Source organism: Leptosomus discolor, chromosome Z (assembly GCF_034619465.1).
Source record: "Leptosomus discolor isolate bLepDis1 chromosome Z, bLepDis1.hap2, whole genome shotgun sequence".
Lineage (NCBI taxonomy): Eukaryota > Metazoa > Chordata > Aves > Leptosomiformes > Leptosomidae > Leptosomus > Leptosomus discolor.
The window spans coordinates 5,997,938-6,561,355 of NC_141419.1; the positions used below are offsets into that span (position 1 = coordinate 5,997,938).

Sequence of the window (563,418 nt, forward strand, 5' to 3'; positions counted from 1 at the left end):
GATGGGAAGGAATGTCTTCCAGGTTGGACGGGTCTAGAAGGGACGGGATTCTCTACAGCACAAGTTTCCTGCTTCTTTACAGATGTGGTAAAAAGACGGAAACACTAAACTGTCCTCCAGCTTGTTGTAATGGCTTCTCTCCATTTTCCTAAGATGACAAGTCGCACATTGGATTTATTCCCCCTCACCTCACCTCAGGAGCTGGCGGCAATCGCAGCCGCACGTGTGGACAGAGGGGAACTGCTCACAGCCGGCCAGCTGCAGCCACAGAGCATCACACGAGTTCAGAGGAACCTGTGGTTTGAAATGAATTCTACCACGTGTGAAAGCCATTCCTTAACTGTTTCTACACGCCTGTAGGCTCGCTCTGGGATGAAAGCCACCATCCACGTCTGACTATCCACTCCTGGATCCATGCTCTTGAGAAGTGGCCCCAGACCCGGGCCAGGAGACAGGACCTGGCACTCTGCTCCTGCAGCCGTCGGCTCTGTCTGGAGGCTGGGCTGTGGACCAAAGATCTGCGTGTGCCTGAAGGTCCATCCGTGGATCAAAGTTGCCTTTCGCTTCTCCAGGGCCATTGCCTGGAGGCCCGTGCTGGGAGGAGACATCTGCCCAGCTCTGCCAGGAGGGACCTGCAGCAGTGCCTGGGAATGAGAGAAATACCTGGCCACTCATCCTTCACCACCACTCCCTTGTTCTCCCACTGTTTTTGATCAGATCTACTGCTGTCACACCATCTATTGCACCCATGTCTCCAGGAGCCTGGTTTGTCACTGTTTTCTACTGCATCTTCCAGGAGCCAAGCCTGGAGAGATGCTCAGAGAAGGGCTTTCTGCTGCCGGCAGAAGCTCAGGCTGTACATAGGCCCCCAAAACCACTTGGTTAGTCCACAATTACCCCCATCCTGTCTGCCAAGAGCTGTCCAGAGCCTAATGTGGGTCTGAACGTGAAGAAATCTGTCCCCACTACAAACTGCATTTAAACAGCTGCACTTCCCCGTGCCCCAGACCGGCTTCTCATGCTTCATTAATTCACACAGACTTTCTAACTTCTTTTTTTCCCCTTCCAAAAGCTGCTGGAGCTTATCAAGAGATGAAAGATTGAAGGACATGCATAATTAATGGCCTGGCTTTATTTAAATAATTTAATATTGCCATCACATCTGCATTCTTCAGGTATGGCTTTAATTCTTTAATTACAGAAAAGCGTGCCACAGTGCTTTGCCTGATTAACAGTTGAAAATTAAGGCTAGATTGGAGTGGGGGAGAAGGATGTGTCAATACAGTAATAAGAATATAAAGTAGCTCGATAAAAGAGGGAAAAGTAAAGAGTGTCTTCAGCTTAGCAAATCTATCTACTTTAATAACCCTGTATCCCAGGGAATGAGGAAGGGTCCTTTGTAGGTTGAAATTCCCCCACAGCCTGGGCAAGCACAGCCCATGTTCTCCCCAGTACCAGGGTGGCAAAACCCCGATGGGTCTGGGCAAACCCTCAGGCATCCCAAAAAGAAAGGCTGACTTTTATGAAGTTTTGCACAGATCTTACTATGAAAGCTGAATGTAGAGAGCAGAATTGAGGCTCTGGCACCAGCAGAAGCTGAATTCTCTCATCACAAGCTGATATTTTCAACTTCTAGAAAGGAAGACATAAAAAAAAAAGTCCCCTGGTCAGTTCAGGCAAGTGAACTTGCCAGCAATTATCCAAGGACCAATATTGACGCCAGCTGCAAAAGACAGCTCTTCCCCTTGGCTCTGTTCCCAGCCCAGCATTGAGCAGAAGTACATCAAACTGGGATGGCAGCAGAGAAGAAATAAGAACTAAAAAATCTAAAGAAAAAAAGCATCTGAAAGAACCAAGCACTGGAGCTTCAGGTTTCTGCATGGCACGAGAAGGACCAACACACACTGCCGATGCCCCGTCCTGGCTGAGCACACTTGGGGAACTGCAGCACACCTGGTTCTGCAGTTCTTCCTGCTCAGGGGTTTTCACTGCCCCTGAATCCCTTCTTTCCAAGTTTATCCTTGCTTTTCTCTGATGGTTTGGCGCTTTTGTTTCCCTAGTTTATAACCTAATGAGGATTTTTCAATAATAAACGGCAGGCTAAAATACAGATCTCAGAGCAAGGGAAAACTGCACAGGTTTGAAAGAGAGAAGCAACTGCACCGAGGGCTTCCAGCACTCCCTTCCAGCGGCTGGACAAACCAGCTGGGAGCTTGGGAAAAGCTTTGGGAACGACCTTGGGTTTTCTTTGCAGTGGAACAGCCACTCCCAGCATGGAGGGGAAAGGATTTGCTCACGGCTGTGGTGCTTGCTGGACCTGTTTAAAGCTCCCCTGGGATACTCAGACCCCATCACAGCGAGGGGACCTGCTGGGGCACATGGAGCCATTGCAGGCAGCGACCTCCAGCCATTACCTGCCCATGCAAGGGGGAATCCAGGGGCTGGCAGAGGCGGCAGCGTCGTCAGCGCTGAGGAAAGCTGCTGCTGTCAGAGGCTGCAGTCCCTAACCTGGGTACGTGGACAGCCCTGGAATATTAAATGTAATGGAGAGATGATAATGATTAATTATCTCACCTGTCTACAAAGGGAATAATTTTCTCTTTACTAGAGTAACTAGACCAGCTTCGTTTACTCACTAATAGCACGTCACTGTCACACAGCATCTCAAACTCAAGCATTTACACCAGTTTGGCTAACGAGGACACGGTGCTGCCAAGGGATTCCCCTGGGATCTCTCTGCCCACCGCCGACATGCTGCCTTTTGCCAGACAGGAGCTGAAGCCAGTCCTGCCCTGAGCCATTATTTTCACCCCTCTCCATGGGATTTTCACGTGCCGAATTCACAGGCATTACCCACAGCCACAAATAAGCCCCAGCCTCCTCCCCGTGTCGACAAACACCTGCACAGCGATGCTCAATTCCAGCTCTGCGGAGCTCCCCGGCAGGGAAATGCTTCGTGTCGCCTCAGCCCCGGCCGGGGTGGCCTCGTCTGTAGCTCACAGTGCAAGTACAAATGAAATGCCACTTTTTTTAATTTTATTTTTATTTCCTCTCCCTCTTTTTTTTGGTCTTCCAAAGTCTGGAAAATGAATAATGCATTTTCCCCCCTAGCGCTGAACTATAAATTCTCCTTTTAGTGCCTGGAACATTTCTGAAGAGAAGAGGCACCCTGGCCACTGCACCCCTCCTCCCTCTGAGATGCAAAATCTCAGTTAAATAATACAAAAATGTGTCATACGAGGGTTTTTCATTTAGGCGCAGATTTACCGTGGTTGCCGCTCACCTAACAGCCCCCTGTGATGGATTTCACATCACTCATCTGTTCAGATGGGAAGATGGGAGGAATTTGTACAATCTCAGCGTTTTCCTAGGAGATAAAACCAAGCGCGTTTATTCCAAGGCCCCAGTGTAGCTCAAGAAGACGCAGCATAATCCACCGCAATTCAAGTCCCGGGAACCACTTCTGACTTTGCTACCAGCTCTCTGCATCCCTTTGGCAAGTCCCTCACGCCCCTCACTTTCCCAGCCTCCCAACTAACGTTAGTAACTCTTCCAAGGGGCTTTAACTGCTCCAAACCCCCCCACCCCCGGCTGTGAAGGCTCTTTACAGTCAACTTTTCCATACCAACCTCTTCCAGGGTTTTCAAATCCCCCAGCCAGGAGCACCTCAAAGCCCAGCTGCAGAACCCTGGGCAGCTACAGAACTTTAGGAAGCTATCGAGCGAGTTAAAACCATGCTCAGTTTTCTTAGTCTGGCCAGGTCGAGCTGTAAACGAGAGACTCGATGTCCAGGGGAGCTGAATCCCGTAGCTCCTACCACCTCCAGAAGAGGTAAAATGCTTGGCTGAGCTCTGGTTCCTATGGCAGAGCAGCGTTATCTGGTTTTTATGCATCTTTGACAGCTGAGGTTACCTCACTGCCCTGCAAAGGAACGCATGAGGATGAGAAAAGCTGATTTATGGCAGCCATCCCACAGCTACTATGCGATCTCCATCTCTATTGTTGCAGCCCCAGCAGACTGAGGATTATTCCCCGTCTCAGAAAGCCCTTTAATTTTAGTATTATTATTTTATCACTGTCACCATGCCAGAACAGCTGATTGTTTCCAACCTCTAGGAGACAAGCCAAAGAGGGTGGTTGAGCAGTTTTCTGTAGGACACCCAGCTGTGATAATGCAATGAGGAAGGCTGAGCTCAGACTCCCCAGTTCAGCCCTGCGGTGGGGTTGTCTTGTTGGAAGTGACACGTTCGGGCAAAACCACGTCACTTGTGAAAAGCAGCAGGCAGAGCCTGTCTCTGGATGCTAACGCTGGCGAGGGGAGAGAGAAGTGTCTTGGGAGCCGGACTGTCAGCAGAGAGACTAGCGCTTCACCCACGGTATCCATCAGCTTGACAAGAACGCGGTCACACCGAGGCCGAAGCCGGCGCCTGCAGTGACGGCCGATGGCAAGGTGAAGCCCACCGAGCGCTGCGGGCGGTTCAGTCCCAGAGGTGGAAAAACTTGTGTTTCAAGCGGGAAACTCGATGTGCCAGGCTAAAGGCTCGGTAGCGGGTCAAGCATCAAACCCCATCACTGTTTCTTTGCACGTAATTTACGCTCCTGGTCTTGACACACATTTTCAGGAACAGTCATTTGAAGTAGGAAGAAAATAGACATTAACTCACTTTAACTATTAGGAAGAACCAGGATGGATTTACTGAGTATTTTCCAAACGCCAGTGATACTTGCAGCAAGGGTAGTTTTTCAGCAATCCAGTAAGGGCATGGAAACAGCACCCAGTGAACACACTCTGGGCACAGCAAAGTACATTAACACAGAGGCGGTAACGAAATCTAGCAGAGAGCCTGATCATGACTTAAATATATTTGTCAACTCTTTTTGATATTGAAAGAATTAAAGGAAATTGCAACCTGCTGCTGGGCATTCTCTTGAAAGAGAACAGGAGATAAATCAACCGTAAATTATTCCTTGTCAATTATTCCTTAGCTCTACTACTCCCTGCTGTGCGAACCAAGTTTTTGTCAGGCAAGAGTGACTCGCCCGCAGGGGCTGCGGGCAGGGGCTGCCCGGGGAAGGCAGGGCTGAAAGAGGGCTCAGCAGAGACATTGGGCTGCATCTGCTCGGGGAGAAGCATCAGGAGAGGAGCCATCAGGGAGATCAGCTTTGATTCCGATTCCAGCAAAGTTGTGCAGGAGCGTTGCCGGAGCTTTGAAACCCATTGCTGCTTCTGCCTGGCTCGGCTGCATGTGTGGTCTGGGCCTGGCTGCCAGCAGCGTCATCTCCTGCATCCCTGACTGCAGGTACCGACCCTGCTGCCTCTGTGCCTTTCATCCAGCTTCTCAAACACTTTGGCACTTTCCAGCAGCAAACACCCAAACAATGCATTTGCTCCATGCAAAGATTTCTGCTGTTACTTTTTTCAGGAATAGGTTTAAATTTCTCATTTATGGGAGATAAAGAAGGCGAGCGAGCCTGGAGAGAGCGAGGTACAAAGTTGGATCTTTATAATGGAACTTAAAAATTCATGAGGAAAACTAGAACAATCTGAAGTTAATGTTACCTGAGTAATTAGGCAACATCAGGGCTGCAGTTTATCTCACATATAAGTGGTCATTAGACAGATATGACCCACAAAACCTTTTTCATCTCTCCATGTCTTTATGGACTGATTGAGCCCAGAGCCGGAGTGGTGCACGGACCCGGGGCAAGGGCTCTGCACAGGGATAGATTTCAGCTCCAACTGAAATCCCATTAAAATCAATTGAAAGCTTTCCCTGGGCTTTACATTGTGTCAGGGACTCCCTGGCAGGGTGAATGAATTTATCTTGGATAGCAGTGGGAGGAAGCGAACAGCCCCGTGGGGCAGAGAAGGGTGGATAGGGGGTGGCTGCTGCTCAGCCATGGGCACAGTGATGCTCATGGGATGCTCGTTGCCGGTTTATGCTGGTGTTGGGAGTTCCCACCACAGCCCCCACCTTCTGGATCACTGAGCTGCTCATGAACGTAAGCTCAGGGGTTTCCTTTTCTCTCTCAAGTGGATGGACACAACATTTTTCCCCTGCTGCAGGTTTCCCTGGATCAGCTGGCTTGGAGTAAATGCATCAAGAGCTTTAGCACCAAATTGTTTAACTTCAAACCCACATGTGTTGTGAAACCACAAGTCAGCGGAGATGGGACACGCTGGTGCAGATGATGACAGCCTGGTCTCATGGATGGTAACCAGGATGGAGGCAGAGGCGAGGAAAAAGCACATGGAGCGAGAGGCAGAGCCACAGCCTGGGCCAGTGAGAGCCGCTGCTCCAGCACGGGATGGCCACGTGTGGTCTCGCTCCCACTCAAATACCAATTTCCCGGCCAGCCTCAGCCCTGACATCTGGCACACGGGGCCCAGCCCCAGCCCCAGCCCTCCTCCAAGCCTCTGGCGCCCGCTCCTTGTTGCCGGCTGATTTACCTCCGCAGTTAATTATTCCAGCATTTCATTACTCATCTCACTTGGTTTCTTCCTTTCTCCAGTCACAAATGCATCTCCAGGTGCTCTGTCGAGTGCTGTGAAGTGAAATTGGTGCAGCTGCGGCTGTAATTCACTCGGACAGTGGCACCGTTGGCTGTGCTCCCTCCTTCCTCCCAGCACAGTGAGGAGGAAGAGCTGCCCTGCCCTGGCGCTCAGGGATGCTGACAGGGATGCAGGCGTGCAACGGCACATCTGTGGGCCCCCTGAGCCAGCAGCATCTATTAATAAAATAAATACGTACCACCACGACCTCCTCGTGTGGAGCAAGGCTGGAGGCAGAACTAGACAGGGGGCAGGGTGGCTGCTTTGTCTAATTGAAACAATTAGTATAATACTTTCTTTCTTCAGGCTAAGTTCTGCCAAAAAGCAGAGGGAGCCGGAGCCATGGATGGATTGTACGTATGGGACACCCCGAAGAGTTAATCACTCATTTACAAAACGTTGATATAAATTGCTGTTAATTAGCTCTGTAAATGCTTATTGTGCTGGCTAAATTAATACCTGCTGGAAGGGGTTAGATGTGCCAATGTGGTTTAAGTGTTATTTATTTCTCAGGGGACTGTCTGCAGAGGGTTTGGGAGCCCTGGGAGATGGGACGGTTCACAGCCCCCTCCCACTGAGACATTTGCTTTTCCATGCACCTTCCTGTTCTGCCATTTCCTCCAGCGCCAAACCCCAGTGGTGACACAATGCTTGGAAACTGAAGAATTATCACCTCTAACAGCAGCACTGAACACCCAAAAGCCACGAGCTGAGCCTGCAGCCAGGGCCAGACAGCCTGTCCCCGAAGGACCCAAACAAGGAGGGCACCCTCGTGAACTAGAAGCAGGAAGGACCAACAACAACCTACCGGAAAGCTCTGGGGAGCTCCAAGCAGTTGTGACCGTCTTTCCTCCATCAGCATCCTCTCAAACCCAAGGGGGACGTTACCGCTGCCCCAAAATTCAGAGCAAAACACATCTCAGGCTCGTCACGCCATGAACTGGTTGTACCAAACTCCAGTACAGCCCGACACGGGGCCCAGTCTGCTGAAACCTCCTGAAAACTCAGCTCCGTCCTACCGCCTTCCCTGCTGACCTTATTTCAAGCAAACCAGCTGAGGCCAGACAAGAAGGGAATGAAACCAAAAGATAAAGTGCCTGTGATCTGGAAGAGACAAATAAAAGGCAACGTGAAAGCCACAGAGAGAGCATCAAACTCACATCAGTGAAGCCGGCGTGGGCAGAGCAGAAGCAGCAGCAGGACATCAAAGACCGTGTAACACCCTTTTTTTTAAAAACAAATTCTGTCAATCAGTGCCGAGACACAAGTTAATTGCAGTCAGTCATCAGCAAAGGGGAGAGAGGAGGCGTTCAGCAGAGAAAGCAACCTAATTAAAGTAAATTGGGGCATCCTGGAGCAGAAATTCTGGAGTGCAGGGCTGGGAGGGAGCGTGAGAAGATGGGGGTGCAGGGGCTCTATGGACCCCATTATCCCACCTCCCACAGCTCCGCTCTCAGACTTGCTCCATGCCGGGCATGGTTTTTCTGCCTCCCTTGGCAGAGCTGACTAGGGCTGATAACAACCTGCTGCAAAAGCAGAACAATCAGTTCTGCATATAGAGGGGAATTAGCTCAGTGCTCTGGGAGGGGGGCAGTGACAAGTAATTATTTCCTGGACCACGCAGACTCGGGCTCGAGCGAGGAGGATGCTACTGACCCTGCCCTGGCAGCTGGGGAGGAACCACTGCCCGCGCGGATGAGGTGGAGAAGTGGGAACGTCTCGCGTGGGAACTGCCATAACGCAAGGAGCTGCTTTTCAACGTGGTCCCGAGGACTGACGGACGGCACTGTTTTGGCAGGGGCACAGAGCTCTTCCTTCCAAGGCTGATCGCTGCGGCAATTAAACGACTAATTTGTTGTCTGGCTGTGCCTTTCTCTAGGGCTTAAAGAGATTAAAGTTTTGTCCTGCTGCAGATGTCTCATTTTACAGCCTTGGCTTTTAAGATCCAAAACCTCTCACTTGGAGTGCCAGCCAGAGGACAGAAGGAACTAGAGGGGGAGAGAGGCACAGGGTTGTTACCCCATGGTGTCACTAAAAGCAGCATCATTCCACTTTCCTGACCCTGGGTGTGGAGGGAGCACCGAGCCACCAAGAACCTCCGCAGGCACTGAGCTGTGTGGGGATGTCCACGGGATGCTTTAGGCTTCCCTTCTGACTACCATCATCAGAAGCTGATGCTTCTTATTTGGGCTGCAGTGAGGTGACTCCAACCCTACGCTGCAGAAGAAGGTGTTATACTTGAGCCAGCACTGCAGAAGGAAACCACTGGTGCGGGACCCCCTATGATAAGGCTTAATACAGGTCAGAGCAAAAACACATCGACAAACTCTACTGAGGAAACCAGGAACGAAAATGTGCCTATTTATTACTGAAAAACTCAGCAATCTCAGATGCTACCAGAAAGCACGAGAGACACATAAAAACATATTCAATGTCCCTTTCCAACCAGAAAATTCTCTGCCAAATTAATTTTCAACTTAAAAAGCACTGTAAATTCAGCCCCTGATCTCGATCAAGAGAGACATCACCAGCAGTTGGTCTCACTTTGGTCACTTTGGGCAGTTGTGCCCTTTCTTTTTTTTTTTTTAATATCAATCACCATTTTAAGAGGTTGGTTTGTTTCTTTGAGGATCATGTTTAAGTACCTGTTTTCACAGGGGCTCTGCTGATCTGCCCTGACAGACGATCCGTGAGCTCCCCGGCAGACTGAGCATTGATTCCTTGCTGGAGGGGTGGGACCACAGCTGGAATAACATCACATCCCATTAGCACAGAGCAAGTGAGAAGAGAGGAGGGCACCGAGAGGGATGGCAGACAGATGGCGGCTCGGTTTAGCTCCCTGAGGATGAGCCACGCAGCGCCGAGCGCAGCCAGACCGGGGCTGTCCTCCCCGGGCACCACGCGGCGTGGGCTCCCCGGGGTCGGAGGGAAAAGCCCGGTGATGGGGAAAGGGGTTTGGTCTTGCCTGTGTCTTTGTGAGAGCCGGGACGTGCTTCCGAGCAGCTGGAGCACGAGGCCAAACGCGAGGGCCAGGGGCCTCCACGCCAGCGCCATCCCCGTGCACACGTGTGTGCGTGCGCCGGTCGGCATCCAGAGGGTCCTAGGAGAAACCTTTGGCGGCTCATGAAAAAGGCACCAGAAAAAAATGTAAGAAAAGCAATGCAAAAATTTATATTTTATTTTAATTCAAAAATTTAAAATAGCTTTCAAATTCAGTAAAGTATGCCTGGACACAATGAAAAGCCTCATATACAGAGACAGATAAATTAAATTGTATATACTGCAGACAAGCCAAGTGTATGTATAGATTACATATTTACACTTTTATGTAAACCATATTTATACATTTTATTACATTTACAAAAAAAAGCTGATCTTCCACTACTGTTTACTACAATAATGAAAAAACATTTACATTGTGTTTTTAACTGTACAAACTTTCGGTTCATAAAAATATATCTCTGTACAAAAGAGGGATTTTTTTTCTTTTTTTTTTTTCTTTTTTCACTCTTTTTTTATTTTTTTTTTTTTTAAACATAATGCAAGTCCTCTGGGCACAAGAATGGAGAATGTCACGTATCGGGTCCCAGCCAGCTTGCGAAAAAATGGGACAACACCCCTTCCACTTCCTTTGTTGCTTGGGCAACAGAGGAAAATGGTACTTAATGGGCTGAAAGCAGCAAGTCTTGTTTAAGTGGAGCTTCCCTCCTCCCTGCCTTGGTGTTAAAACATCTCGGGTTAATTTTACACGCCTCGACACAAGCTTATCCTGGCCGTTCCATGGACTGAGCGGAATTAGAAAGGTGTGAAAAAGCAGACGTGGGCTCTGCTGTGTGTGTGTCCAGCCCTGCTCTTCGCTCGGAGCAGCTGGCTCAGCGCGGGCCAGGACTTGCCAGCATTTGCAGCGGGGAGAGGTTTGTTTTGAGCTCAGTGACAGGAGCCTGGAAAGAGCCAAGCTCTGCTGTCGTAGGATACTGCGAGGTGTTTTGAGTTCTGGGTGTTGAAAGAGGAGCCAGGACACTGCTATCACTGGCACCAGAGCACCAGGGACTGCAAAACGGCGCTGCCTTTGGGATCTGCGATGCAAGGGAGCCGGGTCCCTTGGCTGTGTTATGGGGGCTGGACAAAGGCCAGGAGAACGGGCTGTGGGTTTGGCCAAGGGCAGCCATCACAGAATAATTTAGGCTGGAAGGGACCCTGGGGTCAAATACGGGCCAGGAGAGCAGACCTGAAGGAAGGAACCAGCTATCTACTTGCAGATGCAAAGGAACCAGGGGAACATCCCGGCCTCGTCACACCAGCGCGAAGGGGAGGCAGCTCCCTGCCTTCACCGCAGCCGCCCAGCTGATGAACTGGAGGACAGCCAGCCCTTGGCCCCAGACCCGAGTGCCACCGCAGCCCGGTCGGGGTCCCCTCTTCTCACTTACCCTTCAGCTTGCTCTGGGGCCCGTGTCCTGCCAGCTGGAGGTGCCCAGAGAGAAGCAGGCACCGCTGCCAGCCCGGCCCGGCCACCCCAAGATGTTTAGTCCCGCAACCGGCTGGAAGGCGAAGCCGTCTCCACCCGTCTGTGTATCCAGCATGAGCTGGGAGCGTGCCTTGCCGCAGGACACAGTGCAGCCCTGGCCCTGAGCTACCTGTGAGCCCACCTCCACGCGGGCAGCATCTCACCGACTTCTGCCCGTGTTGGATCAGGGCTCTGGCTCACACATGTGCTTGCGCCCACCTCTCAGGAATAAATCAGAGCACCCTTGCAGGCTTGGGGGAGCAGGGATGGCATTTTTTGGCAGGCTGGCTGTTCAGCAATTAGGCTGTAGAATGCTGCTTACTCTAAGAGCGCTGAATAAGAGACAGAAGTAAAAAAAATAATATATATTTATATATATACACGTGCGCGCACACAGAGTAAAAGAATAAACAAAACAGAAAAAAACCCCTACCCTGTGGCTTTCATTAGACAAAACCTCAGCTGACATTAAGCAGAGGAAAGCCAGCGGTTAATTGCAAGCATGGATGCAAACACCAGCCCATTTGTTCTAATTGTTTTCCCTTCAAGTCTTCTGTAAGAAGAAGCTGCTTCATTGACACATACTGCTCTACGTCAGCTGTATTTCACTGGAGTCTCAGTTAGTAAAATGGCACTGTTGCGTTCCTTGACTCCAGCCTGGCCTAAGAAACAGTGACTCAAACCAAACAGACCAAAACCCTGAACCAACAAGAGCAGCTCTCCTCTTTATTAGAGGAGGACAGTGTCATTACAAAAGCATCATTCTCTTATAAGGGAGGAAAAATGTCAAGCCGCCTTATCAGCTCTCATCAAAGCCAAGGCAACCTTTCTGCCCCTGGGAAATAAAAAGAACAGCTTTGGATAGAAATTAAAACTCTTATTGCATTGCCATTTGGAGGATCAATATGGAAAGGGCAAAGGCTTTTGAATGCTACTGGGAGGAAATCAGTATTTGTTAGAGTTCTTTTTGAAGAGGGTTTTGTCCCTTCATGTCTGCCAGCAATTTCCTGATTAGGGTGTTTGGACACAGCTAAAACTGGCAGCTGCTGGGAGAGGGCCAGAGATGGGGGGGACATTTCCTCACCAGCCCTGAGAGCTGCCTGAAATGAACATGGGGCAGCAAAAAACCCAGCAAGAATGCCCAAAGGAAAATTAAACACACAGAAGAGCAGAAAAGCTTGCAAAGTTTTGCTCTTCTCATTGAAAAGGTCTCATTTGAAAACCCTTCCTCTGCAAAAGCCCTGGGTGAGAAAAAAACAACAAAGAAATAACCCACAAACCCAAATAAAGACAAAGCAAGTACTCATCCTGTCCCCTACCGGTATTTTCCATTCACCCAAATCAGCACCTTGTGCAGTGCAACCTGCTTTTGCCCCTTTGTTGTCCAAGCTCTTCCCAAGTGGAGGGCGGTTGGTGGGACCCCACATAGCCCACCGCTCCCTCCAGGAACACATCACCAAGATGCAGGTTGTAAAAGCCTTCCCATCACCTCACCGCCCAGGTCCTCCACTTCCCCAGGGCTCGATGTTGGGCTGAGACCCACTGGCAGGGTGGGAGAGGGGAGCTGTGCTGGAGCGGACCTTTGGTTGGCTTCGTTATCCACGGCAGGATGGAGAGGGTGGGTGAGGATGACAGAGGACAACTCAGCAGTCTCTCAGGAGTTAACGCAAAGTCCAGCGAGGTGTAGCAGCTTCTCCACAGCCTCAGCAAGGTTGGGAGGAGGGAGATGGGGACGGAATGGATGGAGACTAGTGAGGTGAAACACAATCATCCACTAGACACCGACCCCGGAGGAATCTGGGACAATGGAAGAGCGAGAGAGAAGCACACAGCTTGTTACCACACAGAGAAATGCTGGGAAAGCCTGCAATGGCTTCGTTATCTCAAACTAAGAATGTTCCACTCTAGAAGTGCTCTTACAGTCCACAGGGTACTTTTGTTTACGACATTATTTCTCTGTGCCTATGCAGTAAGACTTAAACCCCTCGCTTTAACCCCTCCTCTGATCACTGTGCAAAACACCCTGTCTGGAGTCACACAGTGCACGATCTCTAATCTTAGACTCATTTTTTCCTTCACCTGGTGACTGTTCTCACCACAGGGCTATTTAGAATTGCTTTGCCACTGGTTCCCAGGAGGTCCTGCCCCAACCGGCAGTAAGCACCCGAGACCCGGAGATGGGGATGCTGGTTTGGGTCTTGCCCTGGGCAGAGATGATCTTCCCGGGCAATCTGAACCACTCTGGGTGCTCTGTTGAACCACCGCTTCGATACAGCACAAAAAGTGACTAACACGAGGAAGGCAGTGGCCCGGTGCCACTCTCGTCCTCCCTTTCTGCCCACTCACCGTGGGGGGGCCGGGTGCTATACAGCTGTGCACACAGTGCTGACTGTGAACTCCGTCTCGTTGGCCATGATGTCTGTGGGCTGCAGGTTTCGGTCGTACATCGGATTTTCAAACGTCGCTCGGACGTTGGTGTTTTCATGGCCTGCGTAGCCATTGAATGGGACTTTTGGTCTTCTCCTGCAGAGAGAAAATAGCGGCTTTTGAAAAGGGTAAACACCTGGGGATAAGGCAGAGGGATCTACAGAAAAATCTCAACTGTAGATTTGTAGCACAGGCAGCTCCCTGGGCTTTGCTACAGCCCTAAGCGTGCTCCCTCCCAGAGCAGCCAGCCTGCACGACGCTTTGCATTGCAGCAACATTTCCACGGCAATACATTGATCAGGAGAAATAACTAATTTACAACATACGCAAAGCTGGCTTGAACGCTGAAGTATGAAATTTACTTTGCCTTATCCTACTTAATGTTGCCACAAATCTCATTAATGGCCATAAAAGCCCTCAACACTCTCTTCTCCCAACACCCTCACCCCTCCACATGCGCTTGCTCCATTATTTTTTTCTCCTTCCGAATTAAACGAGAAACCAGATCTAGGGGGAGTGCTTTTAAGTCAAGCTCACAAATATTTCTGTCAGCCCCCTGATTTTGTTTCCCCTACCGGCACCATTCCCGAAACCTACCTGTGTTTGTAGAGATAAAGCACAAACCCTGCAATAATCAGGGCTATGAAAGGCACAAGAATGGCAGCTGCCACAGAACTGCTGTTTGATGCAAAATGGTGTCCTATTGATTCTGGATCATTTTCCATCATGCTGATGTCTGAAACACAGCAGAAATGAACACATTTCAAAACACTGCTGTGGGAAATGAGGTTTGCTTGAGTTACAGGTTACATCATCAACAAGAGAGCAAGACGGTTAGAAGTGCTGCTGTAAAAGGTAATCAAAAACTTCTGAGCCACATGAAGAATGGTCAGGAGAGCTAGCCCAGCTTAGACATCATCATTTATTTAGAACTGCAACTGAAGACAGATGTAAATAGATTCATCTTACCAAAATGCTCAAAATTGGATGCTTAAAGTTAGGCTTTATGGGAGACTTTCAAAGGCTGCAATAATGAGCATCTAATTCTCCATAAAGGTGACAAGACTCCAGGGGTCAGATTCCAAAAATTCTAAGAGATTGAAGAGCTCAAGCCACATTTTAAGAGATATTTAGGAGCTTAGATCTTGGGTTGCCTAAGCTCTCAAGTGCCTCTGTGATTTCTGAGAGTGAGATGGAGACATTCGTGGTAGCAGTGGGACCTGGGCTTTTAGGTCAGGCATCTAGAAATATGGAGAAAAAAAGTGTCCAGGTGCTATTTATGGCTCCAAACTCTGTCTTGGAACAGAAACCTGTTTATTTAAATGCCTCACTTTGTTCCCAAGTTAAAAATTTTGCTGTTGTTTGTCTCCCACAAATCTTACATTAAGGATGGGTTTAGCCCCCACTCGACAGAATATCCCGTGTTCAATGCATTCAGTATTTAAACACAAGCCAGGGCAGAGCTGCTGCATCCATTGTAGATGGAGGAACTGCAGGTGAGAAGGTGCAAGGCAGAAGTGCTGCTGGGCAACGGGGATCTCCTCCTCCCTGTGCAGCATGGCACCGCTCGCCTCAAACGTGAAGAAACAGAAGCTGTTTCAGATGCCTCCATCTCCCACCCCCTGGGGTACAGAGATTTGAGGGCACTCCACTTCTCTGCCCCTGTGGCAGGTTTGGGTTTCACCAGCTCTCTTATCAATGATGTGTGGAGGGGAGCTGGAAAGGGTTAGGTTAAACCTGACGGTTCAAAACCAGCTATAAAGATCTGATCCAGTGGGGCTGAAAATTAAAGCCAAGGACAGGAGAAATGTTCCCCATCTGAAAACCTCCACTACCACCAAAATCTAGCTTTCAGCAATCAAGGGAAAAAGCAGTAATCAGAGGAAGTTTACCAAGTCTCTGAAGGCCAAACTGCCCGAAGCCTTTGCCACGCACAAAGCCCTGGTACACAAACGTGCCGCTTGAAGACTCTGATGAGACCTGCAATGGCAGGAGAGCAGGCATCAACAGATTTGTTCAACACTTCCCTGGGATTTTTAGCACCCATCTTATCACAGCCTCTTTCAAGTTCATGCATAGTGTTAATTTGATTCAATTCCCCAGAAAACTGAAGCGTTTTTTAAGAAGTCTGACTGCCCAACAACTTGTTAAGACTCTCACATCTCAAACGAAGAAAAAAAAAAAATCTTGTTTGCAATAAACTACAGAACACATTGCTGATTCAACAGGGATAGCGAAGGCTCTGGGCTACAGCTGGCCATGGGTCAATCAGATGCATGTTTCTTCTAAACTCCAGTGAATCTCTTAAGGGCATGGGAAGTTACCAGACACAGAAATTGGGGTGAGAAGTTGACTCCGTAAGGGAAGATTAGCTCCTCTAGTTTGATGTTTAACAGATACAAAATGTTAAAATGGAATTAATCATGTTGGTTTCTCTTTCAGTATTATCTGGAAGACTTACAGATTTAAACCCACAGGGCAATAAAAACCCATACAGCTGCAAGGGAGCATGGAGGAGCTGACTGTCACGCAATGTTATCTCGCATGCTGGAAGAATGCCCTGTGTCCCCCTCAAGCAAGCAGGTCACTGGAGGATAGCAGCTACGGGAGTCACTCCCTCAGCTTCAGCGAGAGAAAAGCTGGGGATGTGATAGCAATGGGAGGAGTTGTGGCGGGGGACTTGGTGTGCCCCTGCACTTACGTGTCCATCTAGAGCCCATTTATCGTTTTTGAACTTGTTGACAAAGATCTCCACCGGCCCCGTTATTTGATAAACCTGGAGAAGCAGGTGCACATCTTCCTTCTTGTAAATGCCTGAAAAATAAGTGACTTTTAATCTCTAGATCACAATGACTCTATTTGAATTTGAGGTAATTAACTTTCTACCTGAGAGCCCAGAGAAATCACCTCATCATCTTAAGAGAGGACAACAACTCCTCTTACCAACCCTACGAGTGGGATGCACTGGGAAACACACCACGAACACCCTATCCTGCATCCACTCCCCAGGATATTAAAGCTATTTTGCACTTGGGAAGACACTCAACTGTTAATGTTCGGGTTATATTGGATCAGTGAGGTTACAATGGATCAGCAACAACCTGGTACTCCATGAAGGGCAGGGACGAGGAGCACTGACATCACTTATTCTTGTTTAAAGTTTTTATCTTAAGTTCACCACTCCTGTACACAGGGAACAGACGATGGACTGGCCTGAGCTGCCTTTCAGGCAGAGTTAAAGCAAACTCAGATATATGACTTTGTTCGTCTTGGGTGCAATCAAAGATTGGAGACTTCAAACCTGGGTGGTTCTGTAAAGATCTCAGAGCATCAACAGCACTGATGTAGCAGAGCATGCTGCCCCTCACTCTGTGACACCACCTATGACAAGTGTAAATCCCTACAAACGGCCATGTCGGCTCCCTTACCAGACACCTGGAGCTCCACACCGCTGTGGTCTATCAAAGTGGCATTGACTTTACCGGTGGCAGGGTCAAAGCTAGTGACAGAGAGCATCGCAGGCTGCTTTTTCCCCATGTATTCATAGGAGCCTTTCCAAAGGGAATTCCTTGCAAACACATCGGCAGGCACTAGAAACCACAGCAATTGGGGATGGAGAAAAACAAGAGCATTGCCATTTATTCCCATTTTTCAGAAATAAAAATAGAGCAAATTTCTTTCTTTCTTTGAATTCACAAATATGTATTTAAATATCTCAAATCCCACCCACTCTCTGGGTTATCATCACTGAGTACAAAGCCAAAGAGAAAAGAACAAACAAGCTGATGACTTTAATTTTGTTGTTTTGACAAAAAATGCCACCAAAGTTTTAAAAACAAACCAACCCCCAAAATAATTTCTTAGGAAAAGCCAACAAAATACTTTTTTTTTTTTAAAAAAGGTCTAATGTAAAACATCCCAGATGGCTTGAATCTCCGGAGCGCCCTGGGGAGGGTAGTGGATGTTGGTGCCCAACTCCCTTAAGGCTCCTGTCTGTTTCCCAGTGAAGCATAAACAGGATGGGGCACACGGGCTGCTTTCACCAGCCCAGCAGTCTCAAGATCTGCAAGAAACAGCGGGATCTGTGGCTGCTCTGGGGAAGGGACGGGAGGGGATGGACCTGGTAAGGTCCAGGTCTAGTGCTAACGCGTCCCAGGGAGCAGCGAGCCCTGCCACGGTACCTGACACCTTGGCGAGCGGCGGGTCCCGCGCGGTGCCGACCGGCCTTCCGCTGGGGCGGACATCGGCTGAAAGAGAGGGTCAAACCACAGCTGGTGAATATCGCGGCGTCTGACGCCGTTGGGACAATTCTACCGCGCCGGTGCTAGCAGAGGACAGCCTTTGGCTGGCATTGCTCACACACGTAACGTGGCTGCACGTCCCCATGGATGTGGGGTTTTGGATGGCGCCCTGCCCAGCCCCTTTGAAACGGCACAAAGCTTTCATTTGCTGTCCTCCTCTGCCATCTGTGCCAACCCAAAGCATCCAGAGAGAGCCACGAGGCTCCACGAGAGCCACACAGCTCTATGGCAGGATTAGACCACTATGTGTTCCTGACTGAAGACTCTAAGGTAGGCAAAAGGTGGGTGAGTAAAGAACAATCTTTGTCTTATGCAGACTCTTCTAGATCCAGACCATCAGGCAGAAAATCCCCTAGCTGTCTCCCCGCTAGGACCTGCACAGGACCGTCTGGGAGCTGTGGTCTCTACAGCCAGCTCAGCCATGCAAACACACGACATCTGTGTGCTGGTGCAGGTCTAAGAGAATAGCTGTTTTCTCTTGGGCTGCAATGCTCCCCTCTGCAGAGGTGCAGGCAAATGCAAAACCAGGGTCATGCTGCTCAGAGCTTTTACCGAGGCAAATAGGTGGTTTTCCTGTCCAGCTGCCATCTGCTTTGCAGGTTCGATGCTCAGATCCTCCAGTGAGATAGTACCCGCTCTGGCAAGAATAGATCAAGGTGTAGCCCAGCGATGGCAAATCCAGAGCACCGACGTTGGCATGGGAGGGGGTCTCTGGCTGCTTACAGTGGTGAGCTGAAAAGCAGAGGGAAAACAGAGATGAGAGACAACATCCAGTTGTAGACAGAAAGGCAGAGGATTGGCACCACAGTGTCAGCAGGGACAGAAATCTCTTTGAAGAGCATTTTTCAGCAAAAGCTTTCTCTGCTCACTAAGGAAGACAATGACACGCCTGGATTTTTCCCAAACGGATCGAATTAATGAGACCGTTTCCCGTGCTTTGCTGGCTAGATTGCTCTTTCTGGCTAAAGCTCTCAGGGGATCCTTCACTTGGTTCCAGCTTCCACAAACTGAAAATCAGGCTCCGCCATCTCCCACCTTTTAAGGGGAAAAAAGTTGAAACCACATGATGCTAAAGACACCTGTCTCCTTCCTTTAATTCTGACCCCAGCGCTGTGTTCCAAGTCTATCTGCAGACCAAAATTGCCTTTACAGGCCATCAAGACCTCGTAAATTAAGCCAGTGATTCCAGCAAATGCATTACAGATCTGGTTTTGTACAATCTCTCTTCGTGGACCAGTATCCTACTAATAATTTGCACCTATCTGTCCACAAGATCAGACAGTAAGACCCCAAAAGTGTGCAATACCCATAAATTCCTGTAATTGTTCAATAACTTCCAGGATTTGGCTACAGAAATCAAAGCTGAGCTTGTCCAGCTCCCTGCCACCAGAGCAAGCGTGTGCCTGCGCTGCTCGATCAGGTCCTGTTGTAAATGTGTCACCACTTTCCTTGAGAAGTTATGACACAAAACAAATAAATCACAGAGCCGGGAGGCTCTTCTCACCCATGCTGTAAATTTGCCCTTTCTGTAGCTCTCAAACTGCTCATGAATGAAAACAAATCCTTGGCAGCCTTCATGAGGTATTATCTTCATCCTCGTTTTACAGAGGATGAAATATAAAACCCAGAAAGCTGAAAGACTTAACCTGAACTCGCATGGTCTGAGAGCCCCGGCTGTGAGCTCACAGCCCAGCTGGGAGGCGGCAGTTCAGCGCCCGTTAGCAGTAACTGCATCCAACCCCGCGCTGCAGATGGAGGCGGCTTTACACAAAACCTAAAGGCCTTAAACCTAAATGACCTGGCTGGCATGGGTAAGCCAAAACCATCTTCTATTTCACTGCACCTAGCACCAGGAGCAAAATCCCACGTAGAGCTGCTGCTGCATCCCTGTAGTCGTCCAATTCAGCATCCCTGTGAATTTGGGGATGGACTCCCACCACGCAGGTGAGCAGTGGGGAAGGGCAGCTCCTTCCAGAGCAACCGCCCCCCTCTCCCCTGACACTACCTGTAAGAGTTTTTAAAGGTAGGTGCCCTGGTTGAGCTGCTCACAGAGTGAGCACCTGAAGGGTTTGTTAGCGGAAAAATATCTCACCAATAAACCACCTCACAAGGGAGAGGAAAAAGCTTTTTAATACTTATGATACAGAGGCCCTGATGGATATTACCACTTAAATCCATTACATTAAACTCCTTCTGGTGTAGCAGGGAAAAGATGATGGACAGCTTAAAAGAAAGAGCAACATGTTATTAAAGAGAGGAGAAACACTGCTCTGCTGGAGAGCCCTTCGGCTAAATGTTAACCTTGGTCCCTGGAGTGTGAGCTCACATCTCGGCCATCAAATTCGGTTTCAGAAGCACAAAACGAAGTCTCACCTGAACCTATCTCTCGGAGGAAGGGACAAGTGAAAAATCTCATCTGAAATCAGAAGTGGCTGCTGGTGTAGTCATGTCAGGAGAGAACTGATTGTGTGAGATCCCTTTTCTTCAAGAATATGTTTTCTCAGAGCTCTCCCCCCAAATGACCAGCTCTCCAGAGCCAGCAATTTGCATGGTGAAGCACGGCAACCAAACAAGGCAGCAGCACGGTTAAACGCACCGGTTTCCTTCGACAAAACCTCTCCCCAGACTTACGGACGCAGTCTGGCTGCACGCCGCTCCACGTCAGGTTGGGGAGGCAGGTCCTGGTGGTGGAGCCCTGCAGCAGGTATCCCTTCTGGCACTTGAAAAAGATGATACTTCCCACCTGTTACAACGGGAGACAAACCACTGAACTTCCCAGTGCAATGCGATTCGCCCCTGCTTGTAACACAAAGGTGCTTCTGTAATCTTCCGTCTTCTATGTGCTGGAGAGGGCAGTCACCTGCTTTCTGCCCTCACCACCCTGCGAGAGTGTGGTCTCAAGAAAGCTCTCAGGGAGCGGGGAGTTCCTTCTTTTAGTGAGAGAGACAAGGCTGCTTGTCTTTTCAATATACCCAAAGCCAGCATCGAACGCAGGTGCTATTAGAATGGGCTGAAATTTTTGCCAAAAGGGATATTCAGTAGAAGTAGTATCAACAAACAGCCTGTAGGTGTATTGTAAATGCCAATTTGGGTTGCCAACAGCAAAAAGGATCACAAAAACTGAAACCTGATTTTTCAACACTTTTGAGGTGTGCTTACTTTTTGCAGACTATCCACCTTTTTGCATTTCGTTTCAATCCCATTATGATTATTTCAACCAAACCATTACCATATAATGGAGCTCACTCCCTGCTTCACACAGGTTGGCAGTATCATGCTGTTCGGCCGCCAGCCCCGTTATTGCAACTGGATTTGCTTTAAACCCAGAATACGCTGGAATAAAATTGCCAAGCAGGGCTCTGAGTGCCTTTCCCATCCCTAGCAGGGCTGTACACCATGCGGGCCACCTCCTCGCTGACGCTGCAGCCGGGTTTTATCACACAGTCCCTCCCAGACTCTCAGCTGGCTGCTGCAGTCCCCTGGGTACCACATCCAAAGGCACCATTTCCCTGTGACACTCTCTGCTCCAGCCACCACCTCATCCCCTGCGTGAGCACCTGAGGTGGCTCCACTACGGTGTGCGGCTCTCAGACTGGCAACCCAGACTCAAGGTGACTCAGTAGTAATTAAAAATTAGAATTCATTTATTAAAACCTGGGATTAAGATAACTAATTAGCAGCAAAATTGAAAACTCCACTCTGGCAGGAGTAGCCACACAGAATCAACTACCCCAGCCCTACGCCTAGCTCTGTCACAGCAGGGAATGGGCACCCGCAGGGACGGCAGCGGAGGCTGGAGATGGAGCACCCCAGGGACTTGCTTTGGTTTTTTCTCTCCTTTCCACTGATTTCATATTGTACAGCAGCTGAGATTAAGAAAAGCACCTACAGGATTTAATCTGAAAATGAACGGAAATTATGTCTCCAATGTGAATAAGCTAATAACTATTAATTAGCACTGTAATTAATATCATGAACAATGCATTGCTAGTCAATCCCACACAAATGCGTGGTGGGGTCTAATGGATCACGCCAGGATGTCCTGCTCACGGGAGGACATAGTAATCCACGCCAGGACTCTGACACAGACTAACCACAGTGAGTACCAGGGGTGCAGCTGAGGGGACCCCGCTGCCGCGACAGTACCTGGTAGCCCTGGGAGTTGTTCTGCATCCCAAAGAGAGGCACGCCGGGGTCTGCACACGTCGTGAGGCTGGGGTCTTCAAAGAAAAGAACAGAAACAGTGTTTTAAAGGAGCGGTTGTGGAAGCCATGTCAGAGCTCTGCCTTCCCCTGCTCTCCACACAAAAAGATCATGCTGTGCCTTTGCAACAAGACAGGAATATTTTGCTACAGGAGGAATACATAGCAACAAGGAAAAATACATGGATCTTTGTGTTTCTTAAATCCCTGACTGTTGCAACACAAACTAACCAGAGGCACTCAGTCACCCAGCAGAAAACGTACGATCATAAATCTTGCGTCAGGGACAACTTTCTTCCCTTCCCCTATTCTACAGGCGATGAGTGAAGCAACCGCCTCACCAGTGCTGTGCCTTCCACTTCCACTGGCCGCCCCCTGCGCCGAGGGCTGCAGTGACCCTGTCCTGTCCTGCGCCCTGGGTCAGTGCCTTCGTCCTTCTGGGCTCAGCTGTCGCTCCCACACTTCCTCCCTTGGAACCTTGCTATTTCACAGTGATAGATGGGGGCTGGAAATTTTAATGCATCTCAGATACATCATCTCTCTTTACGCCTCGTTTGGTCTCAATCTATCAGAAGACGAATACACAATTCTGTAGGAAAACCTGCTGCTACTCTTCTAGCATCTACACTTTCTTTTTTTCCCAGCATGTTGACAGTAGCAGGGCATCAATGGAATTAAGGCAGAGATGCATCACATTAATATCAGCATCTCAAACTGAGCAAAGGAAACTGAAGCTTCTGCCTGAAAGGCAGTTCATCAGGGACAGGTTCCCTGCTCCTTGGGGTCACAGGATTAAGCTAAGTTGCAATGCTGGCCACAGGGATGCCCTGGTACCCAGTGAGGGGTAGCTATGTTAGCAGGGAGCTGGAGCATTGCAGGATCTCAGTGCAATCGGATGAGAGTCTGCTCTGGATTCCCAGTTTTCCTTTTTCAACTTGCTCAACATTGCTACGAGAAGGTCCATAAACCCCACAGAAAATCCTGCTCTACACTCAAAATACTCCAATTAACGGGATTGTGCAAGACAAGAAATAAACTAAGTCTCCCCAATCCAACGCAGTGGCCTGTCACTACAGCCTGCAGCTATAGGACATCAGAGTACAACTTCTGTATCTAATAGCGCAGTTGTCCATTTTTATGCCTTTCCTCCATATGGTCTGACTAGTTGGTCTCTTCCTACTGAAACATTATGCACTCGTTGGTGTCATCCCCAGGACCTTGGAGCTGCGGACAATAACTAAACAAGGGGGACACAACATGGCTGATTTGGGGCTGTGGTGCACAAGCTAATTCATTTTCTGTCATTCGGTTCTGCTGAGCTTTTGTCATTTATCACCGATGCCGTTTCCATGGAAGCCCCCAGATAAATTAGTGTTTAAAATAAATAAATAAAGAGCCCCATTGCTGGATGAGGTAGCAGGTGATGGACGGCAGAGGGTGGAGGGCAGAGCCTCGGTCTCCCGGCTGCATCTAGGGAGGTCTGTGGTGCTGGCAATCGAATGTATCTCAAAAATGGGTGAGACCTGAATAAATACAACACTTTAGGTTCAGCTGTTTGAACAGCAGCTGACACTGAACAGCAGCTGCTTGAACAGACACTGACATTTTGGGTTAAGGTTTGCCTTTTCTGCCTTCTCACAGTTTGTCTTGGGGAGACGAATTCTAAGTACCTTGCATCAGCAGCACGAAGAGCTGCGTTTGCTGGGTTCAATCACAGACAGCTCTGGAGGGCCGGGAGCCACGTATGTACAACAGGTACATACATCTGCACAAGTATTTGCAATAAAGTGCTGAAGCATTTAAAGCCAGTATTTACAACAGTAGGCAGGCGGTCACAAGTCTTTGTATATGAGAAAGCTCCTGGTGAAATCAACAGGAAACCTGGAGGTTCAGGCCACGAGTATTTCTACATTACTGTAATTGGTGATGGATTTAAGGTGCAGCTAGGATGACTGAAAACTGTGGAGAACAGCCTGAGATCTCCTTCTGCCCCAGATGCCCCCATGAGGTGATGATGGTGGTGTTCAGGCAGACAGTTAAGGTAACAACACACAGCCCAGGCAGTTTATCACCACAGGAGCCCTAAAGTTCAAGAATGCAGGCAGGGTTTTAAATAGGTGAAGAATGCTGTGACTGATTCTGATTATACACCTCCTGGAGGTTTCAAAAGGTTCTGGAAGCCCCAGAAAATAGGCACCTGAGGAATGCGGGGAAGTATTAGCCTGAATCCCAACATTGGAGCTAGGCCAAGCAATCTGTAGGATTTTGATCTCTGTTAACAGCACTGTCACACTTCTAAGAGTTGCTGTTCTGCCATTCTGGATATAATTCAAAGGCAGCAGAGGACATAAGAGCTCTCACGTGCACCCTTTAGGCAGAACTCAGTTTTGCTGCATTTTCTGGGAGAAGAGCAGCTCTGCTGCACAGCAGCCCACGCTGCTCCCTGCGGTCAAACTGCACTTTCACCCCCATCGCTGGTCACGACGCATCTCCACAGAGCAGCGCGCTGGGTGCGAGGTCCCCAGGGAAGCCTGGAAGCAGCATAGAGCCCAGCACAGCGCAAAGATTTGATGCTGGCAGGGGTGCAGCAGCTTTAGCGCGGTACAGGGCACGAGTGCAGGCGCGGCATTGCACCAGCGTGCTGCCGCTGTCCCCAGCCCCAGCCTTTGGGACCTCTGCGCGGTGCTCCCCTCCGCAGGCTCTCACACAGCCCTCGAACCTTACGGCCCAGGTCGGAAATGTTAACCTGGAAGTTCTGCAGGGAACTTCTCTCTCCTGCCCGCCGGCAGCCCAAGCACAGTGCTGAGGAGCAGCAGCAGGCAGGAGACAGTCTTCCTTGGAGGTACTACGTCTTGACAACTGTCAGGAGCAGGAATGACGGGGGCAGGCACTGAATCTAAGCAGCAAGCCCCAAGAGAAGGAGATGGGTTGTTTACCACCAGCTAGTACACACAAACCAAAAGCACCTTACCTGTACATTCCAATTTTCAGGGGAACATTCTGCAAACCCAGAAAAGGAAACCAACTTTGCCACAAGCGGAAAAGCAAGGTGACCACTCAAAGCTCTTTGCTCGTAGTTGCAAGACGGAGGAGTCTCCCCTTACCTATGCAGCTGGGCTGGGTCCCGCTCCACGTCCCATCCGACTGGCAGAACCGCCGGGCTGATCCCACCAGCACAAGGGGGGCTAAGCAGGAGAAGGAGACGGAAGAGCGGTAGGTGAAGCCTCTGTCCTCCCTCCTGCCTTGAGCGGGTATCCCCGGATCACCGCAGAACACAGCTGCAACAGGCAAAGAGACAAGCGGATTGCGACGAACCTCCTCAAGAGCAAGCAATGTTAATAAGCTAAAGATGGGTCTATTAGTGGCCCAAACATTACCACTCCCAGCCATCAAACTCTGTGATTGACTAGGGAATTAGTAGTGGTAGAAGGCATTGCTGGCTATTTTCTTTGTAATTCTCTCTTTTTGTCAATTGCTGTTAATTAACTTCCACCTTCTCCCCCATCTTTTCTTTTTTTCTTTTTTCTTTTTTTTTTTCCTAACAGCATGCTTAGCTTTAAAACGTATCTCTAATTGCACGATGTCAAATTGCTGTATGGCTCCGTGTCACACAGAAAGCCCACTAATTATACAAGATCCAGGGAAAGGTGCAAGGAACACAGCGAGGGCTTTGTATGATTTAATATGAAAATGGCTATTGTGCAGCTGCCAGCCATTCAGCCAAGGAAAGAAACTTAAATCTGCCTTTATCATTCTCAGACATTTAACTAATTTTTTCACATTAGCTGTTGTATCAAGCACACAGGTTTCCACCCAGCCAAAGCTCTGCCTTCACAAAACATTCCTAACTTCTGCTGCAACCACACAGTGCCCTTTGCCAAAGGCTTCTTCCCTACAGCCTTTGGCAGCTTCAAGAGCCCCAACTGCAGAAGACTCAGTCACTGGGGAGACACATGGACAAACAGCCAGTTTTAAAGATCCCTGGTAGACAGGAACATGCAAGATCTTCAGACTCGTTGCAAACGTGACCTCACATCTCTGTTACGAGAGGCGGAGTGACTGCGTCCCCGTGGCCACCACTGCCTCCGTGTTACAGAGGCGGCAAACCAAGACTCCCAGCAATTGGGCTGCTGTCGGAGATGGGGAGAGCATCCATTCAGGCTTTTGGGTACTCTAAGCATCATTGTGCTTTTCTCCTGGCATGCAGAACTCCCGCTGGCTTCACTTAATACAAGACTTCCCTTGGGCTTAGGGGTAGGAAGCACAGCAACCAGATATTTAACTTCCCGCATACGGAGAATGGTCCACCCGTACCCTCTATGATACTGCCAGGCAAGGCAGAGTGGACACTAAAATCAGCTACACAGAGACCAGAGATGTTGGAGAGAAAGCAAACAACTGGGCTTTAAGCAGAGCCCTCCACCCAATTCACGCACGAACATGTAGATGGTGGCCTACTCACGAAAGCACTGGGGAATTTCCCCGCTCCAAGTCCCGTTCCCCTCGCAGGTCAGCACAGCGGGCAGGGAGAGCTGATACCCCTCCAGGCAGGCATAGCTCACGCTGGAGCCCCAGCTGAAATCCGAGCCCACGACTTTCCCGTTGGGGATGGCTTGTGGGGATTTGCAGATGATAGCTGAACGAAAAACAAAAGCACACTCAGTTCTCTTGACTTCTCAGCATAGTTATTTCCATTAACAAGCAAATTCACGTAGGATCAAAGTTATATTCTGCTCTCAAAGAGCACCTCCTGGGACTGGCCTAGCAGGGGGCTGTACAAACTTTTCCAGCTGTGCGCGCAGTTGTAAACCCCAGGATTTTACTTTGAAGTTCGGAGTTAACCAAATCCCCGATCTCAAAATCAGATTTCTGAGTCGGTGTTCATTTCCAGCTGAAGCTAAGAATCCACCCTGACTGAGTGTGAAAATTCATCTAAGATTCCCTGAAAGATTCATACATTTTGGACAACCTGGCTGAGTTTCAGATTGAATCAACAGCCAGTCTGTGTTTCATCCACTCTAGGGCGTTCTAATATGACATTTTTGCAGTGCTTTGCTTTTCAGCTCAGGGGAGCACTGGGAAAGATGCTAAGCTCATGCAAATCAGCCTGGCCTCCAAATGAGACTCTGGCCACATTCTGTATTACTCCTGCAACATTAGCTCAGTAGAGAGAATGAAAGAGCAGTGGAAGAATTGCTCTTTACAGCCTCTAAAGGAACTGGAGTGTATTTGGAAGTTTCTATGTGGTATGTATTTATATCAGAATCATGACAGGTGAATTTTCCAGATTGCTAAAGAAGTACAGAGATGCTGCTACAAGCCTTATCTACACTTGGTGGGTGAGTAAAACAGTCGCAGAAGAGATCTAGCCTGTCCTGCAACTGCTCTATTATTTCCCTTTCCTATCTCTGAACCACAGAGGCAATCTCAGAACTGAGAAATAATGAAAGAAGCTGGAAGAAACATTTTTCAGACTTCTAGATGATACCAAAAACCGTGTGCTTGCAAACACAATATTTCATTTGAGTTTGATCTGAGTTTTTGTGAAGAGTAAGTCACTTAACTCTCTGTGCTTCACTCTCCCTTCTCTACTACAGGGATAATAGCATCTGCTCCCAGGCATATTGTGATGACTGATAGATCTAAAGATAGCAAGGTGTTCACTCTAGGTTAATAAAACTGAGTAAGGGTTGTAAACACAGGGGATAGACTGACTGATATGACCGAGAAACTCCCAGGTGGGTTCCGGGCACTATGCAGTAGTTGCTGCCTATTACCTTGTCACAAGTCACAGAAAGTTTGTGGCCTGTACAACTTGTATCCTCCAGTATTTACAGCAACCAGCCTTACCTTTGCATGCAGGTTTGGTGCCATTCCAGGTTCGGTCTTTTGTGCAGGTTAGAGAAGATGCCCTGTCTGACTCCATCATATACCCCGGTGTGCACTGGAACACCACCGTTTTATTGTAGGTAAAATCATTGCCCAGCCTAATGCCATTGGCTGGCACACCAGGGTCACCACAGTTGATCACTGCCCAAGAAAAAAAGAAAGAAGCATTTCTAGCCAACCATCCCTTGTCTCACGCTTCTGGATCTGCAGTAACCAGAAACCTGATGGTCCTGAGCATTTTTCAATGCAGGATGTAACCCACTAACTGTGGAGGAGGGAGCATTTGCAGCACAGAAGATCTGGAGAGTGGCACTAGCTACAGAGCAGGCTGGGCTACAGCACGTGGAGAAAACTTTGCTTCTACTCAGTGGAGCGAGCAGTGATCTTAATGGCACATTAAGATCTTGCAAGAAGAAGTATTAACACACATTAAACATTAAAGAAAACCCGGGTCAAATCTGGGCTGGGTGGAAGACAGTTTTCCCATGGCACCCCCTCCTCTCTTTACCCTAGTTACTGTCTCTTATGTAAGACCACGTTCGCCACCAACCACGTCCCTGCTGCAGACACCTGCGGGTGGGAGCCGTGAGAAAACGCAACCCGTTCACGGAGAGCTTCTGAGCAGGGGCTCTGCCCACGTGCGTCCCCGTGCCAGCACACCGGCAGGCAGGAACGCTCACGTTCAGAAGCAGCCCCAGAGAGCACCTCCAGGTCGGCTGACATCTACTCAGAAGTTATCACAGAGCTCCCTTCATCCAACCGGAAAAAAAACAAACCCAAAGCAAGAGTTTTCCATTAGGTACTCGCAGAGACTGCAGGGTGAGCGACCGCTGCTGCCACTAGACAGTTTAGCCGAGTTTCTTGGCACAGCACACGTGTGTGTGCACATCTACAGCGAGTGTCCAACATGCCCTGACAACTCATCCCCAGAGCCTGGCAGCATCGTTCATCTCATCTTCCAGGAATCTGTCCCACTGCTCACCTGTACACTCTGGACTGGTCCCAGTCCACGTCCCGTTCACCGTGCAGTGCCTGCTCAGCACTCCTGTGGAGTAATAGCCTTCCCGGCACTGATATATAATGGAACTGGAGAAAATCAAGCCGTCGTTAAATATAACCCTCGCGTTGCTGGGGGTTCCTGGGTTTCCACAGGATATAACTAGAAAGCAAAATGGCAAAGTTAAAAACCCAACCAAACAAAAACCCCCAACCAAACCACAAACATGCCCCTCCCCAAACCAAAACCCAAGGCTTTCATCCTGCAATTGACTGTTCTCAATAAAAGTAAGATTAGCTGCAAAGCTCCCAGATCAGCTCAGACACAACAGGCTGTTCCGTGGAAAACCAGCTACACCAATCTAACAGGATCCCAAACACCACTGCCCAGCTCAGACCAAGGGCTCCGCCTTGCCGGGCAGCATGTCCTGAGGCTGTGTGCAGCATCCGTGGCTGGGGATTGAAAAAAACCCCTCCATCCCTGCAGCCAGCTGGTCCCCAAAGCACCAGCCCTGCTCCTCTCCTGGGGGGCTCTTTCAGTTCACCACCACAGCCAAGCCTGGGAGCAACCTGCTCCTCCAGGCTGAAGGAAGAACTGGTGTCCGTTCTTTGCAGGGCCTTATCCCAGCTCTCCATCTCACATCAGGTCCTACAGCTTAATAAAGCAGGTGGTGCCAAGCCTGGAGTCCCTCCATCTTCCAGGAGTTTGGGAGCCCGGACCCCAGCGTGCTGCTTTGCCTCTGGCCCCTTCGGGAAGCCGACAACTTTGAACACTTCAAAGGAATGAAGGCAGCAAGGGAGCTCGCTGCTCTCCCACCGCGGCATTGCTCACTGCCCAGCTATATCCAATTATGCTTCCAGAGGAGGGAGAATATTGTGGGAATACAATTATAGGTTTGTCAGTGCTCAAGTTTTATGTCTGAAGTACCTCAGCACCACAGCAATAAAAAGGCATCAGAGTGAATGGTGGTGCACAGAGCCCTGTCACGACAAAATAAGCACCTGCAATAATTGCATCCAGCCCTCATTTAGTCTGAAATTACAGGACATGAAAGAAAATCACATGAATCAAGGAAAGGCTTAAATCACAGATCCCAGCTCTTTGACAAGGAAATTCCTTGCTCCCACCCCTCCCCAGCAACGTGCCACAATCTCTGCAAGAGCATCGGTCTGTGCATGCACAAGGTGACCCGTCCCCACCCCGGCGCTCCTCCCCAGCACACACACACCACACTACTGCCAGCCGTTCTCCACGGGGAAACACAACTTCAGGCTCCAGCAGGAAAGCAACGAGCACAGGCCACCAACGCAAGGAGAGAAGACTTCCTCTGCCTCATTGCTTAGTTTGCTGACAGCCTGTTAACATATGAGCTTGTTGGAGGCATATCTGTTTGACAGGAGGAAACTAATAACCATTCTGGACTGTGTGCACAGAAACTCTGCATGGCACTAAAATCATCCGAGGTGCTCTCTCGTTACAGATTTCTCATGCAGCCAACGTCTCTGTGAAACACGGTGTCATTTCCAAGAGATGCTGGGATAAAAGTCAGATTCTATCAACTCAGAAAAAAGCTCTAAATTACCATTTCACTGCCTGCCCATACATCAGCTGTTCTCTCCTGCCCAGCCTCCTCCACCTATGCACGTGGCCAAACACACACAGGTGACCCAAAAATATTACTTTTGTGACTACAAGGGGACTCATGGAAACGGTTTAATTAGAGCACACATCAGCTGTGACCTGTATAGGCTAGATGTAAAAGAAACCATAAATATGAGGATGAAAGGTGTGAACTTTTAAAATAATAATTTAAATATAAATTGGATCTAATCATGCAAGTGAGCAGTAAGCGGGTAAATAATCCCCTTTGGCTTCAGTGGGAGACGTAAAATGAATTAGGCCCCAAAAGAAAACTGGTATTGGCTCTGTTTTTTGAACAGGGTATAAATGTTAAAGAGCCTGGAAGTCCCATAGTTGTACCCACTCCTGTCTCCTTAAGAGTCACTGCTTTTTTACCAGGGAAATAGTTCAGGAGATGATGCTCAGTTGGAATGACTGATGTGACAATAAAGATTTGACTCTCCGCTGCAGTAAGGAGCGCTGAGAGCCAGCTTGTCCCGCTCCTCTCATCCAAGACCTGGTTTCTGCCACGTTGCAGAAGACACCGCAGACAAACCCGGGAGTCCAGACCCTTCATACCCCCATCAGCACACATCTCCTCGTCTGTGCTGATGACCCAAGAGCCCCAAGCCACAGTCTGCTCTGGCTGCGCAGACTGTCCTCTGCCAGGCTGAGGGCACCACAGAGCGCTCCTGCAATGCCAAACCCTACTGCTGCTGGTGAAATATTTCAAACATCCCTGCGGCTGTTATGGAACTCCCCACCCTTGGTTTTCTGCGTTTGTTTCTTTATCAAAGTAAATTTTGTTCCTACAGTTATTTTTATGAAGTCTTTTTTGAGCGAACCCCACGGAAAAGCTTGCTAAATGCAATTAACTCCATCCCCACAAAGTACTGGCACATTTCTGAAGTCTACCTGCAGCACAAAATTTGCCAAGCCGCTCTAGGCTGAGCAGTGGGATGGGGTGAGCTCAGCATGGCAGGCTCTGAGCTCTGCTGAGAGTCTAATGGGAGATGGCACAGTGGGAACCAAACACTTAACGTGCTCCTGAGCCTTCCCGAAAACTTGGCTACTCGCCCTAACCTGGGAGGTGTAAGATCCCTTCAACACTTTGCTGCTTCCTCAGGTCTGCCGCGAAGGCAAGGGCACACCGCCTCGCTCCCCGCGTTCCTCGCGGACGCTGACATCTGCAGTTATCAGACAGGAATGGCTGTGGACCGGAGGGGTTTCGGAGCCAGCCGCAGCGGGCACGACAGCAGGCTGCACGTGCTGGTGCTGTGACACCCTCCCGCGATTTCTCCTCCTCCAGAGGAACCAATTTTGCATTTTGAGGATGTGTGCTGTGCGTGTGTGCTGGGGTGGCCCGCGAGCAGCGGTGGCGGCGACGTCGGGGTCTGCTTGGGCTCCCGACAATAGCCAGAGCCGATCCCTACGATCCCATCGTTGCTGGGGGGAGCTGGGAAGCTTCTGTACACTACAAAGCGGCCTCCGCTATATAAAACATCACAAAGCTCAGAGGTGCTCCAAAGCTCAGCAATAATTAATTTGATTCCAACCCAAGCATCCTTTTTCTGCAAAGCTTATTAAGATTCCCCCCCTTGCCTTCCTTTGCTTTTTCCTACACGCTTTACAGCAAGCAGCAGCTGGGAGAAGGGAATTTCTCTGGGTCCTGTTCAGGCACTCAGCTCAGAGCTGGCGTAGCTGCGCATGAAGCCAGTGATGCTCAGAGCATGGTCAGACGAGGCCACTGAGCTCCTCCCCAACACGTACCACCAGTATCCAAACCAGCATCGTCCAGAGCAGGGCAAGGTGTCACCTGTTACACACTTTAAGCTCCCCCAGCCCCGCAGAGCAAACACCTCCCCGAACACCGTGCGAGGGGCTTGTTTCAGGGCCTTCCAGCGCCAAGAGAAGGCGCATTTCTGCAAGAAGCAGCAAGCCCTGCTCTTCAGAAACCGCAGCAAAGAAAAGCCGAGTGCTGATGACTGCTATCAGCGCACATCTGACTGCGCTCGAGGTGGCATGTGAATACAGTGTCCTTTGCATGTTCCCCCTCCTCTTTTGGGCTCTGCTGCCGTCTGACCGCCCGGCTGAAACACCCCCCTAATGATGTCTGACACATCAGGCAAAACCTCCGGCTGGAATGAGGCACAGCTGAGAGCCTTCGGAGTCTCAAAGCCTTTGCTCCGGGGCTGGTAATTTCCATGCTGTTTCATTTAACCAGTAACCCATAACCCACCTAACCATGCAGAGAGAGAAAGGAAAAAGCAGTCTAGACCCAAATCCCAGGCCTGCCACCTCCCATGGCCTCAGTGGTCAAATAGGCATGAGATAAAATTCAGTTTCTTTTCCCAGTGTTATCACTTAAAATAGACACATTTCTGTCTTCTGAAACTGCCAAAGAGCAGCCAAAGCCCCATCTCATCTTCGATGCAGTTTTGATTCACTTGGAGAAACAAATAAACATTATAAAGGCAAATATTCTACTTGACTCCTAAGAGGAGGAAGGATGTACAGCAGAGTACAACTGATGAGCCCCCTCCTGCACCATGCCTCAGTGAACACAGGCAGGGCACCAGGAAGGAGGAGAAAGAAGGAAAAAAAGCATCTAAAATTTAATTTACACTTTAAAAACTTGCTGGAAATTAAAGCTAAATGAGGCCTGAAATCTGCAATTTTGGAAAGCCAGGGAAGTTGCTCTTACTGGGGACAACAAAACCAGAGCTACGTAAAACAGACGGAAGCAGGAGTCTCAGAAGGAGTCCCTGCAATTAATTTAATTTCAAACTATTTGTACATTTTGGAAAAATGAGTTGTGACTTCCTCCTCCTCCCTATTCCTTTGGTTTTCTTAAAGGAAAATGTTCTTGTGGGTAAAATGTTATCAGGATTAAAAGCCAATGAGTTTCAAGGGGACCCTCTGTGAAGCTCCCATCTGCCACCCCAACCCCTCTGTGGATCAGAGCTGTTCTGGTGCGGGTGCAGGAAGAGACCGAAGGTTGAACATCAGCCCCTTGACTTCAAAGTCAAGCAGGTGCTTTGTAACTGAACCCATCGGGGCAGCTTGCTTGCTCTCTCTGAAATGGAGATAACGGCTCTTCTCTCCTTCCCTTCTATCGATGCTGTAGGATTTGCACAGTGTCCTCTGTACGTCCGTGCACTTATGTGTTCCTCTGCAGCGGGCCCTCATCTTCTGCTGAACGGAGCGAGACCCTCTGTGCTCATCTAGCAGCTAATCTGGAGAGCAATTTGCATTGAATTCCTTGGGCAGGCGAGTGCTGGTGACCTGTGAAGCCCCATCAGGCTTGATTTTGCTCAATTTTGGTGACTGAAAGCGGTGAACAAGTGGCTGAGTCACAGAGCTCATGTGCCACAGAGGTGCTGAGTGGCTCTGCTGCTGTGCTGGAGCTTTTCCACGGCAGCACCGAGATGCCCGTTCCTTCCAAGCACCTGCCTGGGCACTCAGCCCTCACCCTCAGTTGCCCTGAATTCAACCCCAAAATTAATCTCTCCTCTCCCTCTCTTAAAATACCTGTTCCAGAGAGTTGAATGCAACACGCCAAGCGCAGTCAGAAGAACACCTTGTGGTGCTGGCAACTCGCTGGGAATACAAATGACAGAGATGGAGGATGCTGCTCATCACTGTGAATTTCTTTTCTATATTGGCCAGTCAGCACTTAACATTAAATGACTACATTATAGGCATAATGTTATTATTATTCATAAAGTATGAAAAAAAATCTGCCAGGGATCTGTATTTTGGTGCCTCTGGAACCTGATGGGTTATTTATCCTGACATTAATGAACAGAGCCTTTCCACCAAGAGAAAAAAATAAGAGAATGAAAAAAAACCCGAGACCTGAGTGTATTAATAACATGATTCAGTGTCTTTTCAATCAAGAGCTCCATCAATTTGGAATAAATTTCCAATTCATTTACAAACTCTCTCTGAGCTTTTGGCTTGCGAAACAGCTGGAGAGAAACACTTGCCCAGGTCTCCTTGCATTTGGTATCCTGCCTCGGTTTTGGCTTTTGTTCTTTTCCCAACTGATTTTTAAACACTTTTATAAAACAGTAGCTGTGAGCAGCACAGCTCAGAGAATCCGGCTGGGGTTTATTGGATTGGATTACAGGGTCTTACTTGATTCCTTCAAATGGAAAAATAAGGGGTTTGGGGTTTTCAAATACGAAAATATGCTTACTGGATTATAATTTGCATTTTGCATTTCTGCTCAATGTAAATGACTGTTGCATGTGCCAGTCCCAGCTTTGACGGAGGTTTGAAGCTATTGACATTTCTCATTCTGCTGAATATCCTCAACAAAGCAACAATGAATTAGCCACTGGTACCCACAGATCTCACAGCAAAATGGGGCACTTCCGACCATCGAGCTGGGTATATGATGTGGATCAAGAGACATTCACCCCAGTGATTCTTGCAGTGAGCCTGTGAGCGACAGTCTCGGGGGATGACTGGAAGTGAGGACCAGATCCCAACGGCTCTTCCTACTCTATACCTCAGGTCAGATGTTGGCACGAACCTGAGTAACCTGAAACCCTTTATACCATCCTGGTGCACCCTGCACAGCGGGCAGAGCTGGGCATGCAAAAAGGTGATGCTCATCCTCTGGCACTGAAAAACCTCCTGTGAGATGTGACCTACAGATGTTTCGAAAGCGATCTGTATTTTGGTGCCTCTGGAACCCGATGGGTTATTTATCCTGACATTAATGAACAGAGCCTTTCCATCAAGAGAAAAAAATAAGAGAATGAAAAAAAACCCGAGACCTGAGTGTATTAATAACATGATTCAGTGTCTTTTCAATCAAGAGCTCCATCAATTTGGAATAAATTTCCAATTCATTTACAAACTCTCTCTGAGCTTTTGGCTTGCGAAACAGCTGGAGAGAAACACTTGCCCAGGTCTCCTTGCATTTGGTATCCTGCCTTGGTTTTGGCTCCTTGACATACACGCAGTTTTTGGAGGACAATGAACAAGAGTATCATTTCTCGCAGCACCAGACTGTCTCTGGCAACTAAAACAGAAAGGATAGGCTGGCTGGGACACCCCAGCAGGCTTGGCATGAAGCGTGAGAGGATGCGGGGTTGGAAAAGTACCTTCACATTCTGGCTGTGTGCCGCTCCAGGAGCCGTTGGCTTGGCAGGTCCTCTCGGATGAACCCCGGAGCGTGTAACCGGGCTCGCAGCTGAACCGGACCACGCTGCCTACGTCAAAGTCGTCTCCCAGCCCAATGCCATGAGAGGGGATCCCTGGGTCACCACAGACACCCTGGCTGCCTCCTGTTCAGAAGAGAGCACAGCATCAGCAAAGCAAGTCATGGGGTTTGGCCCTCCTTCCCTCTCAACTGCACAGGTTCAGAGGGCCAGCACACAGATTTGGGACGTGCGACTGACTCAATTTAACTCTGACTGGCTCTCAGCAGAGCGGGGAAATTCCACATGGAATGTCCCCTGACGACAGGAGCCCACTGGTTTTAAGCTGGTTGCAAAATAACGGCCATAACTCCTGAATCTCACGATGGATCCCTCACCAGCTGCAGCTGCTTTCCACGGCAGCTGCTCCAGCAGACAGCAGCTCGGTTGCCAACATCAGTCACGCGGATGGTCTCCCTCCAAGCAGAAACCGCGACATGCTCCAAGCCACCTCAGCACGCCCTATTGTATTTGCAGAACAAGAAGCTGTTGGGTTTGGAGCACAGGGGCGGGAGGGATCCAGCTGAGAAACATCCGCTCGTACAAGTTGCGAACACTTGGAGCTGCCGCTGTAAGTTAGGGGGACAGGAGGAAGGGAGCAGCTGCAGCAGATGCCTCGCAGGGGTTCTCTGGAGCAGGCTGGAGAAATGCCCACCTCCTTACTGCCTGACACAGGCTCACACCGAGTATGCCTGTTCTTGGCTTTCTCTGCTAATGACCTGTGTAAACACATCCACCCCCAAGCCAGGAAAGACTATTTCACTCCTGCAGCTAGTAATGAAGTTCCCGGTTCCTGGGCCTTCTGTGCCTTGCTGCAGGTACAGCCTTTGCACTGTTAGGTGTAATGTACAACATAATGAGCATATTCATCATCCAGAGAATGTACTTGCTTGTAAAGAGAAGGGGGAGAATGTTCCAGGTTCAGCATTTTCCTTCACACAACGACTTACAACAAAGTCTTTTGTTTCATCTTGCAAAAATAACCCGCACACAATGGAGAACCTTTGGCAGGAGACGATCTGAGCTGCATTCTGCCTCTTCACTGCTTTTGTAACTGTACCGCCCGAGTCTGGTGTAACAGAGGAGCCTCTCCCTAAGCCCTTGGGTGGAAATCACGGTTCTGAGGTACTGGCCGTTCACCTGGCCCCCAATCAGAGAGGGCTTGTCAAATCGCATCAGCCTTGGTCTAAAGCTGCCTCCATGAAATCATTCAGAAAAATCACACACAACAGATGTCAGTAGGAACTAGTCAGAGTAACACTGGATGTTTCCAAAAATTCCACTTGCAAAGATTACAGGAGAGACAGTGAAAACCACATGGGGAAAAGGCACAAATTAGAGCAGAAAACCCTTCTGAACAGCTACAGATCAAGAACTCTGCAGATACGGCTTCTGAATACGAGGATGACTCCGCTTGATTTCCTTTTCCCTTCCAAAGCAGAGGTTAAACTTGGTCAAGTGGAGCTGCTAAATCTAAGTGGCATAATTAAAAATTAACACTTGTCCCAAATGCTTTGCTCCAGCTAAGTTCTCATTTCGTCTGCCTCCGTGCCCTCCAAAGAACAAGTGACAGGATGGCGTGGGGAGGGCTTTGCACAGCATCCTGCCGGTTAGTCAGCACCCTACCTTCCACTGGAGGCCATCAGCTACGATCCCAGCACCCCGACTTCAGCAAGGCAGGCCAAGCACATCTCACTGCATCTCCCATGACTCTGACCCAAGTCCGTCTCATCAAGGACTTTTTTTGCTTACCAGGATGTTTTCAGTGCAAGACCTTTCTCACTTTGGCACAGGAGTGGGGATGGACTTCTGTTGCCAAACTGCTCTCAGTGGAGATGCTGATGATGTGGAAACTCATTGTACCAGCTTTCACTTGCCTTGTGCAGCCATGGGACTGCTGTGGTGCCGTAACAGCAGATGTTAGGCCCTGGAAAGGGGCCACATGGGCTTCTTTTATTGGAATGCATGAGAAAGAGCGTGAGATGCTGCAGATAGGATGTAAGGACCCAATTTTGCATAAGACACGTTCATCGTGTACAGACTCTGCATGAAGAAAACTGTAAAGCAGCAGGCTGCAGTACACCTCCTACCACAAACATTTGCTGCAGTGATTTATTTCTCGTCTTGCAAGCTGAGTGGTTTACTCTCTGTCTGTGCTAATCATCCAAGTTGCAGGAGACTGGATAGCTGAGACGTAGCGATTTTCAGGGTCTTCCACCATCTCCCTCTGTAGCATGTGCACTTCTCCAGCTCAGCAAAGCACATCAGGCTGCCCCCTCACAGGACAGAAAGTGTAGGGGAGGATGGGACTGCCCCATCCTCTCCTTCCCAAAGCCCACCTCACCTGAGCAGTGCGGCAGGGAGCCGCTCCAGCGCCCGTCGAGCTGGCACATGCGCGTGGAGTTGCCGATCAGAGTCTGCTTCCCCAGGCAGCTGTACCGGACCACGGAGCCGACAGTGTACTTGTCCCCTGAGATCTGAGCGTGGGGTGGGGAGCCGGGGTGGCCACAAGAAACCACTGTAAGAGACAGATGCCAACAGCTTCAACCACGAGGGAACTGCCCGTGATGCTCGTTCGAAGGCAGACACAGCAGGTACACAGCAAAGTACTGTGTGTCTGAGGTTGCTGCGTGGGACCTTGGCAGATTAAACCCACTCGTCTGCCCCAGAGCCCACCAAACGCCTGGTGGCTCATGCCACGGTGCGGGTGTGGCACAGCAGACCTTGCATCAGTCTCCTTCTGAGGGACATGAGCTCATCCTGTAAGAGCTGCCAAGGGTTTCTGCATACATGCCTCGGTCTTGACACTGACAGGTGTTTTGCAGTTTCCTTGGAAGACTCGTCCCTTTTTAAACATGAATATTTCCACGCACACCCTCACACCCCCCGACAGCGCCAGGCCCTACGACATAGAGCTGTAATCGATGCCGTGTCACACCTGAGCAAATTACCCTGGCAGATTCTGAGCACTGCTCACTCGACCATTGCTAGTGAAAAGCCACCGCTAACAATAATTAATAGGTTTACTTTAGCTTAGCAATCAGAGCGGGGACAGGGAGGCTGTTGACAAATAGACTGACAGATCTAGGGACTATCAGACAGTTTGGATGAGTACGCTCAGCATAAAGACCATGCACCACTCGGTTTCTGAAGGAAAGCATCTGTAATGGATAGCTTCTCCCCCTCTGCTAGAGTCTAAAAATACCGATACTGGCATTAGGCAGAAAACACGATGTATGTTTCAATAAAAAGGAGAGCATGCGTATGTTTGGGCACGTGGGCGTTGAAATATACTGGTGCAGAGCTGTGACTAAAACCAAGGACGCTTTGCAAGGAAGTGGGTTTGATCACTAATACTTAAACTCACACTGTAACTAACAATTTAATAACAGATACTCCAGCAGACCCAGCTAAGCTTAAAACCTGTGGTGGTATCGAGGTTTTTAAAGGATTTACGTACGCAGCGTGAAGACTGTTTCTTCTGATGCGTTAAGTAAAGTACACGGGAGCAGAGCCTGTTGGACTCGCTCTCCCACCCCTCAAAGGGGATCAACCCTGTTTTACTCCTTCCTCAGAAACAGGCATGAGACAGAATTTGCAACCCAAGCTTGTCTGGCATCAACCTTCTTAATTTATGTTTTAGAAAGTGCCTAGTAAGTTGAGGTACCCAGCTACAAACACTTTAAAGGGACGCTGAGCACACCTTAAGTTCAACACAGAGAAAACAAAGACATGCAAAAATCTCTTATTATTTTTTTTTTCTTTACACTATTAAGCCCGTGAATCCAGATAATCAGTCATAAAACTGACCTGAGTTTCCAAAGTTTTGGGAATGCCCACAAATCCTCCAAGTCAATGGATGCCCATCGTTTTAAGGAAGGAAATCCCTCTTACTTAGCTGGAAAGCTGTGGACTGAGGGAGCCTGAGACGTTAAGCTCCCAGGTTTTAAAAGGTAACTACCCTCCTGGAGCCCCTGCGGCTGCGGTAACATGTGGTTATCACTTGTCAATTCCCCATGGCCTGCGCAGGGTGCTGCAAACGTGAGAAGGTGGCATGCTGCTAACAAACGGAAAGGAAAATGTGCCAAAAACTACTTTGTATGACTAGGTGTCAAAGGATAATACAAGAAAAGAAAAGAAACAATCGTGGCTTTGGAACAGCTACGCCGATTTGAACTTAAGGAGCTCCATTTCTGACTGCTTTAGAGATTCGTTATGCCAGGTAACGCGATCACAGCTGCTTTATTCTCCAAGAGGACATATCAGCTGAGCTGGGCTGCCAGGGGTCTGCTCCTGCCTCTGCCACTAGCTCGCTGGGCAGCCCTACATCAACTCCAAATACACTTTGGACCTTGGTTTCCCCCAGCGTAAGACAAGGACACTGCCACAGACATTGTTCATACAATGCACAGAAATCTCCTGGAACAGATACTACCACTACAGTAACTAGTAAGCACATGACCACCATGAGTATTTTGTGTCTTTCTACGCCACTGGAAATACCCCTCAAGCCGAACCATCACCCAGAACCTCCCAATTCTCTCTGCAAACAGCAATGGCCAGGATACTGTAAGAATGGGGGAAAAACGTAGAGCAGGGGTCAGGAAGCAAATCCTCTCCAGCACCCACGTCGCAGCAGAATAAAGGCTGCATTTATTTCACCGTCACCTCTCTCCCCTAAAGCCGCGGGGATGAGTGGGTGTATGGAAACTCAGCCGTGCCTGAGCGGTGCAGAATACTCTCTGTTCTCAGCCAGGCTAATTGCACACCGCCTCCCGTGAAGACCTGTGCTGCAGAAGTTCTGCTGCCCTTCTCCACCTGCAACACTTTCACAGGAGCTGCATGGAACCAGTAAAACTCAGTGGCAGCTGCCTTCCCCTGCAGAGGGAAACCATCTCTGTCTAATAGGATCTTTCTCCCCAGACCACAAATTTTCCTTCTGTGGGCAGGACCCAGAGGCCAGTGAAGCCGATGGAAGGATTCCCATGGATTACAAAGAGCTTTGGATCCAGACTTTTTACATAACCATTCAGCTAAGCAATGGAGAACTACACGGGATGACAACCTGTGGTGGATTAGGTATTATTCTGAAGAACTTACAAAGACACTGTGGGAGGGCACGGTCCCAAGTGCCATCCCCCTGACAGGTAAGGACATGGGTACCCAATAAGTAATATCCATGGCTGCACTGATATGAGACAGTTGTTCCAAAGCTGAATCTGTGAGGACCACTCGGCTGCACTTGACGGATGCTGTTTTCCAGGTGCCCGGGGTCAGTACAGTTTACAACTGCAAACAAACAACAACAACAAAAAAAAAAAACAAAAAAACAAAGGGTGTAACAAAGAACAAAGGATTCTCCAAAAATGAGCAGGAAAAAGGGGAAAAAATTGCAAATCACATATTCAACAATTTCAGGTTTGGGGTTTTTTTTAGTTTTTTTGTTTTGTTTTGTTTTGTTTTTTTTTAAAGATTCTTTGGGGCAGAAATAGAAAAAATCCTTATTAAAAGTTAAAAAGAGAGAGTAGAGGCAATCCTGCAGGCTCCCGCCCTGCCACGCGGGGCTCAGCAGCAAAGCCTTGCTTCTCTCTGGCCCCAAACCGTGACTGACATCACCCAGTTGAGAATAACTGATTTCTTGACCGACACAGCAACAGTATTGACAGAGATACTGGAGCAAGGGAGTACAAAGGAAGGGAGTGCAGGGAGGGAAGGGAATCTGATAGGTGAACTTGAGTGCTCATACCAATGGAAGCAGGGCAGCCTAGAAGGAGAAAGGGCTCTGCACAAAGACCGTGGCTTTTGCTTTGTGTAAACTGGTCTAGGGTTACTGGGATGACCTCTGCTAAGGGTCTGGCCTGATATTTTCTTGTATCCTCCCCACTTACAACACATACTTCAAGGTCTTGGAGGATGCAGGGCTGGGCAGGGTCTGTTAACAGCTCTGAGTGAAGCCCAAGGGAAAAATCAGTTTTGTTGCACGAGATTTACACAGGCCCTCGGAGCTCAGACATCACTTGTACGTTCCTGAGGAACTGCAAGATTTGTTTTACATGAGTCTATGACGGTGTCAAGCTGGATTTTAGGAACCCCAATAAACCAGCGAGGAAGGCGCAGACAAGTCCCACTTGCCTAGACCAGGGTGGAGGCAGACGACTTACCACGGCAGGCGGGCAGGGTGCTGCTCCACTGTCCGTTGGCCAAGCACTGGGACTGCGATGCTCCTTCCAGGCGGTACCCAGTGTTGCACACAAACTTGGCCACATCGTTCAGATTGAACTGACTCCCTTGGGTCAAGCCATTGGCAGGGTTGCCAGGGTGGCCACAAGTGATAGCTACAATTAGAAATCAGAGGTGTTACTTTTTTTCTGCCTGGAAGAAAGTGGATTATCCATTGGAAAATGTTCCCAAGGAAGGAGACCATAAAACCCCCTCACATCAACCCTGAAACCCACACTGACTTCAAAGATTTGTGGTCAGCTCTGTTGAAATACTGAATCACGTTGAGAGCATGGTACCTTTGTTCATTTTACTGGCATAAGAAATTCTCTGAACCGCTCTCTAAGCAGCTGAGTGCCAGCATCCTACCGACTTACACCGTAAATCCCTAGAGCTCCTCTTCAAAAATCCCAGCTACTGCTATTAATCTATTGCCTTACATTACCCTGGGCATCACACACAGAGTCATGAAACCTGATGTTTTCCTCCCTCTCCCTGGTGTAAGTCAGATGTATGCTCACTGTAGTATAAAGTTACACCTGGAGGGATAGTTAAAAGAGGGGAAAAATGTGAGAAAAATCAGGTTTCTAGCATATGGCCTAGAAAGCTTAAAACTTCCTCCTTTAAGTTTGAAAAACTTTGGGGGAAAACCTTTATTTCTAAATCCCTGAAGTGAGGATTTTTGTGTCGTTCTTGTTCCTACGGCTGCTGTTCGCTCAGGCCAGCGATGAAGTAAAGGGCTAAAGGGTCCCGGTCTGAGCTGCTCCGACAATGCCCAGGGAATGTGCAGAGGCAAAGGCTGGAGCAGCAGAAAGCACAACACTGAAATTCAAAGTGCTTTTGCCTGGCCACTCTGCTGGCGCCTTGGCAGAGCTGGGTGATACAGGGAGGACACAGGCCCTGCTGCGAGGGAAGCCTGGACACCTTTGCTTCAAGCACAGCAGCGAGTTCCACTGCGCAAAAGAAATAGCAGGAGGCACCATACAGAGAATTTTTGGCTGCTTAAGGAATGCGACATCTTCCGACAGCTGAGGACAAAGCAATATTGATTATTGTCACACTGAAACAGTGTAATGGTCCATCAGTAAAAGTCCAGCAGTTTAGCTGTACAGCTGCCAAAGTCAGAAGCTAGAGGGGAAGATGAAATTCCCACAAAAGATCCGTAACGCATTTGACTGCCAGGGCTGGACTATACCACAGGGATGGGAATTTATTCCTTATGCAAGCTAGTGACAGGTACAGGTCTAAAAAATATGAAGCAAGACAGTGTTTCAGTGCTGCAGGAAGCAGATGTCAGATTCTCTGAGGTACTTCTGAATATGATTATACATGTTTTGAAACAGGTGATGGATTCTCTCCCAGAAAAAAAAAAAAAGGCTCCCCACAGTTGGCAAGGATCAAAAAGACCCGTTCACACAGAGAAAGCAACTGCAGCAGATTTAAAGAGAAAACATCAGGACAATAGGAAATTACAATGTAATGTAATAACACACACCGTGCCCTGAGCTTCTTCAGAAGCAATAAAGCCTCAAGGCATCTAATTTCAGAGCCCAACACTGCTCTGCTTTAACGACATTAAATTTATGTTATCCATAAGGCCTAATGTAGTGTAATAACTTCAAGGCCAACTTCTGCACGAGACACCTTTACAGAAATCTGCACAAAAGCTGGGTGGCCTTTCAGGTGCCAGAGCCAGATGCCGGCAGAGAGCAGAGCCAAGCGAAGGGGATGCATAGGAACCAGCCCTGTTCAGTGGTCAGAAGACAGATACAGACGAGCCACGTTCATCTGCTTTGTTCTAATGGGTTTGGTCCCTCCCGAAAAACAAGACGAGCCATGCAAACGGATGTGTAGAAAATCCTGCATTTCCATAAGTCTGCCTGACAGCACCAGGACCTCTATCAATATGATTTCCTGATCCAAGGTTGGCATGTATACACTTGGCAGGTAAAAGTGAATTAAAACTTCTTCAACAGAGCATCCTCAGACATGAGAGTAATACAAACCTACCTCCAGACCCAGAGACAGCCTTTCCAATAACTCTTTTCCTAAAAAGCTCATGCAGAATCATAGACATCCTTCAAATTTTGGAGTCACTGCTAACCTTGACAACTTAAGTCTGTTTCTTACTTTTTTGGCTGGAATCTGCATATTCATTGATAGGTCATTCCTTACTTCATATCTTGCTGTTATTATTGTGCCTCAGCACATAAAGCTCTAAACCAGGCAGGACAGGTTGGAAGCAAACAACTGGAGAATCACGATATGAAATACATGGATTGCTCTGTCCACTGATAAGATGATGCTTAAACTTATTAACACCTTAGAGCTCCAGAGACTGACTTAATTAGCTTATTTACTGGAAAAATAAATAAGCAGGTTGTACAAGGTGACTTGTGAATGTGGATCAGAGGAGAGAGACTGAGTTTTCTCTGGCACAGAGCATGGGTCTCAACGACGGTGACAACGGTGGTGTGCTTGGTGGGACTATGTCTGCTTTAACCTCCCCACACCTTGATAATGGATGATGTCCTCAGAAACCACACCTTCGACTGAGCTCATCCATTAGAAATTCAGCGTATGAAAAACACCAAAGAAAAGTAGAATATACAAAGCAGAGGGAAGCAGCAAAGCAGCCAAAACTGCAGCACTGCCACTGCTCCCACACCTCGGTTCTCTTCCATGTGAACCCCGGGGATGCTTGTGCAGCACGCTCACTGTGCGTGTGCAAAGCAACCGTACGCAGCCTGGGTGTGTAAACTCTGAACAATGGTTTTTACATGTGCTCTTGTCCTCTGACCGTCACTGGGGCTAAAGAAATCTGACAACATACTTACGCACACAGACAGGCGTCTTCCCAGACCAGCGGTGATCCTGCTGGCAGATCCGCACCGACATCCCAATGAGGCGGAAGCCGGGGTTGCACTGATAAACCACGCTGCCGCGGTAGTTGTAGTTCTCCCCGTTGATCTGCCCGTTGACGATGGGACTGGGGACACCGCAGTGCCCCGCTGCAGGAGGGAGACAAGGAGAATCACCGCGAGCTCACGCCTGCCCCTCCTGAAGGCATCACACACCACCCGGACTCTTCGGGTAGATTTGAATTTGAGACTCTGCAGCCATAAATAAAACCAGAGCAGCCATAAAAACCACATATCATTTTTAAAGCTCTCTTCTCCTCTCCATTCTCAAAACACCTTACATCTACTGAGCAGTAAGGAGTCAAAGTCTGCTTCCCTGTTATATCTACTTAAAACCCTACGGCTTCAGCAGCGCCAAGTCCTCGCTTGGGTTCTTTCTTGAGTCAGTATCTAAAATTCCTATTCTCTCCTGAAACGCAATCAGGCCACTTTCCCAACGAGCATCATGGATACCCCACACCTACCCAGACATCTCACTTCTGCTCCGCTCCAGAGTCCGTTGGCCATGCACTCCCGCACGCGGGACCCCACCAGGGTGTAGCCAGTGTTGCAGGAGAAGATGGCTGTGGCCCCATAGCTGGTCAGCGTGCCGATCTTGTTCCCGTTAGGTGGAGTTGGCAGGTCTCCGCACGAGATAACTAAAAGAGATCCCAAAGCGAGAACAGTCAGGGAGCTATGACTTTAAAGAAATGCACTGAGTGATGCATTTCATTCTTATCATAACGCAAGTGATTATTGAAGTCGGAAACGAGTAGGAAAGTTCATTAAATAGTTACACGGACAATAACAACAATTCAGAGTCGTGTTACATGAGGTGACAAATATAAGTGCTATTAATACATATGCTTCAGGATGCGAGGGAAGTACTAAAGATAAGACTGGCAAGGAAGAAACTACAGAAGCTTTTCAGTCAGGAAGTTTTTAACACAGGAATATTTCTATTATCAACCCATTGCGAGATATAGCTGGGAAGCCTGACTTTCAGAAAAGCCACAAAATGGCACAAGATTTCCAACTAGAAAGTGACACCCAGCTTTTTCTCACACCATGACTTCCAGGACAGAGCTGACATCTAAAGAGCAGACCCGCAGAGGACACCTAGCTGAAAGCCTGGTTTGCGGGGTGCAGCTGCAGCCTGACCAGGAGCCGTTGCAAACACAGCTCCCAGCCACAAACTTCAGCTCTTCATTTTATCTACCTTAAAGATCTGCAAACCCTCTGGAGCTTTAGCACTCAGCAAGAAATCAAGAGACTCACGCTGGGTGCTTCTGACCTTAGTGCATTGCCAAGATCCTGTCATTTGAATTTAGGTGGCAATAACACTGGAGAAGTAAAACGAGGTCAGGCTCATGCTCCTGGATCTGGCTGAAGAGCTAGCAGGGGTAAAACTACATCTGTCACTGGAGCTGGCAGTTGCTTCTCTAGAAACAAAGGAAGCCAGGAGGGAAAGGAAAAGCTGCCATTCTGAAGGAGACATTTTTATGTCTCTGCACTTAGATAGAAAAAAACACTCCACCTTTGACAGAAGATCCAAGGCACAGCAGTCACGTCAGAACAACTGAGCGAGCTGCTTGTTTGCCAAGTGTGTTTTTGATTTACAGGTGACACTGTTACCCTTGCAAACTTGTCGTTTGCATAAAATTGGAAGAGGTTAGGGTTTAAATCAGAATTTTTTATTTTCTTTCTTAAAAGCAAACTTCAGAGCATCTGCCACCGGTGATGGCTAAGCTGCTGGGACCCGACAGCAACAGATGAGCTAATGTGCTTGAGTTCTCACAGAACTGTTTAGATTAAACCAAGAATCACAGCAACAGATGACCTCTCCCTGCATCCAAACTCTCCTCTACCAGAGCAGATCTGCAGCCACGCTCTCGGATGCTGCCAAGAGCATCCAGGGCTGTGGTGTGTTTGCACGCCAACAGCAGAGCTTGCACGCCCACCAAACGGGAACCAGAAACCCCGTCCCCCGCCAAGACATCCCGTGGAGCTGGCCTGTCCCAGCACAGCTCCTGAGCTTTACTGCTCTTACTTTTACAGGTCGGCATCGGTTCGCCTATGCTCCACTTCCCGTTGGCTTGGCACCTGATGACCCGCTGGCCTGTGTAGTAGTACCCAGGGTCACAGATGAGCATTAGCTGGGCGTTGTAGTGGTACTGGATCTCGTAGGTCAGCCGCCACCGACCATGCTCTACTGCAATGCTGTTGATATCGGGACAGGTGACAGCTAAACACCACATGTGGTGAGTCAGGGAAAAGAAACAAGACAAAAAGACGTTAATAGGTGTGTTTAACTCCAGGGCACTTCAGCAAGCGTGCTGGCTTTTGAACAAAGAGGCCAGTATTAACACCTCTGTGTTTCAGGCGGGAAACCAAGACACCACGAGAGGGGACATCAGACCCAAGTTTCTGCAGGGTTAGAAACCTGGTGTCCTAAATACCGTGCCTGTGAGGCAAAGCTGTCCATGCTAGAGCTGGAAAACATTGCTGAAGGGACTTCTGAAATTCCCTGCAGGAGTGCAACCTGCTGCAAACACTCACCCACACACTGCGGGGGCTGGTTGCCGTTACTCCACTGCCCTGCCTGCAGGCACTCTGTGCTGGGCTCGTCCCCAGGCTGCAGCTGGAAGCCCTGGTTGCAATGGTACACGGCTTTCGTTCCCACTGTGTACTCCTTGCCAAAGACAACACCGTTCTTTGGGGCTCGGGGAACTCCACAGGAGAGAGCTGGGAAGGAGGAGGGGAAAAATCACAGCTGAGAAATCAGTCAGCTTCCAATTTTACCATGGATTTGTGGTGAGCTGAAAGCCCATATCCCAAGCTCTCTTATTTACAAAAGCTCCAGCCCTCTGTTGAACCCCAGAAGCTGCAATGAATGCCCACTTTCACAGAGGATCAGATTTTCAACTCCTGTCTATCAGTGTGGTAACAGCAAAGCCAATGCTGAATAATAATTTCTCCTGGAAGAGACACTGTCTCATACTTTCCGTAATATCTGTAACACAAAATGCATCAACACAGTATTCAAAAGTTTTCACACAGCGATAAAGGATTAGATAGCAATAACATTCTGTATTTACATCCCACAGCAGCAGCAACCTGAAACCCCTTTCCAACAGCACTTCCGGATTACATAAGGCAGCAAATTGTGTAATTATGCTGTGGCAGAAGGAAGGCTAAATTTAGCCTTACGGCTGAGAAGGTAAAGGGGAAATTCAGGGAAAAAATGGGTAAGCTGGCACAGTGCCAAATAGCTGCTCAAGATGGCAGCACTTCGGAGAAGATGCTCTGCACCCCTCCTGCTGAGCTTCTCAGTTCTGAGGCCAGGAGAGCGGCCAAACAGGGCAGAAAGGGGACAGGCAGGTCACAGGAAGATGAGTAACAGCCAAATACAGACAGATCAGAATCACGTTCATTTACGCTGCAAGGGTTTTGCAGGACATGACAAGCCCTCTTCCCTACCACTGGGAAAACCAGCACTCGGAGTCTGCCACTCAAGTCTGGTTTTTTATCCATCAGCATTCAGAAGAACCGGGAAGCCAAATCCAGACCTGCCTCCAAAAACACCATGGGGGTTTCCATCCCTCTCTGAGTCTTGGCTCTGGGGGGAGCCCGTTTTGGTCGGGCTGGAGATGCACAGCCCACCCGCCTGGACAGGCATGGGATGACAAGGGGAAAGAGCAGCCTGGGACCTGCAAAGCTGTCATTGCAAGACCACCAGCCAGCGGGGCTGCCAACAGCCTCTGCAGGGCACCGAGATGAGCACAGCCTGCTAGTGAGCACTAATTTGGAGGCCAACACCTAACCCAAACAACTGTCTGCATTTTAAACACGCTCTAAAGGAAATCCATTCCTTCCTGGAGTAGCCTGAGCTGCTCCCACTCAGCTAATGCACAAACTGGAGGCTGAGCCTATGTCTCCTGAGCCACACGCTGATACTTCAGCACGCATTCACCTTTCTGTTTTCCCCTCTGCACACAAACGAAGGCTGGAAAATCAGCAACCTTAGAAAAGTCACCTTCTGGTGACATGGACCCCACCGAGCACCGAAAAGGAGAGACCAAACTTACTGTGTACAGCATCAGCACAACCACTGGAACTTTCTACCACTCAAGGTCCAAGATGCTTTTATCCCACTACTGCTACATGAGTCGGCCGGAGCCCCAGCCTGGAGCACAATTACACAGCACCTTGCAGATGCTGGTGTTGCTAATAGGTGTGAGTAATTCAGCAGGCTCGTATTAGCACGATCAGGCATATCCCTGGTTGAAATGATAATCACACGTATGTCACTTCATCGAGCTAAGGAGCTTGGCGAATCTCTCTACAAGGCTGGGTGTCTAGACAAGCAGCCACGCTGAATACCAATTTCATTCTGAGGCAAAAGTGAAGGGGACCTGGAAAGTCCTACCCTTTCACTTCCACCTGGCAGCTCTCTTATTACTTTCTGATGTGGAATCCAACCAAAAAGGCTGGTGAAAAAGCTGACCCCATGCCACTGCCCCCAGCCCCCCAGCAAAGCTTCCTCCTTCCTCTGTTCCATTCTCCTCTGCAGACTGATGCTTCACCAAAACTCATCACCTCTATCTGCCACCAGGAAACCGAGGCACAGCGACGTGACAGGGAGGGACACCAGGAGTGCAGAGAGTCCAGGGCCAGCTGTGCTCCAGGTCAGGGAGGCTGAGCTGCCGCTGGCCTTCGTTTCTCTGCATGAGGGAAGGATGACTTACTGCTGCCTTGTCCTGCCTCCCAGCAAGCTCCCTCCTCCTGCCTCTCAAGTTTGATCATTTAGAGTCTTTCCATTGCATAAGCCTTGCCCTGATACAAACATTAACAATAATACTGCACTTCTGGGCCAGATGCAGGTAACTAAAAAGTTCATTAAGCCATCAAAAATAATTTAAAAAATGTAACCCTTTTCACCTGCAGATGGTTGGGTTACAACACGAAGAAGAATCCGACTGGGAGTGCCAACTGGGGCGGTGACCTCTGCTGCCCTGAGCAGGCTCTGGTGCCCTGCACCCGATGGCAGGATCCTTCCTTCCCTGCAAACCCAGCATCCTCAAGCAAAAGGGTGGTATTAGTAAGTTTTCATTTACAGAGCCCTGCACGAAGCAGAGAAGCTTGATTTTTGGGGTGGCAATAAACTTGCCATCTGCTGCGAAGAGCATTTCTGAGGCTCAAATTGTGGGCACTGCAATCCATCAGAATGAGAGATGACGAAAGACAGTAGTTGTTCCAGAGGAAAGTGAACCAGCATTTGGCCACGGAGAGCATGGTCCAGGGAAAAAGAAGAAGGAGCACTTATGGGGGTTCAGAGGTACAGAAACTCTGCCTGCAGGAAGATAATGTGCTAGGAAAAGGGACAGAGGCTATGAAAGCAAATTTGCAGCTGGGATTCCGAAAACAAAGCAGTTTAAAAATAGGCAGCAGAGACAGAAAAGGCATATTAGATCATCTTGTGTTCTCCCCCATTGTGCCAACTCAAGATTGTTCCCTGCAGAATATTCTCTTCTGCTTCCATAAATGTCAGCTAGGACAGAGCACATAGTAAAGATTATTCAGAGGGGACTGGGAAGGGGAAGTGGATTATGCGCTGTCAGAAAGGAGCTATGGGAAATGTCATTTGTTAACTAGACCATGTGTTTATGGGCACCCCAGTTCCCCTCCTCCTGACACAGCTGATTGTGTGAGCAATTTATGCAGCGTTATGGATTGAGTTCCCAAACCTCTGCCATGTGGTCCTGGCCACCAGAAAGGATGAGAAATTGAGTATAGCCCAAAACGAAAGGTTGCCAGTTGGCTTTGAGAGCAATGGGGAGGGGGGGGGGTGGGGGGGTGGCGGGAAGAAGGATGTTGGATTTTACGTAGCAGAAGCGGGCAAGAGGAGCAGAGCCAGCCTGGCTATCAGCTGCTGGAGGCCAGGCGGGGGAGCTGCTCCGCCATGAATTCTCCTACAGCTCCGGCTCGCTGCCGCTCACTCATCTCCTGCATCCATCTCAAGGCACTTGATAACCATGGGCCAGTATTAAGATTCCTGACATAAATACAGAGAATCAGAGAAAGGAGGTGACTTTCCCAAAGGGGCTATTTCAACCTCAGGATCTAACGTGACCAGCAAGCTCTCCTCCTTGCTGGCGAGACAGGCTCTTCCAGAGGGACATCCAGCACCAAGATCCTGACCATGCTGCTCTCTGTGTGCTCAGTGAGGGGACACACACCCCTCCAAAGGGGAAATGGGGGCAGGAGCCTACCTGAAATGCTATGAATTAGCCCCTAAATTCTTCCTCTGTTGGTGACTGCCACGGAGTGGCACCATGGGTTGTGCCCATGGAGCTCCTGACATGTCATGTGTTCAGCTGAACTAGAACGGTATGGGGTGGGTTTAATGCTTCTCATGCAGCTCCCATGGGAAAGCCTCTTCCCACACCCCTCCATGCCACGGCACAGACCTGGGGTGTGCAGCAGGACCGCAGGAGCTCCCTGCATTTCCAGGCCAGGCAGTGACAAGCCATGGATGGTCTGGCTCTGACTCCCTCCCCGGAGACCTGGGAACTGGTGCTCAGCGACTCATTTCTCTGCTTTGAATCATTGCCATCAGGTGATACCTCATCGAAGTACATCCTCTTCCAATCTCCCCACACATCCTCTCTCCATTTCCTCCCCACCTCCCTGTTTAAAATCCATTCCCCATGCACCACTAGACCTCTTGGAAGTAAATACAGATTTTGGAGCTGAATATGAGGCTCCGGTGGCATTCCAGCACATCAGGGCAGTAAAGACTCAGAAGCATTTGTACCTATTCTTGATTACATTATTTTCCTCAAAAAAGAAGCAGTACATCAGAGATACTCCTTACGCTGGGCTAACGATTCGGGAGGCACAGTTGCCATGACAGCCCCTCGCGCTGCTGGTCTCGCTGCGCGGTTCATCTGCTCATTCCAGCACTCGGCGTTTGCCCCCACCCGTGTTATCGTGGAGGCTGAATCACTACCTAAGCTTGTGCCCAGTTTCCCAGCTCCCCCTTGCCAACGGGACTGGGTGGCAGGGTCTTGGTTTACTGCTTTCTGCTCATGTTTAAATAAACACAGACTTGAGAGGGCTCCAAATGGATGTAAGCGCCCACAGCACAAACCCAAGGTTCAGAGGCAGGAGTGCTTGCACCCCTGGGCAATTTCCAAAGAGACTAGGTGATTCAGGAGCACAGAAAGGATTTTTTTCCCATACTAAATAATCCTCCTTTTCCTTATAGCTTGGACTAGACAACAATGCAGACACCGCAATGAGATTTTGCCTATGCTGTCTCTGTTCCCTGGCTAGTTTCCAGGGAAGTCAATGCAATATTAATCCCCAGTGCTCGGTCCCTTGGAACATGGATGAATGTTCAAAGACACTGAAAGGCTTCATCGGAATAAAGATGGGCATGTTATCAACACAAAGGAATAGGGATGATTGGCGGATTGAGAAAAAGGTGCAATCAGAAAGTGAACAGAGTGAGGGAGACAAAATAGTGCAGAAGCAAAGCCCCTCCGGTGCACACTGACCTGGCTGCCCCTCCACTCCCACGCCTGGAAGGAGCCCTGTGCTAAGTATGGTATGTCATAAAGATTATGGTTAATTAGGAGGAAATGTGGAAAGAACAAGCACATGCCTAAATCTTATATGAAGCCAACAGAAACTGGGCACCATGTGAATCCCGAGAAATTTCTCATCCCCCGTTGGCACATGCCGACCTAAGAGGGCACTTCCAGAAATACCATAGGAAATTCCAGTCACTAAAGCCCAGTGGGAGCCACGCTCCTGCCAGCCTTTCCGGATTCTTCCAAGCAATAGCTTCTCCCATCCTTAACTGAGGCTTAACTGTATCTTCACTGAGAGTTCAAACACTTCTACAACAGAAGCCTTCGCACAGATAGGCTTTTCCTCCCGTACCCCACGCCAGACAACAACCCTCTGCTCCCAAACTCCCTACTTCCTTCCCTCCTTGTTCATCTGTTCCCAAGGACTTGGATATAAGAGCAGCACACCTCACTGCCCACCTGCAGCTCAATATGGAACTGGGGGAATTACAATACTTATTTATTTTTACCACATTTTCCTCAGTCCTTCCCAGGACTCCCGGATCCCCATAACAGTACGTTTGCCTACTCTCACCTTGGCACAGAGGGATCGCCTTGTTCCAGTGGAAGTAGCCTTGAGGGTGCTGGGAGCAGGTGGTGGTGCTGTGGCCAACGAGACGGTAGCCCGTGTCACAGCCAAAGCGGACCGTGCTGCCAGGGTGCAGACCTGTCTGGCTGAGAATCAGCCCGTGGGCTGGCGGTTGTGGGAGGCTACAGTATGGAGCTGGAGAGAAGGGCAGAAGAAAATAAATCAATCACGGGATGGGCAGTTATCAAGACAAATTCCCGTCCTGTTCTCAGGAATGACACCATGCTTACCATAACCTAAGGCTGTACAAGAAGCTGAGAGCTTGTGATAGACAAATACAGTCAAAGGGGGAAAGAGCACAGGGCTGCTATCCAAGTTTCACTTGGCTCTAGAAATAAATACTAATTTCTGATAATTAAATATTACTTAATTCATTTACTGAGTAAAGTCATTATTTATTTATGACATACCAGCAAGTTCTCAGCCCAGTTTTATAACTTCCATTAATTCAGATTTGCTAAGTTCCCAAACACAGTAATTCATTTTAAGGAATTCTCAGCAAACATTCAGTACCCAGCAGTGGTTTTGTGCTGAATGAGCAACCACTGCTCCTGCGAGAGCAGTGGCAGAACGTCTGCACAGGAGCACAATGTGTTTTAAACAGGTCACTGCAAACACCACGACACGGTCAGTCACGTGTAAGTTGTGCCTCATGCACCAAGCAGCTCCTAACACGAGTTCTTATTTTGTCATGTTCACTTTCAAACATCTCAAAATGGTCTCAATGCAAGGACCCGACAATTTCCTAACACAGCAATCTTTACTGTGAATTGCACGGGATGGGTTTCATTCATCCAGAGCCACATCGCCTATGGTTATACATTCTGGTTCTGATTCTTCAGGGTGGTTGAGAAACCAGCCAAAGCTTCAAGGTTTCTCCTGGAAAAAAACCTGCCTTCCCCAGCCTCCCCGGCTCAGAATGAGCCCAGCTTTGTGCGCCTTCCCAGGCTTTGGCAGCTTCTGCTGACACAGATGGCCTATGCCCCTCTGCAGCAATTTTGTGGAGATCCTTGGCTGAAGAGATGGCCATGTTCTTGGCAGAGGCATCTAGTCTCTGCTGTGTGCTTACCAGAGTAGCGGATTTTGAAGCCTTTTCTGTTGTAGGCATGATCAGAGGACCAACGAAGATAGACTTTGTTCCCACTGCTGGTGACGGTTAGAGGGGCAGAGTAGTTCCCACTCAGCGACAGGAGCAGTGGACTCTGGCCAGAGGGACCTGTACGGAAGGAAAGTCAGGGCTGAGAGGCAAACAGTCACTTATGGACCTTACACGCCACGGTGTGTTTCTGCAGAAGGAACAGGCATATTGTGGAACTGTAGCACAGGAGCTTTCACTGTAAGTCCCGGAACGGCAGCTCATGCGCAGGGGTTTTTGTGAACACGAGTCCTAGTGCAGACACCTGGCTCCTAGGAAACCAATGGCAAATAAAGTCTAGTTGATCGCAGCAAGACTGGGATTTTTAACTCCAGGCAGCTTGCCTTCCGCTCAGGTCCCAGTGGGCAACCACAGGAGCATCAGCACAGTGCTTGGATTCTGCATTTGGTTACAAAGCTGCTTCATTGTGAATATTGACAGATCCCCTCTCAGTTCATGAGAGCTCATGGGCCTAGAAAATCTGGTCTGCATAGGCTTCAGGGATGAGAATTCTCACCTTCTCAACTCGCCCCTTCCCAGCAACCTCTGCTACAATTTCTCCCAGGAGCTTGCTAACTCCTGCCCCCCTGAAAAATACTTTAGATCCATCCAAAAAACGAATCATTGGTATCTTCTTATCCAAAGAACCAATGAATCTTAGGAGGAGCTTTCTTTAAGTCCAGCAGAAGGTTATAGGCAGAGTGGTGGAAAGCTCTCCCCAGAGCGCTCTGGGAACAGAGACTAACTACTACAAAACTCTGCCGCTTCTTTCCCTTCCCCTCAGTAGCTATGCAAGTCAAACTGGTGAATCTCTTACCATCAAAGATTTCAAACTCATCATATTGCTTCTCGCTCAGGAAGTACTCTATGGTGAGGGAGATGTTATACCCAGGCTCTACCTTCACCACCCAAGAACAGGTCTGAAAGTGAGGGTAACTTCCCAGGAAGCTCTGGCTGAGGATCACACCAGTGGAGTCTGTCATAACCTCGTTCATCGGACAGTGCACTGCAGGGAACGTGAAGAAGACAGAATAGAAAATTAATTCTCCTGTTTTGCAGAGGAAAGAAGGAAGGAAGGAAACAAACAGAAGATACCATGGCCAAGGTCTGCCTTGATGAGCTAGGTCAAGATAGAGCACAACTCCCACCCGTGCACATCCACTGCACACCCTGACCACTGGGGCTCACAGAGAATCCCCAGACCCTGATGTAGGCTCCAAACGAAGCATGCTGCACTTCCACAAATCCGAGCAACTGCCGCATTTAAAGGAAAGGGCAAAAAGCAACACTGCAAGCAAACAATTACAACTGTCTTTGCATCACTTCACATCTCCCTCAAAATGAACAGCACTGCAACCAAGCAACTATTCTTAAGTTACAAAACACTCCGCAGGAATCCCTGGAAACTTTATTACCTGGGTTAGAACACGGTGTGGAACTACAGGCTTATCCCAGGTCACCCACAGAGTTGTTAACTAGGACGTAAGAACTCCCAATTCCTTTCTCTAATCACTACACCCTGTTCAGCTTCTGGAAATACTGCATCTAGCTGAAAATACTAAATAAAAAGGCCAGCAAAAAACACCTCAGAAGAGGAGGCAAACACACAAAGTGAGCAAAAAGCATAAAAAGAAAGGGATCTTTATGTATCCATAATCATCACTAAAGCCCAGTGCAAACGCAGTACTTGCATTAATAGAAAGCAGCCAGAACTATCCAGAAAGAACAGTGTATTCTTTCCAAATCCTTAATCCCATCAGTGATTTTTTGACCTCTATAAATTGGTGGCCAGATGTAATTTAAGCAGTCCCTTTACCCCCAGGCTAACAACCACCAGTAAATAATTGAATGACCTCCCTTTCTCTCCTTCAGTTCATGCTATTTCAGAGAGAATAAAGCTATAGAAAAATATCCCATTATATGGTAAAAATGTTCAGATAGGAGGGAATGAAGGAGATGAAATAATCACGGCTGGAGTGAACAAAAGTACCAGCAGGAATCCAGAGGATAAATAAGGTAACATGGTAGCACGGAAACATCTTTGGGATCCCTCCTGAGCAGCAGCAAGGTGTACAACGCAGCCTGCTTGGGGCTTTCATTTTTCTCCCATGTAATACATTCCGCGGCACTAATAGAGAAGCTGTTCCTCGCAGGATTGCCTCGCCGGAGGAGCTCACTTCGCCGCAGCCTGCTCTTCCTTTGGCTGCTCATGTATCACTGGCAAACTGTCAGCGCAGAATTCCTCCCCCCCTCCCAGGGTAAGGACATTTGGGTGACTGTTATAATGACTTCGCAGATGCAGTCAGACACACGGCGTGTCAGACCTCTGCTCAGGAAAGTACAAGCTTAAAGTGCCTTCCAGCACTGGGGGCTTGAGGTATAATCCAGAGGTACCTGACATGAAGCGAACCCCCCTGGATGGTGCGGAGACCCCACAAAATACCCAGAGCTAGCAAGGGGTGGAGGAACTTTCCCCTATCATTTATTAGAGGGTTGTTGCAGTAAGTTACCCAGCAAATCTCTCACCATTACTTGCTGGACAGCCTTTCCCTGCACAGAGGTGTCTCGCTACCCTCCTCACAAGGTCCTGAAGGGTGGTTTTGCACTGCTGGGACCCTGGAGATCTGAGCATTAACCCCAAAGATGCAGTATGTGCAAGGAAACCTCCCCTAGCCGCCATCCAGCTTGCTCCCTCCCTTAGCAAACCCCCGCATTTTGCAGCAGTCTCTGGGTAGGGAAGCTTTGGCTGCCACACTGGGCACCCCCTGTGTTACCTTCACACGTGGGTGGAGGTCCTTCAAACTGCAGATGAGTGCCTAGTTTGCAGGTCAGGATTTCACTGCCAATCAAGGTAAAGCCAGGAAGGCATCTGTATCTCACTATGTCACCTACAGACAGAAACGGAAAACATCTTGACCCAAGAGAAGGAACAATTTGTTAAGGCTGAACCATGCCCTGGGAAGGGGGTATCATGGGCCGCAGAGACCTTTCAATCATGCCTCTGCCATCGAGCTCTGGCATGACCACGCAGAAACAAAAGGCGTAGATGCAGAAATAAAAGGCGTAGAAAGGCATGCTGGAGTCTCAGCTGGGATAAACTGCTGTCATGCCGCTGAGACCATTATGATTTGTGCAAGCTATTTCTGATAGAGACTTCTCTCAAAGAGAGCAGACAGTGAGAAAAGCTGCTTTAAAAACCATCACGGCTATTTCACTGGTTGCAGACACACTTAAAAATGTGGATGTAACCATGAACTGCAGCAAAAAAATACAAAAGGCATGGTCGATATGGGTGAAAGGTTCTCAAAAAAAGAGTAATGGCCTCTAAGCTTTCACACAAGGCTTTGTTTGAAATACCTGAAAACTATTATTGTAGCAAAGATTTGTGAATGTTTCCGAACAAGCTCAGGGCTTTCACAAAAGCCAAACCACTTCTTCTCTACTAACAGAGAGGAAAAGCCTCAGGACAATCGGATCAGTTTGACTCTGTGTGAATGCTGGGTGTTGAGCAAGGTCACGCACAGCTCCCCATGCCACACACAATTACACACGTGAAGAGGTCTCCTGAAACCCCAAATATGAGGTGTCAACATGCATGTGTCTTCCTGTGGGCACTCCCAGCAGCTGGTGAGGGGGAGGAAGGAGGGCTAAGAGGACCAGGAGAGTTACCTATGTTAAATTCTTCATTCTCGGCGATGATTTCTGCATTGGGAACAATGGTCGGGGGCTGACATCTGAAGAGCTGGTAGGCTGAAAGAGCAAGGGAAGAGCAGCAGATGTTAAGCTGGGGGTGACAGCAGCCACCTCGGTGCTAAGGACAGCAGACACGAGAGCGAATCCTCCCTCTCCACAAGTAGAAGGAATTAGCAAAAGTGCAACCAGCCCTTTTCCCCTCTAAACCCTACAAAGATGGCCCCAAAGCAGCTTTCTCCAGTTTCCTACACCTAATAGGAAACAGATTTTTGTCAGTCTGTGGAGATGCAGGTGCCCTGAGAGTATCAGTCCGACTGGATGAACACTGGATGATCACTGATGGGTGCTGACACGAGGCAACATTACCGGCACATTTTGGGATACTAAGAGAGAAGATCTTCGTGACCTCAGTAGAATTAGGTCAATCACAGAAGAGAGAGAATCTCAGACTGCTCCAGCACCAAATAGATTACAATAATTATTCAGAGAATTTCATCCTTACCGTCTGTCCTTGAACAGAGATCGCAAAACTCACCGATTTATTTTTAACTTGGAATTATTCATTAATTTCTTCTGCAAATAATTCCAGGAGTGCTAATGTTTTCAACTGCAAGTCCTATATGTAGCTTGCAATTCAGAAAGTAACCTATGCAAGGTTGATGTCAGTGCCTTACAGAAGGCAAAATAGGGCAGACCTTGTACTCTTTACCCAAATAGGTGTGTTTTTCAGGCTAAACGGGAAGAAGAAATCCAGTTGATGAGCAGAAACAATCCCTTATGGCTCACGCACCTGACCAGATACATCACAAATAGCAAATTTTCTACCAAAAATTAAAGATCAGCTAACACAGAGCAAAACAAATGCACTGCTTACAAGCATTGGGTGCATAAGGCTTCAGCACCGTGCTGCTTATGAAAATAAACACACAAGAGCTGTGAGCACAGTTAAATTGAAAATATGGTACTGGGAACTAAATGAATATTAATGAAAGACATTTTCTGCTATTTGCTCAGCACTTCTCTGCATCTTTGCTCCCCCTGTACCTGACCCTGGACAAGCATAACTTCCTCCGAAATTTGTATCAGCCCTTTAATTTAAGATACTGGAGCTCCAGCTGCCACTGAATATTAATTCTTACTAACTCCACGATGTTGAACTCTTCACACCACGGCAAGGCTGGCGGTCCTGGCAGCGACCTTAATGAGGCTTATGATTGTGCTTAAATACACACATACAGAAGCAGACACCCCATCATCTTGCCCCAATTTCCTTATGCCCTAAGCCAGGGCAGGATAATACCTTCCCAAAAGGTTTGTGGAAAAACGTGACATTGGAGTTCTGGGGAATGGGCTGGAGGGAACGCGGGCTTCTGTTTAATGTGAGGGACGGGCTTACGGACCCCATGTGTGCAAGGGGGAGGAAAAGCCAAACACGTACTATTACAGTGAACTAAACTCAGCTGGGATGGGGTCAAAGGGAAGTGCCAGCTCTGTAATTCAGTCAGTCAGCCCCTTCTTTGCAATCCACCACGGCAGTGCAGAGAATGGATGAGCGAAGGAGCTGGGAGAGGAGCGGGAGACAGGAGGCAGCAGGGAAGAATCCTCCTGCTACGCAGCAAAGAGCCATCCCAGGAGGGAACACACTTATTTGCAATCTTTTAAACAGGTGTTTGACAGTGGGGGAAGAAGGAAAGGAAACCATAACAAAAATTTAAATTAAATGCTATTTAAAAAGTGCTTGACAGCATCTATTGAAGTGGAAAGATAACCCAGCATTTGCAGCATTAATCTCTCCTTAATGGGCCATATTTCAATACAGAAGTGTGATTAAGATGGCTTCAGCATATGGGTGATACAGCACTGGTAAAGCTCCTTTCAACAGCACATCCATTTGTTCTCACCAGGACAAAACAGAGTTCCGTCCTTGAAACCACACTGGGACCCCCCTGAGTTACTGTGCCATAAAACCCGTTCCCATCACGCTCACACATCAGCTCGTGCTGGCACCTGAACTAACCCATTTAATAACAGGTGCAACATCATCATTTTTCAAGGGGTGCTGTTGAATCTTTAAGCCCTGTGAATCACTCTTTTGTCTCCCTTCCTCCACCCTATGGAAAACGTTTCTTTGCAGGCATTTAAAAGGGCAATGGTTCTCTGACACGGTGCTGATCATCACTGTATGGGAAAAGACAATTTAAAGCTGAAGGAGGACGTCTCCTATGTCCTAGATCTGCCAGCGTGCAGGCACAGAAAGGAAAATATACATTGCAGTAGATCCTCAGGAAATTGCATTTCCTGCAGTTACACCCCAAAGGACGATGACAAAGATTTAATTGTGCTGCCTGAGCCTGGTGTGAAAATTTCCCCCCCTTTTCTCACACCTTTCTTGGTGTGCAAGGCACCACAGGCAGAGCCTGGAAAAGAGGGAAGAATCTCACCCTGGAGGCAAGCACCTCCATCGCTTAAATCTTTGGGATTAGGTTTTATACTAAAGTCCCGTGTACACAGGGAGCAATGAGCCAGTAAATGGCACTTTAATAAAAGGCCCAGCTGGTTAACAGGTTAGAAACGACTGCTGGACTACACAGATTCCTACCAGCACCAACTCCAGGCCTCTCATGTCATACCCCACACAAACCATAAGCTAAAGAAACATCAGTATAAAGTGCCATCAAGATCAGAGAACAGCAACATATGCTGATAGGCTCTAACCATAGCAATGATGGTGTCTAATTCATATTACAAAGGGAAGCATTCACTGAACTGCAGCAGTGTTTACATTCTGCTCATTTCTGAGCCAAACTGCCTAAACCATAATTTTTTGCATAACTGTTATATACGCACCATTGTCTGGTAATATAAATCTTACAGTGTTTTGCAGCAGTAAACCAATTCCCTCCGAAGCCTAGCAAACATTCTTTAAATTCAGCCTACCCGTACAATACTTGCCTTTCGGAACTGAACATAAGCTAAGACATTCTGCACAGATTCATCGTGTAATTCATGCAAGACTTTGTTGACGTCGTTGCCAGCAAATTGCGAAGCAAGAGGAGATCTCCATTTGTACTTTCCAAAATCCCAGTACTGTCGTAGGAACTTGTTAGCTAATCGGATTTAAAGTTGGGCTCTTGTTTAGTGGTGCAAAGCAAATGCTCTCATTTCAACGTAACACCCACCATCTCTCTAGTGTGAGCTCCACTCACACCAAAGAATCCCCAAGTAATTCAGGGATTTATAGGAAACCTTTTCCTCCCCAGAGAAACGAAGTCACCTCTCAGCTGGAAGACAGCTGCCATTTGAAACAGGCCACCAAGACGGCCCAATTGGTTTAGCACAGCATTGGAAAGACAATACTGCATCCAGCCAACGCTGCGGGGAAGGACACTTTTAGGTAAATGAAGCGGTGATATCCATAATGGGATCTGCCATGGAGAGGATGGTATTTACAGGCATCACCTTGAGAGAGGTGTAGGGTTGGCCATGGCTGTTAGTTTGCAGGCACTCGATCTGTGTGTGAGTTATCACGTTACAGATGGATTTCCACACCTGCACAGATTGTGTGACCATTTGCCAGCACTCACTTGCATAAAAGACCTTCCATCTCAAACCTGTAAAACCGAGGCCTTTGTAGAAGACCCCAGGTAAAAGTGTATTTTTTCACATCTTCTCTTCCCCAGAACTAGACCTCCTCACAGCAAGCCACAACTGATCCATGCCCCTCCGCATCCCATAGGCAGGTATAAAGCATGTGTTGCTCAGTAAGCAATACAGACCGTAGAAATAAATGGCAAAAATCCCTCCGTTGGCTGCATCACTGTGGAATTTCATCAGGACCTGATTGGAAGAGCTTTGGGCTGATTTCTTAGCAGAGTTGCCAGTGAACACACCAAGCTGTGGGGCTGTTTGCTGGGGACCATCCCTGAAATTGTCAGGTCAGAAACACAAGAAAAGAGCATTATTATGTGTCTTTAATCCTAGGCAACAACCAACCTCCTACAGTACATGTGCAGGAATTCCTCCATGCTCTTCCTTCCTTGTCCTCCCTTTCCTACACCTGTATTAGAGTTTCAGCAGCTCCCTGGGCAGCTGACCTGGACCTCAGTCCCCTTCCCCACTCCATTATAACCAGGATAATCTCTTCTGGCCATGCAGTGCTCATCCAGTAGACAATTACAGACACAAACTTCATTTTAACCTCAGAACTTGAGGAATTAGGGCCACTTCTCCTAAGAAGTTTCACTCCCTGTTTGCACAGCAGACACAGAGATATTTTGCAAGTCAGATACTGAGTGAGTGCTACAAGCTCAAGAATTTGGCCACAAGCTCTTTAGCCAGTGCCAGCTACGTGTGCTCCCTTGGCTGACTGAAGCTGATAATAAACCATTTCGCTTCTCTTCTCCAAACAGACAAGGAAGATTCCAGCCTGTAAGGTGGGATGAAAAAATTGGTGCCACTCCATTAACTGCAGCAGAGCTGTGCCCATTTTACATCAGAGATCACAGTTCCCAGCTCCTGCCATTTAAAACGCAGCTGGGGGTCACGGCCAGTTCTGGTGCCTGACGCCACCCCAGCACTGCCTTTGCAGTCACGGACATCAGCTTGGATTGTCGGGCTGCAATCTCTGATTGCAAAAGAAAAACAAAAAGAGAAGGTTGTTAAATGTCTTCTTCTTCATTGGTAAATGTCTCTCTCTTCATTCAGCCTCTATCCATAGACAGGTAGCCATAGATAATGTGCAAAGGGAAAAAAATGAGCCCCATAAAAATGTCTATCAGAGAAATCAGAAGCGAAAGGCACTTCCTATTACACAAGGCTGAACAAGATTCATTTCAACTAAATTCAGCTTGAGATAAAGACCTCGTTTACCATTCATAAAGTGTCCTCTGCAAAGCCCCTTAGGCTTCCCAAGAGACGTTTCCTTATTCCATTCAGCAAAGCATTTGGGAGCTGAAGGGACAGGCTGGTGAAAGCATCCAGCAGGACGAGCAGGGCTCTGCTGCTGAACACCCTCCCGCCGCAGCTGCGATGCCGGCGTGCATCCCCCCGGCAGCTCAGCCCCTACTCGTGGTAACTGGGGCAAAGCAGTGGGACAGTGACTGGTAATCCCAGGCACTGCAGGGGGCTGACGTGCTTCAGTTTTAACTGCTGATGATCACAGAAATTAATGGCAAGACAGACCTGCAAGGCCTGACAGGCGCTGCTACACAGCCAAGAGTGGGACTACTTGTGAGCTGCACAACACTGAGACAAAAGCACCATGAAAGCAAAGGATTCCTGTACAGACTCCCCTCCAGACATTTCCATCGCTTGGCATGAGCAGCCTCATCACCCAGTGACCATTCCCTTCACTGACCTTGCAGTCCTTGCCTGCATTTCTCAGGAACGTAACATGAACTCTGTTTGGAGACAGTCACCATGTCACTTACCCAGCCCCTTGCAGCACACGGTCCTTAATCTAAAGGCCCTATCAAGCACCCAGAGTTTAAAAAAAATCCAAATCCTCATCCTGTTGTCTCCAGGGGATACTCCTACTCTCAAACACAGCACTACCTACGCACCTCGGCAATGGGTGCTCTATCAGCAAGAGCATCCTTCTGAAATGGAGCCTCAGTAGCAACTCCAGTCCTCACACCTTTGCTGTACCTACCAAACAGTGATGAAATCATTGTAGGGCTCCGTTTGCAGCAGAGTGAAGTTGAGATGGATTCCATATCCCACCGGCACTGTGAGAAGCCAAGTGCAGTCCTGGGAATTGGGGTACTGGTTGGGGAAGCCAGGAGAATAAACTGTACCATTTTGGGTGGTGACGTTCCCCCCACAAGGCACTGCAGGTAATCAGACAGAAACACAAGCCTAATGAATAAATATCCCCCCAAACAACAACTCTTAAAGATCCTCTATTTCCCATTTTTCTTCCTTTCTTTTTTTGGATGAAAAGATAGCAATTCTGGATACAGGAGGATCCAGCACCAAAATTTGGCCCCAGCTTGCCTTGAATAATTTGTACCTGTCACAACTACATCTAACATTTTCAACTTAATTCCGTTACCATAAATTTATTAAGTGCTTCAGAGCTGAAAGGAGGCTGCCAGGCTGTTTTGTACAGATGTGATAGCCAGGTGTGCAAATAAACTCTATCTTATGTCCTAGCAAGAGTCTTTGGGCTCCACCAGCTGTCTGCACCCATGCATGGAAAAAACAGCTCTTGACAAGATCACACCAGTGGGCAAATCCATCCACTTGTTCATACAGCATGGCCTGGACCAGAACCACTGAGCAGCTGGCTTTTCACAGAGAACATCTGAGCAGGGGGGAAATGATGATTTGTATGACAGCAGCATCCAATTCGTTAATCAAGATGACAGTTCTATTGCACTAGGTATCTTCCAGATCCAAATGAACTTGCAAACTGAAGAGAGGCAATTAGAAGCAGGCAGCGAAAGAGGGAGAGAAAGATGACGTCCTGCAGGAGGCAACGCAGGAGGGCCACAGCAGGTCCCTAGGTCTGAAATCCCATGTACAAGCATCAGCTTCTGGACTTCCCTGGCATGGCAGTTCCATTGAAACAACGATAACACCAGTAGCACGTTACTGGCAGCCCACAACAACTGAAGGCACGGGGGTAAGTGCAAACAGTGTCATCTGCCCGAGCCAGCTCTCTTCTAGAAGCCTTGCAGCTGCACGAACCCAATGCTGGGTTCAGGCTAACACATTCTCCCTCCCAACACACCTTATTCACTCGGGCTCGGTGCTGAACACTCACTCTTTTTCGTACAGCAGCAGACTTCTACCACCCTGGCCCTGACTTGACGTGCCAGATGTGAGGTTACAGCGAGGCTCCATATATTCACTGCCCGGTTCTGCTCTGCTTTCTCACATCATCTGTCAAGCTGCATGTGTATGTATAACTCCACAGGCTCACTTTCTGAAACAAACACCCAAGGAACCTTGGGGGCCAAGTTCCTCTCTGCCCTGCAAAGCAGCAGGCAGCTTGCTGATCACTGGAAAAACTCCCTGGAGTGGTGCTGGAAATCTCGACCTCTGTGCATTTATTTCAGAATTACAGCTTCTCTTTTAATTAAAAGTGCTTTCAGCTGTGACACGTGTGGGAAAGGTGAGGTGGTTAGCCTAAGGCAGCCAGTCCTCGCTGCTTGCTGGTATGCAAAAACGGACCATTTCAGGAAACCTCTCGAAAAGGAAAGTTCTGCATTGGCTTCAGCAGCACCAGCAGCCCACCAGACGTGCACACAGAGGAAAAAAACAAATGATCCAAAATGTACCTAACCCCTCACCCGCCTCTGCTATCGGAAGTGCTGCAGAGCAAGAAAACTACTTAAAAAACACCATAAAGCAGCTTGCTGATGCCTGAGGTAGAAAAGGGCACAATCCTGCTACCACCAGCTCCCACCCTACCAGCAGCACCCAGCTGAGCACAGGACAGTTTCCCATCTAACGCACATCTCTGTTGCATTGCTGGGGTCAGTGAAAGAGCAGCTGAGGATTTGGTTCTTTATGCTTTGTGTTCTCTGGGGTTCAAGGACTTAGGACTTAAAAGAGGAAAAATATCAACTCTCTCTTTCTTTCCCCAGTGCACGGTTCTTGCAGACCAAGTGCTGTGAGAGGCTGGGATAAAGGTCAGTGCTCCTGGGAAATGTGGTGGGAAATCTTCAATAAGCAGTCTTGCACTTCTTAAGGGTTCATATGAAAAGCTTCTAAAGTTCTAAAGTAAAACACACAAAACACAGTCCATTGGCCCAAAGGAGGAAAGGCTGAAATGGCCCTACTGTGGTTTGAGAAGAGAATTTGGATATTTGAGCTTTGATGCCTAGGTCACAGATCCACTCCTGCAGGGTCCTCCTAGCACTCGTAGTCTTCAGAAAGGAGACCATGCAAGGTTACTGAAGATCTCCCATCTGGATCATTCTGGAGATGCCATCACTGCCACACTAAGGAGACTAGACACGGACACAATCTTCCCACACGAAGAGTTCCCCGAGTTGCAAAAGTCTTTTACCAGGGACTGTTTTTATTTACCAGTGCTAAATTAACGGAAGCTGAAGGTTGTTGAAGAAACAAAGCACACAAGAATGATTGTTACAATCACCCTGGGCTGCTTCATTCTGAAAGCACAGGTCCCACTAGCATCAGCAGTGAGACCGACAGCTAGAAACAGTCCTCACCCATGGCATGAGATTCAAACACATCACCTCAAAAGATGCACCTTGGTTTCAAACTGTTCAAGATGTTCGCTTTGACTAGGCTGAAATACATTGAACATCGACTCACTAGGAACACGCTTCAACACCTCAGGGGCTGAGGTTTTATTCAAAGTGCACATTCCCAGCCTGCCTCCAGCGATGCTTTTGTTTCCAGAGAAACTTTCAGCCCAATTACAACACAACAATTCAAAAGGAGGCCAAAACAGCGAGTTGAAGCCTTTTCTCTCCCCAGAAACGCCCACCTAGGTGCTCTCAGGGTGACCCCAAAGCCATACCTTCACACCTGGGCAATGGGTGGTCCCAGTTCCTGTTGGTGCCGTGCTGGCAGGTCAGGACGGGGTGGCCGATCAGCTGGTAGCCAGGCAGACACTCAAAAGAGATGGACTGGCCAACGTTGTAACCAGCTCCTCTTACAACACCATTAGCAAAAGGTTCAGGGTCGGGGCACTCCTGCAGCTCGTAGGCTGGGAAAAAAAAAAAAAAAAAAAAAAAAGGAGAAATGTTTCATACTTCATTTTTCCTCATGAAAGCAGGAACAGTACACTCTCTGCGCTGCTTGGCTACTTTCTCCTCTCACAATGACTTCATTGAAGGAGATAAACTTTAATGAACCATGCACACATCTGCATGGAGGCTGAGGGAAAATCCTGCTGCTGCTTCATGGCACCCTCAGCCATGAGCACTGGGGTCTGTCCTGGCCCACTGGAGTCTCAGAGCCCCTATTCACCGAGTCACCCCGCGCTTCACTTCTAATTGGGAAATCTGCCTTGTTTCTCAACAAAACACAGACAACCCTGATGACGAATGCAAGTCAATTGGTTAACATGTTCCACCTGGCATTATAAATTATTGGTCAGCCTTGCTAGAGCTAATTTGCATAGCAATTTCCATGAGATTACCCAGAATGCCTCACAGAGCACATTCCTTCCTAAATTGTGCAGTAGCGCATGAATTATACGGTGCATGAACAGGACAGCCAAGACAAAATTAATGTTTTCAATTAAGTGTGAGTAGCGGCTTCTATTGCTGTTTCTGGGGAGTCAGCCGTTTGTCAGTCCTCAGCTACATCACATGGCTGGAGACACATGCTCCATCCTTCCCACTCCTCAGATCTCTCTCCCAGGCAGTAGCTGGATCGCTTGGCTCCCAGCTGCTGCACAGCAAAGCCCATCCTAATTGTATTCCGTACGAAGTACACGATCTGCCCTTGGCAAGCTCATATTCCTTGTGCCAAGGACAGGTCGACAGAGAAGACCAAAAGGTTTTGAAAAGATTGCCTCAGCACCAGGCCAGGCTACAGCTACGGATGTGTTTGGACTTCAGCTGAGACTGAAAAGCAGCTGCAAAATTCCAGGGCAAACTCACGGCTGCTGAGGACTCTTCTCTTCACACATGACAGTCAACAGAGCCAAGATCTAAGTGAATCTGTCTGGAATTAATTCAAAGGCGTTTCACTGTCACAAAGCACTCCAGGAACATTTGTTATTTGCCGTAGGGTGAACAGATCCCAGTTACTAGGATTAAGCATGGCCTCCATGTAACACCTTTCCACTCATTTGGATTAAGTCCTCATGGAATTAATTCAACAGAATAGCAACAACCGTGACACCTACCCTCTTCGCCCCCGCCCTCACCATTAGCACCTGGGGACAGGATTGTCCCATTGCTGCTCGTGCTGTGGCCTGCTTACCTTGGTATTCCAACTTGAAGCCTGGCTTGTTCTGCGAGTGGTCGCTGTGGAAGTACACAGTGGTTTCATGAGACGTTGACAGGAGGGAGCCTGGGATTTCAGTGCCGCTGAACCGCCCGATGACGTTACTGGTGTCGTACGGCCCGTTGCGGATTTCGACAAAGTCATGGTTTGGCTCAGTGGAGAAGTTTAGGAACTGGATGTGAGCACCTGGAGAGAAGGAACGAACAGTCTTGCCTCTAAAGTCATGCCCAAGCCTTAGCACATCAATATCACTCATCCAGTGGTGTCCAGTATAGCCTGGTCAACCAGCAGGAGTACTGCTGGAGGCAGAGAGTGCTTGTAGGTATATGGGTCCTGCTCGTTTCGGAGAAGCTCAGGCTATTAATGCCTGTAGCTCCATGCTGCTGGAGTTCCTGTGCATGCCTCCTCCTCTGCCTGACACCAGAGAAATTAGGAAGCCAAGCACAGAGCTACACGGATCTCCCCTCGCCAAACTGAGCGTAGCCAGCTCAGACGGCAGGACAGACTGAGCCGGGTGTTTCGTTTCCGCAGCAGCACATGGCAGCTACACCAGCAGGAGGAGGAGGAGGAGAGTTAATTCAGGAAACCCCAAGAGTCAGCACTTCTTCCAGGCATGCAACACTTCCACCTCCTGGCAATTAGGCACCCTGGTGGGGCTGGCCTGGAGAAGAGCTGCGCTGGAGGTGTGCAAATTTCTCTCTTTCTAAGGGCTGGGGAGATCCTCATTGTGAATGCGCTGATGCCTGCCTGAAGTAGGATATAATCTGACGCAAGCTTTGGTCACTGGTTACATTACAAAGCGTGATGCAACTGGTGATGTTACTGGAAATGGGAGTAAAGACAGGGAAGCATACAAGCACACTAAGGAAGGATGTTACAGCGGATTCAGAGGCCACAAATCCATATCGACCTCTTACACTCTACGGTGACCTGTAATCACCTTTTGGAAAAATATTTATCATTTCATGGCACCACATAAACGCATCTTTAACGGAAAGTGTGATCAGGAGGTCAAACAACAGAGTTTCTGTAACTCATCCTGGCAAGCAATGCATCCAGCACTGACCATGCACTGACTGAACAGGGATGGTGTCTTCCTATTATCTCTTTTGTGACAGCATCAAACCAAAACCAGCTGTCTCACCAAACCCCACTGGCAGCAATATCCTCCACGTGCAGTCCAGGTTGCTTGGGTAATTTCCTGGGAACCCTGGGCTCAAGAGCACTCCTTCCATCTCTTCTGCTGTTCCTCCACACTGGGCTGTAAAATCAACAGTGGTAATGGTCAGGATCACTTATGGGTCTCTCTGGATGGTGGTCATGGCCAGCCAGCTGTGTGGGAAATAAAGAAATTAAAAACGAAGAAGAGAAAAAGGAAAGCCTGCTATGGAGCTAGCTAAGTTTGCCAGGCACTGCATGGCCACATTACTAATGCATGTGCCTTTCTCCTACCCTCTGGAGATCAAAGCCTGGGCCCAGAGATCCAGTTTTGGTGATCACAGTGGGAGAGACAGATCTGAGCTGCAAGAGAAGAGACAGAGGCTCTGTTCTGTCCATAGACATTGTAACAGTGCATATCATGCACACAGCACTTGTTTGAATTTTTAACCACCGAAAAAAATTACTATGAAGAAACAGACTGATCCTACTTTGACTGCAGTTACCAGTACTCCTTTTTCTGGTTAACTGATCTACCTTGACTGCTGTACTTGTCAATCTCTGGGCAATTACTTACAAATACAGAACACAGTGTTTGCAGACGGAAGTAAATTCCCTACCAAGAAGCGATCCACAGATGACAGCACAAAATATGTTTACAAAAGGCATCACATGAAACTTAAACAGAGATAGCATCTTCTCACGCTTATCTGGATGACCTCTACCTTGTTACAGTAATACCATCCAGCTGAATACCTGAATACCATCCAGGTGTACTCCTAACACGTTCTGACAGTGAAGGTGCAGATTCCCTTTGTCCAGCGTCTCATTACATGTGTACTTGCTACTAACAAGGCTTCTCCCAGAAGATTTCTCTTTCTTTTTCCTCTTAATGGCTCCCTAATAGAACTACTTCTAAATTATTTAGAAGTCAAGCATCTGGATGAAGTAGACCAAAAGAAAATCAGCACGCTTCGCCAGGGAAGCAAGCTGTTCTCTGCGCAGGGGAACAACCAAAGCCTGGGTTCCTGTGTGGCCGGTGGCCAGTGGTGCTCTGGACGGTGTTCAGACACATCAGAGCATAATTAGCACAGGACAAGGAGCCTCAGGACTGTCAGCATGGGGTGCTGCCACATCCCTGTAAAAGACGATGGTCACTCATGATGATCTGCACTTGGCTGCAGAGACGTGTTTACGCCTCTCTGAAGCCGGATGACCTTTTTCAGTCAAGTGTGATGCAAGCTGAGGGATACAAACAGACAGGAGTAGGGGCGCCCGTACCACTGCACGTGGTCTTGACTGTCCAAAACCAGACATCTGAATTAAACTGCACTGGTGTTTACACTGCGACAGCACCTAGGAGGCACAGCCCAAACAGGTAAAATCCTACTGAACCGGGTGACCGATGCTGATTAGAAGAAGAAAACTTGAAACTTGTCGTTGCTCAGCTAGTCATCAGCTAGATGAGTGTATTGGAATCCTCCTCCAGGCTGGGATCCCCCATCTCTAATGCTGAGCTGAAGGGCTTCTGATTTCTTTCAGAGCAACTCCCATGGGTGTGAGTCCTTTAGCTCAGTCATTCTGCTGTAAATGTCTCTGTATTTATTCCTGGCCTGCAGATCACCCGATAAAAGAACTGTTAGCTCTCATAATTACTTTAAAGCAAAATGATGTAAGCTAGAACAGCAGGAGCCTGAAATAACAGTTAACTAAAGCTATTAAATGCATAAATGTCTCTCTCAAAGCTGTAAAATGTGCAATATGAATATTAAACATCTAGATTTGCTAAAAGCAAAATACTGAAAATAATCAAAAAACTCCAGCAAGTTCCCTTCACCTCTGTGCCTCTTCTCCTAGGGCTTGCCTCTTCCACGATGGCCATCGACTGCCTTTTCTCTTCAGGCCTGAGACACTCAGCAGTCTCAGCCCTGCTCCTCAGAGAGCCGTCTTGACAAGTGACGTGGCTCTTGCTGGTCACATAGGACCTGCCGGACACCAAAGTGAGGGCCAAGTAGTGCAGTTCAGAGATGCTGGGAGGTAAACGGGTTCCAGTAAAAGATGCGGTTATAGTGAAATCGAGATGGATTTCATAAAAATAAACCACAGTCTTAAGATCTTTGCTTAAGATGGAAAAAAAGAACCTCTCAACCAATAAAACAAACCTCCAACCTACTTTCAGTATAAAGAAGTTCTAGGTTTTCCCTTTTGAATGAATTTTTGTCGAGGAAATATTTTGTATTTTACATTTTATACTATAGCCAAATTTTAAGCATTCAAAACAAAGCATTCTGGGCATCCCATAGGGACTTTTTTGTTGAAATTTCCCCCTGCAAGAAATGAAGATTTTTTCACACTCTATCTCACTTCCAGAACAGACCTGCACTTCTCTAACTCAGACCTTTACTTTTTTTTTCTTTAGAAAAGCACTGTAAGTATCTGCTCGGTATGAAAGAACAAGAGTCCTACCGATGCAGAGCGGTGGTGGGTAATTCCAGCGGCGGACAGTGCCTGGCATGCAGGAAATGTGAGAGTGGCCCTGGAGGAGAGGAAAACAAGACTCAGGGTTTGGAGGGTCTCCCTGTATCCCAGGTGTTTGTTCTTGTCCTTTTTGTTGGAAAATGCTCAGTACCTGAAGCGCGTAGCCTGGCTCACACTGGAAAGAGACGACGTCGTTCACTAAGTAGCGCTCGCCGATCTTCAGGCCGTTCCCAGGAACGGGGGGCTCTGGGCAGCTGGACAGACCGACGGCTGTGAAGGCAAGAGCGAGATGAGTGCTCCAGGGAGCGGGGATGGGGTCTGTGCTGAAGGCAGAAGGAATGAAAACATGCACCCATTCCCATGTTTAACAACCACGTCCAACACAGACACTGGGTGGGAAAGTCCCGGAGCCTTTGGATCCTCCACAAAGACACCCCTGATTGTGCAGTATTCCCCTGTGTTACAGGGTATGTCCAGGATCCTGAGGCATTCACACTTAGTACCTTCATTTTACCTAGAACACACCTTTTTTCATGGACAAAGGTATCACAAATCACTTTGTGATTCAAGGCCAAAAATGTTTTTGACTGAACCCTGATGACTTGATGGAAGACTGCATCTGCGACAGCACACCCACTGCAAAGCAAAGACTGACTCATTCTCAACAGTTCATGAACCAAAACACCCACCATGAACCCTCCCCATCCGAGGTCCGTATTCGCGTTACGCCGTGTGCGCCTTTACAAACCAGGCAGCATCTGACAGAAGATGGGAGAGGATGCAAGAGAACTATCTGCTGTCTCTCGCTGGCAACATCAAGGGCATACGGTATGTGTTGTATGTAATTTGTCCCTTTCTGGGCAGAAGCAGCATGGTTTCATTCTCTGACCCTATTCTTCCTGTTTCCAATTACAGACTGAATTTACCATGAGATATAAGCAGCAGTAAGCGCAGCCAGTCCATGATGGTGCCTGCAGAACAGCCTACGAAAATTTCATTCAATCCCATTTCCATCTGAGCTACATTTACAACTGGGAATATCCTGCTGCAAACCCAATTAACAATCCCCGAAGTCGCGCGTCAGGTGATGTGCTCTCCTTTACACACATGTCCCCCCCCCTTCCTTCTGTAACACCAAACGGAGATAAAACGAAAGACTGGCATCTGCAGTCACCTCGCACCCACCGCGGCTCAGCTGCCTGCCAGCACCTCCCTCGCTCTCAGTGCTGCCAGCTGCCACTAAAAGATAACCTTCTGCATCACGGCAAGGGCTAATGCTCTGCTTAAACTCCACAGTCTGCAGGCTGAACCGAAAGCGGATGAAAAAAAGCAACAAGAGAAGAGATGCTGACTCTTATCCTGAAACCCGAGTCACACTTCCCAGCAAGGAAACATGTAGTGCCTCCCCACACACGGCTGTATTGCTTGACCTTCAGAGAGACAAGAGAGAAAACAGCTTTAAATAACTTCCCATTCAGATCAGTGGGCACTGAGTTTCACTCGGTCCTAAACTGTTCTTGCTCTGCTTTGGCACGTAGAGATACGAGCTTTGCTTGAGGAATCCAGTGAGGGAGAAAGGAAAGGAAACAAACTCATGTTTTACTTCATCTCTCAAAACTTCCTTGCAGCACCTCTAACTGAATGAAGACCAAACGTGGGGCTCAGAGCCGTGAAATTCCAATTGTACGAACAAAGCAAAAAAATATTATTTCCAGCTGCCCTGAAAATCGACACCTATTAATTTACTCAGCAAAGAAACCAAACAGGCCTGATAACCCCAAGACTCATGAAAAACCTGAACATGGTTGTTGCACTGGGGCAATACCATCCTCAAAGAACTTACTGACTGAAACAGAAATGGACAAGAAACAGAGCTGCAGCAAGAGCATTTCTAAAACAACACCAATCTCTCCAGCTGCCTAAGACTAACCCAGGGCACACTTTCTCTCCCCAATCTTGTTGGTTGCCATTATCTTGCTGGATCTGTTAATACACAAGGTTTCAATCTGCAAAGCCAGTAAAACGTAGTAAGCTTGGTACTCGCTGGCTCTCTAAAGGCACACAGTCTCTGCAGTCAAACAGCTATGCCATTTCTGTGGACCTTTTACGAAATGAAACACACTTTCAAATCTATTTGCTGCTTCGGAAAAAATAAACAGAACATTGGTTGGCTTCAGAGACAAACACGAGATTTGTGATCAGAACCAATTATCAGACACTGTGTCCAGCAAGAAACAATTATGTTTGCATTGCCCCAAGGAAGATTGCGTGAACAGAGACAGCAGTCCCAGCACAACTCTCATCAGCTCACCATCACTGCTACCAACACAGGAACAGAGCCAGACCATCGCCACGCGCTAACCAGTCCCCCGAGAGTCGCGCAAAGACCAGACCGGCTCCTGGCCCTGTCGTGCCTGTATCTTTAGTACACTGCAAATGCACAAGCCTGCTTGCTTTCCTGACTGCTAGCTAAACATTCAATTTAGAGCCGCTGAACAGAGCCGAGAGCTGCCATTCTGCACCTGCTTGCTTGTACGCTGTCTGTGCTGCTGCCGGACTATACGTGAATAATTCAAGCCCTTGGTACAGTACCATCGGCGAGATAAAAGCCACCATCACTGGGACCCGCTGCACCTTGGCCGTAGCACACCTTTCCTGAAGGGATATCTGCTTCAATAGCAGGACACAAGACACAGGCACAAGGGAGAATGAACTTTTGGCATCCTTATCCAAACCTGACAGCCCTTTCCCATGCAACTCTCTTCCCTGCCATGTCTTCCAGTTTTAGTCAGGTTTGCTCTCTTACCATTGCGGATTTCGTCTTTTAAACACAGTCTCTATGTATCATCATATATAAAGATGCTCTTGGGTCTGGATATCCAAGAACTGAACGCAGCCTTGCATTAGACCAGCCAGAAGCAAAGGGCTGCCGTTCTGCTAGGATGTCAGCGTAATCCGTAACAGATGAACCACGGAACTGTCCAACGCCATTGAATGGGAGAAAGGAGCGGCTGCCTGCACTTCAGGCAGTGCCTCCTTTGGAACAGGATCCCAAAGCTTTCCATTCAGCTCATGCTGATGAGCCTCCCTGAGCTGGAGACTGCAAAAGGCGGTTGGCCATGCATTCGTGTAAGTCACGAGGGAAATGATGCTGTCCAGTGTCTGGACACTGCACCTCTAAACAAGAAGCAGAGAGACACCATGCCAGCAGGTAAGCTGAACAGGAGCCAGCTGTGGGCCCTGCACAAGGCAGCTGATGGTGTCCTGGGCTGTACGGACAGGAGCACAGCCAGCAGATGGAGGGGCAATTACCCCCCCTCTACTCAACACCCATGATACATGTACCCAGTTTTGTGCCACACAGCATAAGAAAAACACTGATAAAGTGTATCTAGTTCAGCGGAGGAGCACCAGGATGGCCAGGGGCTGCAGCACTCACGCTGGGCTGAAAGGCTGCCCAGAATGTTTGTGCAGCCTCCATCCTTGGATTTTTTCAAGCACAGACTGCATAAAGATGTGTAAAGTGAGTCACCTAGTTTTATCTCATATCTGATCCTGCTTTCAGCAGGGGGTTCGATGAGATAACCTCTGAGGTCCCTTCCAACCAGAATTATCCCATAAAGATCTGTCTAACCCTGTATGCTGTTTCCAGCAATGACTAGTATCGAATGCCTAGGAACGACTGCAAAGAGCAGGCAAGTTCCTTCCAACCTCTGGCAAGCATCATTTCAAGCACTTCCCGAGCAAAGAGTGCAGCACGGTGTTGAACAGGCCAACTCTCCATGAATTTTTTATACTTTGGCCTCCACAACTCCTCCTGTGCTACAGCACAGAAACCAAACAGGTGCTACAAAGTGCATCAGCAGCAAGATGAGGGTCACCTCATGACCCCACATCTCCTCTGCTGCATCTATTCTCCATTAAATGCTCACTCCCTCTCTGCAACTTGAGAGCAGGGAACCACACAAGCATGGGCCTTAAAGCTCACTGACCCTTCCCCACTAAGCAGCTTCCACTTCTACAAGGCAAAGGCTCCGTAACCATCTCCCCATCGCTCAGAGGAACTGTGAGATCAAGGCTGAACTGCTCTTACTTTTGTATTCCAGGTGAAAGCCAGCAGCAGAGACGCTGATATCCGAATAGAAATGCAGATAGAGCTGGTTTGAAGTGCTGTTCAGCAGTGCAGGCACTGTAGTTCCTGGGAAAACAAGAGGTGCACAAAGACACTGAAGAGGATTCTTTTTTTTTCCTCCTCCATGTCCTCGGAGACTAGCTGCAGAAGAGGCTGAGAACAGAAAGTCCTTTAACTTAACAAGCTCTCTTGGTTTTGATCAGGTTCTAATGAGGCCAATTGAGAAATACCCAAGGCCTCTCTGCAATGGCCTTTTCAAAGTCTACTGGTGAATTCAATCATGTGAAGTTTTACCACTTACAGACCTGACAGACTAAAAGCATCGAGAAAGGAACTGGTGATGAGAAACAGCGTGGGTGGAGCACAGGACCCCACAAGGTCTGAGCTCCTTCTCCTGCCTCATTCCCTGGATGCTGTCGCAGCACCAGGACAAGGCAGTTCTATCCCAAACGCAGCGCTGGGAGCAGAGTCTGCTGGTCTTTATGCACGACCCTTCTCCTTACCAACCTCAAAGCACTCTGAACACATTTGTTCGTTAAATAAGCAAGAATCGGAGCCATCAGTTTGCAAGCGGCTCTGCTATTTGAAAGCTTTACAATGCTCTTGGGCTGCTTGCTACTCCCTGCTCTGCTAAAAGCCACAGTCTCCACTGCTGAGCAAAAGAAAGGTTGCCGTGTAGCCTTTCATCCAGTTTGGTGTAAATCAGCCAGGTTAGGTTAACCTGCCGAGCGTAGTGGTCTGAGCCAACCCCACACAACCCAGCAGCGCTGCAGGAACTCCCACTTCCAGGCTGGGGAAGTGCTCGTGAGTTTTTGCAAAAAACCCCAAACCTAATCCCCTGGTTTTGTGTTTAAGGCTCCCTATCAACATTTTCTGCAGGAAGACAGTAGTCAAATTCCCAATTCAACAAGGCACAGGATTCCCTTTAAGCACATGCTTAAATCTATTCTGAGTTTTTGAAGCATTTAAGCATATGCTTAATTCTATGCACGTGCTGAAGTCCAGCGGATGTGAATAGGCATTAAGTGTGCACTGATGGGCTTCACTGAACGTGATGCCGAACACGTACCAGAGAAACTTCCCAGCATGGTGGCTGTGTTATCTCCTCCATCGAACACTTCCAGGGAATCCCAGTTCTGCTCAGTTACAAAACTGATCACCTGGATCTGAAGATAATAACAGAAAAAAGTAATTGTACAACTTCTGCAATCATGCCAATAAACCAAAATAGTATCAACAAAAGGGCCACTAATAAAGTTACCAACACACCCTGGGGCTTTAAGTCAGCATTGCTATTTATCTGTGCTAATGCACCGGCAAAACTTGGAGACCTTGGAGGCCTTTGAGTACCACCATTTGGGTTATACAGCTCTTTTCCAGCAAGCTCCACACTCCAAACTTCCCTATCAGGCGTGCTGCCTTCTGCGGCTACAAAGGGAAAGCTCCTGTAATTTCACAGCTAATTCACAGCAGCTGAGAATCTGATTTTTTTTTTTTTTCTGTTATGAGAAATCCCTGAAGACTTTTGCAACACTTTGAAATGAAGGCAACCACTAGCAACCCGAGAGCTAAAATAGAAACAAAGAAACCTGCATTAAACCACAAGATTTTTTTTAATCCAATGAAGTTTCTACAGCTGTCTCATTTCTCAGCTTTTAGTCAAATCACTCAAGTTGCATCCTCCCATTTCCCACCTTTCTCTGCCATGCCCCATCAGGTTTGGAGGCTTAAGGAAGTCACTTGACTCCATTAGTCAGAACACCAATGCAATCCTCAAATGAGTAGCATAATGAGATCTGATAAATCTGCATTTAAACTGAAAAGCAGCTTTTATACTTGAGCAAAGATCTACATGCAATTGTGCAGATTTGTTTTCCTTGAATGCCATTAAAATGGATTCTGCCTTTATTCCTAAACACTGGGAGGTCAAAGTATTCAGTGTCCCATTAAGAAAAATAAGCTGTGCTGTAGATCAAGTTTGGTGAACAGCCTGACAGAGTCAGACAGCAAACCTGAGAGAAAGCCAACAGTATCCGGAAAAAAACAGCTTTAATCTGTAAACTCTAAATGGAATTTTCAAACGCTGGGTCCCTCAAGTTAAACTTGTAGGCCAACAACCTAAAAAAGGACCCTTACAGACAAACCAGGAGCTTACATGGCTGTACCACTTGGTCCCAAATAAAAGGCTTCATTTCTTGGCATGCGGCAGAGGCCGCAGTCGTTCAGCACCGCTGCCGGTGGGTTTGGGGAGAATGCTGCCACTTTGGGAATTCGCGCGGGTAAGAGACTTCCCTCTGCTTCCAGCCTTCACACACCTGCTTACTGCAGAGCCTCAATTCTTTGAGGTCTCTTCAGATGAAGATTTCCTGCTAAGCCTAATGCTTCCGATCTGCAGCCGTCCTGCTGAATTCAATGGAATGAATCCCTTAAGCACAGAGCTCAGCAGGACACAGTTGCGGGGCTGAACACCGCGAAGAGCTTTCAATGCCCTGCAAACCTCGACTGCCCGCGCACGCACGTGCATGCAGACACATGCACATACACCCACTCCCCCTTCCCTCTGGTAACTCGGTGAAACCCCCCTCCCTTTTTTCTTGCAGCATTCTTATTCTGTATTTACTAATCCACTGCAAGCACCTCACTTGCCTTTGCCCTGCTAAACACACACACACATTTAATAATACAAAAATCAAACCCCATTATTTCTGCCATTTTAACCTTTTTCCTCCTTGATTTATTCTGAATAATAAAGCAGGCTATAAAGTTCCTGCAAAGTTGTTTTTTTTCCAAAAAATAAGTGGCGTTCATCCAGCAGAAATTGCAGTGACCCCTGTGGAGCCATTACTGATCACACTGACCAACTCCATACCTTTCCGCCTGCATAATCACGCCCCTATTGTGACTTACATTATTGAAAGAGAACATGGATTAAGAATGGGCATTTTGTTTGCTCTTACGTTCTCTAAATTATTTATTCTCCTCCCCCCCCAACTTAACGGAATAAACATTTTTAAGGTCCTAATTCTAGTCTGACATGTGGATTCACAAGGGATCTGCATCTATTTACTGGCATGTATATAAATTAATTCACTCAGGAAGGTTTGCTACAGGAATGAATAATTCATGGCAGAAGTGCTAGCTCGTACACTGATTACATAAAAATCCTGCTAGTGACTCGCTGCTACCAAGAAAGCTTTAATTTCACCTCCTCCTCTGATTTACAGTTGTTTAACCTTTAATTGTTGTACAAAATGAGGGTAAACTGATGCTTACATTACTATCTAATAACTGAGAACATCTCGCACAGAAAAGCGTGTGACGAGGGACGCGGAGTTGATGGGAGCGGGGCAGGACCACGGCCATCACTCTGCCTCTGGGCTGCTCCCCAACCGACAGCTCCCACACAGGCCTTCACTGAGGCTATTTTACTTCCCAGGTGCCAATACATTTCACCATGCCTTTCCGCCCCCCATAGAAGACTTCCAGTGAAAATCCCAGTGCCACAAATGGACGTGATCTGGTTCGATGCGCCCCTGGCACAGCTGGAAGTGGAGACTGCAGCACCAGTGCGGGTCCACACAGACTCCCGCCGAGCACCAGAGGAAGGGTTCATGCTGAAGGACCGCGGTCCAGTCCTTCACCAAAAGCTTCCCACTGTAGACCTAGAAACTGAACTTGCAGCTCAGACAAAGCTCAGACACAGGACACAATTTTTTCTGTTCGCATGCATTCAGTGTTAGACTCCAAAATATCCATTTCCCTCCCACGAGATCACATCCAGCAGGAAAGGGGCGGGGGGTGAGAAAGAAACCTTTAAAACACTTTGCCATTACATTTTCCAGTTTTACATTAGCGTGTTGCATTTGCACAACCAAAGAGGTGAGAAACAAGTACCTATGAATAAAGACAGGCTTTTAACAGCCTGCTGTAATACCCGCTCTCCTCTAAGCTCAACAGACCTGCAGAAACAGCTCCGCAGGCCGAGAAGCGGCAGCGAGGGTTTGCATTCAGAACACGGCAGTGCAGAACACAGACATCTATTTACAACGCTTTAAAAATTAAGTGAATTATCACCTCCTGATCCCAGGAGTCCCAAGCAACTTGCAAACTGCCTCAACTGTTTAGACTTTTGGCTAAGCTAAACGAACCCTCCTGCCGTTCGGGGGTTTTGAGAACGGCTAAAGTTTGAGGTGAACAGGTAACTATCAACAGTGATCTCTGAGGCTTTTGAAAACACTACTATAAATGGCTTCAAAAACAAAGATGAGAGCAGAATTTGCTGGGCTGGGCACAGCACAAGCCTGGCAGAGGGCTCAAAATATTACTCCAGGCTTGTGCTGTGTCGCTGTGAAGCCTCTGGTGCTGTTGCCACCATCTCTGTCCATCCCAGACCCAGGTTTGGGTTTTGGTTTGAGTTGTGACGGTGGCACCAGGTAAGAATCCCTGTCTGGGAGAGCAGAACTGTAAACCAGCAAGGCAGAGCTGACATTTCAATAAAACTGTTGAGAGAAACACAACTGCTGTGTGCAAACAGCTGTGAGTGCTGCAGAGAGGGAGGAACCCACCTACAAGTCAATTAGCCAAATACATCATAGAGAAATAAAAGCACTTAATGAATAAAACCCTCGCAGACAAAGTGGTGTAAAGAAAGAAACCCTCTGATAACAAGGCTCGTGGAATGAATGAACCTGTTAAAGAATCCATCTCCTATGCATCAACTGATGTCAGCATAACGCACGGTGAGATGCCTTCTGTGAGGACGAGGCACGTATGTGCTAAATGGGAACTTTATCTAAGGTTTGGTCTCTGATGTCGGGCTTAATTCTGAACATCCTCTAGCTTGCAGGACTATTTCTGCAGAGGAATGATAAGGACCACAAAAAGACCTGAAGAGAGAGCTCATTTACCTGGAGACAATGAACAGCAAAGCTGTAATTGTATAATCATACTGCTGCAACTCCGCTGGCATAACAAATCCACGCAGGCACTCCGAGCAAGCAACTCTTCCTTGGTGTAGCTTACATTGCTTTCAACATTGCATAATCAACCAGTATAAAGATAGATGCCAAAAATACCACAATTATTTTGCTACACCAGAATAGCCACATGGCTCCAGTTGATTTCCCATGGACAGTGCCTCCAGGAGGCAAAAATCCATTGAAATATTACCCACTTTTGGCAATCAAAGTGTAAATGGATGTCAGATTCCAGAGAACTACACATTCAACCAACCTCTTTCCTGTGAGGAGCAGCAACTTCATAACACGTGGCCTCTTTAAGCACATCAAATACTGTGAATTCTCCTCTCTAGACCACACTGCAGCTGCTAACACTGTACCTGTATCCCTGCTCCTTCGGGGACTGTTATCTTCCACACGCAGTTGAGGCTATTCAGGTACGGGTCAGGGAAGCCAGGCGACAGGATGGTACCTTTGCGTTCTGTCAAATTTCCACCACATGGCACTGAAATAAGCAAAGTACTGTGTGAAGGCGGAAGGAGTTGGCTTTATACTAAACATTCTCTTTAAAACATCTGTCCACAGACTAAAAAGCAAGCAGAATTGGCTCATCATTTAAGGATAAGATTTGTATGAATAATCCCCTTATCAGTAACTCTCTCATACAATTTCTAACACAAGCAGCGTGCAGTCCTTAGGTGTGGGGAACACTGGGTACATCAGCCCACGAGACCGGTTCTTTAGTAACTGCTCTCCTCCAAAGAAGGTGAAAGCAGCTTTCAGGCAGATCTATTTTATTCTAGATGCTGTCCTAGATCTCATGAGCACTGGTTCAAAAGGTCCCTTCCCTGACATTTGGGGTTAACCGTCCTTGTTCACAGACAGGCCTGGCTTTTGTATCTAAGAGGCATGAAATTAGGGGGTTTGGAGGCTTTTTTTGGTTGTTTGTTGCTGTTTGTTTTTTAAACCATCCCAGAGGATGTAATTTATTTTTCTAGCACAAACTGCTGAACCGTTTTGTCTTTTCTTCCCCCAAACCCAAAGATACCTACCCACACAGGTGGGTACCGAAACATTCCACTGAGCCAGGGCACCGGGCATGGTGAGGCACTCGATGCTCCGGGAGCCCTGGAGCGCGTAGCCAGCACTGCACTCGAACCGCACCACCGCCCCCACCGCGAAGTCGCTGCCCAGCCGCCGGCCGTAGCGAGGCTCCGGGACCGAGCTGCACTGGGTGGCACTGGTCCGAGGAACCGCTTGAATTGCAGGCAGGAGAAACCAGCAGGTGAGTGTGCAGTTGCAAAGCGCAAAAAAGAAAACAAGCAAACAAAAAAATGGTTAGAGCAAACATTCTGGAAATACTAAGTGCCAAATTACAGATCTGTTAAAAACAACGCAGGAATCTGATTACATCTAAACCCCAAAGAGAGGCTGAATCCAAATACAATCACTGAGAAGAAAAAGCAGGAAGATTTCACTCAAACTTCTGCCAATTGAAGTGATACTTCAAACAAAAGCAGCTAAGACATTACAGAACCATGCAAGACTGTTTGCCTTCAGAAAACTTATCAGATCAGAAAGGTCATTTCTAAATAGGGAAACCAAGGCATTGAGCAATGACTTCCCCAAAAATTGGTTTGCCATATAATGCTAGAGTCTCAGCGGAAAACCCTTTGGGTCTCTGAGCTCATTTGGCCTCATAGCTATAAAGGACAACAATCTTAAACAATCTTCTTCATGATGAGAAAGGTAAAAGAAAGAAAAGAGGCATTTAAGTTCTGATGCTGCATTGCCAACTGCTGCCTGCATTGCTGTTCAATACTGGGAACAACAGTCAAAGAAAGAAAGGGAGAGTCTGACAGCTAAGTGAGGGGAAAAACAAGTCAAAGAAATGTGTACCGCTGAGGAAGAAATCAATTCATATTTTTCTCTGAGTTGCTTTACAATTTATTAGCATTTAATGCCCGAGTTGCTTGGAGGTGAAAAAAGCAGAGATGAGCAGCACATTAGCTATAGCGTTTGATTTTAATTTGATTCAGAGAGATGAATGTCAACCCCACTGTCAAGGCAACACACAAGACCATCAGCAAGAAGCTGAAGTCTGAAGTGTGTCAGCAGTCTGGAGAGGCAGAAAGGAGCCATATACAACGATGCACTACTTTGGACAAATCCACGATAGCCAAAACACTTATGGATCTGTACCCCTGCTCAGGTAACCCCAGCTCAGCCATCTGTGACCGACAAGCGTGTGCTTGGCCCTGCAAGCTCTGCTCTCCAGTTCAGGCTGCTTTCAACATGCTGCTTCAGGCTTCCGACTCCTTCACCTCGGGGGAACTTGCCATACACGTACATCGCTGGATGGGGGAGGCTTTGAGAGAGAGAACTCCTCATTTGTGTAAAAATTAGAGCAAATGCCATTAGAGCCTGGACAGGCAGATCAAAACCAGGGCTGGCTCTTTCTTTTACTCTTGCTTTCCATGAAGTAATCACTGAAGAGCATGCAGCTCATAATTAGCACATAGGAGGGAGGAGGTAATCTTTATTGATTTCATCAAAATCTTTGCTTTACTGAAATTTTGAAAGATTACTGTCAGAACTACAGTTGTTTTACAATTATTAGGCAGAAATTTAAGAGAATGTATCTCTGGATACTATAAAATCCAAACCATGCTTCACTTCGCCCCCGGAGAAGGCACAGGCTGCCCCTGCTGTCTGTCCCCACCTTACAGCAATGTGCCTGTAAGAGCTCGGCTGAACCACAGACAACTTCACAAAGCATGTGGGTGAGAAAGCCCTTCTGTTTTCCCACTATTCTGTGCATCACTTTCTATTTACTACTTTAAAATCTCTAAGTAGGACTCCCCCAATGCAATGCAAGCTGTTACTGAAAGGATCAAGGGGCAAAAGTCTGACAGCAGGAGACCTAAGCCTATGACACGCAGATGGAGGATTTTACAGAGCTGCTAGACAAGCGTTCAGCTGCTTACGCTGAGAAATGTGCTAAAACGCCAGTGGGAAAAATTGCTCGGGTATAAATCTCAAGAACTCGCTGTGTACTCAGGGCATGATTCAATGAGATACTTCTGATACTAATCCTGGTACATGCGAGGGTTGAGGCTGAGTGAAAATGAAAGGTCTGAATACGAAGTACCTACAAGGAGCCAGACAGTCCTGCAAGTTCACTGCTACCAAAATAACCTTCATCTCCTGTGATGGTTCCTGTTCAGACAGATAGTGTGCAAGGACCCACAGATGCCAAAAGCAGTTCAGGACACTTCCAGACATCACTGTAATGTTTGACCATTATCTCGGGACCAACCTGAGGACATCTCCAGAACACAACTGTACTCACCTTGGTAGACAAAATGAAAGCCTTTGGCTGTAGATTGGCCCTTGGAACTGAATTTGATGAGAATCTGGTTGGTGGTAGCCAACGGTAACGATTCACCTAGATGAGGAGCAAGAGAAAAAACAGGAGAGACAGAGGTTACAGCATTAGCTACACAAATGGGTTGCACACAGCAAGGTGTTTAACAGCAGGCTGTATTGTGAGCCTGCTTTTCCCAGCAGCAACAGGGACACGTTCCCTACCTGTATGTGAGCCTGAAAGGGAGCTGAGGAGCCGGGAGTGCTGGTTGGGGCCATCGTGGACTTCAATGACGTCGTTGAGCGCTGTCTGGAAGAAGGCGAACTGCCCGAAGACCACTGCGAAGAGACGGAGCGCTGGTCGGGGCGGGCAGTGGGACGAGCCGCACTGCTGTCCCCACACAGCCAGGCCTGGAGCTGAGGCATTTCAGCTTCTTTTATTTCAGGAGCTTGGCAAAGATAAAAAGGGCCTGACTGACAGCCCTGGAAGATGGGAGCCCTTTATTTATCCACAAAGAAGGCATAACAGAAGCAGCAACCAGCCTCCCCCGTGTTCACTTGCCAGTACGCTTTTAACACTGATTCATAGGCCAAAAGGGATTCTTTATGAATCATCCCATTTGCCTGCCTACATAACACAAGGTATATAATTTCACCAACTGATAATTATTATTTATTATTTGTATTGAACCTCTGTCATGAAGCAGGGTCCCATTGGGTCGGGCACTGTACAAACGCTGAACAAAATAACAAACCCTGTCCCACAGAAGTTAATTTCTAGATTGAACCTCTCTGGTCAGGGAGGACGACTGCTAGGGAGAGAGGACACTCACAGGTTTATTAACAGGCAGTCCTACGCCTGTCTACAGAGACTGCTAACCAGAGAGCCGTGCAGTGCCCTGGGTCTTACTGCATACACTGTAAAAGCACCCAGGAGCAGGCAGAGCTCATAAAAGGGAGAAAATAATAGCAAATGGATCAGAGCATTTTTTCAGCTAGAGCAAACAGACTTTAATGATTTATCTTTATTTTTCAGAATATAACGGGGTTTTTCCTCCCAAATCTGCACTTATTTTTTTTTTTCCTCCCCTAGCTTTGCATTTTAAAGTTTTAAGTGCCCAGTTGCAGTTTCACAAGCTGAGAGATCCCTTGCTGTGAAATTCATCATCTACCAAGCTACAACATTTGTTTCCTGCACATTCAGGTTTCCAGCACAGCTTTGATGTCGGGAATGCTGAAAAAGTGATGATAGCACACCCCGACGCCTGCTGTACACAGAATCTGAGAAGTGAAGGAGATGGGAAATGCGTAACACTCACTACTAATGGTTTTCCTGCTTTTAATGTTTTTAATGAAGCTATTGAAAGGTAGCAGGTGGAGAAGAGAAACTAATTTAGCTGTCATCCTACCGTAAGCAGAAGTCAGACTTGCAGAGTGAGACTGTCTAGCCCTCTAGTTATTGTGGTTTTTAAGACTGTATCAAGATCAGCTACAGTAAAACAGGTTAAGAGAGTAAGAGAGCAGTGCAGTATTTTGTCAGTTAGATCCAGGAACCCAGATGGATCCTAGATGCAACACAGGCAGAAGGGCCACTTGAGTGAAAGGCGCTTATCACTGATGTCTGAACACGGTATCCTCATTTCACACCTTGCTATCTTAGCAAAACAAATCACAAACAACTGAAAAGACCACAGGGACTGACTAGATCAATACAATGCACTGAGAAGCAGTATCAAAGAACAGAATTTAGAGACCTTCACCTGCCAGAGCTGTCAGTGCAAGTGCTCTTTAAGAACTTTAAATTCTCTTCGAACAAGAAAGTATGTTAACCGATGCTAATATCCAGTGAGCTGCCTCAAAGGTTTCTAGAACATTGATCATTCTTGTATTCCAGCTCTGACAAAAATTAAGCAGCACTGGATCTATGAAAAGAATGACTGTCCTTTGAAATGGATCTGGCTTTTGTTTGGATCTAGTCTTAAATTTTAACTTACATGTTATTTAAAAAAAACCCATTAGTCGTAAGTACCATAGCTGCACATCCACAAAACTCTACATTTATGGGCTTCTCTGCACAAATTATTTAGCACCACAGTTCGCACGTGTTTATGGTAAATACATTTGGTACTCTTGGAGGTCCTCTGAGTCTGCTGCTAGCATTAATCACCATGAATTGTTTTTGCTGATTTTTCAACTCTGCGTGACTGGATATAGTGCAGGAACTGGAAGGGGAATCCCAAGATGGAGGGTTTTGTTACGTTTGGTTTTTTGTCCCCTCATTTTTGATAGATTTTGAAATTCAGAAAATTCCCATCATCCTTACTGACTACAACGAAGTATAAACAGCATCCAACAGTGCCGCTTACAATTTTCCAATCTCTCTTATCTCGATTTACATATGCACTTATTCCACTGCTTTGTTCAAACAAAAAAACCCCAAGTGAGTCGCACAGACAGCAGGACAGATTGTCAAAAAAACGATACCATAGTCCTTCGGCACAACGATGAAGTACAAGCACACTTGTCCGCTGGTGTAGTTCTGGGGATAATTTGGAGAGAGGACGACGCCGTCCGAGCCCGTGTACTGGCCACCACAGGGTGCTGTAGGAGAAAGTCCAGAAGAGATCACCGAGCGCACCCTCACCAAAGCCCGCCTCGAAACACCAGCCTTTGTCCTGCTGCTTTGAGATCCACCCCTGCCCCCGCGCTGCAACGCCGTGCGATGTCAGCTGCCCCCAGCCGTGATCGATTCCACACTGCAGGCACCGCAGCTCTCGCTGCGAGTTCTTATCAAGAAAAATAAGGCTTATCCTAACCCGAGTTCATGCCTGCTTCACATTTAATTATGGAGACCACGGCAAGGCTAAAGGATGCCGTGTACGGCGGTGCAGACTAATGTGTGATCTGCACTGCTCTCCACCCGCCCTTAAAGCTCAGGACCTGTCAGAATGAGCTCCTGCTCCTTTCGCCCTTTCCTCGGCAGCAGGAGCCTGGCTCCAGCGGGAACGGTGTTCTCCCCGCCAGCGCCTTTCCGAGCCACAGATTTCATTCTTCCAGTCACTGCAGACTGACAGCTATGTCTCGACTCGCTTCTCAGATTAAGAAGGTCTGACCGCAAACCCATCATTTAAACCATCTTCTCATTAAGCCAGAAAACAAAACAAAATAACCACGGAACCCCCAGGAAAAAAACACCTTCTGTTTTCTCAGTAAACTCTGACCCTGCTCAGGAAATCATACACTTAAGGGCTTTGATTAGTAGGGATCAGGTTAAACAAATATTTAAGTGGCTTCCCGAATCCTGCCTGCACAGGATTTGCCATGCAGATAATCTGTTGTGCCCAGTTTTCTGTCTGTCTCAAAAGAACGTTCCAGATATCTCAGAGAAGCCAGCTCTCCTTGACTCCAAGTGTTAAAAATAAAGTGAAAAATTATGAAACACTGAGTAAAACCCTCTCTGTCCCCCTGCAAGCAGCTCTATGCAAAAGGAATGTCAAGCTTTTCACTAGGATAAACTGCTGAAGTATTTGCGATAGGCAGCTCATTCTCTACTTACCTTTTCCCCTTGGGCCTTACCTGTGCAGGTAGGTCGAGGTTTGTTCCATGTGGGTTTTCCATCCCCTCCCATTATGCATGTCAGCGTGGAGACCCCTTCAATGTCATACCCCCCATCACAGTAGTAGGTAATTGTAGACCCCAGCTTCAGATCCGTACCCACTCGTGTGCCATTCTTAATCGATCCAGGGTCGAAGCACGACTCCCGGGGATTTTCTGCAAGAGAAAATTGCCAAGATCTTTGCTAATCCGATACAGATGCTCTAAAATTTTGGTCAATGGCATGTTTTTTGGCTTTTCTCATCCAGGAACCTCGCTTAAGTATAGCATAAAGACTAGTACCATTTGCAGAGTTTGGATTTCAAGAATTCTCTCACGCTGTCTGATTCTGGGGAATTATATGGTCTGGACTATTCTCTGATGCTCAGCTCCCGCACAAGTATACTGGAAGGAAGGCTTCAATTCACACATATATTTACTGGCACCCAAAATCCAATCAACAATTAGATTTAATTATTTACAGTCACTCTCCTTTCTTACGCAGGGCACAGGCTGCAAGGAACTCTGCAAACCAGGGCATATAAACAGAGATTGAACATGCAACATATTTCAGATGTGCTACATCTGTTCATATTATCTCCTTGGCACCTATCATTCCTGGATCTAAGAGCTGTCTGCTCTCACCATGGAAATACATAGTGCCATGTGCTAGCTGACTCTCCAGATGTGCAGCATGGCTGCAATTATGGCAAAATGATTACAAGCAGTTAGACAAAATGAAGACATTTTTCTCTCTGTTCACTATGCCCTGCAGAGTTAAAAACTCCATTTACATATGAAAATTCCAGTAAAGACCACGGAGCTGTCAGGACTTGGATATTTCTTTCCTTCTTCTTCTGAGGGCTTTTTTCTCTTTTTTTTCTTCTTCCTTTTTTTTTTTTTTTTTTTTTCCCCTGCATGAAATATAATTAGAGGCTTTGATTAATCCTCCTCTTTTGTCATTTGGAAATTGCTCATTAAAGATGAGGGCTTTTCTGAGAGCAGTGGGTCTGTGAACAATTATAAAGTGTTTAAGCATTAAATCACGGGCTTTTAGTATTTGGGGAAGGGTTGGAACGAGAAACAGAAAACAGTAAAGCCCTCAGATCTTGCTTTTGTTTCTTCGTTTGCAGTGAAAAACAGGATTAGCTCTACAGTTTCCTTTACACATCATCATCATCACTGGCTAGTTATCCAGATAAACAGGGCACAAAAGGATGTGAAATGTTTCCACCAGGAACAGCTGCCCCAAACAGCAGAAGTGAGGCCACTGGTTTTTCCTACAACACCAGCTCCCTCTTTTGGAAGCCACAGCCTGGCTGACCCTCAATGCTCCTCACAGACCATCACACACTTGTGTCATCAATCTTTAAATCATGAAGTCCTGGGTTCTCCTCTGTGTTAGTGGTCTCTCACTGCACAAACTTTGGACAAGTCACTTTTCCTTCGAGCAACCCTGTTTCCCAACCAAATAACAAGGTATTCACAAAGGAGAAATATGGATTACGATGAGTAAGGTATCAGGACCAAAAACCTTGTTTCAGTCACAGCACTGGAAAGCAAAGCCGTTGGCTCTCTGGTCAGCTCAGATGAACGCATTCCCTCCTCATTTATCTTCTGCTCGTGGGACACCAGCCGTAGCTGGAGAAGTGAGCCTTTACCATTACTGCGAGCCAGTGGAACATTCCTGCACAGACCGGTCATCGCAGCCCACAGAGGTGACAAACTGCTTCTGGGCATCGGTCAACCAGAGCACTGAAGGCGAGTGGTGCAATTGCACGGCCTGGAGTCCACTGTAGCATATGAGCCATTTGCAAGTGTAAATGCTTCATCTACTTTTCCAAAATATTTTTTCACTCTGCAAGCCTTTATTTCTCCGAATTGCTAATATTCACTTTCAGACCCTTTCATACAACGGCTTCCTTCTGACCACTGTATGCCTCTCTCGTTATTTTGAACAGTCTCACTGCCTTTCATCTAACAAGTTGATGTGGCTTCAACCTGTCACTCAGCCTCCCACCCGGCTGTCAGATGTCTTAGCCACGTGCTTGATCTCAGCCTCTGCTCTTGCTTTGAAAAATCATGACATTCAGTGCTCAAGTCTGTCTGTCGACTGCTGAAAAAAGGGTGGTGGCTGATTGCTGTGCACAGCCTCACTGTTTTTGTTGTGTTTTCCTCACTCTTGACTGTTTCTGTTCCCTTGGGGGCCTGTGCCTTCAGGGACACCACTCACCTTAGAGGACGATGCATCCTGACACACTAGTCCTACGCATATCTCCAGCTGAACATTCCTCTGCAGATGAACTGCCCAGATGATCCTCAGCAGTGGGCTACAAAGGGAGGCAGGAGCTCAACTTTAAGGAAGTATCTGGTTGCCTGGTGACTGCAAAAGACTCGTAGAGAGATGTGGGAAAGCCACAGCTTCCCCAGCCTTTGATTTATTAGGCTATGAAGTGCGTACAGCACAGCTTGCCCACTTAGAATTAACGTTTTATTCTCAGACACTCCAGAAATCAAGGCCTGATGTCCCAATTAACATGGATTCAGGCTGCCAAACATTTAGAAAAGAGTCAAGACAAAAATTCCATGAGAACCGGCTCATTAATCCACAGAAAGCAGAATTTTCTGTGTTTCCCCTCTCCTTTCCCAAGGAAAACTCAAAGCCTGCATGAGCTCCTAGACCAGGAGGTCAGGCTTTCATCTGCATGTTTGAGAACAGCTTTACTGGAGAGCTGTCCACAACGTGCACTGTGAACATGTGCAAGCCTGTATGAAGAGATAAGCCTTAAAGCAACCTCAAGAGAAATTGTCTAGAAGACAGTTTTTCACAACAGTCACCATATACTGAAGACAGGACAAATTACATTAGGGTCTTAAGGACCAGGTCTAGCCTTGGCATCCCAAGCAGCTCAGCTGCTCGTCAGGAGCCCAGCATGCTCCGACTCATCCCAGCTAAACGGACTGCCTTTTCCAAAGGACAGATCTGCTTTGCAAATGCAAGTTGTTCCAGGGTCAAGCATTGTCTCCCACTTCTGACTGTTTCAACAGCAAACAGTGCTGGATATTTTTAAACAGCTTGCTTTGCAATGGATTTTACAGAACAGTGTTTCTGTGGGGAATTTCCACCTCAAATAGCCCGTAAGTAATGCTGTATATATGTTTATAAGCTCAGGAAGGGCAAAATAGTTCTGGGGAAATAATAACTGATTTGAAATAAGGCTTGGGGTTTGGTGTTGGGTTTTTTTTCATTCCTTTGGAAGGGTGAAAAGTAATCAGTTTTGCTTCATTTGCTTTCAATTTCATGCCTCTTCACTTCTGGCCCACAACAGAAACAGGAAGTTCTAAAAAGAGTAAGAAAACCTCCCGGTTTGGAGCATTCAACCTGGAAACTCCTTCCTACCCCCCTGCCCCAAGCATGGGAAGCCAAACCTACGCATGCACCTTGGGTTCTGTTCAGCACCAACACATCGGGAGAAGCTGCTCAGACGGAGGCCGTGACTGATGGAGTTCGACCCACTTCTGTGTTCATGACAACAGGTCCCCAACAGCCACAAAATATAAGGGGGGCAGGGGGGGCATAATTTGGGAGAAGCTCTCCAAACGACTAGCCTGCCCTTTACTAACAAAGTGTGGTCTCCATTTAAAAATACCAGTGTGTGCACATATCAAACGTATCTTAATAAAATCTGTGGTGTGCAAGATGCTGCAATGCAAACTGATTATTAGAATTCACGTAATTTCCCAACGAGAAAAAGATAATCTTCACTTTAGAGATTCATCCCCAGTCAAATTTAAAATAGTCTCTGGTTGCATTTTCTGGCAATGGCAGCTTAATGGAAGATCTTCATACCAAGGGGTCTTTTAAATTGACTGGAAACAGTTTGGGATACTTATCCAGTGTTGCTCTGTACCAAGAAATCTCCTAGGTATAACTAAGATACACAAATATTATCTTGGTTCAAAAGACAATACATGTAGAGATACTGATTTAAAAACCTTAGTTTTCTGTAGCTGAGACTTAAAAAAAAAAATCTTAAGCAACAACTGGAATGAGAGATAAATTCTAGGTACATTGCAAGCCATCTCCTTCCTGTGTTTAAGCTTTTGTTTTGTTAATTGTCTTTCCTATTTTGTAATCAAGAATTTACCATCCTTTTGCTTTGGCAAACTAACGCTTGTTGGGTTCAAGTGAATCTGCTACGAACACAGCACGCTGCTTTCACAGAAATGACAACATTAACTAAGCTGGTGTTGCAAACAAGCACTTTTTTAAGGATCAGGGTAACTTCAACAGACCTTAAATGGGATGCCTCAGCAGAGCACATCTTCCTTTTCATGAACCAGCCTGAACCTGAAATCTACTCCCTACTGCTAAGTCATTCCAAAGAAGAAATTCCTCCTCAGCTGAAATCCCAAACTATTGCATTTAAGTTTCACCTGACCCTCTGAACCAACCCAAGTCTTTATGCACACAGTAAATCAAACCTCTGCAAATCTAACCGTGCGTGGGGAAAGCACGAACTTACAGTTTCCCTGCTGGTAACCTTAGTTTGATTTTTTAATTCTGCTGCACAGCTGACAGCGCATCATGGGCGCAAAGCACAAGATATGTGTTCACCCATCAGGAATCCTGCTGGTGTAGCATATCTGCGTAGCTAAACTGGGAAATTGCCTGGCCTCAAACACCTTTCTATGGCATTGCTGCATTCCCACTTCACTCTCACTGTCGTGCTCTATGCAAAAATGGCATAACAAAAGCCAAATTCATTCTTCTCTCTCTATTTTCTCCATTCCTGCTGGCCCCAGAGGACAACTTCCTCTTGAAGAGCCATTGCCCCTGAAACAATCTCAAATGAAGTGCTGAGGCTGTTTGAAATTCACCCGACACACCATAGCTTCAGGCTAGCAATATAGTCCCAGTCCCAGGGAAGATGCAGGACTTCAAGGAAGGATTGACAGATGGCTGCTTTGCTTTTTTTTTTTCCCCCAAAAAAACATGAGCAATAGAGGACTTCAAAGCCCCTGGTAATTAGCAGTATTTCACACATAGCTGACACAGGTGATATATGGTATTTAGGGAGCTATAGGGGCACAGAGCCTACATGGGCTGCAGCACTGACCAAACACAATGAGATGGCTGAGAGAAGACCGTGTCTTTGAACTGTACTTGGGATCCCACAGCCCCTGGGACTGGCAAGGAGCCGAGCTCTGTATTTGATTTTCTTTCACGTGTGCTCCCTTCTGCATTTCTTTTCTTCTTCCTTCGATTCCCTAAAGTTCTATTTTCTGTCGCTTCTCAGACCTGAAACCCAGGTCCCTTTTAAAGTGCAGGGAAAACACTGAACAAACTTAAAGCCTCATTCTTTTCTCCCAGCAGTGTGGCTTTGTGGGAAGTATGTAGGCGCGATTAACACTGTAGGAGTGTTTAGGAGAAAAATGCATTGCACAACCACCCTAATTTAATGAGATTTCGTTTGTTAACTACTTTCTGGCTGCCAAAAAAGAAAGGGGAAAAGAAGAAAACTCAAGACTCAATTTTCAGTAAAATTAATTCTAATGAGAGCGGAAAACTTTTAATCTTTTTAATCTTAAGCAGTGCTAATTGTCTTTGTCTTATTATTTCATAACTTTACGAGAGGGAAATTCATCTCTCCAGCCTAACTAATAGGAATTGCCATTTCATTACCATTTCACCTCTGGTCAGGTAAATTCAAAAGCAGGAACCACAGATCAGAGACAGGGTATAGGAAGAGAGAATTGCCCAAGCACACAGAGAAAGCAGCAGCAGCACTGAAACCACAGCAGCAGCCCATCAGCTCTCCAGCACGAGCTATCACTGCTCCCACAGCACAGAGTTGGGCCAACAAGACTCAACAGCCTGTTTCACAAAGCCATGTTTCATAGTGGCACACATCCAGTACATCTGAAGCCATCAATGCTTTTTTCCCCATACTGCAAACTAGTCCACATAGGCCTGAGCAGGCTTGAATTGTTCCTTTCTAACCCTGTTTACTTTCCCAGTTTTTAATCCTTTCCTCCACTCTGCATAATCCCAGCTCATCAGATCTAGCTTTTCAGACCACGTTTTTTACTACAGTTTGTAACAAGCCCATTCTTCCACCTACCCTACGCACAAACAAGGAATGTATCTGCCAAAGCCTTCCTATTTTTCCCCCCCGTCTCCCAGAATGGCGGTGCCAGGTCTGTCACTTCTCAGCTTGCTCCATCGACAGAGAGCTAAAAGCACCCAGGGAAAACTAATCACTGCCCCTGTCCCTCGCCACTACAGCTGAAGCCACCACAATGTTTTACTTCCTCCTCAAGCAGGAAAATAAGCCACTGCTCTAATAACACAGATACCTGTGAACTATTCTGTTCATTTTACTAATTATTAGTGAATTTTTAAGTCAGTGCTTTAATCTTAAGTGAAGCAAAATGCCCAGGTTTCAGGAGAGCTCCACTGACTCAAGAGAGCAGAGCATCCACCTCCATGACCCTCGCCTCTGGCATAGCCACCTAGTCATTTGGTATGTTCTTGAATGACTGTATCAAAAACTCAGACGGAGATCCCATATTGGATATGCATGTCTACACCTCCTTTTCTTGGACAAAGCCGCTCTTGCCACTAGGAATAAATCTTAAATGCACGGCAATGTGGAGCATTCCTAATAACCAGTTACCAGTTCAGCCCTCTCTAGTAGTCTGAAAGCTCCAATCTGCAACGAAGCAGCACGTTCTGCTCACTAAGGAGAAGACAGAACTATTTAAATTCAGCATGGAGCAAGAAAGATTATACAGAATACAGCCTGTACATAAACACATTTTTTTTCTGGGAATGTCCCTTACTTTCTTTCTGTTAATGAAAGCCCCACACAGACACAGACACATGTGACATCCTCAGACACAAACCAGTCCTTTTATTCTGCTCTTATATACCTTATGTGCCCGCCTCTTCTGCCAGCCTACAGGATCCCCTCTCTTCAACCCCCGTTTTCCCTCCCATGCCTTTCAATTCACCTTGCTGGTAGTAAAACAGACAGCAGGATTACCGCCTGAAGAGAAGTTTCCACAGTGTTTAGAGTTTCTCCCATTTGGTTCAGCTAGTGGTTTAACCTGAGAAAAAGCACAAGTATAATCCCACGTCTTTGCTGAGCCAGCTGGGCCAGTGCACCCCCAGACAGCTCCTACCTGTGTAGTCAATGACAAATCCGGTGTTGCTGACTGATGCATCGCTTCGGAAAGCAAGGAAGAGGCTGTTACTGCTGCTCTCTATCCTCTCGGGTAGCTGGGAGCCATAAAAGCTTCCGATTAGGGGGCTGAGTGAATCAGGTCCATCGTAGATATGAAGGAAATCATAGCCAGGCTCCAAACTGAAGCTGCAACACCAAAGGAAGAGTGCCTGAAGCATGAGCGGGCTACAGCAGCCCCTGGAAAGCAACAGACTGTGGTCTTGGGCTGCACAACCACATAGCCGAGAGACTGCCGAGACCCCAAACCAGCTCCTCAGCTAAGTACAGGTCATTTCTGTCTCCAGTCCACACGTAAGGAATCGAAGACTGGTGATGCAGTCAAGAGCACAAAAGCCTAAGCTAGTGTTCTACAGAGGTTTCCTGCACTGCACCAGCTACATGGTTACAGTTCTGTAAAAAACCTGTGTATATCACAGAGGAGCTGCAGTCGAAATACACGTATCTTCCCCAAATTAAGGTAATGTCTGAGAACAGATTACCCAGGACTACGAAACAGTCCTACCTGGTTTGGTTTGGTTCCTTCAGAGGGGAAGGGACCCACATGCAGACCTAGTTCACCCAGGCAGCTCCCCTCCCCGTCCCCACAGGCAGCCACACAAGTGGAACCAAACAGCGCTCAGGTACGTACGTATTAAAAACCAGAGCAATGACATAATCAGGAGAGACGGTCAGCTTCCAGTCACACTCCTTCCCCGGCGGGTAGGGCTCCGGGTACTGCGGGGACAAGATCACTCCTGCCGGTCCTGTCAAGATACCTCCACAGGGAGCTGAAGGCAATCAAGCAAAGGGATGAGGCTTTGCCTTTGAAAAACTTAAAAAATAGTAGATGACATGCAGGAAGTGAGAGAGAGAGAGAGATACAGATAGATAAGGGGACAGAGAGACAGTCTGCAAGGCTGTCTGATACTAAGATATGTATTACAAGAGCTTGTAGTGGCCCTCACAGAGATGAGGGCTCTGTTATTCCACCGAAGGTACACACACAGAGAGTAACAGAGCTATGGATGCTATTACGATCTTCATAAGATATACAAGTGAACCACCAGAAGGAGAGCGAGGTGCTTTATGCTTTTCTCTTGCATTTATTTAAGCAACTCCTGGTCAAAGTCTGGATGGTTGCTAAGTAAGTGAAAACATGTTGTCTGGACTAATGGCTTGTTCCTGTTTATTACATTTACCAACACATTAAATGCCAAGCTGATTGAAAAATCAATTATCACTTTTTTAAGGCTGAAAGTGCCTGCATATATTTCCACTGTGGCAAATACTCATGATTGATTTATTACTGCCAGCCTTTCTGCAGTCTCTTCACGAGGGTCGATGCTCTAAAATACCCCTGTTGCTCAGATTGATCCTCCCAGATTTGGGATGGGGTGAGAGAGGGGAGCACAGCCAGTGTTATACTTGGGTGTCTGACACCAACCAGCCAAGAGCAAAGTGAACACCGAGTGGGAAATGAACTAGCACGGGACAGAAAGAACAGAACAAATCTTGGAAGGATCTTCCACGAAGGAGTGAGCATGTGTGTTTATCTTGTGGGCTTTTATAAAGCCCTGCAAATACTTCAGAATCTCCACATATCAGGTAAAATGCAGTGGGGCTGTTCGATGAAGATCACCAGAGAGATTAAACTAGAGACCCTTCTCCAAGGCTCAAAAGCAACTTCTTCAGCCAAGTCCAGTCGCAGGTTCTTGCAGGCACTGAGAACCATTAACCCTCTCGAACAGACAAGGAAATCACAGCACAGGCAGTGAAAAGTTTAGCCGAAGGTCATACACAAGTAACTTGGAAGAACCACCAGCATCTATTCTGTGTCCATTCACCTTAACCTTTAGGCTGCGTTCCTCTTCCAGACTGTACAGTCAGGGAAAAGTTCGGAAGAAACTGAAGCGTACAGACTCATTTCTGAAAAGTCTAAGGGACGTAACTGCTCAACACCCTCTGATTTCTTTGAAAATCCCACCCATAGTCTCCAAAGGACTTAAACTAGAAACTGGTCCAAGCCATAGCTGTTCGGAGTTGGGTCAGGATACAGACTTCAAATACCCCAAACCCTCTGGGGGTTGTTTCAACTGAGGTTCCAGTTCAGCCCACATTGTTTAGGGACTGCAGAAGTCGTACAATAAAGATGTGAAAATGTATTTGAAATGCTAAATACAAACATAAAATCCAAGCCCTAAATCAAAGCCTGTTTTCCAATTCAGGTCTAACTAGCCAGCCTGTTACACAGTTATTATAAAACTGATATTATTTGGTCATCGACTTTTCCTCCAAATCCTTTGTCACTAAATAGAGGGAAGGAGCAAGACATTGCTTTCAGCTTTTTCACAGTGCTTACGACTCCTAAAACGAGAGCCAGACTTCCATTCAGAAAGGACCCAACATATCATCTCCAAGTCAAATTGGAGACGACCCACGGGAATTCATGCCATACCAAGGTGAAGGCACCAGCTACCCTTTTCTGATAAAGGACTGAGCACCCAGCTTCTGGCGTGAAAGAAAACTCAACAGGAGAATGACGAGATGGGCACGACATGCAACAATATGATCTAGTTATCCCCGTGAAGACTAAAAGGACTGTCTTTATCAGGCTGAAAGGGTGCTGCACTAGATCATCAAGATAGTCATTCAGAAAGCAAGTCATCCCACAGGGAGCATAAATCCTGTGCATGCCGTATAAGTTTCCCAGCTGGCATTAAATCAGACATTAGAAACAGAATTAATTGATTTTTCTTGCTTGGAATAACGGTGCATAAACAGGAATGAAGGTTACAGGTAAGTAATTTGTGGCTAGCGTTTAATTGGCCAGCAAATTTAACGTTTATTGCTCTTATGTGCTTAGCATGACTATTTTTATGTGTTTTGGACATATTGAAAAGAATCACTTTTATGAGCTTCTTTTATTACTTTATGAGCTCAAAGAAAATGTCAGATAGCTCTTCCTCATGACAGAATTTGCCGTCTCCTCATGCAGAAATTATTCACCCATGACCCCAATCCTCTCTACCAACCTGAGTTTTAAAGAAGCCTTTAATTTTGACTTGTCAGGTTAAATACCATCACTTACATTACAGTACATCCTATGAGCTTCCAGAATGAACTAGATTTTCATTGTCCCAGACACTCTGGGGATAAACCTAAAAAGTAGCTCTACGAGACAGCTACCTGAGCCACACATACCTTGTCATGCACCTCTTCAAACCAGGTGGGACTCATCCCCTTTGCATACAGAAGTCTTGCACAGAAACAGGGCAGGGAAGCCAGTGCAATGGGAGGACGGATGCGTGTTCCTACCTGTGCAGGAAGGAGGGTCTGGTTGCCAGAAAAATCTGTTCTCAATCTGCACGCAAGTGATTTTGGCCTCCCCTTGCAGAGCGTATCCTGGATTACACTGGAAGATGATGGAGTCGCCTGCCTCTTTGCTGTCACCACTCCGGCTCCCGTTCTGGGGAATTCCTGGGTCATTGCAGGAAGTGGCAGTGGAAACTGAAGAGTATTAAAAATAGATATTTAATATATATTTATATTTAATACAGGCTTACAGCACCGGCTGTACTTAGACTCTGTCCTTAAACAGATATCCAAGCAATGACTTCATTCTCCATCTCTCCTCCTTCAGTACCCCTTGAAGTTGCCACACACACAAAAACTGGCTTTTACTTTGCACTGAGCATCTGCCACTCCAGCTGGTAAAGGCTCTGGGGAATGGCAAGTTCAAGTGCTCTACACAGAGTGCAAGTTTGATGTATAATTGTGCACACGCATGTTTACTTAATAAGTCCAGACATCCCTGATCTTACATGGCGTTTTTATAGAATTCTGTGTCAGACACATGCTGCAAAATAAACTAATCCGCTAGCACTTTTCACTTCCCCTGAGTGGCAGAGCAATTTAGCCTTTAGCCCTGTGAAGCATCAAGCCTGACCTTTTAGAAATGCACGTGTTTCCCTCCCACTCTCGCTGCTGCATCCCTTTGAGGTATAAGATGACCCCCTCAGCTCCTTCTCAGCTGGGGGCAGGCAGCACAGCTTCACTGCTGACGGAGCTCAACGGCTGTCAACACTACAACTACTTAACAGTATGGAAAGTCCTGGAATAACAGGAGTTTCTCAAGCTTATATAGATCATTAAAGTTCACAAGATCCAAAACTGTACACTTCTGAGCTTAGGTCTGACTACTTAGTCACACCTTGTGAACAAAGGCTTTGAGCGGGAGCATTCAATAAAGACCAGCTCCATATCTGCCAGTGGAGCAGAGCTTATTTCCTGCTAAGTTGATGAGAGTCTATTACACCTAGGCAGTTTAGAGAAAGCTCTTCTTAAAAGAGCCAGAGGAAATCCCTCGCTCTCTTTCTGTGCAACTGAAGATAAGCAAGTTAGCAGCCAGTCTGGTCCTTCCTGGCAGGCCTGGCAAAGAAAGAGCTGTGCTGGGTGACACAAAGCTCTCCCTCTGTCTTGGTCATCCCAGAAGGTCTTGTACCCAGCACAAACTCTTCCCAGATTGCTGGCCTGCTCTCCCAGCCATGCAAGGCACTCCCAACAGAAAGCTGTGGGCAAAAGCTTGGGAGAGACACCATGAGCTCTGACACTCAGATGTGTCTGAGTACCAAGAAGGTTGTTTCATCATTCACCCAACAGCCTCTCTGTTTGCTACCATCTCCAAAATCAGCATCTGCTGGTCGGTTACTGGACACGTCAGTGAAGGTCTACATTCTGGAAACCCGTGTGTGCATGTTGAAAAGTATTACCCTAATGTAATTGAAATTAATGTGTTTGCAAGGCCGAGTCTTAGGTAACAGCAGCCAGGACTTAGGCAACGACAGACTGCAGTTGCATTACACATAGCACTGCTGCGAGCAACGACATCCCTACAGCTGACAGAGCTTTTTGTGATCTGCATCTCAGGGGATCCAGTCTGAGGGATTTTAAACAGACCTGGTTTTCAGAGACCACTGACCAACTGCTCTCAGAATGCCTGGGGCAAGTTGCCTGCGTACTGGTGTTTCTAAGGGACCTGCTGGAATGTGGTGGAAAATATCTGTAATTCCTTCTTGTGCATTCCACGATGTACTGCCCTACATCTTGCTGCCAAGTTCACCACTGTGAAGGTGACTGTAGCAGAGGGGAGCACAGAACTCACCTGCACTGCAAGGACAAAATACAAGAGTTTTTCTCTATTTGCAGAGACTGCGCCCAAACGCAGTAAGGCACAAACGGCTGGAAGACTGCACAGTTCCTGCGATTGTGCTCAGTACAATGTCATTTACTTGCCATCAGGTAGACCCGAAATCACTTATCAGCAAAGCTAGGTTTGGACAATGCTGAGGAAACAATGTGAAGCCTACCTGAAAACTGAACAGCAAAGCCCTGCTTGCTTGTGAAGAAATCAGTGTTGAACTGAAGGATGACAGAGTTGAAAGTACTGTGGACATCGCCGGGTAAGCCAGACCCACTTATCTCCTTTAGGAGGATGCCATTCTCCACCGGACCGTCCCAGATCCTCAGCACATCGTGGAACTCCTCGGTGTGGAAAACCATGAAATGGAGCCTGTGTGGCAAAAAGAACTGGAAGTCAGATCACAAAGTGCGCTCTGCCTTTTTTTTTAACAGGATTAGAAATGGGATTGGTACCAACCTAAGGCAGCTTGGCCCCCAAGGAATCTGCTCTCTCCTGTTATCTGCAACTCAGCTTGGACAAAGTACTTCAGCCCTCTACCAAACTTTGCCTGTCTATAAAGCGCAAGATCTCTTAGTCGCATGCCTCCCTAGTAAAACACATCCATAAACAAAACCCAACTGAGTCACGGAGACTAATGTTTTCTGAAACTTTGGGTCCTTTCTGGTGTTTTCCCCTGAGCAAACGGAATTACTCATTTGTCCTAAAAATCTTGAGGAACAAGGTGAAGGTCCAAAAGACCATTGTGAGCAGTGGAAATGTCCTAAGACGGAATATCACGGTTGGTTTTATACTGAAGGTGCTCAGACATTGTGACAAGCAGCTGTCACACAGACAAAAGGCTCAGTCAAGGACGTACAGGAGGAAACATGCAGCACAGAGGTACAGGGGCTGTGAAGGATAGCATGGAGGTTTGTCTGTATATTCACTGAGCTCTGTAACAGATAAACACAGAAGTACAGAAAAACCTATTCTAAAAAGAGAATTAGCAGATAATGTGCTGGAGTCCCTTCAGACAACTTACATATATTCATCCAATTCACATATTGTCCCTATGCTGCACGCAGCAACAACCTTGGCTGTCCTTTTGCTTTTTTTTGGTGTCCTGCAAAGAACAGCTTATTGTTAGGAGCCAGCATCTACTGATAAAATGGATTGATTTTTGTTACCCGCACTCAGATCAAAGAATTTGCTCCTGGCACCAAGCTAATCTTGTGTATCAGCGGGGAAAAAAGGAAAGGAAACAACCAACACCACTCTTAATTAAAACAGTATCATGCTGGAAAATAAACCCTTACCAGGGTGTTAACTGCCCCGGAGGTTAATAAAAAGGGTGTGCAAGAGGGTGGCAGGCAGGTGCAAATTCTGAATGCTGGATTGCAGCACCTCTGAGGATTTTGACATGTTTTACAAAGTTCTGGATCTTGCAAAACTGCATCTAGATCAGCTAACAACAATTTCAGCAAGGAATAAAGAAAAAGCGAGGCAGCATGAGCCAGCTCTCCAAAATTCACACTGGGAAGGGAGAGAAAACAGAAACTAAGAAGCTGGTGGTTGGCAATGAAATTACACTGTGTGCTCAACGAGGTATTTATTACAATGCTCTGAATGAAGATTTAATTTCCTTACTCTGTGTTTTTTATAGTTTTGTTTGCCCTGGAGAGAGGGCTGCAAGGCCTTCAGCATTTACAGCAGATGCTCCCGAGTCCTGAACTGCCTGCAGCAGTACTCTTTGGAGCTCCTGTCTTCTGGTTTGAAACTAAGACAGGGCTATGCCTGTTTGGCACTTCCACAGACGATTCCCCAGGGAAAGCCCAAGATGCTGGCAGGAGCCATCATGGTGAGGAAATTCTCTCTGGACCCTGTACCAGCGATGGACCTAAGGGGACGGGAGAAGGCCAGAAGTTCCCTCCATGCCCAAGAGAGGCCTGGTGGCACTCTGGGACAGGATGAATTGGTCCCAACATCACCCTGGGTGGGATGCTCCTCTCTTCCCACCCTGGGCTGGGGGGGGGATATCACACTGCACTTCTACCCACGCAACCGACCTCTGTTGTAAAAGGTTACAAAGCAGATCAATCCAGGCTTTGTGAAGAGCTTTGGGATCTCCAAGATCAGAAGGATCATCTAAGCATAAGAGGCTGTTGTTACTGTTGTTACACCTAAGGCAGTTATCAACTAAATGCTGTGACACACCGGGGTTCAGTCCCTTTTGCCCCTGCACTTAAGATGCCAACTGAAGAGAAGGCATTTAATTGCCTCTGGTTTTCATTGCCACACTATCACTGGGGGAAATACCATCTGACACAGCAAAATCAGGCTAATGCGGGGTAATTGGAGGCACGCCAGTCTGAAACGGTGACAGAAACCTATAAACTGTACTGAGAAAAATCTGCAAAAAATAAAACAATCAGGTACTGCGCTTAAATCCCTGAAGGCCCATGGAGGAAAACCAGGAAGCATTCACTTGGCTGCTTTCCCATTTGTCCGGGGCAAACATAAATAAACCAGGTAGAACCACCAAAGGGGGGGGGGGGGGACGACGGGACCCAAACAAAAAACACTGCAATGTAGTCAGTAATGAAATGATGACCACAGAATTTGGCAGAAATCAAAAAAGCTGAATCACAGATCTATCTAGCAGAGACCTTGAGCAAAGAGGAAAAAAGACTCAAGGAAAATAAGAATGGGTCACAGCAGCGCTGTTCTCCACCTGTGCATTGGCGCAATGATGTTTGCTCTCAGGCTAACCGGTCCTAGTTAGCCAGAAAAAACTCATTGCTGAAGACCTCGGAAACAGGGAGATGCTGGCAGAGACTGACCAGGGGTGGGGGGACACCCTTGGAGAGCTCACCACCAGCTCCCTGTGGGACCAAGGCTGTCTACAGCAACTCACTCCTCTCATCTATTTTTAAGAAGCAACTTGCAGGCAGGCTTCACCACGAGAAGAAAGCCTTCGCATGATAACCAGATGAGGCAGTGGCAAAGCACAGGTTGTCCAATACCAGCTGGTTCAGGAGTCTATTGGGATAGCTGATTTTATTAAGAAAACTGGTGTGCTCTGGAGCAAATCAATCTATTCAATAGGCACATCTGTAACCAAACAGCATGATTTTTCTATCAGCCTGATTCTATTCCCAGCAGGGCTTCATTTAAGACAAGACAGAGACACTGGTTTAGCAGACAGAGACACTGGTTTAGCAGACAACGGAGAGGAAGAGAGTTTTATTCTTGCACTCTGACAATCCCAATTACATGCATGAAAATGCAACATAAAGCAAATTAGGAATTGTGGCTATATATATAAATATGTGATAGAGGGAAAGTTCTCCCAGCTTAGCAAGGAGCACAGAGGAGGAGACCAGCTCTGCACTGACAATCTGCATAATCTTTGGCGAGCAGTTTAGCCCCAGCTCTTCAGAAAGAACCCCCACAACCTGACTGACCAACCTGCGGCTCTTTCTGCTGACATGTCCCATCCAAGCTCTGGCTGCCCCAATTTGGCTCTGCTGTGTCAGAGGCCGGGCTCCCACCGGGACCTTGTTTCAGCAGCTGAACGCAGCTTGACACACTAGCAAAGCCCACATAGCTCACACCAAAGCTGCAGGTCTTTCACACTAACAGCAGTTTGTAGGGCTGCCCGCTCTCTCCCTCTAGCCCAGAGAGGGTTCCCAAACTTAAAAGCTGTTAAATGTTTTCTCCCTAGAAATCTCCAAGGAAGCAAACTGGAACATTCCAATACTCTCACTCTTATTTCTAGATGAGACTGTGAAAAATGGAATACCGCATACTGTCAATACAGCACCATCCATTAAACTAGGATTAGCAATATCAGTAAACTCTCTTATGACACTGAGGTCACTGCTATACAACAAAACGCCACCACCACTTCTAACTGTGTATTCACTGCTCTCAGCTGTGCAAGCAGTACTCGAAGGCAAGTTTCATTCACTTTCCAGTACGCCCTCCCACTTCTTCTTTCTCTTCCCAGAGTCTCTCAGATAAGCCAAGTCATTCTAGTTGTAATCTTACGTGTGTGTGCATGCGTGTGTTTGCATATGCACAAAATTAATCCTCTATCAAAGTGCAACCCTTCAACTTTCATGGCAATGATGTACAGACTAATTTTTCTATCTTTCTCTCCTTCCCCTCATCCTGTGCAGATACAGCTTTATTCAAAAAGCTCTGGTGATTAATTTTAATGTAAGTTATAAATGAGAGCTTTATACAATTGTATCATGCGTGAAGAGGATTATTTTCCAATGGATTACCATAAAAATGAAGTTGCTGAAAATGTGCTCCCTCAACTACCCAGAGATCATCTGTTCTGTTTGAGCTGCCAAATAAAGGAACAGAAGAAGGGAGCTTTCATCTCTGATGAAAGGACAGGTCACAAGGTATACTACTGCACTACTGCCTGGCATCATTTCAGTTCAGTCTTGGCCCCTTCCAAGCCTCTGGCTGATCCTGCAAACACAAGCCTATAGCTCTGCTCCTTTCAGTACTCCTACAGAAGCAGGTAGGGATTATGTGTGCAAGTAAAGTTCACTTGCTGAAGCAGCCTCTGGATGAGGCAGTCTCTTACACTTTGTGTGTGTGTCGGGGGGGGGGGGGGGTGTGAGAAAAGGGGGTGTCTCAGGTCTACTTTGTCCTATAAAAATCTTCGTATTCTTCAGAATCTTTTACAGGAGAATGAAAAGAAGACAACTTCAACTGGAAGCTGCCCGTGCAGGAATTAAGCTGCATTGGCTATGCTCTTTCTCCTGTGTTCATGCCAGAAACCATCCATTATTGAACCACACTGAAGAGCAGACCTCATGGAGGGAATTTCTTCATTGAGTAAAAATGAAAATACTGGACAAAATCTATTTCCAGCATAAACGCATCAACTAAAAGCACCATAGGGCTCAACATGATTAACAGTCTCCGCTGAAGAGATGATGAGTGCCGATGCAGCAAGGAAGCTACGGTGAAGATAAAAGGGCACTAACAGTGAAGGAGTGCAGGACTGGAACAACAACAGGTCTTGGGTCAGCACAGAAACGGGGCTGACACCAGCTAATAAGCACTAGAAATTATGATGGGAGATCGTGGGAGAAGAGGATTATTGTTGAACAGACCTTACAATCTATGTTTCTCCCCCTCAAGTCCCATCACTTAGCAAAAACTTTACTTGCCAATATAGTTCAGTTTTCTGTCGAAGATGGCTTTAGCTGGACTGACATATGTAGGTACACACAGCGCAGTACCGAAACAGCTTGCTAGAGGTTGGGCAAACCAGTGTGGGAACAGTGGCTAAGCAGCAGGGATCACAGATAAGAATCACAGAGCAGGGAACTGCCTGGATTCTGCTGGTGACTGCACTAACTTTATGAGCCAAATCTTCTCAGTACCATGCTTACTTAACTGCCAAATTCACATAACTTATAAACAAACTACATTTCAAACTGCCATTTTCCAACAGAAAAGTGGCAACAGAACAATAAGAGAAGTCAGAGGAGCAAGAGGAGCAAACAGTCTGGGTCTCTGTACAGACCAGATGTTTAGAAACCACCTTGAGTCTTTCCTTCAGGAGGATAATTACATTGTACGTGTTCAAATTCTTATTAAAACAATAAAACAATGCAATTAGAAGATGAAAGCTAAGTGCTGCGGTCTCAGTTTTCCAGCTGTTCACTCACATCTGGGGACCGTCACACCTGACCGTTCATGCTCACAAACGTAACGTGACAGAGCTCATCCCTCTCAGTGTTAATTTACTCTGGCAGCACGAATGGGAGATGAACCAAACCCATAATTGCCTTCCATTTATCCTTTCGTGGGATGTGATCTTCCAAGCAATTTAATGTATCCGTCCTCATTTTAGGATTATGTCACTTGGACGCACGTTAAACATTGTTGGGAAATTCCACACTAATCTGTTGGAAAAGATCTGTTTCTGAATACACCCCATTAAGGAAAGGAGTGAAAAGAGCTTACATTGTACGTGCCCATAAAAGCTCTTGGATGCTATTTTTTTTATGTTTAATACAGTAACACCACAGGCAGCAATAGCAAATAATCTGGCTGCATGACCCATGGCACAATGGCCGTTATGGCACGAGCCATACAGGGCTAAAAAGCTTAAGAGAAAGGAGAAGTGATGCCGCTTCTGTCCAGCCTGGGCAAGGAGATAAACCAGCCTTTGTTCCTTCATTTGGGACTCTCGAAGTGACAGGGCATTCTCTCTACTTGCCTTACACAATTATTGATCTACTTCTGGAAAAAGAAGCTGTACATGGAAAGAAAAATAAGCTACAATAACCTGGCCCAACTCACCCTATCGTGCAACCAGCTTCTGCCTCTATTGTCCAAATACAATTCAGATTATGATCGTAGGGTGTTGGGTAGCCGGGAGACAGTATCCGTCCTGACGACTCTCCTTTGATAGTACCCCCACACTCAGCTGAAAGAAACATATGGGTTAGTGAGAAGATTCACCACACACTACGGTTCTTACTTGGCAACAATGCAAATCTCATCCTACGAACACAACAAAGAGTATTTCTTGCCATTTAAAGAGATTCTTAAAGCCTACAAAACGAAGATAAAGACAGTCATTTAATTCAGCTAAGAGATTGAGTTATCAGAGTAACTGCACTTCTGTGCACATTCCTAACACCTGACATGCTGTCAAAGCTTTCCTCCACCTTTTTGACTTTGCAGTGAACAAAGGCAGAGCCTGCCAGCATCCTGCTTTCCCTGAGTCACACGTGTGGGGTGAAAGAACTCAATTCTTCTGCTTGTATCCGCAAAATGCCTTAATGATTCATCAGTGTGATAAAATGAAGAAGCCAACATACGTATGCATCTGCTAAATGAACTCCAAAAGAACGTGAGGATTTTGAATACATTTTCATAACATATCCATTAAAATTCTGTAAGTTTCCACGTGCTCACACAGACACGACCATTCATATGTAATATATGTATAGTAAATAAGGTGAAGGTTAAGAAGACGCATGAATCACAGAAATTTGTCTTTTTACCTCAATAATCAAGGCTAAAATTCAGCAGAGAATTACCGCATAAAGAATAGTCCTAACTCATGGCAGAACAGAGTGCCAATGGATGAACACATCACTTATAACGACAAAAGCAGCCTTCTGGTTGTTGAGATCTCTCCGAGGACTATCTGCAAGAACTTCATCATGTCTGGAAACACCAACCAATTATGAAGTTGTCAAGTAACGGACCGGTGGCACTTCATTTAGATACACAAAACTTAATACCAGAATGTTCCAGGCAAGAAGACACCCTTCTGGAGAGCTACAGGTACAAGGGAACTCAGGACTTTGCTACAAGACCGAGGGAATTAAAAAGTCTGAGGATCTGGAATCAGATGTCATGTAGCTCTCAAATAAACATAACTTTGAACTGTCAAACACCTGGACGTGTGCCTGGACACACGTTGATGTCTGCTATTATCAGAAAGTGCCACTCTGTTTAACACATTCAAGTGAAAGGACAAGGACTGGAAAAGCAGTAGTCTCCTTGCAGCGAAGCAAGAAACCTTGTCAAATCTCGGCTCAGAGCAAAGTGTTTCATATGAGACAGCTTGTAGAAGTTTTGCAGAGATCAGTGCTCTCAATCTGAAGACGCCTTACACAGTATCCTCATCGCAGTCTTCATTAACGTAGACGGGCGCAGAGTTAATGTCATATGCATTGACAACGGAAGAAGAAAGGGCGCTCAGTGTGATGCCCACAAGCAAAGCACTTGTTAAAGGACATTTTAAAAGCAGGAGTTGTCTCACCTACACAGGTTGGCAGGGGTTGATCCCAAGCTCTCCGCTCCCCCGTCAGGCAGACCAGTGCCCTGCTGCCTCGCAGGGTGTAGCCAGGGTCACAGCTAAAGGACACAGAGCTGCCAGCAAAGTGTCCCTCATCGTGCACCTTGTAGCCGAACTGTGGGATGCCAGGGTCCTCACATTTAATGAGTTCAAAACCTGGAGTGGGGGAAACAGCATTTGTTTTCATCAGATGTTTAACAGCCAGGAGATATTAACAGACGACCGTATTACTATTTTCTTCTTAAAATCATTTGCTGGAGAGAAAACCCCACCATATTGAAAATCAATGGGTTTTTTATTAATATTTGAACGAGATCCCAGGCATCTGCTATCTCAGCTTCAATCTGAAGTTTCTGTATCACCACTGCCTCATTGACAAGACAAAAGGTTTGAGGGCATAATCACCTCCCCCACTCCACCTCCACTTTAGACTACAAGATCTTTACAGAAAGGACTGTTTCCTCTGATCCTGCAACTGTAACATGAAAATACACCATAACACCTCAGATGCCCACCTCACAAGCATACAGGCACAAGACTTACTAGAAAACTGCAGCTCAAAACCTTTACTCGTATTCTCGCTGTTGGTGATGAACTCAAGCCACATGCTGCTGGAAGTGCTGTTTATGCTGGTGCCAAGCATCTCAGAGCGGCTAAAGGAGCCCAGCAAGCGAGCAGAGCTATTGCTGCCATCGTAGACCTAGGAGGAACAAGAAACACATACTGAAAAACATATTTTATTTGCTACTTCAGGGACCAAATCACCCATGAGCGTCAATTGGGACAGTTCATTTGAAGCCAGTGAAATTATCCCAACTAAGAGTCTGACTTGATGAGACTTCACAATGCTGCTCCTCTGAGCAGCAGGATTCACACCCTGGACGATGTGCATCCTTCTCCTTACACCTAAGCTTATATGCACTCGGGGCTGCGTCTTCTGAACTAAGCTCTCTTTCCAATGGTGCAGCACAGCTACTGGGAAAAACATTTTTCTCCCTACAGTGACTCACAGATATGCCTTGACCTTGCTATTATTTAAGAAAACCAGAAATGGTTGAGGTTTTTTTTTCCCTTTCTTTTAGATAGCATGATTCTCTATGAGGATAAAGAGCAACTTCTCACTAGTGGAGATTGATAGTAATGGTCCTGAGGAGCAGATGAGAAGTTGATGACAAACCTGTTGAGAGAACATAATTTCTTTCACGAGTATATTCTTTGCATTAGCTGGAAATCTCTCTCTCTTTCCAGCCACTTGTGAGCTGAAAATATGTGGATTACACCTATCTTGCAGTGCAGAAGTATGGCACTTAAATAAGGACAGAGGCGTTCTCTGGGAAGATGGCTTAGCACAGCAGCACACATCTTGTAATATTAATGTCTCCTCAAAACCATTTCTTTGTGGTTAATAGAAACTCAGCCAGGATTTGTCTCCTCCTATAAAGAGTCCTGAAACTTGTAAATGCAGATTAATCTAAGACTGAGTATGGGAATGCTGAAGAGCTTGAGTCTGGAGTTCTGCATTTAAATAAACCCCTTTTGGGGACAAATCAGCCTTGATTCTTAAAAACACAAAAATAATGCTAAGAACCTCACACTTCCTCATGCGTTAACAGCTTCCCCTGTACAACTATGCAGATAAGAACTGAAGTTTAGCTACAAAGGAAGAACCCCTGGCATTCCAACAAATCTCTAAATCTCAGGGAAGACTTCACAGCAGAAGGTGAAGTGATATGGCAGAGAGATCTACATTTTTGACGGATACAGAATTTGTTTATGCATCCTTCTGCAGACTGAAGCCTCAGCCTGAAGTTCAGTCTGGTCCATGGGAATTTTTCTGCTGTCTTCAGAACTGCCATGTCAATCACTTAACGACACAGCAGTGGCTCCTGGTCACCAGTAGTCCCTATAGAGTCTCTTCCAGAGATTACCACTGCAGTGTCAGCACGGTCTGGGCCTGAGCGGCATTTTCCTGAGGGTACTCTCAGCTAACTCCATTACAACTTAAGAACATCACTTCCCTTTCAGATTTTGCTCTCATTAGCAGCACGGTAGTGCTTCATTGCTAGAATTACCTTGAGGACATCTCCTGCCTCGAGTTCAAAAGTCCTGGCTTTCAGCTGGATCCCCTTTCCTGGCTGGGTCTGGATGGAGTAGATGCACTCGTGGTTGTTGTTATAGTTTATTGGATAGTTGGGGGACAGCAGAACACCTTGGGTTCCAGTAACGGATGAACCACATTCAGCTGTATAAAGACACAAACCCACATTTTAATAACCACATGTACATTCTGGCCATACAGCACATGCAGGTTATGCCTCCAAACAGCTACAGATGCTCACTGCTTCCTATACCCATCTGCTAACACATCCAGGGACTCTACTTCCAAGTGCAGTCAGTAAACAAAACAAACAGTACTTAATAGCGCTTCTGTCATCATCACATCTCAGGTGCCTTACAAGAGAGATTAATACCCTCTCCTTATATGGGTGGGGAAACAGAGGCACAGAAAGTTGGCGTGCTCAAATGCTATCTTGGGACTTGATTCAGAAAAACATTCCAAAATCCCTGGAAAGCCACCACCTGCTCAAAACAGCGCCTGCATTTGTGTTCCTTCCTGACTCATGAATCAGAATGAAAATAAAAAAACAGTATTAGATTGAAATATTTAAAGTCTTTTCCGTATTTATACAAAGCTCATCCTATACTTATATATTGTATATAAAAATCATGGTATTCGTTCAACAGCCAACACAGCACACCACTGATTGCTGGTACCAACGTGTTACAAGTGTCAGAGCTCTCTGTGCAGACAGATATGCTTAGTGAAACTTCCGAATAATTACAAATGATAAAGCTGACTCTGAATTTCAAAACCTTCCCCAAAATAACTTCCTGAAAGCTAAAAGGGCAAAATTTGACCTTATTTGTTTTTAATGCTGCCCTCAGCTCTCCAGTTCATCATTTGACAGTATTTTAAAGGACCTCTTGTTCCTTGCCCCCTGCATTTTTTTATTCCCAGCTTTGCAGTTAACGATTACATCCATTCCCATTAGAAAAAGAAAGAAAACGAGGGATGCTTTTGCCCCTCAGTTTCGGAAACGAGCTCCAATTTACATATGTTTCCTCCCAAAATGTCACTCAAAGAACTACAGTGGACTCAGGTTTTTCTGTGGCATAGACAAAACTGACCTTTCTTGTTCAAAAGCCAGGGGCTGGGGACAGAGAAGATGCTGATGTGGGCATCCCTATATCCTTCTGGCTCAGGGAACTGGAAGGGCAGCAGTAGTTAATGTTACTGCCTTTGTTTCTCCCTTCCCTGAGACAAGTTTACAGGTTATAAACAGCTGTGATTTTAGAAAGGAGGAAATAAAGAAGGAAGGAAGGAGAGTCCTTTCCCTGTTGCTATTCACTATGACCTGCAGTCCATCCCTGTTCCATTACATTCTAGTAAGACTTCTCTCCATCAGATCTGCTTCCCTCTCTACTCTATGTAGTGTGAACAGCATTTGATTTTGAGCCAAATTTGAAGTTACAAGATTTGTGTGATTCAAAATTTGGCAGAACGATCATCTTTAGAGAAGGAAGAGGATGGCAGCTTTGGAGGTTCAACCTATCTTGGATGTCAGGAGATCACAGTTTAATGCTTCCAGAAAATACCAACAACCATCCCTCATCTCGATTTTATCTACTTTAATTGTAAGCTTTTAAGGATGCTCTCTGTCTCTCATACAAACACGCCACAGCAAGTATAAGAGGACTGCTATGGGCATGTCTTCACTACATGCAGTAGTGAGCAGACATTCAAGCGCATCTGAGTGCAAGCAGCAGTACTACTGTGACAGCACTGAGCTCCACGAGAGCTCATGGCACAAAACAACGAGCTCTTACCTGCTGTTATTACGGGGAGGAAGCAAAAGTCCACAATACTCGCATACAGCTTGCGGGCCTACTTGCAAAATGGCATCCAAAGGATGTCCTCCCCAGAGAACGCCTCCTGCCAGCAGTTGCTGCCTTGTCTGCATGATTGATTTCAGATAGGACCATCGCGGCCAGTTTGCTACGTATACATACAATCCCCCAACACATGTAAATCTGCCTTGCAACCACCATGTGCTTAGGATTTTTTGTTACTCCCTGATTAGCTCCCACATGAGCAAACCGTGAGTTGTTGTTTTCTCGGCCTATTTACTCTGAAAGATTTTCAGCTGTAAAACACTGGCTCCCTGTTCCTTTGAGTCCTGGTGTTTTGCATGCACGGCTGGGGAGTCACTCCAACTCGCCCTGAAAACAGCTTTTCTGATTAGCTAGCTCTGTCTCGTCTCCATGAGTCCTTCACAGCATACAAAGTTGCCGGAGCTGAGCAAAACCACCACAGCACATGTGGAGCTTTCTGCGCTGACTCTGCCATGTCTGTTGGTCCTCCAGAAAAGCATGAGGGTTAAGTAAGGAAGCAGCAGAAGATACACCAAGAGGAGGTACTTTGGAGGCAACCTTCTCCTCCTCTCTTGCCGTGTATGAAAAGCAGGAACTTCACTTTAGCACATACCCAGGGATGATGCTGGAGACATCACCACTTGGGGTCTGGTCTGAAGCATCAGTCGGTGGCGAGCATTCCTACCATGCAGAGAGGGGCTGGCCAAAGGAACAAACCACTCTTGTTTCTCTAAAGACCCGTCTCTAGAACATGAACTGAATACGGTGCCTGGATTGTCTGGCAAAAACAATTAAATCTCCTGTGATCTTAATGGATAAGTCTCCACTATCCATCTACAGCCAGGGCGAGCACAGACCTGATGTGCAGCGGGGACATTGTGGACCAAGCTGTCACCCTGCCACCAGAGCTCTGCGCACATCACCAGACAGTGAATTTGACCCATTACTATAAACCCAACATGTTAATTCAAAGCCAGCTGCCGTAGGGAACTGGGAAATGGAAGCCAGTGTGTCTACTTAGTGATGATGTCCAAGGATCAAGTTTAAAGCTTTGTTATGATTCTTTTTGATTTCTATTCCCTTCATTAGCTTTCTCTGCAACCTAATTATTATTCATGCCCTGAAGAGGCTGCTTGTCACAGCAGGATGATGAAACCCTGTGACCTAAGCATTAAGCAGTGCTGGGACATGCATTCAGCATGACACAACTCAACAGACTGAAAAAGTAGACTGGCTCTTGCTGGGAAGCTCTCTTTGCAATGGCCCTCAAAGGTCCCTAACACAAATCAGGAAAATCTACCCAGCCAGAATGAAAAGAGGCAAGAACTGGTCTGCCTGATTTGGAGAAATCCCTCAAGGCCCTGGGTGAGCCAGGCAGCAGCAGAGCACTGAACAGCCTCCTACTTACTAAACTGTACAACAAAGTATGTTAAATCTTTTTGCAAAGGCCTGAAGCATCCTCCTTCCCTTCTGCTTTCTTGCTGCAGCACACTGCCACTTTTGTTCTTTCACGCTAACCGTTACGCTTGGAGGGTACCGTGGGCTGGGCAGGGGGGTGCTCTGCAGAGCTTCCCAACAAGAGTGTCTGTAGCCCATCTGCATCAGGGATGACAGCCAGAAACCAGCTCAGTGTTGCAGATGAATTCTTCCCCTCTCCTATCCTTAGATTTATTTATTAGTATAAATAATGGCTGGAGGGGTTGCAAAAAAGGACTTGCAATGGTTAGGAGGAGAGGAAGGGAAAGGTGTTAGGTGCAAGAAACCTCTGGAGGCTAACGTGGCATCTCCATCGCTTAAGATTACCCACCCAGAAGCAGCTTTCATATGCCTGGACTATTAAGCTTTACAGCACTCTGATTCGAAGGGAGGATGGCCTTCAAACCATGCTGTTTTACGGAAACTAACCCAAAAGGGGTGATAGGTCTCCCATGGCTCACAATTCATTCACCAGTACAATCACTGGGGCTCAACCGCAGCCCTGTGGTTGGGTTGCAGAGACACAGGGTTTCAGCTGAGGTGTGCGACCCAATCTGCTACGCACGTGGTGTGCTCCAGCTCGGGACAGGACTGCAGCCCTTCTGCCTGTCCCTCCTGACCCCCACACACAGTTGGGCAGGGCTGAAAGCTTGTTCCAGCTCCCTCTCCCCCACCCCTGCACCAACCACCCTGCGAGCTGAAAGATGCCATCCTGGGGGATGCCACCCGTCCCTGCCCACCGACACAATCCAGCACAGTGTAACCAACCAAGCAAAATGAAAGCACATGACCACCTACCAACACACCTTGGCAGAGGCGAACTCCACACACGCCGTCTCCCCCCGAGGCAGGTGATGCGGGATGCGCCCTCCAGCCGGTAGCCGGGGAAGCAGGAAAAGGTGAGAACATCCCCTACCCCAAACTGCAGGCCCTTTCTGATGCTGTAGGCTGGGACCTCCGGCTCGTCACAGGGCTCCAAATCATATTCTGTGGGGGACAAATGGAAATTTATGGAACAGCAGGTGACACCTCGTACTCCCTAGTGAGGGTACCCCAGCCCCTGAATACGAGGATGAGGAGGAAGCTTTAAGTTTTGGTCCAGCTGCAGTGAAGCTCTGCAGGAAGCTTCAAAGGAAGCATCCACGCAAGACGTATGTCCTGTTTGAGCCATGAAGACCAGCTTGGGTTTCACTCTCCATATGCAACCTCGCAGGGCATCGCCAGGATCTTGATTTAAACCATCTCAAAACACAACAGGTTTCATTTTCTGTTGCTGTTGTCAGACAAACAAGAAAGTGACATCAGCAGTGACAAAACACGATAGAAATTTGTCATCCTCCCTCTGGTTTAGTCAAATGAAGATAAATTGATCCGCATGGGATTTCTGCTGCCTCTACATTACTAATCCTGAAAATGAATGAACACAGCATCCTGCTTGGGGAATGCAAGGGAACATTTAAGCCGCTGCTAAACGAAAGGTCATGTACCATTATGGCCAATAGCCAAATGCATGTCTTTGACCATGAAATACTTTGAAGCAAACCTGTTCTGAGGGCTATTTTCTGAAAAATAACAGACCTGCAAAGTACGTACATATATATCTCTAAAGGAAGGTAAAAATGTAACTGACTCCCATTTTCATTTTCCAAGAAAGGAAAGAAGTTCCCAAACACTCTAAAAATAATGGTTACAGTTAGATAATTTGAGGCAGTATTTTAATGCAAAAAAGCCATTTTTTTCCCCCATCAAAATGAAAGTTAATTGAAAACTTTCTGACTAGTTTCCATATGCAAATCCCTGACTTCAGAGGCCAGAACAAAGGTATTGGAAACAAGTTCTCTCAGTGCAGCAGGTCTTATCTGCATCTCTGGCAACAGCTCTGTCCGTCAGAGACAGCGAGCACCCCAGCACTGAGCTCTACAGCAAAACCAGGCATTTCTCTTCCACACCAGCAGGCCGAAACCACAGCTGTTGACCTCAGGACCAAAAGGTACGTTGAGATACAGAGAAGAGCAGCACCAACACGATAAGCTTCTGTCCTTTCACTGATTGTTTTACAGAACGGCTTGTCAGGCACACACAGTAAAGACCACGTTTTCTGTGCACACGCAAACGCTTCGGCAGTCATTTGTAGGACTTGGGTTAAAGGACACAGTTAAACCTTGTGCAGTTCAACCAAAGATTACCCACACACAGCGACTTACAAGCGTGAGGATCTGCTCTGCATAGGCAAACACGCCTTTCTTTGAGTCTCTCACCATGCACATGCTACTCTTCATTGACAATTCCTGAAAATCCAGAATTTCATTTGCAGAAACCAGCATCAGCAGTGGCTTGGTTCAGTAAGCGCAGGACTGAACTGGCTTACTGGAAGTTCTGGCAGAAGCTGTCTCACCCAGCCAGATTTTCACCAGCAGAGAAGGGCGAGAAGCGTTGCTGCAGTCAGCAAAATCCTCCAGCCCTTGGTGCCCTGCTATGTGCACCAGGATTTCTGCTTTCATCTGCTATCACAGCAGGTCAGTTAGAGCTAACCCAGCAAGAGAAAATACTATTTCCCATTGCCCAGCAATGCCAGTGGGTCATGGAAACTGGCCTGGGCTACATGTGGCATGTGTTATATCCAGGACAGGCTGAAGCCAGCTGCAGAGGGTGGGTCACTGGATGAGCATCCAAGTGGAGCAATGAACCAAAGGAAAAAAGAGAGACCAGACGGAAAACGGGAGTGACCAGCTCTGCCTTGCTCCTTATCCAAGGAGTCCAGATTGCTCAACGTTGCCTTCCAAAAGATCCCATCTGTCCCAGCTTCCCATGTTGGAAATGCTGTACCTACTGCAGTGACTTTCCTCCGATAAACAGAGAAGGCATCTGGAGGGAAGAGGGATAGCGTATCCAAAGAAAACGTGAGCTGAAACTCTGTCCATAAACAGAGCAGAAAATACAATCGGGTGAGGAGGGCGAAAGCAACAAACACGTCTGTAGTGGGATTTAATTCCAGTGGGTTCAATCCAGTCATCTACCGGGGCTCAAGGCAGACAAAATAGTTACATCTGGTGATATGGGGACTGCAAGAATATTTCTTGGGACATACTGGGGTAAATAATTTAGAGGAGTGACCGTCAGCGACCCAAATCACATGCAACTGCATCAACAGAAAATTATGCTCAAGATTTGCAGAAAGGCGGAAAGGAAAGGGAAACTTTCATCTACCCCTGTGCTTACCTGAAAAGGTGATGTTGAAGCCCTCGTAGGACATGGAGAAGTCTGAGATGAAGCGAATTTGAGCAGAGAAGTTCCCAAAGAGCCCTGCGCTAAGCGGGGCAGGGAGCCGAGAGCCTGTCAGTTGCTTCAGTGGCTGAACAAAGCTGGTATTTTCGGTGATTAGGAGGTAGTCGTGGCCATTCTCCAAGTGAAAGGTATGAAAGGTGAAGAACACACCTGCAGGGGAGGAAAAGCAGAAATGGCTTCAGCCAGCAGCGTTCATATGGCAGTCCTTTGTCCCAGAGCCAAAGGCCCTCTCTCTCCCTGAGACAACACCAGCATTGATGCTCTGTTTCCCAGTAACAGCAGCCCAACTGAGAAGGAAAAGCACACTGAAAATCATGGACACATTTATGTTAGAAATTAAATAGATGAACAAAGTAAAACAAGGGTATGGTACATGGCACAGAACAGATAAAGGCAGTTAAGACCTTCAATTCCTGTGCCTTTATAACACAGGAACAGAGATGACACGGGCTCGTTTGAGGGACTGATCAGCAGCAGAAAAGACCGAGCCTGGCTGCTTAGAGGAGTATTTTATTTTAAAAGTGTTGACCTTTAGATAGATAGCAAGAGCAGCAAAAGCTGTAGTTGCGAGGACTTGAAAACAACAAAACCAAGTATGTTCCAGAAGGAATTCATACCTAGAAAAACAGGACTTAAGCCAAGTATCAAGGTCAGAGACGTTTTGATGAAGTATGTCAGCAGTGTGACTGCAGGGACTTCCCATATTCTCCTGTGATGGGACCGAATGCTGCTCCCCAGAGGTCAGAGGACTAGAGGAGTGATCATGCATGGCCAGACCTGTTTTCTCAACCATACACGGCTCGTAAGCCGTTCACGTGCACCTTCCAAGCAAGGGCTGTATCATGCAGCCAGGCTCCCTCCCAGCAGCACCATGCTGTGGCCAACGGCACCCCAGCACCTTGCTCCAGGGCCCAGCCCCCCTGTCCTGCTGGGATGGGGCTGCTGCCATCCCTTCCCTGCTTGTGACCCACTCCCAGGAGCTGCTGTCCCCTCCGAGGCACATGGCGGGAAGCGCATGTGCGGCCACTGCAGATTTAGGCGAGGCACACCGAGTCAGGGTGGTTAGCCCAGGTCTTGCCAGCCGTAAGAGAGCTCAGAAGTAAAGAGCTACACTTTTATTCACATTATACTGACAAAAATAAAACCCAGAATAGATCTAGCTACAGAAAGAACAGGCAAACACGGGAATACTATTTTGTCTCTTCTTCCAAATTCAATTTCAACAATTTGAAACATTTCGTCGAGAAGGCTGTGACCTTGCTGCATTTGTAAATGAACAAGAAAGGAGTAAAGGATTACTTAAAGTATCCTTCACACCTACAGACACAAAATAGTAAGTACTTCAGGCTTTTGCAAAAGCCTCCAGCTAGGTGATTTTTCATGCTGGAATTCAAACGCAAGTAGAAACACTTATTCTCTGGAAAACAGTTCCATCTTTGGAAGAACAAAAAAGAAGTGGCAGCAACAGCTTTCAGAGAGCAAAGCAAGGCAGGATCTTATATCAGCAACCCTGTCACATTATCGTCACACAAAGTTAACAAGCTAAAGCAACGCCTAGTAATAAAAAAGCCTCTTTGCATTTATATGGCTTCTTTCATCCAAAGATCTTGGCACACTTTCTGAGCACCAAGCGGCAGGCTCCTGAGCCATTGCTCATGCTGAATTGGGCTTTACTCCTCATAACCCCACTGAACCCGACAGGGCTATTTGCAGAGAAACAGACTCCTCCGTGCAAACACGAGTGCTGTAATCTGGTCTTCATTAGTCACAGTTAGATCCCTACCTCCTCGCATGCATCAGGAGTGCCCAGTGGCATGACCAAGTCACTTCATTTAAGCCAACGATTAACAACACAGAGACTGCCAGCCTGGTGAGACCCAAGGGCTGTCTTGCTCTGCATCCCATCTCTGCCAAAGTACAGCATCAGCTGCTCCAAAAGCAAGCACAGGAGATCTGTAAATAAGGATCAGAGGAATAATCTCCTCCTTGCTCCCCATTCCCCATTAATTTCTGGACATCAGGATGAGACCAACCTAGCGATTGATTAAAGCTTTGGAGCATGAGATTTAATATCCATCCCAACAGGCTTCTGTCAGCATCAAATGATAACTCTGAATATTCCATTTATCCCTATGTCTATCCAATTTATTTGTGAAGGTTTACTGGTCACACGCAAGCAGTTTCCTTCCAAGAAGTGAAGGTCAGAGAGGCTGGTAACCAATACAAAGCCCTTCCCATGGAAATCACTGGATTGGGAAGAAGCAGGACTCACAGGGTCATCTCAGCTGCCCTGTTCTCTCCCTGTCTTTATCCCCGCATGGCATCTCATTGCACCTTCGTAACCTTCAGTGTCCCAGGCAGAACAGCTTGTGTGACGCTGCTTAGCGATGACCAAAACAGGTCTAGACTTTGAGAATTCCTTCCTTAGATCCAGGTAAATATTCCACGGAGCCTGACAGAAAATTTTTAATTCCATTCTTCCCTCCCGCAAAACTCCGCGGAGGTAGGAAATGTCTAACGGCTTCCAAATGTTTATTATTCTTACCAGCAGTACAGTCAATCGAAAATAGATATGACCTGTTTTGGCCTGAAAACTTGATGAGATGCAGTGAATACAAAATGTCTTAAGTTCTCCCTGTTTATCAACTGACAGTAAATTTATACCCTCAGTTTTACAAAACCCAATCTAAGGAACAGAAATAATGTCACTCCACCAAAATCAACGCACCATCAGAGAACTACAAGCATAATTCAGTCCCCAGAACTGGGAGGACAGCCTCTGACTCCAGGTCTTTTAAGGTAACAACTCCAATCACAGGGCACATGGCCTCTACAGCAGCTGAGCCACTTAAGGGCTGTGTAACTGTAGCTGTAAAGACTAATTATAAACTCATTTTAAAGGATTTGTGCCTCTGATTGAACCTTTGCTCTGGTCTGAAATTTACTGTGGCACAAAATGTCTCTGCAAATGCAGGCTTTTTTTTTTTTCCCCATTCTCTGTAAAAGAAACAACAAAACAAATTATAGGGAAAAGAAATCACTTTGAAGTTCTTAGATTAAAAATAATAGTCTCTCTAAGCGTTTAAATACTTTTAAAATTAAGCTGCTTTTAAACTCAAATTGTACAGCTTGTGAGTCCATAAAGTAAATCAGCGTCTGCAGTCACATAAAAATAACTACTGTAACAACCAACTTGTTTCAATTAGGGGACTTGTGTGCTGGCCACGTGTGAGATGTTCATAAAGATCTGGGAGGGAATAACTTGAGACCGGATTTTTTGATGCAGATCATCCCTGCTCGGTCACCGGCTTGGCAGGGAGTAGTCCGGCAGACTGGGAGGCACAAGCCCCGAACTCCACTCTATTTTATGGGAAATAACTGAAAGAATTCCCAGGCCTGGAACTGCAGCAGTGCTGCAAGCCCAGGCAGTAGGGCATCAGTAGAATTGGGTGTGGGAAATGTAAAACTAGAACAAGCAAAGTCAGGTACAATGGCAAACACTTAAGTCATGTAAATGTTTCCCCTGCTGGCAGCAGAACTGTTAAAGCTTCTGAGTTTAGCAAACACCAAATTCACCCAGTGATCGCTGATGCACCCAGTGGTCTCCAAGAACAGGGAACTGAAAGGCAAGGGCAAAGCACAGAGGGAAGACTGCGCTGCAAGCGTGCTGCCGATGAAGTTAGCCGAGAATGGGGTTCAGTTGCGCTTTTTTTAAAGCCTGTTCTGTTCTCCAAGGACTAAATTCACTCCATTTCAGCAGCTACTGCTCTGCCTCGGGATCACTCTGTTCCACTGCTCTTTACTGAAGAATGAGAAGAAACGTTGCAGGAATGCTGAAAAGACCTGGGAGAAGCTTGTTGCAATGCATTACACAGCAGCTTAACACAGCGACAGCTGGGAAAGTAGATCACGAAGAAAGATAGAATATCGCTGCAAGAGAAAGGATGTGTACGTACCTGTATGTATGTGTATGCACACTCCCACCAACACAGCCCAGCATCTAAATACATTTCAACATCTTCCACAAAACAGCAGAGAAAAGGATATCTTTCTTTGTTCGTCTCCTCCTTTCATTGCACTGGTAAATAAACAACTTGCCTGAACTACAGGGACAGGGAAGGAGAGGTTTTCCTGACACACAAGTTGGCTATATGCCAGCTTATTATAACTGTACAATGTCCTCTATCCCTCCTCTCCTCTCGCCCTAACCTCTAACTGGATTTGGAGGTTTCCTGCATCCAAGCAGCTGCCTGGGTGAAGCCCTCCTAGCCCAGAGAGCTCCACAAGCACAAGAAGGGTGATTCTGCCTGGGGGCGAAGCGCTGCTGCCGATGCAGAAGGGCATCTGCACAAGGAGAGGGATCCCTCTGTGTGCTGCAGCTCATGTCCATCGAGCTCCTGGAGAACAACCTTGAAGGAAGGATGCCAGCAGTGGGTAAGGAGAGGGATGAAAATATCAGATGAAACACAGTATGAACATGCTCCTCTCATTAAAGTAAGAGATTCTTCTACACCAAACACTCAACATCTTTTCTCCAAATCTTATCCTCGCCTTTCCAGCACAACCTGACAGGCAAGAAGAGCTGAAACTGTTGTCAAAGAGGCCTGTGAATTTTCACTACAACTAGTTGGATTTACAGAGCAGCTCACCATCTGATTTTCTAATATTCATTACCTGCAGCTAAGGCCAGAATTTCTGAAAAAGCTGTCAGGTTTCGGCCCGCTAAAGCTAGGACCAGCTTTCCAGAGAGCTCACCTTCCAGCTTCTCTTAGTGTGACAAACATGGTTCAAGACGGTCAGATGCAGGCCTGAATTCTTTGGATGATCCAGAACTGCATCACACTGAACTGCTGTAAGGGATGTGCATTCTCCTGTACTACTGAACTGGCCACAGCAGGACCTTTTGCAGGACAGGAGACAAAAAGCCCCTAGACTTAGGTAGGCATATCCCTACCATTTGAAAATATTCCATGTTTTTTCAAGCCTTGCTTAGCTTGGTCAGAAGACTTTCTTCTGATGTTGGCACAAAAGCACACAGGCCATCAGAGTTGCACTTTCTTATATAAAAGAATGTCAGTTTGCCATGTTGTGCTTAGCTTAGCTACAGGATAAAGCAGTGTCTCATCAGAGAGCTGAATCCAAGGCGCAGCGGATTAATGAAGAGTGGATTGCTGCTACTCAACAGAATACTTTTCACAGCATGGGATGGTTCCTTTAATGCACTGCACTGTTCATTGACAAGTTTATTTGCTGTAATACAAATGGTATTTGCAAAATTGGCTCATGATGGCTCCCGTCGTGCTGAAATCCGGTACGATGAGACAGTTATATAAGAGTGCATAAAGTTATATAAAGAGTTTATACCCTTTGTGCTTACCCCAGGCAAATACTGACTGGATCAAGAGAAATTATCCGCTCCTTGTATATAAAACTTGCTCTCTAATCATCTATGAAACATTTTCTTGAGATTTTCCTCCAAGACAAAAGATTGGCCTGGGCTGCACAGGAGATTGGACCAAATAGATCTGCACTTTGCCTCTATGCTGGCAATACTCCTAGCTAGTGGGAAAATGAGAGCTGCAGAACTACGGCAGAGTTGGGAACCGAGAGCCTGAGTTCTGTCCCATGTCTGGAAATGATTTACTACATGCTTCCACTTCTCCATCTGTAAAATGTTATACAGTCAGTCACAGTCACTCTAAGCTAAACGCTTCTCACCTTTTCCATGTGATGTTTCTATTGTCCATGTACAGTTCAGGTTATTGGGATAAAAATCAGGGAAGCCTGGGGATAAGATGGTACCACTGGAACCACGAATGTAACCTCCACATAGAGCTGCAAAACAAAACAAAAAAAAGAATTAAAGAATTCAAAACCCATCACTGGCTGGATGAATATCAGTTCTTTTGAATGTCAAAACAAAGCCCAACCCATCAAAATCAAACAATGCACGCAGATCAAACGTCACTGCAAACTTCACAACTGCTGCTTTGCTTTCGCAGTAGATCTGCAAAGAAATTGCTTGTCATCTCCCCGCAGATGTTATCTTCTGCACTCCTTACCCTCACAGCTGGGCAGTGGCCGGCTCCACTGGAAGTTTGGCTCACACTCCAACGCTTCGCTGTCACTCAGGGTGTAGCCTGAATCGCAGCTGAACGTCACCAGTGCTCCCACGTAGAAATCATTCCCGTGGCGCTGGCCGTTCACCGGGATCCCCGGATCCAAGCAGTGATCTGACTGCAGCTTCACAGCTGTGGCAAACAAACCCACCCACCCGTGTCAGACCACGCAGTGGCTGCAGAGCCTGCTGCGAGGTGCAGTGATTAGCCTGGGGGAAAGTTCAGCTCCTCCTGTGAGCTCATTCAGAGTCCTACTGATTATCTCCAAGTAAGATGAACTCAAACTCTGCCTCCTAAAATCAATAATATTCTGTAGATGCTAAAACAACAACAACAAAAAGCATCTAAACAACCAAGATGGTGAAAAAGCAGAAACTGCTACTTCACTTGCAGTAGCTTCACATTCTCCAGTCCCTGTAACAGTGGTAACTGCCTGGCAAAGGGGAGAAGTGAGACCAATGGGCCTCTGATTGCGACCATTGTGCTGCCGCAGAGCGCGTAATTACATGAATAACTTGCACTTACTTTCATATCGGATCTGAAAGCCTATGTCAGAGTGGCTTTTGTCAGTGGTGAAGAGGAGGTAGAGGTAGTTGCTGGTGCTGATGAGGAACTGAGGCACCTGAGTCCCATCATAGACACCTATCAACGGGGAAGAATAGGAGCGGCCATCTCGCACTTCCAGGGTGTCATAATTCACCTCTGTCTTAAATCTGAAAGGGACACAAGAACATGTCTGTGAAAAACCAGCACGGCCAATTTTTCTTCATTGCAGTCCTGAATGTGCTCTAATGACTAGAAGGCAGCACAGCCCCGGGGCAATACGTGGGTCCGTTTCTACCGCCTGACCTCCGGCTGGCTGAGCATCTGACTGAGAACACGTCACTCCCCTCCTACGTGTTTTGATTTCTTTCTGATCCTTCACCTGCTTCATCCGCTGACGCCGAACAGCCTTTGCAGCAACAAGCGCCTTACACTCCACCAACAATCGCCTCTCAGACATACAGACCAGGTCCAGAAAGCACAGCCCTGCTCAAACAGTGAAATCCAGGGCAAGTCAGGAGAAACCGCACTCCCGAGTCAGGGCCAGGTCCTCCCTGCTGCTTCTCCCCAGCAGGCTGAGCACGCGGGAGCTCACCCTCCCAAAACATGTCCTGTATGTGTCCGAAACAGCGCTGCAAATGAGTGCGAATTCGGCAAAATTCAACAAGGGAAAAATCACCATTTTCACCTTTTCTTCTTGAATGTCAGATGAATCTTAATGCCTTGCCAGGAGTTAATAAAAATAAAACAGAGAGAGAGAACTTCACTGCCAAACACAACGCCAAGCTGTTCACTCCCTTTTCCTCTGGGGGTGTCTACAGCTCAACACCGCGGGAACCACCGAGAGCAACCGCAGATAGGAAAGTTGAGAAGCCCGGGGTGATCACCTGTCAAACGTGATCTTGATGGGGTAGCCCGGCTGGGCCTCTATGACCCACGCGCAGCTCAGGGAGTCCTTGTAGAAGCCAGGCCAGCCCGGGGACAGGATGGTTCCGCTGGGCGACGTCAGGTGGCCCCCGCACGGCGCTGGGGATGAGGAAAACAGCACAATTCAGGTGAAGAGCATCATGGAAGTTGCGGCATGATTGGATGTACCCCTCCCTGCCAGGCAGTACTGTCCTGCCACGCAACAGCTTTCATGCATTACTGTTTCTTATGTGTTAAAAATAACCAGAACCAGATGAAATAACAACTCTAGCTGCTAAGAAATTGCCTTTTCAGCTTAAAGGGAAGACGTAGCAGCCTGCCACTGTATCTGTGGGAGTCTGTAGCCTGACCTTGTGCAGTGGCTCTAAGAGGACAGGATACAGTAATAATTATTAGATATACACCCAGAGAAAACTGCAAGGTCAGTTTGTATTTCACTAGCTGCAGGTGCCAGAATATCTGGCATATTAGTAATTGAGTCATGTCTTTTCTACCACAAGGGACATCACAAGACTATGGCATTTATTCCACATTGTGGTCCCTTGTGCCATCAGCAGAAGCTGAAGGCACGTTATTATCTTTTCTGGAAAAAGGACACTGGATCTGATGGACCAGAGGTACAAAATCCTACAACCCTAAACAACTGCAACATATTGCCCTCTTCAAAAAATCAAATGGGATGGAAAAGTGTGTCTGTTCCTGTGAGTTTGTGTTCCCCCCACTCAGCACTTCATAGGATTCATCACCCAGATGTTTCTTCATGTCCCACTGAGTCAAATCCCTGGTGCTGGTCACGCATGTCTCGCATGGCAGCACGGCCACAGCACTGTCACAGCCTTCGGGAGCTGCACGGGGCAGACCAAGCCCATCGTCCCACAGCCCTCACTGCCAGCTGAGTCCTCACAGACAAAGGTGCGAGCTTTGCACAAGGGTGCCGAAACATCACGCTTGATATGGCCTTCAGTACCTGGGCTTAAAACCTTCACTGCTGATCTGAAGGACGCCAGATGAAGGTCAATTGATCTCAACTGGATCTGAACCAATTATCGTTGAACAAGAGGCTCCTTTCTGCCCCAAAGCTACATAATTTCCTGTCAGGACTTCTATTCATCTTTCAACTCTTTTTTTAGGTCTCTTTCTCTCCCATTAATTGTTTCAAGCACTAAACAGTACTTTAGATCTATACACTTCCTCCTTGTTTAAAAAGGCTAATTAAATCATACACTTAAGTGAGTGCATACTGAAGGGTGAGTCAAAGAAATCACCACTGTGATCATAGAGAAAAAAAGCACAAGCTAACGGCACAAGGTCATCAAAACTTCCAAAGATAAAAGTTGATCAAAAGTGTCGTATTTAATGTATGTTTCCCTTCTATACCTACAAATACATAAACTTAAAGGCTCGTCCTCATGAAGGTAATGGAAACCCTGAATCAAACCTACAGCCATTTTATTGTCAGCTGCTTGCAAAAGAAAAATTACACAAGAATATAAAAAAGTCCAGCTTCTTATTATATAAAAGTTATTCCACACAACTGATACCTTCTTCTTTCAACATGAAAGACAATGGACTAGATTGTGCAATTTCTGCTGCTCATCCACTTGAACAATGCATGACCAATTACTGAAATTATTTCTCAGTATTACAGTACTGTTTCTCAATAGCACAGTACTTGTTATTCAAACTGCTGTAAATACCAGTGCAGAGCATCACTTCCTTGAAAACAGCAGGCAGAGAAAGACTTTTCACTTCTAATGAGCTCTTTCTTCACTTCTCTTTTCCATGGCAGAAGCTTTAAAGGACTAGGAAAAAGCTTTGAAATCTGTATTAAAGCCTTTAATTCAATCCCTCTCCCACATTTTTGGGTTGGCTGTTGTGGCAAAGAGGTGTAACGCAAAATTTCTGGCTCTCAACTGCCGGAGTCCATTAGAAGGAGTGACGCACCAAGGACACACCAAAGGTATGTGTGTGCCTATGAATGTTTGCAGCACTGCGTTCACTTTTCATAGTAAAGATCTGTACCTTTTGCTTCTTTCATTATATAACTATTATACATTTTACATGTATCAAAAATTGGGACAGAAAAAATACTGCCATGTATCTTCCGTTCTCTGTTCTTTAATTCCCATCGTGACAAGAGTAGCAGGGAAGCTTTTAGTCATCAGTAAATCAAAGCCTGTTATTATTATTAGAAAAACACCTGTTGTAACAAGAACTGAGCTAATAAAAACGGTCCCCAGCACTCTTTTCACAAAAAAAAGTAGAAAACAAACTGAGTTCAGTGCTCTGTGATTACTGGACTGGCACTTCTGAGCAAACTCTTCTGTGCAGACATCACCTGCCAGAGCTGTGCAAAATCCTGGCCACAACTGAGAAGCTGAGGGTTCGAATTGAAGTCCAACAGCCCTTCAGCTCTCAACAGCAAACGCCTCTGCCCATATGATGGCAAAAGGCCTCCCACAAGGCCAGCACCGTATGCCTTCGCTATGGGTTATCTGACTGGGACCTGGCAGACCTTATTCCCAAAAGGCTGCAAACACAAGGGGATCATTCTCTCTCCAGGTTGCATGTGTAGACTGGTAGCCAAGAGGGTAAAATTTACCTTCACATCTGAGCACTGCATTGTTCCAGACCACATTTCCTTCCTTCAAGATGCAGGTGATGGTTTCTGAGCCGTGGGTCCTAATGAAGCCCTCATCGCAAAGGAAGGACACCGAGCTGCCAAGCTGGAGGCTGTCACCAAACCGCTTTCCATTCACAGGCACGCCAGGGTCGGGGCACTCGTTATGCCTGAATGCTACGAGGGAAAGATAAGAGAATTGTGAGTAGCCTGTTTCCCTGCCTCTGTCCAATTTAAACATAAGTTGGGCCACAAACTTTTGAATTAAACAATAATTTCACATCTTTCCCGTGGACACACGATCTCGCCCCTGGACAGTGGACCTTCCTCACAGGGAGGATCAAACAGTGTAGACTTGAATTTGGCCCATATCATCCCAGCAAAGTGACCATGTTTCACACAGACAAGTCAGTCTGTGGCAGAAATCACATCACCACGTCTTCTCTAAACTGCTGAAGACACCCAAGTATGTGTTCCCACCTTCAACCTTCCATCTAGTTGAGTCACTTACTTGTGTGAAAACACACAAATACTCAAAATAGAGACAGATTTTTAAAAACTCTAAAAATACTACAGTGCACGCACCTGCATAGAGCAGACATAAGTCAACTGTTAATGAGAAAAAATGAAAACTTTAATGCCCTGTGGTTAGAAGGAAGGGTCCCCTCAGCATGTTCTGTGATTGACTGTCATATAGTCCCCGACCTTATCTGTCGTCATTACTAGGATAAAATGAAGGACACACAGCAATTACCTTTCTAGGTGTTGTGAAGTTGCATGTGGAGTTGCACAGACACACAGCTCTGTTTAAAGGTCTGCCCTTTTCCAGCAGTCAAAACTAGGCCAGCCAACCAATCAAAATTTAAGTCTATAGCCTTAATTCCCCATTAAATGCATAATTACATACTGTATCTCCATATGCTGGGAGGTGGTCTTCAGAGATGAGCAGCATTTTAAAGATTAAAGCCTCCAGATTAATCACACACATGCTTTTACTATCTTTAATGCACTTGACCAAATTCAGATGAGTTCTGGATTTCTTACAGAGTGTCGTTGCTCTTAGAATACCTTGTTACATACACTGCTGAAGGGGAAAACACAGGCTGAATCTGTTCCTTGTGCTCTGGTATCTGTCCCTTGTAGCAATACTTTGTCTCCTCTCTCATACCTAAACTGAAGGGAAGGCAGGCAAGGTGTCTGAGAAAGACTCAGGAGCTCCCTTTTGGTAGTTCAAGCAGTCAGAACAGATTAATTCAAGTGTACTTAAGAGTCATTTACAACAACAAAAAAAATTTGCTTTAAAAACGTCTTCATACAGGGGAGAGCCACACTCCCAACACGGGTATGTAATGTACAGGAGGTGCACACTGGAGGCACCACCAGCGTTTCTGGATGAGGCATATCCCTACTCACAGGATCCAGGACTCAATCCTGGGTATGTGATACTACCACACACAAGCTACTTCATCAGATGAGCCTTCAGCCTGCTGTAGTGTGGCAAATGATTTCTTGAGACCCCTGATTTATTTTATTTTTTTTCAAATAGAGGATTTGCAATCATAGCTAGAAAGGCTATTAATTTAGCCGTGCCACTAAAGGCTATTATAACAAAGGCATTTATCAGTTCTGCTGAATAGGTTTAATAACGCTCTTCAGAAAATTATAGGACAATATGAGGATAAAATTACCACAGCATTCATTTGAGATTTGAAGACTGGACTTACGTGAAGCCAAATATGTCTGTGGAAGTCTCAAAGCTTTATAATATAAGACATTGCTACATGTTTTCCTTTATCTTCAAAGTCTTGCTTGTTTCTAGGTGTCAGCAAGCAATGACAGTATTGACTGAAGAACAACCATCTGAGATCTAACAGTTCTTTTCCTGATCTGCACCAAGCTGTCCACAGAGCACTGTCTCACCTCAGGGAGCAGAACGGAGGCACAGCAAGGGAGAGCAGAAAGCCCATGTAACACTGCAAGCTGCAGGCTGATGGGAGAACAGAAACCCTGGCTGCCCCATGGACAGGTAACCCAGGGCCAAACTGTTTCTTTCACTCCATGGACAACACTGGAAAGTCACAGGCAGAATCAACTTGTGCAATCAGCAACAACCTTGACACCAGTCCTCCATTACCCAACTGCAAATCTGAAGTAATTCCCAATTTTCAGACTTACTCTGGGATTGCAATGGTTTTAGTGAGATCAGACACCTGCCTGTTAGTCTCCAACAAGAATTTAGAGCTTGAAAACCAGAAGGAAGGATCAGGCACTTACTGGTGAAGGTTATGTTGAAGCCTCTCTTCTCCATGGAGTGGTCGGTCTGGAACTCCAGCCTGGCTACGTGACCGCTGCTGGTCAGAGAGGAGGGGATCTGGTTTCCTGAGAAGGTCCCCAGCACTGGAGATTCCGCAGTCCCACCATCCTTCACGGCTAGGAAATCAAACTGAGGCTCCACATCAAAATCATTGAAAGCCAAGTGAATTCGGCTCTCGGGTTTAGCTATAATTAACCAAACACAGTGCAAGCTGCTTCCGTATTCTTCAGGGTAATTTGGTGACAGCACAATCCCAGACGGGGTGGTGAAGTTGAAAAAGCAGGAAACTGCAATAAGAAATCACCATCAATCATGCAGCACAGTGCTCCTACAAGCTGCTCTGTCACGTTTCCCCCTCCCCCTTATCCCTCGAGCTGGGTGATTCCTGCAAATTCCCAACTGCTTTCCTTCTCAGAGATGATTAAAGAAAGGGAGGGCTCAGTGCTCCATTCACTGCTAGATGTCAGTGATTTATTTGCATGGGGAAGAAGTGACTTCAAAGTAGTCTCCAGTCCTGGTTTTGGTTGATTTGCAACTTTCCAGCCTAGCACAGTCCTGCCCCTTTTTTCAGGCGTGCGCTTCCTTACATTTGTGCAGGCTTTCTGCCATGCCCCGTGGAGCACGGGTTTCTTTTACTGCAGGAACAAAATGTCACTCGGCCAGGTCGGTATTTGGTATTTTGCAGGTGAATGCTCCTGCCTATCCCTGGGAGAAAGCCTCGCCTCTGTGACTGCAGCTAGTGTAAAATAAAATTAGCATTAAACAAGTCAGACTTTGTAGCAATGTCTTCTGTTGTGGCTACAACTCAGCGCAACCTACAAAACCCAAGGTACGGAATCAACTCAGCTGTTACCCAACGCAGACCTCCAGGCTCCTCTGCTGCTATCCGTACCCAAGCTGTCTGGTCTAAAGTGCTGGTAAACTGCAGATGCAATTCTGAGTGCAGTGCAACCTTTTCAGGATTTGCTTAAAAAAAAAATATCTGCACTTTTAGCTTACCTTTCTTTTTGCTAACATACTTTCCACCAAAGTTCCTCAGCAGATGTGTCCGCACCCAGGCACTCCCACTGCATTTAGGCAAACTCCTTGCATTCAGACTATGCCCACCCCGTATTAAATATTTGTACGATACAGCAATAAATTGTCAACTCCTTTGAGAAGGAGCTCTGAGTCAATTTGCCTTTGTCTATCTCCTTGGGCAGTTGTTTACATCTGTGCCAAATGAGCAATGAAAAATGAAGGCTGCCGTTTGGTTTCGGGTAGCGACTTTGCTGCACCGGGCAAGAAGCAGCCCAAGAACCTTCCCAAGCTTCCCCTAGTGCCAGGGGCTTGGGACAACTCAGAGGAAGCGCTGGCAGGCTGCAATCTGTGGCCCAAGTGTAGGGGAAGCTCCCCTTCCCATTACAAATAAACCACTGACTTGTGCTGGGCTAGCACATTACCAAAAAGAGGCATCAAATTAGACTGCCATTCCCATGAAAATAATTAAAATCAGTCTTAAAATGAAGTTGAGGGGAAGGGTGCATATGAAAAAAAATCTTTAGCTCTCAAGGGTTTTCAATATATACTGTATTTCAGCTGACAAGATCCATTAGTTTGAAAAAGCAAGGCTGCCTTTTAAGTGGTACCTTCCCAATGTTTTTGATATTTTATGTACGTATGCTCTACCCATCTTTTCCCCCCACCATCACCCTTGGTAAAATCCATTACTTGGAACATACATCTCTAATTCCTGGCAAAAGGACACCACACGGAGGTTGAGCCTGGTTTTACTTTGGCATTTATACAATTATTTGGTTCAACGCTCACCCTTCCCTCTGTTATTTTTCTCTCTGTCTCCCTTCAACGCTTAATGGTTTCAGATCAAATAAGATGGACATTACCAGGACGTTATCAAGGCTAAGAGCTACACAATCTATTTCCTGCTCTCAGCAATAAAGAGAACAGATTAAAACCTGCAAAATATCCTCAGGATTTTGGCTCTTTACTAGATGCTGAAATATCAAGGGATGCTGCCAAATAATTCTGTCAGCATAAGCTTGGTATAATCTGCCTAGGAATAGTTATTGAAAATAAATGCATTTCCACACAGAGAAACATCTTGGCAGTAGGAGCCCCTCACAGGAGCTAGGTATCTCCTATAAATTTTTAAATCCAAAGTGGTAGATCAGCATCCACACAGGACCTACAGTATCACACAGCCAGCAACAGCAAGGTACAGTTGCTAGTGCAGCTATTACGGCACAGTGCTGGTGGTTCATTTCGGGAAATAACAACAACAAAGAACTCACTGACAAAAGAAAGGCAGAGTGAGGGAAGAATATAAATTAACCTTTGCTAGATAAAACAAAATGACAGATTAAAAAGTAACAGATAAAAACCCCAAAAGCATCCACTGCAGGGAAGTAAATGACAATTCCAATTTTCCACGACATAACAAGTGCAGTAGACAGCCAAGTTGTTGCAGGCTGTAGGACAAGGCCACTGTCCCAGGCATCCACGTCCCAAGCCCACAGCTCAAGCTCTCCTCAGTGAGCTTGGCTTCACGTCCCAGAGGGGCACAGCCAACCCAGGAAGCAACAACTGATCCAGAAGGTTCAATGACAAGATCACAGTGCCTGTGATACAAAGATTTTCTTTTGTCTTTTAAAGCAGGAGAGGTTTTTCTTCAGCCTGGAAGGGGGTTTTTGATCTGGGGTTGCACTGGACAGGGCTGGCATCAGGATCCACATCAGCCTCTGCTTTCTCAGAAGTGCTTTGCTGGACACTCGGATAAAAGCAGAAGCTGTTTAACAATGTCTCAGACAGTGAAACGTGCTATCAGCACGAAGATGACAGTACCCAAGAAAGGTGGAAGACAGCTGAGCGCTACCTGTCTCGTGCTGTTTTGCGCATCCGAGACAGTCAGGAACAAAGTGCCCCCGAGGAGTGAGCAGTCACTCGAAACACGACAGACGGACAGAGGTCAGCCCTGCTGCCTGCAGCCTGTCCGTCAGGATCGCTGAGTTTGGAATATCCGTGACTCTGAGGCCTTGAGCTAAGGGACTGAAATTAATATTTATCAGCATTGTTCTTAAACGTTGTGAGAGGACATTGCACTACGTGCATAGCATAGGTTCAAATTTATAAGCCTATGCTGATCTTTGTCAATAATTATTACTGATCAAGTACTGCAAAAGCAATAAGAAAAATCCCTTTATTAATACAACAGAATAAATTACACCAAAACTCAGTAGAAATCAAGTACCTACCAAAGCCAGTGAGGCCCATGTCATTAACAAATGAGTACAGATATTTATTCAAGTCATCGCAAACATTATCAAGATTCTGCGTTCATTTAGAGCAGTAAAACAGTGAAGGAACAGCTCACTGCTTCTGTCTTCAAAAGTCGAGTGGGACACATGGCTGTGGCACGAGGGCGCTGCCCCACGGTCCCAACTGTGCGACGCTCACGGCTGAGCTGAACCCAGAGGCATCTGACAAGTTATTCACCAGCACAGCTGCTTGTTTCTGCACCTTCAGTCAGGAGCAGTTTCTGCATTTGTCTGCTTAGCCTAAGCACAGCTTGCTTCTCTTTTCTTCTGCCTTCAAAAGATCCTGCCTCCTCACAGACCGTCTCGCTTCTCCTGCAAGGCATGCCGGGTGGCCCCAGACACTCCACCTCTGCTCATCCCGCACGTGAGAATCCAGGGCTGATCCCGGGGAGTGGGCACACCTGCAATGCACGGGAATGGGAAAGGATCCAGGTTCAGGGGCTGAAAACCAAGCAGGGAATCACTGTAGTAATTTCAGTCTCCATGGAAACAAAAAAAATCCTGACTTCTCTCTCATCTTTTAGGTCTCATTCCCACAGACTCTGACCACTTGGGAGAGAGCTTGAAGACAGTAACGGATTTTCTGCCCTACCTTTCCTTTTCAAGAAGATCCCTCCTCTAGGCATAGCTTGCTGATGGACTGGAAAAACAGGACCTCAGCAGGAGCCTGGTTAATAACCGGCATGCCTCGCTCAGGGAAGCGTACATCCCAAATAGCTAACAGTGCTGGAAGCTCAAGGCACTGTTCAAGCTGGGAAGCAAAGTGCTTTACATTTTGTATTTTCCTCTTTCTCTATCTGCTGTTTCAATAAACACATCTGCATCACAATGCATTTTCCTTCTTAAAGCCCTGAGGCACCAACAGGGCAAGTGGGAGGTGAGGGAAAGGAGTCTCAAGCAAATATTAACTCGGAGAACTTTTTTGTATTTCAGAGCAACAAATTCTTCAGCTTCCTCTGATGGAGTAGCTGTCACTGCCAGCATGCGGCTAACCGGGGGCAGGAGAGCAGGTATGTTAAGAATAATGAAAAATAGGCAGGGTTTGGGTACCAGATCTTGAGGAAAGTATCATCAGTGAACTTAAAATAGACTGCATAGGAGCCTCTGTGCACACAGAAGAGCACCACAATACCGAAGTAGGTTTCATTTCCACCCACTCAAAATGGGAACAGTGATTGGGTTACCAGGAATAAGTTTCTTAAACTTACTGGAGGATGCCGATCCCCACTAGGGCAGTGTTGGGCTGCTTGTCTGCCAGGGTTTCTGCAGCCATCTGTTATTCAGGAGGTGCTCCAAGGCTTCTGCACAAAGGAAAGAACCTTTCCTGTGTGTCCCTGTTTATTTTAAGCAAACACTCCCCTCCCTGCAGTCTCGCTTGGGAATCGGAGGCGGTGTCCACATGAAGACGGAAGTTTGTCACTTTTTTGGCAAAAGCCCCAAAGCAGTCTCGTGCTTTTGTTATGCACCTTCCATTTTTCGCTCCTTCGTGGTTTAGCAGAGCATCCTTCCTCTGCTGCAGCGCTTGGGGCCGTCTGCCAACTGCTGCAACGCATTCGTCTCCTGCAGGCTGGAAGCTGCAGCAGGCTCGGACTTGGCTTGACTCTCCACACAGTCCCCCAGTCTCGGCACATCGAGCACGTGAAGGATGTAACTGCAGAAAGGGTCAGGCACCCCCGAAGCGGGTAACTGCAACTGGGGTGACGGCAGCTACACAGCAGCAATTAAGCGCATCAGAGGGTGTGCGGGCAGGTTCAGCCACACGTGAAGCTCTGCTTGTGGGGAGCAATAAAAATAAATTTGCACACATCAACTCCACCTGCAAATTGGACATGTCCCATTGCACCTTTCTCAAACACCAGCCCCACATGTAAAGCATCAAAAAGGCAGGCAGGCAGGCATAAGGGAACTTCTTTGCAGACCAGATCGAAGACAGCAACATAACGCACACCACACTCCCTTTTTCTGGATACAGAGATAGGGGAAGGGGACAGAGACAACCTCCTCGCGTGATAAAACCAGTAAGTGCCATTTCAGATTCAGACTCACATAAAGAGAAGCAACCCATCACGCTGAGCAATTGCTGTCAGGAGTACGGACAGATGCCTTGGCACGGGACAGCTCATTTATAGCAGCATGAAACCCTATCAGGGTAACAGACCAACTGATTCAATCAGTAAAATAACAAGCATGGAGACAACCCAATAAGCTGCATCCTCCTGATGCGCGCTGAGAGCGCAGCTGGAGCACCTCTGGTGAGCTGCCTGCACAGCAATGTGGCCTGAACACCACGGTGAAGCCCTCCGCTCCAGCTCTCCCCACAGGCAGGCCCTCTCTGCAGAAGGAGCATCCCTGCTGAGGACGTGAGAGCTGGCCACATCTGCTGGATCACCACTGCAACCTCACCTCGCACCCTCCAGTCTTATCCCGGCAACCTTCTCAGCGAACCAGGCTGACTGCACAAGTACCCCGAGCCCCTAACAATTTGTTAGAAAGCAAGAGAGCACACGGAGCAGCAGCTCACAGCAGGAGACTTTCTTCCGGCTCTGCAAGTTCTGCTAGACAGAACTGACAAAGTAACACCGAAGAGAAAACAGGCTCTGGTTTGACCCAGGTGGAGGTCAGCGTTCCTTAGAGACAGACACCAAGAGAAATTTCACAACTCAATTGACAAGTGGCATGCTGGAAGATGTGCAGCTTATTTGAGACAAGTCTCAAGGAGGAGCAGAAGGGACTGGTTGAGCAGCCCTCTTACGAAGTCACAGAAAGGGAAATGGAAAATTTTCATACAGGTTACATTAAAAAAATACCTGGGGAGTTCGTGGGGGTCAATTATAACCCAATTCATTGTCATTAAGAAGGTGCTTAAGCGCATTCCTGCCCAGCACAGCACTTAAGCATGTACGTCTACTTAAGCAAACATTTAAATCTCAGTGCTCTGATAAACTAGGGCTGCAATGCAGAACAAGGGCTTTGAGGGAAAGTGCCCTGCTTAAAATTAAGAAGGGAATGGTCTTACACGGCTGCAACCGTGAAACAAGGTTGTTAACAAAAGCTACAAATCCCACATGTATATAGAGATCATGGTAATCCTACCGTCATTTAATTTGCTTCCCTTACTGCCAGAGAAAGACTGGATCTCAGTGGCTCAGGGGAACAGGCTGAAGATAAGGAGCATTTTACCACCGATTTGCTGCTCTGACCTCAACTCAGAGCAAGGACAAGCAGAAGGTGGTAACGGCTCCTGAAGGACACACATTTGTTGCACAAACGCAGACACCATTTAAGCCCTGAAGCGGCCTCAGCCGGCAACCAGCCCATTCCTTGGCAGGCTTTCAGCGGCACGCACCCAGGGTGCGAGTGGCTGCTTTGCAGAGGTGAGAGCTGACGTGTTTGGCTAGGTTAAGGTTAGCTAACAGTTCCCTCTGTTAGCTACCAGTTCCCTCTGTTAGCTACCAGTTCCCTTTCCCAATTCGTCTGGCAGAGATAATGAGAGTGTCTCTTTGCCATTACATCAGGAAAATCTTATCAGCCCGCTTCATAAAAGCATCAATCAAAAACATAAGGCTCCCACAAGCAAAACAGCTTGGAAACAAAAATTAGTAGAATCCCTACACTTCTTCCAAAATCCACTACAAGCAACTGCATCTACAAGCAGATAAGCAAGTCCAACGTTAGCTAGGAAAAGAAAACCTATTCACAGCAGAAGGGAGAAGCATTTTGTGAGTTAACACAAACTGTTCCATCAGCACTGCAAAAGGTAAGAGGAATGAAGAATAAAAGAAATGATATGAAGAGCACACAAAAGATCAGGTTTCATCAGAACGAAATGAGAGCCTGTGCTACAAGTTCAAGAGTCTACAAAACTCCCTTATAATGAAAAAAGTAGCAATTTTCTGGACTGATTAAAGAATTATCGGACAATAAAGGATCATTCTGATCATCTTAACCACCTACCTCCTCCACACAGACTACAAAACAATTCCTGGTTCCTACAGATCTCCAGAAAGGATTATCCAATCTCAACTGATAAATGTTTAGCTATGGAGAACCCACCACTGCCTTCAGCAGACTGCTCCAAGGGTTGGCTGCTCTCTGTTAACAAGCTATCATTTTTAAAAAGGCAAACTATGCTTTTATCACTGATAACTTGAGACATACTTTCCTCCAAATTACTCTTCACAGGGAAGGCTGCACAGGTTGCTGTGAATAGTGAGCAGAAAAGAAGAAAAAAAAAAGAAAAAAAAAAAAAGAAAGAGAACGAAAATAACGACCAATTGACAATTTAATTTAGAGCTAAATGAAAACCTTGTCAAGTCACAGGAAATTACATGGTTCTGTTCAGCACATCACTGGGAAAACATCTATTGCATTTTGCATTTCCAGCTCCTAATCCCAAATGTTTGTACCAGACAGTGCACGCAGGTTATCCACTCAGCTCAAAACCAAAATTTGCAGTCTTTACAAAGAGGAGCTAAGATTATTCAGCAGGTATAATAGGCCAATATGGGATTAACAAAACAAAAAAGAAATAATTACCACTAAGGAGAAGAGAGATTTTATACTGCTATTAAGGAAAATCAGATGTTCAAGAGTGGAAAAATGCAGAAAATCATAATGCCTCTGAAGAGGATGACTGTGTTAGTGCCGTACACCTGCATGGGATGACGGGGGATCCTGGACTGCGCCGACCTCCTGCAGCAACAATCAACAACGTTGAGACAACTCTCAACAATGCAAAGGATCTCCTTGGTGCTCGCTTTGGTCTGAAAGGGCCAGTGCACCAGTCGCACCAAGACAGCGCGGATCTCCAGTGTTAATGGGCACAGCGCTGCTTCTTCCCAGCGTTCCCGCACGTCACAGCATCCGTGAGCAAATCGGTGAGGAGAAACGGGCTGTGGTTGAGGTTTCCAAGTGAGCAAGAAAGGAAGAAAGCATAACATCTGCTCCAAAGCCAGAGAAAAAAACACACAACTTAACATAATTTCAATTGGAGATGCTTTGGGAAATGCTACCTGCTCCATTCAGAGCAGTGTTATGCATGACTACTGCTCTAAGCAGGTCTGTAACACAAAGAGAGTTTATGATAACACAACAAAAGAGTCACTGAAAACTAATGAAGATCCTAAAGCAAGACCAAGACCCTGTGAAGATTATCAGATCAACAGATGCAAAGCATCTGGAGGAGTCCAGAAGTACTTTGAAATAGCACAGCTCAAATGACAGCCCCTCCATTTAAACACGCACACACGTGTGCGCGGATTTGGCCCCAGCCTCTGAGGAGCAGCAGTCAAGCAACACCCAACAAACACCCCTCAGCTCAGCGCAGAAACCTCTGCCCCCGGGTTTGCTTGATGCATTGCAATTAGAATGAACATACTGTTTTATTTCACTGTGTTTCATCTAACTTTAGAACACACGACGGGTCCAGAAAACTTGAAGTTGGCAAGTCTGAGACCAACAAACTAAACTTGTATCAGAAAACAAGCTGTTTTCAGATATGACTCTTGCAAAGCAACTGGCAGAGGATAGTTAAAGCAAGACAAAACCTGTCTTTATTCAGGCTGATGGTTACAAATGACATATATTGTCACAACAGTTTACGCCATAATTATCTATCACGTAAAATGACGGCACTGGTTGGCACAAGTCAACTTTTCAGCTAAAGGTGCAGCACTGAAAACCCCGGATTTGTAGGTCACAGGCCCTCAGGGGCAAGGCTGCAGGCAGAAGGAGGAGGAGGGAAGGGAAGGGAAGCTGCTGGAAAGGAATAGCAAGGAAACTTGTAAGACTTACTGAACTGCTGCAGAAACCCTCTGAGAGCACTGTCCCCCTGCAGAGGGATGTTAGCTCTTTCTTTCCTTGGCAAGGAAATAGAAATTTTGTGAAACAAATTTTGGTCACAGAAAACGTTTTGGAGCAGGGCCTTCCACTGCAATAGTTCACATAAAATCAGATAATGAGTTTTTCCCTACTATACATGAGTATGTTTAAACAGCAATTCCAACCACATACTTGAAAGTTCTGGCACTACCGAAACGCCCTGCTCCCCAACTACATCTATCCAGACTTTCATCATCATTCTCACCGCAGTAATGGAACAACCCACCGACTTCCCGTTACACCTGTAATTATGGGCTGGTTCCCCATTCATAAGCTTAATAATCTCCTCAGCCACAGGTAACGGTAGACTTCAGTTTGAATATTATATCCCTCATGAGTTCCTACCATCAGAGCACAAACTTCATTTAAGTAGCACAATGGTTTTCCTCAGCTAACACTTAGCGGCACGATGACTCCTAAACCCGTTCTGTTGTCAAGACTTCAAGAAAACTGAACATTGCTCTGTACGGAAGTGCTGGCACCGGTTATCCCGGGCTATGAGAACTGCCTTAGCCTTTGACAGATACCACAGTTCTGTACCTTTGAAAATGCAACTTTCAGAGTGAACAACAGGAACTATGAAGAGCTGCAGAAGAGGGAGGAGAGGTCTTCAGAACCCAGTCATCACCGATACCCAGATACCCACACTGCCAGAAGCAGACACCAAGCTCAGAGCACACAGACAGATGACTGTGCTGCCCTACCCAGCTACAGTACTTCAGGTTCCCAGGCTCCAGCGTAGTTGTTGCAGGTATCTCAGCTCACCAGAGATAATCTGAACACACACAGCAAGGCCAGGGAAACCTTGCTTAGTAAGGGGTTTGCAGGAGACACGCGCTAAGAAGGTCTTGTGAATTTTCTCAAGCGCCCTATGTCCTCACCCTTGACGGTTAAGGGATGCAATGACAACAAAGAGGATGAAGATGGAAGGTCTGTTATCATGAAGGCACAGACAGTCACGAATTAAGAACCCGTTGCAATAAGCAGATGCATTACTTAAATGGTTTGTGTTGCTTTGTCATCGAAGCCTCAGGAAATGAATTCTCCACAATAAATACTGTCTGCTCATAAATCATTTGCTCAGGACAGCAGGATGCACCATAGCACGCTGTTTAATCTCCATCTGCATTTGTCACGCATTTGTGGCCAGAATCAGCAGCACTGAACTGTTTGCATATTCCAACTAGCAGCACATCAATCAGGTTACTTTATTTTCCCACCTCATGCCCAATACATTTAATGGTCTCCCAACATTTACTGAGAGCTGTAACTAATCCCACCACAGATTTCATGCTAGGTTACACATTTTGTCACGTAACCTCTTCTGATTCATGCACACTAATATGATGCTGTCTAGAATAAAGGCAGGGGAGCAAAGGTGTAGAGAGGGCTATGGAATACTTTTTCCACTACCTACATGTTGCCTTGTTGATTCATAAACATCCAAAGCTACAGAGCCACAGGGAACAGAATACAGTGGAATTATTTAACTAAAGATTTATGCCTGTGCTATGCTTTGCATGGATTGCTGACTTGGGCTTGACTTGATGCCCCTGTTCAGTATCTACCTACAAAAAAATAATCCTACTTCAATGGAAAGTCTCCTTTCTATACTACTATGATCCAATCCTCTGGTCGTGGGCACAAACTACGAGTTCAGTCTCACTGCAAGCTATCAGTAAGAACCTCAACCAAACCATCAGCTGTTCAAATTCATCTGAACTTCTGGAAAACAAACAAAAAATCCCCACTTGTGATGCTAAGCACAGAAACAACATTTCTCACTTCAAAGATAACCAGGAAAACTCTGTTTTCCTCCATCAGCATCTTTAGCTGGTTGGCTCACAGAGAAAACCAAGTAGGACGGGAGCCATGGCATCTGGAAAAGGCAAAACTCACAAAGTAATTGCTTCCTTTCCCCAAACAGACATTCTGAAATTCACAGAGCTTAAATTAGTGTTTGAAAAGAAAGGCCCTTACTTGAAATCAGTTTCCCACATTCTCCCTCAAACTGACAGTGTAGGGATGCTAAAGCCCACTTCTCCTGAGGAACCCAGATTCAGCTCTGAAGCGACAAGGTTTTCTCCCCCACCTAGCTGTATAACCTCTTTGGTAGGGATCAACTCCTGCCACACTACAGATGAGCATTTTGTACTCGTGTATCTAACATCACCGTATCTATTCACTTGCATAGTGAACACACAATTATAAAAAATTAACATTTTTGTTTTCTCTCTATCCATTTTCCCTACACTTTTGTCCTCTGTCGGCCAACTGAATTTCCTCTCCTATTTTTTTCACCAAGTTTAGTCTTACTCCTCTACACCACAGTATCTGTTCAAAGGCTCAGACTTTAACATATCCAACTAAGTAGAGATGAGACAAAAAGAAGAGTTTGCTTGTCACCAACTGGGGAAAATATAGATACTTCTGTGAGTTTTGGTAATGTCCAAATACAACATTGTTTCTGAGTGAAGGTTCAGTCAATATAATAAAGCAAGTTGCCCAATGCATCTTCAAAGGACAGTGAGACCATTAAAACCCAATGGAGACGGTGCATGTAACTCCCATTTACACCTGAAAATTTTATCCTTAGTCACTACTGAGAGCATAATATCTATCCTACTTCTGCTGAGAACTCATGTAACAAATTAAAAACTGAGGTCCAGCAGCAGGGAGCCTGAATATTCTCAGATCATGAAGGAACATTAAATAGCCAAAAATGGAATCATGTTTTAAATTGCTATTTTTTCGTGTCTGTGTCCATGTCTCCTGTCTTGGACACCAAAGCCCTACTTTCTCTCCAGAAGGGATCTGAACCAGAACGCTGGGACAGCAGAGGGGTAGAGCAGAGAGCACACGGTCCCAGCGCAAGCCCAAATCTCCATTTGGATGCTGGTACCCACTGCACATCCCTTCTCTGCTGAGAGAAAGGCCAAACCAAACTCTCCCCATGGCTTCAGTTAGGTGAAGCTGCAGCTTTCTGCCATCTCTGCCACGACGAGAGCTTGCCCTGTCCCAGGTACCAAGCACAGAGCACAAACATACTGTTTACGTGACCACCTCACCACACAACGAAGATATTTTAGAGCCATCTCCTCACTGACTTACAAACACAAACTGGTTTCTGAGCAGACCACTGGCTACTCTTTTGGCAGGTAATTGTTTTCTGTCCCTTCAACTCAAAGGCAGGCTGGCACTCAAACTTCAAACTGTCCCCGTGGCGAAACGTGGATCCTTCTCTCCTGCCGTAGGCTGGGATCCCGGGATCACCGCAGCTCCCTTGGTCAATCTCTGAAAAAAAAGAAAACAGAAGTTGCATGGGGAAGGCTCTGATGCTGAGCTGGTGCAATACCTGCCATACATCTCCCTGCGTGCTCCCTGGCTGTGCTCCAGCAGAGACAATGCATCCCCAAGGGAGCACTGGTCCCCTCCGCACCGTCTCACCGGGAGGGGGGCAGCAGTGGTGCAGAATGCAGCCGAGATCTCTGTCATAACACACAACTCTTACCACTGTCACTGAAAGGCCCCCCTTAACCACCTCTCCTAAGTGCTTCCTCATCCTTCAGTTAATCACAACTAAACAAAAAATACAGCGATACCTAAGGAGATCCTAATCTGCATCTGCTTCAGGGACTTCTTTTGAAGCAGACAGACCACATCTCACTAAATGGGACCAGACCTTTGACTCCTTTGGCAAAGAGGACACAGTTGGGGTGTGTTTGCTGGATTGCCATGCCTGCTGTCTCTCCCTCCCTTCCTACCCACATTTCCATTTCTCCATGTGGTCCTGAAGCAGACAGCTGACACCTTATTGCATGGAAACACACAGTTAATCTCTTGCTGTGCGCGTATTTTGACTTCAAGTAAATCATGGACACAATTTTCTGTTATCTTCTGCTCCATACAATTTCATTTCAAAAGGGCCCCCTGCTCTGTATCACTATTACCTACAAAACTTCATTCCTTTACAGCCTCCTCAGTGTTCCCACATTATTTATCTGCTTCACATCCATCTCGTCTTCCACGTAATCTAGTTTTTATCCCCATCATCTATGATCAGCCTCGCTGTCTTTTTTCCCCATTTTCAATTTCTTACACCAAATTGGAAACTTCTTTTATGACATTTTCTTTACAGTGGAAAATCGCATAATCCAAGATTTGCATTACTCCATCTAATATTCCAATTTGGTTTGAATAACAACAAGCACCTCATTATTATTCTGACTTCAGGCAACTTAGATATATGTGTATTTTGAATAGAAGTCACAACAAGGCACCTAGCTTCTGCTACTGCTGTATGCATCTTGAACTAAAAAGTCACTGCCAGGTAATGAAGCATCCCAAAACCAATTTAACATAACTTAGTATTAAAGTTTTCATGAAACAGGTTTCTTTTTTTGCCTGTCAGTGAAAACAGTTTGCCAGGATTTACATATCTTCCTGCAGACTTTGAAAATCCAAATGTTTAAGATTTGTACTTGCCTATAAGGGGAAAAAAAAAAAAAAACTCTTCAGATACTAAAGTAGTACTGAACTGTACATTACTCTCCAAAGAAAAACCAGGAGGCAAACAGTGCAAATCACAAAGAGAAAATTCAGCTTTAAAACTAAAGAAATAGTAACAAGGTCAAAGGGTAGCACGCATATTTTAAATAGGTATTATTGTGTCCTGACAGAAACACGGGAAACTGATAACGCTTTCTGCCACAAGCCAACAGCCTTTAAAAACTAATTTTTGTTATTCCTTTCCTTCTCACACCTTGAAGTCTCAAAACACAGTCTTAGCACATAACACTGACGGCAAGCTGTCCTGCTGGCTGCCTTTCACCCAGCGTCTCCAGTTCCTGCTCCTGCCTCCACCGAAGCCTGAGGCGTTGGGTGCCCTGAGGAAGGAAATGTTGAACGTCCCAGTACTGCTCTGGTGGGTGATGTTCGGTCAGAATAGATGGAAGCTAACATACATCACTCCAGCCACCTCTTAAAACAACGAAGTGCTAAGTCATCTCCCAGCCCACCTTGTACGCGGCACGGCAGGGCCGCTGGGAGAAATGACAGCACTTCTCAGGCTGCTCCTCCATCTTCAGAGGCTCTTCCACCGAGAAGCAACCAAACTCTTTAACACACAGACAAGCAACACACTCCTGCCCACACCAGACTCCAGAGAGGGAGCCCTGTCCTCCTAAAGCCCATGGGAGTTTTGCTATTAGGTTCAGCAAGGCTGACATTCTGTCACCGACCTGAAGAGCTTCCCTCTGCACCTATCTGCGGCTCTGGAGGGACGGTGGCCACGGAAACTCCACCCCAGGGCTGCAGACAGACATGCTAAACAGCTCCAGCTACTGCAGAAGCCAACAGGAGCCACTGGTAATTCGGCACTTTCATTGCTTTTGTAGAATGAAGACATGCTCAGGCTACCAGATCCTCAGAAAAAAAATGCAGCCAAGCAAAGAAAAATAACTCCCTTTTGACCCGCTGCTGAGAAAGAATAAAGGTAACACAGATGCTCTCGAGGCACTGATTGAATGGTCTCCTCCCTCCCAGGGCTCCCCCCTCCCTCGTGTAGTCCTTTTCTGTCACACTGCGCGAACCCAGCTGCAACATCTCTACAGAAAGAGTGAAATCACGGGTTTAAGAATGGGAGAGAAACGAAGAATAAGAGCTCACATTTTCCACCATGCATGTGATCTCCTTGTCATCAGGAGGCAAATAAAGCTAGGACGTTGAATTACATTAGAGAGGTCAGAAAATGGAATTTCTGTCCTGAGAAAATCCCCTGGTTCCTACATTTCTTTTCATACATAGTAAAATTCATGAAATATTTAGCAGAGAAGAAACTCAAAAAATGAGTGATTCAGAAATATCAAAACATGTTACTTCAATAAGATCGAAACATTTCTCATGATGAATGTTTAAGTAAAATCACTTCCACATTAGAATAATAAAAGTCAAAACTAAACAAGAACATCTAAATCAAGTGTTTTGACATTATTTAAATGAAACAAGTTGAAATGAATCTTTCAAAACTTCTCCATCAAATATTGTATCATGCACATAAGATTTTGACAAAACAGCATTTTCTAACAGAAAATGTTTCACCAGAAATTTTTCATCAGCTATTTATGCTATTTGTCTTCGGGTGGTGGGTGGGGAAACTGGGTCCCTTTGCTCAGCACAGAGGAGGCAGCCTACACTTCCAGAGTGACTAATGAGAGCAAGAACCTCGCTGCTCCTTCACATAGCTGCACAGAAACACTGCAGGCACCCAAAATGTAGGCCACTCTTTTCCTGAGGTTCTGTGGGAACTTCTGCTCCTGCCTGACTCAGCTCTGGAGGAAAATGAAGATTTTGGAGCTGAAAGCAAGCACTGCACCAGCAAAACTCCAGTTTCTGGAAAAAAACATCCAAAAGATGTGGGATTTGTGAGCACTTAAGAGGCCATACCTAAAGACATCACACAAATGTTACCCCTAGCCAGAAAAGAACCTCAAGAAAATACTCAACCTCACACACATTATTTTGTACATACATCAACTTTGCTTAAACTAATGCAAGCTAGTAGTGCTACGTACGTGTCTGAAGGAACCAGGACCAGGGTGTTTCTATTGCCTACTTCTTTTTGTTGATTCCAACAATGAGGAAAAAAGGATCTAAAGAAGAAACACGATGAGGAGGAGGGGATAAACTAAGGAGGAAAGGCCCTTTATGCTTATCTTTGCCACATCCCTTCCATCTAAAACCACTGTTGCAGGTCAAATGCACAAACAGAATCTAGCAAGCTCATCAAAACCCTGTGGCATAACATCAAATCACTCCCGCTAAGGTTCACAAGGTTCACATGAGACTTAAATACAAGTAACATGACCCTGAGGGCAGTTCAGGTCAACACATCATAAGCTAAAAGCCTTCATGTCTGTTGTTTCAGCGGTATTTCAGCAGTAGTGTTTTATGACAGGAGTGAATACATTCAAAGGAAAAGCTGAGTAGGATAGATACAAACACAAAGTTTTCTGCCAGACTTCCACCATCAACAGTACTGGGGGGTTAGGTAATGATAGAACTGAAGAAAACCAAAACCAAAAAACCCAACAACAAACCCACATAACCAATGAAAACTACCTGCACGTTACCTGGGCTTCTCAGTGAGACCCAAGAGCATTTCATTAGACCAAATCAGACCTGCTCCACACCAGGGAGCCCCACCTCAGCTTCAAAAAGCTACCTCTGAAGAGCCGCCACATCAGAACTAGTTTCCGATAGGTGTATTTTTTCCACAAGTCTCCTAGGATCAGGCAGCTTCAGACATATATTCTCTATCTGACATATAAACATGTGTATGAATTCCTTTACATGCAGCTTGCATGTAGGCATCCATACAGAGAGCTCTGTATTTACATACAACATATACAAAAAGAGATGTGGGAACCCAGCAAGTTCATCAGACCAAACACCTTGGGCAGCACTGATTTCATTAAACCCAGTAAAGTCAGTAGAGGAAATCTTCAGGCTCCAGCTTTGCAGAGCTCCTAAGCCTCTTAGCACCATGGGGCTAAATTTCAGCTCTGAAGCTAAGCTCTCCAGAGCCAAACACTTAGTCAGCATTTCAACAACAATAAATATTGTTTAATCATTCCCTGTGCACAGCACGCTGGTAGTTGAGAACACAGACCTTAGTCAGCTCTACCCAAACTAACCCAATTCCAACAGAAATCCAAACTCGATTAGAGTGTGTGTGTCTATAAACCTAGTTTTAATTTTAAATTTTTAATTTATATTAAAAATACAGAAATATAAATATAAGACTAAATTAAAATGCTTTATTTTTTCATATTTTAATATTTCCATCTCTTACCCCAGAATTTTATACTATTGATTTACTTTTACCCTAATTGCTTGTAATAATCTCATCAGTGACAGAAACATGTTTTTCCCCACACCTCTCCAGTGAGGCACAGCATGCATCTTCAGCCCACTGGTGGGGAACATGACTGCGGAAGGATTACGGATGAGATTATGGGAGTCTCAATCCTCTTCAACAAACCCTAAATTTGTCAAGAATTTTTGAAAAAGTTACCTAAAGGAATTACTTATTCCCAACTATTACAAGGGGTTGACCTTGAACCTTCAAAGAACCATTTTGACGGCTGTGGAAGGTGTCACCACTAAGTGGGAGGTATTCTCAGAACAAGTCATCTGAGATTAAAGGAAAGAAGGGAGAAGATAAGACTCAGGACCCCAAGAAGGCAGTAAGCCCTCTCACAAGCCAAGCACTAAATTGCAGTATCAATCAACGAGCTACAGTTGTGAGAAAGAAAAGACTTCACCAGCAAAGTGGAGCTTAATACCAATTTCTTCTGACAAGCACTGGATGTCCTAAAACATTATTCACTATTATGAGAGCTATCTCTTTAAAAGGATAAAAGTGGCTGCAGTTGAGACATTGGAGATTTAGAAGTAATCTTCATGAACATTAATGAGCCAGATCCTCAGCTGGTAAAGACTGACACAGCTTAATTGAAAATCAATGCTGTCACACTGATTTACACCCGCTGAGCGTGTGTTCCAAACGCATCCAATCTTGCAGTGCAGCTTTAAAAAAACCTGAATCCAGATACCTCATGTTTTATATACTCCTCCTGCTGCAAATACCCTTTCTCTTCACTCACAAGTGAAGCAAAGGACCTGGTTGGCTCCCCCTTCTCTGGAACCCTACATTAAAAATTTGATGGCATATTGCCCTCCTCAGCATGTTCCTTCTAGCAGGTCCTGGAATCTGTGCATCAGTAAATCTCTTAGGCGTTACTGTTTCAGCACTAGCAACAGGCTTTATGATTGCATTACACTCAAAATGTACACTAAACCTTACACGGTTTAGGATAGATGGCTATTTAGACATACTCTATAAGCAACACTCTGCCCTTCTATTAGGCAGATTTTTGGTCTTGACTTTATATAGCTCCATTAGCTGTAATTTTCCTCTCGCAATTAGGAGGAAGCGTGGCCATAAAACTGATACTGAAACTTTTTAGTAAGTTGCATATAATTTTATAATGTATTTGGCAAGTGCTAATTGCCTCTTGCTTAAAACATCTCTTGCTTTGTAACTCAAAGCATTTGCAAAAAAAAAAAAAAAAAAAGAAAGTTTTATGGACCAGGCTGATTGGTGGTTAGCTTAACCTCAGGATGGCGCCAGCACGGACCTTAGGCACAGAGCCTATTTCTTTGTTCATGAACAAATCCCATTTTGAAAGGTCAGTAAACTGCTGTACAAAAACGGCAAAGATGACCAGAAAAAGAGAAAAGATTTGAATGACCGGCAAAGAGCAGCCTCTGCTTCTAATACCTGCAAAGGACAGACACTCCCCAGAGAAGGGTCCCTCCTTGAAGGCTCATCAGGGGACAGCAGAGCCAGAACACTCCCTTTTCCCTTCTTCCCTAGGAGGTGATGGACAGCAAAACAGGCAGCAGGTAAAGCTGATGAGTAGGGAAGGAAGACGCACATTTGACAGTGGAACTCCATATAACACAACTCCAAAGCATGAATGATAATGGTGATCCCCAAACTGACTGGTGAGGTCACAGGGAGCAAGAGCAGCTCAGCCTCGGTATAGACCAAGCTACCAATAACAACGAAGCAAGTCAGAGGAGGAAAAAGTCAAGCTCCTTATAGATCCAGAGTTCACAGAAAATGAACACCCGTATAAGGAAGTCCCTATATCATGTGCTTTGCCACTTCATGTGCTATGCTATAGGGTAAACACAGGATGTATCAAGAGGCTGAATGAATATGTCCCCAGCGACCTTTGGATGAGACTATCAAGCCAGAGAGAGGATCTCAAAGCAGAGCTAGAAAGTGCTTTTGCCCATCGCAGCTGGCAGGCAGGGGTGCAGCAGCACACTCTGCCAGGCTGCCAAGAATCAACTGCAGACAAACGTGCCAGGAGACAGACATGAGAGCTCCTGCAGAGAGCAAACCTTCAGGCTGGGACAGTCACAACCAGTAAGACTGAAATAGGACCATTAAGGTGCTCCCCCAGACAATCAAGCTGGATTTGCCTTTTCCTTCTTTCAGTTGCATTATCCCTTATCCTTGTCTCTCTGACTTTTCTGCTGACCTGGTCCTGCAATCTTGTAAATACTCCACCATCATGACCCAACCCCCTTTCAAGGTACTGCTCAGCCTCCCTGGACATGCTGGCATTTAGTCCAACTGGCTTTTCTTCTGGGTCAGGTCCCTTCAGGCTCCCAACCGCCGTTAATTTAGCATCGATCACCAGCACTACTATGGGCAGATCCTGGCCTGAACACAGTATGACTCTTCCCTGAAACATGCTAAGTCCCAGAGAACACTTTTAAGAATGAATGAATGCTAAACGTGCATTTAGGTCCCTTGAAAGAAACAGATTTAAATGCTACTGCTGATGTCAGTGGAAATTGCTGGTACTCACACGTTCCAGGATCAGCCCCCATGTCTAGATGATTTGTGTGCCTACTTTTAGGCATTCAGAGCCAAAAGAGTAAGCCATCCCTGAGCAGGACATAAAAATACTGAAAGGCATTCAAGTGCTTTGGAAAGAGATCCAAGATGACACCACCACCCAAAAGAAGCTGACATCTACGCAGAAGCGTTCCTGTGTGCCCGTGCTGGCAGCTGCATCACAGAAACGAGCTCCCCCGGCAGGGGCGAGGCTATCGGATGGAGGACGGAGAGCATGTTCTCCAGAGCAGTGCTTGCAGACTGCTAAGGACCCTAGGTGCTCGCACCAAATGTGGAGACACAAAATGGAGGTTTCTGGAAAAAGCTCAAACGAACTCAATCCAAGAATCTAAGAAAAGCTCCAGCTAGAATCACCAGTCACATGAGTCAGAAGGAATACTTTCCCATTAACTTTGCAAATACCTACAACAACAGTAAACACAGAGGCTTACGACAGACTTCAGCATTCAGACCCTAATGAATTTCATGAGTTTCTTTTGAAAAACCCCAGCATTAACTTTTATTTCATTTATCATACTCCAGACTAGTCAAAGCTTAAAGTAGTTGATACACTGATCTACTGGAACCATTGACTGCTTGACCTCATTTTCTTCCACAGAGTCTGTTGCCATCAGCTGAAATCCACCAACTCTTTTTCCAACAAAGCAGGTGAAATGGCCACAAAACATTACTCACCCAGCCTGCTTTCATGGAAAAGAAATCATGAAAACTGTTCTTATTGAAGCAAAGCTTCAGTTTTAAGAAAAAGTCTGTAGAGCTTCAATACACTTAGAGAAGCTTCTTTCTCTCTTTTCTTCCAAACAACTGTACCCATCTCGTCCCTGATCCTTTTAAAACAGATAAACTTTGAGAGACACCTGGATTACCTTCATACGTTGCTTTGAATCCCAGCAAGTTGCTGACACTGTCTGTCTGGAAGAGGAGCCACATCTGGTGGTGTGTGCTAACGATGAGATCAGGGACTGTGGTGCCTGTCAAGCTGCAAAAATAAGTAAGAACAAGTTAACAGCCTGTATGCCTCCCCAAACTTATTTCCCCACCAAAATAAAGGCCACATATACCTCTTGTGGGAGCAGAAAATAACAAGAGTAATGCCACACAATTAAGAATAACCCCAAAACAGAACACTGTCCCAAACCCTTGTAGATTTTCAAGACTGATGAGCCTCTCGGTATTGTTTCTGCATACTACCTAAACAGGGAGTCTTCTGCCATAGTTGAGGGCCTGCAAGTTATTATCATCATCACTATAATAATTACAATTTAGTACCATTATTACAATGCATTATCCAGCATCAATAATAATAATTTCCTTTCTCACTGAAGCAAAACATAAGCAAACAAATAAAATTCCCACAACCCGTACGGGTGACTGAGTCCTCTTAACTGCCTTTAGAGTACTTTCTGGAATTATAAAAATTTACTTTCAACATGTTCTCTGCTACGTTTCTATCCTGACAGAGAAGTTCCACATGGATCTCAAAAAAACCCCTGGAAAAACAAGGCACGAGCCTCAGACGTGGTGAATGCCCTGTGAGCCCTTGAAAAGTGCGACTAATCCAGGCAGTACGGGATGAACAGGACACTGTATACTCTTCAAGGATACTCCTAGGAGAGCTGAAGAGATTTAGAAAAATGTCACTGATATATCCGTATTAATGAGCCGTGCGCGGCTCATCCAGCCTTTGGGATTAATCACCTTGTTGTGGTTCAACACAGCTTTAGAGCTTTATCCCCCACCCACACAGGCACCAGTGTAGGCACTCACACATGCACAAATGCCCGCTTCGAGCACAGCTCCTTCCTTTCCCTCTGCTTCTGAAAACAGAGTAACAGTGCGTGGGAAGGGATCATTACTACAGGAGTATGAATGTTATGTTGCCTGTCTTAGTGGCAGTGTTTAATGTTGTTATTATACTATTTCTGCTAAGGTATTATCTGTGATAAATTTATAAATTACCTTAAGTGCAGCTACTGCAAGAGGATAGGTGGTTATTTTCTGTAGTGTTTGCTTAAATCTAAATACATACATATGTATAGATACGGCTTCTGCCTGGCACCATTCTCAAGTACAATCGCAGCACCTGAAAGACTTCTTGATAAAACTGATCCCCAAGCCCTCAAGGCGGAATTATTGCAAACCGATACTGCAAGGGAACAAACCCAGCAGCTGTGTGTTGATAGCATCCTGTGAATAAATGTAACTCGCAACCCCCAGGCATAATTGTTGCAATTCCCAGTTTCCTGGGCAATCGCAGACAGTACGGCTGATCGGCCAATTACTGTTCAAAGTGAAGCCAAATGACTGCTTGAAGGGTTGTGCTCTTACTCTACTTGCTCGACGTTCTTAAAACTGGCTACCTGCCGTGTGCCAGATTCTTTCCAACAGCTGTACGTGGGAGCAGCCCTGCCTTACACACAGCTCTCCTCCTCAGCCCAGAGATGCTCACCAGTCACATACGCACCAGGGACTACTGTGACACCTGAAATCAGTCACCGCTCAAGCTCTGGCCATGGAATCTGGAGTGTGTTCTTCCCTGAAGTCACATTCATGTCTCCCAAGCCCATCGAAGCTCTCCCAGTTCTGCCCCCACCTTTGCTCTGTTATTGCTTTGACCTGCATCAGAAATTTTATTGATCCCAGAGTGCTGGTAAATTAAGAAGTAATCCTGTTTTAATGACTGTTTTGCACCCAGAGAGTTTGATGGAGAGCACAGAAGAAGTGCTATTGTTGATTCTTCTCAAGTTATTTAAGCAGCAGACAGGAAGGAATGAGGAACATACCAAGAGAAAAACCTTCAGAACAAGGCGCTTCAAAGGTTTTTGCATGCTTTCCTATTCCACTTTAACAAGCTGAATGATTGATTTGGGTGCTTGTTACTTTAGGGAATAAAATCCTCTCTGCAAGTCAGAAAGCTCAGCCTAACAATCTGTTATGTTCTTCGAGATGCATTTTACAGGGATGAGAGTGAGACTGGAAACAAATGGTCCTTCATATCTCCGCTTGGGATAACTGCCATGAAAGTTGATTCAAATGTATTTCTTGATTTGAAAGGCTGAAGACTGATTTCCTCTTGAATAGCCAAGAATAAATGAAGAGCAGTAAGAACTCTGGAACTCCTGTCTTTGACAGGGTGAGGTTTCTGCATGTTGATTCCTCCAAAAAAACTACAGCTTGTATCCAATGGATATACCAAATACATGAATCCAGCCGACAGTAGGTAAGAGGGCAGCAAATGCTGAGAAGCCATCCACGGACTTTCAACCACATTCATTACAAACGGAGTATTTCTGTGGTTTGCACACCTCTCACATTTCATTAGTCTTCAACTTAACCTCCCAGATTAAAAAAAACCTAAAAACATTTCCCTGTTAGGATTAGATTTAGCAATTTACTGGAAAGTTCTCCTGCACCAGGAAAAGATACCAGATGTCACACCTTGTGCAGGCAGCCTCAGATATTCCAAATTTGCATTAGCAAGGTGTTGAGCAGCTAATACAGAGTGAGAAAATGCAGAATGATTAAAATCAAATCTAGGAAAATCTTCACGGGCTTTAGGCAAACAAAAAGGAATGGAAGGAGAAATCATTTCAGCAAGTTATTACAAACTACTCCCCTGGCAGTAATTTGCACATTTTGACCAATCAGCTGTGAAATGTTCTGTGACACTTTAATTACAAACGCTTTTGAAATAATCAGACTCTACATTTATATACATTGCAGGTTAGAGTTCCTGACCCAAGTATCACCGGTGTTCATGTCCTGAAAAGAAATGTATAGAAAAACGAACCTCAGAGAAACAGTCTTTGGAAAGACAAGAAAACATTAAGCTAAGTGAAAATGGAGTAGGAGGCTGACTCATGTGGAAAAACAAGCGAGGAGGAGGAATTAAAAAACACAATATAAAATACTCTTTAACAGTTGGAAAGAGTACAACAGCTTTGCTAGAGTAGATTTGGAGAGTTGTTTGCTCTTACACATTTTTGATTAGCTAGAAGAGAAGGGAGTCTTTCAAGTTAGGACGCTGAAGCCAGATGCTGGCAGCCCTGGTTCCAACACCCCGTTCATCACTTCAAGCATTCCTTCCAAAAGTCACGGTGACTTTTCCCTGCTTCTGCTCCAGTACGTGGCCTTGCAAGTGCCCTCAAGACATTTGAGACTTTGATAAACACCACTGACTTGGATCTTCACTCACAAGAGGCAAACGATACCCCAACACGGCAAGAAGCCAGCTGTTTGAAGTGACCAGGACCTGAACACGGTCATGGGGCACGACTGAGCTCTGGAATAGGGAGCAAAGTGCCTGTAGGCGCTCGAAGCTGACCTGAAGTCTGGAAGCCCAGGCAAGCAGCACACCTTTGCATCAGCACAGTGCTGCTCACAATTTGCTCTGCTTTTAGACTCTCCCCACTGTTTGCGCACACTGTGGCGTGGCTGTACCAGGTAACTCTGTGCCTGTAGTACTGAACTGTGCTGCTCAGAACAGACATACCGAGAGCAAGGCAGATTTCCTGAAGAACTCAAATGTATAGCACCCTGAGGTCTCCAAATGTTTTAAAATTTGGATTTCCATAAAGCTACACAGTATTTACTTTAATGGTTCAGAGAAGCTCTAGCAGAATTGTTTCTTCAGTAAAGTGGATTTGAATGATAGGCAATTGTCACAATCCCATTTGTATGACACACACTGGTTTCTCACTGACCCTTCAGAACAGGAACAGAGACACTTTACCAGAGGAAGGGGAAACCATTAACGTCATCAGGTTAATGAGAAAAAACAGCCTTCTGAAAGATGATCAAGGCTCATTCTTTTTCAACTGCGGCATTTTCTAGAGGCTACTGTAGAAGCTCCTGACTTACCCCTACGCTACACAGGTATCCACTTCCACTACAACCACCTCCTTAGCGTGGTGCAGACTCTGAGTGGAGCACACCTTGTAGATAAAACTAAAACTTGGAGACATGAAAGCTTAAAGGGAGAAAAACTTCTCTGTGGTGTGCAGACTTGTCACCCTCCATCAAAACTCTGAGGTGCCAGCACATGCTTTCCTCGGAGCAGCCAAGAGCTTTCACCAACCTCAAAACTGCCTATGAAATAGCAGACACCAGAAATTGATGGTTACGTGCTGTAGAACACATGGGGTCCGGGAAACCCTTGCCTTCAGTCTACTGACCCACATGTTCCTTTCTATCATTCTGATTAACATGCTCCTTCCAACTGAAATTAAAACAGTCTCCCGTTATTAAGCACTAAGATGGCAAAAGCCAATACAGAGCCTATTTCTCTTTTATTCCCTATTAGCTGCACTATAACATAAAGCACTTGGTCTTCCAATCTTCTAAAACCAATAGACTGACAACACAGCAATTCTTTATCCTAAAACCTAGCAGCATCAGAGATTTCACCTCTTCCTTCAGCAGAGCTGGACTGGCCCTGTACCAGGCCAATGTCCTTTCTTTATAATTACAATTCGGGGAAAAAAAACCAAAACAGAACAAAAAGCAACCCCAAACAACCAAAACCCCCCAAAACACATATTTAGACAGGAAACACTGATATAGGAAGGCATGGAAGGAAAGTAGGACTATTTCTAGTGTTTGCTCTACTGAAGAAACCTTCATAGAACATTACATCTGCAAACTAAGGATATAAATTGAGGGGGACCAATTCTCAGCATTGAAGAAGCACATGTCATTGTTTACACAACTGCACGCTGGGTGTAAAATGCTCGGGATGTCAAAGATAATGGATTTACAGCCACTTTGCACTGTTAAAAATGACTGCACAAGAAGGCCAGCACAGGAGAGAGATCCACACAGTTCTCAGTTTCTGCCTGATCTGCATTTACTCCTGTATCCGAACTTCAATCCTGTCTGCTCAGCTCCCTAGCCAGCCTCAGCCTCTGGCTAAGGGGCCTCTGATGAAGGCAGCTCAAGAGAAGCGAAGCAAAGAGGTAAGAGCCTTTCTGTCAGGTAAAGCCTAAGAGAATGTGATGAGGGAAGAACACACCAAGAATAGCCAGCTCCACCAAAAATGACAAGCAGCAACTGAACCACCCAGCGAGGTAACCGCAAGCAGACTGTGACTCCTTCATCCAAACGCACCCGCTAGATCTCATCAGGCAAAACTTAGCGTGGATTTCTCACAGGGACAAAAGGACATGCTACTTACACGTAAAGCACAGTTTTCTGGTCTCCGACTTGTCCTCCATCACCCACTGTCAGAGTGTCATATCCTCTTTCTAGTTCAAATTCTTCAAAGGTGAGTTTGATAACCTGGCAAAGATGCAGCATGTTAATACGAATCAACTGCCAAGGCAGCCAGCAGATCCTTGTCTTGTTTATTTATCTGTTTGTCTATCGAGGAGCAATTTATAAGAACATTAATATCTTCAGGACATCACCAAAGGTGACCGTCCTCACTTTTTATAGCACTGTAGCACTTCTTTCCAGACAGATTGAGCTCTTACTGAAATTACCTCTCAGATTTTTCTGCTTTATCTATTGATTTTCTAGATGACTTTATTGATAACGATACAGGTGTTGGGATTTCAGCGTGCTTTTTTTCACCAGGTACTGCTACCATTTCTTTCATAAACCTGCGATTATGGTGACAGATTTGAATGTGCACACAGGCAGCGTGTTTCCTACATACGGTGCAAGCGGAGAGTCCTTCTTTTGCTCTAGGTTGTTCAGAAAGTTCCCCTCGTTTTCAGAAACTTCTGTCAGACCAAGAAAGTCTTTAGGTGAATTACTGCTGGGGTAGCTCAAGGAAATTGTCTCAAGCTGTCTGCAAACACAAACATATAATATCCGTCCACAGCTGTTTGTTTCCTGTGTTTTCTCTCCTGCTCTGTCCGAACCTTCCACCCCCACTTGGTTTATGCAGCCTCTATACATCACTTCAGAGCAGAGGTCCCATGGAGGTCAAGAGGTTTGTGTTCCAAGTCTCTTGGCTGCTTTGAAATCTCTTAGTCTCAAATAACTGAAAACTACAGTTTCACTTTGGGGACAAAGGTCCTTAATCCAGCCTCGGACAGGGCGAACAAACAGAAAAGGAAGAGAGCTTAATTTACAGAAGTGCTTTACATCCACAATACCAGAAGAAATCAATGGGAACTTTGTTTCTTAGAGCTTTTTAACTGACCGGATCCAGGAAAGCACAAAAACACTTCAATGCATTCAGACTTCTGTACATGTGCCTGCAAATACATTAAATCTCCTAACTTTTAACAGACTAAATTACCAAATTCCGTTTCACACTACTTTTTGCTGTTTCACACAACATCAAAGCTATCAAAAGTAATTCAGAGAAGGACCTACACGTGTGCCAAGGGCCAGAGATACACGATGCCACCCTACACCCCTTGACTTGGGGCAAGGAAGCAAGGCACAGGAAAACTAAAATCTTTGTCTTCTGGTGTCTCATCTATTATAAAAGCAGCATCTCCTGCAAACACATGAGCATGTGTGCAGTCACGGGGGGATCAAGTCCCCAAGTTAAAACCAAAAGTAATAATTAACCGCATTATGTTAAATGCAAGCGTGCCTCTACAGCCTCTTCAAGTCTTGTACGGACTCCAGGAAGCTGAGAACACTTTTCTGTCAAAAGCCACTCAACTTCAACCTCTTAAGAAAACACTGGTTAGTCTGACATTCCATGGCTTGAGTGATCTTTAAAAAATAATGGGTGTATATATAGCTCAGACTCAACTGTCTTTACACATAAATGCAATTAATACTTTTCAAATGCATAGAAAAGCAAATTAGGTATTTTAGCCATGATGTCCTGAAAATAGGCTATTACCCAAAAGTCTCAGGATGGTGAAGCAGGAGCCTGTGTGATACTTTGTAGAAGTTTGGAACCATTAATTTTAGTAGTAGTACCAAAATACTAACCTGTGCAGATTATTAAACCATGTAATGATGGAATAATGTAATTAATACAAAGAACACAGTGCTGTAAAATGGCACACATCATTAGTTAAATCAGTCATTCAAGTAAACTGCATTCTAAGGAGTCTGACCCTAATTAAATAACTAATTACATTCTAGTATACTGAAGAACGTAACCTTGTGGCACAGGAACAGGATGCTAAATGCAATATTTATTTATCCATTTTCCTATTTTCTTTTTGGTCTGAAAGCTGAAAATTATTTAACGTTTCATTAAACAACAAGAGACCTACCAGCACACACAAATACACGGATGACACAAAACTTCAGTTTTAAGCTGCTGAAGTGACAGGAAGCAATTAGCAAAGTCAAGAAAACAGGCTGGAATATGACACCTGATTCTAAAGCTTCGTACTGCAAAGTGATTTGAAGTGCAGTCACATTCATCAGAAAAAAACCCACAATAATTCTGTCCATGGAGAACAGCACCTCTTGCAGTCACATTCAAATGGCTTTACAAGCACACATTACTCATCCCGCCCCCCCCTTCTCCCCAGTCCCAAGTATCTACCTTCATTTGGGATGAATCATCCCCTGGAGGGGCCCTTCTCTCTCCACTGATGACACAAGAAGCTTGGACAGAGCTTTATTTGGCTAGCTAGACTCCAGGTGAGAATAAGCCCAGGAGAAATATCAACCAGTAACATCCATTATGTCAAGAAGATTCAGAAATAGTTCTGATGCAAATGCACCAATTACCGTATGCATTTCTCAGTTCCCGAGTGATTTATTTTTCCACTGTGGTTGAAATTAATTCCCATGGCACTGGGGCCGTGCAAAAAAACTTGTATATCCTGAATATCCCCCACCTCGGTTTGATGTCACCCTCTGTACAGGAAATAATTCCAAGTTGTCAACTGAAGAGCACTATGCCCTTAATACTGTTTATGTAGGTTTCTGAGCAAACTTCGAGGGGATTATGTAGCTCAGTGAATCTGGCTCACAGTTCTTTTCCAAATATAGAACAGATGACTTGCAAATGAGTTCTAAATTCAGCTCAGTGGTTTTCCCATCGCTCATATTAAAAGCTTCATATAACAGGACCTGATCCAAAGACCACTCAAGTCAATAAAAAGATTACCCCTGACTTCAGCAGGCTTCATCTCAGGCCTATAATGCTTTTTATCTTCCAGGTATTTTACAGGCATTTTAATTAATTTACCTTCAGTCCTTCCCTCACCCATGCTGGGAAATGTGCAATGAAGAGATCACCCCTTTGCGCACAAAGGCGATGCGAGTCAGGGAGGTGAATTCTCCAAGTCAGCACCATGTTTCTAACACGGTCCATGCTTTAAGTAAGCGAGAGGTTTAGGTGCACTTTTCAGAGGCAGCATTACATGACTCGTCAGGTAGGAATACCAGTGACTGAGTTGGCATTAAAACTCATACACCAGCAACTCCCATTGCTATATTGGGTTATGCTCATGTGAGCCGCTGCATCAGCCTACACAGCCAGCCCCGGGAGCTGTCTTCTGGACAAAAGAAACTGTCCATATCAGTGAATCCACTTGCCTCTTCTTATTTTCACCAATCAGATGGGGTCCCACCTGCACAGCTCTGGTTTCTGGAGCCTTAATGAATTCTTTACACAGCAAGAAACGCTAAGGGCAATGGATTTGTTTCCCATCTTCCTGAGGAGTGCCAGAAGGCAGCCTGCTCCTCGCCTGGGCTCCCAGGACCATGCAGAGCCTCCTCTGCCACTCTGGCAGAGGAACGGCATCAGCTGCAGCTCTGAACAGCAGCTCAAATCGACACCGGCAGGCAAGGCACTGTGGGAGGAACACGCAGGCACGGTGCATTTCTCTCAACCTGCTTCAAAAAGATGGGAGAGGTTTTCCCTACCTGTAAATTATGCTTCCAGTATGAAACATACAAAACCCAGAAACCCTCTATAAACTGGTATTGCTAATCAACTATTTATCACTTCCAAGAAAAAGAAAACAGCAGTCTCTTTACATGTTAATACAAGCTCCTCATTTGACCAATCTACCCTTATTTCAGTTGTGTTACACCTCTTTAGAGCATATGATGTTTCAGCCCATGGAGCACAAACTACAGTTTCTTGTGCTATCGAATCTCTGCACCAAATTGGTAAGTATTAAAATTAATGGATTTTACCAATTTCAATCCCCTTTATGATGTATGAAAGCTGAGGATCAGGACTTGCAGATTCTGTTTTCTAATCCACAGTTTATTATTACGCAGGTTTAAAAGCTGAGGAGAAACTAAGCAGGGGAAGAGGAGAAACTTTCCCTAAGTAGAACTTGACAAAGACAGTAAGATTTTGAAAAATCAGAGTCTGCCCAGGAAGCTTATGAAAGGAGAAGCTTCTCCTACCGCACTGCTGAAGGAAAAGCAGACAAAGTTTGTGCAGGAGGCTGGCAGAAGAGCAAACGAACTGAGCTGAAGATTAGATTCTGCATATATTCAACATGAAAGCAATGTGACAAAGGGTCAACAAAACAACAGACATGGCCCATAAGCATCTCTTCACAATTGATTGCCATCTCCTCCTCCATAATTTGTACCAGAAAACCCAAATGGAAGTGTCAGCCTACATAACACCCAGGGCATGTCTACATCCAGCTCACTACAACTTCTTTCCAAACACAGAGGATTATTTTATATACACAAAACCCAGATTTTGCTGATCTTTGAAAGACAAAGATGCACAAAAATAAAGATATGTATAATACACATACCACAGCCTAAGATGCTGATGTATTTGATAACCTGTCCCTGCACAGGCAATGTATACCCAAGGGTCTGCAGGCCACAGGCTGAAAAACACAGCTGACACTTGAGCAGTAATAGCTGCTGTTACATGTGGTCTGTTCTTCACTTGTACATTACCCTGATGAAGGAGAACCCTCCTGGGTCTGATTAACCAGTAAATCACTCCTAATAAATCAGCATTGAAAAGTATCCTGATTCCACACTCCAGTTTCCCAGAATTTGGGTCATTACTACGCTCCTACGCAGCCAAACCAAGGCATGCGCTGGATGAAACGACCAGCTAATGACAGCCCTTTAAATACAAACTCATTCTGAAATTGGAACATAGCAATACTACTCATTAAAATCATAATCCACCAGCGATCTGCACTTATTAAAGGCTTGAACTGAGGTCAATGGGGAGAGAGAAGCAGAACTCAACAGGCTCTTCAGCCAGTCCCAGCTCTAGCTGCCCGGCCACGGCAAGTGCTCCAGAGGGAGGCGAGCTGCTGGAGGTGAGAGCACAAGATGCCATCCCAGCAGCAGCAACAAGCAGGCTACAACTGCGGATGGTTGCCAGCACTTCTACAGACCATAACAATTACTAGCAAAAGATCCTGGGATACTAACATGGTTGCGAAATGCCTGCCTCGGATCAGTGGCAGAAGGCAGAGTGCCAAAGCACAGGACTGTCTAGAGGCAAGGACCAAGGCAGAAATGACAGAGTAAGCATATGAGCTCAGTGCCTTGGCATGCAAGATTTGCTCGTGAGCTAATGGAGATGATGTTACCAGGAACTAAAAAGAATGAAACTTGTCGAGAGCAGGAGATGGTGAGTTACAGCTCAGAAAGTGTGTTTTGAGCTACAAAATTCTTATGTTCTTATGTTCCCATACAGATCTAGAGGAGAGGAACAGGCTAAGTTTGCAGGGCTGGAGAAAGCTGCGAGGCACTGAACATTGCCCTTCCTGAGCCAGTGGGGAAAATGGAAAAGACTTGATCTTACAAAGGCCTAGGCAGTCAAGCCTTGTCCTCTACATGATCAGCAACAACAGACTTGAATCACACATACAAGACCAGGGGGCAAAAAAATCCCGACCAACCTCCCCTCTTCCAAACCTCAGCGAACACAGCAAGGACTTGTTTATAAGTTTACAACACTGCATAAATAGCGGTAGGTAGACCCACACCTCCCTCCTCACTTGCCCTCTGCCCTTCAGGGGCTGAGATCCCCGTTGGGTAGGGGCCAGCTACCAGCCAAAAGGAAGTGAAAAATCAGCATTCCTGGCACAGCCTTCCTGCCCCAACTGCGAGCTGGCTTAACGAGATGCTTTGCTAAGCTGTTCGGCATTTCACCACCATTCACGCCAAGATATCAAAGAGGTTTCGATTAAAAATAATGACATTCACTTTTAATTACATCCTTTAACAAAATGAATTTTCAGCAGAGAGGGAATGGGATGTGTTGCAGCCTTTAAAGACAGTTGACAAACACGTGGAAGAAGTCTGTGTGGGGAGAGGGGGGCACAACATCAGAAACAGAGACCTCAATGAGTAAATATCAGAGACTAGTCCTCTCTGAAGAAGCCCAGCTACAGAACATTTCAACTAAGGCACTGAAATAACGACATTGAGACACATCTCCTGGACCTACCTTGGCTGGATTGAGCGCAGTGATGACCCACACACAGTAGGCATTGTTATCGTATTGTACAGGGTAGTTGGGAGAAGTTATCACACCACTGGGACCACGAAGGTACATATCACACATCCTAGCTGCGAAGAGGAAACAAGACAGATGTGGGAGTGAGGTCTCTCAGCTTTGGAATGTGTACTGTGTTCTTTGTTTAAGAAGGAGAGAGAAGTAGAGATGCATACATTATGGAAACAGGGGAGAATTAAAAATTGTTGCTCTGTGTTGCTTCCACTAGGTACAAGATTCCTTTTTTCCACGTAACAGTGATGAAGGATTTATGTGCAATGAACAGACAAGTGGGGTGTTTCCAGGGGCTATCGGATGGACCACCAGACCAACGCACAACCACCCATTCTCTAGTGCTCAGACTGATTGTATTTATTTTTCACTATACTAAAGCCCTCACAGAAATACTTTCATGTCCAGGACAGTGAAACCAACTATACTGAAGATGCCAGGTAAGACTCAGTTCCTTTCTCATGTCCCCAGAAAGCCATATTTCCTTTCTTCGTTCCAGGCCAAAAAAAAGTACTGCACAGCAAGTGTTTATTAGGTGAGGGCTGACTTCCTTCTGCTGTGACTGAGGACTCAGAACCAAGATGGCAGCTCAACTTTGTATCTTAGGTAAAAAAGCTGCTGAAAAGTGCTTAAGCAGGGAGATTTTTGCCTGTGGTTTTCCTTTGATGCAACATTTAACCAGAAAATGCAAAGAACAGCGTTCTGGTTTTGTAACTGCTGCTGTGATGGAACCTCAAAATGAATTTATCTCAAATTTCAGAGTAGCCATACTTACACACATGGCATCTGCAAGGCTTCTCCGCCCCGCTCCCCTCCAAACAGCAGTAAAACATGGAAAATTATCTCCTGGTCAAACTGTTTGACTACAGAGGTGCTCCCAAGGGAACATGAGGAACGCCGAGAAGCAGCTCAGGAAGGAGCTGAGGGCATTGTCCCCAATGCTTAAAACCACATTCCTCTTGCCCCCTCCTACGGGACCCCATCCTGGAGTCTGTCAGACATATCCCACCCTACCTTGCAGAGAAAAGGCAAATCCCATTATTCCCATTTTAAAAGTGGGCAACAGGAGCACAAAGGGATTACGTGAGTCTCCCCAGGACCCAGAGGGAATCTGCTGTAGGCAGGGAAGCTGAAAACCAGTCTTCCAACAGTGGCAAGAGGTTTGATCACTGGGTATTAGAAACTGTTAGAGCCCAGTGGGGTTAAAGGCTGGCTCACCGGGCACCCCAATTTCTACAATTTGAGAGAAACTCAATACCCAATAACAAAATGGAACAAACAGAAAAGAAGTGCTATAAAGCTGAAATAAAAAGCAAACAAAAAACTTTTTAAAAATAAGAAAAACCCCAAAAGATTGCAGTTAAAAAAAATTAAGTTGATTCACAGAATCATAATAATGCAGGCAAATCCTTTCTTATCTCTTGCAAGAGGACACCATAAATTTCCTTTATAGTGTCACATATTTATGCCAAATATCCTCTTACACTGATTCAATTTATTCTAGGCTTGTTTCAAGAATTAGATGGGATTCCAAAGCCTTGAAAAAATCTGCAGATGAAATTAAAGAAAAAAGAACTGAAAAAATACCAATTTATGACTTTAAGAGCTTTAGAGGGATTTAATTAAAAATATTACAAGTTGTTCATTATTAGCATTACAAATATCACGATTACGCATGTGACTTTTTAGAGAGAAGGGGAGAGAGAGAGAATGAAAACAAGATGGCCAAGGGCAAAACAGGCTGAAAGAAAACTCCGTTCACTGACGGCTCAGGGCTGGGCCACAGGATAATCAGGATGATGCTAGTGAGGAACCACAGTCCAAGTAACCCCGCACTGCCGCCCACTAGCAGCAAGTTCCATTTAAAACGATCTCCCTCCACCTTAGCTTTCCCAGATTTTGTTTCAGGCTTTCACATTTTCTCCCCTCTCCTCCTCATCCCATAAAAAGAAATACCTGGAATAGAGAGAACGGGACAGGAAGCACTGCTAAGAAGCGAGGATGTAGTACACAGGTATGAAGGACATGAATATAATCCATATGGTGCAGAGCTAACAGCTTATGAAGCTCCATAGTTAATGAAAATAGCTTTATTAGTTCCATTATGCACAGGAACGGGTGTTTTCCTTGAAACTTGAATTTCTGGAATCAAAAAATTGCATGAGAACCAAGCAAAGATTTCTCTCTCAAGCTTGTGAAAACTTTAACTCGTATTGCACTCTCCTGCTCCGCCAGAAAACAAGAATGACTGTTAGAAAACAACGACGATCCTATTGACTTCTGACCATGAAGCTGGGTAGACCAAACTCCCATTTCCAAGAGCACAAACGCACTCAGTGCAGTGCTGAACACACTGCAGCACAGAGCTGAATTTTCCCAACAGGGGGCTCTTCTAGCCGTGCCCCTTGCCTGAGGCTGGGTTTTGAAATCAGATCTGTACCACGGGCCACGCAGCAGGGAAGAACCAGCTGAGGGACCCCAACCAAGTGACGATAAACCTGAGGACAGACTGGGTGATGCACGACAGGGACATTAAGGAGATGGGTTCTCTCATTAGTCCTAGTAACTGAGTAAAATTTCTCTTCTCACCTCTGCAGACTGGTCTGTGGTCACTCCATGCCACAATTATGTCGCTCACTCTCTTACAGGTGATGCTTTTGGACCCTTGTAAATCATAGCCCTCGTTACAGGTGAACTGGATGCTGGAGCCTAACCTAGCAGACAGAACAAAGGGTGAAGTTAGCAACTGAGACACTTCCGCAGCAACAGGTTTGTCACTTTTTACTCTCCCAGTGATTCTCCAAATTGTGAACAGAGAAAAAGTTCACTGGCCCTCCAGGCAACAACAGAAATGAATTGAGGAGCAAGTTTTTGCCTCATGCATTTGCTTGTGCTGGCCTCTGTTTGCCTGAGGTGGTGATAGTCCAAGAACAGATTTGAGTCTTTCAATGCAACTTCAGCGGGAATTTTATTCAGTGCGGGAGCACAGAATCAGCCCCAAGGGATGACACGCTCAGCATTCTTATAAAGAAAAAAAAAATTCTTTATCTACTACTGAAAGATTTGTTCTTTGTTTTATCACTTTGGTTCTTCAGCCTGGAGAAGAAAAAGACTCTGGGGAGACCTTATTGTGGCCTTTCAATACTTAAAGGGGGCTTATAAAAAAGATGGAGAGAGGCTTTGTACCAAGGCCTCTGGTGACAGGACAAGGGGCAATGGTTTAAACTGAAAGCAGGTAGGTTTAGATTGGACATAAGAAAGAAATTCTTTATGATGAGGGTGGTAAGACACTGGACCAGTTTGCACAGAGAAGTTGTGGATGCCCCATCATTGGAAGTGTTCAAGCTCAGGTTACGCGGTGCTTCAAGCAACCTGGTCTAGTGAAAGGCATCCCTGCCCATGGCATTGGGGTTGGACTTGATCATCTTTAAAGGTCCCTTCCAACCCAAACCATTCTGGGGTTCTGTGTGGATTCAGATCCTTTGCTGGTTTAAGCCAATGCTGCCTTATTCACTGAAGCGACACAATGCCGGTTTACAGCAGCTGAGAATTTACCCTATGGCATTTAGGGACTATTTGGGAACTCCCCTTCCTCTATCCCCAGCCCTCCAATCCATTTTCTGGATTTCAGGAAAATTTGATAGAGACTCAGGTTGAACTGAAAGACACTTTTAGTGAACAAAACAGCCATCGACAGCAAAATAAGATTAAATATTGATTCATCATTGCTAACAGCAGGTTGTTTCATTCCTGCACACTTTAAATGAATGCTAGCAACTACAGGGAATAACAGCATTGTTTTAAACTTTATAAGAAAACAATTATCTAGGACCACATATACTTATTGACAAGGAACTGTACCAGGGCTTCGTTTGGGAAGTCACCTCAAATTCACTAGGGGCAGGGCCATGCTGTGATTTAAGCTAATTTGAGAAGTGATTTTTTTGCTGTTTAAGACAGTTCTTTCTGCGCTTAACTGGAAGGGGTGAATGACAACAAACATTGATTATACAAGCCTGGCTAAACGCCCCAATTGTGAAAAGAGAAATACTCTGAAAGAGAGACATCTTTATAGATCCTCATCTGTGACACAGTCTCCCAAATATACACGTGCACATTTATACACACTTGTTCTTCTACATCGCTAGTCTCAGCAAGCTTTTCAGAGATAACACATTTAGAGGTGTGCAGATGGTCTCTAAAAACAGACTACATAATGCCAAGGAGCACACACAATGGTTATAGACAGTAGCTCTGCAGCATGCACAAACACACACGTAAAAGGTTCTTACCTAAAATCGTTGCCTATTCTTTTGCCTCTCTCTGGAATCCCAGGGTCTGGACACATATTATGTCCCTGGGACACACCAACCTGAGTTACTACAAAGCAAAAACAGCACATACAGAGACAGAATAGCAAAAGAAACATTCTTTCATCAACTGTCTTGGTGGATGTGGAGAGAAAAATGGCAACTGGTAGCTCAAAAACCTGAATGTGTTCCATTTTGTTTAGGAAAAAAACAGCTTTGGAAACAACTGTAACTGGAATCATGTCAGCTCAGTTTACACACCAAAGTGTTTTCTAGGAAATGCCAGCTAGGGACGCAGTTTTCCCTCCGTTCCACTACAGAAGTATCTCTGAAAAGAGCTTTTTCATTCTGCAAAATTACACCAATTAAACAGCCCATTTCCGAAGCCTGTGATTAAAATGGCCACCTGTGACATGACAAGGTGACAGCCTACCGCCCTCCAAACCCATCTGAGTGGTGCCAGGGAAAGAAAACAACTCAATGAAAAGGTAGGTGTATGATACCAGGGAAAAAACCAGGCACAGAACAAAAGGGAGAAAGGAGAGGGAAATGTAAGTCTAGCATTTTAAAGCAAGTAATTTAGTTTGAATATGAAAAAATTTATGGAGCAACCTTAATGTAACTGCCAACAAACATGAAATCTATGAATTGATCTGTACTGAATAAACACCTTCAAACTTCATTCTCTACCTCCCCCTCTCCAGCCTGTCAAATGGCACAAACAAGCATTCAAGCATTGACTTGGGGTGAATATAACCTGGGTGGGTCCTGACAAGGATGAGATGAGATCTGGCAATATACTGATTTCAGTGTTGAATTCCAGCAACTACCAAAATGCACAATAATACGTGACAAAGGGGTGATCTTGTCACGGAGCTGTAGAAGTTTATATGACTCAGTTTTCTTGTATCACTAAGGCAAGGATGCAAAGAAAACACAACATTTCTTGGCAATGATGCTGAAGCAGTGAGGCATGAATCTTAAGCGAGCATGTTTCCATTCTACCTCAGCCTATCACTAGATCAAAGGAAAAAAAAAAAGATCTCAACTATACTTCAGAACACACTGCGTTAGCACAGTGCCCCAAAGACCACTGCCAAATGGATGATGGCGCGGTGATAAAAGCATGTTTCTCACAACAGATATGCTGGCTCAACAATTTGAGATCTGCATGGCACCGAGCACAGTGAAAGACATGGAGGTGCGTGCACATAAATATTTACATGGGAGGATAAGCACGTGGAGTATCTACACAGACTATACACCATGAACACACACAAAAAAGCAAGACCATCAAATATGGTTAATTATTCATTGGGTAATGACACCTTGCCTAGTAAGGTGCTACCACCGGAAGATGTAACGCGGTTCCTGAAAGGATGAAGGATCACTGCCGCTGGCACAGGGCTTTCATCCAAGCAGCTACACCCAACTGCTGGCTGCCTATGCTGAAAACATTGCAGCTCCTGACCTCCTCCTCAGCCCTAGGCACTAACGTCTCATCTCATGCCCTTCAATTTCGAAAGGGCCTTTGTCTCTCCTGGCCTTCTGTTCCAGCCCACCTCCCACCCCACCCCACCTCCCACCCCACCGTGCTGGAGCCAACCCCTGCACCGAGCGTGGCCGCTGTGCTGCTGCCTGTGGGACCCGGTGGGATGGGGTCGGGGCTGTCCCCGCTGCTGCGCAGGGCTTGGTGTCTCGGCACGACGCTTTGGTGCTCCGCAGTCTCCTCCGTGTGTTTGACGGCACAAGAGTAATCGAGATACGGTTTTATGGGAAACCAGGCTCCCAAGAGATTGTTTTCCCTCTTTTGCATATTCATAACCTCACGTTAAGCTCAGTCATGTGGACAGAGACACCAGCAAGAGACAGAAGCATGGAAGCAGCACAGGCTATCTTTTGATAGCTGCATTTTGTAGCTACAAAGCTTCACTGCCACCGTTCACAGATTCTGATGATCAGATCAACGTAGACCAGAGCCAGAAGGAATGGAGCCCCTGTCCAGAGCAGGGATTCAACTCTGGTATTTTCAGCAGCCGTGCCCCAGTAACTTCAGCAGCCATGACAAACCCCTGCTCCAGGAGTGGGTATCTCCAGCAGGTCTGAGAGATGCAAAATAATTTGGTGATCCTTCTGCAAATGAAATCATCAGCTTCCAAGAGCCCTTCTGCTAGTGCTTGAAATGATAATGCTGCTTCTGAGAAAGGAAAGGCCGGCTGAATAAATATATAGGTGACACCATCTTCCTTAGGGTTTCTTAAACCACTACCTATCTACGCAGATACGATGACTGTGTGTACAGGTATCTCCAAACAAAGTAAAATTAACGCTTAGGATAGTGTGCCCGAACTAGGGTTGTACGTCACAAGTCCATATGGTATTTAAGGAAGAGCGCTAAGATTTCTCATCTTTCTTCTATACCTTCTCCAGAGTAAAACCACACTAAACAAGATATGCCTATAATGCACACGTGCACAAACACAGCTTCTACAGGTATGCCTGCATTCAAACACTTGCACACTCTTCCTTGAAGAGCGGGTTACTAGATTGCCTTCCCACACCAAATTCTTTCTCCCATGGTCAAAAGGCTATCCAAGACAACATCTTTTATGTCCACGTTAGTTACTCTGCACTAACATCACATCCATTTATTATGTCCCATACCAGATGACAGTGAACCTCAAAGCCTCCGATTCAAACCTTTGGAAGGAAGCAAGGCTATGGATGACCAGTAAACCCCACAGGCACCAGAGGGCAGGTTGTCAGTTATCAATCACACTTCTGAGACTAGAAACAGTTCTTCTCTTGTTAGCTAGAATTTTATTAATATCTAACACATGTAGAGAAACCAGAGAACAGATAAGATAAAAGAGAGCAAGGGGGAAAGGAAAGATATCTCCGTCTCATGACAGCTGGGACATTTTACTCGTAAGTGTAAAGGAGAACAAAATAAAAGGAGAAGATGGATTAGATGGTCATTTACAGAAACTTTTGTTTTCTATCTTTTGTTTTAAACACACTCACATGAACGTAACTAAACCAAAGGTTATAAACAATACTTTTTATGCTGAGAACTTGCTGTCAGTACTGTGTTCATCTTCCTGCAGGTTTGACTGATCTATGCCTTGGCTGTAGGCACTCCAAAATGAATTCTTCAAGGTTACCAGGAAAACAATAGATCTTAAAAACTGTGATGAACTGTTCAATTTCTACATTATAGACTCAAGGATTCTCTCCCCCAAACCATGGAACTAGTTTTCCCCCCGCTTCATTCTCCTCCTGATTTTTTCAACAACTTCCTTCTCATCATCTATTCAATAGTAGCCAGTTATGATTGCTTTGTTTGCCACAGAAATTTACTCCATCCGTTAAAAGAACTGAGAACCTTCTTTACTTCTCTGTATCTCTCCCATGTTAATAACGAAAGGTCACTGATAGATTCTCAAGGGACAATTTTTTAATTTAATTTAGGAATGTAAAATATGAACTATAAAATAAAGCAGCACCTAAAAAAGGTTTTACAAGGACTCAATATTTCTCAGCATGAGAAATACAGTGAAAGCAAGTGAGCTTTTCTACTGGCATGATGGGGGGGGGGGGAGGGAAGGATTGTAGCAGTAATGAGTTGTTTTAAAAAGGTTAATTTTCATGATCACACTAAGGTTTGCAGTTACTCCATGCAATCACCCAGTCAAGTTATTGGGCTACAACATCCAGTCCTAAAAGCAGGAGAGCTGACCTACTGATAGAGTGCTCACCCCGATGAAGCGCTTGCTGCCTTTCTGATCCAGGAAGGTCCTTCAGCACCCAACAACCAAACGTTAAGCATTTCCAGAACCTCAGTGACACTGACCCAGACGTTAAATACTCACGTGTCGAGCAATACGCAAGTGTGAAAAGGGTTCAGACTTGGGCTGTGAGGCCCTAACACCAGAGAAGACTACTAGACTACTTCCCGCCGGAACTTTTTTTCTTGGGGAATCCTGAACCCGTATGTCACATCTTGCTGCTCTCTCAGGACAGTTCAGAAGTATACAAGTCCAAAAGCATTTACAGACTTTCATATTTTAAAGACCATTTGCAAAGAGTGGGTTTGCAGCATGCCCTACTTAAACCAAGCACAGCTTCTTTCAAAGCTGCGCTGCCTAGTGCTAGAAACCCCAGGCTGCCGCCTCTTGCTCAATACTCACTTTGTGCTGTTGCAGTGCAGCAGGGACCCACGTACAAACATTCATTCGTACCTCAACAGCTGATGCAGAAAGCAAGCTGGCTGCAATGCTGAATAGCTAGAAGCTTCCATACACTTGGCTGAGTCCTAAAACCGGTCAATACCTCCCAATGACTTTGCATTTGTACATTTAAAGTAGATTTTGACAAATTTGAATATACGCAGAACCTGCACTACTTCATACAATCCCTTCCAATAATATCCAGCAGTGAATTTTCAGGTATGCCTCACGCAAAGGTCCGAAAAGCAACTTTGATGCTGTTTTGTAAAAGCAAAGTACCATGTTTCTCCCACTGTGTGACCTGGAATATACACATTTACATACTGCATGCAGTAAAAGAAATAATCTCCTAAAGGAAACCTAACATTTAGAACTATATCTCATATCTTATTCTCCAGAGCTGTATTATTTTTTCTCTAAAACTTATTAAAGCAAGACGTCCACACAATTTCAGGGATGGTGAATAGTACAAGGCACTTGATTTCAATTTCAAGTAAACACATTTGACTGCAACCAAACACGATTAGCACCTCCCCCCAAAATTCCTTATTTTTATATATTCTTTTTCTGAAACAGTACCAACAGCTGTTACATGACTATATTTTATCTCCATTCAGACACATGAAACACACAGGCTTTAATCTGGCCAGGGAGGTAAGCACCGTGTCCCTCCTCCAGAAGACCTGCAGGGTATCAAGCACCCAGCTGCAAGCTGCTTTACATAGTCACAGATTCTCCAAGGGAGAATTTTAGGACAGGTGCAAAGAGCACTAGAAAACATTGCTGGTAAGAAAGTCTTTGAAAATAAAGCATGGCATAGCTCCAGCTATTACCAAGAAACACTGAAATGTCTAAATTTCTGATATTCAAGCCAGATGAAGTAAGAGCAACACTAGCAAACTTCACTGATCTTTAATCAGCCTGTCACACCTGTATAATTATCTCTGATGCATATGCAGACTCAACAGCTCATGAAAGTTTGAGAGAAGGGGCATGGCTAGCCATGCAAATCAAAAAAGCAAGGGAAAAAAGATAACATTTTGGGCTCCATTTTCTGAAAATGAACCACTTTCTGGAGACATCTTCTCTGGAATCAGCATTTCTGAAGTTGAAAATTTACTGGAACAGAAGTGTGACAGCAGAAGGCTGTGCAAGATAGAGGCTAATCTGGGTTTACAACCCAGACCTTGCTGAGAGCAGCGCACATGGAAGGAGCTGAAGGCACAAGGGTTGTGGCAAGCACCATGCTGGTAACGGAGAGGAATTGGGCCACAGTACTATCACCATCTATATTATTATAGCTTAATAGCTTTCAGGCTAAGCTGCCTTCCTATGCTCTGTTTTGCCTTATCAAATACGACAAGATTAGCACTACACAAGATGCTGAATTGACAGCTTTGAAGACTGAAGCCTGCTCTCCGTTGGGTGAGGATAAACCAGGCAGAGGCAACAAGAACTTCCTATGGTTTTATCCTCAAAAAGCATGGCTGGGACAGAGCAGGATGCACTAGAAGGGAAAGTTCAGTTGCTGTCTCTTACTTAGGCTTCAGTGCCTTTCCCCGGAGCCCCTGGCAGGTATAGGGCTGACAACCATCATTAGCAACATTCATTAGCAACAGGTAAAACTGCTACACAGAAGCAGCCCAGCATTCCCAGGAAAGGGAAATGGGAATCCTGTATGTTCTCAGTACCAGAATACTTGTATACAGCACACTAATGACTCCAACCCCGGCTAACATTTTTCACTTAGTGAAGACTCCCTTCCCCACACTCCCCATCACCAAAAAGAGCAGATATCCCACTCCAAACACATCCCTTTGTCTCCAGTGCCCACACAAGCAAAGCTAGTGGTATTTTCCAACAGACTTTTGTTCTCAGTTAAGTGAGCTGAAATGTTTATTACAGTTAAGTTCTTCTTAGCGAGAATATATCATATAACCAGGAACATCTTGCATACAGGGTTTTTCTTAAAATCGAATTAATTTTCTCTAAACACACCCCACCACTTTCTGCTCTGGAGATCTTGGGCAATTTACATCCTGCTATTTAGTCACCTTGTGGGGCCTTGCTCCTGAAAAACGACACTACAAGCACTCTCATGGGGGCCTAGAAGTGAGCCATTTTCATTTCAGACTGACAGCAAGCGATGTTTTAAACTCAGTTCATCTGTATTTTCTGAACTGAATTTTGCATCCAAAATTCAAACGAGTGAAATGCCCAAATGTTACCTCTTTGATAGGCGTAATAGGCTACACAACAAAATGAGCAGTTAAGAGTCTCTCCTCTAAAAACTAGTTTAAAAAAATGCTACATTCTGCTCCTGTTTGAATTGATGTAAAATATAAACTTGAGTTAATTTGGGTCCCTCTTGTTCAATCTTAGAGTTCCCTTAAGAGCTCAGTGGTCTGTCCATAGTCATATGCATAAAAAAACTACTCCTCCTTCTGATTCGAAAAGAACCTCACGCAAAGATCCATGACCTAATGGATTCACTTCCGGCAAGTGAAAACGCAGCAGTGACAAAGTGACATTCTGAGCACGCCTCTAACATATCAACCGCTAGATAAACTAACAGGGACACCATACAAATCAGTATTATAAGCTCTCGCACAGCAGTGGCTTGATTGTTCTGCAGGGACAATTAAATAAAACGCAAAAATAAAAAAAAAAAGAGAGACTGCTATCTCCTCCGTAGATTTTCTAAGAGGTCTTTTTTGGTGTGGTTCCTTACCCCTACTCTGAATTTTACAATTCAGTAGCATTAATTCAGTTTTCAGAATTGTTCACAGTTCGACACTTTCCACACTAGAAGACGACAGCAGTCACGAACCCCAGCCTGGCATCGAGCAGGAAGCATACAGTATATATTAAACGCACACGCCCCGATCCCCTCCACTCCCACTGTAACGAGTTAGTATATGCTTGTGAATAGAGCACTGGAAGGAAGTGATGCAGTAATGCAGAGGGAAGAAAGGGAAAGGCATTAAAACTTTTAAGAGTGACAAAGTTTTAGAGATTACTGGAAAGTCAAATGAAATGTTCAAGGAGATCATTATTCAAAAGACAGCATAAGGAGGAGCCAAAAAACTTACACACTGATGTCTTCTGGTTATTGTCCTTGCTGGGCATTAGCTTCACCCCTCTGGACTTCAGTTCAATTTGCTTTTTGACTACAGAGACAGATTTAAAACAAAGCAAAGACAAGGAAAAGATTTAGCAAAGCATTAGGGGTTATTTAAAAAGAAAATGAAGCAACAGTTGTACAGCACCCATGCTGCAGGATACCCTGCGTCTTTCCTTTACAGCCTAGCCAAGCGACCCCTCAGAACCATTAGAGCCCCCTTTTCATTTACCATGGTAGGTCTGGACTAGTGTCTTTGGGGATCCAAGCCAAGCTGACCCCACTTGAATACAAAAATAGGGCACAAAACTCCCATCCCTCTGCAACCATGCCATTTTGCTTAACATACTAAAAATGGGGAAGAAACAAAAGGGAAGCTCTAAGAAACTTCAGGGGTCCTGAGAGTAAAATGTTGAGTTAGTTTCACCCAGGTTTACTGACGCAGTTATTCCACGAATACATTACACAGTAAAGCCATTCTCTGCTTCTACAGGAACACAGCACTCAAATGACACCCCAGAACCTACAAACTGTAAATATGACCTGCATAAATAGTAGACTCAAAAAGGCAGTAAAAAGGGCCATATTAAAACCATATTATTGGCAAGAAGTATAAATTTACAGACCCACTATTAACAGCCACAGGCACATCAATCATAAAATCTGCATGGTGACTCTACCAGAGGTCCTGTTGTGACCGATCACCTCCACTCTAAACCTCATCCAGAAGACGAGAAAAGACATGAGAGTAGCAACAAGATCTCTATCCATCCATCTCCAAGAGAGTCCCAGCCTTCTTCCCAATACAAAAATTCCCCACCTAACTGAGAAGCTATTTGTTTTTACTGTCTGGACTTGGCTGTTACTGAGGCACTCTCTACACAAGAGGGGTTTGCACAAAACCCACACTGTCAAAACCATCTGGATACCGGCAGAGACAGACACAGACAGTGGCTTCCTGCAGCATACACACAGATATTTTTGACTAACACACAGCAGAACTTTTACTGGCATATTTGAAGTTAATGTGGTTAAAGAACAACTTCACAGCAGAAAGCATAATGTCCAAATCACTTTATAGGAGCCTTGTTCTGATGAGCCAGTCCTTATCTATGGAGAAGAACAGTCCATCTTCCACTTCAAACTGTTCTTTTCTTGTTCTTTATCTTGTCATACTTTCATCCCTAAATTAGCACATTTCTAAGACAAAGTTGTCAAGAAAAATTACTGATATAACTAACAAGGTTTTTTTAATCATGCTTTTTTTGGCTTAAAAAAAAAAATCTGTTTATAACATCTGTTTGCAGGAGCTTCAGACAGGGAGATGTCAAGCATTATTCCTTGAAGCTTACCTAAAGTGGTGCTTTTCTGAGCTAGATGCTAGCTTGGAGCTTTTTGCTCATTATTCTGTTACAGCTTCTTGCTTTCCCTTTAAACAAAGCAGTTATAACTTCAAGGTCCACATTAGTTTAAAAAATATTCATGAAGAAAAGCTCATGTTGTTCATGTCTCTCTTACTAGTATTAGTACCTTTAATCTGTTGAAGGGATTTTGTCTTATTTTTTTAAGAGAGAAAAAAATAATTAACAGTGTGCTACTTTCAAAGCAAATCTAACCCACGCTTGTTTCTTTTTTACTTTAATCCACGTGCAAATGCACAAGGAGAAGAGCAGCAGGTCTCAAGACTGCCCCGAACAGCCACATATTCCTCCAGGTCACAGTATGATAATCCTGGGCTACTTGTAGTCTGACCTCAAGGTTTTTAACAAATGCACTGTATCAGGGGACCAAAGAAAGGACATGGAGCTACAGAAGCTAAAATTTCTGGGCGAGTCTGGAACCTGTTTCTGCCTCATCTAGAAGAGTGACACATTAGAGCAGGGGGTTACGGGGCCAGCTCACGGGCCCTCTTGCCTGCGCCTCATGACCGGCAGCCAGCATCATTTTGGCCGTGCTCTGGCTCAGGGCTGCACCAGACGGGGAGCGGGAAGAGTTGACAGGGTCCTTCTCACAGGCGCTCCACAGCCTTCTGGCAGTGTAACAGAGGGAGTCGCATCTACCACGACATTCTGGGTGAAGCCCCACCAGCTCAGCTGCACCCACCTACCTGCCCTTCCAGTGGGGGAAGCTAAACCCCCTCCGCGCATGGGAGCAGCCCCGCTCTCGCAGCTGCCCCACCGGGTCCTCGGCAGGACGTGGAGGTGCTGCTTGGAGGAGCTGCCACCCGCACACGGGGCGGCACAGCGCCAGGGCTGGGCTCTCCGGCCGCTTGCTGACGCTGCGGTGCAGCACTCAGGCTGTCACCGGGACAAAGCGCTGAGGAGGTCCTGTTCTGCTGACCCTCCATAATGCTGCCGTTAATGATTCTCTGGCACTTTCCAAGCAAGTACGGGGATAACCTCACAGTCACAGCCGATATTCCCTCCCAGTCAATAAAACACAGTCAAGCCCAAGCATCTAAGGCTAAATTTGAGCTACTGCAGGATGTACAATGGCTCATGACTTTGCAGTATCTAATTCATTGCTCTGTAAAGTGCTTCAGGGCACCATCAGTAAGAGAGCAGCTTTATGAAAATAATTTCCATTTTTATATTCTCTGCAACTTCCCTTGCAAGTTACTTGATACAATTACCAGTGAATTTTTCTCCTAGCCACACATAGAAAAGCACAGGTCTGTTGATGTCTGCATGGCAAAGTAAGCCTGTAGCCTTAAAGGACAAGCAAAGCTTTCCAGTCACCAGCGTACCCATAGCACTGATGCCAACACAGCAGACGGGATGATGCATCCCTAGTAGGGTCAGCTCTTCTCATCCGGGCACGCTGGCTGCTGAACTACAGCAACTTGCGTTGATTTCACAGGGCTGCTGAACATCCCCAAGTCCAGCAGCAGGCAATCCGTACGGAGAGTTCACAACTCCAACACATCTGGGTCTTGCACACAATTGCACTTTTTTAAAAGGACACACTAAATAACAAAGGTTCACCCACACTCATTCCTGCCTTCCAGAATCCAGCTAACAGACAGGGCCCTACTCCACATTTGTGGCTAATGGACAGCCTAGCTCCAACACTCAACCATAATGAAAACAAGCAGCAGAAACCAGACGTTCATTACTAAGGACTAATCCTAAAACACAGAGACTAAACTGCATTACCCATGAAGTATCTACTCCCCTAATTGCATCACGTCCCTTTGAACAATAATTGATAAAGAGAGATCACTATATACTCCCCTCTTAATCCTTCATTTTGTTTGTGACATGGAGACATCATGATGAAAGTCAAGCTTTACAAATTACTCAATTTAGATTAGAACAAGTCAAAATACAATAACACTTGCTTTCTTAATAAATAAATAAATGAGAACACTTCTACTCTATGCCCTCAAAAATTTGGTCTATAAAAATCTATTTTGCTTATGAAGTTGAATGTGGAACAGTACTACAAAGGACTATGTCACGATAATTGGATGAACAGAAATTCCTGTTTTCTGGAGGGTTTTGCTGCTCACACACATCTGATAGATCTAATGGAATACTCAGTGTCCTGTCAAATTTGAAAGATGACATTACAAAGCTTTTCCAGCAAGCAGGCAGTCCCGGTGTTTCTTTTAAAGCGTTTCATGTTGCTCTAAATGAGAATTTGAAGAGACATTTATTTATTTTTAATTTGGAAAAGCATTTCAGCAAAAATCTATTGCATGAACTTCTGTTCCCCTTGCTAGGGGACTGCTATTAAACACAGGCTTCCCTGAATCTCTTTTCCTCCTGCTGGGGTGTTTTAGTATCATCTGGGATACTCCGGCAGGTTGCTTACAGGGCTCCTTACTCAAGTTGGAGGTGAAGAGAAACACCCTCAAACGCAATCATTTTGAAACTCCTCATTCATGCCCTCCATCAGCTAGCCTAAGCAGTGGTTCTTTAGGAATCAGAATTTTAACAAAGAAGTTTAATAAACATGAGAAATTTCCTGTCTCTGCCTGTTTCTCTGGATTGCCCAGGAGACTCAACAGGTTGCACAGCATAAGCCATAACCCCTTTGCAGCCCAAAGGTGTGCTCCAAGACAGAGATTGGCAGATCTGTCAAAAATTAAGCATATGTACTTCTAGACAGATGCACATCCTTAAAGGCTATTTATGTGGTGCAGTATGTGCAATAGATAGTTCATCGACCATTATTAAAGTCAACAGGTCTGCTGGTATTCTGCACCGTGCTACGGGCTGAAACTTGCCCACATTTATCTTTCCCCTGAGGGTGGAGGACAGCAGGAGAAGGGAACGGGGCGGGGAGATCAATAACAGATGCAATTATGTGTTGGTAACAATCAGCTGAAAAGCAATTTGGGAACCAACTTACATAATAAAATACGTGGTGAGATGGACTACACCATCCAGAGCATTATTTAGCTCTGTTTAGCCTCATTTTAAATTCAGCAGCTTTTTCGTTACCTCATTTACAGCACAAATCGCTGTGCTGATGCAGGGGATGACAGGGGGTACCTGGCTTCTAACCCCTGTGCTGTCGCCTATCTGGCTTATTTTCTTACCACCCGCAGGGACACAGCACCTTTTTGGGAAGGAGTGCAGAAGGAGTGAGAAGAGGCAAAAAAGATCGATAGAGTCCCTTTTATTTGCTTTTACAGGATGTAGGGAAAAAAAGTATTTGCAGGAATATAAGATTCATCTCACACAAAAAGGAAAAGGAAACAGAAAAACATTTTAACTCTTTCTGGAAAGGAATAAATATACTGTATTCAACGTAAAGAAAACCTGCATACAGGCCAATCATACCTAACCTTGCTTTTACATTCATAAAGAGATTTCCAACCTAGGGCACGGATTAGAAAGGGCTGAAATGGAACACACAGAAGGTGTTCTGCTAAAACTAAGTATCAGTGTTAAACAAGCTGGAAGGGAAATTGCTTTCTTATAGATTATCAGCAAAGCCAGATTCTCTCTCAGAGGATATAGACTATTAATAAATGACATATGTACGTGTCTTCAGAAAACAGATAACAATTTAGATTCATCCTAAACCTCTCCTCCTTCTCTTGGACAATCCTGGGATCTGCTACCATCTCTACTGCTGAAAAACACATTTTAGTTGCTCTACTTTCCATGGCATTACATACCCTATTTTGTATGTATTTATTTATTTATCCACGTTAAAATATTCATGTTCAAACAAGATCATGTTCCTCTGAAAAGGGTTACACTGATTTTTTTGAAGTTGCATCGGCATCTTTAATGTTCTACAGACACAAATTCCATTGACCGCAAAAATCTTGCCTTTATCCCTGCTTTTTTTTGTGCTTTGTTTCTTGTTTTGTTCTAGTATTGAAATCTTTCCTAACAGATGGAGAGAACCTGACAAACTCCACAAAAACCACCAAATGTGTGAAGAGCAAGTGTCAGATTCACTCTGCCAGCTAGACAGAGGTCCTGCTGCAATGCCATTTCAAGAGTACATTTTTAAGTTCATCTTTTAAATGCTCAATATACAAAAGCACAGTTCATTACATCTAACAAAACAGTTTCAAAGGAGTGTGCTAGATTAGAACCCCCTGACATTTATCTAATCAGAGGAAATTATAACATTAATCCTTACTTTTCTATTTAAGAAAAAAGGATGATTCAGACAGGTGTTTTAATAGAAAGCAGCAATCATGACAGCAAGGGAAAATGTCAGATCAAAAGCTATCAGCTGCATGCAGTCAGTTATATTACACAGGAAAAAAAAAGGGTTTTTTCTTATAATTTAAAGTAATGTATATGTTAAAGAAAAGCAAGGAAAGTTAAATAACAATGGTGATTCATAAAGCAAAGCCCGTGTTGAGGCCATGACAACATTGCTAAGGCTAAACAAACAGGGAGCCAACAAACAGGGCAAGTTTGCAGATTTACCAAAGGAAACTCCTCTCCCTTTCACTTTGTTCCTGTTACTCCAGGGCTACAATACTTTTTCTCAAAGTCCTGCTTCCTCCTTTTGAGGAAAGCTGCTGAACTACACTGACTCAAACCTCTGGAGCGTGGATGAGGAGCTGGACATCATTCCCACTCCTTCCCTGCTTCACTTTCCCCCTCCCTGATCCTGCCCCCAGAGCCAGCTGCCTGAAGTAATGCACCACTGCACCCACAAAGTCCTTCAAAGTCCTCAGAGACACAATGGTTCTAACAATCCACTCAAACTCAGCTCTTTTAGTGACCATTTGGTCCCAAACAGGGTTCACTGAACTCCAGTTAGCCACAGCTGCCTACAAACAGGGTCTTTTCTCTGCTTGACTCGTGTGCCAAAGCTTTTCCTCTCCCTCAACAGCATCTTAAGATCCCAATCCTGAAACCCATCCTCTTGGGATGGCCAGTACATACAGAACAGTTCACACCTCATTTAAAACAGGCCCAGTCAGGTCTCACTTGAGCAGAGTGTAAAGGCAGACATGGTCTCTGTGGGACTCCAGAGTGCCCCTCGCCGGGTGGCACCCTGGCTGTGTCTCCATATCCCATGCAGCATGTTCTGAAAAACCGCAGGTAAAGGGACATCTACTAACGAATCATACAGTGCAAATCAATTTTCCTATAGCTCTCACATGTTTGTACTCCCAATTGGCGACAGTAGCTCTTCACACAACAACGCCTGGACACCCAGCTGGAAAACTGTTAACAGGATGCAGAAGCATCATGCAGGAAGTTAGCTGCATATTCCTAGGGAAAAAAAGTTTGGCTAAACACACACTGTGAATAGTGAGACAGGGAAGTAAGCATTTACCTTGATATTGGGCACTGAACCCCTTCTGCCTGTGGTTGCCATCTGATGTGAAGTGAAGCCGCAGCCAATTTTTACTGCTGATAACCGGGGCAGGCAAATTCATTCCAGTAAACCTGCAAGAAACCAACCAATAAGAGCCAAATGTTACTACAGTTGTGAATTATACCCCAAACACCTGTCCTTCCAGGCAATCCTCCTCCTATGTGAATACAGGAAATCCTGAATGAGTGCCATATGCTCAAAGAAAGCACCCCATACACCCCATGGTTGTTTTTATGGATGGATTTGCTCGTCTTCTCATCCGATGGTCACACATTTGTAATTACAGGCGTTTCCATTCCTTCTAAGGCAGAAGAGATGGGGGGCTGAGCTGGGTACTCAAAATGTCTGTGGTACCAGACTAATGAAACGGGTCCAGCTGCAGAGCCTAGAGGCTCCAGTCTTCTCCTGCACTGCAGAGATGAGTGGAAGGTACAGAACAGCTCTGAACTAGAGGAGCTCTGCGTGTTTCCCCAGAGTAAGGGCCTCGTGGCTCTATTGCCTCTTGTATCTTATCATCTCAGGGGACATGCTACACCTAAAGTATGCAAGATGAGCTTGACTCTCAAGCTTATTCAGTTTCTGTCTTCATATTTGATTAACCCTGCTAAAAGTATGCTTATTTTAACTGAAGAAGAGAAAGGATTGCAAGAACTGGGTTTTTTTAACTGGAAAGAGCCAGCAAGCAGCAATGATTTACAATCTATCCCAACCTGAAGAAAAACATATTCACCAAACATGAGGTGGAAAGCTTCACAGCCCATTACGTGGCTTTTTTTACAGCAACTTTTCCCTTCATACCCCTGTATACTTTTTTTTTTAAAATTATTTTTTAAAAAGTATTATGCTGTTTGCTTTATTAAACTCCAGATCATAATTCTTGGCTGAGTTGTCACATGCCAGGTCTCAGTCCAGAACAATGTTTACCTAAGTCACAGCACTCTTGAGTTGAGGTATGTAATGGTAACATTAACCACAGTAAGGAGAACAACACTACCATGACAAAAGCTATTATGGAATCCTATTATTGTTAATGAAAGCCCATTTAACTATTTAATCATAGCCTGTCACTTATTGGCATTCCAATACCTATGCTTTTTCAGATGAAGGTAAAAGGATCCTGGAAATCCATTCCATTCAAAAGGACACTTCAGATTTTATCACTACACATTTTCAACACCAAAACAGATAGCCCAGAAAATATTTTAAAAGTCCTCCACTCAACTAACACCTCTGAAGGTGAACTTACATTTTTCTAAGGCAAAGAAAGGCTCCCCTCCAAAGTAGGGAGCCACGATGGTACTTGGCGGCGCATTTATTAATGGTAGATGAACTGCAAGGTAATCCTGCTCGACTTGTTAATGAAATAGCAGGAATGATTATGCTGCATAACTAATGCATCTCTGCCACCTACAGTACAGACTTTAAACCTTGTATTATCTTGTGGCTGAATTTTGCATAATTATGAAGCACAACTGAAAACACTCTTTACGCTATAAAATTGTTTAAGATTGTTCCTGATCATTTCTCTATTGATTATTTTCACCTCAATTTTGCAGACCCTTTTGAAATACAAAGTGTTATAAAAATGGATTCTATATAGCATTCTGCCATCCTTGGATATCTCAAAGACAGCTGAACCAATTTAATTTGAAACTTTTTCAAATAACTAAATTCAAACATATTTGGGGCTGAGATCAAACATGGGATGCCTAAAACCAATTCTGAGAAAGTTACTATGCCTGGTTGTTATGACAACGTGTTTGAACTTAATACTCTTACCCCCAAAGGCTATTTTATTTTTCATTCTGAATCAATAGTCAAACTTCTCATAAATAATCTTTAGGCATGCAGAGCCAGATTTTACTTTCATAACTGTGGAGAGACAAGTAATTCAATTGCCCGATATAAAAACTATAGAACAATAAAATTAACCTGCCTGAATGAGGCAGAATTTCACTTTCCTGTCCCCCGTCCTTTTTTTTTTTTTTTTTTTTAATATGCATATGCTTTTGGGAACTGGGTTCAGTAGCCTGCAGACCAGTAATCTACTCACACATACACTTCATTTTAGGTATGTGACTAGTTCGCTATTGACTTCCAAGGATTCCACAAGACATGAAGAGCCAGAATTCTACCAGCTGAGTGAATTAACACTTTGAAAATCAATTAAAAAATTAATGGATTGCACTTCTTGCTAGCTTTGCAATAGCATAAATAATTACTGAAGGCAAAAAAGCAGTAGAGAAAAATAATCAATCATAACAACAGGGCTTTGCACCCACTTTGTGGCGCTATGAAGAAATACAGAAGATTTAGGGTGAAGGAAAATGGTTCCCTGAATTTCCTGCATGGAAATTTTCATCAGCACCATATGTCATTTGCTTAAGACACTGACAGCTTTCTGAAAGGCCTAAATCAGCCAAGGAGTCACTATCAGGTCCTCATTTCCATATACATCACTGCTCAAACTCTCAGTACACAAGGCAGCTATATTCTCTAGGGTCTAGTCTAAGAGACTCCTTTTTTTCCCTTTTATCTTCCTATCCCTTTTACTTCTGAAGTTAAGCAGCTCGTTGCTAACGCCAGGCTGCAGTATTTAGAGCTAGTTTAGATGCCAGGTCCTGCTGGTCATCGGCACCCAACTCAGATCTTCGCACTGAAGGAATAGCTCAGATGCACCAACAGCGATGGCACAGAGGAAGAAGCTGCTTCCCTTTTCACAGAGCCCAGGCTACATCAAAATGTCCCAGCAGAGTGTCAGGAATCCTAATGAAATCACTGGGACAAATACACGGAAATGCACCCCGCAACATGTGGAAGTATGGGGTTTGGAGCTGGGGTTTGTTTTGGTTTTTAAATTGATCCCAGTCAATAGAATAGAATTTAGTTCAGGAAAATAAAGGCCTTACTTCTTGATTAGCTTACGGCTTGCAGAGATCTAACTTCAGGCTCTGTATCTGCACTGGGCCCCACGCCCTCTCATATATCCCAAGGAGGGAAATCTCTATACAATGCAAAAGGAATATTTAATCTGTAAATGCTGTTTGTTCCTCCCAGCCCCGTGGCAGTTGTAAACCTACACACATGGAGCACCCAACGGAGAAAAAAACCACAGCCAGCCTTTCCTCAGTGCCGAAGGTGGGAATGTGCTAGAAGGTACATGCTTCAATCCCAAAGCTGCACCTTCTCCTGTTTCACAGGATTCAGCCAGCAGGCAGGCCACCTCACACAACCAGAAAAAGCATCCCGGTCTTCCAACTCATCTTCCCCAGCTGCCAGCACCAAGTCTGCAGGATGAAGGGTTCCTTCCCTCCAAAATGCATATTTGCCCAACACCAGACTAGATGGGTCAGGGGCAGAAATGTTCTGATGGGTAAGAAATAACACGGCTAGAGCCAGGCATTTAATGGAAAACATCATGCTCACCTGCAGTTAACTACTAGCTTCTTGCCATAAGGCTCCCACAGGTTTAAAATAATCATTAGGAAGCATTAATGGTTAATTGATAATGGAATATTTAATTACAGATAAACACAGTTGAACTGAAGCAACGGCATGGTCTTTGAATGCAAATGCCCTGGCTGCTGTTGATGAATCTCAAATGAAATGGGAAGGATGCTCAGCAGGCAAGAGTCAACAGCAATCACAAAAAACAGAGAAACACCCCAAGTCTCCTGCAGGAGCTACTACCGACCCGTCTGTGCACAGGGATAACGCCAGGCAGCACCAATTAGCACTGCTAAACCTGCAGGCAGAGTGACAGCAGCCTAAGACAAAAAGGCAGATGATAAAGGCTCTGAGAGGATGCTGACTGCGCTGTGACACAGAGTACACAGTCTGTACCGCCAGCTCCTCAAGGTCACATTATTTTTCTTTATAAACCCAACACTGCCTTGCTGTCTTTAAGGAGGAGCTACATTACAGACTCAGAAACGCACAGAGCTAATTAAAAGAAGCTCAAGCTCCTTTCCACATTCCCCAGAATACTTTTGTACTACATTATGTGCTCTGAATTTTCAGCACCTACCATTAGCCCAACAAATGACTGAAATTCTAATAGTCCAGTGAGTCATGTAAATAAAAGCCCTTCTATTTTGGATGCCTGCCACTGGATTTTTCAATATTCCAGACTTTTCTTTCATTTTTTTTTTTCTCCTTTTTTTTTTTTTTTTGTTTTTAAATAAGTCTATTAGCAATCTGCAAAACTTTTCAAGCCTCTGTATGTCCATTTCCCCCCTCCTCCCCTTTCTTGCTGCCATCACTAGAAGCTATGAATCACTTCATTAAATATTCAGCTTCCTGAATAAGGCAACACGTTAACTGAAATCTGAGGCTTTGGAATGACTAAGTAGCAATGTAAGAACTGGGTTTTTTTTAAGTAAAATCAATAATCGTTACTCACTGATGGGAATTCGGTACCCATTTTATATTAAGCATCTCTTTAATCCTGGAGTCACTTGGAAAAAGAGATGAACTGAGCTTCCACCCAAAAATTTCATTTCCACAGCTTTGCCTTTTCAAGTCTGGAGACGACCAGAGAGGACACTGGGGCCAGCACAGTTGGGTGAGAAACGGGCTCTTTCCTCCATCTCCCTGGCCTGGTGACTGGGAATTGAGAGAACACCTTTCTCTGAATGTTATTTCACCCACGTCTTCAGGCTAGTCCCACAGGAGCCACACTTTCGGATGCTCTGGCTTGTGCTCTACCCGTGAGAGGCCCTTGAAAGCAAAAGTTACCGTTTGAACCACACTGAACACTTTGCACAAGAAATAACCTGTTAGAAGATGCCCAAGAGTTCAGGCCCTGTAAGATACTGAATAAATTTGATAAAGTTTCAAGTATCTTCAACAGTAATGTCAAGCAACCTGCACAGAAATCAGTGCTTAGAAAATATAGGAACTCTTTGTAATTGCCTGAACAGCATTTAACAGCCTCAGAAAAACTCTTCGGTAGCGACAATTTTAAAATTATTTTTTTCCTTGATGTCTAAGCCAGACTCATCTTCTCCCAAAATTTAAGCTCATCCTACACATAGTGGACAGAGAACAGATTTTAGCTTTTCACACCACGGTCTTTTGTGATATAGAGACATAAGAAGCTACGTTTCCAGCACACACGCGGGGAGCTTTGAGGACAGCAAGCTCGCCTCCCCATGGCCATCTCCACAGGGAAACGCTCCGGAACATTGGGAAGAGCAAGCTCCCGTCCTGCTCCCACACAGACAGAAGGCTTTGAAGGTACACAACCAGTTTAATCTTAGCTCTTCTCTGAATGAAAACAAACTGCTCCAGGGGCAGCTGGGTCATTTTGCAGTTGAATGAGGTCAGTAGAACAGTTTATTTACATACATTTCTGATCAGGATGCAAGTCCAGCTGTTTGTTATATCAACATGGCAGAGAGTACTACATTAGGAGAGGCCAAACATACACAGAGGACAAGAATTCATGTGATTGCAAGTTTTAAGACAGCTGGAGAGAAATACGAGCACGCCAGGTGCTTTTACCTGTTTCCAAGTAAATTTATGTGCTGTGGAAACCAGCCTGGTGCACTATGTGAAGGTTCCCTTCTGCTGTACCAGGTACTAGATTTTTTGACCTTTCTGACCATCTCAACTTCCATGTAAACAAGCCAACCCACCCAAGGAACCCAAACCACACAGATAGCCATTCGGCTGTAGCTCCCAACATGGTCCTTAACCAGTTCCTTCCCCAGCAGGTAGTTGTGAGTCCGCTCCTCTTGCTCAGAAACACCCTCAGCACTAGCAGAATTCGACTCCTCCCCTCAATCTTTTCCCACTACGGCTCTGAATCCTCACCCTGTCTCCAGGCCCCAGCCCTGAACAACGTCTGCAAGTTTAGACGGCCCGTGAAAAATGCATCCCAAACAACTGGTTTTGTCCCAAATACTTTTCAACCGGAGCATTAAGACATTTTTTTCCTCGAGCGAAACTGAAGCCTCTGCATTAAACGCAGCTCCTCCTATTCCTTTATTGCATAATACAGAAAGGTTAATGGTATCAAAACTCCTCTTTTGTGTGAAAGAAGTGAAGTGTGGATTTCTCAACTATTTTCTTTATTTCTTTTCTTGCTCTTGTATTTCACATTGGATTCATGCATTAAATATTTATACCACTCACTCAGCCATTCCTCCCTTGGCACAATTAGTATTACTGTACATAGATGGCACTGATTAATCTGCATTCACGCACCATTATCTATTTACAATCCCAATTCCTGCTTTAATTTGGTTCCACATGGAGAGAAAGGAAGGAAAAAAAAAAATCAATAAAATGTCAGAAAGTGAGCTAGAAGCACTAGAATAGTGGAAGGAGATATTTGCAGACAGAAGATCCAATTTTAACCACCCTGAAATTTGATTAGCAAGAATTTGACCGCAGTACTTCTTAAAGAACCCAAACACAATGAGCAATTCGTCATGTGGATGCTTTACAAACTGACTGCAGGAGAGCGTGGAGTCACAGGTCACAACTAAAGGTAAGAACTCCACTTGAAATCGCATTATCTCAGGTGTGTTACTTTGAGATAATGGATTTAAGCATGAACCTGAAGGCACACACATGCCCTGCTGCTGTCCAGAATCAGGGTGTAGTCAAACACCAGCTTCAGCAAGCACAAATAAAGAAAAGACAAAGGAATATCACTGGGGCTGCCCCCTCCCTTCTTGTTTTGGTTTATCTTTTAACAGAGAGCAAGCTGAGCTTCTCAAAGTGGAGGTGACACTTGCAAGGTCACACCAGTACTTGCTCAGGACAGGGAGTTGCATTCTGAGCTTTTAAGATTCAGAAAAAAACTCTCCTGAGCGGACATTTAATAACTGGCACCTCTGAGACCTTCTTGGGACTTTGACTCAGCCACAGCTTGTGTCAGGCAGGAGCAATACACAACTCGCAATGGGTTGAATTCAGTCTGACGGGCTCCATGTCTCCCCTTTCCCAAGTACGTACAATCCCAAACCTCTGCATTTCAGAGATACCTGGAATTAATGCCTCTGACTGTTCAGGATCCCACCCAAGGACACCTGGGACACACCTCGTGGCAGGCCAGCAATCAGAGCAGAGACCATGGGAGCTGCCAGCCCGCACGTGCATACGCTGCATACCCTCCTCCTTTCACTTGGCTAACTGCAAATTCAACAGCAATTCTGCAGCACCTCCCCTTGCACAAGGGCTGTCTTGAATTTCAATGTGTTGCATTTTCCAACAACCTCATTACCCTATAATAAAGACTTTAACGGACTTTCTTTTACAGCAACTGGTCTTGGCTAGATTTGTCAGGGGACCATGAATCCTTGGTTTGTGTGGGCATGTCCACTCACAAGCACTTGCAAGAAAACCGCAGCATTGCTGCGCTGTTCATGCTTTACCAAAAAGGACTCAAGAGCAGCCTTTTGCTCTATGCTCCTAGAACACCACGCACCAGGCTTCTCAGTTCCCAGCTAGGATTTCTGAGCAGCAGAGTACAAGGCATCTCTGTATTTAATCTCCCTTTTTACATCCCCCTGGCACATGCATGTCTGTAACAACAGGCCTGCCGGTAATCAGTAATATCGGCCATTCTGTGACAGACACTCCTGGAGTCTCCAACACTAACATTTAGGGTGAACCTATCTGATATTGGACCTTCCCAGAGCACGGCTTCACCTTTTCCTGCTGTGGCTGTATTTTAAGACTAGCCCAAAATGAGACCCACTTTAGTGAATGGGGCTGGCTGCAAGGAGGCAGCGGTGAGGTCTCAGCAGCATTTCCATGGCGGGATAAAGCAGTCACAGAAAGCTTAATGCTACCTGACAGTCGCAGTCAATAGGAGATTTAAAGAGAAGAGCATGCATTCCTGGAGCCTCAGCAGAACAAGAGAAAAACATACACAAACTGCTGAAATTCAGGGCTGCAGATGCACAGTTTAACCAAAATTGTTAAGGGTACAGAACTGATGCCAGCCTAAGCCCCAGCACCACTTTGCAGATCTACCACATCAGACTTGACAGAGACTTCCATTTCCTCACAGTCTTTATTACACTGAAGCATTCTGATTATTCAGAGATTAATTTTCCCTTCAGTACAACTATGGGACACATTGCAGAAGCTCTTCATATCCCTGTGTATTATTATTCACTTCACCTGTATTTTTAACTTTTCATCCAAACCTCTACTCAAATTATCATGAGAGCTGTACCATTAATTCTGAACATCTTATTTGAGCATGTCTACTCTCTTCAACAAAGTATACTTAAGCACCTTTAGACCTCATTTTTCAGTCACAAGAGACATCCCATCACAATGGACTTTTACAAGGAAAATGAATAACAAGATCAAGTTATTGTTGCTTGCTAAATGCTGTGGGGATGGAAAGAACACACCTGCATCTTAAGTCTGTTTCAGAAACACAGTCACACAAGCTGAAAAGACACTCAGAAAATGCAGTGGGAGATCAGCTTCCCACATCACCCCATGTCTTTGCAAGTGTCAGACTGTTGACATTTAAATCCTCAGGGACTCCTGACTACGGAGCACCCTGTGAAAAACAGCCTGTAAACAATGAACTTCTTGGACCAGTCAGGCTTGCTTGTGTCTTGTCATCAAACGAAGTACATACCACCTTCAAGGCTTCCAAGTCCTTTCCTCCATCAGCACGTTTTTAAGACCCACAGTGGGGCTCACCAGCCATCTCAACCCCAGGGCCAGATTTAAAGAAGGTGTTTTCTGCAAGAGAGGCAGCACGCTCCTCCTTTTCCAAAAGGAAGGAAAATTTGCTGAAGAGAAGAGGCAGTTTTAGAAATGGAAGCGTGGAAAACTTCTTGGCATGTTCAGACACACTATGACCCTACAAACTCCAGTGAACCAGGTGACACCAGACCAGTCTGGTCTGATTACTGGAAGTGACATAATTTGAGAGGTCTGCTCAAAATCAATCTGGTCCAGCAAATGCCACTGTTACTGACTCAAGACTGTAGTACTGAAAATGAAAGAATTCTTACAATTTGGATTTCCCCTCGGTCTTAGTTCCTGGACGCAGCTTAAGGGTAAATCCCTCTCTTGGTGTAACTAGGTCACAGCACTTTTGGCCTCAAACCCTCTGCCACCTTCTTGTTTTCTCTCAATGGAGCTACGCTGATCTTTTAACAACAGAATTCAGCTTTAGCTCTAAGAGCAACAAATCACTCCCAAAGACTTCCAGTTATAGTGATACGTGCCTTTACTCCTTCCAGAATCTGGTGCTGGAAGGGAAATCTGATTAATTCATCACTCACAGCTTGCTTACTCCTTTTTCCTTCCTTTTTCTTCTTCTTTTTTTTTTGCATTCCATCGAAAGATGAAAGCATTTCCATGCAGCAGCAAAACTTCAGTCATTGACGTCAACTTTAATTACTGCCTGCTCCCAGATAAATTTGCTGGCTAAAACCAAATCGATACCTTTTTTCTGCAGGAACCTTTACACTGAAGCTCTTATTTCTCCACTTTTTAAGTGACATTTCCCCAGCTCATCTTTAAAGGAGTGTAAACCAAATGCTTGTCTGATTCAAGGCAATGTAGCTCCACTGGAGAGAAAGCCAAACTAATTTACACTGTACAGGGGATCTGACAATCTAATTTCTCTGCTGCTTTCCTTAACCTATGAAATGTTTCAAAATTATTTCAGTCTCCCATTAGTCTGCATTCTCTCGGATCTCTATGCTAGATTAATTATGGTCACTTTAATGAAATAAGTGATTCGTTAGTTGCATTTCTGAAACTGTCACAACAGAGCAATTCAACAGGTAAAACGGTCTCAGAGGAATTCCTATTAAATATAGCAGTTATTTATGCACGTCCCCACCCACTACAGATAACTGGCTTCTCACATTTCATGTATATAGACAGGGTATGGCATACCAGTATACACATATGCAGTATGCATGCACATGGTAGATATAAAAAAAGCAAAGGGCTCATCTTGCAGGCAAATACTTTGCTTTCAAGGCATTAATAGGATTTAGATTTTCTCTTTTAGACTAAAATCCTCTCCAACTTGAGGATGTAACTTTACACGCCACTTGCTGCAGCAACGAGAGAAACGCAGATTGTGCATAAAGGTAACTGTAAAGCACTCAAGTTGGCCAAGAACAGAAAGCTTGTCTCAAGTCTTCACTGTAATGCAGCTAAAGTCACATTATAGCTTCAACTACAAAATGTTACTGAGGTCACACATAAGGCTTAAACTTTGAAGCTGAAGATGTCTGGATAATCCTAAAATCTTTCAGAAGAGACATATCCAGTGACCCAGTCTGGAGGAGAGGGGGATTCCTGTGCCCTGCCACAGGCTAAACCAAGGGACAAATTCCAGAACAGAGGTTTTCTTCTGCACATCAGGGCTGGGAGAGCCATACCACAGAGGCATGAAAAATTCCCACTCTTTGTTGCTGTGGACCCTCCAGGGGTGGGTCACCATCGAAAGCTATTAAGGAAAAAAGGTTCTTCCTCCTGTACAATACTCATGTCAGTGGAACAGTACTGCCTACAGGTAGATGTCATAGACTTCGTGCAAATGGGAAGAGAAAGACACACACCCCCAAAGTAAAAGGGCCCTTAACACAACCCACCCTCCCTGCAGACTGGCTGAGCAGAAGGCAGTTGGCCGACAGAACAAATGCATTTCTTTACGGCTCAGAAAAGCATGACTGCAAGAGCACAGCTCCATCAACTGAAATGGGCAGCACTGAAAAAGGAGACCATATTGTTGAAATGGGTGTGTTGTATTACATGAAAGTAGTTACCATAATACTTTTACTATGGAAATTGCATTTGGCTCCAGTCATACCAAAAAAAAAGGTAACAAACATGATTACATTTATTCTATTCAGGAGAAAACAAACACTAATTCAACACAACAGAGGAATAGCTAATGCAATTGAAGCTTACTAATGCTGCATTGCAAATCCCCCAAAGAAATCTGCTACAGCTTTATTAGAATTTCCTCTAAACCCTTTCTGCCTTACTATCACTGCTACAGAGATTGTTTTTTCTCAGTGCAGGCAGTTAGATGTGTTGATAACAAGAGCGACTGTATTTATTACTAGATAAATAACAACCATTTCCATCACTGCATGCAGACATACTCACATATTTGTCAGTCTAACAATGCACATAAGTTCTACTAAACTTGGACTCTTTATTGACAGATTAGGCTGGAAAGCCATAGGGCATGTTTTTTACAACATTCAGCCCACAAAATTCTGTAGACTGAGACCAAGAAGCTGAGAGACTATCTGAATTTCAGCCTCCCAGTTTTCCAGCTCACCAGCGACAAAAGTTGCTTCCTTTGGGAACCGGTGCACAATCAGGTCACCTCACCTTTGTTTTTAAATACACAAAGCTCACTGAACTGATACCACTTTCCACTGCCTAGCTTTACAATGTCACATTAATAATGGAAGATGCTAAGCTTAAGTGACAACTGGAGTCTAGACTGAAGCTCAACCACATTCAGACCAAACAGAAGTTCATGACTATCCTGTTTTCTCCTATGGACTCTGCCCTTACAGCCTGGCCCTCTTTACCATGCATTTTACTTGCAGGTATGCTTTTATCAAGCATTAGTTAGGCATTCAAGAACAAAAAAGGTACATATCCAAGCCTGCTCTGATAACCTTTCAGGCTCTTGGAAGCAAAAGTACCTTTAGAAAAGAGGCAGAAAGGAGGCAGTCACACGCAAAACACAGTGATCTCTCTGAAGTCCCAAAGGATGCCTACAAGGTCTACCACCATATTCAGAATTTCAGCCACAAGTCATTTATCAGACACCATAGTGAGTCAGGTGTCATCGGCTGTCACCAAACCAGCCCATATGCCATCTCTGAAGACTACTTTCCTGTCTCGTTTTCATTTATTTCTCTAGTTTCTACAAAGGCTCTTCTACAGCACAGAAAAGTTACAGAAACTAGGAGAAAACAAGATTTGGAAACTGAAGCTTAGATTACTGACAGCTCCATGAAGACATGCTAAAATTACAGCAGTCATGGCTGCAGAAATTACAACAAAATGCAAAGCAGCCTCAAGAAGCAAGAAATCAGAAACTGCGAGTTCTCTGAGGCAAAGACTTCTTTTGTGGCTTCACATTCAGCACGGTGGGGTGTGAATGTTACCAGAGTTTCTACTTAAGACTGCAACTTCATGCTGATCATAAACAATGGCACACAAACATACCAAAGGCTGAACTACATCTTTATAGGCACAGTACTTCTGTCTCCCTTTTAAAGATGAAGGGAACTGATGGGTTGTGTAATAAGGTGAGGTGGCAAAGCCCCCAGAGAAAGGTGTAAGCCAGGTCTAATGGTTGCTGCCTGCAGGCAAAAGTCTGAACTAATCAAGTGATGAATGACCCCTGGGTGCCAGTGTGTCCCCAGCAGCTCATTCCCCTGATGGTTTCCACTAGTTCCTCCAGAAAGGGGCACTGATTGAGGACAGCAGCACCATCCAGGTTCGCGAACAGTATGTTCTCTTCCCCCCCCATCAACTCAGAAAGAGGCTGAACGTTTTCTTTATTTTTATTTTGAACATTTTGAAGTGTACATGGACCTGGAATGATGGCAACATCCCTCCTGGCCAAAAGTTACAGCCTACATAGATTGCTTACACAGCGCTCAACTCTTTCACAGTGTTGTGAGTTCCTGGCTCTTGCTTAGACCACGAAAAAGCGCTGCCTTGTTATAGAAAGCATACAGAAAGATGGAACTGGGACCACCTCTTCTGTACTTCTGGGTATTTACATAAAGCAATCTCATTTCCCATCTTTTTAGCAGATAGATCTATTTTGAACTATCACGGTCAAGACTGTTTTACTTTGTAACTTGCAATTGCAGTAGGGTGACAGTAAGACTAGAATTTCTATTGAAAAGAGCTTAGTGGAACCATCTGCTTATTTACTGTAGGTATTAATTTAGCATGAAGTCCAAAACTGAAGAAAAGCTGCACAATGGCTTTAAGCCAAAACAACACGAGCCACTTTGTCCCTGAACTCCAGCCTCAAACCTGCTCTAAATTCTTTAAGCAAGGGCCTTCTTGCGTCCTCTCTACAGAGAGCACCAAGTGCAGCGGCTTCCTGAAACACGGCACAGCTCTCAGCTGCTTCTAACATTTTGCATCATCACCCACCACCAAGTGCCACAACTTCAGAGCTAACGTTAAACCATGGATTCTTACTCAGTCTAACCCCAAGGTCTCTTCTGCAATATACCTAGACCTGATATACAATTTGACCAAATAATACATTCTAAGGCAGTATTTCCATCAGCTTCAGCAGGTTTTTGACCAGATTATAGATTTATGTTGCAAGTGTGTTTTACAAGAGACAAAAATGAGGTTTTATCACGCAGAGCTGGCCAAGAGCAGGCTGGAGTCTGCTCCATCATGTAAATCAGCTGCATCTCATAATTTTGAATTGCAGATCAAAACCTGTCCCTCATTTATACTCAGCACCACAGGATCACAGGCCAAGGCTAGAAAGTAGAGCTAGCATCCTTAGCCTCCTTCAAAGTAGCACACAACCCTTTTCTCTCTTGAACGTCTCTATTTGACAGTGATTCAACATGGTCGTTTAGCAGCCTCCTCCATTGCTTAAGAATTACCATGACAGGTATGGAATAGTTTCTTGTTCTAACCTTCAGCTACTACCAAGAGAAAGTAGTTTCCCTTCCTCCTTGGTATAGCCACGCACGTTTATATAGTGACTGTGTCTGCCTTCATCATCTTTTACATTCATCTCCATGGCAATTTTCTTTTCCAGACCTTGTTAGCTGCCTTTCTGGGAATTTGTTTCCAATCTTATATTTATTCAGAACTGGCATTCCCTCCACATGCGACAGCTGCTGGAAAATTATATATATCCCATTAGCAAACAATACAACAATGTCTGAAAAATCTGTCTGTAAAGCTTGAAGAGGTTTGCTGGAAATCGGGATATTTTCTTTCTTTCTTTCTTTTTTTTTTTTTTTTTTTTTTAAATTAAACTCTCCAATTTCTGAATACGGACAGATTCTAGATATAAAGGGAAAAGGCTGTCCTGAAATTTTTCGTTGTGAAAGGTACTTTGGTAGATAGATGAGGTAGACTCCAGGACATCTCCAAAGCTGCTGCTCCATTTTGTCATATTGCTGCATTGCTCCCACCAAACCCCTGCATATTTGCTCAAACTTTCATTCAGAAAAAATGAGCAGAACCCTTCCCATTAAGGAAAAAAGTAGCTTCCACGCCCTCTTCCCTAAGAATGCTCTTGTGCCAGAAGTAATAGTGGAAAGAGAGGAAGAAACCTCCCTAAGAATAACCTCCAGCACCTACCCGACAGCCACTTCTGTCCATCAGGACCTAAGCTTCCCTATCACAATGAACACTGCAGTGCACACAAACCAAACTCTGCCTGCTCCTTTCTGATAGCACCACTGAAGGTTTGTCCTTAGACATTAGCCTCCTGGAATAGCTTACTTAACCACAAAAATTACTTCTGTGCTAAACTTAAGCTGACAAAACTTAAGCTTTAGAAATAATTAACTCTCTATCTGACAGCTACAAGCCCCTGTGCTCAGATGTGAAACCACGTAAAACTACCTTCCTCTGAATACTAGCAAAAAAAAAATAGTTCAGAATAACATTGTCCTTGAAATCAGGCAGTATAAGGAGATCAAATGAAAGCAGGTCCATTAGTAACCAGTATTTCAGAGCTCAGTCTTACCATCTTCAACACAAAGCACATGGCAGGCTTATTGTAAGACAGCGGTACTGTGCCATCTCAGTTAACAGATGTACAAGACCAACTTTGCTGTAAAAGATGGAATAAAGATGTGTTTGTTTTGCTGCATGCTTAAGGCAGGAGGAGAACATCCAGAGAGGGCTGTGTTGTGTGACGATTTTGTGTTATTTTCTGTCTTAAGTCTGGAAGGGATAAAGATATTCCATACCACAGCCAACTCAAAACCGCTGAAGCTGGCAAAGAAGTGAGTATCTTTATCTCCTTCCCACTGAGCCAACTGCAACTTCCTCTAGACACGACTATGGGCACTGGACTGCGTGATCCCCCCACCTCCAACTTCCATTGTAGGGAAACCACAGTATCAGGGAGACGCACAGAGGTGACAGAGGACACAGCTGGTCTGCCCCCATGTTCCCCAAAGAAACCATTTAACTGTCTTCAAATCAAGGGCTTATTTGTTCAGTATTTAACAGAAATGACACTGATCTTAGCCAAGCACCATATCATAAGCCGTTACTGAATACAACAAGTTACCCGCTCCGGGGTCAGACCTGCTCTGCATTTCATGCGCTCCTCTGCGTGGTCCTTGGGACCTGCAAGAAGATGCTTTCACAGTTAGACAAGGCTCTGGGACTTACAGGGCCAGGACTCAGCTTTTCAGCCACATACTCCCTGCAAAGATCTGGCACGTCATTTAGTTTGAAAATTTAATGGAAAAATACTTCAGCAGCAGTGTATCATCATTAGAAGTACATGCAATGCTGTATCTATACAACTGCAACAAAAGCATGGCAGAGCTATGGCAAGAGCCACAGTTAGCAGCAGCAGCAACGTGCAAATGCATCGACATCCACATATAACTGCAGATACAGCTTTGGTATAATCCACGTGCTGAAGGCAGCACGTTCCAGTAAGTCCCCCGTTGTCTTATGGGAACCCCTTTTGCACCTTTCTATTAAAACACTTCTGTCTCCAGTATAAACCATTAATATTTTATGCCTGAAAGGTGGTTGCAGGGGCAGTGGGAGAAAAAAAAAAATAATTATTCTCCAAGGTCATTCAAGCAGAGTCAGTAAATGAGGCCTCCCTGAAGATTCATAAAACTGAAATATACATGTCCTGGATAGTAAAGTTTCAGAGAGAGAGAGAGAAAGATCAAATATTATTAAAGCTCTGAGCGAGAGCTATAAAAGGCAGGAAATCCAGTGTTAAGTCAAACATTGGATCAAATTCAAAAGGAGCAGAATGGAGGAGAAAAAGATACAGATAAGGATTGTTTCCAACTGTGAACATGTTTACCTTATTAATTTCTCATACTCCTATCCTCTGATCAAGGTGCTTGGGATTGGGCAAAAATTAAACAAAAGCTAGGCACAGTTCCCAGAAAAACGGCCTGGGAGCACTGTATCTTCCACAGACAGCCCATCAGTAAATCTCTCTGTTTTACACAGAAGAGGTCAGTATGTAATTACCTACGGTACCAAAAGGGGAAGCAGCCAAGGTGACACAACAGGCCGATGGCCCAGAGCCCAGGTCCTCAAGCCCAGATCTTCTGCTCTTTTCTCATGTGCAATCTGCTTGAGAGTCTAGACGTGCCTGGGGTAAGACCTTGTTCTGGAAAAGTCATATACATGCTGATTTATTTGTTCCCATGTTTCCTGTATTTTATATCCTATATAAAATATTTCTGTCCCAAATATAACCTAGACCCAGAACTGTATTTACCCAGAGACCAGGGGTCAGAGAACAGACCAATCCAGCATACTAATGTTGAACATTTCAGGAGCTCCTCACAATTTACCAGTGCCACCAAGAGCACCAGCCCTTTCCAGTTATCTATGACCCAAGCTCAACTCCAGATAACATCAGGCATGACAGCTTCTCTCAGCCCAGCCCCCCTTGGCTTTTTCCCCGCTTCTCCAACAAGTACATTAATCCCGCCCTTACAAAAAGCAAGTCTCTTCCAGACCTTCCTTCTCTTCAGAAGGGCAGCACTGTTGTTGCTCAGTTATGCTGATAAATAAGACAGGCAACAAAAAAAAGATTATCTTTGAATCACAGAGGAATTTTTATGAGGGAGCAAAGATTCAGTAATGATGATGTTGAAGAAGCAGTCATTTGTGCAGCGTAGTCCCCATGATAATTTCTACAGTGACTACAGAAGTATAATATATAGGATTATTGCAGGGAAATCTCTCATAATGAAGCAGATCTTTAACTTGGTTTGACATTGTCATTTTACACCATGCTATTTAATGTGAGACCTGCAAAGTAATAAATACTTATTTTGCCATGGTATCAAAGCTCTGTGAGGTGCTAGCTAGCAGCTAAAGCAACAAATTAAGTTAGATTCTCATTTTTGCACTGAATACCACATTGTCCTCATTGCCTCTTTAGAAAGAAAAGAAGTTACCTGCTTAAACCGTACAGGAAGCTTTCAGATTGCAGTCACTGATAAAACAAATGCTTGAGCTTTATTGTAATCCAGCAGCAGAGACAAGAAAGCCCCTTCAGCAACATTCAGTCAATGAAGCTATGGAAGAAATAAGACTTGTTTTCCCCCTTTGCTGACCCTAACACTTTCTTTCCCAAGCCAACATTAATGGCTTTAGCTCCTCCTGTCAAAAGAGACATTTTTGAAGAGGTGCTTGCAATACCATGTATACTTACTTAGCAAGCAAATGAATAATTGGAGCAGAAGAGCATAAAACAGGCCTGTCCCTAACCTTCTTGGTGAATTATTTAAAAAAATCCATTTTCAAGAGTCCAGTGTAACAAAATAGTTTGTTGTTGAGAGAATTCCGAGCATTTGATCCAAGTAAATAAATTATTGTTTCCAAGGATCAAGTAGCACATTCTCATCAGCAAAGTGAGGGCTCCTGTGTCTGTCTTAACAAGCCAGCACATCCAATAACTCAGCAGTAACTACTTCAGAGATTCCCTTGGTGAAAGCTTTCAAAAAAGGGAAACAAACTCATTTTGTCTGCCACTGTACTCCCATCTTCACCCAGTAAGACACTTACAGTTAGGTTAATCAAGTTATCAGTGATGCCTGCTGCCTCCTTAGACAAGGAACCCCACTGCACTGGCTGATACACTCCAGCCCTCGCATGGCCCTAGAAAAGGCTGTGTGTGCCAAGGAACCACTTTGTCCTTCAGAAATCCCAACACATCAGCCTTCGCTGGGTACCCACTGGTTTCACTTGATTTCCACACCCTGCACATCACCTCTACTGATAAATGGGGGAATTCGTTCTCAGGACTTGCCAGCATTGCCACACGCAACACTTCCATTGTAAGAAAGATCAAAGATTTTCTACTGCACCACTCTTGCCAAAGACATTATGTTATAAGCTTCATCAAGAGGAAAAAAGGTTTCAATATCATGGCTGCAGTATTAATCAACCCCAAGCACTCAAAGCCATGAGCACGTTTTGAAGAAAAAAGGTCTTGATGGACTTTGGAAAACACCCACAACTAGGTTGCTGTTGGTATCATTTTATCATGCAAACCACAGCACTGTAAACCAATCTCAGCCCTTGAAAATTTAATGTCCGCAGAAGTTATTTTAGTTGTTGAATCAGCTGCATTTAAGAAAACATTGCAAAACCACCATGAAAATCTTCATAATGTGAACAATTCCTATTACAATCTAGATAGTCCATCAGGCATTAAGCAATCGCAGGCATTAAGCAATCACAGCAACACAACCTGCCATGTCCCCAAAGAACCTACATCTTCCACAGACAAAACACGAAAAGTAGGAAGGGAATTTGTGAAGGTCACACAAATGGATTTTAGCAAGCCGTGCAGCAGGGGTAAACCAATACATTTTTGGAGTTATTTAAGCACAGAAGATACAGTTCAACATGCAACAGTCCTGTGAAAAGCATGTGATGTTCAAAAAATACTTTGCTCAGTCAAAAGTTTGGAGGAGGGAAAAGGATTTGTTAATTTAGGTTGTTTCATGCTGTCTGCTTAGTATCAATGGATTTAGCTTGTGTCTGTTCTAGAGTCGGACAGAGAGAGTAACAGAGATTTAATTGGCATGAATCCCACGGCAGCCTCTGCCAGGAACAGCTGCTATCCGTCTGGGAGAAAAGCCATTCTTTTTCCCCAGAGTCCTACAGTATCAGGACATAAAAAGACTCAAAAAACTGTGTGGTGCATTTCTTACCTTACAGACTGGCTCAGGACTTTGGATTAATAAAACACACACATGCACGTACACACGAGGAAAGAGGCTTTGGAGAGCAAGGCTTGCTTGGCACCCTGGGTGCAGGACACTTCTACAAAGAACATGGCTTTGCAGGGACTCTGCTGTCAGGGCTGTGTACAGACACATGCCACTAGTGGAACCTTCTGAAAATCTGAGCACAGTGGCAGGCAGGGCACCCTCGAAGGCAAAGACCAAATATCCTCACTAATTATACTCCTCATTTGCCTCTTCTTCCAGTACAGCCCTGTAACATACAGTACAGGAAAACTTCTTGAGTGGTGAAGAGTTTCATAGGACACGTGTCAAGGTTGACTAAATATTGCCTCATGTCTAAATTAATTATATCATCCATAATGATAACTGAAAGTTATTAATCCTGGACAGACCTGACTGCCCCATAGCTCTTCAGTGTAATTCCATGGGGAAACCAGTGTCCTCAGAGAAGTGTGGGGGGAAAATTTATGCAGGAATTACCCGCAAACATCACTCGATCAGCTCGAGATCTCACTAGAGCTAACCTGCTGAAGTTGCCACTTGGTATAATGAGATTAGGACAGGTTATTGGGGAAGCCTTGAAAGACTCAGCTCACCCAGCGCCTAGATTTCCGAGCTACTTCACACACACCAGACACGCAGACAGCTACTCAAGCTAGCAATTCTTGCAGACACAAAACCCCTCAGTCTCTATTTTCAGTCATCTGGTTGCACAACCCTCCCATACAGGTACCGCAAGGCAGTAATTTCATTAGGTACCTAGATACCACTGAGAGAGAAAACATCAAAGACTGACAGGTTTGGTTTTGTTCCAAGTGATAATTTCTACGCTATTTCTAAAATCAAGAATTTTAGATCTCCTTCCAGTAGCCAAAGGTTTCATCTGTACTCCTGAAACCAGCTGATGACAAGACCAGTGCCCCGTCCACAAAAGTGCATTCAGTTTTACAGGAGACGTAGCTCTGCCCTAGAATGTCCTTGGAAGAAATCCACCCTTCACCAAGATTTTTTTCCTTCTCCTCTCCAAACATTATGCCTGTCCCAAAAGTGATCTATTCCACGTCTTTTTCCTCTAGTCTTTTTCTTTTGTTAAAACAAAAATGGTACTCTTTTATGGAGCCCTGGACAACTGTAGGTGAAAGCACTATAGAGAAGGCTGTTGTTATAAACAAAGTAAATCTTGGGGGGGGATAACACACGGGCGACAACACACACAGTGTAAGAGAATAACTGGGAAAAAACTTATTGCTACAATTGTTCATAAGATGTACAAAGTTTGAGTGACTTCCTCTACCTGTTGGTTGACATCAACCTTCATTATGATAACTCTATTAAAAAGCAGTTGAGTCATTTAATTCTTGCTGTGTCACAGTTAAATTATCAAATACAACTGGTAATGCATTTTTACAGCCACAAGATTAGATTACACACCCTCACTTCACCCCTGTAGAGGACTCTCTCTCATGAAAGGAAAGTCTCTAGTAACAACAAGTAACAGGTGTATTAAAACAGAAATCAAGGCAGGGATGGCAGCCACATTTTGTCTGTTTTGTTGACAAATATTACTAAAATATAAAATCCAAACCACAGCGGGCAGGAGAGGGAGGTGATCTCACTATCAAGGAAAAACAGGCAGCTTATTCAATCCAAACACAACCACTATCAAGAAATATTCTGAGATCAGTACTCCTTGAACCTTTATCTTACCCACCAGCATCTTATCTGGGGATTCACAGCACTTCAGCTCTGCAGCATTTACATACAGCATTTAAAATAATTCCTCTAAAATAAACTGCTTATCAGTTCCGTGATGTCCCTCTCCCTCGCTTACAAGACGGCTTTGCAGCTGTCCTTTATTTTTCCCCACATGTAACACACCAGAGCTGCACTTCATGTGGAGAGAAGCTGGGTCTCAGGTTGAAGCAGTAAAACGCTTGTGACAAAGTACAAGCAGCATGAGCCCACAGCCAACCCGCCAGAAGCATAGACAGCCATGAAATCAAGGGGATAAAGGAAGTCATCAGCTCCACACCTAAGCGTATCGCCTCACAAAATGGTTTTATATTAGCAACCCAGAACAGGGGTCGGTCATAAGCACTAACCCGGCAAAATTACGTCCTTGGTCATGCCATCAGGAGAATGCAGTAAAATGAGTAACTTCCCATGAACTAACCGAGGGTAAAAAGCAGAAGGAGCTTCGTAATACCTTCATCTGTGTATTACCCAAATATACTTATTTGGGGGAGACAAACCGTAGCAGTGCAGGGGGTGTTTAGTTCTCACTGAAGTCAACAATGTACAGCCCAGTTGATCCCAGTCAGTCCATGTGAAGCCACTCCTGCATTCAATCCTTTGTCAGAGCACAGATGCAGAGGTCAAAAAATTAGGAGAGCCCTCGCTACCTTCTCCCAGGCACCCTGGGGTGGTCAATAACAATAAAATGTGCCTGCAGAGCTTTCAACTTAAAACCCAATTCTCTAGGCAGTATCATGCAGTTACTCTTTAATAGCATTTTTTTTTTATGGCATGGAAGTAAGAACTTAATATTGCAATTACTTCATTTAATACCATGTAATGGCTGAACAAGCTTGTCAGCTACCTGGAATAGAGAAAAGGCAAAGTATAGTATAATTGCATTAAAGTGGAAAACATGAGTAACTACGCATATTAAAAAGGATCAGAAATAAAAGGCAACATAGTGTGAACTATAGAGAAAATAAATAGTTTATGACATGCAGCTGAAGGTCTGGCATCTTTTATCAGCATCTTGAAAACCAAGACCCCTCTCCTCCCAGTCACCTTTGCTTGCCCCAGTCAGGACAATAGATGGGATAAAAGGCAGCGGGGGGAGTTGAAAGCATACACTTCACAGAGCATGCAGAGAGGATAACTTGGGCTCATGTACAGAGTTAGTAGGTCAAGGACAAGGCACCTCAAGAGACACAATTTTCCTGCGCTGTGCTCAGAGAGGTGGTGCAGTGCAGCATCCATGTCCGCTGCAAGCTAACGCCGGCGCTTTGCATTTTGATACTCGGGCAGCCCAAGGTCTTAAAGCTATTTAACCACCAGCACCCCCCTGGTTCAACAGCCCTTCTGCCGGGTGCAGTGAGACCATACTGACCTCCCGATTTTATGGGAGAAAAAAGGAGACTGAAAAATAAAGAAAAGGCTATCCCTTTGGAAAAACATCTGTGACAACCCTCAGCACCGCTGAAGACAGGCATGCCGGTGGGTAATTTCATACGTTCCAGAGGGAAAGTACTCCTTACTCCAGCTTGCAAAAGCCAAAAATCAGGTGTCCCAGACTCTGGAATTAAGACATGCGGATGGTGGCTGACACTTTCAAAGACTGGAGTGAAAGCACTTTACCTTAACAAAAGAAGAAAACAGCAAAAATGGTGAGAACCTATCCTATTCACATGTGCTGTGCCAACTTCTGCGCGTGAGAAAAAGCAGTAATATCTGCCACCACAGAAATAGCTTACACAGCAATATTTCGCTAAAAGGACTCGTGTGCACATCTCAGCTAAAACCAGAGCTATTCTGATCAAAATTAAGTCTTTGACATTAGCTTTATGGAACCGAGAATACCTGTATCTCTAACAAATGCAAAACATGCACCAAAATATCATCGGATTGTGAAAGGTAATGTATTACTTCTATTTACCTCACGACTTTTAAGATAGTATTACCATGTTGGGACCTTTATCTGCAATCACAAATCAGACTGTCTAAGAAAGACTCCAAGAGATGAAGCTTTTAAAGTATCTCTAGATTCACACTGTATAATTATGAGAACCAACAAAGACAGACGGCGCTGAACCTTTTACTTTCTTCTGCTCTTACATAAATGGTAAGCTTTCAGACATTACACAACTTTTCCCCTCTCTACATCATACTTTACACAGATCCTCCACACCTTCGCGCGTGTCTGATCTTTTCAGCTGAACTCTGAAATGTCAACATTCATTTACCTTATAATTAACATCATTATGAGCAGTGACATTTTTCTCATCTTCCTGCTTTTTTGCGTCTTGATAGTTTCTGTCAAGGGGCTGTTTTCACTTTGAGTTTTTTAAAGAAATAGTAAAAAAAATATTTCAAATTAACAGCTAATGTATATTGCAAAGATCACTACTGATGGGGCAATAACTTCGAGCACTGCTGGAAGCACTCTGCAATAGGTTTACCTTTACATTAACTCCACTTCATGTAGAGTCTTCTATTTTTGTTAATATTCCTGTGTTGCTTTTTACATTATTCCTTCCAGCATGAAAATTTCACCTACCATGGCAAATTGGAACCAATTTCATACCTTAATCAACAGTCATTAACTAATAGACGGAGAGATAAGGTCTTAAATGAGTGAGGCATTCCAGTGGCCAAAGTCTGTGTGCGTTTTGGGTTTTTTTAGTGAAATGTCAAATACTAGAAAAACAGTATTGTGGGTTATATACGCGCTTTACAGATTCTACTTTTCACTGGAAATCCAAACACATCCACAACAAAGATTTTCTTCTGCCACGACTGACGGCAAAATCTTTTCTTCATAACTAGGTGTCTGCAGTCTCAGGACGCATTTCTAACTACTGCCTCTGTCATTATCATGAGACTAAGCGGGTACCTAAGAACAGCCAGAGGCTTGGTTCAGGTTCAGCTCGGGAAGTGGGCAAAAATCCACTTAAATTAACAATTTCAGGATGCCTTTATGTATAGCTATATGATAAAACAAACACCACCACCCCAACCATTCTGCAGTCTCCTGATTGATCTAAAAATCATTGGTTTACACAGGGGGACGTACCAAACACCCAGCACCAGTGTGTAGGGGTTCGTTCCCACATCTTCCATGAACTCTTTGCAAAACGTATGCACAAGCCCATAAGGACACCAGCACTTATTTACCTTGGAGATGTTTGTGAGCTTTCAGTAAAGTAGCTTCCACCAGACTATCTTATAGTTGAGCCAAAGGGACAGGCAGCTTGGAGCAAAGTGCACTTGAAGGGTTTTTAAGTGCTAGAGTCTCATTTCCTGTGCCAGCTATACTCACGTGTCGAATGCACATGCGAAAAAAACTAGACTGAGGAAATTAAGACTGAATTATTCCTTTCAGATGAGCAGAGTGAGCTAACAGAACACCTACACATCACTACAAGCATGACAATTGCACTCTGAAGGTAAGGAATACAATGCTATTTTGAAGGTTTAAAAATCCCACCTACTTTGCAAGAATATGCTTTAAACTAGCAGTGACAGTATTCACAACTTCAGCGATACCCAAAGGAATTCCTGCAAGAACACCGCTGCCTTACATCCCAGCTGCTTTCCAGCCAAACACCATCAAGAAACAGCAAAAACTCCGCATCAGTGTCTCACCTAGAGATGATAAATAAGGGCGAAGTAGTAAGAAAGCTCTGACATTTTACCTAGGATGGGATTATCTTTTGTTTCGAAAAGGCCCAAATTAAGTCTTCTGTTATTTTTCAAGCTACATCATGCACTGTCGGTGCCCCTTCATGTACATCCACACAGCCTCTCCCCGTAGTTCCTTCAGGCTGTTCACCCACAGGCGCTGCCCAGGTCAGCACGTGGATGCTAACAACAAGGACGAAGGCAAGAACTGTCCATCGAGAATGCAAGAGCAAGGAAGCTTCCATGTCCCAGGGCCCAAAAAGAAACTTATCCTGAAATAAAAAGGTCGCTAGCAGGGATAGAGCAGAGCTTTTAGGTAAACACTGTCAAGTGAAAATAAAGACTGGAGGCTGATCAAGGCACGGAGCATCTTTTCTCTTCTGCACTTGAGATTCCCTCAGCAAAACACACCGCAAACTCGATGTACCTTGCTGTGTTATCAGGAAGGGACAGTCATTTTTAAGTTATAGCTCCCTATAAACTGGTATCAGATAACTCTTTTTCTACTTTATTGTGATGTTCCTGACTTATCATATATGACAGCAGTGGATGGGAGGCAGCAACAACCTCGCAACCATTCCTAGCTGTAGTCAACTCCAGAAGCACCAAGACAAGGTAAAATGTTTTCCTTAGCTGAAGGAAAAAGCCGAGCTGTGGCCAGTGAGATACAGCATGTGGCAGAGCAGACACCACACTGCAGGAACATCAAGCTGTCACCTATGACAGATAAACCACTTGCAGGAGACTGAACCAGGGAACTTGAAGATGCTAAAGCTGCTCATTATTAGTAGCATATACCACGTTGGTTCTTCCCCCAGACTTTTTAAAATCTGTATTTCAAATTTGAGATATTAAATGCATTAAGAGATTTCAATTAACATGCGTTACACACATGAGCTCTGTACGTGGGCTGTGGGTCTGTTCCAGGCACTTTTTATAGGCTCTCGTTCATCGGGTAATGCTTCCATTTCATAACTGGATAATTCTAGCTATTGACATTTGTTTAAAATAATATTTAAACAATTTTTATTAAATAAATCTGATCTTCAGGCTTAGAATTCATTTTCCACATATCTGCACAGCCAAAAGCCTGCTTGTGTAAATACAGAGGTGCAGCAGGATATGGCAGGGTTGGAAACCACGCCCTGTGGCCACGTTTCTCAGTGCTCAGCAATTTTATTCAACCAACACAAGGTGGAGCATACAAAACCCCAACTCAGAAGGGAAGATATTGCTTTCCCAGGGGAACATTCCTCCAGATCTGAGGGATTAGCCGCACACGGCTGTGAATCCACCATCCCAGCACACAGAAGCAGAAGGAGAGACAATGATGAAGACCCAGTCGAGCTTCTCTGTCTCCTCCTCCATGCTCAGCAAGCTCACAGCCTTGAGTTCAAGGGTCTGCCCCGAGGGACGACACTAACTATATTTAGCAGACACCAAGAAGTTTGGTCTTTAATTAGACTTAGTCAACGATGCCAACATTTCAGCTCAAGTCAGGACGGAGCACAAGCCTTCTACACTGGCTTTCTAGAGACACCAGGCCTGTGTGAGGACTAAACAGCTCCTGCCTCCACTGGCAAACCCCAGCCGTGCTTCCCAGAGGCTGGGGGGGCTCCGGGCTCTAAGTCATTAAGCTCCTCTAAGTTTCCAACAAACAGGCTGTGTAGCAGCGGGCAGATGCTCAATATGCCACTGAGGACAGAGAAGATCAGTGGCCCCAGGCACAGGAAAAGCTTTGCACAAACACTGTCCAAGATGCAAGCACATCCGAAGTCAGGCTTTGCTGGGCTCTGCTGCCCACAAATGATTTGTTCTTAACAATTACTGTTCCACATGAAAAATCTCTAGTATAGAGGAAGTTACAGTAATAAAGCTACTTTATTATAGTATATTTGCCCGCAGAGGCCCCATGGAAGCAGCAGCATATTAAACCCTACCGCACCTCTCCGCACTGGAGAAGAGAGGGACAAGATAAATGGTTGTGTCCCCACACCGGCACTGACCTGTGCTTATTCCATCACTCCAATCCCAGGATTTATCTGAACACAGTTGGCCTATTCTGATGAATTATGTAGGTAATTCAGGGACATGAGCAAACATTCTACTGAGTTCAGATTAATGGCCTCAATTCAAAGTGAATTTTATAAATGACCTAAACCAAGCGGGACAGACGCTGTCTCATGTGCATTTTAACACAATGCGCTCCTTAGGGCAATTTTACTGAATATCATCAATTCCACATTTAAATGAAATTCCTGGGGAAGATCTGGAAAGAGCACAGATAAATGAGGCTAAATAAACCAAATCAGGAAAAGAGCAAAAGAGTTTTATTTGTAGCTCCTGAACTCTGGGAATTGGGGAATGTGAAAAGTCTCTTAGGCTGAATTATTGAGATAATAAAACACCTGCTGAAGAGACCTCTGAATGCTGTAACAAAATTATTTCGTTGCCCCAGAATAATCACAAATGCAGGTTCTCCTTTGAAAGCAAAAGAAACAACGGAAGGGAAAGTGGGACAGATAAATGGAATGCAAATGACCCTCTCTGCTCATAGAGGAAGCAAAAAAGAGCCACAGCATGAAAGGAGCATGCCTTATGGTTCTAAAAACAGGCCGAGTTTGTTCCAGTTTTATTTACTACTGTGGAGTCACTTGAAAACAACTGAGAGTGAACACAGAAGGGGAACAAACAAGCACGAAGGCACCACCAGGTTGAAGAATTTTGTCTAGGCTTGATTTTGCCACAAGCTTCTACACAGCCTGACAAGTCACCTGCCCCTCACTCTGACATCATTAAATAGCCCAGCAATTACAGAAGTCCTACTAGTTGCAATGGAATTATGCAATAAAAAAGATATCCATGTGTAATGACAGGGAAGACTTCCTGCTTCCAGTCTTCTCTTCCCCATCTTTACCTTTCAGAAAGACAAGTTCTACAGAAGTAGGGTCTGTTCCATAATTTAATACTTGCGCAATCCACTACATATGAATATTTAACACTACTGGGAACTTCAATAAATCATCTTGTACTTACAATGAATGGTCAAAATTTCAATTTGTTTTATTCATACTCCTGTTCTTAGTCACAGGAATTCTGAAGGGGACAGAAAAGCTAGCCGTTTCCTGGGAACAACCAATTTAACCTTTTCCTTGTTTTTAAACAAAACATGGGAAATTTCTTTCTTTTATCCCACACAAACCTGCAGAACCTTATTACATTTTCATTTAGTAAAATGTAATTAATGAAGGCTTTTAAACCCTCAGAACCTTTCAAATTAATGAAAAGTCCACCCAAATAAATTAGACATGTAGTCCAAGAGCTGCAGATTTAAATTACAGTAGTTAACCTGACAGGAACCAAGAAACAGCTGTCACATACAATTATTTTTAGGGCTGCTACTAAACCATTTTCACATTATGAGCTGCCACCTCTCAGCGGCTAACAGCGGCTTCACATTTTATCATGACAAAAAATTAGAGGCATCCAGTTATCTCCTTGGGTATTACAAACATTTGTAATATACAGTGTGTTAAATGCAGCTAAATCCCAGTGCCGGGGGAGGAATGAAATCCTAGGCCAGTAAAGAGCTGTTACATCACCGCAACTATGACTTCACCCTAACCCTTTAGCCAACAGAGTGACAGGAAGCAGATCTGGCCCTAACCAATTGGTTCTGGGAATATTGTGTCGTAACCACACAACGAAGTCCTCACCACCGCACACCCCAGTGTGCTCCAGCAGCCACCCTGCCGGCTGGCAGAGCTGGCTCCTCCTCCTCCTCACCACCATGCTGGAAAAGTAACTCTGTTCCAAAAAAGAGCAAGAGCAGCCCAGCTTACCCGCGCTGTGCTCACCAGCTCACGACACCTTGGCTCGGCCTGCTCACAAGCCCCAAGGGGGGAAGCGCACCACTCATCTGCTGTTCTACATCTCCATCAAGGTGGCCAAGGCCAGCCAAGAGCCTGCTACTAGCAGAAAGATGTCAAAGAAATGCTCAGAAATAGAGAAAACTATGTCCGAGGAGGAGAGAAAGAAGTACGAAGAGATGGCAAAGCACCCAAAGGAGAGAACATCGGGTCCTCTCAGGGGAGTGAGGAAAAGACAGAGAAGGCAGCAGAGGAAAAGGGTTAGCTACATTAGAGCGAAGCAGCCACTACCTCCTTTCTTTCTTTTCATGGCACAGCATCGTCCAGAGCTTCAGAAATCAAATCCACACTGGACAGCGGTAAAAACTGTCAAGAAGTTAGGGAAAATGTGGCACAAACAGCCAGAAGAAGACAAAGAAATGTACAAAGAGCAGTCTGCGTGGCTGAGGAAAAACAGAAGAGAAAACCATAGGTCAGGGGATGAGACAGAGACAGCCAGAAAAGGAGCTTGCAGCAGAAAATAATCCAAGCAGAAAGGAGGAAATGAAGACTTAGACGGTCTGCTTTGCTGATAAGACTGTGACCCTCTGCAAATTCATCTCATCACTTGTGCAGCTGCAGCTCCTTGTGAAGTTTCAGTACAGTTCATAAGCCTTAGTAAAATAACTGCAAACACTAGATAACCACAATTTTTTAGACAGGGCAGTAATTCAGAATTAATATAGTTGGCTCCATATTGATGGCAACAGGAAGGTTTATGCAGCCTAGAGATGGATGTTTCCTGCTTATCCACAAAGAAAATAGCAATGAGTCTTCTCTGCCTCCTCTCTCCTCCAAATCTCGAGTTAAAACATGCTCCTTCTGCAAAGGAAGAATTCTGGTCCTCTAACTCAGCAGGTCCTGGAGCCTGAGAGACGACAACTAATGCAGACTTGCCTCGGGGGAAACACAAGGCACCTCACCACTGCCAGGGCTCTTTAGCTGGTGACCTGCTTGGCCTGTGGGTCCTGTCCGCAGCACACACCATACGTGCCTCAGAGGCGACAGGCTAAGTAGGACAGAGAATGCTGATGACCTGCGTCCTGCTGCTGCCCCTCATCAGTGAGCAGCTCAAGCTTCGAACCCTCCGGTTGCTTCAGACAGGAGGAGAGGATGGGAACCATGGTGGCCTACTCCCAGCTTGTGTACGCAGCCTCACGCAAAGATCTGCCAGATGGCACCACATCTACACAGTCATCTGGTCAGGACAGGTCACCTCCACAACCGGCATCTGGTCCCCAACCCCAGCAAGGTTTGTAAGTGAAAAGGAGCAGCCGCAAATTGCCTCTAGTGAATGTATCGACCTTCCAGTGAGATTCACCGGCAGGTTTTGACACTGGTATAACGAACATGCCAAAGAACAACTGCAGAGAGACAGGCTGGATGGATAACAGTTTGGTCTTGAGCCCTGTTTTGGGAGATTATCCACCAACAACATAGTACATTAATAGATACTGCAGTATGTAACTTTAAAATGCAGGGGTCCTCCTACACAATTGATCTAAACAATTAAATGGAAATAAGCTTTCTTGTTTGGTTTTCTTGTTTTCAATTTTCAACCTTTTGAACAGCAGCATAGCTTGGAAGGGATGGCAGTTTCCACACAGAGGACACAAATAACTAACAGCTAACTCTCTACAGGTCAGAGAGGACAGGAAAGTCTTGGGAAGGTTCACAAATTCAGACCCAAAGCCAGCACAGGTACCTGAACCCGCTGAAGGACTGGAGGACCAAGACTTGCATCAGAGAGGTTTCTCCTCTTGATTGCAGCCCTTCTACGGGTCCTAAAGGAAAAGTCACGGCCCATTTCTATGCAAGGGTCAGCGCCTATTTCTTTTCTTTAAACAACTCTGCCTCAACTTTTTTCCTTTGGTTCAACCAAAGGGAAGCCTAAATTTGATCCAGAAGACTAGGTCTGCTGTAGAAAGGCTGACGGCCCATGCTACTTAGCAGCTAAAGTGAAATAACCAGCAAGCACTGCTTGGGCAAGAGGTTATCTGGCTCATAATGACATCCATGTGAAGCCCTCACTTTCCTCAAATGCTTCCTTGTGTATGAAGCTACTGCTGCCTTTTTCCCCATGCCCCTGCCCTGGGTTTACCAGCCAGATTTTTCTGAAGTTAAAATTTCATTTCAACCTGAAAAGCACTGGCGTTTAACCAGTCTCCTTTCAACTCAAGGCTTCAAAACCAACTCCTCTACCTTACAACTGCACACACACACAAAAGGCAACAGTGAAAGACTCAAAAGTGGAACACTCCAAAACATTTCCACATTGCTCCTGATGGAGCACGGCCTCAGCATAACATGTCAGAGTAATAGTTCAATGCCACCTTCTCACCTTTTATGTGCACCAAGGGCAACACTACAGCTCCAGAAGTCACACGCAACCTAGACTCCAAAGATGTGCTCGTCCCTTATTCCATAAAGGGGATTTTGTTAGGGTCTTAGCACCATCTACTGTAATACCTGAAGGATGAAGTCAGTGGTCAGCAGCTCTCACTGCTGGGAAACTTAAAAATCCAGGGTATGGCCCTAGTAAGCTATCAGTACAAATGCTGGCAGTATAAGTAAAAAATAATACTCCACTATGAGTTGGTAGCAGAGTGTTTAAGTGAGCAGGGACAAGAAATATCACTTTAATGGTTCTCATGACTGCATGGCCACTAACAGCTTGACAGTATCCATCAATTAAAATCTATTCCCAGCTGCACTAGTGATGGTCACAGCAGACTGTGCAGCTATTTTTGGCACATTACAAATACGAAGTGGGTAAAAAAGATGCATTAAAAAGGCCCAAGATATTACCCATCCAATTACACTTTTATCAAAATCTTTGTGTCTTCCACTCCTCAAGTCACATACTTCATAAACAACTGTCATTCGGGCAAAATCACGCTCTATGAAGTTGGCACACAGGTTCCACTCAATTTAGCACATCACAGTCTGTTCATCAGCAATATCTTCAAATACCTGCAAGCACTGCCTCAAAACATACACTTCTTTGTGAACACACACTCCAGTAAACTCCCAGCATGGCTATTTCTTCCAGCCTCTTCAGCTGAAATGCAATCTGAGAGGCTGAAGGACAACCCTGCCAGCTCAGTATATATAGTAAAATTCCAATTATCTACAGTGGGAATTTTTACTGAGAGGAAATAGGAAGGCCTGGAAAACAGTACACTTGAAACTGGTAGAGTTTTTCACTGTATCTATTTTCACACTAGTCGCACATAGACTATAGAAGAAACGAATTGTTAGAGCTAAGCATTAACAACGAAAAACAACACTTTTGGAGATGTCTTACAGCAGCAAGGAAGCTATGGCCTTTGAAGAACCTGTGGGGAACTGACGGATAAAGGACAGTAAATGATTAGTACAGCTATTATGGAGGGAACACACCTTGGAGGCCCGGAGTATGAACCTGAAGGTTCCTTCATCCGTTTTCCACACTCTAGTGGAAGCATGCAACAAAACTCTGAAGCTTATAATTTCTGTCAGTATTGGAACAATTTAGCGTCACTGTAACCTTGCACACTTTTCGTGTACTCTAATGTTAATGACATTATAACAGATCTAGTAATATAGTTTTTATCGTAATGCTACCCGTGTTGTCACTGCTCAGGGAAAGATGAGTCAAGAACACCTTGTAAATTCTGCAGGAGAATACTAGCTGGACTACCTTCCCTTCAAGTCAGCTAAATGGATACAACTGGATAGCTGACAGAGACAGGCTTTGCTTTCCCTGCCATTGCGATATAGGGGTTTCAAAGGGGCTGAGTTTCAGAATGGAAGAGAACAGCCAGAAGTGTCAGATCTTTATCCAAAGCCTTCAGAAATCCACTTCCCCGTGCTTTGACCAGGGGCACAAATACACATCTGTCACCGCAGCCACAGCAACACTGCATGTATCGGATCACAGATACACTACAGAGGTCAGACTGAAGTCTGGATAAACAAACAAATCCCAAAGCCAAAATTTCACATACACCGCCACTATCATAATAAAAAAAAAAAAAAAAAAAGGCAATCTGAGCACAAAGGCATAAAGTATCAGTAAGGAGACGTGGATGCTACACTCATACTCCTATTGACATCAAGAGAAGCCTAGCTCTGTAGGCATTCTCTCTTTTACTTGTTAACTGGGAACAATGGCACTTCATCCTACCTCCCTCATTTAGCCTCCGCTCTCCTTATGCTAGCAATTTTCCTCTGGGTGTGTAGAAGACGCAGTCCAATAATAATACTCTTGTAGTACAGAAATAGTGGTGGAAGCACTGGCGTATTTCTGAATAGCAGATGTATTTAATAGATGTTCTCTGCAGTAATGCTTCTACACCATCACCTTATCTGCTGTGTGACAGAGCCATGAGAAGTCATGTTCACAGAAGGTGACTGATACACTGGGTATATCACACAGGTTGGGACTAAAAGCAAAACAAAACTCAGAAACAAACCACTACAATTCTTTCTAGAAGTTGCAGCGAGGAGTTGAGCCTTTGAAAGCACTTGTTTGGGGGTTGCGGTTGGTGGTTTGGCTTTGTTTTTTTTAAGTATACCAGATGCACTAGTGAAAAAATCTGGCATCCCTCAGCATATTTAATGAGTTATTAGTCTTATTCACATTTCAGAGAGTTAAAGGAAATATTAAAAAGATAAGATTAAATTATTATAGCAAAACCTGACACCAACTCTAGTGTGGTTTAGTAAGCTGTTAGCTGCACTTGTGTCCGCAGAAGTGGCGAGTCACCCCAGTAAATCCCCACAGCCTAACAGCAAGGAGCAGCCCTGAGCCTGGGCAGTTCCCATGAGAGGCAAGCTCTCTTCTCTCCTCTTCTGCTCCACAACCACCCAAAGGATTTTTGAGAACAATCCACGGCAGCCCATGTCAGGCAAGCCTGGCAGAGGCCTCCCCCAAAACTCTGCTTAGTCAGGAACAGATTAATTCTTTATGGCTTTGAGACTTTGTAGGAAGGGCCCTGTCATGAGCTAATTGAAATGTTACAACTTAAATGCTCTCACAAAAATCAGAAACTGGAAGTGTTCTTCGCCCACTAACTGGCTGAAAAGACTCTCTTTGTTTTAAAGAATCAATAACCTGCTTTTGTTCACAGCTTGATTTCAATGCGACCAAAAAGACACCAAGTTACTAGAAGCTAAAAAGCTACCAGGACTGTGGTGAAAAGAACAACAGCTTGCTGCTTTTAAGTCCATCTTGCAACAAGCACAGATTGAGCATTACAGAGCGCACACCCATCCGCACAGATTTGAGAGAGAGGCAGTACGTCCTGCCACCCTTGTTAACTTTGATTTAGATCACAAATCACTGCAATAAAAACTCATCCTCTGCGTACCAGTACCACGCTTCGCCCAGGGGAGCACTGGCTGGCAGATGCCAACTGCTCCAGTTTTAGGAGTTTGCCCACTTCCCCCTCTGTCCAACGTGGTTACGTATTCAGCGCGGGTGACGCCTGTTGACCTTGCAGTTCTTGGTGAGAGGGCACCTTGGTTCCGAATTTGAGTGAAGATAATGAAACAGGTCTTCAAAAGTGTGCCACTCCCACCGAACTGCAAACCCATCTGCTTCTTTTATTTGATCATAATTACCAAAAAAAGCAGGTGCTAACTTATTAGAAGTGCAATTAGAGCAGCAGTTTGACAGACACAATTTTGTCTTTCCCAGAATCCATCATTTAGGTTGATAAAAATAAGTATTTGCCAGTGCTCTTCCTAACCTCACGTAAAACCACAGCAGGTATGTTCAACTAGGCTGACAAATGAGACTTACAGTTCTCTAGGGGGGTGATACTATGCATAAAATACCACAGATTATGAACACACACAATACGGTTAAAATATTAATTTATTTTCTACATGAAAAATAAAAATTCTATCAGACTACCATTTAGGAGACCACAACCAACAGTAAAGATAATACTAAATATGCATAATAAATTGCTTGATTTTCCAGAGTACATTTTCCATCACTTTCACTGCAAAAAGTTTTCTGCTTCCTAGAAGAGCAAACAACAAGAAAGTACTCACAGAAGTTTAAGTAAATTAATAATAGATTAAATAAATATCTACTTGTGCATCTACAAGGCACTGGAGAACTTATTCAACAGCAACCAGAAATTGAACGTTAGCTGCAAAGTCCCCATGGTTGATTGTAAAGTAGGACCTGACTGAGACAGTGATGGAAAAGCCATAATTTCACAACTGCCTATTACTTTAATTTATTTGGATGACCCACTATATTGGCTAGATCAGGAGGGTGAAGATTCCTCTTCTGGGCACATGCACATGAACACCACCAGGATCAGAGGATGCTGCCACATGTGGATGAAGAGAACCCCACACAAGGCTTACATTTGGGGGGGCACAGGAAATCCTAGGATGACCTCCTTCCTTGAGAAATCAATGAAGAGTTCACCACTTGACTTAATCCTGATGCTGAATGAAACACAGCCTTGCATCCAACACAGCTCAGACAAAACAAACAGATTAATCCTTCCTCGCTGCACTCAAGAGCAGCTTTATCAGATGGCAACAGCTCTACCAGGGCTTGGCACGGGCTGAGTGCCAGAACTCCAGACTAAGCCACAGGTTCGTTGTGGGACCTTGGGCCCGTTTCTTCCCTCCCGTGGCCAACTCGTGGAGCATTACTCAACATGCTTTCTCAGGAAGATGAAGAGGCCCGTAACACCTGAGCAGACATATTAAAGTTGCCAAGACAGCAGAATAACTGTACAAGGGCAAAATGTCCCTTTTAAGAGGTCTGTGTGGATGACCTTTTCACAACACGACGTCTTCCAACTGCAGAAACTGTTGACTACTTGAAAAGCACTGCCAGTGGGTTTTACTTTATTATTTATTTTTTAAACCTGCCTTCTGTGCGCTCTTTGCTGCTATAACAGTTTCTCTTCCTCTTCCAGATTCTCAGAGGAGATCAATCTGCATCTTTTCCACTCAGCCTCCTCAACTGATGTGAACTATGTCACGGGAGCAGATTGCTCCACGCTTGCCTGTAATTCTGTATTTCCAAGTATTTGATCAGATAAGAAAACCTGAAACACATGCTTCAGTCTGAAATTAAACAGGCTATGACAGCATTCAGAGAAATACAGGAGACATTGAGTCCATTTTCTGATGACAATTTTTACCACTTTTACACAGTAGTTAATGTGGGGCCAATACTGTTTTATATCTTCATTAATGATCTGGAGGATGGGACAGAGCACACGTTCAGCAAGTCTGCAGACAACACAAAACTCGGGGAGCAGCTGACATACCAGAGGGGTGCACTGTCATCCTGAGGGACCCTCTGTAGGCTGGAGAAATGGGCAGACAGAAATCTCATTAAATTCAAACGGAAATGCAAATTCCTGCCCCAGAGGAGGAGCAGCACCATGCATCAGTACAGGCTGGGGGCTCACTGGCTGGAAAGTGGCTTGAGGGCCCTGGAGGACAAGCTGAAGATGAGCCAGCAATGGCACCTTGCACCACACAGGCCAACAACAGCCTGGACTGCAGCCAGGCCGCAATTTTGTGAAATCCCACCTGTTTTATGAGGACCTGAGGAAAACCGTAAGAAAAAGCTTCTTTACTTTGACGGTGGCAGAGCACTGAACAGGCTGCTCAGAGAGGTTGCAGAATCTCCTTCTCTGGGGATAGTCAAAACCTGCCTGGACACAATCCTGGACAACCTGCTCTAGGTGAACCTGCTCTGGTAGGGGGTTGGACTAGATCTCCAGAGGTCCCTTCCAACCCCCACCGTTCTGTGATTCTGTGACCTGAGCATCTCCCTTGCAGGATTTCAATGGCAAACTGGAGCCAAGGCATCTGAAGAACTGACATACCATACAAAGAAACCTTGCAGCTTTACTACTGAAAGCAGCAACGTATGTTAACGGGTTTATTAGCATTGCTACTTATAAGTCTAGGCTTGGTGCAGCAATTACAGCTACACAGCAGTCAAATTTGCAAGGAAATTACCAGAATTATCCACAGTTTAGATGAACTTTCTACCCTTTCAATCAATAAAGTGCCATTAACCTATTCCAAGCTCTACATTGTTTATAGCATTAGAGGCTTGCTGCAGCCATGGCAGAGCCAGCAGCCTGTTATAAGATATTCTCACTTGATTCTGTTAAACTTGAGTTCAGAATGACTTTGCTGGGAAAAGTCTTACAAACCCCTAACTCTGCAAACTCCTGACATCTTCTAACCTGCAAGCCGAAGGGTGTTTCAAAGCTCTGCCGAGGTCAGGTTCTGGTCTCAGATTTATTATCACAGCCACACATCCGGAAATACTTTCCATTACTTTTATTGTTACCTATAAACTGCTTCAGAAATGGATCCCAGGGAAAATATTTAAGGAGAGGAAGAATCACAAAATTCACAATTCCAAACATTTCAGACTGGTTTATGTTTCACAGTTAAGGAAAGTCCAGAACTTCAGGATGAATGTCAGAACACAGCCTCCAGTCTGTCCAAGGCTTTCACATGTCCAGAGCAGTTGCGAGTTGTCTTAACAGAATGTTTAAGAGGAAAATTAAAAAAAAAATCCAATTTGAAATCTCCTGAATTTCATAGCAGCAAACACCTTGGAGTCAGTGGAGGTAAGTGAGCATCAAGTCTCTACCGAAGATTTGTTGCAGTCTTTCAGATATTTAGGAAGATGGCTTCTTGATAATGTGTCACAAAAAGTAAAACAGTTACTTTTTGGCCAACATATTAAAATCAGAACTTGCACAAAAAAAGAGGAAAAGCGCAAAAAGCAAAGTGAGCAGTGGGACCCACAGCAAACGGAGAATCTATTACTTTGTCCCTTTGGACTCAATTAGTTCAAATTTACAAAGAATGGCACCCATAAAGATGTTAAACAAACAAAACTTCTGTTAACTTGCTTCAAAATTCATTTTAATTGCAAGCTCTGTTTTATGCGTATTCCAGGGTTGCAAAAATTAATGATTATTTTATTCTTCCCACAAAAATTCCAATATATTAATTTCATGTTAAAAATCTATGGTTCCTTAAAAGGTTTAAGAAAAAAAAAAATCAATGACAACATGCACTGAACAGTAGTCACTTGAGGTCTTCCCACGTTTGAGAGTTTCTTGTTGGGGGCAGTGGGGACAGGGCAGATGGATATTGAACAGCGATATACAGACCCTCCTGCTTAAACATTTTCTACTTTTAAACTATTTTTATTTTTAGAGAGAATGTGACAATACAGATGCTTATGAGTTGTTGGGGTTTTTTTTAAACTGGGAATGAGGCTCAAATCAGAGCATGCATTATCTGAGTTTAAAAAGATGAAAAGATTTTTTTACTGTGAGCTTTCCTCTACCTGCAATGACTGTGCACGCACCAAGCAAAGCGGACAGAGCTGCCCAAGCTCTTCATACTGGATGTTCCTACCATCAGGAACCACTTCCCGCAGTACACCTAATACAGCCCATTAATGACAACAAGAAATCAGCCAGCCTTTAAAATCCCTATGTTTGGGGTGGAATAATAGGCCCATGCACTTCTGGCACCACGTAGCTGCATTAAGATGCAAAACCCACGGATGCCCCACGCGGCACATGAGAGCACTGATGATCGGTCACCAGCACCACCACCCACCAAGCACGAGCACCCAGCGGGCCCCAGCAGCACAGAGAGCACAGGCAGCAGGGGGAGGCGTAACAGCCCCCAGGCAGCAGAAGGAACGAAGAGCAGAGCGTTGTGACCCTGAGCATCACCCTGTGCCACCTCCCTGTCCCGTTCCAGCCTGGGAGATCCTCTCTGACACAATCACCCAGAGCTCATCAGGTGAAGGGAGGCAGGCTGGAAGCAAGCACTTGGGTCTACCTGTCTCCCCTTCTACCATTGCTCCGGGTCCTCCGCCACTCACGCAAAGTAGGTTTTTCAATATCCAGGCACTCAGTCATCTAACACTGCGCAGGCTGGCTTTGAAACATCTTTCAAGATTTTCCTTTAGTTTTCCCTTCCTTTTGACTTTCTTCCAGGCTCCAGAAATTCCAGTGTGGCTTTGTAAAAACCGTGTTAAGTCGCACAAAGCATCTGTGACTGGGCAAAAAAAGTCCTCTCCGAGCACTCCCCTGCCCATCAGGCTGTTTCAAGCACAGGGCACCGCTCCAGGATCGATGGTGTTAATTTATTCTGTTACATTACAGAGTGAACAACCTGATTTCAAAATTCCTTCATGCCAGCTTCCAGCCTGAAGCACTTTTATTTTTTCCCTTTTAAGAACAGCTGACTTATCAAAACCAGGTTTTTCTAACAGAAAACCACAAGCTAAGCCACATTATTATAATTGAAGCAATTAATTACTTTTATGCCTTTCTTTTCAAGGGAGATCTTTAATGCAGGTAATTCTGACTAAAAGAGCTACTTTGAACTGCTCCATCATTTAAAAGATGATTATAAAAATTAATTTAGGAAGTGCAGAACGAAGACAAAGGGATACAGGAAAGCATGTGGAGATGGGTATTTCCCCCATGCTCCAACTGGGAGGTATCAAACCAACGTGCCTATTTTGAAAGCGTGGAGAACGCTGATCAAGTTTTCAGGTCACTGGTAAAAAAGCACTTCCTAACGGTTTACTGACATGTGGCCCATCAGTGAGTCACTATAGGGTCAGGGAAGCAGCTACCCACATTTTGCCATTTTGGACTTCTACAAGGCAGGAATCGCCCTTTACACAAAACCACATCAGTGGAGCACCGTAACGCCTCTAGTTCCAGAGTTTTGGAAAATTCCAGCTTACTGTGACCAGGAAGACAGTCATTAGGCCTTAGCTGTTGACAACATTTTGCCTATAACTAATCTTCTGATATTTACCGATGCCCTGGCATCTTCCTGATCTCTGCTGTAAATCCAGCCACAAGAATGGATTTACTTGAACTTCCCTGTGAGGAAGAATCAAAACATCCATATTGTAAAACAGCCAAGACTGTCAAAAACAAACTCAGCATGAGCTAAAGAGATCACGACCTGCCACAACAAAACACAATGCCGCCAAGAAACAGCAGCAAAATATAGTAGCCACATGAATCCAAAAAACATTATTTCCTTCCCCCATTTGGGCTTTGGAAAGGCTGATTAGATCTCTGTGTACAAGGTATCAGAGACATTAAGAGGCAAGATATTTAGATTAAGTGTCTGCACTTCACTGATATTACTAGATTTGCAGTCCATGGTCAAGTCAAGCAACATGCTAAACAAAAATATACCTGTGCCAAGACCCATCAGGGGCAGCACCTCCCAGTGCAGTAAGAAAAACACTGGATTTTGAAGCACATAGAAACACAGATATCAAGGTGCAAGAAAACTTGCAGAATTCTTTATTTTCCTCCTATGTCCCACAACCCCTTTCTGCCTGCCAGCCATTCTTGTTCCTCGAGCTCAGAACCAGGTCTTGGACTAACTCCTTCAAGAAACATCAAGCCCGTGAAAGGAACCTCTCAACCTGAGGAGGAACAGTTCAGGTTTCCACCGCCTAAGAACTCAGCCAATGCTTTACCAGGTAATAGTGTACCAACCAATTCTGAACTGCTATTAGGCCTTTCACTTGAACACCTTGGTTGCGACTCCCTCTCCATTTATGAACTCAGGAGCCCTCCATGAATCCCTTGTGCCCAGAAACATCACACAGATCTGGAACGGAAAATAGTCTGTGCTCTCCTGTTATTGCATCCATTACTGATCCTTGCCAGGGCATCTTTATCTGTTTTTTAAAGCAGCAGGAGCTCAGGCCTGCAGTGTGCAAACAACAGAAACAGAAGTAAATTTTTTCACTTTAGCTGAAAGGCTGTTACACAAGGACAAAATACACAAGAGACAAAGGTGTGGTGACAAGCTACTTGCCCACTATAACACTAAATAGGAATAAATCCAATGCACAAGAACATCCCTCCTCCCCATCCAGCAACCAGTTTGGTGCCAGCTTGCTACTTAGGAAAACATTGATCCAACTCTGTTTATACGGGAGACACCAACTTCAGAGAACCTGCCACCAGGAGCATTCAGAGCCTCTTACACTTCACCTCTGCAAGTTTTCATGACTGGAAGGTGCTGATCAGACACCTCTATCTTGCTAGAGGGCTAAAATTTGTCTAAAAAGCAAAAAGACAGACAATATTTCACCGCATTACCCTTAGCAGCCAACAAACATCTCAAAGTAGACTCTCTGTAGGTATTTCTTCCCTGTATTTCATGCGTTTAAATGGTTCTAGAGACGAGTGGAAAGATCAGGTTGGAGAGATTCGTATGACCTGAGAATGGTCAAAAAATAAACGAGACTTCTGCACAGCTTGACCTTATGCAAACCACGCTAAATGCAATTCTTCCCCAACTTTAATGAATTAGCATATAATACAAATTAGGGCTTGTAATTCAATCGCAGTACATGAGATGCTGGCATCAGACACCAAAAAAAAACCACCACAATTTAAATGAGAGATGAATTCAGCACCAAACTGAATCTATTAGTTGTGACTTCCACCTACAGCACGTGAAGGAGAGCTACAGACACTGGACACAGGTGAACAAGCAGCTGCAGTGAACCTATGGAGGAAAACCCATCAGGCAAAGATCATTTAAAATATATTTTGTGAAACAGGTGACATCTGTAAACAAAGTACTCACATTCTTTAACACAACTTGGAAATGTAAGAAGCATCCACAAATGAGTCCACAGAGAAACCCCAGAAGAAAGAGGTCTTTGAAAGTACTGAAACAGCTGCAGAGGTGTCTTGGCTCCTCCACTTTGAAGTAGTAGATAAGGGTGAGCAGTGTAAAACAGTACTATTATCAGCTCTGGCAGACAGATTTTGACATACAAATGCAACTCCCTCAACACAGCAAATACCTCTGCAAATGGAGGCCACTCTACATACACAAATCCTCAGCTAGCTTGAGCAATGGTGGAGCTTCACACAGAAAATGACATTAATCGGTTTCTGAACAAGAAAAAAAATGCAATGGGAAGGCAGAGACATCTCCGGGAAGCACCTTTAGTGAAGTCAGTAATCTTTCACACCAACATTTGTCTAAATCCTTGCTTAAACTGGGAAAGCTCAGTGTCCTGCTGTAGCAGCAGAGGAAGAGACATGGTGTTTTTTAAAGAGGACCCCAGATGTCCAACTTTTTGGGGTCACACCACCTGTGACATCATTTGCACTTACGTAAAGTCTCCTTCCACTGCCAAATAACGGTATTATTCACTGTTTTACAATCTATACAGTCCCTCATATTTTGGGTGACATCCAGCAGGTACTCTTGAGATTACCAGTATTTTTCTCAGCTTTCAGCCAGTTGTGTTATACTAATTTGCACAAGGTCTGTCTTTCAAAAAAAAAAAAAAAAAACACACACAACCTCTTTAGCTTGCAGGTATTGAGTGTTGTTGCAGGCAAGCCACTCTCCTTTTTTCCTCCAAAGTGTGTTCGCATCCAGGACAGAAATAGCTAAATATTAATTTCCTCTTTTAGTAACCTTCAGGGATTTTCCCCATACACTTACAGGCCTTTCTGCACCTCATCCCTTGAGGTACATTCCACACAACAGTAGCCTTCACATAGGGTTCTCTTTGCCTCAGAGGTGACCAAAGAAGGACAAATTGGGATAAAAAGGACAATTAAAACATGATCAGGGTAACTTTCAACCTAAAAGCATCTTCTTCCTTGGCTTAAAAAGCTAGCCTGAATATTCATGAAATGCTCTCTACTATCTAGCAAATAGAATTAATCATATTAATGCATGGAAAAATAAGATTAGCCAGAAAGTGGTTCTAATCATGTTTTACTGAATGAAACGTGAGTGGGAAAGGTCATGAGGCCCTTTCATTGTAATTTGTCACAAGAGTCTCTCTCCCTGCCACACTCCTGGCAGAAGAGCAGTACAAGCTTTCGGAAGCACGAAGCACACGCCTCCCTAGAGAAGGATGGCAGCCAGCAGCAAGGAAAAGCGAGTTCTGCTGCCTCTGTGCTCGGCCACATCGCGACTTTGGGAAGGAGCTGCACGTATTGTCAACTAAGCGCTTCGCTGGTGAGAGCTAACACAGTCTGCACATTATTATTCTTAGCTGGGGTGCAGCTGAAATCTTACCTTCCCTACCAGAAATATATGCTAAATTATGGAATACCTTTAAATACCATCTTATCCCAATCAGCCCTTTCTTCCAGAATTTCCCAGTTACTTCTGCAGTGCAGCAGGCCAAGAAGCTCTAAGACAATGTGCAATACTACTCTACAGAAACTACTTTGTAGAAACCATTATCAAACCTTTAACTTCCAAACAGCAATCAAGATGTTCACGAATCTCTTGCATCCACTGGGGACGTGATCAGCTCTACCTCTCAGCTACCACCAGGAACCAAGGGTTCCCAGTACTGTGCCAGCTCTCTCCCATCAGGGGGAAATCAGCTGACCTACAAATTCCTGTACTTCATATTGCTGATCCATATTAAAATAAGGCCTGAAGTGCAGTACAGCAAGCTACAAAGGCTGGTACATCCCAGAGAACTCACAGACACACACACGCCAGAGGCAGCACGGGACGACCACCACTGCACCATCAGCAGAGCTGCAGGCGTTTCACAAGTTGGCTGCCTGAACAGGGATGGTCTTGTTTCTGACAAACTACACCCAAATGTTATCTCCACAGAATACACCTTCTAAGAGAAAACTACTTTTGCAAGAAGAGTACTTCCCACTCAAGCAACGTTTTACAGGTTTAAGCCTTTGCAGAATTTGTTTCCAATTAAACGCCCTATAAATGCTTTAAAAAAAACAAAAAACAAAAAACAAAAAAACAACTAAACTCTACCAGTCAAATAAGGAAGTCTGTTTTCCAGATCCCAATGAAAGTGTAATTGACATTTAAATAGGGATTTCAAAAGCCATTTCATACACGTTTTTTTATTCATTCCCAGTCCTATGGAAAACATTACCATGGAAGAAAAACATCTGAATATTACAGATAAAGTATCCATTAGTTAGTTCTTGCAATAAGGAAGCTTAATTCACTGCACAGGAAAAGAAAAAAAACAAAAACCAAAAAAACCCAAACTTTCACACTTGCATTATCCAGGCTTTAGGCTTTAACTAGTGATGAAATAAGTTATTTCAAGACACACAATAATCTTCAAGTCTTCAGCCTCATACATGCACCAGGGCAGGATAACACTTGTCAACTTTCAACTAAAAGCAATTACTGACTGAAAAAAAAATATGAAAAAGAAGCAGCAAGTGTGAGATGAAAATAATTTTAAAGCAGTCATCAATCTGTTTTATAGAATCCCTGCAAAGAACAGCAGCTGCTGGGGAGCATGCGGGGAGAGCACAGTGGAGAGGGCTCCCACGCGCTGGGCAGTTTTTTACTGTAATGCAAAGTGGGCAAGATCCCTGCATGCACAGTCCCACTAACCTGTACCGGTAGCAGCAGCACCAGTAAAACCAGCAGCAGCGTCAGATGCAGACTCAGGGTTCCTGAGCTGCATATGGTGGCAAGAGGAACACGCTTTAATAAGTGCCAATACGCTAAAGCCTGATTCACAAGCGCTTTGGAGCCAAAGTCTTTCCATTTACTTTAGTAGACATCGACAGGTCTGAGATGAAAATACATGCTCCGAGACAGCTAAGAATCAGACACTGCTTTGATATAAAGGAAATAGGTTGGTTCATTAGAAGCACATATAGAGAATAGTTCTTCAACCAGTGCTATCATCATCTGAAACAGTGACCTTCAAGAACACAGGTACTCTAATCTCTTACAGGTAGAGCACAAGATGTGCTAATAGATTAGTTTGGCCAGTAGTACAAAATAACTGGCATCAAGAGGGAAGCACAAAGCAGACCTCACATAGGAGAACTTTAATGAGTATTAGAAACCACTTAGCAGATAGACAAGGGTGGTGGGGAGGGAAGGGTCAACTGGAGATAATGACAAGGAAAGAAAGAAAGACAGCAACAGTTAAGAGGAGCTGCTGAAACACAGATGATTCTTCAACCATTCTTCTCCCTAACTCAACTCTCTGTGGAAATACAGCAAGAGAGAACTACTGAAATGCTTCTCCAGAGAGGGCTGACATCTGAATGGGGTCTCCTGGGCTCAGCTCCAGAAAAGAAGATGATACAGAATTAACCGGAGGAACCTTCAATTCAGACGTCCTCAGATCTCCTCCCACCCTTCCCAGCACATGGTCTCTTTTTATCCATTGCCCAGTACGTGTACTGTAGTACTTCTGAGGCGGAGCAAGATGCCTGCATTGCCTTCATCTCAGGCACAGCTGGGCTAAGAAAGTAATGCAAAGCAATACACATCATGAGGTAACGCATGCTCCCATGCTTCTAGGAAACTGAGACAAAGCTAAAACCAAGTTCTGCCCAAGTTAAGCGCAAAAATAGTCCTAAGGAGAAAGCAAGCATTTGTGCAAAGCGAGATGAGCAAAATATGGCTCCAAGGCTGAAAACACAAAATGAAGATGAGACACTGAAAAGGAAGAACTGGACTCAGACAGGAATAAACTCCATTGATTTGGAATTACTCACTTGCAGCCCTGCTTCTCCCACTGCATTCACCTAGCACGGGATTATTAACAGAAAACTAAGGAAAAATGTTTCACAAGGGAAACAACACAGGAAGGCTTAAAGAGCGGGAGGGCAGCAGAGGGCCAACATGACAGATGATGCACCCCCTCTAAGATTAGACTTGTGTTCCATAAGGTAGAATAATTAAGTCAAGAGGAGAATCATAGGGGAGAAAGACACCACAGACCAAGACTCTGCATTAATACAGCAATTCAGTATATGCTTGTGTCCTCCTGGAACAAAATACCCAAGTGAGGCAATTGAGGAGAAAGCAGTTTTTAAAGGACCGTGAAACAGATTAAAAAGATAGAAGGAAGTGAGTGGCATCTGGAAATTGTCAGCTTCATTTCTTCCTTTCAAAGATATGCATTTGAATTTTCAAAAAAGTAGCAAATTCAGTAAAAGTTGCAAAAGAAATAAAGAAACAATTAAGTCCAAGAGGAAACGCACCACAGTGGATTGCAATTCAGAAGGGTGGGCACAGTCTGGACTGCTCAGGGGAAAAGGGTAAGCAACCACAGCAGCTTCCATTCCCAAGCTATGGTGGGATTTCTATAGGTTGGGCTAAGCAGGCTCAACATTTGGACAGAAAAAACAAGGACCCAGTGGCAAATGAAGGAAGGAATTCAAAAGCAAATCATACCCCCGTGTTAACACGCAACTTCTCAGCAGGATACTACGATGTGTTTTGCCAGGCAGCATTCTGTTTCAGCTGAGCTCAAGCAAAAAGATTATGCAAAATAAGGTTGTGGAGGGCAAGGAGGAAGAGGGTTAATTCCTGCACTAAAACCTAATACAAGGCTAAGAACAACCCGAAAAGGCTCTGACACTTCCCATACTGAAGTATTTTTTGATCTGAAACACACCACCACACTCTGATATAGCAGCAACAGAAGCACCCTTCCCAACTAAAATCCCAGTCCCTCCTACCAATTTGGATTCTCACTTGTAAAATGCAGCAGCCATAGAAGATTTGGAAAGCCTCATTATTAAAGAAGTCATCTACATCTCAAAGTAAATTTCCCATCTGAAAATTGGAAACATCTAATGAACCTTCAAAACATGCCAGACAGTCTGTCATAGTCAGACAAATGAGGTACTTGTTAGTTTTATCTCACGGAACTAATTCATTTGGCAGGAGCAGAGATTTCTAAATAGCTTCATCGGTGGAACAAACAGCCATGGAGGGCCAGACATCATTCTGGGAGGAAAGGCTATCACTAGCTGCTTACCTGTTCAGCAGGTAGGCTGAAGCTTACAGTGCCTCCCCTTCACTTCCTCCTATTTTCCAACTCAATAGCATAAAAGAAACCATACAGCAAACATTAGACTGTCTTCCTAGATTTCCACAACTTTGAAAATCCCTGCTGTAGAGGAACTCTGTTGCATGTGGCTTTGCATAGCCCGAAAGCAAGACTTCTGTCTTTCACCCATCTTGCCTGCTTCAGCTGTACTAGAATTACTACAAAAACCTTCTTTGCTAGATATCTGCATTATACCCAGCTAAATGTACACTTGATCTTAGTCAATTCCTGTAAATACACAGAGATAAATTGGGTTATTAGTCATTTCCTACACCACCACCTTTTCTGGCTATAGCAGCATAATACTTTAATAATCATAATACAAGGCATTATGCCTAATACTAGATACAGATCTCATCTAGCTGGTCTAGGACCTAAACAGATGACAGAAAGAAGTGCCAGAGACACAACCACATTTTCATTGTTTGCATATATTTAAACAGCAGCCAATATGCACAAACATAGGAAATCCAAACCTCTTCCACCACCAGCAAAGCAAAAGCTTCCCCACTATTACAGCATGCTCAGAGTGCAGCCAAGGCATTGCTGGACAGCACATTCCTACTTTCTGTAAACCTTCAGGGGACACATCGATGCTGGAGGTGGATGCTGGAGGTGTGACGAAGGGGTACAACCACCAGTACAGCTGCAGTTCCCAGGCTCCTGCTGTCCCCACAGGAGTTCCTGCTCTGTCACCTCATACATGCCCTAAGCAACTTATCTAAGGACTCACAGAAATACACGCAGGAGATCAAGGACAGCATTTTCAAAGTCAAACCTACCCAAAGCTTCAGACAATCACTGAGCTATTAAGGGGAAGACAAGGCTGGGACATGTCTGCCACAGAGCAGGCTCAGTGCCCTCCAGGACCAGCCTGGAGACTTCCTTAGCACCACACACAGTTTTGGGATGTTTTAGGTGCTCCGCTTGAAGTGTTTTGGTATTTTCAGTGTAGCTGAGCACCCACAGGGATGCTCACCATTGAGGTAAGCTTTAAGGCAGGTACCACAAAACCACTGTAATTAGCAGATACTCCTGAGCAGCAATAGCCAAGGGATTTAGTCAGCTCTGAGCAGATAGTGACACAAAGCACATGATCAACAGAGCTCAGTCCCCTTAAGGACTGGAGCCCACGCTGCTTTGAAGGATTTTCTTCTTTTACATGTATTTATAGAGAAGAATTTCATTAATCCTTTCAGATCTCTCAGCTAGCACAAAGTGAGGGGGAAGAGAACCCCAAGTCTTGAAGACAAGACAAAGTCTGCGGATAATGACAGCAGAGAACATATATACTACATATCCCTCCCATGTCAAGTACACCCTTGCCCTAGCAGAGAATGGCCGTGATTAGGATGGCCACCCCAGCTAATCTCAGAGAACAGGGCAGCTACCGCCATCCTTCCAATTTTTCTTTCTAGGCTGGAGACACCCACATTGTCCTTTCCAATCTGACGGGCTCTTTTTCACACTGCCACTTTTTTCCCCTCCTGTTCTCTGCTCAATAGAATTTTATTTCTCACTTGTCAAGGCAATCTAGGCCCAAGGTCCCATGACAGAAACTGCGATAGCAGCTAAAAGAGCTGTAAATGTGTTATTTTATTAATATGTCTCAAATAGCTACTCAACCTCTATTGCTCTGCTTGACATACGGATGCTTAGACCTGCAATGCCCTTTCCTTTTCAAGACTTACTGCAGGATTTGCATCCAACAGGCCGGTGACCAAATGAAACTCGTAACGGGATTCTCCAGGGAGCAGTTGTGTGTGCAGAGATCAACGCGCAGCGGATACAGCTGTGGCGACCGCTGACGGCAAGAGGGTTAAGGGAGCGTTGCTCGTAAAAAACCAAAGCATCTGCCTTTGAAGAGGGGAGGGAGGGTGAATGACAACACGGGAGATTTTAGTAAGTGCAGGCCAAGTCAAGGTTACTTAATGTGCTGAGTTAGTGGTCTTGTAAATACTATCATTATATAATATTCCATAGCTTGAAAACAGACATGAATTATCCTCCAGATGAAGTTTCTTTTTGTTTATTTGTGTACATCTCTGGACCAGATTAAAACTATTTATAATGCTTAGGAAATGAAATGTTTAGCTGCAAGATACTTCAATAGAATGGTTTATTTGGCCGCAAGTCTATCTGCCATATTACCAATAATTAAAACTAGGTTTTCATAGACAGAGGGGGGAAAAAAAGGGTTTTAGTTATATTTTCAAGCTGAATCATATCAACGTGTTTAAAGAGGAGATACGAGCTCCAGTGTTTTTTCCCCTACGGGCAAAAATTATTAAAAAAAGGGAAAAATGAGTCATCTGAATTTAATTATCAGGCTCTGAGTTGTGAAGGCCAGCTTTGAAAAATGAAATTCAAAATAAGACTCTTTGTAATTCAGCTTATGGGACTGAAAAGTTTACTTCTCAAGAATACTAAATGAGATCCCTTTGAATTGACTGGCATGTTTATCTTGCCCATGTGTATTTCACAGTACTATAAAAATGCAGGATGAACCTCAAAACACAGGAACAGCTTCTATGAGCCCTGGATGAAATTCACGCCTGTGCGACCTGTGTCTCGCTCATTAGCACGGGGCATCTCGCCTGGGCTGCTCCACCAGCCGATTCAAACAGGAGTCCACTGCTCTTGCAGCTTGCAGAGTCCACCCAGCTCCCAGGGGGAATACATTTGGAGGAAAAGCATCATTAAAAGTGCGGCACATGGGCACTTAGGGAGGAAGCAGGAAAGTAAATACACCATTATTCCCTCCGACAAGGCCCCAAAACTGATGCCTATAAAACATACTGCCTTTAAAATAGCTACTAAATCTCATTTCTGAAAGAGTGTATGTGCGCATACACATACTACTGAAAGTCAAAAGGCTTAATTTTCTAAGACACATGTGCCAGTTTTTAAAGTTCTACCATGCTGTATTTATGGGTAGTTTATTCATTTTTTTTTCCAGCAGGTTCACTCTGACAGGCATTGTTTTATTTTTGATATGACAAGACACAGTGCTGCACTGGCAACACCTCCAGGCTGAATAATGTTTCTTAACTAGCTATATTCATCTTTACCGCATACCACAGATGACTGATCCTCGCTGCAGTACATAATGGCTAAAAACTAACAGTGCCCTAAAATATTAACGCATGCTAATAAAAAAGGTTTTCTTCATGAAACAGCAACTTCTAATTTTCAAAGGGGTCCTGGGAACAGTAAACAATTGGTACATGGTAAATGGCAAGTTCTCTCACATCAATACATCCTAAACATTCAAATCCTATTCGCCCATAATTGCCAGGCAAGTATAAATCACTTAAATGGATGTTATTTGTGGCTGCGACAAACTCCTCATAAATAATTGTAATTTAACTTCCTGCTGATAATCCCAGGCAACACCTAATTATCTCAAACACTTAATTCTTCCCTTCCAGAGGGATGTCAGGTTTAAGACTACTCCCATTTGCTGCTAGTTAGGACTTTTAAGTGTTGGTTGAGTGTAATCACAGCGCAGATCGCAGTGTCTAGATCAACTAGAGACAAAGTTGTCCTTTGCTGTAAAAACAACATCAGCAACATGTCAAACTTCTTCCGCAAGCCCTCACTTCAGACTTCATAGCACTGATCATTTGGGTGGCTCTTGTATATCAGAAGCAAAATTAGCGTGGCATTTATTATAAATAAAAGCAGTATTTCTGAAAGCATTGCTCAAGCAAAAATGGGATGAGAGGGGTATCGAAATTCTATACACAGCCTTCTGTCTAAAGGACAAACTGATCAGTAGAAGCATTTGCCAAAAGTTCATTAACAGTAAAGTCAACTTGCCAGCAACGTATTTCACAGTAATTAGAAAACAATTTAGCAAAAAACAAGGTTTGAGCATGACAAGGTCTGAGCAGGGTTTCCTGGGTTTTTAAGTGTTGGGCATTTGTTTTTGTTGGTTGTTTTTTTTAATTCTTTATTTCTTCTAACCAGCTACACTATGAAATCCTATTGCAGAGAATACAATTTAAAGTAGCAACAGTCACTGCAAAGTTTACCAAGTAAATAAAAAGCATCCCAGGGATTTACATTAGAAGGCAGCAGCTACAACATGTGACTGGGAATAACCCAGGACTACCCTCATTCAGGCACAAACTCTGTTCACTCAACCTCATATAAAGTTTGGGATCTGTCCACACAAAACATCAGTGGATGCTAATGACGATACAGACCACAACGAAGCATGGCCAGTAGTAACCTACCAGAGCGAAGATCCCTCCGTTCCAGCAACTTCTAAAACATCATATCCGTCTTCCAGCTGAAAATCCATGAAAACCAGAGCAATAGTGTCTCCAGGTTCAGCGAGAATAGTCCATGTGCAGTCTGCATTATTGCCATACTCCAAAGGAAAATGAGGGCTTGAGATAATTCCGCTCTGTCCCCGCAAAGTCCCTCCACAAGCATCATCAGCTGGAAAGTGAATGCAAGTTATCAGATTTTGCTGAAATGCACAAAGCAGTACATCAAAAAAGAATAAAGCCCAAATTCAAAAGCAAAGCTTTAAAAGTCCCAGGGCTTTTGTCAGGGTGTGTTTTACTACACACTATTAAGAGACAAAGATGTTGAGGGATGCAAAATCCTATTAGGTCAGCCACTGTCTCCTGGCAAGTGCCAGCTTATTCCCCACCGTACACTTACTAGTGATTTGTTTAGTCTAATTTTAAACACCCCAAGTGACAGAGCTTCTACTCTTCCCTGGGAAGGCAGTTCTCAGCATAACACATCTCGCTGTCAGGACACTATTTCCTCACATGTTGTTGTTGCCCGACTTTTCTGTTCCATCCCTTATTCTTGATTAGGAGCCTCTGAGGTTTTTTTCTGCAACTTTCCTCCCATCCACATAGCCAGTCAAGCAGAAGAAAAACCACCAGGAATTCAGTGACTGAGAAGGGTTTCACAGACATGTGAGAACTTGCCTATCACAGCGGGGAGAGAGGTTGGTTTCCAACCCACATAGATCTCAGCACCTTCCTCAGCAACAGAAACACCCCCAAGGGTTGGGACAACAGGACTTTGGAGTACAAGCACTGTATTTAATAGAAGACTAATAGAAAAGGAGCAGAGTATCCCATACACCTGCCTTATGTGTCTTTGTTTGCTCTGATTTAAGGTATGTTGTTACCAAAATCATAGTGGTAAAAAACTTAACCACTTGTTCAGAAATCTAGCATGGCATTTCCTGGTCATATACTGGATCTCATTTGCTGCAGGTTCTTTCATTTTTATAACCTGAGTTTTATCAGCAGAAGCTATTAGAGCAATTAAAGGACAAGGATCTAAAGAAAACATGGGCAGGAAGATAAAGTAAACCAAGAGTAATTTGTCTAGCATCAGGGCAGCTTACTGCTCTCGTACATGCAGCATCAGCTCAGCATTTATTTGGAACACTGCTAAGAAAAGCCTGTTAACTTTACAACATGTATTACAGAGCAGCATTTCAGATGCTTTAGTCAAGGAGCTTGGGGCTTTACATTATAAGCACCTATTTTCATTACAAACTATTTTTAAAAAAACTTTCCAAACTGAATTTTAACACAAGCAAGAACAGTTGTTAAGTGCAACGGCTGATTGGCACCTAAGGAAAGGGCAGGACAATACTGCAGGGCTGCTCAAGGGATCTTTCAGCTTTTAGACCTTCTCAGGAACTCATGTCCTGTGCTATCAGCAGGTTTTATCAGCAGAGCCAAAACTTGCATCCTCTAACTCATGAAACTTGAAAGACAAAGACAAACATACATGCCAACTTTTCTTTCTCATGGCCATCTGCTATAGAGCACAGCCAGGCACCCGAACAGGCAGAAGGCATAGGCAGACACATGCTTCCCAGTGACTGATGGCAAGTGATCGAGACAGGAACACTCCAGGCTATAACATATCTCTTGTATCGCATTAACACACCGTGCAGGTTGCACTGGCACCTCTAAGCTCCAGTGGAGATCACGGCCCTTTGCAACTGCTCTGTGCTCAGACTGGGATGACACATCGCTGACTACCCCAACTCGATGCTCTATTCCCTGCTACTCTATTACAATAGTCAAAGTTATCTACTTGCTGCAATCCTATTGTGAATTAAAGTTACTCACAGACACTGAAGTGCAGTTAGAATCATCGATAAATTTAGGCTGAAAGATCTCTCATCCAGTCCAACCACCAGCAAATCCTTCAAACTTCAATGCATCATACACAAGGTTCTCAGTGGAACCTCCAAAGAAGGTCCATGGAAAAAGGGCCACTTCCAAACCCCTCCCTCTGACAGATGGAATTAAAATGCTTTTTAGAGGATGAATGGATTCTAGCCAAAGAGGATAAGCACAATTCACCAGTTTACTGTTATGTTCAAATTTAATTTCTCATGCATAAGTGCCCCTGCAGATGCTAGAAAGAAACAGACTCAAAAAAGATTCTTAGCCAGTGAACTCTCATCCCACATGCCTAGCAGCAAGACAGACAGCGCAGGAGCAGGGTCATTAGCTACTTCAGCAACGCACAGGGATCTGAATTTATTCTTAAGTTACGCTTACCTCCAGCAGGGCAGCTATCTCCTACGTAGTATGTTAAACATTATTGTTGCCTGCTTGATGCTGGCTCTAGGCAACCATTCAAAGTACCTTTGCTGATAAAGGTCCTGCGCCACTACCACAAGCCATCTGCAAGCAATCCAGCCTCTGCATGCTAACACCATGTTCAAAGGCAAAGGTGCTCTTGGCCAAACACTGGCACCTCACTGCAATCATGTGTTCGCGTAGCTCAGGTCTACGCAGAAACCTTAAGCACACACACACCCAAGAGCAAATGCAAGAAGGATTTGGAAGAAGCAACTCCTATCGGCAAGTTCTCATCCATGTTTACTATTACGGTCTGGGAAATCTGAGACTGGATCCGGTATGTTAAAGTTGTTCTTGTCCTGGAAGGAATATAGGAGAGGATAGAGAATATCCTAAAGAATTCTGACTCAATGCTATATTAGAATTCTTAAACAAGGGGCTACATTTTTTGTTTCTAGGACTAAGCTAACTTACAGAAGCTGAAAATCTAGCCAAAGGTATGCCGGGTTTTGCCTTTTTTTTAAATTAAGAAAAGGAGGGTTTAATTTAAATTCCTTGAAAATTTTTCACTGCAAAAGGTATTTAATGGAAAATAGACTCCCTTCCCACCCACCTCTGAATACCCACTTCCTTATAGAGGTTGCTGCTGTTTAAACATATTCTACAATCTTCTAAAGTCTTTTTGGACAGCCCTTCAATTATTTTGGGCACAGTGCAGTCTAAGCAGCTGTTTGAGCTATAGTAAGACAGACCACTTCTAATGAGATTATGCATATTTGATACGCTTAAAATGTAGCTTCGCAAATGTTCTCAACTTTTCAGCTGGCTTACTGAATTTTTACTCAATCGCCTACCAGAATCATAAACCTATCAGTTCTACTTAAATTCAGCAAACAATCTGGGCAAGACTTCTCTCTGCACACATGAAAGCGCTTTACAAAACAGATTCAGATGTTCCCGGACATGCTTTTGGTGCTTCAAATGCACCATTTTGCTTTATTTGAAATTAACTGACCCAGGTGAGAGTTGTTCCTTCCACAGCTACAGAAGAACAGAGGACAGCATTCCAAGTCTGCTGGGGTTTTGCCTCCAGCATACCAACTGTTAATATAAAAATACAGGTAGACTTGTAGGACTCAGTTTAAGGCCCCATTTAGATCAAGTACTAGGCCTCATTTCATTCTGTGAATACAGAAAGTGGATAAAAACACACAAGATGCAATGAGGAAACCATTCCAGATATTTCTGACACACATTATATAGATAGGATAAATGTCAGCTTAGTCCAGATTTTAAAGTCTGACCCAGACTCACTGAGGACTTTCAGTCCTCGAGGCAAATTTGAGTTACACATGGCCTACCAGGCACAGCCGAGCTTCTCTGCTGGGCAGCCACAGCTGCCACCCAGTTCTGTGCTCTCCTGCTTTGCAGATCAGCAAGGAGATGTCATCCGCTGCTACTTTGGTGCTCCCTGAATGAGATCACTGCAGTTTTAATCCTTCCTGCCACATAAGCAAGAAACATAACTCACAAAAGCAGAGTCTGTGCAGACTGAATTTATAGTCTCTTTTAGTTCAGAGTCCAAGAATCAATTTTGATATAACTGCTTTCAAAACCGCTGGCGAGCTGCAGCACTAGCTACTCTCACTGGCTCTGCAAAGACACATTTCACCAAGCCATTCTTTCTGCATCTGGAATTCCTTCCTACATTCGTTTCTTGTTGCGATTACACTTGTTCTTCATAAAATACCCCATACTTCAAAACAGAGCTGGGTAAAGGGAGTGCAGACAACCCCTATGAAGAAAGAGCAGCTGAGCCACAGCACTCCTTCAAAGTGCTGCCGTCCTGGCACATGCGCTCAAACACCTTTGTTTCTTAATTCTTTTCTACCATGCATTTCTTTGCATCTTCGATTATTTCAACACATGAAGACTGGAATAGAGAGAAGGCTACCAATATATAGAAAAGGATGTTACAAAGCAGAAGACAAACACAAAGAAAAGAGCATAAAGAAACAGAAAGAGGGGATCAATCAGCATGGTAGAAACTTACACTGTTTTCAACACTTGTCTCATACCTCTGCCATTATACTGGAGAGGCAGGGAAGAAGGAAAGGGCAGAGTCCCTAGAGCAAACACTGTCCTTTGCAGTGACATTAGACAAGTCTACTCCCAAGATTTTAACACCTGCTCAGCTGGAGGGCACTTTTCATCTCCATTTGTCAGGATCTGACCCAGCAGCACGACCCATCTCCAACATATCAGAAAATAAAAGACGACATACAAATCTATCTACCAACTTTAAGGTGATAATTACCAAAAAGCCAATATTAATGGAATTAATTATAAGCAATGCAGGCCACAAAGATCTTTTCTCTCTCAAGGAAATACATACTCTTCTTCAGGCAACAGTTTTGAAAACATTATTTTTCCTGCAGAAGGTGTAAAGCTGTTTGTCAGTATGCAAATCTTTTTGCCCCTTGCAACAACTGAAGTCTGTATCACCAGTTTATCAGCCAAGCATGAATGTCTGACTGCTGAAAGCCTACTTATGGTAGAAGGAGTGCAGCTGGTTTTCAAATTCAGCAAGTCAATTTGCAGACTGCCTTTGCTACTTTCTACTTTCCTGGAACAAGATATAAATGTTACATGAGAAGATTTCTGGTTCCTGCCTCCAAAAAATGCCGAGGAAGTTTTACATGAGGTAAAGTCTTGAAGGATCAGGACCAAATCTATTTAAAAGAGTGTTGCTACCTCCAGGAACCTGCAGGCACATGACTACAGAAGTGCACGTGAACAAGTACATATTTTGCTGCCATCAGAGCAATTCACAGAGCACTGAGGCAAGCACCATAAAACTGAATAATCCTCCATTCTGAAGTGTATCAGACACCACCCTCATCACTGCCGGATTCAAGACTGAAATGGTAGTGTTAAAATTAAAAGTGAGTTTGGCAGTTCAAGACAAAAATGCAAAAACTGTCTTTTACTCCATCTGCAGCAGCGATCACAAAAACTACAATGATGCCAACCCTCGACTTCAATACCTGTTGGGGTCAGAAGTTAACCCCTCCCTTACTGGGGTCTACTACACAAGTGTCTGAACAATAGCAGGGCAAGAAGACCCTGCCATGCCAGAGGAAGGCTGCTATCACAGAAATGCTGTCAGACTGGAGCAAACACTGGTCCATCGACACAGATAATTTCCTTCTCTTCTAAAAAGGATATTTCTTTGCATATGCTCAAGGTTGAATTTCAGTCAATATTTTTTCTGCACACACTTCAGTGAAATAAGGGGGGAAAAAACCCCAAACAATTAAAAAAGGCTGCAGTGAGAGTCCTAATTTAAGGAAAAGCAAAGAATCATAACTGATCATACTAAAATGGCAATGATGGCTGTCCCTCTCCAGTGTCAGTTTGGCTGTATGAACCACTCCTTCAGTGGTATAATGCCCTTAGAGGTTTACGTACTGTTCTGGGGACAAGAAATACGCTAAGTAGCACGTATGAATGCCATGTAACTCATTCAAGCAAGCATTGAAAACATACCAAGCAAACAATATTTGCTCACTTTAAATTCACGATTTATGCTACAGCTTAGAACTGCTGATTGATTGCACAAGCAGAGTCAATAAAAAGAATCAATATAAGATGCTCTGCTGAAGTACACAAGGAATTGAGGGGAAGAGACTTCAAAGCAGCAGCAGCAACTGTTTTGGTATAACACCACAGACACTTGTATATTTACAGACTCTCTAGTCCCTTGTGGACCCAGAGAATTAGCAAGCAGCTCTCTATACTGATAAAGAAATTTAAGTTTCCCTGCCCTAAAAGGGCTCGCAGGAAAGCTGGCCAGCCTTTTCAAACAAGGGCCAGATTTCACCTCCCATGTAGCATCCCCTGCCTGAGGCTGTCGGCCCCACTGCCAGCAGCCCACGGCACATCAGCACTCTGCAGGGCTCACATCTTGCTACAGGGCAAAGCACCAGAACCACTGTGGAACACGCCACCAGGGAAGCCAGCCTGACATTGCAGAAAGCAGGAATTCCAGCCTCATTGTCTAGTGTTTGATCTAGAAAACCTGCATGGTCTTGGGTAGGTGCCTTATCTTATGGGTAATACTCCTGCCTTCCCCTCCCCCCAACTAGAGACAAAGAAATTGAATTTAAAGTAACTGTGCAGCATTTTGAATACTTTGAGCACTTCATAACCTTCCTATTATTCACCCAAACCCTGGCAGCTCTAAGGAATCCAATAAAAAGGAACCTCAATATTAACTACATCATGTTTAGTTTTCAAGTCTTTTAAGTCAAGCTTACAGTCCCTGAAGTTTTTCCCAACCCCAAATAGCTCATTAAATCCTGTTCCATTGTGGCTTGTTCCAGACAAAGAGAGGGCACTTTACCTCTGCAGAAGGGGAGAGGAAAATCCCAGGAGGCACCGTTTTCCGAATTGGCATGGCACGTGAGCAACGCATGTCCTTCCAAAAAGAAGCCTGGATTACAGCTGTATCTCACTTTGCCCCCGATGCTGAACGTTGTCCCTTGCTGAATCCCATTCTGCAGCCTTCCTGGATTTCCGCACGTATGACTTGGTAGAACTGCCAAAGAAAGTTGCTTCTGGTTAGGGACAGTGCATTGTAACAGAGGTGTCAGGTGAAGGATCCAAAAGGAAGGCTCATCTCAAAGGAAATGCATCTCTGAAAATGTAAAGAGCAAATAACCACAAAACTCGTCCTACTGGATTCAGGCCAGTTACAGTTAACTTTTAAGTACCATTTCTACTTGATTATATATAAAGAAGCAAAAATCACTCCCCAAGCTATTGAGTTAGAAACAAGACCCCCTCTTTCCTGACCAGTTTTACCAGTTTCTAAACCAAGCATCCCTCTTTCATATGTCCCCCTCCAGTTCTATTTAATGTGATCAAAATCCAGAAGTTATATTCCTGTTTCAAGTACCATTTTTCAACAGATCTTCACCAGGCACCTCAAAGGCCCCTGCAACATAAGCAGTTGTGTCACACCTTAGAACCACACAGAAGACAGCAAAACCTGTAATTAGCAACTATTGCCTAGACAAAAAGGGCAACGTGTCAGCCCACCAGGATTTATACTTCATGGCACTGTGTGTTTAATCCAGATTTCATGCATATGCATCAAACCAGACTCTGAACAATGCCGTTGGACCCAGCTTCACCAAAGGGAAAATACAGTCTGACAAAAGTTTGCATGAGAAAGAATATGGGATACTTGAATATAAGAGGGAGAAGCTGCATCTAAAACACCAGTAAATCCTTCACCAATGCCTCTGTACAGCAGTTCCGAGAATTTAAATAAAACTCTACAGGTTCCCATAAGCCACTCCAAAAAGATCCAATCAATTTATGGTTTTACAGCCCAATATAAAACCCAAAGACAACCAAGACTAAGAATGACTTAAACTTGAATCAGGCCCTTGTGCAGCATCTTGTATTGTAGTTCTTTTTCATTAAGGCTGAAACATCAGAGGAAGGAAAACATGGTCATTCCAAGATGAGCGATACTTTATCATTGGAAACAATTTTGTCAGGGGCATGAACAAAACCAGATGAATTTCTACAAGCAAAGGGAGGTTTACACTGCAGCTCTGCCAAGGAAAAGAGGAAGATTAAAAGGAAAATGATATGCTAGCATACATGGCACACAGCAGAATAAAATACAACCAAAACTGTGCATGAGTATGTGAAATGAAATATAAACCCCTGACACTAACTGATGGAAAGACGCTACCTTCCTGTCCTGCCGTGGGATAGCGCTTTAGGATCGGGATTTGAGAATTCCCTGCTCTGCCCCCAGCATGGGCCTTCCCCCACCAGCAGCCCCGGCTGCGTCCTCAGGGCAGAGTGCAGGTACCCTCAGAAGGCTCTCCACAGCGGACAAGCAGGCAGCATCCCACACAGAAGACTAATCTATCATGAATATAGGATTAGGCTTCCTGCATCCAGACAGACCACCTTATTTTCTAGTTAATCCACTTCCAGATTAAATGCAACTTTACCACCTTAAACTTGATTAATTTTAATGGCACATACATCTTGACTCCTGCATTGCTTCTGTTTCTCTTTTTCCTGCTGTGACTGCAAGCTTTCGCCACACATCTGCGTGCAGAGGAGCTGCCATTCCCAGAGCCCCAGAAGAGCACAGCCAGCACCCTGGGGACACAGCCCCAGGCTCTAGTCTCCCCATGCTGCCTTTCATTGTGCAGCAATGGGGGGCCAGGTACATGCTCTGACAGACAAGATTTTTTCCCCTTGCTCCCTCCCCCAAAATACTATTTATATCCTTCCAAAAAGCGCCTGGAGCTGGGAAGTTCAGAAGCAACTTTCACATAGAAATATTAATAACCATGCAGGTTTTGTAAGCAGGAGAACACTATCAAATACGTTGGGTTGAAAAGCACTGTAGAACTAATGTTTCATTTTCTGTAATGATACTCAAAACCCCAATTTAATTAAATTAGCAATGTCACTTTTTTTTAAAAAAATGAACCCATTCCTGCTTTTATGTTTCCATCCTTTAAAATTAATGACTAGAACTTTGCTATAAATAAAAATCTATCATTTTTTAAAGTCAATCTCTAACACTAGCTGCTCTCTACTTAATGAACTGTGAAGAATCAGACAACCCTGACCTGCATCATATCTTAAAATCATACTTGAAAAAACAGGATCCCATTTAAAAATTCTGCTTCATTTGGTTGCCTTAACTAATATCTTGTTACAGGACAGACACCACACACATGCTTTTAGAGGGAGGCAACATTAACTCCTTGATTGCTTTGGATTCAGCGGTGTTGCTGCAAGAACCGATGAACATCGATATTTTTTTTTTTTTAGTTAAAAAACCAACAGACACCAACGCATATCTGCAGAAGACAGAGTTCTTCAAATTGCTGCCTCATGGTCCGAAAGAACTGCTTCCAAAGAGGCTGGCGCTACATCCAGGGCTGGGTTCGGCATAAGCAAGTAGAGCTGCCTGTATGAGGACCCGCTGTCAGTGATGCCCCTGAGGCGCTCATGCAGAAGATGAATTAGGTCAGCCTCTGAACATGAGCTGATGAAGTACACCTTCCCCTACAGAGGGAGGGAGAAGAGTCAAAGGACACAACATCTGTGCTCCCTGAGAACACACAGCTCCACAAAACCCCTACAGCAGATGCAAGGTGGGAGTCAGACTGTTGGGGTGCAGAGTCTGGAGATGTCCTTGTACACCCTCTGATGGGTTCACTCGGCGCGGGAAGCCCATGCCTTCGTTTCACTGCTGACTGTGACACCCCGAGCTGGTGAAGCAACCACTTTCACAGCAATGGATTTGCGATTCTACTCCGACGTTCCCGAGAAGAGATAATATTACTGCTCATACTTGGCTGCCTCCAACAGCCAGACTCTCTGATTGCTGGAGAGATTAATAGAACTGTATTATTTACATCAGATGTCGCACAGAATAATATTATTAAAGCTTTGTCTTACCCATTTACCAATTCCACTGTAGATTAGTAGCATGGATTTTTTTCCTCCCCATAAAAGCTTTGTTCCCGGCAATCAACATAATATTTTCCAGTGATTGTATGGAAATGAATGCAGCCACAGACCAGATTTGTACAGATGAATAGAAGGTCCTGTTAGTCATTTTGTAGCTAAGTCTGTTTCTCTCCATGATGAATTTAGAGCAGTTTATTTTATTTGTCTTGATTTGAACAGCTGCCAAACCATTATCTTACTTTATGACAGAGGAAAGGAAATAGGATTATTCTATTGCTGTTGCACCTGGAGCGCTCCTCAACATACCTCAAACACCACTGTCCCAAGTGTTACTCAGATATACTGCCCTGGAGACCTCACTCCCTGAGATGACACAGTAAAGGAACCATAGTCATGGTCTATATTTCAGCACAGACATGAACAGAGTCAGACCAGAACCTCTGAAAAGGAGATAAGCTGAGAACTACAACTGCCTTTGGAGGTAACATGAGATAGGATGATCTGAGAGCAAGGCAGAAATGGCATCTTTTCAGCAAGAATCTATGCAGTAGCAGGACATGGAAAACATCAGTCGGAAGTAAACCCACCAAACCCTAGAACTCCCCCACTTTCTGCAGTTTTCAATCTATCCTTCAAATCTACTTATTCGTCAAAAAGAAACCTGTAGGGCATGAGACCAACAACCTCTGCCCAGCTTAACTCCCTTCTGCTCCAAACTTCCTCTGCTTTCTTTGTTTTCTTTTGCCTTTCAGCTTGAGCCCCTTTTGTCCCATCCTTCGGAACGTACACATGCTTCACCAATTCATCTCTCACCCTTCATCCTGGAGCGCCATCCAAGATCTTGCATGCTACAGAGCTCTTATTGAGCAATGAAGATGCATTTCCCTTATGGAGCCAGATTTATTTATACAAGACCAGAGATGTGTCTCAGATTTCATAGTGTGTTGCTTGAAAATGAACTGAACAAACTGGAAATGGAAACAACAGATTTGAGAAGTCTCCACCATCCACTGTCGCTGAAGAGTAGCTACAGAGCTACCAGAATTGCTGATCTGCATCAGAAGCTTCATACCATTCACTGACTTTAATTTTTACCCCCATTTCTGCCTTTTCAACAGGCTCACCAGGCTGCTCCCAGCTTTTCTCATCCCCTTGTCCAGGATCACTACACTGGAAGTTTTCAAAATCAGCTTTCAAAGCCTAGTACTTGTCAAGTCATGTCTCCTTGTTCCAGTTCATTCGAAATTAATTAGTAGTTTTAAAGTCATTAGATGTGACTCAACGCATCCTTGGACAGCATCCCACCATCAAAATGCATTCAGCCTAATTACATCAGCCTTTCCTAAAACCCCATAGCTCTTTTTGTCAGGAGAAATAAAGGAGAAAAAAAAAAAAAGGCAGAGAGATGTTTCTCTTGCTCTTCACATTGATAACATTTGAGCTACCTTACCAATTCAGGTGCTTTCAAACAGAACAAATCCATCCCTAGCTTGCTCACTATTCCGAAGAGAAATCTTCCCTGTTTCCTAATCAAATTAATCTTCAGCTCCATTTTCTCTGTTTATATTGTTCGAATATAAAATAGCCCCAACATTTAATACATCTAGATACTGCATTCCAGTCTATTACCCTATTTACATAGCTAAAAGAAGCATTTTTATTGCTTGAATTATCTATGGTAGTTTACAACAGATATTTTAATGCTATCACTGTTCTAACCTTGAAATCTTATCAAGGAGCACAACTTTTATGATATGAGGCCACATATCATCTCCTCATTTCCAACTAATTTTCATTCCTAATAAAAAACGAAAAGAAAGCAAGCAAGCCATGCCAGAACAGGCACTTATAGCTCCTGAATATGGTTATTACAGCAGGAATAATTTATAAATCCCAATGAAAGGATGCTACATAGACCAAGCAAAATAACAAAACCATTGACCTAAACTACTTGGCTCAGTCATCACTGTGCATTCATTTCCAAATTAACCTCCACTATGCTTTTTAAAGCCACCTTTCCATTTTCCTGCACTTCCTGAACCTGGGGGGGTGGGGCTGGAAGCCAAGACATCCAAGGGAATCAACAGAAGGTCTCTTCTACTGGGCATCCAGGCTGGACAGAGTGATATATCATTCAGAAGACAATCTGCACTTATTTGTTACCTTCATTCAAGGAGAGAAACAGATTCTTTAAGGAGAATATCTCCAAGATCTCCATCACAGCTTAAAAAATTAACTGAAAAACCTATGCACGACATGGACAGCGCGTGTTTGGCCAGCACAAATGTGAACTCCAACGAGAGGCGGAGATCCACACAAACCAGTTTCCTCTCCCTCTTCATCCATAACTTTTGGGCCAAGTACCACAGGCATACTTGACGACTCTCTAGTATCTTTCACCAGTGCTTTAGTGCAATCTGTTTTAGTTCAGAAGAGTTTTAACCTTCAGAATAAGTGTCCAGTGTGTGCTACAGAAGAGGAAATAAATGGTATCTTTTTCATTTCATTTTATCCTTTATGTCATGATTCATTCCCAGTAGAGCCAACAGAGATAAAGCTAAATGGAAACTATTTTTTCCCTCTAATATTTCTTTGTTCACTAAAAAACAGCCAGATCGTTACTTTTGGATAATAACAGACCAGTACGGTTCATCATCCATCTTCTTTGTGGTAGTAGTTCCAGGGCTTTTTTGGAAATTCATTTTCAGTTTTCAATTTACCTTCCTGGAATGTGCTACAGCAACTTCAGTACAACTTCCAAGAGCAACACAGAAGCTGAGAGAGAATTACTTCAGATTCCATTTAGTCATCCCACTACAGAAATAGCAAAAGACTCAAAGATCACAAAAGCAGCAAGATCATGGGAGATACAGCAACAATCACGCATTCTTCAGAGGTGCAGTGTGCAGGGATCCTTAACATTTGGGACTTTATGCTACTCATTAGTCATACTTTCACATAAATGTTGTTACTTGCTGAGCACAGTAGCGGAAGCCTGGCTAGAATGAAGACACAAATACTGAAATGTGGCTACAGAAATCTTTTGCTGGGCCTTAAAAGAACAACGTCATGCTGGCAGATGCTCAGACGTCAGCAGATGTTTAGTTTCCAGAACCAGTGGTCCTCACACACCATCCCAACCTGGGATGCTCTCCTGCATCAGGAGCCTAATCAGCAAGGCACTTGAGAATGTGCTTATCTTTGTGAACATACTCTAGTCCTGCTGCTTTTCAGTGCAACAACACTTGAACACCAAGCTTAATTTAAAGTATGTGGTTAAGTGTTTTGCTTAGCAGGAATGGATCTAAGTGTATGTTTAAAGGCTTCATTGAACTGGCATTTAACAGCTGCAGAATAACTTGACAAAACTTCCCTAGGGAGGAGGGTGGTTTTACATTTGTTCTCTCTCTCTCCCTCCCTGAACTAAGGTTAACCATTCCAAGGGAAACAAAGACCTGCATCTTTTTGTAGGATAAAAGACAAGCCAAGAAAAGCAATACTGCAGTGGCTATCAGCACCAGAAGACAACTGCAGGAACCAAACGAAAGCAGAATTAACTGCAGCCCCAGAGAGTTCAGCTGCCATGTCAGATTAAGCACCTCACTCCGTTGTGCACAACGAGACTGAAAGCCAAGGCGGCAGTGCGAAAAAAGGGCGTCAGATGTGGAAACCCAGATTTGAACTGATTCTATCTAGACACTGGGTGCCAGTGTTGATCCGCTCTGCATTTTGCTGGAGAGTGTCCCTGGACAGGGAAGGCTCTTTGTTCTGTTAAAAAAAGCCACTTCCAACTTTAGAGACAACATTGTTTATCTGCTTATTGATCTTCTCTAGCTATTGGCTGATTACCCAGAAACAGAAATTGTAGCCAACTACATCTGTTTTAATACATATTTCACAGCAGAGGAAGGGCATTCACCACAACATATCACTCCCAGTTTTTTCAGTCACTTCTCCAGAAGCGGCAGGTGTCAAAGCACAGGGCAGTAGCAGCTGCTCTCACCTCCAGCACTGTGCGATCCCTGTGCCCAAACACACAGACCTGCCAAATCTTCACATCAGCATCACAGGCAGCTTGATTTTCTTTCTTCTAGTGGCTTCCACACATCTTCCCTACCCCTCAACTCCTGGCTTTCAGAAGCCTTTAGAGGGGCAGCTGGAGATCACACACTGCACTCGTGCTCCAAGCAGCGCTCCACCCTCTTCCCAAGCAAGACAGACTCCGTTAGCTCACAGCCACACTGAGGTTAAACCACAAATAACCCATTTCCTCAGAAGTGGGGCCAGAAACTCCCATAATTCATAACTTCCACTCAGACTACATAAGGTCTGGCTCACACCCACAAATAAGCATGGAAAAACTAGTTTGTTTTCATTTTTCAGCTGCTTTTACAAACTATTCCTTCTAATTTATTCCCTCTTACTTATCTTTTCTGCATCATCTTTAGGAAGCTTGGCTACTCAATGCCATGTAACAGTCAATACTGTTGGCATAACTAACTGGGACATCAACCTTACAGGGAAGTACATTAACTAATCAGTGATACCACACAGTACATGGGGAAAACACCCTTCACAACAAGTAAGCGGAGATATTACACCATTGAGTAGAACAGTCAATAGTAAAAGCAACCAGGAATGCTGAGCTCACAGGGCAGACACTTCGTATCAACAACCAGAAAGCAAATACGTTTCAAGAATGATGCCAAGGAAGAGTCCACTAAGCTGCCATAGCAATTAAGTAGCCTTCTGCTTCCGGCACAGGATTCATTATTAATTTGAGGTCATAACAGATCAAAAAAAAAAAATCTAGATGGTAATTTTATCCTCCTCATTGAAAACAAAGCTAAACCGATCTAATTATGTCATAAAAACATGCCTAGGGCTCAGTCCTGTTTCCTAAATTCACAGGTGCCTATCTTGCAAAATTTGCCACAAGCATAATTTTGCAAGCTATGCAATAACATGCACTCATCTCAGAGAACAAGTTTTTAGCCCCACAGGGGATCTCCCCAACGTCTGAATATATTCAGAAGCAAGAGCTTATTCTGATTTCAAGGACCTTATTCTGATTTTGAACCCTTGTCTGTTACTCAAAGGTAGATGTTTGGGGTGCTCCAGACCTGCCCTGTTGCTTCTTTCATACATCCCAACCTATTTACTGGCCCTTAGAAAGACATCTATGCAAGCTAGGCTAAGGCAGGCAGGAAAGGTGAAAAGGGAAACGCCTAAGACCAGTTGAAAAAAAGGATTCAACAGCGAAAAATCATAACTTGAGAGTTCAGAGTGGGTGTCAAGAAAATATCCTGCAGTAGAAGGGAAGTACAGCAGGCTGACAGGCTTCCCAGAGACCCCACAGAATCACTGTTCTTGGAGATTTTCAAGATCTAGCCAAAAAAGAGTGCAGATGACCAGATCCAGTGTTAGTCACCACTCCTGCTTTGAGGGGGCAGTCTGCAGCATGGCCCTCCTGAGGTCCCTTTGTTACTGCACACAGGGGAACATCCACCGCTTCCAGACCCATCAGCTCATTACAGAACCACCACCAAGCATCTACAGAACTGAGGCACATTAACAAATAACCACGCACTGCATTCTTCAAGTGAGTTTTTCCTTCAGTGGTATAAAGACTAGTCACTTGAAGTAAACAGCTTGAATCTAAGTGGGAAGGTGACTTGCCTGTCACTTCTGAGCATGTGGCTTGAAGGATGTGGGTGTAATTTCATGCACTTTTTAGACAAGACACAGCTGAGCTGCACTGCATGCCTCTCATGCGCTGCCAGGCCAGTTGCAAGACAGGCCCTACAGGGACACTTGCAGCCTGCCTGCCAGTTTAGATTACTAAGGTTCACTTTTTGAGACCTTTGCACTGACATATGTATTTGAGAGGGAGGAAGAAATGCCCAGCCACCCCCTTAGCACTTCAACTAGAGTGGCTGCTGGCCTTCCATCATAGATGAAAAAAAGTGATAGCTGTTACCGCAATCGTTCATGTGAGTACACAGCTTCAGTTCTCCCAAACAAACCCCATCTTCTGGTTGAAGAAAACAAGATGGCCCATGCAGGGAAAGCTGAAGAGACCACCCATCACACAATGAATGTTCCTGTCCTTCCGTTTTACTCATCAGTGAAACGGAAAAATTTCGCCTCATTCGTTGTTCTCTCCCCAGACAAGCTACTGACGCTTTACTCAGAGGTTAGGCCTGTATCTATCCAGAAACGCTCACTTAAGTTCCACTGAGAATAGTGTGATGGTCCAAATACTTCAAGTAGACCTTAAATATACCAGGAACTGATGCAAAGAGATGTTACAAATAAAAAATCCATACATACATGCTACAAGAAAGGCATCTATTGTATAAATGTTGTCATGGAAACAGGACACAGATTTGCTTTAAAGGACACTCAGAGCCCATTAACAGATAGAGAAAGGACTGGGACTGAACTTAACAAAGATACCTCAAGATGTTAGAACTGGCCTGAATCTTGTTCCACTACATGGGGCAAACCTATGTGTTGCTTAAACTTCAGATCATTGATATCAAAGCTGAATGTTTTGGCTTTCACAATGCAACTCTACACTGAGAAAGACCGTATTGAAAGAGACCAAATGTAACCACAAAAATACCATGTTAGGTTCTCACATGCAAATAACAAGGAGGAAAAAAAGGCACACTTCACTAAGCTTTCAACATGAAACAACCTAAAAATAATTTCTTCCACTGCCATTTTCCCCTGCTACTTTAATTACACTGCTTATACGCAACACGAAGTCTACGTTCTCTGAGGCCAAAGGTGCACACCCTACTTAAGTTTCAGGTGGGGAGTATGGGAAGTAGACAGGCTCACCCACCCAACCTTGTATTCTCTACGGCAGATGCTACCGCTGCTGAGAGGAAGGAAAGGAACAAAATCTGTTTATTACAGACAGTTCCCTTTTCCTGTCTACCACAGAAGAGAATAATACCCAGCTTCTGTCACTATCAGTTTACGCCTTGAACATTTTCTATTATGAGAACACTAAATCTTAATCTAAACACTCTTCAGCTCTTGAACCCTTCAAACAGTCAAAGTACATCCAGGCAAAGCATGGAAGCTCAACCCCTTCAAATACTCACACTGGAAAGAAGAATTTACACAGCACCTATTTGACATGCAATTCAATCTAAAAAAGTAAAACCTCTTTTCTCTGGAGCTATGCATCAGGCACGCAGAGGGGAAACGCGAGGAAGAACAAAGCAATGCATGAGTGGTAAAAAATAGGGCCCATTGTAAAAGATAAACTAGAGAAGGCAACACATAAGCCTCATACATCGCAGTAGCTCACTACAGCTTGCAAGAGATTCATGCAGTGGACGTTTCTGTGACTGCCACCAGTCTTCACTATACTAGCTGAGCCGGAACAGATATTTTTAGACTAAAACCCTTTTTGAGCTGTTCATCTTATTACTGCTTCATTCCATTCATTATATTTTTAATCATGTCCAAACAACTGAGCTATTAACTAAATTCCAAAGCAGCACAGCAGGCTGTGGCTTATGCAAGCTAAAGATCAGAGCAGTAGGAGAGAAAGGCTACTTGGGTTGCAGATTAAACCTTCCCATTCTTACAAAGCACAAAGCAACTGATGGACCCAACTGCCTCACATTCAGGATTACTGTTATTTCTCAGCCCTGTCTCCTGCTGACACCATAAAAGACAGTCAGATTATGATTTATTTTATAAAAGTTACAGGCATCCCACAAAGGAGGGAGACAGTTATGTAAGTAACCTTTCAGTAATGAACTCCCCACTGTAAGCGCTTTTGTTAGCCTCCACTAGAGCATCTTTTAAGGGCAGGTTTGTACATTGCAACACTTGAAACTTTCCAGACAGCTTCAGCATCTTGTAAACTGTCTTGATATGAGAAACACCACACTGCTGAGACCACAAGGGAGATGCTGTACTGCACACCTTCCATCGCTCACAGCAGAGTAATTGCAAAATTTTTAGTGATGTTTAGAGACATCCACCTACCTCTTTAGACCTCTAAACGCTGAAAGGTTTTACTGAAATCATGGAAACTGTTGTGCCACGAATCAGAAGAAAACCAACATCACACATTAGAAGACCAGAAAGAAACTGTTATTGCCTTACAGCACAGTTCTTTCCAGCTTCATCAGGCAGTGCCCAGAGACAAAAGATGTGCCTCCCTTATAAACCCAAGTATTTGGGAAAGGCAGTCCCCAGAGCCAGGTTTACAGCCTGTGACAGTACCAATACATCGTAAGTTGTCTTGTTCCATGTTTTGTTATCAGAGGCCTATACATGGATTAAACAACTAAAGAATATAAGAAAAAAAATGCATTTCCTAGGCAAGGATAAACACACTTTCTCAGTTACGGGATTACACCTGCCATTCAACCATCCCACTGCCATTTCTCATCTTTCAAGGGCAACTAAGGAAATGCTGCTACTACTAAAAGAGTTTTCGCTCCACAGGCTAGCCGAGCACTTTCACTCAGTAACACCCACCCCCTCCTTTCCAGATCACTGCACTCAAATTCTTCCAAAAAGGATCATTTCCACCAGGTAAATCAAGTTCTACCAGATCTTTGCCTCCAACCACAAAATCTGTTCTCTTGACCAAAGGCTTCAAAACCTCACTCAACTCACAATTTTTCCTCAGCTCCTTTCACACCCACCTCCACTGACAAAGCAGCTCCCACTGGTCCCACTGAGGAGCTCCCAGGAGATCTGGCACCAGAACAAGGAGTCTCAGCTGAGCTTGACCCAATGCCCCTTGAGTGGTGAGCAGCAGAGGCAGACGAGCAGTCAGTCTTGCTCTCATTAGGATTACAGACTACTGTCCAGGAGAAATTCAGCCATGACAAAGTTTACTAGCAATGGAAAGCTACCCCGAGGCTTGAGTGAAATTAGATATATGCCACAGTACAGAGACATAACAGAAAGCTTAACAACATGTAGCATTTATATAATATTTTACATGTTCAAAGCATCATACAGGCATTACCTGCAGCTCAGGAGACTGGTCAGCCAGGCTGAAGTCTATTTAGCATTAGTTCTCATGGGATTTCTGACAATGGATTCTTCACTTGTGCCAGAAATGCCATAAAAATAGATGTTTAGGAGGTAGCACAGCCTGTAAGCTTTTGTTGCAACCTGCACTCTCAAAAGACTTAACACTACACCTTTTCAAGCTCTAAGAAGTTTTCATTTTAATTCCATTTCTAAACAAGAGATTGTGATAGTCCTTTTATCCAAGACACTCATCTACTTTCAGCACTATAGCCTGAAACAAAAATTTCCAGGGAGAATTAATGGCTATCATTTCTGTACATGCAAGTTGCACCAGGCTTTGCTGCGCTTTGGTCCAATGCACTTTCAGCAGCATAGATTTTTCTGCAAAATATAAAAATTGCAGCTAGTTTGCCCACTAAAAATCCGCTCATACATAATTACATATCTGGAACAGGAAAACTAACTTCCCTTCAGTTTGTTTCCACTAACTTTCTTACCTACCAGCCACCTGAGGCTGCCAGCTCAGCAGGACACCAACATGCCCATGCCACCATTTAAACAACAACAGATGAAGATGCTGGAAGATGGTTTAGGAGAAACACATCAAGAAAGCACGTATGGACAACTAGGTCATGTATTCACAACTGAGCACAACTGCTAATGAGATTACTATACAAAATATGCTAGCACAAACTCGTTTTCCTCCCACTGTATGTTCCTGCAAGGCTGGTCTAATTTTATAGGATAAGAGGTTGCGTGGGAGGAACAGGATAAAAGCGAGATCAATGATTGTAAGAAATTTTAATTAGCATAAAGGATCCTCTGTGTTAGTTTACAGAATTGGAAAAAAGGTAACAAAATATCTGGGAGATTAATTGCGGGAGAGTCTGGGACCTGGATCTCTGTCCAGGACACTGAAAAAAGTACATACAGCTACTTCTAACACAGTGAGTAGAACAATCTGCTCTCCTTAGATCTAGAGACCTAGAGGACAATTTTGGAATTTCCTTTCTGTCAATTCCATTAGGACTATGGAAACTCTTCTACTTCAAATACAGCCTGCTTTCTTAGCAGTAGAGTGGGGATTATGTAATTTTTAATACAAAACAAGAATTCACATGATGCCAAACTACAGGATCTATTTATTAAAATACAGGATAATTCCAAGTGTCCAGTCTCAGACGTTTCTGAGCTCTAGCCAAGATGTATGAAGCATGAGCACTAAAGTGATTAGTCCACAGGAGGTGAAAAATCATGGAATTTAGTAACACAGCACTGAAAAGAAAGCTCCAGCAGCGAGTGGTCAGGCTGAGCAAAAAAATCGAATGGTCTAAAAGGCTAGATGGGTTGGGAGAAGGCTGAACTATGAGATGTTCCCACATTGAGAAGATAAATTGACAGATGTTTGCATCTGACTACAGATGGTCTGCAACTGAACATGCTGTCAACTAAAAACCCGTCACCTGAGCGTACAGAGTGGGGAGCTAAGTACAAATAGAAAGAAAAGCAAGAGAAAAAGATTCCTGCAAATTTTCTTCCTTCATAAGGCCAAGAAAAACAATCATTAAATTAACGTGTTCTTCATCAAGCAAATAGGAGATACCGTTTTCAGATCTCAAACAGGGCACACAGGAAAGTTATGAATCCTGGAAGTCAAAAAGTCTACTAATTATATTTCAGATGTTATATGGTACACAAATAAGCAGTTGAAAGGCTGACCTTCTTAAAAATCATCCGTCAGAAATAAGAAGGAAAAACGCTCAGAAACTAGCCACTTCTTGCAGCAAAAAGCTCTAATGGCTTACTTGGAACTCATGTTTTTAAGCTTTTTACACCCACTCTCTTTCTTTTCTTCAGCTTTTGTGCTAAGCTGAAAATACCCAGCCATCCCATCCGTACTGTTTATGGAAGTAACGACAGAACTGCCAAATTCCCCACCCTCCATTCTCAATTGCTTATTATCAAGAATGGAGGCCACAATATTGAAGAAGCAATGTGTATTTATAACTCTTTGGCAGAAAGATCTATTTTGAATGAATGAGCTCATATTTTTCCTAGTCTGAAATATACTAATGACATGTGATTTGTCATCTGGATGCAGTATTTCCCAATACAGAAATACCTAGATATCTGTCTGACCCATTAGAGAAGAAACAAATGTCCAGATTTACACCAATACTATAAAACACTTCTCATAACTAAAATTCTAAGTTCCTTTATTAATCCTAGTACAAGTTGTGCATGAAACTGTTTTGGCCTTGAAAATAGTTGAAAGATTAAGAAGAAATTGCTAGAACTTCTGGGGGGGGAAAAAACAGCACTCAAAATGCACAGAAAAAGGATTTCAGTGCACCTTCGCGGTGCATGCTTAGCAACTGACTCCCCATTGAACCAGGTCAAAGACCAGTTAGATGATATCTCTCCACTGCAAAAGCAGAACAGCTCCATAGCTGTGAGACTACTCCTAGTTAGAAAAAAATAAGAGTCAAATCAGAACAACTGTATCCAAAGCATATGAAAACAGTACAAGTTAATCCTTCGACTGAAAGGTGTTTTAGAAGACCTGGTCTGTCAGTCAGCTGTGGCCAGGGTGGAGGGAAGACTCCAGTGAGAGAAGCAAAGAGGGATAAGACCAACTGTTCAGTTATATCCTTACAGATGAGATCTCTCACTGTGAAATTTCCAAGATAAAGCATAGCACAGCACTTCCCTGGGGGCAGAAGGCAGTCACCGTGACTTTATCAAGTAACTAGTTATAATTTTCATGCAAATAACAAGAATAATCAAACGACTATCACAGCTGTGTCAGCCTGAAGAAAATAACATCTATGAGCAGATCAAAGCAAGCAGATGACCTCACAGAAAGCGCATTAAAGATGTTATCTGTCCTCCTGCAACTCATTTGCTTTGGTGTGAGCTAAATATATAAAAAAAATACCTCTCAGATCGCTTATAACTACATGGATGAGACTGCCACTGACACCAGCAACCTTCTACAAGTACACAATATATTTACTGGTCCATTTTCAAGGGGTCATAGGCATCAGTACCCACTTTTTGTTTGTGTTTACTCAGTCTTTGCCAGCACAGCAATGCTATCCCTGAAGGCAAAGCACCAGACGAGTTTGCGTGGTAAGGAATAGATGAAGCTGTTGAACAAATGAGAAAAATACTAAATAATCAGAAAGAGCTTTCCAGTGGGCTTTGGTTGAGGTTGCGGGTGGGGCTTCTTCCAAAGCAGAGCTGTGGTTTATCATCTCCTCTGGTTGTCAAGCCTCAGGACAGCATCGCATGAAGGTGATCTTTCAGACCTTGACAGGTCTGGTTTACCACTGTTTTAGTCAGAAAACTGTCATCTTTCCAAACTGGTCATGGCTGCAGCGCTTTTGTTGTGTGTGTTGTTGTTTTTAATTTAAACTCACAGGACATGAATTATCTTTTACACCATGTAATCCCTACTAAATTTAGTTGAAACACTGGGTTAAAAAAGTTATTAGTCTACACACAGAGGGAATAATTGCATTCCTCACGTCTTTCGGAAACCACTCTAAAAACAACGATGCATTTTATGACGGGGGTACTCAGACAGAGCTAATGAAAATTTACACTTAAGCAAATAAATGTCATAAGTAACACATTTTGCTTTATCTACTGCGTAAATTAAAGGTCATACACTTAATTCTTACAAACTAAATTATTTTCTTATAATGAAGTTTATACAGCATGTTACAGTGCAGGGCTAGGCTGCGATGATGCAAATCAGGAACTTCAAGTGAAATCCTCCATTTTGACCAGCTACAGTTGGCACAATAATGTTCACTGCCCAGGCAAAAAAAAAAAAATCTGAAAGCATCCTCTTCACTGAGACCTAACTGGATAGGCCTGTAACTTGAAGTTAAAAGGTTCAGGATGCAGAGATGTGCCTGTAAGTTTACACTCGGCAGTTCTCAGAAGAAGTTGTATCTGCTTTAGCACTATCCGTGCGAGGATGTTCAGTGCCAACGTCATTGAAGATCGACAAAATACTCACTATACTTTATATTAGAACCTGATCTAATTCTCTGTTATGAGACCTTCAGTTTCATTCGTTTCAAGTGGGCATTGGTCATATCGGACCAACACATCTAACAATTACACACTGTTAAGTAATTAAAGTTTTTACAGTAAAAACGCAGAATGCCTTGACAATCATTAGGGATTAAATACTCCCAGTACAAAAGAGAATGTGCAAACCCCAGTTTTCAGGAACAAATTGGAACCTGTTACAGCTTTTCATATAAAATTCGGGAGGACAGACTGTTTACATCAAATTTTACTATTTTCTGTGAGTTTTTCACTTTTCCACCAAAGGTACTTCTCACTAACCAGAATTCTCCACCAAATGAAACAGGTTGAATAGTTTTCCCTAACTACTTTAATCTGTAGTATGTTTAGTTCAGCTTTTCCATTTTATTTCAAATCGTGGGATTGCCTGTTATTTCATACCAAGCTTTTCTACTATCTAGAGAAAGAAAGTGCTTTCCAAGGCTTGGTACAGCACAGCTACTAAGAAACATAGGTCAGATCTATCAGTACTTCCCCAACGTGAAAGAAAGCCAGGTCATATTTATTTTGCTCTATATTTCAGGGATTACTGATTGACAGGCCCTATTCTAACAAATAATAATAATATTACTGAGCCTTTCTGTGCTTGAGTAATCATTGTCTTTCCTCTCTAATAACACGATAGGGCCTACATGGAAGACTCAAGAGCATAAAGCCACTGTGACCTTGCCCCCTGAGAAGAAGCTGCTGAAAGTGACAGCTGATAAAAAAAACAGAGCAAGTGAGATAATGCTCCAGCCATTTCATCTCCAGACACATCAGCCCATAATAATCAGAATGATAACAAACTCAGACTGATAACACTCCCTCCTCCCCCTGATTCTCCCCCTTCTTTAAACAGCATTTCCCCTCGCCATTTCTAATACTTGGGCAAAGAACTAATTTGCACTTTCCGCACTGGTTACGCGCCCCGAGACTCCCTGAACACAGCCCCAAACACTCTGAACGCTGAATCATCTCAAATCTGGATGGCAAAGCAGACATCCATGTAAAAGGACATTTTCATCTAGATATTGACAGTGTTACAGGCCCCGTTTCCTGCCACCCCCTAAAATCATTGTTAATAGTCTCCTCACAGAGCAGCAGCTCATGCTCTGCATGAAGCATCACTGCTTTTGCTCAGCCTCAAATACCCATACGTGGCATTCTCCAGACACATGAGCTGCAAGCACATTCAAGTAAATGCCTTTTTCCTGCCTATTTTTTAGATAAGATAATGAATAGCTAGAATTATGAAGGTAGTTGATACTCAGAACATGAAGAAAATATTAAATCAGGAGAAAAATCTTCTTACACTACACACGTATCTTTCTATTTGTGTATAGGAAGCTCAACCATTCTCAACATAGCTGCATGAACAGCTTTTGTACAATACGAACACCTTGATTTGAGTCAAAGAATAGAAAAATTAGTGTAACAGAAGCAAAGAGCTCCATCCATGAACCACTGCAGCTGCTGCAGAGCCCTAGCAGGGACTGATTTCAACGCAAAACCCAAAGTAATTGCCCAGCGTCCTTCAATGTATGCAGTTTTGCTGGGGTTAGCTGCATCAGTCTGTGTTTGACTGATTTGGGGACTCACTAACAAAATTCAATTTAAGTAAATCACAGAGAATAAAGCAGAGCAGCACAGCAAAGGACTTTTTGCCACACTGATCCCTTAACATGTGTCATGGATACAACTACAACTTTATTTTCCTTTAACCTACATTCAATTTTCCAGATTGAATTCAGAGTGCCTCAACTAAAGTAACCAATATGTTCAAGTGAAGAGCAGCATATATCCTTCCAGCTGCATTCAGCTGTAAGCAGTCCCATGGTCTCAGACTTTAAAATTACCAATTTCAGTTGAACCCAGCTTGCACGAAGGGATATGTTTTGAAGGAGGGGCGACTTTTTTTTTTTTGGAGCATCTTAAATGGCTGACAGCTGATCATACAGCTTTCTTCATCAAAATATTATTCAAGGTGAGAATACATGGTGTGTCTTGTTGAGACACACAGATCACATAGCATGTGCATTCACTTCTGGAAGTGGAGATAGTTAATTAAATACTCATTTAATTTTAATTAAGTCTTCACTCTGCTTGAGATGATCAAACCCCTAAACCTAAAGGTATACTGCACAGAATAGCAGCCTTTTGTTACTTAAGCTTTCCTGAAGATGCATTAATTGTGTAGTCTAATACATACAGACAGGCCTTTTTCACTGCACCTGCTTTAGCTCTCAACAACTTCTCTGCCTTCCAAAGAGTGACACAGGTGACTTAACAATAGGGGAACGCTGTCCCTCCACAGACAGTACGAATGCTTAAAGAGCTCTTCAGACACACAAGACATCTCTATGACACCACATAGTTCACAAGTTCTGTCCACATGGAAGCGACAGGAAGACCAAACACAAGTGATGCAGCGGAGGAGATCGGTCAAAGCAGACAAGTACAAGGCCGAGAATCGCCCCCATTCCTACACAATGCCAGGCCAAGAGTGGAGCTGATAGAGACCTGAGCACTGATGTCCTTGTGTTAGATCAATCCTTCACCCAAAACACGATGCTTTTTGCTTAACGTAGCTCAGCCCTGTGAACACCCAGAAAGTCAAAACACTTTTGACCTCCACCATGAAATCCCTCCTGCTGGCCTGCGTCCTGGTCACCTGAAAAGGGCTGGGGGTCCTTCCACTTTTCTTTTTCTTCCAAGAAACCACCAGGAGTCACCAGCAATTCAAAGCTTAAGCTACAGATAGAGCAGGGCTCTTCCAGTAAGGTGAGCCCCAAACTGCTTGAAAGTTATTTACTTATTTATAGTCAGGTTCTACTTGGACAGATGACATTTTAATCTCAAAACCAGAAAGGAATACCACCAGGTAAAGAAAAGGGGAAGGAATTACCATCCAGGCTAAGTGGATTTGAACGGATTGAGAGGAGATGTCTCACAGGAGCTTAGATCCAATCAGCATGTGTCAGAGGATTTTGTGGGATAGGTTTTCTGTTATTTAGTCAAGCAGGCTTCCTTTTGGTGTCTCTGCAAAGTGCCATTTCCCAGCCATCACTGCTCTGAACAGTAAGTCCAGATCACAGCAAGCCACTAAAAGAAATGCTGGTCAGCCAAACCACATCCTCTTTTTCTGCAGTAATTGCTTTGCCTACATAATCAAAAGTCAACTAGCTGCCTGCTCGTGGAGCAGCTGGAGCTTAAAGCTAGTTCTTCCTATCTAAATTACTGCACATAGACAGCTTTAGTCTGTATTTTCAGGAATCCACACATACACTTCCTCTAAGGTGTATCTGATCTGTGTATCAGATGGAAGATTTATTTATGTGCCTAAATCAAGATGTGGACACTCGAACACATATCCCAATAAAGAAAAAAATATAGACCACTGGAAGCAGCTTAAGAAAACGAGGATTCTTGCAGAAGTCCCAGCTGGTGCAAGACAGACACAAGCTGATCTCTGCAGCTGAGGACCAGCCCTGGTGTTCCTTTCTTCATAGACAGAAACAAACTGATAAATTTTATAACATTTAAACAGCAACCTCTAAAATTGCATTTGTGAATCCTGTGGCCCAAGAAACATCTTCCAGGCTAGTGGATTTCTACAGGCAGCTCCAGGACTGAACTAGTATTCAGACCTCTGGTCACATCAGAAGGCTGAAATAATAAAACCTATAGTTATAAATAGCTCCCTCCCTGGCCAAGGTGCACAGAGTTCTGTACAACATCCTAAAAGCAAATTAAAACATAATAAAAACAATTAAACATAACCTCTTGGAATGCAAGCAGATAGAGAAGTACAGCAAGGAGCCCCGACTTAAAGCATAGAGAAACTGGCTCAGACAGTGACTGTGGACCTTTGGGAATGCCACTCTACACAGGGAACACAGGATGAGCCAATGATTAAGACCAGAGACTGGGATTCACGTCAGATCACTTACCACACTTTCCAAACAGGGAAACAAAAGCCCAGGATTCAGATTTTCAAAGTACACAGAATGTCAATAGCAGTTGATTTGGAAGACAAACTGACCAAAACCCTCCTTAACACTGGCTACAATTACATCAGCCAATTCCAATGATGAAAAGAAACTCCACAGCTTTTGAGAAGATCTTTCTTAATTCTTACAACCTTAACCCATTACTGAGATAACTGGGAAACCAACATATGCAGACACAAAAAAAAAGAATAGCAGCTGCATTAGTAACAACACGGATTTTTTCAGAGATGTGACACTATCCTCAGCATCTCAGCTTCCTTTTTATAGCTACCATGGTTGTACCTGCTCAAGCACATTGTGCATATGTAAGGACCAAATGGCAACGAAGGATGGACAAGCCTTTAACCAAATTGCCTTGGCACTAAGTCTGCAATTTTCACACAGCTCATTAGTGGTGACTTTTTATGGAAATGTATGCTGAAACAAAACCAAACGCATCTAACAACTAAATGCTCCGCAAATAGATTCCTTGATTGAAAAGAAATGTGTCTCTACAATATGCAAAAGAAAAAAAAGGGGCAAGAAGGGACGAGAATGAAGGTTTTCAGAAAGAACAACCACAATGAGAGTCCTTCATAAAGTACTCTCACACTGCTGTGCTGAGACTTTCAAGTACTGATTTTCAAGACCTTTCATCTGTCCAGTCACTTACAGCAACCTACAGGTCAGGCAAGTACATCTCAAGCACAAATAGCCCTCCATTTCCAAATGCCACAAAAGCAGAAGCAATATTAAAGTCTCGTAAATTCTTCAGAGTTTTCTGTGCTACTCCTATACGCTCTTCTCTCAACGGGCTGATCAACAGAGCAGCTGTACTGGGAGGGGAGCAGCAGTGGGACCTCCTTGACAGCAAAGTGTCCCTGTATTGTAGCTGAGCAAGTGTCACTTGATGTTTGTTTAAATGCTTAATACTGGATCCTATTTGCAAAGCATTAGCATTCCTGCTCTCCTGCGTCTGCACTGATTGATCTCATTTGCATATGCAAATCAAATGCCAGTCTGAGACTTAATATTCCCTCAACTTCATTTAGTGCTGCAGCAACATGGGTCAATATCTCACTTCATCCTCCAGCACGTGGGGAGGGGAGGGTTCTGGCTGAGTCAGCAAATGCTAATAAGCTTTGCTGCTTTCAAGTCTTAAAATCAATTAGTAGTATATTAAGGCAGACTTGCTGGGAGCTCATTTAAGTAATAAAAATCTTTTGTATAGCTAAAAAGAAAAAGAATAGAAAGGTTGACTCTTCCTTCCCCAGGGAGCTGCTTTAATCTGAAGTCATAATGGAAAGCAATGCATCTGCTGCGTTCACTGGAACAGGGAGCTGCTCTGCCATTTCTGCTGGCTTCACAGGGAAAGCAGTACCGACAGCCAAAACCCACCCAGTCCCTAGCACAAGTTTTTCCCCTATCACGGTTTGAACAACACTAACATACACAGACAGCCGGAGGAATTCAGAGCAGCATATCCACAGCCACCAACCCTCTGCCCCTGTATTCATGACATGAATCCTTCGCTGCAACAGCACCTCACTTGCACTGACATTTAGCGAGCAGTGACTCCGGGCTGTCACAGCACAACACATCCTACCAAGCAGCACAGGCTCTCCAGTAACTACTAACACCACAAGCTTCTGGGAACAAGCACTGCCTCGAGAAGCTGATGATCAGCTTAGGCAAACAAACAGTCCAACAAAACCCCAGCCTGCAGCCTCCCCACTGCTATGGACACCATCCACCTACAGCAGATCTACTGACACCCCCCACCCAAACCCACACGCTCCAGGTTAGCTCCTGCACCCTGACGGGTGCTCAGCACACCAGCAACGCTCTGGAATTAAGTGACTGCACCAAGAAGTTCCACTGAAATCAAAACAAACACTGTTTACACCAGCTGAGGGTCTGGCCCGGTACTGCTCTGTGCACCGCTGGCGCTCACAGGCTGATGCCCGTCTGACAGCAGATGAACAGACAACACAACTGACTGAAGTGGAGCTTTTCAGGTATTTCCCCTCACTCAGACGCAGTTTCTGTAAGACACCAGGGCCCAGAGCCCGGTACTTTAAGCCAGTGCTGCGAACAGCACCAGCCACACAGGTACTTGACCTTCAGCACTCAGAGGCTCATTATTCAAAGCCAAACTGCGCCTTAGCTGCAACAGAGCTAATTGCAGCTTCATGCACCAGAAGGTATTTGCACCTGAACACTCCCCCCACCTAAAGCAGTGCCCTTTCATAAATGAGCACAAGTATCCCTAGCCACCCGTCCCAGGGAAAAACAGTGGCCAGCACAGCTATTTACTTTTATTTCTTCACCTTCTAATCGAGAATTGTTGTTTTATGAGTGCCTCACTATCTCATGTAGCACCAAGCTCATAAACACTGCAAGGGGCAAACACCTGGCTTATTTGCTTGATTTTACTTCAGCAAATTTAATCGGACATCATCTGCAAGTACCAGACTGAGCAGCACTTCCACCAGCTTCTGCCAATGCGATGAAAAATAATTGAGTCACCGCTGACATGCCAACTTGCTATTCACTTCCCTTTCAAGGCTGAAAGGCCACTGATGACTGGAATGTGCTTCAGACCATGAGAATAATTTCCTCCATGGAACAAAAAGGAGTAAACAAGATACAGATAACTGGAAATAAACAGCAAAATAGGGTTTACAAGCCAACTTTAAATTTCTGAGGTGGCTTTTTGCCCTTTAAAATTTGTTCTTAAAGCAATTGCTCTTATCTAAACTACTATCAAATTGTTAAGTAGTCTTTTTTTTTTTTTTGTAATCCTAGCCAAGATTTCAAAGGTATGTATTCATTGTCAAGCCAACATCAGTCCTTCCAGTCCTGGCACAGGCCAGTAGCAAAGGGGAGCAAGCAGCACCGGCAAGGACTCAGGCTAATTTGGGATATAAAGCCCAGTTGATTGAGTTTGACCAACCAGATACTTTACTATTTCTCTCAAGTTTGCATCCACCACTCCAAACACAAGACTGAACGTAACAGTTGACTGTGCAAAATCACTTGTTTCCAATATGCATATGGTACATTAAATGACACAGTAGTTGCACATTGCAAACAGCTGACGGCAAACAGGGACACTGCTACAGAGCTGAGATATTGTGGAAAAATTCCAAAGAGCAGCCATAAAAAAAAAAAATCTGAAACCATATGATAGGCAAACCTATTGCTAACCAAATTTTTTATATCAGGTAGAAAACACTTAATTGGAGACAGTCAATCTAACGCTATGCTTTAAATCTAATTATAAAACTACTTCTCTTCCAGACGTTACACTGTGCGAAACAATCCTGTCACTCAATATTATTGACAATACTGCATTGCCTTACTGCTGATTTGGTATCTTGGTTTATATCATGTAGTCCAAATCCTAATACCTTGCAAACAAGGAGCAAATTAAAACGCGCTGTGCTGAGTGAATAGCTGCACGGTTTGGCACAGCTTTGACAGCTCTATGCACACATTCCTAAGTGCAGTGTTATGAACCCTAAAACGAGAGCAGTGAACACAGCGGTGCACAGCGTTCTCCTGCTCCTCGCCTCCCCACCACACTCCTTCACAGCTAAACCCTGCCAGATGTTCCAGCACAGAGGAGCAGGAAGCAAAGCTGCTGCAGGGCGATGTTATCCTTCACCTATTTATCATTAGACAGTGTCACTGCACCACTGCCTCCCTCACCAGCAAGGCTCAAGCTCTCCCTGCTTCCCTCCAGGTTTATTGCTGCTTGACAGGCAGCAGTGACAACGAAAGGGGTAACACCTAGTTTTTGTTCCTAACCTTTCTTTCAGGCATGATTTCATTATCAATCATGCTTTTTTAATCCACATGTATTAAAATGGATTGGGGCATAGGAGTATCAACATTCAAAGATGATCTGTGGAGTTCTTGATTTGTTTCTAGAACAGTCAGTTCTTTTACAGCCATTTGAAACAGCAACGTGACTCAAAACAAGTCAACTCATCCACAAACCTGTTAAGATATAAACACTAATAATAAGATAGTGACAGTAATTCTTATTAAGAAGTGCATGAGGCCAGCACAGCCAATTTAGGATCCTAGCTGCTGATCTCTTTGGCTGGTCTGAATGCTCTAAGCAAGTTACTGCAGCAAAAAAAAAAAAAAAAGGCAATTTTTGGTACATAGGATTAGATAGGAAGTCCTGGGTCATCTGTTGCTGTCCTCTGCTATTCCATTGCTTTTCCCATATGGTGGGCCTACATACAAAATACAGGCAATTTCTCTTCACAGCACTCCATATAATTTGCAACAATCAGGATTTAAAACTCTTCAGGAAGATTTTTAGTTTCTGCAGTTCCACAATACAACAGATAGGAAGTTTTCTAAAATTTAAATTAATTACAACTTTCAACAAATTAACTATAAAAGGAATTATATATAATGAGCACAGAAATCTTAACATTTTTATCATCAATTCAACACAACTAATTCCATCAGCATGTCTTCAGACCGGTAACAGTATTTCGCACCACACCACAGAAGATGCTGGAGTTCAGGCCACTGCTCCCGGACTGCAGCAGGAAGGGTAGCTGGGTTTCCCTGTTTGCAAACAGAGACAGCTGAAAGATGCATAGCTGGTTTGTTCCTTTCAGCATCTCTGCTGCAATCATCTTCTGTGAATTAGTTTTAAACAGTAATGAACATCTCAAAGTTACAGTGTTAAAGCCTCTTGGAGATGAAGGGGCATTTTAAACCCACATGTTTCAGAGTGCTGGCACATTCAGAGAACCACCATTTTATGGCTTCCCATGCTGTTCTCCATAGCTTCATCACTATGAACTATGAGGGCTACAAACGTGGGGTTTTTTTTAATACAAGCTTCTAATTCTTGAGTACAGCTCTTCAATAAAAAAAGGTAATAGGGTAGATTCAGCATGGGATCTGGCCATTTATATATTTAGGAATCATTTCACCAGTTACAACCACCATTGAAGTAGAACATCAAATAGTACAGTCCAATATTCATCGATAAAAAGAAGAGCACTCTTGTCTGAAACTCAAAAGAAATTTTAAACCAATATTGTTTAAATGGGAAGACAACATCTGTATGCTAGACTAATTTTGTATTTAGCACCTTATTAACACTTACAAATTTGGTACTCGTCCTTCAACATTCACAGGCGCCAAGCCTCTCGGATTGGGTGCCTGAAGCTAAAGAAAGCAACAGCAGAAGCAAAACAGCACTGATTGTAATCACACTCCTCATCCCAATAGGAATATTCTTTATTCTTTTTAGAGGAAAACACGCAATGCCATTAGGTTCACTACTAGCTTTGTACTATCTGTGACTAACCAAACCTACTGCCTATCAGCATCACAGGACTTCCTGGGGAGGTCTCCCATCCAGACGCCAACACAACCCTAACTCAGCTTGTGAGATACAGAGAGAGGGGAAGAGGGAGAGATCAGCCTGCGGGAGACAAAGCTAAGTCTTTCCCAGGTCACAACCGCTACTAAATTGAGGAGGCATAGTAAACAAAAGAGAACAAAAAGCCACTGAGGCAAGGTACATTAAGCACAGCAGATAAGGATGAAACGGCAAAAATTGCAAGAGCAGTTGGCTGAATGGGAGGTAAAGAACTATGTCTACTAAAACAAAAAATGCCCTAAAAGGTATTGCATAGTCCTAGAAAGCGTTATGCCACACAATCAACATGCCCAATACTAAGCAGACCAAAGTAAAAGTAGCCATTGAAGAGTCAATACATCCTAGCATCCATATCCATGCATTCAACTGCAAGGCCATTTTGGTTTTGAACACATTAAATCATCTCTTGCAGAGATTCAAACAAACAAATAAAGCAACATCAAACTTCCAGAAAAAAAGGAGCAGCAGAGCAACACTCAGAGCCTTCATCCTTCCCGCTGCCACCAGTACAAGGGTTTATGTGTACTTTACTGCAACTCAGGATTCACATTCATTTGTCTTGGTCTGAAAAAGTAGAAAAGCATCAAGCCAGTAAATTTACAAAGAACCCCGTATGCTTCAAATTATGATTTAGGTACTGAGAGAAGCGGGACCCAGCTGGCTGTTTAAATGAACCCAATATGATGTTCATTCAGAAGGCAAATTGGCATAAAAAGTACATTTGGTTATGGCTTTAAAAATTTTAGCCTATTCAGTACTAGCCTTGCAGTTCTGAAATTTATTTACACAGATGGAGAATACGCTTTGCACAGCCACTGGACAAGCATGAGTCACCATATAACCACCGACCAGCCCACAGGGACAGCGTGGCCACACATCACCTCTGGTAGGCTGCTCCCAGCTGTTTTACCACCCTTTCACTTAAGTATCTCTTGAACGTTGGAGACTCCTAATCCCCATAACAGCTTTGATCCCCAGTGTCAACTGCTAGCAGGTAGGACTGAAATCTAAACTGTTACTGAAGAAATTTCTTGCAACCCAGTGAGTCCTATCCAAACCATCAGAGTCAAGTTTTACTCATAGCACAAGCAAGTTAGAGCCAGATTTTCAGAAACTCTTCCCAGAGTTTTGTATTAAAGACTCGTTTTCAAAGGACAAAGGATTTGTGCATCCAAGTTCCTCTCTGGTCTTTGAAAAATGGGATCACTATTTCCAAATTTATCAGAGGACTTTCAAAAAATGCACATTACCCAAGGCCTTGGGGAATCCCTATTCCCCCCCCCCCCCCAACAGTGATGGTCTGTCATAATCAGAAGTTATTTGGACAGTTATCTGTTTTTACAAAAATCTTGAGTACTCTGTTTCCAAAGACAGAGAGAACTCAAAGTGATCAGTTTGTCTTCCGTTAATAGGGCAACCGTTACTGTAAAGTCAAATGATGGATGGGAAAACAGAGAAATGAAGCAGTTTCACAGCGTGGACACAGAGGCAATACAGCCACAGAGCAGCACAGAATCAGGAAACATCATCCGGATTTAGCAAAAGGAATGGTCAAAGAAGGACAGGAACCAGTTTTTAATTGTATTTTCTAAATACGCATGCACAACCGCACAAACAACCCTCTAAAGAATGAGATATTTGTGCTTGAGAAAAAGGAGGGTATTTATTATGAAGGAAAACAGCACCATTTACTTGGGGCTGTTTCCCTCTACATTTAAACACTTCTAATTTCTTAAAATAAGCAGTGTTCTTCTAGGCATAATTGTTTCTTTTCAATCAGACACTTAGTGTTTGCAGCTATCAAATTTGTTGCAGCTGTAATCAAACACCATGTCTTGGGAAGGAAAATCTTCACCTACTGTTAAATCTTGCTGCATTACACAGCACTGCTTCTGCAGCAACGGTGTCGAGAGTCCAAAATGCCGTAGTTCTCTCCAGGAATTTCTAACTGAACTTTGCTTTTGGGGGAAAAAGCCAAAACCAAACCCACACTCTAAAACTTACACAAATTAGGATTTCTTAAAGAAAACAATCTATTCAACATTATTGCATCCCTCTTTTATACAGCGCTTTCATTGCTAGAACACAAACACCATGAATGAAAATAGAATCTCATTTGTGACAGAGAAACTGAGGTACAGTGAAAACTGACTTGAGAACATGAATATAGCTGGATAGGGACAAAATTAAAGTGAGAATCCAATTCCTTCCTGTTCCTACTAGAAATCCACTGGACAACACTGGCCTAGCCACAGCAGGAGAAGTCTCAACTGAGAGCCCTGCATCTTCTAGAGATTTCTGCACTCCAGTCACGTGTGAAAGAGCAGGTTTGGGTATCTTTCCTTAAATCCCTTTCTATTTTTCATACCCTCAGGACTAACAAGGCAGCCAAGGGGTAATGGTTTACAAATAATAATGTAATTTTATTTTAAATCTACATTAGTAAACTAAAAAAAAACCCCACCTGTTATTCATCATGGACTGTTACTAACATTATTGAGGAAATGATGTGGAATTTGTATCAATTTTCCTCTTATTGTAAAGGACTGGCCCCATTTATTTTAAATGTCAACTTACTATGTATTCATCAGGTGTGCGGCAGCAGCAATCATAATTAATTTCACATTGTAGTCTAGGCATGTGCCTTAATACCAGCTTTACACATCTTTCAAGGGGAAGCAATAAATGGAAGCATTGGTCATTTTTGGTCATTAAATCTTCAGGAATATTTTTCACAAGATGAGACTGTCACGATTCACATCCTAGTAAAATTCTAACTTAGATTATTTATAGCTGTCTCCACTTCGAAATACTCCTGCGGTTAAAAAGAAATGCAAGTCTCCACAACAGCTGGTTAGGATTTTTGAGAAGAATCATCTAGTCATAAAAAAAGGAAAAAATCCCACGGTGTGAGGGTGAACAAGGCTAATTGTGAAATCATGTTGAATTCAAGGGACAGTTTCACAAGGAAAAAAACCAAATTTAAGGATTCTAAAAAGTATGAAAGTACTTAATTTAAATATTTTCTAAATGATATGTTCTGAAATCGAGCTTCATAAGAACTCAGATTTAGTAAAAGACTCTCTTAAGGAAAAAACTGCCTTCAAAGTATTATATTTAAATGGAAATGAAATTTTCTCTGTTCCTCCAATTCAGCATGAAAAAGCTGACAATTTTTCATTCCCAGCCATCCTACAATGGTTGCCCCTGGTTCTTTTTCCAGATCATCCACTTAACAACAGTTATTTGTGCTGATCTAATCACATCTCCTCTCAAACTGTGATATTTCGTTGGGCTTTCCCACTTTCACAATGCCACACAGTAGCTCCTGAATGCTGTATGTGTATTCATGAAATATGAATTCCTAACAGCGTGTACGACAAGGAGCCATTCTGCCCTTGTTTTGTATCTTGGAAGCTGGGAACCCCGACCTCTTGACCAACACGAGATCGGGCAGAACCATCTGCGCCACAACTGGGCAGAGAAGCCAGGTCTCTGAAGCTGTGGCCTTAAACCCAGAGATGCTGCACCCCCAGCAGCATTGCCCACAGTCACAACCACGTCCACTCCTTGAGAGATGGCTGGGGAAGGAAAACATCCACCTTTCTGTTTGCTCTCAACACTCTTCCACAGCAGAAGAATGAGCATAAACCCCCTACTGTTTACTGAGCTTTGAAACAATATTTGGAATCTAGAGAAAAATCACAACAAACAGTAAGAGACGAGAGAACACGAAGAATCAGGCAATCAAAGCAGGCAGAAACAAGCTGGCAACACACACCAAACTAAAGGAAGAAAGATGAGGAAGTCGGACAATGAGGAAAAGAGGATTAAGGAAGAGCTAGCAGCCAGCCACAATAACATATAATGAAGTCAGAAAACTGCGAGCTCAAGAAAGAAGCATCACAACACAGCAGCCCTGGAGCTGGCTATTCCTCAAATTCCATTGCCACCTCTGGCACCTGCCTTGCCTGAGGCTTGAAAAAAGCCCTGCAGACTTTCAGAAACTCGCTCTCGCTATCTAGTCTTAAAGCTTCTCTAACTTCTCACAGTGGAAATATTATTTAATAGATTCCACCACCACTGCATGCAAGCTCTCCCTTTTTTAGCCAGTGAAATGTATAGCTGAAGTGTGTGTCCTCAAACAACCAGAAGTGAAGCAGCATGCATACAGGTATGAGCAGGAGACATCTGCATTGCTTTCAAGAAATTGCTTGTAAGAGATCTTATCTTTCAGGCATCATACCCACTAGATAAGCTAGGAAGATGTTAACTTAGATAAAGCCAACCTCAATTCATGTATTTCCCAGAGGACCAAGATAGAGCACACGTCAGTGTAAGCACGATGTTTTTTGTGTCACTTTGATGCCTCCGACTGTGTACTTTCTTCCTGTCCCCCTTTAAAAAAGTTTGAGATCTTTTGTTCCAATTTTAAAATTCTGCTTCTTTTGGTGGATTTCCCAACAATTGCTTAAAAGGGAGGAGGAGAGTAATGAACAGGCTTTGATAGCAGATCATAAAGGAGCCATTTACGGCAAGGACTCTGATGCATTGTTCTGTCTTTAAACATGAATTATCGAATCACAAGCTATTCACTGAGTCGTAGATTACCAATGAACTGAAACAGCATTACAGCAGCAGCACGTCCCTTTGATCAAACACACACTCATCTCCTCTTTTAGTCTCAGTTAACAACAATCCAAATAGGAAGCACGTAGTTTGTTTTGAGGCAGGCTCAGAGCAGCACTTGCAGAGAGCCTGCCCCGCTCTGTCCCTCAAAACGAAGCTTTCATTTACACCAATGCTCCGTGTCACTCAGTGGCTCAGGCTAAGTTTTAAGCACATCTCTTTTTCCCCTGGAGATGCGCTCAGTTACCTGCTTTAAAGCCTTCTAATCACCAGTCAAATAAACATCAGATAATTTAAAATATATGTGAGTAAAGGGCAGCCCTGGAACAAGCCTTTGTACAAGATCACCTGCTGCATCAAGGTAATAAAAAAGGCCACAAAAAGTGTACAAGTAACTGTGTGTAAATGCCAAAAAATGAACTCTAAATGTCAAGAAAGTAGAAAAACAGCTACATGTCCTCTATCACACTATTTGGGAGCGACATACAGTCATGTCTACTCGACACAGTGACTGACGTACGTTCTAGCAGAAATTTTGCAGACAGGCAACAGGATCTGCCCTTCCTCACCACACTGCTGTGCTCACCTGTGGTCCCAATAGCCACCACACACCACCAGCCAACAGCATCCCCACTAGACACTTACCCTGTGAACACACAGGGCAGGGTCTGCAATCGAGATGAACTTTAGCACCACTGCCGAACCGTACTGAACATCTGCTAACACACTGAACAATTCAAGACTAATAAAAACATCTCAGTGCCACTGCCACCTCAAGGCAGAGCAAAGATTTTAATCAGAAATTAAAGGGTATTTAAACAGAACTCCCCTGAACTTGAACAATTGTCAAGTGCAGGAATGTTGAGAGCATCACCATCATCTAAATGAAGGCATCTGCCTGGTTTAATGTATTGGGTAACTGGCCTGTAGGATTCATTACCAAAAATTATCATTAAGGTTGAGAAGTTCTAAGGACTCCAAAGAAAAACATTTATGGCGATACGAACAACATTCTAGGCTCAATAATCAACATAAATGTAACTTGAATTTTAAGATAGTTAATTTGTCATTTACCCAGCAGCACCAGGTCATATCACAATCACGACCCGCTTTCTACTATAAACAGTTCTTTCACGGATCTGATGACTTCCACTGTCCAAGTTTCCTGAAGCTACCAAGCCTTCCTATACAATCCTTTACCTCCACAACCACCAAACGCTGGACGTGATTTGTGACAAGAAACACGGGAGGTGAATTTAAGTACTGGGAGAGGAAGGTGCAGGGAAAAGAAAAACAAACAAGCAAAGAGAATGTAAAGGAAAAATGGACTAATCTGAGCATCCTACGCACTGCTCTGCAGTCTCCACTGTCTCAGCTGTAAATCCCAGTGGCTACACAGGACTGCACTTGCTGTAACCCTGCAGATTCCACTGTCAAATCCCACATTACCCCTCCTTCTCAGCCATTCTCACTTTGCTGTTAGAGTAGGCTTTTAAAGCGCAGATGCTGAGAGGAAAAAAAAAACATTACACTTAGAAGGAACTGGCACTTTGAATTCTTTAAAAAGAGATCAAATTATACAAGAATGAGGTACTCCAGTCTTGGATTAAGCATCTGCATATGTATGTATCCTGGTATAAACTCTGCACCTTAGTTTCACATCCTGCCATAAGCCAAACGCAGATACATTCAAGACAATTACTGAACTGGGCAGACTTACCTTCATAGTTTGCCTGGAAGCCTTGAGCACTGACGGCATAATCACTCACAAGCCACAAGGACAGCACAACCCCTGTACTCACAATAGGAGCAGGCAGCTGGAAACCCGTTAACCTGGAAGAAACCAAGAGGAAGGTTACACTCACCATTTCTGCCTTTGACCTGCTAGCAAATTCAAGAGTGGGGCAGCTGCCACTCTGGCCAACACACCACAGCCTGAAGCAGGGAGCCTCGGAGCTAAAGAAACCAGACTGGTACAGCTTGAAATCAATAGCTGCTCAACAAACACTGGGCAAACCCATCCTGGGCTTTTAACACCTTCTGGCTTACCAGAATAACTACTGATGTATTTCTTTATTGATGGTATTTTAAAACAGTCTCTCTGCTTCACACCTGGCTTGCTAACAACATCTGCTCTGCAGTGCTGTAGCCCCAGCTCTGTGATCTCAGAGCCGTCATTGAGCCCTACAGAATAACTTTCCCCGTCCAGAAAGGGGGAGCAATATTTAAGGTTGCTGAGTGAGCCCAAGACAGTATTCAATAATGCTTGTAACACATCTTGAGAAACCATAAAAATATCAGATAAGGGTCTGAAGCATTATACAAGCTACATTAAATTGAAAACAAACTAAAATAGCATAAGAGAAAGGGCAAAAACCTGATGTTACCAATTAAATAAAGCCTATCAAGGTGGCTGTCTTCAGAGTATTTGTTCCGTAGCTTTACAATGGATAAGGTTTGAAGGAATCCTGCACAACCCCCACCCAACTGTCCCTGCAAGATCAAACCCACGGATGGCACTTTTCATGCTATGTCTTAGTATCTAACATGTGCCACAGTGAAGACTGTCACGGGTAACACCTCTTCACTCACTGAGGAAATCAAAGCCCACAGACATGAAATCGTTCGCACAAGATGATCTAGTAGACGTAGTGTAGCAACTGTCTAGAATCCACAGAAGAACTATATAAAAATGGGAGAAGTCTAGTGATTAGGCCAAAGACAGCACTGCAGAAACCCACAGCCCAGGTGCCCTGCCCTCCCACCTGCTTTCCTTGCAGACTTAGAGCTAAATGACAACTGCTAATTTTATTACAAAAGTCTTTTTAGTAATGATTTCAAACTGGCATTATTAGATCCCAAACACTAAGTCCCTGATACTGTATTGACACAGCCCAAGAACAGCTAGTGTACCTTCTCACTTACCACCCTTCTCCTTACACTTGGCTAAGGTGATTTGCATAACAGATTTACATAAGGAACATTTGTTTTGAAACAAGTCTCATATTCTACTCCTGCCTGCCATTATCAAAGGCAGAAACTCAGGTGCAATCCCTGTTGCCCAATCACGGTCCTAAACCCAAACTTGTATAAAACCACAGAAGCAGCAGTAACTGAAGGAACTCACCACCACACGGTATCGTTTGAGATCAAGAGCATTCAAGCTGGATCACTAGGACACAAGTAGCAGAAGATAAACAGGCTACGGTAAGACAGAAAATTTAAGCTTCTTACACACATACTGAAGAGGTTTATCCCACATCTTTTTATACAGCAGCTAGTCTTTCTTACGAGAGGGCAAAAGATCACTTGTGATACAAAGCACTCTGACCCCTTAAGAAATACCTGTAAGTATATTTGGTTCAGAGTGTTTTCTTTCCCCTCATATTATATGGAATGAAAAAAGCACAGTAGAACAAAATCAGATCTTTAATTTTGGGGGACACCATTGTCTTTCTGACCATGGGGTCAGGTACTAATATAGTGCAATTTCCAGTCTAAGCAATTTCTCCTTAAAGTTGCCACCAGCCCCCGGCAACTTCCAGAGACAGTGAGTGAACTTGCCTACAGTTCTTACTCTGGCCCAATTTAGTAAACTTAAATATTATTTCAAACAGATTGAACTCTGACTAATGAAAGCTGACATGCTCTGCCCGAGAACCTTATTAAAGCAAAATTTCCAGTTATTGGCAAAGTTCGTGCAGTTGCCAGCCAATGATGGCAGTCAAGTTTTAATGTCAGCTAAGAAGTACTTACCCACTCTCAGTACAAAATCCATTGTCTGTACAAGCTGGAAGAACAAATGTTCCTGTTTATTAAAAGTAAAGTGTTCCAGGATTTTTAAGGATTCAAGATCATTTTACTGTGCACAGAGCTGAGAGTGTGCCATAATTTTTATTAATTTATTTTGCATTTCGCTTTTATTAATTTATTTTCCAGTTTAATTAAAATGGCTTATTGAAACCTTCATGCATGTAAAAAAAAATCCAGGAAATGCATGGACCAGTTTCAATAACCACACACAATGGACAGCAGAACCTGTCAATTTTTCTTCCTCTAATCACCACCCAGCTTCACCATTATCTAGGAATTAGTTAGTGGTAGTCTGTGTTTTTATATCCAAAGTAAATCTGTTCTCTCTGAACTAAGATTTTTGCATCACAGATTCTGTTCACAGCCTATGTACTAGGGGGACCCCACTCCACAGATACTGCTTTTAATTCAAGGCAACGTTTACAGGTCTGCTTACCTGTAAGCCAGTTGCACGTGTCCCATAGGAGTCAATGGGAATTAAAAGCCGCCTGAAACAACATTGCCCTTCGACACGTACACATGCTTTCTAGTTACAGGGCCTTAAAAGAAAAGGATGGCCTGTGCATAAGGGCATGAAATTGTAACAGAGGGTGTGTTCTCAATCATTCTACAGATTCCACATCGACTGAAGAGACAATTTTCATGGGCAATCCTCTGGGCTTCCTGAACCTCTAAAAATTAATAAACCCAACGATGTCTCCAGGCCCTTAACTTCAGAGGTTCATTTGTGTCTATCTAGTGTCGCTATCTAGTGTCCCTGGAGCAAGCTGAAGAAAATGGGTTGCCTGGCAGCACAGAAGGTGACCAAATACTGTCTTCCCCTTCAGATCAAACAGCCCTTCTGCCCACAAAAGATGAAAAGTGCCCCCATTAGTGCTAAAACTAAACATATTCAGAAGGAAGCAGGAAATACTGCTTCAATAAGAAAAATATCTATATAGCAACTCCTACCCTCTATGCCACCAATTTCCATATCTCCTCCTGCAGCGAAAACCTGCACTAGAAATGAGATTGAATTTCTCCTGTTCCTCACTGGAAGCAGCTGCAGTCAAAATAGAAGTTATTCCTCCTCTTAAACCTTCAACCAACACACACAATTGAAATTTTTTTACTTCTTCTGATGTCCTTACCTTTTCCAGGCAAGAGCACAGGCAATATCCTCCTGAATAAACAGTAACTTAACAAGGCCCATGCTCAAATCACTCCTGTAAAGCCTCATCACTCCCGTTCCAAAGACCCAGAACAGCCAAGCTTGGCAAGATACCCTGCCTTGTTTTACCTGGCTGGCAAACTGTCCTCATACCTTCCTCCCTAAATCTGCAGCCCAGGCAAATTTAAAGCAGAGGGATCAACATGATGGCAGAGAGAATATGAAATCATTCCCCAATCTCCTCATGCACGAAACTGTAATTCTGACATCACTGTTATTTAGCGCAGCAATAAAAAAACCCCGGTATATACACTAATGAAAAAGCACAGCAGCAAACTGTGTTCCTTGTTTTTATTAAGGGCCACAACAAGAAGGTGAGGGCAGTAATAACAGCACGAATAATCGTCTTCCATTTCTTCTATATCTCTGGCCAAATGGATTATTGAGTGATTATCCCCTTAAGTTGCTTGGAGCCAACACTGATTGTGTGAGATTTTCAATGTGGTTTTCATTGGCTTAAATCTGCTCCTACTGTGAGGAACCAAACTAAACCAGTGCCAGAAATACCACTTCATAAGCCTGCCCTTGCTTCGCAGTACGGCAAAAATCAATATACCAAAACAAATCAACACAGAAATCCTCTAACTCTATTTGCATCCTTCTTCATTTTTTGCCTCAGGTTTACCACCGACATAGAAATATTTCTGGTGCACGGCTCCCCCTTTGCAGCAGAACAGCAAAATCTGCTTCACAGAACAGCTTTGCTAGAACCAGTGTCAGTAAAAACTAGCTGCTGTCGTAACCACCACCTCTTTACGGGTTCTCTGACGTGCCAGGAGCACCAAGGCCCCTCAGCATGCCCCTAGCAGCTAAGGGGGACCTGCGCTGGGGTCTGGGCATGCTGCTCTTCGCTCCTCACGGACCCCAGCTGTCATGCCTCTGTGACAGATCACCATCTTCCCTAATGCCACAAAGTCCTTCTCCCGTGGAAAATTGTCCCATCTGCCTATGAAAGGAGCTTAACACCAGAGACCCACTGACTGCTCTGCTCAGCAGGTTCAACCCACAATTGAAGCTTCTCTTGCCCTAGAAAAAGGACAGTCAGCTGGGACAGTCCGCAGCTCAGTCCCTTTGCAAATGCTCTCACCTCCATCTGTTGCATATTATACTGTTCCACTGTATCAAGTACAACTGTATCCTACACATACTGTGACGCAGGCTCCCATTTTGGAGTGCAGGTGCCATAATTAAAACAGAGCACATTATTTTTCTGGTAGGATGCCCACCATCAGCTCAGGCTGCAATCAAAATAGTTATTGCAGCTGGCAATCCAACAGCCTTTAAAGCATAAATGCTAGAGAACTGTCTCAGAACATCTAATGAAAACGCATTGGATTGCATCATTTAACCCAGCATTAAATTACACTACACCATACCTCAGTGATTTTTTTCCTGCATGTAATTTAAAGGCACCTATTAAAGAAAATTTCTCATCAAATGAACCACTCTCCCCACTATATACAGTTTAAATGACATGGTGCCGTAAGTGCTAGCCTGACACCCCTGTGCTACCCCAGGACAACATTCAAGCCAAGTCAGGCGCAAGGGACTGTATTGAGAAAACAACAGCTCAGAGTAAGAGCTGCCCTTTGGAGCGGTCTTTGGAAAACCATCTGGAACAAGCAGGTGAGTCCTCTCTCACATTGTGTGCCCAGCTAACAAGGCAACAGTCGACCTGAAGTCATCTGAAAGGTGCATTCATGAAGTATACAACTAATCCATTATCCACCGGGGCCAACACAAAAAGCCCAGTAACTTCCAATTGGCTTTGAATGAAGTTTTGTATGCCTTATTCAGCTAGACAGCTGGCTCACATGCACATAGAAATGAGGAAACTCACTTGCTTCAGTGAAAGGCTATCTATACATTCAATCTTTCCTCTGAAAAACAGGTATGTGTATTAGTCAACATTTGCAGCTTCCTCAATCTTGATGAAAAGGATGTGTAAGCATTTTACTCCAGCTGCTGCAGGGAAAACACCCTCAGAAATACATATGTATGTACGCTTAAAAATTAAACATCTAAGGGAAACTGGAAACAGAGACGTGCAAAGTCAGCGGTCACTCAGACATCCTCCTCAAGGCTGCTTCATGGAATGTACATCAAGAATAAAAAAATGCAGGAGGTCAGGGAATGTAACCACAGCAATCCATCCCATTTCAGATCTCACTGCAGGTAGCAGATTTTTTTTCTTTTAAGACAGTTGCTGGAAGGTGTAGGGTAGTCTATGGGGCAGGAAAAACATCTTGTCATTCCTAGTAACATCTTAGTTTTAGAAGTCATCTTTCATCCTGAAGGAGTTGACTGTCTCCCCCAAATCATGGGCCAAATCCCAAGACAATCGCCATGCACTTCAAATGCTACTTTACAAAGCTGGCAAAAGTGCAACTCGTAGATGTCCCAGGCACAAGGACTTCAACATGTGCAGAAAAAAATGAAGCTGACAGGTCTTTGTTTCTTACATACCACTGTCTGCAGGATTCAGTGGTAGCCCTGTCTCCAGGAGGGCTTTCCATGCCAGCACTCTGCTGTCCAGCCAGTAACCTGCTCCAGGGTCCTTATGGCTCCCACAGCCTCCCAGTCACCCAGCACTTCTGTGCCTGGCATATCCCCCGCAGCTGTATCGCGGGCTGCTGCCGCCTCAGCCTCTTTTACACATCTGATCCCTTCTACTTTCAGCAGGGAGAACTGTGCAGATCTTTTCCCCCATTTTCAATAAGTGTGGATGAAAGACACACACCTGAGGAGACAGCTAACACTCTGCTAGCATTTCCTCAGGCTTGTCTGGCTCAGAATTTTTTCCTCAGTGGTTCTGTTACGTTTTTCTCCCTCTCTATTAAAGAAACAGGCAATTACAATAGGATGTTAGCACTTCTTTTAACCATATTGACAGAATAACCGGTACCATGAATGTTCTCATTAATCATCAATAAAACAAGCAGAGCATAATCCGAGAACACTTCCAGCTCATGCATGCTCTCGACACTTAAAAGCTGGTTCTGTCTGCAAGGCAGATCTCACTGGTGTAACTTAGACAGTTATCCTTTAATTTTGATCCCTGTAAGGCTGAAATGATGCTCTGGACCAAAAAAAAAGATCTCTCAGAATACTGTAATGACATAAGAAAACCAGTATCAGTTCACATTCGGATTTACTCAACTTATTGGAATGATTTATGCTCAAAACCAAGGCTGCTTTTATTTTTGAGTCAAGCCATGAATAGATCCTGAGCAAACATCAGAGGCATGTTCCCAGCAGCAGTAACTCCTCGTATATTCTCTGTTCATATTTCACTAACCAACCCCAAGCTACTTTGCTGCCAGTTAATGCCACATGTCCCATTTTATTCCATACTACTTTCCAACCATCCCCTCTGCCTAGCTGGTTGATAATTCAGTTGCTTCTGAAGTAGTATCATCCATTGGTTCTGCCACATTTTTTCTTCTCAAGTCAGTAACAAGCATCAGGGTGAAAAAAGCTTTCTCTGTCCCTTAAACTCGCTCACGATGACACAGGCTACACCTACATTTTTTTTCAGAAAGTTAATGCAGCACTTTGCAAACAGTTCTCAATCCAACATCATACAACCCAAGCCCCTGTATGCCGCCAGCACGGCTTCAGAATCAACTGCATTTTCTTCCCTTCTCCAAGCCAAGCATAATTCATCAAGCCACAAGAGTCCTTTGCTTACCTCTGACACTGACAAAGGCTTCATTAACTAACACAGTCTCTAGGGACGGTCACAGGGCTCAAATTCCAGCCTGGATGGATTTCTTTGCTCATTTAAAATGGGGTTTAGGTCAATTCCCACTGGAAAAGTGTTATTTATAGAGCCTAAAGTCAGCACAGTCATCTCGCATATATGAGGCCTTCATGGCTCAAGCTGCAAACAGGTACTAAGCACCAAATTTAACTTTCCATACAACGCAAGAGAGTACAAAGACCATGGACTTTGATTTATTGTTTTATTTTTATCATGTCCCTCCCATGCTCATTTCTCCTGTACTTTCTCAGGTAGCAGTGAGATGCAAGCAGGTATCTGACAAACTTTGGCATCTATGTTCTCAGTCCTGTTACTACAAACCAAAAGAGAAAAACAAATTCACAGAAAACTTCACCAAATTTTAGTAACTCCTTGGCAAATCTGAGTTGATATTCTGAGTAAACAAAGACAAGTTTGGATATAAACCAAGTAAGGCTCAGCAGTGTCAGTTCAAAACTTGACAGTTTCAGTTTATTTCTGGCGTTCTTAAAAAAAAAAAATCATCAGGGGTGTGAAATCTAGTAAATGGGAAAAATAAGTTCTCGGAACCCCCTGCAAATCACACAAGGCTTATTGCTAAATGCAATGCAACCGGTGAACAAGAAAGCGTTACCATACCAGAGGTGTTGCAAATACCCCAATATTCACACCACCCCTTTAGTAAACATTAACTCTTCTGCTGCATGCTGTGCAAAACTCAGCATCCTATGGCCTAAAGAACTTTACATATATACAGACATGAATGTTCAAAACAGCTTTAAATGCAAGAAATGCAGAGCAAATATAAAAGTTCTCAGTATGCCACTAGCCTGCTGAAAGGTTTTAGGCAATTCTCTGAACCTCGAGCTCCTTCCGCACGCCAGTCCCCACCATACACAATCCTGACCACCCCCAGTCTTGCAGGGATGCTTAGAAGCCTCAATAAGAGCATATGAGATTGCCATGCCTTCGATTTATGGCAAATGGGTACTGTGGGATGGAAGGTGAGATATAAACTGCCATTGGTTTCAAATACTGTCATAGGCAACAATCAACAACTTTAATTATGACTTTATTAGTATATGCGCTTACTACACATGCATCCCTGTTCCTCTTGTTTTCTGCCTCTACATCTCAAGCAGCTAAAGCTATACAACTGTAAAGAGCCAAACCTGACATGCAGAGTGAATCCAGGGCTCATCTGCCAAGTCTGTGCATCCCTTTTACTCTTTATGCATATAAAAATCAGGATTTGAACTAGACTTTAGTCATCAGTCTTGAGAGAATCTTTACTTCCCCCAAGTGAATATTAAACCACAGCACCAGGCACACACTGTTCTGCCTACACAATCCCAGGACAGCCAGCTAAGATCCATCTTGGGGATTTCCATATGAACTGCAGTCACTTCCCACCACAATACAGCTATGCCTACGCTAATTCCTTAAGATATTAATTTATAATATACATAATAAAACAAAATTTAATGGCAACAGAAAAGAAGGAAACAGTGGAAGCTTACTTTCTGTAGAGCTAAGCATTAAAAAGAAGCACTCAAATGGAAGAAATAAACAATGCAAGTTGTCCTCCGTAGCCAGGGCAGTCAAAACAATAGGTTAATAAGAAATTCGATTTTTAGGAGATGTGTGATAAAAAAACAAAACAAATCCCATTGTTCCCGCTGATGAAAATTTATCCAAAAAGACTGTAATATTGATTTGTATCATATCTAATTGTCTATTCATTTGCGCCTTATGTGAGTGCTGAACATTGAGCAGAGACAAGACAAAAATGCACCTAACTGCTGATGTTTAGCAGGAGCACCCAGCAATGCACAATGCACCAGAGGTGAAAAGCTCTGGGTTCGAATCTAGCAGCAGCAGCACCACTGCTTGCCCTGGAGCTAGTTGCTTCTTTCAATTCCATACTCCTCCTTTGTCACACGAACTGGGAACAACTTCAGTGAGAGGACATCTTGCCATGCACCTCGATAACTAAAGGGCCCAATTTCAATAGCTAAAAAAAAAAATTATATAAAAATGCTAGAACAGCAGCATTTCACACTCCAATTTACATATGGATCAGTTAAAACATAAGCTATCGAACAATTCAAATGAAAATATTTACCTCCTTCCTAAGCTTTTTATTTCACTATAGCAGCTCTAACCAGCTGTAAGCCTAAATATTATAAAAATCACTAAAGACCTACGGACAATTACCGCATCTTTGGACAGCAGAAGCCTTTATGTTTTCCAAACAGCTACAAAATCGCAAACAATTACATTCTTTATTAAGAAAAAGGACCAGATGTCAGCAGTCGCTCTTGCAGCACACCAAAATCCAATTCTGAATAGTCTAAAAGAAGCTGGGCCACCCTCTGCCACCCAACAGGAGTGCAATGAATTAGAGCCAATGGGCACTGAAGATTTGTCAATTTTCTATTTGAGACTGCAAGTAATAGGACTCCACAATGCCATTGTATCTGCAGCGATCTAGTAAGATTGTATCATCTCCTGTACACTTTCATTAGTTTTGATAAAAGGGAAATACACACCGTCTGAAGAGACATTTTGCCTGAGAAACTCTCAAGGTCAGACCTTACAGATACAAAAACTTCTTGACCTAAAGATTCGCTGCATTCAAAAGATAACATGAAAGCACATGTACTTTTCCTCCCTTCAGGAAAATGTATTAAAAGGCATGGCTGTGAACTTTATCTGTTTTGTACTCCAATCCTCTCTCCCCACCCTAGCATACAGACCCTCCAACTGGGGGCTTTTAAGCATTTTACAAATTTAACTTGCAAAAATAAAACATTATGTCATTTTACAGATGGGAAAATGGAGATAAGTAATTTGCCCAGTGTCACTGAGCAGAGGAGCTGCTGGGCTCAGAGCAGGACTAAGTCATTCTCCTCTTGTGAGGGAGCCCCAGAAAACCTCAGTGCTCTGCCAGTGCTCCTTTTATCACCACCTCTGCACGTCCATCACTTTTGCTGCGCTGCTCACAGCATCTTCTTCATGGGAGACTGACACTAATTATCAGTGAAGAAAGAGAGCATCTTGATGCTAACTGATGTCAATATCTATTGACTAAAAGAAAAATTATTTTTTGAGACCTGATTCTCTACTAATAAAGTCAAGAGACTTTTTGTACAGGTTCTTACACAAGCAGGATCAGACTGTAGTCACCTTCCCACCACACAGTTCTACAGTAACACAGCAACTGGACACCCCAGTTCAATAACTAATAGCTAACAGCTAATAACTCATTGTGCTGCCTAAGGCGACTCGCTGAACTTCCCTGTGCTGATTTCTCCATTCTACAACAATACAGTAGACCTGTTCCTTCTCAAAGCACTGTCATCTAAAAATGAGAAGCAACATGAAAGGGCTATGGGCAAGTTCAATTTCTTTCCCTCCACTGCTAAAAAAATCAACCTAATCTCACTTACTCTGACCCTAAAAGCTCACCCACTGGTTTTGTAAATTGCCACTCCTGCTAAAAGGAGGATAAAAGCAGCTCTGTAAAATAAACAACTCTAAAGACTAAAAACGTCTGTGACTTCATCACTTGAAACACCATATAAATGCATAAAGAGATGATAAACTTTCCCTGTATAGAACAGTTATTGGTACAGCACCAGCAGTTATCTTTATCACTAGCCATCTTTGATAAGGAAACAGAGCAACCCCATGAAAGCTATTAGAGATCTCACCGTGCTGATGTAATTCACCTGAACACCGTAGGTGTGGGCACTGCAGGGTCTACAGTGGTCACACAGGCTCCACAATACTTTTGTTGTCTAAAAGGCTCGCAGTCACTGGATTAAATAGTCCACCTGAAGCAAAACCAAACATCAGCTAGAGGGATCTAGAGAAGAATATATGATCCTGGGCTTCTGCAATTACTTCATATTATCAAAAGCAAAGCCCTGGGTTGTCAGACAACGCAAATGAATCGCAAGAGGAAAAGCTGAGGTGGGAAGCTAAGGGAATACGTTACGCAACAAGAGGATAACAGTAGAGTCCAATAAAACTCCTGTCTGCCATCTCAGTGCACTACACATTGGACTTAACTGGCCAGCAAGCACATCAGCAATGTCCTGCAGCACGGCACTTCATGGGCTTTTCCCCTCCAGCGCTCGACATCAAAGGAACAGGAGGCTTTCATGAGTTGCATCAACTTGGGCATGGAAGACTAAGGACACCATGATCTTCCCCAGAATTTCTACATAGCACTAAAATCCACCTGCTTAAAACCTACCTCAACTACTAATGGCATTCACAGATCTATCAAAAGCAGGTTGTTCCACTGCAGAGTCTTAATTAAAATCTATTAGATGTTGTCCAATTACAGAAAGTCTTCCTACAGTTAACACACTTAGCATACCTCACATGAAGTCATCGCCAAGGTTTGCCAGTAGGTTTTACCTGTAAACCTGGTTAATCAACAGTTTAGAGAGAAAACAAAAAACAATTTCAAAAACAAAATATTATTTGAGTAAGAGCAACACCTTAAGGTCCAACAACAGACAATCTCCTGTACTAAACACAGCAGGAGAAAGCCATGCCTGGAAGAAATTCTGTAGTCCAACAAACTAACATAGAACAACGACTACCAGGAAACTAATTCCCCAAATAGTATTTTATTCATTGGCCATGAATAAAAGGTTCCCATTTTCAACAAGATCATATCTTATCAGATACCGTAGAGGCTACAGCACAATGGCAGGCCTTGCCACAGAGAGGCTGTTTGTACAGGACAAGCAATGAGTGAGCAGATCCTTTAACCCTTAAAGCGGGACCAAAGCTACTCCATCACCTTACCTCTCCATCTGCCTAACAGGCTGCCAAAAGATCAGAGTAGGCCTCCACCTAAGCCTGCTGTATTCAGCATGGTGACAGGGAAAAATCTCCCACTCTGATTTAATCATCAGCTTTTATCACTCATCCTGATGCACACTCTCCTAATAAATACGGAAAAATTGAATAGGGCCTCTCACAATTGAACAGCCCTAGATGCAGTTGCATTAGCTGCATTAGCTTCCCTGGACTTTCAAATCCAGTTCCATCAATTACCTCACACAAAGTTTAAATACTCAGCACTTCCTCAGAAGAAAACGACAGGGCCATTGGCAAAAGGCCCCAATGCCAGTGGAACAGCTCAAATTAAGTACCTTCTCAGGAAAGCAAGTGTATTTTATTCTACAAAGCACAGAACATAAATGTAAGTGGGTTTTTGTTTTGTTTTTTTTTTCCTCATGGAGTTAATGTGAAGTGACAAAAGACTCTGCTAAAGGGAAAAGGGAGGTAGGATTCTGAAGTTCACTAAAGATGACAAAAGGATTTAGCTAGCCCTCCATTTTATTTATCTTTATTCTTAGTAAAAAGAACTGTAGTCACCTTGGAGACATGAGGTAGCTACAAAGGAATATGTCACAGGACCAAAGGTGACTCAACACAAAATCCTAATACAAGTTCTGTGTATTACCAGATGGCAAATGCTATTTTGCCAGGAATTTCTTTAACAGTATTGAACCCCAGCAAATTCAGTACATGTGAAGCCAGAACCCCCAAATGTTATTTTAACCCAGGTTTGCATCTCTGCAAAGCAGAGCATAATGCACATGAGGGAATTCTCTCCTTTGCTGTTCCCTGTGTGTCCTCCTCTCCTCCTCCCTTCCACTATTTTTAAAATCAAAAGCTTTGTTCTCTTGATTGGCAATTAAGTACAAGTCACCCAGTCCATTTTTTCAAAGAGTAATTAAAAGGTTATCAAGGAGAAACAGGCAAGATACAGGTATTCCTGTTGTATCTGTAAATAGGTCACCCCAGCAGATAATTCAACTCTTATCACCAGTATCACATAATTTTAAGTTCAAACAAAATACTTAATCTTTCAGTCAATTAAAACATGGCCAAAGAGATCATATAGTTTATAACTGCACACACAGCATATTGATGGCAACCCTCCTCTTAACTCTTCAGTCATTTGTCAGGGAAGAAGGATGAGTATCTCTAATAAGCAACAGCAACTTTAACAGAAGATGCTATGCATAATGTTGAGAGGATAAGTTATTCACAGTGCCAGTGAGCTAAAGCAGTATAGATCTCTTTTTTGCTTTAAATACGAAGCTGTTGTAGTAATGATTTGCAAACAATTTCGCTAACCCTACACACTCCGTAGACATCAGAATGAGACAGTTCCTCACAGCTGTGTAAATATACACCTTCTAGCAACTTACAAGGAAATGCAGACTGCACTACTGAGGTTCTGGCTATAGTAAAGACGTCTTTTTCTTAACGCACTGGCTCAAACATTTTCTTAGCCAAATAAATTCAGTATCATCGAAACATTTCCTTTGAACAGGAAAGGTAGACCTGAAGACAAAGACCTACCCACATCATGCAGGAACAAAAGCCCACGGGTGTTTAAGATCATAAAAGTTACCCCAGCATTGTTGAGCACACATGCAAGTGAGGAGTCTTTCCTTGTAAAAAAAGATTGGATATTCTGTTCATTGGGCTTTCCAAAGTAGTTTTAAACATCTTTGGCAGGAGAAACCTGATTTTCTACATTGACCAGTCCTATTTTGAGTGTAAATTCAATGGCTCCCTTCAGGAAAATAGAACGAAACAACTAACTTAACCTGATGTATTGTAAATATATTTTCCCTGGATCTTAGTGCAAGCCTGAAACTACAAATAAGAAAATTATCAACTAATTTAAGATTGTTGCATTAAAAGCATGCTGCAAATTATCGTCAGCAGATTAAAAAGCCTGAAGATGTCACGTGCCATTCTTGTTAAGTACCGTCTGGTTATGTCACTTAACAACGGTCTGACACAAAAAGGTACAAAGAGTCTCCCAAATCCCAGAGCAATCTTAGATCCACAAATAACTCCAAATATTCAAATTTTAGTCAGGTCTATGCTGAGCTGCTAAGCCCAGCACAGTGGGAAACCAATCAGGAAACTAACCTGATTGGAGCATCCTCTTAACAATGACACAATCAGCAAAGCACAATGGGAATTGACAAAAAGACTATTCTTGAGCAACTGCAGTTTTCAGATCAGGTCTCCAACATGCATCCCTCCGATTCCACTGGCAGTTCAGAATAGTTAGGAACTTGAAGGATGAGCATTTGGGAGAGTCCGGTCTGGTGTAACGAGCACAAACACTGCTTAAGAGAAGGGAAAGCCACACAGAGGCATTGAAGGGAAGTTACAAGTCTCATCTGAACTCGCGAAAACACACAGCTCTCCTACTTACGTCAAGGGAGACAAATCTGCAGCCATCACTGTTCCTAGGTTTCAGAGATTGTTACAGTGGTCCCTGCTGGAAGCCAGTGTATGGTGTCAGAGAAAAATTATTTGAGAGAAGCTGCAGGAGCAAGGACTCTGAAACAAGCTCTGATTTTAGCAAACAAAGCAAAGTCATGGCACTGAAAGATGACAGCAGCCCTGGATGTCTAAATTAAGACACTGAAATGCATTTAATATTCACATACTCATCACAAATGCACAACGCAAATTCCCTAATATACAGTAAAGCAGTTTATTAGCAAATGTCTCATTGGATTAAGTCTGTTCTTATTCTATTAGGGAACTTTCACACCACATTAAATTGCAAGACAACAGGGTGTTTGCCAGCACGCAATGAATGCAATTATTAACCCCTTCTCAGAAACACACATAGACATGACACCAACACATCAGGCCGAGGAAGCTCTTTGGAATACATCCCTTAAATGAAACATGAGGGTATTGACACAACTAAACATTCTTTGTCCCTCAGCACAAGAAAATGTCATCAACACCGAGACCATTCTCTTCTCACAGTCAAGGAGGCATGACCTACCGAAATACATCAGTGATGCTCAACAATCTAAGCACAGTTCCTTTCTGTTAACCATTTTGTTCACCAGCCTTGAACACACAGAACAAAACAGTTACCTTCTCTAAGGAAACATGCTGCTTTCCCCCCCCACACCTTTCTTTTACACTTGCTTACAGCTTATTTTGGCCCGCCTCCTGGTAGCATGAGCTTTGATGAATGACACACAGTCATCCATCTTCAAGTCCTGCACCCCGATGATGAATTGAGTACATTTGGAAAGTAGTCTGAGAAAAAACAAAATTGATAGCCACTGGAAAAAAAACAGAAAAGGGAGAAAGAAGAAAAAAAACACTGGGCAACAGCAACAGAATTTAATGAGGTGAGACAGATGTAACCAAAAAAAAAAAAAAAAAAAAGAGTCAGCTGAACAAAGAAGTGAGACACCAAACAGCACAGAGGAGCAAGTTCCAGGTTTTGAAATCACTAATCTAGAAATGTCCAGGGGACCAATGCAAGCATCCATCATGCAACAGTCCACATCTCATTTACTTTTCTAAGTCCTCTGTAAGTGCTTTCAGACCTCTACAAAGCCGCCTCAATACCTTTTTTTCCCCTGCCATTTACTTCACTTGGCTCCACTGTATCAAATACACACCATTTCCTGAACACCTCATCTCCTCATTAGAGATGAAACATTCTCACATTGCTTTGTGCTCCTGGTTTCATCCCACAACTTACACTTATCTAAGCTGTGCATCAAGTTCACCAGCGATGCAGAGGGAGAACCTTATTTGCCTGCTCGCTTTCCCCCAGTGTAGGGCTACAAATTACCAGGACAGTATCCAAGCTACTATCTCAGAGTTTCATTGTACTGAGCAACTGCAGGAAGATGCCCTTTCTGTTACTTGTACCTAGAATCGCGTCATGCTTATGAGTCGCTCAGAGCAATACCTGCATGCAACTTGTCTACAGTGTCTTACTGGTTTACTCCACCACAATCCCAATTCTGAATTAAATTCATTCACGGATTTTGCTTCTGCAGCAGAAATTCCCACTGACATCTAGAGGGCAAAAGGAAACGCCTGGTGCTGCTGATGAGCAATTTGCCATGGGCTTCTCAGGGAAAGAGCAGCATTGACGACTCACCATACAAAGCTTCCTGAACACAACTTCATACCAGGATATAGGCATCCTTTACATAATACCCAAAGCAAAGCACCACACTACCTTCTGATTAAATGATGAGGTCCTATAATTAAGATGATTCTCAAGCACAGTCGCAAGATGAAGGTGTGATTTATTTGCATAACTGGAATCATCTACATAAAGAGCTGATTTTCGCCAGTGTTTCTTTAACTCTGATTTTCCAGTGGGGTTAGACAAGACACTGAGGTCAAAGGTTCTATCCTAAATATAAAGTGGTTTGAAGTAAAACTGATTTCCAGGACAGTCCATGACTACAGCATTCTTGCTAGGGATTCTGCCACTGTTTTTATTATTTTTTGGATGTATTACTGTCAGACTTCAGCTGCCATCAGACACCACATCAGACAACAGCAGTCATGTCAAACCACCAGGATGATTTCATCTGTGCCTCGGATCCAGAGGTCTGAGACCATGACTCCTTCAAATGCAGAAGTCTGACACGTCATATAACATTTGCTACAACAGCAATTTTTTTTTTTTTTTAAATCAGCTTCTCACTTAACTTTTTATTAATACCAGGATGGTACGTGAAAGTCTCAGAGATCAGAATCCACAGAGAGTCTTCACACTGAACTATATTACTTGATAACTCCTTACCCCTAAAGATCCAACAGTTCAGTCAGATGTGAAAGAGTATCACCCCCGTCCAGCTGGAGAACAGACTGCAAGTTAGGGAATTACTGAAATGCACCCACAAAGCATTTGGCAGAGCTATAAGCTGAAACCCATTATCCACCCTCCCATTCTCCCATTCAGAGAATCTCTTTTGGATTGAGGGAAGTTCCTCTGCACATTAGCTCCGCTTTCCTCTTGCTCCATTTTCTAATTAACTTCTCTGGATGTCTAGAATGACTCTTGATAAATCATTACTGTCAGGCTCTCAGAAACATTTCAAACCTTATCAGAGATAAGAAATCAAAACAACTGTAAGAACTGCTCATGAAGAAGCACTCCCAGTTTATTGCAGCATAAACCTCCAACCTAGATTTAATCTCAGTGGCAGAAATGGGAACACGTTTATAAACATCACTGTTATGAACAATGTACCTTGTTCTCAGATTCCCCTGCTGAGGCAGTCCATCGTAGATAGATAATACATCAAAATCTTCCTCTAACGCAAAGGACTGGAAAACAAGCTGTATCCTGTTCTGTTCCTCAGCAGTGATTGTCCACGTGCAGTTTGCATAATTTGGATATCCATATGGAAAGCCTGGACTCTGTATTGTCCCATTTGGGCCCTGCAAAACGTGACTGCAGTTCTGAGCTGTCAAGAGAAAAGACAAAAGTACAAGTCAAATGGTGTAGGATACACATTTAATATCTTCACCATCAAAACTGATCATACAGGATTCTTTCCACTGAGCTTCTTCTCAGTTCATGGTCGCAGGGAACAGATAAAGGTAAAATCTAAAGATGTATCTTTGTCCTCCCTGCAGGAACTTGGACCCCAGATACTCATCTCCTGGGCACTGCTCCCTCTAGCTGTAAACATAATGGGCTAATAACAGCTGGATTACAGCAGCTGCTGACTGCAACTGGGAAACAGATCCTTACTCAGATATCGTATCACAGCCCACGACCAAGTGCAGCATACTCTTCGTCACACACGGTGCATTTAGGGATTTAACACGTCAAGAGTTCCCAGCCATGCTGGGTGCCTCAAGCATGAGTGGTTCAGAGGCCACAAAACAGCAGAATGACAATGCCAAAGCTGATTGTCTCTTTTACCCTTAGTTACACTTGAGTAAGAGACAGAAGATCAGGGCTCAGCTGTGCAGACAGACAGACCGACCACCCCTCACCTTGAAAAGCCAAACACTGTCATGGACATAACACACAATGAGGAACTGAGTCACCAAATGACTAGTCTGTCTGGACAAGACTGAATGAAAACTGAATCGCAAAAGACCAGAAATTATAGTCATCCTGACTCCAGGAAAAGCAGGACACAGTTCAAAGGTTTTAACAAACAAACCATTCTCCAATAGTTGTTTGCAACAACAAAAAAAAAAAACCCACAACCCACACACAAACCCCAAACAAAACAAAACAAAAAACGAAACACCAAAGAAAAACCCCAAAATTTTGCAACTTCCTACAATAGAGGTTCTTTTTTCCCCATTCACATTCTTTCAGGTAAATATAACCTGAACCTACCTCCTAGCAGGGAGAAGAGCCAACAGGTTTTATACAGGGCCTTTCCATACGGACTGCTGTAAGGAAAAGGCATGTTCCCACTTGGTCTCTGGTCTGCGTACCCCAAACTGGCAACTGTACCACCACAAAGCAATATGGACTGTGGCCACAGCTGCCACCACCAGTAACACCTCAACACTACATACTGTTATTAGCCCTGACGGGGGTACTTAGGAAAGAAATGACTCGCTAGTCCCAGCCTTCTCAGGCTGCTCTGTTTTCTCTCACCCAGTTCTGAAAGTTTGCTGCTCCTTATGTACGCTCAACACACAGCAAGTGTCTTCCAATCAGTATTCCCAAGGAGCTTCTGTAGAGCTACATCATCTGATAACAAAAGCCCAGTCCTGTACCCACCAGCTAAATACTGAACACCTCCCTCAAATTCATTTTCCTTCCCCAAAGCAGTACCTGTGAACACTCCATCCCAAAGATAAAGATCAACTGCCATGATGTACAATTTCTGGATATATGAGATTTTCTTCTCTCTGGGGAAACAGGTACATAAATATGTTTGGGGAACAGCGTAGATGACATTCTCCTTAGTGTTCTGCTCTCTCTTCACTCCTACTTTACTCAAACGCCTTTTGAGGCACAGAGAAAAATTCACTCCAAAGAAACTGGCATAACTTGTACTGGCTTTAACGGAGTAATTCCACCACACCCATGCTAAATTCCAGTTTGCAAGGCAACTGTTGCGAGACCAAAAGCAGAATTTCACCTTTATCCTACGGCCAGCATCAGAGCTGCTGATCACTGCTGCCTGCATTTACTCTGGCTTTTCTCACTGATGCTGGATTGTTTACCCCTGCTTATGTAGATAACTGAGGCTTTCAAGTTGAAATGAATTAGATTAGAAATTACTTCTTTGATTTCTTATTGCCTTTTTCAAAGGCAGCAATGGCATTTGCACTTCTGAGTGCCAACCAGCTACAGGTAAAGAATTGAAGAGTAGTGCTCATTAAAGCCAATTATAATTAGATTGACCTACTTTGGTGGAAAAAATGCTTAGTGGAACTTCTCTCCACAAGATGAAGTTCACACCTTTAGGAATCTAAAATGGTCAATCATATTTACTACCCAGGGAATCTTTTTGTATCATGTTTATTATATCAATGACAGTTAGGACAGTCCCATAATCCACCAGGGACTAAAAGTGAGCTAGGCACATAACTCATTAACAAGAGCAGGCTAAAGTATTTTGCATTTCTATAGCACCTGACATCTGCCTCTCAGTGCATTTTGTCAATACATAATATATACAAGAGTGAAATCCACCTCCCTCCCTCCACTTCAGTTCCATTTATTTGTAGAGTTCACTGAAAGCATGTATTAGCTTGGAGCCAGAAAGCTGCACGAGACCGAGAATATTACTGTAATCACAGGGTGGTAAAATTAGACCCAGTTTGGTTTAATAACTTTGGGACTGCCACAGATCTATAAGCTTCACTTCTCTAAAGTTCAATCACATCCTCTGTTCCTCAACCAGACTGGCACTCAATAGGCAATGTGGGGATACTGAATCTGTCTCTGCTGCACATTTTTTATTTTAATAAGTAAATGTCATCAGAACAATTTAAGGAAACTGGGAAATTAGAGAGGCTGTATCTCTGTTTCCTGATGGTATAAGGGCTACTAATGCTGCATGAAGTTTAGAAAATAAATTCAAGGTCACAGACCCCATGTTCCAAACACTTCCAAGGTCATGTGAAAGACAACATGCTTTAAGATAAATATAAATTCATGCTATCCTTGCGAAATTAGTGACATAAACAAAGGCCATAAAAGTGTACCTAATCTTAAACCTACCTATAGAAAAACAAATAAGTAATAGAAAAATAGGACACAGTTTCATGTCATAGCAATCTACTGAAATATTTGCATGTTCATGATTTTGACCAAGATGTACTTTGGACACAGCTAAAAGAAAATTGCTTATTGCAAACAAATTAGTTTTCCAAAAGCTGACAAACTGGAAAGCAATATGTTCTTCATCAACTGTAATAGTAGGGAGCTTCATTTATATTGCACACTGCTGGAAAAAGTCAGCAGGCACGGGAAAGAGATCCAGGAAGCCCAAGAGAATTTATGCATACTCCATAATTTGCTTTCAGGTTTCAGTTCAGTTCAGGCTTGACTGACAAAACCGTATCTAAAATCTAAACTACGTGACAGAGAGACACTGTTTCTCCTCTGAAGGCTTGCAAAACCAATTCTCTTTATCCCTTTGGCCCAGGAGCATGAATAAGTAGAAAGGTATGGAAGGACAATGCCAGTGTCTGTGATATAAGGTTTCAGGTGAATTTGTATTTGACAGAGGATGACATTCTTCCAAAATTTCTGGCGCATTCTCTCCAACCCAGAAGTTTGACATAAGGCACCTCCACACGCCTCACCCGATGGGAACGCAGCAGCTTCCCCCATGGATCAGCCAGCCGCCTGCCTTACCCTTTGCTTCCACTCTGACAGGGCTACGCCAGGTGACCACAAGAAACAGCAGCAGTGACAGGACAAGCTGTACCCAGAGACCACCTTCTTTACACCCTCTGTAGGTCAACAATCAGCCCTGGTATCAGAGGAATTAATTACAACCCTTACACTACGGTTGCACTTCCCCCCTCAATGTGCCACTATTCAAAAGCTGCAACTGTGGATGAGAGGTAAATATGGAGAGCAGAGGGATCATATGGCACCTGCCAGAAGGCTCAGTGCCGCAGTGTAAATATTTATGTAGATATTCCAGCTTCTAATACTATTATTCACCCACTGGTACTTTTTGAAGGTAAAACACAAACGTGAAACTCATCAGTGGATATGCGTTTGTGGGCACAAGTCCTATTTGGTGACGGAGGTGACCAGTTTGAACACGGAGCTAATTCTGACTCGTACTCTGCCAACACAACCTGCTATTTTCAATTCTGGAAAGTGGTTTATTATGAGAGTATATCTTTTTAATGAATGCATCAGTGTAATTTTATTGCAGTAGCACTTCAAAGTTTCCAGACAAGGACAAAGGCATTATCACACTTGGCACTGCTCAGTGGACAGAGCCTTTCTCCAAAGGGATCACAATCTAAGGTGGAGGAAAAACAAGGAAACCCACACTTGTGGAGGGCTTGGGGCTTTGCAGAAAAACATCTTTACCCAGCGGCTCAACCATTTCCTCAGTGATAAAGCTTAAAAGCAAGCTTTACCAGTCTCCGCTTACAGTACTTGTTTTGTGCAACATACACAGCTTGAACAACATAAACAGACTAGCCAGCTTCACTTCTGGCTCATATGCACAAGAAAAGTGATGAAATATTTACTTTGCAATATGGTCATAGAAGAACTGCATTTCTAACAGAAACATGGGCTGCCTGCAGCATTTTATAATACACAGTTAATCCATGTGGCACAAAACTTAACATGACTGGACACTTAACCAAAAAATAAATAATATCTGAATACAGACTGCCTCTCACTTAAGCGGGAAAGTTGCAGACCCCTCAAGCTTCATTCTGGGTATTGATCAGCCTTGTGCTAGTAAAAATGTCCTTGTACTCAAAAACCAGGACATCTTTTGACAGTGCAAACTACATGCCTAGAGACAGAAGCCAGTGGGAGTTTTAGTTACACTGTACATCTGAAGTTGTTTAGACACATGAGCATGGGACCATTCTTGTGTCAGCCACTGCAGCTTTAGAGTAGCCTCTATCTAATGCAATTTGGCTAGCCGAGTTCTGGAGCAGAACCAGTTCACCCCCCAACAACCACAGCGTGGGTAGCATTAACTGGTTCTCCTGTCTTCAGTGTCTCCGGACTGGCAGCGATGATGGTCACTGCACACCGATCAAAACAAACCAGGTTACATTTACAAAAGAGAGGACTCTTTCAATCACATTCATAGGAACAGAATTTTCTTATTTCTTTCAAATTAGCAACACTTATACAGGAGCAAGCTGCCTTGGCTGCTGTACCCTTCAAGCCCCTGGCTGGGACTGGGTTTAATCACTTGACATAGAATTTCAGCAGCTCTACAGACTCAGATAAACTTGTACGTTCAAATTCTGTCACTATAAATCTTCAAGTTGTCAGAAGCTAAGTAACAATCAAAGGCATTGTCTGGCATTACAAGTGCAAAGGAAATGGGTACAAAACATCATCTTCCACCTACTTTCAAGTCCTTAAACTTACCAGGCCAGATCCATAGCACTGCAAATCAAGGAAGTATTTTAACTATGTTGATTTACACCTTATTAATATTTAAGGAAGCAGTACTTTAGAGAGGGAAACAGAATTTATTTCTCAAGTGCTTTCTGAAATATAAGTTGATGCACTTTGTTTCTCAGCAGAAAAGAAATCTAATTTAGTGAACATAGTGATGTATGGTCACTGCACAATTCAAAAAGAACAAATATCAAATCATATACACTGACTTGCTCTCAGCAGTATCATCTATTGGTGATACATGGCTCTTCTCCTTAATGCAGTAGTTTTTGGTATTGTCATTTGCTTTAGTTATTGTTTACTTAGGGACAAATGTTTCTATTTTGTGTTGTTCTAGCCTATTCAATAAAACAGATGAACATAAACAAGAAACTTTCCCCAAGAAAACGGAAATCCATATCCTACAGACACACAAACACATTCCATCCTGGACTAAAATACTAGGAGCAAATCCTGATCATACATGAGCAACTTCTCCATTTTTCCTATTTACATTACTGCCCAGAGTCATTCACCTTCATTGCATAAAGTTCTTCAGACCAAGACACTAGATCCCAATGCAGGAACAGCACTCAAACACTGACACAGGTTTTTCAGCTGCACACACACACCCACCCACCCACCCACACCCGCTGGGGGGCTGTGATGAGTAGGGTAGAGTTCAAGGATGGAGACACAGTCAAAACAGCCAAACTCAGTGCAGAAGTGCCCCAGTTTTCTCTGTGGGATCAGACATGTGAAACCACACAAGATTCATTCAGCTTCTCACACAGTTGGGTACATGCCACAGCACAGGATCAACACCTCGAGTCCCTACTGAACGCACCACTTGACACGACGGCACAAACCCTGTTCTGAAGAGGCCTCAGAACACAGGGTGTCATGTTCACAGCCAGCTTGTTCACACAGGTCTGTTTACAACCTTCTCCCCAAAAAGAGCATACTAAAAACTCACCCTCTGTATTGAACAGTTCATTTTTAAGAAACCAAATTTTTTTAACATGTTTCCTATTAAGATGGCAGATTAAACAATGGTCCTTTTCCCAATGTTTCCCATTTTGAACCATTTATCAGTAACTAATTATCTTCTTTACATAAGAGTCTTCTAAATCATTACAATCACAAACAGTAAGTAGTTTATCAATAGCTTAGGTTTGACTGTCTCGCTCACAATTTAAGTGAACAAACAGGGAAAGTACCTTCACACTTCATAAATCTAAGCCTTGTTTCCCTAAGTATTCACCTTTTCATAGTTTTAACTTAACCTACAGTCTTATATCAAAGCTTCTGGGTAATAAATAATGCAGAGACATTCCATTAACTGTAACTTTTAAACAGAGACATTCCATTAACTAACTTTTAATCAAAAGCCAGCAGATCCAAGATCATCATCAAGAGGATGATTTACATCTCTGATAGCCAGTGCCTTTTTCTCTCTGAACACATGGACTGATAAACTGATAAACACAAGGGCAAAGAATACCCACTTTATCCGAATCCAGCTCATGCCACTACTGCCAAGTCCAGAAAGAATTATAACATCCACCTCAAATCAAAAGCAGTATGTGAGTTTTCAGCAGGATGGCACAATACTGTGATACCGCAAATCAAACATATCATTCCTGAAACCAACTTAGTCACCTCCAGTTCTCTGGAGAGACATTACTTCCCTTCCATTCCAACAGTCTTTCACTCCCACTCTGTCATCACTTTCTGTCCCTTTTAGTGCTGCCCAGACTGTTATTGCAGAGATCTGTTACATTTAGGCATTGTTCCAACATTAGCATAACAATTCAATTTTAAGGGCTTCCCGAGTAGAAAGAAGAGAGGAACAGAAGAGATGACTGTGGAGTGAAGATGTTGTAATAACGTATTTAGTTTTTCCCACATGTGCCCTCCCTTCCTCTCCCAATCAAAAAAAACTGCCTTGGAAAATTACGCAAATTTCCTATATACATTGGGATTCCTAGTCACGTTGCTGACCTTGGAGTTCCCCAGCAAAAGCTCCAACCAAACCACCTCACAGCTGAAAACTACAAATACCGGCACAGAAGAGGAAAGGCAAGTCTGGAATTCCAACTGTCACTGCACCATCCCCGCGCATTGCTACACTGCTCTGTGATCATGTAACACTTCCAGTGCCTCTTAGAAATGACACTTACACATTTCAGATTAGGAAAAACCTTGACAAAAGCTTCGTAGCTCTCCACTTCTTTAATGTCTGGCCCAGATTCATCCTGCTATTGCTTTAGACCATGGCATTTTCTCTCACCTACACTGTACTCTAAGAACAGTTTATTCTCCCCAGCCATCCCCTCCCAAGACAGGTGATTTTCAACCTGCAGCTCAATGCCTGTGGACATCTGTGAAAGGCACAAAACCAGCCTCATGTCTATTATTTTAAATTGTCTAGAAATACAGTAAGTGTCTATGGAGAAATAAAGGCATGTAACACTGGAAGTGTTGAGGCGAGATCAAAAAATGTAGAACAAACTATTATAGAATAAACTAACACAACCTGTTATGAAGTTTCCAAACCCTCAGTGAGGCTCTGGACTCTCCCCAGCTGTTCCATATCTCTCCTGAAAAGACAAGAACTGGACAGAGTGCTGCAGCTAAGCCCAAGCCAGAGTTGAACACTGCCTCATCCATATGGTTGGGGTGCCAACTGTCAGCCCCACTGGTACATTCCCTCCTCTACACCAAGCTAACCTTCTCCTTTGAGGAAAGTCTCTTCTGCTTTATTATACTTTGGTTTGATGTTTCATGATTGAACCTTGAAAGGGCATATACTTCCAACAGCAAGGTCAAAGGAGTTCTGACACGCTGTAGAGAAAAAATGAAACCTAAGAACATGACGCTGCACATATGTTCTGTCTTATAGCTGCACTGCAATCCCCTGACATGCTGAGAGGCCAGAGACTTCAGCTGCTGGAAAGTAATGCCTCGTTGGGTTAAGCTAGAAATTGCCTAAGTGAGTACACTGGTCATAATATCATCATAGCAGCTGCCAGATTTTCCCTTGAGGCTGAAGCCCTTTGTTCTTAGAGGGAAAGGGGGAGGGTAGCATGGCATGCTGACCTGACACAGGCTGTCCCCTGCCAGCTTGCTTCATCCCTACCCTGGAATGACCTCGAAACAGAAGGGATTTCAGTCTTCGAGACCCTCATCAGATTTTTTTTCTTTTATTAAAAAGATTCCTATCAAAGGGGGGGACAAAAATCACACTACCTGTTGTGGTGAGTAAGAACTTGCGCTGTTCTGTAGCAAATACCACAACACATACTCCTGTTGGGTTATCAAAGAGACATTACAGTGTCAGGTTGGCTTTCCCCAGGTGCATGCTCTATCTTTCTCAATCACTCCTGCAGATTTATATACCACTTTACCATCTGTAAAGCTTACAGTCTAAACAGAATCAAAGCAAGCTAGAAATCAGAACAAGCGTGTAGCAGTAAAGACTTGCACGTAGCAAGGGGAAAGAGAGGTGGACTACCTCCTGCTTCACTGTTAGAAGGGGCGGCAGGAAGACTTCAAGACTAATAATAGAAGATACTAAAAATTACTTTGGAGTTATTTTAATAAGCATCTAGAAGATCCCTGGTAACACATTCTTTTTAATATAAGCAGTACTAAAGCAAATATTAGAGGGTGTTCATCAAGACACATTAATGAATGTATATTTTCCTGACTATTTGCAGCAATGATCTTATAAAATACTGCATTTTTTTTGCACTAACTCAAGTTAAATAGTTGGAGACACACGAGCATGCGTACCACTTCATATGGCACCTGATCTGATATCCAGCAGATAGCAATGGATGCAACATTAGAAAACATTTCAAACATGCATAACAAAGAAAACTTTTCTTGACCAGTACTGATGAAGAATTTCAATTACTAAATTACTAATTACTCCACAACACAGAATGCCTCAGTATCTTTTCACCAAATCTCAGTTTTAACCATCTTACTTGAAAACATGGTGACAAAGACCACATTGATTGCTTCATCTGGAAGGCTCCTGAAACATGCATGCCTGGAACAAAGTCGTGAAATGGGCTCTGCTTGTTCAGACTGTATCACAAAAGAGATTGTTTCCACGCTCCACTGACCTACAGAGATCCTGTTTAGCCAAGCAAGCAGAGTTTGTTGATGCAAGGAACGTACACAGTAATAAAGGAAACCCTGAACCTTTTCATGAACAAAGCACAAAAAGCTTAGCAGCAAGGCCAAACACACTACAGCCCATTCTGCAGAGGGCTGTTAGACATGGCAGCTTCAGATTCACTTGAAATCACGGTGCATGATTATGTCAAAGGAATCGTTCACATGCATATAGTTTACCCCCCATTACCCCAAGCACGAGGTAATGTGACCTGGCTGAAAGACTAACAAAAAAGGTTTCAAAGCCCCACTCGCCATACAAAGGTTGAGCTACCAGGCAACTCTCAGCTTGTCTGATTTTTGCAGGGCAGTGGCAGAAAGCTGTCTGTAGGTATTCAAGGAAGCCTGAAGGTCAAGAAATTAGGAACAAGGCTTTGCAAGACTCATGAAAAGAGGCTCCAGCATCTTTCATCACGAATAACCGTTCTAACCAGCTCCCTGGCAGCCAGCAGCTCCATCCCAATGCCGGGTGTACTGGGGTGCCATGACCCTGCTGGGCTCGGCTGCTAGGGAAAGGCACACCGACAACATCCCAACTGCAGCTTCATACCGGGCAGTCTGCTCTTGCTCTGTACCTGACAGATGTACTGGGTGCATTAAGCACTTTTTAAGTACTGTTATTCTCTGGCAGAAACTTAAAGCAATGTCTATTGTGGTCACTAATACCAGTGTTCAGAATTTAAGAATTTTCACACCAAATGGGATTTCATGAAACAGAGGGTATGCAAAAATCTTAGTAAGAAAGGATGGTCTCACTCTGCTTCCAGTCTGACAGAGAACACATGAGACTTTCAGAAGAGCATTACAGTGTGACTGGTTCAGACAGGCTGGACAAGATGGAAAAACAGCAACTGAAGGCAAATGCTCACAAGTCCAACTTCTAAGTTTGCTGAGCTTTAAACATGCTGGTCCACAGCTGGGCCTGTGCTCAAAGTCTCTAAACAAAAATCAAGTGTGTTCTTCACTAATCCAAGTTTGAGTTTGTTTTCCATAATTGCATTCACTATTATAGCCACTAGTTACAAAAAATGCAGAGGTACTGCAAGTGACTACAGACTGGACTACAAACCACATATATGGATACGTGTTCATGCATATACATATACACACACACACAAATAAAAAAGTTAAAGCTAAAGAACTCCTGGTTACTACACACTGTCCCTTCCAGGCTTGGCAATCACATCATATAATCCCATTTATAAATACGTTCACTTTTCTGTCCTGTACTTCACACTGGAAGATTTGCATTAGAGCCATACTGCTTTGATGATTATAAACATGATTCTAATTTCCAAGCTAAAATTAATTCATGAGCAGTTCACACCCATTTGTCTTCATACCAACTTTTTTTTTTTTTAGCTTGAACAGTCGTTCTCCCTGTTTTGTTTTTACCCGGCCTCGATGTATAGAGAATAATTAGATCCCCTTGCAGCCCTGTTTGCCAGGCTAAATAAACCCTGTGCTTTCACTCTTCTAAGATACACCCTTCATTCCTCTGATCATCCCCCACCAACCTCAACCCATTGCAGTTTGAATTCGTCCTGTGCAAAGGACATCAGACCATGTAGGTTCCTGAATGCCTTAAAGAGTTGTATCAACGCTTTCTCACCTCTGCTGGAAAATCCATTGGATTTGTCTACATGTTTACTAAAGCTTTTGTGATTCGTAACCCAGACACTCCAGGGTTTTCTGGTTGCTCTCAGTGGAACTAGATTTCACAAGTTAGTTTTCTAACTAAACACTTGTGACCTTCACACCCCAAACCAGCTTAAACAACAGGGCTTCCTAATGCTTGCAACAGTTCCACCCCTCACCAGCAGCCATTCATTAACAACCTAAAGTACAGTAATAATCTGCAAAAGTCCACAAATGCATAATTCCTGATGAAACCAGGAATCTTGGGCAAACCATCCATTACGTGAAATCATTTGCTCAGCTCAGGGAAGTAACACAGTTATCCCAATATTCAGCCAGAACAGCCTCTTCTCAAGGGATGTAATTTTCTCCCTTCAAAACTTTCTCTTTCAAAATTGTCTCTTAATCAATTTTGACTGCTCCCTTAGCACCACGACTCTTCTACATAGCCATTGTCAGCATAATAATAATACCAAGCACTTATATAGCTATTTCCATCTTCAAAGCACTTCACAAGCATTAACCAATTAATGCATATTCTGCCCATGCCGTCTCTAGCGTGAATAACAGCCTCACTGGGTTTTCCTGTGACTTCCCTTCATGGATTTTCAGTTGCCCCAATATCCTTTAATTGAATCCCACTGTCAATCTCCTTTCAAGTGCTTATGCATCACATTTCAAAGTGAGTCAGAGAAGTGCTGCATCCTACTCTGGTAATGGCAGAATGGCTTTGCAACACCATGCAAGCAACACGCTTTTTATCTGAAACCAAGAGTTAGCTTAAAAAATGTGGTTTAACACATGGTTAAGGCACTAAGCTGGAACTTGGGAGGCCTCAGTTTGACACTGGACTCACCTAATCTATTTGACACCTTGCTGTAACTCCTTTGTGCAAGATTTCACAAAACCAAAATGAGTTCACCAAAGGAACACAGGTCCCTTTTCAAAAGGAACTTAAGTGGACCAGGTTTACAGACTTTTTTTTTTTAATAACCGAAGAACTGCAAACAGATGCCTTGTAGCCTTTACAAATGCATCTGAGTTTTGCAGCTAACATATCCTCTTATAAAACCCCACCGGGCAAGTATACACTTATTTAGGCACCTAAACATCCTTGCAAATCTTGCCCCGGGAGTCCAAGACTCAATGGAAGTGTTCAGGACGATTCAAAAGCTTCTTAAAATTTTACTCTTATTTTCTCTCTGCATCTGTAAAACACACACAATGTAGTTTTTCCCCACCTCCAGTTCAGATGCCTATAAAAATGACACAGGGCAGGCATGGTTTCCTGCTATGTCTGTGATCCCCAATACATGAATCTTGTGAATCTCAGATTCATCTCCCACAAGTATGGCATTTCACCCAGCAGTTCACCTCAACTCACAACTGAAATGAAAACTCAGAAAAACAAAGCTAATTTGATGAAAAACATTTGTACAGACCCCCGCAAATAGACTCCACTCCCAGGCAGCATTCTTACTCAGTCTCATTTACAAGGTGCTAATTGTTATCTCCACAACAAATTTTTTTAACTTGTATTTTAATTATATTCCAGTAAAAGAATATTTGCATTTAAATGGCTTATCCATTGTGCTCAAACAAACTCATTTTCATCTCAGGTGTTAGGACTCCTTTATCTCAAAACACATAAGAAAGGTGAAATAAGGTTCAAGGTGAAATCCATCTCATAAATCACAGTGAAGGCCTAATTTAAAGATTTCCTCATGATAAATTTTCATTATTAGTCTCTATTCTCCCGTTACCAAAATCCATGTCATCATGAGAGACTTAAAAGTAGCTGCAATTTCATTTGCCATTATTAGCTATGAGGCTGTGTGTCCATCTACAAAGTTCAATGCCCCCTCAAGGCCAGTGAGAATGGACCTTGCCCCAAGAGACATCCTTGATCCAGCTACAAATCTCATCTCACTAATAATTTAGAAGACCTCAGTCCTTGAAATCCTCACAATATTAACAGTTTCATCACTACACTGATGGAGAACTGACAGGTTAAAGAGAATAGTACAGTGGATACAGCTTCTTTAGAAATAAGTCTGCCTTAAGCTCAGAGGGAGTTGCAAGCATTTCTTCCCCGTCCACACCATGTTTCAGTTTCTAGCTTATACCTTTCAACATTAACGGAGTACTCTGGTTATATTTTCACGCATTTATAACTACATGGAAAGTATAGAATTTACACAAGTCTACGATACACTTTTGGCAGTTGCAGGGAGGCTACTGTCCCTTTTTAGCACCTACAGCTCAGAACGGAGACACACAAGTTCTGTAGAAGATGACAGAACTGACTTCAAATATTCAGCTATGCCATAACCAGCAAACTAGCTCTCACTACAGTGACCACAATCTTGCACCTTCAGATAGTAAAAAAAGCCATACTGAGCAGACACTCCACTTATTAAAAGCTCTTCGCTCTTCCACCACAATTCTCATTCCCCAACGCTCTCTAAAGAGAAATCTACTGTGCATTTACGAGTGCTTTGAGATCTTCCAACAAAACACTCTGCCAGGCATTTGTATTGTAACAGCTTGCACTTGTATTATCATATTTGAATTACAAAAAGAGGCAAACAGAAGGCAATTTCTCCTGGGAATTTTTGTTGGGATATAAATCCAATTTTTACTTGATTCTGTTAACAACACTTTCACATTCACTTCCTTTACATATTGCTGCACTTGATATTTATTTCCTAATGCCTACTTGTCACCTTGAGCAATCAACGAAAGTCACCAGAAGCTGACGGTACAGAGAAAAGTTAACAACTCACTTCACCGAATGGGACCAAAAAAAAAAAAAAAAAAAAGACAGTCACATGTCCTAAACAAGAAACAGCTACAAAAAGTTTCTACTGGATTAGCTACCGAAAAAGTGAAACATTTCAATTATGTTGAAATGTTCAGTCCCTTTACACAGGAATTTCAAAGATACAACAGCAAAAACTAAATTCCTCATGAAAGCTATCAGCTCTGTTTAACAATAAAAGTTCCTCTGTCCAAATAATCTTGGCAACTGATGGATGCTCTGATACTGCAAAGCCGGACTTATTCCTATCCTGTTCTGATTCAATTTTTAAAAAATTCTCATGCTAAATACCAATCTGCCACAACATGTACATGAATACTCCCGCTAGCTGCAGCAGATCGATCTACTCATATGCAAAGTCCAAGTCATTTCCATAAAGTCTCTGTATCCATCTATGTATAACAAAAACTCAGAACTATTTCCATTACCATTACCATCATATTGTACTGTTTTATTTTTCTTTCACCTCCTCCATTCATCTAAAACCTCATTTTCACCCTCAGACATATTGTATTTAATCTTAGTTTTCAATCCCAAAAGCAGATCAATACCTTTCTTCTTCAATCTACATAGCTCTCAATCAAAGAGTTAACAAGGGGTGAACTGAAGCAACTTGTAGGTTCAAATTGCCTTTTTTTTTTTTTGGTGAAGTCTCATTTGCTAGCTACACTCACGGAAAAGAAGGGAAAAAACTCCCCATAACAGCTCTCCATGTTACGATTCCTCAGCAAAAAAGGTCATAATTTGTTCTCTAATTTAAGTCTGTCACAGCACTTGGTAGGAACAAATGACAGACCTTCCCATAAAACATTATTTTCTGGAGCACTTTAAATCCAGTGAAATGAACTTGCTCTTTTTAAGATTACTTCTTTCAGTTAGAACCGATTCAGCTGTTTATGAAGAGGTAACAACAGCAAAGGCCTTGCAGGCTTGTCTCTGTCTTAGATCTTGCCAAGGTGAAGAAACCAGCACTGTATGTGCTACTGGAAGAAGACACCTCAGTCTATGACACATCTATGTCAAGACAGCAGATGATCTATCTGCATGATCAAGACCTAAGAACCTCACTCAAAAAGCCAGGATGGTTTCACTGTGCTTTGGCCTTAAGGAAGATACTATCTACAGCTGGGGACCATTCCACACATTGCCCCCTCAGCACATGAGCACCTGACAGGCTTGGGTTGTTTGGTTGGGGGTTTTTTAATGCATTTTCATTAAAACACCCCACCAAAGTACAGAAATTCCAATACAGTTGTTTTACTATCCTTTGAAGAGGTATATGATTTGCACGCCACTGCCTGTGGAAAGGGAACTGAAGTCATCAAAGGAGAGTAACCCTGCACAGGGGTGAGCACACAAGGGATGGACTGTCTCTCTTTGGTCCTTCCAGGCCTGATGCCTTCAGAGACTGAGTGTTAAATCAAACATTAGAAACAAAGCTCCAACACTATCAGGGACAAATTCCCTATCCTTCAAATGCTTATTATTTCAAGCAGGTGGACATTATTTTAATATTAACAGACTATGTCCTCCTCCAAGTGGTGCTTAACTTTAATGAAAACATCCCAGGATGGCTGCTGACAGATGTCTGGTGTCCACAATCAGTGCCTAACCTTTCCCTAATGGAGACAAAACAACAATAGAGGGATATAAACAATATGCTGCATGATACAAGTAGCATCTTTTAAAATGGCATTGGCTTTGGAAAAGCACCAGGCTTCATTATCCTTCTAAAGGAGGAGATTTCCTTTCTGGGAGGAAATACATTTTTCTTGCTATCATTATTCAGTGTATCAAATGGGAAAAGAACATTGAATTGTGCCTTTGTTACAGAAGAAATGAGCTTCCATTTTCTGTACCTCCAACTTGGCTTTAACTGCTCACCAATGTCAGATCAAAGGTATGCCTAACAAAGGACCAGATCCTCCTTTGCCCTGCAGCAATGAGAAGAGGGAAAAATCCTGCTGACAACAATGGAGTTACAGAAACATGAAGGAGGCAGGACTGGAGAAGAGAGTGAGACCCAGCACATCCTTACATTTTCAAGCTACAAGACTGGCTTTTCTGAAAGACACTTAAATTGCTACCTAGCATTGCTCATTTCAGCTAGGAGAACAGTGGAAGAGTCCTCCTTACAGGTGACTAGATCTCAAGAGTTTGGGAACACACACACTGGTAACAAAAGCGGAGCAAGAGGAGAGCGGTAACAACGTGTAAGCGATTACACAACAGCACATCATTCCCCACTGTAAAGTTCTTCCACATACTTTCTGTGAATAAAAAGACAACTCAGCCATTAAAGAAATCCACTCATCCTGCTCCTTCAGACAATAAGCTCCACCTCAGGCCCTCTGGCTCCAAAAGGCATGACACAGATGCCATTAAAAAAAAAAAAGTATTTGTTACCTTGACAGATCTGAAGGTCCAGACCATCCTTTCTGCCAATATCCTGCTTTTGCTAAAGATCAGTATCCAATTCCCTGATGCTTCTGGCAAATTCTTAGTCTGCTACAAGCTTCCTACCTTCCCATCAATATTGGAGGACACTATGCTTTTAAAAACTACGCTGCAGTCTTTTGATAAAAGGCACAAACATGGATATAAACATATAAAAACTGCGCAAGTGATACAGCAAGGATTACAGAAAGAGCTGAACAACCTGTGCAAATCCTTGCTGGAAAAGAAACTGCATTTCGTTATATTTCTGACATTTTTTGCCATTAATACTTGTTAAAGTTCAGGAGCTGACAGACAACTTTCACCTCAGAATGACACTCAATCCCAAATTGTACATGAAATGGTTGAACTCGCTCCATGCAATCAAGGGAGACAACCAAGAGCATAAAACTTGTGTAGCTAATCAACCTAGTGCAATTTGTATCTACTGAAAGCTTTTCACAAACATCCTAAGATCTCTCTGCAGAATAAATCCATAAATCATTCTTGGATTCTTCAAATTCTACTTATCCCCATTTTACAGATGGGGAAGTGAAACAGAATGACTAAGGCTCACACCCTCAAGGATTTGTAAGTGCCAACAGCCATGGAAAACAGCAAGAACTGGGCTTTAATGACTTCTGCAAGCCAGGAGAGAGTGTGCAAATAACAGCAGAGCACTGAACCAGAAAATCCCCAGTTGTGGTTAATTCTCCAGCTGTGATTAACTCATCTTTTCCTGTATATTTCAGTACTTCTTGCACCTTCTAATACAACTGGCTCTGGGCATTGACAGGGCCAGGATTATCGGGCTGTGGCCATGGTTTGGTGAAATGGCCTCTTGGTCTACATCCCACTACAATGACAACTGACTCAGTTTAATTTCTGATAAATTCTGAAATTCTTAAAATTCCAAGCCAAATTCTTTACACCAAAAGAAATGTAGGTGGCATAAAGGCAGGTGGATGAAACCCAAATAAAGCCATTTCATTAGGGCAGAATAGACTTAACATTCCAGAGAGCTAATGCAAGCCAGAGGCCAAAAGAACCAATCTTCTCTTTCTTTTGTTTTAAAATGTCCTGGATAAAGACACCTTTATTTGATATTCATTGTTGGTTTATCTGCCTTGAAATGGGAACTGCAGACATTTTGATAAATGGATAGAGAAATTGTTCTGTTTGAGTGTAACCACTGTAAAATGCCTTTACATCCGCTAGCACAGATATAGCTCAGACCTCATCTGCAGAGAAAGCATCTCAAAACCCATCTCTCTCGGAAGCAACAGCATGGCATTTCTGTGCTGCTTTTCAGCACGCAGTAACACCCAGGAGTAAGAAGACCTAAAGTCTGATCCTAGCTCTGCTAGCAACCTGCTGCGTGACCTTGGGCAAGCCTTTCTGCATCCGGCTCTGCCTCCTAGCTTCCCTGCACTTACAGCAAAACATCTTTGGGCATGGACTCCTCCTGCCCAGTGCCTTCTCTCATAGGGCTAATAATGAAGCAGGAGCAGTAATGCCTCCTTACACAGAGAGAAGGGAAAAAAAAAAAAATTGTCAGCGGGATATATGATGCTGCTAATTTCCTTCTGGTTACAGATGGAGAAAAAGATCTGCCTGCTGAGGTGACCAAGAATTACTAAGGAGGAAGCCCAAATGCCAGTGAAGGTTGAGGTTCCAGGCTTTTATGAGAACTCAGCTGCAGCTCCAGCCTACAAGTCCTGCACAGCAGGACTCTTATCAAGGCCAGTTTGATCCACGTACAAGTGTAAAGCTGTTTTCTAGTGACAGTGGTTGCCTTTCTCACACATTGTCCTTCAAACAACCTGGTGTACAAAGCAGACTTCCAGCAGTGTAGGCAGAAAGCCCCTCTCTGTTGTTTTCTCCTCATATCTTCACAATCCTCCAACACTCAAGAATTGTATCCAATACTTGTTGATAGTTTAGAGTGTACATTCTTCCGGGCAAGGCCTGCCTCCAACTGTATGTTTACACCACACTAGACATGCAAGGACCACTGCTAATGAAGCTGCTGAGTATACCATACTATAAACACACTAATACAGGTGTTTCTCAAGTCATGTTCCCCTTCCTTCAACTCTCTAGATACCTACTTCCTGCACACCTAGGCCATCAGTTCATTTCCAAATAGCTTTTTGCAATCAATAATGGGGAAGGATTATTTAATTACCCTATCACACATCTCCCTGGCAACCACGGCCACTCCAGGCCTCACAGCTGCAAGACCCTTCTCCTTCCAGTGATCAGACCTCCCTACTCTACAATTATTTGAACCTCTCGGAAAGTAGTAGCACCACATGGTCCACAGTTCTCTTTCCATTCAGCAGACAGTGGTGTGAACACAAAAAACAGGCAGTGAGTTCACCACTACAGTGGTGATGCCTGTACCTTGTAAGGATAGAAAATTGCTGCAACCATTACTGCAAGTGACAATCACAGAATGGACCTGGCACGGGGAAGAAAGAACAAACATGTACTGTTCACTGTGAAGTCACATTAAAGGGGCAAAAAACACACCCTAAAACCTCTTTTGCACTTTCATGCAAATGAGGTGCAAAAAAATTACATACAAGCTCCCCGCAGCATACCATCTCCGTTCTGGCTGCCTAAGGCCATGGTAGCAAAAAGCCTGAAACAGTTAATTTGATTTCTTTAGTCAACAGGATTTTCCCAATTACACATTAACCACTATGAGATCAGTCTGAGACCACATCGCATGGCAGAAGCACATATATTTTGCAGATTACTGCACTGCATCATGTTTATTGCAAGTAAAGTACAATGATTTCCATAATTGCACTGTACTCCACTCCTCCACATACACTGTGTAAACACAGAAACTGTGGGTGCTACTATCCCTTTTTTAATCTCTGTATCATGATTTCTTTGAAAGCAACACAAGTGCCTACTTCTCTAAGCAGCCACTCACACACCACAGGAGGCCTCCGAAATGACCTTATAGTTGCACTGAAAGCACCTCACAACAAGTAGCTTCACGCTCCTTTGCGGAGAACTAAGAAACAAAACAGGAGAAGTGATTTTGTATTTAAGGCTGACACGTTTGTAGCTCTCCCACAAATTCCCCAAATGGCCTTGTGCAAGTCACTCAGAAAAGCAAGTGGTTTTCCATCTACGAGGCAGCTGTGGGCTGTCGTGGGGCAGGGAGCAAGGGCACCCCCCAGGGTGGGTCAGACTGCACAGGTTCTTCCCATCTCTCTGTGCCCTACAAGAGGCAACTACACAGTGTCACCACTCCTTTCAAAGCACCACAGTAGAGAAGTGTGGTGGAGAAGGGCTTGCATGTGGTTTCCATGGCCTGGCACTTGTAGAAGATGCTGCTGTTGCCTGCTCAGTATTTTCCCTGCCACTTCCACAGCCCCCTCAATACTCCAGATTTACCATTGATACAGGTTAAAGAAAGTGCTTTCTTAGGAAAGTCCTTGAAGTCTATGTTTGCCTCTATTCTGAAAGAGGTTACCAAAGGTATTGGATGGTATCATACAAGCCTCATTGGCTGGACTTATGCACTGTAATACCTAGGTGACAAGTATTTAGTGCACATACTGGAGTTCTCAATTAATATATTTAAGGGAAACATTTCAATAAGCAGCAATATACAGACTTCATTAAAATACTGAGCTAGACTGTAAAAGCCCAGTTAACATGCAGGATTCTCTGTTCCTATGGCCAGTCTTTCTGGGTGGAGCAAAAAACTTACCTGGTTTTAAATCCCTTTGAAGCCTGATGCTGTTAATGTTCCCATTATTTATCTGCAGCCAGAGAGGCTGCATTTGGGTATTAGAGACAGCGCATGTGATTACGCTAGCTCTGGCATTTCTGGATGCTGTATATGTCAAATAGATAACTCAATGCTGGACTTATCCATTCAAGCAGTACAGAATCTTTGTTACTCAATCATTTCTTTTTTGTAGCCCTTAAAGTCTCATCTTTTCCCTTCCATTTGAATTTACTGTACTTTCTGTCGGGCAAAAGGCTAATTTGAATCTATGCCTATTCACAGTATTTCTGAATCTCCCAATGCCTAGAAACATGGAGGATAGCAAAGAAGTTTCATTTAAAATCCACTCAGCTAAACACAGCTTTGTCGTAATTTCATAAAGCCTATGAAAAATTACTCCAGCACTGTGTCTCAAGATACTTTTGATAAAAATAAGAGTTAGTAAGACTCCTCTTGTAACACTATGGGCAAAGACATCTATTGCAGCTTTCTCCCCAAAATCATTATACCAGCTATACCTGTACAATATGCCTCTTAAGTACGCATTGCAGTGAAAGCAAAAGGTCAAAAGGTTAGCTGCACAGTCCTAACAAAAAACTCACATCCAAAACCAGTACTGGTCTAGCCAGAGAATTATGCATCCTTTCCATCTCCAGAGAGGGTGTCTCTATTAGAAAACTAGCTCAGGGCTTAGCTGCACCTGATGGCAGCAGCACAGAGATGAGACTCACCCTTCAGCCCACTCCCCACAAGCACTTTATTGCTATGGCTGGATGCTACACAACCAGTGTCCTGGAGATTAGGCTGCCTGACCTTCCCCCAAACCTGTCTAACTCTCAACATTATCATAACAGTTTCCTCTGGTCGAGATCCATGCCAAATTTAAGTAGCAGTTGGGGGGCAAGGGGGAGGGGAACTCAGCAGGAACAAGCACAGCTGTGAAATTTGGCATTTCACAAAACCCTGGCCTCTCAGGAACCAGAGCAAGGCAGCAAGCACCACGCAGTAATTCAGCAGTTGAAAATCCCTGGAGCGCAGGTGCAAGTGGTTAACAGCAAACTGGGGTGGGGGGTGGGAGGGGGAAGAATTACTCTTCATTTGTCCCTGGAAGTAGATTAATAAGGGACAGTCACTCCTGCATAGGAAAGTGTATTCTCTATAGCAGGGACACTACAAATGATCACCTGACCAACATCTCAACTACACCCCAAGCCCTAAACCACCCTGGCAAAAAGCATATCCCCTGGAATCTGTGGCAGATTGCCTGGATCACATTCCCCACACCCATTTTGACAAGCACCTTCTTTTGACAGAAACTCCTAGACAATTGGAAAGCAGCCACCGAGGATCAGTTGAACAGACAGCCACCTCTGTTCCACTGCAGGCTGGCTCAGCTGGGAACCATCAACCAGCTGAATACAAAATTTCCCTAGGAGGTACCTGACATGAAAGAGACAGAGCTCAGTGGCAAGGAAAGCTTGTGTCCTTCAGCAGCACTGAGAGGCCACGACAAAAAAAATAATCAGAGCGACAGGCAATGAACAATCGTGCAGCACAGGAAAGCCTCCTGTGCCCCAAATGATGAACTCAATCAATACAAAGAATGAGAAGATAAAAGTGGAATTGCTTGCCTGTGGTGCCACAGCATGAATTGTGACCCAAACTTCCAAGGCTTGAAGCAGAGTCCTAGCTACCACCCAGCAGGCTTCCTAGCAAGGCTCCTCCTCTTCCCCCACCCTTCCCTACCCATCCCTGTGGGCAATACTTCCATGGAGGAAACGCATGCCAAGTTTGGATGTTCTTCACTGAGAACTCACAAGCATGCACAGTAGTGTGAAGAGATAAGGACATACCTTCACTGCTCTCCTGCCAAACCTGAGGGCCACATGGTAGCCCAGCCTCCTATGTACAGGCACATGGAGAAGGAAGGATTGGGCCCTGTTCCCATCCATCTGAGAAACACCTATGTTATCGCCCCGTGAAGTGCTGAAAACCTACTACTAGATCACAAATCCTCTCTCCCAGACACAAGGACAAGGAGGAAGGTACAGCAACATGATGCCTTCCGCATTTCCAACCTCTCTAAGGACCAAGAAGCCAGCCTGATCCCAAGCAAAAGAGCTGTACCCTCTAAACTTCTGCACCCTCTAGATGTTTTCACAAATTACCCCTTTCCAGTAACAAAAGGCAACAGCAAGACATGAATGCGTACGTGGGAACCATTCATTCCATTTAGCACCTATATCCCCTCTGCTTCAGCAACACTAGGGCTCAGATCAAAATTATATGCTCAGCTATTCCCATGAAAATACTGTAGTTTCATCATATGCCACAATCAAATGTAACCAGGCTGGTGACTATTCACTTCCCTCCCTCCTACAAAACAAAAAATCTAACCACCACTTCAGAGAGTTAATATCTCACACCTTTACCCCTTAAACAACCAAAACAAACAAACAAACAAAAAAACCCCACACACACTCAAATCACTGAGTATTTCACACTGAAGTTCCTTCCCTGGAAGAGTAAGTGCCCCTGAATCACTCTTCATCCTGTGGAGATTTAAGACAACAGAACAAAATAAAGGGATGATTTACAACATAAATACATACACATAGATCAAAATTCATAAACAGCTTCCTGGTTCTCCACTCTTCAGAGGAAGAGTCTGCCAAAAAACCCCTATTTTCCATTACTAAAAAAGAAAATTACAATGGGTTTAAATTGACAGACCATGTTTCAAGCCAGTGCATCTTTCCATAACCCAGTACAAATCAAGATACTGACTAGTAAAGCACAGCATGTAAATAATGGTATCAAGACTCCCTTTATAACAGGCCTTCAAAAGAAGCTGCATATGTGTACATCCATACACACCTGGTCAGCACGTATCCCAAATGCAGAGTCTAGTGCCGATGCATAGCTAATTACCCAGCCATGAGCAGAAAGGAATACCATTTCTATTACCACCTGTTTTGACATTCAATAAACACAATTTCAGAATCATCATACACACTGTATTTCTGAGAGGCCACACATGGATCACAATCCACTTGCAGCCAAAGACAAATTCAGTGCCCTCCGCAAACCTTAAAACACTGTCAAACCATTACTGCACCCTTAAAACTAAAAGGGGAAACTATACGAACCACCTCCTCTTCCCCCACCCTGCACAGCCACAACAAACTTCGGCACATCACAAAACACCACCTTCCCTACAGCTTGGTCAGTTCTTTGCACAAACAGAAGCTACATCATCTTGCCGTCAGACACAGTAGCATCTGAAGAAAGCACATCCTTTGTGCCATTTTTTAGAAGGAATTATTGGGCAACAGGACTACTGACATAGCACCGCTGATGTGATACGAGTAGGATTTCTTTTCCTTTTTATTTTTAAGACGGCCAGAACTACCAACTGATAGTTTTACATATACAGCTCTACTGCCACACTATGGGTACTCTTGGTTATTACTACCTACACAGACCCTAGGAACAGGGGAGGTTAGAACTGAAGCCTCTTAGGAACCCTGTTCTACAGATGTTCATGGCTTGCTCAGCGAAGGTACTAGAAGTCCCAGCCCAGCCTAAACTTACTTTCTGGGATCAGCCCCTAAAAGCACCATAGACTCTGCAAAGGGTGGGTACATTCACTCCGTATGCATTCACTGCGCTCTGGATACCCAGCAGTAAGCCACCGATTTCAAAGTTGGTATCTTACTTTGACAATAAGATCATTACTGGGATTTCAGAATTTGTTTAAAAACAGGAGCTAGGGAAGATGAGCTATTGACCAATGCGTCTACCTTTGATGCAAATAAAAAACCATCTGAGGTCTAAAAAGCTTTTACAGATCTTCTGCTCACAAAGAAAAACAACACAGAGCATCAACCTCTGGGTGAAGTATCCAGAACAGACAGCACTCTAAATGCAGAGAGAAGGGAGCTAGGGGCCTGAGAAGAAAGGATTATATACTGAGCAAGCAGGTACAGAGAGAAGCCTGGAAGATCTAGTATAAACAAGCTACAGACAGCTTAGAAAAAAAAAGCTGTAAACACCTTATATAGTAAATCATGTATTTACGTACATCTACATCAGTCTAGAAGCTGCTGGAATGGTTTTCTCTTGTGTACAGGCTAAACATTCCTGCTAAAGAAAAGAAAAATATCCGCCAAAATAAATATTCATCCTTACTTAGGACTTGTAGGTTGTTTGGGTGGGTTTCTATCTTTCCCTAAAAGACACCTGCAGTTAGCAAAACTCTTCAGCTCCACTGCAAGCGTACTCAGGAGGAGCAGTTAATGCTTGTTCTGGATCTCCTTAGAGGAAATCTGCCTTACATAATAAAATCAGTGTTGCATTCCAGATAAAATCTAAAAAAAAAAACCAAAACAAAACAAAACCCAAGCAGCTTTCATACACATCAACACACAAACACACATTCCTCTAGCCTGATATGGCAGTCAAGACAAACGTTACTTAGAAACTCTTGGAAATCGGGGCACTGCACAGTGCTGAAAGAAGACACTGCCAAACACTCAGCTCTCCCACTCTTCCCCCTCCTACACACACATAAGGACAGTCCCTAAATATTTGCCGTTTACACCAGAAATAAACTTCAGTCTTTAGATATCCTTTTGCTACAAGGGCAGTTGCAGAAACTAGGGAGGAGACATAAGCAAACTCCCCCCAAATTCAAGTGTTCTTTTGCTATCTTTCAAGTCAATAAACGCGTATTTCACGAAAAGCAGGATGCTGAAACCAAAGAGCTCTTACACACAAGATAATCAACTTGAAAGGAAGGAGGAATAAGAGAAAAGTCCTTCCATCTTCATGCAAGGCATTCTAAATCTATTTTATAAGCTATGGGCAAACACTAGGGTTAGAGAAATATTGAATTAAGATGCAAGGGAAGGACAGGGGGGGAAACCGTGATGGCATTTTTCACAGTCATCTTGCATATCACACAGCAACTGTGCACAAATGATTTGACCCACCAGAGACGGGGAATGAGCTCAAATAAAGATACCTTTTATTACCCCATCGCTTTAAATTGTTGCTCCCAAAGCATACAGAGGGAAACTATCTTGTACAAAGCTACAGAGGTCTGAAGAAAATATACTCCTTATTGAACACTACAGGGAAGCATGTGCTGACACATAAGTGTATGCACACACACAGTGTCATCCCCCACCCCCACCCAAGAGGATTAACAGTGGTCCTTTGATCTAAGGAGCAGGAAGAAAAATGCTCCTAAAGTTGCCAGCTTTCTCCATTACACTTACCAGTCACCGAGACAGCCAGCAGCCCCACGGAGAGCAGCAGCACCCGGCTCCAGGAGCTCACTTCCACCATCATGAGAGCAAAGATCCCCAATTTTCCCCAGTTTCTTCCAAAGCCGCAGCTGCATCCCGGCTTGTCCCATCCCAAGGAAGGTTGCATGTCAAAGGGCAGCAGGAATGGGGCGTGCTGGGGGTTGGTTGTTGTTGTTGGGTTCCCCCCTTTTTCTTCCCCTTTGCAATTGGGATAGTCCTCGGCTCGGCTGGATGAAGAGGAGAAAGGAAAGAGGGGGGGAAAAAGCAGGTCAGGCTTGTGATTTTTTTTTAATTTTATTTTTTCAGCCCAGAAAAAAAAAAAATCCCACCGCATGGAAGGCTCTGAGCTTCTGCAGCTGGAATGAACCAAGTGTAGCAGCAGCTCGGGGAGAGGAGAGGCAAGGAAAGGAGAGGAGGGCTGGCTCGTCCCTCCCGGTGGCTGTCTCAGAGCCAGCTCCTCGGCACTAGCAGCACACAATCCCCAGGGATTTATACTTTTTTATTAGCCAGTTGATTAATCATTCCCCTATCTTTGTTCTCCTCTTCACTAAATGCTGGGGAGGGGAGAGGGCACGGGGGTTGTGCTGAGGGGCTGCTGTGCAGCCACCAAATAGAGCTGCCTCAGTTTTGCTCCCCCAAACCCAGCACAATCCTCCCACCAGCACCCACCCCACCAGAACCACCAAACCACAAATTATGCTTTAGCGCTGTATTTATTTTTAATACACACTACAGGTTTCTTGTATAGCAGTAAGCCCCACAGCCCCCCGGTTCCGCACGCAGCACAGCACAGTACGCCTATGTACACACACGCAGCATCTCTGCTATGAAGACCTCTGCCGGAGCCATGCCGCCTCCCGGAGCACCCCCACCCCCTTTCTCCGTGCCTCTGGAACAACTTGGCGATATTGACACAAATTTTGTGATGAAGTGAATTGTTACAAACATAAGAGAGATCACAAAAGAGCCAACCCCCAGTCTGCGACTTGTCCTCGCAGCCAGCAACAGAGCGATGCCCTGACACTGGTGGGACTGGTTCCGGAGAAGGTATGCTGGAGGTGGGAAAGGCTGTGCCCCTCTACCGAGCCAACAGGCAGGCTTGGCTGTAGTGCTGTTGCCCCTTCGCAGGGCGGACGAGAGTGGTATTTCTCCACCACCACCCTTTTTCTTAAAAAAACAAAACAAAACCAAAAACATCTATTGTACATTTGTCCCTGTAGCTGCATGCAAGATGGGGAAAAAATGCAGTCCGGTAAAGCCACATTCAGGAACTTAATTACCTTGGTAACGATGCTCAGATCTATAGACAAGAAAAATAACTTGAACATGACACCAAAACTTAAAAAAAAAAAAAGGGGGGGGGGGGGGGGGAGTGGGGAGACACCCCCTCGAATATCCTCCCTCCCTGCCCGGCAAGAACCTACTCCTGTTTCCCTTTTGGTTTGACAGACAAGGAACAGCCCCTCTCCCAAAAGCACCGGGCTCACTTGCGGAGGAGGGGGTGTTCACCAGCCCGAGAGCCCCCTCTCCAGCCCCACCTCCCTCCCCTTTCCCCCCCCTCCCCCTGCCCGCCCCCCGCGGCGGCCGAGCCGGGCGGCGGCAGGCGGGGAGCCCCAGCGCCCGGCGGGCCGGGCCGAGCCCCCGCCGCTCCCGCACCCCCGGCTCGCCCAGCCCTGCGGCCAGCTCAACTCGCCACCCATCCCCCTGCCTTAGTGTTTTGCATTTGCTGCAGTTTCTTGCTGCAAAACCCCCTTCCTTCAGTCTTGTTCCGGTTGCCTTGAATGAGCCTATTTGACAGCTAAAAAACAAATTATATCGAGGGCTTGCAAATCTGTCCCTCCACCCTCAAATCAATCCTCTTTCTCACTCACTTTCCCTGTGTCCCCTCTGCATTTCAATCCTTCCACTGCCTACATTGTGAACCGATGCCAAGAGCCAAGGCAACCAGGGCTGTTACATGAAAGAGTTGCTTTATGCCTGTTTAAACTGCAGTATCCTATTCAAATAGACCTTATTGTTCAAAGGCACGGATCCAAATATAAAAGGATCAGAGAACAGGGTACCACACTTCACAGCTCCATACACTGTTTTTCCCTCATACAGCTACTCACCTCGGAGAATCCCCCCATCCCAAAATTGCATTCAGCTGAGGATGTGACTTGGTTGCTGCACACCAGCAGGGTATAGGCTGAGCCAAAGTCAGCTAGCCCTGCACCAAGAACAATCTACAGGCATAATAAAGTCATTGAGGAGATACAATCCCACTTTATTCCTGGTTAATAAAATCATATCTATTGCAACTCAAGGGTTTCCTCCCAAGTAAGTTTCCTTCTCAAAACGACTGCGGTTTAGTGTCTAACTCCCAAAAATACTGCATTTATTTGCTGCGTGGACAAGACTGATGAATACAGCAGAAAGCATCACCACAATCACCAACTTCTTTGATTACGACCCATCTCTAACAAGGAAGCGCTTGCAGGTTCCGGTTAACAGCCCATTTCTAACCCCTACCACTCACTTCGCTTCTCACCTCGCACAATTACCTCTCTCCTAAAAGAGAAATCCTGTCTTCAGTGTAAGCGCCCACCAGGAGACAAATTCTGCTCTGCACTGCCACCCGCAGTCAGAGCCCGGCCTGAAAGGAGTCTGCTGCCTTCAGACTCCGCTGCCTTCCACATGCTCTGCAGATATTTAGCCGACTTTTCTTATATTCCATTTATCACACAGCACCTCACCCTGCCTGCCAAAAGTCTGATCTGTTTTGCAATTCCTCCAAATAAAATAAATAACAGCGACTAACAACATCCACGAGTTCCAATTGAATCCACGGAGCCAAAAGCAACGCACAGGTGCGAACCAAGTGCTCCCAATACCTTCCCAGAGGAAGACAAACACTCTGAAACAAATCAAGGACAACTTAAACACGGTGCCAAAGCCTGCTTCTCCCTCTAGTTCTGACACAAAGCCACATCCATAGGGCTCTTCTCTCTCTCTTTCTCCCTCCTCTCTCCTACATGCATCATGCTCCAGAGAATGCAGACAGTACCCTGGCTCACAAATACAACCACTCTGGTGATAGGAGGAACTACAGAAGGCATTCACCCTGGGAGCATGATCGTGCTCCCTAAAATTTTAAGTACTACAATTAGTAATTTGATATGGGGAAAAAAAACCCAAAATATTAAATGCCACACAATTTATTTCATTTATTCTTTCAACCACATACTGCTATTGGGCAGGGGAGCATTTACCCCGGCACAACCATGAGTTAAGAGATAGCTATGAAAAATATCTCTATTAGCAAGAAACTACAGTCACTATTTAACTTACATGACAAGAGTCCAGTTCACTTTATCTGAAAGGAGGTAAGTACAGAGCCAAGACCTTAGTGCACAGTATAGTAATTTTGTCAGCAAAGAGTTCAATACACAGCTGTTGCATCTGAAGGTGCGCATATATTTAAAAAATACTTTGCCTTGTATTTTCATATCTAGATGAAGTTTCATAGCCCGGCACCCAAAATGCCACAGAGGATATTGTAAAGAAACAATACCCAAAGCAAAATTATGTAGCCCTGATACTAAAAAATATTCAAACTCCAAAACTGAAAACAAATTTTTTACCATGGCAGTGGAAGGGCTTACAAGGTGGCTAAAGATACTCTCCCCCTCCATCACAGAGGGGCAGTACTGCCACCATGCTTCTGGAAACATGGAAGAATTACAGGTCATGACTAGAAACACTGCAGTAGCAGCACTGCTGTGGACCTGGCTAACTTAGGTGGCACACAGACTCAAAGATGTTCACAGCATGAACAGAAGGCAGCCAAGTAGAAAAAAAGGTTCAGCTATTGAGAGAGATGAGTCAAAATTAGTCCCTCCTCTTACCTCCTGATAGAGCAGACTTCTGCACAACATGTTATGCTGGGTGGATCGAGAGTGGGCTGTGAAGAGTTTCAGGGACACAAACCACTCAAGCAGGGATGGAATGTGTTGCTAGGTGGGCCTTAGCCAGGGATGCTGCTCCCCGCTTTGGGCTTTGGCAAAATAAAGCTAAAGCAGGAACACCCCTTCTGTCTGCACTGCTTCCCTTACACAAGGCCTGTGCTCATCTCATGTCAGTGGGAAGATGAGGGACTGAGGGCAAGAGAAGGGAAAAGGTCCAGAGGGACAATCCTTCGTGCATTCCACAGGGCTTAGCCACCACACACAAGAAGTGGTACGGAGCTCAGCTACAGGGAGGGTTGAATGCTGAAGACTGGAGTCTAGATAGAGATTTGTGCTGGAGAATGCTCTCAGCCATGTGAAATGACACAACGCTGCCACTACTGTTCCTGCTGCTGGAAGCCCAGTGGACATTTCCAGCTGTTACCCTTCCTGCCAGCTGCCAGACCCCAGGGTTCCGTGGTTGCCATGGCGCTTTGTTACCAACACAAACCGTCTCTTTCCAAAAGACCCTTGGTAAATGCAGAGAGACTGAAAGATGCTCCCTGGTAAGGAAAAGGTTTCAGCCCCAGCAGTAACACCTGAGGGTCTGTTCCCCCTGGGACCTTTCCCTAGGCACATCTGGATCCACAACAACACTCCCCAAGACAGCTTGGACAAGGCCTGCCATGAGATCTGGAAACGTGTTCAACAACTCTCTGAAGAGCTGCAGCACCCATTGCTGGTGCCACTGCTGCAGCATGCTGTCTGCTCAGAGACCCTTCGAAGAGACAGCATCAGCTCCCAGTGCAGGTAAGTCATCTCTAAGCGCTGACCAAGCTCTAGTGAGAAAAACTGCTGCTTTACATTTTACACCTTTCCGACTTTTGTAACCTGTTGAAATGAAAGCCTGGGGCACAGGGTAGATAGATTGCTGTCTGAGCCTCCTAATGAGGCAAATTATTCCCACTTTTTGCGCTACAACCAATTTTCTTTGGAAAAAGTGTGTCCCATGAAATCTTACTGCTTCAAATTCTGAAGCACCGTAAGCAGCTGCTGCATTCGTTTCCCCACAACATTTAAAGAAAACCAACCACACACACATCAAAATATTTACAGGAAGAAGTGAAAGCAGCATTCAAAGGAGCAAAATCGAAAATTAAAGTGTTATAAGGAAGCTACTGTAAACAGCTGATCTTTACAAAGAAAAGCTGAATTTAGCACAGAAAAAATTATGCCAAATCATGTTTCACAGGACAAATAATGGTAAGAGGGAAGCATGCTCTTCAGATTAATGGGATATTTACTGTATGCTTCTGAAACAGAAAAAGTAGAATTTATAAATCCAGCTAACAACCAACAACCACGAGGACATGTCCAGTTCTCAAAGTCCAAACAAAACACCACACAAACATGGTCCATCTTGCTTGGTACGTGAAAGAGTGTAAACAGTTATTTCATCTTTAACAAAAGATAACTTCACAGATGAGGAAATAGCTTCACAGATGAAGAGTATCTAAGACTATGTCAGGCAGAAACCTAGGAATTGCATCTTGGAGTCCTGGCTCCTTTCCTTTCTCCTCCATATCCTAGATAAGCCAAAATCTTAAGAGTCTCTAGAATAAATACAGGAAGAGGGAAAACATGTAAATCAAGAATAACCAGTGAAGCCCATGGAGTTGCCTATAGTGGTAGGTTAAATTATGTAGCTGAAATGGCTTTACAATTAGCTCAGCCATCTGATTCGGTCCTGACAGTTGCTAAGAAGTCTTAGGAAAGAAAGCATTCTACAAACCAGTGAAGAACTGTGAACCACTAACAATCTTAATTGTATTCTTTAACGACACATTTTTACTATTAAAGGAATATAGATCTGGTCTTTAGCAATAAGTCTACTGCAGCAAGGCCACCCTAATCAACATGACTTCTAGCCTGCTTAACCTGCAATTACTCTGAAGCTAGTGCAACTGGGCAGGGATAGGTCAAAATAGTTTTAGTTTTGCTACTTTACTGTGAGGCTGTGAGCTTTAGGATCCCTGCGATGAAGGCCGTGGCCAAGACACAACCAGAAGGACCAGAGACAAACTCATGAACTTCAGTTTAGATGAAATTAAAGAGACAAAGTCCAGTGGCTAAAGTAGTATCCTTGGGTTCAGAATAATGATCCTCTACTCATTGTTCGTCTACTGAGTTAAGTTGCCTTTGGCAATTCATCCAGCCATTTCTCTCAGCAGTTTTCCTGTAATTAGCTAGCAGGCTCTTCAGGATAGAAGTACCCTCTGCAGACACACTCATACAGCAGAGTACATTGATCACCAGTTGCTCAAAGACCCCAGTCATTGAACCTTCCAACAACAGCCAAACTGAACGGCTAAAACTGAATTACTGTACAGAGCTCAGTGAACTACTTTAAAATGGAAACAATTCAAATAAGACCCTGGGTCAGGTTTCTACCTTTGAGGTAGAAGCTTCTGTACCCTACCTTGGCTACCTCTATTACTCCTGAAAGACTCATAGACAGATAGATTAAGAAAAATCTTTCAGTATATACTGTCAGTATATTCATCAACTGCAGTAGCATCGGCGGCCAAAGACTATACTGCGTGACCTTGCTCAATAATTAAGTCCTTAATTATTTTAAAATATTGACTTATGCAAATTGCTAGTATGCTCATTTTAAAATGTATCTGGAATCTTTTGAACAAACAAGTTTCACCTTCCTGGTTTTGTTCTGGAGCATTTGGATGGAGAAGAGCAAGTTATTGAGAACACAGCTTTGGCAAGGTGGTGACAGGAGGAACCTCTCTTTGTGGAAGAAATCACTATTTACCAACATAAAGGAACTTATAATCTTCCATGAGAAGATGACAAAGCTTCATAGGCAAGCATCAGAGCTAGGAACATGACATGCTGCATTCGCATCTTCAAACACAGGACTCCGGTAACCCAATGAGCATGTCAAGACAGACAACAAGCATAGTTGTCACCTCAGGTCTCTCCAACTACAGTCAGGGCACAAATACCAACAGGTTGTGCAAAGCAGTAAGAGGGGACCCAAAAAAAATAAAATATTTGAGTAAGAAGTTCAAGATCCGAGTAAGAAGTTGCAGAACCAGGGCTAGAGCCTCTGAAGCTGCCAGAGACAGGAATCCCACTGAAAGATGCGGCAAAAAGTTGTACAAAATGAGCTGTACTCAGAAATAGCCCAACAATTTTCTATTTTCACATCCACAGTATAAATCTGTTGAGGTTTTTGTTAAAGAGAATAGCTATGTTCTTTAAAAATAGGGGGGGAAGCAGCATCCTACTAATTATAGTGATCCTATGATTAGAGATAATTAGATACATTTACAATTTAGAATTGCCTAATTTTAGCTGTTTCTGAACCATATATGTATCTATATAGCATGTGCACAGAGCTCCAGTCTTTCCCTCAAGCTAAGAAGAGTAAATTGATAATACATTAAGTTATTGAACATAGTTGGATGTGAAAGAGCAAACTGGAATTTAAATCCATGTTTTGAGTAGGTAACCACAATAGGCACTAATTGTATTTTGAGCAGGTAACCATTAGAGGCACTTAGGTGTGCCTTAAAAGAACACAAAATTGTTCAGCTTTGACAGCAGTCCCACTGTAAAGTCCCAGAGGACTGGGGGGGGGGGGGGTGTATAGAGGTGCTTTATCATGCACCCTACAGATTAAACCATCTGATAGTCTTATCTCCCTATATAAGAGGTGGTTAATGAGCTACTATTAGCTCGTGGTATGCTAACATATGAGGTTACCATATTAATAAGGTATTATTAATATCTTATTAATAATATAATTATTAATTAATAAATAATAGATCTCAATATATAAATACTACAACACCCAGCCCTGTTAAAGTCTTACAGGTGATAACTGAATTGTAACAAGTCAGTCCAAGGAAATTCAGGCCCTCACCCTGCAGAGATTTAAGGATCCACTGAGTCCTGAAGGTTGAAACCATGCAAAACTGGAGCCTGGAGAACAAACAAGGTTTCTCCCATCAGGGACACTGGGATACAAGGCATATAACCCAGGAAACTCTTTTCAAGTCCATGGGGTTGATTTTACCATCCTTGATAGATGAGGTGAAAACCACCACAGGGCCTCGGTGTGTAACTGTGTACGGCTTATCCACTTTACCAACTGTTGTGGGGATAACTTCAACAATGATTAACAACTGCTCTAATGCTATGGCACAGGGAGACACCTGGTTCTTCCCCATGGCAAGTGTAACCCACCTCAAAGCGCGTTTAACTCATTCACACCCACTGCCAGCAAAGAATCACCTTGTTTAACAAAAAACAGATTGTGTTTACAATCAAAATATATTTTGACCCACAAATATTTTTAAGCATATATTCTATAATCATTCTTTGCACACCTATAATGCTGTCATCCAACTTCGCTTCAGTTATTCTTGGAGATGCATTAACTAAGTTACAGTTGTCTCTTTTTTCCTCTTTTATGTGATACTTTGGAAGAGAATGGTGTCAAAGATGGAACTTTATTCTGGTTAAGAAGGAATACTTGAGTCTCACACAGAACACTAATGAGAGAGAAACATAGGGTTTAGGAGTAGTCGAGAAAAGTAGCTCAATTTTAAGTCAAACCTCCATTAACAGCAGCCATACTCCTTTCTTACAGCAACTACTTGCTAGATGAACCAGAGGGACTCGAAAGAATATACAGAGCAATGATTGGAAACAGAGAAAGGGAGATGAAATTAAGAGCTCTCTGTGATGCTCGGCTTTCTGCTAAACCTGTTATCACCAGCCTTCTGTGTTCAGCAAAATCCCACAAGAATTCCAAGGGGCTGGAGGATGGCAGCATGACAGGCACTCACAGCATGGAGAGCAGCAAGCTCAAGGTGCCATTTCTGCTGAAATACACAGACACTGCCAGAGGTGCAGGCAATCAGGTAATGGCTGAGGAGACAAAGGCAGTGAAGGAGTTCACACAGAACAGCAAATTCAGCTCTGCCAAGAGTCGTACAGCTGCATCATCAACAAGAGCAGCAGCAGAACGTCAAGCTACGGGACAGAAGCAGCAGCTCACACCATTTGCCAAGATTTGCTCCAAAACGGATTCCAATGCAGTCACAAAGAATCCAGGTATGGATCTGGGCATGGTCCTTGAACATGAGCTGGGAGTCATAGGAAAGCTAAGACATAAACCAGAAGCTGTTGAAAAGCAGGTGGCAGGAGCTGGTCAGGCATCACTGCAGCATTTGCTCTATGATGATGTCCTTTCCAAGCCTTGTGTCAGAGACTGAAAGCTGCAGAACTAATCTTTTCCATTCAAGAATTCTCCTTTTATACCAGGATGCTGGTATCTCTCTGCCCTCTAACTAGCACCTATCCAATGTCCTTCTCACATGTTGAAATAGAACAGATGCATACAGTAGATATAGGAAGGTCATGGCCACAGAGATTTACGTACCTGGTCAGATTTTTCTAGAAGCTACTTTTTTGGTTGTTGGGTTTTGGGGGTTTGGTTTTTGTTTCGTTTTTTGTTCGTTTGTGTTTTTTCTTTGTAATATCATTATTTTGGGGTTCCCATTGTGGGACATTTAAAAGATGCTAATTTCCACAGAGTATTGGTAACTACATTCCTTGAAGCATCTTAGAATAGCCAAGAACTATGGTGCATGTCCAGATCTACTGTTTAAGTTTCTGGGCTAGATTTATCAGCCCAGAGACTTAAGACACAATCAACTTACTCTGTTGTAATATCCTTATCTCAATGAGTTTTGAACTTTGGGCAAAGGTTCTTGTTCTATTCTTCCAATTTCATTTGTTCTTATGGCTCAGGCAATTAGCTTTACTCCAGGTCCTGTGGGTCAGAGTTTAATGGCCCTACAAGTGAATTTGAACTGCTAATTGCTGAGTTTGGGTCGCTGTGTTGCAGAAATACAGCCTGCAAAAATAACGGAGATCTTAAACAGATTTTGCTTACAGGCAAAGCATGTCCTCTTAATTGCAAATGTTCCACAGATTAATGAAGAGGATGCATATTTATTAATATCTTTAACTTTGTTTTGTTTTACAGTAACTACTGCAAGACCAGATAAAAAATATGTTAAATACAATGCAAGTACTTCGGGCTTTTCTACTACTTCAATGACCACAGTATTAAATCAGCCAGTGTGGCAGCATCTGATCTTCCGTCCATTTTCCATCTTTCCCAACCACTCGAACCTCCCACAGTTTCAGGTAACGTAAATAGACTCACGTTTTGTAAGGAGAGAGTAGAACACCCCCAAGCCTATACTGATGAACTTGCACTACAGTAGGTTACATTAAGTGGCTTTAGGTCACAAAGTTTTAAGAGGACATGTAATGCAGTCCTCTGAAATGGCTGTGATGATATCAAAGGATGATGTATTATTGACACAGATAATTAATGTTGACCTCTCAGCCTTCATTAGTTTCCATTTTTATCTTGTATTGTTAACTATTTTGACGTAATAATTCATTACAAATATTTCAAGTGATTGCCCTGCTGGACACTGCTTTCTTAGTCTAGTGAAACAGGACCTCATATCGAAATAATAAAGCCATCTAGGACTAGGATGAAGCCCAATGCTCAAGTTGAAAGAAATAAAAGAATGAATAGTGGGAATGCCAGGTAGCCATGGCTTTCTATGGGCTATGCTCCCCTAGTTCCCACCAAAAACACACCAGAAACAAAGCTATGGTTCTCTAGCAGGGCTCAGTTCATCCTACAAGCTGTCAAAAGTTGTCACCAGCCTGTTATAAGATACAGAGGGTGGAGACACATGACCCAGAGCACAAGTGTTTTGCCAGACTGAGCTCCCTTGGAAGTTTACAGTCCAACTATTTTCCTTTTTTCCATTAAATCAATGATTAGGTAGCACAAAAGATACCTACCTTGCACAGGAAGAACGCACAGTCCATACACGTCAGCAGTCAACAGTGAACTGAATTTTTTCCCCAGGCAGAAGAGAGCTACAGTGTGGAAAGCAGGCTCCTATTCCGGTGGTCTCAGACTATAGGGAGACAGAGAGAGGACTTTAGCCCGAAGCTAAGAAATACATTTATCTCAACCTGGTTTCTTTGAGCATAACATTCCCCTAAAAAGCTTACACGGAAGTAATTAATGGACCAACTCAGACTATTTTAAAAATCATGCCTTACATATTCTTAACAGGGTCCATATCAGAGAGCAAGGATCCTGTATCAGCAAGCTCTGCACCCCTCCTTTGGTTGCTATTCAAGACAGGTGCGTTTAAGTGGTTATGAACATGCTTTAATTTGCAGAACACAGATGCTGAGCACAATAGATTAGTCAGAGCAGTTTGTCATGTGCCAAGATTGACATCGGTGCCATCGCAAAAATACATTTGGGGACAAGATACTGAACTGATAGAAGTTAATACAGTTTGCTGGAGCACTGTGTGCTCAAGAGACAGCCTTGAGCCTCTAACTGAAAACATTTATTGCTTATGCTCTAGTTTTGTATAAAATTGGGAGAGACCACTGTGTGTGTCTGAAAAAAATATCTTCAACAACTCCAGTTTCCATCTATGGGGTTGCTGCCTTGTCGGTATTCCTGACCTACTTTTTTATGCCATTTCTTTTTCCTCCCCAGGTAGCCCCATACAGCCCACAGCAGATTTGCCAGCCACCTTACACTCCAGTGTTGAACTACATCCCTTGCATTCAGCCCCATTATCCATACCGGCAGATGACTCCACCTACACTATCCAGCAACATTCAGGATCTATCCCAAAGGGCAGGCAATGGGATCCAGTATCCATTTTCTCCTTCCTACAGGTATGGCCATGCAGACTTACTTCCTATTTTTTCAGTACTTTAGGGAGTTTGTTAGTTGCTGTAAACCCGCACAGAGCTAAAGATTCAAGCGGCAATGGGATTTCCCGGTTACATTCTCACTAAATTCCAAATCTGAACAAGAGACAAGATTTACTGTAAGGTCTACATTCTAGAATAATTTTAATACAAAAAACGAGTAATTAGTTTTGGGTGAATGAAGCTGCAACACTGTGCTATAGGAGATACCATGTACAACTTCCAAACAATATTATGGATAAAAAAGTACAAACACTAACTTAACAAAAAGGAAATGCTTCAACATGATAGAAACCAAAATATTTTGACACTGTCAGAATGAAATTAAAGGATTCACTTTGATACCTCGCTATAAAAACTGTAGTTAAAATGAACATATACCAAAGGTCTGGTACAATAATCTCCAGAGATTCAAGTTCTATATATCACCTTCTGTTAAATGCTTATGTGATGGACAGGAATAGCACATACTTCCCCACAGATCACCTTCCCAGAAACCATATTACACATCAAAAAAAAAAGCTGATAAATTCTTCTAACAGCTCCATTATTAGGAAGAAGAAGTAGTAATTTGGAAGTTAGATGTAATCCCCTGAAGCTTGACTAAATTTCTTTTTCTGTTTTAGGTTTAGTTCTAGACCTGGAGGAACTGTGATGACTGTTCCAGGGACTGCTATGTAAAATTTTAAGTGAACCCAGATTTCCTATCCTAGCATTCAGAGAATCCTTTTCATGTTTTCCCCAAAGTGAACATTTCCATTGAGAATAATCCCTATGATTTACATGGTAAGAAACAGCTGCCTGACAATTCATCTGAGGTTTTTTTAGGATGACAGAATAAGAAAGGGCTTTTTTTGTTTTGGAAGATGGAGGCAAAGAAAAATGTTTTATTTATGACAAATGCCTGAGCTGCTTAGAATTGAGTGTTGGTGAAATAAAGACTGTTGATAGAAAAGAGTCTTGGCCACAGATTTTGGAGAAGTGACTTTAGTTGTGTATTCAAAATGAGATTAACACAAATACATTCAATAGCTGGGTTGTGCAGCTCCATGCATGACATGTTCCTGTCTTAGTATCTCAAACTAACACTAATCCAGACGGCAATCTGACCTTCACTATTACAGAAGGTCAGACCATAAAGCTTGTATTCCCTTGGTTATTTAACTCAGGAGTTTCAAGGCTCTAACTTTTGACAGTGAGCCTTTGCCCCTGCAAAACAGCTTCTGCTTCCTCTGGAGCCTGCACCATTACTGCAAAGCCAGAGCAGCACAGCTTTCCCTAGACAATGGATGGCTATAGCTAGCTGTCTGCTAGATTTCAGCCACACTTTGCTGGGTCAGAAGTAGACTGATTAGATGGGATTCTACAGCCTGCGTGATACACGTCAGAACAAATTACCACAAAAGTCTCTCCCAGCCTTAAAACTGGAGAATAGGGTCTCAGTCAAAGATCTGACAGTTTGCAATCATCCAGCCCTATACCCAGTAGTATGCAATCAGTCTGCTCTTAAATTCAAGAAGACATATTTATGCTTTGCTTAAGAAGGGTGTTGCACACACACAAGTCAAGATGTGAAATTAACTCTTTACACTGCTTAACAAAAGCCTCGGTATTCTGCAAATAGTTACAGGTCCTACAAAATGCAGAGCACCATTCATTCCTGGAGAAGCCGAAGGAGCAAATATGCTTAACATCTGTAGGCAGTCAAAACACTTTGTAAGAGGCAAACTCATAATCCAAGCAAAAGATGTCACATCCTTCCATTCACTGAGCTTTAGACTTGGCCCCAGATACACAAATACCAGATTTTTTTTTCTATCCTCCCAGTAAATAAAACTGATCTTGTGGCTTTAAAATATTCAGCTCTCCCTTCCCTTTAATCCTGTTTGATGGAAACAGTACAACTTAGTTGTATAGACTTAGCTGAAGCTAGTAAAGAATTCATATCAAGTAGGTTTACTCTCGTAAGGTTGATAAAAAAATCTCGCAGTGATCCTTCAGGTGACATTTTGCACATTACAACTAGTTTACTCCTCACTGTTCCTCTTTCCACACTGCATCAATATCTATTTTGTGTTACCCAGATGGCTGAGGTGATCTAGGACAATTTATAATAAATTCATGCTTTGGCAAGATGCGCCCACTAGCCTTTTTTTCTCCACATACCGCTGTAGGCCAAAATTTCAACTAAGATAAATTAGACAAGCAATTAGAAACCTCCAGTGTTTCCACAACACATCAACATTCTTCACTCCCCTTGCCTTATGGGTAAGGTGACAGGTTGATAACATAACGCAATCTGAAAGACTGTTAAAGTAATACCAAGGCAGCCAGAAGAAATCAAAGCTAAAGCCCATGTATTGCTTACAAACTCACATCACTGTCAGCAACAATGATCTTACAGTTCCAGTGCATCTCATACCCAAAAAGACTAGAAGAGGGGACACTAATATAGAGACCACCTACGTCACATCACCACACTGAATTTGCTAGTGACAAATAACCTGAACCACCCATATCACTACTGTACCACGACTCAGGCTAGAAATCCAGGGAACTGAAGATTAGCCAAGATGCAAGAATAAGCTCCAGGGTCCTGTGAGGAATGGCCATAGGATTATTAAGGCACAAGTGGTCTAAGCCACAGTCAGTAACACTAACACACTAAGGCAGGATTGCATGGTTTTTCTACTCAAAATGCTTGCCTTGTTTTCAGCACAGGATCAAAGATACCTAATGAAGATGCTTGTCAGTGTTTTTCTTTCTTCCCAATTATTCAACATATACAGCTCCGGAAGCATTCCAGTTCTCAGGAGCTTTTTGCTCATACTCTGAAATCCACAGTTCCAGGCTTTCACAACACAAAACTCTACGAGATGGGAAAGGGAAATTATCCCTATTTTACAAATAAGAGCTGAACTCTGGGAAATGAGAGCTCAAAGATTTCATCCATCCAGTTTAAGGGCACTAACTACGGGCAGCCAAATTCTCAGGAACACAAACGGGTATCTAGAGGGTACGAGATTCACATAAACTTTTCCTCTAGCTTGGCCCTTTTTTGCAACTCCCTTCCACTGCGTCCCATTGCTACTTGATGTCACATGCAGCTCCCTGGCCAAATCCTTATTTCTTTCATAATTCAAATACTGAATTTTTCCGAGTTCCTCTTGCAGCACACTCTCCATATCCTCTATTACGTCTGTTACAGTCTTCCTTTCAAAAGGAACTTTACAGAACAAAATAATTATTTACTTATGTTTTTCAAAACCTACACTTGGATCAGAATTTGCTTTGGCGGAAGTCAGATATGTTCTGCCCCAGTATATTCCCATTTTCTTTAAGTAGAATAGAAGCTTGGCTTTTTCTTCTGTTAAATCCACTGGCTGTTTTTCTCCAATATTCCTAATGCAATTAGCATAACAAGATAAAGGAATCATCAAATCCTTTTCCATTTGTCTTCCTTTATAAAAGGACTGATGACAAACTGGGGATCCGAATCTGTATTGAATTACATTTGCCACAAAAGAGTTCATTAAGTAATAGTACGTAATAAAAATCATCTGTCAACTTGAAGGATAGACCAAATCCACTTAACAAAACAGCTGGTTATTTTCTAGAGCACTCCATAGCTCACAAACAGTCAATACGAGCAAGGAGAAAGACTGAGACAAAGGGAAATAAGGAACAGTTCAGATATTAGCATGCTAAGCCACAGTTTCAAGGCTCTTGTCTTCTGCACAGCTGTAGCATGACTGTAGGTAAAGACTTTGCCCATAGTACCCCGATTTCTCCCTTATTATGCTGGCAGCAATAGCTCATTTCACCAGGAAAAGGATTATGAGGCTAACGGCATGGCACACCATGAGGTGCTTCAACACCTGGAGTATCATCAGGGGACCTGAATTTCTATCTCGCTCCAACACATCAAATGGTCCATGATGACAATGGGAGCAAGGTCACATTTCCCGCCCCCAATGTCCATGCACAAGGCTGAAGCTGCACCACCACATCCTAGTGGAGAAGCATCACTGCTCCCAGCCTCCCCAGCCAGGACACTCAAATGTAAAGGAGCTTCTGACTTGCAAAGTTTGTGCTCTCAGCAGCAAACCTGGGAAGACAAAGCAGAAGGATCAGTGCTAGTCCTTTGCTCTAACAAGCCATATTGGCATCTGACAGAAAATTTGCCTCCCTTTCTGCATTCGTCTCACTCTTTGAATAATCCAAATCCATGCAAACTGTCTGCACTGCTTTGGCTCAAGGGATTTGTTCCAAGATCCTTTAAGCCCCATAACATGTCACTTAAAGTAAGAATACTAGAGGTAACACTCAATGCCACAGAGACAGCTTGTTGGGAATAAAGGTCAGCCGTGACATGGCATTGCTACGAACATACAGTGCCCCTCTTGAATGTATTTGACACAACATAGTCTCTGAAGAGCAACCTTTCTTAAAAAGGGCCAGTTTCATTTTAATCTTGTTGACTCTTCACCATTTATGTTTTTATTACAAGACTCATTCTTAGTGGTCCTCTTCCACATATCCACAAAACTTTCAGACAGCAGATTCATATGGTGCTTTAATAAAGCCTCAGAAGAGAATGGATGTAGAAGCCCTATACTTGACTGCACACTAGATCCTTCTCAGGCAATCAACCAACCAAAACTAAAAATGAAACTAGTTATGAATGTTAAAAGCAATCCATTATGCTATTCTGTCTTTGAGAATCTCACATTGCAACACAGGACGGAAGCTCCAGGCCCCAGCATGGTGATGGTCATGGTGCAGCCAGCCCAGCTGCACCTCTGATCCAGACAGAACTTTAGAACTTTACAAAATCTGAAAGTACAATGGGCGTGGATATGCCACCACCATGTCAAACTCCAACCTGGATTATTATCGGGAGCTGCTTTTCTGAAGCAACACTCATGTCCTAGGTCAGCCTTATTGCTTTTGATCCAAGTCCCCAACACAAGCTTCATACAGCTTTTCATACAAACTTACTATTTCAAGACTGATCAAGCCTATGCAAGTTAGAAACCCAGAGCCTAGCTGAGCATGCTAACAATTTCCCTTCCTTCCCTTTCTTTAGCATCTGTCTCAAAAGTGTTTTCAAGTAGTCTAAGCTTACCTGACATCCTTCAAAAACCTGAAGATTCATGTTCAAGTTCTATTGATCCCAATTACAGATGGGATGACAGTGAAAATGGAAATCTCGTATCAGGGGTTGTAAAAACTTCTTGTCTGTCTCCTACTATTAGTATACGCAATCATATCAAAACACAACTCACTTCTTTTGCCCCAGGTCATCTTCCTTCACTGTAAAGGAAGTAATCTGGTTTTGTAATTTATATTACTATACAAAAACTCTGTATCATGAACGTATTTGTTTACACATACAATAACTGGCATTGATTTTTAGTATGCAAAACCGCATCACCATTATCAGATTCTCTAGGACTGCTGTGTTCATTACCTGCCAGAATGGGCCAGAAGCCATCGCAGTTACTAGCTTTAGCCACAACAGTTTTTCAAATATGCCCTTGTATTGCCCTGCTGATCAGATTTGCAGAACTCCTCACTGACTAATGGTAAGTCTTGCTGAAGATCTTGCCCTCTCCTGGATAAAAATCCTGCCCTTGCTGCTCCAGTAAAGATGGAATAAACTGGAGGATGTAACAGCCATTTGCAGGAGCTGCAGGTACCTAGAGTTGCAATATTAGTTTAGAGACAGAACCACCTTCATCTGCAGGCATGGAACAGCATTTCTCTCCCTTTCCTCTCAAAGTCCCACACTTGTTGTTGCTACCACTGCAGTTCTTGCAAAGGCATTTAGTCCAGCTGCTACCCAAAACAAACTTTCACAAATTAGCTTGCATGGTTCCCAAGTCCATTAAACTTAAGATAGTGTGGGGAGGGGGGATTGATTGAATAGCTATTAATCAAAATATGGTTTTATTCTTGTGATGTCATAAACTGCAGAAATAGAGCTCAAGCAGTTTATTAAATTACAGGAATGCCAAGAAAAATAGATAGCTTTAATAATACATTTTTGCCTATCCGTTGTATTTTATATGTAGCTTGCAGAAGAGGATTAAAGTTTTCTAGCATATAAAATTGCCATTTAAAAGAAGGAAAAAAAAAAAGCAAAAAAAAAAAATTGATTCTGTCACTGATAGAGAATACAATTATTCTAGGCTAAAAAGTTTATTCTTTTGCTAATGTGTGAGATTACTGCAGTTCAGAGCCTACAGGAGAGGAGGGAGGATCGTTCCAAGATTAGAAATGGTCTCTGAACTTAAAAACAGAAGTGCAAGTGCATTAGCCAAGACAGACATGTTGTGTGTGTGTTTCACACAGATGTCTCATACAGGCAGGCCCATCGGCAGGAGAAGGCTCTCTGGCTAACATACCTTGTCCGTGCCTTTCCATCACCCTTGCAGGCTGGGCCCACCATGATACCCAGGTCTAGTGGATCTACTAGAGCAGTGGAGTACTGGGCTGCCTACGGATTGCAGCAGCAAGTCACAGGTTAGCAGAGGTGCCTAAAGGAGGAGAGGACTTGGCCAGAAACCTCTGTTCTTCACCATCCAGAGAACAAGGAGATGTGTTATTAACATCTCCAAGGCCAGACAACTTTTGTGAGACTGTTTGGATGAAGAACATCACTGCCTACCTATTCACAGCCACTCTTCAGCAGGGACAGCTTTGATTTTCTTAGATGCTACCTCAACTATTTCTACCTCTTAATTAACAGTTCAAGAAGCATCCCTCTTTATAGTCCCAGGCCCACCACTCTGTCTTGTTTATTATTCTCCCACCATCCTACTTTCTCTCAATCTCCAAGACTTTTCTGTGATTCAGCATAAGCATACCCATCCCAGCTCTTGCAAGCTGCAAATTGAGCCACATTATCTGGATGGAAGGCTTCCAAAGAAAATGCCCAAATAGTGCTGATGAACTGAAGTTCTTTCCACTGGGAACAGAACTCACAAGAACACTACCAGGGGACACTGTGCTGTGACTCAAGATGTGGTATGACTAGCATAGCAAGTAAACATGAAATTCTGAACGTATACCCTTAAGAATTGTGACACTTAAAAATGCTACAAGCAGCAAGTCTTGCATGTTTGAGATGGCTCATTTATGTTGATGAACCAAAAGTCTGTTTCCACATCTTAAATTCCTTCAGTCTCTCAGCTGTGCTTTATATATTGCCCTCCAAACATGGTCTCGCAAAGACAGACATTGATAAGTGCATTGTACTATTAGGATCTCTTAGTAGGGAGCAGACTACATGAAGTCTATATTTATCAATCTATCTGCAAATGTATGGGGGGGGTGTCTACACTACTTAACAGGTAAATCAATGTGAACACTATGGTCAGGGATAGCCCAAGGTTAGCAGAAACATACCTAGGAACGCATCCAACATGTTGGTATGCAAATTTAATCTCCTTTTCATATTCACCTCTCAGAAACATGCCCCTGTTGATCTTTCACAGATGCTTCTGCAAAAGCAGGGCTCATCAGAAATGAAGTGTTTTATTGAACATGCACTCCTCTCACCTCTGAGAGCATTTTGTCTCCTGGGATGATGGAAGTATCCAGCTGAGGAAGTGAACAGCAGGAAGCAGTCTACATACACTTTAATGTTTCACACTGTGCTTTCCTGTTCCTTTTGGCATGATCTATGGAGCACTCTGCTTTGGCATTCAGACATATACACAGAATATAAGGCTAAAAGGAAGCTACAAAGGTCACTCAGTCTCCTACCCTAAGGCAGTATCAACATTACATGAAACATCTGCCTAGATGATATATATATGGTTGACATAGGTAAAGCTGATCCTGCCTTGGGCAAAGAGATTGACTAGATGGTTTACTGCACATATAAGTTATTCATGTTTACATGGCATGTCTTCTTAACAAAAAGGAGACCAACTGTTCACCAAAGCATCCCTTTCCAAACATTCACTGCTGACACATCTGGTCACTGTACAGTGGCTATTAAGACCAACATCTACCTTATCTGTGCAATTTCCCCCATAGGTCCTGTAACCTGCCTCTTTGTGGAACCGTTACCTAAACTAGGTGCATGTTCTCCCACAAGCATTTTACCAAAGGCTGCAATTAATTGGGGAACATTGGCTTGGTTTTTTGGTTTGATTTTTTTTTTTTTCAAATTAAAACTACGACCAGATAATTTTCTTAAAAACAATTAATAGTTCAGTGGCTTATCCACCTGCTTCCTATAATATCTTCTGTAGAAGAAACAGTAGGTTTCTAATCCAAGCCCTATTTTTCATGCAGAATTTGGTGCTATCAATGCAACTCCAATGTTCTTATTTTCTCTAGTTCATTTGTTCAAACTGAAGCAGATGAATTTTAGTTGAAAGCTTACTACCAGCTTCACTTCCAAACTCCTGGCCCATAAGGAAAGACTTTGATGCCAGCTTCTTGCATTAATGAGAAACTGTTAGAAGTTTGTTGCCACTGGTTATGAAGAATCTGACATGGATTCCAAAAAAGGAAGAGGAGAAGGAGTATTATCAATCCTAGTCACTTAAGCATTCCAGTTCTCTGCACATCTTCACAGATACTGGCACAGCTCAGGGATGGAGACACACAGTGAAATTTTCCTGAATTCCTTCTGGCAGAAACTGCTACATTACTCTTCCCAAGCCAGGAAAGTGCATTTGTCACAGTCTTCCCCAAGACTTCAGCTAGCGCACAACACTAACTCAAACACACAACTCCATGAAGCAATACAAACCTGTACAGGCTGCAGAGACTCTTTTGACCCCCCTCTGCTCTTCAGGTTTCTCTCCAGAGCTTTGAATGATCTCTTTCCTTGCTAAAGTTGCTCATACACAGGTTTACTCCAGCAGCTCACTAACACCCATGAGTTCTAACACCTTGTAAACAGAGTGCAACAGACTACCACACACCTCATGCAGCAGTAGGTGGCTGAAGGGCTGAGTGTCTCAGCCTCTCCCCCAACTCATCCCACCATCGTGCTCAGTGCAGAATCTATCCCTGCTGTAAGCCTTCCCTGCCATGGCCTGGAATTGAAAAACTGGAAAGTGTAGCTATGTGTGCTTTAAAAAGACTGGCTCAGACTACTAATAATTTCCTACTGTACACAAGCAACAGTAAAATATTAATTTTACAGCAAAGCACATCTGGATAGGCACAAGCTTCAAGGAATAAAAAAGCTTCACAAGACAGTACAACATCACTTTAGGCAATGGAATCATGAGCTCAGAAAAACAGATCAACTGGTCTTACCACTTTAGCTCTGTGGTTATTTTTAAACATTCTGTACAAATTTTTGTCCAGTTCTTTTCCAATGGGCTTGTTCTGACACTTATTTTTATGCGCTTAAAATTGGGATCCACGGGGTGGGTGTGCACAGTTACTTCCCCACCTTAATAAGATATTTTGCATATGACACACATCACTGATAAATGCCCACTTGCTGCTGTGGCTGTGCTTCACCATTTATACACTACTGAATTAATCTTATTAGGAAGTATAATATTCAGAGCATTTATTCCCTACTTCCTTTCATTTGTATAAATATGTTGCTCTGCCATGTTCTCTAATTGCTTAACATCTGTTAGGAGGAAGGGAAAATAAACACATTATGGCAAGAACAAACTGTAATACCCTTTTAAAAAGTGCAAATGTAGAAACATTTTAGTATGAGCTGAGAAAACCAGGAATACCAAAGCCAAAAAAAGTAAAAGCCATCTAGCCCATCAAGTGAGGAAAAGTCTTTGTGATCAAGATTCCCACACTAACAGAATCAAGTTCATTCAGTTCAATTTTAGCTTTTGATTAAGTGTTAATTTAATAAAAGTGGTGCTTGGCCAAAACCTAGTACATGGGAACGTAGGCAAGTCTGAAAGAAATATTTTCTACTCAGCCACTGCCAGCAGCATCCTGAGCACTTACTCAGCTTTTTGTATATAGGAACTCCTCAAGTCCCTGTGCCAGTACCCATTTATTAAATTGAACATTTAAGGGTATGCTGCCAGTTTAGGGCCAATTGATGACATTGGCTTCATATACAGCCACTAAAGCCCCCTTCAATTCATGGTGACTTTGAGTAGCATTTACATCATTCCACAAAAACTAAGGATAAGTAAGAGCTACAAACACGTATGTGTGTCCTACAGTGCAACCCCAAGAAACTGTTAGGACACTTCTGAATTTCAGGTGTAAGCTAGCTTTAGTCTTCAGTTTACAGTCTTGCTGAAACAACTATTAATGAACCCACCTAATAGAGACACATCTTATACTAGCAAAAAGGAACAATAACTGTCTAGATCCTTCCACTAGGAAGAACAGAATAGCTAGAAAGCATCTTTATTCATTTGATTTTGCCTGCTCAAGAAATACTGCTACAATCTTTCCTTTGCTCCAGCCTGTATTTTACCTCCTGTTTAAAAGAGGAAAACAAAGCCTACTTTTATATGAAATATTAAGTCCCAAGGTCTAATCTGAACCTGCTGTACATTACTTGTACATTTCAATGTCACTGTGACAGAGCTGACAATGCAGATAGTCATTCACGAAATCACGCAATAAAATCTGTTAACCATAGGCAGAGTCCTGCAAATAGCATTTCATTTTTGTGAGCTTTTTTATTTTAAAATTATTTCTCCTCTACTGCCATTCTTTGCCTCACTCTCAGAAGCATGCTAGTTATCAACTGGGGATTAAATTGTGTGCAAATTAAGAGTTTATCGACTTCAGCTTAAAAAATATGGAGGGGAAAACACTAAAGTCAAACCATTCACTGAGATAAGAGTCTTGTAAAAAAAGGGGGAAAATATATCACTTCCAAAATATATTTCATCCAAAATACTATTCCTGGAGCCTGATACTCCTAGACAAAGCTAGGAGAGTAACATGAACAAAATGGGTGTAGTATAAGTCAGCTCACATGGTGGCAGTTTTAGACTCTTCACCTCCTATATATTCTCAAGCCATGCATACAACACTTGCAGGCTGAATGTCAGGGATGAAATCAGCTAGGACAGACACCTTCAACTTCAGGACAGCTAACATGTCTTTTCCTCCCCCAGTCACAGCAGCAGGGGCAAGCAGAATCCTTTACCAGGGGATGCCTTTCTGGGAATACCCCTTCAGCAAAATCAGGGACTCCTGTGCTCTGCATGTAGAGTTTCATACTTTCTCCCCAAACATTGGATGTTGGCTATTGGCAGAGGCAGGCGTGTTTTCAGTACGTTTATTTAGTTCTTAACACAAGAAGTGTTTTTTCTCAGGTCTGAGATCTCCTGATAATCACGCAGTACAAGCTACAAATGATATCAGTTACACTGAAGATAAGGAATGTATACTTTTAAAATGCCAATAGATCTTCCAACCAGTTATTTTCAAAGACGTCTTATTCTCAAATTACAACGCCAAGGGCCATGTCTATGGGAAAAGGTGGCAAGACAAACAGCACCAGATGAAGAAAATCACATTTTTCTGTCATTGTTTTGCAAATAATTCACTTGCAAATCCATAGGAAACAAAACAGGTTATCATGGCGTAGTGAGCAACTGATTGCATCAGAGAGAACTGACTTGGTGGCAAGAAAGCCGACGTGAAGCAAACTGTCATTCCTGATACAGTTATAATTACCACAGCAGGAAGAAAACCACACCCCCAAACATTTATCAGCATATATGCAGAGATAGCCCAAATTCTGAGCAGGGTCATATAGTGCCCCATGCAGTGCAGAGGGGAAGGGCACAGAAGCTAAGAGAAGGGCTGAGAAGAGGTATCACACAGGCAGCACATGTTGGGAGAATTCATGTTTCATGACAAAGCAGAGACCATTCAGCATGGACTCTGATGGGTGAGACACACCACACATGTCTGACCAAGCACAGGCTCAGGTCTGTACTAAATAAATCTCTGAAGCAGAGGTTTATTGGACTGAAGGAGTACTGTAACCACGTGAAGTTCATAAACTAAACAAGAGCTACTTGGGTTAAAAGAAAGAGGGAGAATTACAAATTTAACTCTTTACCCTGTTATATTTACACACGAGTAAATCTCACCTATTAGTTATTAGAAGTAGGTGAATAAACTGCTGGAAAGCATATGGGATACTTCCCCTCAGATGCTGCTCACAGAAAATTTGCAAATAGACAAAACTGTTCTTCACTTGTTTGACCTTTACTCGCTGTTCGCATTACACTGAAGTCACAAAATCACTACAGTTTGGCTGATGGACACAATTTCATTTCTCCACCCTCTCTGGAGGGATACCAAGATAACCAATACGACACAAGCTGGGATTTCTCGTGATCAAATTCCTCATTTGCCTCCTGTGGCTATTTAAGCTTTCGGTCTGGTTTTTCCTGGTTATTTGCTCTAGTGACATGCCACCACTTGAATTTTCATGAAAAAGTGAACTCAAAAGACACTTGCTGCTTGATGAAGACAAGACTGTAGAAGAACAGAAAGTCTAGATAAAAGCAGTCCTTTCTAGCTTCTGGCCAATCTGTCAGTGTGTTACAGTGCAGCTTAAAGATGATGGGACACTGCTCTAATATCAAGGGCAGTGACCGAACTTGTCAAGATCTCACCCTTCGCAGACCACAGACAACTTGGCTTCTCCCTGCTAGAGGCACAGGGAAGTAGACTCACTGACAGATTACTTGGTTGGTTTGAAGTCACACAAGTTCTTTGCAGCAAAGCTGATAAACACAGATTTACTGGCACACTGATCCACTGCTACAGAGGAGGGCACAGGGTGGCCAGTCACCAAGGACTAGGGGAAAAAAAAGCTTTTCATCCCCTTCAGAGGATTCTCTTTTTCAAAGGGCCATCTGACTAGACAAATGGCAGCAAAATCTAATATATACAAAATTATTTTATCCATAAATAAGGCTTCAAACCTCCAGAAACATGAGTACACGTATAGCATAGATGCCAAGCTAGAAGCATCCTTAATTTGTTAACTCTGGCAGGGAGAGAAAAAAACCCAAATGCACATTTGTTTTTTCCAGTGGGTTAGCATTTTCTTTCTCTCTGTGCTGGACAGACCATCTGAGCAGAGGGGAGGCAGCGCTGCTTTCAAATGTTTGTTTTTAATGAGCAAAAATTATTCTGCCCCTGCTTTGCAGGCACAGCTACAGGGTAAGACACAGTCTTGCCTGTCTGGTTAATGGCTTTTTGTCAGGACAAGTTAATACATTCCAAGAACACTGTGTTATCACAGCCACAGCATCAACGAAGAGTGCATGCCTTGAGACTTCTGGATTCAAAAACAAGGGAGGTTACTTAAGACTCTTTCTTGGCACACTGAAGAACAGTGGTTGGTGGGTAAAGCAGAGTTAACCTGGGATCCACCCCAGCTCTGCCAGTATGTTCCTGCAGTGCTGCCAGGCTGAAGACTTGCTGGCCTTTCTGGAAAACCTCCCTAAGAACTGGTACCCCTCAAGCAGCACTGACTGTCATTATGCTCACCATACAAGGTATAACTTGGCAGCACTGTGTAACTCTGGACAGTCTTTTTCTTGCCAAGGGACAAACTAATTCACACAGGGAGTTATGGATGCAATCATCACCCTTTTAAAGCCCATTTCTATTCTTAATAGTATGCACACAAGGACCATCTATTCTCTTGAGCCCATCACTGATATTAACAACTTACATAAACAGAAATAACTCTTTCCGCCCTCTACAAAGACAGACTTTTTGCTTTTAAAAGTGGAAGCACTGTTTCAGCTTAACTTTTCAGAAAGTATTTATTGAAATCCAGCTCAATGGATTTTCAACTTACTTTCCTTCAAATATATCTCCTAGGCAGGGGGGGAGTAGAGGCTTGAACATGAGTCTCTTTAAATCCATGATGAATAGAAAACACTCACCAGAATGTATGAAAGGTGAAAACTGTTTGCACATTAAAACCTGGCTGATTTGGAACACCTCCCTAAAACACATGAAAGTCTTAATAGTTAAATATTGATGATGATTATACTATCCTACATAAAGACAGCTGGAGAGGTGTGTGGTGCCTCAGCAGCTATTAGTGCTAAGAAATACACCAACGTTTACCCCAAAAATCTGGCACATTTCCCAAAAACAACTCAAAGTACAGTGCTTCAGAAGACAGCAGTTGTGGTCTTCTGACACAATCTCACACAGTGGCAGTTTTAGACTCTGCACCTCCTATATATTCTCAAGCCATACATGAAACACTTGCAGGCCCGATGTCAGGGATGAAATCAGCTAGGACAGGCACCTCCAACTTCAGGACAGCTAACATGTCTTTTCCTCCCCTGGTCACAGCAGCAGGGGCAGGCAGAATCCTTTACCAGGGGATGCCTCTCTGGGAATGTCTCTTCACCAAAATTGCCATGCCGGGACTCCTTTGCCAGGGGACAGGGACACAGGGAAGCAGCTCCCCAAGTTCTACAGCCAAACGCAGTGAGATGAGCTCAACTGCAAGAAGTGTCAGAACTTGATTTGTAAAAGCCTGTCAACACTACAAATGTATTAAACAGGAGAAAAGTTTTCAGGTTATCCTCAATATTTGTCCTTTTCACATGCCTGGGAGGAATACATCATGCAATTCACCTTCAGTATACTAACGGCCACACAATGAGGAAGAAAAAATAATGAAGCATGAAATACAAAACCTACATTTGAACTGAACCATTAAACAGTAAAGGCAACACAGCTGGATCCAGTTAAGTGCTCTTATCCAGATTCAGAGTACGTGAGCCCAATTTAGAAGCTAGGGCCCAAGTATCCCCCACCCCCAAAAACCACCCTTCAGAAAGGCAAAAGGATTTAGTGTAGTAAAACACACAGGCCAAATCCTCTGCCAGTTTTGGGTAGTGAGCACTGCATGGAAGGCACAAGGTGGGAAGCACTTGAACAGTAACAATTCGCACCAGATTAGAAGTTAACTCTTGGCAGCAACCGAAGAGCAATTACAGACAGGAATCAGGAGCCAGCTTTAGCTCTCATTTGTTCCTGCAGAAATACAGAGCAACTTCAGGGAAATTACTGGGCTAATGCTGAGGAAAAATGCTAACAGCAGCCTGCAGTGTTCTTCTGAGCCTAGTCAGAGAAACATACAGCCTCATTTTTCATTGCTGCTCTTTTATAGTCATTTGCTAATTTGCACAGGCTCACAGGAAACCACTAAAATTGAAGACCTGCATTTTGGTTATCCTTTGTATACCTATGACAAATAGTAGCATGTACATTTCCAATCATGCAAGCCAGGCATATAGTAGACAGCTTCTACCGTCTGTATTTTCTGTGCAAGCAGCAGAGCTTTACTAGTATGAAGGACAGATGTACATCTGAACCCACACTACTCTGCTGCACAGAAGCTAGGAATGGATCTGAAGTCTTGGGACAGCTTTGTTCTAGCCAGGAACTGTTACTGTGCAACCACAACTTTAGGGAAGCTTTTTTGATATTAGCAACAAGAGAAATGCCTTAGCAGGGCTGCGGACCAGGTCACTTCAGAAGTGAGTTACTTGCCTCCAGCTCCAGAGTAGAGGCTTTTTTTTCAGATGCTGTGGTCAAATGAGGGCCAGAAAGAGCAGGTGTTTCTTCAGAGTCATTTCTATTTACTATAGCAGACACTGATTCAGTACGAGGAGGCCGATGAGGCTATTTGGATCAACCCTGGTGGGAAGGCAATTGGCTCAGCCACCTGGCACACTGGGAACAGGAGCAACCTCCGGCAAGCAGCCAAACTCCCAGCAAAACAGAAGGGGGTTTTTTTGCTTGTGGGTTTTTTTTTTATTGCTATCATGGACCAGACCAGGTTGACAAATGGAGATAGCAAGGTTTACGCAGGTACATAACCCACATGCTATGGACATCAGTAGTTTCCATAGATTTTGGATTGCACAGGGCTTAGCACTTCATCTGTATCACTCCCCAGTGCTTCAGGCACAGAAGCCATTTTTGCACCTGTGCTGAGAGTTGTACAGTCCCTGGCATCACTCAGAAAAAGCTCTCCCTTGGGGTAGGACTCCTTCCATCTCTGACTGCTAGTTGGAAACACAGCAGTACTGGGCCACATGGCTATGCTATCACTGTCCCCTATTCCTTTGGCTACGAGCAGGTTTGGTCCAGAGCCATTCTGCTGGTACGAAGCAAGCCCAAGGTGAGACAATCCTGGATAGCTACTGAGCACAGAGACATCTTGCAGGACTGCAGATGCATAAAATGGGGTATAATGACCTGAAGAACCGGGTGCATGTTTTTATAAAAGCATATTGCTTATCTGAATTGGATCCAAAACTCTTCAACCACTTTATTTTTAAAAATGCAGCTTCCCATTCCTGTAGCAAATAGCATCGCCTGCCTTTCTGTACTGCCTGTTCTTGAAGGAGATCGGATATCAGCTATCAATTGCAGTAGCAAGCATCTAATTTGACTTTGGCAGCAAGATGACAGTGTCTTGAATGCTAAATTACATCTGCAAAAAGGTCAAACCCCATGGATACCTGGGCATTTACATAATTCAAACAGCTCATCATCAGTTGCCTTTTTTTTTTTTAAAGCTACTCCAAGGCAACGATTTTGACATGACTTTCGGGAAAGTGACTTTTAGTAATGTTCTTCGGTTTGACCTTGTTTCTACAGTGTTAATTACTGTCATTATCAACTGCTTGCATCTTCAGAAAAAAAGGCAATTAGTTGTAGGAATCAGCCCTCCCCTACAATCATTGTAATAAGCCAGAAACCCCTTCCCTGGAATGAATAGCATTCTGTGGTCTACCCTCACCTTCCAGACCCGCCTCCCTCCATAAAATAACAGAGCTATTCAGTAGACTGTTATATCGAACTGGCCTAGCTTCTCCGCTGTGTAAACTGATACGCAGCGCTGAAAGCCACGACGGAGCACACTGCTGATCAGGCACCAGACAGGAGTCCAGGAGACAGACTAGTTTCTCAGCAATGCCACCGAATTCCTGTGCAACTTTTAAAATTTCTGATGAAGAAAACACTCAATGTAATGTAAAAGGATTTTTCCTCCCCTGTTCACAGCAAGGAACAGAGTCGGGGGTCTCAGGACCCATTCCCATCTGTCTGATTTTCCAGATAACAAAGACCAGCGCCTCAGTTTCCTTTCTGCTCCCCAGGAAGCTCAGGCTGTGCAGTAGCCTTGGGTGCATAGTCCTCCTAAACCTACCTCACTGCTGCTAACCTATTCAAGCTTTCCTCATGGTTTATATTTTGCAGATGAATTACAGCTTTGTAATTAATCTTTCTCCTTATAACTCCGTATGTTAATTACCATGATTATTTCTGGTAATTCCATTTTATAAATGCTCCTAAAAGTGTGAAGTGCTGACTGCACTATCTGAAATGAAATCTCTGTTCAGGAAACGGAATGAGGGAGCAGAGAGCACAGGGCAGTCTTTAGAAACTGAGATGAAATTGTATTGAGCATGCAGCCCTTGGTTCTTCACTGGACTCCTGCCTCATGGCTCCTTAGCCTAACTGCCATCAGTCAGAGCAGAAGCATTTTGATCTTGCTTGCTCATAAGGCAGAGATCACTCACTAACAGACTACTCCCTCCCCCTCACATCTCTCAAAAAAAAAAAAAAAAAAGGAAGGAAAAAGTTATCTCTGAGCAAGTACACTCATTGCTTGCTCAGGAAGGAAAGTTAACACACACCCCCCAAATTCTAAACACACTAAACACCTGTGCCATCCACAAAAGCAGCCCATCACCCAGCTGTCTACCTTCCCCCCCTCCAGCATTACTGCTTGTCATGTTACATAGCACTCGTTCCAGTGCCATCCAACCAACTTCAGTGGTCTTACTAGCCAGCTTGCTACTTCCCTCCGAGCTCATTTCCCCACTTGAATTCTGTCTCACTCTGTCTGAATTTCAAGGGTTGATTTTTCTTGTTTGAGACCTGAAAGCATGGTAGAAAGACACGTTTAGGGTTAATAAGTATCTCTATCAATAGAATATTCAATCAGTATGAATAACCATCACATCTCTCCCCACCCTTCTGATTGATGATAGCTAAATTACTTCTAAATATAGACCTTAAAATCTGCATTAATCCTGTCTCCTCAAACACACTGGGTTTATTGACAGCATGAAGATATAAGCCAAGCACCTGCATTGAACACAAGCTTATAAAATAGGAAATAAGAGCAATCCAGATGAAGTGCAACTTCCATTAACCTTGTCTTTTTGGTTTTGCTTCTCTGAAAGCTAAGACTACCACCAAATAATAATTTCATTGTGGACAGCTCTGGACTTCAACCTAACTAGAGAATTGTACAATAGTACCACTTCCATTCATCCTATAATACTCTGCAGCTTGGAGAAAGATAACCAGAATGAGAGCTTCCTCTTAGAATACTAAGAGGTTAAGGAGAACAGTAATTTGATAGAATTTTCAGGGTCCGTTTCCTATTAAAAAGTACATTAGTGGTTTCAGCATATCCAAACACTACAGCCACCAAACAATTCACATCACAGCAGAAAATAATCCCATTTACAAGCTTTGAGGAGACCCTGGAGCACTAGTAGGCAAGAGAAGTAAATTGTTAATGACCACATCTATGTGTGTTTGACTTCACCCAAAGGCAGCAGCACCCTGATCAAGAGCACAGCCTCACAGCTCTTTTCACGTGTATATAGCAAAGAACATATAACTATAGGCATTTCTTCTCTCTGCATGACTTACAGTGCAGCAAAAACCAAGGAATCTTCCATGATGAGCTGACTTGGAGTAAACCTTTCAAAAGGACAATTGCAGGAGCAGGTGAAACTGGAGTCTTCAGCTACTGGCCTTAGCACCATTTAGCCAATACATCGTGCTTTAAGAGGTCCACAATAAGCCTATAGATACACATCTGGAGTCAGTCCTGTTTTGCTCTGGTGTAAATTACAAATAACTCCATTAACTCCTGGAGTTACATCAAAGCAAGAGGTAAATAAGGCCCTGATCATGTTCCCTCTAAGGACAGCCTGCTCATCACAGCTTGGGTTAATGCACTTTGCCGCTAGTTCTGGGCTGTTCGCCATCAGTAGTAATTGGATTGCAAGAAAGGCAGATATCTGGTTCCAAATGACATTTTTATCAATATCTGTCTGTTTACAGGTGTCTGTCATAACCTTCAAATACACTTAAATAACTCATTCATCCAAGCATTGAACATACACTGGGAAGAAGATTCATCAAGCAAATGCACAAGTACTGCTCAAGTTTCTGCCTTCTAAAAAAAAGTAAACGAAAGAACCTTGCCTTGCCTGAAATTGAGTCGCAGTGTGGATTAACGGCCAAGTCTTCACAGAATTAAGTGGGGCTGATAAAGCAAATATTCACCGAAAAAATAGTTTTAATTTTTTATTATTTTCAGCAGGAATTGTTATTAAAGGTTCTCAAAAGAAAAAAGCTTTCCTAGAGAGTTCATTGTTTCTTTACAAAACAATACTATTTAGATTCACACCTACTACTGCAGTACCCTATGAACACTGCAGCTCAGTTCCACCACATGCTCACTGCGACATAAGGCTAAATCATGACCTATTCAATACAAAACCTCGATATCTCATCTGTTCTGGATTCTGATATGGAAAGACAAACCTATCAAATCTCAGGGCCAAACCTTTTAGCCTCTCCTGAACTAGACAGACCTTCTGGTCCCCAGCCTCTTTAAAGATCTAATGAACCTACACACCGCCCCCAAACGAACTTCTACTCCAAACTTCAAGTCTGTCAAAATAGCCCTCAGGCCAGCACAACCTACACAGCAAGGCCTTGTTTGGTTAATTAAGCTGAAAGTGATTGTTTCGCAGTTCCTTAGTCCTTATAACTGTTCTGACCACATGAATACTGCATGCTCCCTTAAAATACAAAGCAATATTTTTTCCACTCTTTAGGGTTTTTTTTTTGTCTAACATACACATCAGGCAGAACGGCATGAATCAAATCTAGTAGTACCGGTCATTCACAGCATTAGCACCTTTACAACCAGTACTCAGAGTGGCTTTATACAAGAGTTAAATGTTGTACATGTAAAACAAGGGATAAACCTTCATGTCTAAGCCTTCCAAATACTGATTCATTTGAATTACACAAATCATGTTGTGGTACTCAAACAGTTAATAACTGCAGTCTTCAACCCTCCGTAAGACAGGAAAAGCACCATCACATTCACTCTACAGCTCTACACCAAGCTCCACAGAACATGCCATTTGTTCAAGACTTCAGGGAGCCGGGCAGAGTCCTAGTTCCTCGCCTTCCCCAAGCTTCCTGCCTGCGCTGGAAACACACACAGCAATACTGCGAGTTAACACGACAGTAGTCTTGTCTCTACAATTGTTTGAGAGACTCACTGTCAGGAGGGCTCAAAGTTACTACATAGTTAAATGCCTTCCTGAAGGGTCACCTAATATCCTGATAAAGCCTGCTGCCTGACTCTGCCTTGAAGGGAGCAGCTTACTAACAAAACCAGAGCAATTCTGACCTCATGGGCTGTGCAATCCTTTCTTATTTCTGATAAGCTTCAGTGCCATTTGAAAGACCTTTTTGGACAGTTTGTAATACAGTGACTACATAAGACGTACGCAGGAGAAAGACACTTACCTCTGCAAGCTGACCACGCTACTTCTGCTGTCTTGGAACTTTCAGTTCCTGTAATCAAACGATTACTGCTTTCATTGAGCAAAACAAGACAGACTGAATCCCCACAATTGCAGGCAAGAGATGCAAAGAGTTAAAGGGCTCAAAAAATTCAAATATACTTTAAGAAAATCACATGACATTGGAAGGAGTACAGGGAATCCCAGCTCTTGGATTGGCGTTGCAAACACCCAGAGCACAAACAAGTACAACTGCCACATTTGGCACCACTATGTGTGATACTGTTTAAATGCCAGGTTTAGACAACATAATGCTGCCAAGCCCACTCAGCAGAGCACGTGCTCACTTAAACAAAGAATAGCCCCATCCTTAAAACACCAGTCTCAAACTTTGTAGCCTCCACAAATTAATTTCTATTTATTTTGCCTTGCTAATGACCTAACAAATTAGAAAGAGGCTTATGTGTGTCAGATTAAAGCTCTATGATAATGTCTTTAATATTATTTTAATATTAAATTTAATTAGGACAGCAAGGAGGTGGTATGGGGGGAGGACTGAAACCTGGAAACGTCACCAGCAGCTCCTTTTCAACATCTGAATTGGAATGGCTTTTAGCCAGATGAGCAATTACTCTAACAACAGACAGAGACAACCCATGCATGGGAGGCCCATATGCTCCTGCCTAGCCCCAGCAAGGAGCTCTGGGACATTCTGTCACTTCCCACTGTTCTCCAAGCAGCTCCAAGAGGCACCCCATGCTCACAGCACTAACCTCTCAGAGGACAGGGATCTCTGGAAGACAGCCACCCCCAAATCTTTCTGTCCCTCTAGCTTTCAAAGCAGCTGCCAAGTGTCACTTGCAGGAGGCAGCAGGGACAAACTTGAAGCTTTCTGTGTGATCTCTCTCTGCTCTAGCTCAGTGGGGAGGATGTGCTCAGAGCCAGCTTCCTTCAAAGCCAGGCAGCAGGGCGGCCAGCCTCAGCTGGGACAAACAGGCTACCATGCTGGGGTTAAGTGATGTGACTTAATACCCCCTGCAGTGAACAGCGAGGGTAAGAAGCAGCCCTTACCAGGTACAGCACAAGAGCTCCTTGCAGCAGCACAGATGTTAGCACTGATGAGCTCTCTCTAGAGGGGTCCCAAACCCCTGCATTGTTTATACCAGCACTGACAAGACATGTCCTAGTGACCCAAGTCACCATGGCTCTGCGCAGACAGGTAGCTGCCCTAGGAGAAAGGCAGCTCACCAGCCAGGTCAGCAGCAGCTCGTGTCCTTCACACTTGCTCAACACAAGGTTATGCAGCTTTAAGTCTCCATGACATCCCTGCTGTTCTGAAGTACCGCAAGGCCTTGTCCTGCAGGGCACTTACAACCACAAAAGGGCCCCTATAACCCAAACCCTGTCATTGTCATCAGGGCAGCAGATGACGAAGCTTTATGTGGACAATCACAGATGAGGTACTGCTTGATCAGCTAATGTTTAACTGTACATGTGCTGCTAGCACATCGCACTGGTGCAGTAAAGCCACTCTCACAGATTAAGCGAATACTGTTTAGTTACTGATGCACATCAACCAACTGGCAGTTGACTGGGGGGCTGTGGTCCCTGCAGTTAGCATAATTGCTTAAGATACAGACACACACTGACAGCTGTAGTAGTCTGATCACTCCCGAGCGGTGGGGAAAGAGGCTCCAAAGCTCAAGTCTCACATACACCCCAGGAAGCAGAGGTCTTCAAGTCTTCTGCCTTGACTGTGACCACATCATGAGCTGGGTTCCCACTTTCTCCTTTTTAAAAAAAGTGTCACCACAGTGATTCTCTTTTAAAAGCACCTCATGTCCCCAGTCCATATGAAACTAGAACAGCTTGCATTAATAGTAGCTGTTGCATATTACATTTACACAGAGCCCTTCGTCCAAGGATTACAGACTTTCCAAAACTTAATTAATTAAGCTGTAACCCCTGCCACCCTCCATAAGGTGCATTAAATTCTCTGTCAGCATTTTTAGACATTAAAGCACTATTTTATAGTAGTTATTAATTGGCTGTAGGTTTCAAGTTCCCCACCCAGGGAACAATTCAATTCCTGCCTTTCAAGCATAAAGCTTAAAGTCAGGATTCTCAGGGCTTCCTGTTTTAGGTTCTGCCATCAATTTGCTTTCCTGGCATTACACATGTAATTACCGCTCATCCAGCCAGCTGCTCCCTTGGGGTGGCAGACACACATAGCAGATACCCAAGGGATTAAACCCAAGAACAACTGGCAGCATACCTGCTATAGCCTCCCATGTCTGCAATGAGTTGTTCAGGACTAACTTTTCCTTTGGATGGCCTGATATCATGTTGCAACTGCTTTGGTTCTCATTGCACTGGCAAGCTTCACCTTGTCCTCCTTAATTTGTCTGCAAGGCCATCATGTAACTGGAATGTGATTTGTCCTCATGTTCTGGACTAGAAGACACCGATACTACAAAGCCTCTCGGGTGACTGGTCCAGTCCAGTCCCCTGATGCCATTTGGTAAGTTCCCAAGAGCCAGGCTTGACTCTTGCTGTACAACACCTAGCACGGTGAGGGCCCAACTAAGACCAGTATAGTTGTAATAGTGACATCAGAGAGCCCAAAGTTTCCTACTTTGTCCCCAGCTCACACCTGTACCTTATGCTGCTTCTGCTTTTCCCCACACCAAGAGCCTTCTTACCCATTCATATTTCTAGAGCTGGGCAGAAAGCCAAGGTAGTCCAAACAAGCAGGACAAATCAACCTCCTTATTTCACAGCGCTCTGACCTCCCATCACAGAAGAAGAAAGAAAAATCCAGATCATTAGAGCAGTGGCCATTTCACAGCTACACAAAAAATCCTTTATATTGTGCAGAGCTGTGGCTACAGCCTCACATGTCCAACTGAAGTCAAAGGGATTTACCCATGCACAGCTGAGAGCGCTCACACGCCTCAATTCCCCCACCCCGCAATGATCTATGGATTATGCCGACTAACCTTTCAAAATACTGCCAGATCCTGAGATCTGACAGGGTTGTATCTCTGACCTGTGTCATAGTAGAAGTATTCTTTATCCGCTGTAGAAAGCAGTGGGACTTTTAGAGGGTATACTACAGGAAATAAACACCTCTTTTTGTTTCCATTGCAAGAGAAGTAAGCAGATCACTTCTTTTCAGCCGTGCTAGGGAAGTCAAGTGAACTGGAATCCACACAGACCTCCTAGGGATCTGCCTATGCTAAAACAACTGCAAAAGAGTCGTGAACACAGAGAACACATCTATTAGCATCTGCGCATAATATGGACTGGGAAAAAGACTACCAGACAGCTGGGAAAGGGACTGCCCAGAAAAAAAAAGAAAACTGCAACAATGGAGATAAAGGGTACCCCAAGCAGAACAAGCCTCCCTCACCCTTAATCTAACTTGCATTGCGCTGGGCCCCACAGAGTAAATGGTTTCGTGTCAGAGCGTTGCCACTGGGCTCAGCACAAAGGGAAACAGGCTGATGTGCAGATTGTAGAGTCCCTGCTTTCTTTTGACCCAGCCAAACAGGCCCCCCACTTGCTACAAAACCTTGTGCTCAGCTCTCAATAGCTCACTGCCATGATGAAGAGATGCTACGCCACTGGGAAGAAAAGGGTTATGAGGACACAGTTTAAAAATAAATCAACTTTTGTGTTGTTTTGGAAGTAATCTATGAAAAAGATTTGGTTGTAAAAGGCATTGTATAAATGGAGGCACTATTATTGTTTGACAATAAAAAAACCCAGTTTTCTTATACTTGCTTGGAATAAAACCATTTTGCAGATGTCTTCAGACAGGCTTTTTAACTGCTTTCCGCATCTTAATTTTCCTTTTTAGTTTTTTATTACATTTAAATTAAAATTATGCCTACAAGCAGTCAAGGGCAACTTTTAACAAGTCTATCATTGCTGAACTTTTCACTGCTCGTATCTGTCACCTTTGCTCAGGACCCTGTAATCAAAGCTTACCCCTTTTCTGATATCCTTCCTCTTCTCTGCTTACACAGGAATGCTTCTCCTACCCTTTGTGCTTCCAAAGACACTCCTTCTCATGGCATATTACTGTTCTAACTACTCATCACAACAGAAGAGCCAAAAGCCCTTCTGCATATTTATCCAGAACAATGCTCTTTGGGAAACAAACACTATCCCAGGGAGCTAGTATGCAGGGCATAACACGTAACAGAGAAATAAATGTACCTTTTTCACTGGTCAGTTTAGATAATAGACATGTCCAGGAAGAGCAAGGCCAAAAAAAAACCCCAACTCTTGCCAGTATAAAATTTTAGCTTAAATAAATCATCTTGAACAGGAATAGGTTTCTTAATCAAGTATCTTAAAACAGTTGATCTATGTTATTAGGTTTCAACAAGAACCTGGCCAGTAGTTTTGTTTACTACCAGAACAGAAGAGACTATCCTTCATCATCCTCTTTTTCTTGCAGGCACAAGTGGTCCTGCTTCCCTCAACAGCAGCACTGCAGTGCTACACAGTTTTCTACTGATTTACACTTTCTGAAAAGCAGAACCAGGGATTACAGTGTTGGACAATGTTTTCATAAGTGTCAATAAACAGGGCTGCCCCACCATAGAGGTTATGGGTGGGCTGACATTTCCTAATCTTAATTTGCTCAGAGACTCCCAACACAGAATAAAAATCATCCTGTACTACAGCAGTGCTGGCAATAGCAGAGACATTCGGCTGTAGACTGTGTTCACTGCCTGAACAGTCTCTCCCCTACCTCCTCTGGGACACGAGAAGAAAGAAGCTATCTTTTCGAGTATTGCTTTGAAGTAGCCCAAGTACAACTGTTTGGCAACTACTTTAAAATGAAAATTGCATCTAAATAACCATAGCACACTAAGAAATACCAGTGGGAAATACCTCCATAGAGATTGCCTTCTTGCTCTTGCACCTTTGTATTTTCAAGGTTCTTCACTTCAGTGGGGGCAGCTGCAATTGCTGCAGGCCAAATTAATGTGGCATGTTAAAGAGGAGATCGGCACACCTGCTCTCTAATAAAGGTTTTACTTCTGTTGCTATATTTATTCTTGTTTCACTCAATCTAAAGTAAATGCTATGCAGATTCAAAGCTGCTCTTTGCTTATGGGGAAACAGTGAGAGCCCCCAGGTACACTGAAAGCACAGAATTAGGTAAATAATTAAGTCACCGCATATACTCTCAGTTAATTCCCATGTCTGGATTTAGTTCCTGCTTTCTGGGTTGAATATGTCTTGTTACATTAACTGTAACTATTCCATCAAAGTAATCTTCAGACTGTTTGGGGGTTCTCTTGATTAATGAAGCTTCCTGGGATGGATTCTCCCAGGAAGAAGAGATGCTTTTGTGTGTTTAGCACTTTTGTTGCCTACAGGTGCACTGCCAGGTCCGGGGAGCTACAAACATCTCAGTCATAAGGATAGACTTCATCTACCAAAAGGTTCAAACAGCCCCTGTAAAGGAAGCCAGCCCATTTCCCTCAGCCTCCTCACCTGAAAATTTAAGAGACATGCTTCACCACATATCTAATCTGTCAAACATACTACAGGCTGAATTACAAATAGCATTTCACTGCTGTCAGAGGGAAGCACATTGTGAGTTTCTGGACTCAGCCACACAGGTAGACTAACCAAACCATTTCCCAGCCATTCTGAAAGAGAGCCCACACAGAGCTGTTTTCAAATACACAGTCCAGAGTACCTTGCTTTGCAACACCTGCCAGAATTTGTTTCCCCACCCAGACAAATCCCAACACAAGTGAAATGACAGTACAGAACTAACTCAATGCTTACCGGTAGCATAATTTAGTTTTTATCTTCCAAAGACTAAGGGCCAGGCAAGGACAGGGACCACTCCACAAGCCCTAGCAATTGCTTACTTTGCTTACAGCCCAAGTCAGCTTTGTAACAGGGACGACTGCAAGATGACAGCCTTGTCCCTCATCACTCATCTTAACCATACTGTCCTTAGTTTAAGTGCCTCTGAAATATGCATGAGCGCCTATGATTCCCCCAAGTCTGATTTCTGTTTGCAAATGAAGTAAGTGTTCAAGCTTTCTTTGAAGATGCCATTATGATCATTACTGGAATGTGTTATACCAGTTCTTTTGAAAATTTTCACACATATTTGTAAACCCATATCCAGTATACCACAGGCACTCCTGGAATAAAAGCAGAAGTATACCATCTATACACAGAACAGCAAGATTTCAAAATATACTGAAAAAACACATAATGCTGGTAATCTATGATTTTAGCCATAAGAGGTAACCAGCAGATGTTAAGATGCAGCTTGAACAATGTGAGATTCTCCATATGGCTTCAAAAAACATCTTATTTGCATGTTTCTATGCAAACTGAAATGCTCATCAGGGATTCTTTCAGGTGCTCACACCTTTCCCCTGTCAAGTCTCCACCACCAGAGTAAGCTAAACTGCACTGCTATCTTTATTTCCCATTTAAAGCATAAGCACCTTCCTTCTCTTCCAGTTCTCCAGGTTAAACTGGAATTCAGGCAAGCAACATCTTAATGCAGCAAATTACGAAGACAGACTCAGCATTAGGCAGTTGTTTCAAATCCAACCCCAACTCAAAGTTTGTTACCAAATAATACCCGCATGGCCACTTCTGCCCTGTGCCCCTCGCACTGCCAGGGAGCACTTTACGCAGCTAAGAGGAGATTTACTCTGTGTTGTGTTTGCTCAGCATTGATTTAGAGTCCACATCAATACTCACACCTCTCACTAACTGTAATAGCGAACATTGTGCTCGTCATTCAGGGCTCAGAAAAGATCTGTTCAGTGGAACTGCAATGAGCCCTTTATGCATCCAGGGGATTTTTAGGAGGCCTGTCTTCATGCTCCCCCCAAGAAATGCACAAATCTATTGCTCTTCCTTATTAACACTTTGTTAACTTTTGCCACCAACAGACAGCCCTGGAGGCTCAGAAAAGACTCACACTGTAAGTAAAAAGATACAGTATTTTTCAAGTTAAACTGAGCACAATGAATGAGCAGCACTGAAATATTAGCTGTAAGTAAATAACAGCATCACTGGTTCAACAATTAGACTGGAGGGGAAAAAAAGAAAAAAGAATGAGCCATAGTCAGCAGATTGTTTTGATGGCAAACATTAACTCTGAGAGGTTTCGGTTATTAAGAGTTGCAGCAGCTCAGCGCAGAAGCCTATGCTGTTTGCTTTGCTTATTAACACTTGGGGTGCATGTTTGGAGAGGGTGCCACAGTGCACGCATACTAACAACCCTGTAATCTCCTCCAGCACGGCACCCCTGGACACCATTCAAGAACTGCAGAGAAGTGTCCCCTAGCAGAGCCAGCAGACTTGTCAGGGATGTGTGCCTGGCAAGCAGGTACCTGCTCAGCAAACCCAGCAGCACACCGCGCTCCTCAGGAGTCACCCATTGCTCTCCATTCATTCCTGCACCACGAGCACACTCGAGGCTTGAAGATTTGACTGCAAAGCTTGAGGTGACACGGACAATTTTCATCCTTAAGTTACCATTTTTCCAAGGAAAACACACTGCATACGTGATTACTGCTAACCTCCTCACAGCACGCAGCAACCTCAAAAAAGAGGTGAGGAGCCCGCCTGCTCTCAGGGGAGGCGCTGGGAAGACATGGCTGCTGCAGACAGCTCACACAGGGGCCAACACCGCCTCCTGGGGGAAAAGCTCCCCCAAAGCAAAAAAAAAAACAAGAGCATAAAACTTACCTTTAAGTTCCCGAGGAGCCGCCCAAGACATCTCCTACACAGCTTTGAGTGTTGGTTAATGCCAGCTCAGGACTTGGAAACTTCTGGAACCAGCCCTGCCTCACAGCCCACCCCCCAGCACACACAGCTCCTTAACTTTCTTCTCTCTCCTTTCCTTCTCTCTCCTTTCCTTCTCTCTCCGAAGCGGCCGCACCTGCAGTCTCCCCGGTGCCCGCCACAGCCCACCTGGGGTGTGGCAGCAGCCGGGGCCACCAACGTGCCTCAGGTGGGCCAGGGCAGGCGGGGCAGCTGTGGGCGGGCCCCTCCGAGGGGGTCTCATTCTGCTGTTTGCCAGCTCCTTTACAGGATCTCAAATCTTTGCTTAAAAAGAAAAGCTTTTTTTCATTTATTCGTTACTTGACCTGCTTGATAATTTCTCCCTTAATTGCCTTTACTCAAATTTGCCTCAAATTACAAAAGGGATGCACTTTAACCCCTCTCAAATTTAGTTCTAGGCCACACAGTCCACCACCATCTTGTTTGCACCATAGTCTTTATTTATGGTGGTGGAGATGGGGCAGAAAGGAAGGGGCAGCGTGTCTTTAGAGCTGCCTGCCTTGCAGCTCACAAGGGCTCCATGTTCTCACCTCTCTGTAGGTATCAGGGTTCCCCTCTCCCTTTCTGCAGCGGCTGAGCCTCCTTCCAGAAGAAGCCACTTCAGGTGAAAGCAGGGGTAAGTCCATATGCTACTTTGTTGGGGTTCGGATAATTGTTGTACTGTCTGCTGATGCTAGTCATGGTCTGTATGTAGAAGCTCTCCTAGAATAGGCCTTGTTGTACATCTTTTAGGTTGCAAAAATATTCATTTGTAAGCAGCCAGTTTTCAGCCCACAGATGGGAAGCTGTGAATCATGTATTCTCAGTGCAGAGCTGAATGGTGAGCACACCAAGGCTTGGCTCTCTGCTTTTTTTAATCTGGTGTATGTAGTATTCACATATATCTAAATGTTTGCGTAATTCATAGGTTTTTTGCTGGGTAGGACTGTCCAGGCCCTGGTAAGAGCAGGTGTTGCACAACTGCTGCTTCTGATGGGCAAGGGTGTGCAGCCTTCTGCAAGCTGCCTGAGCAAAGCGAGCACTCACTTGGGGAAGGTGGAGCTGTTCTGGTTAGCAAAGACAGCACAGATGTGTTCACACCACTTGTCCCTTTCCAAGTGGAAAGAGAGCAAGAGGGGCCCTCCAAAAAATGCAAAGGTTCTGTGGAGTTTCTGCCCTGGTCCTGATGGTGGTGGTGGCGAGGCACCGAGCTGGGGCTTGGTGGCCATCTCTGTGCCTAGCAAGCTCTTTGCATCTGTCCTGTGGAGAAGTTGTGTCTTAGTCCCAGCTGGAGTAGCTTGTGGAATAGTGACCTGAGGGTGCTGGTTCACATCATGGCTAGCAAGCTGAAGCAAATCAAAGTTTAGGGAGTGTTGTCTGGGTATGTGATGCTGAATTATCAACCTCTGTTCTGTAACTTCTCTCCTGAGTTTAACATGAATGAAAACATGAACAGCCTTGTGAATAGGAAATGTGATGCTGCATGCTATGTTTTTGGCACTCTGCATCATGGATTAGATGCACAACTCCTGTTGCCATAGCTTTCATCCCTCTGAGACTTAAACGTGTCACACAAGCTGAATGAGGTGCACAACCAAAGCAGGGGGAGAGAGAGTGATATGCAACAAAGGAGGGAGCCACAAGCAAATTTTAATTTCTTTTCATTTCAGCCTCATGATTCAACATTAATGATGTCAATAATTCTAGGCTGTAAACAGCAAACTAACAAAAGCCATGTGTGGGAGGGAGTTAGATGTGAGCTCAGGATGACTGGCATTCCTTGCGAACACTAGTCATGCCTGCTTCAAAGACCTGTGTGTTCATTATGGGCTCTTGCTACCACTGACAGCCTTCTCAAAGGAGATGCGAATACCAGAACAGAACAACAGTACCGTTTAGTCTCTTGTGCAGTGGCCAGTGCCTGAGTCTGAGTGGCAAAGGTAGGAAATTGTTCCTGATTCACGTAATTATTGATAGCAGTCCCCAGTGCACCCTGCATATTGTTACAGGAGGTGACAATAAATAGGAAGGTGTCTGCAGCAGTTGGCTTGTTTTGTTTTCTTCCTCTGTGGAAGTTAAAGGGGGAAAAGTTATGTTTCAGTCGAGGAGGCTTCCTTGGGAACCTTACGGATGAGTAACAAGTGGTTCTCTCTGACAGTGTTTGTAAGAGGTGCCAATCCTCACTTGGGCTATTAAGCGAGCAAACAGCTGTTCAGTGCTGTTGTCCTGGGTTGCTTTGGTTTTGCTTGGAATGAGAAGTCAGCCACAGAAAAATGGCAAAAAACAAAGGAGTGCTGGGGGGAATCATGAACGAAAAATCTCAGTGACTCTGGATAGGGGGACTAGCTGTGCCAAAAAGAAAGGGAAGAATTCATTTTTCATCTGTTGCTTATGTCAGTCTCCTGTCTTTATTTTTAAGTTTAAAAACTAAGTTGTCCTTCAGTTATATTTTGGAGGTTATTGCAAGGTGAAGGTCTTACAGTTTGCGTCAGATGATTGTATCTGTCCTGCTTAGGAAGCAATGTTCATCCAGTCACGTTTTCTGGGTAGCAGAGATGCTGGACCACTCAGCATGCTGTGTGTTGGGTTGGAAGCTAACAGCAACGATAGCACGGGATTTGGCAAGGACACAGGGAGAAGGCAGCTGTGAAGTGTGTGGCAAGTACGGGTGGACTGAGGCTGTGGGCTCAAGAGGCCCGTGTGCTGGATTAGAAAAACGGAGGGAGGCAGGGGATGGAGGTTGGGTGCAGACTGGTGGGAGTACAGTCCAAGTGTGCTTTAATGGTGCATTGCTGATTTCCTCTGGAACCATTCATCATGGCTTCTCCCTCTCCAGCTGTCCTTTCTGCTGTCTGCAGTTCTTTGGACCTTTCTTTGAGGTCTCTTCCTGTGACAAAAATGTGTCAGGGCCAGCAGGCAACCTGTCTAAAAGCATAAGGATCAAAGGACTTAAAAATCTGAGAGGTCTTTGGGAAAAAGATAATAGTGATGAGGCTCAATTGCCTTCAGTCCATTTGCCTTTTAATTCCATGATAGCGGGCACCAATCAGCTTATGGAAACACTCATCTTTGAAATGGGATGCTATAAAATTGGCTTAAACTTGTCTCATCTTTTGTAGAGGGCAGGAATCTAAGGAAAGGGTTGTGTGGGTTGTTTTGGTTTTTTTTTAATTTAAAAGAAAAGGAGAGGCGGGTATTATAGTGTCATGTTTCCACTGTTCCAAATATATTTCTCCCCAAATCAGTGTCATCTTTTGTAGATGTTGCTTCCCATCCTGAACAGCTCAGTCCCAAGGCAAAGTATCACAGCTTTATTGGCAGTGTGGGTGTGGAATTTGAGCTATGTTTTATTTATCTGAGTTGATGCAGGACTCCATAATGTAGAGCTGAGGAGGAAAAGCAATTATTTCAGAGTTTTGAGAGACTGGTTTCTTGGACTCCTAAGGGAGCTGCCTTTAGAAAGCAACGTCCTGTAGTTGCATTGGCCAGGTGGCAGACAGCTTCCAGTGTAATCCTTTTTTTTTCTTTCCAAAATTAAAACTCTACTCAGAAAATGTCCTTGTCAAAGACTTTCTACTGATGGCCTTGTGTGACCTGTCACCTTGTTGATGCAGACAAGTTGTACGTTCTTCTAGTTGCACAGTAGTTGCCTGAACTCAGTTTTCAGCTCTTCTACACAGACTCAGACAAATCTGTGAGCATTCATCCGAGATGCTGGGGGCAGAGTTCCAGGATTTGCTCCTGTCCTTCAGAGAAAGTCATGGTTGGCCATGGTGTCAGTAGGACCTCTCTTTGAGAGGGTCTTTCTCTGGTGGGGACAGATAGCATCACTCCTTAATAGTAGAGAGAGCTGCCCAGAGGACCAGCCAGCCAAGTTCCTGTGAACTTCACTTGAATGAATCTGTGATAAATTTTATTTATATTTTTCATGCAATTCCTAATTTGGCTCCCTCTAGCCTTGGGCTGGTCTCCCTATTACAGTATTTAATTGAAATAAAATATGTGCAACTCCTGTTACGTTTGGACTCTGAGCTTGCCTGGGGTCTCTGCCACAATATAAATAATAATAGCTGCAAATTATATTTTTGAATGATTTGCTTTACCTTCTGTAACGCTGCATAATTGAGCAGGACTGTATATAGGTTGTTTTTCTGGTACAAGAAATGGCAATTGCACAGGGTAATTCAGTTTTTAATAAGATGGTGGAAGACTGCACCAAGGAAATGTCAGGATGTTAACCCCTGTGTTCAGGCACTTGTATGTCTTGTGCGAGTGGGCTCTGATTTGCTACCATGGCTCAGGGTTTTGACCTGGGAGATCTGGAAGGAATGTCAAGACCCCTGTGCTGCCAACATCTCTGCTGTGACTGGTTACCATCTCCTGACTGTAACGTAACAGATGTTCGTGATGCAGCTACGGGCTGGATACCCTTGCTTAGACACTTTTCATGCTTCAGGCTCCAGGGATCAATGTGTAGTAGCACATCTCAGCCCTTCTTAGGAGTCACCACTCCTGAACAGAGGTGCCCCTTGCACATCTATCTTCCCTGCTGCTTCTGCCTTTCAAAATGAAGCTCTGGCTGTCGAAAGAGGTGGCTGGGAACTAGGGAGGGGGAATATGTACCTCATTCTGGTCCTCCACTCCCCAGACAACAACCATGCTCAGGCAAGCAGAGTCACCATCCACTGTCCTAATTGAATATTTTGTTTTCCCTTTGCTGCAGCTACGTTTTCAGATACCAGTGACAAACAAGAAATTGCAGCACGTGCATATTTACACCTTGTTCTCATTTTAGCTTTCCTCCTGGTGGCTCCTGTGCCCAAAGTAAATGCAGGGAAGGAAGGTGATAATAGACCTACTGATTAACCAGCCCTGTGTGACTGACTGAGGTACAAGCTGGGTGGAACAGCAATGCTAGCGAGAAGCTTCCCACACCCCCCTCTTCCAAATCATATATTTTTCAAGTTCACATCAATTACTTGTGTTTCCAACTGGATAAACTTGAATGAGAAGGCTTTCTGTAATCTGCTGACAAGACAGTGAAGCATTTTTTTGTTAGCTCCTCCTGATGCAATCTAAAGTGGGTGTTTGCAGGAAAGAAATCTAGTGTGGAGCTAGAAAAGATTAAAAAACGGAGAGAAAGAAAAAGAAGGAAAGATTGTAAGTTAGAGCCTGTGTTAACATTCTAGTTCCAGTCTCTTGTGCAGGGAACGTATGCCTGTTTGAGGCTACAACTAAATGAGGTATAAACATGCTTGGGAAACAAAAGGTGCCTGTGTGCATCTATGGCTACTTCTGGTGAAATTCCTCTGAAGATTGAAAGTACCAAAGAGAATCTTCTTGCTAACAGGACCTTAGAAACAGGAGTGGTAGAAGAGAGCAGGCATCTACATCCCCTGACTGATCCTACTGCCTTCTGAGGGGGATCCTTAGTGGGAGAGAGGCCTCACGGACACCCCTGCCATGGGCAAAAGCAGCAGTCAGCCTTCACAGCCAGCCATGAGATGTAGGTCCAGGTCTCACTGGTTCTCCTACTCGGAAGAATGTCTTGCTTTTCCTAAGAGCTTGGGTCCAGCAGCTGGGAGATTTATGTCAATGCTACAACATGTTACTGTGTGCAGGGTATGCATTGTGCTCTGTGTGTACATATAGCTGTGATGCAAACTTGGCACATCCATACCAAGCTGTGTGAGAGGCACTAGTGCTTTCCTCATGCTGAAGCTCTGGTTAAAATGGTAGTTACCAGCTGACTGTAAGCTTCTGCAGACCTCGACCACTCAATAGAAACCTCTAGGAAACCTGCTCAAGTCCTCTGTTAACGTTGTGATGGCTTTAAGCAGCAGTAAACATCTATACTATCTGAGCATGTTACAGAGCTCCATAGCAAATAAAATTTCCTACCCTAAGGAGCTTAGTATTAAGATGGATGGGAGTTTAATTAGATTTTTATAACTAGACAGCTCTGTTTCTGATTTCGCTGTGCTTTACACAGTGGGCTGCTCCTGTTGCCACTCCAGCAGTATCAAACTTCGTGGGTGGTGTTTTGCATGTAACCATTTCTGTTTTCTTTGTGTTTGGTATTAAACACCCTGTGTCTGCTTTTGTGCTGGGGAATTTTGACTTGCAGACTGGTGCAGAATAAAGTCTGGTAGTAGCAGGTAAATATTGTCTGACTCGCAGTTACAGTAGGCCAATTCACAACAGAGCTACCATTTCACTGTATTGTCTATATGTGTGTTACATTATTATTACAACACACACAAGAAAACAAAGACAGGTCTCTCGCGATAGATATAGTCTTAAACACGATTGCTTTAAAATATGAATAGACATGAGTGCATTGGAGGGTGAGAGATACTGCTGCTAAGGCAGCAAGCTGGGCAGAACAGAACCAAGATCCAGTTTCCAGATCTGCTGCCACTTTCCTGGGAAAGATTACTCTGTATTGCTTAATGTCTGTGCCCAGCTTTCTGCTTTCCAAAACAGGACTGAGACTTTGCACCTTTCACATCTGTTGAGTATAGTGAATGACAGTCCATGTAGTTTCATGGAAAATAGTTCTTGTCAAAATGACCTGGTTTAGTTGTTTGAGGTTATAACTTTGGTTGACAGTGGTAACAGCAGAGCTATAAAAAGCTTAAACTATTTTAAGGTGTTCGGCTGCAAGCTGTATGATATTCTGATTAAAAGGTTGAATACACAGTAAATGGCAAAGAACTATGGAATGGGGATTTTTTTTTTTCCTAGTGCAGTTCCACAGAAAAATGATAGCAAGGCTAAAACTTTAAGAAGGACCATAGGATATTTTTATGCTAGTTCAGTCTTCACTGGGATCCTTACCCTCTCTGCCAACGGGAGTAAGCAGGGCTTTATCATGCACTGGACAGGCCAAGGAGTTGGAACATCAGAACCCAGATGGAAAATGCTACTGTGTTCAAAAAAATACTTGTGTCAGGCTGCAGTGAATCTCGTGCTTCCTAGGTTTAGCATTACACTTCCTAAACAGCTTGCAGTAGTAGGAAATTTAGCATTAGCTTCTTTCTTGGCCTAAAACCTCCCATAGTCCATAATTGTGTGAATTGCTAGCAAAGCAGGATGGTATTACTCTGTTATCAACAAGGTCTGTAGCAAAAAAAGTCTCTTTGTTGTGTTTAGGTTATTTGTCTGCCTTTACTGTCATTCCCTGTTGGTAATTATCCTGAGGTGCTTGTGCTGAAATAAGGTGCTGTGAGAAGTAGGATCAAGTGATGGTGTGAAGATCACATGTTCCTCAAGAAAGTAATGAAGCAGCTTATCTGGGACTGACCTATGGAGTCATTTCTCTAGGAAAGAGGATAGAGAGAGACTCTGTAAGAAATTTGCTGCTCTTTAAGTGAAGACAGTTGTAGAAGGTCTAAGAAACAAATATTTTGAGGTATAAGACAATGGTATCTGTTTTACCTTTGTGGATTGATGCTAAACTATTCGTGGCATAAGAAAAGCTGGGGGAAAAGGGGCTGAAATGCTGGAGTTCTGATAGATGCTCTGTAGTCTTATATTCAGGCTTCTATGAAGGGAAAGAGACTGCCGACACAAGGTACAGGACAGTGGGTTACAAGGTGCTTTTTATGTGCACTTTTGACTGGGATATTTGGTTTAATGCTGGATGTTTTTAACTTGGCAATGTAGTAATGTGTTTCTAGAAGCAATAAAACTAATGCCTTAAACGTAAGTCTTTCACTGAGTAGAAGTCAGGAACTACTGCAAAGGAGCTACCTCTCAGATGTGGAAATGAGGGCAAGGTAGAACTGGTATTAAAGTGCCTGAAGTTATTGGAGAAGCCCAAGTTTGAATCTAAATTTAGATCTTGCTTGGGCCTATTCAGAATAGGTCATCATTTTAATGTTGCTGCCCGAAAAGGACTTCGATTTATGTGAAAGGGTTTCTTATTGTGTGCTAAATAGAAAAACTTTGGAGAAAGGATTGTTGGAGCACATGTTCCACAAGTGATGCATCTCATTTGTCTCCTGCTGGCTCTAGCAACATGGGATGAGAGGGTATGCACTGTGACAAGGTCACTTGTGTTGTTAAAACAGCAGTGTTGACAGTAGCACTTCAGAATTTTAAGAATTGCTGTGGTTCCTGCAGTTCACACAGCAACCTTGGCTTAAAGTGTTAGTCTGGGCTATTAAATTCTCTGTTGAAGCCTTGAAAAGGTTTTGAGCCTTGAAAAGATTTGAGTGCTTGGGACTCGTCAGTGCTTGGTGCGATGTCTCTATAACGCTTCAAGCTCAGGGCATGGGGACAAAGCAGATGTACCAACGGTGAGGCATTTCTAATGCCTTTTTTGCATGGCAAGATGAATTAAAGTAGATAGGCAGGTGCATAGCTTTGCTCTTGTAGCAAGAGTAGCTGACACTAACCAGGCTTCACAGGCACTCCCAATCATCAGGATATGTGGTACTCCTAGGAGGTTTGTGTGGATTATTTGGGTCATAATCTCTTTGTGCTAATTGCTTGTAAGTTGTGACCACTGCCTACTGTGCCTCTGTCTTTGGGTACCAGAAACTGAATAATCGTCATAAATATTGTACAAGCGAAATACACCTGGATTTAGGCAGGTGTCCATGAATAGTTTTCTTCTGAAACTAAATTCATAACTGGTAAGGAAAAGAAAGCGTGATCAAAACTGTTGAAGACTGCATCCTAACTTTCTGCCAAGGATAGATATGCCACGCTTAGTCTATGCCACAGGCTGTGGAATTTGTTTGGCAGTAAGTTTTTGTAACATGTTTTCAGTTCTTTTTAAAATAAGATTCAAAACTATCTGCAATGAATGCATAATGTTCGAGGGAAGCAGGCTAGGTGTTTGAAGGGAACAGGAGAGGGAGGCTGGTGCATTATTGGAGCTCTGCAGATAACCTTGATGGAGGCCGCTTGCCTCTGACATCTCACTGAGCAGCTCATTATGGGAGATGACAGGTATGGGGGTAGGAGAATGTGAAACTTGTAAAGTTAAAAGCTTGAAAAACTGTTGCTACAACTACTTACCTTTGCACAAGGGGTTTGTCATAACAATAAACTTTAACAGGTGGGATTTGGGGACTGGTGTGTTCCTAGTAAATCCTTTCAGACTGGCGGGTGTTTACTGCCAAGGCTTTGGGGAGTGTGAGTGACAGCAGGTCTCCCTTGGTCTCATGTAGGAATTGGAGAGATCACATTACTGAGAAGCAAACTTTAAAAGCCAAAATTCAGTCCATCTGGAGCAGATGGAGGGTCCATACAGTCATTGCCACCACCTCAGCCCTGACTGCTGCAGTTAACGCTGTATAAAGTTAACGCTTGGGACAAGACCATCTGCATGTTGCTGGCCATCTAAGCTCCTTTATGCAGCTCCTCATCAAATTCCAAACTGCCTTTTCTTCATAGTGTCTCTTGTGTTCAGAGCTTTTAATATAAGGAGAGTGCTTGCCCTCACTCCAACCCCATTCTAGGTACTGGGAGCTGGCAAAAATCATTCTGTGTGGTCTTTTGGGGTTTAGGGGCTGCTACTGTGTGACTGGCAAATTGGGAAAAACCTGTTGAGTCATCCGGTCTGTGTGGCTGAAAGAATCTTAGCTGAGAAACACTGTCTCAATAGGTGTTTAACCAAGCTCTAGTGTTCCCATGTAGAACTAAAAAGCTTCTCAGAGGAACTAATTATGCTTGTTAGGCCTGACAAAGTCACTTTACACTGCTGAACAAATACCAGTGAGATTTTAATTTCCTCCCACAGTTATTTATGATACTAGAAAACTTAATCCAGATTTGTTTATACCCCAGGAGCTAAAGTATAGCAAGAACATTAGCAGTAATCAGAAAAAACAGCAGCAGGTTTAGCTGAGAAAGTTTCACTCTGATATCCTTCAGACTTTGTGGGAGCTAGATGCAAACCCCTTGGTAGATGATATCCTTTTCAATAGGATTTTCCTATTCCTATTTCCTCAGGGTTGTTACCAGTTGTCTTGGTTTGCTGCAAATTTGTAGCTGCAGTGGGAAACCCAAAGTGATTACTTTAATGGATTTAAACTGTTTCTGAAAGAAGTATTACTGAAGATTTTTTAGAACAATTTTTCTCTTTATTCGAAACTACCCAAGGCCTGCAAACATATCTGTTGCCTGAAAGGAGGAGTGCTTTCTGTCATATCAGTCTCAACAACCTCCCATTGAGCTTCTTTTTTGTGATTTGCGAGCTGTAGTGAGCTGAAAAACTTTGCAGTGGTTGCATGCAAATCCATCCTCCGCTTTTCTCCCAGGGCTTATCAAAATAGCAGAGGAATTGTCACACATCCCAGAGTGGCAGAGATGATCATCAGCACTGATGTTCCGAGGGAGAAATGTGAAGTGGGAATTCAGGAAGCTCTCTAAAAAGTTTGTATGTCTGTTGGGTTTTCTCTTCTCTTGGTCTCCCCACATGACACTTCCCACCTTTCTTGCATGTTTAATTTGAAAATCAGCAATCTCTAGAAGGAGCAGTTGCCTCTGCAGAAAGTAAGTTGACAAGTGGCTGTTGAAAGGACTGATTCCACAGCCACCATCAGCTGAAATCAGTGGTGGTGTGCTAACTTAAGCTACAACAGTGCAATGTCTTAAGGGTCAGAGAGGAAGATAAACTTGGGCGATCAGAAAGAGTACCCATTCAGGGGAAGGAAAAGTAGTGAGAAGTTGCAGACATCACTGTTTTTCCTTGGGCTCTGTCGCATGAAGCAGTTGTGCTGCTTCTGAGAGCAGAAGGCGATTGTGCTGGTATTCACAGCCCAGCTAGCTCATTGCACTGGCTTCATTTGCTTACTTCCTCACTCGTTGTGCAGTACTGGTAGGATGCCCTGAGGAGGAAAATGCAAGATGAAAAACACATGAAAAATTCAAGGAATTTTTTATTAATAATAATTTTAAAATCCCCACATGTTTACATTGGTATTGGAAACAAAAAGTTGCATCAGCTCAGAGATGGGAAGAAAAGGTGGAAACGTAGTGTTTATATTAGATATTAAATTGAAGTCCCTCTCCAAAGCACTGCCTGTAGTGCAAGGAGAGAGAAGGGAGTGGTGCAATGTCTTGGAGGCCTGGGACTCCATGAATTGTGTAGGAGAGTCTCTTACTATGTGTAAAGTACAGCGCCTGGCACAGTGCATCTGCCTTCTGTGAGCTCCTGTAATAACCTTCTGCTCTGAAGCAGACGAGTTGACCCTTGAGGAGGTGAGATGTAAAGCAGGCTGTGTGCCCTTAGCAGCAGCCCTTTCCTTTTGGCGTTGAGCCTGATTCTCTCTTGCTCTTCAGATCTTTCTACATTACAAAGGTTTCTACCACCTCCTCATTATTGCTGGGCCTGTTTGGACTCCAGCATAGACATGTCATGGCCTGCTGCATGCAGACGGTGTCACAGGGTTGCAGATGCTGTGAGATAAGCCCAAATGCCTCAAGCCTAACAGACATCTGGGATCCTAGGGTTGTTAGTGCCGTTGGACCTGTGCTTTCCTTGTTAGCTACAAGGCAGTGAGGTTTTTTGTGTAGGCTGGGCCTTTGAACTTCATTCTTATATCATCTCCCACTTTCATTTTTCCTCTTTGTAAAAGAAAAGCAAGGCTGAGGCAAAGACAAGGAAACACCCTGTTCAAAATGTCATTTCTACCTCTTCTGAGCATCCATGCCAAAGGCAAATCCATGGCTAGGGGCCGCTTGAAATAGTTTCCCATCTAATATAAAGCAGAGTGATGTGTAACTTGGACTCCTGATGTGAAGGGCTGAGGAGATTACAAGGTGAGCAGAGCACCATGAAGGTGCTTACGAGTCTGCCCTCACAGTATTTGGATGCTTTCTGCCCAGCCATACAAAACAAAATTTGCCTCTTGGATGCGAGATGCCTTGTTCATGGTGGAGGGAATTTCTGTGCTAAATTGTGCAAGATGTGGAAGGTCAGAGCACCTGGACGTTCCCCCTGAAAGGGAGTGATAGGCGCAGGTTGCCACAAAATCCACAGGAATTCCTTTGCCTTGGTGTGGGAATCGATGTTCTGCAAGGAGCCAGGTCCCCTGCCTGTAAATCAGTTCAGCTTGTAATATCTGTCAAGTGTTTGGGGACACCTGGGTATCTGATGCTGTATAAATGTCAGTTGTTATTACAGTTTCTTGCTCAGGTTATTGATTTCCCCACACCCCCCCCTGCTGTTCTCAATGGGATGGAGTGATTTGAGATCTGGTAGAACAGCTCTTCCTCCTCTGGCTTGTCTTGCGTACACCGTACTTCGAACCCCCTTCCCCTGAACTGCAGAGTAGTTAGCACATCTCGTAACCAGGTACAGCTTTCCCTGCTGTAGCTTTTTCCATCCCTTCAGTCCAGTAGGTTAAACAATGCCCAGCTCCTGAGTACATACTCTCTGGGGTACAGAATATCTTCTGTGATCCTTGTAGTGATGTTCTGTGGACTTTGTATTCTGCTTCTCCTCCACTGCACACATCCACACCCACTTACCCTTTATCCTATAAATTCTACTTTTGTTTGAATGAAAATATGTTCAGCTCTGTTATTTTAGTCTGAAGGACAAAGTTATCATTCTATCTCCTAGCAAATGCGCTGCCCTAACCTTTGAAAGATCAGCCATGAAATACAAACCTTTGGCAGGATCTGATCCCTCTGGAGTCCCTGCAGTGTTTTAGCTTATCTCAAAGCTGCTTCAGTTAAGGGGGGGGGATATATATATGTTCTTCTCTCCTTCCCCTCCCACCTCCAGAAATTCTTCCCTGCCCCCCTTCTCCCTACTGCCATCATATCAAGAAACTTCCTTCATTACTTTAGATAATGTTGAGCTCTTAAGGGCAAAAGGGCACAGTTTTGATTATTTAGGCAGGATTTATCAAAAGCAGTGATGTACAAGTCTTTCTGGTTTCTTCCATCTGCCTTACACCAAAGGCAGAAAGACACTGGACTTACTGGGTGGAGATAAATGTGCCTAAGTTAGCAGGGCAGATGTTATGCTGTCTTTGAGACGTGCTCTCTGTATCTCTTTGCTTCCCCGGCTTTTCAAGTGCCACTAATGTGGCACTAGTGCCACTGGCCCAAGGAGTGCCCAGTCTGTTCTCCTCTAGCCATGCTAACAAAGCTTGTTTTAACTGGTACAGCAAGTGTCTGGTTTTTTGGGTTACCTGTGAGCAGATCGGTCTGGTCTTAGAAGTGTCACTAGCCATAGTAAGGGATAGATACTCAGCTGGTGTAAATTGACTGTATGGTAGTAGCAGTAGAGCTGAAGATCTGGCTTGCTCATCTTCTTAATTAGTATCAGATATTTGCCTGGAAGCCCTCCTTGGATCAACATGTTGTTATGCCAGGTGCTTTGGAAATGCAGCATAAGAGAGACTTCAGGTTCAAAGAACTTGCAGTCTGCAGTGCTATTAGAGGTGACTGCTGCCTGAATCTCATCTGCTAACAGTTGCTCTGCTAACGTGGAGTGCAGCTTGGATAATTGCCCTGAATATCACCCAGGTAAACCTTAGAACCAACACTTCCAAACAGTAATCTGCTCGCTGTGCTCAAGGTAGCTAATTTAAAGCCTCTGTGGTATGTCAGCTCCAGCTGCAGTTGTCATGTAGTGCTGTGTAGATCTGACCAGTTGTGCTCAGAATCATAAATACAGTTATGTGACTTGACCAGGACAAGGAGTAGGTTGGTGACAGAGACAGGAGCAGAAATAACATTTCACAGCTCTTAAGCTAGCATCCTTCCTGCTGCATCTGTACTTCATCTACGCTTCCTGGCAGAGCATTACAAAAGCTAAACGGTTCTAACAGAGCAGAAAGGGCATGTGGTTCCTCTGTGCTTGGCAGGGAACTTGATACAAATGCGGGGAGGACAGGAAAGAAGAGTCATGTTCACCTGAATGTGAGTGAGACACACTTTATGGGTTTCTTTCCCTTGTGTGCACTGGGGAGAAAGGGGCAATAAATCTGAGGATTTTTATATCTTGTGCAAAGGCTGACATTGCTAAAATATCACATTATTGCAAGCTGCCGTAAATGAGCTCTTCGAAGAGACACAGCTGGACTCTGTGAATATGGAAGCAAAGTGATTACCGGAAGCCATGAGCCAGTACTAGAAGAACTGTAGGAAAGTCAATAACTTATTAGCGCTAGTTTCTGGGTTATCTGGTTTCCTAAAGAGTTTCCCTCCCCCACTTCTCAAGTAAACAGTGCTTTTGTTGTGCAAAGCTACAGATTGTCCTCCCCTTTTATGCTCCATGCTCAAAGCCCTGGTGTCTGAACAGAGAGTAGGTCTAAAGTGCCAAAGGACTTTTTCTATTGTTCCAGAGGATTCTTTTACTTAGGCTGATGCTATGACCCGGATTTAAGGATGGGTGATGCTGATCACAGGAATACTCTGGCATGCCCACATGGGTAATCTGAGAGGGTTCTAGGAGATGATGTCCAATGCAAGGGAAAATGCAGACCCACCCTCTTAGTCCTCATGTCATCAGTGAGTTAGATTGCAATCCATGAGTGTTCTTTCTGGCTTGGGACTATTCAAGCACCACTTCTGACAGAGCTGTTTGATAAGGGTTCTTGGCATCCAAATGTGCTTTGAAGATGATAGTGAGAAATAGTTGAAGGAAGTGAGCCATCTCCAAAATAAAGATGTAAGGCAGATAGAGATAATCTCTGTGTGCTTAGAGCATGAGAAGAAAGCATGTTTTCTGATGGTGAAGTAGCAGGGAGGAATGCAGCATTTGTTGTCTTGTTAGGCTGGAGAAATCCCTGCATTTAATTGTTTGAGTATCAGGAATGAAAGGAAGAAAAACTATTGGACCGTTCAAACCTGAAGGAGAAGAGATGCTGTCGCATCCTTCCCAGAGCCTTCTAAACACTTTGTGTAGACGTTTTGGCCACTCTAGAAAATTCTTGGAAGCTGTACAAGGGTCATAGAGAAGAGGAGCTTGGTGCTTGGATACCGACTTTCACAAGAGGAATTCTCCTTTGCTTCTGTCCTCCTTCTCCACATACACTAAATTAATTTACTTACTTGATGGACCATAATATCTCTATCACCAGGAAAGCAGAATGCATACAGCTTTTTATATACATATTTCTTGGACCATTAAACTAGTCTTCCTATGACAGAACCTATGAATAAGTTCCATGAGGTAACCTGGAATGTTTGAAGACATAGCTGTATGTAATAAATATGTATGTATAACTGCTCTTAGCAACTCCTTTGTATGCCAACCAGTAAAAAATGTAGACTCATAAATAAGTGGTAATAAAGGAGTGCCTATATCTAACACTCTTCCATTGTCAGAGCCTTCCTTTGTGGTGGGATGGGATCACCTGTTGTGCAGAACCCTTTGGCCCTGGTTTGTGGGTCAGTATGACTTGTGGAAATTAATGAGGCTTATGGGCTCATTATCACTGTGTAACAGAGGAGGTTTGTCCAGAGGCAGAGTGTGTTTGTAGGAGCAGCTCTGCTGCATTCCCAATTGCTTTGAAACATGTGGATGGTCGTGGCCAAATTTGACAAAGGGGCTCTGGTCTTGGAGCACTTGCATTTTTACAGGTGTTTTGAAAATGAGCAATTCTCAGCTGGGTGTTCCACCTCAAAGCCCTGTGCTTCCCATTTACTTCAAAAATTACCAGTACCCAGGCTGTCTGCCTTCACAGCCTGCTGTCTCCCCTGCTGCCCGGGTGTGCTTCTAACAAGGCCATCTTCCCTTCTCCCTGACCTGCTACCAGCAGGTGAAAAAAGAGGGGCAGGAGGCTGGAGAGAAAAAGCTTGTTAACAAAATTTGTTTAAACGTTTAGCACCTCTGCTGCTGTTCGTCTGTACTGAGTACATATGCCTGGGTAATTTATGTCCTAAAAATTACAATCCATATGAATTAGCCTGGCACGAATACATCATTTCCTAATAATACAGACAAGATGCTTCAAGGAGTGATGATAACAACCCTTTCCTATAAGTTCTGTTTTACCTGCTGAGTAATTATCTAATCATTTTCTTGTAATGATATATAAGGATTTTTACTCCCCATTTCCCCCCCCCCCCCCCCCCCCAATGCAACAAGTGCTGCTTGGAGGCCGTGGTGTAAAACAAGGCTCAGAAATAACAGTAGTAGATTGACTTCTGTGCCGACAGAAATGTGCACCCCAGGGAGGGTACCCTGCCCAAGGTTAGGCTTTAAGGGAATGTCCATGTGGGGAAATTAGTGGTGTCAGCTGGTGTGATGTGTAGTTTGGGGTAACTTCCTTCTTTTCATCTCAGGAATGAGAAACTTTCCATTTATTGCAAGATAAGATCTGCAGTGTGAATGGTTACTCTGGGACCATGCGTGTTCTGCGTGCTCACACATCCTGCTTTGGTTATGGTAGCTTGTGCTACTTACCTGTACCTTAAATAGATGACTTTCAACTTCCTTGCTATGTGGTTTATTTGCAATCGAAATTCTTTATCAAAGCCACCTTCCTCCCCTGTGTTTTGTACAGCACCAAGCCCAGGGGTTCACTGAAAGATTTGAGCTTCTAGGTTCTTCTGCAATATTAATTGTTGAGTTGCTAATTAGCGGGGAAAAGCCAGGGCTAGATTTTTCTCTCTGTTCCCCTTCCCTGGATTACTGATTTACCTGTTCAGCTCCGAGGCACTCAGTGACAGGAGATGTCTCTCCTTCACCCATGTGTAGGACTGCATCATCCTGTTTGACTGCCTGGTGTTACCATAGTAATAAGTAATGATTAAGAAACTTTCTTTGAATTCTGTTTAATAATGCGGAGTCTTTGCAGAGCTAATGATCAGAAGGCTCTGGGTGAGCACACCAATGCTTTCCTTGCTCACAGCACGTAGGGTGCCAAAATCCAGCCAGAAACTTTGGAGGAGCTCTTGTTAATGAAGTGTCTGTGTTGCTCCAGGACAGCCATACCTACTGTTTGCTTAGCTTGAGCTGTTTATCAGCGTTGTTAAACAGGGCTTCAGAAATGGTCGGTGGGAGGGGCCACAGCTCTTCCATCTGCAAATAAAATGGAGCCCCTTGTCCCAGGGATGTGACTGGGTCCAATGCCTTTGGAAGCAGTAGCTGTGTATGGTTAAGGTACGTTATAGTTATCGTTAAGGTGGTACTTAAATGCTTTCCAGTACTGGAGCCTCTTTGTGCTGTAATGCTAGTTAGAGATAAATTGCAACATGTTTTCATGTGAAGCCTGGTTTCTTTGTTTAGTGACCGTTACATACATTTTCAGAAGCTCTTTACTCCATTTCTCCCTTCTTTGTAGCTGTCATATGACAGTGAGCTGCAGTCATGCTGATGTGTCTTGTATTATGCTGCCAATTTATTACCTCCCCAAGATGTAATAAACATTATCTAAACGCTGCCCAGCTTGTGGAGGATACAGAAATCACAAATGCATGAGGGTCTGCAAGGGAAAAGGGGAAAACAGCTTACAGAGCTTTTTCATCAATTGTTTAACCTTGTGGCCTTATAGCAATAGTGGAGTGAGAAATAACTTCTCCTGCACTCCATGGTGCAGTGACCTTGCTGGATAATTACCTTCAGGTTGCTGTCGCAGCCACCTCAAGTACAGTGAGGGAGAAAAGAAAACCTCATGCATGTCAGATGCTGCTTAGGTGGTGGATGTCACTGTACTGGGAGACAAAGCATGAGCACTGAAATCATGTCAGAATAACCTGTTGACACCATTAATAAAACCTCATAAATAAGCAGAAAAAGATGATCAATTTGCTCTGTCCTTATGTGGGCAAAACTCCCCTTTATTTTTAGTATCCGTAGTTTCTGCTTTTAAGAGCTTATTGCTTTCCTTGGATTCGAGGGCCCCGTTTTCACAGCCCTGCATGCACTGGCAGTTGTGGTGTGACACCCTGAGAAGCCTTTTGGACACAGGGAAAACTGAGGGCTGGTGACACAAGAGGATTTTTCCAAAGCTGTAGAGAAGGTGCAGAGCAGAACCAGGAACTTTAGGATAAGAACCTAGGGTGTGAGATGGCAATGTCATGATTTCAAGTGATGCGAGTTTGAGCAATAATCCCCCTGTTTAGCCTGCTTGCTGCTGCTCTTGACTTAGGACTGGCTTGCTGAATTCAATGTTTTCGTAGCAGTTCTGCAGGGCTTGTTCCATCCAAAGTGATGGTGAAGAAAAGCCTGTTGGAGAGGTGCTGATGGACCAACACTTACTTGTTGGGTTGTCTTTTTATTTTTGAAAAGAAAAAGGCTTTACCGTAAGGCACTCGGCAACATTGTGCGATTGAAATATAAAATCCATAACAACAATAAAAAGCGGTCAACCTGTCAAGTAATGTGCATTAACTTAACCAACCGTTGTGAAGCCTTTCAATGACACAAAATTAATAAGAAAATATATTGTCATGTGATGAGTTGCCCTTCATTGTGAGTCTAAGTACATTGGCACATTTACAACCTCAGAATGAATTGTGTATGTCTTGGCTGTGTAGGTCCCTAATTGAGATTTGAACTCCTAGATACTATCAGCATGTAAATCAGAAATAGTGGGGATAATAATAAAAATTATCTTAACCTGCTGAACTACAGTAACAATACTGTAGCCAGAAAGGGATGATCATGCAAGATGGCAGTTTAGCCTCTGGAGATGAAGATTAGTAGAGAACAGAATAATACACTTGGCCTGCTTAGGTGCTCGTGGATGTATTATAAACCGTGTGAATATGTCTTGTTGCTATACCCCACTGATACTCTGTGCAAATACCTCAGCACTGAAAGAAGTGTAAAAGAAAATTATTTCCAATTCTAAGGCTGATTAACCCTAACTATGCTCTCAGAAAGGTTTTATTTTAATGACACTGCTGATAAACTCAGGTTCTCTGTGCTCTTTTTCATTTCTATTTACAGATATTATTTGCAGTTGTAATTAGGCAACTGCTCCAGCTAATTTTTTTTCATGATGTATCAAAGCCTTTAGTATAACAGGGATGAATTATACTCCTAATAGTCATGAATTACTGGTGAAATGATTTCAGTCTAACTTATTGAACTGAATGTCAGGGTCAGGCCTTCTGTTTTCTCCACAGATGTGCTGAGTGGAGAACTGTGTCTTTCGAAAACCTTCCTTGAAGTGCCAGATTCTTCCAAACCTCACTGCTACTCATCCCCATGAGGGATGGAGAGAAATAATGTAAAAGAGGCTCCATATTGCATGTTCAAGGGTTGATAACTATTAAGAGCTTATTGTGTTTATCTGTTGCTTTCAAATGGGGCTGCCAGACTGAGCTGGCTCCAGCCAGGATCTTCCCATCAACCTTACACCATTATCTTGGATTTCTAGTGGTATGTCCATTCCTTCACTCCTGATGGTCCACTTTAGCCAGCGAAGAGGATTATCATTCTTATTTTATTACATATGACAGCATGAGATTTTTTTTTTAAACCACCTGAAAACACTGTTTGGCTGATCACTTTGTAAGTTATTGAGTTATTGTGAATTATGGAGTTCTTTCCTTCTACTCCCAGCAGATAAAAATGCATTTCCTTGAAGCTAATCTCAATGTAGAAATCAAATCCTGTCTCCATCTGTAATGTGTGATGTGATCTAAGCACAGACTGACATGGAAGAGACTTAATGAGAACAACAGCCATGAGTGCCAGGTTTTGGGTCTGATTCTCTTCTCCTTGGGGGCCTGAACTGAATGCAGTCAGAAGTTGCCAGTGAATTTGACGGGCCCAGTTATAGAGGCTTTTATAAAGGAGTTGAATTCCTGGAGTCATCTGTGGAATGTTAGTTTGGCAACTTCAATACCAGATCTTCTAACAGTGTCAGCCCAATAGAGAGCTTCTACTTCACACAAGTCCTTGTCTGTAATCTTTTATAGGGCTGAGGTACAATTGCACATAATTATTTGCAAGGGTATAAACCCCATCTGCAGTGCATGTGGTGCTTAATGCCAATGTACTGTAAATTTCTTAAATACCTGTACAATCATCTCTTGCTTTGTTTTCTTACCATCAGTATTTAATATTAGGACTGGCAACCAAGAAACTTGCTCTCTCTTCCCCTTATTTGTTGCCACGCTTGGATTAAAGTGTGGGGTTTTTTAAATAAATAAAAATTTAAATTGCGTTTTATTTTCTTACCAGCTGCTAACTCTCTGAGACAGATTGGGAGATCAATTATCACAGCAGTGAATGAATCTAATTTTTCAATATAATTCACAGTAATTCCATATTCTCTGCCCAAGAAGCAAATAGCGCTGGCTTTTTTCCAAAAGTGAGCTTAGAAAGAACAACAAAAGGAGCCTCACAAAACCAGCAACACCAATGTAGTACAACAGCAAGGACTACTGGTCTTCCAGTGTTCCAAATACTGTGCCAAATGTAGGGAGTGTAGTACTTGAGTGCTCTCAGAGGAAACTTCGATGGCAAATTCTGGAATTGACTTTGGGGAGGGAGATAACCACGACTGAATTATCAATGTTTCTGTCTGTTTTTTATGGAGGATTATGGCTTTTGGGAATATGTTGTCTGGTCTCTACCCAACTCCTACTCAGTGCAACAGGAACTCATTGTTGGACTTCACTGAGCTCTAGACCATAGTCCAAATGTCAGATTCATCCCTGTGTCACCACTTTTGTCTCTTAAAAGTCCAAAATATGGGCTATGTTCTGCATCCACTACCACTAGGTCAGACTGCTGTGGGGGATGCTAGTCTTTAGCATGGGGCCTACACTCTAGAACATGGGAATTATGTGAGGGAAGTTGGCCTTGAAGTGTTAGCAATGGTCAAGAGGCAGAATGGCTAATCTGACTGATCTGGTTCCAGGAGGCCAAATTTTTCCTCAGTACTCCTTCAGCTATCGATTCCTATTGACGTTGCTTAGCATTTCTTGGAGTCGCACCCGATCAGTAGAGCCAGTACAGCACTGGGAATCTCCCATACTTCTCGTTGTAGAACAGGTCTCCATCTGCATGGTTCTGGCCAGATCCCACGGTGCTGCCTTCCAAGCAGGCCTGGTGTGACTGCGCCACACGATGCTGATTGTTGCAGGCTCTGTGGCACACGCTTGGATCCAAGTGTACCTCTTGAATGTGATGTAGTCATTTGTAATCATGAGCAGTTTATCAACACCTAGTGGAGGGAACTGAGGCACTCTCATCTTCTCCCCCCTGCCCCTTTTAGCCCCTTCTGGCACTGGGGACAGCTCCTGGAAATTCGTGGAAAAAACTCAATATACCTGCTGAAATTGCATCTCAGTAGTGGGGCTTCTTGGATTGCAGTCAGGACAGCACCATTTGGCAGGGAAGGCCAACATCGTAAGCAGTTTCTGAGCACTTGTGTCATTTATTCAGAAGTATGTTGTTTAGCGTGCATTTCAAATGTGTTTAAATAATTAAAATAAATAGCATGCGTAAGTTAGACAGTGGAGGGGAAAAAACAAAAGAGGCTTCAACACTTGTTCTCTTCATTTAAAAACTCAGTAACTAAATCTCACTTTAGTCTACCAGGAATACAAATAGGGCAATTAATTGGCAGTAATTTAGAAGTCCTCCATATCAAAAGCCCCAGGACATACAGATTGGAAATAATGAATCTCTTAATGTCAACAATGGTTCTGCACGTGGCCTAAGATGCAAACAAGTGAGGAAAGGATTTTGCTTACTTTTCCCATGTTATTTATGGCTCACCTTCACACAGTGACAGCACATTATTGTATGTTGCATTAAAAATTCCTTCCCAAAGCTGATCAGATTGATTTCTCCCCTTTCCATTAATGCACAAAAAGAGAAATTATTGTATTTTTTCAGTGCAAAGTGGACCCTGAATCTAGTAACTATTTAAGCTGTAGCACAAACACTTGAAGCTTTCAGAGAACACAATAGCATGAAAGAGGTCACTTGCTGGGTCACAGATTTTTCTTTTTTGCTTGTTCACTGAATAACTGCAATTTCTCTGTCTTTTTTTCTTATGTTTGTACAATCACCATTGTCCTTTGCAGTGTCTATGATTTTCCATATTAGAATTGAGACCTCTATTCTTCAAATGACAAGTTCAAATGAAGTAAACACCACACCCTGCACTTTTCTGCAATTTTGGGGATGTGCTGTTTCAATTCTGTGATAGATGGAAAGAGCAATACCTCTTGACTCCACAGTGCCCTTTCTGCAGAAGTAGAAAGTGTTTCTGAACATTCATGGATTGCACAATGTAATGCATAACAGGAGATACAGAACAGTATTTCAGTAGCCAAAACTTCAGCAATAGATGCAGTGGTTGCTGTGTTATCAAATCTGTTTAAATGTGAGTATGTATGTGAAATACTGTGATTGAGACACAGAACGGGCACAAGCCTCTGTATGACTTTGGGCAAGTCACTTGCCTTGTTAGCAGAATGGAGCAGTACCACCCTTTTTGTCGATTTAGTTTGCAAGCTAGTTGGGACAGAGACTTGCCTGTTGTGTGTAAGCTGTGGACAGTGAGGTCCTGGAATTGTTAGTATTCTTTTGTAGTTGCTCTGTTATAAATAACAGTGGTAGTTGAACTGGCCAAAAGGCCTGTGAGAGGTTTTGCTTTGTTTAGAGTGGGAGCTTGGTTGATGCAAGATACTTTCCTTGGAGCCTATGAAAGTCAGTGCGGTTAATGTTCGGTCTTTGTGTTAGCAAAAGCAGGATCTGTCCCCACCCTTGGGTAGTGTTCAGGGATCTGCATAGACTTTGTCACATTCTGTGACATTTGCAAAAGACTTGATTGTTTGCACCTCCGAGCATTTAGACCTATAAATATTTATTAACCTTTTACAGACATATATCATAGCTAAGGCAGGAACGACCTTCCCTATGGCTGTGACTGGGGACGAGGGGAACCCCTTCCATGAGATAGCTGTAAAGGCACAGGATTCACAGCCCCCGATACTTTAGCAACATACTGTGGAGCAGAAGAGAGCCTGAGGAAACGGCAAGGGTCAGAAAATGGGAGATCAGGGGCTGCTGAGAGCAGGAATAGTTGTGAGCTCAGATGGCAGCACACCCAGCCTGAAACTCGCTTGCAGGGCTCTGCCACTTCAGGGCTGTGTGGGCTTTGAATAGCTTTTCAGTGCCTCTTCATTAAGGTAGATTGTCTCTACAGCCTTTAGAGCGAGAGAAACTATTCATTACACCTTTGTAAGAATTGTATTAGTTAGCTGCTAGTACTAACTAATGGCGTTGTTTCCTTAGTTTCAGCTTCGTAGTTTTAATGCCAAAAGTGCTTATTTTAAACCTCCTGGATGTCTGCAAGGGATTATTTCCTTTGCTTGAAGCAAGCAGTTGTTGACAGTGAAATGAAAGGTTGGCAGGTGTTTCTGCTAGTGTTGGGACACATGGACTATCAAGATAGGGGAGGACCGGGTGCTGTGTAAAGCACTTGCACAGGAAATTATGTCCTGACCACTGGTGGCACTGAGGTGGGCAAGAGGTAGGGAGAGACCCTAGCTGCACTAAGGAGCTGTGTCTAAACCTGACCTGAGAGGATCTAAGCAAGTCAGGATTGACCAGGGGACGTGGTGGACAGGGCAGAAAGTATGTTCTTAATTTGTAAAGAAAAAAGAAATTAACACAGTTGACCGGAGGGAAATGTTTATTAATTTCTCAGCATAGCAGTCAGCATCCTTCCATCTGGTGTGCCCTGAGTTAAAACATCAGTGCCTGGGGGGGCACACTGGCATATGTGCCAAATTAGACTAGAAGAGTTTTCTTTTGCTTTAGGGTAGCAAAGATCATGCTGGATGAGATTCGTAGAGGAAACAGGAAGCCTTCTCACAAAGGTAACTATTGATTATTTAATGGGCTGATAAATAACAGGCTACAGAATAATTGCATGCTTGAGCTTCTTTGGCCTGAGCTGTCCACTCTTTCTTAAAGCAGGCACAGGACTGTAGCCACAAGCTGCATAAACAGGCTGTGTGCAATCCCCAGTCACTCAGCCTCCGAGTCTGTTCCCTAGAGAGCACCTTTGTATCAGTCACACTGCATCAGAAGGTCCCCTGTCCCAGGGCATGAAAATCAAAACCCTGTTGTGCTGTTGTCTTTAACAGGTTTTGGTAGAAATAGCTATTTCTCAACCCAATGTTGAACTATGAGTGTTTCTGTTGACAGTATTTCTAGGGCTCTGTAGTGACATATTTATTCAGCTCTCCCTGTTTAGCTATTACCTGGACTGTGCTCTGTGCTCCAGGGTTTCTGTGCACCAGTTTCAATGGTCCTAAATCACAGGGCCCCAATTTTTTTGTATCTTCAGAACAGCTCCCATGTAACCTGCTTATGTGGTACATAAGCAGGAACTTGGGAATAATACCGCTTTAGAAATCCATAGAGTGTATACCATAGAGCTGAGGTTGCTGAAATCTCCTCATTATTGCTGTGACTCAGATCGCATTACCAGGGATGCGTTGGTATGTCTGTGTGACGTTCATGTTCTGTCCCTTTAACCAGAGCACTGCAGTTATAAATGCTTAATTATCAGTGGTTTGCCCTCACATGAATTGTGGCTGCAAAATTTGAAGTCTGACCTGAGATGACAGCAAGAAGAGGATCATTTTGAACCTGGACCCAACGGAAGTGCATCTATCTTTGGTGACACTGAGGTGGCGGCCAGTAACTCTCATGTATAATCCAGTATGAGTTTGTGCTGCTTGGGACTACTCCTTTGAACAATTTTCCTGCTGTTGGTTATTGAACCTTGGACTTTAGTTGAGGTGTAGGGATTGGAACAGAATTGGAAAAAAAAAAAGGTAGGAATCTAAAAAGATATAGAGAACACATTGCTAATGGAGATTGCAGAAACATTTTGATGTTCATATGCTAATCGCATCCCACTCCCTTACAAACTGCAATCACTTCATTGTTTTTGTGCTGTGTGTTTTTGAAAAGATTTCATTGAAGCTTCCTTAATGAGGCAGACACAGAGAATGAAAGAGGTATGTTATGGATGGAAATTTCTTCTGGATGCTCCATGTCAATTCTTCTTTGATTTCATCTTAGCAAACTTGTTCGCTTTACAGGCAGAAACCACAGTTGGTTTAATTGAGAGACTAGCCAGTTGCAAACTGACATCCTAGAAACAATCTGTGCCTCGACTGAGCCATTGGTCAGGGAGTATATGTGGGTACCGCTATGTTCTTGAGCAATTGTTCTCCCTCCTGGGATGCAGGAGGGGTCGTTGCTCTCCCCGAGAAGGGCTTAAGGGAGATGCCCTTGCAAACCCAAGGCCTCTGGGAGATGGTGCATGTCCTGTAGCAAGTGTTCTCCAGGTGTTGCTGCTGGATAGTGCAGCTTTGCACCACTGCAGTGTAGACCCCAAGCCAGGCTTATGGTTTCTTGGTATAATCCTTATGTGCTTCAGTGTTGTGAAGGCTGCTGGAGCCCACAGAACTGCTGCAAGATCCAGTGTGACTAGATGTGTGCTGGAAGGAGTCCTTAGTGTCATTAATTACAGTGTCTATAGGTTCTTTCTCAATTCTTTGCATATGCAGGCAGTAACCCTGTGGGCAGCAGTGGAACTCGGCAACAACATAAAAAGCCTTTTCTTCTCTAAATGTGGTGCTGCAACAAAGAAAAAACGTTTTAATAAATGAGAGGAGAAGCAAATGAGCTTGTTGCCAGGAAAGGGTGCTCATCCTTGAGGTGGCTTCTATTTTGTGCCTGTCTTGGTTTTATTTATTTCTTTTTTTGTTGTTGTTGCTATTAGGGGAGAATTCAAATGAATGGTGGAATGTGTAAGTGTGGCTTGGTAAAGTTGGTTTAGCTGGATTATAAGTAGACCCAAATCTCTAGCAGGGATGTGACAAGAACCCAAATATTTCCAGAATTTCAGTGTAGTTTGAACTGCCTCACTGCCACAGCTCTCACCATTCTCTATCGCTTCTAACACCAGCTGATAAAATTGAAAGGACAAGTCTGTATTTCCAGCCCATATAGCAACAAAATGTGTAAGACATTTGGAATCTCGTAAGATTTCCACACCAAAATGTTTTCATAGTAAGTAGCTACAGTTTCTGAAATTAGTCTGCCTTGAGGGTGAATTCATATCAGAACACCTTTCTTCCTAATTTTAGCACATGCATCTTGGGAAATGATGCTACAGAGTCTGTGGGAGTCTTGAGATTTTAGGGCCAGAATGAACTACAGATCATTTCATCTGACAGCTAGCATAATGCAGCATTCGGCAATTACTGCATCAGGATGGTGTCTGGTGCCCCATCCAGCAAATCTTTCACTGATGCAGGCAGTGATTTAGAGACTCTGCATGAGGACAAGTCAGCTATGTTCCTAGCTGAGTTGTTTCCAGTAGTTAATCACTTCTCACTCTTTTCCAAAACCTGTGGGACGCTGTTATCCGTTGGGAACAAACATAGTCCTTATTGCTGTGTAAGGAACAGGTAGAAAAGTGACAAGAAGCCCAGAGGAAACTCCTACTATTTGAAGCAATAGCCATATGATAAGTTTAGTTGCAACTCCTAGTTCAGAATGATAGTCTGTGGTGAATTTCATCTTTTGTCCTGTTTGGGGGGAAAAAAACCCCACCCTTGAAACATTCTGGTTGTTCCATATGAAAACAATACATTCAAGTATGACAAATCACATCCCACTCAGCCAAGTCAAAACCTTCGTGCTCGTTAGCTTTCTGCTTGTTTCACTCCCTTTGATGCTCCTGGCTTCCACCTCCGCTCCTGCTAACATGCTTTGTGTTTTTCGCTTGTTGGACCACATTTTTTTGGAGTCAAAGACAGGCATTGCAGTATTTAAAGAACATAAACTTTTAATTTGATGGTATTATGATCAGCTGAGAACAACTTCCTTTTGTTCGTGTTTCTTTGCTTAGACACTTGCCAAGACAAATTGAAATGTAAAAATAGCTGTCCTTGCTTAAGCAATTATATTTAATAAGGCTCAGAGGGAAGTGTGTTCTAGGAAATACAAGAGGGTGAGAATTGAAGGGCTTCTGTGACTTTTGTCCTGGCTTTGTCACTGATTTGTCATTTGGCTCTGACTCAATGGCAGAATAAGGCATCCATCGCTGGTCTGTAGGTGTGTGTACTTTTATACTCTGTGTATGAGCCCTTCCAGCCTGGTGGAGAAGACCTCAAAGATCGCTTGCTACCTTTAGTGACCCTCCCAACATCTGAGCACATATCAGAGAGCTGAACTGTTAGTTTTGAAATAGGTTATTTATTAAGTTACATGTAAGTTGCAGAGACAGCAACTCTTAATTTTAACAGGCCTGACACAGTTGTGCTTGGGTGAAACAAGTGGCAGGTTTGAATGCTTTGGTTCTCTAGCTGCTGAAGCTGGGTAACTGAAGTCCTTTTCATCCTGTTCTCATCTGCATTAAGACTATAGCCTCCTGAGAACACGGATTGTTGCCTGAAGCCTGTATGAAGCATAGCAGGACCCAATCTCAGTTGCAGTTCGAAGGTGTTACTGTAATGCACATAATGGGAGGGGGTCTTGAGCCATCTGAGAGAGAGTAGTAGTACACAGAGGTAAGGGAGAGCCAGATCTTGGCTGGGGCTTTAAGGGCCTCTTGGATAAATAACATCCTATGAAATAAATAAAAGCATGTGGCCTCATTCCTCATGGTCCTGAGATGAGACTTCTCAGCAGTGTTTCAGATCAAGTCCGCAGTTACTTCAAAAGCTTCTCCAGCACTTAACATTCTACAAAATTGTATGCATGTTCCCTTAGATGATATGAAGAAAGTGACTGCTGTTTGCTACTTGTGCAACCAAAAAAAAAAAAAAGCCATTTCCACAGTTTAACAGCCCAACTAAAATAGCAGCAGTGACTGTATCAACAACAGGTGCCCACAAACAGCACAGCCACTTCAACTGTGGAAACTGATCAATTGAAATTGATTCTTCCAGAATGATGGTGAATAAACCCTCGCACTTCCTAGGCGCTCTGCACAAAGCTTATTGTAGTGTCATGTAAAATATTTATGCCAAATTCATTTGGAAGCTGTAACTTACATTATCTATAAATGAGTTCAATGAAACCTTTTCAAAAAGCATTTTACTTTTGAGCAGGGAAGTGCTTTACTATCTTTAGTGTTCGGAGGTTTGAGTACATACCCCCTCCCTTATTTTGTGTGTCCAGGAACATTTTGCATTTCAGGGAATGGTGTTTAAATTTTTTATTGTCTGTTTGGGAAGTCTGTGTCATTTTGGTTTTTGTTTTCTATGTGTTTCTTCAGCCTGGTAAACGTATTTTTTTCTCCCTTAAAAAAAAAAAGGGAAACTAATATTCCATTTAGGGCTTTGAATTGGGGAATCAGCTTTGCATTTCCAGCTCCTCTGCCATGGACTCCCTGGGTTTCCTCGGGCAGATCTAGGTGCTTATTGAAACTTGGCTGAACTTCGTTATCAGCAGTTGTGAACATCTTTTAGAGTTCAGTTAAGTTATACTCACTGTACCTCCTGTAGACAAAAACTATTGTTATCTTTGTCTTATAGTTAGAGGAACCAAGAGGCTTAAGGGCCCACATACACAAGGGCATGAAAGTATCCATATAGCGAAGACGAGGATTCCTGTGTTAGCTTCAGTCTTGCTGACAGCTGATAAGGCTATGCTGGCTGGTGTTTGATCTAGATTTATTGATTTAGAGGTTAGACTTTCTACTGATTCTTGTATTATTATATGTTGACTTTGTCTTCACTACACCATGTTCTCTGCTGCTGAGTTAGATGAGCTATTGTGGGATGACAGACCAGTGGTGTCCAGATCTGCGAGGCACTTCTCAGGGAGACTTCCTAAAAGGAATAAGACTTGCAGCATTGTGCATTGTACTGTCCCATCAGTTCCTTCCCAGTCTTTACTGATTGCTGCTCTCCCCACCCCCACTCCCCCAAGTTTCATGAAAATTGGAATGTTGGAGACATAATGAAATTATTTTCTAAACTGAGAAGAAAGGGAGAACCGAAGTGCTAAACTTCCAATTTCATGACAACCAACTGGCCAGTCGGCCTTCATATAGCTCCAGCCTAACCAGGGCACTGGCTTTTCCTTGATTAAGTGTCACTGAGAGTAAGTTGTGATCGCTGCAGTGGGAAGATGAGGGGAAAAAAGAGACAGACCTGCAAGAAACATGGCCGTGTTTTTCCTCTACTTATGGGAACAGCTTGCTTTGAGTGGAAGTCTCCTGCCAGCCCCAGACGTGCAGTTGAGTAATTTAGGTAGCTGTCCTCTGTGATGCTTTATCCTCACACAGACCATTTCCAGGGACACAAGGTGAGGACAGTAACTTCCATACATGTTTGTTTCTTAAGGCTGCTGTTGCTCTCTGGAAAAGTCTTGAGTTTTTGTTGTTGTTCCTAGCATGGGTCTCTCACTGCCCTGACTCACCCTTTAGGAAACTGTTTTGAATTGCACAAAATAATGAACTGATTCACTGGTGGAATTTCTTTCCTTTCACTGACAGGACTTGCCTCCATCAAAGAGGAAAATTAGGTTGCACCTAAAATGGCCCTTTGCTGCATCCCCCAAAATATCATTGTGGTGAGAGAATGCTGCTGCGGTGATAAATATGCTACTTTCATGGCTTTAATAATTAAAAATGCACTTTAAAAAAATCCTTCTGCACATGCAATAGAAAGGTCTACTGCATTTATTCTAGCCTCTTATGGATCCTTAAGGTTTTATGGGCACTTTAAAGAAGAAATAAAGATCCTTTTTATATTCAAAAAACCAGATGTCTTTCAAACTGCCATCCTATTCTACACAACTGTAGCTATCTTCTCTTTAAGATGCTGCATCTGGACCACAATCTTTTGCCTTTCTTTTTCTAGAGATGTGCAGGTTTAGGGCAGGAGAAATCTCACTAAAGATCAGAGTGGCTCTTCAGTTGGCTCAGTGTGCTTATTGTCACTGTCACACACTGCAGGAGTCTGCGCTGTAGAAGGACAGCGTGAGTGTAAAAGTAGTAGCTCAGACAGCCTGTCCCCTTGCCCCAAATCAGAACTGGATGAATCCATCTTTGAGTGTCTCGTGGTATTTATTGCCTTCCTATACTTAAGGTACATCAAAGCATCCATGGGAATCTTTCCTGTAAAGATGGACTCATAGCTTGAAGCAGAAGGCTTCAGAGAGATCTACCCCCATCTCCCTCCCAATGTCCAGCATAAAATGTACCTAGCTGACATGTGTTTGCGGTCTAGCTCAGAAGCAGGTTGAATTCTAATATACTTACGAACTTACAATAGGGTTGTGGCAAGTATCCCTTTGCTTCCATTTTCCGTCTGTAAAAATGAGGATAATACTGTTCTGTTCCCAAATGGCAGCTCCTAATGAAGCTCGCGGGTCCTGCAAAGTATCCAGATCAGTGTGGTTTTGTTTTTGAAATTATCCTGGCACTGCGGGGAGAGGAGGTAACTAAGAGTATTGAAGTAGCAGACATTACACAGCTTTGTCTTTAACTGCTTGATCGGACTGCAGAATATCAAAGGTTAAGAAAATCCAATGCATTAAAAGGAAGTTCTGTTCTGCAGAGTCATTACAGCAGAATAATGTATATGCAGTTATTTATTTTTAAGTTTCACCCAAGAATCTCCCAGATAAATAGAACTGATACATCTGGTTTGGATGTATACTTGTTTTCATTATTTTTGGCAGAAAATGTCTTCCAAAGGAAATACAGGAAGCTACTAGATGAGAAGAATTGGGTAGTTTTTAGGATCTGCTTGCCTCCCACCTTACTCTTTGTATTTGTGTGCTATCTTGTTTCGTGAGCTCAGTTTCATTTATAATGAAATTTCTTTAAATTTGATTGGCAGCTGAGGACAGTTTGCAATGTATCAGCTGCAGTGTAAAGGCACTGAGACAAATGGTTGAGAAGAACACAAGGGAAGAAAAACATCATCAAGAGGGACAGGGAACTGCTGGAGAGAGTCCAACAGAGAGCTACTAAGATGATGATGGGACTGGAGCATCTCTCCTATGAGGAAAGGCTGAGAGACCTGGGGCTCTTTAGCCTGGAGGAGAAAGACTGAGAGGGGACCTCATCAACACTTATAAATATCTCAAGGGTGGGTATCAAGAGGATGGGGCCAGGCTCTTTTCAGTGGTGCCCAGTGACCGGGCAAGGGGCAACGGGCACAAACTGGAGCACAGGAAGTTCCGCCTCAACATGAGGAAAAACTTCTTTACATTAAGGGTGACAGAGCACTGGAACAGGCTGCCCAGAGGGGTTGTGGAGTCTTCCCTGGAGATATTCAAAACCCACCTGGATGCAGCCCTGTGTGACCTGCTCTGGGTGAACCTGCTTTATCAGGCGTTTGCACTGGATGATCTCCAGAGGTCCCTTCCAACCCCCACTAGTCTGTGATCAGTTTTACCCATGGGGTAGGTTTGTTGACAAAGTAGTCACTTTGGTTTTGTTACGTTCCCTTTACTTTATGAGCAGTTTGGTGCAAGGGGTTTCTAGTGGTGCAGTAAACCAGCGTGTGTCACTGCTGTCAGTGTGACCCCAGCTCCGCCAGGCAGTGGCAATAGTCATTGTGCAGCTGGGACCTGCAACGCTCTTCTAACCTTCAGCTTCTTTATCCACCCTTCCAGTTCAGTTCTTTTTCTATGCACATTGAACTGATTTTCAAGCACAGAGCATGTACTTATGGGGCTCCCCATTACACTGATTCTGCCATTTGACTTCCAAAGTATAATGGAAAAATCCCTGCAGCCCAGTACAGCAGTAGTGGGAGTGCGGGCAGGATGGTAAACTGAATTGCTGGAGGAATATGATACAAATCAAAGCAGGTAGTTAAAATGAAGCAGAAATGAAAAGAGACTTCTTTATTACTAGAAACTCTAAGTTAGTTTTCAGCAACTGGATTGGGAATAAGGAACGCAATGTGCTATACCATAGTCTTTTAAGAAAAGGATGTGAATGAAATCCCTCCTGAGCAAAATAATGAGGTTAATAAGGATAGCTGTGCCTCCCCAATTAGGGAACATGGGAGGCCGGTGTGTTACTGTCTTGGCAGAAGATGCTATGATGTCCAGCTGGGGCTGATGGTTTTAAGTTATAATAAGCAAGCAGATCAAAAAGAGTCTGTGTAGTAAATAAAATGCTAATGCATGGAGGGGGATTTGCAGGCAAACTGTTCTATGCAAAACTACATACTAAAGGAATCCATTGCCTAAAGAAGGACAAAACTCTGCGATCTGCAGTTGTAGTTCTTATGCTCCTCTGGAAACTCTGGATGATCCGCTCAGCACCTGTGGGTCATGAGGAATACTTACCAAACAGTTTGATAGGTGGTGTAATTTAGTAAAATTACATGTCATTATTCTCAAAAAAAAACCAAACCAACCATGGGATCTGGGCTACAGCTGCAGTGAGAGTGAGAAGCTTTGATCCAGGGTCTTTAAATTACGCCAACTGTACATACCTTTGACCTGCAGTGTAGTCAAGCCTGGGCAAAAAAAAAAGATGCTTTGTTCCCAAGTCTGCCAGATCATGCAATTGTATAGTACCTCCAGCTTCCTCTCCTGCCCAAAACTGTCAGGTCCTGAACCCCTCAGGAAGAGCTCAAATGGGAGAACCTTAGGGAAAAAGAGATGAGCTAGAGGATTTGGCTAATGAAACCTCTGGGTGTGAGCATGGACTTGAACAAGACTCTGAGGTTAGTCTCTTTAATGCTGCTACCACCCTCAGAAGGGCAAGAACAGATCTGCTCTGCTGGGTGTCTGTTCAGCCTGTAGCCTTTGGAGCAGAGCCTTGCTCTGTATTTGTGGATGCAAAGGTGTTCACATACTGTACTTAGGGAATCTAAGGGAGGCATCATGCTTGAGAGAAGAATGAACCATGCAAATGTCTTGAGTGACTAAAGAGAAGGGACAACGAGTCAAGGGGAAATGGTAGAGATGTAGGAAGGAGGGAAAAAGCATCTTTACCATCCTTCATGACAAGAGGAATAACGTGTTCTTTCCTTCCTCAGTAAGAGGTATTTTTTGTTTTAATATTAGCTAATATATTCTAAGCTAACTCTGCTTTGCAAAAATTGAGTGTTATGTGCCAGTGCTGCCTTCAGTCACTGTGGAGTAGGGGGAAGGATTATTTTTATAACTTCCAGCAGGGTATGATAGTGAGAGAGCTTTGTATTTATTTCAGCAGAAGAATGATAAGGCATGACTTAGTGGAGAGCTGAGCTGACCTTGCTTTCCCTGAAGTCCAAACTGGAGGTTCTCTTGTTATCACTGTAGTGTCTACAGGATAGCAAGGGTCTTGCTGTGCTAATTATCTCCAGTTTCGATCAAGAAATTACTTTACTAATGAAAAGTCATGTCTGTTTTCAATGTTTTTGAGAAACATAAAAGGATTTTGGTGAAAGGAGTTTATTCCTATCACCCTGCTGGAAGAGTACCCTTTGACAGTCAGCTTGCTGGTCAGGGAGCTCGCCTTCTGGGGCTGCACTTCAAAGTGGGTGACGCCGGCACAGCCCCATCCCGTGTAGCCTTGACACCCCCCAAAGCCTAAGCCAACATCTGCCATCCTAATGCTGGAGAGCATTGCCATCCCTTACCAAGCTTTAGAAGCTCTCTAGCCTTCATTCCTGATGCGCTCTAATGGTGATGGACCTATTAAAAATACCACTTTAGCTTCCTCAAAATATATGATTGATGTGTATATCCTCTGAATGTAAGTAGCTCAGTTCACTGCCACAATCTCTACGCTAGATGCGTGGAAGAAAACAGCAATATAGCCAAAAGCTACAATCATTTTCTACAGATATTTCCTCCTCTTTCTTGCACTTCTGATATATCAGATTACCTTATCGGAGCCACTGGCTGAATTATAATATTGTTTATTACAGCCTATCAATCAGATCCTATCATGTGCAATCCCTATTACTGATAACATGCCTTTCCTTCAGCAAATGCTATAAAAGCAAAGAGGGAAAAAGATAGGAAGGAGGGAGAATTGCTTTTGGTGGGGGGAGGGTGTAATCAAGAGGTTTGTCCAAAACTTGACAGATATAACAGAATATTTTGCGGTCTGCAGGAACTGTCTAGATATTTGAGGGGGGAAAAAAAAAATACAAAAAAAAAAAGCTGCTCTTCAAAAGACAGATGATAAAACTATTTCATCTTCTTGGGTTGCTTTCATAAATATTGTCACCTCTAGAATTCAGCAGCTCTTTGAAATAAATGTAAAAATAGGATGGTTTGTATCACGATACAACTGGAGAGCAACATGTCATACTCTCTGTGTGTTCTACAAAGTTCAGGAGGTATCATAGCATTACATGTCAAAGAACAGGTTTAAATTGTCCAGTTGTGCATTCCAAGTCCAGGAATGCAATCAGTGCATTTTTAAGAGCAGTGTTTAAGCTGGGTGATGAAGTGACTGGTTAAGGGAAAGCAAATCTATAGTGGTGTTAGAGATGCTGTGACCCGAGTGTGGTTAATATACAGCTGGCATCTACAGGCTGAGTTGAGTTTATTGAATAGTTCGTGCACTTTGTGAGTGCAAGAGAAGCAGGCGGCTTGTGTCTGAGAAGGGGGAAGCCTGGGCATGCTGATCTGGTAGGAACCAAGGTGCAGGAAATCACACAAGTGAGGAGAGCAGCTTCTCCTTGTTTGTTTTTTGCTGTAATTTAATTGTCCTACAAGCTCAGAAGAAGGTAAAAGATGCCTTGATTACATAAGCCTTTTGGGGTTTTATTAGTGTAATTGCAATAGTAGAAAGAAGGGTGGTCAGGTCGAGAATTGTGAAAGGCTGAAATGGTAGAGAAAGACACTTCAAGCAATAGCAGGCTTGGAAACAATTCTCCAGAAGTGGGTCAAAAGGGAAAACCAACACATCATGTGTGCCATGCTCTCTACTTTCACTGTTAGTAGAAGTCTGAGGGATGAAAAATTGACCCATCGTAATGCAATACTGTTACATGATTCTTCTTGGGTAAAGATTTCAAACGCTTTATAAAAGGAGGCCGCATTACTGCCTTCCAAGGATGCGGAACATGGAGCAAAGGAATTAACTGAAACTTGCCCAGAGCCACTCTGGTGAGCGTGGTGGAGGTCAGAAGCCTGTACCCGTGACCTGAGCTGTTTGTCCATCCGTTGTCATGCTCTGTCCCCTAGCAGAATTCTGGGGAAAATGTCGAAGATTTTTTTTTTTTGAACTTGTAATTTTGAACTAACCTAAGTGTTCTTTTAATTTCTTTTGAAAACTCCTAATGGAAATAACTGCTTTTTCTTGGGAGGAAAAATTAGAAAACTTAAAATGAGCAAAAAAGATTCACTCTGTCATAAACACATTTTAAGGTGTGAACATGACAGACCAAAAATCCCAAGGCTTTATATCCAACTTTCAGTGAGCGATTTCCTTGGGATTTGTGCCCTTTATAGGGCTCCCTGTGATGGAGGATGGTCTTGAAATTCATGGCACTTGAATTTCACTGCAAGCTCTTGTAACCCGCTGGAGAATATTTGTTTCTGGTCTGCCCCTCAACTGTGTCCACATCCTTAAATGAGCTGATGTTACAACATGGAAGCTTTTACCTGGGAGGGCAGAAAACAGATTGCAGCAATGCTTATGTTGCCCAGTGCATGCTGTTGATAGCTTAGAAAATTAGTTTTACTGGCCTGATCCGCACCTTTAAAAACAGCATGTAACCTTGATCTGCTTTAGATGGTTGGTTTAAGATATTTATGGAATATCACTTTCCTTGGCGCTCTCTTTCTTGATCTGTTTAGTGTCTGATTTCTTTAATGATAGAGGATTCAATGTTCCATTTGTAATGAATATGCTTAAAATAATCTCCTGGAGAAGACAGACAACTGTTCATTTCCTGAAAGTCACACCACAGTCCGTCCTGCACCAGCTCATCGCAGGAGGCAGAGGTAACAGCCAGGAAAGTTTTATATCAAAGTTTAAAATGGAGTGCCTAGACTCTGGGAGATCTCTGTTTTGACACTTTTATCTTCAAAAAAGCACAAGAGGAGATTGAATATTTTTTCCTTCAGCTTTATAGTGAAAACTAGAGTTTTGCTGCTGGAATATTTTTAGCTGTCGGTGTTGCAAGGAATAGCACGGTCTGATCTCAAGATGTTTGGCAGGCATCTTTACTACCTTAGAAAAATCTGGGTAGGATGTGCTCTTTGTTATGCGGGTATGAATCCAGGAGATGCAGATCGAGGTTTTTGTCTTTGCAATGAGACACTTCCTTGCAGTGCAAGAAATGCAAATGCAATCATCCAGCTTTACCCCTCCCCTCCAAAACAAACAATAATCGAAGTGGTTCTTAGAGGCTGACAGACAACAAAACCCAAGAAAATAAATGAACCTGACCAGGGCAGTAACTAATCCAAATCACAGGCAAAAAAACATCCAGCCCTCAATGTGTTCCCCCCGCCCCGCCCCCCCCCCCCTCCAGCAAAAACAAACAAAAAACCCCAACGGAAAGCGCATCCATGCCACTGCTGCAAACAAAAAGTTATATAATGAGATAATTTCATTTGGGCTTTGATTTTTTTTTTTTTTATCTTGGTGTGAATTCATCAATTTTTTTTTTTAAATGGTCTTTTTTTTTGTGTTCATTGTGACATGGCACAGAGAGCCTTCAAAGCAGTTGTAAAGAAAAAGGAGTCATTTTTGATAAATTGTGTACCGATGTCAGAGTATGGAGAAGCTCAATCTGTCCTTCTTCTCTTAGGACTTAAACACAAAAGGAAAACAAGATTTCAAGCTTTTGGACATTGAATCAGTGACAGAGGCAGTACAAGTACATTTTTAAGTGACATTAAAGTCACCGAACATTCATTCTTAGAGAAGGGGTCATACTGACATGGCAATTATTGATTTATTTTTTCCCCCTAACCCAGAGGCTCTCTTTTCCTATGTGTGTGTTTGTACATACTTATAGTTTTCCCTTTACCTTGTGCTTCAACCTATCACCATTTTTAGGTGATTAACTCATATAATCATGGAGCGACCGAAGGCGTATGGAAGCTTTCACAGTGCAGTCCCTAGTGCCCAGGGATGCCCCTTCCTCAACCACAGCCTTACCTGCAACAGGCGGGGAACATAGCTCAGGGTCTCCTCAGTAAAATGTCTGCACGTTTGTGTAGATATGGCTAATCCCAGGAGGAGATTTGGGATTAACAGTGGTCTGAGTATTGGGGCTCGACTTTAACTGATATAAATCACTAAATGTTCATTGAAATCAGCTGGAACAGAAGGGTTTGGAATAACAGCTCCAAGCAGGATGTGAAAGGCTAGAATGACTCTGGGGGATGGAGAAAGCAGAGGTTGGGGCTGAGGAGGATCAGCCAGGAAATGCTAAGAACAATTAAGAATGTAGATGAGCTTTCAGCTCAGAACTAGACTCCATGCCTGGTGTTACTCAGCTGTCAACAGGTACACCACTAACCATCACCGATAGCCGAGTCTTAGCTGTGTGAACAGGCATTAGTCAGAGGGTCAGCTGCTGCAAAGAAGTGGGTCTCTGCTGGGGGTCTGGGCAGACCCACGTGTCAGCCCAGCTCCCTGCTGGTGCAGGGCTCCAGCCACATGCTGCTTTTAGATAGGCTTCTACTTTCAAAGTGCCAGTGTAGCACTTTATCTTTTCCTGCTGAGACACCCAGTGTCTCTATTAGCTCGATAATTACTCACCAAAGTTCCTGTTTTCATAGCAGTGATAACAGTTGTTAATCACATGCTGTGCTAGGATTATACCTCCTATGCCAGTCCCATGCATTATTCTGAAAACCTGACACACACCAACCCAGGAAGTTTATTAATGCGACTGCAGCAAGTCATTAAGTTTTACTTCTGGTGGGCGTTAAGTGTGTGAAGATGGAAGTCACGTTCAAAGAGATCTAATAGGGAATCACAATGGTCTTACGGACACCAAGTTCATTCTCCAGTCTCTCATCTGGGGAGAGGATCACAGCTGGCAGAGAAATGGGATGAAAGTGGCCATAAAGAAGGAGCAGTAAGCAGTAGAGAGGCAAAAAGACAATACTGGGTTGTTGATAAATTCCTGAAACTGTGAGGACTACTAGTGCTGGGCCATGAGGAAAAGTATTAACACTATGTAGATTGGACCGGGTTTTCTGAACCCTGGGATTAAACTGATACAAATAGTGAAACAGCAAGTGAGCTGATGCTGCAGAAGCCAGTACTCATTAGAACGTTCTCTAAAATTAGCTCTGGTTTAAGGCAGTTTGTGTCAAGCAGTCAGGCACCAATAGAGTAACTCTCTGCAGCCTGTCCATCTATTACCAGGTGAGACAAGAAAGGAAGGCTACACAGACAAATAGCTACTGTATCTTTTTACAGGAAAGAAAAAAAATCATAGTAAGTATCCTTGTGTTTCTATGTGAAACACCTCTTTCAGTTTCACCAGCATAAGACGGGGAACTGATTTCTGCCTAACTTACATTTGCCTAAGCATAAAACCAATTTAAAATACCTGCCTGTCAGCAAAGTGATGGCATTGTGTGAGTATCTCACACTGCCTCCAAACAGACACATGCTATGTGATGGTCGGTCATGAAACACTGAATTTGAGGTGTTGCATTATTGCTCAGTGTTGTTTATTTCAAAATAAAATGTAGGGGAAATGGGACCAAAGGGTTTGTAAAATTCAAATGATAAACCAGAAGATAAACTTGCAAAAGTATTGCAAAAAAATGTCAACAAAATCTAAGGCACAGGGAAAAGATAGTTCAATTCTCACCTACTTAATACTGATGGTAGTCCTTGTTGACAGTCCTTTTAGTGCCCAGTCCTTAACTGCTTTGCCTGGCAGACAGGGAAATATGAAGCAGGAAAATGCTAGCCAAAATGTAGCATAGAATCTAAAAAGTCTCCCACTGGGAGTACACAGCTAATTTCACAGATGCGATATGTTCACTGGACCTGCAGTAGTTATGGATCTCTAGTCCATATATATCTAATCTAAATAGATATCTCTACAATTCAGTTACTTAGGTTAGTGAACACCAGAATTACTCTGAAAGATTTCTCTTCCAGCCTGCTGTTCTGTTCAGGTAGCTGGAATGAGGTATGCTGCTGATAACATCTCATGTAAGCATGCGAAAGAAGAGTGATTCAGACGAGTGCTTAAGCAACTGGGGAAAGTTGCTGCTCAGGAAAACAGGGGGGTTCTTCCTTCTTTATGAACCCCTGAAAGATTTTTTCAGAGCTGGATCTGATAAGACAGACTATTAGTTGAGTGGCAGCAAAGGCTATTCCCCTGCAGTTTCCTGTGTCCATTGTCCTTTAAGCATCAACAGCACAACAAACTGTCCAGTCCCACAGAGCGTCTTCCCCTGAAAACCAGTAGGGTGAAAAGACTTTTGTCCAGTGCATAGCGGAGCAAGGCTTCATTCTCATTAGGTGGTCCGTGAACTGCCCCAGTGAGCAGTAAGATGTGTGAATGGGGCACTGCGAGGTGATGGACTGTGCTGAAGGTTGCTGGCTGAACTTTCTTTTCAAAGTGTTTATCCAAAGCAAAATGCAGAGGGGGGGCGGTCAGGGGAAGAGACAAAACGCAGCTCGACAACAAAATGACTGCTGCAGGGAAAGAAAAAGCTGCTTTTATTGAATGATGTTGGCACAAACGAAAACAATTTTCTTCCCCTTTTGACTTAATTTTTCTCTGCCTGCGTTTTGCATAATAAGGCTGTAGATCCATTGCTGTTTCAGGCCAAACTATGGGGCAGTTTCTCCTTTTCCTTCTCCTGCTCTTGTCTATCAAGAGGGTTATTCAAGCTGATTCAGATGGGCCTGGTTATGACACGGTGGACCCAGCCAGCACATCTTGGCTGCAGGGACTGATAGGCTTTGAATGTTGTTTGGCAGCACTCGTTATAGATAGCGTCTAGGGTTGGTTCTTTGGCTCTGCAACATACAAATACAGATTTGTTTGCTATCCCTGGGTTAGGAAAATCTCTTTAAGGCTACTCTCCAAACAGAAGGGATCATTTTGAGAAACCTCTCTTTGTACTGTGCCTGTGTCTGCCTGCCTTGGATGAATGGAGATGCATCCTGCTTTATTTCTCTTCATATGGCATGGGTGGGATGAGGCAAGGACTGCTGGGAGTACTTTGCATCTCCAAGAGCCATACTGTAGTGACTCCTCCTGTTTTCCTCTTTATTTTTGTGTCACAAAGTGTTTTGCTGGTCACCTGACTCCTGTGTCTCTCAGGCCGTGCTGTTCAGAGAAGCAGGAGAATGTTCACCTGCTTTTTTTAATGCCTTTTGTCCCACCATGACACCTTCTACAGCCAGATCTGAGGTTCTCGCTTGAGGGGTAGCTGTGATTCTTGGTGAAAAGGGCTATTAAAATGTTTCAGGAAGTCACAATTGGAGATGGGAGATCTACTTTTCTACAGAGAAGATTCTTACATTTAGTAAACCCAACTGGGGATGCCTGCTCCTATGCCAGAGTCAGGAGGGGGCTGCTGAGAAACCAGAACCCAAATGGCTTAATTTCTTCCTCTTATGCTCTGCAGCAACAGCAATCTGGAAAACGAGAGCAATCAGGTCAGGTGAAAACAGGCAGTGAGTCCACAGCTGTGCCCAGCCTGCTGAATATCCTGATTCTGAAAATTAAACACAAGAAAGCTGACTTGTGGGTCTGTGATTGCAGTGTCCGGTGTGTCGTTCCCGGCAGCCTTGCCGAAGGAGTCAGACCGTTGTCCACCCAGAGAAGCCCTATCTTACAGCTTCAAAGTAAAGAAATAAAGTATGTGCAGTGACATATCCAAAAGCAGGAGAAAGTCTCATTATCAGAGGCAATATGATTCAGTCCTGTTCTGTGTTGTGGTAACGCTGGCTGTCACTCACTGTGCAAGGGTGCCTCTCTCTTTATCCTCTAACCTTATTGCCCGGCATCTACAAAGGAATGGTTATTTGCCAAATATAGGAGTTGGGGATAAACAAATTTGTTATGCAACTTTTCAGTTGCCAGGAAATGTGATGATTTTTGACTCCTGCTGTCTGACTCGAGTAATGGATTCAGGATAGAGAAGGTGCCTACAGAAATGAGTGGCTTTCGTTTATTTCAGGACACAGATGACATTGTAAATAAACTTACAAGGCCAACATCTGCAGTTAGGGGTAAATAACTGTGACTCTTTGATCTGGCCTGTAACATTGCTAATGTTTATTTACCATTATAACTTAAATTGTTACAGCAAACTGCTTAATAATTGCTATGCATAATGCCCTAAGCTATCTGGCTAGGACAGACAAAAGCCACCATGCATTATTCACAAATGTCCTTTAGGACCTATCTGAGAAACCTACCACCCTGACACATTGATTAGCAACAGATAATGGTTCTGAGCAGCTTTACTAGTGGCCTCTCTTCTTTCTTCTGCATCCTGTGGCTGAATTTCTAGTTGCAGACACCACGAATATAGAACTTCTGTTCAGCCCATGCTGGGACCAGCTTTACTAGAGGCTCGTCCAGGTTTTCAGATGTCCAGATCTCTGTGTGTGACTGCCCTGTGGCAGGTGGATGTCACTAAGTGGGAATGAAGAACTTTGAAGAATCTTTTCCTGACTGATGCTGCTGCACTTGTCAGACAGTCCCAGTGCTTCGGTGTCTGGCGGTCATTAAAGACTGTTCTTCATTTACTTGGCAATCAAAAGGAATAATACAGGGAGTTATTTGAGTTTGTGAAGCACAGGGAGAGCAAGAAGATGCTATCTAGATGTCAAATTATTTTATTTTTAAAAGCTCCTTTTGTTTAAATTATGACTCATCTCAGGGGTAGTTTAAAGTGCGTAATAGTCCGTAGAACAGTTGTGCAGAGTTGATGCATTATGGTATTTTTGTGTACTGTTTGAAAAATTACAAATGGAAAGATTTACTTGCTTTAAAACACTTTTCACTTAAAAAGCATACAGCTACATCTGGTACCAGATGATTTTGTTATGAATAATAGAAAATCATAAGTGAATAGTGTGATGTGACTTCTCCATGATGTTTTGAAGTTCTATCCCAAAGCGCTTATCAAAACTATTATGATGTATTTTGAATTAATGGTCAAACTCATTGGTGATGCAGTGATTGTATTAAGCACACACACAGATGTTATAGGCCTGATCCTGGGCTGATTTGTCCGTGTTGCTCTGAAGTAAGAGAGGGATCAGCTGAAGTGCCAAGTGCGTTAGGAAGTATGCCAGTGCTGCTATAAAATACACTGGTGAAACCTTGAGAAGGCACTTGTAAGCCCAGCAGCATATGGTGTCGCAGGCCTGGGACAAAGTGAATCAGTCAAGCAGCAGAAGGGAAGTTACCATGCTGCCTGACCAAGTCAACTGATGTTTTTCTGGGCTTTTTCTGCAAGGTGCTGAACATGTTGGATTCCTGCCTGCCATCCACAGAAGCCAAGGGCAGACAACATCCCTGCAGGGTCAGACACTTCCTGATTGTGGGCCATTCAAATGATACTTGAAAGAAACTTTAGATACAACTGCCGTAAAGTAAAACCCTGGCTGTTAATTGTAATTTATGTTGGGAGAGTTGAGCTGAATCTTTTCTTTTCCACAGTGTAATCAGTTATGTTTTGATATATACAAACAAAATAGCTTGGGGGAAACCAGAAGGGAAAATGATGACTAATGATCCTGTGCTCAGGCTGTTTCTGCTGGTATTCTAATTCATTCCCTGCCACTCCAAGGTTACTTTTTCTTTCCTTTAAAGACCACTCGCTCAGGAAGCTTCTTTTCTGAGGGATAAGAAAATCTTACAACTTAGCAATGGCAGGTTTCTCTTGTGATCTGAGTATGTCTTGGTGTGAGCTTGGGCAAAATGCTATCCAAACAAAACTATCTTGAGTTCTGCAAGACTTGGATCTCTAGTACTGTGCTTTGCCAGGTCCCCAGGAACTAAGATGAGTCAGTCACAAGTTTAAGGCACATTAGCTCATGCCAGATGAGGATCTAGGTCTTTGCCTGCAGTGTTACCAGCTCTTCCTTGGACTGATCATAGCAGAGCCAGCCTCCAGCCTCTTGTCTTATGCATATAGAGGCACAGGAAACATAAACCACGCTCAGAATACCTGTTCAAGCTATGAGAGATTGGGTAGGAGCAAGTGGACCTTCATTGCTCTCTCGATAGAAACTTCATGTAGTTAAGATCAGCATCAGAGTCTTGCAAAGCGCTGGGTGCAAGGTTAAAGAACTTGGAGCCCATTTTGCAAAGACTCGTGGGGCAGCCTGTGTAACAGCTCTCTGCTGTGGGGATGGTTTACTTTGGCCCACTCTGGGCTTCAGGCCAGACCCTGAATTTCATCTCCTCTGCTCACTCTGCTAGTGCAAACCTCCAGTGCAGAAGCTGTAGAACATCCCATGCCAGTGCAGTGCATGTTTTTTAAACACCAGTGTAGCTTGCCTCAGCAGCTTTCTGGCCTGATCTCCTCTGAATCTGATTTTATGCACGTGGCTGTGCATGATCAGTAGAGACTCATGCCTCTGGCTGTGAAGGTCTGTCTCCTGTTCTTGGTGTTGATCACAATGACAGCTGTCATGTGCTAGCTGCTTACACCGCTACACCTACATGGTTACAAAAATCCTCAGATCTTGACAAGCTCTTAGAACATCCACTCTGCTCTGTGGGCAAATGTTTGTATGTGATGTGTACACGCATGTTTGCGCACGCACGTCCTTGCAATAGGTGATTTGCAAAGAAAGATGCTAGGCAACACAAACAACTCTGAGCATCATCTGCTGAGAAGCCCTAAACAGCTTGCCTGTGTTTTGGAGTGAAAATCCTCCAACTGCTCTAGTATCAGCCCTGTACCGTATCCCAAGATGCTGTGCTTCTGGAAACTAAGGCTTGCGACTAAAACATCTGAGCACAGGGCTAATGTGATTGCTGAGATAAAACACCACGTTCATAAAATCACTGTGTGCCGAGTAACTGCTGAGTGGCCTGGGCCGGGTGCTGATGTCAGCTCCTCCAGCATACTTCCACTCCTCCCAATGGATTATTCTGGCTTTGCATTGGAGACTGGCTTATGGCCAAAGAGTATTGCCGTTGGTCAGGTAAGACAAGTTGATTCTCTAGGACAGACAAGACCTTGCAGAATAGCTGGGGACTGCTGCAACCTGCTGTTTTCTCCACTGAGTGGGTAGGCAGTGTGGCACTGTGGCTACTGTGATCTAACCAGAGGGTAAATCTATGGGGAGAGTGAGAGCACTGTCCCACTGGGGAGCTGGTGCTTTATTTTGGGTTTAATGCAGACACCTGTTACTTCCCTGAGGTTTTTTTCTTGGGCTGTGTGTTGCATTAGAATGTCTTCCTAATATGACAAGTGTTTCTATTTGCATAAAGGTCTGCATGCAACCATATGGATAAGCAATATTTTTACATCCTGTGCATCCTGGGAAGCTGAGCTTACTCTAACCTTAGTTGAGGTCTCAGGACAGAATGTGATCTTACAAGATTTTGAGGTGTGCATGCCGTGACTGGCTGTGGTGTTCCAGCCTATCAAGCTTAGACTCTTTGGGAAGAGGGAAATGCTAGATCTTAGAAGGCATGAAGTCCCTGTTGAGATCTTTTTGCTGCGTGGGTGTAACAGGAGATGAACAGAGGTGCAACATTATAAATCTAAACAGGTACATGGTTGTTCCTGGTCATCGAGAGCTGGGTCACTCTGGCTGCACATCTAATGCCTCTCTGACTTCTCAGCATTGATGAGGAGCAGAAAGGTTTCCTCATTGACCACGCAGTTCCTGTTATCATGTTGGAGAGGCAGGGATGCTATGCAATACAGGAAAAAAGACTGGGCACACTCGACAGAACAAATGCAATTTGAGGGAGCTGTATGGAGCCTGATAATAAAACTACCTTGTAGCTGGGCTTAAAGTTTAAATAATAATCTTAAAGAAAGAAAACAGAAATCAAAAGCAGTACAAAGCAAAGTGCTTCAGTACTTCCAATTTAATGGCTCGTGTCAGAGCCTGAAAAGGATCATACTTGATAATGAGTCGCTTAATCTCAGTGACTGTTGATGAAGAGCAGCTGTTTGTCATCTCTGCTCTTGAGGGAATCTTCAGAGCCAGAGCAGGGAAGAAAGGGCCAGATTCCTCCAAGGTCAGCATAAGAGCTACCTGTTGACTCCCAGGGACTTCAGATCAGACCTGGGGCATCTGGTGTTCCACAGTGTGCTGCTGTGATGTCCTGAAGGGTAAAGGGACCTGTGACCAGCCAGCCCTGTTTGGTTCCCAGGAATTGTCTGACCAGACCTATCATAGGGCACTCTGGTACTGCCTTGTTGCACTCTTGTCTTCCAGGCTCCTTTCACTGATTGCAGTGGACTTGCAGAGTGTCACCTCTCAAGGTGCCAAATTCAGAAATGCAGTGACAGTAGCAGATCTCTTCAACCCTAAGAGGTTCCTGTCATTTTTCCTGTCCTGCTGCCCTTCTGGGAGAAGGCTGTGCCATGCAGCTGTTCTGAAATAGAAGAGAGTGGAGGAGGTGAAAATAGGAAGGAGCTGGGGAAGAATTCCCAGGTGGCTTTGGTCAATGTAAATTCTTGTGTTGGCAGAATGAAACCACACTTCAAAATAGACCCTATCAGTAAAGTTTTTTGTGAGGTCAGACTTTGAGAATATCTACTTGTAGGGAGGTTTAAGAAGTATTTTCCTGTCCACAGCTTGAACAAACATCATGTAATCGAATCACAAGGCTGGGCAGGAAGAGTTGTACTTTCGAGCCAAATTTATGTGAAGAGACCAAATAAACGATGCCCTGTGATATTTGTGTAGATAAAGATGGTATTTGTCCACCCAAAGCCAGTTGTTACATACTCAGAGGACAGCAAATGTGTATAAACTGGCTCTTTAAAGGTAATTTTGGAGGTTCTTTGAAAATCTGTATTTTCTGCCCGGATTGGCTTCTGAATCTCAATACATTACAACTCATCCCTTCTGAGCTCTGTTTTGGAGAACTAAACAAGCTGAATACCTACCTTTTAGCACATATTACTGGGTAGTGTTTTCAGAGCCAAGCTTCTCGAAACTAGTAAATCTGAAAGGAAAATCCATTTTGAAATCATTAAAAGCATTAAAAATGACCTTTACCTGCTGCAAACGTAATCCGTTAATAATGTGCCTTGTACAGGACAGATAATGGCGATCTTCCACCCAGGGATTAAGGGATTGTGTGAACTCAAAGCTGCTGATTTACTGAGAAAATATGTACTTTTTTAAAATCACAGGTGGAGCCCTATATGTACTAACACCTATACCAGGACACACTTTCATCTTGTGCCTATCCCAGACTTTAAAATTTGCACAAGTGTCTGTTAGAATAAGTCAGCTGAAAGCTTGGCATCTCTGAGCAAGGGATGATGATACAACTACTTTTTGGTTATTATGAGTATTTGCATCAGAATAGTATCTAGGGCCATGAAACATGGATTAGGCTCTTTGTGTTCTTGGGACATGTTTAGGGTGGCTTAAATTCAGGTTGTTGGTTTAACTTATCTTACTCTTCCATGTTCTAAAGAAAGAAAATCCAAACAGAAATCAAGTATGTAAGTATTTCTAGCTGTAATTCATGGTGTTTGCAGCTTGCAAAGCTTGGACAGCCTTTATGTCTTGGTGTGATCATCTTTAGAAATTCTCTGCTGTTTATCTTCACACGGGACAGAAGTGTTCACCTTGCAGCTCTTGTCCAAAGTAGGAACAAAGCAGCTGTGGTTTAGTGGTCTGGATTTCTCTCTGGCGCCAGTGAGAGCAGTTTCCCTGCAGTCCTGCGTTGACCTGCATCAGCTGGGAACACAGCCCAGAGTTCCCAGGGGACACTGAGGTGGCTGTGCTCTGAGAATTGTAATTAGCGTTTCAGAGTTAAAACATGCATCTCGCATTGGGTATGCTTCTGGTGTGATCCTGGAAGTAATGCGAAGGGCTACAGCACAGACAGGATGGATTTTCCAGCTTTAAGTGAGTGGGGAGAAGGCGGGGGATGTTAGCGTTGTCATCCTCATCAATCTCAGCTTGCTCAAGTCGCTGTTGCAAATGGAAGTTAAATGTTGGGAATGTACCAAGCGGCGCAGACAAAACCTTGCACAACACTTCTTACAGCTGGGGAGGCTTCATGGCGGCTAGGATGTGTCAGGTTGATTTATCACACAGCTTCTGGAGAAAATAAACAATTCTGGTGGCAGAACAGAGCTTTCCTCATTGAAGAGCCATCAGATTTGCCAGGACAGTAATGGGCCTGGGAGATAGCCCTAGGGGCAAGGGTAGAGCCAGGAGCGAGAGCTGCCAGGTGAAATAGCAGCGAAGACTGCCTCTCATGGAGAGCTTGTTACTGCAGTGCACTCGGGAGAAAACTGACACGTTTTCCTCTCTTATGGCTGCCTCCTAGAAATCAGAAGAAAATAAAGCCCAGCTACTCTGAATATAAGCCTTATTTGGAGGGCTTCATAGCACGGCAGGGTTGCCCAAGCCTTGGGACTGACCCCTCAGTGCAGTTTTCTGCTTGGACTGACCTTCGTCACGGGTGCAGGCTGGACCAGGCCTCTTATGTGAGCCCCTGCATCATGAGGTGCTGGAGGGCGTGCAGAGAAGGGCAACAAAGCTGGTGAAAGGCCTAGAGAATAAGTCTCATGAAGAGTGGCTGAGGGAACTGGGGCTATTTAGTCTTCAGAAAAGGAGGCCTGCGAAGACCTTATTGTTCTCTATAACTACCCGGGAGGACATTGTAGAGAGGTAGATGCTGTTTTTTTCTCAAACATAATTAATGATAGAACAAAAGGGAACAGACTCAAGCTGCACCAGGATAGGTATAGGCTTGACATTAGGAAAAAAAATTTTCCTGGAAGGGTTGTCAGGCATTGGAATAGGCTGCCCAGGGACGTGGTTGAGTCACCATCCCTTAATGTGTTTAAAGGTCGTTTAGATGTGGTACTTGGAGATATGGTTTAAGGGTGTGCTTGGTAGAGTAGGGTTGATGGTTGGACTTGATGATTTCAAAAGTCTTCTCCAACCGGAATGATTCTACGATTCTATGTGCCTGTGACTTTGTGTGACTGCTTAGGACAACTTGGGGTATGAGTCCAAACGGCATCTGCCCATCATGTGTCTGCCCCAGAAGAAACACATTTTGAATCCCTTAAATCCTCAGCCTTTCTGTTAAGCAGGTGGGAGTGTGGTTTGTTCCATCTCTGATACAGCTTGAGTCCGGCCTTGTGCCCTGAGCTATCGATCCAGCAACCTGTGAGCTGCCAGCTCCACCTACATGCCTAGATCACTCACGAGGCTGATTCGGTGCTGGTGCTCAGCACTGCCTGCAGCCAGCACTAAGCTGGGATTGTGACTTCAGGCACTGTACAAGCACACTGCAAAAGGCAACTGAGGGTAGGGACTGCCCTTTGGTCCCAGCACGATTGCCCTTCCAACAGTGATAACAGTAAAAGTGTGTCCAGCTCTTCTGTTGAGCCTCACTAGGGAACCATCCTGATAATATTCATTAGACTTTTGAGATTAATCTCCCCACATTTATGTCCTCTTTCTTAACAAGACTTGTTCCAAAGACAAGCCTTGTCATAATCCCCTCTCAAGGTGAAAGGAATTGCAACAGCAGCTCTGTAAAAGGTAGAGGTGGTAGCAGCCATGCTCTTCACAGAGGAAGCTTTGTGTAATCAATTAACACGGGGTTACCTCTCAAGCATGGCTGTATAATTATGTCTGCCTTTTCTCTTGATATTCACCTGGATTAATTATGTCTAAGTGCGGCTGAATGGATTCCTCCTAATACCAGACAAAGAGCATTGTCTTCGCCCTGGGAAAAGATACCAAACTGAGACAAGGAAGACCTTCACCCAGGGTGTGATGAGTGGAGCATGGGGCAACTGGTTTCCAGAACAGTAAATATGGAACAGGCTTTCTGGAGATTGGAGGAGAGTGTCCTGGAGGAGGATGCCACATGCTTTTAGGATGAGGGGAAGAATATAATCCTCTATACTAGCAGTTTCTACATGTAGATACTGTGTCATGTTAGCAAGTGTCATATTTTGAATGTGGTGGTTTTTGCTGTGATCAAAGGAGCCTGGACTAATAGGGAAGATATCAGGTCTCCTGTATTTCTGTCTGACTCTTATATGGTGTTAGGTGAATCGTTTTGTCTTTTCTCCTTTTTGCTTTTAATTTCTACGCAGAGTAAGATCCCTCCCAAGCGAGGGCCAGGTTTTTTCTGTGCGCTTAGGTAGTGCCTAATGTAGTTGTGGCAAATGTTTCCAGATGCAGTATGCTCATGTTGTCTATTTGGCCACCTTAGTTGTGTCCACCATTGACTGACTTGTTCCTAATTGCTGATGACTGTCTCTGGTGCTCTCTGGGACTTGGCTAAGACATAATTTCATCCAAGCTGTACTAATTCAGCTAAGGATCAGGCTTGTGTTTTCTTCCCTTGGAAACTAACAGTATTTAGGTTATCAGCTACTTAGAGATCAACGATGATCTGCAGCCACCAATAACAGATAGTATTGTGCTGTAGAATTTTGCTTCCAGAGCCTAGACTGTTACCCTCATGGGAAAACTGGCTTAGAGTGGTGAAAAGAGTTCACCCAGATCTCTGGTGAGCTGGCAACAGATCAGAAGGTAAATCCAAGAGTTTCAGTGTGGACACAAAACTTTCTGTTGCACTCAACAAGTCAACAGGATCTTTGGATGCATGTAGACTGTAGTAGGGCGGGAGGGAAGAGTATCTATTCAGCCAGAGCAGCCTGCTGCTTTTTCTGACTTCCAAACATCCATGCCACTGGGTACATATGAAACCCATGGTGCATTTATTGTCAGTGGGGATTTCCTGAGCAGCTTAAGTACTTAAGTCTCATTAAAATCTAGCAGGAATTGGGCCTTGCCAATCTCATTTGTGTCTTTGACAAAAGAAACCTTACATTCTTTCTATTTAAGGAGTTTTTACTTCCTCTGGATGGCCTATGCTGAGCAGGCTGCAGCACCTAGGACTCCATGTACTACTTGCCTCTGCAGTTTCAAAGCTGCTCACAAGGTACAGCTGGGCTAATAAGTGATGCTTTAGCCCATTATCTAGGAAGTATGGTGCATGGGCTGAGTCAGTTAAGTGATTATCCTGGGAATGTATGGGGCAATAAATGTCTCCCTTGCTCATAACCCAGCAGCTAATGCAAAGAGATACTGCCGGGCTGCTCTGTTTCTGCTGGGCTCTACTGCATTTAGATTGCAATTAGGTTGTATATTAAAAAAAAACACAGTTCAGCTGTGTTGTAATTCACTGAAGGTGAAATTCACCCCTGTTCAGCAGTGCAGACCAAGGCCTGTGTATTCTTACATTTTCCCCCTGTTTTTTTCATGGCCTTTGCAACATTGACACTCTGTTAGTCCACTTGGCCTCCAGTTGTCTCAAGGTGAGCACCTTGGAAACACCAGGTTTTGACTTCAGAGGCTGCATTTCAACCAGATCTGTCGTGTTCAAAGGTAATGGAGTTTTGTGTTATTTATGCTGCTGGAAGGATCTGGAAGAGCTGGATGCCTTGTGTAGTGGCAGTGCAGATCAAGGGTGTGCCTGTACTGCATGGTTATCCTCTGTACCCAAATGTCTGTCCTGAACTGTGGTCTAGACTTGATATGAAGTTGACAAGTTCCTTGAAGCCCAAGTGCTTGAGCTGAATTTAAATTCAGGTCTAATATGAAGTGTGACTGGACTAATCCCTAAAGTTTGTCCCAGTCAGCCAGGACCCTTTAAAATGCAGGTCATCCTGCCTCCAACAGTGACCTCTCCTTTTTTAACTACTGAATTCTGAACATTTACACTAGAGTCACATTTACAAGACTTTTTTCAAAGGCCTGAGGATGGGAAGCTGGATTTTTGTTCTGTTCTTTTGAAGGCTGAGTTTCTCTCAAAATAATGTTACACCAGGAACTAGAAGCAAAAAGCTAATGCGTATCATCAAACTTGGCATAGTGTGTTAGATTTGGAAAATACTTTGTTCGATTTTTATCTATAGTGGTGATCGCACTGCTGTGTCCTTAGAATCACACACATCTGAGATCTTTGCTTTACTTGACTTTGTGTGATCAATGTACACTTGCAGGTTATGGTAAAAGGCAAAAATAACCACCAAAACCCTCTCTTGCAGTATTTAAACCTTTTTTTTAAATGAGTACTGTCCTAGGTAGACAGGTAGGAGTAGGTGCCAAACTCAAGTCTGATGCAAACAGCTGTGTTAAGTGTCACTGGATGCTGGTCTTTTGCAGAGCCGCAGGTAGTCTGCCCTTGCTTTGGCATGTCAGTCCCCTCATCAGACCTGCCAAGCTCCCAGATGGATTCTTGCCCTGAAATCAAAAGGGAAATTTTAATTAATATCTGATCATTTGGAATTCATAACTTTGAAATGATTGAACAATTGTAGTGAGCCTGTGAAACCCATGAGCCATTAATGAGGCTGCCATAAAGCTGTAACGGATCAACTCTGATGAGCAGCTCTGATGTCTTTTCTTGTAGCACACATGAGGGTCATCACCGGTGGCCCCAGTGCAGCCCAGAAAGGCACACTGCTTATGTGCTTGCAAACATAATTGGCTTAGCTAGCAGACTTAGCCCCGTTGTCCATGAGGTGGGTGTTCCTTAAAGGGGGAAAAAAAGGCCATGAGAAAGCCTGTTGTCACTGGTAAATAACCAGTTCCTTTCAAAATTCACATTCCAGCGTGGTGATTGATAGAGAAGGTCATAAATGCTCTAAATGCATATAGCTAATGATAGCTAAAAGTCACAGAGAAAAGATGGGGGATGTAAGTGAAGCAGAAAAGAGATTTTGCTCTTTTGCACGAGGAAGAACATGTGAGAGCTTGAAACAGAAGAAAAGCATTGTATGAGAGTGAAAAGGAAGGAGAGGGGAAGACATGGAGTAAGAAAAGTTGAGGGAGTAAGAGCATGTGAGAGAGTGTAAAAGATGGAAGAGAATGGAGGTTTTCCATGGTTGGTTCTGTGCTGCTTCTCACTCTCAGCTGGAAATGAAGGCTGGCCCTCCTAGATATCTAATCTCACTTCAATTCATCCCTAGAGTGGCACTGCGTTTCCTGCAAGGGGATGGGAGATTGGCCTTTCACATGGGTCTCCCTGAGGAAATCTGGGTAAATCAGACAAGCTTCTGCTCAAATTGGGTGTTGTTGGAGAGCCCTTGTAGCTCACCTAGTCCCTTCTGCAAGGGACTTTCCTGAGACATCACATCCTTTCCTAGGGCCACTAGATTTGTGGACTATTCTGTGTCTAGAAGCCAGTGTGGGCACAGGAGGCTTGCAGCTTCCCCTCCCAGAGCACCCAGTCAGCATCGTCTGTCTCTGCAGTCTGTGCTACTCCAAAATGGGTATTGCACGGTCACTCTGCAGGACCCTGGCACTCCTCAGCCATGCACTCCCTCCGATAAGAACTGAAGCTCTGGGAGGAGAAGTCAAGCAGCTAAACCAGGGAACTTTAAACAGAAACATTAAATAACGTGTATTAGCCCCGTCCTGCCCCCTTCTGGAATAGCCACTTTGGAGCAGGCTGGGGGAGCAGAAGGGCTGGCAAGGGGTGCTGGGAATGAGCTGGGAGGAATTAATAAAGATTGTGATTACTTTATGTGCTCTTTCAACCTGCCCTGAGTATACGGACTCTGTAGTGCAAGTCAGAGGTTTTGCACCACTGAGGTCAGTGGGACTTACTCTCTTCCTCCTGCGGTAAAGCAGCAAGGATCAGTTTGCAAATGAGCAGGGCTAATTTTCCTCTTACTCAGTGACTGTAATTCCCCAGTACCACCGCTTGGGCTGAGTTCCTTCTCGCTGGGGAAGGAGTTAAGATGAACTAAAATGAATTAAGGCCTCTTTAATTCTGAAGAGGAGGGTTTGTGTCACGGTCTAACACAGTTGAACTAATCTACTTTAAAATTAATTTGGTTTAATTTTCCTTAGGGCCCCCATGTGGATATACACTTAAATGCCTAGAATAAATAACAGGTAACTCTGTTGTAAATCACCAGGAGTAATTGTGTACCTACTTACCTATTGTAAATCAGCAGTAACTCCAGTGGGGCTGATTCTCTTTGTGTATACCTGGAATAAATGAAGAGTAACTTGCTGTAAGTCAATAAAGCTAATTTTCTTTCTACTTTCCTGGGATAAAACAAGAGTAAGTCCAGGGGTAAGGAGCTCAGCTGAGAGAATTTAAACCAAGGTGGTACACATTTTTGCTTCTGAGGATAATTAACTACCAGAACAACTGACAGAAGTCTGTAATGGACTCTGTGTGAATGCAGACTTTTTCTGTCAAGTTCAGGTAATTTTCTAAGAGACTGGTCTTGTTCAAGCAGGCATTAGTATGGAAGGTCTCCGGTCTGTGAGTGGCAGAGTATCATGCTAAATGAGCATTTTTACTCCTTGCACACAAACCTCTCGGATTATTAACCCTGGAACACCCTGGGAAGGTCAGAGGCACTACTCTGTTTCAAAAGTTCCAGATGAGGCTTATTGTGGTGGCTGAGAAGGAGGTAGTAAATGGGCCATGAAAGGCTGAGATAAGATTATCACATCTGTCTTGGTTCCTGTGATTGCTGTAGCCATGGTCTTGCTCAAAGGGAAAAGTTAGTGTGGCAAATTAAGGAATTCATTCATGCCTACTGCTCCTGCATGTGATGCTTCATGCAAGTAACTTCAGCGTATTGCAGCAGGATCTGAGCTACTTCCAAAATTACCCTTTCCAGGTACTGCTAAAACAGTCATCAAACCAACACAGCTTGGTGAGGCTGGCAAAGCCTACACAGGGAAAGTAAGTGGGCATTTGAGTTATCAGCTGGGGGTGTTGGGGCCACCAGGGTTTGGTAAGCAGTCTTGCGGACACCTGCGCAATCTGTAGTGACTGTGTTCTGCTCACAGCCTTGCATGTGAACGAACTCCAAGATGAAGCAGCTGCAGTGGTGCGCTCATGAAGTAAGACCAGCTAAAAAGTCAAATTTACACCAAAAAAAAATAGCATGGGGGAAATACTGAAAGGTTTAGTCAGTAAAATGTCACTTTACTCCATCCATTGAGGGTTATTTAATGGCTGGTTGATAGAATAAACTTGTTCTTTGCTTTCTACTGATTGTCCTTCTCTATAAGCCCCAAATAGGATTTATGACTATGAAAAATAACTAATTATAGTAATGGTGGTATATCATATGTTATTTCCCCCCCCCCCCCCCCTTCTGACAATACAGCCTCTGGCAAATTTTCCACTCAAGTCTAAAAATTCTGCATTGCTTTCTGAAGCAGAGCTGTGTCCTACTGATGTAACTTACACCAACATGAAATACAACACAAAGAGCAACCCGGCAGAGAACGTAACTAACAAAATGAGTGGAAATCCAATCTGATGTTGTGGCATTTCATACCCTGGTTACACAGGAATTAACACCTTCACTGTTGTGCTCAGGACATCGCATTTCACTCTGGTAAGAAGGGTTTGTCTTGACTAGAAAATTGATTTAAAATCATACTCATCCTTCCACTAGCTCCTTGATGTGTCTGTGCGGTTCTATTGTCTTCTCCCCTTGAGTCTTGCAGGTCCTGTGCAGGAATAGTGTCCAGCCCCAAAATTATTTTCTTAATAATTTGGTTCAGGCTTGCATTAGTTGCCTGGATTTATGGCTGTGACTCAGAACTCAACTCCAGACTCCCTAGGGATTTTTCTTATTTGTGTGGATAAACCCAGTGCTGCTCTCATTTGCAAGATGACAATGCCAGATGCTATCCAGTCTGTACCCTTCAGGAGAGTGTTTTGAGTCTTTTTGCTTTATAGCACAGTGATGAGAAGGCCCAAAGGTAAATTGAAGAGTGAAAAAAGGTTGGTTACTTTCTTGTCAAATACTATTGATCAGAGCTTGGCTGGCCTCTGCTTGCACCATGTTCATCATCTGGCCTGAAAGTTGTTAAACTGGAACAAAGAAGTGGAACAAGGGGAATGAGCTGGTTTCATAAGGGTGAGTTGAGTGGTTTTTCTGCTAGGAATCTTTCACCTCCATGATGAGTTATGGTGGAAGATGGATAGAGTGGGGATAAGAATGACTTTGTGTGCATGAATAGATCTCCCTTAGGTGTGTGTCTCATCTGTAAAGTGTATTTGCAGGTAAGGAAGATCTAGAGACATAGTATACCTCTGTTTTGTGTGTATGTTGCCATGACACATCTATACACATGTATGCAAAGAAAACTTCATTTGGAACAAAAGAGAAGCTGTCTGAAAGCGTGTATGAGCAGAGGCTGTGTGCATGCGTAAGTATTGGATAACTCTCTATGTTTTTATGCAAAATGGAAGAATATGGACTGTGCTTTTTGTTGTTCAGCTATATAGGCCCCACAGGAAATCTCACCCAAGCCCAGCAAGCACAATCGTAAAGGTGTGACTGAGGGCTGACTCAAGGGTCCAGATGAATCTCTTTTTGGGGTGTCATTAACTGTATCACAAGAGATGATTTCAGTTCTTTAGTTAGATTTTCTTGCAATTTCTCTTCTTGTAAGGTGAGACTTTCTCTTCTCCCATATATATTTGTCTGAATCTCTATTTCATACCTTTCTCCCTCCCCACTCTTATTTGTCTGTCCTTTTGCTCCCCTAGGGTGCATTTCTGTTCCTAAGAGGGATTTTGCAGTGTGCTCTGGGTTAGACACTGCAAATGAGCAAGTTAAAAGCACAACAAAACCTCCCATGGAAGAAGTGGCTGGAGAACTGCAGAAATGATACTCAGCGTGCTTATGACTGGCTGTAGCAATTTGCCTAAAACTACGTGCCAAGCCTGCTTCCTCAGCTGGGAGCCCTGCTCGGCCCTAGGTACCTTCCCTTCCTGGGGAGCAGAAGGGATTCTGTTTGACAGGTCTGATCCTTGGAGTTAGAAGTTTATTCCTCCATCCGCACATTAATGAAAAGAGAAACATAGCTCTGGGAGGAAGGCTTATGAAAAGAAAATGAAACTAAATCTAGCAATTCCCTATCCTGAATAAATAAATCTATTAGCTTGTCTGTGGGGTTAGATGCCTGGCTAGCAGATAATGGGTGTTCCACATACAATCAGAAAAAAGCCTGGCACTGAGTGCCGGGCTTGTGTGTCTCCTGTGTGCTGTTAGCTTTTCCACCTGAGTCACAATTTTGTAGTTATGGCCCGTAAAGAGAATGCTTCTTGTCTGTATATCGGTTAGCAGAAAGTGAATAGGAAGAAATGCCAATAGATGGCGCTTAGGAATATATGGAGGTGCGTATAGGTGTGGTAGGAGTGATGGAGACTGTTGTCTTTGTGCACTGCAAATAGGTTCCTTTACGAGCTCCTTACGTCTGCTCTTAACGCAAAGCACCGGCTGATGTAAATGCATCTCCTCGTATCCCCGGCTGGCCTGTCTTGCCTGCCTGCTGCTGTGAGCAGATGCAGCCTCTCGCCTCTTGTTCCCCAATTGGTCTCATTTTGATTTTAAACAAGACAAAATCTTTGGAGATGAGATAAGCGAGGCTGGTAAAGCCAGGTCGCTGCGGAGCTGGCCTGGGTATATTGTGGGTAAATCACTATGCTACCTGCTGTGACAGGAGTAATTTATCTCATGCTGAAAAAAAGCTGCTGCTTCCCATCCTGAGCAGTGAGGGTCATTCATCACTTTTTGTTATTTTTATAATAGAAGAGAGAGTGCCGGTTCCCTCCCCCCATCTGCTCCAGCCAGTCCCTGGGGACAAATTATCTAGTCTGAAAATGGATGAGCTCAGGGGCTATTTTCATTCATACTTTTACTAGTGTAACCGAAACCCTCAGTTCTGCAGCACTCCCTCCAGCAGGGGTAGATGGAGGAAGGCTTCAAAACCTCTGCTGGGGAAGGGACGTGGCCTTTGTCTTCTACTGCTGGTTTGGCAGGTGGCAGCACTCGAAAGCCCCTTAGTGCCTTTGAATCCACCACAACATGTGGATACAGCATGAGACTGGGGATTCCCGCAAAGTGCCTGTGGTCTGGGGTGAGAAAGCTTTTGGGGAGTTTCAGACTAGAGATCTCACTGTTAGAAACAAGGGCTGTCTCTTCTCCGAGGCAGAGTCTGATCCTGCACCAGATTCAAAGCTATCCGTTCATGTGTCGTAGGAACACACAGCTCTGTTTCATCACGATGCTGAGCTCTGCATAACCATGTATGCTGTGTGTGTATACGCACAAACACGTACATGTTTTTTCCATATTGGCTAGTTAGATGTATAAATGTACGTACAATAGATTATTTTTGAGATCTGCTGAACATATGTATGTTTATATCCCTGCAGCCCTGCCCAGATTTGCAATGCCAGGAGACCTACTTGCACTCTTACTTCATGATGAGGCTTTAGGGTTTTGCTCTTGACTTGTCTTCGTATTTGGATCGTTTGGGCACTGAAGAGCTGTATCCAGACAGCAAGAGAGAGAGAAGATTGGATAGCAGAGACCTTCAGGATAATACAGATGCTACATGATCCCTTCATCACTGAAGGCACATTGCTTCAATTACTCTGCCAATCATCTGTCTGTCAGCCTGCCTGTCAATTACTGTACAATCGAGGGATTTGCTTGACGGAGTAGCCAAAAGTGGCAGATATCTATATCTTGAAGGGGCCATTTTGCATGATTCTGTGCACAAGGGAACAGAACTAGGAGGCTGGATCCAGAGCCCCATTTCCATGAAAAAATTCAAGCAAGCAGGTCTGTTTCACCTCAGACGTTGCAGATTGGGAAGATTTTATTTGTAATGGTAGAAATTGCTTTCGTCTCGCGTGTCTAGTGAGTTTGTTCAGAGAAAGTGCAATGAGGAGAAAGGGATGGTGATTTCTCCTGCTCTCTCCTTTCCTTTGCCTTCCCTCTGCTTCAGAGGAAGCTTTTGGAGCTGCAGTGCATACCACGATGGAGATGCAGCTGCAGCCAGATGTGTTGCTGGAATAAAAGTTGTTGCTGTCTGATCATCCTGGTTGCTGCACAGTGAAGACTGGAGGGTGTAGGTTAAGCTGACTGGCCCTGGCACGAGCTTGCAAGGTAGACTTGGATTCGGGGGGGGGGTGGGGTGGGGTGTTAATCTCCTGTTGATTGTACAACATGAAGCAAATCATATAACCTTGGTTGCCTTGTCTGTTACAGTGGTGATTACTTATTTTCATTTATAATGACTCTGGGACAAGCAAAGACCATGTACAGCCACTGAAGGCTTTTTTCAAAAACTCAAAAGGGGCTAGGTCTTTTCGGGAAGCAAACTGGCGCAGTTCCCTTAGCTTCAGGGAGCACCATTGCTTTGTACACGCTGAGGCTATGGTTCAGGGCTCCTCCAATAGCCTCAGTAATAGTCATTTGTCTCCCAAAATACTCACTGGTTTCACTGAAGATTTGTGGGTTCTCTTCATTATTAGTATCATTAATTCTTATTTAGACAGAATTTATGATCCCGTCCAATAAAGTTTATCCAAAGTGGTATCTTGAAAATGCACTTAGAGGCTTGTGGGGAAGGACAGCCCAGTGGTTAGCATGCCCTGCCCTGCTCCAGACTGCCTGTGTGACCTGGGCCAAAGTGAGAGGTCCAGGTTCCGATTCCTTTGGGGAAGATACTTGTGAAAACTGGAGTCAGCTGACAGAAAACGTGGCACTGGGATGGAGTGGGGTGTGTGTGTGGATTCAGGCTGCCTGAATATCACTCCAAGTGATACAAGACTTTCTGAGTATCAGTTTCCTATTGTCTTCTTCCTTTAAAGGTATTGTGAGAAGAAATACCATACAGATAGTAGAGTGGTCAGATTTAATAGGGAAAGAACAACGTCACTGTCTTGGATGATTTTTTGCCCTCCTTTGAACATGGCTCTTTCTCTATAGAGATAAGTCAAGTTGCTCTTGCAGCAGTTGTTAGTCTAAGAGACTCTCCCTGCTGAGTCCAGCTGGGGCAAGAGGCTGTGGGCAGTAGGGTTGAGGGCAGGCCCGTGCTCATACTTCATCCTTCCTTTGCCAAAAATTGATGCTTCTACCTTCTTGCAAAGCTGGGGGCTGCTAGAGGCAAGAAACTGGGTGTAGCTCTTGTCTCTGCTGGGACAACAACACTGAAGGATGAGGATTCAAAACCCAGTGCTGCCTGCAGGTGCATGGAGCTGGCTCTATTTCTGGGAGCCTTCCTGCCAGTGTGTTGTTGTGGCTTTTTTTGTTTTTTTTTAAATTCACTCTTCCACTTAGACTCTTCATTATCACTGCCACTTGCTGGGACCGACAGCTGCTAACAAACACCAAGAGATTCCAGACAGCTCTGCAGACTATCTTTGAGTGCCTCAGGCAAAGCTTGAAATGCATACAACATGAAAATAACCTATTCTGTTCACCCACAGACTCATACCCCTCTTCTTCCCAGGGGCGGGGAGTGATAGGTGAAGTTCAGATCAAGAAGGCAGAGGTGGTCATAGGTGGTGCAAGGTGCTGGGATTCAATATGGGGCTGTATTTTTATTCCTGCTATGGTTATTTGTTGGGGAATCTTGTAGGGCCTGATTTGGGAAAGTGACCTACTGCACAAATCGTGGTTCAGTCTGTGCCCTTGTGCTTTTAGCTTGCCCTCAAAAGGAAGCAAAGCCGATGTCATCTTGCTCCATTATATGCGTCTCTTTCACTTGTGAGCCATCATGTATGATAGAGATGAGGCATTAAAAGTCTTGGGAAATGCATAAGCCTCACACTGTCTGTGTGGCTCAGCAAAAGACATAAGCCTCAGTCAGAGGACGAAGACCTGAATGATTGCCTTTCTTTGTGGCACAGCTTTTCTTTCAGCCGTCTACAGCGTTGAACCCAAGGCTCTTCATTTCTTCTTGGGCCTTCCAGGGATGCAGGAAGGCAGGTCATCTCTGCCTCTCTTCCTGCTGCACCCTCAGCCTGTGAGCAGGGATCACCAGGCTTTGATGGTGCAGTACTTGCCTGGAGCTCACTGTGACTCTTATACTGGTTTATGTCTCCGAGATTGTTAAAATGTGCTGGTCAGGTTTATCCTTCCTAATCCTGCATTATTCAAATGGGCTGCTCTGTCTTTCATGTTAAACAGACAAACAAAAAGCCTTAGGAAATGAAGTCCTGATTTGCTGATTAGACCCAGCCCTGCTGGAATCTCATCCTAAAATCCATCCGGCTGCATCTGGTAGGCTCCCCTGGAGAACTGCATTATTTTGAGACTTGAAGGACTGACTTGAAAAACATTTGCATTCAACTACAGATCAGAATGACCTGCAAAAAGCAAGTACAGGTCAGCTGTCTGAGGCATGACTTTGCTCTGTTAAGTGTTAAGAGGTTGTAAAAGAGACTGTCAAGAGTATTAGTGGAGGGAAGAAAAAAGAGTGTACATGCTAGACGATATTTTCTGCTTATTAGCAGTTAAAACGCTGATGCATTCCTGACACTTTTTAGTGTTTAGCCAGGAATAAAAAGTCGTCATATGACCTGAAGAAAAAAAAAGTTCAGTAAAAGAAGGGGTTTCTTCCTTCCACACAGAATCTGGAGAATGGGGAAAAGATGTCAACATCTAGAGAGATGGTCCTCTTTCACTGGCCTCGTTCTGCAAGTGTGTTTGCATTGGGAGAAGGGTGCAACATAAAACTTGGATATGAACTCCTGGACTTTTTGCATACTTTGCTATCTACTCTTGTTACAACTTGAACAAAAGCATGTCTCGCTTTCTCTTAACTGAAGAGCTCCTAGTGCCTTTTCCAAGCCCTAGGTTACAAGACCTTCCAGTATTGTGAAAAAGGGTTCTCCTTTGACCTTGCAGTGAGGTTTCTCCATCTGGAGCCAGAGCTGGAGAGTTCAGGTAAGTTCTTCTGTGTGCCTGCTACTTCTCTGCCTCTGGGGCTTTTGGAGTAAGATGAGGCAAAAGCTATTTCTTGGTCCTCTGCCCTAGCTCAGTTAACTCATGGTATGTTTATTTCCAAGTCTTTTTATTTAAAGCTCCTCCATTCCAGGCTGCTATTTCGTGATTAGCTTGCCTCTTGCTGCTAGCAACTAGGTACACTGCACACACATTTTTAGTTGTGTAAACAAGAAGTTCTCCTTATTTCCTTCAGCTTTCTCTTCTCTCTTTCCAGTGAAAGATACGTCCCAATATTAGGTCACATAAGAGATTAATAAGAGCTATTACACCTGTGGGGGATTGTTCGCTTACTGCTGCTGGGTCCTGTCCAGTTTAAAATGATTCCTTTCCTGTTTCTTGTCAGGCACCACCTAATGTGTATGCATCCCTGCCAGGAGGTTTTGCCTGATGCTCAGCTTAATACATTCTGTGCACAGTTTTGTCCCATTATTCCTAGTTAAACTCTCTTGGATCACCCAGAACATGAGGAATGTGCAGCAGCTTCCCACAGCACAGCATAATTAGCTACTTCAAAAAATACCTGAAAAGAGTGATGCCCTTATTATGCCGAGCAGAGGAGAATTTGGTGGGGCAAGATGTCTCCAGAAAGAAGATGCATTTCACTTCTGAGAGAGAACAAGAGGCAGCCATTGCCCTCCTGCGGTTAGCTTTATCACCAAGTGCCTTGGGAGCTTGAAGGCACATGGCAGTGCCCCGTGATGAAAGCAAACACCTTTAAACATCCTTTAGTTCATGGTGATTAAAATAAAGCCTTGTGGTTCATAGGCTGCACTGTTCACAGGAAGTAACTGCAAATGTTTGAAAAGCTTTCCTTGCTGTTCCACGGAAGAGCAGTGTTTGGGTAGGAGTCCTCCAAAACACACATGGGCACCAGTTTAACTGGCCTCGGTACTACAGCAGTACAAGTAACCCATCACATTGGCCCTGGCTGTCTGGAATCCTCCCCCACTCTGGTTAAGACAAATCTGGTTCATCAGCAGTTCATTCACTGACTCCCTGATGAAACAGAGAGCCAAAAGAAGCCAGCCTTGGATGGAGTGCTGGCCCTCAATTTTTCCCTCTTTATTCCTGGAATCTAGAGCTGGTGAAGAGGTTTCTAGCGTCTGCCTGTCTAATAACAATAACACTTAAAGCTTCTGCAGCATTTTTCATCTAGGATCTCTGAGTGCTTTGCAAACAAAAAATAAATAAGCTTACTGTCAAGCCTCCAGGGTAGGTATTATGATACTTAACAGATGTGTAAACAGAGGCAAAGAGAGCTCACGTTTTTCGTGTTCAAAGGACTTTGCAAATACTACCTAATTAATCCTCACACTGGCCTTGTGAGGTACGTATTGGGCCCCTTCAAGGGCAGAGCAAAGTCACTGGTAGGACTAAGGAGTCCTGCATGCCAGTCATACCAGGGTATTCCTTGCACCCAGCTTCAGACAGCCTGTGTGGCTCAGCAGTAAGCCAACTTGTGTCTCTGGGTTCCCTTTAAAGTCAAGGAGAGTTCAGAACTAAGCTGGGCTTCTGTTGAGTTCAATTAGTTTAATTTTCTAAAGCCTGTTCATAGCCCTATCAGTCTCATTCTTTAAAGCTTCTTGAAAGCCCAGACTTGGGATCTGGAATAGTTTTCAACAAGACTTGGAGTCAGGAAAAGATCATGGCAGTTTTCATTCCTGAGCAATGCCATAGGCAGGAGCCAGGGCAGGCGCAGGCAATCACTCAATCTCAGGAATAATATCAAAAGGGGAGGCTCCTTGTATTGATGTTGAGGGTGGTGGCCTGGTTCTCCCTGCTGGTGATTCTTCTGTAAGTGTCACCATCTCTGAGGACGAGCCCTGTGCATTGCACCTGTGTAGGACACGTAAACATGAATGCTTCACAGCTTTTTTCTTGATTGTGGCAGCTCTTGGATGTTTTTACACTAGTCTAGTATTTGAATAAGTACTTCGTATTGCATGTGAGTCCTAGATGGTCTTTTCTTTTCCATTGTGTGATCTGAGGAAAACTGCTCTGCCTCTTTGATCTAAATGGGATGATGTTGATTCTCGGTACTTAGATTTTACTGCTCCTCAGGTATTGTTTGTTGCAGCTGGGGATATTAGCCAGCATTACCAAACCCGTAAGTGTCATGGGGATAAGATCACCCCTGGCACTTAAAGTTCACAGACAAATGGAGTATTCTTCTGCCCATCGGTTCTTGTGAGCTTTGGAAATCATGCTACAGGTGACTGTGAACACAGGTTCTGACTATTCAGTATCCAGCAATTACAGTCAGTGAGTTGCTAGTTACTCATCTGGGGATTCAGGGCTCTGAGTCTATAACTTGTTATGATGGCTCATTTTGACCAACTTGAGTAACTTGCTGGCAATTTCAACGACTTGCTGAGAAGTTTCTTAACTTCAATATACATATTTCTGCAATATGTTACAGTTCATACAGTTTGCAAAAGACTATCTGGATAAAACCATACTCTGAGAACAAAGGGCTACATGTACATACAATGTGAGTATGTGTGCATATCTGTGTGCACACATACAGGCTTACGTGTGAAATGTGGTCAGGAAGTATTACAGTGTGACTTCCTGAGGTGACAAACCACTGAAGTCAGTGGAGCTATGCAGATTTAAATTAGTGAATGGTCTGATCCCATGAGTTTTTAAAACACAGATCCTGGAGAGCACTGAAACATTTTATTAGCCTTTAACAAGACAGAGTTATATCAAGTTTGTTCAGCATTAATTATACTTTCTGCAGTGTTCTACCTACACCATCAATTATTAATTAATCTCACTCTATATTTTTAGCTGTTACCTGTCCCTAATCACCTTGCTGCTATAACTTTCTGGTCTTATGCCAACACGTGTTGCCAGACCAGTTGAAGACATTAGCACGAATGTAATTACCTCTTTATTGTTTGTGTAATTTTGAATCCCCTATGTAGATTACATTAGACATACTTCTTGAAGAAGGAAAGGTAAATACATTTCTCCCCTGCAAATAGTTCTTTTTTCATACCAACAGCTGTCCTTCCCACGACGAGACAGGAGAGTGACCCTTGTGTCACACTGTCACGAACCCTCTTATGCAGTGAGCTGGGTGCTGTGAACCAGCTCTAAACCAGCCATCGTGTAGTTGTGTTAGTGCAAGGCAAGGCTTTATTGAATAAGCTCTTCGGCAAGCAGGGTGTAGGAGCTGACCAGCGCTGCTGTGTGTCATCTGGGTCGGAGCTGCTCACGTCCAAAGGCAGGTACCCATGGCTGGAGCTCTGGAGAGAACCCTTTGCCATTTCTGGCCTTTGACACTTGTCTCCTCAGCCTTTGGCTCTGATTAATCAGTGATCTATCCAAAGACATGGTGTTTTCATCATGAAATTACTACATGTGAGGGCTGTCTTTTGGCTGCCATTTTTTGAAGCTCTCACTTTGTCACGTAATGCAGACGTGACAAAGTCAAAACGAGAGAAGGAGGAGGACAGAAGCTCCCTGGTCCCTGTATGAAGGGATTCAAGTTTGTCCTGTTTCTATACTCAGTTTCTTTTGCCTCTCATCACAATTATCACATCAAGATGTTGCCACAAGCCTTCTCTCAAAGCTGCCCAGGAAAAAAAAAATAGAGCTCCTTCTTTGTGCATGTTAAATCTTCCCACCCAACTGTGCTGCTTGCAGCTGTGGCTGCTTTTGTGTGCTCAGGCATGTCCAGGACTGCAGGTTTCCAGGCACAAGATAAAACCCTGCCAGCCAGCAGCCAGCCAAGCCTGCTTTTCTTCTGCTTTCCATGGCTGCTTCCCTACTGCTCGGCTATTTGTTGTTTGTGTAGATGAACAAATGTCTACACAGCTGGTTGCAGTGGTCATTGCTAGGAAGGAGACAGTTACAGAAGAGGCTGAAGTTCCTTCCTTTCTGCAGATGAGCACAGCTGTGTTTGTCAGATGGTGTTTGTGTCCCTGCTTTGCAGCAGTTGGTGTGTTCGGGGTTGCGGAGCCAGCTCTTCAGCCTGATCTAGCTTCGCGACGGTCGGGGACTGGGCTGTGATATCCAGTCCTTTCTTTATTCCCTCCTGAGAAATATGAAGGGCTGTGATGAAGCTAATCAACTGATTTGCTGTTTTGTGTCAGTAAGCATGAGTGGAGGGGAAAAGCATGTGTTTATCGGGGTATAGCTGCAGAAGGAGACTATTTTTCTTGGAAAGGAGAAGTGGGAAGGAGTGCTGAGAATTCAGAGCAGTATTATTAGAAAAGCAGTTGTACATCTATAGCCCAGGCCTGCGTTTTAACTTTGGAGTAATTATGTGCCTCAGACCTGGGCAAATATTTGGGAAACTCTTTTCTTGGATGCTCATCCTTCATTCACCCAGCCAAGATATTTGTATGAGCAAAACTGCGTATCAGTTAAAGTTGAGCACCTTGACACAAGTCCTTGAACTGCAGGTCTGGAAGCATCCACTCCAATAAATTAAATGTTACCAGTGTCTCAGATGAGTAGTCATGCAGCAGAAAGAAGGAAGAGCAAAGCCATTAATTGAACATAACAGGAAATACTTTAGAGCCGATTACAAGAGGAACTACAGCCACACAAGACAGGGCTATCCCAGGTTTTAGGTCTGAATATGAAACAGCAAACATCTGCTTCCTTCTTTCTGCAGATAAGAGCTGGCAGTGCAGCGCAGGAAGGGCAGAGTAAAGACCGTACTGGTGTATGAAGCTGTACTGGTGTGTAGCATCAGCCAGTCCATGGGCTGTCAGGGTTTGCAGTTGACACAGACAAGCAAAAAGCTGTTATATGCTGGGTGTGCAGGTGGAACACAGGGAAATCTCTGGAGCACTGCCTCCTGAGAGTAGCTGTTGGTTAGCAATGCATCTACAGCTATGGGCACAATCTAGCTGATAGCAGTTGAGTTTGGCTGAGTGAGCATATTAGAGACCTTGGAGTCATGTCCAGCCTCTTCCATAGCAGCCATAGAAAAGAAAAAAGCTTTGTACAGAGGGAGTTCAGAGCACTCGTTGCCTAGCCAAGCAATCAGGTGGTGTCAGGGCATCAATATCACAGCCTGCTGGGCAGCAGCTGCTTTATCCACTTTGGAGGAAAAGGCCTATTCTGATTGTGTGGAGAGGGGCTCACTGGCAGGTCACAGCAGCAGGTGGGGAAAATGATGACCACTAAGCTGCGGAGCAGGGTTGGAGGTTTCCATGCTCACCATAGGGGTAGAATAAGGCTGAGAAAGGAATTTCTTGTCCAGAAGGCTAAAATTTCAACTTGTTTTGCAGAAATGGGAGTAGTTCCCTGCAAAAAGGCCATTCCCCCAAAGTGGAAGGGGACAAATGCTGAGGTGGGTGACTGCAAGCATGACAGCTGCAGGTAAGCAAAGGATTCCATAAGTAACTACTTAGAAATTAAAATCCATCCAAAGCAAATGCAAGATGTCAAACAGCTAGTTAGGGGGGAAACCTGGGAACATCCAGTCTAACAATTAGCTGCAATTAGCATGGCCTGTCAAATCTGCTGTCAGGATCATCCAGACAGGTTTGCCACCGGTCAGGCTGGCAGTTCTGACTACCCAGCCCTTGCTGCTTGCAGTCAGGTGATGGCAGGAAAGCTGGGGATAGAAAGGCAAAGCAAAATGCATAAAAAATGCAAAATATAGGGAGTTAGATCTCAGCTGGCACAAATCAGTATAGCATTTTTTTTACATCCGTAGAATTATACCTTCCACTGAATAAAATCTGGTCTGCTATTTTTGCAGTGGTTTTGATTGCGAATTTGACTTTGGAGTTCAAGTGGTGCTGATACGTGCAGTTCATTATGGGAGCTGGATTCTAGAGTGTGAACAGAGCTTAGCAGTAACTTTTCCACAAAGTGATGCTGTTCTGTTGGTTCTCAGAATTTGCCAATTTGTCAGATTTGTTTGCAGAAACAGTGTGATTTTGATTCTGGAGGAATCAAGGCAGCTACTGAATGCAGTCTGCTTGGCAGTTTTATCCTACTTAGATCTGCTTTAGAGTTGGAGTGCCTGCCCAGCAACTCAACTTGCTAAAAGCCTGGAAGCATGTGAGTTCTGGCTCCCAACTCTGGGTCCCATATGGTGCTCCTCAGGATGGCGGTGCCCGCTCCATTTCACACAGAAGTAAAAACATTTTCTCTGCTAAATGCAATAGTCATTCTCCATCCAGCTCTAATGTGAATTCCTTCGTACTGCATAGGGTTCTTACTGCTGGTTATTGTACAGCTCCAGCCCAGCAGTGCTCGGTGCAGCTGAAGTATTTATGCGTTCAAGAGATGTGTTCAATAGGAATGTTAAACGAAGTGACCAGATCCAAGAAGCCTATGAGAATGCAGAGATGTTCCATGCCGGTTTGAATTCTTCCAAGCTTGTATCTCCGTGTGCCACATATCAAAATACTTCTTCCAAAATCCTTTTTGGTATTTTCTTCTTGTGAGCATGAAATGCCTGGAGCTGTGGACTTCCTTGAGAAAGGACACTCTTGCCCATCTTCAATGCTTGTCATGTTTACTATGGAACATCAAGATCCCTAAAGTTCCAGCATCTGCTCTGTTGTCTCTGTAATTTTTTCTCCTGTCAGGAGTTAAATTAGGAGGCCATGAAGCACCCCTGTAAATGTGAAATAGTACAGAAGGCTTGAAGAATAAAGGAAAATAAGGACAGTCTCTGTTCACTTTCCCCTGCTCAGAGCTTTAAATGCCTGGCCACTCCCTGCCTGATTCCTCATGCTAACAATTGCACTCTTATTTCAGAAAGATCCAAGGGAAACAAGTTAAAAGCAACCAGAGAAAAATACCTTTTATTTTTACTGAAGCAGTAGCGGGCAGTATGGATCTGTTATCCTCTAAAGACATCCACAGAAACTGATATAATTTGGACAGATACATTGTGTACCTCTGATGCTTTCACTGGCCTTAACTGCCGAGTTTGATGGTAAAACCATGTGACAATATACATGTTAAAAGCTATTAAGAACTTAGTAAAGATTTACTGCCAGCCAGCGCACAAAATGAAGAAGGAAGAGCATGGTAGTAATTGCACTGTGGCCTTGTGAAGTGATGGTGATACATAGCAGTGTTGATGACTCTGGGCTGGAAGATGACAGTTGGACCTCTTAGGCTTACTCTCCCTTTTAGCCAAAGTGGTTGTTAATAGTAAAGTGAACTTGAATGTAACCCTGTTGACAGGGCCATGAGACTCCATTCAAAACCTGTAAGGAAAATGGCATCTGAGGCTCCAGGTATTGAGACAACCTTAAGTCCCTGAGAAGAGAACAGAAAGACTGAGAGATGCAAATTTTCAAACTTGGCTCTAAATAACCTTTTTCATCTCTTCAGTCAAGCTTACTTCTGACCCTGACAGTTGTAAATCTCAGAGCTGATTCCGAAGAGATGAGAACAATGAGGATAATTGCACTGTAATTCAGAGAGTCTTGGTGGGGATGGAGGTATATCAGTGCATGAGAGGGAGGAATGACTCCCTTTATTACAGTGAGAAGCAGAAGCTCTATTTGTTATTAAAGTTGAGTGACAGCCCTGCTTGAACTTTCTTATGCCTTTGCCAAAACTTAGATATATGAACCAATACATGATCCTTCAATTAAAAATCATATTCTAATAAGAAATAACTAAGTGGGAATTCAGATGGTTCCATTTCAGCACTGGAGTTTCCCAACTTCTGAGTGCTCTTTTTTTTTTTTTTGAACAGTTTCTTTTCTATATAAGGTTTTGGGTGATGATTTTTTTTTTCTTTTCCTAAAGCTTAACCTCGCATGGATCCATGGCTTGTAACAGTCAGCAGAACTTTTGACAGCAATGGGGCCCATGGGATAAACCACCACGTCATCAATAAACTCTGATTCTTTCCTCATTATATAACAATGCAAATGTAATAATTTCTTCTCTGCTCCAGTTGTTACTCAATCCCCGATTAATTCAGAAATGGCCCAGTAGTGAATATACAATTGCAACTGCTAGCACAGTTTAATATGAAGTTTGGGTTGTTGTCAGGTTGCTATTAATAACACTTGTGATTAGGCACTGACTTTTCCCTGAGCTGTTTAAATGTCGCTGCCAGAATCAGAGGGGTGAAAGGAATCTAATCTCTTTTCCCCAACCCTCAGACTCTGTATCACAGGAACTTTGAAATGTGAGGTTTTTTACTATTATTCTTCAGTCTACTGCAGAAGTGCTACAGTGACTAATTCTTGCATAAATCATCGCCATGATAACACCTGTGATATATACTGTCAAATAATGCCAAAGCACTGGGATTCCTTCTACTCAGCTGAAAGGCTAAAGAGATACAAACACGGGTGAAGCAAGTGCACAAACCTGTTTCTAGCAACGAAGGAGTGGCGAGCAGTGGGACTGGGGTTTTGGAAAAGCTTCTCTTCCTGCCTGCCTTTCTTCCTCTGCCCTTGGGAGGTGATCAAGACAGCTATCAAGGACTAACCTGTGTAGTGGTGAGTACCCTGAGAGGGTACTCAAAGGTCTGGCTTTGCAACTGCCTTTAATAGCCCTTGTTGTTCTCCTCCATCTCCAGTTGCTTATTGACCTGTTGGAGCAAGCACAGCTCTGTGGCACTGTGCCTCTGCCATGTGTCCGGCCTAGCAGGGTCTTGATCTCACGTGGGCTTCTTAGATCCTCTGTAACACAGAGTGACGGCCCACTGTGGTCAATTTATGGTAGCTGAGGACTGGGCTCTTTTCTTGTTGCTGGACTCTATCAACAATAAAATATTGATTCTCGTCTATGGGGAAACGTGCAAAGTTGGCTATTGTGTTTAATTAAGGACTTTAAAACGAGTACTTGTAAGGTGATCAATATTTATTAGGACAGGGTAATCTTGTTTTGACTTTAAACTTAGTGGACTTGATATACGTCATCAACAGGGCTGTAACTGTGTAGTAGTGAGATGTGCTTCTCACTGGGTAATATCTTTTATGATAACTCAAAGCCTAGCTCCAGTTTAATGCCAAAATATATCAACCCATTTTTCTCTGTTCCTACTAGCTCTTATTTATTCATTCTAAAAAGAAGGTCTGTGAAGGAAAAATTGAGCAGAGAGGTTACTGGTTGCTATCTACAGTCTTGTTCCAAAGGAAAGCTTACTAACACAGGGTAACATAGGAACAACTCGCGTTTAGCGAATTTCATCGGAAGTACTTTACAGGTAGGACTGGATGAAAAATGAGGTGTGACTATAATACCAATATAGAACCCATCTGTTCAGGTCCATCTACTTTTTTCTTATACCTTATTCATCCCTATTGTATGTGAAGTCTCCTGTGACATGTGAAGATCTCAGCTTCACCTCACATTAAAGGCAAGACTTCTCTTTGGGCAGTGTTTCCTACTAATGTATAAAGGGAAGAAGAATGGGTACCGTGTATAGAACAGTTGGTCCCTGCAGTGACAGCACACTAGGTTTTCTTTTGAAGTGTCTTTCTATGGAGTGACTTTATTTATCCAGAGTCCTGGCTCTTGACCTGATTTTCTACTCTGCAGTATCTCCTGTGGTCACTGATGTCTAAGTCTGTGAATACATTGCTATTCTAATTTCTTTGGGTATAATGAATACTGTGCAGAGTAGTGGAAAATGGAGGTTCAGAATTGGGCCTTCAGGTAATGTAAACCAGTGAAGCTCCAGACACTGTAGGTCATTTTGGATGGTTCCTTGTCTAACCTATTCTTAAAAATCTCCTGTTGTGGAAAATGTAGGACCTGCCTATGTAAAGGTGAAATAGTGTATAAAATATGGGCATGCCAGAAGAGAAAAGGGTTCATACTATATTGCCCGAGAGAGAAGTGAGTAGACTGTTACCTGAATGACTCTCAACCTCTGTGCTGTCCCTTGATGATTTGTTTCTGTGCTTGAGTACCCTGAGAATTGCAAAGTTTTACCTCCAGTCCAACTGTAAATCTCCCAACTGGAGACTGTGATACTGCACCCAGGTTCTCCCTGTGGCAGCATTCAGGAGATGCACTGAAATGTAAATGGAACTTTCTCTTCAGATTCAATACCTGTATTCTGGATTTTTGTTTTGATTCATCCACTAAGAAGGACTGAGAGAAGAGAATACGTTTCTGTATGATGCGTTGGCTTAGCCACAGTCAGTAATCCTCAGGGAAGGAGAACAAGTGCGAAGCTACACGCTTAGCTGCAGACAGACCTCCTGATGCCTAACAAGCAATGACTAAAAATGTTTCCTTCCTCCCCTCTTTAGCTCCAAGAGAATTAATCCCAAATGAAAACCTTTGTTTTGCCTAGCAAGAGCCGGCAGGCTGAACTCTTGCCTGGATTGTGTGTTTCTGCAGTGTCACCAGCAAATCTGGGTAATTTGTGTAACAAAGAGTTTACTCACCGAGAAATGCAGTTTCTGAGTGGGAGGAGGCAAAGCTGTTTGTGAATTTGGGTCAGATTCAGCAAACAGTTCCTGCCAAAACAAGAAAAAACAAATCTTTCCCTTTATTGCTTTTCCAGATAAACAAAATATTTCACTTTATATTTCCCAGGCAGCAGCAAAGTAAAAATACAGTTCAGAATTACCCTTTTCACTTAGGAGTATCCCACACTGAAAACCACAAATGAGCAGTGACATTTGCCCATGTGAAATATCTTATTTAACAAAACCCATTGTTTTTCACAGGAGAATGCCTGCATGGTTCTGGTACAGATGGACATGCATGTTCCTCTTACCTCAGAGTGGGCTGGCTGGTGCAAGGGTGTCTTCTATGTCATTTGCTTGTTAACAGAAAAAAAGCCAGCAGATGGTGCTCGAGAATATACACCCTGGTTTTTGGAGGTACGCCCGCTGTAACTCGGGTGCACACACCCCGGCGGTGCCCGGGGGCACAGACAGCCCCTGACCTGGCTGGAGCAAGGGGCCTCGCATGGCTGGGCTGCAGCTGGACCAGGCCATGTGGAGGGGAACAGGAGGGGAATTGGGCATCTCCAAGGCTGTTGCTGCCTGTTCTGCACGTGTCAGGGCTTGCCCCGCTCTGGCTGAAGGTGTGATGCTGCTGCTGTCCCTTTCCCTGCGGCATTTCTCCCTCCTCAGCTCCGGCTTCAGCTCCTCCAGTTGCAGCGTTGTCAGCCACTGGCGACCGCATGCTCGATAGGTTTGGGCTGTTAGCAGAGACCTGCAAGGTTGAACTGGGGGGATACCAGCCTGGCTTTAATGCTTCTTTTTAGATTTTCAGTAGACTTTAGACTTATTTTTTTCTTTTTTGAGTTGTAAATGACTGGGGAAACAGAAGCAATGGAGGAAGATGTTTGTAGCCCTTGTTTTCATCCACTGGGGCTGAGGTTGCTTTTGTTTGTAGCAAAAGTAGAAGTGCCCATAGGCTCTCCTTACGCCCTAATCCTCAGGGACTAAGGGCAAAAAAACTCTTAACTGCTCTGCAAGTCAATGGGGATTTGTGCTGAAATTGCAGGGGCTGGCCATGCCCTGCGCTGCTGTGGTTTCAGAAGAGTCGCTCCAGATTTACGATGGCAGATCAGAGAGCAGACTCCCCTTCTCCCCTGTGTCACAGCTTGGTAAAGGCAGCCTGGCACCTGGTGACATTTCCCATCCTGACAGTTCATCTCTAGGAGTTGCGTTGCCAGACAGAAAAGTGTCTCTCTTTTTTTTTTTTTTACACCCCCCCCCCCCCGCCCCCCCCATTTCCAGCACAAGAAGGGAGATGTAAGCCAGCTCCATCCGCTCCCTTAATGTGTGAATTAAGCACAGAGGGAACGGGAAGACGTACAAACATCTGTCCTATTCCTCTGCCTTTGCAGAGATGATCAGGCTGTGAGACAGTGTATTGATGCTGTCGCATTCTGTGTGCATTTGGGACACGTGGGGCTGAAATCACTGTGGCTGCAAATAAAGCCTCTGATGTCATATCTAAGGATGAAGCAACTACTCACTCTCTTCTTCCCATGCTCGCTCACTTTTCAGGCTGTCAACATTGACAGTTTCTGAACGCTCTGTTTGAGAAGGTGAAGGAAAAAAAAAATCCTTTGCTTGTATGGCAGGCTGCCCCAGCACCCTTGGTGGTGCTGGCTGGTGGTACTGTGGTGTGATAACATCTGACTTATGCCATGAATTCACACTGCTGCCAGAGAGGTACAGGGCAAAAGAAAGCGTGTTCTGTTTTTGCACCTTTAAGCCATATACATGTGTGCATGCATACGTATCCATATGAAAGAAAATATTTAAGGTCTGTCGATTTGGATATTAAGCTGTGTGCAGTGGGTGTACCAGGGCTTTGAGGCTTTTCACGTGCTTGTGGATGTTTACACACAAAGGAAATTGTGATGGTACCAATCTGTGTGAGCACTTATCCCACAGGCAATGCTCCAAAAGAAAAAGGAAGAGTCTTATCCTTTCTGAGACATGTTGCAGCACAAAAAGACTTGAGGGAGGGCTCTTGGAAGCTATTTCTGGTATTTTGTGCTTTGATTTGCTGCCTTTGTGGAGATCAAATCATTTAACTGTGATAGTCTACTAGGCAGCAACAGTTTTGTTTAGTCATGCTATTTTGGTTCGTATCCTTCTAAACCGTATCCTCTGAGGGGAAATACTAACTTGTCTAGACCAAGGTACAGTATATTGGCTAGTTCATCTCCTAGGAAGGTTTGTACTTTCCATAGGCACTGCTGAGATGGACATAGTGTGTGTGGATTTAGGGAACCTGTTAAAATTCATCTACTTGGTTTCGTGCAGTCAATGCCTTTAGCAATGAGCCGAAGAGGCACAGATTTGGAAATGCTTGCTCCTACCAATTTCATCTCCTCTAGACAGTGTGATTACCCACAGTGCATTTCCCATGAGTGCACTGAAATACATTTAAAGTTGCCTTCTGACACTCCGGATAGCTTATCTTGTAGCTATTGAAGGCTGAGTAGCTGGAAGCTGCTTGCACCTCTTTGCTCACCTGAAGTGCTTTCTCCCTTTCCTCTTTATTTATGGAATTTGTGTCTCCTTGGTGTGGTCTCCTTCCTATAAATAGAGCACAGTTCGTGTGCAGTGATAAAGGCTCTGTGGAGATACAAAATTACCAAGTGACTTTACTTTTTCAGGGGAGAGAGGTGGGAAAGGAGAGAAGAATCTTCTCATTCAAAAAGGGGTATATGACGATTTTTCAGGGGATTTTTCCATCTCAAGACCCACAGTTTTTATCAATGTGTATCAATTGTTGAGAAAAGAACTTTTTTTAATTAAACAGGTGAGCATAACACTACCAGTCAGTGGAGAAGCAACTTGAGTCTTGGCTCAGGAAGGAGCAAGGCTGAACTCAGCTGGGATGTGTCGCCTTCTGCCAGGCGAGCCTTGCTTTGAAAGGAAAGGCTGTTGACAAGCATAAGAGGAGTAACTGGCTGATGGGTCCCTGCGTGCTCCCTGCTTCCCATATTGTGCACTCTCCTCTTCCCCTCCCCAAACAGTGGCTTATTTTGAATATTTAATCTGAAAAAGGTCACCCTTTAAAATCTCACTGTCTCAGATACAGCAGAACAGCACCCACCAGAGACGATGGCCTCAGCCACGTAACTAGGAGCCTTCCTGTCTCTGCTAGTATATCCTGCTGTGGCACAGCCTCTTGTCATTACTTTTATAGGAAGCTTTCAGTGGCCTAATTTGCTATTCATATACATCTGTTCCACTGGAGTCTGTCATTAATCTCCTGGTAGATTTAAGTTTTTCTTCTTATATTTGCTGCACGGCTAGTCATCAAAGGCAACTAAATAAATGCTGATACAAAACAAATAGTAGGTTTCAGGGTTACCTGATAATTGTTTTCTTGCTAAAATATATATGATGCTTCTTTCAGTTAAGGGAAATAATAGGTTGAGTGTGTGGGGAGGTCCCTCTAGCCCCATCAGTGTGCAAAGCTTGGAGACAAGCACAGTTATAGCCCTCCATGGTCTTCCTGCCTGTCACAAAGGGTACAATGGGCTGTGCTTCTAGAGAACAGACTGGCTTTGCTTTGCCCTGTATAGCTCCAGCTTTTCCAGTTATTGTTACAACCTGAAGTACCATACTCATCTTCTAGAAATGTGATGGCTATTAGCCAGGGCTGCAAGCGAAGCTGTACGTGTTCTGCTGGGACTGCAGCATATGGGTAGAGAGGGGCATTTTTAAGGCTCTTCCTGAAGTAAGATGGAAATTAAAAAGATATTTTTGTCATGGGGCCAGACCCTGAGTAAGCATAATTTAGCTCTGATGATTTCAGAGGAACACTGCCAGTTTATACAGCTGAAGACCCATCTACAATATTAAGAAAAAACAAACCTCATTTATTCTGTGTCCTTGTTGGCATCACAATCCAGCCATTAAAAAATAAAAACATAACAGGCTAGTCCTGCAATCATGAAGCTAGCATACATCAAGACAGTTAAAATGAACGAAAGAGATTTTTTTTGTTTGTTTTTTTTTTTCTGAGAGGGGGGTGGGGGGTGGGTCGGTCTTGAGGGTTCTGTTCCCATGTTTCCTTGGTAAACACAAGGGTGAGAGTGCTTTTCTACAGCAGGAGTCCAAAAGTAGGTGAAGAAGAAAGGGCTTCTGAAAAAAGCATCAGATCATGAGATTGAGTACTGTTTTCACAGGAAATAAGGCAAAACCAGAACTTCTCTGTCAGCCCTTTCTCCCACTTCTCCTCTAATCTGTCATACCCTGATCACAAACTTGCACTCCTCTGGTTCTGTTGGTGTAGAATGGCTTGCACCAGGCAGTGGTGTGTTCACAAGGTCATTCATGAGTATTTTGACTTGCAATGTTAAAAGAAGTTCTGGCCGTCATTCAAAATGACTTGCTGGCAATGACAGTGTGCTGTGTTGTGCCTGGGCGTGCTGGGGCGATTGTCGAGTGCTTCAGAAGTGCAATGCCTTGTCCTTCCAGGGTGCTCCATGACGATGTACGTGGTGGCATGGCAGAGTCATGCAGAAGAGCGTGTGGTTTAGTGTGACTGGTGGGATTGTATTTTCACAGGCTGCTGCTTTCTCTGAGTATTTTGTTCCTGCAGGACCTTCCATCTTGCTGATGATTGCCTCTGGGCTCCAACCCTTGGGCAGTTGCATGATGAAAGCAGTAATTCTTCCCCTTTCCCAAGGGGCTTTTGTCTTGGAATTGATTATTTGTCAATGCTTTAATACTGTCAGATGAAACCTACTAGAACATTCTTTTTTTTTTTTTTTCCCCTCATCCTCTTCAGTGCAAGGAGAGTGAGTGAAATGCTTGTCTGACTCCAAGTGAGAATACAGGGCTCAGCTGGACAGGCATTTAACCAAACACCAATAGAAAAGCCATACACATGCACACAAAATTTGTTTTTACCCCCTGTCTGCTCAGTAACAGTTAATTTACAGCTCACTCCTAAATGGTGAATTTTAATGTCATTTTCTTTCAGAAGTGTTACATATGAATTTGCTGTAGCCAGTGTAAAAGTGTCTGTAGGCACAGAAATCATTATTGCTGGGCTATCTGCTAGAGACTGATACATTTAGAAAGAAAATATATATTCCCTCCAAAGTGGAAACTTGGATTGTAAATTACATTTGTCAATAAATATGGAAATGGTTTCTATTTTCCTCTTCTACTCAATGCTGCTGAGATTGGCTGTTCCAGTACCACGTCACTAGTGCAGCAAGAGATATTACGGGCTTCTGCCCTGTCTGTGGCTGACAGGCTCTGGGTGTCAAGAGAACTAATGTCACAGCTTTAGGTCAGTGAGTTAATTGTACGTTCATCGGTGATCACAACAATACACATTCTTTAGGAACAGAGTCTGGAAAGAAGGTAATTGGATTTAAGGAACTCAGAAAGCCATTACGGACAACTTCTCTTTCTAGAAATGCGCGAATGACGGAGTAAGCAATGCACAAACATCAGGCTTTGGTCCATGCAAGTACTCATATGAAAAATGAGCCTCAGGTGAAATTTCATATTCTGGAGCTTGGTGAGGAAGTTCCCATTTTAGCCCTAATGGTCTCCGAGCTCCACTCTCGTGCTGTTGTTCCTAAGGCACCCTGTGCGTAAATAGTGTTATGCTTCGTGTTGCAAAGGGGCAGTCTGAGGTGGATGTGACAAGGAAAGAGTTTTCATGGGTTTGGATTTTCCTGTCTGTATATGGGCATGTAAAGTGTTCATCTGCCCCCTGGAGACAGTTCCTTGCTTATTCTAAACCAGTGCAGTGACACGGGTCTGTGGATCTATCCAGTGTTCTTTCAGCTTGTGCTTTTGGCCTTGAAAGTCTTTCATCCAAGAGACATTTATGTCGGTGTTCGCAAAGCAGTCTGTCCAGACGCTACCTGCTGGTATTGGAAGCTGGATTTAAGAGAAAGCAACTTCCAGAGAGAGAAAGACGGAAAAAGGCGTGCACTCTGAAGACATAAAACTGAGTAATGAGATATGCCTTAAACCCTGAGGCCCTCCTAGGGGGACCAAACAAACTCAAAACTATCAAAACTGTAATGAAAGCCTATCACTTTGATAAATGAAAAAAATCACCTCAGCATCAGAATAGAAATATAATTGTGTTTATCACCCTGCAGTCATTAGCTTGGAGAGCAGAAATCTGAGCTTGGGATGCCATTTGCCCTGGCTGGGAGCTCATTGCAATCCCATCAGTCCTGACAGAGGTGGCTTAATTTTTTTTGCTTTAGTGGAGTTTGAGGGATTTTTATTTCTTGGTTCATTAAAATGCTCTTTTGTCTACCTGGCATAGTTGTTGTCCTGTTTAATACACATCTGTGATTTTTAAGGCAAGTGGTGGATCTGTTTCACGTGATTGCATGGTGTTTGCATGGTCTTTCTGTAAGTGAAAGGGCTTAATGGGGTTGTGCTCTTCTCTTCCCTCTCTAAGTCGCCTTGCATCTCTTTTTGGGGCCTCTGGCTCTTGCTGCCTTACCTGCAGATCAGTGAGGCAGGACCAGTGCAGGATGGAGCCGGCGGCAGAGAGGGGTGGTAGCTCTGCAACACGGATGCTGTGTTGAGAAGGCACAGAGGCTGGTGAGGGCTCATTTGCTGTGAGCTGTCCATCTGTCAGTAGCAGGCTGGCAGTTGACATGGTGACAGGCACATACACTTGTTTTGCTGTTGCTGCTTTGCAGTGTTTCTGAGGGGTCGAGGAGAAGTGCCAAGATGATTCGGCATCATTACTCCCTTTGGTTTTGTGGCTCTCAGCTTATGCTGTCTCCCTCTCCACACAGCTCGGTGTCCCCCAGCTGTTCAGCACTTCTGCAGACTTTATCAAACCACTGTTACATCTGACTCTGATTACTTGCTTTTGAATCCTCCCCTCACCCCAAAAACCTTCTATGCCTCCTGCCAAGCAGCCAGTCTCTCTGCCTCGCAGATCCAGCCCTTTTCTTTCCCACTTGTCTACAATTCACTATCTATATTCTCTGGGGCTAGGGAACATACCTTTACTTAGGGCCAGAACCAAACCCATTTCAAGTCTCTCAAAGTTGCCTCCTGACATCAGTGAGGCTGAGTTGAATCTGATGTAACTTCACAGGTTGGTGATGAATCTCCAGCCCTTGCAGTACTTAGCTAGTGAATACTCTGAGCCAGAAAAAAAAGCTGTATCTCAAGAAAGAGATCAAGTTCCTTCTGAAAACAAAGTGCACTTCTTTTCCCCACCATGCTGCTGCTACCAGCCAGGATCCCAGGGTGTAAGCTGACTTCCCTCTACCTGCTTGAAAAGTTTGGGGTTTTTTCCCCTCTCTCTCTGTGCTTTCAAATACACATTTAATTGTAAAGAGCCGCGTGCCGAAGTCCAGGCTTTGGCTGAGAGTTAAACACCAAGAGTTAAACCCAAGCTGTTGAGTTATAGAAGGCTTTGCTTTATCAGAGGAGTGTCAGGCTTCCCCTCGCTGTGACTGCTATCAGTAATTAGCACACCCTACAGAGCCTGCAGCTGAACAGTCCACATGCTAAATGCTGCTTTGTCATCAAAGTACAGTAGCTTGTAACTAATTACATCCCAGCTTTATCTGGACCAGTTCTTCCTTTTAAATACACTTAATAACTCTGCCTTTGAAAGTTCTAGGCATAAAAATAACCACTTCAAATAATCTCCTGAAGACACATGCCACATTAGGTATAGAGCTGAAGTAGGCACCTTGAATTATCTGAGCAAAACAAGAGCCGTGAGCCCCTGCTGGGCCATGGATGGAGAGCTGCAGTTCTGGTACGCTGCGTGTGTGTTGGAGAGGAAGGCTGGAGAGCCAAAGTTCATGTTTTACAAGAGTCCTGTGTGTACATTGTCATTAAAGATGTGAGGAAGGAAAAGTGGGCTGTGCCAAAAAAGAGCTGAGATTTGACTTGGCAGTGACTGCCCTAAATGGAAAGACTAACAATGTAAGGGCTAAAATTCAGCTTTAGTCCTAAGTCCTCCTCCATGACCTGAAGACCAGCCATTTCTCTTCCTAAATCATGTTTAAGCGTTTCCAGTTGCACTGGATTCGCAACTGTCTTCTGTCATCTTCTCCCTGACCCTGTCAAAAGAAAGACTAAAGAAAACGTTTTGTTTTCCTGATCTTGGAAGATCCTGTGGGATGGGAAACACCTTCGCAGAAGGAAGGGCTGCTTAGCATGGTGTGGAAACTGGGTTGGAAGTTGGTGGTGAGACCAGGATTCCTGGACCTGGTGCCTGTAAGAGTAGGTCTCCATCGGTTCATTTAAAGACTACGTGCTGGTCACTGAAGCCAATGCTGTGAAGTCTGGGTATCATAATTAGGCACTAAAATATCCCATAGAGCAGGATCGATTTTTGTTATAGCTGAGTATTTTTGGTGTGAATTTTTTATTATTACTTAATTTCCTGTTGTAAGGTGAGATCATAAACCCCAGTGATGCTTGGGATAGATGGGAATGGGCCAGTCTCTAGCAGCAGTTTCTGTGTCTTTGAGTTAGAGAAAAGGCAGAAAATTCAAAAGCAATCCATGTAAGTACCTTGACAGGAGGGAGGAACAGAGCAGGAATGGAGGCGTGCGGCTCCTCATTCAAAAGCAGCAGCTAGTGCAGTGAAAATGTCATGACTGCAAAGCACCAAGGAAGAAATCAACTTTAAGAGGTAGCAGAAGGGGCATAGATTATGGCACTTTTAAATTAAAGCTGTTAGGGGGATTCCTGGAGAGGAGAGACTGGGAGTTAGAAAGGAATTCATTATGGAGAGACTGACTGCACTGGTGAATCACCTGTATAGTCTGAGTCCATTAAACCCCTGTCTTACAATGCCCTCAAAATGCAGACGGGATCATTCAGTGTCAGTGACAGCCTGCTTATCTGATCTCAAATGACCTTTAGCAAAGGAGGCTCTGGAGGCAAGATGAATATTTACAACTCCAGCATTTCCCCTGCCACCATCCCTCTAATTGTAGTTAAAGGGAGTTGTGTGGTCCTGACTTGTGTTCCGGCTGGTTTATGTGATCGAGTGGCAGGTGGGTTTAACAGCATTATTGGTCATCAAGTTGACAGTGGTGTTTTCTTTCATTTGAAAAAAAAGTGCAAAAAAGGAGAGAGCTGTGTGCATGATGTGGAGAGCCAGAATGCAAAGGCTTCAGAGGACTTTGATTTTGATGGTCCTGTTTTCTATTCAATTGGGGTAAATTCAGGATCAGCCTCAGAACTGAAGCAAGTCTCCTTGTCTGTGGTGTGAACTGGGAGCAACTTTAATAGAGCTATCGTGGATTTATGTCTGGCCTAACCCCGGAAGAGTCACTCTTGCATTTACATTTTAACTCAGCTCTGCCAGTCTGGACTGTCTCCAAGAGGCTTCCTTGGCTTTGCTGTATAATTTTTTTTTTTTTGTCCATTTCAAGTGCAGTTGTTAATGGATGTCGATATAGAAAATGAGTAAATTCAATGCTCGTGAAAAACCAGAAACCAAACACAAGGGAGGACTGAGCCTGCATTCCCCTGTGCTGAGTTCTCTTCTTACTGCAGGTCCTGTTCTGCCAGCTTTGTGCCAGGCCACCAGCCCTGCAAACTCCACTCCCAAGGGTGCTTTGCTATGGTACTTCAAGCCTATTAATCTGTGGCCATTCTGTGACTCCTTCTTGGCCGTGAGGGTGACAAAGCCATTGCTACAGCCTCATGCTGAATGAGCAAGAAGGAGGTGACCACGTCTCATGGACTTCCCACAACAGCTTCCTCAAATGCCTCTTTGATAACGTGCATGCTCACCTACATCAAACCCTAAATTCTGCAAAGAGTGATTTTTCAATGGCTCCAGACCCAAGCTGTTATCAGATTTGCTCCCCCCCAATAACCCCATACCTCCCAGATTTGTCTGCCTTATTACAAGAGCAGGAGAAGGCAGTAAAATGTGTCAGTTTTCAGCTTTAGACAGAGCTGACGTTTTGCACAGTTTGCAACTTGACACACAAAAAAGATTGTTTTGTCAACACTCACATATGGTGGCTCATTTGGCTTTACTGGGACACAATTAACTATTTGAGTCTGCTGTCTATCTGTCAGAGCACTGCAAAGAAAAGTTTTGGGATGCATTGTTTGTTTAATCTATAGTGTCTTTTGTTTGCTTCAGAATGGTGAATATCTTTTCTATTTTTTCCCTTTTTCTTATCTTACTCCTTTCTAAAGCTTTAATTCCTATAATCCAAATGGTGTCTTTTCGCTCGTTGCTGCTGATCAGTTATCCACCAGAGATTAAATTATCTCAGACGGAAGGGCAGCAATAAATACCCTGCAGCAGCAGAGCTGGTGACTGCAGGGGTCAGCTAGAGCTCGGAGGCAAAGCGGGCTGGTGCGATCGCTTGAGGCGTGGGCTCACCCCAGCTCTTTGTCAGCACTTACAGGAGATTGTGCATGTAGGAAATGAGCTGGACTCTGCTGTCGCCTGAGTCAGTGACTAAAGACCTCCCAGGTGTGATTCAGCCCCAAGTCACTGTCCGTCTGTCTCTCTGCTGACTACAGCCTGGCTGAGGGTGACTAAACTCCTCAACCGGGTGCCTACGGGCAGGGTTGGGCACCAGGGCCTCAGTGCCTTCCCTCCAGGGAGAGGGCTGCATCCTGCTGGGGTTGCACGGTCCTGGCTCCGAGGGTTTAAGGGACAGGAGCAGTAAGGGGTACAGCTAGATGGAGCCGTCTTGCAAGTGGCCTCACAGATGGCAGAGCTCGGGAGGGCTGCCCACCATCATCCAGCCCTCGAGATGGTACCCGCTGCAGCCCTGGGTGTCCCAGCAGCACGCCTGTCCTTCGCAGTGGTGGAGGAAAGCTACAGCGCAGGGGCTGGAGCACTTGCAGGGTCTTCCCAGACCTTCTCCCCTCTTGCCTGCAGACCATGGGGAAACCATCCCCATATCACAATATGCTTTCCTCCAAAAGGAACATCTTTACATGCTGGGGCTCTGGGGCCTCTGCAATGTTTGCAAAGCACTTTAGAAGCTGTGGAAGTGCCAAGTATCCTTATGGCTGCTATTAGAAATGCTGCAGTTTCCACAGACGGATAGCATTGGGGTCAGGAGAGCTTTGGCTGTGGCTGTATTCTCCAGGTGGCAGCTGCTATAAAGGAAACAGATGTTTTGTACAATTTCTAAGGACCTCTAATAGTTTTGTTAGATCTTGGGGAACAGAGGACTAAGGTCAGCAGCGAGTTGCCATAGTCAGTGCCGCAGGACTGATTTTATCATGAGAAAAATGACTGTTTATTAGTGCAGGGTAGAGTTGGGAAAAATATTTCCGGGGGGAGGGGAAGTATTTGTGAGTGTTGGCTTGCTATGAAAGCTGTGCTTGGACTTGGCTGGGTCTGTAGCTCCCTGTTACCAGCTGCCCATGAAGCCTGAGAGTAACAAATGTTTGTTTCCAGAAGTTTCTTAGAAAGAGACCCGCTTGCACTTGGCAGAGCACAGGCAGTGGGACCACAGCTTCCTTTGGGTCACTGAGGATTGTGTTTTGGAGTGTGTCACCAGGTACCAGGCTCATCAAATCCAGTCCCTGCCTTCTGCAGGCGCTGGGCTGTGTATGTGTCAGAAAAGTGGCACATTGTGCCAAGAAAAAAAGAGCATTGGGGGATTTTCACCTTCTCCATCTAGAGTAGGTCCCACTCCTTTGCTTTTGGTGCTAACTCAAGGGCAGGTCACCCCTCAGTTACACCTAAGGTCCTGCAGTAAACTGAGACTTTTAAAATTATAATAAAACAACCCTACACAAGGCGTGTTTTCCAAACCTTTGTCTGGCTTCAGAGTCAAGCACTCTACGTGATTCCCAAATGTTTTGCTTCCAAAGCCTTAACGTCAAGTCTTGGAAGTTTAACTAATCATCTGCATACGAATTTTGCTTAGCTCAGGTCTTTATTTTCTCCTTTGATTCAGTTTGCAATACAGCCTTCTATGCAGGATATTAATTTTGTTTTTAACCAGCTTCTTTTATCCTTGAGACTTGAATGCCAGGCACCTTGGGGCAAACTGGGTGGCCACAGGCTGGGAATAGTCAGTGAGTGAGTTCAAAGGCAGTAAAAACATTTCATCTGTTCAAAGACAGCTGTAGTCCTAACTACCGATTTTTTTTTTTTTTTAGTTGTTCTTACAAAAACTAATAATATTTAATTAATAAAAGTTAAAAAAAACCCCCTCTTTTTATAAACAGCATTTGAAGGGTTTTGGTTCAAGTTTCTGAGGAGGTAAATACCTCTAGCAGTGTACACTGGAAAATGGTATGGCTGTGGTGTTTCTGTACTGACTCGGAGTTTTCTGCCTCTGTGGGCCAATTGGCATCATTGCTTCCCAGGAAAATGTGGGACTTTTCAGGTAGAAGCGTGCTCATCTAATTCATTGTTTCTCCTGACCCTGACTTGAATTCTTGCAGGGTTGTGGGAGTCGGGGATAGTGGAGTAATTCGCTCAAGGAGATCTTGCTTTAAGCCTTTGTAATTTCAACACTGAAATATGAAGTTTGCTATCCTGTCCCAAACTTATATTAATTATCACTCTGGCTATTCTTGTTCTCTGTACAAATATTCAAACCCACTTAAATCTATTTATGCTTGGAAAGGTTGTACTCTGTACTGGAAGGCAGGGCTTCGCACTACAGAGCAGTCTGCTGCACAGAGTGACTGACGTTTTCTGGGCTGCAGTGGCACAGCTAGTGTGGTAATACAAGGATTTAAGCAGAGTTTCACAGCTGTTTAAAGGGATTTTTATTCTTTATTCAGGAATCTAGCACTGAACATCTGAATTATGATACTGCTTGTGTACTTGGTAGGCTTTCTGTTCCACAAAGTTTAACAAGTTGTTTTATGAGACCATGAAAACTTTTGCATCCATGGCATCCTATGGCTTGGAGAACCTCAGTTCTCTTTAAAACAAGACAAAACAAAACCAAACTTATCTCCTTTTCTTGGTTTTGAATCTGAGTGGGCACTGAGCAGTGCGGGGGGAAGCACCATCTGCTCCCTTCATGCTTTTAGGCTGCACAAACCATCTATCAGCCCATGGGGTCTCAGCAGTCTCTCCTAAGGCACCTAGGCTGGTTTGACAGGATCTCAACCCTCCTCCCTGTGCTGCACCCACCACCACAGCCCAGAGCTGCAGCTCTCTGCAGGACCAATGCAGCAGAGGGAAAGTGCCCCTTGGTGAGAAAAGCAGCATATTTGCAGAGCAGCAGACAGCACTCGCTAGCTGTAGTCACAGCCAGGCTGATCTTTAAGATAAATGTTATTTAAATTGCTGGATTTCAGCTGCTGTGGGAGCTGCACTGCTCAGCTTAGCATGCTAAATATACCTTATTAATTGTCTTGCTCTTTACATACACCGGAGGCTGGTGCATCATTGAATACACCAAGAACATTTATTCCTTGAGGTTTTGTCTCTTACTGAAGTATTCTAGTTCTTAATGGCTCCTCTGGTTGGGACCGGGTTGGACCTGGAATATTGCAACTTGTTCTGTTTTTCCCTGCCTCACCAAAGCATAACAATACGGTGTCCCAATATCTATATTTAAGTATGTCATGCCTGTACAAAGCAGCATGATTAGACTGGAGGAGTAGGTACCTTCTGAGAGTATTTAGTTCTGCTATTTTTCTGTATTGCTGCATTATCTAAAGGCTACAGCTGAGATTGCTCTTTGCATTGTCTGTCTCCCAAAGTGCAGTTTGGAGTCTAAGCAGACGATTAGTCAAGTGTCAGGGTATAGCCCAAGAGAGTCAGAAACCAAGACACTTTCATCAAGACAGTTCAGAGCATGACTCACTTCAGAAAGCACAAGAAGTAGGACCCAAGTCCAATTCCTTACTGCCTTTGCTCTAAGTCTGGAGCAGCTGTGCTAGAGTTGCTGCTTTCGGACCAGTACATGATTGGCCCAAGAGGAGAATTTGAGAGTGGTGATCAGCCACTCCAGAAACACACACTGGGTTCTGAATGGAGTGTGTCTTTCAAGAACTCTTTCTGGGCCTGCATGCATCCATGGGAGAGGACTCAAAGGAGCTTTCGAAGGGAGGGCCGGAGGTTCTTTGGCATTTTTTAAAAATGCCTACCTGTATCTATAGTGTTGCAGAGAAGTAAAAGCTGGAAGAGCTTTTCTTTCTGATGGGGGCAAACCTATCCTGGAAGATAACCTTGACTCCACTCCATATCTAGACTAGAAGCGTTCTCGGGGACAGGCTTGTTTCACTTAGAGTAAGGGGGGAAAAAAAACCAATCTTCTCAGCTCCAAATAGCATGTTTTTTATGGAGACCCTCTTCCTTTTTTATAGCCCTATTTGTTTTTGCTGTAAAGGATGGTGAAGCGCCTTGCACAGCAGTATTTGTTACACACACCAGGTTCAGCCAAGCCCTCTGTTCCCTTCCAATGCCTCAAGTGCACAGGGGTTGTAAAGAGTGCTGTGCCATGGGACAGGGCCGGTGGGCTCTGAGGGCACATTCCTAGGACAGGCCATGGTCAGCCTCTGGAGCATCTTCATCTGCAGAACCTCAGCCCCTTGGTAGTCTTTAAACAACCCATTCCTTCAGGCAGTTTCTAGTCTGCTTCCTTCCCTGACTGCATTTGTAAAGGAAAACACAACAGCAATCACCAGGCAACACATTATTGTATTATTCATGCCCTGTAGTTGAGAGTGATTGAGGTGGGGAAAAGGAGGAGAAAAACCCTGCAAAATTCATTACAGCTTCAACACCACAGAACCTCACGGGATTTGGGGATATTGTGGCTTTAATCGGAGCTAATGGGTCCATGTTGCATGAGAGGTGTCTTTGAGTGGATGTGCTGAATGGCTGCGGTTCCCTGACTGGAGTCTGGGGCGGATCAGAATCCGAAGTGCCTGGTGCAGGTCTCTAAGGAGGCAGCGTGAGGCACTGGGGAAGCCCTGGGAGTGAGCTACAGCGATGACCTACACCATGACACACCGCTTCTGCTCTCATGGCCTCAGTATCACTTTATACTTGTTCGGTCTTGTCTGTTGAGGCTATAGATTGTGGGACAGAGGCTTTCCTACCCATTGCCTCTGGCAGTGCCTGACACGTTTTGTCTCTGGTGTCAGCAGTTGCTGCAATACTTACGTGGAAACACAAAGGAATTATTGTAACCTGTTTTAGCATGGACGTATTGTAAGCACAAGCACAACTTCTCAGTTCAAGGCAATGGTTTAATTGTTGAATGCTATCTGGTGTATTACTTTGTTTTTCAAAGCAGACAACCTTCATATTTCCCTGGTCTTTAACTAGGGAAGAAGATGCTTATCTATCCAAGGTATTTATAGACCCTGTTATCTTAGTCCCTGCTATCTTATGTGTTTAGCCTTGCACTGCCTATTGGTTATTAGGCACAGATGGTTTTCCACTTTGCAGGGTGCGGGAGAGGGGAAAGGAAATGTAGACTCCTTAATGGCTTCTTCAGTGAGGAACTTAAGGTAGAACAACACTCCTGCATTTTCCAGAGCCCTCCAGTTACTGGGTTATCCTCCTTCTCTACGGAAATTACTAAAGCTTCAGTCCTGCAACTGAATCTTCAGGTGCAAGTCCCATGGCCACAAATAAAAATATTTTTACCGGGGCTTTCTTCCAGAAGTCCTGCCCTTTAAGAGAAGCACCACTGTATGGCTTCCGTAGTATTCCCCCATTTGCTAGCCTGTCTGCTTCACAGCTGCGTACAGCCGTGCTGTTGAATGCCGCCAATTTCAACGTGACTCCCTGCAGACAAAGAAGGTGGCCATGGGTGGATCAGTTTTATGAACGGGGGTCTTTAGTTTCCCTCTAGTGATGGCTGATGGCTGTGCAGGACAGTGCAGAAGATGGCCTTGTGATCATCAGCAGAACGCTGGTTACTGCTACTGTCTTTAAAGCATGATTGTCAGAGAGTGAACTCTGCCTGACGGAGCCCATAAAGTTGGATAGTAAGTAAAGGACGAGCAAGGCTGAGCTGGTACAGTCTAATTAATTCCCGTTGCAGGCTGCATTGTTTTCTCTGCTCAAGCATGGTTTCTTCCAGATTTAAATTGATTATGAATATCAGCACAATGACAAAATGCTGCTTTTGAAATCAGACTTTTCACAGTAAATGGTTATTTGTTCTTCTGCACAAAAATATTGGCTTATCCAGGGTGATACAATTCTCTCTCTCTCTCCTCTTCCGCCCTCGCTACTGCCTGATTTGTGCGTGTAGTTTAATTAAAATCATACAGTATTTCCACAGGTTGGTACGTCTCCGCTGCTAGCCTTGTATTTGATTTATATACAGCATTCCAGTGAAACTGCCTGGAAAAATTAAATAGACATGAATCAACTTGCCGCAGGCTTTTGAAATCAAACATTTCACAGCTAACTCCCTGCGGACATCTCCTTTCAGCCTGGTGCAGGATAAATGTTACTGTAAGCTACTAAGCACAGGGTTATGTTAAAATGCAGTCATTAGGTTTGGGTTTTATAATTGTAGTTGTTTGCCAAATCATAGCTTAGGAGCCAGGGAGCACTTTGATTCATTACTTATGATTATAGGATTATAAAAAAAAAAAAGAAAACCAAAACTGCTTGGGCTATTAGACTTCTATTTTTTTGTCTTGGCCTTTGGAATGACTCTAAACCAGTGGCAAATGTCAGATGTTTGTAAAAACAGTTCCAGAATAACCATGTTTGATGAAGCTATTGTAAATGCTTTTTCTGTCTGTGTTTTATCTGGAGGTGTAAGCTGTTAGCTCTTAGATAGATACTTATCCTTAGCTGAGCTGCAGCTCTTTTTGGAGGCTAAGTACATCATAAACAAAGTTAACTCCTTATCAGAATCTCAGCTTTAGTCTTTATCAGTGTGACTTAAAATAGACCAAAACAAGGCATCACGCAGGATAAAACCTGAAACGCTAGTGCTGTTGTTCCATATTCACGTATATGCCTGCCTTAGGACTAAGAACGCCTGTCCAAAAGTGAGAGCCAGTTCTCTGCCTTTCAGCACAGAGACTCAAGACGAGGAGACCACAGACCAGGCCCTGCGCATCCTCGCTCAGCAGCGCTGGGCCGAGTCTGCCGGCAGATGGCTGGGTCTCTCCCAGCAGCCCCTATGAGCCTTGTGTTGAATTTCCAAAAGGACAAGCAGAAAGGGAAGAAAACTCCTTTGTGCCTCCTGGATTGTCTGCTGGGAGCCCACCAATTCCCCCATGCAACCATGCATTGAACTGCATGTTTCATTCAGAGCTGAACTGGTCTGGTGTTAGTCACTGTGGAGCTTCTAAGATGTCTCTCCTCCTTCCTGCCTCATGCTAGATGGGAGTTAATCAAGAATTGCCAGCGTTACGGAAGACAAAAAGAGCCCACTGTGGGATTTGGGCTCAGCTGTGTCCTTTTAATAATTTATAATAAGTCTTGGGCTCTGATAACCTAATCACAAGGATTTGGGGAAGGAGGCAATGAATTTGTTTGTTTCCTGCCAGCCACAGGTGATATTAAAGTGAAGAAAGAAAAATTAATCCCCTTTTCTGATTTGTCTTATAAAAGATATGCAAATAGTATTAGGGGCTGATCAAAATGCCAGTGATGACTGGATTGCTAAGAGTGAATACTAAAGCAGTCCCTCTGGAAAGCAATGCTGTTGTGGCTCGTAAGTGCCAGTTTTGAAGATGTCTTCTGCTGTTAGATAGTAAAATGCTGTAGGCTGGAATTATCTCTAAGGTCATCCGTGGAAGTATGTTAGTCCCATCAGGAGAATTTGACTGAGGGATGCAGGGTGTGGCCTTGATTAGGACCAAGTTTGGGCAGACTGGGATGCTAAACACAGTGGGTTAAGAGGTGAGCTGAGCTCCTTCAGAGAAGTGCAGAACGACACTTGAAGGAGTGGGGATGCAATATCAAACCCAAAGACATTAACTTGGCTTGATAGATACCACGTCATGAGTTAAGCTGTGGGGATTACTCCTCTCTGCTGTCTGCTGTTATGAGTAGGAAGTGGGAGAGCGTAGTTGTGTTTCAGAGGCGTTTTGCAGACAGAAGGCAGCAGTCTGAGCTGGCTGGATGCGAGGCAGCCATGCATGGGAGGCGGCGTTTAGCCCAAAGTCTGGGCTCTGGTGGAATGGAGGAGTTGGACTCTGAAACAGGTTTTCATGGCTACAAGACCTCCATCCTGTGCTGGAGACCAGGTTGGGTGGGACTGGATTGCAGCTGCTGCCAAGAAGCCATGCATAGCTCTGCAGCAGAGCTGGACTGCTCCAGAGCTCAGCTCATGCACAGTAACTCATTAAACCCCTGTGCCTCGTTTGTGAATGAGAAACCTAAGGGAAAGGTAAAATGTCGGAGGAGTAGGAAGACCTGGAAGAGATAAGCCGGAGACATGCACCAATAACGTGTTGGTGGATCTCAAACTGGAGGAGCACGTGGCAAGAGTGTGCAGAGTGCGTTGAATTGGGGTCCTCGTTGCACCGTGTGCGGAGCTTGTGTGGTTTGCGAGGCGGGTGTCAGCCACCCCTGCCTTCCTGACCTCCGGAAATCCTGCTGTGTGGGAGAGAACCTGTCATCTCATGTTTGCAAGTGCTTTTCAATTTAATACATTTTAATCAGAAAATTAATCAGGAAACACCAGTTCAGCAAGATAATTGAACAATGAAGAGACACGATAATTACTGTTTAGTCTAATTAACTTTGTTAAGTCTTTATTGGGAACAGAGACTTCCTGAGTGAAACTTATTAAATGGTTCTCCCTGGAAAACAGAATCCCCATCAAAAAGCCTTTGTTCCTCCTGCTGTTCGTTAGGAACTGAGTGCATGTCTTTAAATCACGATTAGGGAAGCCAGCAGGTGGGTTTTGGGAAAACTGTAAGTTACTTTTCCATCCAATCTCCTACACCTTCAATTCATTTACATCTCTTTAATTCATTGCTTTCTTCCTTGCTTCTTCCTAGGTAGGCAGGATTTGATTGCCAACAAAACCTATGGGGCTGTGCAGACCTATGGTGCTGCATCCATGTTCAGCTTTGTTCCCATCTCTCATCTTCAGGCACGTGGAAAATGGCCAAGTGATTGAGGATTATCAGCAAAGAAGGCTGAGGGGCTTTTTTTTTTGCTGCAGTAAATATATATAAAAGTACTAAAATCTTTGGTAGGGCTCTGACCGGATGGAGCTGTTGGGAAGGCTCTAGCACTTGACAGGTACATCAAGGGGGTACTTGGTGCTGCGGTTGGGATCACGGGGTCTGAGGAAGGCCAGGTCTGAGACAGAGAGGCGTCAGGGTAATTTGGCATTGTCAGAGCCATGAGGTTACTAGTGGATGTTTGTATAGGGCCAGAAAATTTAACCTCGCTGAAAAGCCTTCAGGAACAAAACCTGCCTTTGTGTCTGTTTTGTGCTCCTTGGCTCTGACCTCTGTCCTTGCAGGCTCTCAGAGGACTCGGATAAATAAGCTGTGTTCATTGGAGAATATTAATGGGCATAAGGAGTAGTGTACACCTGGCACAAATTAGCATGGAAGAGTTGGTCTGTCTGGTCCAGTCTCTCCTCTGGTTTTGCTTTGCTTTGCTTTCCTGGTAAGGGTGTAGTATTAAATATTTATAATTTCAGAATGGAGGATCAAAAATAAATATTGAAATGAACTTGATTGGCTTTTGATCTGCTGAGAGAGCCCTTTGGCTGGCCACAGTCCAGTAAGCAACTGACACACTGGTAGCTTGTGCATTATTCATATTAGGTTAGGTCAGGAAGATGAGAGAGACTCAGGATATCGACCCTTTAGGAGAAGCATGAAGGAATGTGATTTAATAATTTGTGGCTCGTGGGGTTATCTTCTTGAGGCAGCGAGCTATGAACCAGGGGAAACTCAGGAGCTTAGCTCGTGCTCTTAGTTTTAGTCATGCCAAACCTGAGACATCTTTTTGTAGGCAAGGGATTTACATCTATGTAGCTGGGCAGAATCTAGCTTCCCTGGGGACAGGAGTGCCTAAAACAAGCCACAGTCCCTTGGTTATTTAAGGTGAGGCTATTTTGTTTTCTGTCAACGGTAATTGTAAACCACAGAAATACTTTTACAGTAGAGCAGGTCTGCCTTTTCCAAAATCCAGGTATTTTAATGAGCAATTTTTAATGAGAAAAATGCTCTGAATGTTTTGCCATTTCTCTGTTTCTCACAAGCTCAATGAGCATGAGAATATTTCAGACTGTACCCAATGCATTCTGCCTCACTTCAGACCTTAATGTTTTCGTTACACCTAGGGTACAGGACTGCTCCCCCCAAATCCTGTAATCTCCTACAGTTAATTTGTGCAACTAATAGCCTGAGTGTTTTGAATTTCATGTCAGTGAATGGCATTGTAATTTAATTTCTAATTTATTTGGTCCGGTTTATAATTAAAATAAGTACTCTCTCACTTATCATTGTATGTTGCTGTTGGGTTTTTCCACCCGTGTTCTGCTTTTGAGGCTGCAAAGCAATCTGCGTTGTATTCAGCCCTGAAGCGCAAGGGAGGCAGCTTCGTTACTTGTTTTTTCTGGGTCACCCACTGGTGGTCGTTGTTTCATTGTGCGGAAGCACCACATATTTTCACGACTCAAGACGTGGGTCTGTTGGGAGAAAGCATTCTTGGGGAGTGCAGCCTAACAGCCTTGCCTACTTGTTTGGTTTTTTTCTTTCTCCTCTCTTTCAGTTAATTATTGTGTAAACACTGTTGGTTACTGTAGGATCGCAGTACGGATTGGCAGCAGCATTCACCTTTCACCAGGGAGAGGCAACAAATGTTTTTTCTAGAGGGGCAACTCTTGAAAAACCTGATTTAGTTTTTCCCCTCCCATCATCTCCTGTGGTGTCATATGGAAAATAAAATTGCTAGAGCTTTAAAACGCTTCCCTGGTTGAAGAAGAGAGCTAATTATTATTTAAGAGGGACGATTGGGCAAGGTTAAAAGATGTGAAATAAAAGAGAGGAAAACATAAGAAGTTGAAATTGCAAAGGAGGAGGGGGAGGAAAGAGATGATACTTTTCTACAGCATGGTATTTATACAGAGCAATATTTGCACTTTCAAGGTGGAAGAAAAGTAGAATAGCCCTTCTTCATTTCCTGCAACCCTTCCAGGATAAGTAAATTGCTATTTTCTCCTTCAGCAGGAAGGACAGGAACTGGTGAACCCACTGGTTTTGTTTCAGCCCGGTTCGATGGCCATGAAGTGATTTGACTCACTATGCCTTGAAGTTATACACCATTAACCTTTGGGGAGCCCGCTGCGGTGGTCCTCAAATCACATCTTAAAACCGTTCTTTGCTGTGCTGCCCTAAAAAGTAAAATCCCTTTGGCAGAAACTAGCTTTTGTCTTGTGCCTGTACAGCAAACAGCACAGCACGTGGGATTCAAGAGCATGATGGAAAGGGCAGGGGATTCCCTAGGCACCAACACAAAGCAAGTAATTAAGAATATCATAAAGGCTTAATATGGGCTTCAGCCTGTTCTTCAGGGTAGGTTTGCTGCTTTAGACAGTCATCATTTGGCTGTGCTTAGAAAACTCCGAAGACAAAGACAGTCTCACTGTGTGGGTCTGCTCCCCAAATCTTGTTCCACACCCTTTTTCCCTTACTCGACACTGATGCAGAACTGAAGTTGTATATGGGTACACAGGCCTTGCGCTAATAAAGAGCATGGGGATATTTTTGCCAACCTTCCTCAACTCCCAAAGCCTTTGTGTTTATGCTATGACATATGAGATTTACCTCACCTCGCTGTTCGGAGCCACAAATACTTTTACTGCTCAATAGGTAGCAAGTCACAGTCTGCTGAAAAACTTGCACCATGCTGCTCAGTTTTATCCTGTACCCTGCAGAACAGCTTTGTCACAGCTACTTGTGCAGCCTATTTCTTTTGTCATAAAACTTCTAGTGCTGTGCCTACAGCACTCACCTACGTGTTTAATTTCACTTCACAGGCAGGCTACGGAACCTTAAATAAATGCTTGTTGGTCATTAGAGCATATTTACAGAGACTTAACAGCTCTGTAATAGGCATAGAACTTGCTCTGCAGAATTGTTACCACATAAATATACCAGAATAAGCAGCTGGTAGTTAAAAGCTTTGTAATGCATGGAAAGCTGTAATTTGCTGATTAACAATGGTTGATTGCAATTGTATCGCGATATCTGTTTCCTAGCATCACTAGAAACCTGACCTGTCTCCAAAACGGCCAAATGAAAGGAAAACACAGTTAGAGGTGCGGAAGAATGAGCAGAAGCTGGAGAAATTTTGACACCTAATGTTGGATTGTTTTGGTTGAGGATGGGTCTTTGCAGTGCTGCAAGCCAGGTGTGGCAGGAGCTGGTGTAGGTCAGTGTGTGTCTGCAGTCAGCCTGGCTTTGCACCAGTGAAGATCTGCTGCTTTATCGCTGAAGCTCAAATTCATGGAAAGCCAACAAAAGCCATCCTTTCTTTCTATTCTCACTCTATTTCTACTGCTGATTTGTTGGAGTTCTCCAGCAAGTCACTTCACCCCCGCCTGTCTCTTCCTTCTGGGCTTTGCCTTCCAAGGTTGCTGGCATTTCAGCATGCTGTTTGCCTAAAACCTAGTGTATCTGAAACTGTGTTTTTTCTGAAGCTTTGGCGTATGTCTGCAGTATAGCTTCATATACTGATACCACTGAACTCTTTCTAACTGACAGGATTTCAGTAGGATCTAGGTTTACCTTTTGCATGAACATCTCTTTCATCCAAAGGTGTCTTCAGTCTTTTAGTCTTTATTTTAAATTTTATTATGTCCCTGTTTGAAAAAAAAGAGAAGGAGGGGAAAAAAGAAAAAAAAAAAAAAAAAAGAGGAGTCAGGAACATAAATTAAGCCTTCAAATGCATGTGCAGTTCTCTGTGACACAAACTTTGCTCTTGGGTTTATGATGCTAATAAAATACTATTCACTGCAAACAGCTCTTTCTTCCTAGCCTCACAAACTGAGACAAATAAGTGCACGTATTGAAGGAGTTCACATTTTATGTCTCTTTGCATCAATATGGCCCTGCTTTATTGACATTTTTAGGTAGAAACTGGCTAGTCATGTCTGGACTATATTAACTATTATTTATTATTTGGACTAAGGACCCAAGCCCTCCTTGTACATACAAATCAAAACTATTTGTATCCTAAAGAGCCTCTAAATATTATGAGAGAGAAGAACTAAGTAAGAAAAAAACCCCCAAGAAGCGGCGAGCCAGTTTGTGTGTATGTGACGGGGAACAGCACGCGCAGTCACCGTGAGCATTGGCCTGGGACTGTGATGGGGAAACGTTAGGCGAGGGTTTGTAGCAGGTTCCTGCATGTAGGGCAGGTGGCACAGAGGTTTCTGCAGGACAGCCTTACCTGCAGGTGTTAATGAGAAAACCGCAGTAAATGGTCCACTGTCCCAAACTAAGCACTCAACCAAAGGGCTTGTATTTCTGCCGAGGACCTGGACTCTCCCTTGTATGCTCTTAGATTTAAACTGTCAGGTACTTACGAAGATCGTTATTTTAAGTGATTAGCAATAATAATTTTTTGTCGTCTTTAAAATAAATCATGTTAGGAACAGCCTGAGTAGGGCAGCATAAGTAATTAGAGTCAGAATCCTGGACACATGCCCTCGCTGTCTCCAGCATGGCTTATGAATTACAGAGCTACTATTCCTGATGAAACATTTCTTCTTTCATTGTAAAATCTGGAGTGGCCTGGTGGGAGACCACTAACAGTGACTTAATCATGGTGCTTTGGTACCTCACTGAGGGCATCCAGGTGAGATCAAAGTGAGTCCCAGACACTTCGTGCAGGAGAGAGGGCAGAGAGTCAAGAGTCAAGTACCATGTCTTAGAAGATGGTTCTAAAGACTCGTGATGTTTGTCTAGATTTTGCATTAGACTCTGTGATCTCTATAATCCAAGTTCTCCCAACTTCTTTGATGACTTCACGTGACTTTGTCATACATATAGTGATGCTTTCCTCTTGTTTTCTTGCCTAGCTTCTTGCTGACCTGGAATAATGACAGATGCCTCTGATCCAGAGATTCATGTACGGAGCCATTTGGGGAAACCGCAGTGGAAACCTGATGCAGAAATCAACCATCGAAATGGAATTAACCTTTAGGAAGATCTCTTAAGTAAGTGGTTTTGTACCCTTCAAGATATTCTGAGAATCATTGACAATACGACTAGGGTAATTTAAGCATTTGTCACATGGTTAAGGAAGAGTCAAATTCAATTCTCAGTCATACAGGTGCAGGGAGAGGGGAGGGAAAACCTGTGGAAGGTCTGACTTCCCACCCTGTTGACTTTCCCGGATTTCTCCTTGGTGCTACCCCTGTGGGGACAGCCCCAGCTCCACTGAGAGTGGGTCTGTCCCAGCAAGGATGCTTGAGTCAGTCTGTAGTATGCAATTTCCTCATACCTAGGAAATCTCTGCACTTAACTTGCTCTCTTTTTAGGACCTAGACTTGTTTCTAAAAATAGAGCTTTATTCTTCATGTTCACTTCCTAAAGGACAATGACAGAAGAGAGAGAGAGAGAGGGAGAAAATGCCATAAACTGGGACATTTTGTTACCACATTCACTGCACATCTGGGAGCTCTTTTGGTACATAATTGCTGCATAATGCCGTTCACAAGCTATAGCCTCGTACACATGTGCTCTTGGAAGCTGTTGTAATGCTGTAGCCCCTGCTTTGGAAATTAAGCGTGACCTATTGGTGACCTGTTGGTTAGGTATATGGCTCACAAAGTGGAAAACTCTTGGTTCCTTCTCTTTGCTCTTGGCCAGGCCACTGATGTGCTAGTTTTTGAGGCTCTAAAAGCCTCGTTGCTCCCAAATCCAGTGCTGATCAAAGGGAAGTGCAGTGTTTAAATCCTAAAGATAATTCTGTGGTGAGACGGGATGTGTAGCTGTCTGCAAGGCTGTGACACTGGGAATCGGGGGGAAGCTCCTCTGTATAACTGTATTTTCTCAGTTACAAACATCACCTTATAATGAAGTGGAGAAATTATTCCATTGGTTTTTTGTTTAAGGAAGAATATCTGACCGCAGAAATGTGTTATCCAGCAACTGGGATGTGATTAAGAAACAGCCACGGTGCTACGTGTTCCCTTTCTTCTCTTCCTGCAAAAGAAAAAAAAAAATCAAAAAGTTTGTGAATTTCTGAACTTTTTAAAATGCAGCTTAAACAGAACTTTTAGGGGGAAAGCCTGGTTAAGATGCTTCCCTATCTTTCCTTGGGATTGTGTACATCTTAACTAGTTAATCCCAAAAATTTGGGATCCAAAAGGCTGGGAAGACATGCCAGTTCTGGGGATAACTGCATGCAGCATTTGGTCCCCTTTTCAGTGGCAGGGAGACACAGCGTATTTTGGACATACAGTGTCTGATAATGGATGAATGCGAGTTTAAAGCAAAGATGATTGAGTGAACTACCATCTTAACTTGGAAGTGGTGTCTGTCCATTCCACATGGGAAGATGATAAATTGCAGTGAATTTGTGATCTGGAGCCATCAAATTTGTTCCCTGTCTTTCTTAACCTTGGGACAAATTAAATCAAATTCTGCTGTGAAGCCTAAAGATGTAAAATTTGTTAGCTGTAACAGTATATTCTGCCAAGCAGTCAGAACTCCCTAGTATTAATTACTTTATTCAGTAAGTTAAACAAATGATGTGATATCTGGATTCAGGGGGGAGCCACCCAGGAGTATATAAAGGATGTGAAGATATTCCTGTCAGTGCACATCCGAACTCTAGTTGCTAATTTGCTGTGGAGAGCAATAATCTGTTCTAAAGCTGCCTCCATTCCCGAGCCATATCACACCAAGTAGGTGCATCACTAATAGGACTGCCTGAGCTATGCATCAAAATCCTAACCACCTGTGTGCTGAGTGGGGTGGCTGCTGGAGGTCCTTCTTTCCATTAGCTCTCCTCTTCTGGGGCGAGCAGCACTAGCTGAAGGTGGTGCCCCCTCATCCTAGCCTATAGACTGCTTATCTTAGCTCCCCAGCTGTGATTAGTTTCCCACAGCTCTGCAAGCAGAAAGAAATGTATGAACATCTCCTCATCTGCTCTAGATACAGCCAGCTGGGTCTAAAACACCCTAATGTGTAGGTTAAGGTAATCCTTGTTGCTGTTGCCAGTGAACTAGACATCCCTTATCTGATTTCTTTCACAGGCAAAGCTGTGAAGATTGTTTTTCCCTACAAAAAGTTCAGAGAGACCTAGGTCTAGGCTGCGAGATACCAGCTGATGGAGTTTCTACCACTCCCAGGTTGTTCCAATGATTCATCACCCCATTTAAAAAAACACAAGCATTATTTTGAATTCAAATTTGGCTGCCTTTAATTTCCACCAAGAGATTCTCTCTGTGCTCATCTCTGCTAGATTAAAGAGCCCTCGGTATCTGATAGTTTTCTTCCTGTGAAAGTGCTTGTGCACTGTAATAAAATTATCTTTTGAATTTCTTCCTGATAAGTTAAAAGAGATTAATCTTTTCACAGTCTTCATTCTGAGGCATTTGTTTTTGTGAGTCTGAGTCATTCATATGCCGTCTCAGCGCCCCTTCTCCAGATTTGTGCCTTGCAACAACACACGGATACTGCAAACAGGTCTAGTGCCGTTAAATTGAGATCAGAAACAGCCCACAGCCCAGGGTGTTGGTTCAGGTACTGTGCTGATTCTCATGCTGGCTCAGGCAGGTCAGGAACACACCTGGGACATCACACCAGTGCAAAACTAGTCAGAGAACCCAACGGCCTGCACCTGGCTGCTGGGGGGAAAAACTGTAAGAAGCAATTCTAGTGTTTGAAACCAAATTTCATTTGCAGCTACACCTTTCTAATGCAAAGCTGTTATTAATGAATCCAGGGAAAGCGGCCAGAGTGCTCCTCCTAAGTCTTGATTTGAAATGCTTTTTCACTGTTCCTATGTCTCGGTTCAACTTCAATCTGTCATTTATTTTTTTCTGCCCCTATTTCTTTCCTTTCTGGTGGAAGATGGAGAACAGCTACTGTGAAAAAGGTGCTAAATAGGCATCTGATTTATTATCCTTGTTATTTTACTGATGCAGCCACATTTGGTATTATCCTCTAGGCAATCGGGGCATGTTTATATTCAGCCCAGTGCTACGAGATTGGTCCTGCACCGGGAGCTGGGTGTTTCTGCTCCCAGCGTGCTCTTCAGCCTAGTTGCTGGGATGACCATTTCATCCAGCTTATTAAAACCAAAGGAAAGCTTTCAAAGATATTTAAGATTTTTTTTCTTATGAAGACCATATTAAAAGGCCTAAGAATTGTAGCTATTTTTAGAAAAGATCAAGTACTAAAATGCAAAAAGGAAAGAGAGGCAGACAGGGAAGTTGCTCTTGCAGTACAATGCTCAGCTCATTAGCTCTCTCTGCCCTGAGCAGCATTGCACACTTGCTGTGGTATTAAACTTAATTTATACGGTAAGAAAGCAGGGGGAGAGTTTTTAAAAAAAAGAAAATATGCAAAAGCTCAATCCTGCCAGATGCTGAGTGCTTTCTTGTGAAGCGCTGAGTTGGCAGAAGTCAGAGCTTCTCAGCACCTCTCGAAACACTCCTCCTCCTCTTGCTTTATTGTCAGTTAGTCTGCAGAGCTGGCCGTAAAACAGCACAGGAGATTTCCAATAAAATGAAAGTCGTGTCCAAGTGTGAAGTTACAGATACTTCACCGCACAGAGTCATTCCAGAGGGTGAAATGCTAATTTGTCATCAGTCCTGTGGACAAGGGAAAAAGGATGTTATGGTAGAGGAACGCAGAGCTCCTGCGCTGGATGGAGATGAGAAATGGTGGAAGGGATAGTGTTAGCCCAAAAGAAACACCCATGAAATGTCCCTTTGTTGCTGCCACAGCTCCGTTCTTGTTCATTGCTGTCCTACGAACGTAGACTCCAGTGGGTTGTGTCAGCGTCAGTCCAGGAGTGAACAGGCTTTCAAAGGAGCATTTAGACATTAAAGTCATCCTTTAAAATTACTGCCATGCGTTCTGGCCCAGCACTTCCTGGCCTTATTTATAATACAGGGCAGCAGACAGCAACTCCTTGGAGGTTTTAAAGCTGAAAGTAAACTCTAGGTACATAATGTTGCAGCATACATAAGGAATATGCAGAAGTGAGGGGGCGGTTACTGCCAGCTCCCTCTCTACCTGCCTGGTAAGAGGTAGTCTTCTTGAAAGGGTTATTGGTGCCTCAGGTGGTCCAGGGGATATTCAGCATGTGGCAGATGACTGTCCAGCTCTCCCAGGAATTGTACACAGTAGATAAAAAAAACGATTCTGGACAAAAGCCGCCTCCTACTCTGAATATGATCCAGGCCTTGTATAACATGGCCTTGATCTTTGCTGTAAGCTCAAATCCTAGTCAGTAGTAATAACTAACAGTAACAAATGCAGAAGCGGATACAAGAGCCTTACAGCGATGTGACTCAGGTTTGCAGGTACTTTACTAGTACAAGGCCATGCAATAGTAGTGTAATTATTTGCATGAGGACTGCAAAATGGTGGCTGCTGTGACCTACAGGAGCTCTCTGCTCACTCCGAGAGCCGTTGTCTCAGCCTCTCACTGAGCAGGACTGCCTAGAAAGGCTGGAGCATCAGAGAATGCAATCACGATTGTGATGAAGGCTGAATCAGGAGAATAATTTCCTTTTTAAACCAGAAACTTAAGCAGCAAGTTGAGTTTTACACAGTCTCGCAGTCCTTCAGAAGGCACCTTGTGCCTATAAAAAAGCACCCCCATCTCTCCAGTACACCATAAAATCCTTCAGTAACGATCATCATGACAACTATAAACCTGTTGTTTCCATTCTCTGTGATTTATTGAGCTGGTGGAAAAGGTGGGGCTGCTGTTTTATTGGGATGATCAAATGTTTGCAGAGGGAAAATACAATCTGCATTCCTCCAAGGCTACTTTTATACATTGAATCATGAATACATTTCCTTTCCCATTAGCAATTTAACATTGTAGGACACAGAAACACTTCTTCAAAGTGATTTTTTTTTTTTTTTTTTTAGTAGTGTAAAGTCCTGACTCTATGGGAGTGAATGCAAAAGCCCTTGCAGCAATGAGAAAGCTAGCACTGGAACCTTCCCCAAATGCGGTATCCCTGGGTTTTCTTTTTCTCAGACAGTTTTGAAAGTTTGAGTTTTCGCTCCTAATTGGGGTGAAGCCACGTTGCAGAATGCCAGAAGCCTCCCCAAAGCTGCGTTTTCCTTCTCTGGACAGTTCTGATAGAGCTAATCACCTGTCCTGCCCTCCTGAGATGTTGACCGTGTGCCCGTGATTAATGGTGAACAGGGGGAGTCGAGCAGCCATGGCATGTACAGGACAACTGAGGAAAGAGGACTTTGGTCCAGAGAGAAAAGAGGATGAAGGAAAACAAGTCCTTTGTGTCTCTTGTGCACTGGATCAGCCAGGCACACACAGAGAGGAGATAAATGATGCATGGGGCTAGCATGGATTTTAGCCTTGCGTTATCTGGCCATTTCTCTGTGTTAAATACTTTTCATTGTTTTTTGCTGAGTTAAAAGTCTGCACAGGTACTCTAGAGATACTGTATTTAATAGCTGCAAGTGTGTAATCAAGTACAGTTAATAATAGTAATTGTAGTAAACAGCATGCTGTTGTAATTGACCTAAATGTTTCCTACTAATTAGAACAACTACAGTTCAGAAATCGTTCACAGGCTAGAAGCAGTATTTTATACCGGGAAAACCAAACTGGCCTCAATCTGTGACACACATCAGTGTAAACAGAGCAATGTCCAAGAGCAATTTCATTTTATCATTGTATTTATTTGCATTTTCTGGGAATATTGGAGCTGGGTGGACATAAAGAAAATGTTCCATGGTCATAGCGAGGGGTTAACTGTGCTCTGTTCCTAGCTCTGGGAAGAGGTGAGCTGAGAAAGGGGTGGCAGAAGATGCTCAATGCTGGATTTTGGAGCAGGCCTTGGGAGAGGGCTGAGCTGAGAACCTGCTGTGTCCTACGTGCCATTTAGAGAGGCTTCCCTTTCAAGACATTTCAAATGCTGACAACTCTGTCATCACTGCAAGATGCTGACTGCCCCGTAGGCTGTGTGCGCCTACTTGCTTACCATTCCCAACTGTTGGAGGTTTATCTTTTTTGCTCGAATGTTCGCCTCTGTCTTGGGTCATGCTTCCAGCAAAGACAACGTGTCTCGATCCATTTGATTAGATGATCTAAGATCTCTCCCCTAAGGACGCTCATAAAACTTCCTCCATCCTACATCTTGTCATTTATACTCCTGCAAAATGAATATGAAACACTTCCATGAAAGTTAAATGAGAATTTCTTCTTGAGAGTTTATTTCTGATTTATGCACTGATATAAATTGTTGGGGAATGTGCAAAGCAGGGTAGAACCAGGCCCAAACCGTTTGTGGCTGTGAATCCTTGCGCTACGAAGCATCGCTGCGACCCCCCACCCACCAATTCGGGACAGGAGAGCAAGTGGCTCACTGAAGGACTGTGAATTTTGTGATTGATGGCAGCCAGGACGATGTTTGATGTTAAACACTGTTCAAGTGCTTTGCTGGACCAGAGCCAGGGAGCTGATTTTTGCAGCCTTGCTCCTGTGCGCTGTCCTTAGCCGTGCTCGCTCAGCCCCACGGGACCCAGCCAGTTAATCACCGGAGAAAGTGCTACTTGGGCAAGCAGCGCTTCGCAAGTCACAGCTTCCGTGCATGAAGCTCATCTTGACAATGTTCTCACGTACATGAGGTCAGAAACACATAGTAGTGTGGGCTAGATCCTTCCCTGGCGTTAATCGGGAGAGCTCTACAGCTGGAAATGGAACTGGTGGGACAGAGCCAGCTGAGGATGGCTGTCTTCCGAAGAGATTCACTGTGCAGCAGACAGCAGATCCCTCAGCCCCCTGCAGAGTGACCCTCCCCAAAGTAATGCCACCCACAGCCATCCCTTACCTGGCATCTCTGCACAGCGCTTGCCAGTTCCCTCAGAAAAAAAAAAAAAAAACAACTCAGCCCCTTTCCTTCAAGGAAGAGAGACTGGCTAAGGTGAGAGCAGCCCATGCTCATGCACAAATCCCTGGGAGGCAGAGCACTGTGGGTAGCATGACTCAAATTGCCAGGGAGGCAGAGAGGTTGACTTTGTAGGAAAATCAAAAGAGAGCAGTTAAAGGCCTTGGCAGTTGGCTGCCCAAAGCGACGACAAACATGTGTCTCGCCCTGGTAGGTCTCATCAGCACAACTCAAATGTCATCTGATCCTGACAAGTGAGGGAGAGAAAAAGCCGACTGCCCTTGCTGGAAAATAATGAGAGTGCTGCAAGGAGGGAGGGAGCAGAGGAGAATGGTCCTAGGCGGGCTGTGTCCGATTTGTATTCCTCCTCTCCCACTGTTTGTCCAATAATGTTAATCTTGGAGGTTATAAAAAGTGCTAGTTTTGCAGCAGCACCGGTACTCCTCTGTGCCAGGCACTGTATAAATGCATGGGAGTAGGAAGCACTAGCCTCTAAAGGACCTGCTGTGCAAGCAGCAAAGGCTTGACGCAAGCCACTAAGCACTGATCCAGTAAGGTTTTTGGGAGGAAAAAGTTCCAATTCCCAAATTTAACATGTTCTCCTCTGTGTGATCTCTGGGCAGTTTTCTTAATCACTTTGTGCCTTAGTTCTTCAGGCTTAAAGGCTGTTAGAGGTGGTTTAGGTACAGCTGATCCTGCATTAGGGGGATGGGGCTGTATATGAGCTATGTGAGAACAGCCTCCTCAGAGAGCAGGCAGTCTGCGTGGACTTGGACCCAACCAAAAAGCCAGTGAGCTGCCCGAGACTCTGCCATCCTTGCGTGCAGCATTCAGCACAATGAGATGCTGTCTCTGTGCTGGCACTACCCCATTGCACAGAGCTGGTCATTAGGCAGTGGCCTTGTATCATCTCTCTCTGTCCAGGTTTGCCCCTGCTTGTTGGATTAATCAGCAGGTCCACCTCGCAGGCAGGTATGCTGGGCTGCTCTGGGCTTCCTTCCACCACAAAACCACGCTTCCCTCGCCCCTTCCAATACATTTCAGGCTGAGGCTGAAGTGCAAACATAAAGGAACACGCGTACAGGACAGCAGGTCGAGGTGTGGGGCACCCTCTCTCTTCCAGCCCAGGGCTTTGTTAAATCCCCTTCACGTCTCTGCCCACAGCTGAATAACGGGTATCTTTGCCGTAGAAATATGTACTGCTTTCTCACTGCATTAAGTGAATTTCTCTCACAAGCAGAACTAATAAAAGGACTAAAAACTGCCAGATTCCACTTGACAAATGGCTCAAAGGAGGACATCTTCTAAATGCTTTTAGCATTTGCAGTGATTGATCAGTGCGGGCTTGGAAGCAGCTGACCTGTTGAGTTTTTTCAGAAGGGGGACGATGGAAGGATGATAATGCTCCTTTATTCTTGATCACTGTAATTTTTGCTTTTCTGCAGATAATGTATCCAGTGTCCACAAATGACCACCTGTGTTTTGGAACTAGCCCAGGAATACAATATAAATCCATGCATACTAACTGTGCATCTCTCTGTCAGTTCACTACTCATATAGTAACATACTGGGAATCGGATGACATGTGCTGGGCTTGTTGCTGTAGACTGGTAGACAAAGACAGTCAGCCCCAAAGTGCTTCATGGTCCAGAAGGAAGGTCACAAAACAGCTCGGAGCAGAGCCTGGCAGCAGTCACTACAGCCTGTTCCAGCAAGGGTCTGTCTGCAGCCAGGCACTTACTCTTCATTTAAACCATGTCAGTCTCTCCTGCAAAAGCTCTGAAAGCCCATGCTCAAAGATGGATGGATTTTTGTTTAGCTGGAGCTCTGGAGCAGAGAGCTGCTCCTGCGTGGTACACCCAGCACCTATCTCTGAGTGATACAAGCTGGCAAAGCCGTCAAGAGCTGCTCAGCAGCAGCCTGCCACAGCACTGGATGGGCTGAACCGTAAAGCAGAGGAAAGGACTAAGGCTGAGGGGACAGATCCTATATTTGATCTTGGGCAAGTCACCTCCTTTTAAGAAAGTCATGATTTAGCTCTTGTAAAAAAAATCAGGGGAATAATACTTTTCCTGTAAGTACTGAGTGCTTTGAAATCCTGGAGAGCTGCTAAATTTCCAGGTGATCTGTGCTAGCTTCTCTCAGCCAGACAAGATGAGGCAGGGATAGAGACCTGGGATCTGGTCTGCTATCTGCTGTAGTCATCCCTTAGATTTTTCTTACCAAATACATTTTTGAGACACAGTGACAGTTATTTTCTCTTTATCTGAATTAAAAAAAAAAAAAAAAATAATTAAATTGAGAGACACCATGACCACATTGGAAAACCTGTCCTTTTCTTGCTGAGGATTTCAGATGCTTTGTCTCCCTAGGGATCACAGTAAACCAGGCGTGTGCTAATCAAGTCCAGACTGTCAGGTGGAAGAATCGATGGCTCTTCCTTGAGCTGTTTGTGCAGGTGAATGCTCTCTTGTTTAATTGATGTCCTATTTATTGTTGAAGTGTTGTCCCTTTCTTTTTTTCTTCTCTTCTCTATTTCTTGCTTCTCTGTCCAGGAAGCAAGATTTGGTTCAATGACTGGTCACAAGAGATTAGCAAACAAGCTGAGAACAGTTGCTCTGGAACATGTTTGAAATCAGGCAGCTCGTCCTGACCCCTGTCTTGTCTCCCTCCATCCCATTCCCTTTCTGAATGCATTAGGAAACTTGTGGAGATGTTCTGGAGGTAGATTTTCCCAGAGAGTCAGCAGTACAGCTGCCTGATTTATCATTGTGTGCAGCAGATAAGAGCGATTTCATGTTACACTCTAAAACCTCTTGTTCATTTTACGAATAACTCCTGTATCACTTTGGAAGCTTATCCAGCAAAGTAAAGAGGAAGGGATACACATGGGATGTCCAGAAAAAGGGAGACCACATTCTGTCTGCAAATTGGATGCCTGGGGGTATTTTTGTAAACTCATCCAGGTGGCCTGGTGCTCGGGGAGAGCAGATCAGGCACTGGAGCCCTGTGCCTGGCACAAAGCCACCGTTGCAGCTTCTCTTGTTCTCTCTGTGGCTCCCTAAAGCACAGAGCTGTGGAAGCAGGGCAGCGGCAGCAGCATGTTCTCCGTTTCAAGCTGTTCTGCATCCTTGCAAAGCTCTGCAGGACCCATTAAGGTGAGGTGTAGCTGGAGTTCATTTAGCCTTCTGCAAGCTTTGAGCAGCTGAAGTACAATCTGCCTCCTTTCAAGCTCTGCCAGAGACTGGCCTTGAGACTTAGAGGCTTTGGATCCATGTGGAGTGTCAGGAAGATAGGCAAGAGGAAGTTCACCCATGCCATCACCAGGGACAAATGCTAAGAGAACTGGCCACGTTTGAAGGCCCTGAATGAAAACCACTGACTGTCCAGGAGAGGAAGGTGGGGCCCCTGCTCCCAGGGGAGGCTGCCAGCAGGAAGGTGTTAATCATGGTGTGGTTTGCACTCACAGGAGAGGCATTTTAATAAGCCAAGGGCCTGCCTGAGGGCAGCTGGTTTAAAAAAAAAAAACAAAAAAACCCAAACAAAAAAACCCAACACAAAACAGTGATAGGGGGAACCTGTGGCACTTGGGCTGCTTCCAAGCCCAGTACACCACAGCCCGTTGGCTTCCTTTGACTCCCCTACGCGTGCCGCATCAGTCCTGGTTGTGGGTGGCTGCTGTCCTAGGCAGCCCGTGTGGTGCGTGCGTTTGCTACCGTAGTGTCATTGTTGGTTTGGTGCTGCTCTATCAGAGGGTGCTTCAGGGCTAGATCATTCCAAACCAACTTGTCAGCATGTTCCAGCTCAGCCGATCCACTTGCAGGTCCCAACTGAGATTAGCAACAATTAATATTGATGTATCTTCATTAAGGGGGAAGGACTCTGCTGTCTTCTACCCTCTTCTGAAACCACCTCTCGCCCCAGCAGAGCACTCGCTCATGCAGAAGGATGCTCCCAGGAAGGCTGTGGCTGACCGTGCAATGCTCCCAGTGGTACTTGGTGGAACGGTTCCTGCCACCAGTTGCTTGGCTACAGCCCAGAGTAGCTTACTTATGCATGCAGATTTCTACATTAAAATATGTGTGTTTAACTCAAGGATCTGTGCCCTAGTGAAGCAAAGTGTAGCTCTTCCAGCCCTTGCAGTTTTTAGTTTTCATTACAACCTCCCTCACTCCTTGCTGAGACATAAAACCTGCAGTCAGCTGGGATCTTCCCACCTATTTCTGTGGCTGTGGGGACTTGTCCTGACTTCTGATCGACTCCTGAGAAAGTGTTGATGCATTTATTTGCAGTTGCTGTGAAGCAAGTAATGTAAAGAGATCCCCTGGCCCTGTCTACTCACAGTAGTTGGTCACTGAAGCACAAGCAAAATTTCTCTTTTTAGATTTTTTTTTTTGCACAATTAGGCTTAAGAATATTCTGAATCAGTTGAACTAGACTGAAATAATTGTGCCCAGCTGGGCTTTGGCATCAGCTGAAAACTATCTAAGCTGGTGCAATTGCTTGGTTCCTCCTGTGCTGGGAAGGTCTGGGTTCTTTAACGGCAGCTGGGGCTCTCTGTGCCCAGAGGGGCTGATGCTGTGGTACTTTGGGATGGGTGGGCACCTCTGTCCTTGGGGGAGAGCTATGGAGCTGGGCAGGCTGGAGGTGAGAGTCCTGTTCAGCGTGCTCTGAGAATGATATGAAGGATTTAATACGGCTTGAGCAGGTTAAAAACAACAACAACAAAAAAAACCCTTTGAGTTGTTGAAAAGATCAAGAAATGCCTGGAGGTGAGATGGGGCTGTTGCTCACTTTGGGAAGAAGCGGTCCCTGCTGTGGGTGCTGGGGTGGGCTTTGTGTGCTTGTGGGTGTAGGAAGGCTGCCTGTGCGATGCTGATGGCTGCAAGCTGGGCTTGCTGTGTGGCTTGCTCAGACTCTCCCCTGGCTCTATTTATCCAGCTTTGCTTGGGGTGTTTTCTTGCACCTCTTTATACAGAGTTGAGAGCACGTAGATGCTTCTTCAAGGGCTGATGAACAAGCGGATGAGCAAGTGGGTATCTGTGCTGCTCTGAAAATAATCCCTGGGTGCTCCAGGCCCTCCTGTTGCTCCTAGCATGGCTGAGGTCCTGCTGGGCAGGAGTGTGAAGGGGGCGCTGGGCTTCCAGCAAAGCTGACCAGGAAGAAAAAGGTGAATCCCCTTCCCTTCCTCTTTTAGAAAGAAAAGGAAGGGAGGAGAATAAGAAGCGCTGAAATGCTTTTAAACTAACCTGAGCTAAATAATCTGAGGGATGTGTATTTTTAACTCTCTTTTTCTCTAGTAGAATGGATGGATCCTCAGCTGGTGTTACTGATATCTCTGCTGCACATCTCGAACCCGTGTTGTTTTTGTTAAAACACCACATCTTGCAAGTTAGACTCTTCAGTGCCTTCTCTGTGGGGTAAGCTGTGCTGAGGGGCTGGGGGCACAACTCACACACTGGTTATGGAATGCTGTCAGCATTTCTTTAAGATACCACAGGCTTTAATAAGCAAGGGATTAATTACGCTTCCCATGACTGCTTGGCAGCTTCACCTTAATGCTTGAGCATGTTAGCACATCATTAGTCAGAGGGCAGTAAAATAATGTCATTGTCCTCCCTTTCTCCCCCAGCTGCCAGCCCGTGCTCATTACATCGTTGTGCGTGGCTGCATTAGGTGTGATTGGTGTGCGCTCCTCCGGAGGAGATAGAGGCTGTGCTCTCGGGCAGAGGGGTGAGCTGTGCTCTGCAGGTCGCCAGTCCTCTGCTCTAACAAGTGTAATTGAAGGGATTTACTCCATTATCCAATTTGATTACAGGCAAGCTGCTGGGTAAACAAGAAAAAGGGAAAAGGCTTGGGTGAAACCACACAGCTCAAGTGGCTGTTTGGAGCTGATCTTAGCAACCTTGTTTATGTAGATGTGCTTGCCAGAACCTCTCGGGCACAGCCTTTGAAGGTCTCTTGCTTGCTGCAAGTGATTCATCGAGCCAGGTTCACCGCGACAGGGCTATCTGGCAAGTTTTGCTTCCTGTTGCGGGCAAATCGGGCAGTCCTTGGAGCATCAGGTTTCCAACCCCTCTTTAGTGAGCAAAAGTCCTACGTTTATGACTTCCCCTGGGGAACTTGGGATGACTTGTCAGGCAATTCTGACCAAAAATGGCACATGAGGTGTTTACTCTTTGAGGAGCTGAGTAACGCATTAATGAGTGCAAGACAGATCCCGCTGCTTCCTGTCCAATGGGAATTAATTGAGCTTGTGCTGGAACAGAACCAGGCTGAAGGCTGGCTGACTTCTTATGCATTGATTAGGGCTTAAGTTTCAAGAAAGTACAATCGAACTGAACTTTTCGATAAAGTTTGAGCCAGGAATGATGTATCCGTCAATGAGAACTGCACCAAGATCTCTCCCTTGAACAAGAAGTGAGCTAGGGCTAAGCTGCTATGCCTGGAACAGTGTTGGTGCTGCAGTGCCCCCACTGATGCAAAGTTGGAGACACGTGCAGTAGCATGGAGACTTAGTGAACCTGGCATTCGCAGCCTAATTTACCTCAAATCAATGCCAAAGTATTTGTCTTTGATGAACGAAATTGTTTGGCTTAGTGCTGGGAGTTGGCAGCACACACGGTTTGTGTCAGTAAAATGTCTTCCCAAGGCTCTTCCTCCTGCTCCCCGCCGTGCGCAGGGCTTGCCTTTCTGCACTGGGTTTTGGGCAAGAACCTGGAGCTGCCAGGCAGGGGTTATCAGCTGGCAGAGCCAAGGGGTCACTGCTGAATACAGGACCTGCCCCTCGTCTGTAGGCACAGTTGCATGTCAGCAGATGCTGTAAGAGGGGAATCGGCACAACGGCAGCCTGAAGGGCCCTCCCTCAGGTTGCTTGTGTCATTGGCAGACATCTAAAGAGATGCATTTCATTTAAGTAGAGAGAATGACCCTTTAAAACCAAGAGCCAGACCAGTGCTTACTCAATCGCTTATCACCCTGAGGAGCCCTGCTCACAAGGCTGCTGCTGCAGAGGCAGCTATCAGGGAGGTAAAGCCACCTGAACAGGGCACAGCAGAGCTGAGCTGGACCGGTCTGTGCCTCAGCTTCGCACAGACTGTTCATCAAATCCGTGCTTCAGCAATGCAGACCTGCCTGCAGCCTGATTACTTATTGCTTAACAAGTGCATTAGTGTAAATCAAGAGTCATGTTTCAATTATCTAATAGAAGAATTATTGATCCACACTCTCATTCTGAATGTTCAAATGTTCCAGTAGGAGAAACAATATTTGTATATGTTATAAAAAAGTCCGAAGTGTGTTTTTATGTTTCAATTAGATTGTACTTGGAGAGCTCTTGCAAGATGCTTTTGTAGAAACAGCTGTGGCCAAACTGTGACAGGCACAGAGTCAGCTGTGGTCCACAGCTGGGGTCCTGCTGCTGGGATGCTGGCTCTGCTTGTGGTCGGTGGGTTGTGCAGCAACAAGAGCACTAGATGACATTCCTCCCTTTCCACTTCGGATGCTGTACAGGGAAGCCCGGGGCATCATTTTGAACTTGTTGTCCACTGAAAAGAGCAGCTGTTCCTCAAAATGCCAAATTTAGTTAAATTATATTAAATCAAAACAATTTTCTTCTCCCCTTCCCTACACTGTGGTTCTGAGTTTGAGGGAAGGAAAAGGATTTGTGCTTCTGGAAGACATGACAGGAGTGTAAGGAGCCTTAGGCATCTTGCTGATAAAGCAAACATCCTGAAGGAGAGTTAGTACAAAGTGGAGTTATTCTAAACCTTCTGGCTTTTAGTCCATTGTCCTTTGGTAACTGTGTAAAATGCAATTGAAGGATATTCCCATTTCCCTTTGATATAAAACATAGGGCTCTTATAGAAACTTAAAACCCATTCTAGACTCTTCTCAGCACTTTTTTTTAAAGCAGCTCAGTTCAGCTGTCAGTCTCTAGCTTCACTTTTAATTAAAATAGGTTTGTAGCCTTCACTGACAAGTAGACATCTACAGTAAGTTGCAAACTATAGAGCAATTCTTCTCAGCTTAAGAAAGATGCCAAATAAAGTGTCACTTGCCACCTCTCTAGGAGAGTTCTCTATATATAAGAATAAATAAACAAATAAAGTTGTCACCGGGGAAGTTGTTGATAATATTTTTCTGGGACAGGAAGCTTAGATGAGATGTAATAGCAGTTGTCTGTGCATTTCATGCGGTCCCAGAAATGTTGCTGGAGACTTCATGACCCTGACTTTTTTTTTTTTTCCCCATCCATTGTGCACTGTCACACACTAAGCACAACTTGTGGAATGGTGTCGCTCTGATTTGGTGAAGCCACGGGGCAGCTGAGGGGTCCTAAGGCTTGTCAGAGCGTCAGGGACCAGCGCCGCCTTCAGCTCTGCTGCAGGATCCTGGTCCAGCAGAACATGTGGGGAAAGCACAGCCTACCTCACAGCATGCCCCTCTGGGGGGGCCCCCAAGGGATCCCCTCTGCCAGCAATGGGGTGAAAAGCACACCGAAAGGTGGGAACAGCCTGTGCTGGAGAGTATGCACAGAATATTCTTGCAGTGGGATTGTTTGAGCGTTTCATTGACAGACCAGGATTTCCCTGCTGGTACAAGGCGCCTGATGAACCTGTCACTGCTTTCATGTTCTGGTTATTGAATACCTGAAAAACCCTCAGAAAGCAAATACGAATAACTCAAAACAAACGTGTGGCACAGAGCAGAAAATCATGCTGCAGGTTTATTGCTGTCACCATTATTAATAAGTTTCTTTTCCTGGCCTGGCTGCTGCTTGTTGTATTTTTCAGTGTTTAAAGCTTTTCACGTCCCCTGAAGGCCTTGGGGTTAGGGGAGGCAGATGTCTTCTCACCCTGTTTTGAGGGTCAGGCTGGGTTTCTTTAAGGAAGGTTGACTTACGAATAAGCAATATGGTCACTGAACTCTTGACACTGGGATTAGAAACTTGATGCCCCAGCTGGGTGTTTGGGATGAATGTTATGGGAGATGCTCGGTGCTTGATTCGAGGGGGCTGTTGGCTAATGGTGGTCCAACTCGAGTGCCGTGGGTCTGCCAGGGCAGGTTTCCCTACAGCGTGGGTAGGGAAGGGTGGTTGTTGCTGTTTCCCAGATGGGAACCAGTGCAATGCGAGCCGGTGTGAAGCGTGCTGGCTCCCAGCCGATCCCCATACCATCTTCTTGCACGAAGGGTTTGGTGGTGATTTTGTTTAATATTTGCGAGGGCTGCCCAGCAGTAATTACACAGCTCTTTCCTTCCCCCACCCCTGTTTCACGCTGCTCTCGGTTCATAACCCTGCAGGAGATTATTCCACACCCCTTTATTGAGCAGAACATCCTCTCCTGGGCTGAACAGCATTGTAAATCTATCCAGGTGGGAAGCATAAAGAGAGGACAGCAGTTGTATTTTCACTCTCCTGTTTACATACTCTTTTAATTAGGAGGGTGCTTTTGATTAGCTAAAGAAAAAAAAAAGAGCTGTGTCAATTGAAATTAATTTCTCTCCAGAAATTTGCTCTTGTGAAAAGTTTTGGTGGGTTGTTCTGAACTGTAACGTGGGCAATGGAGTGAGAGAAATCAATTTTCCTACCAGGTCTAATCATGACCAGTGTGAAATTAAGTTGTCACACAGTACCCCTAATATGCATGTCTAAGTGCATGTTAGACTGTTTGCTGAGGCAATTTGCAGAAACCTGGTTCTTCTCCATCCCTTTCACTTGAACTAGACTTCCCTTGTTATAAAACACTTAAGGGCAAACTGCGACGTGACATGTTGACACCAGGGAGGTACAAAAGTTTCAGAGGAGAGAAGTAGGGCATGTAATAGCAATATAAATTGTTATGAATCAAGAAGCTATTTGCGAGCCATTTACTTACTTAGCCCTAAAAATAGCTAGGGCTGTATGTGAAAATAGGTCTGTGATTGAAATCAAGCCCTAGACATGATGTAATGGGAAAAGGGGGGTGGGGTGTGTACAAAGGCAGATGCAATCAGTTATTCTATAAATAGACCTGCTGTCCTCTCTGTGGATGGGGCAAGAGGCTGGTTTGGGCTCTTGCCACCAGGTAATGGAGGGGTGAGTGAGTCTGGAAGAGCTGCCTTGTGCCGGACCGAAGGTTGCTGCGAGACTGAAGGCAAAGGGAACGCAGGCAGGTGCCAAGACTGAAGTCCACGGGGGTGATTGCCTGCCACCACCTCAACTCCAGGCTGTTGGCACCCGGCTGGAGTCTCATGTCTCCTGGCTGGTGCTGTCCTCTGGGTTGCAACACTTCTGCAACGATAAGATGTTTTGCTTTCAAATGCCATCTCTCTCGGCTGTAAGCGAGGGAGTTCAGTCCTGGGGACGGGTGGAGGGATGTGCTGCGTTGTCAGTGTGGCAGGTGGGTTTCCAAGGGGCACCCAAAAGAATGAAGCTGAGCTGCTCTGACGACATGTTCATGTTTCCTAGATATCTTCAAAGGAGAACTGTAAGAGGAGGGCCACTGGGCTTTCAATGAAGTTACAAGTCCCTCCTTACTCAGCCTAAATGTGCAGAGAAACTTCTCCTGCCGTTGCACTTGCTGGAAACAGCTGTCTGCGGTACAGCCTGTTTGATCCCTTGCTTCCATCTGGTATTTTATTACTCTTGCTCCATGGTTGAAATGTTTAACTTTTCTTTTTAACTCGAGAGATGACACTCTCCCTGTGCATTCTCCCTGTGACCAGCTGTGGTCCTCTCCGATCCCTCAATGTTGGTGCAAATTCAGCACCCTGTCTGGGTGGCCATAAGTAAGCTGTGCCCTTCTCCTTAATCTGCGCTGTAGGAGCACTTGGGGAGGTGCAGGGAGAGAAGTGACTGAGTTTAAGCTTGTACTTACTGCAGGTGGTTAATAAAGGAGGGCTCACCAGCTCTGCCTACACCGGGGAATTTGCCCAGTGACACTCGGGCAGTTTTCTGGTCTTTTCTTGGGGTGGGTTGAGAAATATAAGTGTGCTTTTGCCATAGTGCAATTAAATAAATCCATTACTACCAATAAAGTTTAAACCCTATAAAATACAGCTGTTCTATCCTGCTGGGTTTAAAAGGAAATGGTTTCACAGAAATGGGTCCAGGTGTGCATTTGTGCCAGAATGGCTCATGAATGCTTGTTGGAAGGGCTGTTGAAATATTTTGGCAGATGTTCCTCTTGGTCTAGAGGATATTGCTGCAGGGAATGACTGTCTCTGAATAGGGTAATCCAGAGTAATATGGGCTGAGAGCTGCAGCCGCTTTCTGTAACGGAGCGGAAACCTGTTTCGTGTGTCTCTGGTGTAGCGACTCAGCTGGGCAAAGAGCATCCCCTGTGCGATGCCGTGCTGCTGGCACTGGGGCAGACCCTCTGCCTGAGGCTTCAGAGAGAGGAGATGGCAGTCCTGGCCCGTCTGCTTTTCCTAGTCTTAAGCACAGCAAAAGCAGGGTGCTGCATGCTGACACCAGCCTGGTTTACTGTAGCTTTCTTTAAAATACGTTTGAAATCAAGGGAGCTCCACACCCCTGTAATGGGAGGGAGGGAGAGGGAGTGGAGACTGAGCCCAGCTTCTGTGGTGCAAGGTGGGATTTATGACTTATGACCGTTTTTCAAGCTAGAATCATTGAATATTTTTTCTCTTTTTTTGGTACAGTTTCTTCTCTTTGAAATGCAATAAATGGCCTGAAGCATCTGGTTTCTCAGGGATCCCAGGCCGTTCCCCTCCCGTGCCCTGAGCACAGAGGCTGCTGTGACGTGAGTGGAGCTATGCTGGACAGTTTGCACCCAGAAGGGGCTGGAGATGGCTTAACACTGGAGCTGCAGGGAGGACGGAGGTGCTGTTTTTACAAAGAGGCTTTAGATTTAGCTTTTCTCCTCATGGCAGTCCGATTTTCCCTGCAGTGTTTCATGATCCACCAGGAAGGAAACACATTCTTGGTTTCTGAGTTACTCTAAATGCCTTTCTTTGTTAATGCCAAACCGGTTCTTCTTATGCTGCCTATTCCCGTACAAAAGGAAATAAATTCTTCCTATGCAGAACAGCAGATTTTTTCTGTTTTGATAATTTTTGAAAGGTTGCAGAAAGCTCTATTGGTAGGTGCTAAAACCATTAAAATCTCTGTGCATTTGGGCTGGAAAAGGATAGTCCTGAACAATTCTGCTTCCTTTGCAAAGTTAATATGCCAGGCACAGCAATGAATTTGGGGGAGGGAGCTTTGACACTGCGTATCGCTTACCCTCGCTGAATAATGGATGGTTGGGAGACCTGGTTCAGTTGTTAGCTCTACTGCTAAGTCACATACCATCTGTGATTCTAGATATAAATGGGAATAGCAACGTTCTGTTTTATCTGCTCTACAAAATGGGAGCTGAAGATTGATTAATACTTGTGAGCTGATCAGAGAGCTGATGAAATGTGCTGTGTGCAGCCAGATATAGACGATAAGAAATTGGATGTCTATCTGCAGATGACAGGCTGTTTGTGGACCTCCCAAGCTTCTGCCTGTCCAGTGTGAGAACATACATCAGAGAACCTCGCTGGGCAATGCGCGGGGACAGAAGAAGATAATAAATATTTTTTTTTTACAAAAACACTAACATTGCCAGTTTAAAATCCAGTGAGGTCAATTATAATCCTTCATACCTGAAGGAATGTAGGATATTACCACTCACTTCTTAAAGAAATAAAAAGTATACTCTACTGTAATAGTCATTGACTTTAGATCTCTTTATGAATATTCTCCTGCAATTACTCAACTCTGTAATAGTTTTTCAAACATTTTTAGATCCTAAAAGAGAAATGCTGTTTATCACCTCTAATTTCCACAACTGGTTCTGAAAACTAATTAGTAAAATAGACTGTACCATATGCTTCCTTGGTGTGCGCTTCTGCTATAACTATTTATATTTTAAGTTGGTTTTTTTTCTTTGTAATATTGCTATTGCTTCTGAAATGGCTTGATTCTACCTATTGGTGTTTTATTATGGAGTCATATTCTGCTCCTTATGTATCTGCATCTCTTCTTGCCAGAAAGATTATCTGAGAGGAAGGAAACATAAAACAAACCTTAATCCTTGTCATTCTTTCTGCACAAATGTATCTGGTTTATATTCCTGGGGCAGCTATTACTGGGAAACGTTGCAGAGTTTGCAGGTAAGAAAGCAAGGAGCTGCTCACCTTACAAAATAGGGACACTAAGTCTCCACGGAGAGGGAACAGGAAAGTGAGACTCAGACTCCCTCTGTCCCCTCAGTCCTGAAAACAGGGACGTTACAGGCTGAGCCATGGGCTGGGAGGATTGTGGTGCTGCTGTAAGTCAGCCATGACTGCATGTTCATGGCTATTGGATTGACCAAAAATGCTGGCTTTTGGTCAGTCTTGACACTCTTCAGAGCAGGGCAGGATGGATGCTTTTGCCATGTCAAGGAGTGTTTTCCAGATCAGAGACTGGCAGAGGTCAGTGATGCTCCTTGGTAGACAGTTCCCCTAATATTCTGCTTAAATTTTTCATTACTCATTTAAATATTATTATTCCTGTTTATACGCTGAACAACTCTTCTTCCCTGCTGTTTCATGTCCTCATTGCGTCTGCTTTCTGGAAGAAAGGCTCTACTTGAGAGCAAAATACTATCCTTAAAATAAACTTGGTAGTGAAAACTTTTTAGTCCTGGTTTGCACCCACGGGACAGGTGACGCTTCCCTGAGCCTTAGCTCCCAGCTACACCGAGTTTTGGTTTCCAAGACATTGAGAAGGAACTATAACACAGTGGATGAGTAAGTTAGTGCTGAGTTTTCAGCAGTTAAGTGAGAGCAGTGCTTCCCTTCTGAATGAGTAACAGCAATGAAAATGCCAGCAATCCCAGAGGTGGGACAAGAAGATCAAAACTAATAACTTAGACCAGCCATGTCAAAAATGACAATCTGAAGCACAGCCAGACGTTCTGATGTGCACCTTGCTGGTTTCTCCTTACTCGCAGAAGTATCAAATTGAAGCGACGGTTGTGGGCTAGCTAAAGATCTGTACATGTGATGGATGCTGTTCCCACTCTCAGATGCCAAAGATCTTTAGACCCCAAGTTTCTTTCAAGCTTGTGAGATTCACATCAAGACAACAAGGATTATGCTTGCCAGATAATGCATCTCAGATGAGAGGCCCAAGATTCTTACTTTACATGAGCTGAGCTGGTTAGATCACGGCCTGCTTTTATCCTTCCCTTTGCGATCTCCTAGGCTGGTGGCAGGAGAGCCATTATCAAGTAGCTGTTCCTTTGCCTTGGCTTTATGGATATAAATACTGATTTCTTGTTCCATTTTTCATGCATTACTAGTTTTCCTGTCCCATTCAAAAGAACAAAAAGAGTTTTGAGCTTTCTGAGCTTGGAATCTAAGAGGTTTTGCTCGGTGGTGGCGTTTGCTGATTTTTTTTCTTCCCCTCCCTTTGCATCAAAAATAGCTTTTACCTACGGACTTGAAGGGAAGGTGGGGAGAAGAACTGAAACGATGGTGAAAGCTGGAGGAGGTTTAACCTGCATGCATGAAGCAGTTATTGAAGTGACTTTATTGTTTGGGCTTTGTGATGGTCACCCCAAACCATCAATAAGCTCTTGCAGTCTCTCTGCTTAGCCTTCCTCGTTAGCTGAAGGTACAGTGGAGCGCTGGGTTCCTGTAGCTGGCTGTGAAATGGCTGGCTGCCTGGTTAATTCCCCTCTCCCCCTGCCTCTCCAGCTGGCTTTCATTTCCATTCAGAATATATATGGGACGAGAGGCACACATGACTCAAGGGAGCAGGGACGATTTATGGCCAGCAGACAGTATTTAGTACAGATGTGCGGAGCAGCAACTATCAGTTGCCAACAAAACCTCTGGAGAGATACATCATAGGAGGAAGTTGTCAGCAATTAATTTCCAGAGGGCTAAACTTCACCCATTTTTTAATAGAAGAGGAGTCTGAGGGACCACAGAGAGAATAAATCATTTGGACTCGTGGGAGTTTTTTAGCTACTTTCCAGAGCAAGTGCTACTACTTTTTCTCCTTTGCAACAGGTGAAACATTTGGTTTTTAACCTCTGAGACAAATATTTTTAAATTAGCAAGACTTAAAACAAATAAATAAAACTTAAAATGGCTTTTCTTTGTGAGATCCCTTGAATCCTTCCCCAAAGAAAGATACCAAACACTTAAATAAAGGTCTGGTTGATCTTGTAGGCGATGCTTGAGTGATGGGGGTGGGGGCTGCATAGAGAAGAACTTTTTTCCTTTTTTTCCCTAGCTATAATCGATGGGTATGAGAATTTTGCTGACAGAGCTGGGACTCATGAAAGTAGCTAGTGAGATTTGTTTGGGTTGGGGTTTTGCAGGAGGGGGTGTGCAGAGCATGTTGTTTCTTAGCAGCTTAGTTTGTTTGCTAGCCACAGACTTCAGTGAGAAAATCCTGTCTCTTCACTGTAGAGATGGACACAGCATAATTGCAGGACTGATTTATTGGTGGTTCATGGTTGAATCAATAACGTTTTAATGAGTCTGTGTTAGGAAGGGATAGATTATATTCTTTCTGCAGAACCTCAATTCATCAAAGCTTTTCAGCATTTTGCTTACAGTTAAGCATATGTTTAAGTCCAGTACTACTATGCACTGTTTAAGTGGCACATAAGTGTCTAACACCAGATCTGTGCTGCCAGGCAAACGCTGATACTCAATATGGTGGCTTTTACTGCTAGTAAAGTTTTTCATTGCCATTAAAGTTGACAATTATCTTCCAATATTAACAAAAAATTTCCTCTAATTAAAGAAATCCACAAATATTCGTGTATACAGAATGGTGTTGACAGCTCCTACCATTTCTCCCCACTTTGCGTTGCTCTGCTGCTTAAGTGCAAAATGTAGTGGGTGGTAAAAGCTTCTGAAAGTCAGCAGCAGACCTTTCACTGCCATCAGCAGAGCTGCCTTGCCTTTCCCCAGGTGAGGCAGTGGTCTGGAAAGCTCAGGAGATAAAGAGCTTGAGCAGAGTCATTGCAGAAAAATTCCACTCCGTCATATCTCTCTTTATTACCCTTTCCTCTGCAGCCATGATGGGATTAGTGATATTTCCATTTGTCTATTTTATGTATTTTGTTTTCCCTTCCTCTGAAAAATGATTACAGAATGAAAAGTTTGTCAGGCCTTGGAGTTCAGCAAGTCTCTCTCTGGAATTAATTTCATACAGTGGAGTGTGAGCAGGCATCTAGAAAAATGCTATTGGATGAAACTTTTGTTTTAATATAAGAAAATGGTTATTTTAGCTTGTTGGTGGGTGTAGGACACAGAGCTGTGTGGAAATGGCAGTATATTTATTTGTCAAATGCCCAAAGACTTAAAAACCAAGGAATAAGGAGGAAACAGAAGTTTTGCTACAGCTGGTTATTTTCTAAATGTTAGAAATTCCATGGCAAAGGAGAAAAGCAATAGGAACAAGTACATTGTCCCTGAGTAAAGCACAACACAAGTCAGATGAGCTGAGATCTGTCAGAGCTTGAGGCCCAGCAGAGCCAGATTCAAAACGGGTCTGGCATGAAATGGCTCTCTTGATTTTATCATCCTCTCTGTAGAGTCTCTCAAGGCCTTGATCTAATTGAAGGGGTTGTTCTGACACCTGCTGCAATCATAGCTAAATACTTTCCACGTAAAATCAATGCCAGTAATAAAGCCTGTGCTGTGCTCTTGTCTCCACACCACCTCTCTAACACTGGTTTCCACGTGTTCCCAGTTGTGAGACACTCTTCTGCTCTGCTGCTCCTCCCATCTGGAGCATCTTCCTGTAGCTGCCTCCAAGTGATTTTTAGCCTGAAAACTTGTGGATCTTTCCTGCTCCACTGTTTTAGCCTTCCTCCTCACTGATCTCTCTGTAATCATATCAAGATATCTGCAACATTTTCTGGCTCGGCAACAAGAGGAGGGAACCCATCAGGTCCTGCTGCTACCATCAGCTGCCTGACACCATCGTGGTTTCTTGCTGGGGCTTCCAGAGGTGGAGGCACAACATGCTGATGAGCATTGAGTCCTCTTCCTTGGGGCTGTGAAGGTCTGTTGCAAGCAAAGGTATTCTTGCCTCGTTCCATGTCACTGATTGGTGATGGATGATCCCCTCTTACTTTAAATTAAGTAACCTCTGCAAGGATTGATCGTGCCTTGAGTCTTAGTCCTCGCTGGTATGACAGTTTGTTCCCTTTCATACAGAATATCTCCTTTTCTGCAAGCTGCTGACCTCCTGGCCCACGTGCTGCACTGTGACCGGCATGTGCAGCAAGAAGCTACCAGATGACTCAACTCTTCATGTGCATTTGCTGTTTTGCAAATAAAATAGCAGAGTGAGATTTGATGGTTAAATAAGGGTGTGCGCTAAAGAGACTGTAGCCAGCAGCCAGCCCCTCTCAGAAACCCCAGGGGCTGAAGGGGAGTCAGGGCCTGAAAACACACCCTGGCACAGTCATTAAATGGAGTTAGCAAAAAGCCTTTGTAAATTGAAATATATTAGTGCTGTTGCTGTGGTTGGAGCTGAGTCAAAGGAGGAGGAGGAGCCACACAATTATTTGCACATTCTTCCTGAAGTTCTGGAATCTATAGGTAACCCTCAGCATCTTCCCTTGGGTAACAGCAAAGTGAAATATTTATCAAAAGTTTTCTTAGGAAAATACCATTATGGTAATCGGCTAAGCTATCTGGAGATCTTTTCTGCTAGTTAAGAGATCCGATAGGTGGATCGTAAGGTAATTGTAAGTGGCTCATCTCAGACCATAGCCCTGCAATTGGAGGCAGGTCCCTGAACCTCTCCAGGGGTCCGGGCTGCACTCCTCTTCTGCCTCCCTTAAACTTCCTATTTTGGGGACAGCGTGAGAGAACTGGCTTCTTTCTGGGGAAAGAGCAAGGAACAGGTAGATGGTTGTGTTTTCCTGGGTTTTTTGTTTAATTCCACAGCCCTGATCTTAAAGGCAAGTGATAAAGTTGTTTGGGTTGTTTTTTAAAAGGAAATTACTAGTTTTGGGGGCTGCTGAGTGCTACTGGGCACCTGCAGAACATGAAGAACTGAAAAGCTTCCACACCAGAAATGGTATCTTGATCCATGTGCATAGAATAAGCAACTTGTCCAAAAGGATTCTGGACCCATCAGCTCTTTCTGATAGTCAAAGTAGAGGATCAGCAATCCTATGAGACTGCTGAGCACTTCCCCAATCCTGTCTGTGACTGGCTGTCAGCAAATACACCGGAGGAGAAGGGACAGGGTGAGATCCTTCAATTTTGGTTGCACAAAATAAATGAAGCAAACAAAAAATAGCATTGATGTATGTTGTCACTGTTTCATTGTGTCTCACCAAGCAGCAAAACTAGCATTCGAGCTGAGACCCAGGACCCCGTCCACGGAAAATCAAGTATCTCCTTTCATGTTCAGGCAGGATTGTGGGTGTCTGCTGCAAGGGGGATTGTCATCTTGTTTTCTGTAGTAGCTGAAATAGACTTCGAGATCCTCCAGTTAAGATTCGCATAGTATCTATAGGCATCTGTCATTCCTGCTTAGTGTACCCTGCCTGGGCTTAAAGTGGAAGAATTGCACTTGGATACAGAGCTCGCCCTTCAGCTGGAAAGACCACACACAAGTGCTGCGAGGTCTGGGTGCGGGATTATAGGGCTTTACAATTTGCAGGACTGTGGCAGTAGTTCTACAGGGCTTAGTGGAGCCAATACTTGTGAATTAGGATATTTTTAATTTATGGAGGTAAAACTCCCCCGGGAAAGTGCATTTGCTGTTGTGAGGCTTAGAGATAATTATCATCCCCTTTTTGACACTGCACTGTTGGAAAGGAATGCAAGCATTTCCATTTGAGGGTTTATTTGATTATTTTTCTCATTTTGCAAAACATTATTACATTAACCCGCCACTCCTGAATCCTTATCCTACCATGGCATTTATCCATGAGAGGGACTGTGCTCTGAAAGGAACATCAAACTGAAGAATGCTCCATGATGATGGAAAGGCTTCTGTTTATCCTGTGGTTTTGGAATAAGAGCTTATTTTTGGCTTTAGAATAAATGCGACCTAGTTTGGATCCAAAATATAATCTGATCCTTCAGCTACACATTTCAGATCTTTGTTGAGGGCTGGAAGTACTCAGTTGGGGTTCTGGGGGTTATTTTATTTGTTTTTGTAGGAGTTGCTTTTACAGCATGTATATACACAGAGAATATGCTTCCAGTGGTGATGGGGGGAGTCCTTCAAGAATCAGGCGACTTTATTTCTTCCTGCTCATGCACGTGCTCTGCGATACAGCCTTTAACTGCATGAGCATGTGCTGGGGCTGAAACTCCTCAGTTCCGAGTGGAAACACTGGCTGTGCTCCATCAGATGATGTCCAAATCCTCTGGCTGATGTGGTGCCTTACTGCAACTGTGTAAGCAGGGAGAACAAAGTCCCCTGTTCCTTGCAGGGGAGGGCACTGGCTCGGGCACTGTGGTGCTGGGAGCTCTTTTCTTCATTAGTCCCAGCCCTGTTAAACCAAAGGTGCAGGAGAAGACTACTCCCGTCTGAAGCAATAGCTCAAACTTTTCTGACCAGGGTTGCAGATGATGCCATCAGGCCATGAGAGAAATCTTACCCCATCAGAGCACACTGCTCCTTTGTTTTCCTTCCAGTCTCTGCACACTGACCTGACAGTTTCTAAGCTATCCTTCTAGCCCGCACAATGTTACATGCTTTTTTTTTTTGCTTGCTTGCTTTTAATTAAATCTCATCACTTGAAAAATCCCAAGGAAGAACTTGCAGATCTTTAATTTGATTTTTATTTTCATTAAGCTAAAGTTTATATTACAGGTTTCCCAAAGCTTTTGCTAAATGCATCTTGTTTTCAGGCAGTGCTCTTCTGAACTATTCCTGCCACGGGAATCTTCACCTGTTTTTTATGACCCTGCTGACCTGTCTTTGTTACTAAGATTGCAGCGAGCAGGAAAAGCAATTCAATACTCAGTTACGTGGAGTCTGCATAGCATTTTTTTAAACTCTAGTTATTATACATCGTTTTGGCACAAAAAGCTAGAGGAAGAAGATTCTTCATACAGAGCAAGCAATTCTTCTTGGATCTTATGAAACTAATTATTTTATATCCCATAACTGAACCTTGTAACTCAGTGTAATTGGCAGGAGAAGTCCCACGGTAACAATCACGGGGCCTGTTACTGTTTCCTCTAGTACTCCACTGTGGGAATGCTGGAAAAACAGCCTCCCGTTCTGGTGTTTATTGGCAAATGCTTAAATAAATCATGCCAGCTTGTACAATAAGCTCAACGATAAACAATTCCTTCTCTTGAAAAGGTAAGTATTGCAGGAGGGAGAAAGGTGGGGGCAGGCGTGCTTTGTGGTACCTGTTTAGCTGGGGTTGTGGTTTACAGCTTACGAGAGCTGTAAGGATTTGGAAAAGTTTATCCTTTTCCAGTCTGCCAGTACCTCTCTGTGTGATCGTAACAGGGCATGGATTGATCTTGTCTTGCCTCCCGTATTCTGTTAAAACAACCCATTAATTGCTTCAGACACTGTTTGCAGCCTCAATGGAGGAAGCTCCTCTTCCAGCAGCACCTTGTACTGTGGCTCCCATTTCCCACACCGTGCTTCTCGGTACCCTAGGGGTTTCTTGCCCTCTGTGTTCAGACCAGTAACAGCAAACCTCCTTGTGCTGCTGTCAGCTCCAAAGCGCTAGTGTGAATGACCCCTGCCACCCTGTGTCAGCTTGATGGACTTTGGTCCACCCTCATCCTGCAGGAGTCTGTGTAGCTACAGCAGACCCGGCTGTCGAGGTGCCTCTTCCAGCTGAGCTAAGCCCACGTAGGCTCTTTTACCCAAGGGCTGCTGCTGATGTTCTGTCTCACAGGCCCTCTGAAACTGCCTCTCTCTAGCAACTTGATATATTAAAATATTTTTCCCTATCTGTCTCTAATTTCTGCCTGTTTATCTCCCAGGTGGAGTCAACAGTGACAAGCTAAGCAGAGCAATGCATCTGCAAACACTAACAACCCTGCCACGTCCCCACTCAGTGCTGTCTCAAGCTGAGGTTCCGGCATAGGCAGGGAGAAGGGGAGCCGCTACGGAGTATTGCTTAACATCAGCCCTCAGCACTGGGTGATGGGACAGTTAAAGTCAAGGGAAATGGCAAAGCAAGAGATCACTGATGAATGTGGCATCTCCATCCTGCTGCTGCTGCTAGAAAGAGCACTGGTTCAGGGATGGCTGAGTACTCTACTCCAATTTACTGCTTCGGTAGGAAAGCTCGGAACAAGCTGGAATGTTTATGGCGGTTTATGAAGGATGGGGATCTGACCTGTTGATCGTTAAGGTCTTTAAGTTCATCTGTTATGCTCCACTTGAGTTTGCTGGCTGGTAATACATCCCTAACATGTGGAGCAGGAGTATACTTAAGCACACACTTAGAATTAAGCATGTAAATGTTTTACAGAAATACATCTTGAATAGCCAAGTGTCAATTCATATTTTCCCATGCCCTTTTTTCTGTATGGAGAATGCCAGTTCAATGAAATTGTCATCTTCATGGAAAAAGTGCAGTCCTGGTAAAAGGCCTAGGTCTCTTGGTATGAAACCACAACAATCCTGGGGAAAACTTAGGCAAAACTGTAGTTTTTAGGAGATTGCTGAATTTCTTTTTCTGTCCCTTCTGTCAAGAGAAACAAAACATGCTCGTGAACTCCACAGGTAGTGGTTTCAAGGCAGGATGGCTCCTGTTATATTAGTCATTCATGGATTATTAAGATTTAGTAAATGACTTCAAAGACAAAACCTTCCAGATTTGTTTTCTGTGTCATATGCAGTCTATTTTAGAAAATCTAAGTCAAGAGCCAGCGTTGTTGTCTGGGGCTGGGAGGACCTGAGGAGGATTTAGATGGGGGCGAGGTGGCTTAGCATGGGAAACACCTAGTTGTCTTTTCTGGTGATGGTGACTGGAGAGAGGAGAGCAGCTCTGGGAATGGTGAGTAAGCGGGTGTGGATTCAGTCCTGCCTGGCCTCCTGCCCAATTTCAGCTGTTGCTAATGGGAGGGGAGGGAAGGGGCCTGTGTGCTGCTTGTCCAGGCTAACATCGGAGTGGATATGATGCAATCCTTCTGTAATGGTGGCATGACAGTCTGTAGGTGCTCAGATGTCAGAGGATGTGTAGCACCTGGGGGAGGCTGATGATGGAGCTCAGACCAGACTGGCAGATGTGTCCGGTTGCAGCAGCCAGCTGCATCCTTGCAGACAGACGTGCTTTGGGCTCTTACAAGGGCCAAGGTTACAGCCTGTTGACAGGAGATGCTGTTTAGGACATAGAGCCTGGAAGCATCCCCCGAGCATGCTACAAAATTATTGATGGGGATCCATGGAGGGGAGGGTACTTCATGTGTATCACACTTGGCCAGCTTTGGATCCAGAAGTGTTTATCCTCACCAGAAGCATCATGCCTCTATCTCCCTCCTATCGCTCCCCTGTCTGCTGGTATTGAACAAAACTTAGGTTTGAAGCAGAACATCCTGCTCTGGGATTTGTTTGTACTTTGTTAAATCCAGAGCCCAGGGATTCTTCCTCCGTTTGCTTTCAAAGACCTAGTTTCACCTTCCCCTTGACTCTGGGATGCCAATTAAATAGCTTGAAGCAGGGAGGGCTGTGGATGTTATTGATTAGGGCTCTAATTGCTTATCTCTCCATGCTGTCCAAGTGAAATGGGCTGTATGGAGATGCACGGAGTGAAATAGAGATGTGGCTGCCTGCCACTCAGATTGAAACGTACATTGTTTCTCAACACAAGGGCTGCAGGGATATTTTTGAGCTATTGTTTCTCAGCAGTACCAGATTTGTCTTGCTGCTGTTGTCTCTTCCAACCTTGCTGCTTCCAGTGAGGCCCCACGTTGTGATCAGCCAAGGGCGCAGGGACAGGGAAGGGTAGTCCACTGCAGGCGCACCCCGTTTGCCGCTGTGAGCACCTCCCAAACAGCCAATGCTGCGGCAGGGAGGCCACACAGTGGTAATTGTTTGGTAATTAATTTCCTTCCGGCTCAGAACCAATGCCAAGCATTTTCAAGGCATTGCAGGACAGTAAGAGGCAACATACATCTCCAAACACAGATCAGAGCCAGTTTTTTGAAAATCCCCGTCTCAAAAGAAGTTAAAAATTTGGGGTATACTTTTTCAAACTGTTAGCTGATCACAGTTTTTTTACTTGCTACCCTTGAAAAGGAGAGGAAACCTCACCAGAGACTAAAGCAGTTGATCACAGTAAGAAGCGGACAGCTGGCAAGAGACAGGACTTTCAGAAAAAAAGAGCCCTCTCCCCATAATTCCGTGTTGTTGCTTGGCTAGGGAGGCTTTGGGCCATTAACAGCCAGGAGGCACAGCAAAAACAAGGCGAGCGATTTGTTAGTCACTGCAGGAAACTTTGCCCCCCTATGAGCAAGGGGATGACTACAGAGTTATCTAATTGGGCAGGCAAATGTTTACTGATGTTCACAAAAGGATTTTGCATCCATATCTGAAAGAGCTTGAATTGACCTGTGAAGTGAAGAAGAGGCTGAATTTCATTCACGACCTCTGCACAAAACTGAACAACCTGGCTGTGGACGAGAAGCTTCACGCTGGCTCTCTGCTTGGGGTAAATTTCATTAGAATGGGCTGATAATTGTGTTGTAAAGACAGAATCAAGCAGGGTGATTTACCTTCAAGGCCCATGAAGGACAGGATCAAACCACCTCAGAAGAATATCAGACTTTTCAAGACAAAGTTTTAGTGTAAACACTGAGAGGGATTCGTGAACTCAAGACATCAGCCTTGTGGGTGTTCAAGGGTGACGAGAGCTCTTTTCAGCAAAACAGAAAGGTCTATTCAGTGTAGGGGATGCACTTCCATCACTGGACACCTTTCAGGAATACTGAACTGGGCCTGTGGTTTGTCAAGTGCTTCCCTTCTCCGGGAGAAGCTGGGTGCAATCGGTGGAGCATCATAGAACCATAGAATAGTTTAGGTTGGAAAAGACCTTTAAGATCATCAAGTCTAACCATTGACTTAACACTGCCAAGGCCACCACTAAACCGTGTCCCTAAGTGCCACACCTACACATCTTTTAAATACCTCCAGGGACGGTGACTCCACCACTTCCCTGGGCAGCCCGTTGTTGTATGTTTTCTTCTGGTTTGGGGTATTCTGTGGAAATGCCCCACTGCTTTATTCTGTGTTAGAGAAGATCAGGGAGAGAGGTCTAACTTGCAGGTGAGGCACAAAGTGCTTAGTTCCTAACGAAGCTCTTTTCTCAGTCTCTCCCAAAGGGTGCCAGAGCTCCTTTCCACACGTGCTGCACCTTTGGGACAGACAGAAAACGCTGTAGTGCTGGAGAAGCTGACGATGACTGTGCTGCCCTTCCTCCTTAGGGGATTCTTCGTGTATGATGAGTGGAAACCAGCAAGCACCTCAGAGATAAGAGCAAATACCTTCAAGGCGGCTGTGAGAGGCAGTGCAGATACAGGAGGATTGAAAACAGTAAAACTGGTTTTAGGTATGTTTTTGGTTTTCAGATCGGATCTGCATATTTATAGCCTCTCTACATGCACACTTAATCCCCAGTTGCAATGGGACATGAGAATTGCCTGTTACTGCAAGCTGCTTCTCTGTGCAATTTCCTATTGTTAATGCAGCTCAGTCCCTTGTTTCTATTCCAGTCAAACCATGCCAGTTGTCTTTTCCAGGGTCATTGTGCTGCCTTAAATTACCCCCTACCTCTGTGTTCGCAAAGCTTGTGAATAAAGAGCTCTCTCTAAGGAGCTGCTGAGGCAAGTTGCCACGGCCAAGTGAGCATGGACCTGAAGGGGCATTTCCATCACTTGATTAGCTGCCAGTCCTGCTGCTCTGAGCACAAACATGCTTGGCTTTAGATGCACACAGATGTGTAGTCTGACTTTATTTATGAACCCTTCATATCTAGGTAGTCCTTAGAATGCCCCACTCAGGATTATAATGAGATAAATAAGTTTTTAGCACACAAAAAATGAAAACCTGATTATTCTCATGAAGTAGACAAAAGCTGGAAATGCTTAACAATAGCAAGCATATTTTTGAGATTTTCATGTGTCACAATTTCTTATGTATTTCCTAGAAAAATTGACGTTGGTTGTGGAAGCCCCTGTCAGTACAAATGCCATGTCCGTCGGATGTATCTTTCTTAATTTTTCATTTTTAGCCATTGTGTGGTGTGACATTAATGATGTCACTAATGATGACATCTGTGATCAGACATGCCAGGACTCTGAGGGGATGTGACCGGGTCGGAGGGCTCACCTCAGCCCAGCATAAGGCTTAGGCAATGCCAAGAGATGAACTTGTCTCGTGTTTCTGGTGTTGAGACTGAGCTTTTGCCCCTTTCTTCCAAACCTGGCAGCAGAGGACGGCAGCTACCCCCTGAATTCTACTGGCATCCTTTCCCTTACCTTGGTGCCCCGTCGGCAGCCTTCCTGTAGCCTGGAGCGGAGCAGATTGTCCATCTGCCATCCCTATGCCACATTAGTAGATGTAGGTATGGAAATATTTCTTTGTGAATGGCGGTAGCATGTAGGAACTATAATAAAAAGCTAGGACTGAGGTGTGTAAGTGTTATATGAAAAAGAAACAAATGAAAAACAATGACAAGAAAACCCCCAAGGGATGCTTTCTTGGGTGAATTAAAATCCAGATAGTACTGGGCCAGTAGCTAAAGGAGCAAACCAGGCAGACAAACCTTCTGTTTAAGTTTGTTCCAGCAGAAGTGTCATTTTCTTGGGCGACAGAGTGCCGTTAAGGTGCATGTTCTAGATGCTGACCTGCATCACAGGAGTCGCTCATCACCTCTGGCCCTTCCCAAATGGGGGGGCACTGGTTTCCAAATGCTGGCAGTGAGTTCTAGCTGTTGGAGCTCTCTTCTTCCCTATGCTCTGCTTTCTTGTTTCTGAGCAAAACTACACAGAAAATCAGCAAGAGTTACATTTGATAAATAGGGTGGCTGGTCCTTCTCAAAGTGCCCTGGGAATGGGGAGCGCAGGGCCCTGCAGCAAGGTGAGCTGCAGGGAACAGGTGGGTTCATGGGGCTGGGTTAGCCAGACCTGGGCACTGCAGCATAGCTGACAACTGGGAGAGGCTCTGACGGTGAAGTTTTCAGATCCTGCTTGCTCCTGGAAGTACAGGTGGATATCCTGGGCTCCTTTCAAGTGCTCTCACACTCATAGGGCTATCCAAGAACTGGAACTAGATAGGAAGGGTTGTAACCTCTTTGTATAATGAGGTTATCTATGTCATCTATGGTCTGGGGCTCTAGCTCCCTTTGCCTCTCTCCTGCCTGTTTAGGCAAAGGGGGAGATGGATCAAGGGCGGATGGAAAAGGTGAGAAAGGGCTGCCTCATTCGGGAGCCGCTGTTTCATAGAGGTGCAAGTATTGATGTTAGAGGGAGAGAGAGCAAAGCTTGGAATTGGAGAAAATGGGCTGGATGGCAGCAACAGAAAAAACTTGCTATTTTTCTTGTAAGCAGGCAAAATCTGGAGTGGCAGAGGTGGCTCATTTCTGCAGAGCTGCTTCTCTGACAATAAACACATTGAAGTGTCAGTGTAGGGAGCAGCAAGTTTGTATTCTTGAATGTCTCTGATAAGTAACAATACATTGTGCTTCATACGTGTTCAAAAGAAAACCGTTATTCTTCTGAAGATCTTGTCCTGCTTTGCAAAGTCTCTTTATTCCAGTTTTTCTGAGTCACAAAGTGAGAGGGGAGGTCACGCCACCTGAGCTAGTGTTGCAGAGAATCTGGAGAGCATCCCTGGTCAGCTTAACCCCGTGTGTGCTTTTGTGTTGAATTTGCTGTAATAAATCCCCTGATGAGGTCCCATCAGTGAAGTGAACAGAATGGACACAGCATTAGGTTAAAAATAGCTATTTGCTATCCCGAAGTCTGTGTTACCTGGCAGTAAATAGGGTCCTGGCCCTTCCCCAAGCTTGCAGCTTCTGTTGCTGCCTGCAAGGCTGGAAGAAGTAGCCCCTTTTTGCATCTCTGCTGGCTCAGCAAAATTACACGCCTCACCTGGAAGTGTGTGATGTACGTCCTGGTAGGAGGAAGGTACCGGCTGCCATCGCGGGCATAGGGTGGAGCAGCTGCTTGGAGCAGGCTCCCAGCTCGTTTTCTTGCCAGGCTGCGCCCATCCCGACTGTGTTTGCGGCACCCTGAACCTGGCTGCATTGGTGAGATGGTTTTGCCTCTCTGTTAGGAGATTATTCTACAGGTACATTTTATCCTGTGCAGACTGCTGGCATATGCACATGCATGCAGCAGGCATTCGCTGGAACTGGCAAGTCGGAAGAATAACAGTGTCCTCAGGGAAAATATATATTCCCTTGTTGGTACCTTCCTTCCCTCTGCTGGCAGTTTCTCTGCACATATCACAGCTTTCAGCCTGCTGCCCCTGAGAGCCACAGAGAAAGATAAAACATTCTCATCACAGCAATGTTATTTTTCTTTCAAAGTTCTCTCGCACTTTCATATATGGTTGTTGATATCGAGAGCTATAGATGTCACAGATCTGAATATATGGATAGAGATGTACAGCTGACTGTGACAGCTGGGTGTCTGACTGTTTTCCATTTCAAAATCTGATCCCTCTTCTCTGCCATCAGTTTGATTTCATGCCCCTTTTGGCTCCTTTTTCAGTGGGACTGGGAGCTGTGTAGAATTTGCGGCTTCATTTCCAATGAGCTTGTCAGGTCTCAGCCCACAGCAGTGAGCTCATTAACAAAATCGACACTGGTGAACATCCCTTGATTACAGGAGATGTCGGCACGTGGCGTGTCTTAGGGACTGAGCTGCCCTCCCCGCTGCAAAGGCTTTTCTCCTTGGTGATGCGTGGTCACAGGTTGGGTTTATCGTGCAGACACCACATGGCAGCAGGGAACTGCATCGTGTCGTGCCGCAGTAAGAGACCTCAGCTGGGATCCAGCTCAGCTCGCGAGCAATCCTTTTATCCAGAAGGCAGCTCAACGTTGATCTCTTGCACTAGTGTAAATTAGGAGTGATGTGGTTTAATGCAATTGCTGTGACTGTGTTCTGTGCTTGGTGCAATCAGAAATAACAGCACCAAACTCAACGGGAGGGATTCTCAGCTTGGCATCACAAAAGCAAGGCACGGCACAGCGGTTCGGTGGGCTCGTGTGGCTGCCTGTGAGGGCAAGCAGGCAGGTCTGTGCCAGCCCCTCTCTGGACTGTGCTGTGGTTCTCTCTGCAGCACCATCAGCACCAAAGTATTTCCTGCTGCAAGGCTGAAGCAGCAGAATTACTGCACGTACAGCTGGAGCTGATGAGGCTCAGCACCCCCTCTTCTTGTTTCATGTTTAATTAGCTGGTGTGGGAAGGATAGATTGGATAGAACAAGGAAGCAGGAGGGAGAAGGAAGGTTAATCTATCCTCTAGCCTTGCTATTCCTTCTTCCTTGTGATCCTGTGAAGCAAGGAGATGATGTGTTCTTTGAAGTGCAAAGTACTCCCCATCATTCCCCCCGAAATGGTCTCCTCCTCCTCCTCCTCCTCCTCCTCCTCCTCCTCCTCCTCCCATCCTGGTCCAGCTGCTGTCTGCAGAGTGCTGCTGATGGCTGAGGTGCTGGAGTCATCCTTACAGGGGGCTGCAAGCCAGGCCTTAGAAGAAGGATTTCAGGACTGACATTTCTAAGCACCCTCAAAGCCATGTGCCTCTTCAGATGGTCCTGAAATATTGGGGTGCTGCCTAGATTTAGTGTTAGGAGTTTCAGGATAGTGAAGCTGGAGGTGGGGTCTGGGCTGAGAGGGGTCTGGGGCTGTGGGAAGGTGTGGGAGGGCGAGCAGAGGAAGGCAGTGCTGCTGGGGGCAGGACGCTATGGAGCTTGCAGTGGTGCTGGGAAGCCCCAGTGTTGCCTGGGGTCTCACCAGGACCTCAGGGCTTACAAACAGCAGGGCAGTACCCCGAGCTGGTGTTTGTAATGGGAGAGAGCCAGGTTCCCTCCTCTAGTGCTCTTCAATAGCTCTGTTCAATTTTTCAGTGAACTCTTTGAGAACAACTTGAGGATATCAGGACGGAAGGAGAGGTCTGTCATGGCATGGCATGGCGTAACAAACAGCCCTTTCCTCAGGACCCGTGTTCTGCCCAAGTCATAGTAATTGAATTGTTTTAATATTAATGTCTTCTCTGGAGCTCTGCTGATGGGAGAGAGGGAGGGAGAGATGTTTCTTCCAAAATAGTCTTAAGCTAATGCAGAAAGTATGAATAAATCTCTCAGAGATTATAGCCCCTGGAAAGCTCCTGTGAATATCAGAAAGACATCCTTACTGCTATGGGAAGTTTGATTGAATTACAAATTTGAGGCAACTCCAAAGCAAAACTGATTAAGGCTTTTCTTTTTCGCTCTCTTGTTGTAGCTTTTTAAAGTGCTAAAGCTTTTTAATAATTAGAAATCCCCCCCGTCCTGTTTGTAAGTACTTATAATTGGCATCGCCCTGTCTGTAAGTAGTTCTAATTGGCATTGTGTCCACATAGATGGTTACACACCAAAGCAGAAAACTTGCAAAGCACAAGCCCGTTAGGAGAAGCATTATTGCTCGTTATCTCTGTGGGACACCCACGGTTCATGTTACGGGAGGATCACCCTGGGGTTTGGAGAAAGAAGTGGGAGAATGAGATAACGTCCAAGGGATGAGCCTGTGGATGCTGCAGAGGGTGATGGCTGTGGTGGCCAGTGGAGGTGAAATGGGGATCGGGCCCCAGCCCTGTGACGCAGGCAACTGGGGTATGGCCTCTCGCTTAGTTCTTGGAAGCAAGGTTTTTCTTGGCTGGTGTGGAAATAGCGAGGCCTCCTTTCCCCGGCACAAAGCGCTTGCGGGGGGCGAGAGGAGGGTCCTGCCCGGTGGGGCTGGCTCGGCTCTTCCCGTCGGATGTGCATGAGCTGTACCTGCGCCCACAGCGACTGCCGTGTTTGATTAACATTGTCACTGCGCTGCCAGTATCTAACTCATTGCTTTGTAAAACATTGTCGGTGTAAAGACACTATAGAAATCACCTTATTCAGTTCTCTTCTATTATACAAGAGATTAAAAAAAAAAAAAAAAAAAAAAGCAAAGAAAAAAGAAAGAAAAAGAAAAAGCATTGTACCACAGAAGCTTCGCATCTCTTGCAGGGCTGTCTATATGAAGAAGACAGCTGTGGTCTTTACCAGCCCTTGACAAGTGATTTTTCCAACAATCAGATGGGAGAACATGCTCTGTTAGGCTTATAATTGATAATATACCACTGTTGAAATACGCCTGTCAGTTCTGCAGGTAGATAAAATTGTATCATTGATATTTCATAACAGTTTTCACAGGCAGCATCTGAAACCACATCCTCCCCCTGGCAGATAAAAGGTTAGACGGGAAGATGTGTCAGCAGGATCCGGCCTCCTGCCTCAGCATGGGCGAGAGGAGAGGAGCCCGCTGCAGACCTCCGGTCCCGGGCTGGGCTCTGCGCACGGCAGATCACACGCGCGTTTGAAGACTTTCCCAGGGCCCAGCAGAGACGCTCTGCGCTGGAGGCATGCAGCTGGGTATGAAAATATCTGTGTCACAGAGGGGTTAAAATAATGAATAGGGAAATTCAGATGATCTAACCCAAGTCACAATGCCGATTTTTTAAACAGAGAAGACAATTAAATATTGGACATTGCAGGAAATGCTGTGATAGATCCATCCATCCCCGGGAACGTTTTGAAGATGAGCACAGACTTTGGGAAGATGTTGCATGAACATCTGGGCTGCTGAGCATGGAGCAGGCGTGCTCCCATGCACCTCAGTTCAAAGGGGGACAAGGGACGAGCCCAGCCAGAGGTAGCAGAGGGTCCTTTGTGGCTCTGCCCACATCCTGCTCCCCCTGCCTGTCCCACAGCTGCCCACTCCCAGGCCTCTCCTGCCAGGGACCGGTGTGGCTAAACTCACCAACAGAATCCAGCAAAGCATGGGCTGGCTGGTGTATGGTGGGGGTGAGGGGATCTGGCTGCCTCTGAGATTGCAGGGCTCAAAAAGGGCTCCAGACCCCTTAGGAGCTTGGTGTCACAGGCTCCAAATTCCAAAGTTTTTTGGGTCTCTTTCTAGAAGGTGAAAAGAAAACCTAGGGCTGAGACACGGAGTGAACCCCAGGACTCGCCGCCACCACCACCACAACCTCGCTTTGCCTTCTCTGTCCTTGTCTTGTTGAAACCACTGGTGTATTTGCAATCCCCCGTGCATGCTGGTACCAGAGAGAGAGAACAGGTGTAATGACCAGAGGCTGGAAACAGCTTGCGATATGGGAGAGGTAGAGAAGAGGACTGCAGGGGTAATCAGCAGGACTTGCTACATCTGTTTGAGGAGGTGTTGCCCCAGACCTGGAGTTCACAAGCAGGGAGGGGAGAAAGTCCAATACGTGTGCTGATTCGGAATAAAAATGAAGAAACTAAAAAATCTGAAAAAGGGAAAAAAGCAGTTATGGAAGCAAAAGGAATAAATTATTCTCTGTTTGCTACTGACCAGGTGGAAGCAGCGTGTGAGGCACACGGTGGGGACCTGGCAGGGCTCCCAGCTCCTCTCTGCCAGCCTTGGCTCGGGGGAAGGACACAGCAGCCTCTGCTTTCTCCCCCTCTCCCTTTCCTTCTTCCTCTCTTTCTTCTTTGGCATAATACTCTAATCAATTGACTGCAAGAGCAGTTACATGACATTTCCAACACCTCTTTTGTTGTGCCCCATGGTCGTGCCCTGCTGGGGTGAATTCTCAGCCTCCAGCCCCTCTCTGCAGCCCAGTGAAACCAGTTTGGACAGGGGGTTGTTCATCCACGGCCTCACCCCTTTAGCCCCCAATTAGCACCTTGCACCAAGGGACCTGCCTGGCCTTAGCACTTTCTGTGCTGTGACTTCTCCCCATTCCTTAGCGTTTGGAGTCAAATTAAAGGCATGTAGCTGATAGCGAGCTCCAAATTCTCTTCAGGGTTGGCTGCACTGAGTGAAATTAAAGTTCCCGACATCCCCATTCCCCTTCCCCCTTACTAATTAGCCCTTCCCAACTCTTAGAGGTTGACATTTAAAATGAACTCAGCTAAAATGAGTATTTTTGCAACCAAGGTTTTCAGTGCTGGTAAGAGGAACACAGAGGGGAAAAAAACCCAGACTTATAGGGCAGCCAGGGGAGGTGCCGTGGAGAAGCCGACTGTCCCTCCTGCCCCATGCGCGGGCAGCGCTGGCTGGAGCAGGGCAAGCTCTGCTGACACCCAGCCCTGATGGCAGTGCTGCCCGGGTGCATGTGCTAAAGCCTGGGAAGGGGCTGTGAAGGTCCCTTGAATTGATGCATTAAGGGGATGATTTTTTTTTTTTCCTGACTCCCTGACGGAAGTCCCTTTTGTGAGAGATTTCTCCTTTCAAGATACAAAAGCCAGTAAATTCTGGGCTAAGTCTGCAAATCCCCAGCTGACGTTTGTGACTTACCTTACTCTGCTGAGCAAAATGCAGAGCATAAAGACCTGAGTTTTAGCAGTGCTGTGTGACCAGGCTGCCAGGCTCTTAAACCCCCAATTTCCTGGCTTTTGATGGGTTTGAATCAGGATGGTTCTAATAATAATGATAGTTGGTACTTATATGCCACTTTATCTTAAAAGCACTGTACAAACATTAATTAATTATAGGCACAGACAGTGTCTGCAAATGTATAGCTGCAGATGCACACGGCTTCAGAGCCACGCACAGCTTTTAGCCAGGAGTCTCACAGCGTGCGAGAGCACAAATTACGTCTGCTGCAGCCCCTCTGCGGACAGAGCTGCTTTGGTCTGGCGTTACCTGCTGGGGGTGGCAGCTGCAAGGAGGTGGCTCTGAAAGATGATTAAAGAGACAACCTGTGCCCAGTGTGTACCTGTAAACACCATCAGTGGCACAGCGGGACTGCGGCTCGGGCGAGTGCCCCTCTGGGTGCTGGGGTACAGGCTTTCTTCACACCGGTTTATTGACATCTCCACGGTTAAAGGGAGGCCGGCGGTAGGCAATGCTGTGGTGTACCAGGTGGCATGTTGCTTTGTGCTTCAGCCTCTGCGTGGCAAAGTGGTAAGCGTGATACCTTCCTGCGTCTTAGTCCTGGACCAGTAAAAGGCACCTGCTTCCTATTCCTGGCTAGAGGTGATAAGCTCTAGAGGGGTTAGCTCCTGATTTGAGGCAATTTGCTCTGGCTCAGCAAGACAGAGAATGAATAACCAAGTCCTGCCAGGATTATCAGCCTCCTTATGGTTGTTTGGGGGGATGCTGTGGTCCCTAAAATTTACAGGTGATGTAGAGATGAAAACTGCCCATGTCCTACTTCTCCAAATTAAAACAAGCACCCCAGTACTGCACAGAAGCTTGCTGTTGGCAGTCGGAAACTGTGGCTTCACCAGCCCTCCTCTCCAAGCAGATGCTGCCCGACTGGGGTGCGATGGTGTATGTCGGGGATGCTCCGTGCCTGCCTGGGAGGGAGGGAGGGCGGCAGCAGCCATGTAGGAAGGCAGGCTCTGTCTTCACAACCTTTCCCCATCTCTGACCACATGCTGGACATGCAAAAGATCCCTGTTTCCTTGGAAACAGGTTCTTTCTGCATGTGCTGCAGTGAGTGGGGAAAGTTTGCCTTCATCAAACCCCCATGGTGAAGAGAATAAGCTTCAGAGATGCTGTCCTAGGGACGGCAGCCTGATTGCTGCTCTGCTTATTTACATCTCTTTAAGAAAAGGAAAAGGAAAAGACAATCTCCCTCCTGCCCCTTGCAGAGGAGATCTCTCCCGATTCCTTGTGAGCCTTGTCGCCATCTGAGGGCAGAGGAAAACACTTCAATCATAGACACATCGCTGAGCACCCCAAAAGCACGCATCCCTCTGCAAAGCTTGGGCTGCAAATGCTGCTCCCCCATGCAGTGGCAAACTGTGGGCAGCTCAGGGATGTGTCGCCTTGCTTTGTTCTTCTTTATTTGCTTTCCAGTAAATTCAGCATCAAGTCAAGTCAGGCTGTGAGGCAAGAGACCCAGAGGCATTGGAAATGTTGTGTCCGTGGGGCCCCATCGCCAGCCTGGCCCTGCAGACGTTGCAGGCAGAGGCTGCTGCCGGCTCGGAGAGCGTGGCTGGGAAGGCAGGAGCAGGGGGCAGCCAGGTGACACCACGCCGGTGGGCTCTCCTTTGCTTCAGTTGGGAAGCGATGCTTGCCTGTGTTTCCCTTGCAAGGCCAGAGCTGGAAACACAGACACTCCAGGGAGATCAGAGCAGAGACCAGGGATGTGTTTTTCTGACTGAAGCATCTCTGAGTTTTTCCAGAGTGGAGGTGGGGCAGGGGAATGGGTCCAATGTGGGTCAGGCACATGGATGTCTATGCCGGCCGTGTCCCTGAACAGCTCAGCACAAAGGGCTTCTTGGACGATGCCCTCGATTGCAGCGTGCAGCAGGTTTGGATTTGCCTCCCGCTTCACCAGGTTTACCCCTGTCACTGCACAGACCTGCCCAGGACGCGGCCAGGCGCACCCCGGGGTGGTGCTGGGGTGATGCTGCTGGTGCCGGCGGGGTGCAGAGTCTGACCCTGGGTGCTGCGCCCTGGGAAGGGGAAGGGGAAAGCACAGGGGCGGTCCAGTGCGGACAGCGAGGCTGGAGAACAAGAGAAGGAGGAGTGCTCCCGGCCGGCAGGTTAGAGAAACCTCGTAAATATTTTAACTTGGGGAGGGTGCAAGGAAAACAAGCGAATGCAGGGTTGGGCCTTCGGAGCATTGCGGTGGTCATCTCTTTAGAGAAAAAGTCGTTTCACTGGTGCTTGGCTCTGCGGAGCGTGGGGGAACGTGGCTGCGATGGGAAGCGGCTGACGCAGGCAGAGCCCAGGTCCTGCCATGATGCGGGTCCCCAGCGTCCCGGCCACAGCTGCAGGCAGGGCTGGGTGAGGGCTGCACTGAAGTAGCCAGAGTTAAAGGGGCTACTTATAGCAGAAACACGCAAAAAACCCCAAACTCAGCTTATTAATTTTCTGACAAGTATTTCCATAAAAATTTGGGGGTTGGAGAGAGGGCAAACCAAGAAAAAAGGTCAGATGTTTCTAATGAGGGTTTTTTGCTCCTGTTACTCAACCAGGGTTTGCCAAACTAAACGAGTGATCAAAGCCTTGAGTTTTGTTCGGGAAAGGGTGGGCAAATGTCATGAACATTTTTGCCATTTTCCTGTGCTTGTTTTGACAGCCTCCACCTCTAAAGTCTTGTTTGAATTTGAGTGAGAAATCTAATTTTATTATTTTTACAGCTAGAAAGCAATGAAGAATGAATAAATACTCTTTGCTGAACATTTCATTTGAAAAATATGCTAAAAACCACTGAATTAGCGATACAGTGATTGAGGCTGCGAATTTTGGTTAATTGTAATTTTAAAAGCTATACTGGTATAATTTTGCAAGCTGAGGAATATCATAGAATGTTTCAGTTGTTTTGCTATCATAATTATACATGACAGACAGTGTACAGATGCAGTTGTTCTGGTACATGGGCGCGCTGGTACAGATTGCTCTGGTTCCCAACCCAGAGCTATGCCAGCGTAAGCGCGTCTGTACCGTAGGGCTGATCATCCACCACCGCGGCAGATGCGCAGCCAGGGGGTGGTTTTGGTGAACCTGTCGCAGTGTTGACCAGGGAGGTGGTTTAGATGTCAGCCTGCGTTTGCACATTAACGCCAGGCATTAATTACCTGGATCTGTTTGGAACCCGCTCACCGTGACTCTATAAATATTTGTGACAAAATTCAACATCCACAAACATCTCTTGATTCTTGGAAATTCAGACCTTGTTCACTAAGGTTTGCTGAAGTCACTGGCAGCCTTTCCAGTGATCGCCTCAGTTCTCTGGCTGCTCGCTGCTCATGGGCTTATTTTGAAGAGAATCCACTCCCTTTTTTCAGCAAATATGGATGCCGTTTATGGAACCGATGCTCAGACGATTCCTTTGGTTTCAGTATAAATCCCAGGAGAGATCAGCATTTTTCTTTAAAATCTTTGAGCAGCTCAAACAGAGGGATGGATAAAGAGAAATGTTTGCACAATCTCTTTGCAAATCAAATCTTTAACGTCGTGTGTTGCTCTGGAGAGGCGGAGAGGAAAGCTAATCCCAGATTTTGACTTTGAGCTTGCAAAGCAAAGCTGTCCTTCATTGTAAAATCAGTGGGAGTTTGTCCTGCGACAGAACTGAAGGATCTGGAGTCCTGAGCCATCAAAACAAATTACACCGCGATCTTTTTCTCAGTCTGACTCCAGGAGGTTTCGTCTCGTGCCAAGCGCATGCAGAGTGTGAGCGTTTTGACATGTTCTCCTAATCCTGGGATTTATAAAGCGCTTAGCGACACACACAGAAGTGATTCATTACTGCAGCAGCATCGTGTAGCCTCGTATGCAAAGCAGGGCGAAACATCGGTGTCTGCCTGCCACAGCCCCTCACCTCCAGCACCCCAGCACTGACGCTCATGCACAGCCGCTGCTTTTGGCGGTTGTTTCGGGGGGGTTGCTCAGGGTATTGCCCAATGCAGAAGCTTCAGGGCCACCGGTGCCTCCGAGTCCGGGCTCACCATATCTTCGTGCTCTCTCCTGCTGTATTGAAAAGGGCAGAACATACCAAGGGACCCAGGAGAAACCCTGGGGTCCCAGCCTCCTCTGTGGCACACTGGTCCTGGGGTGCTACAAGCGCTGTGTGGAAGCCAGGGCAGTGTTTTGCATTTTCCTTTTTGCAAAACCACTGATTCCTCAACATCTTGAAGTTCCCCAAACGTCTATAAATTTCAAATACAGGCCCCTTCCTAACAATTAGAAATGCTGCTGTCCTGCTCTGGAGGCTGATTCCACAGGTAGTGAATAAATTCTGGGGTTTTATGGGTTTGGGCCGAGGTTTAGAGGTACAGAGGTGCTGCTTGCTGTCTTTAGGACATTAAATGCCTCCACAAAGCTGGTGTTCGGTAACCAGCCAGGGAGCTTCACCCAGCAGGTGGCTTGTAGCCAGCCCATAGTGCAGGGAACCAGTGTAACGCGCGCTCATTATCTCTGCCTTGCTCAGAAAGGATATTGTGATTTTAATAACTTCTTGGATCCATTTTTTCCCTGGTAGCTCTTGTTGCCTTGGATACAGGCTCTGGAGAGGCTCAGCCCTGCTAAAGATGGTAGATCATTTAAATGGAATAGAAGATGAGGTGCGGATTTGCAAACTGCTCTCATAGAGAGCTGGCTAGGAGCGCTCCAGCAAAGCTGAGCTTCCTTGGGACATGCCAGTTTGTTAGAAAGGGCGTTGTTCACGGGAACTGCCACCAAAACTTCTTTTGCACAAGGTTAGATGCAACATCTGATGTGTCCGTGTGACAGGGCCAGTCTGGAAAAAACAGAGCCCCAAGGCTTTGGTAGGTGGCATTGCACCAGTTCCCAGGGCACTGTGACCAGGAGCAGAGCTGGACCTTGGCACCTTTGGTACGGCGCTTCAGGGACCTCGACTCTGCTGCCATCCTCTTCCTCTTTAACCGCTGCCTCTGTCTTCACTCTGGACTTCCCAAGGTCCCACAGGACCTGCAGGGTGGGTTGAAGGCCATCAGCTTTTTCAGCGTGTGCCCATGGCACTCCAGTTCTCCTGGGTGTTTCGGTTCAAAGCGTGATCCCCATTTCTAGCACACCTCATTCCCTTTCTCCCAGCCCACTTTCACATGCAGTTTATCTACACATAAGCCACGCAAATCAGAGAAATTCTCATTTCATGCCAAGAGGTTACCCACCCCTAAAGGTCACCAAAGCTATTAAAGAAAAACCCTTGTGCCCAGGGCTTTGGACACCTAATTTAGCTTGCTTTGGTCAAATTTCACGCTGCTGTAGTTTTTGATTTATGCACTTTGAAAGTCTTTTGCTGTGCTGGAGAAAGCCCGCTCATGGTGCCTGTCGTAATCAAATAGCTCTAACTTTTCTGAGATGCCTTTTCTTCTTTTAATGACTCTGGGGTGTCCAGGCCCATCCTGATGGTAAACAAACTAAATTAATTGCTTTTGCTTCCTGGTCCTCATCATAAACAGATTTGGATATGACAGCTGCCTGACAAATCATTAAGAACATTTGATCACTGTCAGAGTAAATCAGCCTGACTTGAGACAATGCACTAAACCTCGATTTGCTGCTGGGGTTACCAAGTATGAGATGTTAATGACACTGTGCTCTTGGAAATTATTTCTTAATTGCTTTATAGTAGCTGGTGGAGATCATAGCCTTGCTGTGTTAGGTGACATGGCACGGCAGAGCCATTAGAGGAACTGCACAGCCAGAGATACGCAGCACCCAGCCAGCGCCCACGCCATGGCACAGCTCTGCCCATGCCCTGGGGCAGCAGGAGAGAGGCCAAAGCCAAGGGGCAGCTCTCGTGGCCAGCTGGCAGTTATGTCCCTGCACAGCTGAGGATGCTGTTGGGTAGTAACATACAGGCAGGACCAGGAGAGTGTGGGCTAACCTGGGCGCTTCGGCTCTTTTGCCGTGAGCGCAGAGCCAGGGAAGTCCTGCCATTGCATCCCAGCTAGTTTCCCCAGTTTCTGCCCATGGATGCTCCTGTGCTGGACTGAGTTGCTCACCTCTGCCTGTGCCAGCCCTGCCTATGACCTGCTGCCAGCTGCAGCCCATGGCAAGGACTCCCGTGGTCACCAGAGGCCTCCGGAGTTTCACCCTTCGTGCTGCCTTGGGGAGAGGGCAGCAAGGGCCCGGGAGAGGAAGAAGGAATTGTTTAGGAAGTAGCAGCAGAACAAAGAAGGGAAAAAAAAATCTTTTTTCTTTGCTTAAAAAGAAATCTCAGCCTTCCTGGAGAGAAGAAAAGAAGAGGAGGGAGGTAGATGCACCACACAAAGAGAAGAAAATGTGCTGAGAAACCACAAGGCGTTTAAAAGCTCACACAGGAAACCAAACCCGCTTTGATATCCCCTCTCATTGGAAATGTTTGAGGCCAGCATAACGCTGCCATGATTTATCATACGAAGGGATGAGAAGGTGAGTGGATCCGAGAGCTCCTTTCTGGTTCTTGGGACAAAAAGAGCTTTGTATTAAATGACAACATATAAGCAAAAAACCCTTAAGAAAATGTCTATTTGCAGGCGTTTATTTCTTGAGCAGTGATGCGTGTGCCCCTCTGAGAACAGGCAACTGTGAAAGCAACAGCTGTCGCACAGGAAAGCCACCTTCACTGGCGTGCAAGAACATTTCTGCGCTGCTTACCACGTGTTAGGCACACCTGAGCCGAACGCTGCTGGTGTCACTCCTGCAAAGGGTCACTCCGCTGCCTTCAGCCTTTGGGAGAGGGCTGGGCTTGACAGGCATTTGGGTTCGTGTCCAAGGGGAAACTGAGGCACAATCAGGGAATTTTCCCACGCCAGAAGCCTGTGAGCATAAAACAACCCGTCTTCCAGGCCAGAGCTGCGTGCCCCAAAGCATCAGCTGTGCCTTAATTTCATCTCTCCTCCTGTTTGTCCAACGGTTCAGCTTGATAGCCTTTATTTTATGCTTGTTTAAATTAATTTTATAATTAGCGGACAGATGAGGCATTTTGGCTGGGTGGTCATTTTGTAGCTGGGTATGATCAGGGCAGCTGTAAATTGCGTCTGGTTACCGAGCGGCGAGCAGATGCAGCAGTGCCCGTGTCGAGCTGTTTGTGTCTGTTCGAAGGAGAACGCTCTGTGCCAAATGGTAAATTTGCATGGAGGCAAACTGGTCCTGCGTCTTCCCTAAATACTGAGTGGATGTGACCCAGTCCTTCACGGGAGTAGAAAAAACTCGGCAAACTATTTGTCCTTAAACGTTCATCCAAATGTATGGTGGAGCCGTTACTGCTGAACCAATGAAATATGGAGCTGCATCAAAATCAACTTTTTTAACAGGGAAATGTTTATTATATACTGTGCTTTTTTTTTCCCCTACTGAAAAAAAAAAAAGAGTGTTCAAAACGAGCATTTTTTAAACTGATGAAAAAATCAATGTTACAAAAATAAATGCTTAATTTTTCATTTAACATGTCTCCATTTTTTAACTTCCAGATTACATTTTCAGTAATTTGACTTTTCTGCCTGTCATAAACAAGCTGCATCAGGCTGTCTCTCTGGCTGGGAAGCCCGTGTTGGTGTCTCTGTCTCTCACTCTGCTTAGGAGCGAGGTAGCGGCTCCAGAGCAGGATGTTTCCAGGCTTCACCAGGAGACAGAAAATGAGAAAACCTGAGTCCACAACTGTTGGAGCCCCATGTCTTCTCACCATAAGGGAAGCAGGCTTTTGTGTGGCCCACCCCTGAATTTCTGTCTGGAACCCATTTTGTGTCTCTCTGCCTGAAGGTGGGAAAGGGAAGGAGATTCTCAAAGACACGTCGGGTTTTAGGTTATTCCAAATTCCTGGCTGAAACTGAGGAAAACTGAACTAAACCTCGCAGGAGAAGAGGGGAATGGCTCTTCGAACACAGAAAGTGAGGTGAGGTTCAGAATAAGCCTTTTAGTAACCAGGGAGGGGCAGGAGCGCTGTGGCACAGCCATGCACCCCGAGAATGGCCGGAGAGGGCAGGGGGAGTCCCTTGAGCTGGCTTTCCTGTCCCAGGCTGGGCTGGGGTGCCCAGGTGATGCAGGAGGCTGGTGACTTCGCTGGGTGCTCTGCACAGCCTGGGGGCAGCAAGGGGGATGGCTTGGGAGCTGGCTGGCAAGAGACCCTCTTCCAGCCAATCCCACAAAACCCTCTCCAAAGTAATTACAGGGGAAGGCGAGGAGGCAGAGGCCAATTTGCATTTTTAACAGCGCTGGCTCTGAGGTCTCCCTGTGGCCTTTGAAGGTTAATGTGTTCCCAGCCCGTCTTGCAGCTACTGCTCCGTCCTCAGTGAGGCCGGCCTCGGTGTGGGGGGCTCTAGGGAGGAGGCAGCTGCTGCTCCGATTGGTATAAATGGGGGAAGTGGGATTTTAGCCGGCGAGGTTGCAGCCAGTTTGCTTTTGAAAGTCAGTGGAGTCAAGCTTCTTGCAGAGGGTGAGCTGCTGGGCACCTGAATGGATGGGTGAGTCACTTCAAAGTCAACATCGGCTCCTGCACCGCGGCGGCATCTTTGCAGCGCCTCTTGTTTGAGGTGTAATTTTGAGGGGAGCTGTTCCATGTCCCGTCAGGCAGCGGTTTTGCGAGGGGCACTCCCTTGGGCACAGCCTCGCAGCGACAGCCGAGAGCCGTCCCTCGCAGGGAGCAGCACCTGAACGGCACAAGTCCGGGCAGGCGGCTGCAGGGGAGCAGCGTGGAGCTCGGCTGCCTGCCCGTGCTGCTGAAAGGCTGCACATCAGCTTCTCCAGCTCTGCTCACCCCTTGCCCTGAGTCTTGGCATCCTTTGTGACACCGTTAGGGAGACAAGACATGCAGGTAGTCCTCTCTCACCTAGATGGGCCACAAACCTTGCTGGGACCCAGCGTGACCACGCAGGGTGCTCAGGGCTTGTCAGGTCCACATTCACCACTGATTTTCTTCTAGGTCTAACGTGCCTCCACAGGGAATCTCCTCCTAGTGAAGAGCAGATACTGCCTCTTCCCAGTCCCCGCTCCTACGTGATGATCCGGTGTTGTCCGAACACACACAGTGTGATCTCTTTTAAATGGACGCATTAATCCTACTATGGCAGCTTCGGCTGAGGCTGCGTTACTTGTAACCAGAGCCTAATTCTGCTCCCAGCTCATGTGATTTATCTTTATTCCCTGCATATGCAATGAGGTGTGAAGCAGCCCTTGCCACCGTCAGCATCACCTGGGCTTGATTTGTTTCAGCAAGAGCACGCTATTTTTTCTTTTATCCTAAGCAAAATGCATATTTGAATGGGATTAAATCTAAACCCCTTCAAATGCTTAATTCTGACTGGAATGCAAATAGTCCCTGTGGACCGTGGCAGTGGTTCCAGACAGCAGGGTGAGGATGGCAGTTGCGTTATACCTCAAAAATATTTTCAATTGCAAAACAAAAGTGGGAAGAGAGTTCTTAAATGATGTGAAAATAAACACTGAATTAATGTGTCAGCCCTGATGGATGCTTGTGCTACCCAGAGTTTTGAAAGGGCTCTGATGACTAAAGTATTGCCAGGTGAGATTTACCTACAGCCCATGACTTCTAGTCAGCAAAATCTTAGATGAAAACCTATCCTTCACTCTACACTGACTTCCAAAGAATATTGAATCAAGATAAAGACCTAGAGGGCCACATACACAAAGGTATTTTGGCATCTGAGTCCCATTAATTTTGATGCAAGTTTTGGCATTTTCAGGTATTATCTTTAATTTAGTCAAGTAAAGGAGGGTCAGTCCTTATCCCCAGCTCACTCAGTGCATGCGTGCAGGCAGGGTGAAGGTCTGGGCTGTCGACAAAGCTGGCCAGCCCACCCAGCTGCCCCTGGTGTGCTGGGGAGTGTTGCTTCTGGAGCTGTCCTGGGGACGGTGCCTGCAGGGGCTTTCAGTGCCTCCTCTGCTCTGCTATGCCAAGTGTAGTTTTTCAGCTTGTCTTCCCTATCACCATTTCAAAGCTGCACGTTCTTATATGTGTTTTATTGCACACTTCTCTTCCTCCCAGAGTGAGAGAATGACATACATATACAGGTGTTAAAGCCTGGAAGATGCTGGACTTTATGAAAAGGGGTGTATAAAGATTCAAATCAGCAGTACCCTGCTTCTTTCCAAACAGGCACACTCGTTCCTGGATGGGGACTGTGCTACATGCACATCTTCCTCCACTCCCTCCTCCTCTCTGCAGCCCCGGGTTGGGTGCTGATTCATGGCACTAACCCGCTGAGCACCCATTCCCAGCGCCTGGGGCCAAAGCAAGGGAGTGAAAGAAAGAGAAAGCAGAAGGCGAAGATCACAACCTACACGCTGGGCAAAATCCTGTCTCCTGACCTTTGAAAGACGCTGCCGATGCCCGTGAAGGTGGGGATGGATTGCTGCCTTCGGGCCAGGTGAGAGAAGTCAGAGCGGTGTCCAGTGCTCCAGACTGCTGCTGCTGCTTCTATTGAGATCCTGAAGGGCTGCCTCTGAGCAAACGAGGCTTTTGTTCATCTTCCCTTTGACTCTCAACGTGAGGTGAACTTTCTTTCCTTTTTCTTCCTTTCTGACACAGGTAGGGATGTGCACTGAAAAGAGGATAAAAATAGAAAGCAATGAGTGTTCTTCAGGGAGAGTGGCTGCAGATGTGCCTGTGAGGTGGGGACCAGCTTGCGGGAGGTCCAGGCTTCATTCCGCTCTCAGCTCTAGTGTGTTCTCGCCCTAAACTTTTCCAAGTCATTAATGACTGAGTTCTCCTCATATTTAGTGATAGAACTGGAAGGGAAATTGGTTTCTTAACCCCATGATTTTACAGCAGGGTAGTTTCTTTCTCCCTTGGACTCTTTGTGAAAATACCACCAAGGCTTTTCAGCTCTTTTCAGAAGGAGAGAAACTGCAGCTGGATCACAGCAGGGTGACTCCTGCCCCTTGGGCCGGGAGAAGAACAGCGCATGGCCCTGCTGCATCTGCAGGGGGGTCCCAGCCTGGGGGCTGAGCCAGGGGCTGGGATGGCAGCGCTCCAGGACGGACAATTTGCCCTCAATCCCACATGCGGATCCACCGCTGCGCTGCTGGCTTCTGCAAGGACGTTTGCGACGCGCTTGAGGAGCCGGAGGGGGCGCTTTGCTGGTTGGGGGTCTCACCGGTCTGTGTGGGATCGAGGCCTCCACCTCTCTGTGCCTTAGAAAATGTCTTCTCCGTGTATTCGAAGTGAAATTCATGCTTTGCTGGCTCAGGGCCTGTAGGAATGCTAAAAATGCATTAAAAAATGCCTGGGAAAAACCAGTTTAACCACCTTCTTTTCCTACCCACTAGACGATTACCAAGTGAATACGGAAATAAATAAAACATCCCCATAAATACAGACATGCGAAGGAAATTAAGCACCTTCTGTTCACAGCTGGCGAGCTCCCTGCCCCAAAGCAGAGCTCACTGGGGGCTGGGCCTGCTGGAGGTGAAACCCGTGGTACCCCTCAGTGCCCCACCGCCTTCCCCAGAGCAACAGCCAAGCTGTCCCGTAGACGCGCTTATTTCAAGAAAGCTGCTCATTGTGGTGGGTATGGACTGACCACTGGACCTGCAACTTGCATCCTGTGCGAGTTCCAGGTCGAGTTACTTTAAACATGTTGTGTCTTCAAAAAAACCCCCCTGCTGATTTGCAATGAGGTACAGAGCTGTTCTGAGCGCTTTACAGCATTAAGTGCTTTGAAATCACGGTGCAGCTTGAACAAGTGGAGCTGGGCATGGATCTTACAGGGTTTGATGTTCTACAGAGGCTGTTGGCCAGCACGCAGCACTGCCCAGGTGAGCTGGCTCCCTGCAAAAGCTGCATTTTGGACCTGTGCAGCCAATAGCCTTAATTACACCTAATGCTAAGGAAGGTTTTGTCATCCAGCTAGGAGAACAAAAGCATGGCAGAATTGTTTTACTCGTTCTCAGTAAACTAATGGCTGATCCACGAAGGCAAACTAGATCCTGTCCTACCACCAGCCCAAGGCTACATCACCCACCAGTGCCCTGTTAGTGCAGTCACTAGAGATCCTCGGCACTCATGGGGAGCACCAGGACCCACGGTGGTTATGTGGAGCAGTTGTGAGTGGCTAGCAATATTGGAATTAGCTGTATAAATAAAGCTGCGCTTGCTTTTGTCTCCACAGGTCCGAGGGGTCACAGATTCTGGCCACGCTGCCCGGCCATCTCTGCCGCAGGGCTTCCCCAGCCCCAGCGGGCTCCGAAAGGTCAGTGCCTTGGCAGTGGCATAGCTACAGAAGGGAAAGAAAGACGGAAACGTGTGTGTGCATTAAGGAAAGAAAATCCTAAAAGAATATTGATAGTGGATGCTTTTTATTGCGAGGCAAGAAAAACACCCTAAGAAAAAATGAGGCAGTGTTCTGTGTAAAGCTCTTCAGAGGCCAAGACAAATATTTTCTGTTTGAACATGTAGCGTTTAAAAGCCAGAGCTTTCTCCCCAGCAAGATAAGTAAGGTTTTTATTTGAAACTTGCAGTATCTACACTCAGCCAGCTGCGAGGAGCTGGGTCCCTCTGAGCCAGGCAGCGCAGGCAGAAGGGGCGGAGAAGAGCTCTGCCCACTGCAGCAGCCACACAGCTCTCCTTCTGCCTGTTCCCCCATCTCCAGCTGCAAAAAACTGTGCATCAAAGAAGCTATGGGAAGGAGCACCCTAGGCCCTGGCTTGTTTGAGACCAAAATGAATTTCAAAGTAACTCCCACTCCGCTTGCTTTTGCTGGGCGTTCATGAAACGTGGAGGGCCATGGGGTCATGATCTCTGCCTCTGTCTTCGTGTTTCATCCCGCTGCCCATCCGCAGCATATCAGAGCGTTTTCCATGTAAATCAATAGCAACAGAGGTTTCTTTGTAGACTGTGTGGCACCGAGGTTAAAACTCAGCTGTGTACTTTGAGATTTTTATTTAATTTTTCAGGATTTTTTTAGGAGGGTTTTGATCATTTATATTTAAGATCTGAGGCTTTAGCTTTCTTATTGGCTAGAGTTCGCCGCCATGTATCTTTAAAGCACTTACTAAATAGGTGCTGTTTTCTTTGTACAGGAAAGGGGAGCAGACACACGGGCAGAAGCACGTTGCAGCGAGGAGCCGGTGCTGGCGGTGGAGGTGCAGCCCCATGCCGAGTTTTGCCCTGCTGCCCTGGCCCTTGGGCTCGGTGGAGTCTGTCTGTCCCTCCCAGCAGTGGCCAGGCCTGCGTTTTTCATACCCACCCTATTTTGCAAGAAGCAACATTTGCAAATGGTTCTCAAGTGATTCTGGAGTTGTGAGCTTCCACTTGTAACGCACCTAGAGCAGTGCTGGGATCGGGATCATCCCAGTCTGGATTGGGTGCCCTCGCAGCGGGAGCGGCTGGGCTGGCGGCTGAGCTGGGTGGCAGGGTAATGCTGCCACCCTCCACCATCCCACCTGCCCATCCATCCCGCCAGCGCAGGAGGCAGAAAGTCAGCTCCAGCTCGCTGCGTTGATGTTTGATGGGAGGACTTGCTGAAACAAGATGAAGGCAGTGATAATTCTATTACGCATAGAAGTGGACAGGAATTTGCATTAATGTCTTCTTTCTGGACAGCAGAAGTCTGCACTTACCCAGAACATCAAAGTCTTATCTCTCTGAACACAAATATTTGCCCCTGACCACAGAAGAAATGAAAAGTTTCTCCATTATGTATTCATCTGTTTCAAAAAGATGTTTTCTAAATACTAGAAGACAAGGAGAGGGGAGCGAGAGGTTAGCTGTATCACTCTGAGACACGAGCTGAATCAGCATTTCAAACATGCCATTTCCTGCACGACAAAGTCCTTTTCCTTCACTGACATCTCCCTTTCTGCACTGTAACCTCCAGTGAGGGCTTACAGGACCAGCAGCCCCTCCGGTTACAAGCCCTCCCTGCTTGTAAGGGGGACCAATAGCTCGGGATATAACTGACAAGACTGAAAAAGGAAGTACACATGTTTCTGTTTGTCTTCTGCTTATGAAGTCTGAGGTGGTGCTTTCTAGCCTTCATCTGCACGTGCAAGCATCACTGGAAAACCAGCTGCGGTTTTTGCACCATCACCTGACTCCAGGAGCTGGTGCCGAAGGAGGAAGTGTCGTGCGGGCTGTTTTACAAGCACGGCTGTGGCGAAACCTGCTTTTTAGTGATTGAATCCCATGAGACTGGGTCAGTGCAGCTGATTTCTGACTCCGGGGGGAAGGCTGAACTGCACAGGGAGTTTTTTGGTGACCCTGCAGACTGCAGCTAATGCAGAGGAGGGTTTCGTGACCATCTTAGAAGGAGCACAGCACTGGCTGGAGGTCGGGTAATTTTACGTGGCTGCTCTGCTGGTGCAGCTGGATTCGGCAGCTCTACTCCTGGGCCAGGGTGGGAAGACGAATGGCTCATGCTGTTCAAAGGGTCAAGTTCCTTCTTAGGTAACTTTAAACTCAATCATGCCTGACTTTGCTTGCAGAGAAATCTTGAGACGCCTTGAAAGCCCGGTGCTGCCTCATTTACTCTCTGTCGCGCTGACTTTCCTCCTGCACAAGCATGCGGAACCGTGCCTGCTCCTTTTCGCAGATTTGCTGCCAAAACATGGTAGGATTTCAGGGTGAGGAATGAGTGCAATTTGGGAGAAAGCCCAGCAGAACGTCACTTACCCGGTGCCAGAATTTATGATGCTTTTCTCGCGGAGCCGGTGTGCCAGGCTGCCCTGTCTCAGTGGCCCGCATTGCTCTGGGCTCAGTCAGTGTGCCCAGGGCAGGCTCGGACCACCGCTGTGCTGAGCTGCGAGCTGGAGCTTGCAAAAGAGGGGGTGAGGTAGTGACAGCCCCCCCCAGGGCAGCACTCGCAGCCTCTGCTTTGGGGTCACCCTCTTACATGTGTCCTTTTTGATGGCTGTGTTGAAAAGCTCATCTCTGAGCATCAGGATTTGGCCTCATCAGCCAGCTCCTCTCCCAGTGCTGAACGGGGGCCACGTTTAAAGCTTCCAGTTTTTTCAGGCAAACACTCTTTGTCTGGTATCTAAGAAAATTGGGCCCTGATTAGACCTAACTACCCGCTGAAATACTGAACAAACATGAACAAAAGTTAGAGCAAAAAAGTTATTTCAGGGAAATGCAAGCCACAAACCAAACCAAACCAGTAATAATGTATTATTAATATATTAATGTCATCATTAATAGTAATGCAGTGTTTTGCAGCTGTTTTAGTAATATTGCTACAACTTTATGTATTAATAAGTGTAGCGATATTAATGCCACTTTCTCCAATAAATAACATTGATAATAACATTGCTTCTCGGGGGCTGTTTAAAACTTCTGCTTCTTGCATGTTTTGTCCAGCCAGATCCCCTTCCCCATCACTAACAGGTCTCCCCTCACAGAGTGTGCTCAGTGCAGCATCTCATTGCTCACAGGACTAAGGCACATCTGCATTTCTGCTGCTGGATTTCCTGGGTAATTCCCACACCCCCAACCAGGGTCAAAGATCCGCTTTGTTTTTATAGGCTTGAGTTCTTTATTCCATATTCATCTAAAGGGGACTTGCTACCAACAGTTTGAGGAGAGGACAGAGAGAGGCACCTGTACCCTATAACAACTTTCTGGTCTTCTCTTGAGCCTACAGGCGGGTTTCAGACTAGTCAGGAGAAAAGGTTGCGATTAAATCAGCAACTCCATCTGGTTCAAGGCTATAATAACAAGCAAATGAGTCCTTCCACCTGGTATTTAATGGGACTGCTGCTGGGGATGTTTTCTTTGCCGCGCTTACAGGGTTGGTAGGCAGGAGGTTGTTGGCCATGGAGCAGCTGCCCTGGAGCAGCCAGGGAAGAGCCTGGGAGGGTGCGGAGGTGCTGTTGGGGAGAGAGGAGAGTCTGACTGACCCAGAAGCACACAAAACCCCAAATGGGGGTTTTAATGGAGCTGTTATGGTTCTAAGTTAGAAAGAAGTGTATGGAAATACATTCTGTGTGTCTCAGCCCCCTCTCCAGCGCTGCCTCCTGGGCTCTTGGGACTGTGCAGAGGAGGACCCGGGTTGCCAGCCCGTGTGAGGGTCAGTCCCAGGTAAGCTGATGTTGCAGGCACCCAGTGAGAGGTAAGAAGCCTGTGGGTTGGAGAGGCAGGATTTTACTGGCCAGCATCTCACTGCTGTTCCGGATCCTGGCTCCCGGTCCTTGCTGGGTGGAAGACCCTGTGTGTGATGCTATTGGGTACCCTGATGCTATTGGCTAAAAGTAAAGCTTTGTAGCTTGGCTGATGGTCTGAATCCTTTCCTGCTCTGTGCAAAGTTTTCAGGTCCTCACTGCTGGGAATTGGCCATCAGAAGTCTTCTAGCTTGTTTGTGGTCACTGTGTTTCACAGTGAGGGGTAGGTCAGCTTAGACCTATTTTTTATGACGCACTTGTGAGCCTGCTGTCTTCTTGTTGCTGTTTTTCTTTCTTAATTGGCTTTGAGTGCATATGTGTGGATGTGCATGTGCCTGCCTCCCTCATCAGCAGCACCCCTGGTATTCAGAGGAGTAATTAGAACATCTAAATCTTCCCTATATGTCATCCAGACTTTGTAAAATTAACTGTGATTACTGGCACCAGGCTGCAGACGTGCCAGATCCCACCCCAGCTCCCGATAAGCATAATTGCTCCTTATTGTTCCTCTGGAAGGTCTTGTGCTTGCTGCCGTGTGCGAGCTCCTTCTTGCTCGCTTTTATATTAGCGCAGAGTTAAATGACTTTGGCTTTTGTTGACTCTGGGAGGATTTATGAGGAGTTGCACACAACTGAAATCAGAAGTGCTTCATGATGGCTGAACAAACAAAAGCCCTGGGTTCAGTGATGGTTCTTGAAACGAATCCTTCCCCTTCTTCCCTGACCCTTTGCTGGATTTGGCAGGAGATTGAGCTGCTTGGGGTATGGCAGGGAGACCTGGCCCGTACTGCCCAGCCTGTGGTGGAGCAGTGCCCTCTCGCAGAGAGCCCTGAACCTCCCCAATGGCTTGTGTGTGTATAAATATAGATATTTACTATACTGTATGTAAAAATAAAATATTATATCTAAAAATAAATGCAGACTGTTTGGGGGACCCAGTTGTATGGCTCTCCCCACGGGACAGCGTTATCGCTGCAGTCTGAAGTTGCATCTTTCAATGTAAATGGCCGTTCCTCCATCTGGCTGTGCGTGTGTTAATGACCTGCCGTGGGAAGGTGCCGGTTCCAGTAGCAAAGTGGGGGCAGGGGAGGCTGAGGAGCAGGTATTGATCATTATTAGTTTCTTGTTAAATGAGGTGTGACCGTGACCACTTGTCCATTCCCTTACCACCCAGGTAAGCAGGGTGAAGAAATACAGAATTCTTCTTTCTGAAGCTTTCTTTTCCTCCTCCATTTCTCCCACCCAGCCCAACTGGCACATAGAGGTTGGCACCACATCTTTCCAGCTAGAGTGCTGCCCAGATGTCTTTCACGTTTCTCTGTCTTTCCTTGAGGATGATGGGTCTCTCGCTGCATTCCCAATTAAAAGAAGAAAAAAAAAGCAGCAGCCAGGGAACTAACTTTGCTAATGACTTTGCTGACTGGAATCATTAAGGACATCTCAGCATCATGGCTGCTGTTCTCTCTTTTCAGGAGCAGTATTGATTGCTATTTTAATTTAAATCTTGGACAAAATCCTTCATTTTTCTTCTGAGTTCTCCGGCGTGACTTGTCACGAGAACTGATCACTGTTTCTTGGGGCCATAGCGCAGCACAACAGAAAGGGAGAGGGAGGAAGAGCCTTGGGCAGTGTCCAGACGCAGCCAGGGCCCCAGGCAGGGTGGGTGAATCCCCATGGCTCTGACCGGGGCGGGGGGAGCTGGCAGGATGTCAAGGGCCTACCTCGAAGCGCTGAAATCTGGTAATTGTGGGGGAACTGCTTCAAAACTTAACCAAGAGGAGGCAAGAGTGGCATTTTCAGTAGGGAAGCAGAGTGCTCTGGTGTCTCTCTGCTCTCATTATATACTTTCCAATTGCTCTTATATATGCTTCAAAGGTTAATATATGTTTGTGATGAGTGCACTTTGTAGAAATGTTAATTAGCCCGGGTGCAACTCAAGGGATTCTTCCCTCAATAATAAATGCTTTTTCTGTATTTTTAGCCACCATTTTTGTCAGTACTTGCTTCACTGTTTATCCAGGAGGTGACTCGAGAGGAAACGCTGGTGGGGGCAGCAGTTTACCCCTCATGAGAGCAGAGGTTTGGGTGTTTCGGGACTGCTTCACCTCTGAGAGAACCACCCTGAGACTGGGACCAGCCTGGGCAGCGGCTGATGGTGGGGCAGGACCATGTAATGTCACTGGGTGATTTAGGGACCTGGGATGGAAAATGGGGGGTCTCACCTGGGGCAGAGGCTGCTCTGCCAGAGCAGCCTGTCCTTGTGTTGGCACTCTGCTGTACCAGTGCTGGAGGGACGGACCTGTGCTCCCAGAAAGCTTGCAGATCTGAGGTCCTTCCATCCTAAAGCAATGCAATGTCCGAAATCCCTCTGGCTCCACCTGAAACGCTTGTGGATGGGGAAACTCAAGCCACAGTCTTCATCTCCAATTTTCATTGGTTACTAAGTGAGCGCCCTTCCATTTGCAATGTCGGGGGACAAAATGGGATTTCAATCAGCGGGAAGGGAGAAGCGATTTCCCAGCTCGCATTAGCTGGTAATAATTGCTTTGAGAGCAGAGGTTTAATCTCAGGATTTCATGCAGAAGCGTCCCTCTCCAAGCAAGTTTCAGTCAACACGGTGGGTGGCCACTTCCTCAAGTGCCACATCTGAAGTCTTCTTAAAGACTTCTTAAATCCAGAGCCTCAGAGTAGGGCTGCAGCTCCCGTGGCTGCAAAGGGCATCTCCTCCAGCCAGCCCCACTGCCCGTGGGGGATTGCAGCCTGGGATCGGCAGGCAGACACCCACAGCGGTAACGGCACATCTCAGAGCAGGCTTCCTCCTTGCCTCAACCACCATATCTTTGCAACACAAAGGTCAATTGAATTCATTACAGTGTAAAAATGAAGTTCTCTGATTGATTGAAGGTTCCTCTTTAACACTTCAAATAAATGTGTTGGTTTTACTTGATGGAATGCTTTAAAGGCCCATTATAAAATACCCTTTTATATGAGAAGTAATTTCTTTACATCATTTTTCTTTTCCTTAATTTTTGTGGAACACAATTATCCTTTTGCCTCCCTCACCTCCTTTTCTTTTTAATAATTTTTTTTCCTTTTCCCTCCCCCATGGAAAGCAAACAGCATTATTTAAAGGGACACAGAGACAAAATACAGTGGTATGATGGATACAACGGATGGAAGATGAGATGGATCCATCCATCTCAGACTCTCAATGGCTCCCATCACTCACTTGATTTCAGTCTCCCTTTTTCAGGGTGAGTGAAGCTGGAGGATGGTGGGATGCTCAGGTTCTAACACAGCGTGGGAGATTCAACCCACCTTACCCATGCTTGTGCCAGGAAGGGGTGGTGGTGTGGGGGTCCTTTGGGCTGCCAGCCCCCATTTACCCTGCATCAGCTGCCTTCGCTCCAGCTGGTTGTGTCCTGCTAAAGGGCAATGGAATAATTCCTCAGGGCATGGTTGTGGCACCAGCCTGAATGCCAAGTAATGATCTTCACAATTAATTCCTCTGCCCTGATTTGCCTTGCAGAAAATACCGAGTGCACTGAAAAGATATTTGCTGCCCATTTGTACAGTGCTTCTGAGAAGGGAAAATGGGGACAAAAGGGAGAATGATCCCATTTGAGGCTGGGTGACTAACAGCTCCCTGCTCTGGGGGAGGCTGCAGCAGTCATTATAATTCATGACGAAGTCATGATGATGAATGACTACATCCAGCTAAATCGAGACTAAATAGGGGTGAATTAGTGGTACTTGAGGCATGGACTAATGTAAACCCGGGAGTAAACAGGAGCTCAGTGCTGGAAGGGTTGTTCTCGCTTTTCAGAGCAGGTTATGTTGACATTGTCCATCTAAGAGCATCTTGTTGCTGATTCCCAGGTAGTCACCAGAGATGTGGCAGCATGGTGCTGTGCCTCTTCACAAGGAAAGGCGACCCTCTGACCCAGGGAGTGGGCAGCTCCTTCAGCTGAGTTTGGCTTGGGCATACCCAAGCAATGCCCCAGTTCCGTGGGGATTTTAACACCGACGCCCTGGCTCGCTGTTCTCCTTGCTTTGCAGTTTCCTCTCTCTGACATTTGGGTTGCAGTGACCTTTCAAGCAGTAGTTTGGAGAGACTGTCACTGTGCAAGGTTGGAATGCACCCGAGACCTCCCCTCCTTGTAAGCAATCAACAGTTTCAGCAAATGGCTTCAAGTAATGGCTAAATGGGGAAAAAGCAGATGGACTGCAAATATTGTCTGTGCAGGAAAAGCAGAGGTTAGTGTGTGTGGGTGACTCATGGGAAGAGATGGTCTTTAAAAGCTGGGCATAAGAGATCAAACTGAACAAGCTCAATTAGTTCATTGATTGATTATAACCTCAATCAACAGGAGTCACAGCGTGGGACATGGCTGGTTTTGGCAGGCAGGTGCGGCCTCAACTGCTTTGTGTGGGGAGCCTTGTTGATGTGGCCATAGAAAAATGGGAGAAAAAACCCTGAAATTCGTTGCCCTTACCCCAAAACGGGGTCAGGCTGCAGTGACAGATTCTGCCTCCTCCCTGGGTGCCATCATCTGGTGTGTCGTTATACTCAGTGTTAGAAAACTTTGTCTGCTCTTAGTGAAGGTCACTTGTCTGTCCTTGCTGTGGCTTTACCCTCCTCTGGCGTGGAGCCGGGTGTTTCCAGGCAGCACAGCTCCTGCTCTGGGACAGGAGGAGGGGGCTCGTGCCGCACGGCCTGATGTGCCAGGGCTGGTCCGGCTGCTCAGCTGGGCCAAGGGAACTGAACAAGACAACGTGCTTAATTCCCGTATTAAGAAAACAAAATCCTGGTGTCTGTTGGTGCCCTAGGGGATGGTCACCACGACCTCCGTGTCTGACGAGGTGCCAGTTCTCGTGCAGCGTGAGTAATGCTCCTTGTCAGCTCCCATAAAACCTGAAATCTATCACCGGCCCTTTCCTCCAAAGGTTTTGTTACTGAGGAAAGTAATTACAATTTGTCCTTAATTCCAGAAGTGTGCCTAGAAAACCGGCTGGGAGGAGGGGGCTGGTCCAGGGCAGGGCCATAGCCACCTGTCACCTCCTGGGGTCCTGAGCAGCTGCCTTGGTGGCTGTTGTAGCTGGAAATAGTGTAGGGTGGGTGACGGTGACAGAAAGGTGAGGAGGTGGTTGCCCTCGAGCATGTCCTACAGTGCCAATGCTGCAGCTGCTCGTCCTTCAGCAGGTCCCGGCCATGCTGGGGAAGTGACTTGTCCCCCACGAGCATCTCCACAAAGCCCCTGCACTGGGCTGGACAGCTGGTTCTCTCGGTTGATGGGTTACGCAGAGTTTGGGTTTTAACCCCAGTTGTTCAGCAGAAAGGGAAAAACCCTCCCTCTGCCTCTGGATCTGATGCAGTGAGACATCTGATGTGGAAGATGAATTGAGGGCTGCATCTGAAGTGCCAGATACATAATCCATCCTAAATAGGCTTCATTAGTGGTAACAATTAAAGTTACCATTGTGGATTGGATACGTTTTTTATTAACTTTGCCCTTGTCTGCAACTCAGACTCACCTCGTAATAATGAGCTCTGTCACTTCTGATCTATTTCTCACAATAGCTCCTTTCTCCTCTAAATCTGGGCAAAATATGATTTATAGGCAGTGCCATCATTTCGGTGTCAGCCACCCAGCTTCCACCAGTGAGAAGGGGGTAAATGTTGACTGGAGTTTACAGCCTTTGCTGGCTCCTTATGGATGGCAAAAGCCATCCTGGGGTTGGGATTTGGGATGATGTCCATGGGCTTGGGTGTTAGCAGGACAGTTAGCAGGGGTGAGCTGGGGCGGGAGCCTTCCCACGGGAAGCCGTCCTCTCCATAAGCCATCATCCTGCTAGAACAAAAGGCATGAAACTCTCTGAGGATTGTCTGACGGTCTCCTGCAGCCTGAGCGTTTCTTTTATCGAGGGACTTATGACTTGGCGAAATAAACTTTTAATTTCCTATTTTTTCTTTTGGAAGCTGGAAGGGATTGGAAGGGAAGGGGAGGGCAGTTCTCCTGCCAGGCTCTTAGGGTCCTCCAGTGCTTTCATTAGGGCAGGGCTCTCTATGTGCCAGGCAGGGGGGTGGCAGCCAGGGGGACAGAGCTGCCCGGGCTGTCTATGTGCCCTGCCAAGGGAGGATGCTCTGCCCTTGCTTTCCTTTAGGTTCAGGCACAAAGAGCAGGAGCTTCCAGGCAGGGTTTGGTGCAAACTTTCCTTGCTGGTGGGGCTTGGCCCTCGCCCAGGAGGAGGCACTACTGAAACCTTTGTGTTTGAAGCAGCCCTGAGCCCCAACCCCCCTGGCAATGATCCACCCACCTCTAGCTGGGCATGCACGTGGTCCCCATCCCCTCGGAGGGGCACAGTCCCACGGGGCAGCAGATGCTCCAGCAGCCAAGTGACATTTGTCCCAGGGCAGATTTTTTTTTGAGATTTCTTTGCCTCTCTACCTTACTACTTTTGTTTCAATTCTGAAAACATGAGGCCAGCTTTCTTACAGGCACGTCACACGTGTGCCCTGCCACCAAGGCTGGCCTGCTGGTACACAGCCCCTAGCTTTGCTCCCTGGTCCTGGTACTTGATGCGGTTCAGGGGATTGAGGCAGGAGGCATCCTCCTTGCGCTGGCCGGAGCTGCGGGGCGAGAGGACAGTTGAAACCTGCCCCTGCCAACCTGCTCCCGGCCTCTCCACCTCTGAACTTCCTCTGACTCAGATGGGCTTCAAACTTCTGCCAAATGGAAAACAAGACACAGTAGTGGCAAAAGCCCTCCTGGCAAATTTGCCCGCCCCCACCCAGCTCCTTGCAAAGCTGACTGTCATCTCATTATATCAATAGTGATTAAGAGAGGAAACTGGCAGTTAATCCCCTGCAAGGTATTTTGATGATTAAATTGAGAGTGTGTGGTATAAAGCTGTAGCATATTAAATTTGACTCAGGGCGGATAAAAATGGAGGCAGCAGTGATGCGACCCTCTTCTCCAGGGCACCACGTTTCAGCGGAGCACTGAGACAGGAGAAGTTCCCACACAGTGTTTTTGTCACGTTCCCCAGCCCAGAGCCTGCCTGAGTCCTGGCTCAGCAGTGGGGCATGGCGGGCAGAGCTGGAGCCCGAGTGCAGGTCAGTTGGCCAGGGTTAGCACATCCTGCCCCCGGCCCTGTGTGGGTTTGTCTCTGAGAAAAAACATGCGCCAGGAAAGAAAAAAATGGAGCTATGACAAATATGTTTCCGTCAGCCCAAGTTAAACAGACTGTGATGCTTCGGGACCTTTCCTGATAATTAAAAGCAATGTGATGGCTCTTTGCTGGTGAGGATTTATTCTGTCACTTGGCCTTAAAGAAGCCTCATTGCCAGGCAGTGTCACATGTTGGTGTCAGGGCTGTGCTCACTGGAGCTGCCGGAGTGCTCCGGTGTGGCTGTTTGGGGTTGCCTCCCTCCACAGTATGTATGGATGGGCAGCCAGGGCTTGCTCCTGTCCCTGTCACCGACTGTCCTGGTCACCCTCTCCCTGCATGCTGGCCTTTCCCTGAGCAGCGACGCGCTCTGCTGGGGTCACGTTAGAGAAATTCGCATCTGTCCCAAGGAAATACTTTGCATCAGCAAGGCAGCATCGCTGCCAGCAGGCAGTTGCCATGGCAATGCGGTTCTGTAATGGCCTGAGCAGATGATTATTGTTTATTATTTTAATTTCACCCTGGACCCCGCTGTGGGAGCCAGAGTGCTGTGAGGCCACCGCTCCCCGCGAGCCAGGGGCACAAGGGCTCCTGCTGGGCACAAAGTGGAGATGGGCAGAGAGAGGAGCGGGTCTGGGTGCAGGAGGAGGCGGGGAGGGGTTCTGCTTGGGAGGGAGAGGGGTGATGTCCATGCAAGGGCTGTCTTTTGGTCAGAGAGGACCAGTGGTGGCAGAGGGCTGGGTTGGCAGGGATGGGACCAGGCTGAGCTCTGGATGCTCGAGGGGGTACCGCAGCCAAGAGGAGGACCCTGACCCCACAGGGACTGTGCTGGCACTGCCTGGACATCACGCCAGTCACCCCATGCTGTGCCAGCACTGCCCAGCACAGGGGACACAGGAGCCGTGTGAAGGCAGGCGTGACTTCCTCCATCGGGATTCAGGCTGTTAAAGAAGTTTGTCGGGCAAACACTGTCTCCAGCCTGCTGCTCGCTCTGCCGGCTCAGGAGACGCATGCAGCTGGTTGAGCACGTTCCTCCTCCTCTTGTCATTCATTTGTTGATACTAGAGCAGTCACAGGCAGCCCAGCGTGTCCACAGGTACAGGCAGAGGGACTCCCAGGTCCTTCAAGGGGTGTTGCACCTGTTGGTGCTACCTGGGTTGCAAGCGAAGGGTCAAAATCTGTCAAATGCCACGAGGGGTGTTGCCCCCTGATTAACTGGCTGAACAGAAAGAAGGGGCTTGATTTTACTTGGCTGGGACTGAAGTCACAGCATTGCGTCGGGTCTGTGCAGAGCCCTACTCGGACCCCACAGAGCTGAGCTTGTGAGCCCCGGATTTGTCCTCGCTCTTGGGCCTCCTAAGCAGCAGGGGATGGGGGGTAAAGCTTTACCAGCACGTTCACCCCTCGCTGGGGGATGTTTCCCTGCGTGGGGTCTGTGCGGGGCATGCGTGCAGTGAGGTTTCAGCAACGCCCACAGACTGCTCTCCTGCTGAAAGCTCAGCACATCCTGCGCTGCTTGGGTACCTCAGTGACAGCACAAGGTCATCGGGATGTCACAGCAGACCTTGGAATTGAGATTTCATCTTCTGGAGCTGTTCAGTGCTTTGCTCTCAAAGCCATCCTTCATCCTTCCTAAGGGAAGGGGCTGCCTTGCCCAGAGGCACACGGAGCTTTTCATATACACGGTATCAATCTCCGTAAAGGAAGCACTTTTATATTGAAGATCTGATGGAGGAATAAATTCCCATAGAAGTAGAAAGCAGAAACTAATAGGCTTTTTCACAATGAAAGAATAGATCTGCTGACAAAGGCATTTCCAGGGCATGAAAATAAACTGTTATTTTCTGCAAAGACCAGGGGTCTTCCAGAGCTCCTTCGCCTCTGCAGGCAGCCCAAGCTGAGAGCGGCCACCCAGACCGGCCGTCCCAGGGACACTCAGGCCTGGCTCCTTAGCCCCATCGGGGGTTACCCCATCTGTCACCTGCTCAGAGCAGTCCCATGCGTGGTGTATCTTGGGTCAGTTTTGTCCCTCGTTGCTCCTGGTCCCTCCACTCATCCCCTGCTTGCCTGGGTGCTGCTCTCCACCTACCTGGCCGGCAGCCAGCACAAGAGCATCTGACCTGCCTTGGCAGAGCCTCTCTACTCTTGATCCTCTTCATTACAGGATTTCTGAGCTTTGGTCTGGTTTTACTTTGCTTTTTTTTTTTTTTTATCCTGGTGCATTCCTCCACTTCCCTTTTGCTGGCACCCGCTTTGCGGTGCCCAGCATGCAGCTCCACCGCAGCGCCTGCCTCCACCCCGGGTCCCGCTGTGGCCAGGGGCAGCATGCAGCAGCCCAGGCTGCAGCAATGATCCCAGCCTGCCTCCTCTGAGGGGGGGCTTTGCCACAGAGACCCCCTCACTGGGCTGTCTCAGGTAGGGTTGTTTGGACCATCTTTTTCCAGGGAATGCCATGGTTCCTGGCATTGACAGGTCTTGACAATGTTGTCTTTGGCAGCAGTTGTAGGATGGGGGAGATCATGCTGCCCGAATAATCCTTCTGTTTAAGCTTCTTATCTGAAAGCGGCTCTTTGGAAACGATAGGCAGAATCAGCCCTCGACCTGTGTCTTCTGTGCACTGCAGGCAGAGTTCCCAGCTGGGATAACCCTGCACGTCAACCTGTCTTCCTCACTGTCCTGCAGCCAGGTGCTGCGTGAGGCTGGGGCAGGACCGTGCCACCACCCCCACGCTCAGCTCCAGGCCTCCTTTCTCCTGGCAAGCCCCCATCCACGGCCCTTCCTCTCCCTCTTCCCCACCACTGCTCTCGGGGCTGCCCCAGTGCAGCTCTGGCACCGCAGTGGGAAGCTGGGACCCTGGGCAGCCCCGGGCTTCCCACCACCATAGCGCTCCCAAAACTTAGGGACAGTTTTCCCAAGCGGCCACAGCGGTTGCCCAGAGCTGGACTGTGGCTCCTGCACCCGGCGGTGCCATGAAGGCTGCCTGCATCGCTGCCTGCATCACAGCCGGCTCCCACGGGCAGCTGCTGGTCAGGCAGGCTCCTAGTGCCGATCTCTCTTTTTCATTTCCCCTTTTGAAAAAATATGTGTTAATTTGTCTTTCCAATCAATCGATTTTCCAGTTAAAACTGCTCTCTGCCTGCCCTTGATTCCCACCCTGCAGGAAAATAAGCCCTATAAAAGAAATGGATACCCCCGTTGCTTAAGAGACTAAAATTTACTGAAGACTTATGTGCTCCAGTCCCCAAAGGGGGCGAGAGGAAATGATTTGTTCAATTAATTATAAATGTTTTAATTTAAATGGCTAATGTAGAAGATAGTCAGATATAAAACAGCAAACTACTGAAGTGTTTTATGGGTCCTTAAAGACCACTAAATGCTTGTTCTGATTCTGCTAAGATCACTCAAATGACTTTTCCTCTTGCGTTCGGGGTAGGGTGCAGTGGGAGGCAGGGGGAGAGATTTCCTCTTGTATTTTACATACCTCCAGGCAAGTTGTGATAAACGTTTAGCAATTCGTTTCTTTGGAGCCGGGATTTGCCTTTGAAAAACAGAAACGTTGCCCTTGCTGCGAGAGGTGAGAAGAAAAAACAAAGAAGAAGAAATCTTCTGGGTCAAGGTCACCTCTTGCTGTAGGGTTACTCCTACTGCATCCCTGACGTCGTCCTTGATATCTCAGCCAGGCTCATCGCACGGGACAATGCTGCCTTTAATTCCACGGTGACATATTTCACGTACATTTGTCCACAGTTTCCCGGCTGGAGTAAGGCAGCAAAGCCCTTTGTATCATGGCGTTAATAAGCTGATTTACACAGCGAGTGTTCCCAACCTGCCCTTTATCTCATCAAAATCATTGACTTCAGAAATGCAGAATTATGAGACTTATTGTAGAAACAGTATATGAAAAGGAAGGATCCACGAATGGAAGTTTCCTGAGTGAATGAGAGGGAGAAGGAGTCTGTGTGTCCATGTGTCACTTGGAACAGAACAGTGTTCCCAAGCCAGGACCTCGCTGCCGTCAGGCTTTTCCTCCTGGTTTCTGCTCCTACTCCTTCTTCTTGCAACTTCTTGCAGTTCAAACCTGTTGTCACCCTTGCCTTCCGCTGTCTTTATTTTTCCTCCCACTATGGTGCCCCTGTACCGTGCCTGCTCCTTGACTGCTGCCAGTGCTGCAGCGAATTCTTCTCCGTGGGTCCCATTTTGTTGCTGAAAAGGAGCAGACAGATGCTGGGAGGGGTAAATTGGCCACTTAATAAATGGATTGTCTCAATTCCTTTTTCCTCTGCTGTCTCCAGACCGTCCTGCCTGCCCTGACAAGTATTTTCCTGGAGTTCTCACTTTGTTGACCCCTAAAGCTCTGGAGCTGCTACCTGAACTAAATGGCTTTTCTTTTCATGTTTAGCAAAATCTCTCTTCCTTCCAGCACAACCCATCTCCTCCCAGGCCACACGGAAACAATTACAGCAGCAAAAGGCATCTACAGTCATAATTATACTTCCTTGCAATGCACCGGCGGGCTGTGCTCTGGAAAGGGAGATGGGTTTGGGTGGTGGTTAGAAATCCCCACCGAGGCTCAGCCTGGAGCAGCGGCCGCGGCCGCCTCATCATGCCCAGCATGTGCCGCGGATGATGGGCTTCTGGTGCACGGAGCCATGGGAAGCACTGAATCACACCCCACGTGTTTCCCAAGGTAATGTTTGGTGTAGTAATAGCTGCAGTGCTGCTCGGAATAACATCTCCTGCTGCAGCGGGGACCATGCTTCCCGGCTGGGGAGCTGCTGCCAGTGCAGGGGCTCTGTCATACGCCGCTGCTTTCCCGCGGTGACTCAATTCTGTTACTTGTTGCCCAGGAATTTGCACTGTTTAGCAGACAGCCTGCACAGGCTGGCCGAGCGTGGGGCTGAGATCAGCCTGTTCGTACCGACCACTTTCCTTCAGAGCGTTCCCAGCTACCCCGCACCTCGGTCTTCAAAGTACCTGCAGGCACACGGCCAAGTTGCAGCAACATGGGTTCACCGGGAGGCTGAGATTCTGAGCTGGGGAGACCAACGAGGAGAGCGCTTTTTCTGCTTGTTTTCTGCCTCTCCTGGTCCCTCACAGCCTACACCTGCAGAGGGATGTGATCTGAGCAAGCCTCGAATCCTTCCTGCCACCCGCCTTTTGAAATACTGCACCTCGTATTAAGGATTTAAGTGGGTTATATCCAGGGAGGCGCACCTAGAGAGATCTGTGCTGGGAAAAACGACTTGTTCTCAACCAGGGACTGTGGCCGCGCCGGGAGCATGCCCTGGTGCGTCGGGGCCGAATGCTGGAAGTGGGGAGAAGCGGCAGGAGAGCAAAGGGAAGTGGGGTGGTTACGTTTTATTGAGTGAAATGCAAAAAGTGGGAATGAGCATTAAGGAGAAAATAGGATTTGAAAAATTATTGCTTTGGAGATCATTAAAACGGAAATGTTTGTAACAGTGAGGAAATAGGTCTCTAACAGTGGTCCTTCCTCGAACCTCAGTGTCCTTGTGCGTGAGGTACTGCTCTCAGGTTTGTGTGTGTGTAGATGTGTCCATTCTTATATAAGTAAACGGTTGGGGCTTATCCCTCAAAAGCACCTGAAACTCTATCAACACGAAGCGAATTATTTTCTTACTCTCAATTATTGCTGGGAACAATATTTGCTTTGGAGCTGGGATGCAGAGCAGAAACATTTGGGGAGGCCACAGGGGAATTCTGTTGGATGCTCCATGAAGCTGACAACTCTGGTCCAAAACCATCCCCGAGGGGTCCTTGCTCTTGGATTGCAAACTCATTACCGGCTGACGTGAGCCAGCTTCGCTGAGCTTGAAGCGAGTCCTTGCAAAGGCATTTGGGTCTTGTGATTGTAGAGGATTTTGTTTGGTTTTTTTTTTCTTTTAATTTTTCTTTCCCCAAGAGGAAAATACCAGGCCTGCAGGTTTCTAAGTGTGTTTCTCATTGGCAGGCCACCAGGTTTTTATTTTAATTGCTGTGGCAGTGCCCAGCTGCCTCCAACGGCCAGACCCCAAAACATTACAGGGGAGGAGGTTGAGGGAAGTGGCTCCAGCGAGCTCTGAGTGGTGCTGCCAGCTTCCCCGCACCTCGCCGCCGTGCAGAGAGGTTTGCTGGGCAGCCCTAAACACAGCACTGGCCCGAGAGCAGGAGCTGTGCGGCTGCCAGGGGCGAGCAGCGCCGGCGCAGCTAATTGGGGACTCGGGGGACTCGCGCGTGCCAGCCGTCTGGAGGGGTCGTTAGCGGCGCACAAAACGCGGGAGCAAACACCGCGTTGGCAAGTCGGCTCGTGTGAGCCTTCGCCTTGCGGAGGGGGATGAGCTGGTTTGGAAACCAGCTGCCGCCGGCGTGGCTTTGCACTCAGGAGTGCGAGCGGAGGGCTGCGCTGTGAGCGATGCGGTGCTGGGACTGCCGGGGAAACGCCGCAGAGTTCTCCTCCGGTGCAGGCGGGGAGGGTTGGGAGCAGGAGCCTGCGGCTGCTGCGAAGAGGGGTGAGCTGTAACCTGTCTTGTTAGAAAGCAGAAAGTCTTTCACAAATGGATTTCCGATTTCCCGTCCACCTGCTTAGCTGAGACAGATTTCTTGCTTTATAATGACTTTTTGGGTACTTACAGGATCTGGTATCCAGGCAACTTGATGCCTCTTAAATCCTCTTGCAAATCTGTTTCTTCCGTTGATTTTTTAGGTGTTGGAGAAACACCAGCCAAACTCGCAAAGCCGAGACTGCTTTCTTCGCGGCTATTTCTCTTCCCCGAAGTCTGCTGGATGTGCATGGTGTCATGTCAGCGTTTCGGGGGTTCGGGTACGTGGTGCAGCAGCTCCCACGGCTGCTGCCCGCCAACCCTGGCAGGGCACCGGCGCCTCGCACAGCCTCTGTGGGTCTGCGTGGCAGCTCTTGGGACTGTTTCTGATGAGACACTGCCCAAAGCCAGCTCCCATTAGCGATGCATCTTGCTCCCCAACAGCATCCTGAGGCAGCGATGTCTTCCCATGGCTTAGGTCTGCCCCTGCTCCACGAGGCATTCGGGCACATACTCGGGACCTCTTGATTTCCGGAGCATTTGTGGCCATCAGGGTCAGGTTGTGGATGCTTTTATTAGAACAGAGCCACAGTTAATCACGCTGGTGAGCTCTCTGTGGACTGTCCATCACAGGGACAGTGCAGGAGCAGGGCTGAAGGTCACCCAGGCACGAGTCCCAGCCGTTGCAGGGCTGCACAGGGACCAAGCTCCAACTTTCAGCTCTTTTCATTTATTTACATTTTCATGGACAACTGAAGCAGGGAGGGAAGGAAGGACAGCATATGCTGTTGTTTACAGGCCCCAGCGGTCTCTTCATTACCATGTAAAGAGCACAGGCAAGTCAAGGCACCCTGCAAAAGGTTACGCATCAACACGCACTCAAAGGCTTTGACCTCTGTGAGGTAAAGTGTAATTTAATTAACTTTTGCTTGACTGTTCACATACTGGAATAATTTGGAAATGCGGGTCACATCACGGGTGCTGCTGGCTGGCCTGTCCCGCTTGCCTGGCTCTCAGCCTCGGCAGCATTTTCCCTTTCTCCCTCTCCTGCAGCAGCCCGAGTATCCTTCGGCACAGAGCACTTGGGCTTAAAGCTATCGCTTGTGTCATGGTGGCAACAATTAGGCCATCAATCAATAAACTAATACTCTCATTTACAGTCATTAGGGACTGCGCATCTAAGCATCTGCTTTTGCTAATGAGTTTAAAAGTTGGCTAAATATGGCAGACCTGCTCTCGCAGAGAAGGAAGCAACAGGAGTTCGATGCGGAATTGGACTCTGGTGAACACGACATCAATTTTAATTAGCAAGCTTCTACAGTTTCCCAACTAAACCAAAATAAATGGGGAAAGGGAGGGTGCTGCCAGGGCGGAAGCACTGCTGCAGGCTGCTCGGGGCTTGTTTTGGAAGCCCACCTTCCCAGCCCCTCACTGGGGCATGGGGGTCCCAGGTGGTTCTGCCGAGGTGAGCGAGCCCCATGGGGACCCTCCTGGCACCAGCGGTCTACAGCCTGGATTGTGCTCAGCACTCCCGTAGACGTGGCTCAGCTACAGCACTTCTCGGATGTCACATATATCTTTTAATCTGGCGAGGAGTCACTTATTTACACCTCCAGGCCTAACACACTGGCTGCCATGGGGATGCTGAAGTCTGAAAAGCCCTATCATAGATCTGTTGTAGCTTAGAGGGAAGGAGAAAAGCTTTTCCTCTACCTGCTTCTAAATGACTATAAATGTTTTTTTCTCGGACATCATGGCTCACAGGGGGCCAGCAATTGATGAGCTGGAGTTTGACCTGATTGATGGAGACCTCCATCATCTGCCACTTCCTGAGCCCACTGCACCGCACAGCATGGTTTGGAGGGGGAGCAGCAGCCTCTTCCCTCTCTGCAGTTGTGGCCATCGGCAGAGCCCAGAAACCACCCCTGGATCCCACACAGGAGGTCTCTGGGTACCAACCACCCAATGTGCAGCCTCACAGCACCCTTGCTCGCTGCCGCACTGGGGAAATGCCATCCTGACTCCAGCCCCGCAGCCCAACCAGTGCCCCATGGGCAGAGCTGCTGCCTCGTGACAGCAGCTTTTTAAGGGAAGGGGAAGAAAAAAATTTAAGAAGAGAAGCGTGGAGCCGTACGTCTAAGTCTTTTCACTGATGACTTCTATTCCTAACTTTGACAAGTCCTTATATAACTGAAATTAAGCTCCAGCTGTACTAAATCTTCAGCGAGTTAGGCCTGCAGCGATCGTACTCCCTTGAAGGCGAATGAGAGCCCCACGTGCACCCGAAGCACCAGCACCCCAACGTCCCCCCGCTTTCTGGCAGAGCCAGCGCCAGCTTCACAGAGAGCTGGGGCGGCTGCCACAGAGCGGTCCCTGCCAGCCTGGCCAGGCTGCAAGTCAGGCTGCGATTTTTCAGGTTGGCTCTGCTCAGAAGGGGGTGAAAAGCAAAGCAGAAATTTCTTCTGCAGCACAATTCCCAAAAAATGCCTCGAAACCAGGGTGGCCGTGCTCATTTTGTACCTGTTTTATAAAACTTGCTGACTGCTGAAATGCCCCTGGGCAGCGCAGCTGAAGTTTCACCAATGCATATAGCAAATGCTCTGTTTTTCCCAAGGAGCATTTTTGGGTGAGGAGGATGCTGACTGCATCCCTGCAAGCAGCAGAAGAGCCCTGTTAGCTCGGTGCCGGGCGGCTGAGCGGCACCTGGTCCTGCTGCAGCCAGGGGCCCAATCCTGGAACACGTGGATCTGTTCAGAGTCTAAACAGAAATAGTCTTATTTGCCTAAATCAATATTGAGTTCTTTTCTGGGCAGGCTAACAGAATCTGTAATGAAAGGAAAGATATTGTTTGGGAAGGCAATTATGCAAAGACAAATGTATTTACAAGAAAAGGCAGAACATTTTGAGCAGCAAGCCTGGCAGATCACCGGTTTATAGCCATGCGTCTCTCTAAGGTTTGGTGGCGCGAGTCGCTCCATGTCCTGCCTGCCTGCCACCAAAACACCGTGCCTGGTGCCCCACTACAGTGCAGAGCGTTAAACCTGGGCATGTTCTCTGGGGTCTCACCAGGCAGGGGCCAAAACTCTGCACCTCGCAGAGCCCAGCCTGTCGTCCTCTCAAAGCAGCGCCATCACTTTCCTGATAGATCTATTTCTGAAGAATACCAGACACCACGTTTTTCAGGAATCTTGTGTTTCTCAGTGCAGGTTGAAACAGCAGATAAAAGGAACCATTTGAAAAGTCCTTTCTCCTTTTCTCGTGTGCTCTTCAGTGAGTCAGACTGAGGCATTGCCAGATGTCAGGGATGTTTTAAGGCACGGCCTCCTCTGGATAAAAGCAAAGTCCAGACACAGGATTTGGCTTTCAGCGAAGATTTCTCTTCCTGAGCCGTTACTCCTGGGCTGCCCCAGCATGTACCCACGTCCCTGCTGCGTGTTCCACCCACTCACATTCGTCTGATCGGGACAAGGTTATGGACAGCCCAGTTTGAAGGGTATTTTTATTTTAGCTCCTCAGAGGAAGTTCTGATGAGTTTAAAAAGGAGCAAATCAGTTTTATTTTATAAGATGATTTTTTTCAGTACCTTCTGGAATCTGCAGATCCAGAAAGGTCTTTGCATGACTGAGGATAACTGTTCCACACGCATCGTGCCTTTTGGTGGCTGCACTGTGCCAGACGTGTACAGCTGGTGGGTATAGCAGGGTGTAGGAATTTCCATTAATCGCTTGGGAAGGTCAGATCTGGTGGGTTCCTGGGGCTTTCCCGACAGGGACCCCCAAACAGCATCCTTGGAAGTGTGAATAACCGAGAACTGGCTTAGGGAAATGGCAACAGGGGAAAACCGCTTTCTCTGAAATAAAAGCCCAGTGGCTATGGAGCAGGGGCGCATTTGGCAGCATTTTGTGCAGAGGGAGGCGACCCAGAGGGACCCAGATGAGCCTCCAGAGACTGCCAGAGGGTGGGGGTGTGTGGAGGTATGTCTGTTCCCACCGGGGTGCTTGCCAAGAGCTGGGGTTTGGGGGCTGCTGGAGGTGAATGAGCAGCAGTCAGCACTGGGAAGCGACAGCCTGGGCCCTGCAGCGTGCTGGAGGAAGGCTGAGTGTTGAGTAGAGCTGCTGCAAGCTTCCATAGCCGACGCTCTTGATGTTTTTTTTAATACATATATTAAAAGGGTGATAATAAGCAAATCCGTCAGTTATGCAAATGAGTGGCAATTGCATCTTGAAGAGCATCCCACAGTTTAATTACATCATAATTGCAATGTAACACTTTAATTACCATATGCATCACAAAATCATGAGCACTGTTTCTAATCTCTTCACTAATATTTCAAATCAAACAGATTGCCCAGGGCCCAGCATTGCACTGCAATACCGCAAACAAAAATACCAAATACACCCTCGTGCAGCAGCGATACAGGGGGCTGGAAGTCGGGAAGCTGTTCTCAGCATCCTCCCACAGCCATGCCATTAGCAGATGGCTGGATGAGCGTCCTTGGCTGGCATCTCAAGCCACATCCAGCCATCGGGGATTCGCAAGAGACGGCGCCGCGGCTGCACACATCGGCACGTGCCTGCGGCTGCCGAAGGAGCAAGGGCAAAGCTGAGCACCAGCGATAGCTGTCATGCTTCACGGTGGTAAGTGAGAGGGGCAAGACAGCTGCTCTGGTCACTGTTCAGGACAGCAGAATTTTCTCAGAGATGCTGCAAAACGATGGCTCGAGCCGACGGAGTCGTTTGGCTGGGCTGGCCCCGGACCTGCTCTGTCTCTGTCCCTGCCTGTGCCAGGGACGACAGCAGCAGCCAGGTGAGGTGGCTGCTCAGGTAAAGTGGTGAAGACTGCAAAGGGTTGTGTTGGAAGAAGCAGTTTGATGGAAATGCTGCCCTTGATCCTCCCTTCCCCTCACAGCACAGGGAAGCGAATTTCACATTCTCCTTCTCACCCATGAGAGCGAAACAATAACGCTTTCTGGGGCGCAGCTTCAGCTGGAGACTTGTGAATTTGATTTAAACCAGTTTATTTTGTAGATCTTCCCAGTTTGCATGCTTTATTTTTCCTCCCATCCAGCTTCTTTCTTTCCCCCATAAAGGGACATCTAATAAGTGACTTAAGAAAAATAATAGATGGGCTTAACAGCAGCCTAAAATTCATGACTGGGGGCTCAGAGAGGAATGCTCTCAGGCAGTGATGTGTGTGATGGAGTGATGGATCAGGAGAGAAGCGTGCTGGGGAGGTGAAATCGCTCCCGTCTCTGCGGCAGTGCCTGTGCTGCTGTCGGCACAGAGCCGGCTGTGCCGGGAAGGGACCGAAAGCTCTCGGCAGGTCCCTGCACCCGGCTCTCCAGCTCCCCAAGGAGCAGTGGGGCCAACTGCCACCCAGCCCTTCACATCACCGGTGCTTTTTCTGCGTGCTGCAGATTGCTGGTTTGCTTTACCGTGAGCTGGCAGTGATTTAAAATCATCCTGGGCTAATCCATATAAATTCTTTTAATCATGGATTTAATCTTTTAAGCATGCGGTAATTAAATTACATGCCAGTCAGAGGCACATCAATGTAACGTGTGAGGTTTGCAGCCCCGTGGGCAGCGGAGTAGAGCTTCAGGACAGCCAGCCCCGTGGCTGGGATGTTCGGTCACTTGCTTCCTCCACTGTTTCCTTGTCATTGTTTTTTCCCCTTCTCTTTTTCCCAAACCTTCAGAGATCCTGGGAGGGGATGTGCTTCTAGAAAGTCAAGGGTGGGTATATCACCTGCTCTGCTGAGGGACATCCCAGGAGAAGATGTTTCCTCTCAAGCTCCTGTAACCTGTCCCCAAAAGCTCCCTACCTCTTTTGGAGCCACGTTGCTCTGCCAGCATCACCCCAGGCAGGAGCATGGGCTGGCTGAGCCCCGGCGTGGAAGCACATCTCCTGCTTCTTTGTTTGCAGATGCTGGGAGAAGGAAGAGGAGAAGCAGGGGAGGAGAAGATAAAGCCCCAGCAGGAGTTAATGGTCAGGACAGGGCCCTGAGCACTCCTCTGTGTGCTGGGGTACCCTCGGAGAGCGGGAAGAGACCCAGAGGAGAGAGCTCAAAGGACGCTTTGATGGGCTGGTGTTAATGGAGGTAAATACCGCAACACAAGAAGCACATTAACAGATTAAACTTTGTGGTGGGGAGTGGAAAAGTAGAGATGAACTGTTAGGTAGAGAAATGACTGGCTTTGGGAATGTGACAATTACTGAACTTAATATTTTTTTAACATTAAGAGCCAAACAGGAGCATGTATTTAACTCATTAAAACAGTATGAAGTAGCTCCCTCCATCCCGATGCAGTTAATCGGTGCTCTATAAAGAAGTATCAGGAAATAAGTGTCTCCTAATGAAAGGGTCTCTGTAAGGTCAGCCTGCCGCTTGTTAACTAATCGGAGACTTATTTGTTTTGCAAATTGCTCTCCCTTTTTGAACCGCTGTGCAGTAATTTCCATGGCGGGGAAGCAGGAGAGAGTTCACGGGGCTGTTTTTGAAGCCCTCAATCTGTCATTGGGAGGAGGATAAAAATAGCCTGGGAAAGAGAAGGAGCAGGCTGCTGGGTTTGTTCCAGGCAATCCAGTCCCATCTTCAGGGACGTCAGGAGCGAGGGACGGCCGGAGGGCTGCGTGGGCAGTGGCACCGTCCCGTGTGTGCCAGGGGACTGAGGAGCATGTGTGACACCAGTAACCCTTCGCCTTGCGTGGTTGGGCACTGGGCACCGCTCTCCTGCCCTGCCCTTTCCAGCTCTGCCATCAGCCTCCCAGGGGAGCGGCACTGCCGGGGGGGGGCTATGTGCTCCACGGGGGTCCTGCTGCCGCTGCCCGTGTTCTCTGCCCAAACACCTGCATCGTTAGATGCACAGAAATAGGGTATCTGTGCACAGAAACACGCTACCTGGGATCACAGTGTCCCTGGCAGGTCTGGCAGCAGTGGCTCCGTGGGAGCAGGGGCTGTTCGGGGCAGGGATGCAGGGCACCAGGCTGCTGGATGACGGGCTGCAGACCAGTGACCGCGAGGATTTCTGGATGGAGGGTGAGAAGCGGTGAGCCTGAGGTGAATGCAAAGCCTGAATTAGCTGTTTAAACCCTTCTCCTTCTCTCCCCAAGGCAGTTGGAGGTCTGGCTGCAGTCCTGAAGCACGATGGGTCCACTGTATCTGGGGGTTCATTTCTGTCTCTGCAAGCTCGCTTACAGAGGAGGCATCTCCCACCCATGGGTGAAGACCCTTCTCCCTTGCTCCATTCGTTTATTTTACAGATGCGCCAGTGGGAACAAGCTGGTTGACGAGGTGTCCCTTTGCATCACGGTCCAGAGCCATCCCCTGGGACACACAGGGCGCAGCGGCAGCTCCTCGCTTCCCCCTGCTCACCCTCCTGCCACCCACAGCCCCCGGCCCCGGGGCACAAGCCAGTGCAGAAGGGGGCGAGGAGGGACCTGGGCTTTGCTTTTGGGAAACAGGGAAGAAACCCTGCTTTTTCTATTTTAAGTAAAAAAAGCAGAGTGATGTGTAAATTGGGCCTGTCGCCCTTTCCTTACCAATTTGTCAGCTCACGTTCAGCAGCCCTCCCTGTCCAGGCTGCGGGTGATTGAGAGCCCGACGGCCGTCACTGCTGATTTCGTTCAGATATTTAGAAACCAGGAGCAAGAGCAAAAGGCAGAAGCTCCCTGTGCTCATGCCCGTGGCCATGCTGGGTGACTGCCCCGGCTCTCCAATGACCGACCTGGGGCACAGCCCTTTGCCCATGAACTTTTGGCAGCGGTTTTCCCCCAGTTTCAAAGCAGGATGACTGGGAGCGCTGGGAGCACTGGGAGCAGACCCTGGTTGTCCTCACTGCTCTGCTCTTCCTGCTTGGCAGTTGCTTGCACATACAGCAGTGCAGTGATTAGGTGGGAGAAAGAACCTTTATTTCCCAATATGATAAGAAAAAAATAGCCTTTATTTTAATTTCACCCTAAAGTAATAAAGTCTATAGTGTAAAGAAAACAGATTTTTTTTCCCCCAAATGTCATGGAAATGGAGGAACTGCAGCAACTGTATTTGTGTGCAAAAGAGAAGAGAAAGTAGATTAACTTTGAAAGGTTATGTTGATTGCAGTCAGGCGTGAACCTGCAGCAAGGAGCCCTATACAATTCCACACCCCTTGCTGTGCAGGTGCGGGAGCGAGCTGCTCTTCTCTCCACGGGGACATTTCACTTCAGCATCTCCCCAGGACGCTGAGGCATCCCCAGTGCCACACGCCATAAATCCTTAACGGTGAGGGGCGAGCGAGAGGACCGAGCACGTGCGACCCGTGGTGCTTGGGAGAGAGCGGCTCTGGCTCCTGAAACACAAGGCTTCGTCTGTCGAGCTTGGGATTGGTGTTAAGAATTTCCCCAGGAGTGAAGTAACGAGGGAATTTCTACTGGACTTTTATTTCTCTGCAAGAGCCCTCAGGGCTGCTTCTGCGTTTGACATCTGGGAAGAGCTCCTGGATCCTCCAAGATAATGCAGCTGATTTCCTGCAGCTGTACCGACACGAAGAACGTGCTAGGAAGGAGCCTGAGAATAGCGATGCCTCTCCCAGCCAGTTAATAACACATGGCCTGCTGCCCACGATCCTGACCACAGCTACGGTGGTCTGGGCTGCCTGCCACACAGGAGACCAGAGGTGGGATCCAGCTCCACCTGAAGTGGTGGGACACAGAGCAGATGGTTTGTCTTTCTCGCTGGCACTGGCGGTTTCAGCGGTGAGATCCTTGCGGTGACAGTTCAGACAGCTGCAGCAGAGGGAGGGCAGGCTGCCCAGAGCAGTATTTCCAGCTGGGCTGGGGGACACATGAGGTCTGACGTGGTGGTGGTGGAGCAGGTTGCCTCTGGTCGGGTCCCTCCAGCCCTGCCCCAAGGCTGTTTGGGGGCTGCAGTCCCGGCTTGTCTCTGCTCCTGAGGGCATGGGCAGCTGCACATGTTTAGAGCCTCCTCCTGGAGACCTGCCCAGTTCTCCCTGGTGCACTCTTCCAGCACCTCCAGAAACCTCAGGCTTGGTTAATTCCTGGAGAGGTTTGTGAGAACCAGAGACAGCCAAGTCAGAGATGAGTGGCAAAGGCAGCCTGAAAGTGTCAGCAATGCCCGTCTGCTGCGAGAGGAAAATCTTCTTGTAGCAGATGGGAACTGTGAGTGTCACCAGGTGCTTTTGGTGTCTCCTTGGTTGTTCCTCAAACATTCTTGGTCCCTGGGATAGCTTTGCTGACTTGGCTTCACATCAGAACAGACCAACTCAGCCACCATCTTCAACAACTTGCTGAACTTGCATTACACCGTCTAGACTGGGTATCAGCCTTTGCCGTGGGGGCTGAACAGACACAGGCTCTTGGGGAGACTTTTTTCCTGCCACCAAGGCAGCGCTGCTTTCTACTCATGGATGGTGCCAGTAGCAACTTCCATCTTCTTCTAGGGCAGCAGGGCACAACCCCCAAGTGACCACTTGCCATTGTAACTCATTGGATCTTGTTTGTCTCATGAGGACTACAGTTTGCGGCAGAGTTGCCCAAGCAGAAAACAAGAGTTGGTGTCTCTCTCATGGGAACACGAGGGGATTTTTAAATCTCAATGACCAATGTTTTCTCCTAGAGCCCCTTTTCTCCTCCTCCCTAGGGCACAACCTCCGTTTGGTATGAACGGTCCCTCCGTTACCCACCATCATGCGAGCTACATCATTTCCCACATCAAGCGTGAACCAAGGGCTGGCCTTCCTCCGCGTGCGAGAAGTGTCGGAGCTGTACGCATGTATATACATACATATCTGTCTTCACGAGGCGGTCTCTGAGCTTGAAAGCCATCTTTGCAGGGTCGTGCCCCGCAGCACGGGGCTAGGAGTGACTCCATCTCTTGCTCGGCGCAGCCGGCTGGTTCCCCGTGCCGCCCGCGCAATGCCGGGGCTCCGGGCTTCAATTGCAGGAGGAGGAAACACTTCGCCTTGATCAGGAGGGATAAGAATAGCGAGCGGCAGGCGGCGGACGGTGGGGTGCGGATGAAAGGCGTCTGGCTCTTATTCTTTCCACACCCGGGGCGATCTGCCCCTTCTTTTTTCGAGCCATAATTGCATGCCACGCCGCAGATGAGTGTCGCACTCCACCAAAGCCGGAGCACGGCGAGGCCAGGACTCCAGGCTCTCCATCAATGAGCGGGGAGGCAGGGAGGATGCTTTTGATCCCGCTCTTCTTCCTCTGACGTGCTGAAGAATTATTAGGCTCTGAGGAAGGTATTTCTCTGGCTTGAGATTTCCCTTGCTCTGCAAAGGAGACCAACCGCTGCTCTGCCATTTCGAGAGGGCAGAGCGGCCCGCATTGCCGGGCTGTGCTGGTGGCCAGCGCAACACCAGCCCATCTCACAGGAGATGCTCGCTGGGCTCCAGGCCAAGTTCAGACCCAAAACCAACATCCCTGAGCCCTTCTCAGTGCCCAGCCATCATGATGGTGGACACTTCTATAGCCCTTCCTGACAGCGGTCCCTGGTTTTTGGTGGCTTCTGCTCTTAGAGGCTGTGCTGGAGACAGCCTGGTCTGGGGCACCAGAGCCCTTTGAGGTGTTGTGCCATCTCGGCACCGAGATTTCCAAAACCGGCAGCTGCGATGGGCCGTTGTGGCCTCCCACTTCCCTGTAATTTTTCAGGTGCTTCCTCTGGCTTTGCTTTCATTAATTTAACACACACACACACACACACACAGAGCATAAGTGGGCTCCAACCTCCATCTCCGGCAGCTGAAATCCAATAATTACCCAGTGTAACCCACCTGGCGGCTGGTTGGCAAATTGTGAAGAAGTTCACTGTATCCTTTAGAGCAAGAAATTATCCTGGAGTGTAAGTTATGACTCCGGCAGCTTTACAGGTACAAAAAGTAAAATGAAAAGGGTGGGTGAGATGGAGATTTAAATGATGCACTAGAAAACTCTGAGCAGATGACACCTTGATCTGAGATAACTGTAACTGGGGGTTTGCTTTTGAATGAAGGAGATCTGGCAGCAGCATCCGAAGGAGATGAAAGGGAAACCCCTGATGCTGATGGTCACAGCAAATGGGGCTGGAGACAGAAGAATCACAGGGAAGCCTGCATTGCCTCTGGAGGCTGCTTGCAGTGGGCAATAATGCCCTGCAGCTCCATCCCCTTCGGCAGCGGGTCGGGGGCTCCCGGGGGGCTGGGGGACGGTGCTGATCACCTCCGTGTCATCCCTGCCCTCAGGTCCAGCTCCCTGAGGGTTAGAGAGGTGCTGGGTGCTGTTCAAGGGGGATGCCAGGCACAGGCAGCCACAGGTCCCAGCCCGCTGGCAGGCCGGTGGAGTGGCTGAATCTCCAGCTCCTTACATGTCCCATTGTGTTTGCTGCACGGCCCAGACCCCCACCTAATGAGTGTCGCTGAGCCCTCCTTGTTAATGAAGAGGTGACGAGATGCAGTGGGAGACCTGGAGAGATGCTGGGAAGATGTGCCGGGTGTGCAACAGCCGCGGGTGACCAAGGGAGCCTGGGAGCATCAGCTCGTCTCTGCCGGGGCAGGAATCTCGCTGCTGAAGTCCTCTGACACGTGGCTCCTCCCTGCATTGGCGTGATGCAGTTTAGCTGAGCACAACATCATCCCTACAGCTGTCTGGTATTTGGGGGGGGGGATATTTTGTCCTGTTTTTAGGAAATGCCAGAATGGATTGGGAACTTTTATTTTCGGGTCTGGGGAGGGAAAGGTCAGCCTGAACAAATTTCTCAACCTGAACTGAAAACAGAGAGGGGCAAAACAGTTCGCTAGCTGTTTTCCAGACATACCCACTCCAGCTTCAGATGGCAGCTAATTAAAGTGCTGACATTTTAAGACACGATAATGTGAAATCTCTTGCTTTGAGCCAAGTCTGGGCCCTTTTCAGAGTTCAATTCATGCATTTGCTGCCCTGAGTCTCCGGGAGCAGTGTGAGCAAATGAAGAGGGATGAAGTGTTGGTTTTAATGTAGTATTTTTCTTAGAGTGTGAGCAAGTTTTTAGCCTTTGGAAGAACCTGTAATGTCAGGCTGCCTGGGCAGACATCTCCAAAAAAAAGCTGAGCTCTGCAGCAGAGGTGCCTCTGAGGGTGTCTGAGTCTTGGCTCTGCTACATGTCACCCTGCTCAGGCAAGGAGAGGCGGGGAGGGGGGGGTCCCAGTCCCACAGGATGGGAGGCAGGAGCAGGCTGGGGCAGGAGAGCAGCCCACACCCCAGACACCATAGCATCGCCCCGGCATCTCTCACCTACACAAGCAGAGCAACACAGAGTCCAGCCATGCCATCTTCCAGGGGGCGAAGGCTTTTGGACTGTCCTCGGTCTGGGAGGAGCGGGTGGGCTGCCGCAGCGCCGTGCCTGTGCCGTGCCGCCTGCTGCTGACAGCGCAGAGGGGAGACGTGGGCTGCGAGGCCAGGGCTGGCTGGAAGGGAGCAAGCTGCCATCAAGAGACGTATTGTGGCTGTCGGGCTGCCTGCGCGATGCAGCGTTGAGGAGGCAAAGCGCAAAAGTCCGCTCGGCTCAGCAGGGACACGGGGGGTGATTTGGGGGAAGGAGACGCTGACCCTGTGGGGCAGGAGGAGGCTGGTGGGCGTTGGGGAGTGGGCAAAAGGGGAAAGAGCCTGACTGATGCTGGCTGCCACAAACAGTTTCTGGCTCCAACTCAGTGCTGCAGGTTGCTGTGGTGAGACAAATAAATACCGATGCACCCAGGCAAGGGGGTGAGCGAGATGCAGAGGGGTGGATGGACAGAGAGATAACTCCATTTTGGTAGGCTCATCTGGAGGGAGGGGTTGATCAGGACGGGAGAAATAGCTGGTAGGAATGGGCAGGGGGAGCACCCTGCTGAACAGCAGGGTCCCAGGGCCGCCACAGGGCCGGCAGCACTCCCCCCTCGCTCTGGGCATGAAGGGGCTTGTGTGGGCACTGCTGGGGGACAGTGTGTCCCCCAGAGTGAGTCCAATGACACCAGTTTGCCCTCCCCCCATCAGCAGGCTGTGCCCAGGGAGGCAGAGGGACACCCCAGCCCTCAGGATGGGAGCGGGGCTGGTGGGTTCCACCGGGCTGCGAGGGGCACATGCAGGGATCAATCCCACGGGTGAGATCTGCAGTGTCGGGGGGAAGCTGGCCCAGGGCCTCCCCCCAGCACAGGGGGTTGAAAGGCTCAGCCATCTCGGTGCAGAGGCCCTATTGCTGTCACAGCCCTGGGCTGGCTGGAGGCTACAGCTGCAAATGCTGCCCTGGGGCGACATGCTGGTGCTGGGATGCAGAGCCTGTCCCTGGCAGAGAGACCTCTGAAGGCAAACCATCCCAGGGCCAGGGATTTTGGGTCAAGGGGATGGCAGGTGACAGGCAGGGTCTGCTTTTTTGGGGTTCCCAAGGCACTGACTTGGAGTGGATTGGGGCATCATCTGTGTGAGCAAACCTGCCCATCCTCTGCCCTCCCCGGGGTTAATCCTCAGCCGCCTTCCTGTGCCTGAAGCCTCTACCTGGCTGTGGGGCTGTGGCCCCCAAATCCCCACGTCAGATGTTTCCCTGCTCCCCCACGGACCCCTCTGTCTGCCGGTGGCTGGAGAGCACGCGCCCGGTCTGCAGGAGAAAAATCTTCCCTTTCATGTGAAGGGAGCTGGCAGGGTTCTGGTGTCAGCAGGGGAGGGACGGGTCAGCAGCAGCGTTCAGCTTTGAACTCGCTTTAATGCCCCGCTCCTCATAGCCAAACTTCGTGCGGGGCCAGCCGGGTTCACGCTTCCCCAGCTGGGCAGGCACCCACGGACCCCCTCAATGACCATGCTGGTGCTGGTGGGGGGCAGCTGGGCTCTGGGGAGCAGCGAGCGGCCATGCAGTCTCCAGGCCCCAGCTCCTCATTAAAAAAAAAAAAATATATATGTATAGAAAGAAACTATTTTATTAGCTCAGCAAAGAGGCTAAGCGCCGTGAGTTCTGCCCCATCACCGTGCTCACCCCCGGGATGCCGGAGGCCGTGCAGCCGCCCCGTCGCAAAGCTTGGTGCGAGGCTGGAGGTGAGTTGGCAGCCTGGCAGCCTCCCCGGCAGAGACATTTTCTGCTCCGTCATCCTGAGTTTTCTGCTCTGCTTTGCCAGACTGTTCCAGGGAAGGCAGCCGACGCCGCACGGCGTGTTCTCCCAATGCCATCTAGCGTCTGCTCCGGTGACCCCAGACAGTTATTTTTGAGGCATCAGAGCTTATTTATTGCAGAGTGATCTTTGAGGGCCAACAGGCTACTCAGGCTGATTATTAACAGCAGTAACTGCAGCATGGATAACTAACTGGTGGGTGCACAGGTTGGGCTTGATTATTTTTTCTATCGCTCTCGTTTCGCACTAAAAGCCCACCCCGGCAGGACGGAGCGTGAGGATGCAATGACACGTCCAGGGTGATTAAAGTCTTTCAGCCTTCAGCCACTTGTCTTGTAGCCCTGACATCACCTGAGGCTTAATCACTCAGAAAAGTGCTGTCATGTCCTATTGTCACCGTATTGGGAGCACGACCTCTTTCCCATTTAGCTGCCATTTCAAAATAATATAACTTGCCAGGGGACAGGCATGACTCAGGGGACTGGTAATAGGACATAAAGACTTCGACCTGCGGGTCGCCCGTTTGAATGCCGCCAAGGTCGACAGCAAGGGCGAAGATGTCATTTGCACGATGATGATTTGGCCAAGCAGCCCAATAGAGGTATAACCAGCCCCTTTGCAGCAGTCAGCAGGGGCTGAGGGCTGGGCTGGACTCTGCCCCCACTTTGAGAGCATCCCGGGACCCCAAGCCCTCCCCATCTGGGTTTTAGGACCATGTGACTGCCCACGGTCCCCTCCAGCTTGTGAGTTTGTCCTCCACATTCTTCCCTTGCCATTATTGCAGGGGCAAGGTCTGTACAGACTGGGAATGCTCCTGTTTCTGCCCTCTTAGGGGCAAAGTACCACAGCAGCATCTCCCCTCTGTGCCCCCTTCATTTGCTTCCCAGTGCAGAGAAAGGTTTTGCAGGGCAGGCGTGCCCTGGCACCCTGCTTGCCCTGTCCTCTCCTCTGCTCACCACCACCAGCTGCCATGATTTAGGTCCCTGCTAACCACGTCCCCATCCTCAGCCACCGCTGACCATGTGAATTTATCTCCTTGATAGCAAACCATCTCACTGAGTCAGTTTGATTCCATGATTAATTAAGCTCTGCCTAGAAATGAGGTTACTCCCTGCAGTCTCACTTACAAATGTTAGCAGATTAATGGGTGCTGGCCTTGTCGGATGGCCACGACCAGGCTGGGCTGTGGAGGGTTTGCCTGCTCTCATCCAGACAGTCCTTGAATACGGGTTTGCCATAGGAGAGCTTCTAAACAGACCCAGTGTGTCTGCAAACCACCGTCCTGGCCACGTGAAGGAAACCCGCACCAGGGGAAGCATTAATATCAGCGGTTCTAAGGGCAGCTCAGGGTTGATGCTGACATGAGGCAGGGAGAGGTCCTTTCAGCATCTCTGTGGTGGAGGCCGGTGCTGGCAGGTGCTGTGGGATCTGGCACGCGGCTGCTCTGGGCTGCAGCTCCCCTCGCCCCACGGTACCCACTAGTCCAGCTGCAGCAGAACCCCTGCACCACTGCAGTGCCTGTTGGGCGACGCTGGATCCAGACGCCTTGGCCAGGCAGCACCTCTCTCCCCGGGTGCCGCAGCCCCCTCCTCATTAGCACACTGCCCTCACCCGCTGTTGCACCAGCAGAGCCGTTTCATTGCTGTCAGCCTCGTTAGCGGTGCCGCCTTCTCACCATCCTCCTTTAATTTTAGCCTCCCTCCTTCCCTGGCAGCGCTGCGTGAAGTGCTTTGGGTGAGAACCTCCGCAGGGCCCCGTGGGACCTGTCAAAAACAGGCTTTGAAGCCCTCATGCCCTTCCTGCTGAGCCCCTGGCTGTGGTGCTGGGGCTGCACTGGCTCTTCCCATGTGTGCTGGGAGACGGGAGGTCAATCCCATGGCACGTGGCCCTGAGCCACCAGCATCTGCAGGACCTTTCACCACCCTCTGCTGGCACCCCCTGCCAGAAAGGGAGGCCAAAAAGCTGTGGGAGCCCCCTGCTTGGAAATCCCTGGGGTTTCTGCAAGTCTCCCAAGGCGCTGGCAGCGTGGGGAGGTGGTGGCCGCCTGCACAAGCTCCGGGATGGGGGAGCGCAGCTGGCGGAGCCGTGGGCTGGTGGATGGGGCTGGGGAAGGAGAGGTACCAGGGCTGACCCAGGGACAGGGCAGTCAGTTTGGCTGCAACAGCGATGGATGCTCACAGGACTTTCCCAGTGGTTTAGCCAACATCCAGCCTGCTCTGTGTGTTTAGTTTTCACTAATCTGTTTGGGTTTTTTTAATTATCTGCAAACAAGGTGCTGCCTTCTTTGAATAACAATGGTGCCGGGTAAAGGGAGCAGCAGGCGGCTGGTCTGTGCAAACAGCGCTTCCCTGCCCGCTCTGTACCTTCACCCAGGACCTATTTTTCTGTATTTATCCAGCATCAATAATGGGATTCCGCCCTGCTAACCAGCATCTGCATGCAACAGCACTGAAAGCAGAAGCGATTCCTGCTGAGTTAGTGTGTAAAAGCCTTTGCAATCATCTCGCGCTACAGACCTGGAGGAGGGTTTAAATACAAGGCTCTTTAACAAGATGAAAACAGCCCTTTCCCCACTGGTTTTCTGCTTGCTCTTTCATGCCGCAGGAGCCTCCGGATGGTGTCAGGGCCTGGCTGTCCGTGGGCTGACAGGTTTCCTAACCGCACCGAGCGACTCCCCTCCCTGCACCGTCAGCACAATATCAGTGACGTTGCAGCAGCTGGAGGAGGCAGCAGCTCAGCACCAGCCAGAGCCACTTGGGAGCAGCTGCTGGCCATGAGTATTTGGGCTATGTCCCCCCCCCAAATTGCTCAGTCAGACTTTTTTTTAAAAAATAAAACTTTTCAGCAGAAAACTCAACCGCCGGTGGTGGTTTCACCTGATTGAAAGTGAAGCAGAGACTTTGGGATCTGCCCAGTCATGGCAGTGCCTGAGAGCGGGGTTTGCTGGGACCCTGCAAGTCCCTGAAGCTGGGGAAGCTCAGCAGACGGTCCTGGAGAGCAGTCGTGTGCCTGTGGGGTCCCTCTCCAAAGAGAGGACCCAGACAGCTCCCTCTTCACAGCATGAATATAAAACACTTCTCCTTTCTTGACTGCTATTTGTAACCCAAGCCAATAACTCCCAAATATGTGCTGGGCACCCAGCATGCCCCAGCCTGGCTGCTGGCATCCTCAGAAAAGCACCCGATCCTGGAGATGGGCTGGAGAAAGTGGGAACCCGTGTGGTGTGGGGCATCTAAACCTGCAGGAGCTGCTGCCGGAGGGACGGGAGATGCTTTGAAATATCACCCAGCAATGCCCTTGGCTTCTAGGGGAGCGAAGCAGCCTCCAGCTGTGCCGAGGGGGCGAAGCTACAGGCAGCAAGTTTGCTGTGGTTCACATCTGCAAAACCTGCCAAGGAAGGGACCGATAAAGCTCTGAATATTATTATTGTTGATGTTGTTGTTATTTTACAAAGTAAGAAAACCTATCTTGCAATTCCAAAACCTTCAAGGAAAAAGCAACGTGCCAGTGGCCCAGAGAAGTGTTTTGCTTTTCTTCTGTCTGACGATAGCGAAACCCCCTGCAAAGCTGGTGGGCTGGATGGAGATGCCCCACGCGGCCCCCGTGAGCGGTGGCATCCTCTGACAGCAGGTCATGGTCTCACCCATGACAGGCATCGGCACAAAGCACCGGTGCCCTGCATGAAACCTTGTGCCTCGGAGTGTGCAGCAGGAAAATGGGTATAATCCTATTTACCTCCCTCCTCTGGAGCTGGCTGTGGTGTTTAATTCATGTCAGGAGCTCGGCTGGTGACTCCTGGATGAATGACGCTGTATAAATGCAAAGTGTTATTAATATTTCATGTTGTAGTGAAAATGTACTAATGGGGCTTGTTCCTGGAAGATAAAGTGCTGCCATTAATACACCTCCATGTCCCCAGCGCCGCAGACCCGAGTGGGCTGGCTGGTTTTGGCTGGCAGAGGGTGCAGCCTTCAGCACCTCCTTCTGCCTCTGGCAAACCGAAACCTCTGGCAAACTGAAGTGGTGGGACAGCGGCTCTGGCTGTGGGAGCTCGGTGCCTGCCAGCCCAAGGGCAGAGGATGCACCACCATTCGCTGTGGCTCTTGCTGGCTGGTGTCAGCCCTGTCTGCTGCTCCAGAGGGAGCGACAGCAGCAGAGCACCTCCTGCCTCTTGCTTCACCTCACTCTGTGTTTTTCTCTCCCCCTGTTTATTTTTTTCGTGCCTCCACCAGCTATTTGCCAGGCAGACGGGGCTCATCTCTTCTCTGGCTTGGCTGGACACCTTCTCCTCCTGCCATCAAAGCAGAGCAGGGGGATGAGGTGGGGTCACGGTGGCCATGCCCACACTCCCGGGAGGGCCGTCGGGTGCTGTGGAGGGGTGGAGGTGTGCTCTGCCTGGAGCCCAACACCAGCAGAAATTGCCTATGACGTCTGGCAGCTCTCCAAAAGAGGGAATTTTAACCCAGAAGGCAGCAAGCCATGAGAGCCCCTTTGGACACCCACAAGCCTGGGAGGTTTTGGGGCAGAACATATTCCCTCTGCCTCACTGGGTGCCGGCAGGATGAGTGCTGCTCTGTGCCCTCCCTGCCTGCCTGTGGGGGGACACAGGCCCTGGGAACCCCCTTCCTGGAAGAGCCACCGCACAGGCACGTTAAAAAAAAAATAAAAATGGGCTTGTTTGATTTCAAACTGCAGAACTCTTCCCTGGAGCCATCTGCAAACAGTGGTAATTTACTTTACAGCTGTTTAGATTTGTTTCTCTACATTTTTTTTTGAAACCAGCAGAATTGCAAATGAAACAAATGTGTGTTTGCTCCTTGAATGGCTCCAGCCCCACCTGAGCTCTTGCACCCCACGCAGCAGCGCCCTTGGACGCTCACCCATCTGACCCCCACCCCTGCACCCCTGCCCTGTGCTTCCTGGTGCACCCCAGAGCTGCGAGATGGGGGTCAGGCCTCAAAGAGGGCGTTCCCTGAGCTGGGAGCTCACCTTAGGAGGGCTGACAGGCTCTGGTGACAGAGAGGGGGTGATGGGGAAGAGACTTGTGCCAGCTTGCAGGTGAGGGGGAGAGCAAGAAATGTGGTTAATTAATTCCCAGTGAAATAATCGACTGCCGCCCACTCATCAGAAGGCAGGGAGGGATAAATGCTCTTCTTAAGTTATTGCCATGGTGCAAAGTTTGAGTAAAAAGGGAAAATAAAGGGAGCTGTTTGGCTGAGCCACTCCCAGTGCCTCTGGCAGGGGCTGCTGGGGCTTCAGCCACATCATCCCTGCAGGTCTGAGCAAGGGAAGATGGATGCAGGGAGGGGGTGAAGAGACCCCAGGCTGTGCTGGGCACCCTGGTGTCCCCACAGCAGCTGAGGGCAGATGGCCCTGACCACCCGCCCTTCCCTGCGGTGGGGCGGCCGATGCAGCCCTTCCCAGCACAGCAGCAGGATTGGGCCCCCACGCACTGTGGGACAGCCCTTCGCCCCAGGAAATCTGGCAGCTTACGGGACATGTGGGGATCTGCCTTGAACCTCGTCTTTTTGCCTCTGGGAATCTCCTCCTTACTCCCAAGAGCCCAGGGATGACTCACGTCGTGCCAGCGCCTCTCACACCGGGCGATGCGTTCCTGCCGTGGGCAAGCACCGACCGGCAGCAGCGCTGGCCTCAGCGGAGGGACGTTCCGCAGGTAAGCGGCATGAAAACCCTCCTCTGCTGCAGCCCCCAGCCCGGGTAAGATGGGGCTGGGGAAGATGCGTCTGCCGCAGGGTGCACGCCAACCTGACGCCAGGGTGATGGGCGCATCTTGGGCTGCTGTGCACAGGGGAGGAAAAATCTGGGATTTGCGTGTGTGTCCCTGGGGATGGAGCCGGTGAGACGGGAGCTGTTGGCTCCCGCAGGGGGTATGTGCCTGGGGAGCATCTGCAGCCCCCCCAGCCCTGAGAGCAGAGGGTGTTGCACGGGCCGGGCTGTGCAGGGCAGTGGAATGTGTTCACCCCCGACAGCTCTGCCAGCGGGAGGGAATCTTGTCATTTTACTGAGAGCTGAAACGTTCAAGGAGAGTCGGTGCCAGTCGGCAGCCCAGGGAGTCCTGCTCAGCTGCAGCCCTGCACCGTGTGGGGTGCATTTGTCCGACACGATGCAATCCAGGGCCAAACCAGCTGCTCAGGGTCCTGGGGCTGCTACAGGCTGAGATTGAGCTGGTGAAAATGGGTTATTGTGGCCGCCCAGCCCTGGGTCAGCGCCTTGGTGTTGCCTGGGGCTGTGCAGCACCCCCCAGGTCACCCCCAGCCTCTGTCTGCTTGCCGTGCCGCGCCGTGCCGTGCCTGGCGTGGCCTCCCCCTGCACGTGGGCATGGCGCAGGTGGGCACAGGGCTCCTCCCACGCTGCCTGGGCGGGAGAGCGGAGTCGATGGCAGATTCCAGCGATGGGAGAGGACGTGGTGGTGGAGCCACAGGGCTGCCGGGTGAGTCACGCCTCGGCTGCTCCTATTTGTTGTCTGCCTGGGCCAGGCCTGGCAACGTAAGGAAAATTAATAACAAATACCTGGGCAACGAGGCGAGAGATGGGGCGGGCGGTGCAGGATGGCAGAGGGCTGAGCCATGGGCCGTAGCTGGTGGTGGTTGAAGGATGCTTTTGCCGCGGCAGAACAGGCAAGCTTTGACGGGTTCCCCGCAACTCCACAGAGGGGGACGGTGCTCTGCGGAGACACATCGCCCGGACCAGGTCTGTGCTAGGGCACGTGTCGGTGCGTGTCCCTGCGTGCGAGCAAAGGCGGTGACAGTCCCCAAGGCCACCCGGGGAAGGAGCGTGGCACGGTGATTTGGGGCCCACAGGTGCTCCAATGGGGACCTCTCGGTGCTTCTTGAGTGTCACTGTACCTTCTCTCTCCTCCCAGGCTAGCTAACAGGATAGGGGGACCATGAACTGGGGGGTGTTCGAAGGGCTCCTCAGCGGGGTCAACAAATACTCCACAGCCTTCGGCCGCATCTGGCTGTCCCTCGTCTTCATCTTCCGCCTGCTGGTCTACGTGGTGGCGGCTGAGCGGGTCTGGAGTGATGACCACAAGGACTTTGACTGCAACACACGGCAGCCGGGCTGCAGGAATGTCTGCTTCGATTACTTCTTCCCTGTCTCCCACATCCGCCTGTGGGCTCTGCAGCTCATCCTGGTGACCTGTCCATCCCTCCTCGTCATCATGCATGTGGCCTACCGGGAGGCCAAGGAGCAAAGGCACCGCGCTGCCGGTGGGGACAACTGCCGCTGCATCTACCCCAACCCCGGCAAGAAGCGAGGGGGGCTCTGGTGGACCTACCTGCTCAGCCTCTTCTTCAAGGCTGGTGTGGACGTGGTCTTCCTTTACATCTTCTACCGCTTCTACAGGAACTACACCCTGCCTCGGGTGGTGAAATGCGAGCTGCCTCCCTGCCCCAACATGGTGGACTGCTTCATCTCCCGGCCCACCGAGAAGAATATCTTCACCCTCTTCATGGTGGTCACTGCCTGCATCTGCGTCGTGCTAAGCCTCATCGAGGCTGCCTACCTGATCTGCAAGCGGTGCCGCGAGTACCTGCTGGCCAGCAGTGGGGAGAGCTATCGGCACAGCCAGGACTGCACGCTCTCCCGCGTCGAGCCCACAGACACGGGGGACCAGGTTTTCCACGGCACGGACTACAAACCCCCCACAGCCTCCATCCCCAACCCGGCCTCCAGCCCCGGCACGCTGCCCGAGGAGGAGGCTCTTCCCTAGAGCTGCCTTGGGTAAAGCAGGAGGTGCTCACCTGCGCTGCACCCTCCTCATCCTCCTCCTCCTCTGTCCCCCTGGTGCAGGAGCACTGGGGGTGGCAGCACCCTAGAGTCGGGCTGTGCCCAAGGACTTTCTGCCTTTCCATCCCGGGGAAGGCACGCTACATCGTTCTGCTGAATTTGAGGTAAAACCAGGTGCTGTAGGACACGTGCGGTCCCTGAGAGCCAACAGGGAGAAGCAGCTCCATGATGGCTGTGAACCAGCAGCGGTGCCTGGAGGTTGAGCCTATCCCAGCTGGGCTGGCTTAGCTGGTCCTGAGAGTATCATTGCAATGAATAAAAATTTCTGTCCCTCAGCAGTGATGGCCAAAGCAATTGTTCTCCTGCTCCCTGGGCACAATGCTGCCAAGAGAGGAGTAAGGGCTGCATCACCCCTGGAACGGCATCGCTCCTACGGGCAGCTCCAGGCTGGGTTTGGACCAGCCGTGGTGACAAACCACCGGCCAGAGGCTCAGGTCTGCTGGAGAAAAGCCACTGAAAATGGGAGCAGCCTCTGGTGCTGGGCACAAGTGATGGCTTCAGATGGAGGCAGGAGCACCGCGGTCAGAAGGGTGGGTTTTGGGATATACGGGGTGTTACAAGGTCTGTGCTGCCCGGGGAAGGGCTTGTCCTTGCACCCAGAAAATCAGCGGCAAAACTCCTGCTGCATTTGCCGGGCACCAGATGCAGGCGAGCAAGGAGAACAGCTTAATTATCTCCCTGTAATTGCAAGCCTTAAAGAAAATAAATACATTCTTGATTTGAGATGGGCTGCTGGGCACAGGTGGGCACACCCAGAGGCGTCAGCATCCCCGGGGACCCACGGGTGGCAGAGCCCTTTGTGGCTGTGGGCTGCCAGGCTCGTGCTGGAGCAATTTAAACATACCACAGGTTTTCAAACCAGCTCGGAGGTGGTGGAGGTGGCGAGGGAGAGGGGCTGGCGAGGACGGGCACCCTCGAGCCCCCTGGGGAACCCGTCCCTATCCTCTCACCCTACATAAGCCGCACTGCAGGTGTCGGGGCCATTTCAGACTGATGCGATCGTCATTAATAGTGCTCGTTAGCTGAGTGGGGACACGAGCACGTGCTTGGTGTGGCAGCCACCATGGCGAAGCGCGGGGGTGAGGATCCAGCCGGGCAGGCAGAGCCCGCTGTGGGCTGGTGGCTCTTCCTGCCTGGCCAGAGAAAAACAGACAAATAAAGGAGAGGAAAAACACCCCAACCATTGATTAAACAATAACATTAAATGGCAGAATATGATCTCATTTATTGCTGTAATATGTCGCGTTCTGCCGTGACTCAGGCGGCACTGCAATTTCTAAGGCCATCAACGGTAACTGAGCATTAGCTGGGGTGAATAATTAACAATAATTTCATGGCAAATGCACTCGTAAGTAACATTAACATTGAACATGCAGCGCGATCTGTTACTGGTTTCGCTTTATTTAGAGGGTGCCATTATTATTTTTTCCATGAGCACCGGCAGCCCCGGCACTCGCTGGCTCTGCTGCGAAGGAAGCAGCGTGGCAGGGGGATGCCACCGCCATGTCCTTTCAGACCGGGGCTGTTCTCGGTGGCAGATCATTGCAGCCACTGCCATTTTGCAGCACGCCTGACCCAACGAACCAGCTCCCACATGAGACCTTCGCTGGGCAAAGCTGAGCTCCTTCCCACAGCCCAGCCTGGGGAGAGGGACCAGCCTGGATGTGCTGAAGGGGGAGGTAGAAGGACTGCTGTGGCCAGGGGGATGCTGGGGGCAGGCAGGGCTGCAGCGCTGTTGGCCGAGAGGGCAGGAACCGGACTCCCCACAAGAGGGAAGATGGTGAAATACAGGTGGATGTCTTCCATCTCATTTTAAGCGAAGCTGTGCTGATCTCTGCCTTCCTTCTGCCCGCTCTTATTGCTGTGCTTGCTGGATTATCCACCTGAAAATTTTCTTTACTGAAGCCTTTAACATCACAGGGTACAAGTCGTTCTTTGTGTGCAAGCCATTGCCTCTGATTTAAAGAGCTAGGGCTGGGCTGTTTGTTTTCAAGCAAGGCTGGCCGCTGTTGATCAAGGCTGTCCTCGATTAGCAAAACCCCGAGGTGTTCCCCAGCTGCAAGTACTAATTGTGGCAGAGATGAGACCCAGAGCAACCACCCTGCCCGCCTGCCCCGCTTCCGCACATCAAAGCTGCAGCCAGAGCCGCTGCCCATTGCGAGAGACCTGACAATCCAGTTGCCATTTGCTGTTGTGCTGCTTTATCTCGCTCAAAGAAAGCATTGCAGCTGCTCTGCAAAGCTCTGGGTGTCTTGCACCATCCCAGCTTGGGATCAGTGGCAGCTGACTGGGCAAACGGGAGCATCTTGCTGCTTCTTTCTGATGCGTTTCTGTGTTTTGCATCAAGGGGAGCTGAGGTTGCCCTGGTTGGTGCTGCAGCCATGGGGGGAGGCTGGAGGTTGTGCCACCTCCTGGGACGCAGAGCACTGGGTTAAGAGGCAGGACCGGTGTTGGTGGGAAAGCAAATAAGCTGAGGGATATCATAATAAAAGCTGAATATTTCCCAGATTTTGCATCATCATACAGGGCATTGTATTTGCTTGTAGGGTGCCCAGAAGGCCCCCTGAATTTTGGGGAGAGGAGATTTAAAACAAAACAATCACTAGCTCCAGCCTGGCCAGGGGTGTGGAGGGCTCGCATGTACAGTGGCACAGGTCAGGGGTAGCCTGTGCTTCCCAGTGGGGACTTGTTTCTTCCCTGCCCAAAAACCGTCTGTTTGCTGGGAATTGAAGAGAAACTCTCTGATTTACGTCCAGCGTGGCGGAGCAAGCGGCTGCCCTGGCTGCCAGCTCCCAGGCTCCCATGACTCCTGCTCCCCAGCGCTTGCGGGGGAGGTTTCCTCCCTGGGGATGTGGCCCTGGAGCAGGATGGCCGGGGTGCTGTGGGCAAGCAGGGAGTGTGAGATAAAAGGTAGGGCTGGGTCCCAGCCCTGGCTGGCAGCCAAGTCCTGCCTCCTGCAATGCTCTCTTTGAGACCCTTTTAAAGACACTTGGAGGTTTTCCTGCTGGTTTGGCAGCCGCCTGCTCCACTGCTTGGGTTTTTCCTTTATGGAGGACCCAAGGTCAGGCCACTGGAAGTTACTGGGGGTTTTAAGTGTTCACATCTGGTACTGAAGCCTTTCACCCCTCACCCCACCAGGTCAGAGCAGGGTGACATACTCTGAGCAGGGTGACAGGAGGGTGACATACTCTGAGCATGTACTCGAAGCTCCTCCAAGGGCTCCCTGGTGCCGAGAGCTGCTGAACTATGTTGGCACCTTGTCCCTGTGCCCATGCAGATCAGTCAGCAGAAGAATGGAGGAGGGGGTGCAGGGACTTGCCCTTTGCTGGGACTCCCAAATACCAGGCTCAGTACTGTGAAACACGGGATGTTTCAGTTCCCCACCCAACTGCCTTAGGGGAAATCTTCTGCCTGTCCCAAAAGGCACCTGAACTTTCTCCCCATGGCCGAATGGCTCCTTCTGAAATTCCGAAATTGCAGGTGAGAGGCTGCTGGGGGGGGTCTGGCCCTGCTCTTCGCCTGGCCCTGACGGGGTTTTACCGTGGGGCAAGGAGCTGCTGCCTTCACAAGAAATCAGACCTGCTGGCGGTTCTCGCTGTTTCCTACCCTTGTGGGAATCTCAAAGGCCCCCAGATTCCTGCCAGCTCTCTACAACATAGCTCAAATTCCTGATCCTGCCGATAGGACTGTGCAAAGATGACTCCTGGGTGAGGGGAGGCTCTGGAGCCCTCCCTTTGCTCTCATCCGGGATGAGGGTGCCTATGTCTGCCCTCTCCTCCGGGCTCACCCTGCTCTGCACCCCCAGGCTCCTACAAGGGTTTGCTTTGGGTCCTCCACTCCCATGGCCTCTCCCCGCTGTGTCCCCAGTCTGGCAAAGCCACATAGGCTTTATTTAACCTCCTGGAACCAAAAAGCTGCTGGGTGAGTGGCTCCTTGTCCGCCACAAGTGCCAGGAGCAAACTTCTCACAGCACCAAGCACCCAGCGGGGCTCTTCAAACATGTCCCCACGGGAGTGGTGGCCCTGGCGAGGTGCCGCATGGGGCTCCGCAGGGCAGGGAGCGCCTGGGAGAACACTGCGGTGCGCTCGACCCTGGGGCGTGCCAGAGAGATGCTGGGAAAGCCTCGGGGCAGCCAAGAGGCTGGGTAAACCACTGGCAAGCGGAAACACATTCCTGCCCGGGCCACGTCTGCAGAGGCATGAAATGGGGCTGCTCCGCGGGGGGAGGCTGAGCTGGGCAGCCAGCTGCCTGGGCAGGGGCTGACTCAACCTCCTGGGAGCCACCGGCACTCTGGGGAGAGGGACACATCCCGAGTCCCATGGGGATGCAGCCGGAGGCAGCCAGCAGGGCAGGATCCCACTGTGTGGGGACCCTGCTGCGAAGCTTTGTCACCCGGTCCGTGACACTCTTTGGGAAAGGTCTTGTCCAGGACACCCTGGTGCCGGCAGGGCGGTGGCTGCAGGTTGCTGGAGGTTGGAGATACCAATGAGCTGTTGCAAGACTCTTACTAAGGCAAAATCATTAAAGAACTGGGTTCTAATTGCATAATTTGTGATTCTTAGCAACGGTTGCTGGCTGACCCATAGCTGGGGGGGACACTGTGAGCCCGGTACTGGTCCCTTGCCACCCTGGTCTTGCCCAGGGTTTGCTACGCCCAGAGCCACCCATGCGGGGGATGGAGCATCACCTGGCAGGAGCTGCTGGCGTGGCTTGCAGAGGAATCTGTCTCTGTTGATCTCACTGTAGGATTTGACCCGCCTTTATTGTTCAACCCGAGCGTGTGCGTGCATGTGCGCAGACAAGTACCTCTACGGGAGATGTTTGCCAGACTCACCCAGTGACTGGGAACAGAACAAACTACCCTTCCCCTCCCCACACACACTCAGCGCTGTGGACAGAACCTGGGCACACAGGAGGGCTGCGGACGACACAGCTGGGAAAGAGCTTCCCTACTCCGAAATCTGCCCGGATCCAGCTACGTCCCTCTGGCCCTTCACCGGCTGGGCAGGTACCTCCACATGCCAGGGCAGAGGCGCGGGTTGCTCACAGGGCTGCAGGGGACCTGCAGGTTGCGGGGGGGACAGACCCAGTGGTGCTAACGGCGTGTGGGTGGGAGCTGTGCTATGGCTGGAGCTGCTGGGCCTGCGGCGGCTGAAGGTGGGGACCCCGACATCAGACAGTGCCACATCGGGACCCCACAGACAGTGCCGGGGTCCCTGGCCCATGGGACTGCACACCCAGGGGGTGATGAAGGAGGGATGGCATGGTGTGGCACCCTGAGGAGCAGGAATGGCCAGCCCAGACCCTGCTCCTCTGTCCCACCACTCTCCCTAGGGATCAAATGAGGCTGAGCCCCCCACCCCCACCCCGAGAAAATGCACAGCCCCACTCTTCTGCATTTGCATCCCTGGCACTTTTGGGCCCAACACCCTGCACCCACGCGGGGCAGGACCCGGTGGTGACACAGCGGGCTGGCATGTCGGGGGCTGGCAAGGGTGCTGGGCTTCACGGGAGGCAAACCGGCACCGCAGGCAGAGCCGAGCACACCAGGAGCATTGCCCCTGCTCCGCCTGGCTGCCAGCCAGCACCGGCCGGGCTGCCGGGCTCCCACGGCACCGCACAGCACACCCCGGCACGGGGCTCGGCACGGAGCTCACGGCCCCTTCCCGCCCTGCCGCAGGTCCATGGCGAGAGCTGGCACTGGGCTGAGCCAGGCACGTGTGTGCTGGGCAGGTGGGTGCTGGGGGCATGGGGATGGGAGGCATGGGTGAATTGGCAGGCTGGCACTGGGGTGTGCAGGGGCTCTGGGCTCCAGCCGTCGATACCAGCTTTTGGCTGGGGAGGGGAATTTTAAAGCGAAGGGCTGGGTGAGAGCCCTGCGACTGCTCCCCACCCTGGCTCGCTGCCGTGGGTTTGCCGGGGAAGAGGATCTCCTGGTTTCGGACGGGGTGGTGAGCGAAGGTGTGTGGGCACGGGCAGAGGCACTGCCCTGGCATTTGGCACACGCTGGCACAGGACCCCAGCTCGGCTCCCGCTCGGCTCAGCAAGCAGTGTGGGAGTGCGGCAGTGGGTTCAGGGCTTGCTGTGGGGTGGCCCCAGCCACGGACAGGCTCCCGGGTGGTCCCACAGGCTCCGGGCAGTGCTCCAGGCTCTGTTCCTTCCCCTCATCCCCAGGACACCTCACTGCACTGCACAGCCTTCCCCGGATGAGGAGACCCTAATCGCCCATGTGCCATCGTGCTTCTGGCCATGCCCCAAACATTGGGGCATTTCCCACCTCGCAGCCCCCAGTGAGCGGGGAAGGAGCCTGAGCCTCCTCCAGGTATGTCTCGGAGGGTGCCAGGTCGGCAACAGGCAGCAGATTCTCGGGAGTGGGAATGGGAGCGCACGGTGCTGGTCGACCTGTGTAGCTGGGAAGGAAGGAATTAGTGCTTGGGGTTGAACGAAGCTTTCGATCTGGCCTGAAGCTGGAGCTGCCCGTTGGCTCCTGGGCTGTCCTGTGCTCCCCAGGTGGGCTCTTCAACAGCCAGAAACAAAGCATTTGTCTGAAAAAAGAAAAACCCTCCCCATACTTTTCTTACACAAAACATTTTTTTTTAAAAAACACAGAAATAAAAAGTTGGGGCTGGTGATATTTGGGGAGTGTTCCCCCTGTAAGCATTTCCCAGCCACAGTGCTGCCGCCCCAGCCCCGGCCCCAACTTGCTGGGCCAGTCGCAGCTCCTGCAGGGCTTCGGCATGTTCCTTCTGCCAAAGGTGTGCAAGCACCCAGCCCTGCAGACCCGCAGCAGCTCTGTGGGCTCAGCTGGACCGTCCCTGTGGCAGACGAGAAGCTGGCCCGCAGAGTGTCCTTGTTGGTGGGCACAGACCCACAAAACTCGGCAGTTCCTTGCAAAACCAGGCTAATTCTTGCAAAGGCAAAGAGGCTGCGAAATGTCTCCTCTGAGCATTGCTGGCACTCAGCTTTGTCATTCGAGGGCTCGGCCCTCCCTGCATACCCCAGGATCGTGGAATGCTTTGTTCTGATCTTCATTCCCGTGGTGCAAAGCCCCCGTGCTCACGTCAGCAGCGGTGGGCATTACTCAAATCAACTCTGTAAAAGCCAACGGTGAGGGGACAGTCCCAGCCTGACATCATGTGAAACCCCCTGTCAGGGGAGATGCCTTTACAGCATGGAGTCAACAGCTGCCAACCCACCTCTGGGTAAAAATCACCCGGGGTTTGTAAATCCAGGCGGCAGTAAAGCTCTGGGTCGGGCTTAGCGTGCCACCTCGCACCAGGGCAGCCCCAAGCTGAGCTGCGGAGCCGGTTTGGCCGGCGCGAGACCTCGGCACTGTCGGCAGAGCTGCCGGGAGCGGGGTGCCGGCCGGGGCGACGTGCCGGTGAAGCATACAGACTCTCGCTTTCAGCAGTCCCGCTCTCACCAGCGCTTGGGCTGCCTCGGGCGTCGCCTGCGAGAGAGAAAACCAGTCCCTGGCATGTCCCGCCACCCCAGCTCTGCAGCAGCTGCTTCTGCGTTGGCTCTTGGTGTTAGCAAAGCACAGCAGCCGGTTTAGCCCGTTTTACCCACGTAGAAGGCTCAGGGAAGGCTGGGATCAGCTGGGACGTCCCTAGTGATAAAGGTCCCCATCCATCCCCCAAACATGCTGGTGCAGGGCGTGCAGGGGAGTGTGGCTGAGCCTGGGGAGTGTGAACCAGGAGTTGTGCTGCTCCAGTGCCTCACCCAAGGGGACCCAGCTCAGCCCAGCCCCTGCCAGGGCGCTTTCCCACGGGGTCTCGCTGCACAGGTGGGGTTCCCACTGCCCCCCGTCCTTCCCACTGGGGCTCTGATGTGTTGAGGGCACATGAAGCAACGAGTGACCTGTGCCTCAGTGCTGGGCAGCCAGGAAGGGGGTTGGCAGGGCGCTGGGGTCCATCCTGGCAGCCATCAGCATGTGCCCCTGTGGTCAGAGGGGGAGAAGGAAGATTTCGTCGGGGACAGAAATGTGTTGCACAGCCCCCTCCTGCCCCCATCCCAAGGGATGTGCCAGCTTGTGGGGCTGGTGTTCGCACAAGCCTTTGCTTTGCTGACGTGCCAAGCGCCCTGCACAGCCGTCCCCGCCTGCCACCCGAGCACGGGCTCCCCCTGTTCATCCTGGCCCGCTCCAGCGGATTGTGCTGCCAAGTTACACAACTTGCGCCATCAGGCCGGGGACTCGGTGGCAGGGGCTTGGCTCATCCCTTACGGCAAATGCTGCATCAGAAGGAAGTGCAGAGAGGTTGAGTCACCTCTGTCACCAGGGGAGTGTGGGGATGGGCTTTGCTGTCTGTAAGTGGGGTGGTCCCCCCACCCCAAATGAGTGTAACATGGTGGGGGAGAGAGTCCGGGAGGTCAGTGAGATTAGGTGCAGTGAGAGATGTGCTGCCCTGTTGCTGTCTCCCATTGCTCTTCACCCACTGCTTCTGCTGCTGTTTCTCCAGGTCGGGTGACTGTGGCCTCCACTGGTCGCCATGGATTGGAAAACGCTGCAGGCGCTGCTCAGTGGGGTCAACAAGTACTCCACAGCCTTCGGCCGCATCTGGCTCTCCGTGGTCTTCGTCTTCCGCGTGCTGGTCTACGTGGTGGCAGCTGAGCGTGTGTGGGGAGACGAGCAGAAGGACTTTGACTGCAACACACGGCAGCCGGGCTGCACCAATGTCTGCTATGACCATTTTTTCCCCATCTCTCACATCCGCCTCTGGGCCCTGCAGCTCATCTTTGTCACTTGCCCTTCCCTCCTGGTCATCATGCACGTGGCCTACCGGGAGGACCGGGAGAAGAAGAACCGGGAGAAGAATGGGGAGAATTGCCCCAAGCTCTACAGCAACACGGGCAAGAAGCACGGTGGGCTGTGGTGGACCTACCTGTTCAGCCTCTTCTTCAAGTTTGTCATAGAGATCGTGTTCCTCTACCTCCTCCACAAGATGTGGGACAGCTTCGACTTGCCACGGCTGGTCAAGTGCGCCAACGTGGAGCCTTGCCCCAATACTGTAGACTGCTACATTGCTCGGCCAACCGAGAAAAGAGTCTTCACCTATTTTATGGTCGGAGCCTCCTCCATCTGCATCGTCCTCACCGTCTGTGAGATCTTCTACCTCATCTTCAAGCGGGTTGTGCGGAGTGCGCGGAAGTGGAAGAAGTCCACCAAGCGCTCCGTCAGCTACAGCAAGGCCTCCACCTGCCGGTGCCACCTCAAGACAGAGGAGAACGACAAGTCCCAGACTAGGTGTGTGGCAGCCCTGCAGGCCTCGGCTCCCGACCTGACTGCTGTCTGATGGGGCGCTAGGAGGGAAGAGGGAGGGAGAAGCATCCTGGAGTGTGCCAGGGATGGCTGGCCCCAGAGGTGGCCATTGGTCATGCCGGCACCTGACTCTTCAGCCAGGACCTCGATGGCTCTAAAGGGGAGCGGGACACATCCATGGGAACTCCCCTGCTTGGGGCCACGGGCATGTCCCAGGGTGTCCCAGCAGTGCGGGGATGCCCGGTGGCAGGCAGGTGCTGCTGCCCATGGGCATGCCTGAGGGTGTCTTGTTCTTTTCACAGAGGAGAGGACCTGTGAGCTCGCCTGTCCCAGCCGGTTTGCCTTCCCCTTGGCCCAGCAGCTTTTCAAGCCTGCAAAGTCCCCAAACCCTCGAAAGCTGACACGTGTGAAAAAATGCCTAAACTCAACAAACTAAAGTCCCCCGAGAGAGGCTCACAGATGCCTGAGCAGACACAGGTAAGGCAGGGGGAGCCCTGGAGCTCTGCTGGCTGCATGCGGGGCTTGGACATCACACCAATGCAGAGACACCATGCACAACTCCGCCAGCGCTGTCCAGCCTGGCATCGAGCCCAGCTAAGAGCTGCAGGGATGAAGCCATCAAGCTGGGAGGGAGCTTGGGGGCTCCTGAGTCCCAACAGCTTCTCTTGGGTCCTCCAGCTCTGCTGCTCCCATGCTGGATACAAATGCATCGGTCAGTGCCCGGTCAGCGCAGTGACAGTCTCCAGTTTGCCAGCTGGGGCAGGAGCAGCTTTTCCCTCTTCACTCATGCAAGTGCCGTGCTGATGTCCTGCCCAAATGGCTTTGCTGGCTCTGCTGCTTCCCTCGGTGCCTTTGTCTCCCCCCTCGCCTCAGACGGACGCATCACTCACAGCATCAGCTATGGATCCGAAGGGCCAATAAATGCTGTGCTGTTTGTAGACTTTGGGATCTCCTCTGCACGCTGTAAATCAGGGGGACTGGTGAAGGCAGAAGAAATGGATTTGCAGAGGTTCCCCAGGAGCCTGCAGCTCCTCACTCCCATCCCAGCCAGGGCAGCACGGGTTGAGCCCCAGGGCCAGCGTCCACCCACTCTGCCTCCTCCCGGTTTGTCACGCGTCGTTAAACTTTAATTCACCAGAACCGCAGGCTGGCCCCCATGGAAATCAAGGAGGGATCAGCATCAATTATTTACTAAACCTTGATAAATATTACAATAAATAGAAATGATTTCCATTTAATCTCTCCTTAAGCAGCGCTACGCGGAGGGTCTGCCAGTGCTCTGGCCAGCCGTGGTTCCAGCTCTGCGTGGCCCACCCATTCTCCTGGCCCGTGAGTGTGTCGCGGTGTGTGCTGCCACAGCCAGGGCAGGTGCCACCGCGAGAGGCTGTGATGGTGATACCAACGCTGCCAGGAGGGTGATGTGTCTCTGTGCTGGGACACAAAAAAATTCCTTCCAGCACAGGTTGCTCCCATGGGCACCCCAGCACCGTATCACTTGTGGTGCCAGCCCTGGGCATGGGGTAACCTGTGACAGAGGAAAGATGCTCCAGGAGGTTGAACAGCACAAGGTGTCTGACCTGGAAAGGGCTCTGGCACCAGTGTGGGTCAGCTTTGGGACACCCACAGGGCTCACTGTGGGGCCTGTGGCTGGTGTGGATGAAGCCTGTGCTGGGCACCATCCTCCTGGTGGGTAAAGCAATGTGGGAGCTGGCACATCCACAGGCGAGGGCAGCTCTGGCTCCTTTGTGGTTTTGGGGTAGCTCCCCAGAGGTTATTGTTTCTACCCATTGAGGGCTGGTGGGGCACAGAGCATCACTGGGGAGAGGCACCAAGAGGGGACCATGCTGCTTGGGCAGCCACATCCCAGGGGTGGTGGGAGGGGGAAGCAGTATTCATGGTGGGCCAGCTGGGAGATGGGCAGTGGGCTCTGCAGCACCCTGGTGTCACAGCACGGAGCAGCACATGGGCGCTACCTGAAGCTCGGGAATTATTTTATATTAAACATAGCAGTGCTGTTCTGGCTCTGCCCTCCGCTCAGCCCCAGCACTGTCTGTGAGGAGGAAATGCCACGTCTCGGTGCAGGAGAGGCGGCAGCTCCCAGTTATGTGTGCGGACTGGCCTAGTTTCTGGTTTCGAGAGCCCAAGCCCAAGCTGACCACCTTGGCTGGCCTGATGCAGCCCGTGCCAAGCGTGCCAGCCCTTTGTGGCCGCGGCAGCACCGTGAGAGGGGGCACACGCAGGGGTTTTGCCCCCCCCCCCCCCCCCCCCGGCATACCAGCAGGACTTAAGGCTGTGCATATCAGCATCTTCCCACCCGCTGCCCACCCTCCTTGTTGCGGTGCCTCCGCACCCCCCTCAAGGGCCCGTCTGAGCCCCCCGACGGCAAAGCTCCGCTTAAAACCCGGTGGCGGGTCCCAAGCTCCGGATCCCCATCCCAAGCACCGGATCCCCAGCGCAGCTCAGCCCGGGAGCCGGCGGGGGACGCGGAGCCGGGGCAGCGCCGGGCTCCGATGTGGCTCCAGCACCACCCAGCGCCCGTCGCGCCGCACGGACCCGCGGGAGGATCCGCAGCAGCGGCGCGGCCGGAGCGGGCAGAGGACGGAGCATCCCCCCGGGGACACCCCGCCGCACGCCCCGGGGCATCTCCCCGGCTCTGTGTGTGTGTGTGTGTGTCCCGGTGTCTCCGCCCGCCATGCGGACACCAGCAGCGCGGTGGCTTTAGGGGCGCGCAGTGGTCTTGCTGAGGGTCCCACCCGTGGGCAGGGTCCGGGCAACCCACGCCGGTCCCTCCCCCGCTCAGCGGGTTTGCCCGGTGGATGAGCCGCAGCCGAGGACAAGCGGACAGAGGCACCCGCGTTTCCCATCACCCCCCACTGGCTTCGGCCCCGACGGGGCCGGCTGTCCCCGGGGGTCCCGGCTGTCCCGGGGGTCCCGGCCGTCCCGGGGGTCCCGGCCGGGGGCTGCTCCGCGGACCCTCCGTCCCTGCCCCCCCCCCCCCCCCCTCAGCCGGGGGCAGCGGGACGGGGCGGCCCCGCACACCTGCGGCACGACACGGCGCTAAGCCCCGGCCCCCGGTTTCCTGCCCGCGCTCCTCCCCCCAGCTCCCCCCGGGCCCCGCACGGCCAGAGCCGCCCGGCCCGGCCCGGCCGCTCACACCCAGCGCGGCCCGAGCGAGGCGCGACGTGCCCGGCGCTGCGGAGGTGAGTGAGGGGCACCCGGGACCCCCGGGCGGCTACGACTCCCCCGGGGAACCGGGCCCCGCTCGGGGACACCCCCCCCTGCGCTGGCACCCGCTGTCTGCTTCGGGGCACCCCCCTCGCCCCACCGCGGCGGAGTGTCCCTTTAACGGCCCAGCTGGCACCTCTGCCTGCTTAATTGGCAGAGGTTAATTAAGAGCCAAGGGCTGCGGCCGCTTCCTGTCTCCCCGGCGGGCCGCGGGGCTGAGCGCCCGCGGGGGGCTGCGGGCTGGGCTCGCCGGCAGCCGGGGGTGAGCCTGAGACACCCCGGGGTCCCCGGAGCAGCAGCGGGTCTGTGTGGGGTGAGTGGTCTGGGGGCTTCCCAGGGCAAGGGGGGGGATAAGCCCTGGGTAAGGAGGAGCGTGCTGGGGTTGGGGTGTCATCGCCCCACAGCAAGGGAGCAGGCTGGGGACTGCCCCAGCAGTCTGGGGGGAGCCCTGGATGGGTGTTGGGGTGGCTGCTGTACCCCAGGGGTTCGTACTCCCCTCACTGCCGCCCTGCTGCTCTGTCCCTTGGTAAAGCCAGGGCAAGGGGCTGTGGGAGAGGCAAATCTGGGCTGCTCCTGCGAGCCCCCGCTGTGTCCCCTCTCCGGCTGCATTGCCCCTGACCTCCCAGGGCAGCCCCAAGCCAGCCGGCCAGCGAGCCCTTCGCTGCGGGCTGTGTCCTGGGAGGCCAGGGCAGCCGCGAGCTGTGGGTGCTGTGGGCTGGGTGCTGCTGGGGGGGGAGGCAAATCCCTGCCCTGCTTCTTCTCCTCCAGCCTCATGTTTCCACACTGGGCAGTGGGATGTAGGAGGAGCACTCCTGGGCTCAGAAATGCTGCCTGGCTCCCTCCTCTAGATGTGGGATGTTCCTCAGTGGGTTTGCTGGGACCCTCTGCAGAGCAGCTATATCCTAAGAAAGCCAGGGTTTAGGTGGCCCCATCTGCCCCGTGCTCTCCAGCATGGAAACAGAGAACTGACTTGGCTCCCTTCCCCTCTCTGCTAGCAGAGACACGAGGGTCCCTAGAAGATGGGAGACTGGGATTTCCTGGAGAAACTGCTGGACCAAGTCCAGGAGCACTCGACTGTGATCGGCAAGATCTGGCTCACTGTGCTCTTCATCTTCCGCATCCTCATCCTGGGCTTGGCCGGGGAGTCCGTCTGGGGGGACGAGCAGTCGGATTTTGTGTGCAACACCAAGCAGCCGGGCTGCACCAACGTCTGCTACGACAAAGCCTTCCCCATCTCCCACATCCGCTACTGGGTGCTCCAGTTCCTCTTTGTCAGCACCCCAACCCTGATTTACCTCGGCCACGTTGTCTATCTTTCCCGGAAGGAGGAGAAGCTGAAGCAACAGGAAAGTGAGCTTCGGGCTATCCAAAGCAAGGACCCAAAGATCGAGCAAGCCCTGGCAGCTGTGGAGAAGAAGATGTCCAAGATTTACGTGACAGAGGACGGGCGGCTCAAGATCCGAGGGGCTCTTATGTGGACATACATCATCAGTGTGATTTGCAAGAGCATCTTTGAGGCTGGCTTCCTCGTTGGCCAGTGGTACCTGTACGGCTTCTCCATGGTGCCCCGCTACGTGTGCAAGAGGGACCCCTGCCCCCATCAGGTGGACTGCTTCATCTCCCGCCCTACCGAGAAGAGCATCTTCATCATCTTCATGCTGGTGATGGGCCTGATCTCCTTGATCCTGAACCTCCTGGAGCTCTTCCACCTCTGCTGCAAGAACCTGCTTAGCAACATCAAGAAGGTGTCGGGGCCAGCCGGCCCAAGCCAGGATGCCTTCACTGACAACATGGTCTCGGGTCCCTACCCGCCCAAGCACTACCCCTTCCTGCCCATGGCCGAGAGCCACGTGCTGCCCTGCCAGGCCTACAACAAGCTCTCCAGCGAGCAGAACTGGGCCAACTTCCACAACGAGGAGAACCTGGCGCTGGGTAGCGGCAACAGGAGCTTGTCGGACCCCTATGCCCCTAGGGCTGCCGAAGCCACCACCCCAGAGGAGAAGCTGTGCAGCCGCCCCGGGAGCTCAGCCTCCAAAAAGCAGTATGTCTAGTGCCAGGCTGGCCCTGGCCGGCTGAGGGGACCTTCCTTGGTCCCTGCAGAGGTGCTGGCTGCGGGCAGGCAGCTGCCTCCTGCCTGGTGCTGTGCCATGTGGACGGGCTCCGCTCCAGAGGCTGTGCCCGCAGAGACCTGCCTGCCCCCGGGGCGTGATGCTCAGGAGCAGGGCTGAGCGCTGCCCTGGAGCAGAGCCTCCGCTCTCTCCTGTTTTCCCTACAGACCCTGCAAGGAAGGAAACTGCAGAAGCTCCCGGGACGGCGTGTCCCGCATGCCTCGCCGTGGGAAAGGGATAAATCCCTGGAGCCTCGTGGCTGGGAACAGGCTGTCCCCAGGGCCATGGCGGGAGGCTGCTCACCCTCGGGAGCCACGGTTCAGCCGGACCCCAGGGCTTGCCGGAGACCCTGCCGGCATGAGAACCCGGCGTGCGGCCGTGGGAAGCCGCTCGCCTCCAGCCTCCACACAGAGCAGGGCGAGCCCGGGAGGGCTGCGGGGAGCTGGGCTTACAGGTCCTGGCCACCAGCCCTGTCCTGTTCCTGTGACCCTGGCAGGGAGCCAGGGGGGCCAGCGGCTCCTGCCTGGGGTTTGCTGCAGGAGCTGCCCCTTTCCCATGGGGCACAGGGCGGGGTTGACCCCAATGGCTGCAGGGTCACGGCTGGGGTGCCCCAGGAGTGCAAGCTTCCCCCCCCATCTCCTGGCCCTGGACCCTTTCCCATGTGGTGTGTGTCTCTAAGTTATTTTTAACCTGCTGGCCTGAGCATGGAGCTTTCTGCCTTAAAGTTGCCGTTGTGTGGGGGACGTAGGGAGCTGTGTCCAGCCTGGGCCATGTACCCTCCAGCCCCGCGGTTTTTGGGGAGGAATTAGCCTAGCAACTGCTGGTTTGGGGGGTTATTGGTTTTATTACTTTGCACTAGTCATCCCCTGCTGTGCACTGAGGTGCTGGGGATGGACGGAAGAACCTACTGGTGCCACACGAGCAGTCACCCTGACTTCCCCAGCCCACCGATGCTGTGAAAGGGGAATGTCCTGCCATGACCAAGGGGCTGCAGGTCCTGTGTGACCCAGGCAGGAGCATGGGATGTGGGCACTGCCCGCTGTGCTGTTTCCTCTCCTGACAGACTGTGTTGCATCTTGTTGAATAAAGTTGGATGAATGAAAAAAAAAAAAAGTGAAGCATGGTGTGACTGTGCTTCCTACAGCCCTGGCTGCCTGGGGGAGGGTGGGTAAGGGTTTGGGGCAGAGGGAAGCTGCTGCCCTGTGGGGTAATGGAGCTGGTGTGAAGGCGAGTGTGGGCACCCAGTTGTGCTGCTGGTGCCATTCACCCACTGAAATTGCAACGTCCCTGCTGTGTCCCGTCCCCCAGAGGCCAGCCTCAGCCCGGGGGCTGTCATTGGGCCACCATGGTGCAGGCTCTGGGTAGCCCGAAGCAGAGCTCAGCCCTTCTCCCCATGGCCCGGCTCTGCTGCAGATAAACCCAGTGAAGGCTGTGGAGCCGCTCGTGGCTGCATAATAGGTGGAAATGAGCCACAGATAAAGGCACACAATGCGGCTGGGGCTGTTGTTTAGTTTCTCTGGCCAAGCCAGCCCAGGGCAGAGCCTGCTCTCAGCCGAGGGCCTCTTCAGCATGAGTGGGACAAGCTAAAAATACCCTGGAGAAAATGAAATATGGGTGATAGGGGGTGATATCGCTGCCATCAGCCACTGGAGGAAGCGAAGATGGAGGCACCCGGCTGCGCTGCACTTGGTGCAGAGCCTGGGCTGGCAGCAGAGCCTACCCTTGGCTCCCCTCCCTGCTGGGGATGGGAGGGGGTAAAATCCCATGAAGTGGGGATCTGGGGTGCACACAACTAGCTTTCAGCTCTCCCCTGCACCCTACATGAGGATACTGGGACAGATCCCCTCCGGCAGGACCCTGCCCTGCTCCCACTGTTGCCCAGTGGGACTCCCTGGGGCATCCCAGTGCAATGGGGGACCACAGCCCAGTGCTCACCAGGCATCAGCAGAGCTGCAAAGCCCCACAGCGCTGCAGCTTTCGGGGGAGAGCAGCCCGGCGTGCTCAGCCGGGAGGAAATGCCCGTGTGAAAGGTAACGGTGCAGCCGTGCCGTGTGTTTACCCGCCGGCAGCGCTTCCCCGCTCACCTCCCCTCTCCTGGGCTGATATTTTTGTTGGCACTGGGGGAGCATCACGCTTTTCCGAACGGCCCTGCAAGGTGGAAAACAAGACGGCCGAGGGCCCCCTAGCCTGGACACGGTGCCCGGCCGTGGGTGCTGAGCAAACACGGCTCCGCGTCCCGCTATTGTTCCCGTGTTGTGACAAGGTGGCTCAGGGCGGCCGGCGTGACCCCACGCTACCGGGGCGGCACACGCCAACAACAACAGTGAGGGGCTCACCTGCACAGTGGGGCCGAGGAGGGGGCGGCAGTGGGGGCTGGTGTTGGCAGCAGCCCCCCAGAAGGCGGGCGGGCGGCCGTTAGGCAAATAAAAGTTTGCGGCTGATAAGGGCGCGGGCTGGCCCGGCAAAGCCCTTTGGCACAGCACGGGGACAGATAGTGGCCGGCCGGACACGCATGGCCTTTCTCACACCTCCGCGCTCCCTCCTGAGTAAACAGGACCCGCCGGTCCCTTTCTGGGAACCACACTCGCTGCCCCAACGCCCGGCCCCGTACCATGATGCTGAGCCCTGCGGTGGCAGGGGCAGGCTGGGGGCTGCGGTGAGGGGCTCCCCATGTGTAGCCCTGAGACTCAGCTCCGAGTCCAGCTCTGGGATAACACACAGTGAGCACAGCCCCGAGTAGGTGCTGTGATGCACAGGCATCAGGACCCACCACAGCCGCCCAGTCGGGATGGCAGAGTCCTGGGCACAGCCGTGGGGTGGGACACAGCGGGGCTGCTCCCGTGGCCACTCACAGGCTGTGACCCCCCCGGCGCTGGCATCACCCTCGGCATGGATTTTCAGGAAGGGCAGCTTCTGTACCCCCACCTAAGAGCCTTGTGGGCTTTACCCCAACCCAAGGCTGGATGTACTTTCCAAAGCGCAGCTGCAGCCCCCCCAGGACTCCCTCCGCGAGCAAGGGCTGCCGGGCAGCGCTGTGCCGTGGCACAGGAGCCAGGCTGCCTTCCTCGGCAGGGTGCAGGCGATGCCGGGGGGCTGCTCCCACGTCCTTGGCTCCTGGAAGAATGCGAGTGCCCAGAGAGGGGGGGTGACATGGCTGAGGGAGCGAAAGGAAGAGGGAGCAAGGTGGCCAGACCGATGGACGTGCACCTGACCTGATCGCCAGCAGCCAGAGGCTGGGGGTGCTCAGGCGTGGGGTGTCTCTTGGGGGCATGGCCAGCACCACTGTGCACCCCCTCTGCTGCTCACCCGTGTTTTCGGAGGATGCTAGCGGGGGGGGGGGGGGGGGGAGCGCTTGTCCACTTGGAGTACCCCCTGAGTCACGAAAGTCTTTGGGGCAGCTCTGCCAGTCCTGAGACCCCAGTTCCTGCTGGGGACACCAGCCACAGCCCCCCCCCCCAGGAGCCTGCACCAGCGACTCTGCCCCACGGCCACGGGTTTGCAGGGAGATTCCTGCCCTCCTCCCAGTTAAGACCAGTCCATGCTAGGCTCTATCCTGCCCTGGGCTGGCGGGGAGGAGACCTGAGGTCTGCCATAGCATGTCCTGCCTGCAAGGCTCTGCCCGAGGCACTGGCCCGAGCACCAAGGAGTTTATTTTTAAGCTTTCCGAGTGTACAGAAAATAGCAAGCGCCTAAATCCAACCCGCTCGCAGGAAGAGCCGTGGCGGGAGCAAAATCGCAGCTGAGAGGGGAGGAAGGGCAGAGAACTGGGCAGGGCAATGCCAGCCAGGGCCACAGCATGTCCCCTCCCATTCCTGCTGGGGCCCTGTCCATGCCCAGGGGTCTGCTTGCAGCCTCCCCCCCCTCAGCACCCCATTTCCCACAGCCTCTTGTGGGGAGCGGGTGCAGGCAGGAGCATCCTCCTGGGCCAGGCACGGACCTTGAACCCCAGCAAACCACCTGCTCCCCGCCTGCAGCACCCACCATCGAGGCAACGCCAAAGCAGGTACAATCCTGCCCTTATCAGCACCGCTGCCAACAGTGCACAACGAAAGAAGGAAAAGCAAACCCCAAACAGCTCCCTTCCTCCCCCCGGGCCCGTCCCGGGTTATATTTAGCCCTCCACGCGCGGGCACGGCAGACAATGTGGCCCTGTGTGAGAACCGCGGGCGGGAGGAAACGCACTCAATAGCCCCGACGACTTCCCGCATCCTGACATTGTCGCTCCTCTCCAGCCGCTTCCTCGCGTGGTGGCAATAGGATCGCGGCACCCAGCACCCCCATGCCCACCCTGGGATGGGTCCTGCCCCTGCCAGTGGCTCAGGGCATCGTCGCGATGCAGCACTGGGAGGGCGGGGGGCTGCTGCCTGCATAGCGGGGGGCTTTTCCTGGTGCGGGGAGGTCGATGGGGGCTAAAAGCAGGGAGCTGCGGTGCCCCGGGGGTGCTGGGGATGGGGAGTCAGCCCTGCGCTGTGGCTGCAAGAAGATGCGATGCCGAGAGGGAAGGGAACATGCCCAGGTGTAGCTGTCCCCAGCCAGGGCTCGGCGGGACGCATCTCGATGTAGAGCAGAGCCGCTTCTCTCCCACAGCACGTCGGGGCTTTTGCCAGGCGCAGAAAGGAGCCGTCGGGCAAGGTGTGGTGGGGCTGTGCCATGGGGCCGGGGCAGGAGGCGGCGAGCGAGATGAGGAGGCTGGGAAAGGACTTGGTTGAGCTCAGGGAAAAGGGCAAAAACCAGAGGCTGGGAAAACAGCCTTGGGCAGCCAGGGCAGGGAGCAGACGTCCCCAGGCGCCGGGGGACGACGACAACACGCCATTTGCTCTCCAGTGCTGCCGGGTTGAGCATCCTCTGTGTCATGGGGCTGTGGGGACACCACGCTGCAGGCAGGTCCTGCATGTCCCAGTGCCACTGCACCACTCCAGGAGTGTTAATCCCTGGGAGAGCATCCCCCAGGTCCCTCCGCATCGCTCCTCCCCAGCTTCGGGCCTTGCGAGAAGGAGACCGATGGCTCTGAGAAGCCCTTGGGCCAGCGCAAGGTCACAAGGTCCCCAGCCCTGCGCAGCTGGTGCATCCCTGCTCTGATCTAACCGGACGTCCGCTGCGGTTGTCCAGGTGTGCCGAGCCGTGCCGAGCCGTGCCAAGCGGCCGGGGGGGAGGGTTTTCAACGCCCCTGCCTGCGCAGAAGCTGTCCCAGTCCCCTGGGCCGACCCCAGGGTCGGCCCAGGGGACTGGGACAGCTTCTGCGCAGGCAGGGGCAGGCAGCACTTCTGCAGCTGCTGGATTTGAGCCCGGCTCTGTGGCACAGTGCAGCCGCAGCCAAGCCCAGCTGCAGGGACTGCCCCGAAGCCGGACAAGCCCTGGCAGGAGGCTCCCCTGCAAAAAAACCTCCGACCTCCAGGCCACGCTCAGGGTCCTTCGCATGGCCCTGGCTGTGCTGCTGGCACGGTTCCTTGCCACGCTCCTGTTGCAGCTGGGAACAGCTGGATTACAAACGCACTGGACCAAGGACTTGCACTTGAGCAGCTGTGTGCAGGCTCGGGAAGCGTTTTGGGGTGGTTTTTTTGCTGTAATAGTTTATTCAACAAAGCTTCCTCTGGCTCTTCGTGAGCCACCGTGGCTGCTCGCCTCGGCCCTGAGTGCTTGCCGGCTCCTATTCTTGTCCAGCCAGTGATTCCCAGGCAGCACATTGTTGGGATTCAATGGGAGGAAGGGTGGATTTACAGCACTGAGGGCTTGGGAGAAAGGCGACTGGTCTCTGGGAAGCAGCTTCACCCCTGCCTCAGCGCCTGCGGGGAACCCCAGCCCCGCAGCAACGCCTGCATCGACGGACGGGAGTCCCCGGACACACGGAAACCAGCAGGACCAGCAAGGCAGCCATGGCAGGAGCAGGGCAGGGGCTGCCCAGCCAGGTGCCATCAGTGCCCACGCAGCCGTCGTCAGGGCTCGGTCCAGGGCATTGTTCCAGCACCGCACCGGAGCAGCCCCCTCGACCGACACCGCGGTGGCCCAGGGGAGGAAACGGGGCAGCGAGGCCCCGACAAAGCCCAATTGTGCCCGGCCGGCCCTGGGAACAGGCAGATCAATGGGCTATAAACGGCCGAAGGAGCCGCTCCGTCGCAGGGTGAACAAAGGCATTTCAGAAGACGTTTCCGAGCTGGGTCCGGCTGGTCCCGGCTGGGGGAAGGGACAGGACCGTTCCCACCCCGGCGCACAATAAGGAACAGACGTCGCCCAGCATCAGCCCGCAGTCAGGCTGGGAAAGCAAGGCCAAGGGCAGGGGCTAGCTCAGGGGACAGTGCCAGCCTGCCAGGGGGACCAGGGCAGTGGCACGAGGGACGCTGTGAGCCCTAGCGCAGAAGGCCGCAGCGCAGCAGGGCTGGGACAGCCTTTGCATTGCCCCGAGGCTCCTCCTGCACCTTTTAACCCAGCCTCAGCCGCCCTCGCACACCGCGACGGCAAAGGCTGGTGAGTTCCCGGCAGTGCCGGGCCGTGAGCCCGGCCAGAGGGCAGCGATCCAGCCCGAGGACAGCAGGTCGGGAGGTAAACACAGCCGGGCAGCGCCGGCAGTAAAGCTGTCAGCAGGGCAGGAGCTGGCCCCGAGGAAGCAGGAGAGAGCGGTGAGAAACGCTGAACTGGCTGCTGACCTCAGGGCTTCGCACCAGACACGACAGATTTATCGTCCCTGGGAGGGGAAGGCCGGGCCGGGGCAGCAGCAAGTCCTCGCTCAGGCACCAGGGGAAAAAACAAGCCGGGAGGCAGCGATAACCCCGGCTACGGCCCCGGCACGCTGCTGGCAGAGAGCGGCGGCACCGTTACCGGCTGGCCCTGCTCTCGCAGCTCCCATCAGGGCTTGGTCTTGCTGTGCCGGTGATGCCCGAGGCCAGAGGGGACACCTGCCACCAGTGCCCAGTGCTCGGTGCCAGCCTCTCCCACCATGCGCTGCCCTGCTCAGCAGCCCAGCAGGACGCTCCCATCCCCTGGGACCCCACCCGGCGCTGCCACAGCCCTTCTTGTCGAGATAAGGAGGATGAAGGAAAGCAGATGACGTGGCCGGGGGGAGCCGGGAGGGAGGCACAACCGCAGCACAGGCTGGGATTTCAGTGCCTCCCCCTCCTTCCTGCCCGCCACCCTGTTGCCAGGCCCCAAAGCCAGTGCCCAGCCGGGGACAACGATGGTGTTTCTCCCATTGTAGAAGGGGTTGCTTCTTGAAAACACAGGGAGCAGAAACATGACCTGCATCAGGGCTGGGGCCAGGTGCTGATGCAGAAGACGCAGAGGCCCGAGGACTGACAGAAGTTTATTCTGGCTATTCCCGTACAGGGCAGCAATTTCCCCATTTTCTACACGCCAGCCCAAAGCCACCATCACACTTGGAGCTCAACAACGGAAGCAGGGCCAGGACTTCCACCTCCCCCTGTCCCCTTTCCTCGCTGCGAAGCCTGGGGATGATGCAGAGAGGGGTTCCCCCAAGATCTCCACCGCTGCTCAGGCTCCTGAGGGTGTAACGCAGCAGCGTGGTGCTGTGGTTGGGGTTTGCGAAGAGCCACGGGAGAGCTGTAAGCAGGACGGCAGGTCCTCCTGCTGCAGGCAGTTAGCCTGACCCCAACCCTACGTCACTCAGACCCTTTCTTTTTCTTTTATCTTCACACCATGGAAGAAACCAAACCTAAAGAGATGTGGATGGCACGAGGCTGAGAAGGTTTCGTGGTTCAGGGGCTGGGACAGGCCGAGAGCTGATGAGTTTCAGACACACTCCACCTCCAAAGGACGGTTCCCTGCCCGCTCTGCCACAAAGAAGGAGGTCTGGGTGCTGTGTCTTGAGCGCATCCATGAGGTGGGCAAACCCTGACCCTCTGGAGGGCCCCGGGATGGTGAAGAGCAGCAGCGGGCACAGCGTATTGCCCAGTTACGGCTCGGTGCAGGACAGAGGCCAGTGGAAAATGTGCAGGTGACAGGCGAGTCCCCAGCATGCTGCTGCGGGACACAGTCCCCCGGCAGCCAGTCCCAGCCCCAGGGACAGTCGCTCCAGGGCACCGCGTTTGCCCAAACAACTTTATTAACTCTTTTCCGGGCGGTTCCTGTTCAGCACGGCCCGAGGGGCGAACTCCAGCTTGTCCTTCAGGCTCACCACCTTGGTCAGGTCTTTGCCAGCGATCTCCTGCAGCTTGCGGTCCTCCCGCTGCTCCGAGATGCTCTTCTCCTCCTCGGCCGTGGACGGGGGGTCGCCGCGGAGGAACCACTCCAGGTGGTAGCCCACCAGCCCCACCACGAAGGCCACCGGGAAGGTGACGTACGGGGCCTTGGAGCGGACGGCCGCCCAGAGCACGGACCACATGGCGCCGGGGGGCTGCGCCTAGCAGGGGACGAAACGCGGCGGTCACAAGCCGGGCCCGGCCCCTCGCTGCGCCGGAGGCCTGCGGGTTGGCAGCGCCCGGGCGAGGCTCCGGCCGGCAAGGCCGCACGGGGCGGGCCGCACCGGGGCCTCAGCACTGACCCACAGGAAACCGGGACCCGCCTAGGCCCCGCCGGGCCCCCCGCCCGGCCCCTGCGGGGCTCCCCCGCAGCCGGAGCCGGAGCGAGCCCCGGACGGCCCCCGCTCACCTGGGCCCGGCCACCGCCTCCGCCGCCGCCGCCGCCGCCGCCGTGGCCCCGCCCCTTCCGGTCAGCGGCAGCGGGCGGGAGCGCGGCCAAGCGAGGCGCCCTCGCGGCCCGGCGAGGCGGTGCTGCCCCCTGGCGGACAGCGCGGGATCGGCGGCGCTGGAGGAGCGGCCCGGGCTGAGGCCGCCCCGCGGGGAGACCCACGGCAGGGGGAGACCCACGGGGAGACCCATGGGGGGGGGGAGAGATCCACGGGGGGGAGAGACCCACGGGGATACCCACGGGGAGAGCCGCGGGGTGACCTACAGGTAGGACCCACAGGGGGAGACCCATGGGGAGAGACCCACTGGGGAGGCCCACAGGGAGAGTCAGGGGGAGAGAACCACGGGGTGACCCACCGGAGAACCACCTAGAGACACCCACGGGGACATCCACGGGGGGGACAGCCAGGGGAGAGAGACCCACAGGGAGAGAGCCATGGGGAGATCCACGGGGAAAGACCCACTGGGAGACCTGCAGAGACCCCACAGGGAAATCTGCTCCTGCCCCATGGACACCCCATCTCCCACCCCACGGCCCACGGACACCCATCTCCCACCCCACAGACACGAAGGGGCAGCAGACAGGGGAAAGGCGAGCCCAGCACCAGCTGTGTCCCCGCAGGGAGGTGGCCACTGGCCCGGAGTAATCAAAGTCATCTTTATTAATTGCGGCGGTTCGTTACAATAAAAAGGGAGCCACGTGTCACGGTCACTGCACGGCGCTGGCCAGGGTGGGGGCTGGGGGGCCCTTCCCAGGCACATCCCTAAATCCGGGGTGCGGGGGGGGAGCAGGGTGGGAAAGGGCTTTGGGTGGCTGAGCGGGCACTGCTGTCCCAGAGGTGTTTAGCACCGACAGACCCCCTAGAGCGAGGGACCCCCAGCGAGGCATCCTCCTACTCGGCCCTGGCCCCCCCCTGCTACATGGGAGGGTGTGAGCTGAGACCCCCATAAGCTGCCTCCGATCCTGCCGCCCTGCCTGAGGGCCTTGGGCGGTTTGGCCCTGGGTTTCGGGAGCTGTGCGGCACCCACCGGCCCTGCCTGGGGGGTGGCTGGTGATGCTGCGTGGGGCTGCTGGCATGGTGAGGTGAGGGACAGGGATGGGGTCCTCCCCCTTTCTGCCACCAAAAGGGATGCTGGGGAGGACAGGATGCTTGGAGAGGGACCAGGAATGGGGACAAGGACAGGGCAGATGTAGCCTCCTGGCCCACCACACTGCTCTGCTCTGGAGGGGACTTTTGGGGACAGCCCCTCCGCCGTGCTCCAGGATCTGTGCAAAGCAACGGGGGAGCTGGGAGCAGCAGCATCCCGGGTTGTCCTTTGGCCCTGCGGGTCACCAAGTGCACGACAGCCCCGTCCTGGGGTGTCCCATCCCTGTGGCGCACTGGGAGCTTGGGCAGAAGGGGTGACCCCCTGGCGTGATCTCTAGCAGCCCCACATTCAGGGGGCAGCTGCTGGCCATGTCCACACTCCTGTCCCACCCACCGGCACCGAGCCAGCCCCAGGACAGAGCCTCTGTGGTCCCTGGCACTGCGGGAGCAAACGGGCTGCAGGCAGGTCTCCCCACCACTACCGCCTCGCTCGCACACCAGGGAAGTGGCTCCCATGGGTGGCAAGGCACGGGGGGCAGGGGGGGGGAATGTATTGCCCCATCCCCAGCTAAGGTGCTCCCAGACTCCAGGCTGGCAGGAGGGAAGGACGGACAGATGGAGGGACAGACTGATGGGCTGAGCGGGAAGGGGAGAAGCGTGTCGTGGTGCTCCGTGCGAAGGAAGCGGGGTGGCTCGCCGTGACCGGGGGTTTCTGCTGCTCTGGTCTGTCCCACCAGCCAGAACACAGTGCTGGTCACGTGTAGTTTCTGGTTTATTCCTCAGGTTATATTTATATATGTATATAGGGGAAGGAGCCCTCAGTCCCCTGTGGCACCCAAGCCAGAGGCAGGCGGGGGCAGAGCCAGGGAGACCCTTGTCCCTGCTGCATCCCAAAGCCTTGTGCTGGCAGGGCCGGGGAGCGGGGCTGGGAGCGCTCTGGCCGGGCAGGGGCTGGGGGACCCCTCCCCACCGTGCACTGGGGGATTGCACTGAGTACAGAGAGGCGGGGGGGCC

At 45.9% G+C, this 563,418-nt stretch overlaps 6 protein-coding genes across 6 annotated transcripts; 4 read left to right on the forward strand and 2 right to left on the reverse strand.

Annotated features, from left to right (window-relative positions):
- Positions 1-13,420: 13,420 nt before the first annotated feature.
- On the reverse strand, positions 13,421-311,420 carry CSMD2 (CUB and Sushi multiple domains 2). The gene is made up of 70 exons (XM_086480279.1): positions 311,264-311,420; positions 285,808-286,024; positions 268,670-268,782; positions 236,687-236,881; positions 229,939-230,146; positions 179,478-179,590; positions 172,684-172,761; positions 165,345-165,432; positions 163,642-163,766; positions 160,993-161,114; positions 154,840-154,943; positions 149,534-149,646; positions 141,281-141,463; positions 128,936-129,262; positions 126,644-126,838; positions 124,002-124,140; positions 123,097-123,284; positions 122,515-122,703; positions 122,171-122,287; positions 116,387-116,602; positions 113,966-114,154; positions 109,831-110,000; positions 108,302-108,458; positions 107,723-107,914; positions 106,246-106,372; positions 100,097-100,299; positions 98,046-98,237; positions 95,380-95,518; positions 94,690-94,877; positions 87,484-87,678; positions 86,392-86,508; positions 84,133-84,246; positions 83,894-83,989; positions 81,594-81,797; positions 80,922-81,046; positions 76,653-76,749; positions 75,545-75,649; positions 71,603-71,721; positions 71,440-71,509; positions 68,960-69,076; positions 67,792-68,001; positions 66,377-66,565; positions 63,530-63,707; positions 61,656-61,801; positions 57,856-57,936; positions 56,961-57,074; positions 55,004-55,192; positions 54,121-54,267; positions 52,998-53,186; positions 47,385-47,570; positions 46,876-47,070; positions 45,311-45,484; positions 44,763-44,936; positions 41,868-42,041; positions 40,807-40,995; positions 38,051-38,224; positions 35,611-35,793; positions 28,859-29,035; positions 27,838-28,017; positions 26,450-26,623; positions 25,092-25,265; positions 21,932-22,005; positions 20,417-20,528; positions 18,338-18,517; positions 17,666-17,731; positions 16,913-17,074; positions 16,186-16,298; positions 15,377-15,464; positions 14,082-14,220; positions 13,421-13,580 (listed from the first exon to the last, which is right to left on the reverse strand). The coding sequence occupies exons 1-70, from the start codon at positions 311,418-311,420 to the stop codon at positions 13,421-13,423; spliced, it is 10,794 nt and encodes a 3,597-aa protein (XP_086336405.1).
- A 4,285-nt stretch (positions 311,421-315,705) lies between these two features.
- CZH1orf94 (chromosome Z C1orf94 homolog) lies at positions 315,706-323,760 on the forward strand. The gene is made up of 6 exons (XM_086480015.1): positions 315,706-315,785; positions 315,853-316,029; positions 319,892-320,454; positions 321,296-321,459; positions 322,859-323,043; positions 323,706-323,760. Exons 1-6 carry the CDS (start codon positions 315,706-315,708, stop codon positions 323,758-323,760), a joined length of 1,224 nt encoding a protein of 407 aa, XP_086336141.1.
- Positions 323,761-537,183: 213,423 nt separating this feature from the next.
- On the forward strand, positions 537,184-538,011 carry LOC104347654 (gap junction beta-5 protein). Its single transcript, XM_009952750.2, has one exon. It carries the CDS (start codon positions 537,184-537,186, stop codon positions 538,009-538,011), a length of 828 nt encoding a protein of 275 aa, XP_009951052.2.
- An 8,566-nt stretch (positions 538,012-546,577) lies between these two features.
- Positions 546,578-547,381, forward strand: GJB3 (gap junction protein beta 3). Its single transcript, XM_009952115.2, has one exon. It carries the CDS (start codon positions 546,578-546,580, stop codon positions 547,379-547,381), a length of 804 nt encoding a protein of 267 aa, XP_009950417.1.
- Positions 547,382-551,591: 4,210 nt separating this feature from the next.
- Positions 551,592-552,623, forward strand: GJA4 (gap junction protein alpha 4). The gene has a single exon (XM_009946677.2). The coding sequence runs from the start codon at positions 551,592-551,594 to the stop codon at positions 552,621-552,623; it is 1,032 nt and encodes a 343-aa protein (XP_009944979.1).
- A 7,691-nt stretch (positions 552,624-560,314) lies between these two features.
- SMIM12 (small integral membrane protein 12) lies at positions 560,315-561,012 on the reverse strand. The gene has a single exon (XM_086480002.1). It carries the CDS (start codon positions 561,010-561,012, stop codon positions 560,734-560,736), a length of 279 nt encoding a protein of 92 aa, XP_086336128.1. The 3' UTR covers positions 560,315-560,733.
- Positions 561,013-563,418: the final 2,406 nt, after the last annotated feature.

Coding starts and splice junctions, on each gene's coding strand:
- SMIM12 (XM_086480002.1), bottom strand. CDS start 561,012: ATGTGGTCCGTGCTCTGGGCGGCCGTCCGCTCCAAGGCCCCGTACGTC.
- CSMD2 (XM_086480279.1), bottom strand. CDS start 311,420: ATGCAACCTTCCTTGGGATGGGACAAGCCGGGATGCAGCTGCGGCTTT. Junction 129,263..141,280: donor TCAGAAACCAGTTTGTGTTT/GTAAGTCAGTGA, acceptor TTCTTATTGCAG/TTTCCTGCTTTTTCAACTTC. Junction 126,839..128,935: donor CTTCAACATAACCTTCACCA/GTAAGTGCCTGA, acceptor TTTCCCTCGTAG/CATTCAGGCATAACGAGTGC.
- GJA4 (XM_009946677.2), top strand. CDS start 551,592: ATGGGAGACTGGGATTTCCTGGAGAAACTGCTGGACCAAGTCCAGGAG.
- CZH1orf94 (XM_086480015.1), top strand. CDS start 315,706: ATGGCGCTTTGTTACCAACACAAACCGTCTCTTTCCAAAAGACCCTTG. Junction 321,460..322,858: donor CGAACCTCCCACAGTTTCAG/GTAACGTAAATA, acceptor TTTCCTCCCCAG/GTAGCCCCATACAGCCCACA. Junction 323,044..323,705: donor CCATTTTCTCCTTCCTACAG/GTATGGCCATGC, acceptor TTTCTGTTTTAG/GTTTAGTTCTAGACCTGGAG.
- LOC104347654 (XM_009952750.2), top strand. CDS start 537,184: ATGAACTGGGGGGTGTTCGAAGGGCTCCTCAGCGGGGTCAACAAATAC.
- GJB3 (XM_009952115.2), top strand. CDS start 546,578: ATGGATTGGAAAACGCTGCAGGCGCTGCTCAGTGGGGTCAACAAGTAC.